At 41.1% G+C, this 472,101-nt stretch overlaps 10 protein-coding genes and 4 long non-coding RNA genes across 43 annotated transcripts; 9 read left to right on the forward strand and 5 right to left on the reverse strand.

The window, feature by feature from the left end:
- Positions 1-14,644: 14,644 nt before the first annotated feature.
- AFF3 (ALF transcription elongation factor 3) lies at positions 14,645-254,251 on the forward strand. Of its 8 annotated transcripts, XM_083610449.1 has the most exons (22): positions 14,645-15,096; positions 17,768-17,978; positions 65,638-65,760; positions 68,931-69,719; positions 123,294-123,338; positions 146,971-147,057; positions 160,387-160,426; positions 165,671-165,722; positions 188,083-188,134; positions 197,811-197,851; positions 223,288-223,453; positions 225,047-226,072; positions 228,199-228,323; positions 231,747-231,948; positions 232,814-232,941; positions 235,935-235,998; positions 241,798-241,934; positions 243,284-243,355; positions 249,647-249,740; positions 250,159-250,208; positions 251,222-251,436; positions 252,689-254,251. In XM_083610449.1, exons 3-22 carry the CDS (start codon positions 65,662-65,664, stop codon positions 252,808-252,810), a joined length of 3,606 nt encoding a protein of 1,201 aa, XP_083466575.1. In that variant the 5' UTR covers positions 14,645-15,096; positions 17,768-17,978; positions 65,638-65,661; the 3' UTR covers positions 252,811-254,251. The 8 variants fall into 8 exon arrangements, with proteins under 8 accessions (XP_083466575.1, XP_083466574.1, XP_083466573.1 ...); XM_083610448.1 differs by lacking the exon at positions 14,645-15,096 and having other exon boundaries at positions 17,069-17,978; XM_083610446.1 differs by lacking the exons at positions 14,645-15,096; positions 17,768-17,978 and adding an exon at positions 27,351-28,058 and having other exon boundaries at positions 65,640-65,760; positions 197,814-197,851.
- On the reverse strand, positions 119,446-134,991 carry LOC310761395. Its single transcript, XR_014547465.1, has 2 exons — positions 134,837-134,991; positions 119,446-119,552 (listed from the first exon to the last, which is right to left on the reverse strand). It is a non-coding gene; the product is annotated as an uncharacterized lncRNA (long non-coding RNA).
- LOC310761256 (uncharacterized protein) lies at positions 194,865-200,882 on the reverse strand. The gene is made up of 4 exons (XM_083611170.1): positions 200,827-200,882; positions 196,123-196,349; positions 195,579-195,706; positions 194,865-195,311 (listed from the first exon to the last, which is right to left on the reverse strand). The coding sequence occupies exons 1-4, from the start codon at positions 200,841-200,843 to the stop codon at positions 195,285-195,287; spliced, it is 399 nt and encodes a 132-aa protein (XP_083467296.1). The 5' UTR covers positions 200,844-200,882; the 3' UTR covers positions 194,865-195,284.
- A 1,695-nt stretch (positions 254,252-255,946) lies between the features above and the next one.
- LOC310761338 lies at positions 255,947-259,734 on the forward strand. The gene is made up of 2 exons (XR_014547402.1): positions 255,947-256,166; positions 257,988-259,734. It is a non-coding gene; the product is annotated as an uncharacterized lncRNA (long non-coding RNA).
- A 2,804-nt stretch (positions 259,735-262,538) lies between these two features.
- On the forward strand, positions 262,539-307,362 carry REV1 (REV1 DNA directed polymerase). Of its 3 annotated transcripts, none has more exons than XM_083610443.1 (23): positions 262,539-263,528; positions 272,352-272,415; positions 273,083-273,215; positions 273,888-274,056; positions 276,124-276,273; positions 278,005-278,693; positions 280,014-280,121; positions 283,351-283,467; positions 291,738-291,861; positions 293,033-293,161; positions 294,017-294,171; positions 295,320-295,439; positions 296,196-296,416; positions 297,353-297,525; positions 299,176-299,278; positions 299,788-299,953; positions 300,146-300,336; positions 302,139-302,372; positions 302,899-303,010; positions 303,128-303,342; positions 303,510-303,660; positions 305,449-305,551; positions 306,927-307,362. In XM_083610443.1, the coding sequence occupies exons 2-23, from the start codon at positions 272,359-272,361 to the stop codon at positions 307,036-307,038; spliced, it is 3,732 nt and encodes a 1,243-aa protein (XP_083466569.1). In that variant the 5' UTR covers positions 262,539-263,528; positions 272,352-272,358; the 3' UTR covers positions 307,039-307,362. The 3 variants fall into 3 exon arrangements, with proteins under 3 accessions (XP_083466569.1, XP_083466568.1, XP_083466570.1); XM_083610442.1 differs by lacking the exon at positions 262,539-263,528 and adding an exon at positions 263,784-264,066; XM_083610444.1 differs by lacking the exon at positions 262,539-263,528 and adding an exon at positions 263,796-264,066 and having other exon boundaries at positions 291,741-291,861.
- Positions 307,363-308,556: 1,194 nt separating this feature from the next.
- Positions 308,557-338,466, reverse strand: EIF5B (eukaryotic translation initiation factor 5B). Its single transcript, XM_083610467.1, has 24 exons — positions 338,278-338,466; positions 330,192-330,317; positions 329,146-329,230; positions 327,993-328,653; positions 326,862-327,088; positions 326,542-326,692; positions 325,390-325,485; positions 324,466-324,552; positions 323,202-323,288; positions 322,120-322,418; positions 321,121-321,228; positions 320,771-320,881; positions 319,882-319,949; positions 319,509-319,650; positions 318,312-318,443; positions 317,116-317,298; positions 316,387-316,548; positions 315,655-315,786; positions 314,527-314,658; positions 314,338-314,414; positions 314,081-314,245; positions 311,971-312,109; positions 310,421-310,582; positions 308,557-309,338 (listed from the first exon to the last, which is right to left on the reverse strand). The coding sequence occupies exons 1-24, from the start codon at positions 338,310-338,312 to the stop codon at positions 309,231-309,233; spliced, it is 3,675 nt and encodes a 1,224-aa protein (XP_083466593.1). The 5' UTR covers positions 338,313-338,466; the 3' UTR covers positions 308,557-309,230.
- On the forward strand, positions 309,345-310,261 carry LOC310761310. Its single transcript, XR_014547367.1, has 2 exons — positions 309,345-309,662; positions 309,767-310,261. It is a non-coding gene; the product is annotated as an uncharacterized lncRNA (long non-coding RNA).
- LOC310761370 lies at positions 312,122-352,822 on the forward strand. The gene is made up of 2 exons (XR_014547439.1): positions 312,122-313,019; positions 352,511-352,822. It is a non-coding gene; the product is annotated as an uncharacterized lncRNA (long non-coding RNA).
- On the forward strand, positions 339,923-346,364 carry TXNDC9 (thioredoxin domain containing 9). Of its 2 annotated transcripts, none has more exons than XM_083611097.1 (5): positions 339,923-340,313; positions 342,162-342,370; positions 343,380-343,498; positions 343,935-344,189; positions 344,739-346,364. In XM_083611097.1, the coding sequence occupies exons 2-5, from the start codon at positions 342,194-342,196 to the stop codon at positions 344,854-344,856; spliced, it is 669 nt and encodes a 222-aa protein (XP_083467223.1). In that variant the 5' UTR covers positions 339,923-340,313; positions 342,162-342,193; the 3' UTR covers positions 344,857-346,364. The 2 variants fall into 2 exon arrangements, with proteins under 2 accessions (XP_083467223.1, XP_083467224.1); XM_083611098.1 differs by having other exon boundaries at positions 340,176-340,317; positions 342,191-342,370.
- Positions 348,876-354,417, reverse strand: MRPL30 (mitochondrial ribosomal protein L30). Its single transcript, XM_083611151.1, has 5 exons — positions 354,278-354,417; positions 353,000-353,083; positions 351,261-351,407; positions 349,156-349,229; positions 348,876-349,055 (listed from the first exon to the last, which is right to left on the reverse strand). Exons 1-5 carry the CDS (start codon positions 354,329-354,331, stop codon positions 348,920-348,922), a joined length of 495 nt encoding a protein of 164 aa, XP_083467277.1. The 5' UTR covers positions 354,332-354,417; the 3' UTR covers positions 348,876-348,919.
- Positions 354,418-354,685: 268 nt separating this feature from the next.
- Positions 354,686-361,583, forward strand: MITD1 (microtubule interacting and trafficking domain containing 1). Of its 2 annotated transcripts, XM_083611080.1 has the most exons (7): positions 354,686-354,818; positions 356,894-356,995; positions 357,120-357,256; positions 357,337-357,423; positions 358,638-358,753; positions 359,611-359,671; positions 359,758-361,583. In XM_083611080.1, exons 1-7 carry the CDS (start codon positions 354,698-354,700, stop codon positions 359,851-359,853), a joined length of 720 nt encoding a protein of 239 aa, XP_083467206.1. In that variant the 5' UTR covers positions 354,686-354,697; the 3' UTR covers positions 359,854-361,583. The 2 variants fall into 2 exon arrangements, with proteins under 2 accessions (XP_083467206.1, XP_083467207.1); XM_083611081.1 differs by lacking the exon at positions 357,337-357,423.
- LIPT1 (lipoyltransferase 1) lies at positions 361,389-368,095 on the reverse strand. 4 transcript variants are annotated; one of them, XM_083610942.1, is made up of 4 exons: positions 367,716-368,095; positions 365,391-365,481; positions 363,758-365,101; positions 361,389-363,020 (listed from the first exon to the last, which is right to left on the reverse strand). In XM_083610942.1, the coding sequence occupies exon 4, from the start codon at positions 362,784-362,786 to the stop codon at positions 361,671-361,673; it is 1,116 nt and encodes a 371-aa protein (XP_083467068.1). In that variant the 5' UTR covers positions 362,787-363,020; positions 363,758-365,101; positions 365,391-365,481; positions 367,716-368,095; the 3' UTR covers positions 361,389-361,670. The 4 variants fall into 4 exon arrangements, with proteins under 4 accessions (XP_083467068.1, XP_083467071.1, XP_083467070.1 ...); XM_083610945.1 differs by lacking the exons at positions 365,391-365,481; positions 367,716-368,095 and having other exon boundaries at positions 361,550-362,794; positions 363,957-364,109; XM_083610944.1 differs by lacking the exons at positions 365,391-365,481; positions 367,716-368,095 and having other exon boundaries at positions 361,550-362,794; positions 363,758-364,109.
- A 477-nt stretch (positions 368,096-368,572) lies between these two features.
- On the forward strand, positions 368,573-407,582 carry TSGA10 (testis specific 10). Of its 11 annotated transcripts, none has more exons than XR_014547219.1 (21): positions 368,573-368,712; positions 375,139-375,255; positions 377,538-377,753; positions 379,258-379,323; positions 380,298-380,465; positions 380,899-381,054; positions 382,522-382,695; positions 382,832-382,909; positions 384,734-384,885; positions 385,299-385,414; positions 387,921-388,075; positions 389,268-389,323; positions 389,607-389,775; positions 391,427-391,537; positions 393,151-393,336; positions 394,554-394,763; positions 399,489-399,691; positions 400,412-400,516; positions 401,924-402,058; positions 404,293-405,745; positions 406,061-407,582. XR_014547219.1 is itself a non-coding variant. In XM_083610586.1 (20 exons), exons 5-20 carry the CDS (start codon positions 380,394-380,396, stop codon positions 402,935-402,937), a joined length of 2,208 nt encoding a protein of 735 aa, XP_083466712.1. In that variant the 5' UTR covers positions 368,580-368,712; positions 375,139-375,255; positions 377,538-377,753; positions 379,258-379,323; positions 380,298-380,393; the 3' UTR covers positions 402,938-402,957. The 11 variants fall into 11 exon arrangements, 6 of the variants coding, with proteins under 6 accessions (XP_083466712.1, XP_083466711.1, XP_083466707.1 ...); XR_014547220.1 differs by having other exon boundaries at positions 380,325-380,465; XR_014547221.1 differs by lacking the exon at positions 368,573-368,712 and adding an exon at positions 368,804-369,281.
- A 1,800-nt stretch (positions 407,583-409,382) lies between these two features.
- CRACDL (CRACD like) lies at positions 409,383-465,703 on the forward strand. 6 transcript variants are annotated; one of them, XR_014547216.1, is made up of 12 exons: positions 409,384-410,711; positions 434,484-434,560; positions 435,534-435,702; positions 439,666-439,801; positions 440,531-440,692; positions 441,350-441,418; positions 445,046-445,273; positions 447,432-449,076; positions 457,088-457,287; positions 459,967-460,114; positions 462,070-463,126; positions 463,343-465,703. XR_014547216.1 is itself a non-coding variant. In XM_083610568.1 (11 exons), the coding sequence occupies exons 2-11, from the start codon at positions 434,512-434,514 to the stop codon at positions 462,210-462,212; spliced, it is 2,946 nt and encodes a 981-aa protein (XP_083466694.1). In that variant the 5' UTR covers positions 409,383-410,711; positions 434,484-434,511; the 3' UTR covers positions 462,213-465,703. The 6 variants fall into 6 exon arrangements, 5 of the variants coding, with proteins under 5 accessions (XP_083466694.1, XP_083466691.1, XP_083466690.1 ...); XM_083610568.1 differs by having other exon boundaries at positions 409,383-410,711; positions 457,091-457,287; positions 462,070-465,703; XM_083610565.1 differs by having other exon boundaries at positions 409,384-410,937; positions 462,070-465,703.
- The last annotated feature ends 6,398 nt before the right edge of the window (positions 465,704-472,101 follow it).

Raw genomic sequence — 472,101 nt, forward strand, 5'->3', positions numbered from 1 at the left:
ACAACAACAACAACAACAACAACAACAACAACAACAAAAAATTGTATTTATACCCCGCCCTCCCAAGCCAAAATGGGGCTCAGAGCAGCTAACATCAAATGTATAACACATTAACATAAAATCAGGCAATCAGTTAAAGTACATCCTAAAATCAGATCAGGATCAGAATAAAGTCCAGTCAGATGGCAACCAGCAGATTAGGGTTGGGGACCTTAAATACTCACCAGGCCCAACTGTTTGTGCTGAACTTTTATGGGCTTGTGAGAAAAATTGGGAGGCTACTTTCATGCAAGTTCTTAAGAAAGGGGAGGGGGAATCAGACTGAACCCCGATCAAAGGCCTGTTGGAACAGCTCCGTCTTGCAGGCCTTGTGGAAAGATGTCAAATCCCTCAGGGCCCTGGTCTCTTGTCACAGAGTGTCCCACCAGGCGGGGGCCACGGCCAGTCTAATCTCCTTGAGGCTTGGGACCTCCAAAATGTTATTATTTGCAGACCATAAGGTCCTCTGTGGGGCATACCAGGAGAGGTGGTCCCGTAGGTGCTGACTTTATGGGCAGAAGGATGACAAGTGTGTACTTGTGCTTTAAATTTTGTACTTATCCTATCGCAGGGCTATGGTAGCTGGCACATGCCTGCTACAGTGCTGAATGGGCACCCAAATGATCACAGTCAGGACAACAAACACTATTGTGGTTGTTATTACTGTGTCCTACTTCCAACACATTCCAGTGATCGAGATGTAGGTATATTTTGGTGTGGGCAAACACCACAGGTTAGCAAATGGCAGTTCCAAATGGCTTTGGAAATCAAAGGCACATTAGCTGTTTCATCCATTAACCGAGCGTGGCATGACCTCTTTTGTTTCTGGGAAAGGCAAAGGATCAGCTTGTGACACCTGGAACACATGGTATTTCCAGATGTCATTTCCGACCAGTGATGGCTCCAGATTTTGGAGGGCCCTTGGGCCAGGACCCTCCCCTCCCATTCTGCCTCCTCGCTGCCATTAATCCACAGCTGCTGCTGCTTCCATTCCACCTAATTGTTTCTACCTGCTTGCTTGCCAGGCAGAGAGCCAATGAGCCAGCAGGCAATGGCATTAGCTGCTCCTTCTCACCGTAGCTATTATCTGGGCCAGACGAGAGGTAGATCAGCAAGCAGCTTGCATTGCTGAAGAGGAGGGGAAAGTCTCAAGTGCTGTTTATCCGTAGACTCTGTGCTGGGGTGTGGGCTTTCAGCAGATGCAGGCTTCCTAACCCTTGATGCTGGTCTTGTTTCTGACACTGGTAGAAGCTCCATCCCATGTCCTTAACAATCCCGTGATGCTGCTTGACAGGTTTGTAGTAGTTCTCTCGTGAAAGAAACAGTGGATTTTGCAATGGATCTGACTTGGTATAAGTGAGTGAAGATCTACATCAGGAACAAAGGGGGGGTGGAATAAAGATCTACATTGGGACCTGCTGCCTCTGAGGATGCTACCACCTGAGGCAGTCACCTCGGCTTGTCTCATGGCTGGGCCGGCTCCTTCGATGAGCTTTGATGGTCCCCTCTTTCAAGGCTATTGCATGAGAATGGATGTTTGTGGTTTGTCTGCGAAGCAGGAGAGGAATGAATTTGCAACAAAAACTTTGTCCAAGGTCCCAGAATTAGGTACAAGTAGCCCTGCTGCTCTTTATAATAAAAGCTTTGGCTTTCCATAGTTCGGGGTTTTGCTTTTCGCCACTTTAAAACCATAGCTGCCTTGCTGTATTATCATAATTGTTTGCCTAATTTATTTAGAGGCTGACAAGTCAGCAGAAGAAGAAAATAAAGGCATTTGCCTCTTAAGATACTCTAAATGCTTAGGCCAGTGCTGACCTACATACTTCTAAATACAGAGTGGAGGATGTTTATCCTGGAAAATATTCTGACCCACTTTTGAACTACAATAATACCAACATGATTTGTGAAGAACTCAGCTTGTTTTTGGTTTTGCAGACAATTTGTTGAGTTGTTTTTTTAAGTAGTAGTAAGGTAACAATATGAACTGTTCAAAAATAGTGAACCCTTTTTTTCTTTTAAAAATTGTTGAGTGCCAAATTACTATTAAGACTTTTGATTCCCCTCCCCAAAGTTACTTACTACAGTGGTACCTTGGGTTAAGTACTTAATTCGTTCCGGAGGTCCATTCTTAACCTGAAACTGTTCTTAACCTGAAGCACCACTTTAGCTAATGGGGCCTCCTGCTGCCGCTGTGCCGCCGGAGCATGATTTCTGTTCATATCCTGAAGCAAAGTTCTTAACGCGAAGCGTATGTAACCTGAAGTGTATATAACCCGAAGTACCACTGTATTAGAATAGAAAGTAGGGTAGTCAATGAATTGCCCTCGACGTCTTGTTGGACTACAGCTCCCATCAACCCTGCCCATTGGCCATGCTCGTTGGTGCTGATGGTAGTGGAAGTTTGCCCTGATGCAGAGACTTTTTCCTTTGGTTATTGTTAAATTAAATTAAAGTCTTATTTTTTAATTTCACAGGGGTGATCATCCTGAAACATGCAAAAGGATAGCAGTCACATTACAAGAAGGAAATACATCTCTTTGTTACCAAAAACACTTCTGTATAATCCTGAAAAATTAGTTGAGGACCAGTTGGCTTGGTGAACATTTTGCAACACCAGGAACATCAAAGTCAAGGTAAGTAAGAACACTTACAACCAAAAGAAGAAGCAAATGTTTCAGTAGTATAGGCTACAATACCCAGGTGAGTGATACAGTTTTAAAGGCAGGACGGAAAATGAATGGTTTAATCTGCTCCAAATTCTGGTCAAGCTTTATTCCTTACAAAATTTGTTACATTAATGTAATATTTCTTCAAAGCAGAGAGACTGCTGGAGGAGACCTAAATACTATTGTAAATGGCAGTTTGTGTTTATATTACTTTTTTATTTTTATAAAAGGCAGAATTCATATACGGTAGCTCTTTGGCCTTCTTGATGTATAGAGGCACCAGCGTCCAAGTTAGTATGATTACACATAAAACTCAGTTTAAAAATAAGCAATTATCTCAAATAGATTATCTACTGGTATCTAGCAGTCTAAAAAGCACATATCATGCATACATATGTTGACCTTGAAGTTTGGCCCAAGCAGGCATGATGATAGTGCAAGCATCTGATCTGGAACAAATTGAAAAAGAGACATAATAAAGAAGAAATTAAATAGCTGGCTTCGAAGCAAGTTAATATGGGAGTTCTGATTAGTCAAGCAACACAAGATTTATTTATTTATTAAAAAAGCTACAATCCTTGACAGAGAAATCATTGTAAAGAAAATAGAGCAATTGGAGAAACTGCAAAATAAAAAGCCCAGTGACTGAATTCAAATTCAACTTATTGCAACAATGAGTCATTCAGTAGTCTGGAGAAACTCCTAGAGCTCAAAAGGCACTGATGTGCTTGAGGCATACTTCTTGGGGGAAATGTAATGTGAGAGAATGGTAATAGTCCGAACAACGGAACAATAAATAATGCTGAGGATAGGATCACTGCCAGGACATCCAGTCAAGTAGGCAAGATGGAGGTAAGTTGTTAAGTTTCACTCACAAAAAACCCCCCCACAAAAATCTAGCTCTGCAAAATATTGGACCTAAACCTGCCTCCAAGTTTATCTTGGCCTCTTTACTTGCCCTGATACATCTTGTGACTGCATCTGAAAGAGTCACAGCACCACTTAATATGGAGACAGGCCTGAGTGAGAGCACTTGAAACTTTGCAGCATACTTGCACTGCTGAAATAGGTCTTTGGAGACAGTAATGTTTTTGTGTCTGGTTGGCTGCAGTGGGAGAGAGGAAGTGGTTTCTGCCCAAGTGTGAGAGCCTGTTGGTGAGACCTGCTACTATCTCTTGGGTGAGAAACAGGAAGGAAGTCAGTGTACCCTACGTTATGGGTGTACGTGACCTGATTGATGGTTTTTCTGGGCTGCAGGGTTAACTGACATTCTTAATATATTCATTGCCTAGCAGAAAACTTAATTGTAAATGTGAGTGTGCCTTTGTTTTTAAATTACAATACAAAAAGGCATCCTTGTAAGAGTTGATCCTAAACTGGTAGCATATGTTGAAAGAATTAAGATGAAGCATATTTCAGATGAATTTAAAATGTGATTAATTTTTGTTCTTTCAGTTTTATATTACTTTACATTGTAACCGTAAGTTATTTTACAAGGGACGTGGGTGGCGCTGTGGTCTAAACCACTGAGCCTCTTGGGCTTGCCGATCATAAGGTTGGCGGTTTGAATCCCCGTGACGGGGTGAGCTCCTGTTGCTCTGTCCAGCTTCTGCCAACCTAGCAGTTCAAAAGCACACCAGCGTGGGTAGATAAATAGGTACCACTGAGGGGGAAAAGTAAACATCATTTCTGTGTCCTTTGGCACTCGTCACGGTGTTCTGTTGTGACAGAAGCGGTTTAGTCATGCTGGCCACATGACCCAGAAAGCTGTCTGTGGACAAACACTGGCTCCCTCGGTCTGAAAGCAAGATGAGTACTGCAACCCCATAGTCACCTTTGACTGGACTTAATCATCCAGGGGTCCTTTACCTTTACCTATTTTACAAGTGGAAATTAATACACACACACACACACACACACACACACACAGTTATAAAAATGTGTGAATGGAATTGCCCTTTGGCTTTGTTGTACTGTACATTTCCAGCAAGTTATGTCAGAGGGGAAATTAACTTGGAGTAGGGGTGGGAAATTAAATGATCCATGGTTAATTTCTTAAAGAAAATTGACACTGGGTATAATGGTTCTAGGGGTTGCTCGTGTGTAAGCCGGTGCAAACACCTGGCTGGGTTGCCTGAGTGAACCTTTTCTGTCCGGACAGCCACTTACCCGTGGCTGTCTCAATCGCTGGCAGAATCCGTCAGTGGGTGTTTCTTAAACTTCTTCCAGCAAAGAAGCTCTTTGACGCCTAGTCTCCTCCTACTCTCTCTGCGCGAAAGCCTTCTGCGCAAGGAGGGCGTAGGCAGCGGAGGACCCCTACTCTCCCCGCTGGTCCCCGGCAAGGAGTCATGGGACTGCCTCGCCGCTTCCCCCCTCTGCCCCCCTTCTCCACTGGTGCTATGCTGATTCTCTTCCCCAGAAGATGGGCTGCCTCTCCCAATCCCGGGACGCTCTCTGGAATCCCTCTGGATTTTGCTCTCTCCCTCCGGCACTGATGGCAGTTCCCTGACACTGGGCATTAAGGATGATTTGAATCTTCAAACCATAGAATTGTAGAATTGGAAGGGACCACCAGTAGGGTTGCCATATTTCAAACAGTGAAAAGCTGAACAGAATAAATTGTATTCTAGATATGTATGGCGACCCTAAGAAGAGGATCACCGTGTCCTTTATCTCCATAATTCAAGATGTATGAAGTTTAATAGAACTGGCTTCATTCTTCTTCTTATTTGGTAATACTCGTAGCTGAGTAAGATTGTCTTCCATAAAGACGGTTTTAACAATGAGTCCGTAAGTGACTGTGGAGGCCAATGCTGAACCCACACGTCCTTCCACAGTGGGGACATTGGTTCCTGGGTGGGAGTTGATCACAGTGTGGATTTGCCAAGCGTGGCTTCCTCTTAGCACGTTTCTCCCTTGCGTTCTGAGTTTGAGTGTCTTCAAAGTCCATGACACCTTTGGTAAAGGCTGTTCTCCAACTGGAGCGCTCACAGGCCAGTGTTGTCGATGTTTATAAGGATGACTTTGTATAACATTTTCAAATGGCTTCATCTTATGCTGGTGAAGATGTTTGGAGATAGATAGATAGATAGATAGATAGATAGATAGATATAGTAATGCTATATTTTGGCTGATCTTCTGCTATTGTGTGTAGTACGTGTGTAAGAATAAGGTTCTAGTAGACTCAAAGTTGCAACTCAGCTTCTGCTTCTTTTCCAAGACAGAGGATGGCATTGTAGCACTGCTACAACACTCTTAAACTCTGCAAAGGCACCCCCAGAGTGAGATCTTCATTTGATAGTTCTGGGCGCACATTAACAGCTTGAGGTTTTGCATTTTGCTTTTCATCTCTTCGGTGAAACAGATGAATGGTATAATGGAAGCGCTTCCTAAGAGGAAGACATGAAATCCTTACATTTATAACAAAAAGTGTCATAAACCTCATTGTAATTCAAGCTTGAACTGTTCACCCTGTGCATGTCCAGAAACTCATTCTCTAATACTAGATGCAATGATCTCTGGAGGAAGATTTTCCATCTGTTTCCTTATGATGCTAAGCTGTTAGCGGTGTTCATTATTTATTGCATTTACTGGTTTACGTTAAGCTATGATTTTCCTCTTTTCTAGCATTAAGTATTCATCTCAGTAAAAATGGGATGTGCATGTTAATAAAGATTGATATTAAAAAGGGGGGGGGGGAGAAAATACTGCCTGTATTTGGGTAAGATTCTTTCGTTCCATCTGTGAGGTTGGCAGTGAAACTCAGAGTCCTTGGCATCGGACAAACGGTTTAGGAGCAAGTGGCTTGATGATTTTGTCTAAACGTAACCACAATCATACTTTAATAAGACCGAAATTAATCATAAAGATGATTAGTATAATGATAAATCAGCATGGGCTGAATTGGCAATGTTTGCACAGATGTTCTCAATCTCCTAAGTAGCACCACTAACTTTAAATAATGTTACTTGTGTAATAAACTGATGATCTATGAGTACTATCATTTCAGATGCAGGCAGCACAAGCCTGTGTTGCACGACTTCATATTTCTACACTCCCTGAATTCAGTGTTAACAACCGTTTAGGTGTCGCAAGCTAGTTGCAGAGGCTTCTTACATTACACAACAAGGAAATAGGAAAGATTGTTAGGAAAGGGGTCATCTGGGGTGTGAATTTGCATGACCCATCTCATTGGAAAGTTTTTGGGAGGGGGTGAATCTGAATTTCAAGATGAATTAGCCACCCAAAGCTGTGTTTGTTGGTACCAGTTTACAGAACTGTCTGTACTGAGACTCTCACAGTTCATTACCCATGTCAGTGAATGCATATACTTAAAGCGTTCCTCTGCTTGACCATTATCACATGGTTCACTTGGCAGTATTAAAATCCGCTTTTCATTCTGTACCCGCAAATGAAAAACAAAACTTATAAATGTAGCCACTAGGATAGATAGATAGATAGATATAGATAGAAAGATAGATGAATGGATGGAGATATATATAGTAACATTCCACTGATATGATTGGCTGTAGCATTAAAAAAGGTATTTAATGGAAAAATGGCAATCTATATATTGTGGTGTCCTATGACCATGTTTTTCTCTCCACAAATATAGCAGCACTAACTATATCCAAGTAGACAGCTAATGGCTGACAGGTCACATTCACACCATTCATTTAAACAGTGCTGTTTTTCTAGAAAAAGAGGTGCCAGAAGTCACCATGAACACCTCCCTCATTCTCTTAAAATGGCAATGGCAGCCACCTGAGAGGAGCCGGAACTCACCTGAGAGGTGTCAGAACAGAGTTCCTGTGAGTTCCTCCTAAAAAAGCCCTGCATTTAAAGCACATTTAATACACATTTAAAGCACATGGCTTTCTCTCAAAGTATCCTAGAAACTGTAGTTTGCTAAGGGTGCTGGGAATTGTAGCTCTGGGACAGTGTGATTTAGTTGTATTTTAGATGTGCTTTAACTACATAGTGTGGGTGTTAACTAACCTTAAAATGTGGATCAGTACCCCAGGCTCTGTAAGATAAGATTAAAAGTAAAGGTAAAGGACCCCTGACAGTTAAGTCCAGTCACGAACGACTTTGGGGTTGTGGCGCTCATCTCGCTTTGCTGGCCGAGGGAGCTGACATTTGTCCGCAGACAGTTTTTCCGGGTCGTGTGGCCAGCATGACTAAGCTGCTTCTGGCGAAACAAGAGCAGCGCATGGAAACGCCGTTTACCTTCCCGCCGGACGGGGAAGGTATCTACTTGCACTTTGATGTGCTTTCAGACTGCTAGATTGGCAGGAGCTAGGACCGAGCAATGGGACTGAGCAACGGGAGCTCACCCTGTTGCAGGGATTTGAACTGCCAATCTTGCAATCAGCAAGCCCTAGGCTCTGTGGTTTAGACCACAGCACCACCCACGTCCCGTAATGTAATGTAATGTAATGTAATGTAATGTAATGTAATGTAATGTAATGTAAGATTAGTCACATCAGTTAGCACTTAAATGGTCCCTCTTTTGGTTCTCACCTGTCCTAAAAGGCTCTTATGCTGCCCCAAGATTCTCTTGGAGAAATATGCAAAAAAAAAATACACAAAATGAGAGATTGTTATCTCATTGCACTGCAGCTAAAGGAGCAGCTTTCATGTATGAAACATTATGTAAATTAGCCATAGCAAGTGCTCTCAGTATTAGTGACTGGCTCAATATAAATATTTGTGTTTTGTTAACAATAGAACAGAATAGTTTATCATGTTCTTGCTTGCAGTAGCTTTCTGATGTCATGGAGGATTTCAGATAAACTTGTTATAATTTTGATCCTGTGGTTGTTGTAATAGAAAAGTTGTTAAGATTAAAATCTCTGTCAATATGTACTACTGTGAGAGCCATGAGGATCAAAGCTCGATGAAGAATGAATACTTTTTTTTTTAGCCAGACAAATGTAAAAATGATATCATTATACTCAGTGCTTTTTTCTGGGGGGGATGCAGGGGTACGCATACCCCTAAACATTTTATGAATCTAAGTTTGGCCTCATTGAGGGGCAGTATTTCAATATGAGTAGAAATTTTTTTGAAGAAAAAAAGCACTGAGTATACTAAACAAAGAAAATATTTGCTATTAAAAGTTTGCCACATGGGAAAGGACTAGGTCAGTGTTTCTCAAACTTGGGTCTCTGAAAGCAGGGAGACTACAACGCCCATCATCCCTAGGTAGCAGGACCAGTGGTCAGGGATGATGGGAGTTGTAGTCCAAAAATAACTGGAGACCTAAGTTTGGGAAACACTGACCTATACTTGATTTCCTGTGGCTCTCCAGATACCGTTTAACTCCAGTTCCCATCAGCCCTAGCCAGCACAGCAAATGGCAAAGGATGTTGGTAGTTGTAGTCCATCAACATCTGGAGGGCACCACGTTGGTGACCTCTCTTTAACTACACTGAGGTTTGCCCATACCTATATCTATCTCAACAGGTCCATGTGCAGGGTGAGTCCTTTAAAAGAGGCCCCGTGGATACAGAGTACACATGTTCCATGGGGCCTCTTTTAAAAGACTCACCCTGTATATTAATGAGCAAAGAAAACTCTAGCGCTAGTATGCCTAGAAGCTCTGGGTTGATTCATGTGGGAAAAGGTGGTCCTTCAGGTATCAAGAGTCCTGAGGTCAACCCTCAAAGAGCTATTGGGTACAGCAGACAACCTTTCCACTTTCCTAGGCTTATAGGAAAAAACAGCTGAGGATGCCATGGGGTTTTCTGAATGGTATTGGGGGAGAAATCTGATTTCATCATTTAAAGGTGAACTTACTTAGGCACTTTCCAAAATAATATGCAAACTGAAACAGCCATCCTTTGGAATTTGCATGTTTCCAACTGTTGCAGTAACGTTCTCTAACCAATTAATGTATACAAAACTACATATAATAGGGCAAAGTGTGTGTATAAATGCATGTATTAGCAGAAATAAAATACAGAAATGCATTATATTAGGAAACATTGCTTTATGGCTGTGTTATATTAGGCAAAATTGAATTCAAATGTGTATATTAAGATGAATTTTAATGAGAACTTCAAATAAAATCTCGTGGAAATGTGGAGAACTGAAGACTAGAAAAATAAGAAACTTGGAGAAGCCAAAACTGGCAGATTCACTCATTTCCAGGTTTTCAAGAAACACAGGCCAACAGGAAGGCTGCAGAGTGCAGACCACAGAGAGATGGTGTGTAAAATGAATGGAGCACCCATTGGCCACCTTGAAAGGGAAGCATAACAAAAAGAGCTGCACCCAACCTATTTCACTACATTTTTCTTTTCCATTTCACAATTTTTGGATGCTATTTCTTTTCTCATAAATGGATGGAGAACGGCCAAGGAAAGAAATATTCAGCACAGTGCTACAAAATACAAATTCCTTAAAGGAAAGAAGAAAACACCCAGGTTCATAAACTATTGTGGGGGCATATTTCTATGGAAATCAACACTAAGCAGGGAAGCGAACTAATAAGAACTGAAACAGCTTCTTAAACAGTAGCACAGTTCATGTACTTCTGAATGACGCATGACAATTTGCATCTGCTGTTTCTATTTTTCTGGATCCAAGCCACATGTGGCCTTATCCATAAAGATTTATTTACACATTACTCTCACGGGAAGAAAAGTCTGCTACACTCCTGGTGCATCTTGGATTCCACAAATGTAATTTCCTTAGAAAAAGGCATATTTCACAGAAAGGAAGCCTTGAGGGGACAAAGAGCTTTATGTTATTACGAAGCCAGAAAAATACAGTAGAAGTATGAGCCAGGTAGTCACCAGAACAAAGACAGTCTGTCATGAACTGTTTTTCCAGCTTCGTGAGGAAATGATCTGACTGACATATTAGATCAGGCTCCTTATAACTGAGTGGACTAGTGCTGGCTGTCTGATTTCAGACTCACACATTTTTAGCTTTCAGCAACGAGGCAGTCAAGTGAAGTGTCTTAACCACTTGATTGCAATAACAAGATGGAATCTAGTGGGGTTCATTATGAGTTAACAACTCATGCATCACAAATTAACCCAGAGCATCTTTCCCTCTCCCCTTGTTGAACACCTGATAGTCTGGTGATCAAGTGACAACATGTTTTAGTGTGTCTTCCACTGACTGGTCCTTAATGAGGTAAGAAAGTTAATTGCCATACAGTGAAATTGTCCAGTAGCTGTTACTAATGGGAAAGATATAGTTGTACACACGAGTTTTGAGAACTAGTTTCAGCAGCCTTCCACCTCAGCTGTCACCAGGAGTGCTCTCAGTGATGGATTTTGGGGTCTTAAATTGCAGTGGCGCTTTGTGCAACATGCCAACTGCAACATTTGGCACCCACCGCCTCTCACCTTCCAGTCTACTTCATAGTTGCAGCACCCCCAAGGCTCCAGGGCCAATGCAACCGAACCAGTCGTTCTCCCCTAAATCTACCTTTGGTGCTCTGCTAAGCATTGCTCCCACATAAGCCCCACAGGAAGGAATCAGGGAGAAATACTTGCTGCAGGGCATATCTAAGCATCTAGCAAAAATAAGGATTGCTTTTCAAATACTTCCTTATCCAACTTTTCAGATAAGTGGTAAAGGTACAGCTATCTTGCATATTTCAGGCAGCAATCCTAGCCCCACTCACCTGACTTTAAGCTCCACTGAGTTCAGTTCTGAGTAAATATGGTTAGACTTCAGGTAAAAAGGTAAAGGACCCCTGGCAGTTAAGTCCAGTTGCAGACAACTCGGGGGTTACGGCACTCATCTCGCTTTACAGGCCATTTGTCCGCAGACAGTTTTTCCGGGTCATGTGGCCAGCATGACTAAGCCACTTCTGGCGCAACAGAACACCGAAACCAGAGCAGTACACAGAAACGCTGTTTACCTTCCCGCTGGAGCAGTACCTGTTTATCTACTTGCACTTTGGGGGGTGCTTTCAAACTGCTAGGTTGGCAGGAGCTGGGACTGAGCAACAGGAGCTCACCCTGTTGTGGGGATTCAAACTGCCAAGCCCAAGAGGCTCAGTGGTTTAGACTATAGCGCCACCCGCTTCTCTTTGGTTAGACTTCAGAGGTAAGCCCAAATTAATAAACTGGAATTCATCCCAATCTGATGCAGGTTTCTTTTCTAACACCTTTTACAGGTTAGATTGACCAAATCTATTTACCAAAAATAAAATTCGGAAAGCTTAACTTCAAAACGTTAAATTTGTGTGTATGTGTGTGCATACTGAAAATAAATACCTCGCCCATATGCTATACAAAGCTAGTTCTTAAATACAATAATGTCAAAACTTAGCATGACAAGGATAGCTACCTGTGGCATCAAAGCAAGAAAACAATGCAAATCTGGCATTCTATCATCCCAAGTAGACATTGGGGTGGAAATTACATTATTGTGGGGGAATGCAATGCACACAGTTATAAGAACTCAAAGTTAGCCTGTTTAAAAACCTGTTTAAAAGGTCCTCTTGTATATACAAAGTAGATGCATTAGAACACAAAGTATGGAATTTGAGCCCATGAACTTGGGGAGAGGAGGCATAAATATAAATTAGCTCTTTACTGCATAGATAATAATCAAAGCTAAATTCCAAACTAATGTTGAGCTAAAGTGGGATAGGCATACAAAATGTGCCACCACCTTCTTTTGGGCAAATATTTTGCCCCACTTTGCAAAAGCGTTCAGATGTGAAAGGCAAGAGGAGTGAACAGCCCTCCCTTGCCAGGGCAACTAGGTCCACACTCCTGGCCCCAGTTCTGTCATTCTTAGGCTGCAGCCCTACGTATACATACCTGGGAGTAAGTCCCCCATGGGGCATACTTCTGAGCAGACACGGGTAGCATTAAAGTGTTGGGGCAGAATGGGGATGCTGGTGTGGACGCACACCCAGCTCCTCATCCCAAAGCAGTGCAGATGAACAATGCCCATATCCAGATGTGCCAATGAATACAGATGACTTCTATCCCCACTTTGGAGGAATGTGTGTTTGGCTGCACATCAGAATGGATGCACATCCCCATTCACATTACAGTGGTACCTTGGTTTAACAACAGCTTAGTTTATGAACAACTTGGATTAAGAACGCTGCAAACCCGGAAGTAGGTGTTTTGGTTTGTGAACTTTGCCTTGGAATAAGAACATGTTTTGCTTCCTCTTGAGTGTGTTCCATTTGTAAATTGAGTCTCCCGCTGCTATGGGAAAACACGTCTTGGTTTAAGAACACTTTGGTTTAAGAATGGACTTTCTGAACTGAGTAAGTTTGTAAACCAAGGTACCACTGTATGTCCGAACTAGTCATGCAGACCTATGCACAACTAAGGCTCGATGGGCACAAAAGGTGGGCGGGCAATGAAACTGTTAATTAACTTCTCAGTTAATTATTTCTGGTACTGATACAAGCTCTCTTCCCTGTGGTTTTTAGTGGCTTCCTCCAATAAGAGATCCAGGATATACAAGCTATTACAAGGAGAACGTTTTCAATCAGTTCCCCCCAACCCCATTTTTTACAAGACAATATAGAATTGATTGGTGTTTCTTCTTTTTTTATTTATGTTGACATAATAACTATTTCCTTCTCATTTCCTGCTGTCTCCTTTTTCCACCAGTCGTGATGGATGCAGTGCGAACAACATTTGCACAGTAGATTGCTAGCACTCAGCTCTCCTCTACAAATATCTCTCCCAACTAGTAACTAGCTGATGATTGCAGGGGGAGCAAGTGTACCAGAACAATGAACACCAGTTTTGGAAATAAGAATTTGGCTGTTATAACAAAAATAGTCATTGTGAGTGTTAATCACCAAAATTGAATTTTACTGTGTACTGAACTGTTCACCAGTTTGACACCTTGAAATTGAACTAATCAATTTTTCGTGCAGGAACACCAGCTTCGAAATTGCAACCCTTAATATTCCCGGAATGGAAAGAAAAAAAACACAAACCTCAGATTTTAAGACTGGATTATATTGTGTTTGATAGAGTTAGCACGGCCGTTCTACTGATGAATTTCTCCTTGACTTTCACACTGCATTAGAAGATGATGCACACTTGATTTCTACACTGCCAGTGCAAAATGTGGGTGGTTTTTTCTGTGTGTGGTCACAGTAGCTTAAAAAGTCTGTTAGGAGAAACATTATTTCCCTATCTAATCAGTATTTTAAAAATAATATTATAAGTGGCCAATCTTCCTTTGTTAGGGAGATTCCTTGTTTATGGCCTAGGATGGGTGGTTAATAGTTTCTTCAACGGGAACTAGTGGCTGGGACATACAAAGAAATCTCTCTTGAATTTCTGGAATGGAAAAGCTGTAAGAATTGGGGTGGTGGGGGAGTGACACATCTCACCTGTAAGGGAAGTGACATGTGTATGTGGAAAGAAACAAGTGTTGAGGCAGATTTTCGAGCAGAGAGAGAGAGAGGGAGGGAGAGAGGGAAGGAGGGAGGGAAATGATGACAAGCAAGCTAGAGATTACAGGGAATGCATTAATGCGTTTCACATCTCTGCTTTTAAAAAAATAAATAAATTGCAAGAACAGGGCCATCCCACATAAGGAAGGTAATTAATCTTCCCCGATTGCGACAACAAATCACGCCGGTGCTGGTATTTGATATTGCACTGCCAGTTGATACTTCCCCTGAGGTAATTAGTGGCTGGGGCAGAAGGAGTGTTGGGCTTTTTCATCAGGCATGCGCTGAGGAGGGAAGGTTAAACCACCTCTCGTGGTGTGGTCCCATTACTGATCACCCACCTCTCCCTCGCTATGCAGGCACCTTTATCCTAGGTTTGATCTGTAGCATCTTCAGTTAACACGGCTGAAGCAGAAGGGGATAGAAAATATTCCTCTGCTTGAGACTCCTTGAGACCTGCTACCAGCCAGAGTAGGCAATACTGGCTTCATACATACCACACATTTAAAGCACATCTCTCCTGCCCTCCACCAAGAATCCTTGGAATTCTAGTTTGTTAAGGGTCCAGGAATTGCAGCCTCTGTGAGGCATAAATTCTTTTTTTCCAAGGGAGGGGTGTGTGATTTAAATGCATGGTGTGTACACAGCCAAGGTTTAAGAGTCTTTGCTTTCCTATGATGTGGATATACTGTCTGGTAGAAGCATCTGCTGCTTGCTTCCCTTTATGTTCTCCTTGTATACTTGCAAAATAAAGCAAACATTACAAAAATGCCCAAAGTCCCCACAGCACTTTCTCTTCCAAAGGAACCACCCAGGCAGTGTTTCTTATCACTCAGGGAAGCAGGGAGCTCACAACAATATAAAACCTTACTTATCCATTATTAAACATTATTTTAGATAAATCATTGTCAACTTGAGCTAGTGATCTCTTCCAGATGCGAACGCTCCAGTGCATATCAATAGATGAAGCTGCTCTGCAGAAAGGTACGTTTGCCAAAGAGCTTCTCTCTCCATGGTGGAGACCGTAGCAATCTGCATGAACTCTGTGTGTATCTGAAGTGAATAATGTGTATTATTTAACTATATTCAGGTGACTTTTCAGCTACTGTGCTGAGCAGCCTTATCCTAAATATTTATGCTGATACCTATCTGCTCTGATAGATTTGTTGCTAATCACCAATATATTTCCAAAACATTTGTTACTGTAATTGGTTTGTGCAGGCAATTTTAGGATGAGGCCCTTTTTTGTTTGTTTTGAATCAGGATAATATGGAAGTGTCAACACATCTCCCAGACTCTTATATACTTATACAAACTGTGCTCTTTCTGAAAAATCATGCCTGGCAACCGAGGTTGTATGAGTGCGGCCCAGAAAAATCTGGTGGAAATTGCTGATCAGCTTTTTGATGGAGATTCTGAAGCAATGGGACTGAGTTTAGTTTACTGCTCTTTCTCCCAGAAAACTCATCATGAGTTTATAGCACTAGGCTGTACATACACAACTTAGTTGTTGAATTAGGTTGGACGATTGTGGGTACACAACATCTTTTTCCAAACATAACTCCGTTCAGCTAGGGAAAAATATTCACAACCAGGAAAACATGCTTCCATCAACATGATTGGTGATATTATACATATATATATCTGAGAGAGAAAGAGAATAACGGCAAATATATTGAATAACAAAATGGAATTCAATTTTTATTTTCCAGACCACTCATAACATTTGACAGAGACTATGCAAGGTATTTGACTTGATTTTATAAAGCCCCCTCTGCATTATGAAACTGTCACAAAAATCCATTTAAGTCTCAGGTTTTAATATAGATTGGCTATATTTTCAGATAGCATTTGATATGGGATATTAGAAAGCAATGGAAACTGTCGAGAGAGTATTCTGATGGCCATAAATATATCATTACTATGATGACATACTGCTGAATAGTTTTAATTGTTTTTATGAACACATTTTCAAAGCCCTAGCAAGCAAGTAACTACTCTATTTGCACTTATAAAAATAATGCTCATCGTTCACTCCTCCTTGTATCTTTAAAACTGAGTTTTAGTGGTCCTCACTTTCAGACAATTGAAACTGGTCTGATTAACTCCAGATTTTATAACTATTCTGAGTTCCAGTTTTTAAAAAAGTTGTTATTTTTCTAGTTAATCAATATTTTAAAATATCAATAGAGGCCATGGAAGAATATCTGCATATATGAATTGCCAGGTTAAGAACTGTTGGCAAAATGTCAACATTCCCCTGGTTTTGGACAAATTATTGGTCATGTCTAATGTCTAAGTCTCATTTTAATGGGATATTCAAACACATGCTTAACATTTACTGAAATCAGCCTAAAATTGTATGCAAATCCACTTGTATGAGACTTTTTAAAAAACATCACAATGTAGCATCTTGCCCCATGTCCCATTACCACTGGGGAGTGTGCTGTTGAGCTCAGGTCCTGCTTTTGGGTTTCACATACATCTGGTTGACTACTATGATAAGGTAAAGGTAAAGGTAAATGACCCCTGGACAGTTAAGTTTAGTCAAGGGCGACCAAGGGATGTGGCATTCATCTCAATTCAGGCCGAGGGAGCCAGCATTTGTCCACAGACAGCTTTCCAGGTCATGTGGCCAGCATCACTAAACCACTTCTGGCACAACTGAACACCATGACGAGTGCCAGAGCACAAGGAAACGCCGTTTACCTTTCCACCTCAGTGGTACCTATTTATCTACTTGCACTAGTGTGTTTTTGAACTGCTGGGTGGGCAGGAGCTGGGACGGAGCAATGGGAGCTCATCCCTGTCACGCGGATTCAAACCACTGACCTTCTGATTGGTAAACCCAAGAGGCTCAGTGGTTTAGAACACAGTGCTACCTGTATTCCCCTGCCACTATGATAACAGGATGTTGGAGCAGATGGGCTCTTGGCCTAATCCAGCAGGCTTTTTTTATGTCAGTATACTATTCGTGTAATTCATGTATGCCTGTGTGATCTTTGTTATTAACATTAACTAGGTGCAACAAACCATACTTCATATCATGAGCATAAATAGTGGTGCAGGAAACACAGAAATGTCTTTCTTTTCTTAAACTAGCCAATGGTATGGCTCTGTTACTGTCATTCCAGGGTAACCGCATTCTGTAATTTTAGTACAATATTCATGGGAATCCTGTTTTTTGATTGCTCATCTTTCCCACACTAATGTCCATTTCTTCAGCTTCTTCATATCCATTCTGGCATTTCACATTTTGTGGACCATATATCAGTTCTACTGTGAGCGAGCCAGAAAAAAAAATGGGAAAATTCGATGAGAACTTCCCTAAGATAACTTCATTCATTTGCAAACTGGAGAAAAGAAGCAAGCGTAATAAAAAAATCTTGGTCAGCCATTGTCTCCAAAATAAACACACAGAAGTGTTGCAAAAGCAGCTTTCATATTGCTGCATGAATTCTAGCCAGCTCATATGCAGCCATCTAATGCAGATTATTCCTGCCAGGAGCATAAATAATCTTAGCATGGTGTGTGTTTTGTAAGGGTCATTGCTGGGTTAGGGGGAGAACACACAAAACATACCAAGTATGGTGGCAGATTTATAGAACCTCCTCTGGAACATCACTTCACGATATGCACTTTGTCCCCGCTACAGGTTTTGGAAGCATCCAGGGGGTAAAGGCCTCAATTAAGATAGTCACAGCCTGCTGCATTTTTAACTTCTAACAGTGCTCAGGAAAACCATCTGGAAATAGTCTGGATATATATAAAGAAACATTTGAAAACTGCAGGATATGTGGGAACCTGGCATCGCTGTAATTATATGGATGAAGAGGTGAACTAATCATCACCAAATTTTAAAGGAAAGATGAGTATATTAACGGCTTTCTTTTCTCATATTTTAATGACCATAAAATACAGTTAAACTGGTTCAGTGATGGGAATCCCAAGTTTAAATAAAGGAATTCAGATGTACATGATCCCCATAACAACTGAATCATCCACTAGTTTAAGTGCATTTAAACAAACAACTGTTTACTGAACACCACAGTTTGATAGGTTTGCATTTAATTTCTTCACACATACTATGGTGTGTGTGTGTGTGTGTGTGTGTGTGTGTGTGTGTGAGAGAGAGAGAGAGAGAGAGAGAGAGAGAGTGAGTGAGTGCATGGGGTATATGTGTTGTGCCTAAACTTTCAGGGAGTAGTGAACCCCAAAATTGTAGCCAGCTAGTAGTGGGAAATAAACTCGGCCTGCAAAACTTCATGTATTTTCACCAAATTCCTCTTCCCCTTCCATCCTTCTGTTCTGGAATGTTGGGGAACCTTCTAGAATAGTATGGAAAAGTGTCTGTTTTGCATACAGAAGCTCCTTGGTTCAATACCTGGATACATGCCTTCTGAAAACCTTGAGAACTGCTGCCAGTCAGTGTAGACAATTATGAGCTAGATGGCCCAATGGACTGACTCAGTAAGAGAGAAAGAAAGATGATCAAGAGCAAGAGAGAGCAAGCGAGCCATTGGAGACTAAAGGAAATGAAGGCTGCTTGCAAATGGGGTGACAACCATGATTAGTCCAACATCTTAAAAGATAAGCTATACTTTGATGATGAAACCCCTAGCTCAATTAGTTTCTAAAGAGATGAACAGCATAATTAAACTCTGAAATCAAACAAGAAAGATGAACTAATTTTATATGGAGATTAGGTACAGTACTGAAAAACAGTGAACTGGAAATGTTACTGGAAATGTTGCATCATGTAGAACGTCCTGCTGTGAATTTTATCAGTTGTCTTTATCGCATCTGTAATCTTGCGATTGAATATTAAGTGGGTACTTCACGAAATGTTCAGCAACCTTTGTTTAGAAAATGCAGTGCAGCGCCGTTAACTCTCGTGAATTGAAAACGTATTCCTTTGCCACTCTGTCATCATCTCTGTCATTGTCTGCTGAAGAGCTTTTCACCGTGTAGTTATTTATGCCAGTTTCTCTGATGTTCTAAAACTGCTGTATAATATCCCAGTAAGTTGTTGCATTTCAGAATCTTATTAGGCCTTCACTTGCGGGCGTTTTCTTTAAAAACTATAAACTTCAAAGAGAGGAGCTGAAATGCAACAGAAACAGTAATTTTGCTCTTATAACCAATATATCTCTGATTGCAGATCACAGTACACATCTGGCGCCTGTCATTTCCATAACAATGCAACCATTTGCAAGATATTTGATAGGGGTCAAAAAAGCATGTTGGTGCTAGCCACAGATAGCAAATTAAAATGGGCTATTTGTACCGCCCTGAGACCTCTGGGTATAGGGCAGTATATAAATTCAGTAAATATTAATATTAATAATAATAATAATAATAATATGCTGTGTTGGTTACTATATAAGAGAGAATTATTTGCACTGGAATGCAGGACAAGTACATATGCAGTGATTCTGCAAAGCTGATGTTATTAACCTGCTTCTGCAAAAAGCCCGCATTCATTTTGGAACTGGGGTGCGTTGCTTTGGAGATGGGGACAAATGGCTCACATACAGTACATCATACTAGAGCAATGGTACTTTCCAAGTTGCAATAAGGTAGGGCTGCCATACGTCTGGAATTTCCCATATATATCTGGAATACTGCAGTTGGAAGCAGTGTCCGGGTGGAAATTGCCCAAAAAACTTTGCCCCCCAAAAGTTCAGCAACTCTCTACCAACCCTATAATCAGGTAGATCACAAGTGGCAACTTAGATCAAGCCCTTGATGAGAACCAGCAAAGGCTTGAAATGAAGTTTTGCTAGTGCCTTCCAGTTTTAGCCAAATGATATATTAAACCAATTTGAGGTCACACATCTCGACAAAAAAAATGAAACATGACTTATCCATAGGAGGAAGAAGGCATATAAAAGAATGGCATCCACTATTCCCCAGGCATATCTATTGCCTTCCCTAATTTGTACAGTCATGTTTAACACTTCAGTAGACCCAGCTCATTGAAGCAAATCTATATGCAGGCACACTGTTTTAATCTTAGATTTAAAATAATCCTAATTAATTTCTTACCTCTCCGCCTCCAACATATCCACCTCTTGCCTCTTTAAAAATTAAGGTAAATATCACAATTAAAAAAAGGATAATTGCATTGAAACCAGAACAAAGACGGTAGGATATATTTTGAGTCACAAGCGAAAGCTAATAGATGGCTAGAATTTCCATCTTTTTACCATAATCCCTATAGATTGAATGTGATTCATCTTATTTTAAAGTCATGCAGTGCAATCCTGTACATATCTACACAGAAGTAAGCCCCATTGAAGCTGCAAGCTTAAACACACTATTGTAAACCATAGAGTTTGCTTCTGAGTAAACATCCATAGGATCGCACTGCATACATTCATATACTGATGGACAGCTATTGTTGATAACATAGATGATCAGAAACACATTGCCCTCCTATTGTTGGTCAATAACTGTCAACAACAGCTGTTCATCAGTACAGGAATGAAGACACAAAAGCAAAATCCACTTTTTAAAAGTAAGGAAGATATAGAACTATTTCCTATATTCTTCTCTAAAGCAAGGGTATTCCTGTATTCTGAAAGCAAGCAGACTATTGATTTATGTCCTGCTGTATCAAGGTCCCTTAAAGCACTCGCAATAGCAGCAGAATATATAAATGGGCCCGCAAAAGAGGCCATACCTAGATTCTTGATCTCAACAGAAACTCATAATTATCAGACAAATGGTTCTTCTGAATATTATCTTAGGGAGTCAATCCCCATTTATCTAGCAACAGGATTAGTTCAAAATGCTGTAATCCGTTGCCCCAGAGTCAGTGGTGGTAACATTGATCTACTCTTCTTTTAAAAAGAAAGCATGTTAACTAAGCAATCCTATGGAGGTCAGGCTGGGAGGGGAGTCCCCCCATCCACCCCATACAAGCTTTATGTCCCCTCCCATCAGTTTCAGTGAGAGGAAAAATAACTGCGCTCCAGCGTTTCTATAGTTCGTCTCCTTTGTTGGGGCCAATGATGAGGGAACCAGAGGACTTTAGATCCAAGAGCCTTTCCAATGTGATCTTTTTCCGCCCATAAAACCCATGAGAGTACCAAGGTCAAAGGATTGGCAGTGGTCCCCTTAGGACAGGTTCAAGAAGAATGTGAATTGAGCTATGAAAGCACATTGGCTAAGCTCTGGTCTTCCAGTTCAGGTATAACATGGAGAATGAAGTTCTAGTTTGGGTGAAGGTGTAGTGAGTTACAAAATCATGAGAAGATTATTAAATGTTGACATAAGAGATCACAGAACTGGCTCTGTTTGTAGAGTAATAAAGGGGTATCTAGAGGTTTATATATGTTCTGTATACTGTATATATTTAAAGTGTTACATTCCCCAAGCATCAAACATGGTATCTGGCACAGAATTTGCCATGCTAAAATCTTTAGCTTTCAGGGTGGGGAATCAAGTTTCTAATCTTTAGGGTTGTAACGGGGACCCGCAACCTCGCATGGGTAATGTATTGCAGGTTCAGACACCAATCTTGAACTGGAAAGAACTTCTACAGGCTTGTGGGAGGAGTTTACATTTAATAACTCCTCCCACAATCAATTTCAGCCTACATGACTCATTTGGCCATCTTCCATACTCTTCTTTAATCTCTATTTGCCATATAACAACCAAAGCTGAGCTAGCAGAGCTGAATTTTGAATGGTTTGAATATCTAAATTCTGAACCTTAATTTTGGAAGCAGAGCAAATCATGCAAAATAAGCAGATACATGTACATTAAATTAAATTGCATGCTTTTAATTCCAGGCAAAGCCCAGAATACTAACAAACAGGAAAAAATAAGACAATGCATCTTTAATACAGTGTACCTCGCAAGACGAAATTAATCCGTTCCGCGAGTCTCTTCGTCTTGCGGTTTTTTCGTCTTGCGAAGCATGGCTATTAGCGGCTTAGCGGCTTAGCGGCTATTAACGGCTTAGCGGCTTTAAGAAAAAGGAAACAAACTCGCAAGAACTCTTGTGAAGCAAGCCCATAGGGAAAATCGTCTTGCGAAGCGACGCAAAAACCGAAAAACCCTTTCGTCTTGCGCGTTTTTCATTTTGCGAGGCATTCGTCTTGCGGGGCACCACTGTACACATTAAAATACTGAAAGTCTAGTCTTATTTTTGCTAGTAATTGTGCTAGGTTACAACTTAGGATGTAGTCCCATGTTGCTACTCAGCTGCAGAAAAACAATGTGCCCAGATACAACCTCAGAAGCAGTTTATTTGACAATTGTAGGGCATGCTGGGATACTTATTTCCTTAGGAATGGAGAACTAGCAAAGCAATCTCAATGGAACATGCATCTCCGTGACCAAATCCCTTAATTACATCCAGTGAAATAGCACCTGTGGCAATTAACTTGTGTAACTCCAGCATAGTAATTTTAATTGGCGGAGGAGGAAATTAACTACACTGAATGTGTTGTTTTACATGGTCATCCAGAAGTGAAAAAATCCAGCAGCACTGTTAATTATATGGACAGAGCAGTGCAAATGTGCTACCTTAAGCTTAGACAGAAGCATCTATTGTCTCCCATGGACAAGTTATGATAACAAAAGTTGAGTTGGACTCATAATTTACATCCTACTTAAATGAATTTATCTGTCTTTCTGCTCTAGGTAAAGTTTATCTAATTCCATTTTGCCTTGGTGTATATTCATGAATTTCAAATACCTTTTACCTCATTCAAAAGAACCCTTTGCATATGCTTAAGGTGTGAATCGCTTAACCTGACTGTACAAACATGGCACACACAAAGAGCAGCATAACACTTTACAAATTTTAAATGTAACTAATACCTTGGTGGCTTTCAAAGGGTCTCCACACTTCTTTGTGTAACAAACTGCACTTCTGGGGCTAGTTTGCTTTACCAAACTAATGAATGCTTAATCCCTTGAGTTCTCTCTTTGGGTTTGAAAATCAACATTAACTATTATCCTGTGTAATCGTGAACACAGGTGTCTGAGTGTTCATCAGTATGGAAGCAAAATGGGGCCACCCAAAAATGTGCAGTGCTTTTTACATACTGTAAATTAAAATAAAATGAATACACACGCACACGCACACGCACACGCACACACACACACACACACACACACACACATATATATATATATATATATATATATATATATACACACCTGAAAAGAACCTCTGAACTTCCAAGTGGTACATAAAGCTAGTTGTTGTTGAGCCTAGAGTTTGAGAGTGAAAGAGAGAAAGGATTGCTTCTAAACAGGGGGGCTATTATCACAAATGGGTCATTTAGACGACAACAACAACAACAACAACTTTATTATTTGTACCCTGCCCATCTGACTGGGTTGACCCAGCTACTCTGGACGGCTTCCAACATATATGAAAATATAATAAACCATTAAACATTTAAAAAACTTCCCTTTACAGGGTTGCCTTTAGATGTCTTCTAAGGTTTGTATAGTTATTTATCTCCTTGACATCTGATGGGAGGGTGTTCCACAGCGTGGGCACGACTACTGAGAATATCATAAATGGGTCATTCGCAACAGTTTCTTTCTTAAACACCACCACCAGCAGCAAATAGATTTTCCATGGAATGGGTCATTCTACATTAAATTCCACCACACTATAGTGTGGTGAAGAAACAGCCCAGGACAGTGTTCTGGTTCTCAGAGTTTCCTGTTTAGTTCTATGGAACAAACGTAATGGTTCTGCAATATGGGTCAAAGTTGGAAGGGGGCAAAATTTGCTTCTTACTACAGACAATGGTATCAGTAGAGTTGGGAAGAAGCTTAACACACATAAACACACACACACACACACAAACACACACACACACTCCCTGATAGCATGTGTTTCCTTCCTCACACTCCAGTTATGTCCTTGAGCATATGCCATAGAAGCAAATGGTAGTCACCTATATCTATTGGAGAAAAGGAAAGAACTGAGGGTAGGGCCAATGTTGTGTTAAGGTCAAAACCTGTTGCAGTAGCTTCAGTGATGGATGAGAAGGTGAGAAATGGGTGAAAAGAGGGGTAGCAAAGTGAGGTTTGGGGACAGACAGAAATTCCCCATCTGTACCTTGGTAGATATTTAACCTGCCAAGAAATACAAAGAAATGGCTCCATCTGGAGCCTAAGGGTGTGTTCACATTGCCACTTTCTCTGCATTCGGTGCATTTTCACTGCTAGCTTTCGAAACTGTGTTCACCCAACGTCAGCCACAATCCATACTGATCCTGTGGCTTCGTGACAAATGCTGCTACCTGATGTGTTTTGTCTCAAACAAGCTTCAATCCAATTAGGAAACTAGATGTGCAGTAATTGGTAATGTAAACATATCCCAGCAGCCATTGCACAGGTGCAAATGAGCATGTAATCACAGGGTGGTTGTGGAGGTTGCAGGGACACCAAAAAGGCTGTGTGTGTTCCTTGAAGACATCCCTGCCCCACTCTCTGATGTGAACAACACTGTGCAAATGGGGCAGTGAATGAGGAGGGCTGACCTTGCTGAGTTTCAACCCACTCAGTGAGCCAGTGTGGTGTAGTGGTTAAGAGCGGTAGTCTTGTAATCTGGGGAACCGGGTTTGCGTCTCTGCTCCTCCACATGCAGCTGCTGGGTGACCTTGGGCCAGTCACACTTCTTTGAAGTCTCTCAGCCCCACTCACCTCACAGAGTGTTTGTTGTGGGGGAGGAAGGGAAAGGAGAACGTTAGCCGCTTTGAGACTCCTGAAGGGGAGTGAAAAGCGGGATATCAAATCCAAACTCTTCTGCTTCTTCTAATGCAAACATACCCTTATAGGCCTTTCCCCCCAGGTACTCTTCCCTCAGGTGTTTAAGATCTTATCCAGGATATCAGTTTGGTTAAATAATCTGAGTTTGGTTAGATAAACGAGCTTTGTTTCTTTCTTTGTCTTTTTTTTTTTGGCAGGAGTATCTTTCAAGGTCCTTACGTGAATTATCTGGGTCCACTGTTGTTTTATAGAAGTGCCTTTACACATTTATTGGAAGAGGGGAGCAGGGCTGGGTTGGCCACACTGCTAATGCTCTCTCCCAAATTGCCTTTTCCCCTCCTGTGCTTTAGCCCATTGCACTCGCCAGGGTTAACGTTTGCATACATCAGTAGGGGCTGCTTGCCAGACTCTGATCATACATCACCATAAAATAGGGATGTGTGTTGACTTGTGTACCTTTGCCCTTTGGGTTGAACTCTGATGTTGGCTGATTCTCTCAGTGTAACCCCCTCTGGCCTCTAGAAGACCTTTATACTTCTGGAAGGAATGAAAGAGAGAGACTGTAGAAATTATTATTGTGTAGAATGCACAGGAGACTAATAAAACAAGGTTGTGCAGACCCTGTTGCCTAAAAGGACCCTCAAGCATATGACAGGTTAAAGCTAATAGAGAAGGCATACGCACATTCATTTTACTCATTACCGGAAGATTCCATTGTGATATATAACATGACAGTCAGAGAGAGTATCTAGTTTAAAGTGTGCGCTGTGAAATGTGCTTGATAAATTAAGTTGCGTTTATGCTTGTTAGCGGCACTGAATAGTAACATGCAGGCTCACACTAAGGTAGATGGAAATGCTGCATATCAAATGTAAGTGTTAATCCTTCTGTTATGATCAGTCAAGATGACGACTTTAGAGATTCTTTCACAAGTGAAGCACCGCAAAGATGTTAATCCTTAATGCTGCAATGGCACATAGTATCACTGAACTCACTTGGGGCTGCTTTTGTAAATCTGCATAAAAGCAAAATCGACACCCAAGCGAGATAATTAAGAGGTGGAGGTTTTGCATTTCCTTTTGCTGGAGGCAGGGGTGTACAACCTAGGGGTTGGTTAGGTGAAACCCCTGCTAAGGGCACAGGCCAAAGGGGACGCAAAAAAACATGCCCCTTCAGTCCAGCTCAGAGTTGCCCGGAGCCCACCCGCTTGTCCACACATCAGACAGCAAGTGGTGGAGCAGAGCGGACCTGATCCCGATGGCTGTGGAGGAAATCACTGGCGGAGCATGGAAGTCGAGGAAAAGCAGACTTTTTGAGTTTCTGCTCCATGGTCTCCTGGCTTTGGAGGCACTGATACAGCTCTTTGCCAAAGGTGCAAGGGAGCCAAGGTATGAACTTGAATGAAGTCGAGCTGTGGCCCTTGGAAGTAACATAGCTTGTTAGCTTTGCAGTTTTATTTTGTAAGGGTTTCAAGGTATATGCTACAACCAGGCCTTTTTTTTTAAAGCCAGAAGTCACCGGAACTCAGTTCAGGCCCCTCTCAGGTGGACACCATTGCCATTACAAGAGAACAAGGGAGGCTTTCATGGTGAGTTCTGGCACCTCTTTTTCTAGAAAAATAGCATTAGGTACAACTGGGGGTTTGGTTGGATATATCCATTATTTTCATGGGTCTTTTGTCAGCTGTGATAACCATCTGCATAGTGGGAAACGGTTTGCATAGATTTGGAGTCAGGGTTGCGACCCTTCTGGATGTTGTTGGGTTACAAATCCCATCATCTCTGGACCATTGCAACCAAGGCTGATGGGAATAGGAGACCAACAACACCTGGAGGGCCACAGGTTCTCCATCCCAAATTGCTTCACCTGATCACACTCAGGGCTATTTTAATTTGTACCGGCTGCGTACTTTCTGACTCAACTGGGTTTTTCACATGTGACCATTCCTAAAATGCTGATTTGAGGAATGTATTGCATTATTACATGATTGGTTGCTATGGGACTATGGCACTTGGGAAAGGTGGGTTCTGAATGGCTGAGCTGAATATTAAATCCCTTTTTGTCTGTGTGTGATGCGTCAGGCGTCTATAGTCTCCTTAGCTTTCCTAAGCCTATTATTGCTCATTTATTTTAGAAAAGGGAAAATTGCTAGGCAGGAGATTCATTTTTATGGGATGTGCAGAAATCTGGAAATATTTGGACAGGGAGAGACGCCTGGAAGTAGACGCAATTACTCCTGACTGGTGCTTTCCCTCACCTCAGAAACAAAATAAAAAAACCCACAACCCTTTCTCCTTGCTGAAGGAACCAAATGGCCCCTGTCTGAGACTTCTGCCTTATCCCCACGAGAAAGGAGTAGGTGCCTGTGGGGCGGCGGGGGAGGGGATATGGGCATATTTACATTATTATTCTGACAGAAAAGTGAGAGAGCTTCAAGTAAGCGGTGCTGATTTCTCCTGAGCATTTGTGGCATTGTTTTGCTATCACCTCTGGTTCTGAGCACACCGACGCGCAGCGGATTTCCGTTGCAGTTAAAGAAAAAGCGAGCGAGAAAAGAAAACCGCGAGGGTTGAAGCGCGGAAAGGAAACAAAGCGGGGACAGAGAGGAGAGAGAGAGAGAAGCAGAAACCGGGCTTCTCTTGTGTTTTTTTTGTTTTGTCTGTGCGTTGTTTTTTAAAAAAAACCACATGGCTCCTCCAGCGAGGAGCTAGCCGCTGAGGGCTGCTGCTGCTTCTGCTGCTGCTGCTGCAGCGTTCCCAACGAGGGCGCCAGCTTGAGCGAGTCACACGCTGCACACATCCCCGCGCGCTGGAGAGCGAGAGGGCGAGAAGAGCGCGCGCAGGGGAAGGAAGGAAGCGGCCAGAGAGAGACGGCTGAGGGGAAAGGCGCTCCAGAGGAGCGAGCAGCCGCTTGCGCGGGCCAGCGGTGGCGCTTCCCTGAGAGCAAGGCGGGGAGACGGTTTGTAGCCGCTGCGTCTCCTCCCTCCTCCTCCTCTCTCAGGGAAGAGGGAGGGGCGCACGGAAGGCCCCCCCCCGTCTCTCCTTCTCCTCGCCCCTCGCCCACCCGCGGCGCTGCTAAGATGCACCTTGGGCGCTGCGCGGTTGCAGCTGAGCAGCGATGACATATCCTTCCTCCGACCTCACCATGGACAGCTTCGACCTGGCTCTCCTGCAGGAATGGGACCTGGACTCCCTCTGGTGAGGATGCCGTTTTAAACTTGGGTGTGCGCGCGTCTGTGTATGTGTGAAAATCGGTGTTGTTGAGGGGTGGCTGGGTGAGGGTAGGTCCTCCATCTCACTTCTGCCCCAGAGTTTAAGGGGAGAGCAGGAGGCAGGGACTCTCCTTTCATGACGAAGGGCCACACCTGGAGGCAAATATTGATCATCATAATAAAAGAGTATCCCATTCTTATCCTCTCCAATAATTTCCGCTTGTCTTTCCTTCTTGCGGGGAACCCCCCCCCCCGTGCGCGCCCTCCCTTTCCATCCTTCAGAACTCACTTGGGTCTGTGCCTCATGTCTCTTGTCTCTACACCCTGCAGCTCCTATCTCTTATCCTCTCCTTTCATTTTTACATTTTGCATTTCAGTTCTGCTCTCCCCTGCCCTGCATCTTCTAAACCACAGCTCTACTTGCCTCCTCCTTCCCTCGCCTCCTTCAACGTGATTGTTTTGCTCACTGCACCCCTCTGCTTTCCCCGCTTCTACCTTCTTCCTCACCTCAGTTTGGCTCTGCCTTCCACCATCCCAACTGCTGCCTCTCAGTCCATTCAATGCCCCCATTTTTTTCTTTCTTCAGCCCTACCTGCCCTTTCACCCTGGACTGTTCCTTGTGCCCATTCCTGTAGAAATTACTGCATTTCCAAGAAGCATTTGGCAGCGGACAGAAAGCATTTCTAGAAATATCGTTAATGACTCCAGGTGGAAAGCGCTTCTTCCTCTTCGCCACCTTCCAAAGCGCTTGCGGTCCAAAGTCCGGAATAGGTCCAGTAGTTGGCAGTTGATGCCATCTAGCATATGGATTATTGCTCCCTAATTTTTCAATCTGCATTTGTATTATTAGTACGAGAGTACTTGTGTCAGCCGTGAAGATGGTGTGTGTGGTACTACTTTGTGCCACTATCAAGTGCCACTTCAGACTGTGCTGGTTTTTCTGTTGTATATGGCCTTTACAGTTTAATCATTTTATATGTGCTTCAAAAGACAGTTAAGTACATGCACGAGTTAAAATGAATGGAAATGGTTGTATTCTATCTATGTTCTGGGTTTTGTTAAGGCACACAGGCTTGTGTGCACATTACAGCTAGTTGGTTTTTATTTCTCAGTTCAGATCAAAGCTGGTTTTCGGGAAGACGCATCAAAACACAGGACAGATATGGATTGCAGCTAATGTCGTGGACACCACTTCGCAAACCAGTGGTGGGGAATGCACTGGATGTAGAGTAAAAGGGAGTGTGCTCACAGCCACAATGTGTGTTAGTTTAAATTTTTGGTCGTGTGTATCTTAAGTCACCGATTGCTTGCTACAGGAGAGTTCTGTTCCTTCCCTGCTTGTCCTTCCTTTCAAAGGATGCTGTTCTGGTGCTACTATTACGCTTCGTGGAGTGTAGGAATTTGTCTGATGGTGGCTGGATGATGATGAGACTGACTTTCTGGAAGAAGGGAAACCTTTGTAGTCTTATCTCTTGTTGTACTGGTATGTTTAAGAGTTGTCGAGTGGCCAGACTAGGACCTTAGAGGCCAGGGTTCAAATCCCCACTTGGCTATGAAGCTTACAGGGTGACCTTGGGCCAGTCAGCCAACTTTTAGCCTAAACTTAATTCACAAGGTTGTTGTGAGGATAATATGAAGAGTGGGAAAACCACATGCCACCTTGAACTCCTTGGAGGAAAGATGGGATAGAAATGCAATAACAAAATAAATATGCAGTAATTCATTTCCTTAATGGTACACGTGATCTACTTTCTGTTGATATAGAATGTATGTAGTATTTGGTGATGCGCTTCTTCCCATAGAACATATATCAAAATAATCTGGGCAAACAAGCCTGACAGTGAATTTTCCCTTTTAAAAAAATGATATTGTGATCATGTCATGCATGCTTGTTTAATGTTGGATCTTTTAAACCCAGACAATGGCTGTAATCCTACACCAGTTATATAGAACTAAAGCATTTATTTCAGAAGAAAACCCCATTGAACTCCTTGGAATTTTAAACAGCAAATGTAATACACAATATGTTACTAGCCTGCGAAAGTTAGTCATTATAGCTTTCCTGATGGAAATACTGTGGCTAACATTATGTGTGTTTTTCATTGAGAAATACCCATTCTTGACTTACTGCTAAGCTATAATGATTACTCCTAGATTGTTTTCTGTTTTAAAACTCTCAGATCCTTATAGACTGTAAAATTTAGAGGTTTTTTTACTCAACAAGAAGAGGAAGGGATGGTAATATTAGGGCTGTGTTGCTTTCTGTGGTCAGAAAAGCGAGGGGAGAAGAAAAATTGAGGCTGCAATTCTATATCCCCTTAGCCGGGAATAAGTCCCATTGAACTCATTGGGACTTATTTTTAAGTAGACATTCATATAGGACTGTGCTGTTAATTTCCTTTACAGTGGAAATTGTGTTCTTTGCAGACTGTATTTAATATTGAAAGTAACATAACAAAACTAGTCAGGAGGCTAGTTGAACTCAGAAAGTATCTAAACATAATTTGCTAAGTAGTCTTGGGTATTATCTGTCAGTAATTCAAATTGTTTGATGGTTCTTATGGATTTAAAATGATGCTGGTTGCCTTATGTGAATATCACGTATCTGCCTAGACAGCAACACAATAGTGACACTTAATAGGCTATTGCTCATGATTGGTCTGCAAGTGTATTCAAAATTAGAGTCCCTTTGTATTTCATCTAATGTCACTGATTTTTCATGCCTTGTGCCTATTGTACTCTTTCATATATCACAGAAAATCTATTAGTTTCATGATCACTCATCAGGTTATAGGTCACGTCACTGAATCACCCTATTTTGAACTGATCACTTTATCTTAGCTTTTACCACAAAAACAGTCAACATAGATGCAATACAGAGGTGTATGGTGTGAGCTACTTGGTTTGTTGTGGCAAGGCCTAAATATAATTTATATTCCACTCTCAATTCTTAAATTGTCTGCATATATATATATATATATATATATATATATATATAGGCAGGTGTGATTTACCCTTTTATTAGAATCATAGAGTTGGAAGGGACCTCAAGGATCACCTCTCTAATCCATAGGCAGCTGTCCCATTTGGGGATTGAATCTGCAACCTTGGCAATATCAGCACTGCATAGTTGGGCTTGGCTTAATTGCTGATATTATGCAGCATTTTATCACAAAATGGGTATCTTGATCAATGGTTTCAAGACTGCATATGTCAGAATAGTGACATGATAGTAATAGTACTGTCAGTGAATATTGTCCAGTAGGGCTGGGCATCATATCGTCCAAAACTGGTTTGAAGTCCATATCATGATATCAGTTTGATAATTTTTGACCAGGCAATATATTGTGAATCGTGATGTGTGTGTTTGTGCACGCTTTCTCTGCAGAAATCACGATGTAGGAAAAACCATGAAGCCAGCCAATGCCTCTACGTAGCTCCATGCTTATTTCAGTCATCGCGATACGTTCATCTATCGCGATGTTTAGCTGGTGATATATTACAATGTTGAAAACCAGATGTCGCCCAGTGGAATCTCGACTGTAAAGTCAATGGCCTTCCTATGAAAGGCCATTGACTTTACAGGAAAAGTAAATTTTGGGTCTGCAGTTCATCATGGAGTGCAATAGTAGAGCCCCTTTCTCTCTGCTATCCATGTCTCATTCTTCTCTTTCTCTCTCTGTACCACCCCATGCCTATATGCCACATGAAATTAGGCTAAGACGACATGTGCCCATAAGTCACAAGTTCCCCACCCCAGCTTGAAAGCACAGATATTGATAACTTTGCAGTTTCACCACAGGGCAGTCTGCATCGAGAAGCACAGGCTTGTTTGTGATTGCAGGAAGTGCATACATGCAACACTGTCCTTCCCTCCCAATCCGTTATGGTGAGCAATCTCTTGTTATTGAAATTTACAGGATTCCTGCCTCCCAGGATGTGCTCCCTCACCAAGATAAACGACATGGATCTAATTTTAGGCTCAATGGCTTTGACAGACTTTTGTTGTTTTTTAAGCACAGTTGCTGTCCATCCCCAAATATAAGATGGGAAAATACACACTTAGGCGAAAGTCGTTTTGTGGCAAAGGACAACGCTCTTAATGTCTTAATTTTCTGTGTGGCAAGAGCAAGCCTTATTGTGCTTCGGAATATATTTATGATGATTGGGTACTTAAGCTAATGACAGAAGAGCTTAGAGCATTAGACGACTGCTTCACTTAAAAAGGAAAGCTGCCCAAATAGCAACCTTTTATAGTGCTTTGTAGTCACGAGTTTATGGAATACGGTGTGATTCTATATACGTCTACTCGCGCACACAGCTTTATTGCGGTCCATAGATCCATGTCTACTCAGAAGTAAACCCCATTGAGTTCAAACCCCCATTGAGTTCCAGGTGGGTGACTGTAGGATGGCCTTCTCAGTCATTAGAATTATTTCTGGCCTCGTTAACAGTAGATAGTTAAAATGTGATGAGGGAAACTAATAGCAACTGGAGAATTTTCGGTGTTGGTACACGCCACACAGGGATCAACTACATGGATATCTTTTTATGCAGCATACATCAATATTATTGAACGTGTCCATAACATGCACCGTATTGCTTGATGTTCAAAATGTTGCTGATCCCATAGCTAGATAACTCCCATAATGGCATGTTATTTCCCTGATAGGTTGCCAGTTGCAGAGTATTACGTAAAAATGAATTGATGCTGAAGTGGCTGTGTTTTCCAGTTCTGCACAATGCATAAGATGAACGTTGTATTCCCAGCTGTATTATAATGATTTTAGATGCCTTTCCTTTGAGGAAAATCTATACTCGTAGTTCACTGTTGGGTAATGATGTAGTTAACGCTAAGTAATTGTTACAGCAATAAAATGTACTCTATGCATTTCCTGTATGCATTTTTTTAAGTGTATAATGTACAGTTTGTTTACAGTCAATTCACCACATTCTCCATTGACACACAACTAATATCTTAGTTGAAAAAGCGCTTTTACTATTTGGTTGCATCTTAAGTACACTTTACTACAGTTGTGCAAGCGCTTTAGAGAGTTGTTGCAAATCAGATTGAAATTCCAGACAAAATTGTTTTGAGGTTCTAGTCAGAAATGTAATACAAGCCTTTCTGTCTGAAGATTCCCTCTTGAATAAGGCTGCTGGTGCTTCCAGATGAGGGCTTAATACCGTAAATAGCTTCTTCGGATATTGAAAATGGGTCATTGGCAACATGGTTTTTTTTTAAAAAACCTGGTGGATTTTCTTCTAAAAGGGTGAACTTAAAGTTTAAATGGGGAAAGGTACAGGCTGGCATTTTTGAGGCCTACATTGTCATGTGGAAACTTGCCTGCATGAGGAAAGGAGCAGCCAGCATGGTAGGATTCTTGCATACCACTGCCCTCCTGACAGCAGCCCTGCTGCCACTTATTGGATCAGTGCAGAGGCACGGCAGGGTGGCAGCATGGTTGGGTCTGTATGGGAGCCTCCTGCATGAGCACCAAACACCTGGAATGAACCAGAGGCGGTTTTAGGGCAGTGTGACTGGTTTCCCCGCACACTGGAAATTGTAATGTTCAACTAAGTACTAGAGCAATCCTTACTAGTGAGCAAGCTCCACTGAACTTGGTAGAAGCTGTGTTTCGAGAAAATGTGGGAAAGAATTGGGCAGCATGTATTTCTTTCTGAGTACGGCTTCTATCTAATGCATGTTAGAAACCTCTTGAGATAATCTTCTGCAGTAAGTAAAACTTCGGAGCGTATGAAAGCAAACATTAAAATTTTCTTAAATTGCTTCACTCTTTGCTGTAATCTCTCTTGCTTGTAATAACAGTTAGGATGTTATCTGCATGAGGCTTTTCTTTTTCTGGAATGCACATCCAATTGGTGTTTACCATCTGCAGCTTAAGTAAACCTATGTTAGTCTTTTGCATGACAGAAGGATATCACAGTGGGGCCAACTGTCTGGGTTGCACATTACAGCAAGCCAAGGTTTATCCTAGGCTAAAGCTCATCATTAGTGAGGAGAGAGCTTAATTATAAGCCCAGTTTTGGAAGATAGGCTCAGCCAAAAATTGGCTCAGCTCAGCATGGTGTGACAGTAAAAAAGGAAGAACAATGTTAGTGTGATCAGGATTCTCTCCAGAAGCCCACACATTTGTGCTGTTCTAGTAAGCCATGGCTTGGATTACTGTGGCATGTGAACCAGGCCACTTTAGGCTGCATTCATATGTACTAATGCTAAACCGTAGTTTAGTGCTGTGTGCACAAGCAGAGGGGTGTGCTCATTTCCATGCAACTGAAAGGAGGACCCCAGCAAGGTTAATTTCATTTCCCACGATTCCTGTCTTGTTCTTTCAAACAAACTAGGGGCTGTGGTTTAAAACAAACTATGCTGAGTCAAACAAGGCAGCTTCACAACCTGTGGTTTGAATTTTGCTTGCTTTGAAACTAACTAGAGTTTGGTTCAAACCACTGTCTCTGGTTTGTTCCTAAGGACAAACCAGGAATCATGGGAAATCAAACAAACTATGGCAAAGCACTCCTCCAAAGGAGAGGGTTGAGGAAGCATGCAAGTCTGACCGGCACTTCATTCAGTCTTCTTTTTGCTTGTGTGTGTGTAGTACTAATTTGTGGTTTGGTATTGTATGCAAACATGGCCCTGTATCAGTAAAAAACGCTTTCAGAGATAAGGACCATATTGTTGTGTGGTTTGGAATAATGAATGCCCCATGCTAAATCTCTCTCTCTCAGGGTCTTGTTTTTCACAATTTTGTTTTGATGTTCAAGCGCTTAAATTGCAACATAGGAACCTCATGTTTAGATCTTCTCAGCACTCCCTTAAAGCTGCTTTAGATTTTATGCACAATGATGTGATATAATTCTGCAGCGTAAATCATACTTAAAATGTTCCTTCTATGCAAAAAAGTTCCCTGCTTAGAGGAAACTTGCACATCAGGGGAGCTTCATGGCCGAGCATGGATCTGAACCTGACTTTCAAGAAAGTGACCGTACCAACATATATGCATGTTTGAAACATAATGTTTGTGATCTATAATGTCAGACTTTTCCCACATGTGCAAAGTTAACCTTGGCTAAAATCAAGTGTAACAGAGTTGGGAGTGCTAATAACTAGTGAGTATTTGTGTGCATAGGTGGTGCATAGGTGGGAATATCATTAGTCCAAATGTAGAATATACCTTGCTCAATGTGCAAATCTGCTGTAAGAGAACTATAATGGCAGATGCAACACAAGTGATCAGTGGCCCCACCAATCTTAGCCAGCCTTCTTAGAAGAAGAGTTTGGATTTGATATCCCGCTTTATCACTACCCTAAGGAGTCTCAAAGCGGCTAACATTCTCCTTTCGCTTCCTCCCCCACAACAAACACTCTGTGAGGTGAGTGGGGCTGAGAGACTTCAAAGAGGTGTGACTAGCCCAAGGTCACCCAGCAGCTGCATGTGGAGGAGCGGAGATGCGAACCCGGTTCCCCAGATTACGAGTCTACCGCTCTTAACCACTTACAACCAGTCCCAAGAAGGGCAATGCCTGTCACCTTTCTCATTCTTAGTGTTGCCTTTGAATAAGTCAGTAGAGAGGAGGACAAGACAAAATTAGTTGGCCCTGCCTGTCATTGGTTGTGGATCTACTTATCATTAGATCCAGCTGCACCTACTATTGCCTTCCCTGCCTTTTGTGCCCCCAGTCCCAATGGGTCCCACCCACCATTGCCAGTGATAGAAGGTTAAAATGAAAACAGTTTGAGTGAGTTGGAAATGTAACAAGAATTGCTCACTTTTATTAGACTTACGTTCATTTTTTGTGGTAGAAAACCCTGTTGAATATACAGGTTCTTATTTCTGAGTAAATATGCATAGGATCAGGCTGTTAAAGGTGAATCAATTTAATTATCGGCTTTGGAAGAGAACTTCACTGAAGGACAGGCTGAAGCTGCCATAGATTGCAAAAAAAAATAAAAATAAAAATGGCTTTGGAAGCTTTTACCAACTCCTGTTGCTCAGCTGTCCTGGCTACAGGAAGCTGCTTTTTCTGGCTGATGGTAATACTAAAATATTAAAAGCACTTTTTTTTTCAATCAAACACAAGTGAAAAATTCTTTCATATTAGTAATGGACATCATATTTGCCAGTGAAATGAAAGATGTTGTTTTAATGCTGTTAATGACTATAAAGCAGGAAAAGCAATGTCTAGCATGCTTCCTTGAGGCTATTAATTATTTACTTCCATCCTAGATATTTCCACAAGACTTTGCATCTTACAGACGTCTTCCTTTCCTCACTTTATTTCTGTAACACACAAATATTTGTTATTTGTTATTATTGAAAGGGCAGTGCAGACTCCCTACTGAAGTTTTTACAATGAATTTCAAACTTTATTTTTTACGTTTATTTTTGCTGTTCAAACAACTTCCCCAAGTGCTTAGTCACAATGGCAGAACGTATTCCACAGACAAGCCTTTTTAAACATGCAGTATAAACTAAAAAAATATAATTTATCCCAAGCCACAAATAAATTAGTCAAATTTCAATTTATAGCTCAAATATATACACATTTCACACTATTTTTAAAAAATCTATTTAAAGTACATAATTGATTTGGTAAGTTGCAGTTCAATCCTAACCATGTCTACTCAGAATTAAGTCCTATTGAGTTAATGGAGTTCACTCCCAGGTAAGTGTGTTTAGGACTGCAGCTATAGTTAATCATTTTAACAGAGCGATAAAAACAAAAATAGCCACATATGTGTATAGATTTGATTAACTTGCTCATTCTTAGCTTATTACCTAAGCAATAGCTGCTGCATATTTTCCACCTGCTGACACTGATTTTTTTTTTAAACCCCTTAGAATTTAATATGAGAATGCCCTTTATATAGAAAGCTGTATTATATCATAGATAAAAAGTGACAGGGAATTCCCCCAATTTTTATTTGTTGAGGGTTAACACATTAACTTCTGGTTTTGGTACAAGTTTGAAGTTTTGCAAATAAATAACCATTTGGGTAATCTTATGTGGTCTGACATAAGCACCCCCTATATTTTCAATGGAAGTGCGTGAATAAGAGCCATACACAGGACAACGGAGATTTAGAATTAAGGGCACATGGCAATTGTACATTTTGTTGCATGAAAACAAGTGCACCCTACCTAACACCTCCTAGCACAGCGAACCTAGAAATATATTTTTTCTCAGCCAGAAGCATCCTGAAGAATAGCACAGTTCATTGTGAAGTCAAATCTGCTAGGATCCAAGACACACTTGGCGTACAAGTCCAGCTCCATGCATTTGTATGCAGTTCAGGAGCATCCATTGTAGTGGTGCTAGCCAAATAAGTCTATGGGCTTTCCCATGGAGGAGAAGGAAAGGGCAGAGGGTGAAGAAAGAGCTGTGAGTGGAGGAGGGACCTTTTCACATCCTCTGGACCCCCTGGGAAACTCATCAAGCCTGCTGTACTGGGAACTGGGTGTGAAGAGAGCAACTGAGGACATCACCCTAGTCTAGGACATCACCAGCCACTTTGGGCCTGCCCATAAAAAACAAGTCCAGACTAGGGTGATGTCCACTGTTTCCAGGAACTCTTCTTGTGAGACTTTTGTGAGTGAGCTGAGAGTTTGGACCCTGCTTGGTGAGAAACCCAGAGAGTGAGGGTGTGACAGAAGGAAAATGAATTGACTACCATATGAATTTACTAATATATATTAGTAAAATTGTATTAATGTAACATTTTTATACACAACTGTGTATTTTTGTCATGTTTTGTTTAAGCTATGTGTTGTTGCTTCAGGGTTTTTTTGTACACTGCTCAGATCTATTTTTAATATATTAAGCTGTATAGAAATTAAATAATCAAATCAAATAATCAAAATAATTCCTTCAACTATCTTTACATTTTTATTAACAAATATAATGTTCAGTGCGTGTGAGTCAAGTATGGAAGCACAGAGCAAAAACAATATCCTGTATGCACAAATATTTCTGTAAGCAAGATATATTCCTAAGAAAACATTTTGATCTAAACCGTTCTTCTTTTGCTGCTCCACTAGCTGGCCATTGCATGTAGCCTAGAAGGAGCTGCAGGTAATTTTCAGCACCGAGAGGCGAAAAACATCTATAGCTCCAGAATTTTGTATTACAGTAGTTGACTTTCTTTATATATTAGAGCTAATAGGTGATTCAAGTTTAAAAGCTAATTCTGATTTAATCTTGAAGGATACAGAATGTAAACCTTTCATATTAAATAGTTGAATGCCTTAGAACAATCAGTTACATACCCAAAATTAACAGCAAAATTGAAAGAAAGAAGCACCTCTTATATATTTCCTGACTATCATGTAGTGTGTGAGAAAGAGAATGCAATTGCTTGCTTGCTTACAAATGCATTAGGTCAAGTCCTTAGTCTTGTGTTCACAGCAAACAGACACTAGGAAATCTATGTAATATAAATGTCTGGCTGTAGGAGATTCCCTACAAGCTGATTACTAAATGACAGACTCATGATTCACTCTGCACCAAATTCCTTTAATTATTTCGTAGTCATATATTCCCTTGTTTTATGAAACAGTCAAATAAATGCTTCCGTCTTAATTGATAGTAAGGCAGAGCCTGCTGCCTAAGGATCTCTAAATTTCTTTTCAGAAATAAAACCATGGTGCAATTGAGGACATTCCTGATTTGGTTTTGTGAAGGTTTCCAATTTGTTGGACAGCTCTTAATTTAGCATTGGCAGACAGAGACTACTGCTGTCAGAATGTATTTTATTGACACTTTGTTAGCTGTGCTCTGTGCTGACCTTTGATGAAAAGCCACAGCTGCCATATCTCCTCCAGGCCCCAGTGAAAGAAAGGAAAGAAGGTATGCTTTTCTTTCTTGCTCTTAAAAGGGAAATGAACCAAAATAAGAAGCATGTGAGTAACTAGAATTGTTAGCGCACACAAGAAACGGAGGTTGTGTATACACAACATTTTATTCTAGAATCAGTGGAAACTGACTACTTGTTTTATTTATGTAATCCACACACAGTCTGGATGCATTGCATATTTTTTGCCCATGAAACTGGTTTTTGAGCAACCATTTTCATTCTGAAAATAAAAAAAAGCATTGCAGGTTGATTATGCATTAGCCCAACAGAGTGTCCATTTGAAAACATGAAAAGAGATGCAGGCAGTCTTGGGAATGTGCATGTGTGTGGACACCTGGCAAATGACATTGTGGCTGTGTACATACCAAGACCACAAATCACCGCTTCCTTCTTCATTCACCTGTGGCATGTGCAGGGAGGAAAAGGTGTGGATAACAGACCCTCCAAGTGTCCCTATTTTATAAGGCCTGGATTTACAAAAGCCATCCCAGTTTCTGATTTGATCTCGGAATGTCCCACTTTTCCTTAGGACATCCCTATGTTGGACCGTATGGTAGGGTGTCCCTAATTTCATCAGAGAAATGTTGGAGGGTATGGAATAACTTAACAAAGGGGAGAATTTTCAAATGCATATCAAGTAACCACACCCACCCTTGCGAACAGCAGAATCTAGAATCAATCTACATTGACAGTAGCATGTTGAGGATGAGCACGAACAATTCTGGGTTGTAATCTGAAGAGGCAAATGAGTTTCCATGTGATTTTCTGCATGTTTGTATCTGCTCTCTTGGTCAAACTCAAGAGTATTGTGACCTGACCCCCATGTCTTCTCTATTCACAAATGGGCGTAGTCAAGATTTTTTGGGGGGCAGCCAAAGTTGTTGAGCTTTCCTTGGGAAATCAAAGTCACGGGTAAAAATACCCCATGAATAGGACATTGCGGGGGGCAGGTTTCTGCTGGGGGGTCGGGGCAGAATGTCAGATAATTGAGTACTTTCAATGCTTTTCAATAATATTTGTGGATCTAACCCCCTTTGGTTACACCCATGTAGTCACATATAAAGTGGTGTGGTGGGAATCAAAAGGGGCCCTCAGGAAAAGTGCCTGGGATCATAGAATCATAGAATCATAGAATCATAGAGTTGGAAGAGACCACAAGGGCCATCGAGTCCAACCCCCTGCCAAGCAGGAAACACCATCAGAGCACTCCTGACATATGGTTGTCAAGCCTCTGCTTAAAGACCTCCAAAGAAGGAGACTCCACCACACTCCTTGGCAGCAAATTCCACTGTCGAACAGCTCTTACTGTCAGGAAGTTCTTCCTAATGTTTAGGTGGAATCTTCTTTCTTGTAGTTTGGAACCATTGCTCCGTGTCCGCTTCTCTGGAGCAGCAGAAAACAACCTTTCTCCCTCCTCTATGTGACATCCTTTTATATATTTGAACATGGCTATCATATCACCCCTTAACCTCCTCTTCTCCAGGCTAAACATGCCCAGCTCCCTTAGCCGTTCCTCATAAGGCATCATTTCCAGTGTACTGTGGCTGTGTACATGCTGGGAAAAGGAAGGCAGAAGTAGTATAGTGAAGCTCTCCTCTCCTGTGTTCATCTTTAGATGCAGAAGCCAGACACCCCTCCCCTTTTTAACGTGAATGACACAGACATGTTGTTGAGGCTGCAATCCTCTAGCTATCATGCAGCAAGCCCCATTGACCTCAGGGGGGTTTACTTCTGAGTAGGCATGGCTAGGACCTTACTGAAAAGCATCAGTCTTTATTACATGTCTTAAAGTGGTACGTTGAATAGTCTGTCTTAGGAAACATGCCGAACACATAGTTTAGAGGGGAAATGTCTGGAATAATAACATAGGCAATGGTCTTTAGATTATGAAGTCTTCAGGGCACTTACATTTTTAATTAAATTCTTTAGTCAGTTAATTGTTTTTCTTTCAAATCATGTTTATATGTTTAAGATAAACATTACTGATTTAGTGCATATTATATGGGAGCATATTTAATCAAGATAATTTCCCTCATCTAATTAACACAAACACAGTATTTATTGTATCGAAAATAATCTTAAATATGCTGCCTGATCGAAAGATGTGTGAATTGTTTACTTTAATGCCATCAGCAGTCAACACCCTTTTCACAGGTGTCAAGTCTGATTAAAATCCAATTAAAATCTAAATTTTCAATCAGCAATTAATGAATTGCTTGATTAATAGATTAATTTAAACCCACTATTGCTTTCTGTGCTGCTTTAAACCTAGCCTGAAACAAGACATTCAAGGACCTTTGACAGTGAGGGAGGAAATGGAGTCTGGTATTGTGAATAAAAACTTCACTGCTTTATGAGGCTAGAACAATGTCGTTTCCTTTGGGAAATTAGTTTTCTCCCACATGTTGAAGAAGGACAAACAGAAAATTAAGGATGAGCTGCAGTGGATCAGAAATCACTTTCTACAGAACTCTGCACGAAGGAGCAAGTTCAAGATGTAGCCAGTTTATGGCGTCTTCAATAAATGCGTAATATTTAAATAGATAAGCAAGTGGTTTCTCAATAAGCTTCCTTTAAAAACCCTCTAACCTCAACTGTTGCATTCTTCACTGTCTGAGTAACAGCTCCAACTTGCTTTACTATAGAGCAGGAGATTTTCAGTGCCCACCTCTTATTTTAATAGGTACACAACTAGTGAATGTCGGATCAGCTGATCATACATCTAAAACCACCTATGTAAGGAGTATCCAATGTGCTACATTCCAGATGTTTTGCACTACAACTCCCATCAGCCCCCATCAGCATAACCAATGGTCAGGGATGATGGGAGTTGTAGTCCCCATCTAGGGAGCACCAAGTTGGCTATTCCTCACCTGTATTCTCAGTCACAGCTAACACCACCAAGGGCTAAATCAAACATGATGTTATACAGGGCTCTAGTGCAACAATACTTCTCCTCACTATGAGGGCTAGTTTATGTAAGACTAGTCCTGCAGCAATACGTTCTCTCTGATGTGTGAGATTTCAATATGGGGTACTTTTCAGGCAAGAAACTCTCTCTTATCTGAAATATGAGATGGAATAATTGCGTGACAAAACAGTACACTCCCCCCTCCTCCAAAGTACCGTGGTACCTTGGTTTAAGAACAGTCCAGTTTCAGAACGATTTGGTTTACAAACTCCGCAAAACCGGAAATAGTGTCTTGGTTTGAGAACTTTACCTCGGTCTAAGAACGGAATCCGAACGGTGGAAGGGCACTGGCGGCGGGAGGCCTCATTAGGGAAAACATGCCTCGGTTTAAGAACAGTTTTGGTTTAAGAACGGACTTCTGAAACGGATTAAGTTCGTAAACTGAGGTACCACTGTAACTAACTCCTTGAACCAGTTATGAGATGAAGACCACAAGGACCTATTTAGCACAGAACTCAGAGTGATGAATGGCTGCTTGTGCAGGCAATATTTGGAATAGATTAGATTAGATTAGATCTCTTTCCTGCTCTGTCCCAAGGCTTTTGGACATGTTATATAGCATTCTTATTTATCAAGAAAGTTTAAGTAAGCTAGACTGAGAGAGAAGAATTTGTCCAGGGAGCTGCAAAACTGTGCAAAGGATTTAGCTTCCTTCCCCATACTCAGAACTGGCTTTCTGCCTCCTGTACCACAAAAGCTATAGTTGGTTATAGTGACAGCGTGAAGCAATGGCTTATTTGGGCTGATTCTCATATATATGGCATAGTTCCCTCTCACATCATTCCAAGGGGAGAATCTCCACAACCTGCTTAATAGTTAGTTTTCTACTATTCTATAACCAGGGAGCATCTTAAAAAGTAGAGACATCACCTTGCCAACAAAGGTCCGTATAGTTAAAGCTATGGTTTTCCCCGTAGTGATGTATGGAAGTAAGAGCTGGACCATAAAGAAGGCTGATCGCCGAAGAATTGATGCTTTTGAATTATGGTGCTGGAGGAGACTCTTGAGAGTCCCATGGACTGCAAGAAGATCAAACCTCTCCATTCTGAAGGAAATCAGCCCTGAGTGCTCACTGGAAGGACAGATCGTGAAGCTGAGGCTCCAATACTTTGGCCACCTCATGAGAAGAGAAGACTCCCTGGAAAAGACCCTGATGTTGGGAAAGATGGAGGGCACAAGGAGAAGGGGACGACAGAGGACGAGATGGTTGGATAGTGTCTTCGAAGCTACAAACATGAGTCTGAACAAACTGCGGGAGGCAGTGGAAGACAGGAGTGCCTGGCGTGCTCTGGTCCATGGGGTCACGAAGAGTCGGACACGACTAAACGACTAAACAACAACAACAACAAATAACCAGGGAGGCTCGAAAGAGAGCTGAAGAACAGTATTTTATCTTACTAGCTAGTTGTTTTCAAATGCTTTCTGTGCCAAAATTGTTTTCATCCAATTTATAGCTAAACATGTGGATCAAGCTTCTATTTACAGCCAAGAGAAAAACATGTTTATATATACTCTGGGATTTGTTACTCCCACTATGTTCATAGTAATGACGCCCATGCAATGGTTTTTAGGATCACAGCGTTGCAATTCTCTGTTTGTTTATTCATAAATAAGTCTTACAGTGCTCACTGGAGCTTGCTCAGTAACAAGTGTGCTTAGGTTTGTAACCTCAATTCTTTATACTATCTAATATTTTTCTCCAATCACAAAACCAATATTTACATGAAGAGACAGCAGTTAATGATGACCAATGAATTATGGGCCACAAGAAGCATTATATGAAGTTTTAACATTTAACCTCTGCTAAGTACATAACTTAACAGAGGTTAGTGGGCTATTGACCTAGCTCTAAATTGTATTACATGCATTTCAAGATTATGTATCTTTGCCTGTATGGATCTATATACACTATGATGTGTGAAACAGCTGAGAGTCTAAGAGCAATACGAAGAAATAATTTGAAAAATGGACACTTTGCGGCTCAATGACTTTATGAAGATGTTCTGAGGAATTATAATTTAAAGCTATATTATTGCTAAGTTTGATTATTTTTTTTGCAGTTGCGGAGATTATGTAAAAACATGAAGCTAATTGCAGGTATAACCTGACCAGCAGTTGATGTAGCAGAGGATCTCAACTGATATTAGATGGGAAATATAGATTACCATTTACCAAGTGGTCATTTACCATAGTGCGTATGTAACTACAAAGCACGAACAAATGGGTTGTCTCTACTATCCTGCTAAGTGATGATAGTGGTAAAATTCTCACCACTTACCAGAGTGGCTTACTCAGTAGTGGCAAATATATAGTAGTAAATAACCACTTTACCATGTTGGTTTATTATCTTGCACCAAAGCTTTATTCCCAAGATCCTAATGTTTAGACCTGTTTTCATCTAAGAAAGCTGGAGAAGCAACAGGGGAATTTAACACCTGGAGGTCAATATACTTTTATTCTCAGTAGTACTGCTTTCGCAGAATTACTTCTCTAATTAATACTTCACGGAATTATGTGCTATTAAAAGACGGTGTGTATTTTTAGATGCTTCTGCATCTTCTTGCTCACACATTCTTTTGAATCTGTGCTTTCCCACATCTCCCCTAAGTTTTTTTTTAAAAAACCAAAAGTGTAAAAAGCCATCTTTCAAAGAGTTCTGATAAGTGCTTATTCTCAAGGGTAGCTTAATGGATGCAGAATGGATAAATCCACATGACAATCCACTTTAGAATATGGCATAGCTGGCATTCTCTGTCTTCAGATTCATTGGGAATACAGAAGTGCAGCAGATGAACTACTATATAGCTCAGGTCAGTGCGCTGCACACAGCTTCATGTGTCCTGAAAATGACCCTCTTACCGACAATCAAGATGCACTCCGCTGCACATTGCCTCCTTAGATGAAGGCATTGCCCTACAGGATCTTAGTAGAATTTGTGAGGTAGTTCTGCAAGTCCTCCTTCCCATGAAATATAGCCCATGTGCAATAAATGTGGGGGAAGACTTGCTCTTGGGGGAGTCTTCAGTATGTCATATTTTTGTAAGTATGTTTTCTTCCATCTCTGTGAACAAATCCCTGTTGGAGTCCTTGATAATTGCTCATTTTGCCTCCCATATCACATTTACTAACTTAGCAGTATTTGCTACACAGTCTAATAGCAGAGTTTAACTTTTACACTAATAAGGTGTTATATTTCTCTCCGGTCTCCACAAATGACAGTTTGCAGCCTATGTGAAGTAAAAAAATCATTTTTGCCTATTCTCTATTCTCCTATGAAAAGTCAGTTCCAGTGTCCACATTTCATAAATTCCTGACGTGTTAGAAATTAATCTAATAATAATCTAAAACTTCCTGTTACAGCCAATAACCTTTGCACTGAAACCAGTTCAGCAGTTTTGATGTCTTGAAATATAATTTTTCATGAAAGACAGTGGTTTTTATCACAGACATGAACAAGCAAGTGACCTGGGGCATAAAATTGCTGCTCAGAAGAAGAGATATATTGCCACACAAAATGCCAAGATATCTACTTGCAACAATTACAACAATGATCATTTCACATCTTTTATGCAGACAGTTTTAATCTGCAAAAGGTTAAGCATGTGACAGTTACTTGTTCCTATGTACAGATTAGCTGAATAAGATTTAACCTTTAGAAGTTCTTAAGCAGTCACTGCTCAAAATTGGACAGTTTCATTGAAAGCCACCCAGATATAAGTGATCTAATGTTTAAATAGGAGACTCTAAAATCTTTTGATTTTCTTTTAGTTTTGCATGGTGATTATAACTTAGATTGGCTCGGTGTCTTTTTTAATTTGATTGTTATATGCCACAAGGCAAGATGCAAATAATTGAACAGCCTCATTCTTTCCTTTCAATAAGGCTCAAAGTCCCTGTTAAGTGGTGCTCTGAGCTTCTTTCTCCCAGTTTTTGGTTTTCACCCTTTAACCAAAAGCAGTTTGAGGTGGGTTGTCTTCAACTGGTAGATAGGTTGCTCTCTGACCTTAGGAAAGTCACAACAGCAGCACTGCCACTGTGCTAATATATAGTATACAAAATTGAAGAAGTGAGGCCCCAAGTGCCTGTTTGAGCTAAATTTTGATTCTAGGTATGAAAAGGCCAGAGACTACTGTTTAGCAGCAGAAAGGCTCATGGAGAAAGGCTGATTCATTATTTCAGTCGGATTTCTTTCCCCCCCTAGGCCAGAATTTGCCCCCTTCCCCAAGCTGGATCTTAGACATGCAGTTTGGAGCATGGAGAAGGGGCAGTTGACTTCATGGACACTTCAGTCAAAGGAAGGGTTGTTGTTTTTTGTTTTGTTTTTAATCCTACCCTTTTGCTGGTTTTCAGCTCCCAATAGCACCTTTCAAAGCTACTTTTCACTGAAACAAAAATCAAGGAAAAGTGCTGTTTGTGCCTCAGAAAATAAAATAAAATGGCATCTTTTGCGCCTCCCCTACTTGCGGGGAAACCCTGTTTTGGGGATCCGGAGTGACGTGGGGTGAGTGGCACGGTGCTTTGAATCAACTGCTTCTTTCACGGAGTGAAGCCACATTGCTGTTGCCGGAGAGCGCTGACTTTTTCCTGTGGACAATTGGACTTTAAACAACTACCCGTGAGTAGAACAGAAAATTTGATTTTTAAATATCTTAATTTGGCACTGAAGCGGGAAGGTCATAAACAGGAAGTCCGCCTTCCGCTTTTGTAAATAGACTGAAGCAAAGACGTTACAAGCTAAAGTCTTTGAAAGCTTTTGGCAAATTTCCATCGGCTTAAAATACAAAATCCCCCTTGGAAGCAGGAGAAGAGGGGGAAATTTTGGACCTAAGGAGCCTGAAGGAGAGAGTGAAAAATCAAATTACCACTGCTCTGAACCTGGGAACGGGCTGCCAGATGACGTTTGGAGAGAGTGCATTGACAGAACAGATTTGACAGCTAGCTAAATAAGAGTAAGATACTGTTTCCATTGTCCTTTTCTGCGTTTAAAAAAGAGGAAAAGTAACTGAAAATTGAAACTATCTTTAATGCTTGAGATGTGCCTGAAAGAACTGATACAGTGGAGACTGTTTCCCTCTAGAGGGAGCTTTTGAAACTGTTACAGGAGTGTAACTGGGGGATTTCCAGCTGCAGATAAGGATTCTGAGAACCAGAGATTGACCTTGGACCATTTAAAAATGTTGACAGGAGAGGCCATTGTGACTGTTTTATGCAAGATAAGCTGTTCGCTGGGACAGCTTCACAAGAAGATGGATGACATGACTTTTAAAGTTGATAATTTGGAGCAGAAAGTGACTAATTTGAGTCAAAAAGCGAACACCAACACAGAAACAATTCAGGATTTGGTACAGGAATCCACTTTGGCAGGACAAATGGTGGAGGAGAAGGAGGAGAAGGAGAAAGTTGCTGTTGTTGAACATAAAGTAGTACAAGCGGGATCCGTGGCTTTACAGAAGCAAACTAAAGACTATAAGTTGAGGCCTTTTATGATTGAATCTAGGAAAATTCAGACTTTGAGGATTGGATCCCGGCCTGGACTGAAGAAGGAAAGTTGGAAAGATCCCTCTATGCAGGGATTAACTGACTTCTGGGACATGGACTTGGGCTTGGAGGAGATTGAAGTCTTGGGGGCTTTTGGATTTGGAGGAATCTTGAAATATGTTTTGAAATACTTTATGGACTTTAGCTTCAACTATGGAAATTTGGCTGACCTGTTCAGAAGGAAGAAAAGTATTGATAGGTTGGAGTTTCCCCGAGATTTGCTCTATAGCATTAAAGAAAATGAAGAAGACCTGCAGAAGGGACTTGGAAAAGAGTTAAGAGCCTCGGACATAAGATCACCAGGCTGATGGACTTTATGGAGTTGACGGAAAGGACTGGCAGAATCCGAAACCAGGGAGAGGAGATGGTGGAAGAAGATTGGAAAATTTAAAGTTTATATATAGACATATGGTAAAACTAATGAGTGATAGAAAAATGGTGGAATGATTTTTTTATGGGTTTAGCAGAAATGTTATAAGGAGTTAAGCATATATAAGTATTTTAGTTTTAATGGAAAATAAGGTTAAAATATATGTTATTTACAATATGATAGAAAATGGAGAAAGATGGAAAGGATTTGCTGAAACAATTAATAGAAGTGGAATACAAAAAGGGAGGTGAGAGGAGGTCGAGGAAACAAGGGAATGAAAGATAGAGTATAGAAAAGGGATGATGTATGTTTTTATATTGTTTTTGTTTTGTTTTATTTAGGGTTAAGGTTATGGAGTGGGTTTTGTTTAGTTTAATGTGTTTAGTTTTGAGTTTAGGTTGTGTTTTGCATTGTTTATATACTGTATTGTATTGTTTTTTTCCTCTTTTGCTTTTTCCCTTTTGTCTTCTTTTCTTTTTCTCTTTTCTCTTTTTGTAATCCATAAAAGTAATAAATATTATTTTTAAAAAAACCAGAAAATAAAATAAAAATGATGCTATTCTATTTCCCATTGTTTTAGATTGGCTTATAATTATTAATAGGAGAAACAAATCCTATGAGTAGATGAGTAATAAAAGGACTACAAATGTTCAAGCAAGTGTTCTTTCTAAAATGATCCGATTGGAATTTATCTGAACTTTGAATGTGGCGAGGTCTCCCATGCTAGTCTATTGATGTAGCAGAAACAACATGCAGTGCAGCCTTAGACATGCCCATTCAGAAGTAAGTCCCATTGCATTCAAAATGACTTTCTCTCACATACCACACTTAACTGGGAGTAAGCTCCATTAATGGAACTTGCTTCTGACTTAATATGGTTAAGATTGTACTTTAGGTATTACGGCACTTCAGAGCCTTAGCAGCACAATCATATACTTGTTTACACCAAATTCCTACTGGTTTCAATGGGGCTTACTCCCAGGAGAGTCAGTATAACATTGCTGCCTTACAAATTATTTTGGTATGAGATTTCATAGACCTCCAGGTTTGCCATATAAATGGAATTTTGTTATCCAGAAATTGCCTCAGTCTACCTCCCACCCTAAGATCAGCAGATGAAGGGTGGCTAATTAATAATAATAATAACCTAGACATTAAATAAACAGTAGGAACCTGTTATTGTATTAAAATTTAGAAGCAGCTAGGATGCAACCATAACCACACTTACACAGGCTATTTGAGCACTCCTTCCACAGTACATATATTATTTGCACTAATAGATTTACAATCATTCCTTTCATACATTTTAAGGTTTCTTACACTTTTTTGCCTAAATGCACGGCAGTAAGAAACATAATGCTCTGATTATCTCTTTTAATATGCATGCAGGAGGTACATTGCATTAGATTCCTGTAACTGCATAGAAATAATTAAGTCTCTCTATTAATTGCGATTATCATCTATGTAAATATTATATGTAAATGAATTAAAATAAATGTTTGTCCATTAAACGAAACAAATTTGTGTTGTAAAAAAAAAAAAAGATGAAGCGTTTTATTCCTAGTTGCCCTTGCTATGCTCCCCCCTGCAGATAACGATATTTCAATTCTTGTTTCATAAATATGCATGTCATGTTCAAGATCCTATTTAAATGCATGCATGAGTAAGAAGCACTGAATTTGATTAACTTTATTAGCAATAAATAATGAAGTGTATTATTTTATGTTAACCCCTATCTAAGGGCAAAATACTGCAGACTCTTACATGTGTGTGAGTTGTGATTAGTTCCACCGATGCTAATATCATTACCCTATAAGTAAAGCTGTTTTAAATTTGAGTTAGCAAGCAGCACCTGTATTACAGAGCAGCTCTCAGATATCTTGCTATCTGGATAGGCAGTCATTTATATCCTTTAGAAAATGTATTTATAGCTTTGACTAATTGCTTCTTGGGACATGGAGCCTTTTACGTTCACACCCTTTGTTAAAACGCATCCAGAGGCAGGCTGAGCAGAACAATATTTCAACTTTTTAGTGTCATTTTTATAGACAAATAACACTTGTAAATGATGGATAATAGCCAGCAAAATGCTGCGTTGTACGAAATGTGCATGAATTATGTTTGCTGGGAGACAGAAGGTTAACTTGCCCATGAACTAATTGGGCTGCTTTATGGTAAATACGTACTGGTGTATGTCCATTATAAACAAGACTCTGACCAGCTGAAAGAGGATTTCTCCTTATCCTGGGAATTACTCATTATCTCATCCTTTTTTAACTGCCTGGTTCAAAAGTGGGTGGGGAGGGAGGTCTAATCATAATGTATCTATAGGAATTACAACAAAGAGAACAGAGCAGCTGGAGCTTAATAATGTCACATATTAACACAACAAATTGGTGTCCCAGTTCTTCAGGCCCTGTGCCTTCAAAACCCTTGCTTACTTCAGAAGAAAAAGAATATACCAATGATTTGAAGGACTACCTGTGCTAGAGGGATATGCCTGCTATGTACTGGCTGTGGAGTGGTTGATTTCTGGCCAACCACCACCCAACATTTTGCTAATCTGCACTTTCTACATGCCCACCCATTTATTCACTCTGGATAGCCTGGAAAGGGAACACTTTGAAGGCTCTTCTCTGACACACGTGTGATGACACATGTGTGCACACCCCCATTTGGTGTGAGTCCCCCTTATTCAACCACCCAGGTTCACCATTAGAAGGAATATCAGTTTGGAAGCCAAGAAGGGCAACTCAAGGCCAGGTAAAGACTCATAAAGGTTTGGATGACTCCCTACATTCACGGAAGTATTAAGGCTTGTAGAACAAAAATGAAGATTTAAGTACCCCAAAATGGTCCAAGGACCTGTGAACATATAGAATATAGGGACACAAAAAGTAAAGGTAGCCAAGTTGGCCCACAAGAAAAATGCCAAGATTCATATTGGGGGCAATGCATTACTTTTTCAAATCCCCCACAGCTGCAGCTCCCCATCCCACCTTATGCAATTTTCTGATGGGTCTGCCTGGCCCTTGGGAGTGACTTTGCAGTAGGCATCAGAGGGAAGATGCAGTATCAGATCCATCCAGAACTAGATTTGGATGAGACCTTTCTTGGAGCGGGATCCCATTACAAACACATTCTGGAGACACCATGCGGATTTAAAGCACCCTGAGATAAACCACTAAGATTATAAGCCAGGCCAGATGTCCCACTCAGGAGACATACACAACTGAGTGGACCTGATGCATCCTGACCAGCCTCACCTCCAGACAGTTCCAGACCCCTCACAATTCCCCAGGAAGCCCAGGCGAAGAGATGACAATGAAAACTAATCAAAGTCCAAAGCAGAGGGCATAGTGTGGAAAATCTCATTTCAGAGTCCTCCTCAGGAACTGGAATCCTTAGCCCAGGGGTCAGCAAGGTTTATCTTACCTGGGCCAGATTGGTCCCATGGAGATCCCTCCGTGGGCCGGATCGTGCCCCTCCACGATTTTTGGCACTGCGGAAGTGAGTCTCTGCGCCGTGCTGCGCCGGTTTAGCGCAAGCTAGCAGCTCAGTTTGGGCCAGTCTTGTGGGCCAGTGAAACGAACTTTGCAGGCCGCTTCTGGCCCATGGACCTTAGGTTGCTGACCCCTGCCTTAGCCTAAGTATGAGCAGAATTGGGTCTCCATTATTTCACCAGGAAGAGTGAGGCAGCTCGGCTGTTTACAACAGTTGCTGTTTGAAGGTCATGATGTTTAAACCTCTTGAGTTACTGCCATTTGCCCTTCACCCTTGATCCCCAGTTAACCCTTTTGGCACTGCTGGACAGCTCCTCTGGCCTTTAGCACTCTAGTCTCTAAACTAGCCTCTGATCCTAAATTATTATCGCTGACGTTGCTGGACAGCTCCCAAATCCTTCAACTGTTTGGTGTTGTGCCTTCTGGTTTTCACAAAACGTGGCTTGCCACTCCCCTACCTAGCCTGGAGTGGGGAGAGGTGTTTTGTGAGGAGAACCCTGCTCACAGTTTTCTAGATACAGCACAAGCCATTCGGTATTATAAGTAATGAAGAATCAAGAAACAGTTGCTACAGTTCAGTGGAATTTCATGCAAACCTCATGGTCTTTGCCATTTTCCAAAGGTACTGCAGGAGACACAAACAAGTTATATTTTCTCCCAGTAATTGAATCTGGCTTCTTCTTTTCTGGCTATTTCTCCCTCCCCCGGTTAAGATTCTTTTCAGCAGTGCCATGTTCTCTAGTGTGTCTTTCCCCTTTCTTCCCTGGGCTTGGCATGCCTTTAATTTTTGAGAGTTATTGCATTATTAATCATTTTGGAACACACTGCTGTTTTAATATGCCATGATAGTTAGTGCTTCAAGATAAAATATAGGCTTTTAATGGTTTTACAAATAACATGCCAGTGCATTTGCATCTACTATATTGCTACTTTTAAATATGCAGTGATTTCCGCCCCCCTCCTCTGCCCCATATAATGGAAATCACATAAACTAGATAGAAGTGATTAGCTAGCATGTGAGAGTGGTAACCTACTCTAGTCAGAAGAACGCACATTTCATTGCCACAGAACCTGTGGTGCTCCTTCCATCATATGATAATTTCAAAACTGCTTCAGAACAATCCCGGGCAGGTTCACCGCCCTAACAAGGGGAATAGATTGTGGCTTTGGGCAAGGTATACCATGCCTATGGCTAAGTAAGAGCAGCTGTTCATCTCCTTGGGCCCACATAGAATAGATAACCTCCTTCCCACCAGTCCTTGCAGGTTGTGCAGACTGTAGAGAAAACTGCTACTGTCAATCATACACATATGTCACCGTGGTGTTAAAAGCTATGCATTCTGCTAACTATTTTAAATTAATGTTGATGCATCGGAGAGTGTGCATGATACTAGACACTTTGCTTCAGTGCTGACAGGGCCATCTGCTGTGTATATGTGCCTGCCTTATTTTGGTTACCTCCTGCAATTACTGGAATTAGTTTAACATGAAATCCACTTGAGTTGGGAAGGAAATAATAACTTTCCTGGAGCTAATACCATCCAGATTGAAAGTGAACAGCATATGTCTCAGCCAAGCAAGCAGGTAAAATAGTTGAGTGGCAGGACTGGCAATTTATACTCCATGCTTTTTACTGATTGACTTGAAAAGGCTATGGCATTTTCTCTGTGATTTAAGCCTTTAGGACAGGCAGCAAAGTAAGAAATGGATTGGAGAGAGACTCAGTTAGCAATCCTGTATGCATTTACCTAGGAGTAAGTTCTCATGAATTCAGTGGGGCTCGCATTTAAGTAAACATGTGGAAGGCTACACTCTGAGTTGTGAATTCAAAGAAATTGACAATATTGTGAATGATTACCATATTTTCCCATGTATAAGACTAGGTTTCCCCCCTAAGAAATAATGTCAAAAATTAGGGGGCATCTTATACACAGATAGTGCCGAAGGTGGACTGGCGATTGGTTGTTGCTGCAAAAATAGTCTTATACATGGGGGCGGAAAAATACGGTAACTGTGTCTGTAGCATCTTTGCCCTTTCTCTCAATAGAGAGCACATTACATAATGTTCCTCTATTGGGAGCTGATGGAATGACCTCAAAAGCCTCCATAATGGAGTGGAAGCCGCCCAGAGTGGCTGGGGAAACCCAGCCAGATGGGCAGGGCACAAATAATAAATTATTATTATTATTATTATTATTATTATTATTATTATTATGTTTTAAGAAATACACAGAATATATTATTTTGACTAGGTTTGCTATCACAGCATTTAAGGAAACCCTTGTTTGCATTCAGCTAGCTGTTATATGATGTTGAAATTGCAATTTACATGGGTTGATGAGTTTTAGTATGTTATAAAAGAAACATGCATTTTTAATAAATATGAATATTTTGGGTGTATGCTTAATCTCCAGTTGAAACAATTGGATTTTAAAGTGCTTAACAGGCTAGATCATAGACTCAGTTTACACTCTGTGCAACCTCTATTACATTTGGTGCAAGCACCATCCAAAGCCCCAAGAAGACTGATCTATGAAGAGTATTGATCAAATTTAATATATAGTGGCCTACATTTTTAAAAGAATACTTCACTGAAGTTGCAATAATGTATCATACTTATTGACGACAACAACAACAACAACATGCCACCCATCTGTTTGGGTTGCCTCAGCCACTCTGGGTGGCTCCCAACAAAATAATGAAAACACAATAAAACACCAACCATTAAAAACTACCCTGAACAGGGCTGCCTTCAGATGTCTTCTAAAAGTCAAATAGTTGTTTATCTGTTTGACATCTGATGGGAGGGTTCCCTGTAGCTTCACATCTCATAGTGAGGGAACTGCCAGAAGGTCCTCAGAGCTGGACCTCAGTGTCTGGGCTCGTTGATGGAGGTGGAGATGCTCCTTCAGGTATACAGGCCTGAGGTCATTTAGGGCTTTAAAGGTCAACATCAACACTTTGAATTGTGCTTGGAAACATACTGGTAGCCAATGTAGGTCTTTCAGGACCGGTGTTATAGGGTCTTGGCGGCTGCTCCCACTTACCAGTCTAGCTTCCACATTCTGGATTTGTTGTAGTTTCCGAGTCCCCTTCAAATGTAGCCCCACGTAGAACACATTGTAGTAGTCCAATAACAATATACACAAGTAGGGTAACAGTGTTTCTTTACTAATAGATTGTGACTGGTGTACAGTTTTGTAGAAATATAAATACCAGCTTTGGTAATTGATACCTTCAGCAAGACATTTATTCTTTAAAGGAAAAATACTTTTGTCAAGCATTTCTGACTAAACAAAAACCTTTCGAACAATAAGGTTGCATGCCAAATACAGTATGAAAGATGTTCAGATTTTTATTTTTTAATGCTCAAAATCATGCTAGTCTACTTAAGAACTTTCACTGCTTCTTATAGTATTAAATAGTAAAAATCATCATTTTCCCCTGAAAGACATTGGACTTCCCTTTTTAGGACACAAACTGTTAGTGCTCATTGAAATATATGTTTTGCTATATTTCCAAAAATAATTGTGTGAGTTTGGGTAACATTTCGTGTAACCAGCTGGAAAACAATGAGGATTTTGTTTAGTAGTAGCCTTTACATTTGACTTGGATCAGAACTTAAAATTAATATGGGCTTTTCTCCATTTCCCTGATGATTGAAATACGGCACATGGTATTATGTTTCACAACTTCCTCTCACAATGTAAGTGGTTGGAACCCTTACCTTGTTAATGTTTAATGTTTCTTAAAGTGATATTTAAGCATACTTTTAATTAAATTTGACTTTAAAAAAAAATTTAATTTCCTTCTTGGCAGGGACGTTGCTGTAAAATGCCATGCAGGTAATTTGAAGTGTGGCTTTCACTGCCTTGCAGAGGTACTTTTCCTTCCTCAAAATAACTGCATCAGATTCTGCTCCCATGATAACTGTTAAAGGATCTTGAGCTGGAACTCTGTTGGAAAGTCAAATCTTAATGGTACATGTATGTTCTCCTGCCCGTGATGTGATATTGTTTGTGCTTAGTGTGTGAAGGTTTGTTTCTTTTAATAGCCAGTGCATTTAAGGAAATAGCACAAAAGACAGAACTGGGCTAGGTAGACCAATGGTCTTGTTAAGATGCAAGTTAACAAAATAACCCCCATGATGCTGTTTTGTTCTGACAAGGCATCACTTTGTCTGTTTGATTCTATTAATTCGCATACTAATTTTAAAAGAATGACCTCAGATTTCATTGTGCAAATGCAAAGCCATACCCTCCAACATTTCTCTCATGAGAATTGTTGTTAGTCGTTTAGTTGTGTCCGACTCTTCGTGACCCCATGGACCAGAGCACGCCAGGCACTCATGCCAGGCACTCATTAGAATAGGGATGTCCTATTCCGTTGTTGTTTGTTGTTGTTGTTGTTGTTGTTGTTGTTGTTGTTGTTGTTGTTATATCTCACCTATCTGACTGGCTTCCAACATACATAAAAGCATAAAAAAGCTTCCCTAAATAGGGCTGCCTTCAGATGTCTTCTCAAGGTTGTATAGTTACTTATCTCCTTGGCTTGGGGGAGGGATCGCATAACTCACACCCTCCAACATTTCTCCGATGAAAATAGGGACATTCCTGGATCAAATCAGAAACCAGAACGGCTTCTGTAAATCTGGGACTGTCGCTGGAAAATAGGGACACTTGGAGGGTCTGTAATGTGACTCTGCCATGCATCTCTAGAGCCAGTAAATGCCCACAGGTAATTAGATTTAAAAAAAAAAAAGAAATAAACATGAGTTGTGAAGAAGTTAGTAGTGGCCACAAACTTGGATGGCTTTACAAGAGGATTGGACAGATTCACAGAGGATAAAGGCAATCAGTGTCTGCTAGCCATGATGGCTTTGCTTTGCCTTCATGGTCAGAGGCAGTAATGTTTCTGAATACCAGTTGCTGGAAACCACAGGAGAGGGGAGTACAGTGGTATCTCAGGTTACAGACGCTTCAGGTTACAGACTCCACTTACCCAGAAATAGTACCTTGGGTTAAGAACTTTGCTTCAGGATGAGAACAGAAATCGCGCAGCGGCAGGAGGCGGCCCCATAAGCTAAAGTGGTGCTTCAGGTTAAGAACAGTTTCAGGTTAAGAACGGACCTCTGGAATGAATTAAGTTCTTAACCCTAGGTACCACTGTATTCTTGTGCTCTGGTCCTGCTTGCAGGTTTCACACAGACATCTGGTTGGCCACTGTGAGAATAGGATGCTGGACTGGATGGGCTGCTGGCCGGATCCAGCAGCTTCTTCGTATATAGTTATGTCCTACTGAAAGTCACAAAACAGTGCATGCTAGAGCTAAATTTGTCGCTTACATGTAAATGCCATACAGTATACCATTGATGTCTAAATGGGGTTTAGCGTGCTGTTGATTTTGAGTTTATAAATGCTATAGTCTGATCTCTTTCTTGTTGGTGTAAAAATGTTTTACACCAATATTTTACAAACTATTGTTAAAAAGGTTAAAGTATTGTTTTGGGTGCAAGTAATTTAAGCAAGAAGTGTGGAGGAGGCAGTATGGATTGTATATCCAGTCAGCATATGCATTTATTAACGCCATGTGAGGAATTTTATGTAGCAAAGTGGCTCTGAAGTAACCCAGTGCCTTTTTTCGAAAGCAATGCACGTTTGATATTACATAAGATAAATGGGTTTTGCTAATTGAATCAAAGGATACACTTCCATACAAAAACAGATTATAAAGCAAGGCTGGAAAATAAATATAATTTAAGTAAAGATGTCTTCTAATTAGTAATTGTTTTTGCTGTTAAACAAATTTTCAGTGGCAGAAAGTATCTTTTTCATTATAAACCTAATAATGGAGATTGTAATAATAGGTGTAAATTAACGTGGTGGGAAAACATTTACAGTGTAACATTCTAAATTAAATATGACATTAGCAAGTCTAATGTTTAAATGCTGTATAATTAACATTTGTTCAACTCCTGACAAATTAGAGCAATATAGACTTTAGATGACTTTATTTATGGCTCAGGATATTTTTCATGCCTGTTTCCTTTGATAAACACAGAGGCAAGTTTTATTTCTTTGCAGGATGCTGTAGCAAGACATGTGCTACACTGACAAAGGGGAAATCAAAATGCAGGAGAACTTAAATATTAACCAGAGGCATTTATTTTGCAAGTAGTATGTCATGATTGTTAAAAGATTTAGTAGCGTCATCACTGTAGCTGTTCATTGCTGTATTAGAAATAAAATACTGAGAATGGTTTATGCATAGCAGGTACAGAGGTAATAATATCCACTGTGCAATAAAATATTTGAATCCCCCTGTGTGCCTCCTCAGTGCATACATTGCTCCACTAAGTGCTTTGCATTGATGTTTGCGTCTGCAAATAAATATTGCCAAAATGCTTTCTTTTTATAACAGCAGCTAATAGAAGATTGAAAGCCAGGCACACAAGCAACGAAAAATTCCCAAACAAACAAAAAGCAGTTACAGATTTAATATGTGACAAAAGGATATCAAATTTTGCACATTAGAGTCCCATAAGAATCCATGCTAGACAGGAGGCTTAACAGAGATGGAGTAAAATATGGTCATCTGTTTTATCTGGAGGCATTATTTTTAATCAGGATAATGCAGGTGTTAGCTTGTACCCGATGGAGAGGTTCTTAGGGCCTAGCTTTAGGCTCTGATTTTCTCTGGATGGGCCTCTCAGTCTGCCTCCCATCTCCAGTACACATCAACAGATGTAATGGCAGCCCCAAATGTACTGCCTCCCATCTCCAGTACACATCAACAGATGTAATGGCAGCCCCAAATGACCTTGAATTTCAAGGGACTTAACCATTGTGAACTACCTAGGACAGGATTGTACAGAGGCTTCAGAGTGGAAGGGGGAAGGAGTTGGTTTTTGTTAGTTCCCCCTCCCTCTCTGCTGCAGAGCCTCCTGCCACCCCACCAAATATTCTCTAGAGCAGTGGTTCTCAATCTGTGGGTCCCCAGATGTTGTTGGACTACAACTCCCATCATCCCTGAGCTCTGGCCTTGCTAGCTAGGGGTGATGGAAGTTGTAGTTCAACAACATTTTGGGACCTACAGGTAGAAAAAGGCTGCTTTAGAGGGTTGGGGGACAATTAGGAACAACACAGGAGGTGGTGCAGTGTGGGTTGCAAGTGTGAGAAGGAATTGGGAGAAATTGCTTGGGTTTAGCCAACCCAACACTCCTCATTCCAGCTCAGCCAGTTCAGCCAAAGCTGGCTGAGCCAAGGTCAGGGTAAGCCCCCCAAAAGTGGCATTCTGGGAGAGTAGCAGGGGTGGGAGTGGGCAGGGGGAGATTCACCCCATTTCAAACTTCGTTCCGCTTGGTCATGCCACCTAGCAACCCAGCAGAAGTTGCACAGGCAAAAAGGCTGGTATAAGTTAAACTCCCATTTCCCCTCTGCCAGGCTCAGGCCAGTTCAGCTGGCAGCAGCCATGGTGCTGAACAGAAAAAGGGGGAAATTGCACTGGCATAATCTGCACCAGCATAAATTATGCTGGGTTCCTATTGTTTGAATTGCTCTGTCTATTCAGATCCTAACAGGCTAAGTCTCAAACCTTCTAATTACCGAACCATACAATCATCAATCACAACAGCAGCAGCAGCAGCAGCAAAGTTATTGCCCCTCAAGATTAATATTGAAAAAAGAAATTCAGAAATAGGTTTTTCAATTTACATTCAAACCAAGGACTTGAAAGAAAAGATGGGGTAGGGGAAGAAAAGAAGTAGAAAAAGCAAATGGTTATAATTGTGTTTTTTCCCCAATAAAATATTTATTGAGATTTTACAAAAACATAGGTTTAGAAAATACAAAAAGAAACATAGTAAAAGAAAAAGATAAAAAACAAAAACATACAAAAATTCATAAAAAAGAAAAAATAGGAATAAAAATACAAGATACAAAAAAAACCAGATAGATAAAAAAGACTTAAAAACAAATCCATTTTTTATAACTTTAAATTCATTAGCTTGTTTCCTTGACCTCCTCACACCTCCCCTTTTTGTATTCCCATTTAAGTAATCAAGTCAGCAAATCCTTACCCTTTTTCGTTTATCTTAACTCTATATCTTAACATATTGTACCTCTATATTTTCATCCTTTATCAATTCATTTTTGCATATTCTCATAACTTTGTTGCTAATGCCACTTATTTTCAATCCAACATCATTTTTAACATTCATTAATTTTACAGTGTTTCTGAAGATAGTCTTTAAATTTCTTCCAGTCTTCTTCCACCAACTCTTCTCCCAGGTCACGGATTCTGCCAGTCATTTCCGCTAATTCCATATAGTCCATCACCTTCATCTGCCACTCTTCCAGGGTGGGTAACTCTTGTGTCTTCCAATACTTTGCAATGAGTATTCTTGCTGCTGTTGTTGCATACATAAAGAAATTTCTATCCTTCTTTGGCACCAATTGGCTGACTATGCCCAGGAGAAAGGCCTCTGGTTTCTTCAAGAAGGTATATTTAAATACCTTTTTCATTTCATTATAGATCATCTCCCAGAAAGCCTTAATCTTTGGGCACGTCCACCAAAGGTGAAAGAATGTACCTTCATTTTCTTTACATTTCCAGCATTTGTTATCGGGCAAATGATATATTTTTGCAAGCTTGACTGGTGTCATGTACCACCTGTATATCATTTTCATAATATTCTCTCTTAAGGCATTACATGCCGTAAATTTCATACCGGTGGTCCACAACTGTTCCCGGTCCACAAACATAATGTTATGACCAATATCTTGTGCCCATTTAATCATAGCAGATTTAACCATTTCATCCTGCGTATTCCATTTTAGCAGCAAGTTATACATTCTTGAAAGTATCTTAGTTTTGGGATCTAACAATTCTGTTTCCAATTTTGATTTTTCCACCTGGAAGCCAATTTTTTTGTCCAAATTATAGGCCTCTCTTATTTGATAATAATGAAGCCAGTCTCGCACTTTATCTTTTAATTTCTCAAAACTCTGCAATTTCAGTTTATCTCCTTCTTGTTCCAAAATTTCCCAATATTTCGGCCATTTGGCCTCCATATTGAGCTTTTTCTGAGCCTTCGGCAAACGGTTATAATTGGTTAGGTCTATGACTCTGTCCATCGTTTGTGTACGAGAGGGAGAGGCAGAGATTCATTAAGTAATAATAAAACATTTTAAAAGGAATGAAAAAAAATATTTTTTTCTTCTTCAGGTCTTCATTTCTGTAGGCAAAGCCATCAATTAAAATATCAGTCTCTTAAGAACTCTGTGTACCTACACATTCACTAAGGATAGAACTCACGGTACAATTAAGTATCCCACTAAGGGCACATCAAACATAAGAGCACTTAATTGTATACAGCATTGAGCCGTATGGGTCTGTAACATTTCAAACCCACAATGTTTGCTTTGCTTTCAAAGCATTTGTATGCAGTCTATAACACAGTAAATCTGTCACACAGAGTCTGCCCCATACCAAGTGCTTTTTAAGTCAAGCAAAACACAACACAGCATAATATGGACATCATTTTCTTGATTAACTTTGATGAACCTCCAGTCATTATCCATTATAGTAACAGTAAATTGGAAATGCTGCTTTGTTAGTGTTACTCGTAATGGCAGTTTTGATGAGTCATAGAATTTATGGCTACTGGCACTTGACATTGATAATGAAATGCCATATTTTGCCTTTCCTTGGAAATAAAATACGACATACAGCTGCAATTATGCATCCCTTGCTTTATGCAAGAGGATAGATAGTTCTGTGTTGTTGTTGCCTTTATAATTTTTTTACTCCAGAAGTAAATGAACCAAGTCAAACCATACAGGGCAGGACAAGCAGCCTCTATGCACAAAAAAGGGAAAGAAAAAAGACATAAGTCTGACACCAGGAAAGGCAATATTCACAAGACAGTGGGGATTATTTCAACTTCCCAGGACACATTACCAGCTTAAAACACAGAAGGTTGGGTTGTTGTTTTTTTATTAGCTCAGATTGAAACTGGTTTGGAGAGAAAACACACCAAAATTCAGTTTTTCTCAAAAACAACAACACAGGATAGATACAGGATGGATTACGGCTTACATTGAATGTACATCACTTGCCAAACCAACATTGGGAGTCCATTGGATGAAGAGTAAATGTACACAGCTCTAGTGTGGAAATTCTAGAGCAAGCTTCAAAGGGAGTCTGTAACATGAAACCACTGAATTACATCAAGAGGTTCAGCGCTATCACTTGTGGCCTGAACCAAGACTGGAGGATCATTAGCATGTGTTAATTGGCTTACTAGTGCCAGGGTGTCTGCATTACCAACTGTTTGTGAGTTGTCACTATTAATTAGGTACTTATCACTCTCTGTGCTTTTCTGCATTCCCTCTGACCTCAGTATTTTACAACCATCTCCCTCCCCACCCAAAAAACCCTCATTTATTTGTATACCCATAACTCGGGATGACACTTCATGCATTTTGATTTTAATTAGTTTTAAAATACCTGTTTTAGCTGAATTTCATTGATATTAGATAGATAGATGATAGATAGATAGATGATACATACGTACATACTGTACATACATACATGCATACATATATACCCACCCACACAAAATCGAGTGGTATATAAATTTTGTTGCACAAAGAAAGAAAATGCACCTGATAGACTGAACTGTAGTGCATGAAAGCTTATAACAAAATGAACTGGTTAGTCTTTAAGGTACTGCAAAGTGTTTATTGCTTTTGAGCCAAACTGATAACCCTTGAGTGTGCACATATCTGTGATTATAGAACCAGTGTTACAAACTAAGATATGAAAGCTAGGAGCTAAATGGCACCTTAAATCTAGGTTGTGGGCACCGCAATGGAGTGTCTAGGTGCACTTTTTTATAACAAGAATGCAAGCTGAAAATGAATGAACTGCAGCTAAAATCTTATGTTCATTTTTCACATGGTGTAGTCCTCATCTGAAGACATATTTCTCCTGCCCGTCCCCCTAATATTCTTATGAGGATACCTTCTCCAGTCTACAGAGAGTGGTTGGAAGTGGGGAAGCAGAAAAGATTCCTCCTTTCATTCCAGCAGTGGCAGTTTTAATCTGAAATCTTAGGTGCAGTACTGTACCCAGAGCTCAGAAACTGCTCGCATTAATGAAATTCCCTGTCGTGCCTAGAACAATGGGAGTTTCCAAAGCTGTATAGAACTACTACCCCCCCACCCCACCCAAGGCAAATTAAAATTGTATGAAGTGAACAAAATTACAGTTTTGTCTCTCTCCTCACCAAATGGGGTTGCTCAAGAGAGCCTGTGAATAGCCAGTTTTCTTTAAAGGAGAGCACACTAGAGACTCGAAATGCACCAATATACCTCTTTCTGTGCATATTGACAGGTTGAAAGGGAGTGACAGGGAGCAGGAGCAGGCATGAGCAACACAGGTCCCATGGTGGGCTCAGCACAAAATATACCCATTAATGAATCCTAGGAGACATTCCAGGGTAGCAGAATCTTTGACCTTCATGACTCTCAGAGAAGCTGCCGCAAGTTCATTAAAGGAGGGGGAGGAGGTGAAGCTGAGAGGGATTGGGAGACTCACTAGGGTTGTTAGAAAATTGCAAAATGGCCTTATGACATGAATTTGAATTTATTTTTTGTTTTGCATAGTAGAACTCCAGTTAAAACCTCTGAGGATTTATCCTCTTGTGATCTGTTGAGACAATTTAACCTCCTTCTAATCGTGCCACTAAACAGGTTAGTTGTGTTGCTCAGAAACATTTCAGAAAAGGTTGCATCTTGAAAGTGTTGCGTCTTCTTGAGTTATAAAATATTTGGGCGGGGGGAAACAGATAAAGAAAATATATCTGCTTTCCCAAGGTGAAGCTTGCAGGATTCAATGCACCGAGTATTCAGATCGTTGGAACGTGTTTATTACCATCCTAGAGTAATCGTGAACACAATTAAAACCTTTCGTCCTCAATCTGGCTTCTGTCCCTGTGTAAGTGGCTGTTACCAGAAGACTCTGTGTGATTGTATTGATGTTTATATGGCCAGTTTTCATGGTTAGTACAAATCATAAAAGCTATGGAGGATGAAGCGTAAATGAATCCAGCTTCAGAATTGCTGGGAGCTAAAGTTTTAAAACTCATGCTGCAAAGTGAAAAATGAAATTTAACCAGGCATTTTGGTGAAGGAGAAGTAATTTATTGGATGTAAGATGAAAAGCTGTGAGAGTAAACATCAATCTCATCTTAGACACATGTCAGTGATTGATGTTTGCTCTGCACTGCAGCCTGGAGGTAAACTCTTTGAAACAGCATAGTAGGTACTTTATCTGTCTGAGGGAAAGAACACAGTTTGTTAAGTTGCTGCTTTTTTTTTTTTGAGACCCTGCTACATCTTCATGTTCAATCAAAGGCAAAACAGTAAATCAGAGTAATTGCTTTGCCCTGTGGCATTTCTGTTTGTAAATGGAGGAAAAAATACTGCAGAACCCTCAAATTAACTTCTGTTTAAACTAGGTGAAAAGTCCAAAAAGTCACTTGCAGCCCAAGTATAGCATTTTATTAATCATGTCACCAGTCCATCAAAAGCTAGTGCTTTGTTTTTCTTGCACGGCAGCTGATGCTTTTGTCTCAAAATGCTTTTTAGCACTGAGGAATGTAAAGCTGTCACTTCTGGGAAATCATAACAAGCCATTAGCAACACAGACTTTATAAATAGTCATCATTTATTTATTTTTGTTTAGCTGAAAATGACAATGGTATGAATAAACTGGCCAGAAAAGGTGTTGGATATGACTGATATAATGAGAAGCAAGCCTAATCTACAACTTACTAAGTGCTTGTGCTATTCAATAATATAATTACCCAACATTACTGCATTGATTAAAATGATTATTCATATGAATATATGAAGCAACCAAATACTGAAGATTATTGATCCACCGAGCCCAGTACTGTACTGTCTACTACTTTGTGAGGCAGTAGATCAAAGAGAGAGGTCTTTCTCAGCCTTGTTACCCGGGGCTAAACTAAATGCTACCACTAAAATAAATTAACTACTTCCCAAGCTATTTCATTTGGCCAATATTGTGAAAGTACATTTCCGTTTCTGAGCACAATTCGAAGTGTTGGTGCTGACCTTTAAAGCCCTAAACGGTTTTGCCCCTGCATATCTGAAGGAGCAGCTCCGCCCTCATTGTTCAGCCTGGACACTGAGGTCCAGCTCTGAGGGCCTTCTGGCTGCTCCCTCACTGCAAGATGTGAAGTTACAGAGACTCATTTTCTGCACTGTGCAAAGCACTTCATAGACCAGCTGTCAGAATAAGGCAGTTTCACACCTTCATCTTGGTCAATCCTTTTATGAAGGGGCTGAATTCAGTGTAGCAGAACAGCATTCATGCATTTGTATTCACAACTTGCAGCCATCACAGCACGTTCATGACTTACTGTACTATGAATGTAGCCACCGCTAGCTCTGTGATGTCTTAGTGCACAGCTACAAGTCATATCAGCCCATACGTGGGAGACTTAACAACAAGAATGTCTTGGTTGGGATGGTTGTTTTCTTTCAATCCTCCAATTTTAGTTGGTTGGCAAAAAGGATAACAATTGTGGCTAGGCTAAAGTAGCTGATAGTTGCGTTTGTACTTTCATGACCACAGCTGATTAATGGAGATCAGAAGAAGGTGCATTACTGTGAAAATATCTGTGGTATATAGCTTTTAACAGCCCTTTAGGGGCTCATTAATGAAAAGAGAACTATAGAATCCAACTAGAGTGATTTCATTTTTAAGCAGCATTCTTGTCTAACACCCTAAGGCACTGAAGCCCTTTAGATTTTGCTGGACAACGGCTTCCATCATCCTTGACTATGCAGATTGAGACTGATTGGAGTTCGAGTCCAACAGTAAAGGGGGAGGGAACACAAGAGTTCCAAACCTGCTCTAAAGAGCTGTCATACAAGCAAATGTTTTCATCATTTCTGTTTAACTATAGCTTTAATTATTGTGCACTTTAAAAAGGACCCTCCCTTTTTTTCTTTGTCAAAGATGCTTTGACACTTACCCTGATTCATTTCACCTGTTCGACATAGGTCCCCTAAATATCTCATCCCTCCAGAAACTGGGTGAGTGTGCGTGTTTGTGTGTATGTGGACTTGAATTTCCTTATTGGAATGGCATCCATCACATTCCTGTTCTTGTTTTCTTTGTCACCTGTTTGCCAATTCACCCTTCTCTATATTGTTATGGCCACCCAGGGTTTGTTGCCTTAATTCTAGTTTTCTGCTTTTCTTTTGGTGCAGTGTCTATGACCCTGACAGAAATATGCTGCGCAGGAAAGAATGGGAAAGGAGAAATCAGGAGACCCAGCACGAAGATGGCATTTTTAATAACAGCTACTCCCTCTTCAGTGAGCCATACAAGGTATATATATATATATTTCCCCCCAATTTTCCTCCCTGTTGTTTGATTGTTGATCAGAGCAGGTAAGGCAGTTTAGGAGAACCCAATTCCCCAACTTAAAAGAGAATAATCTGTATTTAAAGTGTCTGTCTGTCTAACCTTTTTTTGAAAACCTCTAGAGAAAGCCAGATGACAGCTTATTCTGTTGCTAACCCTGCCCTCAAAGTGGGATGCTTAGAAATTTTTAATTTTGTAGTCTCTTCCATCTTACCATCTATGGACTTGTAAAGTGGGTCACCTACTCCTTTATCCATGCCATTCATGACAATATTGAATGTCACCATATCCGACAACCAAAACCTGTTGTTTGTTCTTGGGCAGAGCTGCTGGCTGTTAATGAACAAGCTAAGCCATGTTGTCGGGAAGTTGATGCCTCTAGAACACAATGGCTGGTTGTGAGCCAAGTCAGAACCAGAGGAGGTGGCTTGAGGTCCTTCATGCCGGAGTGAAAAGTCCAAGTTCATGCTTGGACACCTCCCTTCACTTCACTTCACCTCACCTAACTGATGGGCCACCCGCCTGTGCTGCTCTCCCAGCTGAGCTTGCAATACTGCCTTCTGGTCTAATAATTGACTGGGACAGCCAGTGTGGTGTGCCTTAATGCTCAGGCGGTGCTGGCTGAGGCTGATGGGAGGTGCATCTTGAGGGCACCATGTTGGCTACTCACGTACTAGACTCATTTCCTTTCTCCTCCCTGCACCAAATACATTAGTTGCTCTATGGCAGGTCGTTCTAATCCAATAGTGGGGAATCTCTGGCTGTGGGCCTAATTAGGCCCATCAGCCACACACATACCCAAACTTGACCCATGAGACTGTTTTGGCCAAGCCATTTCCACCACCTGCTCTCTAAACCTGATGTCATATATGTCAGGTGCAGGGCAGGTAAATGCATGGCTGGACCAAAGGGCAGGTGGCAGATACCACCAGCCAACTGCACCTGTGTGCAGAACTTTGCATGTGTCAACAATCAGCTGATTGTCAAGGCAATCGGCACTATGCACAGCACTATGCAAAAATGGGTCACCTAATGTCATTGTGATGATGACAGGTGACTGACAAGAAACACCCGACCCCCAAATCTATCAAATCTATATCAATATCTTTCTTTTTAAGAAATCACATGAGGGATAGGTCATAAGTCTTGCTACAGTTCAAATTTATTAACAAGATTTTCCTTGCCCACTCAACAAGTTATTTTATCGAAAGAGAGTAGGTTCTTCTAGGGTTTTATGTGTGTCCTAATAAAACTGTATTGTTTCCTTGTAACAATTGAGTTTTCTTCAAGTTGCTTGCCAATTAGTAATTTCAAATTACACAGCACTAATTGGTCATTAGCTATAGGCTGCAGGATATACTTTTTTGTAGTCTGCCATAATGAACTGGTCTCACAAAGCATGCATTAATATTGATGTCTCATTGAGTTTTAGATGTTTATTTTTCAAAGTACGTGAAAGGTGGAGCAGCGTTACATTCAAATGTGTTTCAAAAAAGTGTTTTAGACTTAGATCAGTACCTAGTTGTTGGCACCCATCTGTACCAAGAGACAACAGTGTGTGCTTCCTGGGATGAAGTGAAACCACTGTGTTAGCAGCACCAAAGTAACATTACATGGTGCGCAAGCCTGGGCAGTGTGTATGGAGATCCTGGGCTGCCCAAACGGCAAGACCCCTCTTTCAGCCTCGCTGCTGTGGTCCAAAGGAAACAGAGCAATACATTTGGCACCATCTTGGCTACCAGAAGGAGGCGTACAAGGCACTCCAGGGTTGCATAGGGTTTGCTACTTAGCCTTTTCTTCTCCCAAATATGTCCTCCAAGGCAGCAGAGGTTTAGGATCAGAGTTTTCCTTCTCCTAGATGGGCTACCTTCCCAGGTTGACAAGCCTCATTTGCCCCTCACTTCCCTCTGCAGCACATCCAGAAACTGGCTTCTTGACCATTGGACTCACTGACCTGGCCCGCTCAAATCTGCTGGAGCTTGTCATAACATGCAGTGGAAGTCCCTAGCTCACCAAGGTTTTGAGACCCATCAGCTACCCTCACCTGGTTTAGCTGGCCAGTCAAAGGTGCTGCTGGGGTGTGGCTGCTGTCACATGCTGATAGCTTCTGGGAGCTTACAACGGTCAAACAGAAATATTCTAGCTCTGGTCATATTTCATGGAAATCATTCAGTATAGTTAACAATTGTCCATATGACATCACAATATTCTCAGAATTGTTGGAGAGGCTGTGGAAAAAGGAGTCACCTTTTTCCAATAATGGTGGGACTTCTCACAGGTATTTAGATTCTGGACAATGGTGGACCTAATATTTGACAACACTCAAATATCCCATTTCAAGTCCACTGCAGATTTGTTTACTAAATCTTTGGGTTGATCAACTGAAAGGGTTCAACTTTCAGGAACTCTTGACATCGATGCTGGTGGCTGCCAGAACTTCAGTTGTCCTAAAATGGAAAACCTTACAGGACTTGTGACTCACACTGTGGTATAAAAATATGTGGAGTTTAGCGCTAGCTGAAAAATAACTCATAAATTACATTTTTTTCAAAGGCTCGTAGGATCCTGAAAAATATTATGCTGTTTGGTGGGATTTTGTCATATATATACCACAAATACATACACACAGGACTTCCTCTCAATGGTATAACAAGAAATGTGGCTTTCCTAATGGTATTAAATACTCTACTTTTACCTGATTTATCTCTTCCAATTATACTTTGCTGCTGTTTGTTTGTTTTTTATTTGTACTTCTACTATTTTTATTGTATTGCTTGGACTTCAATAAAAAAAAACGTTTTTTCTGCTTCCAATATGATATGCTTGGAAAAAATGTATTAAATACTAGTGATACATTTGTAATATGCATAATATATACTCTGAAGCTCATGTAGCTTTCCATGTTCAGAGTAAATTGAAAACCATTTTGCGTCCTCACAAAACAAAACATTTAATGTGATTCTTCATTTAATGTGCTTCTGAACTGTTGCATATTCATGACGATTTCCTTTGCTATTCTTTAAGGTGCCACAAGATTCTTTGTTATTCTTGATGCTACAGACCAACATGGTGGCTGCTTTCGATTTTGTTACAGAATGATAATTTAAAATTATTCTTGCTCACTTGCTTTGCAGACTAACAAAGGGGACGAGCTCTCCAGCCGTATCCAGAATACCCTGGGCAACTACGATGAGATGAAAGAACTGCTGACGGATCGATCCAATCAAAGTCACCTTGTTGGTGTTCCAAAGCCGTGTATCTCACAAACGTCTGTGACCAAAGCTGAGGAACACTTCATTGCTGACACAAAGCCCCACACTCACGCTTCTCCATCTTCCTTACCGGCGGCACTTTCTGGGCAGTTGAGCAAGAACGCTGCAATGGGTTGGCAGAAGTCTGGGCACACTCTGGAGAACCAGCAAAGGGGAAGCAAACATAGACATGGATTGCCGGATGCACACAATAACGACTTTAAAACGGTTAGCCAAAAGAACAGTTTAGAAAAGATTACACATTACGCATCCAATCCCTCATCACCATCTCCGTCGAGTGTTGCCCAAGGTCCTTTAACGTCTTTGCTTGGGGACAACAGCAGAACACAACAGCAGCCGTCAAAGCTGAGTTTTGGTGGAGAAGGTGGAGCTCAGGCTCAGGAGAGGCCAGCTATGCATAGCAATGGACACTGTGTGCAGAACTTTCCTCCTTCCCTTGCTTCGAAGCCCAGTATAGTTCAGCAGAAACCAACAGCATATGTAAGGCCAATGGATGGTCAAGATCAGGCTCCTGAGGAGTCTCCAAGATTGAAGGTGCCAGCTGAAACTAGCCTGCTCTGCACCTCATATAGAGGAATGCCTTCTGCCAAAGCTGACTCAGCTAGGACCAAGTCAAAACTGACAAAATTTAATATTCCCAAACAAGAAGAGGTAAGTGCAACAGAGCTTTCCATGTGCTGTTGATGTACTAGTTAATCCCTTTCAAAACACTGACATCCTACATTGACTTTTTTTCTCCTAGAAAGTATACTTTGCACTGCGTTTTGAGGGTATTAATTTTTACTCAGTCTGTAAGTGGCAAACTTACACAAGGACTTAGAGTGGGGTGGGGAGGGATTCCAGGTCATTCTTCAAATTTGTGATTGTCTCAACTGCCTACTTGGCTAGTAAGATATCTACAGTTTTGGTTCCCCTTTGGTCCACTCTCCTTTAGTGCTTAAATTGTATGATTTCCAGTGACTTGATTACTAATCCCAATTGAAAATGGATTTTAGTTGATTGACTATTTCTTCACACCTATGTAATGGTGGTCAATGAATAGCATTTAAAGTCTGAAATGGGACAGGGGTTGGCTGGTAAGAAGTCAGTGCCCTGGTTCAAAGGATATAGATGTCTTTCTTTCTAATAGCGTCATTAGCATGTACAGATGATAGCTGGAGATGAACAGGTTCTGTCAGCACTCAAACAGCAAATTGTGGTTGCAGCTGGAGTGGCAGTTGGCTCCAGCTACATGACTTAGAAATATTGGAACCGTCACAACGAAGAGTGGGCTAATGTCCAAAGGCTGGAAGATTAATACTGCGATGTAAAACGGGAGCTTCATTGGGTCTTGGAGAAAGAAAACAAAAATGTATATGTCATGTGTGTGTGTGTGTGTGTGTGTGTGTGTGCATAGGTTTGACTGGACGGATTTAGGGGATGGTGTATGTATCACAATGAAATGGTGGTATGGTCCCTAAAGAAGCCATCTCTGGATCCATAGGTGTATGCCAGTTACCATCCAATCAACAATACACTTTATTTATTTCATAGACTCATAGAATTGTAGTGTTGGATGGGACCATGATGGGTTCGGACCCAGAACTCTGAGATTAAGCGTCTCCTGCTATATCAACTGAGCTATCCCAGATTTTATATTCTTCATCATCATCACCATCATTATTTTAATTATTATTTTGTATACTGCTCTTCATCTGAAGATCACAGGACAGTTCACAATATAAAAATACAAAACAAGAACATAAAATGCATAATAAAAACAAGAACAGGAACAAACCAATAACCCTCCTCCCAATAGGATTATTGGAAATATATGTTGTTGTTTCTGTACAAAACAAGTTCCTCTTCCATTTTTCCTCTCGAGGTTTCCCTATCTACAGGCAATGAAATAGCACTTGAATGCAAATTATAGGCCATTATTTTTAAATATGCAGGAAAGGTTGATTTCCCATGCAGTTTAGTTCTTCATTTAATATTGTTAATCAGCTTTTGAAGGTTCTCAATATCAAGACATAAAGAGAATCTTAAAGTAATTTTTGCAGAAATTGTTTTAATGAGAATACCCTAGCTGTCCGTTATGTATAAAGGTATCAAGTGTTCGTTCAGGATTTAATTTTTAGAAGTCAGTTTCATCAGCATTAATCAGAATTCATATCCGACCTCCTGGACCTTTCAGAAATCATCCTACTTCTCAGTGTAAATGATAGCCTCTCATCTCAAGTGCTGCTGTTTCACATTTAGAATTTTATTGTAAGCGGCTTATGAATTATATTACTAGAATGATGAAGGTCTGAAGTGCTGAACAGAAACATCTTGCAGTATAAAATAGGCCATAGAGAGCCACTTGTTTCCAGTATAGCTCTTCTAAAATTATTTGCTAAAGATGCATCCATTCTCTTTTATCTTGAACTTATGATTCATGTATTGTTCTTGGTAGATTGAAAAAGCCAAGATCCAATGTCTGGACATGCACTAATTTTTCCTATATGCCCTTGTATTTTTAGACATTTAAAGAATTGTACTGAACTTACCTACTAAGTAGCATTATGTTCAGTGGGTCATGTTCCCTCATAAGTCTGTTTAGGGCTGGAGAATTGAGGGGAAATTTATAAATGCACGTGTTAATTAGGTTGTACTCTTTATTTCATTAGGTCAACTTCCAGTGTGACAAATGAGGCTTTCCTTAGTCAGAAAATCTATGTAATTGTTCTTTTTCCCAGTGAACTTCAGTCATTTTGTGGCAGTTGCTGGCTTGGGAAACATTTTACAACCTATTTTTATTGATGAATTCCTTTTATAGTCCACATCAATTCATAATATAGACATCAACTGTCCAGTCCTATATATTAAAACTGGGGTCATATTTATTGGATCTTTTAATTCTGTGTTAATGTCTTTAGAATTTTGACATTAAAATTAGAATATTACACATAAATAACTTGGTGATTAAATTGCATTAGTTTTTTTAAGAACGATTTTTTTCATTGGAGTTATTTTTGTCATGGTTCTCCTATATTCAGTTTACACAAGGGTTTATGAACAGTGCCAGTTTTAGGAACAGCAGCTATCACTTAATTGTATCCTAGGCAACAAACTCAAAAGTTCGTATATCCAACCTTCCTATTTATTCTGTAGCCCTCTGTGCCCTCAGGTGACCATTCCTGAAGATTAGGGTATCCTTTGGAATGACACAGGAGCAAGGCTGTAACTGGAAAGTGGAATTGAAGTAAATGGGGAAAACTTACCTTATGGGAGTAGAAGTTCCACCTGCTCATGCTATCATCAAGTTTGATCCAAGCCCAAGAAAGCATATCCTGAGCCAGTATTAGATATATTGGTTGTCAGGCTTGTTTGCTTTTCACAGAGCAAACATCCCAGAATATTCTATAACATGGGGGCAAGCCACATCTAGATACCTCATCTAGGTGAGTGTAAATAAGTCAGTAAGCAGGCAATAATTAAATCAGGCATGTCCAAAGTCCATTTTGGGGGCCTAATCTGGCCTACCGGTCGATTTAATCCAGTTCCCGTGGCAGTATATGTCCTGGGGTAAAATCCTTAAAAAGCTCAACAACTTTGGTCAGCCCTCATGCATGTTCACTTCATCAAATCCAGCCCTCTTTGAAAAAAGTTTGCGCACCCCTAAATTAAATCCTTGCCTAGTATGGTTGCTGTATTTTACCACTAACCATCAACAGCCACAATAAGGGGATTTTCCCACAATTATTTTTTTTTTAAGACAGAGCAAGGAACAAGACACAGAGACGAGCCAGTCAAAGGCACAGGCACCAGTTGGCAGAGGTGGCCCACCCCATTTAACTGCCTGAGGCAAATTGGAAAAGTGCCACCTCTCTCCCCTGAAGCCTTGCTTACCAGGGTTGCATGACAACGGGTGGGCAGGGCACCAGCAGGAGCGCTGCCTTGTGGGATTCTGCCACCTGAGGTGGCTGCCTTAGTCCACTTCATGGGCGAACTGGCCCTGCCAGTTGGTCGTATGAATGCTTAATACCCACTGCCCTTCACAACCTTAGCAGGTCCTCCATTCCCTTGCTGACCTTTCGCTGTGAATGTGTAGCTATGCTATGCTCCTGCCAGCCAGTGTTGACAATGCAATGGGCCAATGGTCTAATTTGGTATAATTTAGCTCCCTATGTTCCTATGTGAGCATGAACGTCATCAGTAGGAACAGCAGCAACAGTAGAATCATGGGTCCATCCAGTGTTTTTTTTCTAAAAAAAAATAAAATGTTTAGGGGTACTCTCATTTTCCTACTCATTGAAATACTGCCCCTCAATGAAGGCAAACTTAGATTCACAAAATGTTTAGGGGTATGCGTACCACTGTGACCCCTCCAGAAAAAATCACTGGAGCAGTCTACTCTGCTCCCTTCACCATTATGGGATCATGGATCATGTTCCTTTCCGTTGTAAAACTGAATGGAAATATCCCGACAATTTCTGCTTAATCAATTTTTGGGGAGCATGCCTCAGATTTCTGGGGTGTAACATACGCCATTTACCAGTTGTAATGTTTCATCACTTGCCCGTGCCATCTCAAATCAGGTTCTAGGCTGCCAGAATATATAAGCTGGATAATATGACATCCTAAATATTATTCCGAGTGGACATTTGTGACCACTGTGATAATATCAGTCCATAAACTATTTGTCCTCCTTGCGCAAAGTTATCATTTGTAGTTTAGAGTGCACTTTAGAAAACGAACCTTTACATTTAACTTCCAAAAGGAAACACAGACCAATTTCTAATACAGTTTTTAATTTTTGATAATTCCTTTTTTCACAAATGGTTCTTTGGAAGATACACTGTACATTTGCTCCTCTCTCCATGGTTTGCCACTCTATATTTTGAAGAACATAATTTGCAGTAGCAAAAGTCGGGGAACATGCTGAGCCTAGACATTTATTTGAAATGCCATATTATGTGAACCTGTTAATGTCAAGACATATCTTAGGAGTATCACATAAAACTGCTGACCTTTCCTCAGCTCTTGATTACTTTTTGTCTTTCTCAATTAAGGAACTGTTCAGAACCCAGTTCACTGTGTGACCCTGAGTATATAAATCTACACTGATAATTTCATGGCACTTGTACATTAGAAATTATGGTGCATCTATGGACATAACTTACTGCTCTACCTCAGTACATTGGACAGACTGTAAAACAGATGGAGCAGGAATTTCTCAGATATACTGCAGGAAAAAACACCCAGCTACATAAAGGAGAGTATGGTGAAGCTGTGACTCTCTGAAATAAGGGGCAAGCTAGATGATATGACAGCACAACCCAGCTTGGATAACTCAGAATGGGAAATATTGATTTAAATATCAGTTTATGCCAGTGGGAAGGGGTAGCTGCCAAAGCTTCCCCTCAAAAGCTGGTCTTGGAGCCCAATGAGAGCAAAACTCCTGCCCCCCAATTCTGTGCTTTAAATGGTTCCTACCCTCTTGGTAGGGACGCGGGTGGCGCTGTGGGTTAAACCACAGAGCTTAGAGCTTGCCGATCAGAAGGTCAGCGGTTCGAATCCCCGCGACGGGGTGAGCTCCCGTTGCTCGGTCCCTGCTCCTGCCAACCTAGCAGTTCAAAAGCATGTCAAAGTCCAAGTAGATAAACAGGTACTGCTCCGGTGGGGAGGTAAACGGCGTTTCCGTGCGCTGCTCTGGTTCGCCAGAAGCGGCTTAGTCATACTGGCTACATGACCCGGAAGCTGTACGCCAGCTCCCTTGGCCAATAAAGCGAGATGAGCGCCACAACCCCAGAGTCGGCCACAACTGGACCTAATGGTCAGGGGTCCCTTTACCTTTACCTTTTACCCTTTTGGTGGTGATACAACATAGTAATCTGCCACCATAATGTCTAGCAAAGCTGTAGGCAGGGCTGGCCCAAGTCATTCTGCTTCCTGAGGAGGAGCAGCGGTTGGTGCCGTGCCCCCATGCTAAGGTCACATCCGCACCATACAGTTAGAACACGTTTATAGCACTTTTATAATCCCCAACGAATCCTGGGGCTTGTAGTTTTCCCCTCATAGAGCTACAGTTCCTAGCACTCTTAGCAAACTATGGTTCTCAGGATTTTTTGGGGTGGGGTATGCTTTAAATATATGGTGTGGCATGGTCACTGTGCATATTATCCAAGTCTACCCAAATTATTTTGGCACTTGAGGCACAAAATCTCATAAGCACTTCTTTTCCTTCCTGGCAGTAAAAATACAACAATTTTGTATAAGGTTCTTTACACCTAAAATATGTTGCCGAAGGCAGCTGCCTCAGTCTACCTAATGTTAAGGCCAGCAGCTCTGGCCCCTAGACTGCTAGCTACAGATTTTGGAAAATTAATGAAGGAGAAAGTTCATCTACTCGCTTTTGATTTACAGGGATTCTTTTCCCCCCTCAGTGTAAACTGAGTACTGATGCACGGGGACTTGGACCAGCTAACTTAGTTCACATAAACTTTCCTACTGGTTTCAAGATTTCTCAAGCCTAGGCAGTCCCACTGCCTTAAAAAAAAAAAAAAACCGTGTCCCTCTCTCCTTCCTATTATTTTTTTAAAAAACATATTTTTATTAAAGATTTCTTGGTTTACAAAAATATGTGTAATGTCTTTTTTTTTCAAGTTACATTTTCTACAGATCAGTTTCATCTGTTGATACAGGAAGAAAAGGAGGAAAGAGGTGGAGGGGGGCATGGTGAGTGGGGGTAGGGTCAGGTGGCAAAGTTTCTGTTCTACTTAATGTACTGGTATGTGTGGGGTTTTGTGTCAGCATCGCTTGTGCGGGTTCTCTTTACTATTCGCTTGTGTTTCTTGCGACATCAGATATCGCGTCTGCGCATGTCCACTGCGCCGGAAATCGCTTCTGCGCATGCCCAGACGCTGAAAATTGCCCCTGCGCAGAAGTGATTTCCGGCATGCGTAGACGCGATTTCCAGAGCCGCGGAAGAGAGTCCCCATGCCGTGCTGCGCTGGTTTAGCGCAGCACGTGAGGACTCGCTAAGCGGGTGGCTCAGTTCGGGAGGGGCTCGTGGGCCGGTTAAGTGACCCTCATGGGCTGCTTTTGGCCCATGGGCCTTAGGTTACTGACATCTGGCCTAGGGTGTGGTTGTTTGTTTGTGATTGGCTGTGTTGAACTTTGTTTTCATGTGTGATTGGGGTGGGTGGGTGTTTTTGAATCAGGTTAGCCATATTGATTCGTATGCTGTTGGTGGATTATTGTCATTGTCTTGTTGGGCTGTGTATGTGATAAAGGGGAGCCATACCGGGGTGAAGGCGTCTTCTTCTATTTGTCCCCGTGTCAGTTTCAGTTTGTTGGTTAGTTTTTCTAATAAGGCTGTTTCCCATACTATTTGGTACCAGTGATCCATGCTTACTCCTGACAGATCTCTCCAGTGTCTGGCTATGTTGTTTCTGGCTGCTGAGCGTAGGTGGGTTGTGAGTTCTTTATGATGTGAGTGGGCATTATTATCTTGGAAGATGTTTAATAGAGCCAGTTCTGGGGTGACTTCTAATATTTGCTTAGTTATTTTGCATATTTATTGTAATGATAATAATAAAATATTATGAAAATAATAATAATAATAATAATAATAATAATAATAATAATTCTTGAATTATTGTTGTCCAGAATAGTTGGATTTTGGGGTATTCCCACCACATGTGAAGGTATGTGCCTGTGGAGGTGCATCCTCTCTAGCATTCTAGTGAGGTTCCAGGGCGTATTAGCGCTAGTTTCCTTGGTGTTAGGTACCATCTGTAAGTGAGCTCTCGCCTTCCTATTAGAGGCACTATCTAGGCCCTATGGTAATCTGCTCAGAGCTGTGATTCCTAAACTTGGGTCTTCAGTTGGACTACAACTTCCATCATCCCTAGCTAGCAGGACCAGTGGTCAGGGATGATGGGAATTGTTGTCCCAAAACAGCAGGAGACCCAGGTTTGGGAAACCCTCAAGAGTAGTAGATTGTTGCACTATTCATGATCACCTCTGTATAGTCTGTCCAGCTACTGTAGCACTATGGTCTTGATAAATCAGCCATCAGAAAATTCTCACTGAGGGCTTAAGAAATGTTTGGTGACCTGTTTATGTCATTTTCCATTTGTTTGCCTTCCAGATTACAAACCACATTTAGTATATCAATTGAGCTGCAGGTTTTTTCCTCTTGTCCTTGATTTGGATCATTGTTAATCCTACAGCAAATAAAAAAAACATACGAATGCAGTTAGCGCAGCAGTTTTCTGCCACTTAATGCAAACAGTCTTATGATTGTTGCTTCAACAAGAGTAATAGTTCTTGGGATGCACATGTAATGAGTGGAGAATCACTTTGACTCCATGGGCCAGATACTTATCAGACCAAATTTGACAGGCGGGGACAGTTGCCAGCCTGACAAGCACCTGATGTTACAGGTGGTTTGGTGCTTGGAAATCGCAAAGTCAGTACTTCATATATGCACTTCCTGACTTGTGGTTTGTTGTGGATGTTGCTTAGTTTGTGCTACCTTATTGGAAGTAGTCTATCCACACTGCATCTCTTAAATGCACCTCCAAATACACATTCCATTCTAAGTACCGGTAATGTGATGCATTATATTACTTTTAATAAATCACAAACTCGGGTGTGTTGACTCAGAGAACATGAAAATAAATGTGTCCTCCAGTTCTCCTGCCACTCCCTGCCACAAGTCCTTTAAACTGCTAGAGTAGGATTGGGGAAATTTTTTCAGCATGAGGGACAGATCCATGTCAGCGCCCTCCCCCATGGACCATTGTTGCAAAATTAAGGTAAATATTTAAATTATTTTCTTTAAAAAAGATATTTGCACTAAGGGCGCTAAGCAATGCAGCAATAAAATTCCACCACTCTTTTGTTATTCTGGTAGCGAACTGTAAAAAGTCCACATTTAAATATTTTTAAAGGTCTGTTATGTACTGAGTTGAATAGGATCCAAACTGCAGCAGTCTGATTGGTCCTAGAACAATAGGATCCAAAAGGCAGCAGTCTGATTGGTCCTAGAACAATAGGATTCAGAATGCAGCAGTCTGATTGGTCCTAGAACAATGCAGCAGTATGATTGGTTGGCAGGAACCACCCAATCATGCTCCAGATAGAAGTGAATCCACAACCTGATTGGCTTACAGTAGAATTCCGGAATTAGCCAATCATGTGCAGCCCATTGTGTAAATAATGCATATAAAGCAGATACCTTGAGGGGACATTCATTCATTCCTCCTCACCACTATGAGCTGAATAAAGAGCATGAAATCACTTTGCGACTCTGAGTATATTTCAAGGTCCATGATTTCTAAAGGCCCAGTTTCCCTTGCTATTGTAAGGTCATGATTGTGGTGTTGTTTGTGCAACATGAACAAGTTAATTTGTAGTCAGAAACACAGTGCAATAAAATTTCTGGCAATAAATTTTAAAGCTCTTTCAAATGCCACTGTGCTTCTAGGTGACTCCTGCTTTTAAATTTGAAGTCAACACGTAAGAACCTACTAAACCTTTCTCAATGATTCAGTTGTGTGCATAGCTGAATGGTTAATATGAAACTGGGGGAAATGACCACGTAAGATTATTTTAGTTTGTTCATCATTGTTGTTTGATAATTGTCCTAAAATTAATGGCAGCTACAGAGTATAAAAATTTGACTGAACCAAGTATAAATATAGTCAGCAATTTAGACTGTTCTGATTCAATATGAAAATGTATTTTGATAATAAGTGGATTCCTATCTAAATTCATGAGTTCCTTTCATGACACTTTGGGTTAAGCCTGAAATAGATTAATCTTTCTTTTCTGATAAACTTTTGTAAGCTGTGATTTCTCTGGTGACCACATTTAATTGGATATTAAATAAAGTGCTTATCTTTATACCAACACATTTTTACAGCTTTCGTTTTTCACCTGAGTCATATTTCTTCAGCTGAAGAACCAGAATATGTTTAATTCGAACCATTATCTGCTAAGACTAGAATTAAAATACGTTAAACATTGGTTTTAGGTATAGGTTTCAGGGTGTGTGGTGTGTGTTTTTTTTAAAAAATGAAGACAAATAAATAAATTACTTACAATTTAGATAAGGTTTCTGAGCGTTCGGAGGGCTTCATTTACATGATATAAATGTAATAATAAAATAAAATATCAGGAAGGCTTAGAATAGCCATGTAAGGTAGAACAGCACTAAGTAACCTCTTGTTGTGGGCGACTGCTCAGAAGAGAGGCTTGCCTAAGATCACGAGAGTTTGTAGCTGAGATTATATTTTATGCTGTTTTATATGTGTTATATGTGGTACTTTATTGCATATTTGATACGTGGCTTATAATATGCTTTCGAGATATTTCCCCCCCTTGAAAAGCAGAATACAAATTTATTTAAAAAAAAGAAAACCAAGGCTTTACAACTCTTTTAGCACAGTTGCTATGCAATCCTACACCTATCTACTCAGAAGTAAGTCCTACAGGATCACATAAGGTTTATTCTCAGGTTAGGTGGGTGTAGGGTTGCAGCCTTATAGCCATTATACTTTTACCTCATATTAGATCTAGCTTCTCCGTGTTGAACAGAAAATGAAATTCACATTCTACTTTTCCAAATATGAGGGGTGTAAATTTGTTTCGTGTGGAGTCTGAATAACGAGAGGAATTGGGATGATTCTGAGTTGCCCTCCCCTAGTCAAAGCATGGTGTCAGTAATCCCCTGAGTTGGATCATGGCCCCCACAAATACTTACTCTGTTCTGTTGCTCTAAGTTTATTTACTGTATAAATACAGTAAATATGTTTTTCTATACGTCTTCTTTTCTTTATGAACTTTGCAAAAATAAGCTTTGCTCCCCAAAAATCCTTTGAATCACTGAGGAGCTCTGGATTTAATCATTTATTTGCTAATACACTGCTGTGGGGGGGAATCCTACAGTACTCTGATTTAATAAAAACAAAACAAAACAGTTCAGAATTCTGCCAGTAGTGTTCTAGAAAACCTCACATTCTAAGGCCTAGTGGAGGACACCCAAAAGGCACCAGATAAGCTTGTGTGAACCTGCAGAGTTTTTTTTTTAAATGTATAAGCGTTGGCTCATAGCTGTCAGCGTTTTCTTTTTTTTAAAGAGAAATTCCCTTATTTCAAATAGGATTCCTCGCAAGAAAGGGGAAAAGTTGACAGCTATGCATTGGCTACCTTTCTTTATAGCCATGTGAGGCACATGCGAAAGCTATAGCAATCCCAGCCATTGCTCAAGGCCAAGTGAAAGCTGGGAAAGGGGAGAGGCGGAGAGTTTGGCATTTTATTCATAGGAGTGGTGATGGAGGTTCCCTTTCATTCTCCTCTTAATAAAGAAAAGCAATGGTAAGATTGCTGTGTAGTTGTAACCTTTAGTTCCTTTCACCTTCTCATACTTGAAGACATTGTTTTCTGAAGCTGACAAAATTAAAGGTACCAGGAGCCATGTTCTGGCTAGCAGTGACTATATAGTTTTGTGATGTAAGTTGGTAGGAATCTTCCAGGCATGTAGCAGTGGACTTCAAAAACATTAACTAAGTAAGTACATAAATAAAGGTTCATTGTGGCATTATAAAAGCATCTGAAGACATCATCCTTAATTTGCTTGCCTAGTAGCAGGGTTTGTCATCTAAAGCTGTTCCAGTGTTTGCCTGGCCAGCAAGAGGACTTCTTAGAACATCTGATTTCTTCTGATTTGGGAACAAGGTGTAAAGGTTTTGTCCTGTCAGTAGAGATGAATGGAACAGACTGCAGAGGCAATGTACCGTCTGAACATAGAGTTTATGCGATATATGTCTCTGAAAGGTCACAGTGCATCTAAAAAAGATGAAGATCAGCTCTACCAAAATAAGATGGAGCATCTTTCTTATAACAGCCTCTAAAACATACTTTCAACAACTTTCATTATGGATCTCCAAGTTTCCACACAAGCTTATCATTACTCATTTCTATTCCACTATTCAGTGATGTGCACTTATCCTCTATAATACGCAAAATGTCTTACAATCTCACAAACCCACATTGTAAATGCCTTTCTCGGGTAACTCCAGGGACAGATGTATCTAACAATAATTGTATGCACAGACAGCGCAATTCTTTGCAAACTAGTTCTCATTAAAGTCTTGACATTAACCGTTTGCAGGTAATTATGCTTTACCACATTATTTAGTCTACAGGATGGCACTAATGATGCAGTAGCACTAATTACTTCCGTTGGTATTGTGCATGTACAGGGGTGAGATGGATAGCTATAGTGTCAGTTGGAGGCGTGCAGATTTTCTCATGCAAACACCTGTCTGGGTTTTCTAATTGCCAGCACAGCTGCATAGATGATACAGTTTACACAAACACAGTTGTCTGTAGTGTGTATGTTGGACTTGATCATCTCTAAGTTTAGCCATCTCAGATCTACAGAAGACAAGATTATTATTTGACTATCGGGATCATATCCATCTTTAGAGAAATATGCTCTTTGATTATGTAATTGTATGTCATAATCTAGCATAGCTCGGGATTTCCCCAGGGGCGAAAGAAAAAGAAATAAGGTTCTGCCGCATTGCATGACCACCTTGAGATGATAAATTTGAGTTGGGGATGAGGGTCCATGGGCAGCACTATACCAAGGTCTCCCTGAAAGTTGTGGGGGCCACATCTTGGCTTGGTGTTATGAGTTGGGCAGGAAGTGGGCGTGGGGAATTTCTCTGTAAATCCCTTTCAGGGTCGCATCCCTTCCTGGTTAGACTTAGGCTTTCAACAGCTTATGTCTGGAACATTAAAGGTAAAGGGACCCCTGACCATTAGGTCCAGTCGTGAGCGACTCTGGGGTTGTGGCGCTCATCTCGTTTTATTGGCTGAGGGAGCCGGCGTATAGCTTCCGGGTCATGTGGCCAGCATGACTAAGCCGCTTCTGGTGAACCAGAGCAGCGCACAGAAATACCGTTTACCCTCCCACCGGAGTGGTACCTATTTATCTACTTGCACTTTGACGTGCTTTCGAACTGCTAGGTGGGCAGGAGCAGGGACCAAGTAACGGGAGCTCGCGGGGATTCGAACTGCCAACCTTCTGATCGGCAAGTCCTAGGCTCTGTGGTTTAACCCACAGCGCCACCCGCGTCCCATCTGGAACATTAGTGGATCTTTTATTCTAGCCCACCCTTGAAGTGGATAGCACCAGAGAGATTTCTGAGAACTCCAGGACAGTTTCCTTTGGGCATGAATAACGCCAGATGAATAGATACAACTTTTTGCAGAAACCCTTTCCTGCTAAGGAAAACCTGATCCATTCCTTGGTTTACCCAGGGATTTCGGGTCGTATGAACTGAATACAAGCAATACAAATTGCCTAAGCCTTGGTATTGCTGTTGGCAGCTGGCAGGGGTTTGGTGTTAATCTATGTTGTTGTATGTAGAAGAAGAGGAGGAGTTTGGATTTGATATCCCGCTTTATCACTACCCGAAGGAGTCTCAAAGCAGCTAACATTCTCCTTTCCCTTCCTCCCCCACAACAAACACTCTGTGAGGTGAGTGGGGCTGAGAGACTTCAAAGAAGTGTGACTGGTCCAAGGTCACCCAGCAGCTGCATGTGAAGGAGCGGAGACGCGAACCCAGTTCCTCAGATTACGAGTCTACCACTCTTAACCACGACACCACACTGGCTCTCTGTATGCAAGGAGGTAAAGAAGGTGTAGTAAGCTGTCATCTGGGAGGTATTTAAACCCCAGTTGCCAAGAGAAGAGGGTACCCAAAGGATAAGACAAATAAGAGAAGTGAGAGCAGTGGAAAAAACTGGACAGCAGAGGTTATCTGACGGAGGTGGGGAAGAAATGGTTAAGGATACGGGAAAAGGAACAAAAATTGAACGGGAGGGAATGGCAGTACAGTGGTACCTCAGGTTACAGATGCTTCAGGTTACAGATGCTTCAGGTTACAGACTCCACTAACCCAGAGATAGTACCTTGGGTTAAGAACTTTGCTTCAGGATGAGAACAGAAATCACGCAGCGGCGGCACAGCGGTGGCAGCGGGAGGCCCCATTAGCTAAAGTGGTGCTTCAGGTTAAGAACAGTTTCAGGTTAAGAACAGATGTCCAGAACTAATTAAGTTCTTAATCTGAGGTACCACTGTACAGAACATAAGAAGAATCTATCTCATTATACTTCTAAAAATTTACTAAATTTCTATTAAATGTGAGTTGATGTGATGGTGAAGATATCTGGGCTAGATCACTGTACTGAATTTCTATTGGTATTGTCAGATGTGCTTTGAAATATGTAAGATTCCACAAATGTGTGAATTCAACTATGCTTGACGTACTTTAATATTTATTAAGCTGTTTAAGCACTTGCTTTTTTATTTTTTACAGTGTGATATTATATTTATGTTCTTGGTTTTAAAACAGTTATCCATCCTGAGCTTTTAGGAAAGGGCAAGAAATAAATAGGCTCTTCTTAACAACATCTGCATAATTAAAACAGCGATAAATTTTCCAAAGTTTGCAATTAAATTAAACGGCGATCAAATAAAATTGCATTCATGGGATGAAGAGTACATTCTGGTTAATGATTACCTTACGTAATTCAAGGTTCATTGCCTATTATTGATTGTACTTTATATTTTATAATCTGATCTTAATGAGCAAAACTAGAGGAATCACATGCAAAGTGTTAATGATGGTTTCACCCTTAAAGATCTTTAAGAGGAGAAAATGCAAATTTCTTTTGGTTACGTGGTTCAAGTTTTTCTGTATGCAAATATAACACATCTGTGTATTTACTTTACTGCAGACATAACTAGCAAGTGTTTAGTGATGAAATCTGTTCTTAATTATGATAGCAGATGTCAGAGTAGGAAGTTTCCCCCCTTTCTAATGCAAAGTCGCCTGATTTACTCATTTTCATATGCATTTGTTAGGGTTGCCAATGCAGAGAGAGAAGCCTTTATGAGAGACTTCAATTTGCTTTCTGTGTGAGAGCCTGTGCAAATGGACTAAATCTGCACAGCAGGGAAGTTTTATCTCCCTTCCTCATGCATTGCAAGCTGTTGTTTCTGCCCAGCCCAAGAAGAATATAAAGCTACTCAACAAATGAGTGAGCTGTTAAGTGCTCTAGTAAGTATTTTAGGCAGCGGTTCCTATAACTTTGCTGTGCCTTACTAAAGAAGTACAAGCATGACGTCACCATTCTGGGGTAAATGGCATTAGCAGGCTGGTCTTAAAAAGGTATTTGCAAATAGACATACTTTTTCTTGGATGCTTCGTTTTTACTGGGTATTTGCTAAAACTACCAACAGGATGGAAATGATTAGAGCTTTTTTATTGTTGTGAAGTAGAAAAGTTGCCTGACTCTCTTTGATTGGTTTGAATCATAAGGCTACTGAAGCTCTGTTTGTGTGCGCGCGCACATGCGCGCGCACACGCTTTCCTGTGTTCGTTTACAGAATCCTATATTCACTAACTGGAAATAAGCCCCATTGAGTTTAGTGGGATGCAGCCCAGTAACTTTCCTTTCCTTGAAGACAGTCACATAACAGTTACAAGATCTTCTTAGTTACAATATCTTCATGGTCCATAAAGGTAAAGGTAAAGGGACCCCTGACCGTTAGGTCCAGTCGTGACCGACTCTGGGGTTGCAGCGCTCATCTCGCTTTATTGGCCGAGGGAGCCGGCTTACAGCTTCCAGGTCACGTGGCCAGCATGACTAAGCCGCTTCTGGCGAATCAGAGCAGCGCACGGAAACGCCATTTACCTTCCCGCCGGAGCGGTACCTATTTATCTACTTGCACTGTGCTTTCGAACTGCTAGGTTGGCAGGAGCAGGGACCGAGCAACGGGAGCTCACCCCGTCGCAGGGATTTGAACCGCCAACCTTCTGATCGGCAAGTCCTAGGCTCTGTGGTTTAACCCACAGCGCCACCCGCGTCATGGTCCATACATATATGCAAAAAAAGCATTGCAGCTTTGGAATCTTCAAGGCAGTATTTTCATTTAAAGTATGTTTATTTAATGGAGTTTAGAACAACCTTTGCCTTTATTGTAAAAAGAACTGTATTTTGTTACTTCAGTCCCTTGTGTACACTCACAACCAAAGTGAAAGTTTTAGTTGCAGGCATAAACCGTACAAACATAGAATCTCATTTTTTAAATTTATCAGATGCTTAAATTCTCTGTGAGTGGAAATACCCTGATCATGCATGCTGCCTTTTGTTTATTATTTTAGGCATTGTGACACCACTTAAATAATTACCATACATTTCAGCACATTTTTATATTTGTGAAATACACACTGTTCACATTGCTTTATATACAAAAGGTGTAGTAGCTGTTATCATCCTGTCCTCAGTGCCTAATGCCGTGCTTAATGTAATTAATCTGCAGAAGTGCTGCTCTGTTTTATTGTGTCACTAAATTTGCCGACAATATAAGGTGTAAATTGATTATGGTGAGTGATAGCTTGCTGCTTACAAAATGTGCTTCAACTATAGAGCAAGGTGAACATACATATATACTTCAATAAAATGTATACAAAAAGCTCACCTTTGTCTGGTTGCTGTAATTTTGAGGCACATTGATTTATACATTGTTTGGAAGTTCAGCGCTTAAAGAAAAAGTACACAAGGACCAGGACATATTCAACTGATAACTTCCAAAATAGGGTCCAAAACATCCACCCATCTAGTTATTGAAAAGAGAAGTGTAGTTTGTTATTTGGGGTTGGACATTAGGCAGAACTAATTTTTGGTAGGCTTTACTCCTCGCATAGAGCTCTTAATCGTTCAATTGTAAATTTAATTTAATATGTATTGGAAAGTGGTTTTCGTTTTGAAGTGCTTAATTAAAACACTGAGCTGTGACTCCATGTGCATCTACATGCCTCCCCCCCACAAAAAGCCTCAATAAACTTAATGAATGTCCAAGTAAGCAAGAATACAGATGATCAAGCTGTTGAAGAATCAATCTTGTATCTAAGTTATTGTGTCTTTAAGCGTACAGTGAATGTTTTGTTCATATTTCTGTGTTCACTTGTTTGTATTTGCAACCGCACGTTGCCCGTATTTATTTCACTTAATGCTTTCTCTTTCCCTCATAGAATATTTTATTGGAAAAAATTGATTAATTAATAGCGAATGCTCAAGAGCCATTCATCTTTGAGTCTTTGGAATAGCAGTATTATGCTAAGAACAAAATTTATTTTGTAAACTTGTTACTCAGCTGTCTGCTGTGAACTATCCTGGTATGTTGCCGGGAATCTCATTTGCATTTGATGGATCGAGTCATAACTGAGCACTTTCCTTTAGCATAAGCTTATAACGGTTCTGGAATAAAGCTGGCGCATGTCCCATAAGTAGGCTGGGTCTTAAGTCACAGAGGTGACAGGATTGTCTGTACTGGTTTCTTTCCATACATTTATGTGTAAATGTAGCTTGGTGGAGTGATGAAGGAGCTGGGAGACGAGGTTCAAACACTCCATGAAATTCAGTGGGTGACCTTGAGCCAGTCACCATCTCTCTGCCTAAACTGGTTGTTGTGTGGATAATACAGAGGGGGAAAGCCATGCATACCACCTGCAGCTCTTTGGAAGAAGGGTAGGATATAAACTCAATAACAATCATATTCGTTAGGGATACAATCCTGTTGTTGCAGCCTGGTTTGCACATAATGCTAAACTACATGGATAAGCATCCATTAGCTCAAGCTGCTTGCTGTCTTTCAAACAATTACTCTGGTTCTGGGTTGTATTCAACTACATCTTACTCAGATTAGAACAATTAAAATTTATGAACCTAAGTTAGTTGTGTCCATTAACATCAGTGGCTTGACTCTGTTGCAAGACATGCATTAAATGCCATCTATGCAAAAGAGCATATATGCAATGTATTGTTTTTAAAATGTTAATAGATTTTGGTTTTGTAAGGAAAATTTCACCAGTCCAAATGGCCAAACAGGCCATGCTCTCTCTCTCTCTCTCTCTCTCTCTCTCTCTCTCTCTGCGCGCGCGCGCTAGCACGCACACACACACACACACACACACACACACACAAGCATCACACGCTGGAGTGTGAGTTCCCATATAATCTTCATCTACCTCAGGGCTAGCCATCTAGAGGCTCGGAAGAAATGGGAGAGGTTGGCTAGGTGGACTCATACTGTTAGCAGTTTTGCCACCAACTCAGTTTAATGTGGCCCATGTCTGGCATAGCTCAGTTAGTAGAGCATTAAATTCTTAATCTCAGGGTTGGGGGTTGGAGCCCCACTTTGGGCAGGGGGTTGGACTAAGATGACTCTTGTGGTCCCCTTCCAATGCAACAATTCTATGATTTCTATCGTCTGTGTATTTTGGTATGTTATACTTGTAGGAATAACGAGGACAACGGGAGGTTGAGTGCAGATGAGCTGTGCAGAAGCACGCTGGCAAGCGTGCTCCAAACAAGCTGCCGACTATCTCTGCAGCGGCTCCTTTTATTAGCAGAAGTCAACAATTGGAAACAGTAGTGAAACCACCCTGAACATGACGTATTTCCATCTAAGCACATTTCCAGCGTTAGCAAATACACGTGTCAGCAGGTGTTTCCCTAAAATGTTTTCCCTAATACTTGATTACGTCTGTGTCCCCGGTCATGCTCCAGCCAAGTGTTATGTCTAGTAACCAAATCTGTGAGCGGACAAATGGTCAGGGGGAAAACCCTGTTTGCTAGCCAAGAAGGCAAAAGATCAGGAAGCGTGGGCGCAAGGCTCCTTGGCACACTGTTGCATGCCTGGTGCAAGGTTTGCCTCAGCACAGGAGGAGCGTCACCTCCACAATACTTTTGAAAACAGCCTCTGTTATGAAGGGAGGAGAGGACAGCCAAGCTATGTTTGCCATGTGGGATATATATCAGCAAAGAAATTCTAGGTTTGACAGGACTGTCACTGGGCCTCCATGCCTGCATCCTTTTCCACTGTAGAGATTAACTTCCTTTGTCAAGAAAGGTTCATCTCACCTCCTTTTAATGTAGAAAACACACCAGCCAGGCTTCCCATATTTGAAGAGGATTTCCCCTGAAAATAATTTAGCATGTGGTTTTTATCTTCAACAAATCTTGGCAGAAAGACAGCATTTCCCATTGCTGCTATCATCTTGCTTTATTTGAAAGCTTCTGTAACCTAACATGATCCATTTGATCCTTTAAACCTTCAAAGCATCTCCGTAAGGAAAGGGTCTTGCTTTTGAACATTGCACTGTGAATGGCACTACAAATAATTTGTTCTCTGTATAAGCTCACCAACTTCCCTCCTAAAAACCATAGTGCATTTTTCTAGCTACAGAATGACATTCTGTTGTTCTTTATTTATAATTTATTTTCATATTTATCTTTCATATACTGTATACCCAAGTCTTTCTTGTGGAGGCTATAAGGCATTCATAGCAATGGAGCAAAGAAAAAATCATTTAATCCAAGATTCATCCATCAATGAGCAATTTATTAAACATAAGTAGAGTATTTCAGCTATGTCTTGATTGGCTAATTTTGTAGAGTCATGCAGTATGTACAGATGACAGGTAATATGAGAATGTTTGTTTAACTTGATAATATTCTGACAATTTACTTATTGCTACATTGGTTTTTATTTACAATTCAAAAGCATTGGTAATTGCTGGTCCTAGAAAATGGTGATTTTGAAAAAAAAATACAATTTTTTAATGTGAAGTCTGGTGGTTTTTGTTTTTCTTGTTATTCTTTGATCCAGCTTTTTAAAAAAGTATGCAGTTACATTGAAATATCAGACGATTAAGAGAGCAGAGCTCATGGGAGGAGAAATGATGTAATTTGCTACTTAATTTGTAAGTATGCAAAATGATGACATCATTGGCAACATAAGAAGAATACAGATAGCATCAAGGAAGGAATCATAATCATAGAAAATAACTGCGGTGGTTACTGGTGCAGATAGCCAGCCTTGCCAGATGTTAGAAGAATTTACATTTGTGTAGCATTGCCCACTATCTCAGAATGGTTGCCTGCACCATTCTGCCAAGTGGGAAATAGGATTTTTCTGCATTAAGAAACAGAAGTGCTTGGTTTTATGTAGCCACCCTCTCTATGGGCAAATGAACTGATCATGTTTGCATCTATGTGTCTCTCTTACTGGCCCCTGACAACTAGGTGCAACTTCCAGTATGCTGCTCTATTTAACTGATAAGATGGATTCCACACCATATGATGGTTTCTTTGCACACTTGTTCACTTGTTTTTATTTGAAAGATGTATACAGCTGCCTTTCAACCAAAGTTCCCTAGACATAATGTAATAGAAATATATGTAATATAGCCTAATGGCAGCTTAGCCAGTTGTCAGCTTCCATGTTTGAAGGTGCAATATTCTCACCTGCAGGGTAGCTTTAAAGTCCTGATCGGCAACCAGTTTTAGAAGGTGAGCCATTTCGAATGGGAGAGAAAAAGGAGCAGAAGTCCAAGCCTTTCTTCCTCTGGTAGCCTGGTAGTAAGCCTAGCCACCAGTTTGTTTTGCGAAACGGCTCAAAAAAGTGTCACCCCCATCCTCATCCCATTGGGCTAGTTTTGTACCTGCGTGGAGGTGGTTCACAAAGAAGTCCATCTTGGTTGGCCTACCACTCTCTTGGGATTCTATCATGTGCAAACCCTTAGCCATGTCAGTCTCACTCCTGTCTGATCAGAGAACAGCTTCAGTGAGTTACCAGAAGCCCAAAACAAAAGTTTGCAGAACATTTGCAAACTATGGCCATTACACCAGTTTTACAAATAGATGACATGATTCTGTATGACCAAAATGTAGTGGAAAGGGGATGTTCTGTAGTTCAGAGGTTGCTCGTGTGCTTTGCATGCACAGGATCTCATATTCAGTTCCTGATATGTCCAGGATAGCTGCTGCCAGGAAGTGTAGAGAAGACTAACTGGCCCAATGGACTGATTCTACAGAAAGGCAACTGCTTGTTAAAATTAGCAAAGTGCTTTGAAGTCAATGTGTTTGTGCAGCTTTGCAGGTGGAGATCTAAGCCTGAATCTCATCTCCAACCCCCAGGAGATGTATATATAAACAGGATGGCGTGTTCTGATTTGATCTACAGTGCTTTTAAATGCTCACATTTCTCTGTTAGGTTCCTTTAATCTATCATTTGCAGTGTTTGTTTAGGGATATAATTGTGTATCCAATACTTCGTGATCATATCTATTTCATTCATACATTTTTTTAATAAATGAAATCACATAAGCATTTTCAAATATTGTCACTCAATGTAATTGCTTCATATGTCTGCTTTACAGAATACTATACTTTACTGCTCTTAAGATCATATTTAATTGGGGTGCAGAGCTTTGAACAAGTCAATTATTATTTTTTATAGTAAACGGTAATTAATGTTTCATTATATTTTATTAGGCTCATTTCATTCATCTGCATTGGAATTAATCCAGGCTTTTCTAAATATTGTACCTGTATTTGTATACATGTGTGTGAGAGAGGGAGAGTGAATATGAATGAATGCAGGCTTTGACTTGAAGCCAGAGAATTGTGTGACTAGCTATGCGCACATTCCATAGATTTTTAGACTAAACCCAGCCAGGCTTATGTGTCTTTGTCTTTTTATGTTTTTACTTTTTGATTTTACATACACTGTATCACTGAGAAGAATTTCTAAAATTAACTCAACAGTATAGAAATAATAATAATAATAAGAAGAAGAAGAAGAAGAAGAAGAATAAGAATAATAATAATAAAAAACATGTAGAAACTCCTTGGTGATGATTTGAGAAACGCATGAAACCATATAAAACCTGCTGGTGATATAATGCAGCCTGTAGTACTCTGGCCCACATGATGCAAGGTTGTGTCCAGTTTCTCAGCTAAACTAAACACATGAACCAACTGAGAGCCAGTGTGGTGTAGTGGTTAAGAGCAGTAGACTCATAATCTGGTAAACCGGGTTCGCGTCTCCACTTCCTCCACATGCAGCTGCTGGGTGACCTTGGGCTAGTCACACTTCTCAGAAATCTCTCGGCCCCACTCACCTCACAGAGTGTTTGTTGTGGGGGAGGAAGGGAAAGGAGATTGTTAGCCGCTTTGAGACTCCTTCAGGTAGTGAAAAAGTGGGATATCAAATCCAAACTCTTCTTCTTTTAAAAAACAAAACAAAACACATGAACCAACTTGGTCTTTCAGCAGTGTGTGAAGTAAAGGACATGTTTAGCTGAAATACTTGGAAAATATGAAGGTGACTTGATAGATACTGGGGCGGGGAGGGAGTAGAAGGCACAGATTCTTGACTGTGAGAAAAATGAAAGAAGACAACGTAAGATAAGCTTAAGTGAAGCAGAGACAGCAGGAAGGAGAAATAGAAAAGGAAAGAGAAGAGATTTGGTTGTGAGCAGGAAAAGCAAAGTCCTTCAGTATAAAGACTAGGGCTTTCCTTTGCTGTTTTGTAGGATGGGATAGGAGAAGGAAGTGATTTTTTTTAAATACTGCCCCATTTTCACAGGCATGCCTCCGATTATGTGCATCTACAGAGAATGACCACTCCCCACATCAAATGGGGGGCGCCTTTTGCGTGGTCGTGTGCAACCCCCCAGATCCCAGTGCGACTCCTAGTAGTTCAGGCTGGCTTCTTCCTCCCCAGGTTGGATACCTGGAGGTCTCCGCCTACCTCAGCCAATCGCCCAATCCCGCCTGGGGAGGCGTTGCCAGGGGATCGGCCAGGTAAGGGGAGGGACCATCCTGCCCACACAACAGAAGGTGAATCCTACCTGCGAAGTGTCAGTTGGCTCCAGAGCTTCTCCCACCCTGCCCTCCCTCAGTTAAGTCTTCTTTTGCAGGTTAACCTCTTCTCCACAGGTACGCATGCGCTGCTACGTCAGGGCCAGAAAGGAATTTTCCTGCATTGGCAGGTTTTGCCTTTTCCGTAGCAAAACGTCACAACTTTGGTGGTTTCAGGCCTTGGGCGGAATCCTTTAGTCTATCTTCCTAAATGGGGGGAGCATGAACCGGTGACCCCCCCCCCTTGCGGCGGTGATCCCAGGGTTCCCCGTTAAAGGGGTATTGAGGGGAGGCATTGGCCATATGCCGAGAGGTTGTCATTGCTCTCCCCTCCGGCAGCGAAACGGGGGAGGGCTCTCTGCTTGAAGTTATGTTCTCCAGAGCCAGCCCAATCCCCACACACTCTGGATAACCCTGATGTCTTCCAGATCCCCAGCTGGGGACTGGGAAGGATAAACGCCCAATGCCTGAGCAAAGGTCTCCCTACATCTGAAATTTAATAAAATTGTGGCCAATTTTAGTTCCATAGCAGCTTGTCTTGAGGCATTATTCCGCACGGGTGTCGCCTGGAGTTGGGGGACTTTGCCTGTCCATGCAGCTAAATTTGGCAATTGTATATGAGGCACATTTCATTAAAAACACGAGGTCTGGCTAAAAAAACAACAAAAAAACTTTTGACTGAAAGCTGTTTATAATTATTTTAAGAGTCTTCAGGGTACTAGACAATTATTTTTTTTCTACTTTAAAATGTCTCAATTGCGTCCCACGATCGTTAAGACTTAATTTTTTGTATCTATATCAAAAACTAGTAATCATTCACTGATCTCCACTGAGCAGTAGTAGAAAAAGAAATGCTATTTTCGTATTCTGCACATCATGACTCTCATTAAAATCTCATAGAAATGATGAATTCTGCTTGGGATACACCGATTATAAAATAAATATGTCGTGAGTTTGTGTTTTTGGGCTTGTGCCCTGGCTCCCAATGGTAAACTTAGTCTATTAATGTCTGATGCTTTAAAGAAACACAAAAGCCCTCAGGCTAGTTTTGTGTTGCAATATCTCAGAATAGTGGCTGCATGTATTAATCAGAGCTTTCAAACGAAAGTAGTAAATTGACCTTGATCTTCAGTAACTCGGGGCCAATGCATATAGCCACAAATGGGGCTTCTTATAAAAATCCATGCACACTTAAAAAAACCCCCATATGCCTGGATTAAATGTGCATGTAGAGGTAAAACCCGCTGTGTAAAGTGCGAGTATGGTATACTGTCTGTTTCACAATCATGTAATAACTAAGTGAAGTACCATTATGGAATGCATCATTATAATGTTAATGCTCATGCTATAGTTGTGAGAACATCACAGTGAAAAACCTGAAAGAAACATAAGTAGGACTGGTCTGCACAGCTTATTGTCTCACTGCCAGTGACAGACTGGGACTAAAAATCAGCCCCAGCGTATGAAACCCAGTGTGGCCCACATGGAAGAGGGTATGTGCTTGGTTTATTCTGCTCTGCAGGGTAGGGCTTGAACCAATGTCTTCATGTTACAAGAAAGGAGATTCCGACTAAATATACGGAAAAACTTTCTGACAGTAAGAGCTGTTTGACAATGCGCTAGCTAGCATACCATCAGTTCTTTAACAAGTTGAATTTGAAGGCAAGGCTTTAGGCAAGGGGTTGTCTGCACTATGGAGAACTCTTGTGGGAGGACTTCCAGAGTTTAGGAACTCTCTAGTGAGGCTGATCCTAGTGTAGGGTTGCCACCTAGTATGGGGTTGTCCCTTATTTCAAGGGAAAATGCTGCAACCTTTAAGGGATGCAGTTTGTCCCTTATTTCTGCCTTGCTTTCTTCTCCTTCCCTCCTCTGCTGAGGTGAGCGCTGAGCTCAGCTCCTCCTTCCCTCACATCTCTACCAGCACTATTGCCTGTCCGCGTTCTCTGTCTCTGTCTGTCTGTCTCTCCTTTCCCTACCTTACTCCCCCATTATACTAAATCCAGTGAGTGACGCAGAGGATAGCCGCAGAGGACGACGAGAGTTTGGGGATGGGTTGTAGGGGCAGGGCTGAGAAAGAATGGAGTGACTTTGGAGGAGTCGGGGAGGGATTGCTTTGAAGTCATTTCTGCACGTAAGTGTCCAGCTGTATCAGACTAAAGCCCACTCTGGTCCAGTATGCTGATTCCCACAGCAGCCAGCCACAGCCAAAATCTTCCAAGTACCCAGAAAATGTCTTGTCTTGTTGCCAGGACACCATAGTCCCACTGTTTTAGATCTGCAGCTTGGCTCAAACTAGCCCTGCTCCAAATCCCACCCCCTAGTTTTCCTTTCCATGAAAGAGGTGTTGTTTCTGTCTCTTTAGTGGAGAGCAGAAGAACTTCAAATAAATTTTGCGGATTGGGTTGTGTGTGTGGTTCTGCTGCTGAGGTGGCCAAGCTGTCTTTTTTAATGGAAGAACTTGCTTTTGTTTTAAATACTCTAAGGAGTATATTTAAATGCTCTAAGGCAGGGGTCGGCAAAGTTTACCTCACCTGAGCCGGTTCACTCCAGCGGAGATCCCTCCGTGGGCCGGATTGCGCACCCGCCTGCAATTTCCGGCGTCTGTGCAGATGCGATTTTCGGCGCCGCAGAAGCAAGTCCCTGCGCTGCGCTGGTTTAGCGCAGTGCGTGGGGACTCATCAAGTGGGTGGCTCAGTTTGGGGGTGGCTCGGGGGCCGGTTAAACGACCCCCATGGGCCGCTTGTAGCCCATGGGCCTTAGGATGGCAATCTCTTCTCTAAGGAGTGTGAGCCTAAAAATGCATGTCGATGCATAGAGTTGTATGTGTGCCTCAGAATCTTTTACATGCTGAGTTTGTAAATTGTGCCATTATTTCCTTTAAAAACTAGACACTCTGAAAACAATGCCCTGGGTTTTAAAAAAAAGCCTTCTGAAAATATTATTTGTTTTTTGCATGCAACAAATGTGAGTGGAAGGCACTGTATGAGTGTGCATTAGGGCAATCCATAACGAATGTTAAATATAAAGGGAGAGGAATATAGCACTTGTGACAATTAATGTCAATACAGTTTGCAGATTGCTTGAAATGACATTATAGTGTTGCACATACTTATGCAGCACAGCTCTTTGAAACAAAGCCATTTTTCTGCTTTCTAATGAATGCTGTATTGTTGGTCTATCTGATCAACAGAAAACCACCGTAAATAGGACTCCTCAAAATTTTATCTGTTTTTACCCAGTGGAGGAAATCCTGTCTAATATAATTAGATACCTGCAGGCATGTCAGAAATAATTGAAACGTTTACGCTGAAGATCAATACATTCAAAATTTTGGCAGGAGAGTCTGTCACCTATATGACCCGAATATATTTTATATTTAAGACATTCAATTATATTTAGAAAGGTGCTGGGGTTTTTTAATTGATTGTCATTTTTTAAAAAAAACAACAACACATCAACATGTGTATCATCCCACTGTATGTTTTAAAAGGCTCATGCAAGACACATAGATGTCTGACGAATAGTATTTAAATGGTGGAAGGGAAAATACGATTGAAAGAGTATGTGTCTTATTGTCTATCCAGGTAGGGCTGCTGACAGCATCCCAAATAGCTTTCCTGTCGCCATGTGGGAGGTGATGGTAGTAGAGGTGGTAATAATGATGATGATGTGAGAAAATGTGTGCGTAAACAGAATTAATGACAAGTGACAGGGCTGCTGCTTTCACTGAGACACAGATCTAAAAATGAACAGCACCTAACTATCAACACCCCCACCTTTCTACTGGTCAGAGATATCATCCTTTTGGGGAAAGATAGCCAGCGAGGTTAAAGCGATTTCATAGTGCCCTAAGTGTATTGAAAGCATCCATTATTTTGTCAATTGCGAAGTTAAAATTGGCCAGCTTTAGTTACTTTACCTGACCTCGCTCCAACATTGTAACCTCCATATATATGGAGATATATATATATCTCACATCGGAGTTCAAAAATATTTCAAGATGAAATGAAATCATTAATTTGGATTTAAATGGAAAAGCTCAGGCAGAACTGGCTTCAACCAAGCAAAGAAAACAACAACATTGAGTTCCTTTCCAATATATATATGCTTTGTGTAAAGGCACCATTTTTGTTGAGAAATATTTGATATTGGAAACAAGTGGTGGGATTTCTCAGTCCATCATTAGTGTTTAAGTAGAAAGAGGCATGTGATTTTTCCACATAGGGGACACAATAGAAACAAAACAAAATCCATACAATTAAAAATAGTACACTGATCTCGATAGCCTAGCTTTCTGCAGAATACACCCATTGTTTATATGAGTCCTTCAGTATTTCCTAAACACATTGGGGCATTTTTCCATATGACTAATCAGATCTATTAATTCCAGTAGGTTTACTTGAGTACAACTTTGTTTAGCCAAACTTAGTACCTTGATTGTCAAACGCCTTGGTACTTGGAACCCAAACACTGCAAACCTGGAAGTAAGTGTTCCGGTTTGCGAACTTTTTTCGGAAGCTGAATGTGTTATGCTTCCGATTTGAGCGCCACACTTCCGTTTTGAGTGTTACACTGAGATCTGTCTATTTATTTTGCGCTTTTGTTTTCGCGGCTCTCTTTTTTTGTTTTTGTGACTGTGTGGAACCCAGTTCAGCTACTGATTGATAGTTTGTGTGACTGCAGTACATTGTTTATTGCTTTCATTTTATGGATCAGTGGTCTCGTTAGATAGTAAAATTCATGTTAAATTGCTGTTTTAGGGGTCGTTTTTAAAAGTCTGGAACAAATTAATCCATTTTGCATTACTTTCTATGGGAAAGCGTGCCTTGGTTTTGGAACACTTTGGTTTTGGAATGGCCTTCTGGAACAGATTAAGTTTGAGAACCAAGGTACCACTGTAAGTTCAGACAGTAGTGAGTTAAATGGACCAATTGTATGGCTGGGAGTAAGGCTAGAACCTGGATTTGACGCAGTCTTCTTCATGAGACGAGTGCTGATTCAAACCTGGATCTTCCCTGTCCTAGTCTGATACTCTAACCTCCAAACCACTCTGCCTGTATTTTATTATTGTAAGGCACTCTGAAAGTTCTGACGCTCATTTAAATTACGACTGAATCAATTTCCCCACTAAAATATAGATGAACAATCATGGGATGTGGCATCATTGTGATAGTGTTTCCTCCTGTTCCACTTCACTGACTGACGCTTGCAGGAGACGTGAAATGCTAGCACCACGATGACATAAATTTTTTTCCAACTACATGCTACTGGAAAGAGTTGGCGGTTGTGGGCAGTGGCATGGTCAGGGGTATGCATATATGTGTCTCCTATAACATGCTGTTTAGCCTCTTTTTTCTGTGAAATGAAACATGATAGCATGTCAGGCTCCTTCATCTTGTTCCTGATATCCTTGCAAGACCACACATAAAACAGTCTCAAAATGAATTATATGCATAGATCACAATAGCCAGCCAAGATTCGGTGGCTCACGTCCAAATTAATTAGCATTCAGCTTGGGAAAAGCAAAACACACACACATAGAAGATGGAATAATGTCCTCAAAATATTCTAACGAACAAACTCAGGCTGTGTACACATTTCTGTTTTAGTCTGGCTCCAGTGCGCTCCCAACCAGTGGCTTTTGAATCTGTGCAGACACAACGTTACCTATGATGCAGAGCTGCCCTGTTTCTTGAAAAATACTGCCGCTTATTGCATTTTCCAGCAAACCAGTTTTAGTCTGGAAGAAAATCTTAAAGTGCATTCCCTTCGCAGTTAAGCAGGGGTTTGAACGATTGAGACAGCCATTGCTCGTGCGCAGATGGCAGTGCATGCACAGATGGCAGTATTATGAATTGGAGTTTGGGAGGGTTGAAAGGGCAGGTAAGGCAAACAGGTAACGGTGTATGGGGTGTTGGGAAGGGGTGGTACCTCTGGTGTGGGACGCATTGTGCGCCCTCTGGGGTGGTTTGTCCGCCATTGGTCCCCAGCCTGCACTCAGTGTTACCACCAAGTATGAGGAAGCAGAAACATGACAAATTACAAAATCACTGTAGTTTCTGTGCTTCCAAAATCCGTACTTCCATCTCCGGGCATTTGTTGTTTTTTTGAAGTCAAGTAGGAAAGAGGTGTCATTTTGACTTTTTCCAGGTGTGAAAATGTTAGGCCATCTCTTGTCTTCAAATCCTTTGATTGAACAGATGGATCAGTCTTGAGCATTCTTTGAAAGTGTCCTCTTCATTGCAAGGCCTGAGGCAAAATTGCCTCTTTGTAGAGACGAAGGATGCAGCTATGTGGTGACACTGTATATCAATATAAGATGTTGTGGTGGATAACTTATAGAAGAAGATGGTGCAAAGAAGTTCTGAGCAGCGTTCTTTCAAAGCATAGGGTTTTTCCAAAGCAAATATGCTTCCTTTTCTTCCGGCGAGAGGCAGTGTAGAATGTATAATAACAAGGGGGGAACAACAACAACAACAACAACTAGTGCTGTTTATCCTTATTCCTCAGTGTCAGATACATCCTCACATTAACATCTTCCCTTGTAAGTGGTTTGTAGCTAGATTCTTAGGAAGAGGATGGAATATTTCTGCAAGAGGCAATGATCAATAATCGGCATTTATACTACTTGGAGCAAAACATAAGATGCACAAGGCACAAGCTAGAAGGTTAATACTGCCTAACTCATAAAAAATATTAACTTTATAGAGCCAAACATTCAGTAAGAAATATAGGACCTACCTAGATGAGACATGAGGCATCTGTGATCAGATCTCCCAGTGTTTCTGGGGTTTGTCTTTCTTTCTTAAAAGCAGCGATGGGCTCTCTGACATGGACCAGGAGTGTGGTGCTAGGAGAAAGCCCCTTTAACACTTTTCTCCAATACGTGTTCCTGTTGTAAATGTTGTGTCTGGCAGGGTTGATATGGCCCTGGGAACATAAGAGCTTCCAGACTACTCTAAAGCTTTGATGGAGCAAATGCTCACATGGAGTTCTCCTAGGTGCTCCCTCTGGACTTCTATATCTTGCCAAACACAAAAACGAACTTTCTACATACACTCATTCATGAATTTTTGCATATCCTCAGTCATGTGTCTTCTGCACAATTCATGCAACAGAATGAGCATGTTTATTCACGTTTTGTCTCTATATACATACAAACTTCGAGGGGCCCAATTTAACTAATGAATCACACTAATGGAAGCCAGTGCAAGGTCTTCCACTAATGCGTTGGGACCAGGGCCGTCTTTAGCATATGCACCGCCAGGGTGCAAAGATCCGCCCAGCACCCCAAAATTTAGTTTAGCCCCCAAATTAACTTTTATTATGCTTATGTCACTATTATCATTTGAGAAATAACGCTCACGCATGCGCGGCTCCAAAAGGAGTTTGTGTGTGTGTGTTTTGTTTAAAACCTGCTTTTCTGAAGAAGACAAAGAACACACTAGGAGTTGGTGTAAAGACTCCACACATGTGCTTACGGTTGTAGGGAGGTGTCTGAAAGATGAGATGGGCAGGCATTGTGCGCATGCGTCGGAGAGCCATCTCGGGCAGCCTTTCATTGTGGGAGCAACCTTATTTCTAGAGGAGCTGGGAGGGCGCTTGCGAGTGTGCCTATACGAGTTCCTCTTGGGAAGGTTCCGGAGCCTATGTGCGAGATCAGTCGTGTCAAAGGTGCTGCTGACCCTGCTGCCACATAGCAGCTCAATACAATACACTCAGGTGGCTTCAGCAGCGGACGTCTGGCGCCCCCCAGAATTTGGCACCCAGGTGCCCCACACCCCTTGCACCCCTGGGTAAAGACGGCCCTGGTTGGGACTTTTCATCCTCTCTCCTCCCCTTGTGGGCCTCTGCCCCCAATTGGCTGTGTGGGGATTGGGGAACCCCCAAAACAGCATGGGCGAAGGAAAGGGGAGATCATTCTGTCTGACAAGCTGACATCCTTGCCCTGACAGAGCAATATCCTTAGCACTTCATCGAATTCCTCCCGCAATTCTCTGCACATTTTCTAAAAATGGAAATCTATGGCAGATCCTGAACTATCAGGCCCAGTGATATCACTGAATTGTACTGAGTTGTATGTATCCAACACTTGCAGTGTTCCACTCATTTGATGATGCTTTCTCCCAGTATGCCCACAAAATGTGCTCCAGATGGTCGCTCGGCCATTTGAAGCAGATTTTGAGGGTGCAGGGGAGGCTGCAGGGGAGAGGAGAACAGAAAAATTCCACAGTGTAAAGCAGAAGAATTTTGTGTGACTGGGATGGCAATGTTTGATGCGCTGTATCTTCTCCCCCAACTGTAATCAATTATACATCCCCAACATTTCTTTGCAAGGCAGATTTTCCAAATGCAAGTTGGTTGTATTATGCAACAAGGTGGAGCAAGTCTGTAATGAAAAGCCAATGTAGAAACTGATCTGCAAATATGTAATTAGCAAGATATTTCAGAAAATGAAGGCTGTATGTTTTTAGACCTCAAGGCCTGTCAGAGAAGACTGTGGGACATGAAGACTCATGAAATTGTCATTCCTTATGAAAGCCTTGAAAGTAGTGAGTTTCAAGCTGGTACCAAATAAGATTTATGTCTGAAAAGTTGTAAAACACCACCTCACTTATGGCAAACAGGGCTCAGGGGGGCTGAAGAGCTTTAGTCTCACTTAAGGATTGGAGCTTAATAGTGTCTAGGATCCAAAGAAGGAATGTGTTTGCACAGGAAAAAACTAAATGCATGGCTGAAATTTCACTTAAATGTTTTCTCCACAGTAATTCCCCCTGACAAAGAGGCAAGTTACTGCAACAGTTTAAAAAGTGAGAGCTTGAGTATCTCTGAAAACCGTTGCAGAGAAAAATGGAGGGGGGGGGATTGCATTCATGATTTCCCCCCAGATGCTCTTATCCTTCCTTTGGATTCTCATTATTACATTAGAGTAATGTGCAATTCCATTGTGTTTAATAGAGTAGTGTAAATTAATTCCAGCATTTCTGGAATTTTAATAAGGAGACCACTGTCAGGTTTTATGCTTCTTTAACATTTATTATTCAAAGTTTGAACCGTGGGTGGGATTTATCTGTTCTTTTGTTTTTAGCCTTCACTAGCTCAAAATGCTTTTTTTTTCCTTTGTAAATATTTTCCTCCAAGCAAGCAAGCATTCTCGACTGCACACTCAGGGAGGTTATTTATTATGCTTAATGGCAGCTTATAGTAAGTCGTAAATTAAAGGAACAACTTCTATGGTGTTTTTAGGTGTGCCAAGGGTATGCCATTTTGCTAATAATTTGTACTAATGTAAAATTGTGAAGTGACATTTATGAACTGCGTTTGGCGTCATACATAAAACTCCGGCTAAATGTAGAAACATTGATCTGCTGTTTTATGAGCCAATACTTTTGTACAGGTCGGAGTAGTTTTTGCCCCGAGCCTTTACTAAGGCCAGAGTGTTAAGTTAATAAATGGAAGGTTTAAATTTTATAGACTAATCACTTGGAGTAATCAAAATTTGCTTTTCAGTAGCCAAGTGTGATGTTTACTATCTCCCCACTTTGTAGAAAACGTTGCGTTATGGTCTTGTAGCAATTGTGCATTTTCTAAAGCAACACTTTTGTGAATTTTTATCCCCACTTCAAGCCAATAGCCCATCTAGTCCAAAATCCTGTTCTCACAGTGCTTATGGGAAGCCTGCAAGTTGAGCAGGACAGCAACAGCACACATAAATTGGTGCTATATCTCCCTGAAAAGTGAGAAAGTATGCATCATTCTATGCGTTTAATATGTTGGAGTTGCATGAAAGGCATATAAACTGCAGACATGTAATATAACTATGGGCAAATGTGGAAAGTATATGATATTTCTAAAGTTTCTCCTGGTTATAGAGGTGAAGTTGGAGAACAATTAGGTATCCCAAAAAGTTTTGAAAGCAGTGCCTTTTTTTCTGGGGGTACTCAGGGGTACGCATACCCCTAAACAGTTTGTGAATCTAAGTTTGGCCTCATTGAGGGGCAGTATTTCAATATGAGTAGGAAAATGAGAGTACCCCTAAACATTTTTTAAAGAAAAAAAGCACTGTTTGAAAATATAAATCAGTTTTCTACATCTTCTCTCATATATTATATTATATATATCTGTAATCACCTGATCTCATTTCTATTTAATGTACCTTAAACTTAAATAGGGTTGCCATATTTAAAAAAGTAAAAACCAGGATACCCTCCCGGCAGATGTCAAAGAGTTAATAAAATGGGTTTTTCCAGCCGGAACTCTCTGGAACTCAGTTCAGGCACCTCTCAGGTGGGCGCCATTGAGAATGAGGGAGGTGTTCATGGTAAGTTCTGGCACCTCTTTTTCTAGAAAAATAGAACTGTAAACAGCTGTATATCTGAAGCCTGTCCTGTTTTGGGAAGCTTTTAATATGTGGTGGGTTTTTTCTTCTTTCCCTCTGTATTTTTGTTGGAAGCTGCCCAAAGTAGCTGGGGCAACCCAGTCAGATGAGCAGGGTATAAGAAATTTGTTGTTGTTGTTGTTGGCAGGGATTTCCCCCCCAGTTCCAGCACCTGTCAGGTGGGCACCATTGCCATTGTAAGAGAACAAGAGAGGTGTTTATGGTGAGTTTGGCACCTCCTTTTCTAGACAAATATCACTGAATTGGTGATGATGATGCTGAAGAAGAAGAAGAAGAAGAAGAAGAAGAAGAAGAAGAAGAAGAAGAAGAAGAAGAAGAAGAAGACGACATGTGGAGTTTGGCATGGCATTCCACCTCTGCTGTTCCATCTAGGCAGCAGATTAGTTGATCCCTGAGCAAAGTAGGATTCCTCCCCACTCCATAATCCATGTTGTTTGGGTGAAAGGAGACTTTACTTACTCTACACTGCAGTTTCTGTAGGGTTAACATTTGTGATTGGTTGTCCTAACAAGACCAGCCCTACCGCAACAGTGGTGCTGGTGGCGGCGGGGGAGTCAGCACAGGCTAAATGCCTGAAAAATAAATAAATATAAGGTCTTAACAATATATGGATGGATTGTAAGAGAAGGGGTTAATTGAGCCTCTCCAGGGAGGGAGCTTCAGAGTCGGGTGCTGCAACTAAAAAGGCCCAGTCTTTCTTGGTCCCTCCCAACCATTCCTTCAGTAGTGGTGGAACCCAGAGCAGCACTGATGGGAGGTTCATGTGAGAGCAAGAGAATGCTCTTCATATATCCCGGTTCCAAACTGCTTAGGGCTTTGTGAAGAATACCCAGCCCTCATTAAATACAGATTATACAAACATGGGATAGTATGCTTGGCAAAACAGGCTCCTGAAATTGCTCTGGCTGCCACGTTTTGACGCAGCAAATCACGTTTTATATAAAGGTTTGTTGGCAGAGTCTACTCTTACCTGAAATGAAACATTTTCAAATTCCTGGTGGGTTTTTTTTTTTTTTTTGTAGCTTTACATCTTTGGTTTTATTCCAATGCCAATTTGAACAATCCTGCAGAAGCCAAATATGTACAAGTGTTTATAAACATGCCGTTATAAAATATTAGTGTCTTTTGTCTGTGTAAAGATAGGGAAACAAACTGAACATTTATTGAGGGACCGGTCCACAAATTATTCTTTGGCAATAGAAATATGTTTTGTGACAAACCTAAATCAACTTAAAAAAAATATCATAGAGGTAAAAACGGCAATGTATAGATGGTGCACATTCAGTATAAGGTGAAGCTTTTTTATGCTATGCATGAATGCCTTTGCTGAAAATGGGAAATCTAAACAGCTGCACTATTGTATTCAATTGCTGTCAAAAAATAATGATTTGCTGAGTCTAATAGATCACCATTTGGTCTTGGCAGCTGTTACTGGCAGGTTATACAGTACAGAATACATGCTGTGCATGCTATATTTCTGTCTTGCTGGGGTTTCTTACTATAAAGATAGTAAGATATGCAGCCAAATCAAAAGTTAATAGCATCGGACCAGGAGTTCTTAACCTGTGGGCCAGGAATATGCATAAAGAGGGATCATACGGTCCTTGTTTTTCCTTCATTTCATAGCTTTTAATAAAACATAATATGTTTCCAGCTCTTACGCTAGATCGCGAAAATGACCTTGAAAATTGTGAGCTGAATATATCTATGTGTGTGTGTATTGCAGCCGTGCTTCGTGAGATCGGCAGATAGCTTGAAAAAAGCTTTAAGCGACACATGCTGCTCCATTAGTTCCAATCAAAGCACTCTGGGCTTTTTTATTCTCTAGCCAAAGATTTTCACATTTCTCCGAATGAGTTTGCAGACTCTCATTGTGTGCCTCAAGAGGGGTGCAAACATGTGTCATGGGGCTTCTTCCAAATGGAAGAAAGGAGGCATTATTGAGGTTTTTTATATTATTATTATTATTATTATTATTATTAATTTATAATGTTTGAAAACATGATGCGTTTTCAAGTATGGTAAAGGGGGTGGGGACACACCACACACAGTACAATATTTCTTTTGTTCCTTGACCGTAGTTTTCAAATGGCGCTTCAGGGAACTCTGTGATTCCTCAGAAGCTTATCAGGGGTTCATTGGTGACAAGATCCAAAATGGAAGAAGAGCGTCCCTGAAAGACACTGTGTGATGGTGACAGGTGGTTCAGTCACTAGACGGCACTGGGCTTAGTTGTATCTGGGTGAACTCAGGAGTTTCCTGCTGCTGTTCTGTTTATGTTGAAGAGGTGCAGTGGGGTGTTCCTCACCTGGCCTTCCTAGTATGAAGGTTACTGCTGGTAGCCAAGTCAAGAGAGAGAGAGGGGAAGGGAGGCATAGCAGTAGGAACTTTGGATTGACTCAACTGCTGCACCTGCACCCACCTCCTTCCTTGCCACCTTGCCTCTCTCCCTCTATTACTGGTAGCAGCCTCCACACTGGGAAGCTTGGTGAGCATGTTACCCCACCCAATGCCATTCTGCCAGCCATTACTGGTTCTGTTCTAGCTCCTTGACCAGTGTGCCCTCTTAAGCCCTCCATGATGCTCAGCTTGCTTCTGTGCTAGGATGGGCAATAACGTCTCTGCTAGGTGAAGCTGCAGAGGAGTACTGCTGGCTGGCTGCATTCTAGGCCGTTCTTTCCATCACACAGAAACCTGAGAGGCTTGGCTAGCACTTTGTAAGAGTACAGTGGTACCTCGGGTTACATACACTTCACGTTACAGACACTTCAGGTTACAGGCTCCACTAGCCCAGAAATAGTACCTCAGGTTAAGAACTTTGCTTCAGGATGAGAACAGAAATCGTGCTCCCACGGCAGCGGGAGGCCCCATTAGCTAAAGTGGTGCTTCAGGTTAAGTACAGTTTCAGGTTAAGAACAGACCTCCAGAACGAATTAAGTACTTAACCCAAGGTACCACTGTATGCAATAACTGGCTTTCCCCAATAACCCTTAAAAAAAATAAAAAATGTAACATTCAGGGTTTGTGCCAGATATGAGAGATTCCCCAGTGGCTCTCCCTAGGGAGGGAAAAACATTTGAAAACCACTCCTTTAAGGCACAACAATTCATAAAATTATTATGAATTTTTCAAGTCAAAATGTACTCTTAAAAACCCCAGCCGAAATTCCTTCTCGGTTTGCCTTACTCTCAAAGCAGTATTGGATATTGCTGGCATCCGTCTGTCTCAAAAGACAACAGAGAGCACCTCAGGGGGCAAAGTCAAACCGCTGGAGAATCACAGCGCCTGCTGTAGCCGCAGAGACTGTGAACTCGTAACTGCTGCCTCCTATGTTGTTTTTGCAGTGTTAGCAGCACCAAAAGTGATCTCTCTGGGGGACAAGCCTGGGCAGTGTGTATGGGGGATGCTGGGCTTGGCCTCAGTGATGTGCCCCAAAGGAAAGCAGAGCAATACGTTGGGCACCAGCTTGGCTGCAGGAGTTGCTGGTAGGAGGCATACAAGACGCTTTGCAACTGTCTTAGGGATTTGTGTATGTATTTGTGTATTTGTGTATGTACATATGCTGTATGGAATCTTAATGTTTATATTATTTTTCTTTTATATTGTACACCCACCCACCCACACACCAGTGGAAGTTGATTGGAGATCTGTTTGGTGACAAGCAAGTAGCAAGTTTAATTAGGAATAATAAGGCTAAATCTATGGGATGCAAATTGACCCAGTTACTTACTTACTTAGCCTAGATTCTTCAGCACATGTATTACTTTTTAAAGAGTTTGTAATTCTTTTTTTAAAAAACACCCTCATCCTTTTGCATCATCGGTGAGGATATTTGCCCCACAATTGTTATTGTTAGTATTTTAATTTGGGAACTCATTGAAGAGTTGCTTATCTCCTCTCCTTGCAAACTTGAGAATTACCCATGTTCCTTTCATGGTAACATTCATCAAAAATTATGCTGCCTTCACCCCTTCTAAAATAACAGTGAAGATAAATGGATCGATTGACCCCAAGAGCAGTTTATTTATCCCTTTAGTCACACTTCAGTAGTAAAATCAATATTTCTCTGAAATATCTGATATTACAGTGGTTCCAGTAAATACTGACGCTCCTGAACTATGTGTGTGAGAGAACAGAAATTTATTATCAGGTTAGATATTTTAGTATCTATATTGATTTTTCTGTGAATGCTTGTGAAGTTTTTTATTTATCTGTATCTAAATGAGTGACATCTGCTGCTGTGTGGTGGTGGGGGGAAGCTCCCCCCCCCAGTAATCAAAGCCCTGTTGAAGGAAAAAGAAAAGTCATATCTAACAATCTTAGTGAAAAGTACCTTGTCAGGACTGTATGCTTATTTTGAAATGATGCACTGTCTAGTGGACTGTGTTTTCTCATAGTGCCCCTTTGTTGGACAAATGCGCAGCATGGTAGGTCCCCCCCCTTTAATACAGATGTTGACACCACTTGATGTATAACTACTAAATTGTTTTGGAGTGCTGGGTGGCTAATGGCTTGCCGTATGGATGGAGCAAAGGGAACAGAACTGATAGAGAAGGGGCTGGAAGAGGGGTCATGTTTGCCTCTGTCTGTTTATGTATGTTTCTTAATTGAATATAATGATACCTGATAGAAAAACATTATCTCAAATCAAATCTTTCTACTGTAATCCACACATGCTTAAGCTTAAATAGAAATGGTGCGCATATATAGTGGGGGGAAATTGCAATGAAAGTTCTGCAACAGATTTGAGGTGGAATTGAGGCCCCTAATGAACTGCAGAGAAAAAAGATCTGGTGTAGTTGGTAGTGCTGGTTCCTTCAGCTTGTTTACTTTCACTCCAATGGTTGTCTCATGCACGTGGTTATGTGCAGTTGCCAATTTGTAGCTTTAGACAACAATCCTCCAAATGTTTACATCAGAATAGCTCTATTGAAGTGTTGGATACCAGGTAGGCAGCCTGGATTGTGCCTTGATAGGATTGTAATCTGATAACAGTGTGGTTCATAGAACTACCCTGAGGGTTGTAGTTTGATGTTTGATTTTATCTAAAAGAATGGGAGCAGGTTACAAGTGATTTTAAAATACTCATACAGACAGACAGGCAGATAGATAGACCAGCTATTACATACAGAATATATACAATGCCGGTGGGTCTCAAACGCTCGGTGAGTTAGGGACTTCCTCTGCATGTGAAGACAAGGCTCCGGCAGACTGAGCGGACAAGACCAATTTCAGCTTGGATTTCTCCAACATACCTAACTGAATCGAATGCACACCCACAGCTGGAGAGGTCTGGATTGAAGCCTAGATGTCTGTTATTGGTTGGTGGCAGTAAGGACAAATTAGAGATAGTTTTGGCTCTTCCCTATTCTGCTGGAACTTGGTATCACTTCATAGTGGCACAAGTGTTTCAAAATATTTTATTTTGTGCCCTCTTGCCACAGTTCCTTCCCCCTACAGTTGCACCCTGGTCTTCAAAATCAGCCAAAATGTTATTTTTTTTAAATATAGCTGTGGAAGAGGAAGCAGGGACCTGTTTGTGGAGAGCAGCCAGGTGGAAAGAGTAATTCTAACCTGTGCAGAGAGAAGGCTCATGCTTCCTTGTTTTAGGATCTGCATAGGTGGCAGCAGTACTATTGGAGCTGAGAGTTTCCTTTCAGCTGCAATGCTGTTAATTCCTTAGGAAGGAGAAAATCTGTGTAGAGAGGGCACTGCCATCTGTTGCTCTTTCTTCAGAAACTCTTCCATCACCTATTCATATTGGTATCGCTTGTGTTTATTTCTTCCACTGGAGATGGTGTATGGAAGCAGAGCATGACCAAACGATGGAGGTTAGGGAACTGACTTATTATACCACAAAATAACATACGCCAGGGGTGGCTAACCTTTGTCCCTCCAGATGTTGTTGGACTCCAGCTTGGGAATAGAATTGAAATATTGCCCACATAATTGTGGAAATTGTTTGATCGTTTTTAAAGCTTTTGTATTTTATCTCCAATCCAAATCTTCATTACTGTCATAGACCAGCATAAGGTAAAAGCACCTCCATACATAAATAAAACATGCTAGATAGGCAATAATGCAACTGCAGAAATAGAGGGTACACATAATCATTCTCTCAGTTACAGTAGACCAGCATAAGATAAAAACACATAAAACATGTAAATTAGACAGTCAGTTTTAGACCCACTGTGTGGCACATACCCTCCTCCAACGTATGTCAATCATAGCAGCACAATATCTGGCAAGTGAATATGTTATATCAGGATTTATATCTTGGAGCAGTAAAGAGATATAGAATTGCCCTGTGTGTCCTGGAAATTTGTGTATTATTGGAAGGATAAACCTAGCACGTATGTTCGTGAAATACTAGCAGTGGAGAAAAAAACATGTCCATTTTTTTCACTTTATCTTATTTTACATTGCTTGAATAAGTTTTGGCTCGTAAGTGGTTTATAGATTGGGTTGTTGTTGTTTTTTAAAAAAATAGCAACAACACCAACAAGAACTCCCATCAGTCCTAACCAGCTTGGCCAGTGGGTGATGGGAATTGTAGTCCAAGAGCATCTGGAGGGCCACCCTTACTATACGGCATGTGCTTCTTTTAGACAAAACAATCAGATGAGATATACTTTAACAATACATGATCATATTTGGCTCTGTTTGCTGAAAACTTATAAGCAATGAAGTGTGCTGCTGCTTCCCTCCTTTCTTCTTGAAAATTGTCGTTAACACAAGGAGTAATGTTTTTAAGAGGTCAAAAGACACAATGCGGTGCCATCATTTTTATGACCGTCAAATTAATTTATTTATCCATTGCCTGCACCTAATGGAGATTGACTCTCCTGGTTCCCTGCTGTAATGATGTTCACTGAGTTGAAAATGAAGATGTTGGAGGATAAAAGTAGTGCTCTGACTGCTATTGATTAACTGTCTTGTTTGCTTCATTGTTCAGGCTTCATTAGCCTCTTGGGCAGAGAGGCACCCCAGTATAGCATCCCTGACACCTTGCTGAAAAGACGCAGGCTTTTAAAATGACAGCTTTACTTAAAATACAGTTTGATGTACAATTGTTGATGGCACAGACAAAGACAACACCCAATAAGTTAGAAGAGAAATACAAACAAACAAATAACCACTCACTGAACTATACTCATATCAGTCTCATATCAACAATAGTCTGGAAAAAATGTTATTAGGTTATGGATATATTAACTGCAATAGTAGTTTACAAAACACACACACACACACACACACACACACACACACACAAAACAGCAGAAGAAATAGTAATGTCAAATGTGGTATTTTAAGAGCTGGTCCAATACTTTTGCTGTGCTTCCCACCACGAGGGCCATCAGCTGAAAAAATATTGTGGTGCCATGCAGATACCAGTTCCTGCTCTCATCTATCCCATACCCCCCAACATTTTGGGAGGGCAGTTCAGGGCACCCAACCTTCACCCTGCTAACCCCATCCCTCGCCCCATCTCTGGCTCACCCACTTGCCCTCTCCTTCCTCCTCCCCCATCCCCCCTACCTTTCTCCAGTTGTTCGCCTCTGCAGCACCTGGCCTGCGCCATGTCGGGAGAAGCAGTGTGTGCCAGGCCAACCTTCTGGCAGGCTATGCCTAGCCTGCACAGCTTCCCATCTTTTGGTCCCTCACCCTGGCGTGACCAGCACGGGGCACCAACATCGGGACATTCGGGACTGGGGACAGAAGCCGGTCATAATTGTTCATGTTACAATGTTATGAAAGGTGGAATCATCTTTTTTCTTTAACCACCATGTCATTTGGCAGTTCCCGTCTATCGCTGAAAATTCACTGCAAACCTCATGGCTTTGTGCTACACGTATTTGTGATCATGAGGTTCTCATGGTCTTCTTTTCATCATGGGCACAATTCAGAAGAAAGTAGGTATGCTTAAGAAACATTGAAATCAATATGAGGCCCAAGGAGTGTTCAGTGGTGTGTGTGTGTCCCATTGATTTTATTATGATGTGCCCAGTAGCCTTACCATCATCCAGATTATGTTTGAGAAAGGGCTTTGTACATGGAACGATACATGCACATAAAGATGGGGAGGGAGGTTCCGGCCCCAATCAGAGTTCACCCAAATGTGAAAAATCTCTATGCACGTAAATTGCTTGTAGACACTATTCCACCATATTTGTTGGCAGATTCGGGGTGGGTAGCCTCCACAACCACCTTCACACATTCCTTGAATGCATGGGTGGGTTCACTTAATCTCCCCAATGAGAGGTAAGCAGGCAAATAAAGCGTTAAGTCCCATGGAATTGAATGGAACTGGAAAACACAAAAACCTCCTTTGGATGATCATTTTTCTGTATTTATTCTTAAACATTTTGGAACAGCCATTGCATCTTTCTAACACATCCGATCAGAGGTGTACCAAAGCTCCTTTGTTCCATTGGCAAGGAACTGTATTGGTGCCCCAGGAGATGGGAGGGCAGGCAAGCACGCTCCTAGTCACCTAGCAAAAGCAGAGAGGTGTGATTTTTGCAGTCCCCGAACTTGGTGGGGGCAAACCTGGACAACCCCTAGGGTTCGCCCCCACATCAGATACGTGATAAATGCATTGAATTCCCACCCACTCTTCCCAGTCTGCCTCCAGATAAGATATTGTACATGTGTTTGTGTATAAGTTCATGCATGCACATTAGTTGAAGTTAAAATATGGAACTTACTTCTGTCCTTGTGATTAGAATGTGTAAATTTCATGGCAGCAGATAGTAAGAAAGCTTGAACTGGATTAATTTTTAATCCTCTCCCTCCCCCCTTAATAGTGGTGTTTGTTTTGTGGATAATCTGTGTAGCTAGGTAAAATGGAGAAGCCCGAAACATCTGCTAATCCTTTCACAATCAGAATGGTTTTGTTTTTTGTTTTTATCAAAGCAATGCCAGTTAAATGTAAATTTGTATTTCAGGTCAAATACAAATTTCTGCGTATCATTATTTTCATTTTATAATTGCGCTAAAAGCAACTGAGTAAGGCCTGGATTGTAAGCCTCCTTGGGAACAATATGTATGCTACCTTGAGTTCCATTATGAAAGAAAGGTGGGATATAAAAGTAAGCGCTATTGGCAAAACATTTGCATGGCCTGAACTGGGCCCATAAAATATACAAATGGTGAGGAGTTTGTTCAGCAGATGCAGAAATGGGGAAAAAATGCAGAAAAATGATTTAACACATACAAAGATGTTTTTGAATGAATCAGACTTTGCTATTTAATTTACATTTCGAGGGCTCATTAGGATGATGAATGACACTGGTAGAGAACAAAACATACTTCCGGAACAAAAGAAAATCTCTGTAGCCTAATAACATTTTATGCCAGCACTTACATTTGTCAGAAGTGGATGCTATTTATCCCTATGATTATTTAAAAATCATTTTTATTGTCCTTTGTTCTGTGTCCTCTTCTGGGAATTTTAATTCAGAGTTTTGACACCTGCTTATTAACTTGCCTGAAGTATGGAGTACAAAGGCTCGTGCTATATAAATAATTCTAACCAGCTATGTTTATATTACTGGCAGCTGTACACAAATTAGCTCAATTTGGATTTATTTCATCTCAAAATAAGAAAGCATTCCAGACAGTGTCACCTTTAACTCACTCATACACTATTGAGATGGCGAAGCGCTAATAAATTGCTTAATACCTGGGCCATGGGCATGTCACTTTCTGGGGAGAGACCTGCAAGAGTGTCTGATTGTCTGATTCTACTTCTCCCTCCCTCTCTCCCTCCATCCCTCTCTCTCACACCCACACCCACCCACACCCTGCATACCCTCCAACATTCATCAGATGAAAATAGGGACATTTCTCACCCTCCACCACTGACCCTCTGCAACCCCCCCATTTTTTGTGACTGCAGACCATTCCCCATCAGAAGAAGGACGAGAAATAGGACACAGCACACACACCCTCCACCATCCATTAAAAAACCCCTTAATCCTGATTTATTTTATTCCTTGGCAGATTTGCAAAATAAAAGCACGCACCAATAAGAAATTGGCAGATTTGCAAAATAAAAGCATGCACCAATAAAAAATTTTTTTAGAAAGGGGCAAGTTTAGACACGGATGTACAAAAGCATTTTTTAAAATAAAAAAGACTCCTTGCACTTTGCTTCACTCCGCCTTAAATATGGCAGCCCTAATTAAAACAAACACTGCTGCTCCCCATTGAGTGTGTTTGAGTGTGTAACATTATATACCACATGATTGTAAGAAAGCCTCTCAGTTGTTTACAAAAATATAACGTAACACATTAGCATTATTTATTAAATAATAAAAAAACAACCCAGATTTTTAAAAACTAAAAGCTAAAAAAGCTAAAAGCTAAAAAGACATTAAAACACTTCTACATGCCTGGATAGGTTTGCCTAAACAAAAATGTCTTAAGCAGACAGCAAAAAGAATACAGCAAAGGAACCTGCCTTAGGTCAATAGGCAGGGAGTTCCAAAGTTAGTGCTGCCACACTAAGAGATTGAATCCTTACACATGTGGTATGAGTTTTATGTGGCAGCTGTAGCAGGGCCAAATCCACAGATTGAAGCGGCTGAGTGGGTATGTATGGGGTAAGGTGATCCTGCAAATAAACTGGACCCAAACTGTTAGGGTTGTGATTACATCTTAGAAAGTCAAAGACACTGCAGAGAGAGTTGATAACCCTTAACCTGCTTAGAATTTATCCTACCTAATGTGGAAACTCTTCCCCATCTTGGATATGTTGGAGAGAGAAGCTGGTTGTGATGAATTACTGGGGAAGAGAAAGACAATCTATATGGTCTGCACATACTCAATAAGATTTGGAAACTTGAGTCCATTGCTGTGGATATATTTTAGTAGTGTTATACCTTTTAAATTCCACATTCACCCAACGTTTTCATATTCTGTCCAAATAGGGTGTCAGGTATTTTACCATTCATGACCCACCATGTCCCCCCAAAAGCTTTGTGCACACTTAAACAAATACATATACACTTATACACTTATACACTTGTTTATAAATGCAAAGAGCATTTCACAATGTTATGCACATTTGAACTGCATCTGAAGATAAAATGTTAGTATGTTTGGGTGCATTACGCCTCATTATCTAATTGCTTCTTCAGTATTCTGCAAACGACCTGATGTTTCCATACAGTATAGCCACACAGTATAAATGTTGCATGTATACACATTTGTTTCCTGAGTTTCCTGCTGCCCAAAAATAGTTCTGTAGTTCCATCAGTGCATGAGTCAGAGCTCTGGAGGATGAAAGAAATCAGAAATTGCATCTGCATGTGGTAAGAAAATACTTCAGTGTAAGCTCTCCATAGAAGTGTGGAACAGTAAATGCCACACAGCTTTAGTTTATTCATTATGAAATGATGTGGAAGTGTTTGATCTTACACTTTTCCTTCCATAGTCAGTCCTGACTTTCTTTAACGAGTTTGGATGACAATACAAACAGCTACAGTGAAACAGCAAGACTGATTTCTCCCAAGAGCAATTGTACTGCTTATTCGTAATGCAAGTTTGTTTCAATCTCTTTCTGCACTGGTTGCTCTGACAGAGAGATCACTGGTTTAATTTTCTTTTCCAAATACATGAACAACCTCACACATGTCAGTGTATATTCCTATTCAATGTATAAGATATCAATGAACAAATTCTGTGTTTTTCCAGACACACACACACACACACACACACACACACACACACACACACTATACCCCCTTTTCAACACGGTGTAGCAATGTTTCTATGATTTATGCAGCTTGATGTAAAATATTTTCTATTAAGGTTAATCAATTAAGGGTCAAAGCCAATGCATAAATGAATAAATGTTGCAGTTCTTTTCCAAAAAGGGTTCTGCGTTGCACACTTGTATGCACATGGAACCAGATATCATTGCATAGGATATTAGCCTTCATGTCTGTTTTTGTGAATTTCTAAAGGCATTTACATATATTTTTTTATTTAAAAAAACAGCACTCCATATGAATATATTTGCTTTCATTTGTTGCTCATCTTCATCCCTTCTATTTTTCCTTCTTTGCCCCCACGGCCATTTCATCTGGTTGTGGCGAACCATGTGGATTTTATTCAAAGACATCAGGAGGCCACATTTGACATGGTGGCAACATAAACCCTCGTAAAGAAAAGCATACACAGCACCTCAGCCAATCGGATTAAAGAAAGTGAGGGCAAAAAGTAAGGCTAGGGAAATGAGAGTGAAGAAGGAGGAAAATGGGGTCGAAATGAAGCTGCAGCTGAGGATGTTGAACACCATCAAAACGCATATGATCATCAAGATTAACTGAGGTTTCGTTCTTTGTTTTGCTGTAACTCTTGGGCTATGGAGACTGAGCCAATCTCAAAGTAGCTATTTAAATGTTTGGGAAAAGGGTCATAGCTCAGTGGTAGAAGATCTGCTTTGCAGGCAAAAGGTTCCAGGTTCGATCTTCATGTTCTCCATGAAATCCTGGAGAGCTGCTGCCAGTCATTTTAGATAGTACTGAGCTACAGTATGGACCTATGGCAGGCATAGGCAAACTCCGGCCCTCCAGATGTTTGGGACTACAATTCTCATCATCCCTGACCACTGGTCCTGTTGGCTAGGGATGATGGGAATTGTAGTCCCAAACATCTGGAGGGCTGGAGTTTGCCTATGCCTGACCTATGGTCTTACTCTGTATAAGCCAGCAGCATCCTATGTCCCTAGTGTGAGAAAATATTAAGCAAATATTCACCCCTATAAGTTCTTTCAATTCTCTAAACATATTACTTTTTTATTTATGCTTCTGCTTTGCTGTTCCCCTACCGCACACAAAAGAAACTCAAAGCAGCTAACAACAATACAGTACACGCAACAATAAAACCAAACAAAATGCATTAAATAGCCACACCAAGTTTTGATTCCATTCAACCTAGGATTTGTTTTTTGTTTTTTTCATTCAGATCCAAGTAGGGTCAAGGCCATTAAGAGGATTTGTGGACTAGCAGACATCAAATTAACACTCCCCCTCGCCAGAATGTAGAGTGGACCAGATGGATGTATCTACTCCCATTTCCAAGTAATTGGGCACTCACACTAAGCGTAATTAGTTTTCTTTCTTTAAGCCAAGGCGTTAAAAGTGAGTCACTACTTCCAGTGATGGCACATTAGTGGACACGCTATGGACATTCTCTTGGACTCCCAAAGTCACAAACTTGCCCATAAGCCCCCAATAAGACAGGTTCTGGCTAGGTGTCCAGATTCCTCTACTCAAAAGGGTGATTGACTACTTTAACCTGTTCCTGACCAGGCTCAGGAAAGACAACATTTGGTGCCCAGTGAAGGGGGCTTCTAATTGATCAAACAACAAAATCCCCTGCTATCTAGTATGGCCTTCTTCCTTTACCTTATGTCTATACCATTCAGGCTGAACTGCAGGTCCCTGGATGCTTTGGTGAAAAGCTTTGGTCTCACTATTCACCATCCAGTGCTCAGCATGAGAGGGAAAGGAACGTCTAATTCCATTGTGCAGGCCAGCAGTGACAACTACAGAAAGGCCTTATCTCCAACCTCCTTTGTGCGATGAACTCAAGCGCAGATCGGGGGGGGGGGAGGGAGAGAGAGAGAGCATTGACTTTTTGTTCAGGTGAAAAGTATTTAAGGTCAGCACCGCAAATAAATCTTATGTAATAGTTTCTTTATTATGAATTCATGGCCGTAGCCTAGGTCCATTCTTAAGATTTCCTGATGGCTTTGGAAATATCTGTGGTCTTATCCGTGTTGCAGATTATGGACAATATTGATACGATTTCTCAAATGATTAGATTTTTCTTTATGTTCAGAGAACTCCATCTATTCAGTGATTTATGATTCATTTAATTAGAAAAGCTCTTAACGCTCAGCCAGAGTACAGAATTCTCCCCTCCCCCACCGCCATCCAAGCCCAAAGGTGCATTCATCGTAAAATAATAAAATTTGTTCTGTTCACTAAAACCTTTATAATTATTCAGTAATGATAGAACAAGAGCTGATTAATAGGTTATTAATTGTTATAACCTTTTAAACATATGAAGCGAACACTCTTAGGGGCTTTTTTATAGCCACAGAGAAATGGGCTGAGGTCTTTTCCCCATCGTAGTAACTGATAAATGACTATGCTAGAATTTCCAGATATCCTTAATAGTGCATGAGCCAGGGTGAAAATTACTCCGAAACAGGATAATACTACCTGTGGCTTTTGGGGTTCTTGTTAATGGCAAGTATTCCATCATCAGATAAATGTTCAGTGTTTTTCTTGGGGAAAAGGGCAACGACTTGTCTCCCCTTCCTGGCTTTTCCCGGATGCTCTCCTTCCATTATTCTATGTTCTTTCCCTCTCCTCACATCCCACGCCCATTCCTCAACCTCCATAGGGATGCCACCTCTGGCACCCCTCCCCCACCCAGGCAGGTATGATGGAAGCAGCTTCTATGGCCCATGGGAATTTCCCCATATTCAGACTGCCGTGATACCCACAGATTCTTGAAGTAGGTGATTCTTCAGTCCCCCCATCCTCCTTGCCAACTGAAGAGGAGACCTGCAGAGCTTTCTGGCCTTAGCCTTAACTCCCTTTTTTTCTGCTGCATTCGTTCGTATAATTTTCATCTCAGTAGGACTGAATACCAATGATCATTTATAAACAGTTTTTCTCATTACATTCATAGTTATGGCATTATTTTTTATAGCTCGCTAATTACAAACACACGAAACAGCAATGTTTGGTGTTAAATAATGTAAACAGCAATGTAATTCATTTTCACATTACCTGGCTTTTATTGATTTATTGCTAATTTACTTTTTAAAAGGGGGGATGGGTTCCTGGAACAAACTATCTATTTCAATATGTTGGGCTGTGTAGTACTAGCTGGTGTTTAGATTCACATTACAGTGTTGCGGAAAGGTCAATTGTTCCATAATGTCCTCTTTTGTTGTAACTGTCATTCTGTTACAGAAAAACAACAACTATGCAAATAGGTTCTTGGTCTTTTTCTGGAAGAAGAAAAAACAAGCTTGTTGAATATATGCAGTTGCTATCCTATTCAGGCTTACTTTGGAGTAAGTTTCATTAAACACTAAACATCACCCCACCCCCCAGTGCAGTTTTGAGGGGGCGTGGGAGACTTCAGATGGGAAGAGTGAAATATGAAGTCCTGTTGTACAAGTGGAAATCTGTCCCTCTTGTGCACAGACACCCCTGGAGACAACCCTTTGGGACTTACTTCTGACTAAGCATTCATAGGATCGCTGTTTTAGTGGCTTAAGGCTGTTGGTTTACACCACGGGTCAGCAACCTAAGGCCCATGGGCCGGAAGTGGCTCATGGAGGTCATTTGACCAGCCCACAAGCCACCATGAACCGAAGTTACTGTTTTATATTTTGAAAACTGCTTTGGCATTTTTTTTACAATCAAGCAGTTTTTAAATTTTATTGAATAAATAAGCAAGTCCCACTGAAATAACTAAGAATTGCACTGGAAATCTCATTGGCCCTTTACAATGAGATGTCTGTATCATACTCTGTTACACAAACGTGTGCACAATGTGCTTCTGTTCTGAACAGCTGCATCTTTGCAGGTTTTCTAGGAAAAAGTAAAACTTACTGGAAACTGAATTTTCTTTTAAGGGAGCTGTTCTGGGTTAACAATGTGCATATGGTTGTTCTTTTTTGACAGTTTGCATTTAGAGGTGAATCTATCTAATCCATGCTTTCTGAAACAACGTGAGAACCAAAACACATCTATCATTCATAATGCACACTTACCTGAACTTTTAAGTGCAGTTTTTCAACCACTGTTTGCAAAAATGCATATATTTGGTAAAAGTGTACATTAAAATCAATATATTTGAGAAAATACAAAAATGCACTGTATAACGAGAAATTGCCCGCAGAAATGTATACATTAGTCAACACTGCATACAAGTATGTGTTGAGAAATGCGCACTAAAGTGCTGAAGAATTTTCATGAGGATTTTTAAAATTTCCGAGTAACCACAAGCATTGTATATGCTTAATGCTGACTTTTTAAATAAATCGTTACAAACTGAAAGCTTCTGTTAAAAAGTGGGACATAAATATTTTAAATTCAATAGAAAAAATAAAATTGGCATGAAAATGCAAAGCACTAGTGGACCTTGGTTTTTATTAAGGCTGGGCACTAATATGCTGTGCAAATAGGTTTATCTGCTACAAGGAGAAAAAGATCCAATTTCCTCTATGGAAACTTTCCAGAAAAAATAGGTATCTATTTCAAACAATTATTCATGCATTAATGCACTAATAAACATGTTGCAGCAGATAATGTGCTATGCAAAATACATTTTCAAAGAAGCCCAGCTGGCTCTTCTGGAAAGACAGTGTTTTTAGAGGCAAGTAACTAAGCCCTAGGTACTTTCGAGAATATCCTGCTTTTGCTGAGTGCAAGGAGTGCTGATAGGAATCCAACAGCCTCTAGCAGGATGAGCTCTGCAATCTGCAGTAGCAGTTTTAATTATGACCATTTTCCAGCAGCGTGGCAAGAGAATATGTTCAGCTCAACATCCATTTTAATAAATAAGAAAAGCATTAATATACCGTGACAAAGTATTGATTTTCTGCAATCAATCTTTCACAATAACGATAAAAGACTTATATTTTATTAATAGAACTATACAGTTCCACTCCATTACATCTCCTCTTATTGTTTCTGGACTGCAATGTGTGTTTTTTATACGAGCAAAATGTTAAAGAGTTATGAGGATGCCTGGCTAGAATGTCTAAAAAACATTTAACTGGAGGTGCCCAGGCATCTTTTATAAAGTGAAATATTATCAGTGCAGCTGTTTATAATTGATTACTCCAATGTTGCTGGAAAACTAGAGAGGGTTGAAGAGGTTTCATTTCCCCTGCTCCTAACCTGAAGAGGTTTCAATCACAGTGTAAAAATCCCAGGCCTCAGTAACAAGAAACAGTCTGCACTCCAGAATCATCTCAGTGCTTGCATATGAACCTGTTTTCCTGTGGACATATTGAACACACGGACCATTGACAATTATTCTTCTACAATATCGTATTCAACTCTGAAGAGCTATTGTCTATATGTTAAATAAAACCTATGCACCTTTACCAGTGAGTAACAGTACAATCCTATGCAGTATAATGGATGTTGGGACAAAAAATTCCCATACTTTCATATATTCACTAATGGGGACTGAACTGGCAGTGATTAACCAGGAATGAGACCTTGGGATCATAGTGGATAGCTCAGTGAAGATGTTCACACAATGCTCAGCAGCTGCAAAACAGGCAAATTTCATGTTAGGGATCATTAGAAAATGGACTGAGAATAACAACATTGCCATTATCATCATGCCATTATACGAAATGATGCTGAGAGCACACTTGCAATAAATATTGTATACAGTTCTGGTCGCTATTGTAGAGCTGGAAACGTTTCACAAACGGGCAACCAAATGACCAACAGGTTGGAGTCACTCCACCATGAATAAAGGTTACAACATTTAGGCTTTTTAGTTTAATGAAACAGGCAAGTAGAGGATGACAGGATAGAGGTGTGCAAGATTATGCATGCAGTAGAACTTGAAGCCATCCAATGAAACTGAATGTTGGAAGATTCAGGACAGACAGCAGAAAGTACTGCATCAAACAATTAAACTACAGAATTTACACTCACAAGACATAGTGATGACCACCAACTCTGATGGCTTTAAAAGGGGATTGGACAAGATCATGGAATATAAGTCTCTGTGTGGCTACTAGCCACAATGGCTATGTTCTACTGCTGGAGGCAGTACGCCTTCAAATTTCAGTTGCTCGTCACCAAACCATGGGTAAGGGCTATTGCATTCCATCTTGCTTGTGGGCACCCCATAAGTATCTGGTTGGCCATTGTGTAAAAAGGAAGCTGGAAGATGGTTTTGGCTCCATTTAATAGGGCTCTTCTTATGTTCTTAGATCTGCTCAGAAGTAAGTCCCTTTGGGTTTGGGTTGAAGCCATCATCCTATACACACATACTTGTGATTTAGTCCAATCCTATGCACACTTAGTTGTAAGCCCATCAAACTAAGTGGGACTTACTTCTGACTAGACAGATATCAGACCCAGTACTTTCAAGATATCTTATTCTCTGGTAAATGCATAATTTCATTCTTAGTGGGATGTATCAGTGTGTAGTCACTGTGCATCTGTTATGTACTGAGTTGAATAGGACCCAAAATGCAGCAGTCTGATTGGTCCTGGAACAATAGGATTCAGAATGCAGCAGTCTGATTGGTCCTGGAACAATAGGATCCAGAATGCAGCAGTCTGATTGGTCCACAGGAGCCAGCCAATCCAACTCCAGGTGGAAGTGGATCCGCAACCTGATTGGCCTACAGGAGAATCCCAGAATTAGCCAATCACGTGGGGCCCATTGTGTAAATAATGTAAAGCAGACATTTTGGGGGAACTTCCATTCCTCACTACTCTGAGCTGAATAAAGAGCATGAAATCCACACTCGACTCCGAGTATATTTCAGCATCCTCCAGCATTATATAACATTTTTAGTCATATTTGTGAACACACAAATATGGAGTGAATTTGTACCACCTGAAAGCACTTTCTTTCCACGCCAGCATGCTATAGCAGAAGCTTTTATTTTATTTTTCAAGAGGAAGAAATCACAGGAACGGAAAAAAATGTGCTTGCTGGCATTTTCCATCCACAAAGCAGTAAAAGCCATTTTCCTCTGAGATTTCAGACAGTTTAGTATCTCTGAACATTCTGAACCTAGCTGAGAGAGCAGAACCTCTGCACTGATAAGCTTTTGAATGAATCTTATCTTGAGGTTCAGAGCAAAACTGCTGGGCAATAAATGGTCAGGGCTTGTGGGACTTGAGAGCAGCCCCCTCCCCTCCAATAAAACCAGGAGCACTCTCTTGCAAGCTCTGTAAAAGGCTGGCCAGGTAAAGGTCAATTAGAGGGGAAGACAGGAGCTCTCAGAAAACTGGGTCATTTTATAAGCCAGACTGTTTTGTGATGCAGGACTTTTTGAAGCAAGAAGCCTTTCTTTAAAAAGCGAATGTCTTGCCCAAATGAGGAGGGGGTGGGGAGAAGGAACACTTACAGTACTGGTAGAACAAATGGAAGGCAAGTGAATTTAATTTTGAAGAAGCAAGATATTACTGGAAACATTAAGACAAACAATAACAATGTCTTTAAATACAGAAGAAGGAAGAAAACAGCCAAGAAGATGGTTGGACCATTAGCCAACAAATGTGTGAAAATATTACTGAAGACTGCAGAGTAACTGGATTTTTTTTGCAGCAGTCTTTGTTATGAAAGATATTTGACAGATATTCATGCCTGAACTGCTTTTCCTGGATCTAATTGACAAATTAAAAATTAACAAGTTGCTGCTGGGTCTTGATGACATCCACCCCGGGGTTGTTTAAGAACTCAGTTGTGAAGCTGTTGATCTAAAGTTATCAGCTGTTGTTGTTTCTCACATCTTTACAGGAAAGTGTTCTGGGCACCCAAAGACTTTTGGCTTGGGGAATATTTCAATACAGCAGTTGGAAAGTCCATGTAAATATGCAGTACACCAGAAAAGTGACAATATACAGTTCAGCAGCAAAATTCAAATTTCCCTGGGGTCATTGTCCTTCTGACTCAGGCAACTTCTGAAAAGCAGTGGCCCCAGCTCTAAAACACAATCCACCAAGATCCCACCAGAGATGGATGAGCATTATGTTACGTCTAGTAATTTAAATCATTGAAATTGTAAATAAATTGGATTGGCTGGTAACTGAATTCTAGAGAGTTCTCTGGTACTTCTCATGTGATTGACTAACGTTGGTCACATGGGAGCTATCTAGCGAAGGAGAGACTCAGTTTTATAGGAAGCAAGATGACTGTTTTAGAATCCACTGTGAACACTGCTAAGTTGAATAGAGTGTTGGAGTGCTTCTTCTCTGCTCAAAAGAAAGAGAACAAAGCTGTAGGAGAAGGTAAAAGTGGAGATCTCTCATAGGAGCTGCAAAGCATGGCCTAACTGAGATACAGAAGGCTGAGTGCTGAGCTTTGAAAAGAGAGGAAAATATTTCTTTGGAAGTTAGAAGAAACTGTAAGCCCATGCCTGGATAAGCACTTGACTATAAATATTATGTTATAATTCATCTATAGCTATAAGTTTCTGCAAGTAAAGTTTTTGAATGTTAAAGTCTGGACATTGGTTTAATTTCCAAAGAAGAGTGTCAGTCCTATATCTGATTTGAGCTTCTTAGCTGTGATTATGCTATCCTTACTTCAACAGATTACACCCTTAATACAGTGTAATTTCAAACTGTATCTTACTCAGCTGTGTTGTACAATGTGTTTCCTCTTGGTGCAAGGTAATGTTGATGAACATTTAGGAAGAGGAGTATAATAGGTAAAATTATGTATACAATTTACCGTTTTCTGTTTAGTAAAAGTTGTTCTGCCCTTTAATTCCACCTTCATTTTATTTTGTCATGAAAGGGACAATTTATTGAGAAATTATGTTCAACTGGAGTAAAGCATAGCAACAGTCACTTAATTTCAACAGGGTTTATACAGAAAAGGCTTCTGATGAATTATGGCCTTAGAGCCAGTGTGGTGTAGTGGTTAAGAGCAATGGACTTGTAATCTGGTGAACTGGGTTTGATTCCCTGCTCTTCCACATGCAGCTGCTGGGTGACCTTGGGCCAGTCACATTTCTCTGAAGTCTCTCAGCCTCACTCACCTCACAGAGTGGTTGTTGTGGGGGAAGAGGGGAAAGGAGATTGTTGGCCGCTTTGAGACTCCTTAGGGTAGTGATAAAGCGGGATATCAAATCCAAACTCTTAGCGTTAAACTGCAGTTTTGGTGTTTTTTAACTGCATCAAGTACATTAAGCAATGATTCTAACTTACTGAAATGGGGACAAAATTAACATCGTTTAAAAAATTACTTAATTTACATTTTTGCAGACTCATCATTTCTCACTGCATATCTGTGTTACTCCTTGTTTACAGGACAATGGGGGAGGAGATGACAGCTGCGTTGAAGAAATTTTACGGGTAGGACTCTAGTTTATCCTTCTATTATTTATTAATGCTTGATCTGACTTGGTGCTTCCCAGGCATTCTATAACAGATACCAACAGTTTGAAATATAAAGACCAGAGAAAAGAGAAATCTATATGTTGCATGGGCAATATGATTAGTGTCATGATGTGGTTAGTCACTAGATGGCACTGGATTTAGTTGTATCTGCATGGTATCAGGAGTTTTCTGCTGCTGTTCTGTTGTCATTGGAGAGAGAATAATGTTCTCCTATAGAGTCCTGGAGAGTCTTCCTTAACAATGATGTCACTGTAGGCTAGACAAACGAAAACAAGGCCCTAACATTGCTGTTTCATTTACCTTAAAAGGAATGTGGGGAATTTATGGTATGTTCATTAACCTGAGAAAATGATTTATGTCTGTTGCTGCTCTAACTTCCTTCCACCAAATATCTCAAATCCAATTGTTACTGACAGGAATTGAAGACACAAGAGGTTTCTATGAAAACCTTACACTTATAGGAGAATTATGGAAAGCTCACATTTTAATTATTATTTTCTTGTATAAGTTGCAAGCAAGATGCTTTCATTTCTCTTCAGTGCATTATAATTGTTTGGCATTTATTGAATTCATATTGTTCTGGTACTCCCTTGCTTCCCCATCCCTCTTAAGTAATGAAGCAAAATATCAATAAATGGGAAAGTGAATACAGTGGTACCTTGGTTCCTAAACCTATTCCGTTCTGGAAGTCTGTTCCAAAACCAAAGTGTTCTAAAACCAAGATGTGCTTTCCCATAGAAAGTAATGCAAAATGGATTAATCCATTCCAGACTTTTAAAAACAACCCCTAAAACAGCAATTTAACATGAATTTTACTATCTAAGGAGACCATTGGCCCATAAAATGAAAGCAATAATCAATGTACTGTATTATAAAATAAATAAGACAGTATTGTAGATGATAAAAATTAAAATTATTTTTTTCCTTACATGCACTGATGATAGTCATTGTTTTGAAGGGGGGCTTTTATCCATTTCTACAGTCACACAATCAATCAATCAGTAGCTGAACTGGGATCCACATAGTCACAAAAAAAAGTCACAAAAAAAAGTCACAAGCCACAGTCACAAGTCAGTCCCATAAAACGAAGAACAAGTCACAGTCAAAAAAACGAAAAAGCCACAAAAACAAAAATGCAGAAAAATAGCAAAAACAAAAGCATGGGTGCTCGGGATTCAACAGCCGACAGCTCAACAGGAAGCCTCTGATTAACAGCAGGGGACTCAATTTACAAACGGAACACACTCAACAAGAAGCGGAACATGTTCAGCTTCCAAAGCAAAGCTCACAAACTGGAACACCTACTTCCGGGTTTGCAGCGTTCTGTTTCCAAGTTGTTCATAAACTAAGCTGTTCTAAAACCAAGATACCACTGTGAGAAGTTTGGGAGGATAAGTAAGGGAAGAGCAAGTGAGTCCATGAAAATACAAGCATAAAGTATAAATGCAAATAAGTAAGAAAATAAACGAATTAGAATGGAAGACTTAATCAAGTACAAGGCACCATCATTTTGGGGCCAAATACAAAGTTGTAGTGTAGGCCCCCTGCCACACACATTTGACAATCTTATGCCAGACATACAATTTTATTAGATTTGGGAAAAAGTTAATCTTAGACTAGACTGAGGTAGATTAGCTATTCTTGCCCTATAGCTGAACTGGAGGATTGATTGATGCCCTTTAGCATTATTTAGTTCTCTTTGTTTAACCTCCTTATGTTTCTTGTCAGACGGAGTCATATGAGGGGGGGGTGTACTAAGACAATATGTAAAAAGTCAGTACCATATTTTTTAAAAGCCAGCATATTTTACCAACATATAATTACTGTATTGGCCTGAATATAAGCCTCACCTTTTCCCCAAATTCCGACCGTGAAAAAGTGCAGCTTATATTGGTGACCTTACGGTGCGGGGCAAACAGCGCCAGGGGCTTACCTCGGGTTAAGTACTTAATTCATTCCTGAGGTCTGTTCTTAACCTGAAACTGTTCTTAACCTGAAGCACCACTTTAGCTAATGGGGCCTCCTGCTGCCACCGCGCCGCCGGAGCACGATTTCTGTTCTTATCCTGAAGCAAAGTTCTTAACCTGAAGCACTATTTCTGGGTTAGCAGAGTCTGTAACCTGAAGCGTATGTAACCCGAGGTACCACTGTATATAGAAATAAAAAATAACAATAAGTTAAAACCTCTTCTGAGCAGTATGGTGAAATATAATGCTGAAAGACATATGAATAAAGCCAGCAAATACAAATAAACAGAACTTTCAGCTTCTAAACAATAAGATTAAGCAACTTCTAGAAGCAATGGTAGAATACAATGTGTACTGAAAGATAGGAGAATCTGGTAAGTTGAGCAGTTTCTGACATCCAAATGACCTGTTTACAATATTAAGTCCCAATGTGGAAGCTCCTTTGGACACACATTCCATTTACACCTGCAATTCCTGGTCTAGCAAGTGATATACACAAAGAATCTGGTTTCCACATGTGGATCTCCTTAGTTATATTAGGTTGCGTGTCTGGGAAAGCCTTGCAGCCAAATACAACAATCCTACTTCATTATATTTTTGAATCCAAAATTAAAAGTGAGACAAGGTCAGACATCTGAGAGCAGATGCTGAGTTAGTCAAAATAATTTACAAATATATTTCCTGAAACAGGAAGCAAGAGTGCAGCGTGGGCTAAACAAGAAAGACTTCTAAAAATAGTTCTCAAATAATATAGCTAGAAGTTGCAAGAAAACATGATCTTTTCCATTTTTCTTCCTCCTTACAATATGGGAGATCTGTTCTGGTCAGGATTCTTTCCATGTATCTTGGTAAAAACTTGTTCTGCTTGAAAAGCACGAATATGTTATTCCGCCCCTCTCAGTTTGTTCGTCTTTATTCCCTTAAAATTCCATTAAAGAAGTCTATTAAAATAAAAAAAATGTGCTCTTTGTAGAATTCATTTTTATTCTAGAAAATTGGGATCCTACTGAGGTATAAATAAAGCCTGTGAGTGAATTCTGAGCATATTTTAAACTACCTAAGAGAAGATTAAGATGGCTGAAGTTCATTGACTCAGATTGTCAACAGTATGCTGCTAGCTGAAATGATTAATCGCTTTGATAGAAAACAGAAGTAAATTTATCAAAAGGGAAGAAAAATAAGCAGGAAGGACAGTGCTGACTATAGGGGCAAGTTGATTGGTTGTTTAATAATGCATAACAAAGTGTATGTCAGATTATAAGGAAATCACACGTAGCTGAAAGAAAATGAAATAGCATCATGGTAAGAAATATTTGTCTTATTTAAGCTAACCAGTGCAAGCTTTGAATCTGTTGAAATCAATGAAATTTCCTGACAAGTAAAGCCTTTTTTAAAAAAGTCACATGGGGCATAAAATGTCCCAAGAAGAAATCTATCTATCTATCTATCTGATCAGTAGGGGGCTTCCTTTTCTAGTATTGCAGTAAAATGCGGCCCCATGATGGTTATTTTTAAATGAGACTTGCTTCCCTGGATCAGTTTTTAAGTGCTACACTTCTGACATCACACTCATGGGTTTGTTCTGGGACAGTTAACTATCACAACATGCAGTGGAATTTGGCTAGGGTAGTAAAATGTCCTACCACCACCACCAATGTTGGTTCAAGGTTTTCTTCTGTTGGATGAGGACTGAAGTGCCAGGAAGTTACCTATATAGAAAATGCTGTCCATCAGTGTTAATTACCTAGATCTACATCCCTAAGCTGGTTTTGAACAGCATATCCCCATATCCCAGGACAATCTTCTTTCAAAACTGAGTGATATGGTAGAGGGAACATTAGATGGAATGTTTGTGATATGGTAGAGGGAAAAGGTCAAAAGACTGAAGGCAGGGCTTTTTTCCAGCCCAAACTCAGTTCCGGCACCTCTCAGGTGGGCACCATTGCCATTATAAGAGAACAAGGGATGTGTTGATGCTGAGTTCTGGCACCTCTTTTTCCAGAAAAATAGAACTGCTCACTGGAAATACCAAAAGCAGAGTTTGAATCCCAATCGGGTATTTTGTTATGGAAGTTCCATTAGCAAAAATAGCGGTGGAATTCAGTAACTTTCTGCTGCAGCTCTAATGTTTTGTTGTTATGCCGTAAGGGCTGTTTTAAAATGTTAATTTATTGCTTTCTTAGTTAGCTACTTCCTCAAAATCAAAAGCTGAGTACAAATGTTTGAAATATATACACACATTACAAAGTATAGTACACACATGCTCTGTGGAATTATCCACTTTGTTCTATATTACAAGCCTTAGATAGCGGTGTTTATGTACTACAGTTCCTTTTGACTTGAGAATGTGTATATTTTGGGAGGGGGGAACTCATAGAAATCAGCACTTACTGTGTGTCAATTGATCCTTTAATATTTTCTTAAATGATGTTTGACTTGCACTGTAATTTCCTAAGAAGATGGTATGTCTTGATGGAGTATTGAGCACTTAAGAAAACCTAGACCTTTTGTATCTGCCACTTATTTCCTGATTATCTTTCTGGAGGTCAGGCCCTTCATTTTGACACTTAATGAATAAAATGTCTACGTTGCAGGAAATGGGATAATGAATTGTGAAAAGACATAATCAGCAATGACTAAATAATTAAGGGAATTGAAATGTAGAGTCATCAGGGAATGCATTAATAATAACATGATTTTTCCATATGCTAAAAATGCTGCCTTAAAAAAAAAAATCAGTCATCACACATGCTCTGTGGCAAGAAGAAAGAAATTTAATAGGAACTGTAATTAGATGTTCTGCTTTTAACTGACTGAATAAAAGATGAAATCATATAGAAAGTATATTTAGATACAAGCCAGAAAGTAAACTGATTATTATTCATAGTCCTGCTAATAGGAGCTCTAATTTATGCATCTAGTGGGAATCATGTTAAGCAATTAGGAAGCTGTGTCACACTTCACTTGCCTTTATGCATTTACATATTTATATATTTTTCAATAACATGATAACATTTCCCATCGTTTAGTCTGCAATCCTATAACCACTTACCTGGCAGCAAGCCCCATTGAACTCAATGGAACTTACGTCTAAGAATGGGCTGTTAGTTGCCTTTATTGCAAGTACCTGCCTAGAATATTACTCTGACATTCTGTCTAATACATATAGCTGCTGCACTTCCAAAGCTGTCTGGTGTTCATGGGAAACAGCAACAAACATGCTTCTGGTTTGTTCTGTTTTTTCAAAGCCAACCTACCACATGCCACTACACTTATGGAATGAGCACTGCACTCAACGCATGCTCAGCCTGGAACCGCAGGAGGGAAACACAAACAGAAAAGACACAAAGGGTGGGCACACCCTCAGTGCCCTTGGCAACACTTGTCAAAACCCACCAGTCAAGGACTGTGCTGGCAAACATGTCCACTTGTCACCTTCATGTGGAGGGAGTCAATGATCTTACAGTGGGCAGAATGACCCAACATACACCCCAGCATTATGCAGCATGCAAAATAATGCCACACTGATCCCTGCCTGCTAGCTCCAATAGCACAGCCAGCAATGATCCCACTACTGCTAGGCTGAAGCTATCCCTACGGGCAGGTTATACTCCTCACAGCCACCATTTTGAAGCACATAGAGCAAAAGGAAGAAAGGAGAGTCCATTCAACACATCACCTACATATCTCTCTGGGCAGAACACCTGAAGAAGCCGCACATTAGCCTTCCTGGGACAACTGTTAAGGACTCTTGACAAGTAGCCAAAGGAAGGAACCAGAATGAGCAGTGAGAGCAGTCATAGACACAGGCAGAGAGCAGCAGCCTCCAGTGGCTCACCAAACAGGACATGAGGTTGGGGAGCAGTAAATAGGAGTTCAAGCCTCAGCAGAAGAAAAAAGGGGGCAGGATTTTTTATGCACAGTGTTCCCTCTTTGTTTAGCATGAATTTTCTCCCTGTTCCTGACCCTTGAAGCTTTAAATATGAACGATATGAGGCCAAAGTGTTATAGCCCCATGCAGGGCATTCTTATAATTTGAGTTATGTTTTCCCAGTGTGGAGTTTATATACTGGTGTTTGTATGCTGAAAGTGGGTCCTGAATTCTATCATATGCTTATGCTCTGTCCTGGTGACGTGAGCAGAGTAGTCTCAAACCCATGAGCAGCTTATATTTAATGTTTCCCTTCTGCTGAAGACAATGGATGGGGAATTATTTGTGCCATGTCTGAGGTGTTGTGCTAGCAACACAGACATGATCATGGATTGAAGGAGTGTAAGATACAGTTAAGGGCCAAGTCCAAGTATTGAAGATCTCTCGGTATGGCATGTGTGTAACCTGCTTCTATTCCTGCAAAACAGAATAATTCCAGAAAGTTAAAAAGTTTACTTTAGGTCTTTCTCCTGCCTCGCAAGCCACAGAAATCAGGTTCATGATTTCTTGGCCCCCTCACTATCTCTTGGCTCCAGGCTTGACGTTTTGGCTGCAGAGCATCTTTTATAATTAGGCTGGCAAAAATTTCTATTACCTTTCTCTGCTCACTCCAAGGTCTAATTGACAGCTGTTCCAGTCCCGCTCCCAGATGGCCAAGCCAACACCTTGAAGTTGAGCTGCCTCTGATATAATTTACTTCCACCTGTCACGTTAGGGAGCTTTCAGGCTAAAACAGAATTTATTCCCAGGAGCAGCACTTCTGACTTCCTTATATTAGTTACTCTGTAGACCCACTTATTTTCCTCCCTCTCTCTGTTCATTCAACTGTTGTCCTATAACATGTTGACCATTTTGTTAAGTTGTCTTTGCATATATATTTTTAACAGCCGGATTTTGAGGGCAAATGTGAGAGAGAAATTATTGTTTCGAACTTTTACTTATCAAGTCTGGAGACCTGATACTCATTACAGAATTTATTTTTGAAATGCTGGTGCTTCATTTATGGCTGTCTCTGTTGTCTCTGCGTAACCCTTGTCTAATCATTAAATAAAATCGGAGTATTACTACATTAGCAAAACAACAACACAACCCACATGATTGTTTAATAGGGTATGTTGCAGAAAATGGAGTGTTAAATGGTCTCACTAGATTTTTATTTTGTAAGAGTGCATTAAGAAGCTGCTTTGGTAGGGTGCTGCTTTCATATGTGGAAGAAATCACTTGTACTGTACATCATTTTTATATCTTGTTGCTAAGCAACATATCATGGTGCGAGTATTGCAAAGGTGTCTGCTTTCTCATTAAAAATGTTCATGTTGCTCTTTAATCTTGCTAAATTAGTATTGTTATTTGTATTATGTTGCCTCCTTTTGTGTCTATTGATTGAGGTTTCCAGCCAATGGATTTTGAAGAAACCTATCAGGGTTTTATTAAGTTGCATTTGCATTTGTAACTTAGACCATATGTGTCCATGATACTCCCTTGTTTCTCAGTTCATCAGCACTTGTTTTCAGACAGGGAATTGAACATTTGTGCTCACAGTCATAAAGGTAATTGGAATCATGGTCTAGGCTGTCATCTGGATCTCATTACATGTCATGGCAAGACTCCTACTGGCTTGGATCCAAAACAACAACAACAATAGCCATGCAAAACCCTGAGCGGAAATAATATAGCCACTAGCTCTGCTCTGCAAAGCACTAACAGAAGAGTTTAACCAATGACACAGTGAGTCAAGAGTTACACAGCAGTGTGCAAAATATGGACGGCAAGCAAATATAGATGGGGAAAATGGAAACATAGAAGTGTGGCTCAGCTGAAAAAATAAAGGGCTTGAAAAAGATCCTTGGGTGATCCTCTGTGGAGTGGGGGGTGGGGGAAAGGAAATGGGGTCTAGGGTTTATATGGTTTATATGGACCTGTGCAGAGACATTTAAGAACAGCCTGGTTGCATCATGAACATTCCAATAGGGCTGCCACTTATATGTGTTTTTGTTAATGTTCCTGTTTCCCAAGAGCTAACCAAGTCTTTGCGCAGTATGGTTTTAGTATAAATTGGCACCTTGTGACATTTTGCGAGAGCTTGTGCATTAAACTGTGCAATGCCTTGCAATAGTATGTATCTTGAGACATTATGCTAAGAGGAGCTTCTTGTGGTTGGCACCTGGCTGTCTTGAGAGACAGTGGAGTGTGCCTCGGGGGTTGAAGTCAAACTGCTGTGTTAGCAGCACTGACTGACCTCCCCAGGGTGCAAAAGCCTGGGCAGTGTGTATGGATGTCCTGGGCTGCCCAGACAACAAGATCTCACTCTTGGCCTCACTGATGTGGTCCAAAGGAAAGCAGAGCAATACATTTGGCACCAACTTGGCTGCAGGAGTTGTTGGAAGGAGGCGTACAAGGTGACATCCATCCATCTTAGCAGGAGCACACAGCCAGATTTCAGCTCTTTTCCCATGCAAGGTTCTTGTGCAAATTTGCAGGCAACCTTTTCATTTGCAGAAGGGGCTTTTGATTGGTAGAGGGACACAGTTGAATTCAACCCACAGGTTTTCCCTGAGACATCTTTAGGAAGTAGCATTCTACTCTCTCCTAATTTGATATTGCTACAGTTCCTATTATTTTACAAAGCATCCTAATCTATAGGACCAATCTTACTATGGATTATTCTAAGCACATATATATTATATGTCGTTTCTGCGAATTAAGCAGCTGAATTTATTTTATATTTATGGTCTTCCATATGCACACTGTAGCGGTATAACATCTTATATTGTGTGCAAATGATTAAAAGGATAAAATCTTTACAAGATGCGTAACTGCTTGAATTACTACTCTCTTTTATATATTTTCACATGAAAATGTAAAGGCCAAAGGCATTTCCCCACATTTAGTACCATTAAATCCATCATTAAACCTCTTGCTAAACACAGAATAAATTTAATAGAGCACCTCAAGTACAGATGCTGATGCCATGGTGTTAATATTGTTGCAGATAAAAACGTAATAAATATTGCATTGCCAAGATAGCATTAGTCATACTATTGATTATATAGACAAAACGAACAATATTATTGAGATTAATGACCACCGTATATTTATGTTAATGTGTTGATCTAGTCACTAGGATTGATACAAGGATCCTAAAACATTGCAACAATTTCAAACAGCAGAATGTTTATTCATTCTTTAAATAAATACATCATAAGGTTTTCTTATTTATTTATCTGTAAAAAACAGCACAAGGACATTGCCTTTCACTGCTGGTTGTTCTGAAAAAGGTTACAGCATGTAGTATTGGATATTGGTACAAGTTTTTAAAAACATACTGAAATAAAAATACAACTTGATTATGAAGCTACCTGTTTTAGACCATATTTTTTAATTGCAATAATTAAATTCCTGTTTTCTTACCACCACACCTTAATTTAGCCACATTTGTCTACAGTGCAGCAACCATGAATACTGTTCTTGTATGCTTTTTGATTTACAAACAGAATTTTGGTATGTTAGCCACTTAATTGCATTTTCATTGCATATGTAGGTCCATGCCATTTTACCTTACACATTATTTGAAAAATGCCAGCAAGAATTTTCTCATCCTCTGAAATGGTCATTGCGTTTGTAGATACACTCACTGCCTTTTCTTTCTGCCTGAGGAGTATCCAAGTGGCTCCGGTTGACAAGGAGATGTACTTCGATTAATGCTGTTGTCATCTGAATAGTTTCAATATCTATTTTATATCTATTTTATAGTCGCCCTAGTGGCACTTTACATAGATTAAATGTGAATTTCTTCTAGTGTCTGTCTAAGATAATCATGCACAGTAAGCATTATGAACCCTTCTTCAATCAGTAGAATGTTGTGGTTGCTATGCCAACAACTTGAGATCCAGCATGTACAACAGAGTGTAGAAAAAGTGGACGTCTGCCTAAGCCATAGCTTCCAGATCTTCTAATGTGGCCCTCCAGATGTTGCTTAACTCCCATATCCCCCAGCTGTTTGGGGTAATGGTAAGGGTTGAATGGAGCTATAGCCCAGCAACCTGTGAAATGCCACAGGTTAGCCAACTCTAACATTCTAATGTTCACCCTACCGGGGATGATGCCATCTGGGTCCACATTCTCCAGTGCTTCCTGAGATTGTCAGAGCCAGCACTCGGAGATGGTTCAGAACACAAGAAGAGCCCTGATGAACCAGAACAAAGGCCCAGCATTCTAGTCCAGCATTCTGTTTTCACTGTGGCAAAACCAGAAGCCCCCCAAAAGTATGCAAGCATACCTATGATTCCTAGCAACAGGTATTCAGAAGCATACTGGTGGTATAACATAGCCATCGAGGCTAGTTGTCGCTTCCTCTCACCTGTCAGCACTTAAGAGGATTCCGCAGATCATTTAGGAGAGAGATTGTCAGCCTAGACCAGACAGTCCCTGTCAAAATGATGAGCTAGGCACCATGGTGGGGAGATAACTCTCGGCCAGTTAAATCATGCTGGCTAGGCTGTGATGGAGAGGAACGCAGTGATGGGGTGAGGGTGCAATTTCCCTGCCCATCACAGTACTGAGCTAGGCTGTAATGCAAAGGAAAATAGCTGGAGGAGAGCTCATAACAAGGCACCGCAAGGGGACTTAGCATGGGGAAGATCATTGGAAGGGATGATTTCTGTGTGTGCGCACTGTATGTGTAGTGCTCTGAGATAGGGTGCATTTACATTCTCGTGTGTGTTGACCATGCTCACTTTTTGGCTGTACCCATTGTGCCATGCAACCTCCAGATTAGGGTTTGCTGGCCCAATCTTCTTCTTAAGACAAGAAAGGTTAAGTACCATTGAGTCATCAGCCAGCCATTCACTATGTGGCCAATGCTGAGATCAAGACTGAAATCCCATTTGGGACTAAGCCCTGGTAAACTCATTGGGACTCACTTTCAACAACATGCAAATAAGTGTTTATGTAGGAATTGTCCAGATATTCTCAGCAAAGTATAGGAAGCAGGATTAAGAAAGAAATTAAGCTGAGGCTTTACAAAAGCCAAGCCATTTCCCCCCCAAATAAAACGTAACATAAAATTCCCTGTTTTCTGGTATTTTATTATTACCAGCACAAGTCTTGAAATATTTTTTCTAAGCATGCACTGCATGCATGGTGGAGGAGGATACTACTATGCATACAAAATGCAAATCTGGAGTCTGGCATGGTACCCAGATGTCAGTGAATCGTCTTCACACAAAGATTTGGGGTTAAGGGAGGGGCATGTGTCCAGAGGGGTCAGGGGAAGGTGAAATAATCCAAACTGGGCTTCCTGAGGTTAAAAAGAAATCCATAAGACCGGGGCGGGGGGGGGGTAGAGAGAGAGAAGTTGAAAGGGGACGAGAAGCCCAACTTGATGGGATTTCAAAGTGAGGTTAATTATAGAAAATAAAACTGATTGGAAAGAATCTGTACATTCTTTTAGGGTCAGCTGAAGGTTATATTATATTATATATTTACTGTTGTGGAGGGGGGGATGGTTGACAAAATCAATCCTCCTGGCAAACTGGGAATATCCCCTCACTCACCCAAGTTTAGGATATTCCACCATTCTTCAGCAGAATTTCTTTTTCTTTGAGAAAAATAAGTGGCTCACATAAATGTAAACTAAGTTTTAATAATAAAGAAAACTGTAAGAAAATAACATAATGTCTGAGGGAAACTGAAACAACATCATGAGGCAAGCCTGAGGCAAGACACAAGACTCCCCAGCCACTCTAGGAGGCTTCCAACATATATAACAGCATAATAAAACATTAAAAAGCTTCGCTATACAGGGTTGCCTTCAGGTGTCTTCTAAAAGTTGTATAGTTACGTATGTCCTTGGCTTGGGGGTCACATAACTCCAAATGCTCCAATGAAAATAAGGATGCCCTACCATACCCTTTCCCATTTCTCTGGTGAAAATAGTGACGTTCTAAGGAAAAGTGGGACAATCTGGGATCAAATCAGGAACTGGGATGGCTTCTGTAAATCCAGGACTCTCTGGAACACAGGGACACTTGAAGGATCTGCAGGTCTGGACAAACATGGGGCATGGGCACAGGCAGGATTTTTGTTGGGGGGGGCAGGACTTTGTTGGGGGGGCAGGACTTTTGTTGGGGGGGGCAGAACCGATGTGATTGCTTAGTTAAATATTTGTATTGCTCAGTTAAGTATTTCTAATCTATTGTTTTACTTGATCGGGGGAGGGTAGCTGCTCAATGCACCTAGTTGTCTGTATGTTTTGAATAGTGTATATACGTAATTTGACTGAAGAATATTTCAAACTTTATTTCAAGTTAAACCACTTTGCCCAGGAGAGGTGGTATAGTGCTTAGAAACCTCAATAGTATGTTGAGGCTTTATTCATGATTGTAAAATGCTTTGAAATTGACAGATAAAAGACAACTCATGCTGTTAGTGCTAAGTATTATTGCTTTACAGGATGAAACAAAAGAGAGAGGGGGGCAATTACAGGTTTAATACTCTTGACTATGAACACAAGCACTGTAGCATAACAATTGCATAACATGTTAAAAATAAATATTTATCTTCAAACATAAGCATAATTTAAAATAACCTGGCACTCTGTTTAAAAATGTTCAGTTTCCTGCAAACATATAGCAGCGTAGAAAAGAAGAGGCCATGTGATGAAGCATAGGGAATGCTGTGTTGCTGTCACTCTGGAGAGCAAGTTGCTGATGTGTAGCTATACTTGGAAACACATGGAGTTGCTCCATTTCTAGCTCAGAAAACAGTTTCATTCCAAAGGAAGTTGTTTGTTGTGAGAGTAAATGAAGAGCATGCCTTTTGTGTCATTGTAATGTGCCATCTGCTCCCCTTCGAGTCCCAAGTGGAAGGACCCAGTTTAAGAAGTTAGCAGCAACTCTACTTTCACGTCTTATCCAAGTCAAGACTACCTAGCTGGCCTCAATGATCAGTCAAGTATTTAACAGCACCTAGTTTGCAAGGGTTACTAAACAATTTCTAATTACAGGATCAGATACATAAATTGAAGACTAGTTGATTGCACTAGTACCGCTTATTCTGTAGACAGAAAGACAACACAGGCTTAATTCACACTCTGTGACTGTGTGCAAAACCTTTATGTATCAGCGAAGAAGAATGTGTGAGAAGGGAAGTGTTTTTCCACACATTAATATCCCAAGATGAGTTTACCATCTGGCACAGTGGATTTCAAGTCACCGAGAAGTCTTAAACACGAACACTCATAAAGATACTTTTAACAGAGCCATTTGCTGGTGTGTACTTTAAGTTCCATCAGTTTGATTCTGATCTTTTCCTTTTGTGCCCTTGCCATCTCTCTGTAAACTCCCCCCCCCCCCTTCTCATACTGGCCAAATTGATCGTTTTATTGTTACAGCAGGATGAAAATAATTTTAAGGAAGGAGTTTTCATACAGCGTTTTGAATTCTCTATTGATAACTACACTGAAAAGGTCCTGGCGATACCTTAGTAGAAAATATAATCTGCTTTGTTCTTTGTAGGTATGTTAAATGCCTTGATAAAAAATTGTATGAAGCTTGTACGTAGCTGCACCAAATGTTACAGCCAAGCCTGTAACATATAGCTAAGAACAAATGGTGTAATAGAGAAGGGAAAACTATGTTTCACTTCTGTACATGACTATTGTGATGAACATGACCACTGTTTACTCCAAACTTCTGTTGTGGTGTTTTTTTTTCATTTAACTAAGAAGTTGCTATTAAGACTGAAAAACTTGTAGCCCATGGTTACAATTTTGGCAGTTCCAACATTTTTGGGTAATGATACTATCACATAACATAATAATGGAAGCTAAATTTCATGTGGATATCCTATTTGTGATAATTAATATGCATTCTTCAAAAGTCTTCATCTAAACCACACGTAAAACCTCATTCCAAATTGTAACAGGTGATGAAATGGGCACATTTAGATGTGACAGCAAACCATGGTTTCCTGTCTTGTGCACAAGCAGCCATGAACCTTGGTTGTGTGCAGCCTTTCATTTCCTCTTCCTCCTCCACATGTAAAGGGAAGAGACAGCCAGCCATTTGTCATTGTGTTCAAATGCAGCAAACTGTGCTTTGCCCTTCAAACCAGAATCTGAACCATAATTCGATCTTGATTCATAAATGGCATCTTGTGCTTTAGCTGATAAGTGACAAATGCTAATAACCTATTTTTTCACCTTTTGTTGTTGTTGTTAACCCAACTCCCTCATATTTCATCTAAATATTGCAATTTTATTTTAACGCTAATAACCATATATTGAACTCTGCTCTGTACTTGCGTGCTGAGGTCCCCCAAAACACCCCTACCCCAATAACTCACACATCACTCATAAATTTTTGTTTAAGGTTTTTGGCATAGTTTTGGCCACAACTTTATTAACATACAAATTGTGAGTGGTTGCTTAGGCATTGGTTATGACTAGCTGTCCCCCCCGCCTTGGGGGACAGCACTGACTCCCGGATTCCAGCGAGAGCCAGTGTGGAGGAACAAGATCAGGGATAACTGGAGCTGCGACACAGACCCTCAGCTTCTCCCCGCATGCTCCCAGGAGCTTACGCGGCCCGCACCCGATTCCAGGGGTTTGGACGAGAGGATGGTAAGCCCCTGAATTCCTTTAACAGAATTTCCATGCAGCAGCAGCATTGGAGGGGCAGGCACAGCCAATCCATACCCCTCCACCAACCAATTTAAACCAATGCCTAACCGCCAACCTTACAAGTTGTGACGATTTGCTACGCAGTAGGCAAAAACCAAATGGCACACACTAATCAGCCAAATGGAAAAATTCCTACCAGGCCCCCGCACCAAGGCGGACGACCCCATGATAGGCATAGCAAGGTCAAAGCACAAGCCCAAAAGGGAGGGCGGGCGGGTGATCCGGTTCCCACATTGAAAGAGAAAGCAGCTTGCTGTAAACCTTGTTTAAATAACCTGTTCCCACCCCCAAATTGGCAACATCCATTTTATCCCAGCAACTCAAACAGCCAATCCTTGCCAGGCCCCTCTATCTTATACTGCCTGGCAACTATGGGGTGTCTTGCTAGGCCCCATCCGCAACACGTGCTCTCCTTTAGTGAGAACACGCTTTGCGTGCTGAGGTCCCCCAAAACACCCCTACCCCAATAACTCACACATCACTCATAAATTTTTGTTTAAGGTTTTTGGCATAGTTTTGGCCACAACTTTATTAACATACAAATTGTGAGTGGTTGCTTAGGCATTGGTTATGACTAGCTGTCCCCCCCGCCTTGGGGGACAGCACTGACTCCCGGATTCCAGCGAGAGCCAGTGTGGAGGAACAAGATCAGGGATAACTGGAGCTGCGACACAGACCCTCAGCTTCTCCCCGCATGCTCCCAGGAGCTTACGCGGCCCGCACCCGATTCCAGGGGTTTGGACGAGAGGATGGTAAGCCCCTGAATTCCTTTAACAGAATTTCCATGCAGCAGCAGCATTGGAGGGGCAGGCACAGCCAATCCATACCCCTCCACCAACCAATTTAAACCAATGCCTAACCGCCTTGCTTAGGCATTGGTTATGACTAGCTGTCCCCCCCGCCTTGGGGGACAGCACTGACTCCCGGATTCCAGCGAGAGCCAGTGTGGAGGAACAAGATCAGGGATAACTGGAGCTGCGACACAGACCCTCAGCTTCTCCCCGCATGCTCCCAGGAGCTTACGCGGCCCGCACCCGATTCCAGGGGTTTGGACGAGAGGATGGTAAGCCCCTGAATTCCTTTAACAGAATTTCCATGCAGCAGCAGCATTGGAGGGGCAGGCACAGCCAATCCATACCCCTCCACCAACCAATTTAAACCAATGCCTAACCGCCACAGAGCCTTAGCTCACCGCCAAACCACTCACAAATGCAACCCTTCCTTCAATCCCAAAGCAACCGTAGCCAACCAGGTGTCGTTCCCCATAGGGGAAAGATGTACCCTAAAGGGGGCAGCAGCCTTGAAGGCAATCACAGGGTGCAAAATCACGGAACCACCTGAAGCAAGGACCTATTTTATTTTACTTTATTATTTATTTTATTTTATTTTATTTTCCACTGCCTTATTAACATGCTTTCCGGCATCTTCGGTGGTAGTTTGTCTAGGCATTGGTTCCCGACTAGCTGCACCTGACCTCAGCAGGGCAGCACTGACGACTGGGCCCCACCATATCGTCAGTACAAGCAAACATTGTGGGGGAGCAATGAATCCCAAAGCAACCGCATCCAGCCAGGTGTTGTACCCCATAGGGGAAAGATGCACCCCATCTGCCCTAAAGAGGGCAACTGCCTTGAAGAAAAACAGCAGGGTGCAATATCACAGAGCCACCTAAAGCAAGGACCTATTTTATTTTATTTGTTATTTTATTTTATTTACTTTATTTATTTTATTTTATTTTCCACCGCCATATTAACATGCTTTCTGGCCTGCTCGGTGGTAGTTTGTTTAGGCATTGGTTCCCGACTAGCTGCACCTGACCTCAGCAGGGCAGCACTGACGACTGGGCCCCACCATATCGTCAGTACAAGCAAACATCGTTGGGGAGCAATGAACCAGGATCAGACTCAAGCTCACCCCAAATGCTCCCAAGGACTCTTGCGTGGCCCTACCCCTCGAAAGGGGTTGACAAAAGCATGGCAAATCCTTGGATTCCTTTAATGGAATATCTTTGCACATTGGAGGGGACAGGTGCTCAAACCCCCCCTCCAGATCACCTTGAACCAATGCCTTAAATTATTTTGAGTCCAGGGAGAGCTGCCATCAACTCGAACCAAGCCCTCTTGCATGCAGGAATGCAAACTTATGCTGGAGGAAGACGGCAAATCATTCTCGCCTAGCTGTACCACCAGCACTGCGGGAGGACCTGCACAGGTCACACTTGACCGCACCAAAGGAAGGATCTCCTCCCAAAGCATTCCCCATCTGGACATCCAGTATATGTTCACATGGGCAGGAAGACTGAGATGGCGCCCCAGTCCAGACTCGTCAGCGCGCTTGCCAGACGAGTGTATGCTATGGCCCAAATGCGCACAGCTGCTCCTATGAAAAAAGGAAGTAACAGACAAGCATCAGCACAGACATCATTGTGACACTTCCTGATATAACCCTTGTCAGCGTCAGACTTCCAATGACCCGTATTCACAATCCTGTCTACTGACAGGCCCCCAGTGTGCAGCCTTTGCAGCAGCCCTATTCAGAAGGAATGAGGCGTGTTCAGCGGTAGGCAAGCCGCAGGCCGTAATAACTGGTGCACGACGTAAGCACATTGATGCCTGGCTAACAGGAACCCATTTTCATGCACTAGGAGCGGGCCAGCCCCCAGGGGAATGAAAAGCCAAATATTTCTGGTATCCATAACTGGGCAAGGGCCCTCCTCACCTGTAACGGGAAGCCTGATTGTGGCACTCCTGCCCACTAAGTCCGTTTTAGAGTTCCCAACTCTAATGACAAGCTCCAAAGCAGATAAGGAAAAGTCCTGAAGCAATAAGCCTCCAGACTCTCAGCCCCGTGCTGGCTCCAACAACCATTTCCCCAACCCTCAGTGCACCAAAATGCAATGGAATACTGAAAGGAATCTCGCCTTGATCTTTTACCAGCAGATAAGCTTTAGCTTGTTGCAGATACTGCATAGGTAAAATTGACCGACTTCCTGCCCACTGTCCTATGAGGTTGGAGCCTATTCCAACCTTCCAAGGCCCTGCGCACTACAAACTTTATACAAGGGTCTCTGAAAATTAAAGCTTCAGTATAACAGACATTGCAGCGGACTGAATTCTTATAGTTATAACAGCATGCCCAATCTGCAGCAGGTGGACCAAATACTGCAGGATCTGCTCAGAGGATGGGGGCCAGTTCATCGGAATGGCCAAGGACTGCCAGCTTAGGGCTAAGAAATCCATCCAGGCCTTCCCATAAGAGCTAAAAGCAGAAAGGGAAATGGAAGCTGCTGCTCTCTGTAATTACTAATTGTTGTCAAAATGCCACAGGTGGTCTGGAAAAGTCTGGCAGTAGCTGAGTGTCTGGAGCCCAGGATCCGAAGCACTCAATCTGAAAATGGGATAGAGTGTCAGTGACATCTTTAGAGGATCCCGTAATCAGGAGAGCAGAAAGCACAATATTAAACCTTAAGCGGCGCAGCTCAAAAGCGTGAGCGGAGGGGCGGAGACTCTGCTGGAGCGTGAGGACTGTTTTGCCAAGACGCTCACCACTACCTGGTTATCAGACCAAAAGCAGATCTGATGTTCACTGAACTCCTCGGGCCACATGTGAACTGCTACTACAATGGGGAAAACTCAAGAAAAGTTAGGTCACATGATTGCCTCACCATACCGGGCTTGAGGCCATGGCTTTGCACACCAGCAGCCCCTGAAATAAAAACCAAAGGGCAAAGATCCAGCAGCATCAGCATGAACCTGAAAATCCCTGTGCAAGTTCCAGGTATCCTGCCATGGCCAACTACTATTGCATACATTTAGGAATTGCAACCATTGCATGAGATCCCATTGCATGTATGAGAAAGGTAAGGGGACCTCAGGCCGCAGGCAGCCTGGCCTAGTGGAAAGGGAAGGGGCGGCCTGGGGCAACCACTCTGCATGCAAGATTAATTAAGTGACCCAGCAAGATCGGATCTGATGAAGCATCACTTGCTACAGAGGAAGTATTACAAAATAACTTCCTTCAAGGCAGACAGCTTCTCCATAGGCAAGTGGTATGTTTTAGCAAACGATATCCATCTGGATCCCTAAATAAAATGGGAATATGGGCAAAAGGTATTGAGGTATTGCTTGCCAGCTTCCAGCCCCTGCTTGGGCAGGGGGCATCTTGTGCTGCCATCATAATACGTAAATTTACAGGGCTGACGCTGGCCAGAACCCCTAAAGAAGTCCCGACAAAGCTGCTGCCGAGCCAGCTTCCTTTTCAGACACACACTCTGTGCAATGCAACTACACACTCCATGCAACACAACTACACACTCCGTTCAATGCAACTACACACTCCATGCAATGCAACTACACACTCCGTTCAATGCAACTACACACTCCGTGCAATGCAAAAACGCACTCTGTGCAATGCAACTACCCTCCATGCAATGCAACTATACTCCCTGCAATGCAACTACACGCTCCGTGCAATGGAACTACATACTCCGTTCAATGCAACTACACACTCCGTGCAATGCAACTACACACTCCGTTCAATGCAACTACACACTCTGTGCAATGCAACTACACACTCCGTGCAATGCACACACACTCTGTGCAATGCAAAAAACACACTCTGTGCAATGCAACTACACCCTCCGTGCAATGCACACACACTCTGTGCAATGCACACACACTGTGCAATGCAACTACACACTCCTTGCAATGCGCCCACAACCACACTCCGTGCAATGCAACTACACTCCGTGCAATGCAACTACACTCCGTGCAATGCACACACACCCTCCATACAATGCGCACAACCTCCGTGCAATGCAAATGCAAATCTCTCATGCAATGCAATGCAAATGCAGCCCGTGCAGCGCTGTGCCCTGCAACGCACAGAGCAAACTGCAATGCGGGCACGCAAAGGTGCTTTCTCCCGCTTGCATATTGCAAACGTGGCGCCTGTTACATCCCTCGCAGTGAGGGAACCACCAAAAGACCCTCGACACTGGACCTAAGTGTCCAGGTAGAGCAATGGGGGAGCATGCAGCTGTCCCATATAGGGACCAATCCTGCAACCTAGGCATTACCGGCAAAAGCCCTGTCATAGTCCGCAAAAACTAAACAATGTAAGGAACCGGTGAAACCAATGCTTCATGGACCACATGGGGACACTATTCAGGCCGGAAACGCTTCCAGGCCATCGAATTCTAGGGCAAAGCCCTAGGATCACGTGCTAGGCCAGGCATGAATGTGTCCATCAGAGACTTAAAAATTAACTGCTACCTGTAGCAGACTTAGGCTTGGAAGTTATGTGCAGGCCAAATAGGCCTCCCTGCCTCTGCTCTTGAGAATCTTAGTCTCATAGCAATATTAAAGGAACTCAATATAGTGCTCCCGCCCAAGGCTAGATTAAAATTTGGCCAACAGCGCTGCACACACTCAAATAAAGCCAACCTTCGGGGGTGCTATAAACGAAAGCGATTCCAGCTAAGCTGGGAACAGCCCTGACTAGCCCCACAATTTACAACAGGAGAAATGGGGGAAACCTTTTTTGCGAAAGAAAGCCCCTAACGGGGACTCTCTCCCTATTGGGAAAGGCAAGCCACAGATACAGGGAGAATCTTCCCACAGGGCAGGGTAAGGGATGGGGTGGGAAATCGAATAGGAAAGGGGAATTAAATTATTTAAGGGACTAAAGAGGATTAAAAGAAGGGGGAAATAAAGAAATGTAACCAGACAATGAGAAGATTGCATCACTGTCCTCCAGACAGTCCAAGTGCTCCACGTGATCCGGTTCCCACATTGAAAGAGAAAGCAGCTTGCCGTAAACCTTGTTTAAATAACCTGTTCCCACCCCCAAATTGGCAACATCCATTTTATCCCAGCAACTCAAACAGCCAATCCTTGCCAGGCCCCTCTATCTTATACTGCCTGGCAACTATGGGGTGTCTTGCTAGGCCCCATCCGCAACACGTGCTCTCCTTTAGTGAGAACACGCTTTCTTATTTCAGCACTAAATGAATGCATGTGGCCCAGATCTAGAATGAAATTAATCCCAATATGACCTTGTTCAAATATTTTAGCACCAAAAATGTAAAGGCTACTGCAGATGCCTTATCTGCTGTTACACATGTAATGGTTCAACTTATTTAAAATTGTTTTTGCTTTATGTGCAACAGGTTGTGCTTTCATTTTATTGTACTTTTCAGCCTAAAAAAACCATACCAAAAGACATCTCTGTTGCAGATATAAACAATGTCATATAAAATTTCTTCATTGTTACTCGATTTCCCCATTAATATATGTTTTTAACTGTCTGCCAACCTGGAAACATTTTCTTGGCAACTCTGGCTGATTTGGAAACACTGAACATTTTTTCCACTCCTCTTCTGTCCGCATATATTCTGCCATCTGTCATGTTCTGGAAAACAGACAGTCTCATATCATGTTCTTTACGGTTTTTCACATTCTCTTTTATATTTGTTACTTGAAATTGGTCCAAGGTAATCTTCAGTCTATAGCAACTGCTTAGTTAGCAAAGTTTAAAAATAGCATGCGTGTTAGTATTCACTACATGTACTATTGTAGCTGCTGCCATTATTATTATTATTATTATTATTATTATTATTATTATTATTATTAAATCTACAGAGACCTGGACCTGAATTATCTTAGCTCTTTTCTGCATAGTCTCTTTCCTCATTCCCAAGAGTCGTCCATTTATCTTCATTATCCACTTGTTCCAGTCTGCTGATAGTTTTAACCAGGAAACAAGCTGTATTAGCTTTGCATAGCAATTCAGGAATTAGAATCCACAGCTCTTGGAGGAATAAGGCCAATGCACCAATAAAGATTGTACCTTGATTAATCAAATAATCTCAGTTTGCCTGAGCTGGGCCACTGTTCAGACAATTGTCTCATCACATAGCCCACTGCTTTTGTTTAAGCACTTAGTTTCTAAATAGATACTGAGATGCAACAGAGGAACACGATCAATTCTTTTCCTTCTAATCTGTTTTAGGGGCAGGAGGAGATGGATTTATTATGAAAGTACCCTGCGTTCTAAACCGCCCTGTGATCTTCGGATGAAGAGCAGTATATAAATTAAATTAAATAAATATGTAATTATTCTAGAAGGTACTTTAACCCAGTTGCTGAGCTCTTGGAAAACAGCTGTTTACATCAGGGGTGGGAAGAAGACAGATTGGTATCTACTAGTAGACCTCTGGGTGATTTGCAACTAAAAGACTATTTTCTTCTTCGAAATTAGGCTAAATTCTAATTAAGAAAGCTTAGGGGAGGAAACTAGCAGGGGTATTTCTTTTGTATAAACGAGCTGCAAACACATTCCTGGTACTTAAAGCAATTCCTGCACTGGTTAGGCTTGTGCTCAGAGGTACTATGCTGCTTAATTCACTTCAGTGTGACTTTGCCCCAAAGCAGCTATATGGTACCTGGTGGTGTAAGTTGGTGGACATTGGGGTTCTAATAAAAAGCATAGCAGATTTTGGATGTGCCATTCTTCATGAAAGTACTGAATGACTGACCCAGGAAGGTTAAGTCCTCTTGAAAATGAATTTGTCATATCCAGATTTTCTTGGATTACATCTCCCAGCCAGCATGGTCAGTAATCAAGAACTGATGGCACGTGGTCCAGCAACTTATGGAGGTTTGCAAGTTCCCCAGCCCTACTCTAGAAGGATTTCCAAGGGCCAGGGAGATGTTGAGCGTAGCACGTCCTGATTTACTTCTTATTACAATTAGAGGGACGTGGGTGGTGCTGTGGTCTAAACCACTCAGCCTTGGGCTTGCCAATCAAAAGGTTAGCGGTTCGAATCCCCGCGATGGGGTGAGCTCCTGTTGCTCGGTCCCAGCTCCTGCCAACCTAGCAGTTCGAAAGCATGCCAAAAAGTGCAAGTAGATTAATAGATTAATTAACAAACACCGGCTCCCTTGGCCTGTAAAGCAAGATGAGCGCCGCAACCCCAGAGTTGATCGCAACTGGACTTAACTGTCTGTGGTCCCTTTACCTTTTTACAGTTAGAGGATTACCGGTAAATTAATAAATCTTAGGTCGAATCTGATCTCTCCCTGGGCAAAATCCTGGGGAAAAACAGAATCTGAACAAGGCCTGTGTTGAAAGGCTTTTACTGTGTGATTTTAGAAATTCCTGAAGATTACTTGCATTTTATTCTTTATCAGATGAGAGTTATAAGAAGAATTAGAAGATGAAGAATTTTACTAGAGATAAGTGAATGAGAAAACAGTTTAGATTGCAAGCTAAATGATTTTCTGATTTAAAGGCACCCACAGAGGTGACATGTGGCTAATAAACTATGTAACATTTGTAGCCCCCAATAAAATAAAAGGCTGTGTCTTTTATTAGAAAATAAACTTTTTATCAAAGAGGGATTAAAGGTAACTGTCATAACTCACAATCTTTAAATAGTTTTCCCTCTGTTTATTATTTCAAGATTGTGTGTCAGGCTAATCAACTGACAAAATGCTGTTACATATTTTACTGCAAATAATAATAATAATAATAATAATAATAATAATAATAATAATAATAAATATTTCCCCCTGTACCCACAGGTCTCAGGGCAGTTCACAGGATAAAATTACAATATAAAACCACAGAATACATAACCCAAATAAAAACAGAAACACCCCCCAAAAAGAAAACACAAAAGGGCATTGGATGACAGTCACCCAAAGGCCTGGTTAAAGAGGAACATTTTTGCCTGGTGCCTAAAGGTGTATAATGAAGGCGCCGAGTGAACCTCTGGGGAGAGCGTTCCACAAGCGGGGAGCCACTGCAAAAAAAAGGCCCGTTCTCATGTTGCCACGCCTTCTCAAACTCCACAGGAGTGTGAGATTCCAGGGGTCGAGGCGTTTACCCAGGGTTTGTGTTTCCTTTGGAAATGAGGCACAGTGGAGACTGTGGTATCTTTATTATATATGGTTTATTAAATTATATTAAATATAATTTTGAAATCTCTTCTTTTTTTTTAAGGAAATGACCCATTCATGGCCTCCGCCACTTTCTGCTATTCACACACCTGGCAAAGTGGAACAAAACAAGTTTCCTTTCACCAACAAGGTAATTAGCTTTATCTTTAACCTTTACCTTCCTGCATTCTAATGAGGAACCTGAGCTACATGGGCCATATCCAGCACAGTAGCTCCACTGGAACAATGGCTTTCTGTGTGCATAACAGTTTCCTGTTGGGGGAACCATGAGAACAGATTTGGGGGACATGTGAGGGGAGGAAAGAACGGAAGTCTTATTGTGCCTGTGGAATTACACATGCAGAGCATTGGATACAACCCTGTGTCTTAACTGTTTATATACCATCTGTGTTTCATCTCCTTTGGAGTTGAAGATTGAAAATATAACCAGAGAGCTGACCTGAATGTAGTATTTTGCATAGCTTTGCAACTTCAGATCTACAAATTAAGCCTTTGGAACATTTCAAACCTAGTTGTCATGTGTGCATTTTCCTCCCCTCCTAACTTTAACTTGCATAAGACAATCTGCTTTTTATCAACATTCATTTAAAAATTATCCTCATGACTGCTTACCATAAATCTGCCAAACCTACACCATCACCTGCTGCTTCTACTCACCTCTTTGTAAATCTTCTGTCAAACCTCTGCCCTTTTTCTTTACTTCTGCTTTCTGTGTTATTGACTACTGCTACAGGCCAATGATTGTATCAGGTCTTGTGATTTGTAAAATATCAGCAGCACACTGTTGATTATAAATAAGTGTGTGGTTGTTTTTGTTTTTTAAAAAAAGTTGTGTTGTGAAGTTGTTGCCATTACAAAGTTGTGTATCTGAAGCACAGGAAGAGAGGCAATGCCAGAATAAAATCCCTAGCAGCGTCATACACTGGAATAGCCAACCACATTGGTTCATAAAGGGGAAATAGCAAGGTAGAGCAAGAAGTAGGATAAGCAGTTGTAACAATTAATTAGAAAGGAGATAGGAGCATTAAAGTGTTTCCTATATTTGTATTGATGTGGTAAATTAACCACACATCTCGAGAAAGCGGTAGTTTTTGCTCATTTATGTTTAAAAATATAATCTTGATTATGTTAGCCCTCAGGCATTTTGAACTACTTTTAACCTGTACTTCAGCTAATTGCTAGTCTGACAGCTTGAAATTTACACTGTATTAAATAGGCAATTAAAATTCCACAGGCTGTCATGGCTGCAGCCAAGCTTATTTGATATCAGTCTAGAAATCAAAGCTAAATAGCTGTCTGTAAAAATTTCATTTTATTCCTATGGAATATGCTGTATAACAATAAAGGAAATTTAATGTCAAGTAGACTTATTGGCTTCAATTCAGCTGGGGACTCAGTGGTATGCCAGACATACCATTTGCACAGCTGGTTTTGTCTTCCAGTTCGTTCTTCAGCCACCCCTATGCTGAATTGCCTTTTTAAACTTAGGGGTTGGTGGCAAATATAGTCCAACCCAGTGATTCGGTAAAAGAGAATACAGAAATAGGAAGCAGCAGAAACAGCAGTCCACAAAGCCTTGAAGATCCAGGCAACTGAATACAGGAGTGTGTATCCTCTAATCCCAGTGGCAAACTGAACATTTCCAGTATTACTCAATTGGGGGCATAAAGTTTCAATTTGTGGTCATTGTTATAATACTGGAAAAGAGAGCTGTGCACTGTGCACTGTGCACTGATACCTGCATACAAGATGTTTCCTTACACACACATTTTTTGTGTACAGTGGTACCTCGGGTTACAGACGCTTCAGGTTACAGACTCCGCTAACCCAGAAGTAGTACCTCGGGTTAAGAACTTGGCTTCAGGATGAGAACAGAAATCGCGCGGCAGCAGCGGGAGGCCCCATAAGCTAAAGTGGTACCTCAGGTTAAGAACCATTTCAGGTTAAGAACGGACCTCCAGAATGAATTAAGTTCTTAACCTGAGGTGCCACTGTATATGTTTTATTTTTAATGGCTTTCTGTAGCTATATGGTATTATTTCATAATAAACTTAATGAGCACAATTTTGCAATGTAGTTACATTATTTCATTTATTTATTTAGACTTAGGCTCCATCTTTCCTTTGCTATAGAACCCAAGGCTGGATCTACACTGACCTTTTTAACATTATTATAAAGATATTAGCTATATCGTTCTAAAATGTCACAGGGCATACCGCTAAAAAAATGTTCATTACCTTAACGTTGTTCCTCCATAACAGCAGTTTCCCTTACTGCTTGGTTCTTGGTTGCTCTGCAGTGCTCTCTGGTGCCACGTTTTAATAATGCATTATTAATGTTCTTAGCAAAACGTAATGTGACCCTTACATTTTGAAAACCATTCTTTAACTCTTTCTTAATGTTATAAACCATGAGTGTAGATCCTCTCCAAGGCTTCTAAAACTCCAAACAAACATGATTTGTGTATGTGTGTGTGAAATATGAAAAAGAAATACTAATAATACCACTATAAGATTACATAAGTGATTCAGCAAACAACAGGACAGCAGGTCAGCAAAACAGAAGAGTAAAAAAAAACCCTCTTCAGCCAAATGCCTGGTGGGGGCGGAAATATCCTTGTTTCCTCTAACTATCTCTCTGAGAGTTGACTCTGTTTACAAAGGGAGATTGCTTTTTTACGGTGCCACAACTTTAAGGAAATGTCCTCTGCACATAAACTTTGCCCTTCTATTTGAGGGACTTATTTTGTTACTGCTTCGGTTGCTGTTGCACAGCAAAGACCACGAGGGGCAACCCTGCCATGTCCCTCCACATGTTATCAGTCATTATTTTATCCAATCCATTTGCCCGATAACTGCTATAGATTGTGTAAATTTGTGTATTTTAGTTCACTAGCCTTTTGCCATGTTCTGACTACCTAACAGTTGTACCAGACATCCGCACGCCAGTCTATCCAAGGCTTTAGAAATGTCTCATGAGAGTAAAGCTGCCAGTTTTCCTAATTTTCCTCCCATAGCTAATGATGTTTATTGCTGTCCACACTGACTCCCTTAGCTGGGGACATGGGGACATTACTGTAACTATCTTGACATTGACTTCTACATTTTAGTTGTCTACCTCTACGTTTCTGTTCCCCCTCTCTTATGTTTTCGTCTGAGTGTCCCTTTGACATCTGAATTTGTACATGGCAAAAACGGCAAGCCCTTTGAGCTCCTGTCTAGTTAACTTGGGAACCCAAATGTGTGTGGTTGTATGAGTGATACTGTTCTCTGGAAAACCTGAAGAGAACTGATGTCTAGAGTGGCAGCCATTTTTAGTTTCGTTGTAGTAAGAAGTTTATCTGTGTCCTGCACTCCAGTCTACTGCGTCATTGCTTTGCAAAGTTTGCAGCAAAGATGACATGGTGTTAGAAGAGAAATTGAAAGTAAAGCAACAAATGATAAAAAAGAAAAAATACCCAGCTAAACACTCCTGCAAAATGTTTGAAGAAAAGGAGCAGAGAACTGGATAAGGTGGAGACTAGAGTTTGAATTGCACTCTCTTGTAAGTGGAGCAGATAAGGAAGATAAGAGAGACTTCAATGAGTGCTTGTTCTTCATGGCAGGTAAAGAAGCAACAGCAGTATTTGATCCCTTTCAGTTTGATGATGACAATGCAGATAAGAGAAGCATTCAGGTTTTGATTAATAAATGTGAAACATACTGCACGCAAAGAAGGAGGATTGCATATGAAAGGCACATATTTTTCACAATACTGAAAGTGAATGATAGAGTGAAATCCACAAGTCCACTTAAACAGCGTTAAATTAGTCCAACTCAAACCAGATTTACTGCTTGTTAGCCAATCAGGATATTTACATTGATATATAAAAATAGGGGTGGTTGGCTTTTGCTGCTCAACTCCCCAAGGGACTGAGTCCCCATGTCCATGATCAGTCAGAGATGAATGAATGGAGACAGGATGAGGTGAAAGCAAGGCCGATCTTTATTTTTCTGTTGCAACAGAGTTCCCTCCCCTCCTAGCAAGGAGGCAAGAGAGACCCGGAACCAAGAAGAAACATCTCTTTTAAGAGTTTGCATTTTGGCATGGAGAAGGACATTGCCTCTACAAACAGTCAGAAATTACATCACACATAAGGTGGGGTTACTGTGGCTCAGGCAGGCCAAGGTGCGATATTCCTGAGGAACTGGCAAGTTTTACATAGTTCCAGACACAGTTTACACACAAAATAGCATTTGTAAGACAATCAGGATGCCGGTCAGATATCCCTCAATACAGAGCATCTGGGCAAACAATGGCAATTAATACAAAGGAGGTTCATAGATATAGGAGAGGAATCCCTTCAGGAACTTCCCCTGATTGCTATCTGCCTATATGTTCTCAGGCAAGGGCGATTAAGGAGGCAGAGGAAATAAGTCTTCAGGAGAGCCAAGAGGGTTTTTGGATTGCTCTCTTGTACTGTTTTATACGTGGTTTATATACTTATGTATGTGTGTTTACCTTGTGCAATTATCAACATTTATTCTATATTTGAGACCTTAGAATTCCTATAACAGTATACTCAGTCAATAAAAACAGTAAAATAGATACATACAAAATATGTTATACTATACATTAATATAATTAAAATTATGCTACTACAGAAACTCTTTGACATATACTTATAGATATCATCTGAAACTGTAAACAAGTTCCATAAAGGCAATTTAACAATTCTGGCAGCTTTTGTACATCACATAATATGAATAGCCAATATGAATCTTATTTTACTTAAAGGAGAGTTATTTCTAATCCCAACAATAAGGGGCTTGAAATAGTGGATGCTCAGATCTAAATACAAAGGGCGTTCCAGTAAAAAAGAAAAGAAAGGTGTATCATGTCTTCTACCTTCGAACATCTGGCTGGGCAATGTCTGGCTACCCCATGCTGAACACCACAGCATCCTTCAACCTCTGTCAACTGTCAGGCATTGTCTGCATTGGGTCAAAAGCCATGCCAACTCACATGAACAACTAAAAGGCAAATATGGAGGCAATTTCCCAGGAAGGACTGCAAATGTTTGATAAATGTAATTGAAATTATGAGTGCGCTCAATTGGAATTTCAGTTAGTAGGTTTTGATGTCAGGCCGTATTGAATCTAAGAGCCACGATTAATTTAAATTTGCTACAAGGAGTAATGATGTAAAAGAAATAGGATCAGTGGGATGCTCATACATATTACAAAGTTGTGTCTCCAGGAGTTTCTTGCTTATAAAGAAAGTATTCCATTAAAGGAAAACCCTACAGGTATCGCCCATGCTTCATACTTCCATCTTGGAATGTCCCAGTGGCTTTTAGTGACAAAGTTCAAAAGCAACTGGATTGCATGGAAAAAAGTAAGGTGATAGTCAAGATGAAAACGAGCGTTGTGTCAGCAAGCTGTATCCTCTGCCAGTTGCTGTGGCCCCAACGTCACACCAGGATCCACACGGACACCTGTGAATGTAATACCCAAGCCTAAGGTCTTTGGAATGTCAACTGGGAAAAAGAGTGTCAACACAGAGAATGGAGAGAGATGGAGAGAGAAAGGTCAATTGTAAAAATGTTGGGAGGAGAATTGTAGGAGGAACGGGAGTGAAGAAGAGCAGCTGAGAAGAAAGACAAAGGAAAGCACCGGAGTGGAAAAACCAAGCATAAAAAGGAAGAGGAAGGGACAGAAAGAACAGCCCTCAGCTGGTGAGGAATAGCAAAACGCAGCAGCCCAAGGAACTGTGAAAGTGACTTTCACCATCCTGATGAAACTGTGCTTGTAACTTACCGTGGGTTAGGGCTTATTTGTCTTTTTCCTGTATATTTGCTAGTTAGTTAATGCTATGACTCATTTAAAATGGTAAAGATTAGTATATGTACACCCACTCGCACCATTGACTCTAATGCGATTGCCAATCTGCCCTTCCTCATCACAGAACTCTGAGGCATTACGCCATCCCTCATTGCTGCCCCATTGGGTTCTGGTGGTCAAAGAGTGAATAACCCACCCGCTCCAACTACCACTTTCACAGGGCCATTAGTTGTCCTGTGAAGGTGGGGCAGGGTATTAGAGACTTTTGGTAGACCATGCAGATTTTCATAAATTCCAGGTTGGGTGTGCTTACCACAAATTATTCCTTCCTTCAGAAAACTTCACCACCTCTTCCAGTGGTGATTAGGCTGCCCTCAGCAGCCCAGCAGTATTCCCTTTTAATTGGGGACAAAATTCCCAGTGGGAATGATGTTGCACCTTAGGGATAAAAGCTGGCTACCCAATCCCAATAATGCCCTAGGGAATGGAGCTACATCATGGATATAGTGTTATTGTCATAGGATATGCTGTCTCAGGGGACGCGGGTAGCGCTGTGGGTTAAACCACAGAGCCTAGGACTTGCCGATCAGAAGGTCAGCAGTTCGATGGGGTGAGCTCCCGTTGCTCGGTCCCTGCTCCTGCCAACTTGGCACTTCGAAAGCATGTCAAAGCGCAAGTAGATAAATAGGTACCGCTCTGGCGGGAAGGTAAGCAGCGTTTCCATGCTTCTCTGGTTCGCCAGAAGCGGCTTAGTCATGCTGGCCACATGACCCGGAAGCTGTGCACTGGCTCCCTCGGCCAATAAAGTGAGATGAGCACCACAATCCCAGAGTCGGTCACTACTGGACCTAATGGTCAGGGGTCCCTTTACCTTTACCTATGCTGTCTCAGATTAGAAGGGACTTCTACTGAGCTCCCAAGGACAGCATGGCTGCAGCTTGAAGTGGCTGCAACATTTTTTTCCTTGTAAAAGTAGAAGAAATGGAAAACCCTGGGCCATCTCAGCATTAAAGGTAAGTTCACCGCCGACGCCCATTCCCTGCTCCATGTTTGAAAATTCACCTACCTCCCAATATTAACCTACTCTTCAGCAAATTTTTCCACTAATATAATTTCTGAAAATCGCTGGGCCAATACTTTGGACCAGCACTTAAAAGAAGCAGTTCTAAGAGAGCATGCCTACTGTCAAATAAATCACCATAAAGTTGCCAGTTTCCAGAACTATTTCATCTATGCCAGTAGTGAATTTGGGGAAATCCTGCCAGATGACGTGAATGCTAGGCAGTGTACATTCAACACACCTTTGACAGGTTCAGACTTTTAAAAAATCAGTATCGCTTCAGAGCTATACCACAAGGTGACTCAAGGCAGACATTTTAGGGAGGATTTTTTCCCATGAGGAAAGGTCAGGCAATAACATAACGTTTGGCTAGAAATGTTCCTAGAAGGAGTTCCTAGACAGAGGGAGGAACCTGAAAATGAATAGAGAAAAATGCACACCTGACATTTCAGAAATAAAATACCAGGATATTTCTTACCCAAAGAAAGTCAAAACCAAATTGACGAGGAGCATTTTCTAGCTATTTCATCCGCTTAAGAAATCATCTGTTTTGTTTCTGCTATTTTCAGTAGTGAAATTCTGGTAAAATTATTTTGGGTGGAGGAGAATCAGAGGGGCCAATGTCCCCACCTCGCTTGGAAGCTATGGTCTAAGGTGCTTTTTGAATTTTGGGAAATTCAGAATAGTTGCCACTATAAAAGTGGGGCTGTTTCATTTACTCTGAGGGCCACCCTTATAGGGGATAGCACCTGAATATCTACAGAAAAACACACTTTTACAGGATAAATGGATTGTTCTTCCTGTAGCAAATTTTATTTAGTAGTCAACTGTTAAATACCCTTCTGAGTTACTGAAGCCAGCTTGTTGAAAATAGACTTTCACAATGTATATGCCAACCTTTTGTTAAACCTGAAATGGTAGGGAAATCTTGACGATATGGATGTCATAAAAAAGAATGGCTTATGAAAACTCGGAGAGGATTTATTTGATAGCAGACCCAAAGGATTTAACAGGTACCACATGCCATCTTTTTGAGAGAGAATATCAGGGATTAACAGTGCAGTCTTCATCACATCTATTCAGAACTAAGGCCCACTGAGTTCAATGCTAATTATTGCCCAGTAAGGGCATTAAGATCAAGAAATGGAACTTTCTTAGTGTTGGTGGCACTGCTGTTGTGCAGTGCAGTTCCTGCTGAAATATGAAAGACTCCAACTGCATTGGCATTCTCCCAGCTTCTGAAAATGCACTTGTTTACACAAGTGTTCCCTTGATATCTCGACCTGAGTCTCCTGTTTTAATAACTGTGTTCTCTTAATGGGATTGTTTTAATTCATATTTTAATAATGGACTTTTATATTTTAATGTTTTAATCAGATTGCTTTATGGTTCAATCTGTTGATGCTGTATGTTTAATTATTCTGTATTTCAACAATACGCAAGCTGTTTGTATGATTTAGAAGCCATCTTGTCATTAAGCAGTATATAAGTTAATTACAGTGGTACCTCTGCTTACGAACTTAATTCATTCCGGAGGTCTGTTCTTAACCTGAAACAGTTCTTAACCTGAGGTACCACTTTAGCTAATGAGGCCTCCCACTGCCGCCGCGCCACTGGTGCGCAATTTCTGTTCTCATCCTGAGTAAAGTTCTTAACCCGAGGTACTACTTCCGGGTTAGTGGAGTCTGCAACCCGAAGTGTTTGGAACCCGAGGTAACACTGTATTATTATTTACTTCCAAGTACGCATGCTAATGAATCACTGAAATAATTTGATGAAAAAAAGTTGTTTTGGTTCATGAAACCATTTTTCCTTGAATTACTAGGTCAATTCCATGTATGTTTGGCTGAAACACTGCAGCTTTAGATGCAACTAAAATAGAGAGCACAGCTCAAAGTCCTAGAAGAAAGATTTGATTTGACTGATGGATTTGATTTATTATATTTTTATGCTGCTTTTCATTCAAACGAATCCCAAAGTGGCTTGCAAACAACAAATAATAATAACCTAATAGAACATAATAGAATATCACCAATACAGCAGAAAGCATATGGAATAATTAGCAATTCATCAGTGAAACAATTACAATATATAAAACACTGTTAACAAAGCAGCAACTAAAAAATAAGTCAACACAGAGTCTCTCTCCTCTCACAGTTCTTCCTTTTGAAACAGCTCCCTTAAGAACAAGGCCAAAATCCCAAAGATTTCTAGGAAAAGTCAGCTACCTAACAAAGTTTACACTCTCTAGAGAGGTTTGACCATTGTCGGTGTCAATGTGTTATGAGTTAAAAGGACCAGTAACAATTCAGTGAATGCCAAATAGGTAAAGGTAAAGGGATCCCTGACCATTAGGTCCAGTCGTGACCAACTCTGGGGTTGCGGCGCTCATCTCGCTTTATTGGCCGAGGGAGCTTCCGGGTCATGTGGCCAGCATGACCAAAAATTGCCAGAATGCCAAATATATAGGATTAAATTGTTATAGAAAGGCTAGCTTGTTGTACATACCATCAAACTACTGACAGCTGTCTAACAAAACTATATTCAAATAGCAAATAGATTTCAAATGCCATAAATCTAGACGTACAATATGGTATTGGGCAACTCACCATATCTCATCCTTAATTTCATATCTGTGAAATGTGAACCACAGTAAACAGTGAGAAACTGTTACTGCTTTTGCAAATTTAGTGATAGGGTTTGCTATAATTCTAACAAAAATATATTAAATATATTCTGCTCTGAAGAGGAGGCAGAATTTAATATATCTTGCTTATTCTGTGACTCAGCCAACCAACAATGACAAGTTTACTTGAAATAGCTCATAATTTAGAATGCATGTCATTTAGAAAGCCGTTAATCCTTATTCTCTGTTAAAACCACACATATTTATGCTAATTAGCTTTATTGTTGCAGTTTATTTTGTTTGAAATATTCCAGAAGAACAGTAAAACTGCCTTTGAAAGTGGTACTTGCCATTGTTTATACTTAAGTGAAATGCCATTTTCAGGTGCTGAAGGAGTACTCTGAAGATTAGGAGACCATAAATAATACACAGCAATGCATTCTCAGAATCAGCAAGACACTTGCAAATATAAAACATTACACACTTTTATCACATATCTACTCTTTAAAAGTCTCATAATTGCTTTGAATTATTCAAAAGAAATTTGAGCTGACATACTTGGAAGACTTAGCACAATGTTTTGCCAAAATGATGAAGATGTTTCATAAAAACATCAAAACAGTTTCAAGTGTGGCGTAATTACACATCACTTTTGCTAAGTACATGTATTTGCTGGTCTGCTGGAGACTAATATGAAGTTCAACTGCACCGTTTAAGACTGTATTCGAACTTGCATAACTTTGGGTTGATGTTTATGTTATCCTATCCTAGCTGCAGCAGCAGGAGAGGTGGGGCAACAGAACCTACTTTGTCCATTGGTTGGGACAAACTACCATTTGGCTTCTCCTCTTCCTGAACTGCCCCCACCCTGTAACAATTGCATCTAAGAAATAAAAATTTATGTAACTGCAAAAACAATAAGTTCCTGAATTTGCTTCTTTTTTTGTTCCCCCATCCTCTCTTCCTTTTGTTTGTCTATTAGAATGTAAGCCTGCAGACAAAGATGGTTCTGTGTTCCAATCTTGGAACAACACCTAGAGAACTTTAAGCTGTTTGTAAATGATGACAATTATTATGGCTTTTCTAGGCAGTTGTGGGCAGTTCTATTCACTGTAGGTATATTATTATTTGGTGTATTCTTATATGATCTTTCCCCCTCTTGTGAATAAAGACTAAATACAGTGGTACCTCGGGTTACATACGCTTCAAGTTACATACGCTTTAGGTTACAGACTCCGCTAACCCAGAAATAGTACCTCGGGCTAAGAACTTTGCTTCAGGATGAGAACAGAAATTGTGCTCCGGCGGCGCGGCAGCAGCAGGAGGCCCCATTAGCTAAAGTGGTGCTTCCGGTTAAGAACAGTTTCAGGTTAAGAACGGCCCTCCGGAACAAATTAAGTACTTAACCCGAGGTACCACTGTATGATATATCTGTAAGAGGAAAAACAGCAGATAAAAATTTAGAATACATGCCCTACTTGATGGCATCTGCAAAGAGATGAAGGGAGGAGCTGAGTATGACCATTGATTCACAACATTTTATTCCATTGACCATGACATCTGTCTACATCACCTAACAGGAATGGGTGTGTGTTGGGTGGGTGCTGCTCATTTTTAGGTGGGTTCATTTGATTCTGGAGGGTAAATCCCAGGTAGCGCTGAGAGAACATTACACAAGTCCTTGGTCTTTGGCATATGAGACCCTGTAGGATTCTGTATTATCCTCAACATTTTCAACATAATAGATTGCTGGAGCTGATGTCATCAGTTTGCTGATGACACACAGTTCAGTCTCTAAACTTAGGGAGGGAGTGGAAACACCTGACCTATTGCTTGTCAGCTAAACAAGGTTGAATGAGTGAAAAAAACAACAACTTAAAGCTAATCCAGATAAGAATTTATGGCCTGTTCTGAAACTTTGCATACCCTGTGTGCAGGATTACACTTCCCCTGAAAGATCAGGCTCCTTGACCCAGCACTTATTTTAGAGGATCAGGTAGCAGGGAAGACAAGGATTGCTGTTTACCAGGTTCTCTAGCTATGCTCTTTCCTCACTTGCTTAGACGTCTGTCGTTTTCATTCTATCTCCAGACTTCATTATAGTAAAGTGCTCTAATTCAGGATGCCCTTGGTGTTTGGAAAGTTTAGCTGGTACAGAATAGTGCTGCCCAAACTGATCACTCTAATGTTAATCAATCTGTGTGTGCTTTGTTTCTGGATTCAAGTTTTAAATAGTTAGGGATCAGGAGATCCAAGTAACTGCTTTATCCCACTCTGCCTCTTGGCCACCTTGTACTTCAGCCTCGGAATCTGAACTGCCCTCTGCCACAGTCTCTTCCTGCTCAGTAAACAGTTACCTCTTATGCTTCCGACACCATCTCCTCCGAGTCTGCTCCTTCTTCTCCCTCAGACCACTCACCGTCATCCCATCACCACTTCCCTGGCTCTGAGTCTTCTTCCCCTTGGGTGTTCCCCAGCTGGTGCCTCCCACCGCTCTTCTGCATCTAACCATGACAATGCCCCATGTTCAGAAAATACTATTCTTAATAGAGGTGCTGCTTTGTATGCAAGAGGAACTGGTCTTTTAGTGTTGTGGTGCCAGCCCCCTGGAATCAGTTACCAACTGAAATTAAACAAGTGCTTAATGTTTTGATGAAATGATCTGCTTGGTGCTACACTGAATACAAGCTTGTGTCGATGTATTGCATTGTATAACTGCTCTAACTAGGTGAACAGATATATTATTCAGCAAGAGATAATTCATTGTTTTTAGTGAGCATTGTGGATTAACTGAATAAATTTATTGGTTTTGATTATTGGTTTTTTTCCCTGAGGGGTTATGTTGGTGATTAAAGATATCATTAATTGGATAGCCATGGGTTATAAAAAGATTAATTGTTTACAATTAATTTATAGTGATTTCATATTTTAAATTGTTTAAGATTAGATTGGAGATTAATTGTGCTGAGGGAATTAATGAGGAAGTTAATGGAAGATTATAAATTAAGCTATTAAAATTATAAACTGTTGATATATTATTTGAATTGTTTATAAAGATTCTCTGGCGGCCACTAAAGTGCTGTGAAGAACCTGCAGACACTGAGCAATGCCTGGGCAGCGACAGTGGCCTTACTAGGCATGGTATAAGGCTTCCACAGTGGCATAGAGGTTGCTAGGCTAGCACTGTGTGAAAATGTGCAGCAGCAGCAGCAGCAGCCAGTGAAATCTGTTGACAGCATTGCCCATGCCAAGTACTACTGCCGTGCCAATGGTTGAATGTCTGCACAATGCTGACTGGCTAAGCATCTCTACCATGTGATGCCCACCAGTAATGGCACTGAGCACTCCCTCACCTGCCACTCAGCTTACTCGCCATTGCACACATCTTACTGTCTCCACTGCTGCAAATATTGTCTGTATAAGCATGTGCTATGTTGTGTAACCTGGTACTTCCTTTCACTGTCTGGAGAAGGGGAAAGGGAACAGGGAGGGATCTGTGGCTGCGTTTGAACTGTATTGGATCTTGGATGCTTCCATTTTTACGTCAACTGCTTTCCTTTTGCCACACCCGTCTCTTAGCAGCCTGACTGAATAGTTCTGAACAGCGGGTCAGAGAGAGGAGATTTCCTCCTGGTTGCCTCCTAGCCCACTTGGAAGAGGGTGCGGGTGGTAAAGGGCTCCAGAAGTAGCCAGGGGTTTACAAAGATGTGCCTTTCCTTTCCCCATCTTCCTGCCAGAGTGGCTGAAGCAGTGTCACAAGTCATCCGAACAAGATCATTGCTTCTTTCCCAGTACGTATACAGGAATCTGGGGGCTTCCATAAGTTGAGCTAAGCATTGAGATTTACAACAAACTGTGTTTGCTATTGTTAATACAAAGCATGTTCATTGCACTGCTTTATGTTTTTAATTTATCGATTGGTATAACCGATTCATCTCTTTGCTCTTTCAGGACTCCCAGCAGCATGTCTCTACGGGGCACAGCAATCAAAGTAAGAATTACTTTCACGTTGAAGCTGCATTTGATGGAAATTTTCCTCTTATAGGAACATAATAAAATGAGGAAGAAGCAGTGAAAAAACCTATCCATTGCATATTTTGAATTGCAAAAATTGTGTATAGCCAAAATTACCATAAATCACCCCCCTTCCCAGTCTGGTTGCAAGGTACTGCCACTTCTTCGCAACTCCTCCCTCAGTTCCTGCACCTTCCTTGAGTAGGATCTGGATTGGTGGAGGAGGGAGAGGGGGCCTTCCCGACTTCTGTGTGTTGGTTGCTGGCTGTGGGGAGGGGTGGGGAGCCTCCTGGGGAGGCCTTTTCCGTGTCTCTGCCACCTTCCCCCACTTCTCCATACGCGTGCCAGCAACTAGCAACTGTGGAAGGAAGAGACGGAAGGAGGCAGGAGGCAACGAGAAAGGAAGGCTGAGAGATACAGAAAAGCCAAAATGAGTCCTTTCAGTTGTGGATGGGATCGTGGTAGCCTATTCTGCAGGAGCTGCAGCCAAGCGCCTATAAGTGAATTTGTGCAAATTAAATGTGCATATGATGTGATTCCGCTCACAAAGCACCAATTTTGAAAGCATCCTGTGATTAACATATAAGCTTGGATCCTAGGATAAGCTAACTTCAATAAGTTTTGAAAGAGAAGTTTCCTACCTGCAGCCACCTTCAACCCCTCCAGAGGTTCAGGAGGCCCTTTTGAACAAAGTCGGTGGGGGTCACTAGAGGTCGTTGGCAGGTTGGAGGGGATGGAGAACTTCCCTTCTGTGAACTAAACTTACCTTAGGATCTAAGTCTGGTTTTCAGACCTAGATTCTTCCCTCCCCCGGCAGTCTCTTCGAAGCCCATCCCCATCCCACATTGGTTAGGACGATACCCAACTCTCTAGAGAAGCTTTGATGGGATAGAAAAGGCAAACCAGAGGGATGAAAAGACAAACCAGAAGTGTTGTTGCAAAAGCAGGTTTCTATTGCTGAAGTAGGCCGCCAAAATTGGATCTCACTTGTCTTGAGATTATGTATGCCTACATCCCAAGGAAGGACAACAAACACATTGGGTTCTTTATTTCATTCCTGACAACCTAATTCTTAGGTAGAAATGCAGCCTAGAAGTAGTGATTTAGTTACATTTTAATGTTGTTTAAAAATGTGGACTGTGTACTGTAAGGGAAGAGAAAACTGTTATGTGAGACACGCTATTAGCTCTTTCCTCTGATATCCCTGATGGGTATTAAGGTTGTCCTGAATAGTGTTGCAGACCACCCCAATCTCTGCATAAGATTCCAGGGGTTGCAGACACTCACCCAGGGTTGTGTTTCCATTGGGAAATCAAGGCACAGCGGAGGCTAGTTCATCTAAGAAATACAGTGTGTTGTACATATATTTACACCTGGGTTCAACTTTGGAGAGAGTATGCAGCATTCCATCTCAAGAAGCACTTGTTCCTCACAACAGTGTAGCATTGAAGTCCAAGGCATTCTGCACGCCATCTCCATGGCTCTGTCCCATCCTGCCAAGATGGTTCGTTCAATCAATCAATCAATCAATCAATCAATCAATCAATCAATCAACCAGTCTTTATTGCGGTCAAGGACCAGCCAAGATGGTTATACCCTGTATGGCCTCTGCCTGGAGTTCTGGCTCCACTCTCCTGCTTCCCAAAGGCCCTGGCCAGAAAATCCCAAACCTCATGTGAAATGACACTCCCCCCCCCCCCCGTGGGCACAGCCTGCCTCTCTGTTTACCTATGTCATGGAAGCTGAAATCCTAAACCTTTCTGCACCCACCATAACATGGAAACTTCCCCCTCTGTCCACCAGCAGAGAAACTCTTGCCCTAATGATAGCTTTGTTTCTTAATGGCTTTGTTTCTCAGCCAGCCTTGCTAGGCTGGTTTGACACCTTAGCATAGGCAAAGTCCAGGAATTTCTGTGTCGGCCACAGCTCAAACAAATCTTCATTAATTCCAACTTTTGCTAATTCAACCAAAATCTATAATGATATTAAAGATGCATGGCCCTATCCTGTTCCCAACCTGAAAGCATCCTGTTCATAAGCTATATTGTGTTAGCTTCATGATCTGTTATGCAGCAGATAGCACTATTACAGAAGCTGTGTTTGAAGATGAAAAATGCTCTGTGCCAACAGATGAGCTTTGAGAAGAAGGGTCACCTACTGAGCAAGGAGAAATCTATCCAGAGGTGAAGATGTTAGAAGGCTTTTGGTGTAATATAGGGCAGCACTTTTCTAAGGGAAAGGTCGAGGATTAAAAGCGGTGTGGCAAAATGTAGTAGAGTGTGGTGCTTGTTAATTACCAGCCAGTGTTTGACACTGTTGGGAAGAACTAGCACTGAAGAAATAATGAAATGGTAAGGAGCGTGGGTTTCAGTAGCCATATAAGCAGCAACAGCAGGAAGTACTAAAGAGAAAACTGGAGATTAAGATGAGCCAACTGCTCTGAATACAATTTAAGGGAAGCATAACTTGAATAATTTGCTATATGAATAACTTGTTTGAAATCAGAATGTTTGCATAGCGCTGACAATCATCTCCTGCATCAGATTGTGAAACATACTAATAATGGAAAGAGAAAATTGCCATGAAGAGGAGAGGGTTGTTGGTGCACATAGTAGTGTTCCCCCTGGCTGCTTACTGAATAACAGCACATTATTTTCTAACTCACACACACATCCTGCCACAATATGTGGAGACTGAAAATGTTTGCTTCTGTTTTCAACTAACCACAGTTGTCTTTATGTCCAAACTGGAAACTGCGGTTAGTTTAACAATAATTTATCTGAACGAGCTAGGATTATGAACTATTTTCTGAAGTTGGCTTGGCCAAGCTAACCATCATTAATATGAACCAGCTTGTCCCAGTTCAGACGTAATGACAAATGGTGGTTAATTTGAAGCAGGAAGTAAATGTTCTTGACTTGCTCCTTGTGGCCACACTGGAAGAAGAATGGGGAGCACTCAGACCCAAGAACCAGCCATGCTAGTTTTTAGCACTAAACTATGGTTTAGCACTGCATCCAAATGAGGCCATTGCAAGCAACAGCTAGTGTTTGAAGATGATAAATTAGAAATTTGGAGTAGTCAATATAGTTCCCTAAAACTCCCATTATTCCTAGCCAGTGATCAGGGATGATGGGAGTTGTAGCCCAAGAGCATATGGAAGGTACCACATTAGCTACCCCTGATATTGAATATCAAAATTATTTTACAAATTTGGAGAGATTCCAGCAGGCCCCTCTTTACCTGAGCATTCTAAGGAGGCAATAATGTCTATGTTATAGACATAGATACAGGGCTCTGATGAGTGCATCCCATTTAGATTATTCTTTTTTCTAGCAGTTAATGTATAATTGCCTCTCTCCTGAAATTACTTTTTTATCTGCAGTGCTTTCTGTACATTCTGCAATTATTAATGCAGTAGGGCTCTTAGCAATAAACATTCCTCCTTTAGGAAAAAGATAGATATTCTAAACAACAGAAGTTATACACAAAGACAACAAAGATGTTGCTTTGCTATTTTATGCTAGTTGCCCCTTGTTGAGGTTCATCAGAATATTTGATAAAAAATTTTTACAAATGAAACAGAGATATGTGCATTTTTCCTTCTCCACTCCAAGAAGTGATTCTCAGCCTGAATTTAAACATTTGATAATTCATCCAAAACAATATGCAGGCCAAAATACAGCCATCCTTTGAAATTACACTTCTCCAAATTTCCATATATGAGGATAGCATCTTCCTTAGATTAGTGATTTCTGACATATACAGGTGAAACTCAAAAAATTAGAATATCATGGAAAAGTTCATTTATTTCAGTAATTCAACTTAAAAGGTGAAAGGGAGCCATGTCATCAGCTGGTGTTGGTCCACTGTGCTTCATTAAGTCCAGGGTCAGCACAGCTGTCTACCAGGAGATTTTGGAGAATTTGATGCTTCCTTCCACAGACGAGCTTTATGGGGATGCTGACTTCATTTTCCAGCAGGACTTTGGCACCTGCCCACACTGCCAAAAGTACCAAAACCTGGTTCAATGCCCATGGGATTACTGTGCTTAATTGACCAGCAAACTCGACTGACCTGAACCCCATAGAGAATCTATGGGGCATTGCCAAGAGAAAGATGAGAGACATGAGACCGAGCAATGCAGAAAAGCTGAAGGCTGCTATTGAAGCTTCCTGGTCTTCCATAACACCTCAGCAGTGTCACAGGCTGATAGCATCCATGCCACACCACATTGAGGCAGTAATTGATGCAAAAGGGGCCCAAACCAAGTACTGAGTACATGTGCATGCTTCTACTTCTCAGAGGTCCAATATTGCTCTATTTGCAGTCCTTGTTTTGCTTATTTCATTTAATATTCTAATTTTCTGAGATTGTTAATTGGGGGTTTTCATCAGCTGTACGCCATGATCATCACAATTATAACAAATAAAGGCTTGACATATCTCGCTTTGCATGTCATGAGCCTATCTCATATATTAGTTTCACCTTTTAAGTTGAATTACTGAAATAAATGAACTTTTCCACGATATTCTAATTTTTTGAGTTTCACCTGTACATACCTTTCTGTGAACTATCCATAGAGGTAGTCATATTCGTTTGCTGCTGCAGCAAAAGCAAAGCAGAGTCTCGTGTCACCAACAAATTTATTATGTTGTAAGGCTTTGTGATGGTTTCCAGTCTATGAAAGCTTATGCCATAACAAATTGGTTAGACTTCAAGGGAACACAGTATCCTACATTGTCTTTATGGGAAGATTTTACAAAAAAGGATTATTCCAAGGACAGAATCTCCCTTCTTGACCAATCAGAGCATTGTAGGTGACTCAGGCTTTCTATCACATGTTGATTTAGAAGCAGTCAATGGGGACATTAGATTTGAAGCTTTGCTTCTAAGTGGTATGTTAATTCTTAAAGGCACATAGGGCAGGAAAAGACTAGCTAGGCAGAGGTGCCTCCTAACTATTGCCACTTAATGTAGCATGGGACTTAGTCATGACCAACCTAAGTCCCATTAATTTCTGCGCGTGGTCTGGATCAAACTCAAGGGATTCTAAAAGGCAAAGCTATCACTAATCACATTAATAAATTTCAACTGTGTTCCCTATAGCCACATGTAGCCTTAAAAATGTGATTATATGCATTCAGAAAAGCTGTTAACATAATGTACTGACCTCTCCAATTATGGATGATTAATATTAATTTCTTTTTCTTTTTCCAAGGAAAAGGTGATGTTGAATCAAAGAATCCAGAAAACAGTACATCACATACATCGTAAGTCAGTTTTATATTTGTGGCCAGAAATAATGGGTATAGTTTCATTTTCCTTGACAAATTGTATCCATTTGAGATTCTCTTTACTTTTTAAGGACTGCTGTAAAATATGCTTTCAGCGATGGATTTTTTGCTAATTGTCTAGTAAGCTTTAATATCCCTTGGTTTCTAAAGAGCATACATAACAAAGAGAATGTATACTTTTTGAGTAAGGATGGTATAATTTCATAAAAAATTGAAAGGCTTCCTGAATGAAATCAGGAGCTTGGCTCACTAGTTAAAACATATCATGTTGCATTTCGCCTTAGATGCACTGTTGCAATTTTTTAACGCTGCATTCTGCAGCTTCACCTTTGAATTAAAGAAATCCATTTATACTTTCTTATCAGTGGTCTCCCTCGATTAGTTGATGGTTTTGAATTAGCAAAAGTAGTGGGGGGGGGAAGAAAGTGTATTTGTAATACATCAGTATTCACCATTCTAAGGTGAGAGCAGCTCCTTTTATTCGTTTTGTTTCAATATTAAAAAATACTCAACTGTTTCTACCACTATAAAACACCAAATAAACAAATAGACAGACTGAGGTTTCAAGCTTGGGGGAAAATCAAAGAAATCCTGGCTACATAAGTAAACTTAATTTAGGTCAAATGGTCAGAGTTAAGTCTCAACCTTTTTACTTGTTTGAATGGGCAATTTTTCATGTAACAGTACAGACCTGTGAGTTTTAGAGTTCATCATGTCAGTTATTGATACCCTTTGGTTCAGAGAGTATTGTATCACGTAAAGGCACAATGAGGGTGATTGGGTGCAGAATATTCTTAATAACAGTAAAGCATGTAAGTACCTCCTCAAAACAAATATTAAAAAAAAACAATTTGACAGAGCCTGGTAGCAAAATCTTTGTTACAGAATATGAGGGGTGAGTACCGTATTTTTCGCCCTATAGGACGCACTTTATTCTTCCCACACATTCTATGACTAGTTCAAGGCAGAAGACCATGCAGGCTCAGAATCCCACAAGCTGAAAATCATGCCCAGATGTTTCTAATGAACTGCAGCTCTCTCTGATTCAGTTATATGGCAAGTTCTCACCTGAATCACTGGGCCTCCATTCATGGCAACATAGCCTATTACAGCATCATCCCTATGCCCCTGGTTGATATGGAGCATAACAGCTCCTCCTGAATTGCAGAAATTAAGAAAAAGGAGGAGGCCAAAAAAGGAAAGAGAGATGGAGGCAGCTGGGTGGGCACCTCTTACTCCATGGTGCACACTTACCTTCTTCTTTTTTTATTCACGGCCCTTTTAGGAAAGGAACTGAGGTTAGTGAGCTAAAACACACTTAGAAAAAATGGTTTGAAATTTCACTATTAAGTCAAATTTTCAAGTAGCTTGTTATCGGTTTACTAATGTCAAATAGGAGCCAGTGGCATTTCCCAAAGTGAGTGATCTGTTCACAGTTCCTTCAGTCCCAACAATAACAACAAAAATATGAAGGATTCCTATCTGCAAAAAAAGTCTATAAAGCATATGTATATAAAGTAATTGCTTAGTGACCTTATAAACTCAAAAGGAACAAGTTGATTTTGTTTCTGCAAATCTGAAACTCCATATACAAACTGAACATTCATAGGTACAATGGCAGTTAATTCATCCTTTCACTGGATTTATTGCTTCCATCGAACATTACTCTCACAGACAGGTTTATTACCCTCCTGAATCAGGCGGAGAGCCATTCATGAGTGGAACATTTACATTTAAGTCTTTCTGAAGGGAGGAAATCAACTCCCTCCTATCTGGATTACTCCATTACCAAAAACTAAAAAAAAGAAAAAAGATAACTAAATGTCATCGCTTCTGGCATCTATTTATCTCACAAAGTTCCAGGCAAGATAATAATAATAATAATAGAGTCTAGGAGTGCCTACTAGTCCTACAATGTACACTGAGACAATTGGCTCTTTTGGCCACAGTTTTTCCAGACTTCTGTTCTGAAAAACCACATCCAGAGGCACTTAGGGATGAAGCAGAAAAGGAAATCACTGCAGTTTGTGTGTTCATCTGTGATCAGGAAAGGAAATCAGTCAATAAATACCATTGTTCGTGTTATTGTCTGCCTTGGCTCTCATACTCAGTACTTGGTCTATAGGCTCAGTAATTCATGAAGACTTTATTCCACAATTGAAACATAGTTCAAGATACAGGTAGCAGAATCAATTGTTCAGAAGTAGGGCTCTGAGCTACATGGCTAGGAACAAGCTAAGACAGTGTCTCAACACTTGACATGCCCCCTTTGCTCCCATTTTGAAGGGTGCGGCAGGCACAACCTTTCTGCAGTTCTCAGCCCATACAGTGAAACTGGGCAAGCCAACAGGCACCACTGGAAGTAGGGTGGGTCTGCTTCTGTCAGTGCATGTAATAGTGCATCCTTGGAGGCAGGGCCTGAATTTGCTCAGCCAGCTCACTATGCAACCCAGGTTCCCCCCAGGTTGTTTCAGCAACCTCATTCTTAAGGTAGGGTAATGACTGACTTGCTCAGCTCCCCCTTCTCCACTGGGACGAATGGTAACATCTGGGTGGGGATGTCTCCTAACAGACTATCCGCAACCCCATTGCCAAGAGACTTAGTATTCTGCTTCCATTCTTCCTCTCCTTCTGACAAATCCTGCAAGGACTACCCCTCCTTGTCTGTCACTGTGGGGCTCATGACATTGTCATAAAAAAAGAAAAAAAGATATGCAGTACATAATTCATGACTTTTTGGCAATAGTTCAGTATTTTCTTTACAATGATATGAATGTAGGCTACATAAATAATGGCACATAACGGAAAATCCGGCAGAAACTGAACTGCAGCAGAACGGAAACGCTGCAAATTTTGACAAAGTCAGAATGGGAACCACTGCCTTCTTACATCCCTGATAACACCAGTGGCAGACTTTGGGCTCTCAAATTTCAATGGCACCCTGTGCAATGGCAGAATTCAGCAGCACCCCTCTGCCAACCTCTCACACTATTTTCTACAGCATTGTTGTGGTGCCCCCTCCAGTGCAGCCAAATCGGTTGCGCTACCCTAAAACCGCCTCTTGTAGCACTGTAACTTTATGCCAGGTTTTGCTGCATTGCTTAAAGATGCTAAATAGATATAACTTTTCAATCTACCTGGTGTATGTAATGAAGTAGACTCTGTCCTATGAAAACTCATGCCTTAACAAGCCATTCCCTTGTTTTGAACTGCATCATCATCTTTTTTTTAAACTCAGGAGGTTGCCAGAAACAGTGTGGCACAGGTGTGTTGCGGTTTCAAGGAGAGAGACACCACGCAATTTGAAAATTGGATATAAGGGAAACCGCTATTATTCTGAGGGTGCCACTATCGCACTAGATACAAGATGTTATGGCTGTCTTCAGGCATTGCAAACAGATGACAGCAACAGACACAGGAATTGCTCTTGTTCTGCTTTCATATAATGACTGGAACAGGAATTAATGTATCTTCTGAGCCGTAACGTCTGAGAGTAACAGACGTAGGTGGATCAAATATATATCTCCGCAGGGTAGATGCATGGGTCTCTCCTTTGAGCATCACACAGGAAGTGAAGGTCACTAGCGTGCCCTCTTATCAACTAAACACTTTTTTCTTTCTTCTTTACATATAAAATTAGCTCCGTGATTGTATGGTGAACCTGCAAATGGATGTTTGATTTCTGCCTTGTTCACCTTAATTGTTGTGAGGAGTGGAGCCTATTTTATATGTATAATTAAAGAAAAACCCCAATGGCATACAACAAAGGAAATATATTTGTACGGTTTTTTCTTTTAAAAAAAATTATAACCTCTGGGGCTTCTTTTTCTTAGCATTTTTATACTGCATCAGTGATTCCTTGTAATATCTGCCTGTGGGAATTTCTCTCCCCCCCCCCCAACTAGACAGCCTACCAAAAATGTACCAGTTTTATAATGAATGAAGTTAGTGTTTCTTAGAGTGATGGAGGTCTTGAAAATTGTGCTGGAAAAAGTCTGATATTTATCCTTAAACCAAATATCTGGCACAAAATGTACTAGCTTCATTGTACTGTTTCCACCTGTTTACTTTGAGCATGACTTGAGGAAAGCTAACCAACTACTGTCAAATATTATTGTGCTCACTTCAGTGGCTAGAATTTTAAAGACAATGTCATGCATTTATTAATACCCTTTTGGAAATCCACTCAAACATACACACATGCACAGCACATTAAACTACTTTTTACTTGGAAAATAAAACACCTTTGGTAGCTTCCTCTACAGAGCATACACACATCCTTAGACAAGTCTAGTTCTTTAGATCTAAATAGTTAAATCTAACTACGTATAGCATATTGATGTTAGATATACTGTACATTCAAATGATGAAAAAATCACACAAAATAGGGCTGCCATACGTCCAGATTTTCATGAACATATATGGGATTTGCCTGTCGAAAATAGTGTCTGGGTGGAATTTCCTAAAATCACGAAATTGTCTGGGGAAACCCATGTTGGAAATTTCCTTTAAAATAGCTGGAAAACTTCATTTCTTTTGGAAACTACTTTGGCCAAAACCTCAAACCCCCCCCCCACCGAAAACAACTTTGCCCAAAAAACTCAAAAACCTCTCCAGTTTTTAACTTTTAGAAATATGGCAACCCTACATAAATACTATCTGAGATATTTATCAGAGTGAATCAAAATATACTGTTTGCCACATCTCTATCTAGTACAGAATAGGTCCTAGGTGTCTTTTCCCACAGACTTTTGCATGTGTTTGTGATATGACAAAAAATAAAAATAAAAATCAATGGATGCTAAACGTAGAAACTTTTTTTTAAAAAAAAAAGTATTGGCGATTAACCCATTTGGAATACGTTTTGCTTAGGTCAGCTCTGCAGTATAGTAGTTTATTACAGTAAATGGTTTGTTGATTTGTACTTGGATGATACAGACACAGGAAGGCAATGTGAAATACTATAAATTAAATATTTAGAATGAGACAGGAAGATAAGATGATGTAAGTGTTGTGCAGAATTTTTAGAAGGCTAGAGAAAGATAAGGCAGTATAGTTTACTGTCTTTGCTTCCTTCTTTTGATGACTGTTTCTTTTCCAGAGGATGCAATCTTAATCAAAACCTTACTTAAAATATGTAAAGAAACAATAACCTATCTCTGAGATGAAAAAAAAAGTCGCAGGAAATAAATGGGTTTCTTTTTGGGGTTATAAATTGGTGCTGTGTATGTTGGAGTGCAAGGTGAAGGCAGAATCCATTTGGTTTTCTGGGACCAGCTCTTTTATCTCTGAACTGATGTTGGGAACAGAGAAAATGTAAATTCTGTACTGAAATTTCAACAAAAGGCAGTGGATGTTTCATAGGCAGAGGGTTCTTTTAATTTCAGCTCCTTTCCTGTACCTTATCAATCATTTGTAATACACTTTGATGCCCTTCTCTGTCTACTGAATGATAATCATAATAATGTTTAGTATTTCCAGAATGTTTCTCCCCTCCACCCCATAGAACGCAAAAGTGTTCTGCATACCTTATATCAATGGTCCCTTTGAAGGATGTTAATACTCTTTGTTATCGCTGCTGCTACATCCAAGTTACACATGGAAAAAGCTGAGAGGTGGCAACTTGTCAGATAGGACAATCCTAGTAGTTCTGGCAAGCTGGCAGCTAGTTCTTGCCGGTGGAACGTTAATGCAGTTTAGTCAGGATCGTATTTGCTCTTTGTCAAGAGGAAAACAGTAGCTGTACAAGAAGTAAAGAGCACAGAGCAGCTCCCACTGTCACTCCTCCAGCAACCATGGCAAAATATTTGGCTTCTGCTGATCATGGAGTGGTGTGGTGGCAATGCACATACATAGTGCAAGCCATGGAAGACACAAACCCACGCATAATAATGGGAACATACCTGCATGTCAAAACCAAGCCCTACACATAACACAAGCTGGCAGATGCAAGGACAACCTGGCAGATGCAATGACGCCCTCGCCAGTATCAAGCACAGTGGCACTTGCTGCAAGTGCCTAGCAATCCAGAGATTCCAGAGATTCCTGGACACGGGGCCTGGATCTCCCCTACTAGAAACCATCCTTTCGAGTGCAGAGTACGAAAGGAAAGACACTCCAGCAATTAGGCTCAGCTTCGTGTTTTGGGTGTGGACGTTCTGGCCTTGACTTCTGCTGGCATTTGCTCCCTACCAGTTGCCAAGTGGCAGACTGCCTGCCATCCATGGTGGTGGCTCCAAACAGAACTCTTGGAGAGCCTACATAATGAACGGTCCTCATGAGTGCTTAGTGTATACACTGGAAGCAACATCATTATTGGTGGGAATAGGCCTGCCAGGCTGCTCCTCAGTAGCTTGCCACGAGAGACACGGAGACAGCAATGAACAGTTGTCAGCAACTGCAGCAAACTGCCTGAGCCTAGCTGTTCAGTAGGGATTGGTGATAACATGACTGAGAAAGGGGGTGGTTTGTTCTCATGACTTTGACTGCAAAGTAGGGGGTGGAAGTTAAACAGTAAAAGGAGCACATAGGGAACAAAACTTGTGATAGCCTTAACCCAACCACCCACCCCTCTGTAGTATGCTGTTCTAAGTTTCCCAGCCTGGTTCTGATACTGATAGTGAACTGTGGAAGGCACAGCATTCTTAAAGCTAATTTTGGTTTTAATATTCTAGGGCACCAAACATTTGAGGTGCAAATCAATGTAGAAGTACTCCCATTTTCGTACTACTGGGAATCTATGGGAAGACATACTTTAGTCTTACCACAATATGTTTGGGCTATTTAACACATCATTCCAATAAAACAGAAAACTGCTGAAAAGTTGCAGGTGTGATTTGTAATCCAAATTTACAAATTAAAATTGCTCCTTCCTTCTTGCATCTCCAAATAGATTTAAAGTTACGTTAGTTTAAACAATTTGTCTGTAACTGTAAACTTTTCAAAATCCTTTTTGGTTTACCTCTCCATTCTCAACTAATGTTGGTTAAGAAATTTGAGTCAATAGAGAATTAATAGTTTTAAGAAGGATAGAAATGTGTTGGACAGAAGGCAAAATAACAAGAGAATGAATTCTGGCATTTGTCCAATTCAAATAACTAGCACTTTGCAGGGGCGGGCAAACTTAGGGCTGAGGTCATAATATGGAAAAAGTCTGTTTCACAGACTTTTTACGTTGAATATGATCCAGGGTTTTGGTTGTGTGTGTGTTTAATGCAGATCCTATTAACATTTGAACACTGAAGCTCATCCAGGCAGGAGAGATTTTATAACATTATCATTTGCTTTTTTTGCTTTTTAACTGCAAAGATTTTCAGTGACAGCTTCTCCAACTTTACTTTTAAATTGGTTTTTGAGAGTCAGTCCATGGGATCTAAATAAACTTCATTGTACAGAATGTGTATTTTATATGCTCATCAATTTTTATATTAGTCTATTTCTTTAAATTTACAAAAAGCAAGGAAATAGAAATAGAAATTTTAACCACTATATAATCATGTTATTCCGTTATGATCAGCTAATAATTTTGAATTTTAAGTATTTTTCACTTAAGTTAATGCATTTTAACAGACTATTTTTTATATCTAACAAGGCAAACTACTACATTACATTGCATCAAGATCTGGTCTTGGATTTGACTGAAGCTATTTATTTTTAATTGTGGTACATATAACTACTTGCATCGGTTAGGATGTTGTTGCAAGCAAATATAGTAGCCTTTGATTTTATAAGCCATAACTGGAGTCTCCGTTCTTCAGGGTAAGAGTGTTTCCAAATTATCGTTACAAATTGTAGATCCTGTATTAAACATGAGCCTTGGCTCTAAGTATTTATTTTGGTTTGGTATATTATGCATGCATGCAGTTCAGTTTATGATTTCTAAACTCTTGTTCAATTCTCCCATTGAAACTAGTGGGGCTTAATAGGAGTTAACTCTAGCCAGACCATGCCCACATTTTGAATGTGTTTCTTTTTCTGCAGAGTTTTGAAACTCAATTAGTGTCTCAAAGTGAAGAAATTAATCAGACTAGAAATTGATTGAAGATTTTTTTCCCTGCATATGTTTTTTAAAAGGTGTGTTACAAACTAAGCACAAACTGCATAATATATTCCAGTAGTAAGAGCAAATATTTTCATAAACGAATGGTGGATTCTCTTGGTATCCTTTTTAAAACTGTACTTAATAATTTTACTGCTTTAAAAAAGGATACCAAGAGAGCTTTTCCAGATGTTATTATTGTTGTTCTTTTTTTATGCAGTTTCCAGACAGAAATTCTTTTCTTTATGATTCAGGTGCTATGAGTTATATTCAGTCGACGATAGCAAAGCAAGTGGGAAGCAAAATATTATAGGACTGAATCCAACTGCTGAGCAATCTCTTGCCAAGTGATTGATGAAACTTTTGTCATTGATTCTTTTTGTCAGGATTCATTGCATCATAAATTAAATTGTATATCCACTAAATATGGGTTCTGAGATAAATTAAGGGCTCAGAATAGCTTGGTGTTGTTTTTTTACAGTTATGCAGGATCTGTATAATATGCAACTATGAACAAAATACCTTTGTTCTCTTTCTAGTCATATAAGGTTCATTGAAAAGAACGTCAGCTTTAGACACAGGAAACCTCGTTCTAAACATGGGCACATATCAGTAAATAAATGTTGTTATTAATTAAATATTTCAACAGATAAAATTTAGGCTGCAGGTTTTAGTATTACTCCACCAGGTCATTTCTTAGGATAGAGAGGTGGTGTTCATCATAAGACACTACTACTACTACTACTACTACTACTACTGCTTATTATTATTACTACTACAGTACTATTATTTTATTTATATGCTGTCCATCTGACTGGGTTGCACCAGCCACTCTGTGTGACTCTCTATAAAATATTAAAAACACAGTAAAACATCTACCATTAAAAACTTCCCTGTACAGGGCTGCCTTCAGATGTCTTCTAAAAGTCAAATCGTTGTTTATTTCCTTGACATCTGATGGGAGGGTGTTTCACAGGGAGGGCACCACTACCAAGAAGACCCTCTGTCTGGTTCCCTGTAACTTCACTTCTTGCAGTGAGGGAACCGCCAGAAGGCCCTTGGATCTGGACCTCAGTGTCCAGTCTGGACAATGGAGGTGGAGATGCTCCTTCAGGTATACAGGGCCAAGGCCATTCAGGGCTTTAAAAGTCAGCACCAACACTTTAAACTGTGTTCATAATTGTACTGGGAGCCAATGCAGATCCTTTAGGACTGGTGTTATATGGTCCTGGCTGCTGCTCACAGTCACCAGTCTAGCTGCTGCATTCTGGATTAGTTGTAGTTTCCAAGTCACCTTCAAAGGTAGCTTCACATAGAGTGCATTGCAATAGTTCAAGCAGGAGATAACCAGAGCATGTACCACTCTGGTGAAACAGAGCCATACACTCTACTCCCATGCAGAATGGAGCTTTCAGCTGTGCATTACCCACATATATTAAACCTAGAAGTGATACTTGAGGAAATATACAGTTAAAAATCTTTGCATATGCTCTAACTAGAGGAAGAGATGTTCATTCTTTCCCTCATTCTTCCACCACATGCTGAATACCAAAATACCAAGGAGTTTACCCCATTCACTGAAACGGCAGAGATACTTTCTCAAGCACATTGAATATTGCATATCCAATTGCAAAGCAAAGTACCACATTTATCTCGGCTATAAAGTAGCTGGAGAAATGGTTGCTGTGGGAAAATATAACAATGAGAATCCACCTGGAGTCACTTCAGGCCAGGGCTAAGCCATATGTTTTCACAGTACAATTAAAAGCAGAGGTTTTAGGATGCTGATTCCATCCAGTCTTTTAATCTTACCTGTTCTGGAGCTGTTTGCCAGTCTTTTACAGTCACTGCTTCCTTCCTTATCCATTTATTTCCCCTTCCTTCCTCACAGATCTCAGCCTATCAGGGACCATATATAGGATGCTCTAATGTTATGAAACTGGTCAGCTTTTGTGATGTCAGTAAAGGCAGGGAAACTCATTTTGAGTGAAGGACGTGCTTCCTATTTGGTCACGTAGACAATTCTAGCTAATCAGGAATTGTTATACAAGCCTAAGTCTTTTGCAACAAACCCATAAAATGCCCCAAAGGGGTTTCTTATGATGATGTTGATGGCTTTAACAAATCAGGGGCTCTCTTTCTACTTCAGACATTACATTTTCCAATTTGGATGCCAGTCAGGTATACCTTATATTTCATAAAGTGAGAACTGAGTAGTATAGTAATTAGAAGTATGAGTACCAATGGACCCAATGCAATTTGTTTGCATGTAAACATGCATAGGATTTGTGCTATTAAATTCTTCTAGGGATAATTTTAAAAACTAAAGTTATTGATTCAAGTTGTGGGAAAACCTATTTCTGGTCAAGGCATTGCTTTTAGTTTCAGAAATGGTGTTTGGCAGGATATGTTACTACATGTGAAGTCTGTTGTATAGGACATGATGTTTGGTAAATTGTTTTTTCAGCTATTCCAAGCTATTGGTGCATAACGCCAAGGTTATGGGACAGGGTTCCTTTCAACTCTACATTTCTATGATGAAGTTGTGGAATGCCTTCTTTTTAAAAAGGTGCTCCAGTGAATAATAAGCCATGAGTCTAGTAGTATTTGATTTCCAACGTTTTGCTATTGCTCTGTATGGCATGTCTACTGCTAATTGCTTAAAGCCTCGCCTTCCATTCTATGCTTTATTATGACATTCCCTTTTAAAACATATTTTTTATTATATGCTGCTTCTACATGGAATGCCCAGTGGACTCTCACCCAAGTTTTTCTATTTTTCTATTTCATTTAAGCAATGTATTTTATTTAAACACTTTACACCGTGGTTTGTAAGTGGTGTACAATGAGGTTGCAAAGGAGATGTGAAATCAGGTAAAATTAACCATAGAATCGGGGGGGGGGATGACTTAAAATGCCTGCTGAAATTTTTAAAAGGCTTCATCAAGTGCTGGAACTTTAACAGGGAGTGGGCTTGTCTACTCTCAGCCAGGAGAATTGGGTCCTCAATACTGAACGCATGGCTCCTGCTGGATATGAATGAGCCATGAGGGACTGCTGACAGTGACACTCAGAAAGACCTTAGTGATCAGGCAGGGGTATAAGGAATCAGGAAATCCTTGAGGTTTCCTGGACCAGATGTTGGACCAGGTCCAAGGATAGCACCACATAGAACACAATGCAATAATAAGTCTTGAGATTAGCAGTGCATGAATCACAGTGGTTAGGTTAGCCCTTTCCAAGAACGGCCATAGTTGATAATATACCAGCCAAAAGACACTCCAGCCACTAAGTCTACCTGAGCCTCCAACGATAAAGATGAGTCTGGGAGCACCCCTGAGCTATGAACTTGCTCTTTGAGAGAGAGTTCAATGCCATCCAGAACAGGCAGCGTGGCCAGTCTTCCAGACACAGGAACTTCCAGCCTCCTCCACCTTCCCATTGTTCAAACTCTACTTATTCATCCTCATATGACACACAGCTTTACATATTTTATTTTTGAAAGGGTGAGTTGCCTTCCAACCATCATTCAGTGTGTGGAACATGTGCTTACATTATTCTAGAAAAAAAGGAAAGAAAAAGAATGAGTCAATTATTCAATTGCCCCAATCTAGAAAATGAGCTTCTGTGGGTGCGTTGAGGGATAAGAGCTTACATTTGAACACATATCCACATTCTGATTTTGTTCTGTGAACCGCCCTGAGACTTCCAGGTGGTATATAAATTCAATCAATCAATCAATCAATCAATCAATTCAGGGCTGAGAGACTGTGTGTAAATACTGCTGGGTCAAGATGTAAACAGAAGAAGTGCACAGTTTGCATAAATATCATTTCAAAAGAAGGGGGTGACAGACACTCAGAAGGCGAAGGTTTGACCAACAGACCACATACTCAATTCTCTGAAGTGCAAAGATACACATACAAGTTTTATTTTACAGCACTGTGGCCAAGTAGAACTATAGAAAAGTGAATGCCCTGGTAGGTGATCAGAACACATGACATCACTCAAAGCTGTGTCCCACATGAATGCAATGGAAACATTACAAGCAAGGAGAAAGAATTAATGTGCCAAATTGGAGCAGAATTCCAAGGAGGTGGATTCCTGAGGTAGACAGCAGGATATCCATAATGCACATGGTAGGCATTACAAACACGTGGTATTTTTAACATCTAAGGTCAATACATTTTCACTGGAAAACTTTTAAGTTTGTGTGAGCTACTTAATTGTTTTGCTGTGTGTTGGGTGATGAAGTCTATAGGCTTCTTTCTTCGCACTTACCTGAATTTTGTGGTGCAGTTTTCCAACAACACGTTCACAAAAACGTATGTACTGCATTAGGGGAAAGTGTGCATAAAAATAACAACAAAACAAGATAGAAAAATTCATTGCATTAGGGGAAGTTGCTTGCAAAAAAAATATATGTGTAGACAAGTCAGTTGCATATGAATGTGTATAGTTAGGAGAAAATCACACCAAAATGCTGAAGAATTTTCATAAGGATTATAAATAAGACACAAAAGATTGCTGCAGAAATGTGGAAAACTGGCTTTAAGACTGGAAGCTGAGAGAACCAAAATTGGCAGATTCTTCCACCCTTGTGGGTGACCAAGCCCAAAACACTTTCTCTGCTTCTTGAGTTTGTAGCCAAGTCCAGAGCCATGAGTAAAGACTCAGGTATCTGCTTGTGCAAACAGGTGGTCAGTTTCCAAAAGGTGGCAGTCCAGGACAGGCGAGGCAAAGCACAAGAGTCCCTTCACTTTAGTGATGAGTTGCTCAGGGGAAAGAACCAAGAGTTGCAGAGGGCAAGGCAAGCCTCTGGTGGCTCCCCTAAACAGCAGGTTTCTCTGATCTGAAGTTAAAGATCCTGACATCATTACATGTGATGTTAACTATAAATCAGGTTCAAGACCATGGCACATAGGGAGGTAAGATGACCTTTTACTATGAACCTCAGTTCCAGGGAAAATCTCACTGAAAGGCTGCTATTTTTTGTATGAAATCACATAGTAGGAAATTGGTTTTCTTGTAACAAAGTTTTCTCTGTTTCGTCAACTAATAATGTAGAATAAATGCATCATATGGATATTTTACAGCTGTTAACTTTTACTGATTGCATAATGTATAATCACTCATGTTTTTCAAAGAACCACTTATTTACAGCAGAAAAAATAGCACATATAAAAACTCAAAACTAGTGATTTTTTTACTTTCTTTTATAACTAATTAGGCTGAAGTACAGCACACAACCAATTAAACATAAGAATTTCACAGAATCAATATCTTGTTTTAAATGTCAGCTAATTAGCTTGTTTATTGCAGTCTCTTGATGCAGCAACTATAACATTACCTCTGAAATGTATCATACAGAATTAATTGGTTGTTTAGAAAACTCTCTAAATGAATTTGCTTGAATCAAGAATCTTTAACAGGATGTTCACAATGACCTCAGTGCTTAAACCCTTTCATAGGGGAGGGGTTCAATTAAGATCTGATTAAAGAGCCACAGTTTTAAATCTGACGAATTAATGAATTGATCCTTCAAATTAATCAGTCTTTTTGGCCCTAACACAAACTGAATAAAACTTGAGCTTTAGGTCTTAATCTGAAATACTATTTTTAATGTATATAATATCCATGGTGTTTTCCAGAGAAAAAGCAAATCCCTTTCTTAAAGGTACCACAGAACCTGCTCTTTTTCATCATTCCAACAGCAAAGCCCCTGATTTATGCTCAGATCATCTCCTGCCCAGACCTCTACATCTCTCTCTCTCATCGCCCATCCTCTTTTGTCTGATCTCTCTTCAAACACAGCTGCTAAAACCATTATATTTTGATTGCATCATGCTTCTTTTAAGATTATTCCACAGACTCTCCTCATCCCTTTCATTCAGCACAAACACCTTGTTCCTGGTCTCAAGAATCTCAACAGATATGCCTCACACTATTTTTCGGCTGTTATCTTTTTCAATTCATCTTTGCCTGGGACCTTTGTTCTTCTGATTTGTTTGACAAGATTTATATACTGCTTAATTGACAAAAAGCCTCTGAGCAGTTTTCCTACGTTATAATCTCTGAGGATGTCCCACATTATTCAGCCAGCCACATCTAATATCAAAAGCTGTCCCCCTAAGCTGTGCCAAATTTCTCAAAGGCCTACAAAATTTCTCTTGACTTCTCTTTTGCCCTGTTCATAAACTCTACAACTTATTCCAGCAAACATATTGTGCCTTTCCCCTCTCATTTCCTGTTTTAACTCCCTCCCCCAATAATTCTACACCAGCGTTCTCCAACCTGATGCCCTCCAGATGCTTTCTATTACAGCTACCAGCATCCACAACCATTTGCCATGCTGGCAGGGGCTAATGGGAGCTGCAATGAAATAAAATATGAGCATCAAGTTTGGAAAAGTTGCCCTATGCTATAGACTTTTTGGAATAGGAATGGTTCTGTCTCTTATTTTGCCATGAGACACACTATGGGGTTGGATCCAGACTAACTAATTTGTGTTCAGTTCCCATTGAAATAAACCAGGTGTAAATCACCATGCTGACCTAACCTATTGAATTCAGCGGGACCCGAGTTCAACAGGAACTTAGTATGGATACAGCCCCATGGATATTCTACAAATGATATGTAGTACTCTATATAACTGTTCAGATCTCTTAATTTTGCTTTGCCATATCCAAGGTAAAAGTGTAAACCCGTGAAAATAGCTGAGGAAGCAAATTATTTTGAGGAAAGAAACAGAAAGGCTTTGCAATTAGGTTGACAGGAAGGGAGATACTGCACTTTCAGCAAGCTGGTAGGCAATTTGCAGAGTGTTAACACCATGGAAATAATATAATGTATCACCACATATTATGCCCTTCATGTTTAAAAATTAAGTAATATTTTCAAAAGGCAGCAGCAGGCTGTTACCAGAAATTGAAGGAGTATAAACTTACCAAAATAGCTGTTAATCACTAGCAACCAGAATGGACTCAATGGAATCGTAGGAAGCAAGATGTGACTAGGTAAACTGAGTAGCTCCCTTGGACACTTTATTGCTTAAAGCTGTTTCTTCCTGCTGTGGTAAGTGATTAGTCCTGAAACTTTGGCAGGCTCTTTGACTGATGGGAATGTTTAGGCCAGTGCAGAGAAATAATCTTCTGGTAAGTGACCATCGTTCTTTCATTTTCATACATGCTCTCATTTTTATGTGGCCTCTTTGATCCTAAAGTGGGATTATGTTGTAGATCTCTTTCAAGCTTTGGACAGTAAACCTGTCATATTTAAGAAATTATTTTGCACTATCTACCGCCAAGGATGTAGACAAGTGTTGTGGAACTGTATTATAATTATTTTGTCCTTTTTAGCAACGTTTTGAGAAAGGTTGGGTTCTATTTTGTTTCTTTTTAGAAAGTTTCTGCACTGAGGCCTGACTTGGTTTTGGTTGAGAGCCAGTGTGATGTAGTGGTTAAGAGCGGTAGACTCGTAATCTGGTGAACCGGGTTCGCGACTCTGCTCCTCCACATGCAGCTGCTGGGTGACCTTGGGCTAGTCACACTTCTTTGAAGTCTCTCAGCCTCACTCACCTCATGGAGTGTTTGTTGTGGGGGAGGAAGGAAAAGCAGATTGTTAGTCGCTTTGAGACTCCTTCGGGTAGTGATAAAGTGGGATAGATTGAGGGCACAAGGAGAAGGGGACGACAGAGGATGAGATGGTTGGACAGTGTTCTCGAAGCTACCAGCATGAGTTTGACCAAACTGCGGGAGGCAGTGGAAGACAGGAGTGCCTGGCGTGCTCTGGTCCATGGGATCACGAAGAGTCGGACATGACTAAACAACAACAACATCAAATCCAAACTCTTCTTCTTTAAGATCACATGCTGGGTGAGAGCGGTACACAATGAAAACTATTCAGTGGAGATGCAAATTTTGTTGAAAGTTGTTGTTGTTTAATCATTCTCCTCCCACTCCAAACCCCAGCACAGAAATGGAAGTGTTAAATTGCCAGGACTTCTGAACCCTTAGTAAAGATCCAGAGTCCCTGGCAAGCTACTATTTCAAGGAATCTTTATGCTGGGAATTTCCTGGTGGTAAGGCTTTGGGGCCTAAGGAGAACCCTGGACAACTGACCATCCTGTTGTTAATGCGACAAAAAGTGGTTGCAGAGCAAACCGCGGGCCCCCTCTATATGCTGGGCAAGCGGGTGGGATCCATTTCCCAGGCAGAAAGCCTAGGAAACTATCCCCCGGGCTTCCCCATCAGATCTTGGCAGGCAAGGTGAACACAGTCCCACAATAAGGCCCACCAGAGAAGGTGAACAGATTTTTGGAGCAGCTCAGAATGCAAGGGTTTCCCCTTCAAAACAACAACAACAAAATTGGCAATGCCCAGAAAGCCAGCCCTTTCACCAGCCATTTATCCTTCCCTTTCTCCCACCTCTTTACCTAAACTTACCAAGTTGTGAGGACAGAAGAAAGCAAAGACAGAGGAAAGGGCTGGTGAAAACCAAGTGCTGTTTCTAAGCTGTTCCTCATTTTTCAGTGAAGATCTCTGAATCAACTTAGAGCCTGTGTTATTACGGCCGAGAAGTCTGGGGAGTGTAGCTGGTAGGTGAGTTGGGATAAATTAAAAAGTACACTTTCTAGAATCAGGAATGGGATCCTAAAAGTTGAAGTGGAGAAATCCCTCCCCCCAGTTTTGAAAACCCTGAGGCATTTCGAGACAAGCCAATATTCAGAGAGTAGGAAGTCTAGCTCAACCCATTTCTGAAATCCCATCTCCATCGCTAATTTCACATTCTGATAATGTGTCTACTCTGTCAGAGCTTGACTACACAGTCTACTCACCACATGAAAAGCAGCTCTGTGCAGCCAAACTCTGCCTGTAGAAAATTCTGAAGGCTCCTGGGGTTGGGGAGGGATACACATTAAGTGGAAACCACTGTTGGCCTCTTTTCCTGCTTTCCCCCCCCCACCTCTGCTTCCGCTTAATGGTGGGTCATATTCCCAGTTTCTTTCCAACTCCCAGGGGACATTTAGTTCCAACAGCTTCTTCTTCCTGTGTGCTTGAGTGTGTGTGATTTCTGTCACCTCCAGCTTTCTCTGTCTGTTAGTGGAGTAGTCTCATAATTCCCAACATGCACAACCTCTCACAAAGTAGGACTTTTCTGACATAGAGAGTGTAACATGTAGGCAGGCTCTTATTCAGTGTTGCATTTCAAAATGCAGTCAATACATTGGATATAATCAACATGACAGGAATGTAACAGTTCATTTACCAACCCTTAATGGCTTGGAAAGGAAAAGCAGAACTGTGAAGATGGATTCTACCCAGGTGGAAAATTGCAGCTATTTATTTCTCTTTACTGAGATTGCTAATTTTGTTACAGTGGATTGCAGCTTAGTTTTTCAACAATTTTGCTTTTATGTTTGGTAATTGAATCTTGCATTGCTATATTTACTTTACAGCAATGTCAATGTGGTGAGCTATACCATGTCTGTACTATTTTAATTAGCATTTGCAGTATTCATTTGTGGTTTTTAGTATTGGAATTTAGGAATACAAATATGTGTTTTAACTTACTATTCTCTACTATTTTATGTGCCATCATTTTATGTACTAATAAGAAACTCAGTTCTCCAGTCCTTGCATAACCAAAGTAGAACCATCCAGAAACTCAAGTTAAGAGGTATAAATAAGGGAGCAACCCTGAGCACAAGAAGCTGTTGTAAAGCTAGCCAGGGTAAATTAAACCATCATAAAGTTACACCAGATTCACATTCCATTCAGCAGTAGGGCTACTGCTGCTTCTTTGCAGAGGGAAAACAAGCCTTTAAAATAATCTTCTATGCCAGGTAACATGATCCAGTTAAACTGGTTTAGGATCCATTCCAGCCTAAGTCCCACTGCATCCTAAGATGCTCATCCCACTGGATCTTGCCATAGGATTGCCCCCAGGGGTAAACAAACAAACTGGAGGTGTGGATTGGAGCCACTAACTGGATTCCTGAACACACGCCCTCACACTGCAACACTTTGTTGCAGGTCACCCATTAATGACAGACTCTTTCTTCGTGTGCCTTTCTTACGTATCCAAAACAGCAAGAGGAGAGACATCAGCATACTTGAGGGACCCTCTGTGAAAGAGCAAAACAAGCAACCACCTCAGCTGCAATCCACACTGAAACCCTTTTCATTTGTGGCCCATCACTGTCCTAGTATTATTTGCAAATGCTGTTGCCACTCATGAGGCATAATGTGGAATACAGAATTGTATCTCCCTTTTTTAATAATGCCATTCTATGGGAAACACTGGCCTGCGAGCGCTTCAACTGGAAAACAGCCTTTACTAAAGGTGCCGTGGACTGTGAAGAAGTACAAACGCAGGACTAAAAGGAGAAACGAGCTAAGAGGAACGCACGTTTGGCAAATCACTCACCATGATCAACTCCTGCCCGGAAACTTATGTCCCCACTGTAGAAGGACGTGTGGATTCAGAATTGGCCTCCACAGTCACTTACAGACTCACTGTTAAGATCGTGTTCATGGAAGACAATCTTACTCGACTACGAGTGATCGACAAAGAAGAAAGAAGAATATTGCTTATAATGCCATGCCGCTGCAAAGTATTATAAAAAAAGTGGGAGGGTCTTAATTCACATGGGAAGTAGGGGGAGTTTTAAAAATACAGTGGTACCTCAGGTTAAGAACTTAATTCATTCTGGAGGTCCGTTCTTAACCTGAAACTGTTCTTAACCTGAGGTACCACTTTAGCTAATGGGGCCTCCCGTTGCCGCCGCCCCGCTGCACGATTTCTGTTCTCATCCGGAAGCAAAGTTCTTCACCCGAGGTACTATTTCTGGGTTAGCGGAGTCTGTAACCTGAAGCATCGGTAACCCGAAGTACCACTGTATAACAAAAAGTCATGAGCACCTGTATACAGTCAGTGAACCCAGGATGATGAGCTACTGATGCAGTTTGGTGGAATGGAATGGAGTATCCTGTAGGAAGGCATGGCTGGAACAACTAAATAGGAATACTCCATGTCAGCATTTGCTTCAGGCCCAACTTGTTCTCTAAAGCACAATAGAAGGTTTCTAGAGACATCCTAGTGGGCTCCACTGAAATATTTGCAAATTGCGTTTTTGTTTTTTTAATCGTTCACCTTCCTATGCAGGGGCGGAGAAAGGGGGTGGGTGGGTGCGGTCCGCCCCGGGTGTCATCGCTGAGGGGGTGACATTTGGTGCACCACCCGCCCATGACTCCCAAGCCTACCCCAAGCCGTCGTGGGAAAGGGCGGAGCTGTGCCAACTTGCCGGCGGCCTTCCCCCTTCGTTTTGACAGCTCAGGGGAGGCTTGGGAGTCGCGGGTGGGTGGTGTGCCATTGCCCCCACTCCTGGGCTACTTCCTGGGGGGGGGAGCCTCCTCCAACCTGTCAAAAGGAAGAGGGAAGGGAGGAAGGTGTGCTGGCAAAGCAGCGCAGCTCCCTTCCCCCTGCCCACCCTCCCAGGAAACAGCCTGCCATGGGCGGCTCGCTCCACCTCCCATGGGCCGCTCGCTTTGCCCCCTGGGATGATCACTGCTGGCGGCGCCCCCCCCCGGGACACTCATCCCGCCCCCTGGGATGCTCCCCCCCCCAGGTGCACAGCATGGGTGTCAGAGCAGCTAGTTCCGCCTCTGTTCCTATGTTAGCAACAATCTTCTGGTTTTTTTTCTGTTTCTTTCTAAACAAATAAGTGTTGTGGTTTTCAAAAACACAGCAGCAAAATTCTACATTAGATTTTTAGCATGTGGGACTGTTTCAGTGATAGAGTTGCCACAACAGCTTGTTTAAAATGGCAGCTTCGTTGATACTGTGTTAGCAGATTGTCCTAAATGAAATTCATGCTTTGGATGTAGATATGCATTAGGCAAGGTTAACCATCTGTTATGTGATGGGAAGAGGATAAGAGCAGTAAATTTCACTTCATTAACACTGATTGAAACATGTGTCCACCCATTATTCATGAAGTATTTATGTTTTGATAGTTAGATATCTTTTATCTGTGTGTTTCAATAGATTAATCTTAGCACATATTTTTCAGAGGTATGCCTTTTCTTGGAGTTTGCAGTAGATGGTTCATTTTGCACAAATAAAAAAAACCAGACTCTGCATGTTTTCCAGTCAATATTTATTGATGTTAGCTGATTTGACTGACAGTCAGAATGCACGCAAATTCTCTCAAAGAATAATGGCATCCCAACTAATGGGATATTCCTTTGAACTGATTTTTTTTATTATTATTAAAGAAACACATGACCCAGTTTGCCACCTGTTTGTGATTCTAGGAGAATTACAAATATTATCACTTACCCTCTGTTTTCTATTTTCAATTCATGCCGAGCAGCTTCATTCTGGTACTTGTCTGCTGCTTCAAGTTTAATAGATTTTATTTCACCTTTCAAATAAAAATATACCAGATCAGGGTCAAGCATTCTTAAGAAGCCTGGGATAACAAAAAGGTCTTTGTCTGGCACTGAGAATATGACAGTGCAGATGCCAGGTACGCTTTCTTGAGGAGAACATTCCAGAAACATGATTCTGTCACTCAGAAGGCTCTCTACCCAGTCATCAAGCCAGTACCTCAAGCAGTTAACTTTGGTTAAGCACCAAGAGGAGATACACTTCAAAATACTTGGGAGCACAAGAAGGACATGACTACTGTGTAGTTAGACACTTTGAGGACCCCTGATGCTGTGTGAAGTGTTAATTGCCTCCAAGTTGGATTGTGACAGAGTCACACTTCTGGACTTAAGAGATAAATGATAGCAGTGACCAAAAAAATTGATTTCATGCAGAGTTGTCAAGCATTGTACTTTTTTCTTGTCTGTTATGTGAATTTCTACTAAGTAGAAATTATATTTCCTAGCCACTACTTTGCATACCATTTGGGGTAAATTTGCAGTGTTGAGGTCTGATTGCTATTCAAGTGTAACAGCATTTCCCTTTTCCTCATTGATTAATCTTTAGCACGCACCGAACTTTTTCTGGTTGCTTCTGGTGTCCAAAGGATGGCACTCTGTCGTGATCCTAGAGGGGTTAGGGCCTGTGTAGAAAGCAGAGTGACACAGGCCTGGAAAGAAGGGAATAATATGTCCAGCACAGTGTTAGAAACTGAAAACTTAGGAGCTAAATGGCACCTTAAACCTAGGCACCTTATGGGCACCACAATGGAATGTCTAGGCGCGCTTTTTTTATAACAAGAATACAAAGCTGAAAATGAATGAACTGCAGATAAAATCTTACGTTTGTTTTAATCTGAAATCTTAAGTGCAGTACTGCTCCCAGAGCTCCGAAAAATTCTCGTATTAATGAAATTACCTGTCGCAAAATGCACCTAGAACAATGGGACTTTCAAATGCTGGTCCAGCAGCCTCAGAAGTAGGATCGCAGCTCTCTCAAATGCAAATGACAACATAGTTTGTTGCCTTTCAATGATGCTCTGGGGGAAAAGTTTCACTTTTCATCCATACAGTACAGCTGCTGAAATGGGAATGGGAGGAACTTCACACACAACCCTTTACACACCTGCCTCCAGTCTCAAAACAGGGGTTGTAGGAGGAGCCACTAGAGCAGCTTGTGTGGGTTGAGTGGAATCTCTGCATATTGTGGAGGAGCGCTTCAGGTTTCTGTTTTGTTCTTGTTTCTATACTGGCTTTTGATGATGTTTCTGTAAGTCGCTTTGAGTCACTTTTGTAGGGGAAAAGAGAGACCTATAAGCATCACTATCACTAATTTATACATTAGAAAAGGTGAAAAACCATTCCCTCACAGATTCCTGAGCCAGTCATGAGACAACCAGCTATTTCCTTGGGCAACTTGTGCGATCAGTTCCCCCACACCTCATGCTATTTTGCCTGATATGCTAGCCCTGCCAGGTAGCATCCACACGGGCCTCGTACTCCCGCCTCTTCCTCTGCTTCCCTCCATTATTGATCCTTCCCTCTAATATACTTGGTGGCAGCACCCATCGCGTTTCTGTTCCCTGAAAGACCTGCCTCCCTTTGTATAGGAAAGCTGAGTGAACAGACAATAGTTTGTTTGTTGTTATTGACCAGGCCTTGGCCTGCTGAAACCAGAATCTGGGCGCCCTCCACCACCCACGCAACGTCATCCTTGAAGCCAGATCCATGTGTGCATTTGGTCCGATTCACCAACGTCCTTCTTACATCATAGTGCCACATAATTGAGAGGCTTTTATTAGCTAAACTATATCTGAATTGTTTTATTGGACTTAAATGTAGGTCATTTGTTGTTTTCTCTTTCCAGGATGTTAGAAGATGACCTCAAGTTGAGCAGTGATGAAGAGGAGAACGACCAGGTAACAAAACTAAAGGTTTTTTTTAATATAAAAAGTGCATGATCTAATGATAGAGGTATGCTGACGATGTCATAACTCATTTAAATATTTCATAAGAAGCATTTCATACAAAGTTGAGGATCCAGTTAATAATGTGTATAGAGTTATAGCTCTTGGATGGTATCCAATGGTGGCGCAACTAGAAGGCAGCTGACCTTTCCCTTCTCCTTGATCATAAGACTTTCTCCTGGGAGTCAGGGCAGTCCTCTGAGCAGTGATGGCTGTGTCATATAGGGCTGCAGGGAAATGGGGGAATTGTTCTAAATCTATTGAAGAGGTTTTGCTCCAGCCATGGCTGTACTGGCTGCAGTGGATGGGAGTTATCATCCAAAACAAGTGGAGGGCAACCAGTTGTTAAAGTGTTAAAGTGCTAAAGAGGAAATGATATTTCCTCATAGCCTCTGCCTCTCTTTCTTCCTAGAAATTAAAACACTGTAAGATGTCCCATGGGAACAAGCCCAGACAATAACATGAGATTTTCCAATGAAAGTGTATGGCTACAAGAGCAGAGATTGTGTGGTAGCATGAAAATGCTCTCAATGTGTTACGTTAAATAAATAAACTTAAGAGTTAGAGAAGAAGCTATGAAGGAGGAGGAAGAGGAGAACAAAGTTGAGCTGATCATGTGTCAAGAAGCTTGCTGTAATTAATTAGCCACACACATTAGATAGATCCTTAATTTTAATTACCTAAATGTATTTTCCTCCTTTGCTCCTCATCATTTATCCAGTTAAAATCATAGTTAAAATTTTATAGGCAGTGATCAGAAGAGCTAATGTGGGGATAGAAATTTTTCCTGCTTGCCTATTTAATTCCACCGACTTTGGAGAAGAACTTACCTTTTTGATCCCCAATCAATATCTGAAGAGCTCACAATTAGCAGCCCGCTTGGTAGTTAACATAAATCTGCAAGTTAAAATGACCCAATTCCCTTTGATTTATAATACATAGAGCAATAATTCTGCCATCATACTTTCAGAAAATGTCTGAAGCTTTGTGTCATGGAGATGTTAAAATCATACTTAAGATTGTTCAGTTGTCATGATTATTGCCTCTTGGTTCCCCTGAAGTGTGGAATGACACATGAAATATCCATATTTCGATTCTCTGTTCTTCAGTATAGAGGTCACTGGGCCGTTTAAATCAGTCTTGGGTGTATTATATTAAACAGTGATTGCTAACTATTATGCAAATATCCCTCCTTCCTTTCCTTCCTCCTTTCTACTTTGCTTCCTATCATTTTAGGATAGAACATTTTATAGAAGAAAGTAGAACTCTATAGGGAAGAAGTAAGCCACTGAAGCCAGTTGTGGAATTCATGTCAATCAGTGTTAAAAGAATTTGACTGACTAGTTTACATATGTGGAAAAATAATCTAACTTATTTTTACAACCTCAGGCTTGTAGGCAGTTTCCCCAACCTTCTGCAGGATCAGGTTGGTTGCCACTGAGGTTTTGTGGCTGTGAAAATTTATTGCCCACAGAGCCAATCCATCTGCATTCAGCAGCTTAGTCTGAATAAATAGAGCCATTGTGCTTGTCTGGAATATGTAACCAAAGTTCATCCAGTCTGTTTGCCTCTCACATCTCCTGAGGTTCATAAACGGCAACACCCTGGTATGTACTCTTGGCCTCTGCCAAAGAAATTGTGAAATTGTATAAATAGAAGCTAAAGAAGCAACCAAAATCCATCTTTAGAGACATGGCTTCAAAATGGAACTCTGGCTGTGAGTGAAAGAAAAAGAACTTTGTTGTAGTACTTTTCAAGTAGTAGCACTCTCTCTCTCACATACACACACTTAGTAAGTATGTGCTAAAATATTATGATGAATTCAGATTACTTGAACAATCATACCAGGTAGGACTATACCTAGCATTTTCGCTCCAAGACTAAATAGCAGCTTCAGTGGGGCAGTGTTTTGTGGGAGCTGGGACTACAGTTAACCCCCACTTCCCCATATGTCAGCCCATCTTCCAATCCTGTTCATGCACACACATGACTGCTACTTAAAAGTTTTTAAACTTGTGTATCATCATCAAATGACATGTTTAACATAAGCAATACAATTAACTTGTTTTAATAAAATATAGTCGAAACCTTTCAGGGGACATTAAAGTTACTCTGCCACCTAAACCTTAGCCTTCCCTAAGGGCACGCTGATATAACTCCCAAGCTAAAGTATTTTAAATCTCAGCATTCCAAGCCCAGATTAGCTATGACAGTTTTCATTAATAGTGTCTTAGTAGTAATGCATCTAAAATTGGCTAACAAGATTTTAATAGAAGATGGTTTAATGATTACATTTAATGATTTCAGCAGCCACTGCCCTTTACAGCAGATGCTCATTATTTTTAAAAAGCTGCCTTCTATGTATTGCTGTATGTCTGTGCCTGAAAGAAATGGTGCAGAGACCAGCTCTGTAGTACTGTGTGTACAACACAAAAGAGACTTGATTTGAATGTGCTTAATAGAGATAAGGTCAAGTGTATATTCCACAGCGATGCGCTGAAAGTTCTATGCTTGTCATAAATTATGTAAAGTAAGCACTTGGATGGCGTTAGAAAGGGAAGGGAATGTGGGCAGGAGCAGAGAGGGTTCGCCAGGAAGGGCTGCTGTTGCACAACCTCATTCATCTCTGTGAGCTCGGTGAATTTAGCATTGCTTGTGCAATTACATTGTTTGGTAGGTGACACCCAGAGGCAAGGTGGAAGCATAGAAATGGTTATGCAGAATGTAAGGTGACCTGCTTCCCTGATAATTCTATAGTCTGCACTGAATCTCCTTCTTTCAGCATGTCCTCCTCCCCATTAGCAGGCACCACCTGGGGACATATTCAGTCCAAAGTATGGGATAGTGCTGCTTCAGTGCGCAAAACTAAATGTGCCTCCCCCCTCTCAAGTTTTAGGCAAGCTATCAAAACTCTGTCTGTCTGTCATCTACCTATTTTTTTCCTCTTGCTATCCACTGCCTTGCAAAACCCTATATAAATATGGTGTGCAGCCCCTAAGGTGGTTTGATAGCGTCTTGTACACCTCCTTCTGGCAATTCCTGCAGCCAAGCTGGTGCCAAATGTATTGTTTCACTTTCCTTTGGACCACATCAGCGAGGCTGAACAGGGGGCCTTGTTGTCTTGGCAGGCCAGGACTTCCATACACACTGCCCAGGCTTGTGCCCCGGGGAGGTCACTTTGGTTCTGCTAACACAGCAAAAACAATGGAGGAGGCAGCAGTTACAAATTACTGCTGTCTGCAGCCACAGCAGGCCCTGTGATTCCCCAGTGCCAGTGGTGTAGCATGGGTTGTCAGCACCCGGGGCAAGGCAAGTAATTTGCGCCCCCTAACCTGTGGATTTGCGCCCCCTAACCCGTGGATTTGCGCCCCCTAACCCATGGATTTGCCCTAACCCCAGATGTTGCGCCCGGTGCGGCCCGCCCCCCTGCACCCCCCACGCTACGCCACTGCCCAGTGCTTTGACTTCACACACCCCCGAGGCGCACTCCATTGTCTCTCGAGACACACCACCACCACAACAACAAACATCATCATCATCAACAAAACAACAACAACATATATTATTGAAGAATAAAATATATGCAATAATAAAAAGGAATATCATCATTTTTATCATGAACTAAGTTGATCATACATACACTTCAAACACCAATGACACCTTCTCCTCCCATTTATCATTTTTCCATTCAGGGCCATCTTTTCTTAAACTTACTCTCCCCCCCCCTTTTTTTAAATGCCTAGCTTTTGAAACACTTGTCTTCCATATTCACTGACTAAGCAGAGGCTGTTTCATTCTGCCCTTGCTTTTATTGTATGTCAATCGTTTATATCATAAGCCACTTTGTAAGCCAGATTCTGTAATATGGAACGTACTGGAGAAATGCTGATTAAGTCCATTACCATAGTTGTGGCCAGGTTACAGCAGTAGTGTAGCCTGTTTACTACCCAGCAAGTACAAGAAATAGGTTGCATTGATTGTTCTTCCCGACTATGAATTATCCCAGCCTATAATTAGGGTCCAGTCCATTTTCTCCTCTACATCAGTAACTGGCGGACACCTCTCCCATCACATAGTTCTTCTTTATTGTTAAAAAGGAGTTAGTAAAGTTGTTAAATTGTAACATAGGTTTAAATGCCTGCAGATTCAAAGCTTAATGCAGCATATAGTATCTGGCCTCAGTATTAGCATTTTTTCAAATTTCTCTGACCATTGTAAGGCACAGGTCATCTCTTCCTCAGCTTCCTTTCAGCTTGTTCCATGCATTGCTGTACTCTAATTACATTGAAGTTGCTCACTTTTCACTCCCAATTACAATGGAGGCATTCAGTTTCCCCTTTGATTTCCTTTCACCAACAGATTGCAACTCACGGCAGTTTGGGGGTAGTTTGTTTTACCGACACTGAAACCTAAATATTTGCTGATTATTTCCCCAACCTCTGACTTGTTGCAATAAAAGCTGGAGATAGAAGATGCAATCTGAAGAGAATTGAGAACCACAAAATTATTACTGCTGTTAGAATACTTGTGTTGTCTCGTGGACTTGAAGTACAGCTGGAACTTTTCCAGAGTGATTAATAGGCTGAGGGGAAATCAATCGACCTAGCGCTGAATGAATCTATATCCACTAATGGAGGGCTGGGGGAAGAGATGGACAAAATCCTGTATCTTACAATTTATGGCAACTGAGGTATCAAAGCTGAGCAATTCACCTGAAATACTTTGCTCTGTATTCCCGACCATCCCCCTCTCTTGCTTCTATCACAACAGTATTGTTAAAATCCACTTGAGCAGAATCTCAACCCTTCTTTGTATACAGTAGCAAGTATCCTGAAATAACTGTATTGATTTCAAATAAAGATAAGGAGCTATAAACACAGCTTCAGGGGAACAGTTTTAGGTCAAATACCTGGGCTCAACATTCCTTATTTGCAATACACACACACACACACACACACACACACACACACCGCACAGTGTTCCCTGAATTTCTGGTTCTCATCTGTGAGCATTGTTGCTTATGTAGCTAAAAAAGCATCACCTGCCCACAACAGGGGAGACAGAAGAAGACCCCAAGGTTTGCAAGAGTTCAAAAAGCCCGGGGGTGGGTGGATAGGAACTAAGCCAGAATGATAAACCAATGGGGACTTAATGTGCTTAGTGGCACTGGAATGGTGTGCTGACTGACTCTGCGGGTAGTGGAAACAGAAAACCAGGTGCAAGGGGAAATGGAATGGAATATAATGAAGGAGCAAATGGCAGACTAAATGAAACAGTCAAACAGGAGTACTCCATGTTGTTGCAGATCCCGCTTGCTAGAATATACAGTGGTACCTCGGGTTAAGTACTTAATTCGTTCCGGAGGTCCATTCTTAACCTGAAACTGTTCTTAACCTGAAGCACCACTTTAGCTAACAGGGCCTCCTGCTGCCGCTGTGCCACCGGAGCACGATTTCTGTCCTGAAGCAAAGTTCTTAACCCGAGGTACTATTTCTGGATTAGCAGAGTCTGTAACCTGAAGCGTATGTAACCTGAGGTACCACTGTAATGTGTGTAAGGGTGCCATTGCTGTTCTGGTTTTTGGACAACCCAGTTTTGCCCTTTGTTTTTAATAGTCACGAAGGAGATATAGATTGTGCTGTGGTGGCTACAGCAGCAACCAATACTTAGCAAATTGGAAGTTGGGAAGTGACCTTATACATCCAGCTCAGTAGTGTCTGTATGCTGACTAGCGGCAGCTTTCTGGGGTTCCAGCCCTACCTGGAAATGCTGGGACCTTCTCCATGCAAACCTGGTGCTCTGGCACTGAGCTATGGCCCTTCCACAAACCCAGCCTGACTCTGTCTCCAGAGAAACAGGAGAGCATCCCCACCCTTCTGTTTTTTAATAGAAATGCCACCATGGTATTTTGTAGCCTGTAGAAAAAAATACCGTATTTTTTGCTCTATAAGACTCACTTTTTCCCTCCTAAAAAGTAAGGGGAAATGTGTGTGCGTCTTATGGAGCGGATGCAGGCTGCGCAGCTATCACAGAAGCCAGAACAGCAAGAGGGATTGCTGCTTTCACTGCACAGCGATCCCTCTTGCTGTTCTGGCTTCTGAGATGCAGAATATCTTTTTTCTTGTTTTCCTCCTCCAAAAACTAGGTGCGTCTTGTGGTCTGGTGTGATTTATAGAGCGAAAAATACAGTCTATTTCCCAGCTTGTTTTCACATACTTTTCCTGCAGATATTGGGGAACCTAGAGATTGGGGGTCAAATGCAGCCCACCTGGTACCTCTATCTGTCCCTGAAGAACACTGAGCAGACCATGCTTTCTCTGCAAGCCACACTCCTCATTAACCCTTCTCTGGGGACCCCTCTAGTGGTTTTATCTGTCTGGAGTCTATCATTGAAGTGGATGGAGGATGGAGAGTCATGTGTGTCTTATCACACCCACCAGAAGTATTCAGGTCCTGGAAGGATGTGCATGAGGGAATGTGGCTTTCAGGCTGAAAAATGTTTGCTGTAGGTCTTTGTTGTTTTTTTTAAAAAAAAAATAGTTGTCCACTGACAAATTGTCAAAACAGAAATAGTCAATATGAAATTTCTAGAAGTGGCATTAACACCGTTTAAATAAATAAAACATCAACACACAGCAAGAAGTTGACAAATAAACTAATATTGTCTGACAAGGGTGATTATAGTAAAACAGATGTTAATGTGACATTTAGAGGGGCCAAAATATTTTCAAAAGCTGCTAATTAACTGGCACAGAGGAGGGAAGTGCATCAGTTAAACTTTAATAAGCAATCAGCTTGTAACTTAAAAATGAATCTACACTGAGCATAATTTTCAGGGATTAGGTGACTCACTTGTCACATCTGAGCCCCACAGCCGACAGAGCAGCTCAGGCATCGAAGAGGAAAGAGTTGTGCTGGTGGCAGAACCCTGTGCACCACAACACACTTTCTGCAGGGATGTTTTCTTACACTTCTGTTTTTTGGTTTTAAATGTATTTTTAATGCACGCAGCAAGTACATATTACAAATGATAGTAACTCATAGTACACACACTACCGAAGTGAAAAACTCGAGTCAACTTGAGTTCTGGAGTGTATGTTGTTCAATGTTGCATCTTTGTACCAAAAACCTGTGCAAGTTAAAAAGAATTAGTATAGCAACATGGAAGAAAATGAGTTGGCAGGAGATTACTTTTCTACGCAGCCTAATTTTTATTTGATAATCATCTTTGATAATTTTCTGTCAAATTAGTTGCGCTGCCATAGGCTGTGTGCATAGGGTCCTTAAAATAGTCTTACTCAGTGACACTGGGCTTTGTTGTATTTGGGGGAGTCAGGAGTTATCTGTGGCTGTTCTGCTCTTGTTTTGGAGCGGTAATATATTAATGTCTACCTACCTTCCTGAATGGTATGTCATCTGAGCTTTCCATGATCATGACATAGTCTGAAGCAATTTTTCCAAGTTCTTCACTTCTGGCATCTTGCCCATGTGAGAGATTCATCTGCTCTCTTCCTTGCATGAGCTCTGGTTTTTTAAAAGGAGCACACAAGGCAGAGTTAAGGGCATGCTATTTTTACACCTTTCAACATATAGTTATATCACCTGTTGGTTATCATCATACATAGGTATGTGATAATCTTCCAGTTAATTTCAAAGATTACTCTAGGGTAATGGAATTTGAACCGGAACAAAAAACTTGTACCTGACACAAGCTTTTAGAGATTCAAACAGACATTCTGAGAGTACATAATTTCTTAATTTCCCTATCAGATCTTGGGGGGGGGGCATCTTTACTAGCGTCATAGAATTATTTGTTACTTATGAGCAAATAAATACAAAGAAGAAGAGGAGATGTGGCAGATCTGCTTATCAAATTTGGGAAAACTGTTCTATTTGGACCCATTTCAGGTCTGTAGTTAAATGGTTCTGAAAAGACCTACCAATATCAGCTTGTTGTTGATGATGATGCTGATGAAAGAGGCAGATGCACCTTCTGAGGAAGGGCATTCCACAAACTGGGAACCACCACTGAGAAGACCCTGTTATGCCCCAACAGCCGGTGGTGGCACCAGTTTGAAAAATCATGGAATAAAGTGTTAGAATCAATGAAATAATCGCAGGGTGGGTTATGTCACTCACGGCAAGCAGGAAAGATGAAGAAGTCCCACTGAAAAACAAAGAACCATTACTTCCGATTGTAACCAGGATTTCTCTCTACAAAGATAAGGTTTCTGACTTGCTAAAGTCCCCTCACATGGAGATAGTGGGACATGCAAGGTACAATTATGAATTAACAATATGCAGAACCATCATTTCGTGCTCTGAATGAAATTGTACCTAAGTAGACCATCAACAAAGTCTTGCACCAGAGAGACCCATATTCAAACTTCTTCTCAGCCTTAAAACTCAGCTTGGTCAGGATAAAATGGGAGGGGGATAACCATATGTGCCACCTCGTGCTTCTTGAATGTAATAAAATGTAGTCCAGTAAGCACACAAGTTATGTGGGGGCTACATTCCATGGATCGCACCTAAAACAAAAAACGTGTATAGTCAAAACACTTCGGGTGCAATGGTAGGTGGGATTGCCAAAGTCTTTTTTTCCTGGATGCCCGCCCCCTTGCCATTCCCCCCACCCATAAATAAAAAACTAAATTGCCAAGCATGTAAAACTGAATGCACACAAGCTTACTGTACATAAATATAGCAAGGGGCTACTCTATTTATAAAGATGTTACACAACTTTGGGTGTAAAGTAATAACCATTGATTTAATGGTACAGTTGTTTGTACGAACTCTTTATTCCAAAGAGTGTTGGCAGAAATCCAGAATGTATGAGATTAAAGCCAAGGCCAAGATTGTAGCCAAGATGATCGTAATATTAGGTATATTCAGTTAAGTCACTGAAAACGAAGCCATCCATGTCAGTACTTTCCATGAGACTCATGTCAGCAAATGGTCAATAAAGAAATTGGAAGCTAGTTTGCTGATAAAAATGGAGCGTCCTGTTAAATTCGTAAGGCTATGATTTTTTCCCCTCCACAATTTAACGTACTAGCAAGATCTGGATTCCCCACCACCACCATCACCACCTTCAGCAGGCAATGACTGAGAGGTAAAGCATCAATGGAACATTCATCTGCTTTTGCAGTACAGTCAGAACTTGCCAACAGTGTATCACAACGATGTCTTAGAAAGCCTGCAGCAGTTCTTGCATAGTTTGCTAAACGTACAATTCTGTAACTAACAACAGATGATTCCAGAGACCCAAATATGTGCTGTCTGTTTTGCAGAAGAATGGAAGGGGACTAATGGTAAATGAGAAGGTGGGAAGGAAGGGAATTGTTTCCTGCAAGGTTTTTGGTTTTTTTAAAGTCATTTGAATAGAATCGTATGGATGGAAAGATCTGTGCTTTAACCATTTTGGGGGCTTTATAGCATACTTAACGAAGTGTGTATTACATCTTGTAGATCAGAAATATCCATATTACTGCTACTTGTTAATACTTTAAAATTTGGACACGTGATAGGAATGTGTGTGACATGTGCTTTTTTTTTTTTAAGTGTTGATTGAGCTCCTGTTTTAAAAGTCAGAGTATAAAATAAACATCTCTGCCCTTCCTTCCAGCAGGCAGCACAGAGATCTGCTCTCCGGGTTCTATCCGACAGGTACATTTTGTCATTTTTATGAACTATAAATTGCTTTATGAAACGCTGAGCCCTATTTATTGTGGCATATAACTCATAATCGGATTTTGTCCCCAAAGTATCTCTGAACTGGGATGCTAAACATTTTTGCATGCTTGGATTTGTCATGCATGCGTGGAGTTTATTGCTGCTGGGGAAAAAATCATAGTCTTACTGTATTTCATATGGAGTATGCAGAATCCCTTGTTGTGGCATGAAATGAGAGATATGAAACTGCATGAATGCTGCAGTAAATTCTGAGCTTTAACATTTTTTAAGACGTATCTAGGCTCATTTCTCAGCGATAAGTACACCATTTATTTCAAGATGTTCTCCTTTTCCCTTTTCCTTTTTTCCCCCATTCCCTTTTCCTGGGGAATTTTTTCTAGATTTGATGCCCTTATAAAACAATGTCTATTATTCACATTGGTCTGAGGTTTTTCTTCTCTCTCTCTGTCTTTAATTTATTGGCAGTTCTTCACACTTGCATAGACAATAATACTTACGTTAACTAATTACTCAGACTTTACTTGTGCAAAACATCTACTGAAATATATGAAATGTTCTGTCATTTTCCTGAGCAGGGAAGGTATACAGGAATGAGGTTATAAGCCACGCAGTGTAGCTTTACCTTAAAGAACTTTTAATGAAAATAGATTGCTTGGAAGTGCAAAGGCTGCCTTTTAACACAGTCTTGATTTTATGTAAGTTTTAGGGGAAAAGGAATGTTGTTTTTGGAAGGTACATTTTACAGCACCTCTTTTTAAAAACAAAACAAAAACAGCCTACTAGATTTATATTTACCCACAAATGAGATACTGTGTCATGCAGGCTGACACAAAGCAAATTCTTCCATGCCTTCTTGGCAGGCATCTCAGCCCTTCTGGCCCAGACTCCCCCGCCTCCCTGAGAATAAGCAGTAATTGACTTTGTAAGGCAGCTCAGTCAACTGCTTCTCCAGAGCAGAACCTGCCACTTAGGATGAATTATACGTTGTGCATGGGTGAATAACATTTCTTTATGGTCTGAGGCTGAGACCATCAAAACTATCCCACCTCCACTGACAAGCCCTGTTCTGTTTAAAGTGTGTGTGTGTATGTGTGTGAGAGAGTGTGTGTGTTGAAACAGCAGGAAAAATAACTTGTCTTTGCAAACTTATCAAAAGATTGAATGCTTCAAGCTGTGTTAGCCAATCTTGCAAAGGGAAAAGGGTGCTGGGAGACAAAGGAACACAAACATTTGTGATAAATATATGTGATGTAGAACAGGAAGAAAAGACGCAATCATACCTGGATGTATGGAAGGCAAGTTCCATTTGCTCCCCGGTTTTGTATATTCTCCAATAAAATCAGAAGCACAGAATTATCTAAAAGTCCTTCATTCACCACCATCTAGAAAAACCAAACATCTGCTGCTGGGTGGTGACACCAGAAGGATCTGTAGTATGGTGTCACCAATAAACACAATCCAGATAAGAGGTTTTTCATTGGAGTGGCCCAATTGATCTAGGAGGAAATGGGCTGCCTGTTCTTAACGCGCTCTAAAGCAGAGTTGAGGGACCTCAGATCTGGAGGCTAAAGGCAGCCCTCTTGGTATCTCTGCCTGAGCCTTGAGCCTTTCTCCAGGCCATGCCCTGTCCTTAGCCACATCCTCTCTTCCCAAGCCACACCCCTCAATCACCCTTATTTTGCATCTCTTTGAGTAGTTCCTCCTGGAATGCATCCTTAGATTCAGATAATGCTGCTTGCTTGTCTGGATGGATGGGTGTGTGAACATAGAAACCAGGAAACATTTACATTGGTTCCACCACCCATGTTTGCCTCTGGTCACACCCAACAGTGGGTCAGTGCCCAGAAGGAAAAGAGGCCCCTGGGTTGAAAATTTTCCCCACTACTGCTCCATTAAATCAGTTGCCAAGACTAAAGGTCTCTGCCTCCCCACAGCTGTCTATGCCTCCTCCTCTCCAGGGCTTTCCCCAAGCAATTGGAGACTGCGCCTGCATGCAGCCAATCTCTCTTCTGCCCTTTTCATGCCTTTCCTGGTTCTGGGAGACAAGGGGGAGGGGATCTTGCAGCAACAGGGGAGGAGACACCTGTGATTCTTCACCAGCCTCTTGCCCTCCATCCTCCCACTCAGCAGCTTCAGCTTCTCGATTTTTCTCTGCCACAGACTGTCCCAGCTCACTAAGCCCTTTTGCCCCTTCAGCTTCTGGCACCTCCTCATCCACACATTAGGCATAGCATGGACGTCTGCAAGTGGAAAGCCTGCATATCTAGATCCCCAGGGCCTGGAACCCTGTACAATCTGCATGTGTTGGCTTTCTCCCTAAATAGTTCCTTGTGTGGATGGTGGGGCTGGGGGAAGCTGTGTTTTGTCAGTGGTGGGGCTAGCAGCACGGCCCTGCAGCCCCTTTAATTGTGTGGACCCCTTTTGCATGTGTCATGCATGAAGAAGGCTTGCATTTCTAAAGATTCAACAGGAGCTCGGAGCACGAGTACTTTGAATTGTTTACTACTGTGGGCTCTTACAAGTTTGCTGTCATATGAAGATTTAATTATTATGCACTCTCATCTTTTGCCTGTTTATTTCCCTTGGTTCAGGGAAACCCATGTAGGCAGTCCAGAACTCATATATGTGAACCAGAGGAGGCTGTTGGCACCCAGGAATGACCTCTTAGTATTTTAGTGAGACGACAGACATAGCATCTCCTGGTGTGTGAAATATGCAAAGTACCATGGGGAGGAAGAGGGTAGATGTGTGTGGAATATGAATTGCTTCAGCATATGATTAACCTCACTGGCTATGTAGTAAATAGAAGATAACTGTGATCAAAAATGAATTTGTGCAATTTATCAAGCTGAGCAACTGTGCATTTTGCAGTGAGGCAGGAAGTCAATTCCAAAATCTAGGGCAAATAGAGCAATAGGAAATTGCAGGGACTAAGAAGTTAATCATACCTTTTGACTGCTTTCATCGTTTTTGAAAGACAGAGTCAGTAGAGTCTTCACAGGAATGCTTCGCAGCAACTGATCAGAAAATAATTCTTTCAGCGAGTCCTTAAATACCATTTGTGATCACTCAGAACTCAATAGACTTTCTCACTTAATGCCCTTTGATGAGTTTGATTTTTTAAAAAATGTGTATGAATTATAAATGAGTAGACCTCAAAAATATTTACAAGAAAAACAAACATTCGGTGAGTAGAATCTAGAAGCCCTAAATTATTATTTGATGAAATAAATTGTATATAGAACAATATTAGAAAGATCATCTTAGAAACCACTGTATGCCTTTGACCCTTTGAAATTTGTTGAAGTTACTCATACTCTGTAAATAACAAAAGGATATAAAAATTAATACCCTGATACTATACATTTAAGCTAATGTGCATTCATGTTACGTCAGAGCAGTAACATGTTCTGTAGTGGTTGTTGTTGGTACCTTAAGTGTAAGGCTTTAACCTAGCGCAGCAAGTATGGGGAACAAGCTGTAAACGCATTGTCAAACAGTTGCTGTGAATGCCTGACTCATGTGCAGGGGAAACCATCTGGTTTGTTAATGAAGAAAAATATTTCTGTTTTATTGTTTGTTTTTGACACTTGAATATTGCATTGCCTTTGGGCGGTGAGAAAGCAATAAGACACAAATTATTTTCAACTTTTGTAATGGCTCCAAGTAGCTGCAACTCCATCTGTTGATGAGGGCAGCTCTTCCATTAGACTGGAGAAACTATCACCACAAGGAACAAAGAACAAAGATGGAAGAGGAAGGATGTATTACAAATTGTGCATCGCATGCTGTTGCCGTTCAGATCAGAACCAGCTTGTGTCCTGCAGAAAGTGGCGTCATATGCTGACTCCGATGTCGCCAATGTTATGTGAATTCTGACAGCCTTTGATAGAGTTCTTCATCAAGTGATTGCATTAGTTCCTCACACATTCATGTCTCCAGCATCATGTCAGCTGGATCTGAATCCCTGGATAAGCTCCATTTCACTTCAGAACTGAGAAAATTTGGAACTATTCCAGTGTTAAAATTAACATGTGGAAAGTGGGTCCTACAGATTTGTAGCCCTGCATCTTTTTGGAATGGCACCACTAAAATTAGAACTTTGTGAATGAGGCATACAAATAATCTCTTGTGATGGGGTAACTAATATGATTTTAAAATAAAATAAAATAAGGAAGTGCCTTTAAGGCTGCAAGGAGCAGATTCCTTTCAGTATAAAGGAACCAGGGCTTTTTTAAAGCCAGAACTCTTCAGAACTCTGGTAGGCGCCATTACCATTCTAAGAGAATGAGGGAGGTGTTCATGGTGAATTCCGGCACCTCTTTTTCTAGAAAAATAGCACTGAGAGGGACTGTACTTTGAGATGGATGTTTAACTGTATTTTCAGTTGGTGTCTGTTTTGTGTATAATCATTTGTAAGTCTGTCCCACCTTTTTTGACATTAATCTGCATGTTTAAAAAAAACACATAAACATTATTTTTTAAACTTGCATTTTACCCAAAATTACAAATGTCATACACATTTTGATATTTCTTTTGAGCCAACAACTATATCACGAAATCGTGTACATTTTGTCCCAAAATACACAGGTTACATGAATTTTAATATTTGCACATTGTTTTTGAGCCAAGAAATTGTGAAACCTGGGGGATAACAATTCTCGTCTGTTTGGGAAGTGTGAATGAGGCTGGTTTGCTTCAAAATGTGGACTGACTGAATCCTTTAGCATCCTTAACTACAATCGGATATTAAACTAGGTTTCAGTTGGGGACAGAGCTAGTCCTGCCATTGCAGCAAGTCATCATTTATTTACTGCTCTTAGACCCCCACCCTTCCTCCAACGGAATCCCAGAGCTGATAGCAACGGTCTTAAAACACGATACAAATACCATAAAGCAGTAATTATCATCAAAACAGGAACAGCTTTTAAAACGCCAATGCAGTGAACAAAAGCCTGGCAAAATAAGTTCCTTTTAAGTTTATGCCTGAGCATCAGCAGTGTGTGAGACAACCAGATCAGAAAGGAGTTCCGTAACTGGAGAGCCACCACCATAAAGTCTCTGCCTTATGCTGCCACTCTATGGCTTCACCCATTGATGGCACCACAAGCAGGGCACCTCCTTGCAAATCTTAAATCATGGGCCAGATGATATATGGGGAGGTGTTCCTTCAAGTGCTCATGTCCCAGGCCATATAGGACCTTGTACATCAGTTCCAACAACTTTCAATTAGGCAGTACTATACAATCCCAACTTGCTGCCCCGTGTAACCAGTCAGCAGTGCTCTGCACTAGGGCTGTTCCATGTAGAGAGGCAATCCATCTTAATGGGACTACACCCTTTCAGGGGAAGTTAGATGCAGCACATCCAAACTTCACAGGGAGTGATCCATCCATGTTAATGGGGTAATAATACCCACCACCACCAGTTCACAACCCATCCACTTTGTTCTAACTTCAGAAGAAAGCATTTGCTCACGTTCGTGTCGGTAGACATTTTAAAAGTATTGTTTTGAAATGTCCTGCAGCGACATGCAATAAATGTTTATCTTATTGAATTGTGCCCAGAAAACAATAGGAAGTCAAGTGCTGGAGCATTGTTGCAATGTGCCCCCCACCCCCAAATAACTTATTCAGCCTCTTCAACTCAGCTATACCAATTTCTATATTATTTTATATGAAGGAAAAATCTCTATAGGCTCTAGAGCCTTCAGATATTGGGATTTTTCTTGTTGAGAAGCATTTCCTCCTTTTAGGGACATCTATATATGTTGGATTAAGTATGGGTCTGTCAATAGTCTTTACTAGATCACAATTGTTTTCCTGAAAGTTACAGCTAACCCGTTTGTTTTAAATGTGGCAATGCAAAATTACTCACATCAGATAGGATGTTTTGTAGTTGTATTTCTGGTGTTATTTAAACATTACCCATGCATTATTCAGCATGGTTTTCATTTTTCATGCTTTTGTGGAAAGAAACAATTGAACTTTGAAGAGGTTGGGTTTTACTGCACGAATTACTTTGTTTCCTACACCAGAATGCTTTTCATCTCTGTGGAAGTGTTTAATTTTCCTATTCATGCAAACATATGTGCACCAACATGGGATTCATAAATTATACTTCCTCCTCCTTGACTGGTACAATAAGCCTTAATTTTTTTTAATAAATGAACAGATAGTCTGTCAAAATATTTATTGTAAACAATCCTGGAGGATTGTTATCAGGAACGTCATCAAGAGATGCAAATTGAATCAGACACTTCCTGGTTGTCATTAACAAATATTTCCTTTTGCCAGGACAGGGGGTGATATGCAGTTGGGGGAGGAAGAATTAGTTCCCCCTCAAGAAGTGGGATGGCTCTTCTGTATAGCTGCATAAAGGGTTATTTCTTGAATTGCCATGTAATCCTGCCCTTTATTTATTCTGCTTCCTACTCGTTTAAACGCACAATAGGGGGAGTAGGAGGAACTGTGATGTTTATTACAGCTGCCTTAATGGTGCTGCCTTTTACAATCCCCATGGTGAATCTTATTTCCAAGGCTTCCTTTTCCACTTTCCTTCATTTCCAAATGTTTTGCTCCTTTGGCTGTTTTTCAGATTTTCTTAAGGTAAGTGCTTTCCTCTTCTTCCACCACCTCCTCCTCCACTCCTACCCTGATTCTCTCTCCAACATAATGCACTCGTAATCTGTTCCGCAGAATGCTTCTCATGCAACCTTGAAACCCTACGAACTCTTAGGTCTTACAGACACACACAAAAAGTCCAGCTTTAAACAAATAAACTAGCCTATTTCATGGTGTTTAGCTCTCTGGAACAAGTCAGCCTTCTATTGAAAGGTTAATGTGCCCTACATGACTAGCACACTCTGACCTATTCTTCCTCACACATATCTTTATAAGTGGCTCTGTGAATACGGAGCACAATGTAGCCAAAGTTGAGCACTATTTATTTTCATTTATTTCATTAAGCACATCAAGGGCAGACTTTGGTCATTTAAATTGCAGTGACACCCTGTGGGAAGCCAAAATTCGGCACCCCACCTCTCACCTTCTGTTCTGCTCAATTCACTACGTCATAGTTGCAATGCCCTGTTGCACCCCCTCGGCTCAGCGCCCAGTGTGGCAAAACCAGCCACGCTGCCCTAAATCTGCCTCTGAGAACAGGCTTAATGCTGCAATCCTATGCATGTATAAAGTAAGTCTCATTAGCACTGCAGACTAAATCAATGGAACTTAATACAGTCGTACCTTGGTTTTCAAACAGCTTAGTTCCCGAACGTTTTGGCTCCCAAACGTCGCAAACCCGGAAGTGACTGTTCAGGTTTGTGAACTATTTTTGGAAGCCAGACATCTGATTCCACAGCTTCTGATTGGCTGCAGGAGCTTCCTGCCCTTTGGTTTTCAAATGTTTTGGAAGTCGAACGGACTTCTGGAACGGATTCCGTTCGACTTCCAAGGTACGACTGTAGTGCTCAGTTTTCCTTGAATCATGCCTTACTACTTACTACTTGCTTGAGCCAGCCATAGCATTATCTGGTTTTCCTCTACAGAGCTGAAAATTTATTCTGTTTCTTGATCTGCAAAATATCCTCCACCGGGTGGTTAGTGTATGTCCAGATTCTAAAATAGCTATACTGCTCAGTTTGCAGTGCAATGTCTGTGTAGTCTAGATAAGAGTAGGCAATTAGCCTTGCGAATCATTTCAGATTATTATTACAGATTTTCAGAGGCAGCTTCATATTCAAAGTAAAAATGTGCCACCATCACCTATAGATTGAAGAGACCTTTATTTGTAATGAGGAATAGGCAGATCAGTCTATTTCTGGTCAGTATCAGTTTTGTATGTGTTCACTTCTATATTGTGTCCACATTAATCTGTTAAAAAAACAAACAAAAACTCCCTACAAAAAAATTGTATTTAGGTGCATTTTAATTTATATTTATATGCACATTTTAGCTCAATATGCATATGTCTAAATGTATTTTGTCCTAAAATACGTATTTTGTCATGGATTCTGGCATGTTTTTTGAGCCAAGAACTATACCACAAATCTGAGGGATAATTACATTCTAATCCGTACTTTAGTTTGAAAGGCTTGGATCAAGTCAGTTCACATTGGAATTCACAGGAGCCAAATTTCTCAAGCATCCCTACTTGTAATCAGTCATCATGCATATACAGTGGTACCTTGGGTTATGTACTTAATTTGTTCCGGAGGTCCGTTCTTAACCTGAAACTTTTCTTAACCTGAAGCACCACTTTAGCTAATGGGGCCTCCAGCTGCCGCCGCACCGCCAGAGCACGATTTCTGTTCTCATCCTGAAGCAAAGTTCTTAACCCGAGGTACTATTTCTGGGTTAGCGGAGTCTGTAACCTGAAGCGTATGTAACCTGAAGCGTATGTAACCCGAGGTACCACCATAATTCATACAGCTAATCAGAAAGTCATCTAAGCCATAAAATTTAATGCACGTTGAAAGCCATAGTATCCAGCCATACTATCAACCCCAACTCCTAACTTCTACTTCATTAAATAAGAGGTAGAAGTGTCTGTGAATTTCAATGCCCCTTATTTCTCATTTTTCCAATCTTAGTTCTCCACGTTTGGCAGCAATTCGTGATTTTTAAAAAATAAAAATAAAAACCCTCATGAAAATTTATTGGCATTTTAGAGTGAATTTCTCCTAATAAGCACTTTTTTTATATATGCAGTGTTGACTAATGCACTCAAATAAAGTTTGCTCTGTTTAGATAAATTGGGCTGCTGATCTGTTGAACTTGGCTTTCTGATTCACCTGCTTCAACATCCAAGCAGCCCAACTGATTTGTGGGCCATCCAAGCGGGCACTCGCCTATTTCTTTTTCTGACACCACCCCAATGGTTCCCAAACGGTTGTCAGACACCACTGTGGCAGGCCCCATTTCCTCCTGGCTCATCTACATGACAAAGATAACAAGTTGCAGCATATCCATAGCTGTCAAGCGTCCCTTATTTGGCGGGACAGTCCCTTATCCCAGCACCATGTCCCGCTGATGTCCCTTATTGATGATGTCCCTTAAATAAGCTACTGAAGGTAATGGGGCCCTTTCTATGTCCAGCTGTGCTTTGTCAACAACAAATTGTTGCTGTTTTTTGTGTTGAATGTATGCTATATGGTAATTGATGGACCTAATAGGTATCTAAAGCCATTTGCACGCAACAAAATATGAATTTATCAAAGTAATTGCTGATCCCTTATTTTGGCTGCTGATCCCTTATTTTCGGGGCTGCTGGTCCCTTATTTTCAAATCTGTAAGTTGACAGCTATGAGCATATCATTCCTGAACATGGGAATGTGCAGGCCTTGCCCAAATACCAGATTCTCTCTCTCTCCCTTCCTTCCTTCCTTCCTTCCTTCCTTCCTTCCTTCCTTCCTTTCTTTCTTTCTTTCTTTCTTTCTTTCTTTCTAGAATTGGCAAGCCTAGCAACAAAATGCTATGACTCTTAGGAGGAAAAAGAAGTAAATCTCCTTAGGAAAACGTAGCAGTCCTATCCAGAACTTTCTGTGTTGTGAACTGACACCTTGTGATTTATGCCCTTGGAGGTTTCATGCTAAGGAAACGATATATTTCAATAATGTGAAACCTTCTCTTACCTGCTAGTGATGAGAATTCCTGCTCTGCTTCCTGTGCCTCATTTGACAAGGCCAAAGAGAGCTTTAAAAAAAGGGGGGGGGGACTTTTATAGCTGCCAGTGATCAATGGCATGGCAACATCCAGCATTAACAAATGCCAGTTGAAATTCTGCTCATCTCTAAATCATGGATTTACCGGTTCAATAAATATGCCATTTAAAGTCCCCCTTTTATAGTAATGATATTTCAGTGTATTAATAATTCACAACAATTAATAGGATGGGTTGTGTAGTGACTTTTATGATGCAATTGCAATTAGAGGAATGCCCACCATAGTTCAGAATTATTTTAATTATTATGGATAATTAGTTAGCTTTAATTTTTGCATTTGTGGGCCTCTTATGGCTTCTCAAATTGCTCCTTTGCTATCACCTCTTGGTAATTGTTCCTAACAGAGGGAGAATTAGACTAAGCAGGAGTAAGTAATGCATGTTCCTGTGTGAGAATGGCTCATCTTTAATTATCTGCAGTTGGAAGGCTTAGGTTCTAACTCATGAGCAGCATCGCTAAGAAAGGCTGCACGGGGTCATTAGTTTGTTATGAAATTGCATACCTGATTTCAGGGGGGTAAATTTTTGGTTCAATGTAGAAGTGAAGGTGGCGGATCTTGGGGTCTCAAAATTTAGCTGCACCCTCTGTGACGCCAAAATTTGGCCTCCCCTCCATTCTAAATACAGCGGTACCTCAGTTTTCAAACGTACAGTGGTACCTCAGGTTAAGTACTTAATTTGTTCTGGAGGTCCGTAATTAACCTGAAACTGTTCTTAACCTGAAGCACCACTTTAGCTAATGGGGCCTCCTGCTGCCGCCGCGCCGCCGGAGCACAATTTCTGTTCTCATCCTGAAACAAAGCAAACCTGAGGTAATATTTCTGGGTTAGCGGAGTCTGTAACCTGAAGCATATGTAACCTGATGCATATGTAACCTGAGGTACCACTGTAATCCGTTCTGGAAGACTGTTCGACTTCCAAAACATTCAAAAACCGAAACTCTATAGCCGACAGCTAGGTTTCAGGGTCTTGCACTCAGCGGAAGCCGTGTTTCCTGTTCGACTTCTGAGACATTCGAAAACTGAGGTACCACTGTAATAGGTGTGGTTCCCCTGAGACTCCATGCCCAGTGCAACCAAACCGGCTGCGTTCCCTTAAATCCACCTCTGTGGTACTTGTATAAGTTAGCTTACATCTGAAATATAGTTTCAAAAAGTACAGAACAGTCTCAATGGCATCCTGCTAAGAAAAAGATGGAAATCATTGTGTGTGTGTGTGTGTGTGTGCGCGCGCGTGCGTGCGCGTGTGTGTTTTCCTGGCCAGAGTGGGAGACATGGATCCAAAAGCATCGTTTATTTCAAATTCTCCAGTATTATTTATTTATTTATTTATTTATTTTTGCTGAAACAGGAATTAAAAAGATGAAAATGACTTCAAAAAATTGTTACGCCGCAGTACTAGAACCGTACTAAATATGGTCCAATACCATTAACTTCATCGAGATTTAAAGGTATCTAGAGTCAAGAACCGAAGGTCGGATGGATACCTAGCCCCAATATCTAACATGGGTCCTGCTTACTAAGTAACAATTATAGTATAATTTAGCTTGTGAAAGGCAAATTCCAAAGGTCCAAACTACATGTTTCTGTTTTCCTCAGAAATAAAATGCCTGGGAAGTTTTCCTCCTTCCCACTGTGTGCCTGATGCACTCTGGTGTTCGGTGAACATTGGGAACATGTGCACTGCCAGGGCAACATAATAGCTCTTCTCCAAAATATTCAATCTATGAAGGAACAGAGGGATGCAAATGAAAAACTGGTTTACCAAAGATTACTCTTAGATAGTGTGTTGGCCAAAAAGTTTACTTGTAGAAAGCATGGTAAAGCTATCGGAACCCATAAAAATCTGCTTTCAGTTAGTTAAAAGTGCTTAAGACCGTTGAGCTATATCATTGTTTTATCGTCCTCTGGAAGTTAGCTCAAAAGTAATGAGCATGTTTCATATCTGTGTTTGAAGCCACAGTTCTTTGGTCAGGTTCAGTCTGTGTGGCTTGACAGACACATTCAATGCACAGGCTTAGAGCCAAGCAGTGCAGCTGCATATAACATTAGTCTGACTGCTGTTTCCTTGCTGCAAAGCATCTTCAAGCGGGGTCGAATAATAATTTCCTCACCTGCTCCTTCACCTCTTGAAAGTTCCCCACTAAGGTAAAAGCAGCTTGTGAGATTCAAGGGGAAAGGGAGGTTAAGAATTATGCAGTTCAGTTCCATTTCTCTACAACCTATCACCCACTCCTAAGAAGCAGGGTTCATAAAAAAAGCAGTTGCCAGGTTAACATTATATACACCAGCACTATGTTTTACAATTTTGCCCTAAATCTGTATTATTATTATTATTGTTATTATTATTATTATTATTATTATTATTATTATTATTATTATTAGTTATTGCAGTTTAAATAGAATGATATGCTATGTCGAGATATCTCTACCCTAACATACTGATAAGCATTCATGTCTCCCTTTGAATAAAATCCTGGTTCTTTGAGTCTAGCACCTTGCAGTTGGGGGCCTCTGCATCTGCCTGTCCTAAGAACAAAACACGACACAAAAGATTGTTACCAGGTCTCTCTACCTTTTTAAAACAGACACACACAAAGCTACAATTTTTATTGGAGCATCAGCACTGGGGAAAGATGTATATAACCTAGTTCTGTGCAAAAGTAGCCTCCCAAAATTTTCAGAAGGCAAAATTGGGAAAGGGAAGAATTTTGCTATTGTACTATTTTTAAAAATGTTCCAGGGCACTTCTTCATAGCAAGAGAGGATGGATTCCATCTTCTAATGAGAGGGCAGTTGGAGAGAGATTAAATCCAAATACCTTGAGATCACAATCTGGATTAAGAAAGCTCTCAAATTACACTAACTACAGTTTATTTCGCAGTCTCATGTTGCTTTGGTTATGATTTATTATATGATGAACAAATGTGCCATTGTGTCTTTTTAAATGAAATAAGAGATCTATCTTAAAATCTTCAAACTACTGCTTCAGGATGAATCAGGAGATCACGGATACTTACAGAGAGGTTTCTGTTGTGGGATGGTGCTCCTTAAGTGTGCAAGGGTAGTTTTTGTTTGTGTTTTCAGAATCCACACAATGCTGTTGCTATCAAAATACCAGGTTGTATTTTACCCTCTCTTAAGCTTAAAAAACCAAAAACAACTTTGTGGCCAATAAGCTGTTTGCAATATTGTCAACGACCCATTTGCTAAGGGTTGGCCCTGCTGTTAGGCAGAGCGAGGCAACTGCCTCAGGCTGCAGATGCTGAGGGACAACAATGGTAGCTCGCTGACTGTTTCTCTGGAGCCCCCATCCATTCCCATCTATTGGAGGATAGAGCTTTTTGCGTAACACAGCCTGTTCTGCACCTACCAAAACAAGCTAGCTACCCAACCATGCACTGGAGGATGCTATGCAAAGTAGGATTCAACTGTCAGTCAGCTTCTGCATGTGGAATGTCCTTCACCTTGGGCAGAAAAATATATTGAGCCACCACTACATTTGCAATTTAAGCTCATGTCTGAAAGCACCCCATGTCACTCAGAGATACAAAACTCAGAGTACAGTCAGTGGCGTAGCGTGGGGGGTGCAGGGGGGGCCGGCCGCACCGGGCACAACATCTGGGGTTAGGGCAAATCCACAGGTTAGGGGGCGCAAATCCACGGGTTAGGGGGCGCAAATTACTTGCCTTGCTGTAATTACTTGGGTGCTGACAACCCACGCTACACCACTGAGTACAGTGGTACCTCGGGTTAAGAACTTAATTCGTTCTGGAGGTCCGTTCTTAACCTGAAGCTGTTCTTAACCCGAGGTACCACTTTAGCTAATGGGGCCTCCCACCGCCGCCGCGCCACCGGAGCGCGATTTCTGTTCTCATCCTGAAGCAAAGTTCTTAACTTGAGGTACTATTTCTGGGTTAGTGGAGTCTGTAACCTGAAGCGTCTGTAACCTGAAGTGTCTGTAACCCGAGGTACCACTGTAAATGGTCTCCACTAGGGCCCAAGTAAACATGTCTAACAACTGGCACGTGCGTTCAATAGCATGCAAGTTTCTCCTCTGTCCATGTCCATAGGACCTGAGTTCCTCCTTCCCTTACGCCTTCTGGAGTGCAAAGCATGACGATAAGAAAAGGGGGCACTCAGATGTCCATCTCTCCTCCTAGTCTGGCTCCTAGAAAATTTTCATGGCTGCTATGCCTTGCAAACATTTTTGCACCTCTGGTGCTCTGATCATTGTATCTTTTACTTATTTACATTTATCCTGCTCAGTTCAAAGCCCGCCCCCTTTTTTTATTCCACCATAATATTCATGGCTACCTTTGAACCACGGCAGATAACATTAGGTTGCATGTTTGCGGTGTTTGTTACCTGTTTATGTACATTACTTGATACAATCTGCTCTAATGATGAGCCACAGTATCCTTCACATTACCTACTTCAGTCATCACCTCATTGATTGCTAGTTCTTTAACAAGGTTGTGCAAATCATTTAATGTAACAGAATCAGAATCAAGTTCATACACAAGATCACCCCTTCCCGTTTTCTCTCAGTTAATCCAGAGTAACTACAAACACCATCAATACACACACACACACAGTGGTACCTCGGGTTACAGATGCTTCAGGTTACAGACGCTTCAGGTTCAGGTTACAGATTCCGCTAACGCAGAAATAGTACCTCGGGTTAAGAACTTTGCTTCAGGATGAGAACAGAAATCGTGCTCTGGCGGTGCGGTGGCAGCTGGAGGACCCATTAGCTAAAGTGGTACCTCAGGTTAAGAACAGTTTCAGGTTAAGAACGGATCTCCAGAACGAATTAAGTTGTTAACCCGAGGTACCACTGTACACACACACACACACACACACACACACACACACACACTGCTTTTTTTCTAAAAAGAAATGTTTAGGGGTACTCTCATTTTCCTACACATATTGAAAGATTTACAAAATGTTTAGGGGTATGCGTCCCCCTGTGCCCCCCCCCCGAAAAAAAGCACTGTGTGTGTGTGTGTGTGTGTGTGTGTGTGTAAGTGTAAAACCATTCCCACATAAAAATACATTGAAGGATGGGGATAAATTCGCACTTGAGAGTACAGAGGGAAGTTAAAATGTGTTGGTGGTTAGCCTAGCTCCATTAAATTATCCTGAGTGTGTGCCCTGAGTCTTTATGCAGTACGCATATAATGATCTTCCCAAAATAGCAATTGTAGCTCTCACATTACATCTGGAGATGCAGATATAATTTATGGGAATGCACCTGTGTCTTTAAAGCGGAAAGTGAGAAGTAGCCTTAGGCATGCTGTCTTCAGCGGCTTCTGAGTAATTAGAAGATAATTATTGGATATGACATCTTTTACTTTGTTATTTTTGTCCAGGTTTTCTTTTAAAAGAAATTGGCACATTTATATTTTAAGTAGCTTCGAACCAATGCCGTCACAACATCAAACCATATTAGAACATGTGAATTGTCAAAGCAATATTTTCAGAACTTCATCAGCAAACACCATGGTTTATTAGCATGCTTTCCCTGCAAGTTTCCACCCCCCCCCCCCCGTATTACTAGCTATGCAAGATGCAAATGAAGTATCACACATGGCTTATTCTGAACATCACACTGTAATTAAGTTTGCAGATGGCCGAAAAATAAACAGTGCTTATTCATATAAGACCAATATTGGAAGAGACTTCAAGAGATTGCAAATAATTTCAAATGGATTGGAAGTTTATCCAGAGTTTCTCTAGTGCTAATATTACTTAACATATGGGCCCTAGATTTCCCTCACAAGGAACCTCCCTAGAGCCCATGTTGCCAGGATTGATACGGGTAGTTATGTCAGGTTCTTACATGTTAATCACCCATACACAGCCCCTACCTAGGGCTTCATTTGTCCCCCATATCAAATGTGTCCTGGTTTTTGTGTGCCAGTTCATTAGTTACAAATGGGAAATGTGATGGATGCAGTGTGTGTGTGTTTGTTTGTTTGTTTGTTTGTTTGCTTGCTTGCTTGCTTGCTTGCTTTTTAAAAGGTGCTGAGTGTCAAGCGTGTCTGAAAATCATATTGCCTGCTTTCAAAGGCTATACTGTAATAACAAGAGGTGTGTGGAGTAATGCAAAACAGGACTAAGAGCTCCTTTATCTTAAACATTTGTGAAGAAGAGAGAACTTCAACAAGTCACATCCCCCCCGCTCCCTCAGCCCTGGTATGGCAAACTTCACCTGTCAAAATTCTCTTTTCTACACAACTCCTAAAGGTGCATGAACTATATTCTCATTTGCATCTGGCTAGGCTAGTGAGGAAGGGGTAGGTAGTGGCTGGTGGCAGTAGTGACTGGAGAGCAGAGTGGTGCTGCTTTACCTGCCTTTCCAATGCTAACATCACTGCCGATAACCCAAGATGGCGAGGGGCAATGTTATGTACTGAAGTTCTCACCCTGGGCCAGCAGGGGGATACTGTAGATCATTTTCACTCAGGTCCACATATGCAAATAAGAGATTGAAGGTGACGTTCAGTGATTGGATAGTTTCAGAAAATGGTTACTGTTGCGTTCTAGTGGAGCTCTATATAAGCAGGCTGGCTGAACCCTTCAGTTCAGTTCTGTTCTGGCCTGTGAATAAACAAGAGCTGTTTGAAGAATTGCTGTGTCGTCTGATATGTTCACCCACAACTTAACAGGCAAGGCAGCAGAAAGGTCAGTGCGATGTGGCTGCAGTGGCAGGAGTGCCAGATTAACTCCACTGCTGCACATGGACCATAGCCACGTCCCCACTACCGTTCTCTTTCCCCCTTTCAGTTACCAACAGCAAACTCCACATTGGTAAGCCAAGTAAATAATACCACCCCAGCCCATTCTGCCCTGCTGACCACTACTGGCTAGGAAGCTATGATTATTTCAAATCTTCCTGAGGTGAGCATGATGCAGTTTTTGCCCCAAGAAACTACTGATTGTGGGGGTTTTTTAAAGAGCACTATTATATTGTTGTGTACAGACCAGTTGTCATACTGATCCTAGGATGAGAATAACAAATGTGTCAACATAATGTGTCAGCATAAGTGCATTTAAAGCATGCTTTCCCCAAAAAAATCCTGAGAACTGTAGTTGACTCCCCACAGAGCTACAGTTGCTAGCATGCTCAGCAAACTACAGTTCCCAGGATTCATTGGGAGGGGAGTCACATGCTTCTAATGTGCTTTATATGCATAATGTGTACGCAACCTTACAACCCTGAACACAGTTTGACTTAACTTGAGGAATATGCTGTGGGCTGGGCTGTTAAATTTGCAATGCCTTCAATCTTACACACACACACACACACACACACACACACACACCCCTTGGAAGAAATGTCCAGTTCACCACTGTCTAGCTGTTTCTTTTCCTATTTAAATATCCACTTCTTGTGGAGGCTGGGAAAGAAATTTACTTTGCCAGGCCGATCCTATAAAGAGTTAACTTGCACAGAGCGGGCAGTCTAGCTGCTCAAACTCCGCTGATGCAAGGTCAACGGCAAACACAACCAAGAAAGTCAGAGTTGCTTTATTTTTCTTGTGAGCAGGTCAAATAAAACACTGCTGATGTTCCATTTATCTGGTGTGACAAGCAAACACTTGGCAGCCATTGCAAGCGCACACTGGAATCTGGCACCAGTCTCCTGGCCCAGCTGTCAGCCTGCTGACTAATCACTTCATCCTGAAGTTAATGCAGCTCTAGGTTTTTAACACTCTTTCATCTCACATACCCAGGCGCTCAGTCCTTGGAGAGAGCTATTTACTCTGGTAATGCAGTTATTAATTATAATTTTCCCCCCTCCGTTTTTGGCAGTAGGCTACTTGCATTAATTCTTTTCTTCAGCGTTTCTCTAATGTTTACAATCGTCGTTGCAGGTGGGGAGTTATTTTGACACTGCTTCTTCAACTTATCCGCAAGCTGTAATGGAAAGCTCCAAAAAAATATTAGATTGGATTTCCTTGGCTTTGTATGTGTGTGAGAGAGAGAGAGAGAGTGCGAGTGAGAGAGAGCTTGTTAAGGTTTTATTTTTAGCATTGTGCTCAGGGATTTATTTATTTATTTATTTTAGCTAGCATAATATTGTAGCAATTAGACTCTTAAGCACCATGCAGCATGCACCTGGTTTTTGTTTGGAAGGCTAATTTGCCTTAGGTTTGCATTATCGGATGGTACTTGCAGTTCTGTCAGCATAAATAGCATCTCTCTCCCAAGGACAGAGTTTAAGATGTTGGTGTAGCCTGCAAACTCTTTTCTTTCTTTTTTTTTTTTGGCAGCAGTCGCTTCAATTTTTGTGTTCGTAAAGGTGGCACTGTAAATATACAGTGGTACCTCGGGTTAAGTACTTAATTCATTCCGGAGGTCCGTACTTAACCTGAAACTGTTCTTAACCTGAAGCACCACTTTAGCTAATGGAGCCTCCTGCTGCCGCCGCGCCACCGGAGCACAATTTCTGTTCTCATCCTGAAGCAAAGTTCTTAACCTGAAGCATTATTTCTGGGTTAGTGGAGTCTGTAACCTGAAGCGTATGTAACCTGAGGTACCATTGTATTGGGGCAAATGTTATAGCAGAACGATGCCATGTAGCCCAGTCTTTTCTGGTATAAGACCCTTTTCCCACCCATCACCCACTTCTACTGAGATCGACCGAGTAGGAACAGGAGAATAAACCTTTTCTGTAGGGACATCCCAGTTGTGAAATGCCCACTCTCTGCCTCTGTATACCCAGTGCCTACAATTCTTGTTTTTATTATTAATTCAATTTTTACCCTGCCCTTCCTCCCAAAGGAGCCCAGGGTGGTCATACTACCTACAGAAGTAACACAGCATAATTTAAACATTTACAAAAAATTAAAGCAACTAAAAGTACATCGTTGGTTTATATACAGCAGTTTCCAAGCTCATGGCTTTCTGGTGCCAAGCATTCCAGTTCCTTGTATTTTTATCCACCCCATGCTTTTGGCGATGTATGGCTGCTGTTTATGGACACTTCTGTTAGTATTTTATCCAGATTCTTTGCTTTCCATGGCTCTGGTTTGAAATGTGGTTTATTTGATTATGTATTTTACATTTTTATTTAAAAAGATTGTAAGGCACTACGGGCATTTTATGGAGAGGCAAGCTATAAATGAAATTTCCAGAGCTCTCCCTCATCAGGGCTCCCATTTTTAGTATAATTTCCAATTCCAGTAAGGTGGAAAAATATTCTTGTTTCCTCAAGACTTCAGAAGATGCCCAAGAAAATTGGCAGGAAACAAAAGTAATATTTAAATACCTGGTTCACTCTAGGACATTCATTTTCGGGATAGTACCTAAAAGTTCCACAAGAACCAGGGCTCTTTCACCCCTTTAATAGGAATTTTGACACATGGTGCTTCTCACAGTGCTGTGTAAGAGAAAAGTTTGTATGCTGAAATCCTGTTTTCTTCTTTCCTCACCCCTGACTATTAAAGTTCAAGTGCATTTGTTCAAAGGAGCCTGTCAGGCCATACAATGCATAATGTTTCAAAATCTAAATGACACTTTTATCTGACTTTCAGTGAAAGCTATTGGGAAGTAAAGTAAGAGTTTTAAAATTTGATCATCACCACCACCATAAGATTCAGGATTATCTGCCACACGGGCACAATCCTTTCTTGTCTTGGCACTAGGGATGGAGGAGAAATTTTAATTTTGTTCACGTTTTAATGAAAAATCTCCCTAATTCACGCAGTTCAGTCCAATGTTCAAAATGAAACATGATCACCGTTCAAATTTTGCACTCGTCCAACTTTTGTGAAGCAGTTCTCTGACTGAACATTGTGAACCGAACCTGTATTATGTTAGGGGAAATTCCATGGAAAAATATTTATATTAGTCAAAACTGCATACAAACAGGTGCATATTAGGGAGAAATCCACACTAAAAACGCTGGTGTATTTTTGTTAAGGATTTATTTATTTATTTAAAACTCCCAAAATTGCTGCATAAATGTGGAGTGCTGGATTTAGGACTGGAACAATGAGAAACTGAGGGAAACCAAAATCATCCCTCCTTTGAACTTATGATCAAACGGGGGCCAGAAAATGGAACTGCAAAGAATTGTGAGGATGCATGAAGAGAAATTAAAACCATGCTGTTGGGTCCTTTGGGGCAGTTATTCTTCCCATCGGATATATTATGCCATAAGTAAACTATAAGGTCAGTGAAGCACTCCTTTCTGATTTGGGTAATGACTTTTTGTTTGTCCAATCTGCAGAGGAATGTCATTTAAGTTCTTAGTTCTGAGTGGGGTGAAAGGGACTTGTCACCTTCTGTGACTGGTATGGGAGATAATGTGGGAGTTATGGTTTGGTGAACACCCTGAGGCCCCCTTGAAGGGGGAGGATGTAGTATCTAGAACAGGGGTCAGCAAACTTTTTCAGCAGGACCATTGTCCCTCAGACCTTGTGGGGGGCTGGACTATATTTTGAAAAAGAAGTATGAATTCCTGTGCCCCACAAATAACCCAGAGATGCATTTTATATAAAAGCATACATTCTACTCATGTAAAAACACCAGGCAGGCCCCACAAATAACCCAGAGATGCATTTTAAATAAAACGACACATTCTACTCATGTAAAAACATGCTGATTCCTGGACCATCCGTGGGCCGGATTTAGAAGGCGATCCGGCCCCCGGGCCTTAGTTTGCCTACCCATGATCTAGAACATGCATGCCTTCAGGGCTGTAGGACTCAGTGGCACAGTTAAGGAGCACCTTTGGGGCCTACCTGTAACACCTGACTGGAGTTGTTGAGCTCCAGAAAGGGGTGGAGCATGAATGCCTCCCCAGTCACCTGAAAGGGTGGGGCATCATCATCATCATTTATTATTCATACCCCACCATCTGGCTGGGTTTCCCCAGCCACTCTGGGAAGCTCCTAACAGAATATTAATAAAAATAATAAAGCGATAAAACATCAAACATTAAAAACTTCCCTAAACAGGGCTGCCTTCAGGTGTCTTCTAAAAGTCAGATAGTTGTTTATTTCCTTGACATCTGATGGGAGGGCATTCCACAGGGCAGGTTCCACTACTGAGAAGGCCCTCTGCCTGGTTGCCTCTAACCTCACTTCTTGCAGTGAGGGAACCAGCAGAAGACCCTCGGGCAGAACGGTAGGGGGTAGAGGATGGGCTATTCCTGGTCATTGGCAGCGTGGCTCACCCACAGTTTTTGTTATTCATTAGATCTCACATCTTGTTCCCCTATACAGATTGAAATGTTTAAATAAATGTGGCCCAGTTCACCCAACCTTCTGCATCTTGCCTTATTTCCCTGTGTGGCAAGGGCACTGGTTTCCGGGGTTTAGGGCACTATGTCCCCCCCCCCCGGTCTTTTTATTTTATTTTATTTTTTGGAAGGGGCCAGTCCCCCTCAATGTTCAGAGCCCCCCTCCCCAGCAACATCAGGACATCATGCAGCTATGTGCCGGGCCCCTCAATGCTCTAGAGAAAGTGGTGCCTCCGCTGTGTGGTCACAAGGTGCAAATGAACTCGAAAATAAGCAAAAAAGAAAAAGTGTAACACAGTTTGTGAGGGAAAATAAAGCTCCTTTATCCACTGGGAAATTAGATGAAATGCATGAATAGTCTGTGTTAGTTTTCTTAAATTGGATGTAGGGATGCTAAAAGATGGATCTCATTGGGCAAGAGGAATTTGGCTGTCAAAAGGTCAGTGCCGTTTTGTGTAACTGACACTGAAGCAGAATATGACAGCATGGCTTAATAAGCCCTCTGTATCTGATTCCAGTGAGAACTCGGCTGCATTCAGTTTTGAGGGGTCCTCCTATCAGAAACATATGAGCCAATTGTATGTTTAGAAAAGGGCAATAAATATTAACCACAGCCAAAAGATATTGACTTTGGAGAAAAGACATGAAGATCTGGACATGTATAGTTAGGCTTGAGCGATAACAAGAAAGGCAGCGATCGAAAGTACATTTTCTCCCAAGCTCTTTGAAATAAATGAGACAGGTAAATGTGTTTAGGATTGGTGTGTTAAGAGTCATAGCACTTTTCAGATTTGAAAGGTTTCAGTGCTAGCCAGGCAAAGATTTAGGATTGTGGGATAACTGTGTATGGAAATAGACTAAAGATAATAAATTATGTGAAGGTACTGGTGCTAAGCATGAGGGGCATCGCCTGCCAATGATATGTTTTAAACTATTGAGCATTTTGCCCTGGATAAGGTAGGGAGAATGTATTTTTGTCTGAGTAATTTGAAAGCAGTACAGATTATGTGCTAGACTGTGTAAAAGACTCTTCAACTGCACAGGAAATCAATTGAAAAACTTAAGTGGTCACTTCCTTTCAGACACTCAGGACGATAGCAGTGCATTGAAATATTAAGTCATTGATCATATACACTTTCAAAACATAAAGTTCAAGTAATTTGACTGAGGAAGAATTAATCATGAACTGTAATTAAACGTACAGTATATCCAAGCACTTGCAGAGCTATAATGTTGTCATTGGCGGATTATAACTAAATACTTGTGACTAATGAAATCGCATTGATTTAATGAATTTGAAAGGGAGGGAATCTAAATTCGCGATCCTAGATGCTTGGAAGGCGAGCGACTTTTCATTCTGTTTGTGAAAGAACTCTGCTACGCAGCTTGTGGCAATACCCTCAGTGCCACCCCCACTGTGCCCTGCCCCCACCTGCTTCTCCTTGCTACCACCAGGTGCTTGCTGCCTCCTTCTGCTTTCCCACCACTGCAACCTTGCATCCCTCCACACCCATGCTTCCCTGCTGCTGCTACGGCCCACCCACAGCCTCATTGCCATGCCAATACCACAGCCGACCTGCTGTTGCTCCGCGTCTGAATCCTGAGAAGTTAGAGTTGCTTGGGGTTGGTGGTTCCTTGGTCCTGGAATTAGCTGAGTGACCTGTTCTGGAGGGGGTTGCACTTCCTTGAAGGAGCATAGCCTGGGTTTTCTCATTGATTCCATCTTATTGGAGGCATGAATGGCTACAGTGTGGCAGAATGCTGCAGCTGGCAAGCAAAGCCCAGGCAAATAAGACTTGTAATAGGGCTTTGGTGGTCGTGGGACCTCAGTTGTGGGATAGTTTTTCCCCCTAAAGTTAGCCGGATGCTGGCAATGGCAAGTTTGTAGTGAGATATGGAAACATTCCTCTTCTGCCAGGCGTTCTGAATCTTTAGTACAGTGGTACCTCAGGTTACAGACGCTTCAGGTTACAGACTCTGCTAACCCAGAAATAGTACCTCAGGTTAAGAACTTTGCTTCAGAATGAGAACAGAAATAGCACCGCCGTGGCACAGCGGAAGCGGGAGGCCCCATTAGCTAAAGTGGTACCTCAGGTTAAGAACAGTTTCAGGTTAAGAACAGACCTCCAGAACGAATTAAGTTCATAACCCGGGGTACCACTGTACTGGCTTATTTATTGAGAGGGACCAAAGAGGGATGTTGTATACAGAATTGAACCATGAATTTCAGGTGCCTTGTTTTTGTGTCATTTTGTATGTTGCGTATTCAACGGCCAGATAGCTTTGAGCATCTAACACCAATCTTGGTCCAACTCCCTTAGCTGCCAGTTAGTTCCTGGGCCCAATTCAAAGTGCTGGTTTTGACCTATAAAGCCTTAAATGGCTCAGGACTGCAATTCCTCCGAGACCACCTATCCTCATATGAACCAGCCCGGACCCGGTGATCTTCATCTGAGGCCCTTCTTCATGTGCAACCTCCAGAGGGTGGCACCATGAGAACTGGCCTTTTCTGCAGTGGCTCCCTGTCTGTGGAATGTTCTCCCCCGGGAAGTTCGCCTGGCCCCCTGTTGCATATCTTTAGGTTCCAGGCAAAAACATTCCTCTTCTCCCAGGTCTTTGACTAATTAAACAATCTATGGCCTTTTAAACACTTTGTGTGCATGGTGTGTGTGTTATTGTTTTGTTTGTTACTATGTCACATATTTTTATCTATGCTGCAAACCACCCTGTGATCCTTGGTTGTAGAGCGGTATATAAATTTAATAAATACATTTCTGTGTTTGCTGGGCAGCTGCATAAGCATTTTCTAATTCATGGTAGAGCATGTATTTTGCAGGTTCAATCCCTGGTATCTCGGGTTAGGGCTGTGAAAGACTCCAGCCTGTAAACCCTGGAAAACTGCCACCAATAGGTGTCAACAATACTAGATGGACCCTTTGGCTTGACTCGCTTGTTGTGTCACAAATTGCAGTCTTACCTGGCAGATGGCAGGTAGCTGCCACCATTAAGCATAGTAGAAATAGGGCATTGCTGAGGTGGGTAGCTGGTTGTGGACTGGGAAGCCATGAACATGCCCAGCAGCAACAGACTGGGTTAAAGAGCAACTGTTGGCAAGGAAGGACAACTCCTCATCAAGGTGGGAAAGAGGTTAAAGTAATCAAGCGTGCCCCAGCAGCAGCAACTGGACTTACCAGACTAGTCTGATGAACACCAGTAGCACAGGTGCAGAAGCAGGATGTTGTCTCGTTATCAATACGAACAGAGCAAGTGATTTGAGGGCAATTGTGCCCAATAGAGCTGGGCGATATATAGATATATCGCCCAAAACCGGTTTGAAGTCCTTATCATGGTAGCAGTTTCATAATTTTTGACCTGACAATATATTGCGAATCATGGTGTGTGTGTGTGTGTGTGTGCACGTGCACGATGCAAAAATGACAGTGTAGGAAAAACCATGAAGCCAGCCAATGCCTCTACATAGCTCTATCTTTATTTCAGACATTGTGATATATCAGTACATCACGATGTTTAGCTAGTGGTATATTGTGAAGTTAAAAACCAGATATCACCCAGCCCTGTTCACCTCTACATAAAAAGGTAAAGGGACCCATTAGGTTCGGTCGTGACCGACTCTGGGGTTGCGGCACTCATCTCGTTTTATTGGCCGAGGGAGCCGGTGTAGAGCTTCCGGGTCATGTGGCCAGCATGACTAAGCCGCTTCTGGCGAACCAGAGCAGCACATGGAAACACTGTTTACCTTCCCGCCAGAGCAGTACCTATTTATCTACTTGCACTTTGACGTGCTTTCGAACTGCTAGGTTGGCAGGAGCAGGGAACGAGCAACGGGAGCTCACCCTGTTGTGGGGATTCGAACCACCGATCTTCTGATCGGCAAGTCGTAGGCTCTGTGGTTTAACCCACAGCGCCACCCACATCCCTCACCTCTACATAGTTCTGTCCTTATTTCAGATGTCATGATATATCAGTATATTGCAATGTTTAGCTGGTGATATATCACAATGTTGAAAACCAGATATCGCCCTGCCCTTGTGCCCAACATCGGAGTATTCAGAGCCTAGTTATTTGTGGAACTTGTCGGTATCGCTAATGAACACACACATTCTTTCCCTCCTTTCCCTCTTTTTGGAAGCTCTACATTTTCCTCTGTCCTGCTGATGTGATGTGGAAAGTTGCATGGTAGATGCTGCACCTTAATTCAAATGCAACCACCATTGCTAAACTTCCTTCTGGACAAATTCTTCCAACAGGCCTCTGTTTGCCAACATCTGCATTAGTGTGAATCCTGCAAAAACAGAAGTTCTTTTTATAGGGTATTATAGGCATGTGCCTTGATTTACGTTCTCTCTCTCTCTCACTCCCTCTCTCTCTCTCCCCATTCCCTCCCACCCTTTATTTGGGTCTGGCAGCACCACTGTGCAGCAGTCCAGCTGCAGGATTTCGGGGATCACCAGCAAGTGCTCCAGCAGCAGCAGCTCCAGTGAATCTGAGAGCAGTTCAGAATCCGACTCAGAGAGTGAAAGCAGTTCTACCGAGAGCGACAGCAAGAAGCCCTCTCATTACTCCAGCCCAGAGGTAAGGAGTTCTGCATCTTTCACTCCCATTGAAACATAATGAGCAAGAAGTTAAGTTTCCGAATCAGTGGAACCTTTGTCCCAAGTAATGCGTTTAGTTAGGATCAAGGAGGTTTTATGCAGTGCTTTTTTTAAAAAAAAAAAAAGGTGCCAGATCTCACCATGAAGTTGTTACCGTAAGTGCCACACCTTTAACACACTTTTTACATGAGGGGGTGGGGGTGGGTAAGGTGCCAGTACTGTAGAAAAAAGCACTGGTTTTATGTGGCATCTTGGTGGGTGACTTCCCCATGCCTTAAGTGTGGCATTTTGTGCAGTTGAGGAATTGTGAAAAAAACACTATTAAAAAATCCTTTTCAGCCCTGTTGGAAACACAAGGCAGCCTTGAGCTACTAAGCCTATGAGACTAAAATAAAAGAATGCATATGCTTTTATGCAAATTTCAGGGCATGGCTGAGCACTGTGCATGTTTAGCAGTATGTCCTATATGAAGTATGAATGCAATATAGCCTATATTCCAAGCACTGCCCCCCAAGCTTACTACATTGGCAAACACCACTCCTATAGCGTTTCACTCCTGTGACAAAAGGACCACTCCCCCATGTTCCTGGTCCACTACACCACTGTTCCTAGTATACTTGCAGCTTCTAAATCACAGTTTTATTCATTCATCTAAAACATTTATCTACTGCCTTGTATGAATGACCTTAAGGCCATTTAGGAAAAAAATGAAAAGCAAGTAGCAATACCAGCAAAGCAAACAGCAGATAATAGCTGGGATAAAATATTATATGGCGCACTCCAGACACCACTGAACTACAGCTCCCAATATCCCCAAATTTTAGTTTTTGTCCAGAAAACCTGGACAACGCACCTTGCTCTGAACACTTTCCTGGGAAGTAAGTCCCATTGAACTCAGTGGGGGCCATTTCTGAATAGGCATTGTGGGATTGTGCTGTTAAAAGAGATAAAAAAAATAGTTATTAAATATTCACAGTAAACGCAGGAATACTTCCTTTGGATGGGGCTTTGTGTTCATGTTTCTGAATAAGATTGAAGAGTAACATCTGTTCAACCTTGCAACTCCGCCTGAATTCAATGGTTCACGTTTGTTTCTAAGGTCATTTGTTTCTGTTGGTAGCGGAGGAACACCATTAATCAATGCCTACGCTATACTAATAAAAGTCATTAACTATACATGTTGTCTTTCATATAGTTTCCTCCCTTTTCTATTCTGATAGGAGCCCAAGTCAGTTCTAGACAAACTTATGAAGGGTAGTTCTCTTTATGGAATCTCCATGTACAAAGGGGGTTCACTTGTGAATATTAGATGCTTGTATTCAAGCCAGGAGACCATCCCCATCATGTTTTGCTTGTGAGTGATTGAGAAATCTGGCTGCCACTGTGGGAAATGAAGTGATGGATATTCTATTATGGTAATAGAATAGCCACACTTTTTAGTTAAATAATATTTTTATTTGCTGGCCATGAAAAGAATAACCAGTTCCTTAAGAGTATAAAAGCACTGTAAAGTCTCTACTGTATAAGCTGGAGTGTTATGAAATGTTTGGAGTTTCAAACTTTATTTTCCTAGCCTGAACAGCCATCGTCAAACAAGTGGCAGCTGGATAAATGGTTAAATAAGGTTACTTCACACAAAGCACCTATTCTGAACCAAAACGGACTGGAGCTCTTTCAGTGTTACAGCAAAGGGAAAGATGAAGGGCAAGACTGTGAACATTTACCTCCCATTTGCCAAACCGGTCTCAGAGATAAAGAGGTTAAGAATCCCAGCAAGGAGGACCTGAGGCCTAGGACAGCTAACAAAGCCCCGGGGCATAAAGGAGGGAAGCAGAAATCGCCTCCTTCGGCTGCTGCCATTTCTGGAGATAGTGGTCCTCTGAGGAGGACAGCCTGCAAAAAACAGCCAAGAAGGACAGAGAGGACCTCTGGTGGTGATATCTTAAATGGCCATGCAGCTGATGATCTTGACTTGAACCAAGTACATTTGGAAAATAATAGCACATGTGAACAACCTAAAACCAGGCCTTGCAACAACAAAGCTGAGCACAGGAAGGAAACACGTGCTGCCTGCGAAAAGAGGCGTACAAGGGGGTCAGGTAAAACAGCACCCAAATCCAAGGAATTTATTGAGACAGATTCTTCGTCTTCAACGTCCTCAGATACAGATTCTCAGTCGGAACAAGAGGATTACCCTTTACACAAGCCTCAGACTGTGACCTCAGCATCAGCTGGAAGTGACCAGAAGCTGAAGGACCCTGGGAATAATAATACCAACAAAGCAAACAGCAGTTGCAGTGCCTTTGGTTCAGTTAACACCAGGACTAGTAACGATATAGCAAAGGAACTGGAAGAGCAGTTTTACACCCTGGTTCCATTCGGTCGGAACGAGCTCCTATCTCCCCTGAAAGACACAGACGAAGTGAAAGCACTTTGGGTCAAAATTGATTTGACTCTCTTGACCAGAATTCCACAGCACTTACCTGAGGAGCCACTGCAAATTAATGCTGGAGTTAAAGAAGCAATCAGTATGCAGCACAACATTGTTACTGATCTGCCGGCAGAAAAGGTCATCCCCAAATCTAGAAGGAAACGCAAGGTAGGCTCCTTAGATTTGTTTTTAATTTTTAAAGGGCTAAAGGGAAGTGCTTGGTTGCATCTAAAGTGTATGCCTGTACAGTGGTACCTCAGGTTAAATACTTAATTCGTTCTGGAGGTCCGTACTTAACCTGAAACTGTTCTTAACCTGAAGCACCACTTTAGCTAATGGGGCCTCCTGCTGCTGCCACGCCGCCGGAGCACGATTTCTGTTCTCATCCTGAAGCAAAGTTCTTAACCTGAAGCACTATTTCTGGGTTAGTGGAGTCTGTAACCTGAAGCGTATGTAACCTGAGGTACCACTGTATAAGTTTCCTGGGTTGTATCCAGTGCTATGTGAGCAGAGTTCTACCTGCACAACAGGACATTCATTTCCTCCTCTTCCCCTCACCCCCTCATTCTCACAGTCGGCTCCAGAGGGTCCCCCAACCCTCTGGAGCTGATTTTGATGGTGTGAGGGGGATAGAAGGGACAAGAGAGGACATTCCATTGCATTCATGGAAGTCTGTTGTGCCAACACAGCTGTAGCATTGGGTCTACAGCCCTTATCCTTCAGTCATTATAGTGGCTCACAGCATATCCAGGGTTGGTAGAGGTGAAATTTAGTCAGTCCACATTTTGCAAACCTACCATATTTCAAAACCAAAATGTGAACTGAAGCACAGCTGTCCTTTGAAATTTGTCCTGCTCCAAATTCTGCAATGCAGTTCTTAAGCTCTTTTTTTTAAAAAAATGTACCAGGTACATATCATGAGTAACTGTGCACAGAAAAGAACATATTAGTGAAAACATTATACAAAAATTGCTTGCAAAAAAAGTACATATTAGGAGGAAAATGCCTCAAAATGTGTACAAACTTTGTGGGACCTTTTAAAAAAAAAGCAGCAAACTGAAGCAGGCATGGGGCAAACTGAGGTTAAGGTTGGAAAAATGAGAAAGTAAGAGAAACTAAAATTGACAGATTCATCCATTCCTGTCTCTCTCTGCAAATGCAAATAAAATTCCATATATTTTAGGAGAAACCCCTAAATGATCCCCTAAGAACTTTGAAAGTTATAAAGAGATTATAATAAAAAAAAAGTAATGCAGATGAGGCCTACATTTCTGTTTAAAGATAAAGGTAAAGGGACCCCTGACCATTAGATCCAGTCGTGGCCAACTCTGCGGTTGCGGCGCTCATCTTGCTTTATTGGCCGAGGGAGCCAGCGTACAGCTTCCGGGTCATGTGGCTAGCATGACTAAGCCGCTTCTGGCAAACCAGAGCAGCGCACGGACACGCCGTTTACCTTCCCGCCGGAGTGGTACCTATTTATCTACTTGCACTTTGACGTGCTTTCGAACTGCTAGGTTGGCAGGAGCAGGGACCGAGCAACGGGAGCTCATCCCGTCGTGGGGATTCGAACCGCCGACCTTCTGATCAGCAAGCCCTAGGCTCTGTGGTTTAACCCACAGCGCCACCCAAGTCCCTTACACATTTCTGTTTAGCATACAGTTAATTTCTAACTTGACCCTAAAGTTAGAGTACCCATCTGATCACCCAGCGTATTGGGGTAGCGCCATGTACCCACCTTCTCTAGGACAGTGTTGCTCCCGCTTGCTAGGATGGGGAGGGGAGGCTGGCAGCAGTGTTGGGCTTTGTCAGGTCCCCCTGCCAACAGGACCCCAACATTTATCACATACACTTGATTTTCCCCAAAAGTCCTATATGCACTGGTGATTTGTTATGTGTTGGGGAGCAGTGATGCCACACTCATTGGGGCAGGGATGAGGCAGAGTGAAATGGCACTAAGGACAGATAAGCTCCAGGTTAGCAGGAGTCAATGTCAAGGAGCACTATAGAAAGTAAACAATGTGCCCTTTAACTAATATAAATAAACAAATGTTGACGCAGAAGGAGTTGTTATGTTCCTAATTGTGAATAACTGACATGGCTTAATACTTAATATATGTATACACACACACACACACACACACACACACACACACACACACACACAAACATGCATGCATACATCCTACCAAAATATAAAATTTATAAGCACTACAGTGTTCAATAAATAGTAATATTCAACGTCTATGCTATTACCTGCACAATTCGATATATGATGGAGCCTTTTCTTCCCGTAGTATGAAAATGAGGAAGAAAACAGGGAGAGCAAGAAAATTCATACTGAGCAAGAGTGCTCTTCACATTTACTTGCTTCGGCCCAAGTTGCTTCTGCACCAAATAATTGCAATATGATTAAAAACAGGTATGTGTTTCTTGTGTTAGATGAGATTCGGTCTTTTAAAATTCAGTGTAAATGATGCTTGGTATCTAAAGGGAAATGATTTTGCATATTGCTGCAATTTACTGTCAAAATGTGTTAACTTCTACTTACAATTACTGGATTTCGTTCAAAATATTTATTTGTTGTTATGGCATATGAAAAAATCTTAGCATTGTAAATATCTGCAGCAAAAAAGGGGAGCACGTTAGACTGGTTATTTAAAACTGCCACTTGGCTTGAACCTTCAGGGTTGGACAGGATGCAATCATTTAAAACCATTTCTAGAGGTGTGGCATGCTGATACCTTCATCTTGATTCTCAGTGGCAGCGGTATAGTGATGCCAGCCTAGCCCGCGCAACCAAGCAGAGCAGGGCCACACTGAACCGCCTGCCTACCTGTTCAGGGGGAGCTTGACCAGCCGGCTCTTGGCAGGTGGAGAGGAGCACCAGGTTGGGCTCCGCTGAGGTCGCCTGTGTGGGGGTGCCTGGTTTGCACCCCCTCAAAAATTGTGTACCCAGGGCCACAACCCCCCTGGCACTTCCACACACGTACTACGCCTCTGTCAGTGGCACTCATCACCTGAGACTGCTATTCAAATGTAGCTGGATTCCTGTAGATGTCAATTTAAATGATCTATTGTGAACCTTTTTTAGCATGGTTGAAGTTGCAGTTCACACTGGTGCTACAAGAGAACCAGAATTATTCAGTGTTAAATTTATGTGGGAAGTGGCCATCTCTCAACAGTAGAGCACATTATATGCATGCAGATAGTCCCAACTTCTCCAGCTAAAAATAACAAGGTGATGGGAAACATTTCTGCCCGACACCTTGGACAGTCACTTTGAAACAGGTAGTACTGGACTGAGTGATCCAGTGGCCTGACTCTGTTTAAGGCAGATTCATATGTTGATATACTTCTATTAGGGATTGGGCTTTGTGGGGTTTATTTATGGGAATTAATTGCAGGGCTTGTTGGTTCCTCTGTGGCCTGTTCCTCCCTAAGGCAGACAGGCATTTGCACAGGCTGCTTGTGTTGATGTCATCAGCATATGCCAGTGTCTAGGTGCCTCTGTCCATATTGTGTGTAAATTAAGAGAAGGTGACAAAATGACGCTGGCATGGGCTAGAGAATTGTGTTTGCTGTCACAAGTGGTGTTATGGCCATTAGGGAACAGTTAACTCAGCTGCGATACTGCATGACTTGTACAATTAGGACTGCGCTTATCTCAAATGATGTGCAAGGAAGGGGGAAGATTTGCATTTCTCAATGAAAAATATTTCTTCTGTGATGGGGAAAGGGATTTTCCCCATAACAGAGATAGTTCCTTGAGGGATTTGAGAAAAAAACACTACTTAATAGACATTTTGCTTGTACAGATGATGTAATTTGAAGTTCACTATCTCGAAAATTAAAGCCTTTAAAAAAAAAATTTTAATCCAGAATGTTACAGAAATGAAAAACCATATTATAAACTCAGAGCTAGCAGACTGTTCAGTCCACAGTCTTACCCTGCCATGTTGTTTTCCAGCTAGACTATTATGTTTTATGGGTATTTCTTACCTCTTTATAGATGCAATAGAGCACAATATGTGCTTAATCTAGTCAGGAAAAAATATGGGGCAAAATATACTTCGTTTTATAGCACTGTTTTAGTGTTCTAAGTTAATTTAGCAGGTCCTCTCTCTGTTCATTAATTTATCTTATTAGTCTTTAAAATCTGGAAGCACCATGCTTCATAATTTAGAAGCCTTTTTTATAGGTTATCACCCAGCATTTAGCCTACTCCAACGTGGACATGTGTAAAAGGTAAAACCGTGCTTCCGAAACAGTGCTCTGCTGCTAGTTTAAAATGCAAACATTTTAATATGCGCTTTCCCTCCTTTTGTATATGTGCACTTTTTGTGAGGAGCGCAAAGAGCTTCACAGCATGGCTGCCTCACCTGCAGCAGTGCTATCATCCTATTGTGTTACCGAAGGATGAGCCTTGGGAGCCCTTCCAAGTCTACAGTTCTATGATTCTATGAAATGCTCCTCACTCTCAACTTTTTAAAAACCAGTACTTAATTTATGCCCTTTTATGTTACACCTTCTTCACTGAGCTCAGGGTGGTGCACCTAGTCCCTCCTGACCCTCATTTTATCCTCACGATTACCCTATGGGATAGGTTAGGCTGAAAGAGAGCAACTGGCCTAAGGCCATGCAGATTGCATCACGACTTAGCAGGGATTCTATCCCAGTCCTAGTCTAACACTCTAATTCAGGTGTAGCTCACATGGTACCCTCCACTATTGTCCATGCAGGCTGGGACTGATAGGAGCTGTAGTTCAACAAGGTTTGTAGGACATGGCATCACTACTCCTGCCTTAACCATTATACAGCAGTAGCTCTTACAGCGCAATGAATCTTCACTTCAAAGTAGGTCTCACCGAGTTCAGTGGGGGTTACTCCTAGCTAAATGGGTACAGGATTTCAGTCTTAACCATTTTCTTATAAATAAAATGATAGAAAGCCCTCAGCTTTTAAAAATACATATTTAAATAAGCATTTATGTGTGAAACGTTGTGCCTATTTTTTATTTTTAATGGCACAGACAGGAAATAATCTGATTTCTCTATTCCTAACCCAATATTAATATCGAACACTTGTGTTCTGGTCTTTTGGTTCTGCCACTAAATAATGTTACTCTGGGTCAGAATGTCTAGGCCACAATGTGGCTGTGAAACAGAAACAAATGATAAAAATTATTGTCTGTTGAACTTTGCTCTAGGAGCAATAAGTAACAGCATACTGCAGAATGCTGGAATGGTTTGATTTTGTGGAGAAAGCTGCACTTAGAGCATTGTAGTGCATATTTATCAATTTCCTTCTTTGTGCTCTTTTGGCTTTTTGCTCTTTACCAGCTCCATGAGCCTGTATTTCTCTCTCCTCAAACCCTGAATCAAATTAAGTTAACAGCACTATCAGAACCTGGTCAGCAAGTTCAGAGAAATTTCAGCCACTTAGAAGCACATTTCTCCGTTTCAGCCAACATGAGGTTTATCAGCCTGACTTATGAAGTGTCACCTGTGATTGCAAAATTGTACTCCATAACCTAAACCTACTCTTAAAAGCTTCATCTTATTTTCCAACCATCTTTTAAAACAATATCCAGCAACTCTTCATTTCTGTTATAAGTACTTGGATAGATACTAACCACCGAATTGTAGTTTGCTTCTAGAATAAAAGAGAACAACGATCTAGAGCTTTGCTCCTCATGCTGCAAAAGTTATTTCCAGATGAAACATTGGTCAGCAGAGTTCATCCTTCCAGTAATCTGAAACTGATAGTGTTCATAATATATAAAATGTTTATTTTCTCCCAAGTGGCATTTGTAACCATCCATTACTGTAATTTCCATTTCCAGCTTGGCAACACCAATAAATAAAAATGAGAAAATGCTTCGATCGCCTGTTTCACCCATCTCTGATGCATCAAAGCACAAATTCTCTGGTGATGATCTAACTTCTTCTAGCAAGCCTCAGGGTGGCAACCTATTATCTTCCATATCCTCAATAAAAAAACACAAGAATGAGATTCGAACCCACCTGCACCAAGGAGATTTCAATGTAAGTTTTGATAACAACGTATTTACCATAATAAGAGCATCTGTTGCTTTAGAAACCTGCCCATCTACTTTTGGTCCGTGAGTCTCATTTCTACCTGAGGTATGGTCATATTTGGGACGGTGTGAGAGAGCCTTCTCGGTGGCAGTGCAGAGTGTGCATGCAAAATGCAGCTGGCCTCCCTCCTAGTGTTCTGATGCCGTGCAACCTAAAAACTTGTTGCAGCAGCAAGCCTTTGGTCTTATGAGTTGCTTAACTTAGTGCTTCCGTCACATTCATTTTTGTTCATTTCTATCCGCTAGTCATCTGTGTATTTTATAGTTGTTTTTTAGAATGTGATTCTGTGTAATCCTTGTTGTTGTTTAGCCATTTGGGGTGTTTTGACTTGAAATGAAAAGCCGATGTATAAATCTGTAAAATAAGCACACATTTGAATAGCAAGATTAGCAGCAATGTTGTGTGCATAATTATGCATGTGCAGCCCAAGCCTATGCGCAAGAGGGTGAAGGCATACAAGGTTGCTCTCCATTTTCCAGTTCAGCAGCTTCCCCTTGAATCATCCAAGCCACTTCTTAATCAAGGAGCAGTTAAAAATTGCTCTTCTTCATTCAGTGAAACAAACATTCCTATGTGTTTTCATATTAGACTGCAGTGTTTAGTTTATTAACCTATGGGGAAAAAACTTGCTATCTATTAAAAAGTTGCCCCAACTAATCAGGCAGCAGATTTTTTTTAAGGTTTCATAAAAATAATTAACCTTTTATTACAAAAAATCTGTTGCATGCTTAATTTATAGTTGAGAATAAAAGGGGGGAAAATGAGTGAATTTATAACTGATTTCTGATTGCCTCCTTTACTATTTCTTCAGAAAGCAATGTACATCAATTCAGAAAATTCTGTACTCTGTAGCAAGGCGCAGTGCCAAAAGGAGCCCTGGTCACCTGTATCTATTATGCACAAAGACTGTAGAAGAACAAAGCTTATCTTTAATGATGGGTGAGTAGAGTGGGAGTTTCCTCTAGAGATTCATGTTTCATTCCCTCTATTTCTGATGTTCAGGCTGCGAGTGTTGCTGCTTTTGTGAAGGGAAGGTGGTAATTACATACTTTCTCTGTAATAAGAAAACTCAGATCTCCTCCAGTTGTTCGTCTACAGCAGTTCCACTGCACCATTCAATCTTCCTTCTGAACTTTCCATTCTGAACCCTTAGCTCACCAGTAACCCAGTAACTGTGGGGTACTGTCGTGGTTCACAGCACAGCCATATACGGATACTCTGCTTAATAAAAGTATCTACATTTCTCTATTAAAAGTTTGCTCTTGCCTGTCATTACTAGCTCTCTAGCTTCATAATTTTTTTTGTTCATTTAATAAATGTATTGCTAATTCGATGGTTCGTAACTGAATATGTGGACTAGTGCCATTGAAAAGCATTGTTTTTGATTCAACATTGGATAATACAACAGTCCTGCCTCTGGTGATGAGACACCATACTTTCTTTCGTCAGCAGGTGGTAAACACATCTGTGTGAACTCATCCTAAGACTTCCATACTCGGGGCATGACCTGAATCAGCTGAAAACCAGTTTTATTGTGTTTTAATATATGCAGTATAGTCTGCTGTGATGGGGGTTTGTTTTAATGAGTCTCTCTAAATAACGTCAGGATATGCATTTCTCCATATTTATTGAAAATAAGTTTGTTTATGCTGTTTATTGAGATTTTATTAGTGTTTTTAATGAACCCTTGTAAAATTCTATTCTGCAGTGAAATATAAGATATGGCCCGTGTAAATTGACAAGAAAACACAACAGCTTTGTGAAATTAAATATGTCGGGAGAAAAGCGAGTATTTGAATGAAGCTAACAATTAAATTTTTATATTAGAATTTAAGCTGCAGTGCGCTCAGTAAATACATAGCATTGACTTCAGGATATATTTGTTTCTCTGCATATTGTATTTTTATTTAAATAAATACTTTTGTATATCAAAAAAAAAAACCCTGCTGCATGAATTTAATTCCCTTACCCATCTATCTGTATAATTTATAACAAATTGCATTTGGTACACAAGACAGTCTGAAACCAGTTATTTTAGAATAATTCAAAGTGAATACTGCTGCCATACCAACTTATATGTGTCTGGCTGTCTGTAGAAGATAGCAAGTAGTAGAAATGCTTTATTTCTTGCTGTCTTGGAGCAATGTTTTAGAGGAATTGGTAGCAATACAGCTAAAAGTACTTCTTTATGGATAGGCAGTAAATTGTTTGATAATTTCAGCCTCGATTAACCTCGGATATTGTGTGGAGATTGCCCTTGTTAAAGTGAGTACAAAGTTTTAGAGCTTTTTGTAGAGAGATCATTCAACATGTGTAGTCTGACCTGTCATTGTTCATAATACCAATTATAAATACTAATTAGAAACATTTTGAGCCAATACGTTTTTGTCCCCGGGAAGTTTTTAATTATACTACACAAGAATGAAGGGCCTCTTCTGTTTGTTTGATTTAAAACGTATTTTGCAAAGTTATGATTATTGCTGTGATTAGCTCTTTTAAGGGTTCACACTAGAAATTATTCTTAAAGCAAATAACCTATTAACAGTTATTCCTTAAAGAGGCAATGTCTGCAATCGTTTCTGGAGACTCAAAACCTCATTCTGAGGCCTGCTGATCTGGTATAATAGTTCACAGAATTTGGCTTGATTTGCATATTAATAGCTATTATCTTCCCACAAAAGGGATATCAAATGGGGTGCTCGCTTCCTGTTCAGTTTCTTATGAGTAAGTCCAAATCAAACAGGACTCTACTCAGAGGCTTCTGTGAGCAGACCCTCCTTGAAATAAACCACAAGCACCCTTCACCACCATCTCCCTCTTTCATTATTCCAGGGACCCAGTTACTTCCCTTGAAACCCTTGGGGCGGAAAAAGGAGACAGCTGGTGGTGGAGGCACTCTGCAGCTGGTAGCCAGGTCCCTGGTGGAGTATTTTCCACCAGAGATTGTACTGGGACTACATATTCCAGCAGTCCTGGTGGAAAAGGATAACACTGCTGTCAATTTCTGCCAGCCAGAAGACCATCTGAGCCTTTTCTTAGACCAACTTCTTGGATTTCTGGCACTGGAGATAGGACAAGCAGCCAACTTTTCTTCACTTGCATCCCCCCTAATTTCCAGCAGCCATTTCCAACACTCAAATGGACTATAAGATAGTGGCTGGGAGAGATGGGGAAGCCATGCTTGCTTGACCTCCTGGCAGGTGAGTCATTGGGAGAACAGGAGGGGAAGGAGGCAGGGAGGTTGGCTCTGTGCAGACACACTGGTGGAGCCGTTACGATGTTCCTGCCAGCGCATTTGCACAGTGCTGACCTCCCTGCACCTTGCCCCTCCCACTCTCCCTCCCAGTAAGCAGAACTGACCCATCTGCAGGGAGGTCAAGTAAGCACCTCTGCCTCAGCCCACCATCCTCTGCTGGTAAGATTGCTTGCCAGTTGACAGTGTAGACATCTGCACTGTTCCTTTCTCCTTAACATAAACAACATAACGGGCTTCCTCTCCTGGTTTTTCCTGTTGTCCACCCCTTACGTTCATCTTCTTTGTGCCATATTTTGAAGTCCAGGTTGTTACAGTGGGGGAGGGGCGTACTTTCCTTGTATATTTAACTATGAATCTCTTAGTTACAAGCTAGCAGTTCTATGGTGTCAGGAAACCACAGGTACATTTTTTACATCTTACACTGAGGAATAAGAATTGAATACTTTAAAAAAACCACCTTAGATTTACTTACAGGTTGTTTTTAGGGCTTATTCCATAGTGTCGTGTTTGATACTCCAATCGAAATTTGAGAATGCATGAAATGCATTTTATCGGCATGTATTTGTTTCTTTTAAAATAAACCATTAAGGACTTTTCTTTTAAACAGATATAGCTGAAAAAAAGAATATTCAACAAATCTAGTAACTCAAATCACTTATGCTGTGTTGCATTCTAGGCCACACAATGTGGAACAATTTATGCAAGAAGCTAAAAGGAAGAAGCATAAAGCAGATGCGATGGTAAGAACAAGTCAGTTTTTGACACGTTATTTCAGAATATCTGTGTAATGCAACTTCTTCATCAAGGAAAGTTAAGTAGTGGTGATTTAAAGAAAAAGAAAAAGATGATAACTAGCTTTATTAGCAAGGAATGTTATGTGTGTAGTTCAGCATGCCTTGAAGAAATCTGAGATTAATTAGTTGATACATTCTTGGATAAATTAAAATTTGAGTTTTCAATTTTTGTTTAGAAAATGTCTTATTGGCGCATCCCTGCATTTTCATTTTTTTTTTTTTTTTTATAATATATTTATTGAAGTTTTCAAATAAAGCATATATTAGATAAGCACCACTTATCATTGTCCATTTAACATCTCTCAATTGTTACATGGGACTCCCCCACACCTCCCGCATACACTTACATCATCATTAAATTAATTTCAAACAAATTATCATTTAACTCATCTTAATTAATAATCTTAATTTGGTTTGACATATAATTCAGCCTTAAATCTAATTTAATGGTAGACAATTGTCTGCACTGGCATCCAATTCAGCACTCAGCCAAATTACAATATTTTTGTAAATAAATCTTAAATTTCCTCCAGTCTTCTTCCATCCTTTCTTCTCCCTGGTCTCGAATTCTGCCGGTCATCTCGGCTAATTGCATATAGTCCATCAGTTGCATCTGCCATTCTTCCACAGTGGGTAGCTCCTGAGTTTTCCAATTCTTGGCAATTAATATTCTTGCTGCTGTTGTTGCGTACAAAAAGAATGTTCTGTCCTTTTTTAACACACTCTGGCCGACAATACCCAGGAGAAAGGCCTCTGATTTCTTAGTAAAGGTGTATTTAAACACCTTTTTTAATTCATTATATATCTTCTCCCAAAAGGCCTTCACTCTAGGGCAGGTCCACCAGAGGTGAAAAAATGTTCCTTCATTTTCCTTACATTTCCAACATTTGCTATCAGACGAATGGTATATTTTAGCCAGTTTAACAGGGGTCATGTACCATCTATACATCATTTTCATCACATTTTCCTTCAACGCATTACATGCAGTGAAGTTCAGCCCAGAGGTCCACAACCTTTCCCAATCTTCAAACATAATATTATACCCAATATCCTGCGCCCATTTTATCATTGTTGATTTTACCATTTCGTCATGTGTGTTCCATTTCAGCAGCAAGTTATACATTCTTGAAAGTACCTTAGTCTTAGGTTCTAACAGTTCAGTTTCTAACTTTGACTTTTCCACTTGGAATCCTAGCTTTTTGTCATTTTTAAACACTTCTTTAATCTGAGCATAGTGTAACCAGTCTCGCACTTTGTCTCTCATCTTTTCTAAACTCTGCAATTTCCAGTTGTCACCATCCTTTTCTATTATCTCCCAATATTTTGGCCAGTTGGCCTCCATATTGGCTCTTTTCCGAGCCTTAGCCTCCAGGGGTGACAGCCACCTCGGAGTTTTATTCTCCAGTAAGTCTTTATATTTTGTCCAGACATTAAAAACTGATTTTCTGACAATATGGTTCTTGAAGGCCTTATTTATCTTAGCTTTATCATACCATAAATATGCATGCCATCCAAACGCATTATTAAAACCTTCCAAATCCAAGACATCCGTATCTTCAAGAAGTAACCAATCTTTTAACCAGCAGAAAGCTGCAGCTTCATAATACAACTTTAAATCTGGCAGGGCAAAGCCCCCTCTTTCTTTCGCATCTGTTAATATTTTAAATTTGATTCTGGGCTTTTTGCCCTGCCAGACAAATTTAGAAATATCTTTCTGCCACTTCCGGAAGCACTCTGTCTTGTCTACAATCTGCAGTGTCTGAAACAAAAATAACATTTTTGGCAATACATTCATCTTGATGGCAGCTATTCGGCCTAACAAAGAAAGTTTTAGTCTTGACCAACTATCCAAGTCTCTCTTAATCTCTGACCAACATTTTTCATAATTATCTTTAAATAAACTCAGATTTTTTGCTGTTATGTTTACCCCTAGGTATTTAACTTTTTTAACCACATTTAGTTCTGTCTCTTTCTGCAGCTGTTCCAACTCAATATCTGTCACGTTTTTCCCCAAAACTTTAGTTTTTTGCTTATTTAACTTAAATCCTGCCACTCGACCAAAGTTTTGAATCAGTTGTAGTACTCTTTTCAAACTAGACTCCGGCTCCTGTAATGTCAGAACTAGGTCATCTGCAAAAGCTTTAAGTTTATATTGTTTCGCTCCGACCTGAATCCCTTCCACCAACCGGTCCCCCCTAATCATATTCAGGAGCACTTCCAGAACCGAAATAAACAGTAATGGGGAAATCGGGCAGCCTTGTCGTGTACCTTTTTCAATTTTAAACTCTTCTGTAACCACATTGTTAACTATCAGTTTAGCCTTTTGTTCTGAATATATTGCCTCAATCCCGTTCTCAAACCCCCGTCCCACTCCCATTTCTTTTAAATTCCCCTTCATAAATTTCCAAGATATGTTGTCAAAGGCTTTCTCCGCGTCTATAAAAATTAAAACTGCTTTAGTGTTTATGTTTGTTTGTAAAAGTTCCAATATGTCTATGATGTTCCTTGTGTTAGTAAACATATGTCTGCCCGGGAGAAAGCCTGCCTGGTCTTTATGGATTATCTCACTTAAAACTTTCTTAAATCTTCGTGCCAAAACATCTGCAAATATTTTGTAATCCACATTTAAAAGGGAGATGGGACGGTAATTCTTGAGTTGTGTCTTTTCAGTTTCTGACTTTGGAATCAATGTGATAAATGCTTCTTTCCACGATTCAGGCGCCTTCTTCCCCTCCATTATTTCATTACTGACCTCCAACAAAGGTTGTATCAAATAATCCTTCAATGTCTTATAGTAGTTAGAGGTCAGTCCATCTGGCCCTGGTGATTTGCCCTGTTTCAGACTCAGGATGGCCTGTTCAATCTCTTGTCGTGTTATTTTGCCATTTAAAATTGTTCTATTTTCTTCTGACAGCTTTGCTAATCCATTTCTCTCCAAAAATTGTGTAATCTCTATTTCATCTTGTGGCCCTTGAGTATATAACTTTTTAAAATACCTCTGGAAGCACTTTCTAATCTCTCCCGGGTTCTGAATGTTCCTTCCTTCAACCTCTAAGTTTGTTACTGTATTTAATCTTTGTCTCCTTTTCAACTGCCAAGCTAGCAGTTTCCCACATTTATTTGCCGATTCAAAAGTTTTTTGTTTCATTGTTTTAATCTTCCATTCTATTTCCTGATTTATCAGCTTGGAATATTGCGCCTGATAAAGTTTAATTTCTCTCAGAATCGGTTGGGACTTCGGGTTAGATCTTAACTTCTTCTCCAACTCTTTGATACTTTCCAGAATTTTATCTTTCTTTTCATTTTGCAGTCTTTTCTTTAAGGAATTCTGTTGAATCAAGAACCCTCTCATCACAGCTTTACTTGCATCCCAGATAGTTCTTTTTTCCACCGTAGTGTTCAAATTAATCTCAAAATAGTCCTTTAAGGTTTTTTGGGCCTTCTTTACAATTCTTTGGTCTCTAAACAGGCCATCATTCATCTTCCATCTAAAGGAGCCGATTGGGATCAATGTCATATCCATTCTCAAGGCGTTATGGTCGGAGCATGTTTTGGGGCAGATTTCCACCTTCCTCACCTTAGGTGCCAGACTTCTAGTTATCCATATTTGGTCGATTCGTGTCCAAGTCAGTTGAGCTTCAGAAAAGAATGTTCCTTCTCTTCCCAGGGGGTTTCTAACTCTCCAGATGTCAACCCAGTCCATATTGTCAGTCATTTCAAAAAAGGTCTTAGGTAGTCTTCCCTCCTTAGTAATGTTCTGGTTCTGTGACTTATCCATATTTGTTGATACGACCCCGTTCATGTCCCCCATCATGATGACGTTGTTGTAATCCAGATAATCCAGCATGGTCTCGTGCAACTTCTTATAAAAATCCGATTTTCCTTCATTTGGAGCATAAATTCCTAATATCAAAATTTTTTCTCCTTGATACTGTACTTCTATTGCGAAGATTCTTCCACTTTCATCTTTAAAGAGAAATTTTGGTGAAAGGCTCTCTTTTGCATAGATCACTACACCTCTCTTTTTAACTGTATCCGATGATATAAATTCCATCCCTGCATTTTCAAAAAACTTTTTTTTATATATAATTTTTGCTATGTAGGCAAGCCTGTCTAGACATGTAGAATGTTGGCATGTGTTTAACCTGGTTTTTAATGCATGGTTAGTTTTTTTAAGTCGTCGTTTTCAACTGTTGTGATAACTTTATTGTTCTTTTCGTAAACCAGCTTGGGGCTCCACTACAATCAAGTGAGATAGATAGATAGATAGATAGATAGATAGATAGATATTGTGCAAAATAAAATAATGAATAGTTAATTTTTAGTATTATATTTATAGGATTATAGCCATTACTGTTCTTCCATTCACAAAAAGCTCTTTGATCCAGTGAAGGCTTCTGTGAACAGACAGAAGAGGACCTTGGTTGGTTGGTTGGTTGGTTTGCATCCAAATTTCATTTTTCTCTGCAGCCCACTGGGCCCTCTTCAATCTGTTCTTGATGACTGGGGAACCCTCTGCAGCAGCACAGGAGGTAGCATAGGGCGGGAGGGTCTGTGGTCGAAAGGGAGAAATTAGGAAAACCACATCCCTTCCTATTCACAGAAGCCTCTGATGGATCAAATAACCTCCTGTGATTGGAAGGATAGCAGTGGATGCAACCCATTGAATATATGCACCTGTAGTATGCTTAATCCTTATCTGTTGATCTCAGTGGACCTTGGTTCCAACAGTGGTCAGCGAGGGTAAGCAGGGCAGACTCGTGCGCCTGGCTTCATGACATCAAGTTTCACTGCTGCTTGCCAGGAGCGGAAGGGAGCTTGCTGATAATGGCTTCAGAACCAAAATACATAGCGTTGCCTTTTGTTAGATGGTTTCCACAAAAATTATAGGTTTTAATTTAACTAGTCTGATGTTTTTATATAACGTTAAATGAAACCATTTTGTTCATAATTATCCATTAGAATAAAGCAGAGGCTTCAATTTGTTTTTTTATTTGGAGGTTTTGTTTTATTTTGCTATATACTGCCAACTTTACAAACACATAAATGCACACAAGTGAGATATATGTGTGTGCGCACGCTTGTGCATATATTAGCCCTGCTTAAATTCTGTCCATTAAATTTTCTTTTTCTTCTCAGTCTTTTGCTTAGTTCTGTTTCTGTTTTAACTTTTATTTATTTACCTTGAAACTACGCTGCTATCTATAACATTTTCATAGTGAAGTACATGCTTGAAAACAACAAAAGAAAACTAATCAACTAACAGCTAAACATATGGCAGTAAAAGAGCAGCAATATCTAAAAACAGCAAGAGTAGACGGCACCATGATTAGGAGCAAACAGTTCACAGAAGTTCTCTGAAAGAGGAAGGCCTTCAGCCACTCCAAGAAGGAGTGGAGCCATGTGAAGTCCTTTTGGAAGAAAATTCCAGAGCATCAGTGTGGCAACTGAAAATGTCCTGCTCTTTGTGGAAGCTAATCTAGCTGGAAGATGGAATCTGGTGCAGGACCTTCTCAAAAGGTGTTATGGCAGAGGGGAGGCTCACTTCGGAAGGGACATTCCTTGAGATAATCATGAGCCAACCCATACAGGACAATTTCTCTCCTACATTTAATATTTTTTTTTAAAAGCATAACTAACCCTGGTATTAATTTCATGTGCGGTTAAACCCTCAACTTGTATCAGCTCTAGGATGTGTATATAATGCTCTCCATTTGTTGTGATTGCTGGGTTTCTTGTCTTCAGGTGGAGAAATTTGGCAAGGCGTTAAATTATGCTGAAGCTGCACTATCCTTTATTGAATGTGGGAATGCTATGGAACAAGGACCCATGGAATCCAAATCCCCCTACACAATGTATTCAGAAACAGTTGAACTTATTAGGTAAGATTGAGTAGGATATTCTGACCGTTGATTAGATCCTTCGTCAAGGATATATTTGAATACTTCTAAATATGGACAGCAATTGTAAGTAGTGAAATAGTAATAAGGTGGCAATTCATTATAAGATCACTGAAGATTGCAGTCCCGTGCACACTTACCTAGCAGTAAACCCCACTGAATTCAGTGGAGCTTCCTCTAAGTAGATATGTATAGGATAGCATTGTCAGAAAGCTTTTTAATTGCTAGGTCTAATCCTGCCTAAGTTACATTGTCACTGCAAAGTATCACTGTACATAGCAGTTATGAAGTTTGTTCAGGCACCTTTTGATTTTTAGAGAGATTTTTTCACTCAATGTGATTTTGTACCCTGCCAGAAATAAGTTGCACCAAAGATGCTTTAAACTGGTGCTGTAAATTTAGACTTTACTAATAGGAGACATGATTTCCTTACATTCGTGTTTTTCTGCCTGCTTGGTGAGGGAGACAATTCAGAGAGAATTTTGCAAAAAGAGAAAAAAAGTGCAAAGCCACCCTTAGTCTCTTCAGAAATTGCACCGATGCTCAAATTTAACTGCAATATTTTGTGTGCACACCCCAGTTTGTGTAATTCATCATTTTGTTGAGATTCTTCCAATACAGGTGCAATGATCAGTTTAAAGGAAGGGCTGAAAATGTGCATTCCACACACTCAAAAGCTTGTGACTTGGTGCTAAGAGTTTTTAGAAGACCCATATATCTTTTACAGATCTAGACTTCTCAAAGTTTTCTGGGAGGAGGGATTAATCATTAAACTAGTCTGAGAATTCCCGCTCTGGGAGGAGAATAGTGGTCTTCTAACACCTCTCAGAACCCTTAACAAACTTGATTTCCCAGGATTCTTTGCAAGAAGCCATGGCTGTTTAAAGTGGTATGCTACTGATTTAAATGCAGAGTGCAGATGAATAGCTATTTAAAGGCATTATTGTGCTTGACTAAAACTAGGCAGGCACACGGCCCCACTGGCATTGAAAGGAATTGCTACTTAAAAGAGGAGGGTAGAACATATTGATGGTGGAAGAAGAAGAAGAAGAAGAAGAAGAAGAAGAAGAAGAAGAAGAAGAAAATGTGACATGCTGAGGCTGTAGTCTGGTATAGACATAGCCAGCAGTAAGTCCAATTGAATTTAATGAGCCTTGCTTCTGAGAAGAATTCTTAGAATTTTCTGCAATATGATACACAGAATTGTGCTGTAAATCATCAAGTGCCATAAATCAGCTCAGCTCCGTTATTATTGGACACTTATTATAAACATGCTTTTCCATTAATGCATGTTGACCTTATTTACTGTCCTTGTTTTTGCTCTTTTGAAGGTACGCTGTGAGGCTAAAACCCCACTCAGGCCCTAATGCTATTCCAGAAGAAAAACAGTTAACGACATTATGGTTAGTAAATTGCTATTTATTTGAAAGTCTTGCTTTATTCTGTGACTCAGTTCCTGCTTTTTCCATTTATAATCTCATAAGTTATATTCAATGGTCAGGGAATTTTTTTAAAAAATCACTTTCCCTCACTTTGAAGGCTTGACTATGACGTCTCTCAATTTTCTAAGTGGCAATGTTAAGTGTACTGTCATACCATCCAACTTCAACACCCCATTCTCCCCACTCTCCATATTCATGTATTAAAGTTCCCAGCTTGAACAAATTAGCTCCTATGTATGTCTACCCAAAAGTAAGTCCCACTGAATTCAGTGAGACTTGCTTCCAGGTACGTGTGTACAGAATTGCAGCCTGAATTTTCTTTTGACTGCAATATTATATTCTGTTAGTCCTAATACTTCTTAAACTAGCATGTGAACTGAAGGGAAAGCTAGACTAAAATAAGATACAGCCTACAGGGACACGGGTGGCGCTGTGGTCTAAACCACTGAGTGTCTTAGGCTTGCCGATAAGAAGGTTGGCAGTTCAAATCCCCAAGATGGGGTGAGCTCCAGTTGCTCTGTCCCAGCTCCTGCCAACCTAGCAGTTTGAAAACATGGTAGTACAAGTAGATAATTAGGTACCACTGCGACGGGAAGGTAAACGGCGTTTCTGTGCGCTCTGTTTTCTGTCAAGGTGTTGTGTTGCACCAGACATGGTTTGGTCATGTTGACCACATGACCCAGAAAGCTGTCTGTGGACAAATGCCATCTCCCTCAGCCTGAAAGCGAGATGAGTGCCACAACCCTATAGTTGCCTTTTACTGGACTTAACCATCCAGGGGTCCTTTACCTTTTACCTTACAGCTAATACTATGCATAAAAGAAAAGAAAAACCAAGCCCAAACCAATGCATACCTACTTGGTAGGGGGGGGGGGAATCAAAACCTTAAGAATTTCTCATGAGCATACCCAAGTCCTGCTCCACATACCAGCCTCTCCCATGAAGAAGTTGTTTACTGGGAAGCAAGGTTCCTCCCCAAGCCTACCTAGGCCTCTAAGGAAAAGGGCAGAAGGACCCTGACACGCTCACCACAAGTGGCCATTCACCAGTGGGAAGGATGCATACAAGAGTTTCTCCAGAGGATGGAGAGAAGAGTCCCACTACATGGCAGTCCTAATGGAAGCCTCTCAATATGAAAACAGTCCCCTGTATGTGATATTTCTGATCCACTAAACAGAGAGGTGTGTCTGGTTGCACATTTGTTTCTGAATAGCAGTACTTGTTGTTGTTTAGTCGTTTAGTCGTGTCCGATTCTTCGTGACCCCGTGGACCAGAGCACACCAGGCACTCCTGTCTTCCACTACCTCTCGCAGTTTGGTCAAATTCATGTTAGTAGCTTCGAGAACACTGTCCAACCATCTCATCCTCTGTCATCCCCTTCTCCTTGTGCCCTCAATCTTTCCCAACATCAGGGTCTTTTCCAGGGAGTCTTCTCTTCCCATGAGGTGGCCAAAGTATTGGAGCCTCAGCTTCAGGATCTGTCCTTCCAGTGAGCACTCAGGGCTGATTTCCTTAAGAATGGATAGGTTTGATCTTCTTGCAGTCCATGGGACTCTCAAGAGTCTCCTCCAGCACCATAATTCAAAAGCATCAATTCTTCGGCGATCAGCCTTCTTTATGGTCCAGCTCCCACTTCCATACATCACTACCGGGAAACCATAGCTAATACAGCCCTTATACAACCCTTATTGCATTTTCTGGATGCTTCTGTTTATATGGGTAGGAATGTGCAGCTCCATCCAAGGCTGCTAGCTCTTACATATGTAGGTACCAGAGCCGGATCAGGGCCTATCCAGAAACAGAGACCTGCATGTGTAAGCAGTTTTGCACACTTTGCCCAGTATGGAAGCGCCTTTCGATGCACACCTTCAGCATAATGTTCCATCTGAGCCCTGTTGAACTGGATAGGACTTCATTTTTCATCTTAATAGGAATGCTCACCCACTGCTGATATACATGACGGATTGCTCTGAACTGCAGCTGGCGCAGGGCGACTGTTCTTAAAGTTCTCGTGGCTTCTCAGCCTGTGATTTTACTATAATTTCAAAATGCATTTTATCATGGTTTGGTTCATAGTTGATGTAAATTCTATTTAACATTTATACTGAAAATCAAGATCCGGACAGATATTTCGCCCTTCTGCTCTGCAGGAGTTTTTTTTGTTTTGTTCTGTTTTTTGCTTCCCTTAGTTTATTTTAAAATAAACTTCCAGATAAAATTACGTTGAGTAATGTAGCTTTAAAGGTAATATAATTTTCCTTTGCTAGCAAGCACCTTTGGTGGAGAAAATTAATTGGTAGGAATTTTGTTTTAGTGACCTTGTGGGGGTTTTTTGCGGGGGGGGGGGGAGAGAGAGAGAGAGACTGGAGATTGTAAACAGTTCCATGGAGCTAGCAGCAGCACACCAGCAAGTGGGACTTAATCCAAATGCAAAAAAGGTACTGCATCTCATTAAAAAGAAAGGTCAAACAGAGGGAAAGTGGAGGGAGGGTTCTCTCTTAGCAGCACTGAATAACAACTCCTAACTCACTGCTTGCCACATAGTGGATGAGTTGCTTTCATTTGCATATTCACTGTACCTGGGAAGGTTACAGGGTGAGAGTAATGACTTCAGGACTATAATTCTATTGTGCTGCCTGGATTCATACAAAGCAAGCTGGGCAGAATGCCATGGAACTACAGTTATACACATAACCAGGGCCACCTATTCCATCTCCTAAGCAGAGGCTACCCTCTAGTGGAGATGAAAGTCACATAGCAGTTCTTACAAGAAAAATAAAATGTGAAATGCATCCCATTCAGGGTATCTCCAGTATTTCATTGGGTGGGGGAGTTGTTCAAAAGCATACCTGAACGTTAGATTTAGTGCAGCTAAAATAGACGAGAGGGTTCTGCAAATTCATTTTTTTAAAGACCCTGATTTTCAGGGTTTAGAAGATGACTGGGAAATGCCTTGAAAAGTGGGGGGTGAGAACCAATACCCAATAAGGACCAGATATAATCTACCCCACACGTAATCTTTGTGCAAAGTGTATCTGTGGTATTGAACTCCTCATCAGAGGAGGACCAAGCCCTGAGTCAGGCTCCTTCTGGGTGCAAGGATCCCGATCCAATGAGGAGGCTGAGGAGGGCCTTCTACACCCAGGGTGAGTCCAGCCGCTGACATCAAGACCAATCAGGTCCCCAGCCTGAGGAAAAGGCAGTGTCTTAAACACCAGATGCAAACCTGGCCCATCTGGAGAAGTGCTTGGCTATAGGTAAGGGTTTTTCAGGAGGGAGTTAGGCCCTCCTCTCAAGGAGATGCATGGAGAGAAATGAGTTGGCTGGCATCAGCTGAGGTTGGGATGTGGTTCCACTAAGGTAAAGGTAAAGGGACCCCTGACCATCAGGTCCAGTCGTGGCCGACTCTGGGGTTGCAGCGCTCATCTCGCTTTATTGGCCAAGGGAGCCGGCGTACAGCTTCCGAGTCATGTGGCCAGCATGACTAAGCCGCTTCTGGCGAACCAGAGTAGCGCACGGAAACGCCGTTTATCTTCTCACTGGAGCAGTACCTGTTTATCTACTTGCACTTTGACGTGCTTTCGAACTGCTAGGTTGGCAGGAGCTGGGACCGAGCAACGGGAGCTCACCCCGTCGCGGGGATTCAAACCGCCGACCTTCTGATCAGCGAGTCCTAGGCTCTATGGTTTAACCCACAGCGCCACCCGCGTCCCACTAGCTCCAGCTTAAAAACCCTAGAAGAAGCCACAGCTAGTGCGCCAGCGTAAGCTGATGTTAGGTGTTCCATGGCACTGAAACCAGTTAGGCCTGTTGAAATAGATCTAATAAATATTCCAGTCTCTGAATCTGATCCTTGAGGAGGAGTGTGAACAGGCCAAAACAGTCCAATACCAGCAAATGGTAAAATTTGCTAGAGCCAATCAGAAGGATTGTCTAAATAGAGCAAGTACTGAGCAAATAACATAAATGAATCATGAGCTACTGGCTTTTAGAGTTAACGTGAGCAGAATTTACAGACCTAGACTTCTAGATCTAGACCTCTCCACCACAAGCAAAGGTTCCAAAGCTCCACTGCAAATTGTCTTTAAACGCATTACAAAAATGTTATAAATGTAAATCAACACACCGTTTTTCAACAACTAGCAATGCAGTCCAGTTTTCTTACTTGTCAGTATATTATTGACCGCATGGTCGTCACATTTTTAATGCAGATTTTTCTTTCCAAAAATGCGGGGTGCAATGGCTATGCAGTGAATTACGGAGCTGCCCATCTGCCTCCCTGCACAGTGGACGTCGGTCCTCGCACCTTGGCAGACACTTCGCTCCAAGCAGCGCCGGCCTTGCACAGCCAGCTGCTGCCTGAGTAGCAAGAAGTGAGAGTGGGGGCGAGGGTGAGCTAATGGAGCTCAGATGCCCAGCTACGCCATGCCTGTGGCACCAGCAAGAGGGGCGGAGGGTGTAGCTGGGGGCAGTTGATGGCTAATAATAATAATAATAATAATAATAATAATAATAATAATAATGTATTGTTATTATTTATACCCCGCCCATCTGGCTGAGTTTCCCCAGCCACTCTGGGCGGCTTCCAATCAAGTGTTAAAAACAATACAGCATTAAATATTAAAAACTTCCCTGAACAGGGCTGCCTTCAGATGTCTTTTAAAGATAAGATAGCTGCTTATTTCCTTCACATCTGAAGGGAGGGTGTTCCACAGGGCGGACGCCACTCCCTGTAACCTCACTTCTCGCAATGAGGGAAATGCCAGAAGGCTCTCAGCGCTGGATCTCAGTGTCTAGGCTGAACGATGGGGGAGGAGACGCTCCTTCAGGTATACAGGACCGAGGCCATTTAGGGCTTTCAAGGTCAGCACCAACACTTTGAATTGTGCTCGGACACGAAGGCCCCACTGAGCGTTTAGCACCTTGGCTGCTTAGCAGGCAGGTTTCCTGGCCAGGTTTTGAACGAGGAGTTTACTGTATTTCTCCTGCGACGATTATGCGGTGAAAGCTTTGGGGCCGATTTTAGGGCTGGAAGAAAGGGGTGCAGTGGCGATGATAATGCGGTGAATTACAGTAGCTCAGTCTCTGGGACCAGAGGGAGATTCAGATAGTCAAGTTTCTCCTTCAATATGCTGGCAGCTTCCAGAGAGAGCCCAAGACACCTAAGGATGAATCATCAACTACTAACATAAACACCAAAAGAAATACTCCACCCCCCTTGTTGCAGCTTGAGCTGCACACACACCTTTTTGCACTTGTTGCATTTCTCTGCAAAACAGGCATTCTACAAATACAAACCTCCGCATCCCATTTTATACGCAATGCGCACAAACATAGCATTTTATGCACATTAAGCACATCTTTTAAACACTTATTCCAGCTCTCTCCTAGAGAGACAGACAGTGCTTGTTCAAGGTATTCTAAGATTAATAACCTGAGAGACATATGCTACCATCTCTTGATATCCTCATTCATGTCCAGTAGCTCCTTGGTTCCTGCAAGATGTGGCAGCTGACTGGCAGCAGGAGGGAGGGACAAGTGCCAAAATAACCTGGGACATTAAGATCCCACAGATGGCAAGAGCCAGTGCCGCTAATAGGATTTACAAGCCTCAGGAACATATGTTGAGTAAATCAGTTAGGACTCTGGTTTACACAGTCATGGTGTGGCACAAAAGACCAGGAATGACCAAATTTACATAAACATACTTGCAGTATTGCCTTATCTGGCTATAAACACGAATCACGCACCCTGAAACAAAAAGCATTTGAACAAAGGCAATTGAAAGAAGCTAAACCGGGTCTCCATATTTTTGTAAAACAGGCAACGCCTTCCATGGTGGTAGAGGGAGTAATAGGAGCTTGTGCCAGGCTCAGAGAAGCTGTGCCTGAGCACAGCCCGGCCTGTAGTGTTTGTAGAGAATGGCTCTGAAGAGAGCTGAAGGAATTTAATGAATAGATGAAATGCGTTAGGAGGTGATAGTTTTTGCAGAGACCTGAAGATGATACGATGGTGCAATCACTACTTGTGAAATGCACCCTTATTTTTATTTTATTTTTCTGTCCAAACGTGTTTTGCAGACTTGTTTCCTATAGGGCATTGATGGCTCTGTTGTGTTATCTCCATCTCCTTTCCGAACTATTGTTTGTCAGCGTTAATAAGTAATCCTTATCCTAGAATGTTTTCTAGCTTGGTGATTAAAACTGAAGTGATAGCTTTGAAACGTTCTCTCTCTCTCTCCTTTCCTTATAGTTACCGCTGCCTGGCAATTCTATATTGGAGAATGTTTCGACTCAAGAGAGACCATGCTGTAAAATATTCAAAAGCACTTATTGAGTATTTCAAGGTACTTTCTTGTCTTGGGAAAACCTGAATATATTGGGGGGGTGGCATTATTGTTCCTGAATACTGGAAACAATACTGGCCACTTTTCTGAACATTTTGATTTGTAAATAAAATTTGAGGTGCATATCATAGGGAGATGTGTGGTTGCCATTGACATGGCAGCTGCCCCCCCCAATTAATTAAATCAATAAAAATACTTAGCTAACTGAGGTTCTGCCCCTTCCCAACATGAAGTCTCTCCCCCCCCCCCCCCCCGAATATAGGATTCTACGATTCTATATGATTCTGTGATTGGACTTAGTTCTGAGTAACGTATAGGATTGTGCTGTAAGATGTTCTCCCTTTTCCTCTGAGCTGTGTCTTGTTGGCACTCATTACAAACCCTTTAGTTACTTGTAACATATTTTCCCCCTCTGCAGAATTCATCTAAAGTTGCTCAAGTACCATCTCCCTGGGGTGCCAGTGGAAAGTAAGTTCACTGCTCCACTATCCTATGCTAAGATTTCATTCAGCCATCCACACGCAGCTATAGTTTTGAATACTAGCAACTTAGGGGTAATTTTGCTGCTGCTGTTTATAAAGAACCTGCAGTGGGCTTTGATCAGATTAACAGGCTTTATTTACAATAAAATAAAAAGTAACCTGAAAGGGTTTTGAGACTGCTTCGCTCATTGCATGGCAACAAGCCTGAATTTGCTGCAAAGGGTACGTACATTCCTATCTTGATTCTCCCAAAGGGTGTACCTGGGATGCATGCATTTTTGAAAACCTATTTGTCACATTCATGCTTTATATTTGTTTGCATGCAGTTTTAAGAATCTGTACACCCAAATAGTAATGCGTGAAATAGCCTTGCTTTGCTTCTGCGTCACTGAATCCTCCAGCCAGCATCATTATTGCTTTCTTTCTGGGCCCTCTATAAATTGTAGAGGAAAAGCTAGCTGCAAGAGCTGTTTTCTCTGCCTTGCTGGGGGTTGGCTGTATTCTGAAACAACATACCCACAAATACCAGGAAGAACTTGCAACCCTTAAAAAAAGTATTGGGAAAGAATAATGAAGCTTGTTGTAAGGAAGGACGGGATGTGGAAGTCGATAGGTCAGGGGAACACTAGCCTGGGTGAACTTGAAACCATTTACGTTTACTGGTATCCTGTGGTGGCTGGTGTCCATTGGAACTGGTAGGGCAAGAAGACAGGGAGCCCAAACAGTAATCATAACAACAACAGGCAAAGCTTGTTTGTTTTAACTCCATCCTCTTGCCTGTTGAGTTCTGCAAGTACAACATGGAGACCGAGGAGGAGGAGGAGGAGGATGTCAGCCATTGCCACCCTCTTTTAAGTCAGAATAAGGCAGGCCGGTGGGGGCACACTGAGGGCACACTGAGACCGGCGGGGCCATACCATAATGGACCAGCTTCCACCGCTGGTATCTTGAGAATATGTACACAGTTCTTAATATCCTACAATAAACTTTGGTTTTCAGGTATACGGGAACACCCTCTCCAGTTTCACCCAGCCCATCCCCTGTGAGTTCTGTAGGGTCCCAGGGAAGCACCAGAGCTCCCTCCCCCTCCTCCATCATCAGCATTCCACAACGGATTCACCAGATGGCAGCCAATCACGTCAGCATCACCAACAGCATCTTGCACAGTTATGACTACTGGGAGATGGCTGACAATCTTGCCAAGGAAAACCAAGGTAGGTGTTTGGAAATCACTAAAATGGGCCAGGATTGTTGACAAGCCGTTTTGACCCATGCTTGAGTCTAGGTGTTTTGGGTCTTGGATCTAGATCCATGAACCTGCTGATGAAGCAGGATTGGGCACCAGCTCATTCTGCCACTTATCCTGATGCTCCTTCTCACCTCTCTGACTTGCCACTGGCATCACAGAATGAGGAAGAAAGCGCCTGTTTTTCTTTCAAAAACAGTGACCAGAGTCCCAAACTCCAAGAACGACTTGGAGTTGACTGGTCACCACTCTCTCAATCACCTTTGTCTAGAAAGGGTATGTTAACCACTGATCTACCGCGGATAACATTACAGTGGCACCTCTGGTTACGTACTTAATTCGTTCTGGAGGTCTGTTCTTAACCTGAAACTGTTCTTAACCTGAAGCACTACTTTAGCTAATGGGGCCTCCCGCTGCTGCCATACCACCGCTGCGTGATTTCTGTTCTCATCCTGAAGCAAAGTTCTTAACCCGAGGTATTATTTCTGGGTTAGCGGAGTCTGTAACCTGCAGCGTATGTAACCCGAGGTACCACTGTATATGGGTCCAAGCTTGGTTTCTTCAGGAGCGGCTGAATTATAACTTCTTTTTCAAAAGCTGGAACTGCTCATTCAAGAGGCATTTACAAACTTATGGAACCAGAGAAGACATCCCCTTCCTGCTAGAGAGGGAGGTGGAGCGTTCAGGTGGTTGTCCAGACTCTACCAGTCATCTTGCCCACACCCTTTGGCTCCAATAACTGAAAATCATTCAACAAAATTAGACCATTAGTGGACACCTGCACTAATGACACTATGCTAACTGGAGCCCACATGGTGATGGATGTGGGTGAATTGTATCTCAGAATTGTATGCTACAGCCTGTTATGAACTCCTGTTTCAGCACTTTTAATGGGGCTTAGTCACTCACAACTAACTTTAGCTGAATCAGGGCTGTTTTGTAAACCAGGAAACAAATAACCATTCTTCTTTTGCACAAAAATCAATGAACCGTTAAGAAAGAAAAGGCTGGGGAACCAACCTTATTGTTTCTATATAAAATCGTTCAGTGGAGGAAAGCTTGCAGTAAAGTCATTAGAAGCCTCAAACAAACCCTTTAACCATGAATTAAATTGTGCCTACGTTACCAATATATTATGTGCATCAATTAGAAATTTTAAAAATGCCTATCATGCAACGAGGAGTAATCAGTATTGGTTTTTCTAACATTTTATTCCCTAGATTTCTTTAATGATTTGGATGTACTGATGGGACCTGTCACCTTGCACAGCAGTATGGAACACCTGGTACAATACACCCAACAAGGACTCCACTGGATAAAGAGCAGTGCTCAGTTGTCATAATAACTGTGGCTTCATCTGGACACTAGACTCTCTCACAGACAATTCAGTTATTCTAGACACTGTGCTACAGAAATACGCAACCACAGCATTGCTTCAAACAAATGTGAACCTTTCTTTAACATGGAACAATTTTTTTTCCAGAGTACAGAAATAGGTGTGTATGTATATTATGCAATGTTTGTCTCTTCCGATGCATTATACTTTAATAGTCTCCAAATATCACTTCTTTACAGAAGAAAACTAAACAAAGGTGTTTTAGAACAAATCCTCTCACATATATACAAACACACACGTACACACACACACACACACACACACACACACACACTCCTCCAATAGAAAACTATGGCTTGATTTATCCAGGTATAATAAACATTGCATCTTATTCAGAAATGTCTTTTCTATGTGATATTAAGTGTGTTCATAAATCTCTGCTTAGCTTTTCTGAAAAGATGTGGTTTTGTAAACTAGGCCAAGTGCAGTTTCATAGGCAGATTTGCTCTATCATAAACTATGTTTAGTCTGTGATTTACATTTTAACAGAGATGACCAATTTCTGTTCCTTGGGAGCTCTTCTGTTTGCCAGACAATAGTCTGGATACCAGTTTGCATGGAAACAGACATTCATCCCTCCCCGCCAGGGCCAGCCCCTCATGAGGCTGGGTCCACCTGGCGCAGCAGATCCTGATGTTGATCTTTCTTCTCTTCCCCCACCTTTGTTCCTGGTGTAGATCTACCCTGACCCCCTTCTTCCCTTGTGTGGGGGGCACTGGGGGCACCATTTGGGGATCTGCCTCAAGTGCCAAAATGTCTTGGACCTGCCCTGCTCCCATGAGCCTTGTGAATGGTTAGGCTCCATATACGTTAGCTTTTGGCAATAAGGGTTTCCTAGTTACAGAACATCTGCACTCAGACACAACAGCATATACAATAAACATACACAATCACAATGACACCGTATTAAAGTGTGAAACATGTTTATTACTTAGCAATCTGAAAATGGCGTCCTTCTTTTTTGAATGAAACTGAGGATAAACTTTTTATCATACCTTGATTCGAATATTGTGGGCTCATTAGTGGCCAGATCAAGTCCACAAGCTTCTAATGAACAATATTCAGTTCAAAGGCCTGCTATGTTTTGTGGCTAAAAAACCCCAAAAACTAAATTACATGTAGAATGTAATATTTGGTTTTTAAATCATATTTTTTTCAGAAAGCCATTTATACATATGCATATACTATACTAGGGAACAGTCTTTAAAACTGGTAGAGGGAGGTGGAATAATGAAATAGAATGTAAAGGTATTGGGGAAAATATTATCTCTTTATCAACGGTGACATCTCAAAACAAATTGTAGCTGATTCCACCAATAATGCTGCAAAACCAGTGCATAAACATACACACACATTCTGATAAACATTTTAGCAATGTAGCATATTAGCAATTTTTTTCTAGTTCAAATTTAATTACATTCAATTCTGTTTATGTGCAAAGCTTGGTTTGCTGCCTTCTGTACTAAAAATAATCTGTTGTTTTCTTCTATACCTGTGCTTTTTATTATTCCATATTTATAAATTCTCTTCAGTGCCTGCTGACCAAGAAAACAAATCTAGCAATAATCAGATTCGATTTCAGTCAGAGAAAGCCACATCAACTGTCTTGTCCTTTTGATAGATTATTCTTTTTTTTAAAATGAAAATAAGAAAGTATCTTATGGAGCCTTTAAATATTAACAAATGTATTGTGGCACAAACTTTCATGGGCCAGAGTGCATTTTGTCACATGCATGGAATGCTCACCTGAATACAGTAGACAAATATACACACATACAATATATACACATACACACAATGGGTACAGAAAAAGGAAGAATTCCCTCTCACCCACCCAATGATCAGGAAGTGATACAGTATAAGAATCTCACTATGATTCTGAGGACCAATGAATACAGAATCTTATTTAATAATTTCATTTTTGTTTTTGATCAATCTTAATTGTTCAGCATTTATATCCTGGAATGTTCAATACTTATTTTGCATCCCATTCTGAATCACATAATACGTTTAGTCATTTCATTAACATTAGTTAGATTACTCAGTGCTGACTTCGGAAAAATGAATTTATAATTCAGTTGACACTGAATGTGATACTTGAGCAGGGCCTCAGTTTTTTAAAAAAATAACGTACATACAACATACATACAAAAGAAGCCAGAGCTTCGTTTACTGATTTTGGCATTGCAGTTTTCAGTACTAAAGATGCAAGGCAATTTTCAAACTAAACAAGTCATCTCTTCAGAAGTGAACATTGCCAACAAATTAAGGGTGCTATCCCAAACACACTTTCTAGGGAGTAAGCACAATTGAACACTGTGTGGTTTGTTTCCAGGTAAACACGCACATGACTGCTCTGTAAGTTCCAGTAACATTCACGAGTATCACCAGTGTGTACATACCATAGTTTTTCAGACTGATAAAATTACTGTTTTCAGAACCATTTAAGGGAGTGTTGACCCTGAAGATGCCACAAATAAATATTTTGGCATTATACTATGTAAAAAGATAGGAAATGCAACAGAGGTAATGCTAACTCTTGAATACTGGGGCAGGCAGATGGGTGGTGGAAATAAAAGAAATGGAACGAATAGGTTACAAACACAGTTAATATCCCTATAATCTGTGTGAGGCAGCTATCACAGAATAAGTTCCTGAGTTTCTACCAGTAGCCCCAAAACACTTATAAGAAGGGTTTAAAACGATGGGTTCTTACTATGACAGGAAGACAATTATTGCATATTTATTTTTGTTTGCATGTTCTTTGCTTATGAAATACATGGGAGTGCTATGAACATATACCCGTGCACCAAAAATTCCTACTCAGGATGCCGGCATTTTTCCCACCTCAAGCGTCCTAGAGTCCATCTGGATAAGTACAATATGTTCCTAGAAATTATACAGGATTTTTAGGGGGTTTTGTTTGCTCATTAGCATGCAGCTGTGTGCAACTACTGTAGGAACTTACCAAGGCACCACATCTGCCTTGCATGGGATCAAAGTAAGAACACAAATAAGCGTAGATAATTTATAAAAGTGATCAGTTTAAAGAAGAAGAATTGCCTTACATACTAAGAGACCAGTACAGTGGTACCTCGGGTTAAGTACTTAATTCGTTCCGGAGGTCCGTTCTTAACCTGAAACTGTTCTTAACCTGAAGCACCACTTTAGCTAATGGGGCCTCCTGCTGCTGCCACGCCGCTGCTGCACAATTTCTGTTCTCATCCTGAAGCAAAGTTCTTAACCTGAGGTAATATTTCTGGGTTAGCGGAGTCTGTAACTTGAAGCGTATGTAACCTGAGGTACCACTGTATTCTAGGTTCATATAATTTCTGAGCAGAGTCTTTGATTACTTATACTGGCGCAATCCCAGTAATGCCCATGGACTTCTTCACTATATGGATTTATGAGCAATGAGATGACACCAATTTAAATTAGCAATGAATTTCTGGTGTGTAAAGCTTGAAATAGTTTGCCTTTGGAACTATACATTAGCATTCAGATGTAAATTTCCACCAGTTATGCAGGACTTTTATATAGCCAGATTTTTATTTTTTTAATGAGGGCAAATATTCAGCCCTTCAAGGTAAAGGGACCCCTGACCATTAGGTCCAGTCATGGACCACTCTGGGGTTGTGGCGCTCATCTCGCTTTACTGGCCGAGGGAGCCGGCATACAGCTTCTGGGTCATGTGACTAGCATGACTAAGCCGCTTCTGGCGAACCAGAGCAGCACATGGAAACGCCGTTTACCTTCCTACCTATTTATCTACTTGCACTTTGATGTGCTTTCGAACTGCTAGGTTGGCAGGAGCAGGGACTAAGCAACGGGAGCTCACCCTGTCGCAGGGATTCAAACTGCCGACCTTCTGATCGGCAAGCCCTAGGCTCTGGTTTAACCCACAGCACCACCCGCCTTAGTTTGTACTTAATGCATCTATCCGCAAGACTGCAATTGACCATTTCCCTCCACTTTTTGGCTACAATTTTTAAACAAAACCTGGGTTCACAAACCTACTTGGATTAAACATGTCTCTCTCTGCTAGTGGAAAGGAACTTTGTTTCTGATGGACACTTGTGATCACTAGAACCCCAGTTCAGCCAGGAGAACTGAGCAACACGTTTGCCCAGTCCAACCTGTTCTGTGTGTTTAGGATTGTGGTCTAAATGATCAATAGTAGCAAACAATCACAACTGGATTTCACAAAATCATCATCTTCTCTGCTTTTCGTGCAACCAAAAATCATTTTAACAAAATCTTGTTAAATAATAATTCTATTTCAACCCACAATTTTCTGAGAAGCCATTGCTCTAGTCCATATCATAATCTAAGACAATGTGACATTTTATTTCTGCACATCTTCTTAACATAGAAGATAAAACTGTTGGAAAAAATTATCTTTACAAGTGAAACACCCACAGACTATTTTTTGTGGTGAGGTAACCATTTGTTCTATGGTCAATCTCAGTGTTGCACATCTAGCCATGTGAGATCATGGCCACCTGTTGCATCATGTGATGGGGGAAAATTTACTAAGTCCCTGCTACCAGTGGGAAATGAGAGCAAGATAGATGCCTAGCCATTTGGTTTCCCATAAGCCAAATCCTGTGTGATGATAGGTTTCTATGAACAGTACATCTTGGGCAGCCTGCTAGTAGGTTGTTATTTTTTTAATTGCCTTTTTTATTTCTGCATTCCCATATTTACTTATTTTGTGCCTTTGCAAATCACTTTTATATTAACTTGAACAAGTAACATTACTACATGCAAGCTTTCCAAGTTGTATTTCAAGTAATCCACCACATGACTAGCAGTTGTATGAAGCAGCCACAAATACAGGTGTATGTCTGAAGCAGGTTCACTCAAGATGCTCATGTAGGCCCACCAATCCTTTGGCAAGTGCTTGCCATGGGTAAATATTACTTGAACCTGGTAGTAACAGATATGGCTGGCCATAATTTTTCCAGAGGCCACAATTGCAGGCATTGTGGCCAACTACGTATTGGACAGCCCACCTGGTAATATGTTAGCATTAGCCATCAGTTGCAAATGTGCCCCAAATTATACTCATTCATTTTTGTGTATGTCAGTAATTCTGCTGTATGCCAGTGTAGAGGGGGCAGTTTCCACTATACAGTATCAGCAACCTTTAGGAAATTCCTGCTAGGACTTAATGTCATGTTATAATGATCTGTTTCCATTCCTCTCACACTCCTTAACATAGAACTCAATTAGTCCATAGTTACAGGGGTTTTTTCTATTGGTGCCAGCATTGTTTTGAAAAAAACAGGAAAGGCGATAGAGTGCTATCTATAAGTCTGGCACCTTTCTGCTAGCATTTATATGGTCTCAATACAGTTCTTCTGTGTATGTCATTACAATGGCATGTTTTTATTGTTTACACTCACTGAGCAACTTAAGAAACGGAAGTATTCTGTACAGTAATTTATGCTCTAAAGTGTGTGTGTATGTATATATGTATGTATGTATATGTATATGTATATATATTGAAAGGTTTGAAGTTATTAATTTATTGAATCAGTTGGCATTTCCTCCCCAGTCTCCAAGGGTGCTTCAGAAAGGAAGAGCAATATCAAGGAGCCCAGGGAATTGCCTTTTGGTCTGTCTGGCTCACTCTCATTTTCACTGACAGGCCGCAGCTCTCCAAGATTTTAGACAAGGGGGTCTCTCCCACTCCTACTTGGAAATATCAGGAACTGAAATTTGGACCTACTGCATCCTGAGTTATGACTCTCTCCCCAGCTCTATGTCATGGGCAACTTTCTTCAACCTAACTTTCCAAAACACCCTTGTAGTTGCAGATAACTTTCTTCTTAGACAATACTAATCTGAGGCTATGGCTGCTGCGTTTTGATCACTTTGCGGTGAATTATTTATGCCAAACCTATTATCAATTTAATTAGAAGTAGCAATGTCAGAGTGTCAATCCAAGCAATACATAGCGAATTAGGAAGGGAAGGGAGTCATATTAATTCTTTATAACAGCATAACTACAAAACATACATGATACGCGACAAGAACAAACTGCAAAGTGCTTTTCCATTTTGCCTCTTTGAGACCAAAAGCAGGAAGCCAATCAAAATACTAAGCCTATCTGCAGCAAGTCTGTCTCAATTCCTTCCTCAAGCAAGCTGAAATGATGCATCCATTGGTGTGTCCATTTGTTGATGATAATGAATACAGGTGTGTTCTTAATCTTGAGGGGTTAATTCACATGCTGTTTGTACCAGTGTATATTCACGTCATTAGAACTGCATCAATGTGAGTGGTTTGTCATTTCCTGAGAGTTTCGTCTCAGCCAAGCATGTGACTGATGGAGTGAATAGCGTGCTTATGTACTATTTGAACTTGATGGTCTCCCAAATTTTGTAATAGGAATCACAGGATGTGCAAGCAACGTCTGTATTATTCTGCCTCCTAGAGTATCAAACTACTTGACATAGCTCAGCAGATAACATTTATTCAATGCCATGTTTGCAAATAAAATATTAAATCCGTTGGCCCCACTTCATGATAAAGAAAATAATGTGAGAGGTTTGTTTGTTTATAGCTCTTTTACATAGCTCTTTTACATAGTTAAAGTTCATGTGTATAAAGTGATGAAATATTATTGACAAATTGTTTTGCTGTTTGGAGATTTTGCTGTTTCTACCATTCATACAAAACTCATGTAGCACAGTTCCTGGAATGGTGAAAAACCCTACTGTAATGTTACAGAATGAGCCTTAAGGATTTGTTTTTGTTTTGTTTTTTAAAAAAGCACTTTTATATTATAAATATTAATTCATCGATAAGATTACTTTTTTAATGTGAAAATAAACCATGAACTCGACACCTTTAACATCTCAATTTTGTCTCATCTGAGTCATTTTGGGAAACGTATAAAGCTGCCATTATTGTAGCAGTGCATGTTTCTAAACCATAGGGCCAATCCTCACTCCAGATGAGGACGAAGGGATCTCAAATTCTTTTGCATGAAAGAGAAACTGCCCTGTTCTGGGGGAGCTCAGAGCTCACAGGAGAAGCCCTGCAATGTCCCATCAAGGAAGGAATTCCAGGGAAGAGTGGAGATCAAGACAAGCGTTTAAGGCAACCAGCATACCTGAAGGACCTTGACCAGCTCTGCAGAGGCAGATATGCAAGCTGTTGCCTCTGCATGCACTTAGATCAAGGAAAAGGAAAAGGAATTTGCATCTGTACTACCCAAGGGCTGGTGCAATATGAGAGAATGCAGAGACACGTCCATGTAGCTATACTTCAAAAACAAAATAAAACTGCACAAGTGTGAAACTGCTCCTAAAAATAAGATTTAAAAACATACAGGAAGTGATCTGTTCCTGCGTTTTAATGGCAGATATTTTCCCTTGTTGTCATGATTACATTCTGCCATATGGACAGGCAGACAATATTTTAACAGGGCAAATAATGCTATTTTAATAGTTGTGTGGAGCCACAATTTTAATCTGACTTCCAGCTGATTGTAGTACAGTTAATGCCACAGCAGAGTTAAATAGTTTTAGAATGCAAGCAGCTGTCTTATATTATTACGCTTAAGTTTCATCCTTCTGAAGGGACAGTGGCAGCTGTAGGCACCAGCCATAACGAGGCAAGGAAGCTGTTTGCTGTAGGGATGTTGTGGTCAAGGGATGATGGAAATGTGGAGCTTTAAAGCTGTGCTCAAGTATAAGGGCCATCAAGAACTGAGCAAAGTGTCCCTCAGTGGGACGACTTCTGTGAGTGGACCCTGGCAAGCATCCTGGCTGTAGTGTCAATACTACGAGCTGCATTTAAAGAGGTATTTATTCCATAAAGTTTATATACATCTTGATCATAGAAAACCTCGAGGTGGTTTTACAAAGAGGATAAAACAATAAAATCAGTAAGAACAAACTTGGGGGTGGGGGGAAATCTAAATTTGCCCTAGATTTTTTTTTACTTATGCAAAACTCAGTGGCATCTGTAAATAATCTTGACACTTTCTCTAGTAAATCACTGTACTGGGGCACATGCGCAGCTGTTACCATATTACACAATGAAAGAGATAAGGGATAACTTTATTTGATTATTTAATTTCTATAAAGTTTAATATATTAAAAACATCACTATAAGCCCTCTTCAAAAAACTGAAGCAGCAACAGATAAAATATTACAAATATAGAAAGTTACATATAAAACTGTTACTTTAATACAAAGTTACATATCTCTCTCTCCATTCATTTCCCTTCTGACACACCCTCCCTTTCAGCCTCTGGGTTCTCATGGTTTTGAAACCATTAAAAATCAGTGTGTTGGTTTTGTTTTGTTTTTGCTTCCCGGGTTTCTATGTACTTGCTCCCTGCAGTTCCTCTTTGTGCCCACTAGATGTCAGTCAAAGGCAGCTGCATTTCAGAGGAGGCCTCTTCATCCTTTATTTTCCACCCCTGACAGCAACAGCGTGTTAAACATAGATTATCCTTGCACTTTAATCCCCAAATGTATCCCCGTCTCGGCTAAGCCTCTGTAGCAGACAGCAGCTAGGAATGTCCTGTAATGAATGATACTGATAAAAGCAGGTACAGTGCGGCAGTGCGGGAGACGTCTGGCGTTGCATGCAAACTCTGCGGGCTGTGCCTGCAATGCAGCACTGTCTTGTATGAGAGATGCGATCAGACTGATTTCACCATTATACACACAGCCAGAGTTAATGTGATCTTGTCTATAACGTTCGGCTGCCTATGAAAAACCATTTGGTTACAAGGTAATCGATCTTTCACTTACATGCAGAGCAGTCTCCTCCGTGCAAGCTCTCTTGAGGCGATTGTTACAAAGGGAGAGAAATCCAGATATTTATTTACATAGACGAGTCGCTAAATGTACATTGGCTTATTTTACTAAGATTTTGTTGTTCTGTCTCTGTGTGTGCTAGCATTTGTAGAAAGCAGTGTTTTGTGTGTGCTGACACACAAGATCCGGAGCAGATGTCGTTTTCTGTGTACACACACAAATATGTAGAAACAGCTGTGCATTGCTTCACACACGTTTTCACCCATCTGTTGCAATCGCCCTGGAGCAATGAGTTATGTCGTTTTTTTGTGGGCTTTGTGCGGTCCAATAATAAACCAAAGACATTAAAATGAAATTGGCAAAGCTGGAATTTGATTCTATGGAGGCACTCAAATAAAAGCAATTAAGTTACCCATGAGTCAAGGGCAGAAGGAAAACTCTTAAAGGGCTACACTGAATATCAGAAAAATAAATGCACATAGAAAATAAAGTTTTTAAAAGAATATTGTTATATTCCCCCCCCCCCATTTCCACAAGTGGTGCAAGATTTCAGCGGTTGCAGATGCTTTATCCAGGGTGTGAGTTTCCTTCAGGACAATGAGACACAGTGGAGACTGTGGTGTCTTTATGATACATGGTTTATTTACACATATATACAGCCAGAATCCAACAGAGGAATGTCCAGCAATACTGTCCAATAGGTTCTGGCCTCTCCCATAGACACAACATTGGATTCAAAACAAATAAGAGCATCCTGCTTTTCTTGGCTTTCTCTCTCGAACCTACTGCTTAGTAACTGCTCCTTAACTCCGGGAATAAGGGAGTATATAAATGCAATCAACAACAACAACAACAACAACAACAACAACAACAACAACACCACTTTAGGTTCCATGATGGAGGACAGCCAAGGTGGGCTCTAAATACAGTACAAATTACTGAACAAACAAAAGAAAACATACTAGTGTGAATGCAGACCAACTACATTTACTTTGCTGGATGAGCAATCAACAAGTTGCCAGTTGCACAGTGTGCATTTATTTATTTCTGCAAGGGGCTTATGGATCGTTTTTCAGGTGGACACCACTAAGTGTTTTTACCACAGATTATGACAAGCTTTGGGTTGTTTTTTTTATTTATTAAAAAAGTTAAGATAAAACAAGGACAATAGTTTGCTTAGAAGTAAGAGGTCTCCAGAAGCCCCTGTGGTGCAGGTCAGGGGCGCGCGGCTGAGGGGCAGCAGGTCTCTTTTATTTTCTGATCCTTTCGGGGAAAGGCGGTCCTTCAGAAGCTTAATGTCGGATATATGGTGATACATAAGTTTAAAAAAAAATGAAAACCCAGTGTCTGTGTGCATCTGCATGCACGCTTGGAAAACGCCATGCGTATGAAAGTCAGCCCCGTGCGTGCGTGTCTTTGTGTGCAAAGAGGCTTCGCTGCACTTGCTGCGCGTTCTACGAGCGCTTATAGACGAGTTGCAAGACTTGCCGCCAAATACGTGCTTAAGCACGAAAAAACCTGCCTAATTTAAAACACGCCGCGGCAGGCACCTTTGCACGCGCCTTTAAGAAGTGCCGACACAACGCCTGGATCGGCGGCGACGCCACATGCCGAGCTTCCGTTCGCAGCAGCAGCAGCTCCAGGTCTGACTGCGCGCGTGGATCATATATATCTATCTTGTCTAGATATAGCTTTCCTCCGCGCGGCGTCAGGGCTATCCTGTCAGCTCCCTCCCGCCGCCGCCTCCTTGTTTGTTGTGTATGAACGAGGAAGCGCGCTTCTCTCCTCTCTCCGCCTCCCCTGTAGGGGGCGCTAGAGTACCTCGTCTGCTTCCCCTTCCCTCACAGGACACTCAGGCAGCCCGCAGCGCCAGGCGTGAGGTAAAAAGAGCGAGTCAGAAGCCGAGGAAAAGGGGGGGGGGATGGCGCTCGCGCGCTCTCACTCTCTCTTCCCCAGACGTCACGTGGAAAGCCTTCTCCCCCCCCCTCCCCTCCCTTTTCCTTTTATTTATTTCTCTCTCTCCCCGTTGGCCACGCGACTGCTTAAGGCCACCAGGGGGCGCCGCCTCAGGGCAGGACTGTCTGATTGGTTGGCCGCGGCGAACGAGCGCTGTTGATCAAGCAAGGAGGGAGGGGGGGCGAAAGAGAGAGAGAGGGAAAAGGCCCAACGGCTGCGGCTGCGGCGGTTGGCGGCGCGAGACTCTTGAGCGCGCCGTGCGTGACGCGGCGTTCCGAGAGGGAAGGTCGGAGGAGGAGCGACGGCGAGGTGAAGGCGCAGGCGAGGCGAAGTGTGTGAGGAGCTGCTGCTGCTGCTGCTGCTCTCGCTGCGGCGGCGGCGGGCGGCGTGAGCCGGGGACGCGATGTGAGGTTTCCACACGGCCCGGCAGGGCAGGCGGCGACGCCCGGCGGGCGGGCAAAGGTGAGAGAGGCTGTGGAAGAGGTTGGCCCGCCGCCTTCGCGCATAACTGCCTGCCTATCCCGGTGCGGAAGCGGCGCTTGTTGTGTCTGAAGCGGCAGCGGGGGAGGCCCCCATGTGGCGCGTACACACGGCGCAGGCAGACACGAGGGTTGCCTGACCCTGCAAGTCTTACGGAGGAGGTGGGCGAGGGACCAAAGCTTGGGCAGGCCTGCAGGCGGGCCTCCCTCCTGGCTGGCAAGCGGGGCTTGGGTTGCTCGCTTCTCCTGAGGGGAGAGGGCGGTCGGCTGTTTTAAGTCAGCGAAGCCTCGGCCTCCTCGAAGGCGCCAACCCGGTTGACGCCGCCGCAGCCGCCGCCGCTGCCCTTAGTTCCGGATCAGCGTCGTTGGCAAGCCGAGCACGTCCTGGGAACCATGGCGGTGCCTGGCAGCTTTTTCCCATCCCTGCAGCTGCCTTGCTGGTGGCTGCACAGCTCGCACTCGGCGTGAGGAAGCCCGGGGTTTATCTACTGACACGGAAGGAGATGCTGTTTATTCCGTGCTCCTTCCTCTGCGTCTTCAGGCGCCCGTGCCCATTGCAAAACTAAGACGCCGGCTACTCAGGCTCGGGGTTTAAAAGAAAAAGGGGAAAGCGGGTAGAAAGGAAAGAGCGGTACCGCATGAAGGCTGGCGCGAGTTAGATGCAACAGGATTTCACAGCTGGGTTGCGATAAGAAACATGTTTCCAGTTGCTTGTGGGGGACGGGGACGAAGACAGTTGCTCAGATGGGATCATTCTTTGAGGGTATATATTGTTCAAGCACCCGTCATTCATCGTTATGTGTATTCGACAGCTACCCAGCACGTTTCAGTCCCATAATTCTTCGGGGGGGGGGGGATGGAATTGCTTGCCCTAATAATACTGCCCTAGAGGTTCAGAACAAAAGGTCAAATAGAAGTCTTGGTACATATCTTTATATGCTTAATCACTAGTGAACACCAGAGGCTGTAGTTAGATAAGATCCTTATAACAGCTTCGTTAAACTAAAGATAATTAAACACACCTAGTCTCTGAAGACCTTTCATTTGCTATCTTGTCTCTTGTGTGACATTAACTTTTTTCCCTGACATTGGCCTTTTATTCTGTCTCTGTAAGGCTAGTTTTGCCTGCTGATTGATTGAACATTGCAGATCATTACTAGTGGGGGTAACATTAGAAAGACCACATAATAAAAAGATCTTTTTACTTATAAAACAAAAAAAAATTAAAACTATTTTTTTCTTAATGGCTGTTCTGAAGCTTCTCATTCACAGGGCAAAACCAGTCTGCCTTTTCCATATGTGAGGTAGTATGTATGCTTTGGATTATGTGTTGAGTCAGACACTAACTTGGGGACTGTCCTACTGAATAAAGTGGGCCTGAGATCTGAGCCTTGGTCATAGCTTGACCACCCACTAACCCAATGAAACCTGGAAATTTAATAGGAAGAATTGTCCCAGCTGTCTGAATGGACTGTAGCCTCTGTTTCTGCTTGTTCTATTGCTGTTAAACAGACAAAAATGCTAAACTATTTTAGTAACTAAATACAAATAATATAAAGTAAAAGGTAGTTAGACTGAATAAGTCGCTGACATATAATGTATTAAGTACTTGGAAAATAACTGTATTAAACAGTGGTTAATGTTCCTTTGCTTCATATTTGCAGAATAATCCCTGTAAGTCTCATTAAATTCAATGGAATTTACTCCCAGATAATTGTATATCGATTGGCAACTTAGTTTTTGTCTAGAAATTCTAATAGCATAAAATAATATTTTTTGTATTGATACACCTAGCTGAAAATCCACCTGAAGTACATCTTTAGGCCTATATGTTATAATTAAATCATGTGGTTAGCTTTTTATGGAAAATTGAGGCAACTTAACGATGATCAAGTTTGGTTGGACCTTACCATTAACATTCAAAGTAATTTCCTTCCAAGACATGTGTTATTTATTTTTGTTGATGGTTTTTTTTTACATGCATCTCAAGGTGATGCACAGACATACAGTAAAAACAGCTAAAATATTTTTTAAAACAGAGATTTCTGCAGGGTCACAATCGGACCCATGCCAGTCCCAAAACCTATCCCCGCCCCTGTGAGTCCACTCTCACAGGCTGTGTAGTAAATTGGCTTCTTCATGCTTAGATCCTTGATCATATAACTAATAGTACAAGTGGTGTGCTCTATATTCTGTGACTTGACTTGCAAATATCTGTTTTATGTTTATTGAAATATCTGCTAGTCATGATCACTGTGTGCCAGCTCAAAAATCGGAATACTAGTTCCCAGGAAGCAGAATTGGGGGACGCGGGTGGCGCTGTGGGTTAAACCACAGAGCCTAGGACCTGCCGATCGAAAGGTCGGCGGTTCGAATCCCCGCGGCGGGGTGAGCTCCCGTTGCTTGGTCCCTGCTCCTGCCTACCTAGCAGTTCGGAAGCACTCCTAAGTGCAAGTAGATAAATAGGGACCGCTTTCTAGCGGGAAGGTAAACGGCGTTTCCGTGTTCGGTGCTGGTGCTGGCTCGCCAGATGCAGCTTAGTCACGCTGGCCACGTGACCAGGAAGTGTCTTCGGACAGCGCCGGCTCCCGGCCTCTTGAGCGAAATGAGCACGCAACCCTAGAGTCGGACATGACTGGCCCTGACGGGCAGGGGTACCTTGACCTTTACTGTCGTATTCAAGTTTTGTTTGCAGGTTTTCTGTAGGCATCTCATTTGACCACTGTGAAAACAGGATGCTGGACTAGGTCGGTCTTGGTCTGATCTTACAGGGCTCTTAGATTCTTATGCTCTGCGTGTTTATTATTACTTTCTTTCTAGAAAGCTTGTTGGTGTCTCTTGTATCTTCTTTCTCTTACATTAAGTGTCAGCTTTTATTATGGATGGATATTTTGTATTATTATTACAGTCATATCTTGGTTCTCAAACAGAATGCATTCCGGGAGTCCGTTCGACTCCCGAACCCATTTGAAAACAAAAGCACAGCTTCCGATTGGCTGCAGGAGTGTCCTACAGCCAATTGGAAGCTGTGCCAGATGTTCGGCTTCCAAAATCGTTCAAAAACCGGAACACACACACTCCCGGTTTTCGATCGTTCAGGAGCCGAAACGTACAATTTCCAAGGCGTTCAGCAACCAAGGTACAACTGTATTGTACTATTAGTACAAGTCTGCCATGCCCTTTGGCTAGAATAAGAAACTTAAGAACTGCACTGAACTTTCTTTCTAACTAGGGAACTTTGATAGTCTGGATTGGGCTGATCATTGGAGGCAGGGGGTACAATTGTGTATGTACAGTATTGCTTAGTAGCAGAGAACATTTAAGCATGTATTGTTAATAATTTACTGTGGGTGGGAATATACCCCACTTCAATAAAAGCCATCTTGACTTACTAGAACAAAGTAAAATCATAAGCACATCAAAAAAATTGCACAATCAAGAACAGCACCATAAAAGTTTTTTTAAGTGAATAAAGCATTCTCAATGCAACTGCTATAGCAGACAAATTGTGTTTTGGACAGCTTTGCCTTTGACCTTCAGGGCTTCACTGATGGAAGTGGATTGAAGGGTTGAACTGACTTGAAGCAATTCCACATTTTTGTAGTCACCAGCTACCACTGGATCTTCACCATGCATAAGATGAACTTAAAGTAAACAGTCATAGTTGGTGCTAAGTCATAATTAAGCATTATGTAGACATAATGCTTAATTATGACTTAGCACCAACTATGACTGTTTACTTTAAGTTCATGTAGACATAATGTAGACATAATGCTTTGTAGACATCATGTAGACATAATGCTTTGTTGGTTCTAAAGCAAGCCAACTTCACACCATGAATTATGAAGGTAATTTGTTAAACTAATCAGAGTTCATTGTAAACCATGATCTCTGATCTTGAGACACAACAAGCTGAGCTTTAGGGAAAGCAAGACTTAACATAGTTGTTGCAGCTAAGAGAGGGATAGTGGAATGTGTGAGACTGAGGTTCAGTTGTATTCATTACAGGTTGTACATACCAAACCATGTTTAAACCATGGTGTGAAATCAGTCACAGTATTTTAAAGATGTTAACTGAACTCTTCGTTAGCTTTCTGTCTAGAAGAACTCAACACAGATCTGAGTTCTCCTTGTTAATTAATAAGCTGTCAGTATACATAATTATTCACTAAAATTGACACATCCATATACTGTAGTATAGAATGCTTGTAAAAGTTTCACTTGGAATCACTGCAAGTTGACATAATTAGTCCTTTAATTTTTAGGGAATGAAAATTGTTTATAATGGATACTTCTGTTAACAAATGCTCATGTCTCTGGAAATCATATTTTCACATTTTGCTTCCATATCCAAAAGCAAACTCTGACTCAGCCACTTTTGTCAAGCACAGAATCTGTGCTGTATCTTGGGTGTCATCCCAGCCCTTATGTGGATGCCCTATGTGGGATTGCTATGTCTTGTTTCATGGCCAAATCATCTGTGCTTTGCATGGTTACTGGTCTCAGGCTTTTCACACCATGTATTTCCAGTGCAGTTTTGTATTTAACAACTTGTGGGTTGCCATGGGTGACAAGGAATTCTGTACAGGTGAATGAGTGGGCTGGAGGAGAAGTAATAGTTCACTCCATCCGTTCTGGCTGTAAAGGAAGCCTCTTCCTTTGTGGCCAACACCATGGCATAGCAGGCTTGTGGAAGAAAGACCTGGGTTGGATTGCATTCTGTTAAATATATTTAGTCAGTATTTGAAACTCCCATTGTTCTAGGTGCATTTTGCAACAGGGAATTTCCTCAGTGCTAGCAGTTTCTGAGCTCTGGGCGCAGTACTGCACCTAAGATTTCAGATTAAAACTGCAGAGTGGAAGGAAAGGAGGTCCTTTCTCTGCCTCCTCACTTCCAGCTAGTCTCGGAAGACTGGAGAAGAGACTTTCTTAAGAATATTAGGGGAGTTGACAGGGGAAAGACTAGACCCTGTGAAAAATGAACATAATATTTTCGCTGCAGTTCATTCATTTTCAGCTTTGTATTCTTGTTATAAAAAAGCACGCTTAGACATTACATTGTTGTGCTCATAACCTAGGCCTAAGGTGCCATTTAGCTCTTAGCTTTCATATCTCAGTTTCTAACATTGCATTTAGTTCCCATAGAAATAAAGAGGACCTACACTGGTAAAGACATAGATTTCATTGATAAGTACAGCTAAGTTAGCCTGGGTATAATCCAATATACGGTATAAAATTAAAGCACAGAATTTGAATTTGCTTTTTATAAATAGCCCCACACTACAATTTAAGTTTCTGTTTAAGAAACAGTGCAGAAGAGTTAATGGTGGCAGTTTCCACCTGTTCTTTTAAAGAGCGCAAACATTCAATGGATACTGTTTCTACTCCTCCTTTTAAAGAGCAAAACATTAGTTTAACCTATGTGACTTCAAAGATTGAAATAACATTAAACTGATACACATGGGGATTTTTTTAACCCCTTGATTATCTTTATGGTAGTCCCAAACACTATATGTCTTGTGTATCTGTTAGGTTAATCTTCACAGAATTGTGTGGGAGGGGCTACACAAGTGGAACTAATTGACGTAAGATTCTCCCTAATAGGAGGTCCTACAGAAGGTGCTCTCCATTTCCACACAAAGCAAATGGTTGCAGAATGCATTGCAAAATGTAGGCTAGCTTATAACCATTCTACTGAATGGCACTTTTAAAACACCAAAAGAATGCTATACAAATAATATGAAGATGAAAACACTAACCCAAAAATGCATCTGCAGAAGACAGTGACTATACCTTATAGCTTGTGTGTACACACTCTGAATATGGGGTAGCAGTGCCAAAATAGATTTTGAAGATAAATGTGTGGCTTCCTACTTGAGAAAATGGGATAGGAATATGACCAATCAATGTAGAAAGTAAAATAAGTTCATATTTGTGCTGCTTGTACTTGGGTAGTAAAATATCAAAAATAAGGCAGCGGATTCAGAGGTGTTTCCCAATATGTAAATGTTTAGAGCCCATCTGCTTCTGCAAGTGCTTTCTAAAAATGAACTGTCTGTAAGAATAGAGCCACGAAAGCATGCCTGTTTGGCTGAAGAACTGTAGACACTTCCAAATCTCAACATTGAAGATGAGTATTCTGTGCTTTGTATTTTGTTTGAAGACTTTAGAAGCTCTTTTTCCCCAAGAGAGCTAGGAAGGGACAAAGGTAGTCAGGCTAGGATGAAGGAGATCTAGTTTCAAATCCCTTTGGTCTCACCTGCTCCTCAGGCAGGTTTATTCAAAGGAGTTGAATAAATAAGAATTGTGCATACTTTGAATTGTGCTTCAAATTATTGATGGCATCCACCACTAAAGAATTCAGCCTAAGAATAACAAAACACTATACTTGTTATCTAGAATGCAGAATAGCAAAATGATGGGCCTGGGATGGAGCAGGGGTCTCCAGTGCATCATGTATTGTGGTAGTAAAGTAACAAAGAATGCCATTGTGTTCTTAATTTATGTCTATGCTACTCAAATTACCTTTCAGGGTTGGGGGTGTAATATCAGGCAGGTTGTGGCAGGACTGATGCAATTACTTCCTTGTTTGGATCCCCTGGAGGAAATAATAATTGACCATTTTCCAACTTGTTATCAGAAGGCATGATGTTTGATTTACAGTGAAGTGTTAAGGAGATGAGGTAACTTTCACCCACTAGAGTACTGCTGGGTAATGTATCTGGAATCCTGAGGCAGGGTACTTAACAGACGTACTTACCCCCCCCTCCAAAAAAAGTTTAATTTGCCTTAGTGAGTCTTCTACTGCCCTCTGGCAATGCAGTGGCCCCTGGGCATGCTTCAACCTTGGAACTTGAGGAGGGGAGCATATATTGTCTCTACACCTGAACTGAGCTTTAGACGTACTCAGTGCAACTCTAGGCACAATCCCCTTCCTAAACCCATGTTGGAAAGAAACCTGAGATCCATTTTGGTTCAGTCTTTCTGAAGTGGTTGGAGCACTTCAGAAGTGCAGAGCCAATGCAAACACAAGCCTCCCTGTCTGGCTTCAAGTTGGAGAGGGTGTCTGAGGCTTGTTTCCACACAGTGCGGTTTGAAGAACAATGTGTCAACCCACCCCTCTCTTTCCAAGCTTAGTGTTGTGGGGAGGAGCAATGGGTTGTTTTTAAATTTCCAAGGTGCAGTGTGTGAGGTCAGGAGGGAGGGAGCAGCAATGTCCTGGCAACCATGCATTTTGAGTTGGCTGTCCAAAATGTATGGACTCCTACCTTTTGTTGTGCTTTCTGACTGTTGGGGTGTGTGCTAATGCTCTTCTCTCCAAAGTTCTCCATCACTGAGTTCCCACTTTTGTGCTCTTGTGTTCTAAAGATATGGAGCTAAAGCTGGCATGGCTAGCTTCTTTTGGCCCAAGAACCACATTGACAGTCATCCTTCAGAGGGCAACATGCCAGTGGTGGTGTGGCCAATATACACACACAATGCAACAAGCGCATACACTCACTAGACATGCAGTCGTGCAGCACTCTCCCTCTCTTGTGTCACACACCACACATACATGCAGTCGAACACTATACATAAGCTGTCACAGATGCAGAAGCAGACATACAGATAACACACACGCATGCAGCCAGACTTTCATTCAACATTTGCAGCTCTCTGGAAACGCTGCTTTTTTTCTTTGACACTCAGCATTCTGTGCAAAGTAAATGGCAGCATTTTAACCTACTTCAGTGCTAGGCTGGAGGAAAACCCGCCTTTTACTCCGAAACAGCAGACAGAGGGCTTATCTCTGATATCCGCACTGTGGTTCTTAGCACTGCAATGAGGCTACATCATTTTAGCTCAGTAATAGGCCCTGATTCAGCAAGCCAAGCCACAGGAAGTTGTCTGCCAGCGTCCAGGCACCATCTCCTAATCTCAAGAGGGGGGAAAAATCCCTCTGACATTGCATCTAGTTTGTCCTAAATGTCACAATGTCAACTGCTATTTTGGTTTGTACAGCTAGGTGAGAGGTTATTTGAAAGATTGGGCCAGAATATAGGCAAATGACACCTAGGGTTCAAGATATACTTAAGTTGTGCAATATTAGGTTAAAGATTTCTAAAGTGTTTGCATACGTGAATTTATATTTTGTGGTAAGAGAATGGATACATCAGGTGTGCTGTTTAAAGTCTTCCCAATGTAAATATTTGTAGCTCCTACACCTCAATTTGAAATTATATAATAGTAATACTGACAATATTTGTATGTTTTTTTCTCCTTAAATAGCTTCACTATGAAGGAAGGTGGATGGAGAAAAAGAGCCAGTGACAGAGATGGCTGGGGAGGATGGGTATGTTCAAATCTAAAATTATAAACATAACATTTTAGAGTGTTAGCTTGCTTTTTACTAGTGTTTATAGGTAGCTTTAACATAACTATTTTATTTCTATAATAATAGCCATAACGTTTTCATCTCTGACTTATGCAAAGAGTAATGGATGTTTAGATAATACTATCCAGTTCATATGGGACATTGGCTAGAAAAATTGCCTATGATATATTTTTTTTCTTGCGCTTATTCAGAACATTCAGGTTTTTGTAGGTGCTTAGTAGTGAGTTGGCTGTGATTTTAACCCTGCTAAGGATTATTAGCTACATTATATTTGTATTATTATGTAATACAATATATTATAATACATAGTATATTATTATAGTATATTGTAATACATATATTGTAATATATCTATTACATACATGTATTAAATGTATATTTTATTTAACACTCCCTTGAGATCCAATGTTGAAAAGTGATATTAAAATATTCTAATAATAAAATAAATAAACAATATTTATGTGGTTATTCCATTAAAAAGTTTTCCACAACTGTATATTCAAGTCAAAACCAAACTGATATTAAATAGTTTTAAAGGCTAGCAAACCTTTTGACCCATTTCCATAGTTAGACACAAAAAAGTTGAAGGTATCTCTATCTAAAGTCTGTTTTATTTATATTCCAGGGAGGATATATGCCTGCCAAAGTCCAGAAACTGGAGGATCAGTTCCGTTCAGAGGCAGCTATGCAACACCAAAAAGATGGAACTTCATCTGGTATCTTTAATGGAGTTGCCATCTATGTCAATGGCTTTACAGGTGATAGCTTTCATTCTTTCAAAATATTCATTCAAATGCCTTTTAAGAAAAATTGGGATGAGGCAAAGTTGATGAAGGAGCTATACTGTGTGGAAGTCACAAAGCAATTTATGTATCATTCTCCTTCTGGCCATAACTTTCCGTAATCTTGTTTTTGAGGGGAGCCGTCTAGACTGCTTTTGGCCTGGTGAAGCTCCCCTAGCAAACTAAAAATGCTTCAAAATACACAAGGTAATGCTTTATGTGGATTTCACAAGAAGCATTCCTAATGCAAGATTTAAATGAGTAATTGAAGTGTATAATTTTTCTAAAATTAGTATTACACAGCCACTTCCTCCCCCCCCCCCACCCCTGGTATTCTGTATGTAGGCTGCTTTGCCCTCCACTAGGGCTGGAAACCTTAGGCCTCAATCCTATTCTAACTTTCCTGGGAGTAAGAAGTGGAACTTACTTCTGAGTAGATGTGTGATTAGGATTGCTGTTGTTGTTTGATGAAAGGTTGGCTGTACTGGTTTTAGATCTTAATTTTGCGTTACCGTATTAAGATGCTAAAGAACATTGTGATCCTCTCTGAGACTGTTTTTGCAATGAAGGGCAGAATATAAATTCTGAAATTATTTAATTTATTTAACATTAAGTACTTACCCATGTATTTTCATAAATCTGTTACAGATCCATCAGCTGATGAACTGAGGCGGCTAATGATGTTGCATGGAGGACAATATCATGTATACTATTCTAGATCCAAAACAACACACATTATTGCAACAAATCTTCCAAATGCCAAAATAAAAGAACTCAAAGGGGAAAAAGTAGTCCTACCAGAATGGATAATAGATAGGTAAATATTATTGGAGAATTATATCCAGGCTTGATAACACTGTTTAAGTTAAAGATAGGAAACTAGGAGCCCTACAGGTGCCATTGGATTCCAGCTTAAATCAGCCCTGACCGTTGGCTTTGCTGGCTGAGGTTTATGAGAGTTGGAATCTACCAACATATGGAGGACTACTGGTTTAAGTGTTCCAAATGTGAACAAATTTGAAAAGACAAAACAATACTGCATTCTGAAATATTATTTAATGTGTGTTAAATGTTTTAAAAAATATGTGATTATCCTATAAATCTATGATGGATGGATCAAATTTTGTGGGCATTGAATGCAAAATATTGAAGAGGCAGACTGTTGAGTGCTTAGCAAATAAATTTCTGACTAAAATAAGCCTCCAGTAATGGTTTTGATTAATAAAATTATGATCAACAGGATTGTTGATTAAAGTGAATGTTACAAATTTAAAGAAAAAATTCTTTCTAATAAGCACTCAGTGTGCAACTAACTATTCTCTGATTTAATGATGTATTGTCAATTCAGGGCTGGAGATAAAAAGCAAAATCAAACACTATTTTATCTTACTGGGCATATAGTTATGTATTTCTTTATACAAAAAGGTTTAAAAGAATGGAAATATAAATAATAGCTTTAATGAAAACTTAGAATCTCTCATAATACAGTCATACCTCGGGTTACAGACGCTTCAGGTTGCGCGTTTTCGGGTTATGCACCATGCCGAACCTGGAAGTACTGGAACGGTTTACTTCCAGGTTTCGGCGCATGCACAGAAGTGCCAAATTGCGACCCGCACATGCGCAGACATGGCGCTGCGGGTTGCGAGTGTGCCTCCCACATGGATCACGTTCACAACCCAAGCGTCCACTGTATTAGGATTTATAAATAATGAAGCAAATTATTCCTTATTTATACCTTACATGTGTTCAACTTTATTGCATTATTTTGTATTCTTTAGACAGTAGCAATTATTTTACTGACATGTCATTTGAATTTTACTGAACATATTGGGAAAACAAATGATCTGCACTTGAGACTATCCCCATTGTAACAGCTAAGATTACACTACTCCCTTAGAAACCTGGTCACATAAGTGCTAACAAGTTATGTTCTTTTAATTGGGTAATGTGATCTTACTGTAGTTTTCTTAATTGCAGCATATATTGGCTTTTGAACCATTGCCAAACTTCTTGTTAGTGTACAGATTGAAGCTGGATGGGAAATACACCATCAAGAATTAAGTTTCAGTATTGCTATGATTTGGCAGTGCATTTCCCTAGACCATGCATGATTATATTCCTTTTCTGCATAACAGGGACTTGGCTGCGTTTATCACATCATAAACCCTCAGAGAGTACTCTAGCATTGCAGGTGGGAATTGTGGAAGAAGCTGCATTCAACTCCACAACCCCAAATATAAGTGTTGCTCAAACAGTAATATTTCACTTAAATAATTATATACAATTATAAGAACTGAAGTAACTGACAGAGGTGCATGCCAATGGTAGGCAGAGTGAGAGGGGGAAATCACATGGGACCAGATTGAAGTGCATGAAGCAACAGATGTGAGCTTTAACTTTGTACAATAGGCTATATTTCAGTTGTGCAGTGGCTGCAGGCTTATGTCCTGCTTCCAAGCGATCAAAGAGGCGTTATAACAGCTCAGGGACCTATTCCAGCCAGGCAAAAAGTACTTAAGGGCACAAAGCAGAGCTAGTGAAGAACATGACCTGAAAAAATCTTGCGGGCTGGATATGGAGACTAGAAGGCCACATTTGGCTCCCAGGCCTGAGGGTTCCCAACATTGCCTTCAATTTGTAAAACCTTTCCAGTTTAATAAGTTTTGTTTTCTGTATAAAATAATGGGACAATGAAGTGTCTAGAAATAAGACAATCAAGCTAGTAAAGTAGAAATATACAAGTGCAATCAACAGCTTCTCTCCCCAACATTAAATACATTAATGAAAGTAAGTGCTGTTCAACAGGAGGGTAAGAACAAGATAAAAACTACAGAATTTGTTATGACTTCTCTGATCAATTAAACTCTCATCTTCTTTACAGCATAAAGGCTGGACGTCTCCTTTCATACATTCCATATCAGCTTTATACAAAACAGTCAATTTTTCAAAAAGGCCTCTGTTTTAATACCATATGCAAACCTGAAGAACCTATTGCAGGTCCTAGCAATATCTCTGTGGAGTTCAACAGGGTGTAAGTAATTATCTTGAATTACAAATTTAGATTATGTTAGATGATCATCTCGGATCATTCATGTTAATGCTGTTTATGCAGCTCTTAGAACTACTCTTTAAAACTTAGTGGACTAAGTTTATGAAACAATTCTGTCAACTTGTTATTAAAACCAGTGTGTGTATAGGGGGAGGTTCAAAGTACAGTAGAGGGGGAGAGTTTAGTGGTACAGTGGTGCCTCGCAAGACGAAATTAATTCGTTCCGCAAGTTTTTTCTTCTTGCGAGTTTTTCGTCTTGCGAAGCACGGTTTCCCATAGGAATGCATTGAAAATCAATTAATGCGTTCCTATGGAGACCGCCTTCAGACCAGGTCCGGGGACAGTCTGTCCCCGGACCTCTTCTGAAGGCTGGCGGGGGGGGGGGGGGAGAAGGACTTTTCTCCCCACCGCCAGCCTTCAGAACAGCCTTCTGAAGGCTGGCGGTGGGAAGAAATGCCCTTCTCCCGCCGCCAGCCTTCAGAAGAGTTCCCCCAGGGCTGCCTAGGCTGCGGATAGCAGCCTGCTGCCCCGCGCGATGGGCGCTCTTAAGCAGAGCGCCCCTCGCGCGGGGCAGACATTCGCAGCTTGGGGAGCCCTGCAGGACTTCCCCGCAGGGCTCTCCAAGCTGCGGATAGCAGCCTGCTGCCCCACACGAGGGGCGCTCTTAAGCAGAGCGCCCCTCGCGCGGGGCAGACATTTGCAGCTTGGGGAGCCCTGCAGGAGTTCCCTGCAGGGCTCTCCAAGCTGCGGATAGCAGCCTGCTGCCCCGCGCGAGGGGCAGACATTCGCAGCTTGGGGAGCCCTGCAGGAGTTCCCTGCAGGGCTCTCCAAGCTGCGGATAGCAGCCTGCTGCCCCGCGCGAGGGGCGCTCTGCTTAAGAAGCTGCGGAGAAGCTGCGGATAGCAGCCTGCTGCCCCACACGAGGGGCGCTCTTAAGCAGAGCGCCCCTCGCGCGGGGCAGCAGGCTGCTATCCGCAGCTTGGAGAGCCCTGCAGGGAACTCCTGCAGGGCTCCCCAAGCTGCGAATGTCTGCCCCGCGCGAGGGGCGCTCTGCTTAAGAGCGCCCCTGGTGCGGGGCAGCAGGCTGCTATCCACAGCCTAGGCAGCCCTGGGGGAACTCTTCTGAAGGCTGGCGGCGGGAGAAGGGCTTTTCTTCCCACCGCCAGCCTTCAGAAAAGCCTTCTGAATGTTGGCGGTGGGGAGGAAAACCTTCCTCCCACCGCAAGTCTTCAAGACAGGTCGGGAACAGAGGAGAAGCGCTGCGCACCTTCCCCTCTGTTCCCGGACCTGTCCTGAAGGCTTGCGGTGGGAGGAGGGCTTTCCTCCCCACCGCCAACATTCAGAATGCTGTTCTGAATGTTGGCGGTGGGGAGGAAAAACCCTCCTCCCACCGCAAGCCCCGGGAACAGAGGAGAAGCGCTGCGCGCCTTCTCTGTTCCCGGACCTCCCACCGCAAGCCTTCAGGACAGGTCCGGGAACAGAGGAGAAGGCGCGCTGCGCTTCCCCGCTGTCCCCGGAGATTTCCCTGTGGGCTTTCGTCTTGCGAAGCAAGCCCATAGGGAAATTCGTCTTGCGAAGCCGCTAAAAAATCGGAAAACCCTTTCGTCTTGCGGGTTTTTCGTTTAGCGAGGCATTCGTCTTGCGGGGCACCACTGTAAATGTTTTTAATTGATACTTTTTCCTAATTTCTGTATTATACCACCTTTTTTTTAGAAATTGTCTAGTAAAGAAGTATGAAGTAGAGAATGAAATCAAAGCCAATGGAACGTGTAAATTGAACATGGAAGATGAGACTGAAGATGCCGGAGTCTTGGATTTGGAGCAAGCCTTTTCTGCTAGCAAGCATAACGGAATTCATCATAGAGACAGCATTTCCATTTTCAATGGATACACTCATAGTTCCAACAGTGCCTTAAAGACACAGGATAGCTTGGTGCACTCTGGCAACAATGTTGCAAGCAGACTGTCTCCAGCTCCTGTGCAGGAGGAGGAAAGGAGAGACTTTAGAGACTGCTCTATGCAGCATTTTCAACAAAGCAACAAAAACACTGAACTTTTACGAATTTCGCATAGGACTATGAGTAACTCACCTTGTTCATCTTTGCACAGTAATATTAAAAGAAACGGTGCTCATCACTCTACAGTTCAGGGGCCTTCAAGCACAAAAAGCACCACAGTACCTTCTCCTAGTAAGGTAGATTCACCTCTGTCCAAACCTCCTAACTGCAGTTTCATTTCCAACTTTTACTCTCGTTCAAGATTGCATCATATAGCTACGTGGAAGAGTGAATTTACAGATTTTGTCAATACACTGCAGAAACAGAACAATGCTATCTTCCCAGGAAGAGAAAAGTTAAAAAAACTGAAAGCAGGGCAATCTATAATTAACAAAACTGACTCGGGTAGGTACTTTTTAAAAAGCCATTCACTCTTGTTATTAACTTAAATGGGTTATGTTTTGACATTGAAATTTCTGTGTAAGCTAGTGATGGGCAGTATGGACCTCCAAGATAGTTTGATGAGACTATAAAGTTCAGCATTCCAATTGTGCTATAGTTCAGGTTGGTTGCTTATGGGCAGTCTCAGGATTGTGGGAACTGGAGTACATGCCATGCCAAAAGCTATTAGCTGCTCTTTTTCCGACTTGGTCACAACATTATTTGTTGCCTGCATTTCACTGTTAATGCACAGTGTATATATCAAATTCACTTGTCGGGGGGGGGGGAATGGCTAAGGGCTCATCCAGACATCCTTTGTGTTGTGCTTTTCGAGGCAGAGGTCCACACTTTAAAAGTCTTATGTCTGAGTAGTTTTGTTTGTTTTGATCCCATTGCTTTCACCTGGAAAGCCTGTGTTTTATAGCTGAATTGGAGCAAACGGCAATTCACATCATTTCCTCCGATTCAGTGGTAAAATGCAGATTTTACTGGGGGAAATGCCAGGACAGAAAACCCCAAAACACTCAGATCTGGAGCTTTAAAGCCCGGAGCTGTGGCTAGAAACACAGGACAAAAGGAAATCTGGGTGAGCCCTTAGAAGAGCTTCTTTATAAATCTGTTGTTTGGAATGTTAGGCTTTGTAGGGAATACCATGTTATACTGTGGTGTTGGAGGATAAAATATATATCATTAGGTTTCTAATTTGAAAATGACATCTCACTGTATTCACATTTCTGTTGCAATACAAATGATTAAGAATGTGTATAAACTGTCTACTATTATTGCTACTCTTTTGGCCAGTATTGGAAATGTGCACTGTCCTTAGTAAGAGTTAGGAAAATGGACAACTAGGCAGGGTGCTGGTAGCTTTTAGCCCATGATTGCTGGCATGTGCTGTGGTGGCATATTTAATTACATTGAGAAAGAAGAGCAATAATGTTAATCAGTTCTTCCAGATTTGGTCTGAAAATGTCAAGAGCTAGGAAAAGCCGGTAGTATAGAGCAGTAGTTACAAAGTTATTGTAGCCAAGTATTTGAGTAGATGTGTACAACAAACTCCTGAAATTGTATTGATTGTAGTGAAGAACAATATATGCAACAATGAAATGGTACCTTTGGAAACTTTTAAAACTGGGGACTACATAGCATTCTACATGTTTTAAGGACAGTTAAATGGTTGCAAACAAAGAGTGGGGTCGTAGATTCTAGATTAATAGGAGCATAATAGGAATAAAAAATTGTTCAGTGTGGTTTAAACTTTCCATTTGCCTACCATTATAATAGATTATACAGCTACCTTGAGCTCAACCAAACATCAAAGCTGTATAATGCATGTGGATATGGACTGCTTCTTTGTATCAGTGGGTATCCGAGATAGACCTGATCTAAAAGGTTAGTATTCATTCCTCTTTGCACTTTGCAGCTTTTTATATACCAGGTGGAAATGTACTGTTAAATGCACACCCGTTGGCATGAGTAAACTTTTAAACAGAAAATCTACATATTGGTGGTACTGTACTTGCAAATATCTCTAGATTTGTCATTCATTTATCTGCATCCATGGAACACAGTGAAGAGTTCTCTTTTCCTCCTAGCAGTTAAAGAAGAGATCACATGTCTGTAGTGCTGGGGTTGCCATTGCAGAGCCTGTGGTGGTAGTGGTTGTCTTGATTCCAGCAAAACCTTTAAACCTCCCATCCCCTCTTCTCTCTCCATCATGAGGCAGTGAGAGTGTGTGCCTTCGTGTCCCTATAAAACACGGGTGTCAAACACAAGGCCCGCGGGCCGAATCCGGCCCGCGAGACCTCGTCATGTGGCCCGTGTAGCATTTCCAGGATCGTGGGACGAAACTGGCCAGGCAGCCGCGGCCCCGCTCCCCCGGGGAACGTGCCCCGTCATCCTCCGCTTCTGCCTTGCTCCCTGTGACAGGAATTCCCCAAAGTGCATCAGCACTTGCCCAGCAGCCCCGGCGCCGCCTTGCGCCCGGCGCCCCCGCCATCCTCGGTGCAGGGAGCGAGGGGCGCGCAGGCAGGCGCTGCCCGGTGGAGCGACGGCTCCTTCCGAGCGGCTGGCAGCGTCTGGGCATGACTGGCCTCCCGCCTGGTCCCGCGGCAGCTGCAGACGCGGCCGAAGCAGCGCAGGGAAGGAGACGTCCGGCCGCCCAGCCCAGCACGCTCCCGCTCTCTCTCGGCGGCCGGGGAGCGGGGCCAAAGCGGGCCCCCACCCGAGTGGCAGCTGTGTGAGCCAATAGGCGAGCTGGGGGAGAGGGGGAGGCGGGGCTCCGGAGAACAAAGGAGGGAGGGGGCACCCAGGAGAAGGGGGCGGGGCGGGAGGAGCGGGGAGCGCGGCGTGGCGCCCGTGACACCCCAGTTCCGCCGGGTTAGAAGCCGGCGGCCTACCTCTGCTGGCCGCGGAAGGCAGCCGGGTCTGGGTCGCGCCCCGAGAGCGGCGGGGTCCCGCGCGCAGCCTGCCCTCCAGGCCGGGAAGCGGCTCCTGGGCTCCGCCTGAAGCCACGCAGAGCCCGCAAGGCGCCCTCGGCGCAACTTGGCCGGGGCAAAAGGCGAAGCTCTGGAGGGAAAGGCGGCCGGATTCCCCTCCTGGGCGGGTCCGGTGGTCTCCCGCCTCCTCTGAGGAAGGGTCTCTTCTTCAGCTTTTCTGATCCTTCGTGGCCCCGTTGGGAGAAGCCGAAATAAATAATGGTCGTGCCATTAAAATTCTCTCTTTTATAAAAGGGATCCTAATAGAATTGTAGAGTTGGAAGGGATCCCCAGGGCTATTCAGTACTGTACAACCCCTGCAGTGCAGGAATCTCAGCCATAGCATCCATGGCAGACAGACATCCCACTTCTGCTTAAAAACCTCCAAGAAGGGAAAAACCTCCCGAGGGAGACCATTCCCCTGTTGAACAGCCCTTACCAGCAGAAAGTTCTTTCCCATGTTTAGTCAAAATCTTTATTGTAACGTGAATCCACTGGTTCGAGTCCTACCTTCCCTAATGGAAGAATACAAGCTTGCTCCATTTCCCATGCGAAATGCCCCTTAGACATTTGAAGATGGCTATCATATCTCTTCTCAGTCTCCTGCCTTAGGTTGGTGGATCGGTGGACCTCCCATGGGAACGTAGTCCAGAGGGAGCATGCCTGGACTAGGAACCCTTGACTGAATGCTGAAATCCTCACCACAGGCAGGAAACTCACTGCCATCAAAAGAGGAATAGCAGCGCTTACTCCCCATGACCCTACAGTAGCTGCTGCAATAGTATTTTGACAGGCGTGTGACACCCATATCTTTATCCCAATAGAAGTGCATGCTTTTAGTACTTTCAGGTGGGATCTGTCTTGGTGGTGCATCCTGGAGGCTGCTCTTTAAAATGAAGGCTAGGGACCCTGTGAAGATTGAAGCACCCTGCCAGCTGACTATAAAAAAGCTGGCGGAACTGGGGATTATGACCTGGCCTAAGGTGGTGTGAGTGTGTATTCTGTGTCACTCCCCTCTACACTTGAGGTTCTGGAAGTGCAGCTGCGTTCCCAGGTGCCAGAAATGGTGGTACCTCTCTTCTTCGCACTAGAGCACGGGTGTCAAACACAAGGCCCGCGAGAAGTCACAGCTTGAAAAAGACAGTCAGACCTAACGCCAGACATTGATGGACTGACCTCAGGAAAACGATGTCAGCCATCTAGTCAGAAAAGTTAAAAAAAAGTTAATGCCTTGTGTTTGCCATATGTGTAATAAAAAGTGTTCGGCAATATTTGTATGTTTTTTTAAAAAAAATACTGTCTGTTACCAAAAATCATTTTTCAATAAATTGTACAATAATTGTACATTTGAATATCTACTTGCCATTATTCTGACTATGTTTCTGCTTTCAGAGCTAGTTATTACTTACATTATTACAAAAAACAGTAATAATTAAATGCAGTGACAATAATTTATGATAATAAAGAGTGGACACATAGTCCTACAGATACAACCGGCCCTTTGAGGGTGACCAAACTGCTGATGCGGCCCCCGATGATTTTGAGTTTGACACCCCTGCTATAAAAGTACATAGAACTGGAGGAGGAAGTTGTAAGAGTGATGTTCTTTCCCACTTCATCTTTCAGCTATGTATGCTTTTCAGGATTGGTACCTGAGCAGTTGAATAAGAAGTGGAGTGACTGAAAAGATAAGGAGGAAAAGCTATCAGAGGGTTTGAGGGAAAGAAAAAGGAGCAGCTAGGAGGAGACAGGGAGGGAGAAAGTGGTGTGCTGCTTTTGAGAGAGAAAATGGAAAAGAAATTAAGAAAGAGAAGGCACATACATTTAATTGCACACACATGCAAAATCGGATCCAGTAAAAAACATCCTCCTGAAATTGAATGATCATTTCACAGGTTTCCCTCCCCCAACTACTGTCAAATCAGATTACATCTGTCTTTATTGACTGAACCAAAAAGTTGTGGATTCAGCGCTGTTCAGCACTGCCATAGCACAAAAATGTGTGTCCTAACTTTTACAGACTACTCTCAAAATCACTATCCTGTGTGTAGAACTTGTGTTACTAAGTAATTTGCAGTAGTGCTCATAGATCTTTTACAAAAAGTGCAGTGCAATTTGACTTACAACTGTATTATGTTTCACAGGCAAACCGGTTGCTGTTACGAGTAACAGAGGATCAGGAAAATCACTGCTTCGTCCTGGTGCAAATCCCCAGCTGGAATGGCAATATTATCAGAATAAATTATTGAATGGCAAAGCAGGTACAAAACTGCAATTTGTTGAATTGCAAAATAAATAAATATCATAGGATCGTCACTTGTAACAATCCAAAGTTAGTTCTGTAGTGCTGTGGTGGTATCTTGCTAGTTAAAATAACTTTATATAAATTTAGCTGAAAATACCTGGCATTGCCTGGAAATTCCGAGAAACAAAAACAGAGGTGTATATATGGATAGTGTAATTTGTTAACTTTAGGGCTCTGCACAGCCCCAACCTAACCCAGGGAACACCTGACCCTGATCTGGTCCTGATATTTAATTAGGGTTTTAATAAACCCTATACAGTCAAGAGAGGGATGAGGGAAAGAGACTCTGTGTATTCTTTCTCTCTCCTTATGACTGCGCTGCAGAGAGCAGGAGGGTTCAGCCCTACTGGGTACTGCTTTACTAATGCGTTCCCTGAGTGAAATGTGCTAATGAAGGAGACCCCTGCAGCCAGTAGGACTGCTTCTTTGGTATGCAATTCCTGCATTGTGGCTGCATGTACCAGGCCTGTTTTGCCTCCCCATTCTGCCATCCCCCCCCCCCCACATTATAGCCCGCTGTCGGTGTTGTCTTTGTGTGGTTTGGGTCCTAGCTGATCCCCCTGCTGCCACCACCACCTACAATGTCATCACCTCCTAGTGACCTGCCAGTGGTTGCTGCAGTGAGGGAAGCAGCTTCCTAAGCTTGACTCACCTTGCCCAGATTTATTCCTGCATCAGCCGTTGCTATCTCCACTGGGGCCATAACCAGTGATGAGAGACTGGCTGACCCCCCCCCCCCCCCCCGCACCACTGGCCCAACATTCAGGGAGGTAGCCACTTATTCTGTCCTTCTGCTCCCAGTTCCTGGAGCTAGGTCTCCTCTTCCTGCCTTCCAAACCTTTGTAGTCTCAGCCATTCCCTTTTCAATCCTGTTGGCGTTTGCTTCCCCAGCATGCTCCCTGCGTGTAACATGTTGGCAAAGCAGACCACTGTAACTAGCAAGTTTGTACCCCCCATCATCTTGTTTCAAATAATGTCCAGCATCCAAACATAGACCAAAAATAGCTCCTCCACTTTGGGAACCGCCATGCCAAATTTGGGTGGCAATATTTCAAGAGGCATCTGAATGCATAGAGAACAGACAGGTAGACAAACCACTTTCCAAAATATATAATAGATGGGGCAAAAACATTTGGAATTCTATGTACAGTTTGGATTGCCCCATCTAAACAAAGAATGTATTACAACTGGCAAAGGAGCAGCGAAGATGAACAAAGGAATGTGACCAATGCAAACAGAACTTTTTAGTTTTAAGACTGCAGTGGGGAAAAGGGAAGAAAAACTGTAATGGTGTGAAGGGATAGAAAGGTTTTTCTCCCTCGTTATATTAGGACTCGGGTCACCCAGTGAAATAGACTGACAGTAGATCTAGCACAGGCAAGTACTTAACTTTATAAATTTATTTATGGACATTGTTGGCCAAAGATATTGTGGTAGTTAACAGAGGATTAGATGAATTCCTGCATGATGGGTCTGTCTTTGGCTTTTAACTAGGACAGATAAATGTTTCTAGGCAGAATATCAGGTTTTAGGGGCAAATGGTTGGGGATAGTTGTAGTCTTCCATGCCCTGCTTTGTGGGCTTGCTGAAAGAATGGGGCTGACTATGTTGAAAACAGGATCCTGGATTAGATGGAACCTTGATATGATCTAGCATGGCTGCTATTATTTTTCCGAGCCACGTTGTCCGAATACTGTTTTTCCTCCTCTTTTGTTGGCTCATACTTCTACGATCCCAAGGAAGCCACAATTTTTCCTAAACATTTAGAAAGGCTTGGGGAGTTTGTTTTTAACTTGGGGCCCCCTTGCCCCTCCTGACTCAATTGTTAAAAAGCGCTGTAGCAGGGCTACGTAGGAAGCAAAATATGGACTTGCAGGTGCTGCTGCTGCTGCCTTGTCCCTTTCCCTCTTTTTCAGATTGGTCTCCTTATGAACCTAGAGACATTGTGCATAGAGAAAGAAAGGAGGAGGGTGGGGTAGCTGTAGCCCTGGGGCTTTGCTTACCTCTGAAACGCCTTAGAAAATATAAATAAGAAGGACTAGACTGCTGCCTAGTAAGGTCAAGGAACAAAAAAGTTACATTGAGTTTTGTTTTTAATGGGTGTTTGTGCATATGTGTTAGGCATTTTTGTTTGGAGAGTGTTTTGCCTGCTTTTTTATGTCTGCTTCTTGTTTTAGTGTGTGTGTGTGATTACTATTCTTTTTCTTTGTTTGGAAGGGATATACATAGCTGGGGTGTACGTTGTGCCTGTGGATATTTGTTTGTGTTATGCAGTTTTGCTCTGAACACCACTAGCTTTCCTGCTGTGAAGTTGATATTTTTCTTCTTCTTTTTTTGTAAATAAATTTTATTGGTTTTACAATTTCAACTTCAACAATTATTTTCCATCAAGTAAAATTAAAGATACAAAATATCCAACATAAAAAATAAAAAGTGAAATAAAAGTAAAGAGAAGCAAAGAAAGAGAAAGAAGAAAAGAAAAAGGAAAAAAAGAAAAGATCTTTTCAGAGGTTCTCTTTAACCTCCTGACTTCCCTCCATTTCCTTTCCTGGTTCATTGAATATACACCTTTTCTGCATAATTTACATAAACCTCTTTTTCTTCTTATTGTTTTATCCTAAATGCATGCCATCAAATTTTGCTATTTCAATTCAAATTTCCTTCCATAAATTTTATCTCAGCTTAACTACTTGCAAATGTTTAGTCAAAGCCTGCTAGTGTTTCTACTTGTTTACAATATTTTTATACATATACAATAAATGCTTCCCATTCTTTTTTAAATTTCTCATTGTCATTGTCTCTGAGCTTTTCCGTAAGTTTTGCCATTTCTGCATAGTCCATCATTTTCATTTGCCATTCTTCTATTGTTGGTATCTTGTCTTCCTTCCACCCTTGTGGTATGTAGGATCTGGGCTGCTGCTGTTGCATACATACACAGTTTCTGAAGTTGATATTTTTTCTGGTGATCATGCCAGTTTCTCAGATTTCCAAATTTAGCCCCAGCAGAAAATGGTTGAGGGTGCCTGATTTAAGTGGACTGTAATCCTTTAGTCAAGAATAGATATTGTTAGATATGGTTTCCTGAATTTTGTTTTGCAATGTTGCTTTATTCCTAGATTGTCTTGTCCAGTGCAAGACATCTAAGATCTTCCAGTTCTTTAATACATTGAAAGGTACTTTTAAAAAGCCCTGATTCTAAAGTATCATGTAGCTTAGCTGTTTTAATAGTGCATTGGTAGTGCATTCCACAGTGAAATGTTAGCACAGGATACTGGCAATAAAATGTATGTTCATTTATCCTATTTATTTCCTGCTTTACAGCTAAGATTGGTTTCTCACGTAGAATGATAAAAATCCATCACAAACATAGTGTAAGTTATTAATGCTAAATTGATATGTATGTATTTCTTTTGGCTTCTGATAGCATGCCTCGGGTTTCAGACCTGGTTTTGCTCCCAAAGAGAGGAGGCAAAATGAGATTGAGGTGGCCCTGGAGCCTGGCTGATCTAACAGATGGGACAACTCACAAATGCAGCCCTTCTGTTCATCTGCTGATGGGCCGCAGGAGTCTGATACAATGTGTCACTACATATGTCACATTTGTACCAGTATTGTGTCCTTTAGATACTCAAACAGACATTCCTAAGTATTTTTCAATGTAAATACTTTAATTACAACCAGCATCAGTAGCACTGTGTCAAGTTAGAATTACTTCTAGATTTAGCTTCTGCTATTGAAGATCAGATAGATAACCATATTGAGATTTGTCATAAATACTACAGATTGTGGAGTGGAAAGTAAGGTAATGGGGAAAACTACAGATATAGAAGTTGTTCTGCTTTCATGTTTTTCACATATTTTCAGAATATTCAGAGATAATATTTTCCATTCATAGTACTGTGCCATAGTGCTAGCTGCCTTGACAGTCCATTTAGGGCTAATAAATGGGATAAAACACCTCAATAAAAACAAGGGCATCATTCATATAGCTATAGTTTGTCAGTGTATAGTATATTGACAGCACAAGATGCAATCTTTTAACACTTGTTGTAAATAACACTAAAAGAGTGTGCTTACTTTAAACATTTCAGGCATATGGGGAAATGTAGTAGAATTTACACTCAAGTTTTTAAGTTACTTTGTTCTTCTGTATGCTTAACATGCTCAATAAATAGCATGAGAGAGGCTTCTAGTGTTTATATGAAAAACAATTATTAAAGTTTGATTTGTACCTCTGTAGGAACTTTAGAGACTTGTGTGGACCTTCAAGCTACTCTTGCTCTCTAAGATTGGATAGTTTCTCCGCCCTCTGGTGGCATTATAGTACCTTTATAGAGTCTGTTATTGTTGTTGTTGTCGTTGTCATAGTTTACTGTGATGTATGTAAGAGCAATTATTATACTCTGGTTTCTGGTGCAACATGGTGTAGTTGCTACTGTGCCATAACAAATCCTAGTCTCCTATGCATCCCCATTTTTCCTTTCCTTTACCCATCTTGCTGACAAGAATGAGTTTAGTCACGTGAGCCACAGAACTTGCTTTGTCTTAATAATGCAGGAACACTGCAGCAGTGTACATCTTGCTATAGCAGTATTCACTGTGATGAGGATTGAAGGTGCCATTCTTACCATTATGCCTATAACTTCTTGGACCTTGCGTAATATAGTGTTGTCTTGCAATGCATGCTGATTTAAGTTTTACAAATTCATACAAGGCTTCATTTTCCAAGAACGTTGGAATAAAAACAGTGTAGAGTGCCTTTCCATTGCATGGTGGAGAATAGAACCAGGCTTCTCAAATCACTCCCATTATTCCTTACCTTGGCAAAAGTATGCTTCTTGACATAAGCCACATGGTTTTTTATACTTCGTTGGTAGGTAATTAGCTTTTTATATTTATGCATATTTTGAATTTTTGTATTTCTCAGTGGTTTTTCTACTTTCATTTTTCAGCAGTATGTTGACCTGTCGGTTATTTAATAAACAAATGCAATGAGCAGCTTGCTGACTCTTCAAGAACTATTTCCTATATAAATAATTTTAATCTAATGTTTTATTAAAAAGTGGCACATAGGTTTTTAAAAATACAGAAAAATACATGTACTTTCCCATAGGAATGATCATGGAACTGTCTGCTATATATAAATTATCCCATATGATAGGTATTGAAACATAATAAAAGCTTTGGATGTGTGTGTATAAATTATTTTTTAACCTACTGGTAAATTCTGTTCTTATAATCCATGTACAAACTCTAAATAACACCCATCTATGATTTGGAACAAATTCTAATCTCAGTTTATTACATATGACTAACCATGTCATTTGTTCATACCTCCCATTCTCCATGCTATGTTCTGCTCTTGGCTTATCTATGATCCCTGAGACAGTTACTTTAAGGATCTGTGAACGTTAGTTTGACAAGAAATAGGTGCTTTTTCAACATCAGCCCCATCTTTTACAAAGTTCCTGTTCGTTGATGGTTCCTGTTTTTATTGTCACTCTTACTGGACAAATGTTTCCAAGCATCTTAAAAACCAGTCTTTAATTTTATCCATCCACAATTGTGTTGCTTTGATTTGCTATCATTCTTGTTCTGTATCTCCTTGAGAGCAGGTAATGATTGTTCTATTGATAGAACTTATCTGACCCAAAGAGATAGGGAAATCAGCACACAGAACCAGTGGGTTAGGTTCCTTTCCTCATCTGCCAGCATTCTCAAGATATGAATATTTTTAGCCTTCCTTTCCCTAAATCCCAGTTTCTTCAATTTTCATTCAAAAGAGCAACAATTTTTTTTATCATCACGTGAGATACAGATTTATTCTCAGCGATTTCTTTTTCACAGACTTGGGTCCTGGCCTCTGATTTCTCCATCCGTTGCTCCACATTCACCATGCGCCTGTCTAGTTTTCCAACTTTTGATGAGAGGTTCTCTACCTTGCATTCCAGTGAGGACAATGTGTCTCGCATTGCCCTGAATTTACATGAAGTGACCATCAGCTTAAGGGGGGATCTACTGTGCTGCACTGTGGAGAAGCCCATCGAACTCATGAAGATAGACAAGATGATGACCTCTCATGCCAGGGCGGAAGAGCAAATGGACTAAAGACATTGTTCTTGTTTGGGGCATAATTTGCTCTAATTTGCAGTTGCAGATATGTTGGATAACTTGAATGAGCCCATCAATACAACGATGCTAAACTGTCAAGATAGTAGCCTATTCATGTTCTGTCTCTCACATCTTTCATCCACTACATTCTTTGCCCTGTAAAGACTACATCATAATTCATTTCAAACTCAGATTGTGGCACAATTCAGCAGTAATGAAGAATGCACCAGTTTGGAGAAATAACTCTTAATGTTCAATGTAGTAGACTGCAGAAACAAAAGCCAAATCCAAGTTACTTAACTCTTCTTTCAAAGTAAGCATTAGCGTATTAGGGTCGGTCTCTAGCTGTACTTTGTGATCTCTATGTACAACAGAGACTTAGCATGTTCTTGTACACTGTAACTCATTCCCGTATGTTTTGCTCATAGTTGGTACGTGGTTAGTTTGTTAGGGGCAGTTCTTTAACATAAATCTGCCTGACTCGGACTTAAAAGCTTGTCTCTTGTTTGGTAATCTCAAATGGCCATATATTTTGGACAAATAATGAGCAAAAGAAATTCGGGACGTAGAGGGAGGTCGTTGACCATCAAATGAGAGAAGCTTGTAGGGTTTTTTTCTGTTTAAATATTGTCCTTGAATGAACTACATATTGCATATGTTATTCCCATTTTCTTTTTATTTGTACTGCTTTAATAACAGGTAACTATTTTCAGACAAGGAATAGTCATTGCATTGAATTTAAGTATCTCTGTAAATATGCTTAAAGGATTAGGCAAGATGGGTAGGAGGAAATCTCATTTTATAGCAAAGTTAAAAGGAGATTTCATACATGAAGTGTAACTTGGGTCATAAAATGTTCCATACCAATGTGAATATTTGCTATGTTTAAATCCAAACTGTAACAAGTTCACATAGCTGCTTTTCCCTTTGTAACTGTGGTAGCACTTTTCCAATTCCCCACAGAATAAATTTGTGGGAAATGAGTTCTTTGAAAAGTGCAGTAAGTGTACATGTGTGCATGGCTCTCTTTCTACCATGAAAAAAAGTTGCCACTCTGCAGGGTTGGTTGAGGAGCCAAGCATAAGTTGTATGCTTTCACAAGGCCCTTTCTACTTGGATTTCACCAAGATCAGCATGCAAAGGAGAAACATTTAGATAGAGCCCTCATAAGTAATAACAGCAAGGCATTGCTGAGGGACATTTTTGCTTTAGAAAATCTTCTTGTAAGATTTTTACAATTATAGCTCATGAAACCAATTTGTAGACTAAAATCAAAGACTTCCATTTTGGGCTCTACATTCCAATCTTCTTTCTGTTTATTTATGAGACGTGAAACTTGAATTGTTACTATTTTTAGTTATCACTCTGGAATGCAGACATAAAATCTTAAGATTGCTAGCTAATAAAAATTGGAAATCTATTTTAATAAATTATCAAATCCATATTAGGGCAATACTTTTATTTGGCTGAGGAAAGACTCACAAAATAGCGTGAAAGCTTTTGAGTACTTCAGAACTCTTTATCAGGCTGGATGATAAACTCAGCAATTTGGGTTTGGGGTTGGGGAAGCAAGAGAAGAAAAACCAAATGAGTTGATGTTGAAGGCATGTTGCCTCCATACGATCAGTCTCAAGATGAAATTGGGAAGGAGACAGCAGACATTCAAATAAGACTGTTTATGTGCTATGCAGGTATCAGATTTCTCAAAGGCCTCCTGAGAACAAGAAGGATTAATGATGGCTAGTCCCCCATCTGGAACTACCACAACTGGCGGTTACCCAAGTTTGTTTCCATCCATAGGCTCCTTACCAGGTAGAAAACAGAAATGGAGAGAAACTAGGCAGTCTGTATGTTGGCAACACAGTTGCATCCTTCCCACCTTAGTGCTTAGTCTACCATATAGTCTGTTGAAGAGTTATGGAAAACTCAAAAGCTCACACACTATTTTGTGGTATTTTGGTATTAAAGGTAATTCCTTAATACGCATTGCGGTTATTAATTTTTGTAGGCCAACACTGCTACCCTTACTTTAATAAAATAACTTTAAAAATTATATTGTTATGAAAGTAATTTATTTTTAGCCATTAACTAAAAATAGCTAAAATATTTCTCAAGCAGGAGCAAGTGAACTGGACTCACCAGATGAAGATAATCCAGAGTCTACACAAGTGAATGGAATTGACTTGGAAATCTCTGTGCCATCAATGGCTGAAATTGCATCTTGCAGTTATGAAGCCAGGTAAGAGGAAACTATTTCCTGTTAGTCAGTTGTGAATTGCAGCTTTTCCTCTCATTTTCCTATGTAGATGTTCACCTCACACGTTCAGGACAAGAGAAGAAAGAGGATGAGAGAACAGCTCTCTCATGCTACAGCTCTTCAAAGAGAGCATATGTATTCTCATTCCCCTGCAGCTCTGTATCACTAAAATATCCTTCCACAAGGCAGACAATTATTTTCCTGGGTTTTCATTTTCAAGTTGCTCCTTAAAACATACTTGTTCACTGTGATTTATCTCTGTGGAACCCGTCCTGCTTTTCAGTAACTCTGCAGTTATACATATCGGGTTGAATTCAGCTTGCCTTTGCACTATAATGGGGGTTCTCCTAACACTTCAGAGTAGATTTGGAGAGCACATGAGGTGGGGAGGAGATGAAGCCCTGTTGCCGCAGCAGGAATGTTTTTGCTGGCTCCAGCTAGTGCACCAAGTTAGTTGAATAGCAGGGTTTGTGCCTGGGCAGAGCCTCACTTCTGTGTTGTCCCTGGATGATAGTTTGTCAAATGGAATGTCGTCGCCACCTAGCATCCAAAGGTGGGGAATGCACACAAAGTCTAGGAAGTAAGCATTCTCTTGAAGACCAAGACCTCAGCTCCAATTTATTTCCTGTCTTCAGCCGAGGCAATTTTCCTCAGTCTTAGTTTCTGTTTTTGCCCCTGATCTCCAAAAATACATCTTAATTGCCTGGCTGGAGAATAGCGAGAGGTGTGTGTGTGTGTGTGTGTGTGGAAAGAAGCCTACTGTAAAAGAGACAAAATTTCCATTTGTTGCACCACACTCGTCTGCTTCTAAATTGTATGGTGTATTGTGCTGACCAGACCACTGTGAGATTTGAATCCAGGCTAGTTGCCAGAAGCATTGTACATTCCTTATATAAAGTCAATGTGGAAAAAAGTCAAGTTCTAACTCGTGACAGTAAATGGTCTGATATATTGTTGTTAGGATTTCACCACCATTATCAACAATTTCTTGGGCTCACATTTACATACATTGACTTTTGTAATGTATCAGTAATCTGCTTCTTTGAGGGCACTTTATTATCTCCAGGTGCAAGAACAGTGAAAAATTCCAAATCCGTAGTTGTTTTAACTTTATAGACTGTTGATATTAAACCAATATTATGGTTGTTTTTAGGCAAGTTGGTATAAAGAATGGAATGTTCTTTGGACAAGCAAGACGATTGTGTCCAAATCTTCATGCTGTGCCCTATGACTTTGAGGCATACAAAGAAGTTGCACAAAGCATGTACGAAACCCTGGCAAGGTAAAACAAGTATTGGGAAATTAATTATTATTTTTTTGATGTGGTTTCAGGTGCTCCTGCAGACATTTCAGTAACATGTCTTTCTGTTTTAATTTAAGAGAAATCTGTGAGTTTGCCTTTAGACTGTTATTTGTAATGCTGCATGCTTTGCAAACAAAACCTTCAATGGGGGAGATGATTTAGAGGTTGCACACCAGAGTATTTTTAAAATAGGATTTTCAAGATCAATTTGATTCAGCATTGGCTGACCAGGTAAAGAATTCCCAGTGGATTTGGAGAACCTGGTTCATATTTGAATGTTATACTAAAAAATAGTGTTTACCTGGAATTCTAAGAGCTAAACTTAGACCTGGCTTGATGCCTCATTTCTTATTCAGTTGTTTGGCCCGTTCACCTTAAAAATGTAGTGTTTGGAGCTACTTCACACACTAAAAACTGAGTGTGGGTGCGGTGAGGTGGAGAGAAGTTCATAACATGGCAGGGTACCCGGAAGTTAAGGGTGGATGGTTCAGTTCCCCACATGTGCTTTCCCCTTTTGGGTAAAAAGAAGAGCTCCTTTTCCCACTTGTTTATCTGATTTTCTGTTGATGTACCCTTTAAATATTACTTTGAGTTAATGAAATGATGGTGTCAAATGCTTGGAATAAGACTATAGTAAAACTTCTCGAGCTCACACTTTACTAGCATGATTTTGGTCCTAAGAAGGAAAGTAGTATTACCTATGAATTTTCTAGTGCACAGTTATATATTTAGGTTCCATAGAATTAGAAGATAAGACGGTTGGGGAGATTTTATTTGTCCCTTGTTTGGTGAGCTGTTGCTGCTGTTTCACTTCCTTTTACTTTGTGTTGATAGCTATACTCATAACATTGAAGCAGTCAGTTGTGATGAAGCACTAGTTGACATCACTGAAATCATTGCAGAAACCAGATTGACAGCAGAGGAATTAGCAAGTGTTATCCGTTCTGAAATAAAAGCCAAGACCAAGTGTCCTGCTTCCATTGGAATAGGTTAGTTCATGATTTATACTAAAAAAAAATAAAAAATCTAAACAGTGTTAAGATGGGTTTAAATGTCAACTTAATACAAATGTGCATTTATTACAAATGTTTGCCTAGGCTTTAGATGAGGGTTAATCCAGCTATATTGATGTATTAAGCTAATCTACTGATTTGTAATGTATTTTGTACGTATTTTATGAATGTAATTTTATTGCTGGTTTTATCTTGTTCATCACCATAATATTTTTTCTTAATGTTGACATTATAGAAACTTCTGCAGATAAAATAATGACATGATCATTAATGCACACCTTAATATACACACATCCTTATCACGTTTCACATCCTACATTGAATGCATGGATGGATACAGCAGAATCATTTCCCTGCTTCAGGCCTTCCATGCTCTCAGCTTGACATGCTTGTGGATCCTGTACACTGGATTCAGAACACTGGAAAACCAGACGGACACTTGGATGTCCCTAGTGGAGTTGGGGTACAGAATTCCATTCATCCCTCCCCATGCAACCACCTCTACATTTTAGCGCAGTATGCATAAATTATTCATATTCTCCTGTAGCTGCTACTGACATTCATAAGAACATAAGAATCATCTTGGATTAGACCAAATGCACTTGTAGTCCAGCATCCTGCTCTCACAGTGGCCAATCAGATGCTTATGGGAAGTCCACATATGGGACCTGAGTGCAACAGCAATCTCCCTACTTGTGAATCCCATCAACTGGTATTCAGAGGCATGCTGCCTCTGGCACTGGGGGTAGTAATAGCTGTCATGGCTAGTATCCATTTATAGTATTATCCTCCATGAATGTGTCTAAACCTCTTTTCAAGCCGCCCAAGTACCACTACATTATGTGGTAGCAAATTCCATAGGCAAGCCATGTGCAGTGTGAAGAAAGGCTCTCATTTACCAAAGGAAATTCCATAGCTCATGTTTATAGCAAAAAGCAACAACATCACATGGGACCTGGCTGGTGCTGTAACTGCCTTCCTGTGTTCACAAGTCTGAGGCCATAAATCGTGAGATCCACCTTCCTCCTCCTCTTCTCCGGGATGGTGATATACCAAAGTGTGAATTAATATTTTTAATAACAATTTGGATTTATTCAGCTACATTCTATTTGTCATTTTTTTAGGTTCAAACATTTTGCTGGCTAGAATGGCAACGCGCCGAGCAAAGCCAGATGGACAGTATCACTTAAAGCCAGAAGAAGTGGATGATTTTATCAGAAGCCAGCTTACTAGCTATCTTCCAGGTAAATTTATGCTAGTATAATCACTCCTAGTTTTGTATAAAGACTCAGTCATAGTTCTCTCAGCTCCCCTCCAAAGACTCTTCCCTGTGGAACACAACTCTGAAAGTCATTATCCCTTACTAAATTGCTATAAGCATTTGATTTATGATCATGCTGGGTGAGAAATGCATACAACACTCTCCAAAGCTTGAGAGTGGCTGTGGCTTAAAACATTTTCATTTTGAGCTATTTATCTCTTATAAAATGTACAAGCAAGGCAAAAGAACACATTTGTACCCTTTGAATATGTCAACTTTCAGGTACGAGTATGAATTTTATTATTACGGTCATAGACCAGTTCCGGCTCACTTACAATATCAGGAAAATCATAAAACACAACAGGAATACATTGAATTGCAAGTGGGTATAACAGAGACGATTCAGATATAGCGGCAGTTAAAAATATATATTAAATCTTGATCACTAAAATATAACCTAAAATTGTCATTTAAAAGCTTAATCATTTTGGTACAACATTCATGTGTTTTACAGTCTCTAGTGGTCTTTTTACTTAGAGCTCAGAATTATTTTAGATCCTGTAATATGTGGTGTTTCTAGTTGCTTCCTGAAATGTGAATGCCAGAATTTGGCATCACTGTTGCTTGTTGTACTAATAGTTTCTCGGCAGTCATAAATATTAATACACGTTGGTTTTCTTAAGTGAATTACATTTCCCAGTTATAGACTTCAAAAGCAAAAATGTATTTATTTTTTCAGGAGTTGGTAGGACAATGGAATCCAAGTTGTCATCTTTGGGTATAAAAACTTGTGGAGATCTGCAGTGTGTCACAATGTCAAAGCTTCAGAAAGAATTTGGCCCCAAAACAGGACAAATGCTCTACAGATTCTGCCGTGGTTTGGATGATAGGCCGGTTCAAAGAGAGAAAGAGAGAAAATCTGTTTCAGCAGAGATAAACTATGGTATAAGATTTACCCAGGTAAAAATAATCATAACTTTTGTGCAGTAATAAGTCAGTATCTTAAAATAACTTGTCTGTAATGCAGCTATTTAGCTGCATTTTTTCTATGTTTAATTCTTGTCCATAGCTCAGTGGTAGAGCATCTCCTTTGCATGCAGAAGGTCCCAGGTTCAAACCCCTGCTTCTTCATCTATAGTTAGAAGAGATCCCTTTCTGAAATCCTGCAGCCCCACTGCCAATCATTGTTGATAATACTGAACTAAATGGACCAGTGGTCTGATAAGCTCCCTGTGTTCCTAATGCTGAAATGTGTGACCTTTAGGCAGATAGCATATTATTTCACTTGAACATAAGTAGTGTATAACAGTGGTTTTCAAATAATGTTTGGGATTTCTTGCATGACCATTAGAAAGTTCTTGTCAACAATAGCTGAGTACACTCGCTGTAATGCGTAGCCGTAGGAGAAATGTTGGATGTGTACTAAGGTGCACTCTTTGCTTATGCGGGGCTCTGGGCACATCTGCCAAATTTCACCCTCACCCTATGTAAGTGTTTGTGCTCTGTTTAAGTTAATGCAGAAGGTAGGAAGTTTGAAAGCATGTACAGTTGACCAAGTGAGCCAACTAATGAATATGTTTTATAAAAAATGAATGCAAGGGGTGGAATTCAGAGTCAGTGCTCTTCCATTCTGTCTATGCAACCATTTCAGCCCGCCAGATGAAAATATCTCCCCTCTCTTGGGTACTTTTCTGGGAATTCTAGCAACACCTGCCCCAAGCCAATTTTGGGGCATGAGCAGAAAGCCCCATTGCACAAGCAGAAGTCCGTTGGCGCAGCTTGTTTTGTGAATACTGCCTATGATTTATAAATATTGTGGATTAATTCTGACAGTTCAACTTTCAGTATCAGACTGTTCCCCCTTACTTTTTTACAACCCATTTTATCTATTTCTAGCCAAAAGAAGCAGAAGCTTTCCTTTTGAGTCTTTCAGAAGAGATCCAACGTAGATTGGAAGCTGCTGGTATGAAAGGCAAACGATTAACTCTCAAAATTATGGCCCGAAAAGCGGGGGCCCCAATAGAACCTGCAAAATTTGGAGGCCATGGAATCTGTGATAGTATTGCCAGGTAAACAATTTTTCAAATAATTGTAGACCTACTTCTGTAAAGTAATGTGAACTTGAACATAATCTTTCTTGGTGTTATGTCCTAGACTTCTTAAGCAGGTACTTTTTCTTTCTTTTTTATATAGTGCATGAGAATCTAATACATTTTGCTGATCTGTTTCTGATTTGCTTCAATGAATGGCATAACAGATGAACATTTTTGTGGGATATACAAGATGCCTTGTAAAAATTAAATTGCTAGTTAATTGTGGACAATAAACTGACTAAAACAACCTACTCTGCTGATCTTCTCTTTTGTCATGTTCTACAGCCTTTGCATGACAGGAGCCTATAAAACATTGTCATCGTAGTATAAGCATTTAGGGGAAGACTGTAGTTCTCTATGCTGGTTACAAATCTAAGCTTTATGCAGTTTTCTTACTTCTAAAAATGGTTCAGTGACTTACATACTGGTTTCCCTTCAGCCAGCAAGTATGGTACATAGGGTTTAGGCTCTTTGGACTAAGGAACACATTCTGAATTTTCAGAGAATGCTGAGAGCTCCAGTCAAAAAAGGCTGCCATGGAGGCATGACATGACAAAAATGGCTGCTGTGGAAGGGGGCATAACATAAAATTAGAGTACAATCATTGCTAGTTTTCTGCCCATAATCTCGTGCTTAACATGAGGACTTAACTGTTTCCTGCTGCTCCCAATTGTGAAGATAGTTTTTTAAAGGCACAAGAGCCCTCTTTTCCCCAATGCCAGTCTTAAACCAAAGCATAGGTTGCCATCCTTTACCTAATTCTTGGGAGCAAGCCCCATTAAACATAAAGAGTCTTACTTCTGAAGTAGACATGTATATTAGTACTACTGTATGCTGTAAGTTAAACTATACAGTGAATTCTTAATAAATTCCTGGACATCAGCAGAAGGCTTGTCTAAGTCTCTTTGCAAACGTTTAACAATATAAAAAAGTAAAACGACAATAACGTCATACAAAATTAAAAACAAGTTAAAAGCAAAAAGAAATTAAAAACAAATGAAACACTGTTTGGAGAAGTATTTGCTCTTACCTATGTTGAATCTCCTGCCATTGGATGCTTTAGAGTTCTTTTTCTCTTCCACTCATAATAGTGGCCCTGTGGGTTAAACCACAGAGCCTAGGACTTGTCGATCAGAAGGTTGGCAGTTCAAATCCCCGCGACGGGGTGAGCTCCCGTTGCTCGGTCCCTGCTCCTGCCATCCTAGCAGTTCAAAAGCACGTCAAAGTGCAAGTAGATAAATAGGTACCACTCTGGCGGGAAGGTAAACGGCGTTTCCGTGCACTGCTCTGGTTCGCCAGAAGCGGTTTAGTCATGCTGGCCGCATGACCTGGAAGCTGTACGCCGGCTCCCTTGGCCAATAAAGTGAGATGAGCGCCGCAACCCCAGAGTCGGTCACGACTGGACCTAATGGTCAGGGGTCCCTTTACCTTATAATTGCACAGTCCACACCATGCATAAGTTTATAAAACCTCTATCGTATCCCCCTTACCTTTGTTTCCCATGGTTGATAGATCATTAGCAACTAGTATTTGCAGGCATGTTGATTCTGGAGTAGTGTATAGCTATTGCAAGTAGTAGCCATTGATCAAGAACTTAATGCATTTTAAAATATGCGTTCTTTGTAGGACTGTGACTCTCGACCATGCAACAAATAGTGCCAAAGTGATTGGTAAAGAAATGTTGAACATGTTTCACACGATGAAGTTGAATATTTCTGATATGAGAGGGGTAAGTGTTAAATCACTGAAATTGCCAAGCTCCTACACACACACACACACTTCTGCAAAAGTATTTACTATTATTTAAGCTCCATTTTTCCATTAAGGTTACAGTATAAGCAGGGTGATAAAATTACAAATCAATGTCATTGAAAACAGATCAGGTTAGTACTTTGGTTTGAATTAAAATGTGACTTTAAATGTTTGAGAGACTGGACAGTGACAGTCCAAATATTTTTATTTAAATGGGGATATCAACTCTTGAGTAAAATCACAGACTTCTAGAAAATAACCTGATTTGAAAGGTCAATATCTCCGTTTTTAGAATTTGTTGAACTGCTTATACTTATGTTTGGTTCTTCTTGGTCACCATAAACAGAAAGCTATTGTGTATACTGCTTACTTTTATATTGTAAGAATTTAAATACTCTTCTATAAGTAATGTTTAAAATAGTAGCTACATTATTTGTTGAAAATGGTTTCTGTTTAGAAACAATGTGCCTTTTTGTTGCTTTTTAGGTTGGAATTCAAGTACATCAGTTAGTTCCAGCTAATAAAACAACTTCAGCTGTTTCCTCTCACTCATCAGTACATTCTGGATTTTTACCTGGTGGAGCTAATTCCATCATTGATCTTCTGCAAGTCCCAAAAGGAATAAAGAACTCAGAACAGCAGCACAAGGAAGGTCAGTAAATGGAAATTGTGCTTCCATTCTCATGGCTTCTTATTGACTGTTTTACACATTTTTGTTTATAAACATATTTCTTATTGATAACTTTTTTGTATTTCATTAATAACTTTTAATTTTGCAATATTTAATTGTATGTGCTAGGTATTTCTGAACAGTTAAACTTTTGTCTTTTTTCTGCATTCATAGGATTTGTGGCTGCTGTGGATGTTGAAATATCTTCCACATCAAAAGCATGTACAATGCCAGCGTCTCTGACATCTAATGCCAATCGTGTTGCCAACAAATCTGAGCCTGTAGTCGGTCTGAATGGTCTGCACACGCCTATCAGTATAAAATCAAGACTTAATTTAAGTATTGAGGTACCATCACCTTCCCAGGTAAAATTTTCTTTCTGGTAAGAACAATGTAAAGAAAGGTCTGAAGTTTTTCTTGCTCTTTCTTAATACAAAGCAAATAATGGATAAGATCCATATTTTTATTCTGTTCCCACCCAGTGTGTGATACTTTTCATGAGTCTTTGGAATGCCTCAAGCAATAAAAGTGAACACATTACTACATTTAAAGTGCAGGCCCATACATATCTACTTGGAAGTAAACATTTTTAAAGGTTAATGGGATTTACTGCCATGCAAAAGAATATAGAATTGTACCCGTTAGCATTTCTGTTGGGCAGAATGGTTTTGAACTAGAGTTAATATTGCATTTTTAAGGGGGAATCTAGTGGCTGAGTTTTGCACCATACTTGATGGTAATCTGATCCAAACACGGCTCTGTTTTGGGAAAACTATGGGATCGTAGGAGGTTTGATGCATACTGGGTGGGACTGACAGAGCTCAACCTTTTGGAGAGAATGATCAGACATGACCTATATTGAGAGAACCGTAGAATTTTATTTTGGACTGTTTTTCACAGATTATTAGAAAGAAAGGTTGTACAGTACCTCCTTCATACTGCAAAATGTGTATTGCTAAGGTATGGGAACAGTTAGTTTTCCCCAGTGTAGTTTCGCCAGTGTAGTTGAAATCTGTAGGGAAGCTTATGAGATAGTAAACTTGTGGAGAGGCTTTTTTCTTCTTCAAACAATACTGTAATAATTTCGTAATCATTATCCTTTGGATTAAAACTGGCCCAGTTTGAACAATCATATCTTGGCTTAATAAGCTGCGATATAAAAGATCCGGTTGTGCACACATGCAGCGCCTTTGTTTCTCCCTTTGCAGCTTTCCTGAATGCAGTTAGTCACTAATTAGCCACGGGTTCCTGTTTTGTCTGAACCAGGCTATCATGGCTATTGGCTTTGAAAAAGTCAGGATCCTAAAACATGGTTTAAGTTGGTTTAGGATCCTGATTTGGGAAACTATGGTCAAACACTTTCTGGCTTAATTGCAGCTTGTGCAAACGGAGGAATGAAGGGGCTATGTCTAAATTGGTTAATTTAACTTTTTGTTAAATATATTGTATGGAAAATATATTGTAACAATGATAAAACATTAATTTAAAAGTACAGTATATAAAATCCTGTAAGAGAACTTATGCAAAACACATGTTCTTGGATGGATAAGTTGTTTGCAGTTGTTAATGGCTTCTGTATGGGTTTCTGCTGTGCAGATAGCTTTTTGGTCACTAGCATATGAGAGACTTAACCTTTAAGCTGTCCCTGAGTCTTGGCTGTATCAGCACAACAGTGCATAGAATGTGGTATAGCTACACCTAGGCATTGATTGTATGAACAATATGCTAGTGTAGAATGCTTCATGGGAAGTGATCCATAAATGAAATATGCATCCCATACAAACTCTTTCATTTATTTTGATTAGAACACAAATAACTAGTACAGGAGAAGAAACAGCTTCTTCAGTTATGCCTTTTGTATCTGTGCTATTAAGCAAGCACAAAATAATACAGTGGTACCTCTACTTGTATTCACCTCTGGTTACGTATCCTTCGGGATACATACGTAGCAAACCTGGAAGTATTTTTCCAGGTTTCGCCCCGCGCGCATGCGCAGAAGCAGCCCCTCCAGTTGCGAATTCCTCAGGATTCGACCGGAGCTCCGAAACGGATCCTGTTCGCAACCGGAGGTACCACTGTACATAATCTCCCTCTCCTCTTTGCAGATGTGTGTGGTTAAAAGTCATTTCTTCTGAAACTGAAAGATGAATGTTGTTTTTGTTCATAGCTGGATCAGTCTGTTTTGGAAGCACTCCCACCTGATCTTCGAGATCAAATAGAGCAAATGTATTCTCTTCAGCAAGCAGAGACGTGCGATAGTAGCAAGAAGGAGCCTGTTAATGGATACAATACTAGTTTTCCTCCACAGCCTGTTGGGGCAGTTCTCTTACAAATACCAGATGTCAAAGAACCAAGCAATGATACCGGAATAAATGTAATAGCACTGCCAGCATTCTCACAGGTGAATGACAGCATGTGTTTGATAACACACTAGTAGACCTTTACATTTAGTGATAAAGTATTTGCTCAGGGGAGGGGGGTTATAGATTTCTAGTTTCCCTGCTCTGAAGAAATCTGTACTGTCTAAAGTTACAAACAGCATAGTCCTTTTTATAATTTAGACTGATGTTTTATTATAAACATTGAGTATTACAGTGGTACCTCGTGTTATGTAGTGTCCCCCTTACGAATGCTACGGGTTACATGCTCCACTAACCCGGAACTAGATGCCCCTTGTTGCGACCTTTGCCCCAGGATGCAAGCGAAAGTCGTGCTCTGGGGGCTTTGCAGCAGCGGGAGGTGCCATTAGTGAAAGTGCACCTCATGTTACGATCGGTTTCCTGTTACGAACGGACTTCCAGAACGGATTAAGTACGTAACAAGAGGTCCCACGGTAATCCATTTCATAAATGAGACAAAAGTCAGAAATGTAAACATCAGTGTTATACACCATTGGTATAACCACAGATGGATGTTTCCTTGTTTAGGTGGACCCTGAAGTTTTTGCTGCACTACCATCAGAGTTGCAGGAAGAGCTGAGACAGGCATATGATCAAAGACAGAAACCTATAGGGGCAGTTTTCCAGCAAAGTACCACCGGTAAGTCTGTAGTAGAACTTTGTCAAATAATGTTCACTGTAATGGAAATAACTGGGTGAGGATCATCTCTTTTGTCATTGTGTGCTCGATAACACTCTCTCCTTTTACTCCCATTAGCAAAGAATCCTTTGCCGAACTTGAAGCCTGTTACGAAAAACAAGAAAAGAAGTAGGAAAAAAAACCAGGTCAGCCCAGTAAAAAAGAACCACAGTCCTTTAAAAAACAAGCTCTTTGGGAGCCCTGCAAAAAGTATGGCAATTTCTGTTGGGAGCCCACAAAAATTAATAGATGACTTCTTGAAACAGGAAGGAGGAACCACGGACAACTCTCAGGTAACTTTATCACAAATAAATACAGCATTCAAATATTTTTAAGCTAATGTTTTATTGTTTGCTTGTCTTGTCATGAAGTTTTTAGTGCTTGAGCTGCGTTTTTAAGGTTTGGAGTTGGGAAGATACAGAAGAAAAAAAATCACATTGTGTATTTTGTTCATAAACAGGTGGAATTGGCACAAACCACAGCAAATACTTCCACCCCATCCGTTTCACAGCCACTATTGTATGGCACTACTAAGGCCCCTAATCTAGCTGGAGCTGTTGAATTCAATGATGTAAAAGCCTTACTCAAAGAATGGATTACAACCATAGCAGGTAAGCTTGTAGTTATTTCATTGAATTGTGTTTTTATGGAAATATTTCCAATGAAAGAAATAGAATTATCATTTGAAAGTCTGAACTGGAAGGCTTTGTCTCTCTACTGGATACCACTAATTGCCATTTGACAGACATCACTGCATATTAAAGGTAAAGGTAAAGGTACCCCTGCCCGTATGGGCCAGTCTTGACAGACTCTAGGGTTGTGCGCCCATCTCACTTAAGAGGCCGGGGGCCAGCGCTGTCCGAAGACACTTCCGGGTCACGTGGCCAGCGTGACAAAGCTGCATCTGGCGAGCCAGCGCAGCACACGGAAACGCCGTTTACCTTCCCGCCAGTAAGCGGTCCCTATTTATCTACTTGCACCCGGGGGTGCTTTCGGACTGCTAGGTTGGCAGGCGCTGGGACCGAGCAACGGGAGCGCACCCCGCTGCGGGGATTCGAACCGCCGACCTTTCGATCGGCAAGCCCTAGATGCTGAGGCTTTTACCCACAGCGCCACCCGCGTCCCATCACTGCATATTAGGGACCCCTATTTCTTTCCTTTCAAATACAGTGATACCTCGGTTTTTGAATGTCTCCATTGACAAACATTTCAGTTTTTGAACACTGTAAACCTGGAAGTAAATGCTTCGGTTTTTGAACACGCACGCCTTGGAAGTCGAACATGCCACGCGGCTTCCTTATTGTTTTCCGTATTGAGTTTTCGGTTTTCGAACATTTCAGAACTCAAACGGTCTTCTGGAACGGATTACGTTCGAAAACCAAGGTACCACTGTATAATTTTATTTCCATCATCTTACTGGGGAAAAGTAAGTAATACTTTAGCAGTAATAAGCATGTGCAGCCTTATTCTCTTTGTTGCTTGGCAAAAGATGGGCTCTCACATAACTCTTCTGTAGTGTTCCAAGGGCATTCACATTTCTGAAAGCATCATTTGGGCCATGGTATCTCCTAAAACATTGGTTTCAAATTGCATAATGATCAGATATTACAGACTTGAGATGGTTACTATTTGTAGGAAGCAGTGGCTCCGCAAGTGTCTGATAAATCCTACAGTCATCAACAGCTCAAGATTAATAATAGGTAAAAATTTCCATATTGATCTGTGGATAAAGATAGTTTGTCAGGAGTACAGGTGCAGTCTTAATGCCGTGTTCACGCCAAAAACCAGACAGTTCATGATCTAAAGATGAGTTTGCCTGAGGATTGAAGGAGGTTTTACTGAACAACCTTCTCCAAGAAGGGAAAGGTAGAGACAGAACTTTACTTGGCTAGGGAATCTTCATACAAGGAGGGCTTTAGTTGCCCCAGCAGCAGCCTCCAAATAATAGTAGATTATAAATGTGTGCGTCACACTACCCTTCCTGATTGAAAGCACATTTATTCCTGACCACATCTACTCAGAGGCAAGTCCTGTTGAATTCATCGGTGCTTACTCCTAGGTAAGTGGGGTTAGGATTGTATTTAATAGCCCTATGTGAACACGCTAGACCCCATGCATTGACTAAAGGAAAAGGAACTACCAGTTGTTATTCAGATGAGCTCCAGGGAGGGGAAGATCATCCTGGCCTGAACTGGATGGCATCCCTCAAATAGCTCACTTTGTCCTAGCTGGAAAATTGACCTCCCTTTTCTTACTTTTTACCTCCACTTCCCTTACTTTGTGGGTCTTTTGCAGTACGTAAGGCTAGTGGCAGGACCTGTGTGTCTCTTATTATTGTGAGCCACAGTACCACAAGCAGGGTAAAAATGCATTAAATTTTTGTCCATTTCATTTCACAGATCCCATGGAGGAAGACATCCTACAAGTTGTGAAGTACTGTACTGATTTGATAGAAGAAAAGGATTTAGAAAAGTTGGATCTGGTCATCAAATATATGAAAAGGTAGCTTAATTTTGGGTCTTACCAATTCACATTTTGTTATATAACTTTATTCATCTGAAAAAGCAATTATGAAAGCTTGACAGATAAAAGAAGTGTTAATTCTCATTCTCTTCATTTTGTTCCTTTTCCCAACTAAAGGTCTTTCCATTTGCTTATTGGCTTTTTTGTTGCAAGGAATTTGGGCATTTGTTCTCATTGTAGCATTTGTTTGTGGCTATTGAGTTTTCCAGTGTCAAGCTGCCATGGTAGATATGTTCATCAGAACATCAGCAATGCCATGTCCTTTGTGAACTTTTTGCCTTAAGTTTGAGTTGTAAACAGACAAATACTTCTGACACTCACTAAAAATGCCATTGAAACTAGTTCTTCTCCCCTCCTCCCCAGCATTTTGAAAGCAGCCATGGACACCCAAGCACCTTCCTCTTCTGTAGCAAAGGGAGGTTCAGAGGGTTCCCAGTTGGCAGCAGCTGAGTTGGGGCACTGCTGCACTGCAGTGGCAAAGGAAGTGCACTCATACATTCTTGTATAGGCTTGCCATTTAGTGCTGCTTTCTGCAGCAAGAGAGATTTCCATCTGCCAACCCATGGTGGCTGATTCCCATTGGGACTGGGAAGGTAGGGACCCCAACAGTAGGTGGATCTAGAATCATTGACAGGCAGAACTATAGCCAATGACAGGTGGAGCCAGGTAATGTTTGTCCCCATAGCTCTTGCCCTGCATGGGCAACACTGAGACTGAGGAGGAAGCCGATAGGCAGTGCTGCCCTATGGATTAGTAAGAAAGAAGGCAAGCAGGTGGAGGGGTGGCTGAGGGCAGACAGGTTGGCTAGGCCATTCTCCAGTAGCCCTAATGAACCAGCTTCCACTGTTGCCAACCATTTTTTAAAAAAAACATAGGCAGTGAAAGAAGTTGAACCCCTCATGCAAAGCCCTACCAAATAGGAAGTGGGTCCCTTTGTGTTCCTTCTGTTTTTTAAAATTTATACTACAGTATCCCCCTCCCTTTGGGGACAATAGGACAGAAACCAACTCCAAGGCTAGTATAGTTCACTCTCTGGGAGGCTTTTTTGGGTACCTGTGTTGGGACTGGGAAGACATTGGGTCCTTTGGATTCAAGCTTTCTCCTGGCACATCCCTTTCCAAAGTAGTGAGGTGGCAATCTGGCATTGGATCATCCTCTGAAGGCAGAGTGCTTTGTCTTGACTCTCTGGGAAGGGAGAGCAAGTGCTTGCTTTGCCCATGAATCATCCTCCAAGAGACCATAGGATTGCTGGATTGTATTTATGGTTGTATCAATGGTATTCAGTTGCAAAGCTATGAAAATGTGTGGTGGTAAGGATCTGTTTCTAAGAGTAGACATGTTTTCCCCCCTACAGGTTAATGCAGCAGTCCGTGGAATCGGTTTGGAACATGGCGTTTGACTTCATTCTTGACAACGTTCAAGTGGTTTTGCAACAAACTTATGGAAGCACATTGAAAGTTATCTGAACTGATTTTATAGGAAGGATGTGGTGAGAGCCTGGAGCCCTCTGGTAGCTGTGCCATAAGTGCTTGTGAGGTATTTGCAAAGTGCATGATAGTAAAGCTAAGTTTTTATAAGTTGACTTTTTTTTAAAGAAGAAAGTGTTTTGTACATTTCCTTTCAAGAAAGTGCCAAAATTTGTCAGTATTGCATGTAAATAACTGTGTTCAAATTCTTTTATTGTAGTATAGACTCTATTTACAAAATGTTGGTTTATAAAAGTTTTATGGATTTTTACAGTGAAGTGTTTACAGTTGTTTAATAAAGAACTGTATGTAATTTGTACAGATTCTATTGTCTTAGTGCTCCAGTTCTATTAGAGGTAACTCTCTGAGAAGTTATTCAAGCAACTGTTAACTCAATAATGCGATAAAATAGCATAAATGTTTAAACATTTATATATTCCACTTCTATCCATTCAAGCTTACAGACACCATACAGTGGCAAACATACCTGTTTAAAGTGGTGGTATGACAGAAATACAGTTTTTTTAAAAAGACTATTTCATCCTCATAACCTTTTTCCAAAGTATGCTTGTTTGCATAGTGACTTTAGGAGCAGACAAGGAGTTTCTAGGTGTTGCTTCTACTGTGTTGACTAAAGGCAGTGCTCTCTTCCAGTTTCATGTAAGTATAGGATAAATTTCAGCAAATTTCAACATCCTAATGATCACAGCTTATTTCCTTTTATTTTGTGATTCTGCTATTAAAAGCCCAGTGAAATTTTTGAAGGCTGCATGTGAAAGAGGCTAAAGATACGCAGTGAGATATGGCACAGTGTTCTTTAACATAGCTCAGTTGTATCCACTCTGGTGCCCTCCCGTTATCCCAGACTTACTGGCTGTGTTGTTGTGAAAAGGATGCTGTTGGCTTACCTGCACCTACTTCATTGTCCTATCTGACTAGTAGATATTGGGGGCCAGTGAGGAACTGGGAAGAAGGGACCGAAGTGGGAAATTCTACCTTCCCTTCCACTCACCCATGAGTGACTGCATCCCGGCAGTTAGAAGGGTGAGGGGACACACATGGTTGAATGTTTACAACTAGATAACCAAGAAGAGTTAGGGGTTTGTGGGTATGTTTAGCTTGAAAGTTCTCAGCATAGTGCAGGCTGGGATACTGTCATAGCTTAAGCTCCCAATTGTTCCTTAGTTGCATGTAGGATCCCGTTAAGATCTGCCTTCCGTGTAGTATGTAACTTGAGCAGTGCTGCTCACACTACATAGGATCCTAGCTTGTACCATCCTAAAGGTGATTTAGACTGTTGTTATATACACACTTACCCAATAATAAGTCCCCCTGAATTCTGTGGCTATACATACTGGATTGCAATGTTAATCTACTAGTCCCTTTACCAGATACTGCAAACAGCTCTACAAGAACTGTTCAGTTAAGACAAGACTGCAGCAGTCATATATAGTACCAATTAAGTTGCAGCTGAACGAATTATTAGGATCAGCCACTGGTAACAATTTAACTTGACAGTTATACATGTTGCATGCTGTGCTGCCTTTATTAGAAGGTAATTTAACAGGATAATGTCCATTTTCCTTTATTTTGCAGGTCAACATTATTACAGTTTGACAAACTGTGCAAGCAAAGGCAGCCAACTATGCTTTTACATCATTGTTTCACACAAAGCAAACACAGATACCCAATTATCTAATTTTTCTACCTTAAAAAATTCCTATAGGCACAAAGCAGAAAGAATGTTGAAAAATCAAGGGGCAAAAAGAGGTATGCATAAATAAACAATTCTTACATCAAAAAAAGTCCAAGAATCACAACCTCTGCAGGAATTTGGTCAATCAAATACTGCAGCACTGATCTTACCAAGTATAAAAGTGAAAGTTGAGTTCTGTCATAAAAAATTATTATTTTTTTATTTCAGATGAGAGATCTGGGAAGGGCAAACTTTAAAACAGTAGCCAGTATAAAGGGGAGGACAGTGGGGGCACAGGCACATTGGAGCCACAGGGACATGTAAATTGACCACTGTCAAACCAGTGAAAGTTACTTGGTTTCTCATGGAAAACATTTTATCCACCTATTTTTCCCCCAGATGTTAATCAACAGCACATTCATTATAATCTGCTGTTGGTGATTTTTGTAATAGGAATTGTGGGTTTATGCTAGCTTGCCCATTGCTTAAAAGAACTTCATATGATTTCAAATACTTTCTTTAGCTCCACAATAAGCTGCCAGTCAGACTTTTGCATTTCATCTCTGAACCAGTTTTTCAGGGCATCAATGGACTGACGACTAATCTGCAGATAGAACACAAAATACACATTGTGATAACGCAAATGAATAAGCAGCTTCAAGAAAGGTTTTCATGCATGTTTCTCCCTCTGGCATGTCAAGTGCAAATTAACATTGCTAACTAGCAGATTTGCGCAAACCACTTTTAGTACTCAAAGACATGCCTGATCCTTCAGATGGATCATATGTGAGCTACTTAAGGTCAGGTAAGTCCTGGTAGCACATAAATGAGATGTTTTGTGCAAATACATCCTTCTGGACAGAACATACAAGCAAGAATCAACTGTGCTGCATATCTACAGTAGCATATATGCTAAATACAATCAATGGTTTACCATCAATATTTAATAATACAAATCTCATCATGAAAAGATTTGTTTATCCTAAAACGGGATAACAAGACAGCTAACAATTTGAAATTCATAATATTCAGAATTACATAACAAGAGGCTGACAAGCAGCAAACTCAAAACACCAAAGACACTTTGATATGCAGTGCCTCTAAAACAACAGAGGATACAGAATGAATCTGTCCCAGGACAGCTTTGCCACAGGCAAAGAAGAAGGTATCCTAAGATCACCACAACTCTTCTGATGGAAGGATGTAAAGGTTATGGAAGCTCTAGCCCTCTAGCTAATGCTGCACTGCAACTCGCGTTACCTACCTCTAAACTTCTATAACAATTTCATCAGTGTAAAACTGCAGGTGGATTGAATGTTGGCTTGATTCTCTAATCTGTTTAGCCATACTGAGAATGCCATAAATAAGCACTTTGGGGTGCATGTCACTGGTACAAACTTGTGTGCTCATTCCGCATGTCCATGAAACTAAGCTTATGCAACTAAACACGCTTACAAGGACAACACTCTACTTCAAAAGAAAAAGCCAATTGTTAAGAGCACAATAAAAGAGTGCACTGAAGCATGATTTACCATGGCTAGCTCATTCCTTTTCAGGAAAGGGAGCAGCTGGTGCACCACCAGAAGCTGCTAAACACACACACAGGGTTGCTCCTTGATGTCCACAACATGTGACTGAGTCTTTCGAAGAATGCGAGCCCATCCCACCCACAACGTAAGCACCTACCTTGCTGACAAGTATATCTGTTGCTTCAAAGTGGCGCCCAAACATTTTAGGTGCTTCACCGGGAATAGGTTCTATTTTCACGCAGACTTCTTGACCTTTTTTTGCAACATCCACTTGTTTGTGATTTATTTCAATACTTGTAACTATTCCAATATCAATGAACTGCAACAGAAACACAGGACATTTTAGAGCTCTTATTAGCAACCCAACTAATTTATAGAAACACACAGCTTGGAGGATTAGAGTAGACACAGTAAATAAACTTGGCTGCTGCTAGAAATCTATATACAATCATAACAAATCAATATGCCAATCTTCTATTGGCTCATCTACTAGCATAATATGAATGAGATTCTACAATAGAAGATTACAATATGGATTCTTACATTACCCTCCAGAACTAAGGGAGCCATAGCAATATTACCAAGACCATAATGGAGACTCCTGTACAAAGGTTCCTACTCACACCAGTATTAATCACTTTCCTGAGGATTGCTGCTGGCAAGGGGGTCTCCTCCCAGGCTTGAGTCACCTTGTGGCCTGCTACACCTACCAGGCCTTGTTTCTAGGAGTACATGGATGGAATTCAACATGGCATATGATGAATGTTCTATATGTGCAAGCATTTTTGCTTGCCAGTTGGAACATACCTGTCTGCTTTGAGCCAATTTTGGAGGGCGCAGGGGGAGGAGAGGGGCAAAAAGCCCCTTTTACACAAGTAGAATTCCATGTTTGGGGCTTTTGCTGACTGAGCTTGTCAAGTGAAAACTACCCTATAATCTCTACATTTATACCACAATGCAAGTTCAAGAACACAGCTCCTAAGTTGTTTAAGGCTACTGCAGCTATGACTGTATTTAAGAGATACAATTCTAAACTGCCACATACAAGTTTTCTCTCTATTGTGCCTAAAAAATGCTGTTTTATGATGTAATACTGATTATGATTTAAAACAGAGTTGGGTAATCTGTGGACCTCAGACATAGTGAAACACCCACCACCACTGGCAAAGCGGTCTGGGTTGAAAACATTTTAGTCAATAGGTGGTCAGTTTTAGATTAGGCAAGTTGTTAAGTCGGTATTTGAATTGGCTCCATTACTCATGCATTTAATTATTTCAGAAAATATTTAGGTCTTGTCAAATTTAAGATTCACAACTGCAGGGCTAAGTTAGATCTAGGGACATGTAAGCATGAAGGAAACATTTGTTACGCAGCGCAAACTTACACTTTAGTCTAGCCTACATTCACTGCACTACTTGCTGTTCGTTTTCTCTACTGCTAACGCTGGAAGGTTACTATGCACAACACTTGCTCCTGGCAGAAATGGGAAATATGCTGATCATGCTGGCTGGGGCTGATGGGTGTTGTTAGTGTAATAACATTTGGAGGGACACAGATCACCCATTCCTGCTTTACAGTTATTCCATATGGTAAGTTAAGACTATACTAATATTAAGAGAGGCAGAGTAAAGAGAGCAAATATCCTGACTCTGGCCAGTACACAGCTGCCATCTGTTAAGACTCAGTTTAAGAAAACAGAATACTCACATTTTTGCTAGGTACACACATGGGCGTTCCTTGTTTTACCTGACCCGCTTCCACAATGACTCCCATCACTATAGGATCTCGAGAATTAAAAATAAACTGAGGAAGTATTTTCATCTTACAAGGAAATACTGCTATATGCCTATAGGGGGAAAAAACAACAGGTTTTGGTAAAGACAAGTAAAACATGGATACAGATAACTTTTTAAAGTAGTAGCCATGATGTACATGTAAAAACGTGGTAAGCTGCTCTTATTAGCCCATAAGGCATCCATTCTACGCATTATATCTGCACCTGGTATATGCAAGAATCCTCCTTAACACTTGGCAGGGTACTAAACAACCAGGCATCTTAAGTTGTTCAACTGTATGGGTTACCTGTAATCTTTTACAAAGTGCTAAGGAGGATAATTTTACCACCTTCTGTGTGCCAAATGATTGCACACAGCCACCCACTATGGTTAGTCATTCTACAAATCAGCCCTTGCTTCAAAGTTTATTTTGATTATGAAAAAGCTCCATACATAAATCAGACTCATGGAGTTAAAAGAGTTCCTGAGGGTCATCTAGTCCAACCCCCTGCCATGCAGGAATATGCAGCCGTCCCATAAGGGGATCAAACCTGCAACCTTGGAGTTATCAGCACCATGCTCTGACCAACTGAGCTATCCAGCAGGAGTCTATGTGTATACTTTTTGCTGGACTGGGAAGTGGATCCAATTGCACAACCAATGCACATCTCAGTAATGCGTACAGTGGTACCTTGGGTTACAAAAACCTCAGGTTACAAACACTTTGGGTTACAGACTCCGCTAACCCCGAAGTAGTACCTCAGGTTAAGAACTTTACCTCAGGATGAGAACAGAAATCGCACACCAGTGGCATCAAGAGGCCCCATTAGCTAAAGTGGTACCTCAGGTTAAGAATGGTTTCAGGTTAAGAACGTACCTCTAGAATCAACTAAGTTCGTAACCAGAGGAACCACTGTATTGGTACTCTATTGTTTTCAGTGGGATGTGCATCTTTGTCATAGTATAGCTAGTCATGAGCAGGTATCTTTTTTTAATGATCAACAAGACCTGGATTGCAGTAGGTGAGTGAACAATAATAGTTTTAGGAGTATGTGAGCACCTGGAGCTGGAGTTAGTAGCCTAAGTTACAACACACAGCAACTAGCTGTAACAAGATCACTTGTCCCTCACACAGCTGAGTGAGCCAGCAAAAAAATTCTGACACAACTCCAGTGAATAAGATGCCCCTATTTTGGGGGACTCAAATTTAAGAAAATGGGGGGAGATGGCCCAGAGTTGTTGAGCTTTTCTCGGGGGGGGGGGGGGAATGCCGAAAACCACTAACCCAAATTACAAAAGCTGACAATCACTTGCGTTGCCGAACTCATGCCTCTGCACCATCACAAACAGCAGATGGGAAATACACGCTCAATCGCCGAAGCAGCAGCAAATCCAGAGCAACACTTGCCGCAGCAACCAATCACCCACCAAATTTCCGCAGCACCAGCCAATCCAAAGCAGCACTTTACGCAACCACCAATCACCCACAAAATCACAGCTGACAAGCTCCTGATCGTGGCTGCTACCAATCACCTGTCGCCCCCCCACGCACTATCCGTGTATAAGACGCCCCCCATTTTTGAACATTATTTTACAGTAAAAAAAAGCTCGTCTTATACACGGAAAAGTTCGGTATTTATTTACTCAAATTGTATACCAAAACACCCAGGGTAAAATGCTATTTCTTTCTTACGGTTCAGTATTTTTATTTTTCTTGCATTAGAGATCTTAATAACTTAATGTATATATTCAAGTACTTCTATCATTGATAGAACTCCCTGGGGGTTTTCCTCACTTTTTTGGCAGCTGCAGTTCCTTACAACATGCCAAACTGCTCCCTTCTAAGCACTAGTAGGTGTACAGAAACTCCATGCATAGTTCTTTGAATCCTGTCCTATATACAGTTGGTCCCTAGCTTTAAAAAAAGTAGCTCAGAAAATGACTTTAAAAATTCTTCAGTTTCAGATACTAACAAGCCCTTCTCATAATCTTCATGTACATCTTGCAACAGAGCAAAAAATAAACACAAGAATGCTACTTACTTGAATTCTTCCTGCTTCTGTTTTTTATAGTCTTGTCTATACTTTGTGAAAGCATCAAATAAGTGATAAATAATTTCTGCACTAAAGATTCTAACTCCTAAACTATCAGCCATTTCCTGAGCATCTCGTTCAATCCTCACATCAAATGCCAAGATAACTGCATACCTAGGAGACAAAATACAAGGTTGATGAGGAAGAGGACAGGAATTTGATTATACAAATAGTAACAGTAATGTATATTTTAAAAAGCTACATACTGAGGATCATGTTCCAACATAACCGATGCCTTCATAACATCCTTTCTATGGACAGGGCCTATATTAATTCCAGCATACTGTCAGGAAATGGGAGGAAAAGTCCGATTAATCTCTGTTTTCAATTCCATAATATGCTTCAATTCAGAGCACAGCAATTTAAGACCGTAAAGTAGAAAATTGGATACTTACTGGCACTTCTGATGTTTTCAGAAATTCAAGTAAGGCTTCCAAAGAACCCAGAGTAGATGCCTGCACATAAACACCTTTCTCTTCTAACTTTATGGCATTCAGCGTTTGTTTCAATTCGTGTATTAATTCATCCTTTTAATGTAAAAAAATAGCACATCTTAAGAGATCTCACTTAGCTTGTCAAGTTTCACAGATCATCTGGACAGTACAAGTAGAATCCCAATATCTTCATCAGCCCTATGCGGCACAATGTACAATATAACTATGTATAGCTTATATCTCAAACATGATTTATAGCTTCAGATCTATGGATCACAGCATTGGAAGTTAAAGCTTTCCTCATGCCTTGAAGTGGCAGTATATGAAGCAAACCCTTAACAGCTAAGCCTACCACATCACTGCAAAAAAGGTTTAGACAGAAATGCCACAAATCAAACTCCAAGTCATCCCTCTCAATCCCTGGAGCAGACAGTTCACTGCGCACACTTAGTAGTTATCACTGTGTCCCAGGAAAGAACAGATGGTCAGAAGCAATTGGGGAAACTCCAGAAGTACAATAAATGAATTCAAGTAGCTTTGGTGAGTTTGAAAGCAGATAATTTTAAACACGCAGCATGTTCACGGCCTGCAAGAGCATGCTGCAATACCTAAAAGTTCAGCACGGATTCCAGTTTAATTCTTGCACAATTCTAAAGGATGCAGAATCGCATCTGAGGTATGCAAGTTTTTTAATTCTACGTAGAACCTGAATAGTTAATAGCTTACCCAGAAGATGGAGCAGCATGTACCTTACAGCAATCTACTTTTCAAAACACAGGTATTCCGTCTATTAAGAACAATCATTACTTCTCATAAAGCATGACCCTGCCTGCATGTTCATAAACTAAAGCTGGCTCAACAATGTTTCTGTCCGTATTTTCCCTATTACTGGTTTATTTTACTTTTACTCTTTGAATCAAAGAGGTATGCTTTCTTCTACCTGGAAATAAAAGTCTGACTTCTCTCCTTGAAAAAGTTGTTATTCTGATGAAGCTCCAAAAAGCATAGTCCTCATACAGCCTAATGAGAGTCATTCACACTGAGATTTCCTAGCTATTTTCATTCTGAGAGAGATCATGTATGCCTAACCTTAAGAACCGGAATTTCATCTTCTTTGTAAGCTACAAGTAGGGGTAAACCAGCCAATGTTTTCTCCAAATCCTTTCCAAGAATCTTCACTCCTTGAGCAGCAGCAACTTCTTTGTGTTTTTCATACTGATTCTAAGGAGAGATAAAGATGTACAATGTAACTCTGTATAGCTTATATCTCAGATATTATTTCCAGCTTCAGATTTGTGGATCATACCTTCGAGAAAGCTCAAGGCCCGAAAAAAGTAAGTTGTGGCCTTGGCAGAAAAAATATTACAATGCTGCAATTAGATATGACCATTAAAGCAAAAATATATGGATTGTATAGCTATGAGAATGGTTTTGTATTACATTACATATTTTATATTCATATAAATATATCACAAGCTCAAAAGGCCTACAACATTACAACAGTTGTGTATATACTCTCAATTTGCATGCCTTATTCTAACCTCAGAATTTAAGGGTGTTATTTTTGCTAACAGCAGTACACTGGCAAACCACATGACTAAAAATAGATAAAACAACAGGAGGCGATTGGACACAAAAGCTCCACCTCCCTTCAATGATCCTGATCCTGCAAAGGGCAATTTCTGTGAAGAAATAATAGTGTTATTTTGTATTATTTTCCAGAAAGGTGAGGGAGAGCATGGACTGCCAAGCATTTCTGCTGAATAGCGTTAGGCATCAGTAGTTAATTTGAGGATGTGTTTCCACACGCTGCTTGCCTACCTTCACTCGAAGTTCTTTCATAGGTGGAGGTAACAGAAGGCCTCTTATCTGCGTTACGATGGGACCTTCTACTCCAGGAACTATAATGGTATCGCCTTCTCTCAAGCGGCCATTAATCAAAATGACATCTATTGTGGTACCCATACCAGGAAGTGCTTTGACCTAAGAGACAGAAGACAGTCAAATCATTTCTCTCCAAAGACCACAAGCAGACAGCCTTGAACAGGCACATACATCATGCTCCCAAAAATTATCTTTTGAATTTTCCTCCTTAGTTGATTTTCTCAGTAACCTGCCTTTCATCTCCTCGCTTTAGATGACAGTGAGTCAAACAACTTTTCTCCTAGGAAAAAAAAAAATCTCCGTCGACCCCCCACCCCGCTGCCCCAGATCTCAGACTCCCAATTTACATCAACTCTGTCTGCTTTGCTTCTCCAACCCCACAGAAGCGCTCTTCTCTCCCTGCTGTCTTGTTTCCTTCCCCCTCCTGGCAGGAAAGGCTTTTGCAAGGTGTACACTCATACCCTCATAAAGCTCTCTTTTTTGCCTGCTCAGGCAGGGAGGAGACCAAATGTAAATTTGGTGGCAGGGGTGCAACATGGGCACCTGTGCCAGATGCATGAAAGGGCTCTGAGGTTTTCATCTATTGCCCATGGGCTGCAGGTTATCCACATGCAACAAAAAGAATGTTTCCTTTCAATCCAGATCAAAAGATGCATATCAAATTACCTCCATAACTTGGGCTCTCAGCTCTTCACAGTGTGCCAGTCTCTTGTTTAACATGTTTTGCGTCAGTTCAACAAGAAGAGCTATTAGACTTCCCATGCCATCCCCAGTGTGAGCAGAGGTAGGAACCAGAGAGACAAATGTGCGGGGATCTTTATTTTCATAGTACAAGGCAGCATTCAGGCCCTAAAACCACAAGCACAGCATTAGGGGAAGGAGCAAGAGGCAAAGAAGTTAGTATAGAAAGGTGTGATAGGAATCTGGTACAAATAAAAGGGCAGGAAAACAATGAACACTATTAGACCAAATATCAAACTTCTATTAGAAATTTTTAAATAAATACTATACTGTATGAGAAAGAGTATAAACACCAGGTAGCATCTATATAAAAATACCCTGAACCCGCTTCCAGAACACATATGACATGATGCAGCTACCTCTCTTTCTTCAAATCCCCTCTCAAAATTCATCTTCTCTCTGAAACCCTTCCTTACTGACCAATATTTTTCTCCAACCACATATAATCAGGGTGAAACAACCTCACACCCCCCCCACCAGATGCTGCCAATTTGAGAGAGGAAAGACAGTCCTTGACAAGTGAGAGGAATCCAATCTTTCCTCCAAACTCAGGAGCGATATGGGATGTGTGATTTGCCCTGCTCCCTCCCTAGCTCCAAAGTCTAAGATTTGTTTGGGCTCTGTGCTTGCCACGCTTAAACGGAGAGCCATAACAATCCTTTATCTCTGGGCAGGAGTGGGGAGATGGAAGCATATCAGCTTGCCTCCGCTCTGGACAGTTCCTCCAAGTGCCCCCCCTCAGGTGCAGAAGAAGAGAACGCAAAAGACCACCTTCTCCTCCTGGAGACAGAGGGAGAAACGTGGACTTGCCTCTGCACCCAATAGGTACCCTCCAGCAGGTGCCAGTGTAAAAGTACATGCTTCAGTCTCTCATTTCTAGAAAGAAGCTTGGAGGAGAATCCTTCTCTCCAGCTCCAAGCATAGAGCTGGAAAAAAGAGAAGATGATATTCTGCTAACCTCATGCCACATTTGTGAGGCACAACAGATGGTCTTGGGAGAGTCAATACATTTTTGGTTGGCTAATAAGGCAGCAGCAAAAAGATGGGAGCCTTTGCATGTCTCCCCACTACCAAAATACATTTTAAAAACTAACGGAAGCAATGATAGTAATTCAGCTGACCTGCTGTGCAAACTCCACTATGACAGCTTTTGCACGTTCCTCAAATTCGTCCTTTGTGGTTTTTTTCTGCTTCTTCAAAGTGGTAGCTACATCTGTGTCGGGACTTTTTTTCCAGTCATATAACCTATCGATCTTGAAAATCAGATCAGAACCAGACAGAATCAAAAACATCTCTGTGATTGATTGATTGATTGATTGATTGTTATGCTACTCAGGAGGAGCCATGCAAGTCAACAGCAACTGTAGGGAATCTACAAGCAAATGTCATTATTATTTATACCTCGCTTTTTTCCCTGCCAGGGACTCAAGGTGACTTACAAATAAAAATAAGAGACAAAATAAACATTTATGAAGTATCTAGAGGAGTCATATCACCCTAGAGAGCCATCTGCCCCTAAATGCACAGCTTCCTTGCACATACAGGGTTCCCCCCTTTTTTAAATGAAGAAAGCTGCTCTTTCCAAGCAAAGAAATGTCAATGTGAATCAGATCCATCCATTGGAAGTCATGGAAATGCTATTCAAGATGGGTAATTTCAATGAAACTCTCATGCCTGGAAAGAATTACATAATAATTTTATTATTTATATCCTGCCCATCTGACTGGGTTACCCCAGCCACTGAGTGACTTCTGACATACATAAAAACGCAATAAAACATTACACAATAAGCTCTAGGTTCTTATGCATCCTAGCTGCAAGATTTGAAGGGTGGGAGACCTCTGCCCCCAAAAAACATTATTTTCAATACAGTATTTTCAAGTGGCAAGCTTCACAACAGGAGTGAAGTGAGGATGAAAGCTCTTCCCTTTCTAAAATTCAAGGAAAAACTTGCAAAGCAAGCAGACTTAAAAGGATTTGCTCCTGAAGGAGAGTCCCTTGATAGAACAAACTTTTAGCACTCAATTGGCATAAATATTTTTAAATAGTAAAAGACACACACATTAAAAAAAACCAAAAAGGCATTTGGAAATGGCCATTAGGCCCGATGCCTGAACATCAGCCTGAGCAACAGCTGCTGGGGAACAGCAGGAGGAGATGTATATTGCATTCATGTCCTGCCTGGGGACTTCCCAGAGGCATCTAGTTTGCCACTGTTGAAAGTAAGAGGTTGGACTAGCTAGGCCTTTGGACAGATCTAGCAGGGCTCTTCTTACGATCTTATGGCAGAATCAGTAAGACTGTAAAAGTCATCTTACCTTGTTGAGTGCCACAATAAATGGGCATTTTTTAGACTTCAGCAGGTTTATGGATTCAATGGTCTGGGGCTCCAAACCATGCATGATATCAACTACAAGAATTGCAATATCACATAGTGAGCTTCCTCGATTTCGGAGATTGCTGCAACATTGAGGAGGAAAGGTACACTCAATAAGTAAGGGCAAAAGATAGAGAGAATTGCCAGGAATAGGTAGCTGTTGTAAAGCAAATTCTATCCTGTAGAAGTGTTTGGCAAAACTATTAGAAATGAAAACGAAAGGCACACAGAACATTATCTAACTAATTTCTACTTGTATAGATGTATTCAAACATTATATGGTAAACTCCCAGATATAAATATTGCAAACTTACCTGAAAGACTCATGTCCTGGAGTATCAATGATCAGCATTCCTGGAATCTTGACCGTCTCTCTGTCAAACTAACATTACGAAATATTGGCTACCTTGAAACTTATGCAAACCAAAGCTTTGATAATGTATATATCCTCAGCAATAATTTTGAACTTTAGCCATGGTTTCTTACATAATCTATGTAAGAAATCCATCCACAATCTACATAATCGTAGTACTTTTTTTAAAAAAACAACAACTTGCATCACTAAGTTTTCATTAACTTGATGCAGCTCCTCTTCTAGAGCAGAAGCTAACAGCTTTCAGTGCAAGGTGCTGCAACTGAAACAGCATAGGATAGGCATGGCCAAACTTGGCCCTCCAGATGTTTTGGGACTACAATTCCCATCATCCCTGACCACTGGTCCTGTTAGCAAGGGATGATGGAAGTTGTAGTCCCAAAACATCTGGAAGGCCAAGTTTGACCATGCCTGGAATAGGAGGACAAGGGCTTGCCCCCATTTGAGCTTTCTAGCTAGACTTGTGGCGCAACAGTATGTGAGCACAGGAGGCAAGATAATATCTGAAACCTACTGCCTTTCTAAACAGCTATGGATCTGAGAAGCCCCCACTAACATAGGAGGCAACCCCAGCTCACAAAAATGATGGGCAACAAAGTAGCCAACCATGAACCTCAACTTTAAGGTTCTGATGTTGCAAATGTAGATGTTTCCAGCCAATAAAGGTATTTGTCGAATAGGTCCATTCTAAATAAAGGACAAACACAAGCCCAAACTGCACCAGCTTCCAACAAGAGATGTGGAGCAGAGGAGAGGTCCCTAGAAATAATATAATTCAATGACTCCTTCTAAAAGCACATCAGCAGAGTTCTGAGAAAGCTCTTACTTACAGTCTTCACCATCTTTGCTTGTTCATTAATGGCCTCAAGGGGGACATTAGTTGCACCAATCTGCTGAGTGATGCCTCCAGCTTCACTGTCTTGTACATGGGTATGGCGGAGCTGCATGAAACAAAACAAAAAAAGCAGAATAACTGGCGGGGGGGGGGAGCAAGAATGACGACCTGGATGAGCTGATTAATATATGCTTTGAAAGGGCACGGGTGACAGTTTCGCATCAAGCAATTTTAAGCAGTCGCAAGTTACTACAAAATTTCAGGCTTAAGTAGAAGCAGGCAGTTAACTTGTTAGCTAACTAGCAGAGAAAGCTTGTTATTTCGTGAAACCCACCTGCGCCTTACCTTATCTAGAATTTTAGTCTTCCCTGTATCTACATGTCCAAGTACACAAATAACAGGTGCTCGTAGTATCTCAGTATTCACATTTTTACTGTTTTCAACACGACGTTTCTAGAATTAAGAACAAACAATGTCAACTAAGGTCAAAAGGAAAAAGAAATGAAGACAGTTAAACAGGAAAGCAACTCAATTTTGAGTGTTCAAAATTATGCCGAAGAGTCCTTACCCCTAACACAAATATATAATTGTAAACAGAGAAAAAAGCATTGAACACTGTTTCCAGTTAAATACTATTCCTAGTTGGCACATTAAGCAGACATTTACAGTTTACCTGATTACAGGACATCTACACCAAAAGGCAGTAGTCCTAGGCTGAAACTCAGAATCCTCATGATCACGGTGAAAAAAACCATGGAAATCTGCTTTTGCCAGTTCCCAACAGAAGCTCTTAACAGCAGCCTTGGTTTGCTGGGACACCTGGTTTTATTTCCATATACACATATGGCCATATACACAACTGGGTAATTTGACCCTGTCTAATGTTATAGAAGCAAAGTAGCTACATGTAGCCTGTCCCATGGTCTCTTGGACAACTTAATGAAGCCTATTCCAAAAAAAATACATGATAAACAAGTGAGTGCAATTTATCTGGGCCAAGGTGCACCCTGGAAACTCAACAGAAGCTACAAAGTTCCACAATTTTGACATTTGCTTTCAGCTGTAAACGCTTCCTTCTCCTTAACAATTTGTGCAAGATTGGGTATCCTCACCAAAGAAGCAAAGTATGGAAAAGGTTTCAAAGGAACACTGAAGTAAGTGAGAGCAAGAGCGAGAGCAATAAAGGGAGCATCTTTTGTTCAGAATGAATTGTATTAACTACATGAGAAAGATTGTCTTCAATCTTACTGAAGTAAGTGAGAGCAAGAGCGAGAGCAATAAAGGGAGCATCTTTTGTTCAGAATGAATTGTATTAACTACATGAGAAAGATTGTGACCAAATACCTCAATTCGCCGTTTAGCTTTATCATAGGAACGTTCTTCTTTAGTGCGATCATCATCCGAATCATCTTCTGAATCAGAGCTTAGTTCTTTACTTAGCTTTTTCTCTGCAGATTGTTTTCCAGCAGCTTGGGGCTCAGATTCCCTTTCATCTGAAGTCTTCTCATCTTCTTCACCTTCACTTCCTTCACTTTCTCCATCCTCATACTCTTCACTCTCATCTTCTTCGTCATCGCCGTCTCCATCTCCATCGTCGTCCACATCATTTTGCTCCTTGACTTCAATGCGGACAGTTTTTCTCTCTGACGACAGGAGATGCGAATTTTAAAAGGCTACTTCTACCTGGGTTCTATTCTGATACAGCTACCTGTGTACAGAACTGCAGTTCCACATATTACAATACAAACACAGACAGACCTGCACTGAATTGCAGTCCTATTTCCCTTGACCGGCAAAATCAATAAGGGAGGTATATGTATTTCAAAAAGTGAAGCTGCAGCTTACCCCATTATTGACTTTATATATTTATTTATTTATACTGAATAAATTTCTTGTTTGAAACAGAAACATGGTAAGGTTTTGACCCAACTTTTCCCCAAGTCCTCCTTGTCCACAATCATACTGCTAAGTGAATTCATTTAAACCAGCCTGTCTCAACCTGTGGGTCCCCAGATGTTGTTGAACTACAACTCCCATCACCTCTAGCTAGCAAGGCCAGAGCTCAGGGATGATGGGAGTTGTAGCCCAACAACATCTGGGGACCCACAGATTGAGAACCGCTGATTAAACAAACAAGGAAGATTGGTTTCAAAATTATTTTTATTGGCTGACTGATAGGACCACACACTTCATGCTTTTAGCGTGTGGGGCACTACAGAGATAGTGGCTGAAAACCCAATACCAAGCGGATCGCACAACAGTTTAAAGGACTTAGTCGAGCTGAAGTACATATTGGTTCTGTACATATTGTGCAATGTTTGTTCACTCATTTCAACTCTGTGAGAGAAGTGGTATGCTTTGAACAAAAAGAAGCAGAGGTCTCAGGCCTAGGTGGTGGTCCATTGCTTTTTCCAAAAGACACTTACCCTTCTCTCTCTCTTCGTCGCTGACCATGGCTTCCCAGTCATCTAATCCTGTATCTTCAGGCTCCTCTTCCTCCCTTTCTTCTGAAACTAAAAAGCAACTGGTTTCATAATAGGTTTTATTATTATTTTAGGATAATGTATCAATATGTTTACAGAGGAGGTATGGGGCTGGACCGTAACTTGAATTAGCCAGATGGTCTATCACTGGCTTAATATAAACACTGAGTACCCTCAACAGGGGTGCCAACTTGCCCCTCATGATTTAGGGGGCCAGCACACACGCCACACAACGTGTTGATGTGTCACATGCATGACATGCAACTTGCACGTGTGACGTTAGCATGTCACTGTGGAATATTGAGGGCATGGCCCAGATGGTGCCCCTGACCCTCAAAGATGGCTCCCAAAGCTGGTTTAACTGGCCTGACATTAGGCTAAAGAAAAAGAATTATTATTATTATTATTATTATTATTATTATTATTATTATTATTATTAGAAGTCTGGTTCTATGCTTTAGGATCAAGGATTCTCAAACTGCAGTCTGGGTACCACCAAAGGCCCACAAGCTTCATTCAGGTGGTGTGTGGCGACACAGCCTGTCCGTGGATTTGTGGTTGAAGAGAAGAGATGGCACATATGCCACATTAAATATTTATATTGATATCTAATTGTATATTCATTGTTGGTTTTTAGATTAAATAATGTTTTATTGTATTGTGATTTTAATTCTATGGGCCTACTGTCACCTAGTAGCATCATCTCATCATGTAGCCTCAGTGGGAGATGGGACACAAGGCTTGTTCCATCAGCCAAAACACCAGTTCCATCAGGCAACTCTCTGCCTCTGAACTGTTTCTATGACAGCTGGTCATTGTAAGAGCTACTATTTAAGAACTGGCGAATGAGCTTGCTTTTTTCCTCTCCCCTACCTGTCCCACTTTTCTTGCCTGCTGTGCTTTTTCGACTGTAAGCCTGAAGGCAGGGCCTCTTGTTTTAATTAGTAGTATGTAAGCCACCCAGAGAGCCGTTTTGGCTGAAATGTGGGGTTCAAATGCTCTAAATAAATAAATTAATTAAATATAAATTTAAATCATGTTGCCTCTAGCTCAGTGCTTTACAATTTCTAAAACATGGGGCTGGGGGGAATCATTAAGTGGTTTGCTACAACTCTCAGCAATTTTCAACTGGTACATGAGCAAGGGAAAAGTTTGGGAATTACTGCTTTAGATAAATGCAACATGGAATACCTGATTTAATACTGACCTGGATTTGCTGGAAGAATGATCTCTTCTTTTACTGGTGTAACTGGTTCTACAGCTTCTTCAGTTGGGGAAGTCAACTCTATAATTTCTAAAATTACAAGAGAAAATGACTACAGCTTTGCTGTAGTAAGAAGGCCAACCACAAAGATGCATTTTATTTGCCCAGAACAAAGCTACTGCAACTGTAAGTACATTACTGGTCCTGCAAAATTGTTCTCTCTCCCAAAATAAATACACTGTAATTAAAGGCCTCTTGACACTTACTAGCATACAATTCCTCCCAGTCTTCATTGTATACAATACTGAAGAAGAAGAAGAAGAAGAAGAAGAAGAAGAAGAAGAAGAAGAAGAGGAGGAGGAGGAGGAGGAGGAGTAGTAGTAGTTTGGATTTGATATCCCGCCTTTCACTCCCTTTAAGGAGTCTCAAAGCGGCTAACATTCTCCTTTCCCTTCCTCCCCCACAACAAACACTCTGTGAGGTGAGTGGGGCTGAGAGACTTCAAAGAAGTGTGACTGGCCCAAGGTCACCCAGCAGCTGCATGTGGAGGAGTGGAGACGCGAACCCGGTTCCCCAGATTACAAGACTACCGCTCTTAACCACTACACCACACTGGCTATTGAGAAAAGAACCAATCACTGCCAGTCTAACATGAAGTTTTGGGGAATTCAGTCTATAAAGTCTTGTTAACAAAGTCTGATTAGAGAAAATTTAGGGTTCTTGTTACAAATTCTTTTTTTTAAAGTCAGTCAAGAATTCCACTGGCTTTTAAATATGCAGCCCCAAAGGTACACAGGAATACCAGTTTTCTCTGTGATATCGTAAAGGGGAGGGTGCTTCGAAACACAGTAGACAGGAAGGGCTGACATTATGTTTGACTTTTTTTAATCTTTATTTTTAAAAGTACTGCAGAATCAAGATCCTTACCTTCTTTGTTTTCCTGCTGCTGTTGCTTCTTTTTCTTTTTGTCTTCATATATTGGCCTTTTCTTTGGCACAGAATCTTTGGATGGCACCTCAACACCTGCCAAGTAGAAACAAAAACATTCATTTTTATTATTACTAAAATTTAATGTAACACTGAAATGCAATCCATTTGGTGACCTGCAGCTGGCTTTGTGAATGAACAACACAGGATAATGCAGGAGAATCATAGAATCATAGAGTTGGAAGGGACCCCTAGGGTCATCTAGTCCAACCCCCTGCAGTGCAGTAATGTCAAGTAGAGTAGTTAACATTTTGCCCTCCAGAGGTTATTGAACTAGAACTTCCATCATCCCTGGCTGTTGACCAGGGAAGTTGATTACACACTGGGTAAAAGTTTGAACATCTTGACCCAAACAAGCCTTGGCACTGATTGAGTTAAGGGAAGTAACTGAGGGCTCCAAAGCCTTCAAGCTGTTTGCAGGAGACAAGAAATTTGTCACAGGATAATGAGCAAGATGTTTCCCACACTATGTCCATGCCACAACAGAATAAAGAGCCTCAAAAAACATTTCTAAATAATTATGGTTTCAAACCCTAATTGGCTTTCATAGTTCAGCTCTTCTGCAAAGACACTCAAGACAAGTCAACTAACATCATCATTTTTTTAATGAACCATTTTTTTCTGCAGTTCACCTCCACTGTAGGGCTCTGGGGACTTTTCATGCAAATCACTTAATTTGCTAGTTTTAGTAATAATACTAAGGTGGGTGCTTTTAAAATATTTCAGTTGTATGTGACTTACAGATGTGCAGCTTAAGTCAAAGCATGTTTATTCAGAAGTCAGTCCTACTTAGTTCAATAAAAGTTAGCTCCAAGGGTGCATAGGATTGCACTGTCAGAAAGCTAGTATCTCATTAAAGAAGACAGGTTCATAGGACCACCTGCAATTGGGTGGTTTGGAGTTTGCATTTACTTCTAAATAAAGACTCCTGCTCATGTTTAACTCTCTTCTCCAGCTGCCAAAAGCAAAATTTCAGATAAGAGCCCATTGTTTAATTCCTCCTCAGCTTCCACAAACTGGCAAAGACTCTACAGCATTTTCGTCTACATACAGGAAAGTAGTTAGAAGTTTAGTGTGCATTGCAATCCTTACCCTGAGCTTGCAGTAGTTTAAGAGTAGCCTCTGCTCTGGCTCTAGCTTCTTTCTGAGATTTAGTTAAAAGCTTCCCCTCCTTCTTCAATCGCTCTTTCCTCTCCTTTTCTTTTTGTTTCTTCCTTTCCTTTCTTTCTTGCTCCAAGCGTTCCTATAAAGAAGCAAATATTCATACACAATGCTTTCCAGAACGCATAGAATAGCCATTCCTTGGCAGCAGGCTCCCCTTTAACAGGGCTGCAATCTCCTTTCAAAGTCAAAAGCATACAGGTGTGGGCCTCCATTATCCTTTCCCATTCCGATATGAATACAAGCAGTACCTCTTCTTGACGCTTGGCTTCCAGCTCCTCCAGTCGTTTTATCCGTTCCTCTTCCTCCCTCTTTGCCCTTTCCTCTTCCTCTTTCAGCTTAGCCAAGGCTTCTTGCATTGCTTTAACTGTGGCCTTACTTGGACCTTTTTTCTTCTCTTTTTCTTTTTCTTCTTTCTCCCCTTTCTTTTTCTTTTTATCTTTCTCTTTCTTCTTTTTCTCTCCTTCATTGTCATCGCCTAAACAAGAAAGTCAGTTATCCATTTGCAGAATTTAAAAATGAAGAAAACTAAAGAGAAAATCGACAAAATGTAGGGGTGCCATTGACCCTTTAGGAGCATGAAAAGCCCTCTGCATGCATTCTAGGCTCTCGGGTCCCTCCAGACTGTCACAATTTTGTGAAGGGATTCAAGCACACACTAGAAATTTAGGTTTGTGTAAAGTGTATTAAAGTGCTCTAAAGTGCACAGTAAATCCACTTTAAAAAAGAAACAGACTTTTTGCAGTTTGGAAAGTGATGGGAAGGACAAGATGTGTGGGACAAACTAATGATTAATAGGAAGACATGTTAGCACCCCACAAGCAAATCAAGATGAATGTTCATTTATAACTAACCCAGAACGAATGACCTCAATAAGCCCAAATATAGGCTAACCACCACACATGTTTTGTGCAAGCAAATCAAGATGAATGCAAAGAACAGACTGTCTGGAGGAGCCGTCAATGTTTGGTCTTCCCCAAACAGACTGTCCTTGGCAGTTTCTGAAGTTCCTAAGTACTAGCAGTGATATAGTTTTCAACACAGAGGACTTATGAAAAGGGCCCCCACTCAAAAGCCTTGCTCACCACATGCATTAAGAACTGCATAAATTATATTCAGCAAAATGCTTTAGAATCACATTAGTCAAGAAAATCAGGGTCGCAAATCAGCTAGCGTTTTCAGGGCATCAGTACAACTTCTAGATGTCTCCAAATAAAATCAGGCAATGAATTTTCCTACTACAAAGCCAGCTTAAAGTGAAACAAAAAAAGATCACCAATTAGTGAACAAGGAAACTGGTTCAAGTGTTCTGGCATTCATCTTGAAATTCCTATAAACTCCCACACAAACTTGCTCCTCACATTCTCACAAATATGACCTACCTTCTGCTACTACTGAAGTTTCTCCTTTTTCCACAGTGGCAGATTCTGATACCAGATCTGAAGTGGTTCCTTTTTCAGCCTTCTTTGAAGCCTCCTTCTGCTTTGCCTGCTCTTTATTGGCTTCCAGATCTTCTTTCTCCTTCTGTTTCCTCAATTTGGCCTTTTCCTCTTCACGCTTTTTTTTCTCACGCTCTTTCTTCTCCGCCTTCTTCTGAGCCACTGTTTTTATTTTGAATGAAGAGTCCACCTCTTCATCACCACTTTCAGCCTCAGTGGCTGGTTTTGCCTTCTGGCTTTTCTTCTGCCCTTTTTTCGATTCCGAGCCTTCGTCCAATTCATCACCGCTCTCGCCAGATGACGCAGCTCGTGTAGGCTCTTTGCTTTTCCTGATAATGATAACTTCATCGTCTTCGGAAAGCTCCTGTTTCCTATTTGATTTTTGAGGTTTTCCTTTCTTTTTCTTAAGCAATGCATCAAAGTCATCATTGTCATCATCACTGCCAGAGGGAGCTTCCTTTGGGAGCCTGGGGGCCTTCTTTGACTTTTTATCCTTATCCTCCATTTCTTCACTGTCATCATCATCTAAGTTGGAAGTTTTGTTCTTTCCTTTCTTTTTTTTATCTTGTTTTGAATAGCTAAATTCTTCACTGTCATTCTCTGTCTAGCAAATAAATAAATAAATAAATCATTTTAAAGTTAAAACATTCTCAACGGAAAATAGAAGAATTGTACAGTACTTGAGCATAATACATTTGCAGCAACCAGATTCTCTGGATGCAGATTAAACTACAAAAAAACACTCATGACAAAAATCACCAGGTTTTAGGGAACAAAAATATATGTGCATCAAGTGCCTTTTGGAAAGCCAGTTACACAACCTTGTGATTTATTTATTTTTAAATAGATAGATGACTCCTCAATGCAGGCCTTATAGAATCTGCTCTTTAGTGGAATGTTTGTATGAAGTTAATGTATTTTTTTGAAAGGAGACCTGCACAATGACAGGCAGTTTTCTAAATGCAAAAGTTCTTCTCTGGACTGTACCAAATGCTTCTTTCTCTTCACCCTCAAAAAAAATATCACAATTTGCTTTGGCTGGGGCTTTCAGCTGTAGTGCAACACTTTGAATGCATCCCCCCCCCAAGACACTTACCTTTACTGCAACTGGTTCTCTTTCAGCTTTCCCTCCTTGCATCTCCAGAGACAACTCTTCCAACTCTTTTGAAATATCATCTTCACTACAATAAGAACAATTATACATGTTTCAAGTATTGCTTACTTACAAATAATCTAGGTTCAATAACTGGATGAGCCCAGTGACTACAGTACTGCTGCCTTGCTTTCTGGATTTCCACACCTTTCTGTCTTTTATATTATAGTAGAGGCTCATGTGTATTTGAGCAAGGTGTTATTTCTCTTGCACACTTCTTACTACTTACTCCACATAAAGCAAATGACAGGAGATGGGTGGGCCAACTTGCCAGCAGGCTATTGGTGGGTAAGGCAGTTTTGTCCTCCTGGTGCCAAGCAGACAAATCCATGCAGTGGCTCAATTGTGTGATACATACATTTATCAGTAGCCTGATACCATACGTGTGTTTCCCTCAGTGGAGGCAGGGCATCAACACTGAAAGTGTCAATAATCAGCATGGTGATGGGAGGGGGAGAACAGTGTTTCTCCCCACCTACTCACTCAAACTATTACTAACAATATTACAGCATGGGCTTGGCTCCTGGAGGGAACTTTTCAGGAATATATACCTGCAAAACATATTTGTCTACATTAGTGGTTCCCAATTGGGGACCGCTTAACCCACCCAAGGGGTTCTTGGCACATACCTGTCAACTGTCTAAGACATCCTGTTTGGAGGGGGTGTACTCTCAAATGAGAACATGGTCCCCAAAATGCACAAGGTTGCAGCCAGACATGCATCTCATGCAAGATTGCAGCACCCCAAAACACACATTTTTGTGTGCTGTGCCTTTGCACAGGTCACATGACTCGCACGGGATTGCAGTAGGGAGTCCATGACTTGGCTTTTGAAAAACAGGGGTCTGCAGTACTTAGCCAATTGGGGGCCACTGGTCTAAACAGTTCTTCATTCAGATAAGGATAAGCATAAAGTAAGAAGCCTCCTTTTGTACTCCCTGCAATCTTTGTTGGATTACAGCTACCAGATACAGATTTTGCAAACTTACTCAAAATCTGGTTTCTTCTTTTCCTTTTTCTTCTTGGCCTTAGACTTCTGAGGCTCTTGTTCTTTGGCAGCACCTGCACCCTCTATTTCGGCTGCAAGTGCATCAAGGTCAATGTCATCCTTGGCACTAGAATTTTAAAAAACCACAATTTTTACTAAAAAGCAAAACAAATTAATACTTAACATTAAGAGAACATTAAGTATTTTAATATCAAAAACTTGCATTGCATAAAATACATTCAACTAGATTTAGGTAATAATTTGTACTGTTTGATGAGATTACAGCAGAGTGAGTAACTACTATCAAACAGCTATTAATACAGTATAAGCAACTTGCAGGAAAAGGGGTGTTTAAGCAAAATACAATTTAACTGAAACTTCCACACTCTGAAATGAAACTATTTGTTCAGTAAGAATTTCAACGCCTTCAAAACATAATACCGACCACATCTAAATAAGTTTACATTAATAGATTAGAAGATTAGCACCAGACTGCACCATGAGAATTATTTCAAGCAAAGCAAGGAAATAGATACAACACCTTCCTCTATCCAGCCAGAATGTGAAGAGTTGCTAGCTCTCGTACTTATAAGGATACTATGCTGTTGCAAGCTATTGAGTCAGAAAATTGGGAATGCCCTTTCAGAGGAATTTAGCCTGAATAAATGTCTTCCACCAGCACAGCAGACAGGGAACAGAACAAGTCAGAAAGCCTCAGCTTAGGCAAACTAGACATTAAATCATTGTTTTTACAAACAGAAGGACGTACAGCACACTAGAGCATACATCTAGTGGTAGTGGTAGTTCACAAGTTTATTGTTCTAGCCAGCATGACAAACTTGTAGCAATAAAATAATACATAACATATACAGTATCCATAATATAAACCAGCATCCATGATGCAAGAGGGAGAAATTGCCAGAGACAACAACTCAAATCCAGCTTGATTTCAGATTAAGCCTCAATGACCAAAGCAATATATAGCGATTTTATCTAACTCCTTTTTCCCTTTTTTGTGGCCAGCGCATAGAGGGCCACTCTGTGTGTTACAAAGCTATTATTGTCACTCAAAAGAAACTGAACCATTTCTGCTGGGTTGTTATCTGCTTGTTTGCGTGAACAAAGGCTTCAGAAAGCGATATCCTGGGTCTCTATTTAAGGGGCAGGCTAACAGATAATGAGTGATGTCTTCCATCAGACGTTGACCACTAATACACAGTCTGTCTGTATGCAGGACCTTGTAGCGACCATCCAAGACTGCAGTGAGCATCACTTGGAAATGCACCTCAATAAAGGCACATGTACCAGCAATGTGTAAGGATGTGTAAGGATTTATTTAACCTATCTGAATGGCAAACAGTCTTCTGTAATGAGATAAAGGCCCTTATTTCCTTCCAGAAATCAAATAAAGCTCCAGGAGAAGATATGCTTCCACATGAGTCCTATAGTTATCAAATAAGGCCTGAGTCCTGTGACAATTTGCTGGAAGACATCAAGGTATGGAGATTTTCTCATAAAAAGTTGGTGCAAGCTCGTCAGACGATTACTTTATAGTGTCTTTTGAATATCGCTGTTCAGTCTGTGAAATCATTTCAGTCTTTTTACACCCTGCATTTCTCCACAAACTCTTGCAGATGCGGTTGTTTGTATGCATTCGAGAAATAAATAAATAACTTTCTTTATTATACCTCGTCCATCTGGCTGGGAATAGGGTCACTGCTACTGGGAAGTGGTCACTTTCTGTTCATTCTAACACTTCAGAAGTGAATAATGAAGGAGATACTATAACGTGGTTGATAGCACTTCCATCATGTTTGTTCAAATAAGTATATTGACCCTTATCTGCTTACAGGACTCCCATGAAGAATATAAAAATTATGTTGGAATAACAATTCCAACAATTTCGGACCCTGTGTGTTATATATCTTGTCCATGGAACAATGTGAGGTTAGGAAAATATCTTCCAAAGTAGAAAGAGTTGTTCCAAGTTGGGCATACAACTATTTTTACTGTTCTATCTTTTATAAGAGTCAGAGAAAGTGGGAAGAGTCATATTTATGGGTAAATTCCTGTTCTGATGCAACATCATGTAATAACTAACACTTTGTGTTGGTTTATTACACAGCAGTCAATGGCAGAGTTACACTTTAACTCAATTGTGTTCGGCAAATAAAAGACCCTGTTTAAATTGGATGCCAGGTATGTGTTGTTTTTAAAAGAAAAATCCAAACGGAATTCCACAAACATAGTATTACATTCCCAACATGGGAATAGGCAGGGATCAAACCCACGACCTAGGTTTCAGCACCATGCTCTTAACCAACTGAACTAGGACATTTCAGAGAAGGCCTGTGCAATTGACAAGTTTTTGTCTACCCCACCCCCTTTTCTAAGGTCCAGAATGGAAGAAAAAATAGGAAAAGGTTGTACTTGGTGCTGGAGTACTTTCAAAAGCTGCACAGTAACTCAAAGCTCCAAGAATCCATCAAGCCGACTGGGGAGGGGGTAAGCACAAAGGCCTTAGTAACTTGTTGCAACACAATCTCCAACTCACTGCCTACTCAGCTTCCTCCATTTTCTATATCACGTAAAAGAAAATAGTCCATGATAGTACATGTAAGAAGATTGCTAACAGATAAAAGAATGAAAAGCCTTTCAATTTGTGCGTATCTTCAGTTTCCTAGAATCTACACAGACCTGACTGTTGCTCTTGATGGATGCCAGAAAACTGGCTATGTGAACAAATTATAAACTGTAGATTAGGACTTAAATTATGTTAATAATTTAAAGGGAGGAATGTATTGTTTACATGACAATACTGTATACTGGTTCAGGCTTACTGGTTTTGTCTGCAGTTACTATACCACTGATTTATTTGAAACGTGTGTATCGCCTATATCTATATCTATATAACTACAGTGGTACCTCGGGTTAAGAACTTAATTTGTTCTGGAGGTCTGTTCTTATCCTGAAACTGTTCTTAACCTGAAGCACCACTTTAGCTAATGGGGTCTCCTGCTGCTGTGCCGCTGCTGCACGATTTCTGTTCTCATCCTGAAGCAAAGTTCTTAACCCGAGGTACTATCTCTGGGTTAGCGGAGTCTGTAACCTGAAGCGTATGTAACCTGAAGCGTCTGTAACATGAGGTACCACTGTAATGGTATATAAAACACAAAGCTGCTCAGGGCTCAACAAAGAAACAAGAACAAAATTAAAAACAGTTCAGCAGCAAACACAAAATAAAGTGAAATCAAAACCAGTTATTGTTGTGTCCCCTCAAAGGCTCTACTAAGAGAATGCTATCATCACCTGTCTCCTTAAACTTAAGAGAAACCAGGCAAGTCTCTCTAGGGAGCAAGTTCTGAAGGTTAGGCTCCACTTAGTCAAAGAAGGGTCTGTCTCTTGTAGTCGCCCATCAGACCAATGCAGTTGTTGCAATACCAAAGTATTATGCAGCATATACTGAACTATCGTTGCCACAACATTCTGGCACATTCATATACTTAGCACTGCAGTAGACTTATCAAGAAGTCATTAGAGAAGAATTAGGCAACCTTTTTTCTCTCATGGGCCAGATTCCTTTGAGGATAATCTGCTGAGAGCTGCATATTGGCAATGGGCAAAGCCAGAGCAGATGATGGGCACAGTCAGGAGAAAAAGAGTTACGGGTTAACTAATCTAGAACAAAAACTACAATGCTTTAAATGGAGCACCCTGGCTGCACTAGAAACTGACAGGCAGACAGTTAAATCAGTTGGGTTTGTTTTTCCAGGAATGGCCACACTGGCATCTCCTTCGGAGCGGCAAGGCCCACTCCATATCAAAATGAGACATTCAACACCTGCACAACTTCTGCTGTGTCAGTTGCTTCTTCCCAGCATCATTAATGTGTCCCAATCTTTATCCACATATTGCAAATACTGAAAACTGTCTCAGCAAATGCAACAGAAAGAGATTGTGGGAACAACCAGAACACTATTTGCCACTAAATCAACCTGTTTTGTCCTGTTTTTAATATTCTGTTGGGAGCCACCCAGAGTGGCTGGGGAAACCCAGCCAGACGGGCGGGGTATAAAAAATAAATTATTATTATTATTCTCTCCAAACAGTGGCCAACAGATTATTAATTATTATTATTATACCTTGTACACTGCCTTTCATCCAAAGATCACAGGGCGGTTCACAACATAAAAATACAAAATGAAAACACATAATACATAATAAAACAAAACAAAACTAATATCCTGCCAAAAATATTTAAAAGGCCATAAAATGCTAATCAGCCAAAGGCCTGGTTACAGAGAATCACTTTTGCCTGGCACCTAATGATACGTAATGAAGGTGCCAAGTGAGTCTCCTTGGAGAGAACATTCCACAAACAGTGAGCCACTGCAGAAAAGGCCCATTCTCATGTTGTCACCCTCTAGACCCCTTACAGAGAAAGCACATGAAGAAAGGCCTCAGATGATGACTGCAGGGTCTGCATTGGTTCATATTGGGAAAGGCAGTCCTCAGGGTGGATAAAAATCAATCTTTGTTTCTTTTTTTACAATATTTTTTTTTACAAAAATTTGATTTTTTAAAATTTAGATCAGATTTTTTTAATTTAAATTGAATTTTTTTAAAAATAAAATGCTTTTGGAGGAAAAATCTTTCTAAAAATAGTTTTCTATTTAAGTTACATTATAGTCCAAAGGCTATTCATCAGTAAATAAGCATTTGTTTTTAATTATGTAGCACGAGGCTTTATATGCAATGTTTAAATTTTTTGGTAAATGAATTCCATTAATCCATTCACAATGTCATGCTCTTCCAGAGGTTTCTGTAAGATAATTTGGGGCAGTTTTTCTAACAAGAAGATATTATCACAGATGCTTGTTTTTGCAGTTCTCAAAAGTGTGAATTTGTGTCTGCAGGTAACATGCCTTTTCTTCACAAGAAATTTTTTATAAAATAAACATACAGAGTTGATGAAAAAAACCTTAATTCCATTGTTCCTTTGCAAATTTATATACACAGAATCAACCCCTTGCCTCTTAAATGCTAAATTTCAAGAGGTTCAATGAATAGATTGTTTGGAGTTGAATAGATCTGCACAAGTAGCTAAGTGTGAAGAAGTGAAAATGGAAGTGCGACCTTGTGAGCAGAATATTCTACAAGTCTTGGTATCTTTGTGTAATAATTGTGCATGTCAGCTGCATGTCTGTGCAACTCAGACTTGAGGCAAGTGCTGAAGGCATTTCAGGGCTGGCAACCTCTTCCCAATCCCACTGCGTTCCAACAACTGTACTAACACTTAACTGTACAGAATAGGCACCTGAATATAGAAGAAGAAGAAGAGGAGGAGTTTGGATTTGATATCCCGCTTTATCACGACCGGAAGGAGTCTCAAAGCGGTTAACATTCTCCTTTCCCTTCCTCCCCTACAACAAACACTCTGTGAGGTGAGTGGGGCTGAGAGACTTCAGAGAAGTGTGACTAGCCCAAGGTCACCCAGCAGTTGCATGTGCAGGAGCGGAGACGCGAGCCCGGTTCACCAGATTACGAGTCCACCGCTCTTAACCACTACACAACCCAAAGAGGTGGGGGTGGAAATAGTAACTGGAATGTGTAAGTCCTTTGCGAGACCTTGAAGTGCTTGCTGGTCAACTAATAAGAGTTCACTGGTTCCAGGACCTTCTTCCCAGTTGTAAATATTAAGAATATACCAGCAAGAATGAGTCTTTCTGTAAAAAAAAAAGATTTAAATCAAGTCTTACTGACAAGTCTTAAATTGTGATTTAAATTGATTTGATTTAAATCAAATCCACCCTGGCATTCCTTGAGTTTTTGCGGTCCTGAACCATTTAAGGCTTTATAGGTCAAAAACAGCACTTTGAATTGGGCCCGGAAATGAACTGGCACCCAGTGCAGTTGGGTCAAGATCCGTGTAATATGCTCAAACCATCTTGCCCTTGTTGGCAGCCTGGCCACCAATTCTGCTGCAGCTGGAGTTTCCAAACCATCTTCACAAGCAGCCCTATGTATCACACATTGCAGTAATCTAACCTAGAGGTTACCAGAGCATAAATGACAGAAGTTAGATTATCCTTGTCCAGATAGGGGCAGATGGGACACCAGCTGAAGCTGATGGAAGACACTCTGAACTACTGAAGCCACCTGAGCCTCAAGTGACAGCAATGGATCCAGATGTACCCACAAAAACGCTATAAAAATTATATTTTTAAAAATAATTAGCAAGTTTATCTACTTTTTATACTAATGGCTTCTGATGATCTGATATGCATTGCAATATAGAAGGATGTTTCGATGTGAATTCTTATCGATAGTGTAGCATAAACAAAGATGTTCAGATCAAATGTGTTTTCTTATGTCTGATCCTCTTTTCTTTTCTTTATATTTATCATGGAGGGAGTATCAGAGCATATGGCCTTAAATGAAGAAAATTAGCTGAGTGCTCCACTACACCCCTCTTTTGTCTTCCATACCCTTTTGGATCTTACAGGCTACAGCTCAAGACATAAAACCGTAGTGGATAAAAACAGAATGACGAATGGAGAAGGGAAGGGACCTCAAAGAAACTATTGCCTGATAAAATTCCTTTCAGAAGCACTGGTGATTCCCTCCCACCCCGTGCTCTCCCCGGTTCTTCCGCCTATGGAAAGTCCACAAGCAGCCCGTGAGCTCAATAGCAGTCTTCCACTCATGCTCCCCAGCTGATGGTATTCAGATTGTACTACCTCCAATACTGGAGGGAATGTAGCCATCATTCTGTATTCTCCATCAATTTGGTATATTTGTGGCTACTGTTTACATAAAAACTAAGTATTTGCACTTTATTTCAAAAACATACTAAACAGCAAAGTTTCGTATGCTAATTTATACATATAATTGTTTCATGTTCTTCAAGCACTGAGCAAAGGCTTAGGTACAACAAACAAGTAAAAACTGCACACATTTCGTTTTCTTCCTAATGTCATTTCCATCCAATTTCCTTCTATACTTCATAATCTATAGTGTGATTAATTAATTAATTGTATACACTGCTCAGGATGAAGCATCAAATTGGCTGAGCAGAAACCAGTGACCCATAAGTTATTTTTAAAAGCTGTTCCATTAGTCTGTTTTTGCACATTAAGCACTTCACATCTTCCTACCTTCAAATTTTAGCTGCCCCGCCCATTCTCTCAACTTCTCCCATCACACTCCCATACACACCATGCAAACCTGTCCCAAATTTTTTTCTTTCACAATGCAGTATATTGACTCTGGGCATTTGCCTTGGCCACCTGTCTGAAAAACCTAGCAGGTTCAAAACTAAAGCCACAAATTTGTAACCAAGGGAATAAAAGCTTTATCTGACCAACGGGCTTGCTCCTTTAGGGTACTTCAAACTTGCAAGAAGATCCTGTCCCCTAACACTGGCGTATCGCAAAGCTCCTCCATTCGGGAATGGCGTTTTTGGACAAGAGCCTTCCTCAGCAAAACGATTAACACCTGGGTTACTGCAAAAAAACAACCGTCGAGGTTCCTCTGCAGTTGGCTACGATTACCTCCGACACCAACACAACGCGGACACACCAGAAGAAATTGCGGGAGCTGCGAGCCCAACACGCTCACTGCACCAGATTTTCCGGATGGCTGTGCAGCTGAGTCAAGCCTCCATTTGCAAACCTTGGGCCTCTCCGCCGGCTTTGCAGCCGAGGTGGGTCGAGTAGCGTTCAATTAAGCAACTTGCCCGAGAAAATTGAATTTTTACGGCGGGGGAAAAACAGGAGACGGGAGCGCACATCGAAATAACTGCGGGAAATAGCGACGGCCCATAAACCTCGAGTTAGCGACTGACAGCGCAGGAAGGGGCTGGAGTCCCCAAAGGGCGCCCGCAGGAGAGGAGGTTCCCCCGCCCGAGGGCGCTGGGCGACACCGGCCCTCTCAAGCCACCACGAGCTCCCCTGAACCCCGTCGAGGAATGAGGGGAAACGTCCCCTCAGGGAAGCCTGACTCCCTCAGCGGCCGGGAATAAGAGCGAGGAACCCCACGACCTCCCCATGGCCCTCCTCCCTCGGCCACGAACCCCGTCGGGTTACCTCTCCTCGCTCTTGCTTTTCTGCTTCTTGCCCATGGCTGCGCTCGCAACTGCCTCTCAGGCGCCTTTTCCTTGCGCAGGGCCCAGCCAGCCACATCCACACGCGCCCGGGCACATATGGTGAGAGGGAGGCCAATACGACACCACGGAGCAGGCAGCCGCTGACGCGCGCAGGCGCCGTTCGTCCTCCGTCCCGGCGCGCCGCGGAAACGTAGAAGAACGTGCGCCCGGCAGTGAGGGAGGGCTCTCCGGTTGCAGGTGCCTCCTCTGGTCGGAGGGGGAACTGCAGCAGGAAGAGCGGCTTTTATTTAAGTGAAATAAATACAGTGATACCTCGGGTTAAGTACTTAATTCTTTCCGGAGGTCCGTTCTTAACCTGAAACTGTTCGTTCTTAACCCGAGGTACTATTTCTGGGTTAGCGGAGTCAGTAACCTGAAGCGAATGTAACCTGAAGCGTATGTAACCCGAGGTACCACTGTAATACGCATCTCAGTGCGTGGACACAGCTAAGCCGCTTTGGTCATAGAGTTGTAGAGATAGAAGGAACCGGGAGGGTTATCTGGTCCCATCCCCTGCAATGAAGGAACCTTTTGCCCGACGTGGGGCTCGAACCCACGATTTAGTCTCGTCCTCTACTGAGCCCCGGGGTGCGTGGGTGAGAGACACCTTGGAACTCTGTAGACGCTGCCTGAAGTCCCAGAAAGAAAGCGAGAGGCGAGCGACACGTAAAGAATACGAATTTTGAACAGCAGGCAATGTGAAATTGTGGAACTAATAGGAACGGGTTCGAATAGATCGGTAGGAGTCAGACCATGGTTTCTTCCATCTGGGACGCTCTGATCCTTAAAACCAGCTGAGAACTGTGTCTTTCCGTACCCAAGAATCAGGAATTGAAATCCGAATCCCCCCCCCGGAGACGTGTAGAAAGAGGAAAGCCGCTTCCACGTGAATATAGCAAAGCTTAGCCCTCAGATGCAGAGTTCATGAATTGATGAGAGGAAAGATGCGTGTAAAAGGGACGGGGGTGACATTCAGCTCCTATCACAGGGCACGTTCGAAATAGTATTTTAAAACGAATTAAGCTCCGCCGCCTTTGTGCCTTGCTATATAGCTTGCATGGTCTCATTTTTAATTCATTTTTCATGCTGTAGCTAACTTTAAAATAAAAAAACCGAACAGGAAACAGCAGACACTCACAGAAATCGCTATATATTTATTAGATAATGTTATCATGTATGCAGGTTGTTGTTTTTTAATGACTGCCCGAGGCTATATTAACTCGGAAGCAAGTGCCTCTGAGCTGAGTGAAAGTGGGGTTTATAACCTGATAAACAGGGCTGCAGCTTATAACTTTTGACAGGTTTAAACAATGGACCAATAAAGCGACTACAGCATAGCGTGCCTAGGCATCAGCAGCCCCTTCCAACTCAGTTAAGGCTTATTTTATTTACTAGATTTCTTGAATAGACCTGCGCAGGGATTGCACTGGTAACAACCCACTCGCTACCGCGTTTACTCAGAAATAAGACCCACGGATGATTCATCGGCTTTATTGCCTAGTAAGCAACCATTGCGCTCTGCACTTAGGAGAGCCACGCCTTTCCAGAGCCCAGCCGGAAGCGCAAGGCATTCTGGGCCTTGTAGTTTGTGGCGATCACGGCACTGCTGCGACTATACCGGTAGCAGCTTCCGCGGCGCCTTGAAATTCTGGCCCAGGTAGTGCCCCCTCAGTCCAGAAACCGTTGCTTCGTGGGGCAGTAACAGCCGGTGTGGCCTTCCCTCGACAAAAACAACAGTCTCCGAGCGTTACCATAGCGACTGATCCCAATTTTAAAAACAACCCCAAAAGCGGTGACGTGCTGCGCATGCGTAACAACGGCCGCGGACTCTGACGATTAACGCTTGCGCCAACAATAGAGTTTCCGAGTGCCTCACACTCCCTTAAGACGCAGGCGTACGCAGCCGGCCGGTAGCGGAGTCCGTTGAGAGGCCTGGGAGGGTGTTTTTCGGGCGCTAATTTGCCTCAGGCTTCCGCAGTGAGTATAAGAGCGGGACAATAAAGACCCATTTGTGTTTACACGCGCAGTACGTGTGGGTGCGGCGGCTGCGCTTCCTTCCAAGTCCCGCACTGGGAGTGAGATCTGTGCAGCCCCCCTGAGCAGGCCGTGCTATTCTGTGGGTGGGCGTATCTTTCTGAGTTGCTGGGGCTGTCGTCGTCGTCCCTCCCCACCCCCTATCCCTTCGAAGGATTTCTCATGACAAAAGGATTCAGCTGGCCCTGCACGTCCCGTGGCTGCCTTTCTGTGTTAGGGAAAGCAGCAGGGGATCATAGAATCTTGGAAGGGACCCCAAAGGCCATCTAGTCCAATCCCCTTGCAATGCAGGAATTTCAGCTAAAGGATCCATGACAGATGGCCACCCACACTCTGCCTAAAAAAACTTCCCAAGGAAGGTGATTCCGCCGCCACCTCTCATGGGAGTCTGTTCCACTGCTGAACAGCTCTTACTGTTAGAAAGGTGTTTTTTCCCTGATCTTTAGTCGGAATCTCCTTTCTTGCAACTTGAAGCCATTGGTTCAAGTCCTACCCTCCAGAGCAGGAGAAAACTAGCATGCTGTCTCCTCCGTGCGACAGCCCTTAAGATATTTGAAGATGGCTATCCTATCTCCTCTCAGTCTCTTTTCCAGGCTAAACATACCCAGCTCCTTCAAGCGCTCCTCGTAAGGCTTAGTTTCCAGACACTTGATCATCTTGGTTGCCCTCCTCTGCACACGTTCCAGCTTGTCAACATCCTTCTTAAATTGTGATGCCCAGCATTGGACACAGTATTCCAGTTGTGGTCTGACTAAGGCAGAATAGAGTGGTACTATTACTTCCCTTGATCTGGACACTATACTTCTGTTGATGCAGCCTAGAGACACAATAAAGGGGAATGGCCTTTGCCCTGGTTGCAGTGCACTCTCTGTAAACTGGTTTTGAGCCAGGGGGTGCCAACTTGGAAGAAATATTGGGGAGGGGAGAGAGTAAGCCCCACCCCACATAGTTGATCACATGACATGACACACACACACCATTTGAATGGCAATGCCCATAAACTTGGAGGGGTTGTCCCCTCAAAAATTGGGGGACTGAACAGGCCTCTGACCCTAGGAGTTGGCTCCTATGTATTAAGCAGACTTTGATGTTGATCTTATGTAAGTAGCTCCGGATTCCTGTTTAGCTGAGGAGTGGGGTAAAAATGTTTCAAAACAGTAAAATAAAACTAGCTGCTGCAAAATGGGCAGGTGCCTAGAGGCAATGCATTTCCGCAATGGATAATAAAGTCGAGGTTTCTACAGTGCAATGTAGCAAGTCTTATTAGTCAGCAATATATTATGTCAACTTCAAAGCAAAGTAACATCAAAGTTCAGTTGGTTTGCTTTCAATTTTGCATATTACTAATGCGGACATAGTTTTATGGAGCATATGCAAACATTTTGTGAGCCCATCTGTCACTTACAACGGAAGAGCTACAAAGGGGGAAAACCCAGAAATGGGTTAAAAGGAGGAAAGCAGAATAGGCTGTACAGTACTATTCATCCCTCTTCTGCAGAGTGGGTCAAGACAAAACTGCCAAAGGTGCTAGAAGAGGCTGAATACAAGTGTTTAAATGCTAATTCCTGGAGTCTCCGAACCAAGATAGGTGAACTGAAATACTTGGTCTCAAAGGATAGCGCTGATATAGTGGACATAACAGAAACCTCGTGGAATGAAGAGAATCAGGGACATGGTTATCTCTGGATATAAAAGGACAACCTGGAGGTGGTGTTGCTCTAGGGCATAAATGAATGAAAAGTGGAGCTTTGATATATTGCATCCGAGTCTGATTTAAAATCTGTTTTACAGGTTTAATGCGTGTGCCACTTATTTAGGAGGAAATGTCATCTGAAATGTTTTCAAAAGTTCTGGAAGCTCAACTGCTTCAGACAACAAAGATTGTAGAAGAACAACTTGATGCTGAGATTAAAAAACTAGACAATGTGGATGATGATGAATTAGAAATCCTAAAGCAAAGAAGACTTGAAGGCTTGAAGAAAGCCCAGCAACAGAAACAGGTAAGTTTCTTGTAGTGGTGTTAACTGTTTAATATTAGTTGTTGTTTTAATAGCTGTATCAAATTCACAGCCCTATAATAGCTGTATCAACAGTCCTATAATAGCTGTATCAACAGCCCTATAAGATACACCACTTTTTCCCTACTGCAGATGAGAATGAAGCTGATAGAATACTAGCTTACCTAAAGCTGCAAAGTGAGTTTATGGAGGAAGTGAGATTTGAAGTAGCTCACACTCATGCAGTTCAATCCAACTCATACTCCACTCCAGAAGAATTAGATGTTATAAATACTGTATTCTTTATTTTTGTTTTTTATATGGTAAACTGTCCTGCGAGCCTCAGATAAAGGGTGGTATGGAAATTTAATTAATTAATTAATTAATAATCCTGCTGAAATCAGTGGGATTCATTCTGCAGTAGATGTTCATTGGATTGTAGCCTTACCACGCTTTGCACATTTAATCTAACTGAAGTCTTTAACGTGAGTTTAATGGAATAAGTAAATGTGAATAGGATTGCCTTAGTTGTAATCCTATGTACTGTATATACTTATTTGGGAAGAAGCTCCATTGAACTCCTTAGAACTTGCATCTAAGTAAATATTCACTGGATGGATATGTGTGTTTGTCACTATGTTACACAGTTTGTTGAAACTTCCCTCACATCCATTGGTGTGACACTGGATATGCTGCTGGACAATTATAAATGTTAACATCACCACCTGATATATTAAAAAATATATTATGTAAGGTTAGGAATTGGCAAAGAAGCTGATGTTTAAAGTTTTCTAATATTTGCACCCATTTACCTTGCATGAGCAGGGCTAGAAACTTTATTTGGCCATGAAATTGAATTTTTCAGATTTGTCGGCTTTTGTAATTACAGAATAACTGGTGGAATTATGAATATTCCTGATGCTACTTAACATTTCAGGGGATGCTTTACCTCTTATGACAACACAAAAATACTTAACTTCAAATGTCTAACATTTTATATTCTTATAAACAGGAATGGCTTTCAAATGGGCATGGGGAATATGTGGAAATCCCCAGTGAGAGAGATTTTTTTGAACAAGTGAAAAGAAGCAATAAAGTCGTCTGCCATTTTTACAGAGATACAAGTTTCAGGTATACTAAACTCCTTAGTACACAAATACTTACCAAAATAGGTTGACTGTCAAACAAATAGCAGAAGATTTGTTTAGAAAACTCCATGATTATTTGTTGTATCGTGAGCATAGTTGGCTGTGCAGATTGATACTTGAAATATTGATTATAGCCTCGACATGGCTGCTAAAGTCTTTAGAGACAGCATTGTCCTTCAGATCCACTGCTTTATATTTTTACTACATCCACTCCCTAGTATCAAGGGCAAAGGGAATGGGAAACTTGGTAAATCTACCTTTTGAGTTAAATATTTAATAACTTATATGCTAACATTATGACCATTGTAATAACAAACTTACTGATAGGTCAAATGCGTATGTTGTCATAATAAATTACTCATTTGCGATTTCTACATTCCATCACTGTAAAGCACTTTGTTTTATTTTCTGTTCCTCAGATGCCTGATAATAGATAAGCATCTAACAGTACTGGCAAAAAAGCACATTGAGACCAGGTTTATCAAATTAAATGCTGAAAAAGCTCCGTTCCTATGTGAAAGACTTCGCATCAAAGTAATTCCCACACTAGCACTTGTAAAAGATGGCAAAACACAAGATTACGTGGTTGGTTTTACTGATCTTGGTAATACAGATGACTTCACCACAGAGACCTTAGAGTGGCGATTAGGTTGTGCAGATATAATCAACTACAGGTAAATAAAATTATCTCTTTTTTGTTTTTTTTTTTGTTTTTTTTTAAATGTAGCTGATGCAATATTAAAGGTACTTAAAGCGTGGAACATCAAGAAGGGAATCTTTCTTGCAAGGCATCAAAATAATTCTAAACACTTGAGTATTGATAGTTATATTGTTGGGGAAAGTTTCTTTCTCTGTACACTGATCATTTTTAAGGGATTTTTAAAAATAATGAACTGGTGTTGCTGCCTTCCTTTAACTGTGAAGCAGCAAGAAATTGTGGAAGGTATTTCTGAACATGTAATACACTTGGTAGGTTACACCTTTAATTCACAAAGAATTAATGATGTACTAGTGAAGGATTCAGGAAGCAGAATATGTGTCCCCTCTGCTGTAACAGTGAGAGAACTATTCTGCTTCAAGCAGTTGTACTCCAAGATAACAGAATCTGGCATTGTGTTTTGCAAGACGTATACTATAAAATGCAGGTGTTGCCTTGGTGGTGTTTTTTTTAAATATTGATTCACATACAGTACAGTATTGAAAGAACTTTTCTCCCCTTTTAGTGGCAACTTGATGGACCCCCCTTTCCAGAGCCAAAAGAAGTTCGGAACCACTTTCACAAAGTTGGATAAGAAAACAATCAGAGGAAAGAAATATGATTCAGATTCTGATGATGATTAGATATCATGATTCAGATGTTTATAAATCATCTTTTCTTTGAAGCTTGATACATTTCTAGGAATGTTTTATAAAGCTGTTTGTTTTCAGTACATTTGCATATAATGCTCATTTTCTAAAACAGTTTTATACAACTCATGAAAAGAAACTGAATTTTTTTTTCCCTCGGGGTGACATTTCTAGGTGAAAAATCTGAGCTCTTTTGAACTGCATCACATGAGACATGACTTTTTGTTAATTTTGTTAATTATAAAAATAGTCCCTTTAAACTACATTTTTAGTACTTCATTTGCCATTGGAAATGTTAATGAAGGACTTCTGTCAAGAATTGTTATAAAACTATTCCAGAAGTAGTGCATTAAAAAAACTGTTGCTTGTCTGATAATGCCATGCATATGGCGTGGTATTGCCTAACTTAACATTGCACTGCATATTATGAAACCATCTTAGCCTCTTTAAAAGAATTAAGTCTACCAGTTGTGTACACTGCATGTTAAAGCTGAGTCAGCAGGTAATAGCACATGGCAAAACTATATTGAACTGGACTACAGGCTAGATTTTTTTATTTAAAAAAATCCGAATGAAAATTGGTGTTTGCTTTTCCTCTTGATGTGAATGCAGTTTAATACAATTTCTTGCACTGTTGTTCTTCAGTAATAGGCATATTTTCCAAGAGAATCTCTTTCGTCTGGGAATACTAAAATTCCCTTGGGAATCTGTGACAGTCTAGCTCCTAGGTAGGTGAATGAGCTTTTCCTTTGTACTTATAAATGCCCATAGTTGCCAAAAAGTTTAAGTATATCTACATTTTGGGGGTGTTGAGAATAAAGCCCAGTTGGTTCAGGAAATAAGAGAACCTTGCCTGTGAATCTCTACTTGTGGCAAATAAAGAGTCAGCTCATTTGAAAGAAAATGGCTTTCTCTTCTGTCAGAGGGAAGCGAGCAATGTTGTAGCATGCTACTGAATCAGCATGAAGTCACCAGTGTTAAGTTGTTAGTTGTGTGCACAGGTCTTGGTTCAGTAGTGACTTTCTCTGTTTTTCCTTTTGAGGGAGGTGAGGAAACTGCCTCAGTGAGGGGTGAGTGGGCATATTGAATATCCACCATTAACAGGCACACCTTATCTCAGTGGAATGCACAGCTGTGCCCCAACATTGCTTGCTTCTCTCTGCTGATAGAAGTAACGGGCAAGCTATTTCTAGAAGTGTTAAAAGAAGCATTTATTACGAAGATCCAAAAGGATGGGGTGTAATGAGAAGGATTTATCTAAGATGGGTTGAAGGCAGGTAAAAGGGGGGGAAAGGGTTTCAATGTAGTGTTTTGAGTCTACTGGATAGGCATAGTTGGTAGGCAGAGTCTCTGTGTCCCAGCAAATTCTGGGTATTGGCTGCCACAGGAGGTGTAAAACCGATCTGGCTCTTTTGCACAGTAGGTCAGCAATATTGTTCTCTTAACTAAGTCAGTTTTTTTTAAACATTTATGTAAATGAAAATAAAATTATTTGAATTCTATGGGCTAATGCCTGTGTATGTTTTTGCTCAGCCTGCTTTATTCCTTGGAGTGTTGCTAAGCTTTTTCCACTGAGGCACACTAGTACGTTACAGAAAGCGCGGGGGGGGGGGGAGTGTGTGTCTGAATTTTCCAATATGTTCACAGAAATAGGGCTGCAGCAATACTGAATGGGGTCTTCCTGATCCAAACGGCATAAGGAAAGCACCAGCCCTATTTCTAATATATGGACAGTGATGACACTCATGACCAAGTAAGGACAGATGATTTCTTGATGAAGCCTGCACTACAACTGACAGGTACAGGACACTGCCACATCCAAAATGTCACAGTCCCATCTTCAAGCCCTGACTGGCCCCTTCCAAAGTTGCAAGAAGGATGTCTGACTCCTGCATGTTTTCTGTGGAGGAAGCATTCGGAAATGATAACTGCACACCAACAGTGCTATCCGAAGTGGTTACAGGTTCTACTGCCTTGCTGCGTGTGAAGTGTAGAATGGTTTTGGAGTGAATGCCGACATGATGAGAAGAAATTACATTTAAGCTGCCTGTCGTTTCCTCAATGCAAGTTCCTCTGAACCCTGTAGATGTTCTAAGGCAGAGGGGGATAAAACTAATGACCCAAACTACTAGCAATCACCAGCCTGGCTTGGCTTATTAACACGATCTTAACCCAGGGGTTGTGTTTGGCAGTTTAATTCCCAATTTGATGAATTCTAACACTTATTGGACCCAGGAATTTGGGGTGTCTTGCACTCCATGAACTCTTAACAGTATTGACTATTTGCTGAGGTCACATCTGACTTGAAGATTGCAAAAGCAATTCACTTTTTCAGATGGGTTACCATATTGATAGATTACACATGGAAACACTCACAAGCAGGTCATCACAAAGATAACCAAATGCTTGAGTCTCTACTCGCAGATGCTTTTATTTTTAGCCATCATGGCTAACTGCTAATGCAGTCATCTCCAACTGGTACCCTCCAGATGTTTCGCACTACAGCTCCCATAAGCCCCAGCCAACAGAAGTTGGGGAAGTTTGAGCTAATGTGTCCCTCTTTTTTATATATTTATTTTAAATATCTTTGTCAGGGGCTAACAAATGACAATGAACTCTTTTACAAGTTTTAGAAAGTGTTTCCTTTCGTCTACTCTGAAGTTAATGCTAATCAGTTTACTGATCTCGAGATGTAACACTGAAAAACTCCTTAATTACACACCTCCTAATTCCATCTCTTGCCTTGTCTCCATACAGCCATTTGTGTACACCAAAAAGCACCAGCTGGTTTGAAGGCAGATGTGCCAACATCTGTTAATTATTTAAGTTGCTCTTTTGCCTGGTGATATTTCCAGGGAAAGGGATGGTCTATTGATTAATACCAAACTTGGCTTTTGATTACTCTAGCACAGAGCATACTTAAGCAAGATTCTATTCTACTATGACTCCATCATCGCTCCCAAGCTGTTTCAGCCCATTTAGACTGTTTATGTGTATAAAACATTAGCAGAAAAGAATCTTTTCAGCCATAACATTTGCACGGTGTTGGTAAATATATTGCTCGAAAGTTTCCAGTCATTCTCACGTTCCTGCTGCTGCCACCATGAGGAAAGAAACCTGAGACAGGTCTTTGTGCTGCTTGCAAACCAACACTCATGATTTGTTTTCCCCAAACGACAATGGCCAAGCCAAGAACCAACCTTGGCTTCCATTCTTGGCTTATGAAACAGAAAGCCAGCCTCTGGTTTGTTTCCTTCCCAGCATAGCAACAGCAACAAAGACTTATATGAACCTTAGCATGCACTGAAGTCACTCATTTTATTTCTGCCTAAATCAGGAATAATGAATACATTCCATATTTCAAACAGTGTATTAGACAAACTGTTACAGGGAACCAAGTTTCTTCAGGAGTTTATAAAGAATTCCTCATTGAAAATAAAAATGAAGAGAGTTTGTCCATGCATTGAGTTTCTCCTACAGTATACTGCTGGATAGTACTGGGTTGGTTTAGTGTACACTTTCTATTAAACATAGAATAATGAGGTGGTCATGCTTTAGGCTACAATCCAAGTCCCCTTTATGTTCAGAGCTTGGTAATGGGACAACCATCATGCTCTGCTGCTGCTTGCCTGGGGTTCAGTTTGGCTGGCGTCCCAGTGAGGTGCATCTAAAATGAGAATTCCAAAAAGAAACAAAGCAGAAGCAAAAAAAAAGGGGGGGAGGCAAGAAAGGATTTTATTAACCCTACAAATTTCAGACTCCATTGGTGGTTCTTCAGGGAGTTCCTTAGCAGACAAGTCATTGTGGAAAAGTGATCACTGGCGGTAGAAATGTTTGAGACCTACTATGGTGCTTCCAGTAGACAAACAGTAGAAAAAGGAATTACATACACATACAGTCACGCTTGATGAAATGCTTGTATAATCCGCATTAGTACTAGCCACGTTTGATTAATCAGTCAAATAAAGCCTTGACACAGTACAAGGGATGGGTAGATGAGCTCCCCAATCAAATTTCAGTTTAAAATTACATTTATTGTACAGAATGCCACTACACATTACAAAGCATCAATCTTTTTCTGTTCTGGTTCTTTTAGACGACGGCGAATTATTAGTTCACCTGCACAGTTAATAAAGGTGTCAGACATTTCTTCTTCAGATGGAATTCCATGGGGTAGCTTTAATGGTTTTATGCTATAGGAGCGGAGGAGGAAGCAGGAGAAGAGACAAAATACATTAGTGCTGTTCTACAAAAGCCATTGTAAAATGCTTTTGTCAAGAAGAGTTAACTAACCTTATTAGATGTTTAATCACTTTCAGTTTTTCATTCACAGAAGGGATGTTTTTATGCACTCTTAGCTCATATCTCTGTAGATAAGCAGATTTTATAGAAAAGTTCAGTTTCAAACACATGATTGCATACACACACACAGAGAGAGAGCTTGCAGTAGTACTTGCAGCGAGGGCTATTCTTAAAATATAACTATGACAATCCTGCATTACTTCAGGGGTAGCCAATGTGATACCCTGCAGATCATCTAGTTGGACTCCAGTTTCCATCAGCTCCAGCAAGACTAGCCAGAGGTCATGGATAACAGGTGTTATCCTTGATAACAACATCTGGTGAGCATTACAATGGCTGTTATTGCATTACTTGGTGATTTATATTATTCACATATATTGTACTTCATTCTGTGAGAGCCTAAAGAGGTGAATTAATCCATGAAGATTTAATAAAAATACAGAAGATGGTATCCAGTGTTAGCAATACTCAGAGAAGGAGCACTGAAAGAAATAGGCAAGTCCATTGATTTCAAAGGGTCTACCCTGAGTATCACTAATACTAGATAGCACCCTATGCCAATGAAAGGTATAGTTTAAGAACCAAAGATTAATATAGGGGGAAATATCAATATTATACTTCATCTCTTCTTGTCATCCTCTAATAAAAAAATTAATGGTTCAGGGAAAAATACATACAGTATAATTCATTCCTTTTTAGCTCACACATATTTTAGTACAGGATCATTTCTGCTAAAGTTCATGGAACACTGTATATGTGCTACCATATTTAGAATGTCAAAACTGTGATAAATAGCAGCCACTTAGATAAAGGGGTGAACTAAGATGAATTAACTGACTGCTAGAAATTCTGATTGGATCTCTACACCCCTCCTCAGCAAGAGAGAACCACACTCAAAACCAGGCTTTCATGTGTAGATTCCTTTACTTAATCAGCGACACCACTTGTCAACTGCTGCTGCTTATATGCACTGAGGTAAGACATTCAGATGCAAAGCATCTACTTGTCTTGCATGGCAGAATGTGACTGTACGTTCCCACATGCTCTCAGGCAACTGGTTGCACAACAAAATACACCTAGTATGGCTTTGAAACTGCTTTTCATGGATATCTAACAAGTGATTTACAAGAACAGGATAATGATCTACGCAGACATGAAATACCTCAGCTGGGTTTTTGGAAAGTTGCTAGGTAACCTCCACCCCGCTCTCCCAGGTAGTTCCAGCTGCCCAACCCCCACCCAAAGACAAACAGAAGCTGCTATGAGTGCACTTCTGGGCTCCCCTCTCCTCCCAATGTAGAAGACTGCACTGCTGCAGCATGTCAGAGCAGGCATTAGGGAGCCATTGGTGAGAGTTCCTATCTCATTCTGCTCTGCTCAGGAAAGTTTGGCTGGCGCCTTTGTTAGATACTGAATATAAACTTAATATAAAGGCAACAGATATCAAACCCATTTTTAACGATTTACCGTTAACTAATGTGGGATGCGGGTGGCGCTGTGGGTTAAACCACAGAGCCTAGGACTTGCCGATCAGAAGGTCGGCGGTTCGAATCCCCGCGACGGGGTGAGCTCCCGTTGCTCGGTCCCTGCTCCTGCCAACCCAGCAATTTGAAAGCACGTCAAAGTGCAAGTAGATAAATAGGTACTGCTCTGGCGGGAAGGTAAACGGAGTTTCCGTGCGCTGCTCTGGTTCGCCAGAAGTGGCTTAGTCATGCTGTACGCCGGCTCCCTCGGCCAATAAAGCGAGATGAGCGCTGCAACCCCAGAGTCGGTCACGACTGGACCTAATGGTCAGGGGTCCCTTTACCTTTACTGTGGATCTTCTACAAGAAACTGCAAAGGGATTCAGCAGATCATTGAATTTAATAACTTGCCCTTGCCCTGAGCTGAAGTTGTTCTACTCTTGATCTCTGAAAGACTGCAAACCTGTGTACATTTACCAAGGAGCAAGTCTAATCTAATATAGTGGGACTTATATCTGAATAAACATGTGTAGGATTGGGCTGTATGTTTTAATGCCAGAGAGAGATAATTATTTACTGGGCTTTCCCCCTATGCAACAGAGCGTCCCCGCAAAATGCTAATGTATTTTATACTTTTTCCAATCCAAGAGATTTGATGATCTCTTTTTCCCAATAAGGACGCCTTCTTCCACTTCTGACTCTGGTCACAAGGTGCAGTTTATGGGGCTGCTGTGGATCACCCCCATATTTTTCATGATCACCAGGCCGCGGCTGAAATACCTAAAATAAATTCAACAAAAGCAGGCTTCAGTAATACAGTTATCATTAGCTGAATAGTATTCTATATCAGTAGTTGTAAAAAGGTAATTTGTAGACAGCAGAGGAATAAGTCTGTATCAATACTTTTTTTTAGCAAAATGATCCTGTACTAAAATATGTGTGAGCTAAAAAGGAATGAATTATACTATTTGTATTTTTTCCTGAACCATTTATTTTTTATTAGAGGATGACAAGAAGAGATGAAGCATAATATTGGTATTTCCCTCTCTATTGATTTTTGGTTTTTAAACTATCCCTTTCATTGGTATATGGTGCTATCCAATATTAGTGATACTCAGAGTAGACCCTTTGAAATCAATGGACTTGAGTATTTCTTTCAGTGCTCCTATTCTGAGTATCACTAACATTGGACACTCCTTCACTGCAGGTTTCTAAAGAGAGCTTGGATGGCCATTTGCCAGCGATTCTTCAGCTCTGATTCCTGCACTGCACAGAGTTGGACTTGATGACCTTTGGGATCTCTTCCAACTCTACAATTCTGTGATCCTATGTGTAGCACATTTACATTTAAATTCTATGTACTGTACACTTACCTGGAGGTTAAGCCCCACTGAATATAATGAAACTTACTTCTGAGTAACATGCATATAAATGAATTGTAAACAGGAGAACATGGAATGGACCTGAAGATTTTTTTTACAAGAGAGTTTGATATGTGAATATATGTGGTAAGGCAGACATACTGGTCAATGATTATTGGAATATCTCATAAAATATTTGTATGACATTTTACAATTTAGCTTTGAGATGCTTCCTCCCAAAAGGTATGAGATGCTAACTCATACCTTTCTATATCTATAGCTCCACTGTACAGTGGTACCTCGGTTTACCAACTTAATCCGTTCTGGAAGTCCGTTCTTAAACCAAAACCATTCTTAAACCAAGGCACGCTTTCCCTAATGAGGCCTCCCGCCGCCAATGCCCTTCCATCATTCGGATTCCATTCTTAGACTCAGGTAAAGTTCGCAAACTGGGACACTACTTCCAGTTTTGCGGAGTTTGTAAACCAATTCGTTCGTAAACAGGACTATTCTTAAACCGAGGTACAGTGGTGCCTCGCAAGACGAAAAGAATCCGTTCTGCGAGTCTCTTCGTCTAGCGGTTTTTTCGTCTTGCGAAGCAAGCCCATTGATGGATTAGCGGATTAGCGCTATTAGCGGCTTTTAGCGGCTTAGCGGCTTAGAAAAAGGGGGGGGGGAGAAAAAAAAACCGCAGGAACTCGCAAGACATTTTCATCTTGCGAAGCAAGCCCATAGGAGATTCGTTTTGCGAAGCACCTCCAAAACGGAAAACTCTTTCGTCTAGCGAGTTTTCCGTCTTGCGAGGCATTCGTCTTGCGGGGCACCACTGTACCACTATATTGTTTACTTTTCTCTCTTCTTATCCTTTCGCTTATTCTATTTGTCCTTTTTCGAGGTCTGTAACTGCATTCTCTACTTATGTAACAAAATGAAAAAAGACGTATTTTATGAAAATAAATAAATGAAAGAAAATGAGATGTTAATTCTGAACCCCCACAACAAAAAGCTTACCGATTCAGGAATTCTTGACCTTGTAAATTTCTGCCTGATCCACACCCTCCAGGTGATTGGTTCCACTTTGTATTTTGCAAGACTCTGGAGCAGGAAAAAAGACAATTCTTTATTGCATAGGCTAACTACAAGTTATAATCTACTAATTCCTTTATCATTTTTTTGGTTCTTCAAGTGCACTTCCAATACTAACCCTAAGGTAAAGGGACCCCTGACCATTAGGTCCAGTTGTGGCCGACTCTGGGGTTGCGGTGCTCATCTCGCTTTATTGGCCGAGGGAGCCGGCATACAGCTTCCGGGTCATGTGGCCAGCATGACTAAGCCACTTCTGGCGAACCAGAGCAGCGCACAGAAACGCCGTTTACCTTCCCGCCGGAGCGGTACCTATTTATCTACTTGCACTTTGATGTGCTTTTGAACTGCTAGGTTGGCAGGAGCAGGGACTGAGCAACGGGAACTCACCCCGTCACAGGGATTCAAACCGCCAACCTTCTGATTGGCAAGTCCTAGGCTCTGTTTTTTAACTCACAGTGCCACCCTTATAGTAACCCTAATAGCAAGCAAATACACAATTACTGACATTATTATTAGATGCAAGTATGATATTTTTTGTTTCTTGTTTGCTTTTTAAAAAAGTCAGGTTATCAAACAATTTTTTTTCTTACAATGCAATATGACGAAGAAGCCCAGAGAAAAAAAGAATTAATGAAATGAGAGGTAATATGGGGTCAAAAGTCATGTCCCATATACATATACATTTGGATAGCGTTCTCCCTGGAGAGAGCAGGAAGAGAAATGACACCTTGTAGATGTTCAGAAGCACAGCCGTGCTAATTACTACCAACATTTTCCAAAATCAAAACATTGGCACCATCAGATCTGGGGGGGCTAAATGGCGGCCGCCAACGCCAAGGAATACGGAGAACCTGAAGCATTCATAGAATCATAGAACTGGAAGAGATCTCGGGGTTCATCTAAGCCAGGGGTCAGCAACCTTTTTCAGCCACGGGCTGGTCCACTGTCCCTCAGACCATGCGGTGAGCTGGACCATATATTTTGGGGGGGGGGATGAATGAATTCCTATACCCCACAAATCAACCAGAGATGCATTTTAAATAAAAGGACACATTCTACTCTTAGGTTGCCTACCCATGTTCTAGCCCAACCGCCTGCAATGCAGGAATCTTCACTAAATAACACACCACGCGGCCAAAGTGCGGTTATCGACGCGCAGGACAGCACACTGGGCTCCCTCCCCCCTTTTCCCGCGTCCCTCACCTGCCAGGCAGCAAAAGGGCTCCCGCCCGCAACTCTGCCCAGCAACGCCGCCATGTTAAAACTCCGCCAGCGGCCTCACTCCCCTAGCGTTCTAAGCGAGGCAACGACGTCGCTCGGCTCGACCAATCACCGTCAGCGCCGCGTCCTCCTCCTTTCTAGGAAGCGGATGCGTCCGAAGGGAAAGGAAAGTCTAGGAAGGTCGTGTCTCTATGGGCGCGCTCTCCCGCCCGCTTGGATGCCTTTCGGTTTCCAGTTCTCAGGAACCACGTGACAGGCGGCGGGCGTGGAATCCTGCTAGTTGCAGGTTTGCTTGGGTCGCCTTGGGGACTGGTGTCTCTCGGAGGCTTGCCCCTCTCCCCCCGTACGGCGGCGAATCGCCCTGTTAAGCGAGGAAGCCGACGCCGCGCTTTCCCAGCGGCCATGGAAGACCCGGCGGTGCTGGTGCTGAAGCGGGCGGTGGAGCTGGACTCGGCTTCTCGCTTCCAGGAGTCCCTTGTTTGCTATCAGGAAGGGATTGATCTCCTGATTCGGGTTCTCAAAGGTGAGGCTTCTTCCTCCTCCCCGTCGCTCCCTGCAGGTGGATTTCCCGGTTAGGTGCCGTATGAAGGCAGAGGAGCGCGGCAAAGTCCTGGGTGCGCTTAGAGCAAGTCCCTTGGGAACCTGTGTGACTTCCAAGGAGAGGCGTATAGGATCGTGGAGCCCATTATCTCTTTAAATAAAGCAAGCCATCCTGCGCTGTTTGTAAATGAGTATCTGAAGAAGTGTGCATGCACACGAACGCTCATACCAGTAACTAACTTAGTTGGTCTCTAAGGTGCTACTGGAAGGTATTTTTTATTTTATTTTATTTTGTTTAGGAACACCCTGCTTACGAAATAATATGTAGATTTTTAATTTTAAAAAATACTTATTATCAAGTTTATATACCGCCCTATACCCGCAGGTCTTATTTCTCATTTTATTTTTCATTTATACTTTTCAAATTTATACATTTCACTAATTTTACAGTCATGTTGACATTTCAAAACTTGACTTCCTTCCCCCTCTTTCTGGGTTCCTTAATTTGTTTTTAATATCTTCTGCATAGCCAAATTAACTTAATTTGCTCATTCATCTTCTTTACATATATACACTTATTAAATTTCACGTTGTTACAATAATTGTTCCAATGTTTTTATCTGTTTATAATTTATCTATAAATATTCAATAAACCGTTTCCATTCTTTTATAAAAGATTTGTTATCTTGATTCCTTATTCTTCCAGTAAGTTTTGCCATTTCCGCATATTCCATAAGTTTTTGTATTCATTCTTCTATAGCTGCAGGTCTTAGGGCAGTTACAGGGAAGCTTTTAATGTTTAATAGGTTATTGTATTTTAATATTCTGTTGGAAGCCACTCAGAGTGACTGGGGAAACCCAGCCAGATGGGCGGGGTATAAATAATTAAAAATTATTATTATTATTAAAATCACAATATAAAAACACAAAATACATAATCAAAATAAAAACAACCCAATAACCCCCATCCTCCCCAACACATTTTAAAATGGCATTGGATGCCAATCAGCCAAAGGTCTGGTTAAAGAGGGACAGGGAGCCACTGCAGAAAAGGCCCGTTCTCGTGTTGCCACCCTCCAGAACATTTGTGGAGGAGGCACACAAAATAGGGCCTCAGATGATCTCAGGGTCTGGGTAGGTTCATCTGGAAAGCGGTGGTCCTTGAGGTATTGCGGTCCTGAGCCATTTAAGGCTTTATAGGTCAAAACCGGCACTTTGAATTGGGCCCAGTAGATTATGCTACCTTAGATGCTACAATAAGCCTTAACTGCCCAGTAAGTTATTATGGCAAACATATCCTCCACAAAATTATATAATCCTTAAGGGAATTCAAAGGTATTCATAACCCTTTAGTACATGGTCCCTTAGAAGGGTGAACAAGATGATCAGGGGCCTGGAAACCAAGCCTTATGATTACTGGCCCAGAAATGGAAACAAGAACAAATAGCAACGTTGGAGGAGTGGAGAATGAAGCTGATGGACTAGGCAGAACTTGATAAACTGACTGGGAAGATCAGATATCTACGAGATCAAAAGTTCATCGAGGACTGGGGAAAATTAGTTGAGTACTGGGAATGTATAAGTGATAATGGAATAACGCTAGTGGCATTTAAAGAAGCTCTGTAATAACATAAGAAATATTGTAAAAAGGCAAAATAGAAGTGGGGGGTAGGTACAAAGGCAATAGCAAAATTTGGAAATGTGTAATTAAAGAAGTTAGAATTTGGATGATTGGCAGAGAGGCCGAAGGAAGTCAAAAATGGAAAACTTAATAGAAATTGTAATGTGGCATGAATGTATGGAAAATCAATAAAATATAATTTTTTTTAAAAAAAAGGAAACCAAGCCTTATGAAGAACAGTTGAGGGAAATGGGTATGTTTAATCTGGGAAAGAGAAGATAATGATATCCATCTTCAAATATCTAAAGGGCTTGTCATGAGTTGGGTACCGGCCAGTTCCCGTTGTGTGCATGCAGGTCTAAAATTTAAAGTGAAAGGAAGGGAGTTGATGACCTATTTTTTTCATTGTCTTTCTGCATCTTGTATTCTGTTTTCAGCAACAAAAGATCAGACGAAAAAGGCTCATTACAGAGACAAAATAACAAGTTATATGGACAGGGCAGAAGAGATTAAGAAATATATTGAGAAAGAGAAAGAAGGTATGAAGCTGTAATGTAAGTTTCATTATTATGCCTGAGGAATTATATATTGTATTTATTTTTTTTTCATTCAAAGAGGCCATATTGCATTTTTTAAAAAAGTGAAAAGTTTTCTTCTTTTTAGATGGAAAATACCACAAACAAATTAAAATAGAAGAAAATTCAAAAGGTTTCAGCTATGAAAAGCTGTTCCAAGAATATCTTAATGAAACTGTTACAGAGGTTTGGGTTGAGGACCCTTATATTAGGCAAGTCCATCAGGTAAGACATGGTTGATTTATACACTCAAAACGATTTCTTATTTTCCATCTAAAAAATTAATCTTATTTACTTATTTACAGTTGTACAACTTCTTAAGATTCTGTGAAATGCTTGTTAAAGGACCATGCAAAGTGAAAACTATACATCTTCTTACTTCTCATGATGAAGTAAGTATTTTACACTGACTGCAATCCAGTACCCACTTACTTTGATTGTGTCCCAAGGAATTGAGTGATACTTGCTTCTGAGTAGATGATGATGATAACGGTAATGATAATAACAGCAACAGCTAGACCACCAGCTCCCCAAACATTCTTAAATATGATATGCATAAGGTTGCAGTGTTGTCCATATAAAGTTGTACTTACTGAAGTTAAGCAGTTACTGTAATTGCCATGGCAAAAGTAAAAAAAGGATTTGCTTTTGTCAATGAATTTTTCAGTTGAACATTTTGCTAACAGTAAAAATATATTCTGGATTCAGAATGGGTCTGAAATTAATATGCTATCTTTTTTCTTTCTGAGGATACTGGTCTATTTCTGACAGATATCTTCAACAACTCAGTAGTGAAGGAAACAAGATGGAAAAGATTGCTATATTTTGCACCTAAAAGTAGACACTTTTTGTACTGGGGAGGTTTTAGGGTAATAGGAGGCTTATGAATAGCCACTCATCAAATTACCTGTGTTTATTAACAATAGGGAAATAAGAGGTTTTTATTAATTATAAGAGAATGTTAATTAGAAGAAAATTATGTTGTGAACCGCCCTGAAATCTGTGGATGAAGAGTGGTATACAAATTTAAATAATAGTAATTAAATTTAGGTAATTTATACTGAATTAGATGATTGCTTGATATTGTCTATTGATTAGCCAGACTCTCAAATGTTTCAAGTGGTTTCTCAGCCTTCCTGGAGATGTGAAAAATTGAACCTGGGATGATATTCATGCAAAACATGTTTTTTACAACAAGGTGGTTCTCCTTTCAAGCCATCAGTGCTGACATAATTTAACTGTGTTTGGAGAGCTGGTAGTTGAGTTTTTAAAAAACGTGTGAATATGGACTTCATCGCAAGTCTTAGTTTGAATCCATAGTTAGAAGTGTGTGTAGGTGGGGCTTGGTTTGGTGTGTGGTGTTTTCATCTTTTGTCCTATGACATCTAGCCTCTTAACTTTTACTTATTCCATCTACCAAACACACACATTCCATTTCGTAAGATACTTTGCAGGAATTATGTTTAACGTTAAATTTCAGTATCTGCATTGGTAAAAGTGAAAATCTTGAAGAGGCTTATTCATTCTGAGAAATACTACCAATATGAATTTACAGTATGTCGGCCATTATCTTTATTTGATTTGTAAAGCAAACAAATCTTTACAGGGCAATGAAAAGAGTCAACAAATGACTATCCTAGAAGAGATACAACAATCCCTGAAAGATTTTGGCGTTATTCTGGATGTATCATATTCTCCGTCAATACACGATCGAGAAATTAGGTTGGTGACATGTGCATAAAATGTTCCACATTGATTGTCTAAGATACAGGTGGTGATAATCAACTAAATCATAATGATAGCATATCCGTTGAAATCAATTGATAACATTTATTCCAGCAGCTCAACCCTGAGAATGACTAACGGTGGCTATCACCCATATAATTGATTACTAAGACTGTTATCCTAATTCTACTTACCTGGAAGTAAGCCCCGCTGAATCCAGTGGGGTTTACATTTGAGTAAACATGGTTGGAATTGCAGCCTAAGTTTATCTTCAAACCTTAAAGTTGTCAGTTCAGGTTGTGGAAACTTGTTAACTTTTAAGAGTATTTAGCAGTGGTGTCTCCTGCCAGCTGTTCAAATTACCACTTGTCCCCCTGCCTGCCTGCTGCTGAACAAAAATTACTACAGCAAGTCAAATGATGGGAAGAGCAGTCAAAATATTTATATGCACACCTGTGGTTAATATATATTTAACAGGTAACTGTTCGTTTCAACTTTGCATGCCATGGAGAGGCAAAGATGGCCTACCTCATATATTCTCCACCCCCCCTCTCCCTTAGGCTTCTATTGGAGTGTCTGCTTCATGTGAAATGGTATTTGTATGGGAAAGGGCTGACACTTGCAAATTAAGACCATGCCCTGCTATGAACATCGTTGTTAACTCAATTGGAACAACTTGAAAGTTGCAGAGATTGAAATTGCCAACTATCATCTGTTCTTTGCTCATTGTGCTTCCTGAGCTTTTTACATATTAAGAGTGCTGTGAAATTATTTTCTTTCTCTTGTTAACCTTACATATGTCTAGTTTCTATATTTTTGAGGAAGCACTTCTCTTTTTTGCATTTAACACACAGATTCAACAATGGATGGATGATTAAAATTGGAAGAGGCCTTGATTATTTTAAGAAACCACAGGTGGGAACCGAATAGAAAAATATAAATTTTAAAATAAATTTGAATTGCTGAATGGCTTAATTGGTAGAATAATTTGTTTTCCACAGGGTCGTTTTTGCCTTGGATACTGCGATTTTGATTTGAGACCATGTCATGAAACTACAGTGGACATCTTTCACACCAAACATACAAAGAAAACATGACCCTAAGTTCCCAAACCAACCAGTTTCACTGGTGTGTTTGTTTTTTTGAGCAAGAGCTACTTTATTCCACCACATCCACTATGCATTTTTGTAAAGTAAACTGATTGTATTTTTTTTTAATTTTAAAAAATCTGCACATCAGCCTGATAGCTTATCTAAACAAAATGACATGTTTACCCCAGAGTAATGAACTGTCAGTGAAGACCACAATTCTGATTTGCTTCCTTGTGCTGGGCTATCAGATTTGCTTCCCATACCATGTGGAAGGATCCTCTAAAAAGCCTCTGAAATAAAACATTTGACTACTGCATTTGTCTCTTAACAGCTACAATTCAGAAAAACCTGATTGGTGCACAGGAAAGAATTGTGCATATAGCTGGAAGATTTATAGAAGTTTTCCCTACAGCCATTTGCACTGCGTATAGATTTAAATTTTAAAGTGAGAAGTTGGTTGCTTCTTCACCATGTGGTAGAAGTGTCAAAGAAACCCTCTGACAGCATTTTCCTCTTATTTTCACTGGGCTGGATTCAGACTAAATTAGTTTTCCTTTAGTCCCATACATAGCCATAGGACAAGTTAATCATGACTAACTTAAACTTGGCTAATTTCAGTTAAACTAAAGATGTAACTAGCTTAGTCTGGATACACCCCATATTAACCTCAGGGACCACTCACAAGTTAAACAGGGATGCTGAAGGTTCCCAAGCTGTATTTCAAGAATCACTGAAGTAGCAAAAATCTTCCAAACTCAGATATTATAGGCATCTTAATTGTGTGAAAAAGCAGCTAACTTCCTTAGGGATCAAAACTGGTAAGATGCTACAGCTATGTATAATAAAGCTGTCCACTTAATATGCTCAAGGAATTTGGAACCGTACAGTGAGCTTTTGCCTTATATGCCAATTTACTGAAGAAACAGAATTCTGGGGGGGGGGGGAGTTATGCAGCTTTTGTCACAATAACAGGCTGATGTCACCACGCAACAATGGAGTTTCCCGCATTAGGGGAACCCCACACTGGCATAATATGGACACGTACGTTTTTATCTTTCACTATGGATTACTTTTGAGGAGAGGCAAAACTCGTATAAAGGAAAGCAGCCCAGACAGACACAGGCTACAACATTCTAGAATCAGCACAGCAACACTGAGCACTATGCCAACCTGTCAACAAAGGGAGAAGGCAAGAACATTCCTGTGAACCTCCATTAAATGGTGGCCTCTTGGTTAATCCCTATGTTCTAGGTCTCTCTTTTAAAGCCACCTCCTAATAAACTGCTAGGAAGTATTTGGTCACCAAAGTCTTAAATACATTTACATTGGCAATTGACTTAAGTAGAAGTTCCTTTCAAGTAAATGGGCTTAGGCTCTCAAGCTAACAATGCCTAGCATGACTCCTCTATTTCACGCATGCCATGTCTTACTAGAACTGGGAATTCAGAAGGCATAAATTGACCTTAAAATTATTGTCTTGAATGTCTAGGTACATGTTTTTAATGCTATACTATGCTATGTTTCTTTCTACCAGTATTTTTGTTTTATACTGTTTGCAAGCCGTTGTATGATCCATTTGGGCAAGTCTGTAGGATGCTGACTTTAAGAAATAAATATGTAAATTTTAAAAGAGAAGACGTCTTAAGGACTGGTGGTAACCATTTTAAAAAACAAAACTGACTTGATTAATAAGTTTGTATTATTTTATGTTTTAATAAAAAGTGAATTTGTTTACATTCAGCAGTCTATTATTTCACTATTAAATCTCACGTTCGGCCAGGTGCTTAAAACCCTCTGCTAGAATAAGACTGATCAGGAATCAACTACATTAGAGAAACTATATTCTCACACAAGAGATTCCACTTGCTGTGTATCTTGTAATCTGTGCATGTTCTCATCACAGCAGCTGCTACTGCAGTGGTTTCATTTGGACAGAATTTGCTGCCAATAAGATGGTTTTTCAGTTCATCACACATGATTGGTGGCAACCAGAAAGGAGGCACATCAATGTTGCAAGTTTCAATCTTTCCATTTTTTACATCCACATTTATCTTCATTTCAAGGCAAGATTGTTCATCAACTATATTAAAGGATGTGCTAATACTGAACTTTGGTGTTTTGCCATATAGCCAATCCCAGGATTGCAGTTCTTTTGCTTTGTTATTAATTCCAGGGAATTCTGTTTCATCAGCTGGATTTATTTCAACAATATGGTTATCAATTTGGTGGTGTGCAGCATATTCTTCTGCAATGGAATCAATGAGCATCTCACAAGTTAAAGTAGGCTCTTCTTCAAAGAGATTTTTCACTAAGGCAGGTACACTTGGTGTGGCATTGCTTTTTATCCCATTGTAAGGACTTTTGAGCACAGTTGATAAAATAAATTTATCAGCACTGCAGAGCAAGGTGCAGTGGTGATAAGCAGCAGTCCTTCCTAATTTTGCAGCAGTTCCTGAGATTTTAAAAATCCCATTTAACAAGAGGTCGTATCTCTCTGTAGCCTCCACATCTAACTGGGGCCGCAGGGCTTTCAATGCTCCAACCACTAGTTTTAAATTTTCCATTCTTTTGTACTTCTTCCTATTTGTAAAGAAAGTGAGATTGATGTTGCCAGGATCATGGTAAACTGTTCCTCCCCCACTTTTTCTTCTAGCTAGTTTTATACCATTCTGTCTCATGAATCTGAGGTTACATTCCTGCCAAGGATTCTGATGTCTACCAATCACTACAGTAGAAGAATTTCTCCAAAGGAAAAGAATGTGTCTGTTTTCAAAATTCATATTATCATGGATCCAATCTTCTAAAGCTAAATTCTGATAAACATCCTGGGAAACAGACTGCAGGATCAGTCCTCTCGTTGCACATTTGAAGCCAGCAGCTGGAACTTTGAGGACACAGTGTAACTGGAAGCATTTCCTCAGAGATGACCGGATTATCATGTTTTAGTCTAACAAAACAATCAAAACAGCATAGGGTGATACACGTTTTGCATAATCCATTTCAAAACCCTTTCAAAATATGACTGTGTTTCATTGGAAAATCTTTTAAAACAATTCTGTTGAATCATATTTTTTAAAAGACTTATTTCTTCTTTCTGACAAGTAGATAATAGAGTATTATATGACTGAATAATATGCAGAAATTGCCTATTACAGTTGTGTTTTATCAACCACCTAAGGAAAAAACACAGAATTCATTGTTTACCCTCAAATAGCTCGTATGAGAGGCTATAAAAGATATGCTAGGGTAATTTGTGGCTTTACGTTAATCATTTTAATCCTTTGAAATACCAAAAAGGGATTATTAGTTATTAGGCCTTAAGCTACAAAGGAAACAATACATTTCCTCCCACTCTCATTAATTTCACAACCCAGCCATATATGCCAAACGTGAAGGTCTCAGGGCTGGCGGAAAGCGGATTTTCAGCACTCAACTTTTGATATACCACAGGTTTCCACTCCCTGTATTGGGATAGCACCAAGAATAAAGCGTGCGTGGCAAACGTTTTCAATTTTGCGCTGCACCACAACCACCCTGGGCAAATTGCAGCAGTTGCTTCTGTGCTCAGAGACTATATTTTTGCAGGTTCTGATGGAGACCAAGGCCAGGCTGTGCACCCGAATAAGCTTTGTTCCATGCTGGCAGGCCTGGCAATGGAGATAGAAAAGGCACATTCCGCGACCCACCCGCCCGAATTAAACTGAATGCAACCTTGCTAGGACAAAAAAGCAAACCCCCGTCGGGCTACATGGGGCTCTGCGTATGGGACTGCCGCCCAAAGGCACCGGACCCTCTCAAGGACACCTTGCCCAGCTCCCGCGGGGCGCCATCACGAAGATGGGAAGAGCATGGCAAGAGAAGCCCCTTCCAGCTTCTCCCAGCGCGCCCCGATACCCGTCGCCCTACTTACTGGGGATCAGCTCCCTTTGCCCACGCGGGAAGCGCGTTAAGTAGCCAGGCGGTAGCCATAGAGCTAGAAATGAGGAGCAACGCGCGCAGATCTACATAGATCCAAGAAATAGTCAAGAGTCGCACACTGTCTGGATTGGGTTGCTCCCCTTCAAAAAATGCGCGTCTGTTTCTAAAGGAACTTTCGCCACAGCTGGTACCTTTGGGCGGACACTCTGCTGCGCAACAGCTACTCCGAAGTCCTTGATTTCGCCATTTGTTTTCCATTGAGCAACACACATCCTTGTCAGAAGGTCCCGGAAGTTGCCTATACAGTACAGGATTAGAGAGACTATGGTTTTTGTCCAAATGTAGTCGCACAAAATTCCTTCCGGGTGCGCACAATAGAACCCGCCCCTGAGTTCCTATCAGGAGTGCTCACTTCTTACTGGCAAAAAAGTGGCATATTTCAACCAGTGAAAATCCGGACAGAAAAGTTGCTTTTGGCACAGTGGTTGAGCTTTTTACTTTTTTGTCCAATATTGCAAATCGCAACAAAGCTGTTTTGGAGCTATTTTTATGGAGGGACTGCCGACACGGGCTGCCACACGTCCGTACTTTCCCGGACATTTAGATGCATTCCGACCGGACACTGCTACAGAATGCAGTACTGTACTGTATTGCTTTCCGACCGCTGTTGTTCGCTCCCTTGCAGCTGTTTCCATGGCAGTTAACGGCATTTTTCTTATTAGCGGGCAGAGGGGCGGAAGTAGATGCTGTGGAAGAGCATGGAAGATCACGGATATTTGCAGAGAAAGGCTGTCATTTGCATCGGCACTGTAATGGTTTTGCCATTCTCTGTTGCCCTGAAGCAGGCAAACCAGCCCGACAACATGAGAATCCGTATCCAAAGATTTGGCTCTTAAGCTCTGTTTTTGTTTATTTTTTTTCCTGAATATAAAATAGCAAAGTCTTATAACATAAATATAAATTGGCAAAAGCATTTTAACAAATGTCATTGAACATCCGTTATTTCCAAACCATCATTTTCTTTAACAAACTTTTGAGAACCGACGACATTATTAGAGCTAGCTTCTGAGGGAGTGCCTACATTATTTTGTATCCCTTCTGGTATATTTTTTCCTGTGTTTTGGAAAAAGCCAGTCATAGGTCCTAAACTGATTTCTTCAGTGTTTTGAAATAAATGGTCATTTGCGCTTGGAGTTCCAATATTTGTGTCATTCTGTATTATAGATACTGGTGTCTTCGTTTTACCACAACAGTTCCCCATGGTGTAGTTACTATGCAGATATCAGAAACAATGCAGTCGGTGATGGTGGTCTTCAGGAAGACTGCTGCGTAAACCCTATGCAAAAAACCCCAACAAAATACTATTAGAATAACTGAAGAAATTCCATTAACTAACGTGTGATTCTACAACTATGCATTTTGCTCCTGGAAGTAATATTAAGATGCAGGAAATTTAACATTCATTCTATTTAAATGAACAAACACAAAGAATATGGCCCCTAATACACACACACAAAAACCACTGAAAGCGCAGGACAAATGAACAATATAAGTAACAGTGGTTGTTATTAATGGAAATAGCAATACAATATGTATTAACAGCAGGGTTTTCAACTGGAACTCACCAGAACTTAGTGCTGTACCTCTCAGGTAGGTGCCATTGCCATTATAAGAGAACAAGGGAGACGTTCATGGTGTGTTCCAGCACCTCTTTTTCTATAAAAATAACACTGGTTAACAGTACTATAATTCAAAAAGTCCATTTGGGAACTTCTGTGCTTTGGTGTGGTTTAGGAGTTTGAGTATGGGTATGGGTGCGCAACCCAAGCTTGTGCAGAATTTAGGCAGTATGAACAAAGAGAACCAGCCATTATTCGTTAAACATATAAATAACGCAGCCCGTTGTGTAAGTTGATAAGCAAGGTTATAAACATACTATAGTTGACAATGGGATGTAGACTCAGTTGCCTGTGAGAATAGAGTACATCACACTAAATGTACTTCTTGTCTTCCATACAATTTTGGATGAGGCTCTAGGGTATGAATGGAACCTCATTATATTTTACCTGAAGCATCACATATCCAAGGCAAAGTTACCTTTGGTATCTCTCTATAACTTCAGCTCTGGGCTTCTCACATTGTATAGTAATCCTGGGATGGTGAACCACAATCCTGGAGGCAGAGGCATCTTGCCCATAGAGGCAAGTGGCATGAGGCGCCAGGACGCCAAGTTCTGGAGGGCACCAGGGAAGAGGCAGAGGCTGGACACGGCGCCTCCCGGCATCAGCTGACTGCCGTCGCTCGCTTCCACCATGCTGCGCTGAAGCAGCACTGTGCCCGGAGCCTCCACCTGCCATGGCCACCGTCAAGGAGTTTGGCTGTATTGCCTTTAAGGCATGGCAGCCATACAATTTCATAATTTTATACTACTATTCTGATCTCCTTGTATCATCTGAATATTTAGTAAGTAAAATACTATTCTATGCCTAAGTTGGTCTTGGTATTTTCAGAAACAAGCCACTCTGGGCGGCTTCCAACCAAATATTAAAATACAGTAATACATCAAACACTAAAAGCTTCCCTAAACAGGGCTGCCTTCAGATGTCTTCTAAAAGTCTGGTAGTTGTTGTTCTCTTTGACATCTGGTGGGAGGGCATTCCACAGGGCAGGTGCCACTACTGAAAAGGCCCTCTGCCTGGTTCCCTGTAACCTTGCTTCTCGCAGTGAGGGAACCGCCAGAAGGCCCTTGGTGCTGGACCTCAGTGTCTGGGTAGAATGATGGGGATGAAGACGCTCCTTCAGATATACTGGACGGAGGCCATTTAGGGCTTTAAAGGTCAGCACCAACACTTTGAATTGTGCTTGGAAACGTACTCGGAGCCAATGTAGGTCTTTCAAGACCGGTGTTTTGTGGTCTTGGCGGCCGCTCCCAATCACCATCTAGCTGCCGCATATATATAAATAAATACTACTATTCATATACTATAATATCCAGCAACTCAGTTAATTGTGTTCACTGAAAGAAGGCATCAGTTTATCGCTTTGTTAGTATCATTTTAATTATTTGCTTAGATGACCACTTTGTTTCCACATTCTATAGCACAATTATAGACTATCCTTATTTCTGTCATGAAAGGAGCCAGTTATCACATTCTTGTTAAAACACCCCCCCCCCCCCCCGGTTATATCACTCTTTGTGAAGCGCTTCTTTAAGGAGGATAATTTTATTCTGCTGCATTTCCCCTCAATTCAGCTGATACCTTTTATCTACAAAGCATGTTGCTATTCTCCTATATGTTTCTAGAATCTGTTAGCTGCTCTACAGATGAAAACCAACTTTTGATTATCTGAATCCATGTATAAAACATGTTTAGTATATATTTGATATCAGTTCACCTATCAGCCTGTAAGATACTATGTCTATAAAATGTTACTTAATTTATAAAAATATTTAAAAGTACAAAACTATGTCCATAGTATTGCTGTTTAATGTGCCTTGAAATTACACATTACTGTGCAATGTGACATGAAATCCAGCCTCTATTTGTGAGGTAAATGCCACAGAGCACCTCATTTTTTTATTGTATCTGAGAGCAGTAAGAGCAAACTGTAATTGCTACTAACCTGTCAGAGATAAGCATCAAGAATGCAAGATAACTTGGGGGTGTTATGGAAACAGAGTTAATCTATTTTCTCCATTATTTCATGAGCAGATTGCTGGTACTCGAAGCCAATCCCCAATGAGCATGTTCTCTCTAAACTGAGTTATATGTTTATATGAGATACTTTGTGTTGACTAGCAGCAAGGAGAGTCTCCTGGATACAAATTCCCTCAGCTAAAACCTACAGGATGTGGAAAGGCATGAAGCATATTTCTTATCTTCCTTCAGACAACTGTTTCGCAGAACCCAAGAAGGAACTTTAATGATTTGAAAGTGCTTATTATTTACCAGTAAGTGGGATCCACAACAAAATGTTGCAGGATGGAATTCTCCTCTACAGCTGTCCATCTAATTGGGCGTGCCTTCTGCCGGAACTCTGCTGCCCCTTCCCCTCAGTTTTCTGTTTCCATCCACCTGCCAATATGCTGAGCATGATAGTAAGTCCTCATTAGGCTCAGGGGAGGGGTTGCCACCCTTAAGCTTTTTCTTTTCTTAAAAGTTGTTCTTTTTATGTGTATTTGCAAACCTGTTGGTTACCTAAAGTGTGCTAATACCTCCCTCTTGTTTGTGAGTGGTGCTGTTTTGGCCGCATCAAGAGAGTGGCACTTGGATAAATGAGTCTACTGTTAAGAAAGTCACCTGAACGAAATGTTGCAGTGCTGTATTGGCTGAAAAAACAAAAGTTATAATAATGGAGAAGACTCCCTATTCCAACCCGAGTCTTAATTCACGTGCATTAAAAAAAAAGTGCACCCAAGTTTGCTTTTACAGTACCTTCCTCTTTGTGCATAGGTGCTGCCATTTTGGTTACATTATGACAGGCACACAGGCAGCCCTAAAGTTCAGAGATAACATATAAACTGATAGTGGCATCTTTGGAAACCACCCTAAATCTTGTGCTGTCTCTGCGTGTCCTTAATTTCCCTGAAATAATAATTAAAAAAAAGAAATACTAAGGGCTAAAGAAAAAATAATAGCAGACATAGGGCACTAGGGCTCGTGCGACATCCCTGCGAGCCCTAGTGGCAGTGCCCAAGAACCTGTCCCCCCACCCCACCCCTCCTACGCCCCCGCGATAGAACTGTAGGCGCCTCACGCCCTTCCTTCCAACAAGGCGGTCCTCCCCCCCCCCCCGCCTCCCGGCGCCCGCGCGAACGCCGCGCGGCGTTTGGGGCGCGAGCAGCGGTTGACGCGGCCGGACGGAGTGCGCCGCGCGCGGGGGCGCCAGATGAAGGGGGCGGGGTCAACAAGAGGAGCGCGCCCCTTGCCCGGTTTTGTCTAACAGGTAGCGAGAGAGCCGGAGGGGAGGGGGGAGCGTCGCGGCGCCGTTGCCAAGGAGACGCCGCGAGGGGCCAGGGAGGGACGTTCATTGTGCCAAGCGGGTGGGGGAGTTAACAAGCGCTCAGGGCGTCCTGAGGAGAATAATCAGAGGGGGTCTTGAGAGAGACGCGGACATTAACTCCCCACCCCCCACCCCGGCAATTATTAGTTATTTTTTTGCTGTGGGGGCGGGCATGACAGCTGCCTGGCTGTCACCCCCCCCCCTTCCTCACTAGGTGAACCCGCCCGTCACGCGCCCCACGCCGCGCGGCCGTTGAGGTGAAGCAGGAGGCGGGGGATTGTTGCCTCCGAGGCGTCGTCGCTTACGCTGGCCGCTCATTGGTCCGCCGGGATTGAGAGGGAAAAGGAGGCGAAGGAGCGGGCGAGGCTGAGGAAGCTGAGTGGAGGAGCGACCGAGTGAGAGAGAGAGAGTGGGGGGAAAGGCAGGAATATTAGCTTAGTTTAGCTGCCGTCATGAGCTCTAGGAAATACCCCGGGCCCGGGCGCAGGAGGAGAAGAGAAATTCTTTCCAAGGTACAGAGAGCGTACATGGTACTTGGGCGTAGCCGGGGGGGGGGGGGAGAGAAAGGCAGCTGCTCCCCCCCCAAATAACATTTTTTTAAAAAAGTAGAAATTGTAGAAAGATTTCGATAGATTTTTCTCAGCGCTTTGGGGCGTGGGGTCAAAAGAAAGTAATTTAAAAACCGAGCTCCGTCGGTTAGAGAGCATGGCGCTGATCATGCCAAAGTTTCATGGGTTCGATCCCTGTATGGGACTGGGCCTATTCCTGGCCTATTCCTGGGTGGACCCTCAGCGGGACTCTTCCAACTCTGCAACTCCCATAATCATACCATACATTTCATTATGGAATCTGCTAGGCAGAGCCGAACGGATGATGAGGGCAGGTGGGTTCTCCTGCCCCAACGCCAACATAAATCCTGGCTACGCCCATGGCCACCAAGGAAATAGGAAGACACCCCACTTGCATGGCAGGCAGGCTGCAGAGAAATGAGGTTTTATGTAGGTGCGCTCACGGCGGCTAAGTCTGAGCAGTTGTGTTTGCTTGAAGGAGGTGGTGGTGTCTTTTACTTGTAAGCATGGGTAGCTGCAATCCTGAAAAACCCACACTGTGGAATAGATGGGTTTTCAGCTGTCCACTGCACACCCGCAAAAAAGGTTGCAGAGTAGAATGAAAGAAAATCCACAAGCCCAGTATGTCCCTAGTATTATCTATGGGAAATACACCAGCCATTTCCTCTCCTTCCCTTAGGGTTATTTCTAAAGTTATATTTTAAATATATAAAATAAAAGTTTAAGAAGTTTCTGGTGTAGCAGCTACCCCTGAGTGTGCCTAGCCGTTAAGTCCTCAACCAAAACAAACTCTACTGTCATGGCGACCGATAGCCTTACATGGTGTCAAGTAGGCATGGCTTGACACCTCCAGGTGCCTTTTTGCTTTTGCACAGAATTAATCCAGAGTCAGTTTCATTCAGCAAACCTACTAAGCACGTAACTGTGATCGCAAATACAAGGGGGAGAATTCCAGTTTATTTTAGAAAGCAGATGCTTCCTTCTCTTAACACTAATTCATCTAGCTCAGTAAACATATAATCATGGAGAGCATATATAAGTGATAGATGTTTATCTGGTATTTTTAAAATATTCCTTTAAACACAAAATTTACTGAAATTCTAGCATTGCTTTTTCAAAGTCATTATCAGACTTATGTTTTACTAGAAAAATCTGTGTGAATAAGCTTTGAGTTCTGTGATTTTGTTTTAAAGGTGTGTGTTAATATAAAAAGGGGAGTGTATGAGATTGGGATTCAGCACTATTTACTGAGGCTTTCCGGAGTATGATTGCCTGCGTTTGTGTGTCATAATATCCTCCACGTGACAGCCCTTTAGATTTGATAGTCATCTTCAAATATCTAAAGGGCTATCAGAGGATGGATCAAGCTTGTTTTCTCCTGCTCTGGAGGCTAGGACCTGAACCAATGAATTCAGGTTACAAGAAGAGATTCCAACCAGGAAGAACTTCCAGGCAGTAAGAGCTCTTCAACAGTGGAATGGACTCCCTTAGGAGGTTGTGAACTCTCCTTCATTGGAGGTTTTTAAGGAGAGGTTGGATGACCATCAGTCATGTATGATCTAGTTGAGATTCCAGCATTGCAGGGGGTTAGACTAGATGGGGACCCTTTCAGCTCTACCTAGGATTCTATATAGGATTCTATATAAGGCTTCCCTGCTACTGAAAATGTTGGTGCTTGCTATTATTGTAGTACAAATAGATTAAAAATAAAAACCTTGTGAACATTGGCATGGTGGGAGGGGGCTGCTGCCTCCCAATCAAGTAAATAAATAAAATTACTTAACTAAAAATAAAATTGTAGAAGGATTTTGACAGATTTTCTGAGCATTTGTGGTCAAAAGAAAGTAATTTAAAACAACAGCTGTTGAGACATTTTATTCTGAATCTGTTAGACAGAGTCATATGGAGAATAATGACAGGTGGGCGTCACCCATGCTTGTGAACTGAGCTACACCCATGCTTGTGAACTGTTATAGAAGTAGGACTAAGCTCAACATTTAAGATGGCCCTAGTTATTAATTCCCAATGTACACATTGGGGAGATTAATTCAGTGGTACTTACTTCCCAGTAAACATAGGATTTGGTTGCCTAGGCATTACCCTAACAAGGGATGTGGGTGGTGCTGTGGTATAAACCACTGAGCCTCTGGGGCTTGCTGATCAGAAGGTCGGTGGTTCGAATCCCCGCAACGGGGTGAGCTCCCGTTGCTCCACTAGTGCAAGCAGAAGCAGTATAGTCATGCTGACCATGTGACCGGAAAGCTGTCTGTGGACAAACGCCAGCTCCCTCAGCCTTTGAGTGAGATGAGCACCACAACCCCATTGTCGCCTTTGACTGGACTTAACCATCCAGGGGTCCTTTACAGTTACCTTTTACCTAACAAGTCTTTTTAAAAAATGTAATCTGCTATTAATAAATAATAAGTCACTTACCAGACAATTTACAATATTTTTATCCACTTTTCCACTTTTATCCACTATTTTTATCCAAGCTTTTCAAAAGCTATAGAATACTTTTTCTGTTGTATAGTGCAGTCATAAGCACATGTACTAGGGACTTATGCCCCATCAAGGAAGAGATCAGTAATCTCAGATCTTAACATGATATATTGTGGTAATTCATCTAATTAATGTCTAATTAATGTTACTTATCATTTATCATAAAACATATCTTTATAGATTGAAGTATTTTATGTATTATGAATAATGTCATCTTTAGGCACAGAGGAAATAAAAGCAGATATAATGGCAAAAATACTATGGACACTTACATGGGAGTATCACAGATTCATAGGGCTGGAGGAGGCTTTATAGGCTTTCTAGTCTATCCCCCTGCTTGATGCAGGAAATCCAGAGCTGCTTCATCCTGGAAATATGGTTGTCCAGCCTCTGCTTGAAGACCTCCAGCAAGAAACAGCCAACCACCCCTGTAGGTAATTGGTTGCATTGTTTAACTGCTATTACCATCACAAATTTTCTCCTAGAAATCTTGTCTCAAGTCTCATATACGGTAAGCAACATGCATATGCCTAATTGATGTAGAAAGGGGTTAACACCATAGCACACACATCCGCAAACTCGGTCCTTCAGCTGTTTTGGGACTACAGTTCCCATCATCCCTGACCACTGGTCCTGTTAGCTAGGGATGGTGTATGGAAAATTCTGGCTGATGTATGGAAAAGCACATGTACCTAACCTTTGAAGAGTTTGTAAGTAAACCAGTTTTTAACTTACCAAATGTGTGGTGTTTTCCTTTGCTGGGAGAAGAGGGAAATATTGAAATGCACTTGGAAGGACATATTTTAAGGGTATGACAGCCTATAGTTCCATGCTTCACTTTGCTGCATATTTTGTGGCTTTAAATCTCCTTGCATTGTCTCACAAAGGGTAGTTGCTCCAGACTTGGATCTTGGCATCCAGGATTTGCACCAACAAATTTAACTTAAGCCTTTTAGATCTAGTCCTAATCTCTGGGACAAAAGAAAACAGGGTGCTCCAGACTTGGGTGATTTATTAGCACCCAATTATTGCTATACTGTTGTAGCTTGTAAATGGAATAGCAACTCTGTTTCTAGATTTCAGGAATCAAAATAACATTCTGTAGCCAGGTGGCCAGTCCCCTTTCACCCAGTCCCAGATGTTAGGGGTGGGGATATTATATTGGACCATATGAGTGGAAAGTTTTAAATAATTCCTCTCCCTCGTTTTGCTCCTAATTATTATTGCCTTGCCCCAATTTGGGGTAGGGGGGGAAAGGATAAGATATAGTAAATGCAACACTATGTGGAAAGGAAGGGTTAAAGTAGACTCTCAGGGAGGACAGATGGACCATAGAGAAGGAAATGCCTAGAGCAATCTATCTAGGTTATAACTGAGCCTGCAAACCATTGTACAATAGTCCATCTAAACCTGAGGAAATTATAGAGCTGTTCCTTTGTGTTTTTTAAAAAAGTTGGATTTTCTGAGCTTTGAAGAAAATGACAGCTGATCAGGGAGCAGAATGCTTTGTTCACAACATCATACAGATGCCCTGTAAAAAGTGAGTGAATGAAGTGTGGTTATTCCACAATAAATATCCAGAGTGGAAGCAGCCCTGGCCTTTTCCTTATTTTTTCTTTTGATAACATAGTTTTTATTGATTTTCATCTTTAAACTTTAATATGGTTGCATTGAGATATATGTTTATTTACATAAGAGCATATTATATGCATCAATTACATAAAAAAACTCAGATAAAAGTTTCTAAATGTATTAAAGTTGTGTCAAGGTGTATATACCAAAATTATTACAAATATTATATATATGAACTGATGTAAAGTATAAGTAAAAGGTATTTTGTATCAGTAACAATTAGGATTTGTAGTAATCTATAGGAAGGAGGGACGCGGGTGGCGCTGTGGGTTAAACCACAGAGCCTAGGGCTTGCCGACCAGAAGGTCAGCAGTTCGAATCCCCGAGACGATGGAGTGAGCTCCTGTTGCTTGGTCCCTGCTCCTGCCCACCTAGCAGTTCGAAAGCACATCAGAGTGCAAGTAGATAAATAGGTACCGCTCCGGCGGGAAGGTAAACGGCGTTTCCTTGCGCTGCTCTGGTTTGCCAGAAGCGGCTTAGTCATGCTGGCCACATGACCCGGAAGCTGTACGCCGGCTCCCTCGGCCTATAGAGCAAGATGAGCACCGCAACCCCAGAGTTGTCCGCGACTGGACCTAATGGTCAGGGGTCCCTTTACCTTTATAGGAAGGAGGGGAAGAAAATAAAATAAAATATGTATTTCATGCACACCACACTGTGCTCTAAACTATGGATACTGCTCTACCATATGCTTCATTATTTGTATAATTTGTATAAACATCACACCAGACTGCATAAAATTGTCTTGTTTCTTTGGCCTCTTTGTACTTTTAATTTTTGTGTCAGTTTTTCCAGTAACGCTATTTGCCAAATTGCATTATACCATTGGTCCATAGTTAATAATTGCAATGATTTCCATATCTTGGCAATAGCTGTTCTTGCAGCAATTAATAGTTGTGTTGTGAGTTCTTTGTTTGTAATTTGCAATATATTGTGACAAGTTAATTGTGGTGTCCTGGAGACTGTCTGCCTTGCAATCAGAGATATTTCTGTAAATGCATTCTTTCTATAACTTCTATTTTTGGACACTCCCACCACATGTGCTGATATGTCCCTATAGTGGGACATCCTCTCCAACATATGGGAGAACCATTCGGTTTTATATAGGCTAGGCATCAAGGTATTAAGTACCAGTTGTACACCATTTTAAGGGCTGTTTCTCTGGATGTTGCCGATATGCATTTTTATGGCACTTTTGTCCACAATCTGTACCTTGCGTCTTCTTCAATTTCTAAACCCAAATTTAGTTCCCACCACCTCAAATTTTGCTGAGGAAAAAGTTGAACCTCTATAATAGATAGATTTCTACAAAGATATGAACCATTTTGTGAATATATTTTCTTTCACTGTTATTTTTCCATATTTCGTCACCTGTCTTATGACTTCGTCTTTAACCTATAAATTTGTTGATGAACCATAAATGAGCACACTTTGACTGTGGTTTCCCAGCCAGCCCTGATCCCATCCAATTATATTGCCATCTAAGCCTGTTAAACGTAGTGGACTTTACTTTCAGTTAAATATATACTGGTTTGGGCTTCAGCTATATTTACAATATAATACCTTATGACAATAACATTCAAAACTTGCATTTTTTCAGCCGAAAGCAGAAATAGACTATCACAAAACAGGACTGTTCTTTAAACAGTTTTTGCTTCTTTCCCCCCAGAGGTTGACAACAAGAGAAGAGCTTGTGTTAGGTTGTCCATTTTCTGAAAGTGAGAGAGCTTCAAAATCAGAAGACAGCATTAGGAAAGACAAAATCATCCAACAACTGCAATCAGAGGTTCTGTCATATTTTTCTGAAATTTTGGCTATTTGTAACAACTAAACTAGACCATAAACATAACATTTTGCTGTGAAAAATGGATTTGTCCTCTCATTAGAAATGTTGGGACAAAATAATGGCATGGGATCAATGGTTACATTATAATGACTATATAATAGTAGTTAATCAACCTGTTTTGGCATTTTACCATGACAATATCCGTGTGTACTAATGGGCCTTCCCAATGCAAAACCCTATAGGTTTAGCTCATTTGTTTACTGGAGGTATATGGAGAGTAATTACAGTACTTAGCTGCATCAGAACTACTTGGCTTTTATCAGTTTTGATTCAGACCTGACAAAACTAGGTTGATGGATTCTTTAGAAATGGATGAATATTGTGTTTGCCAGATTTGATATCATTTCATTGATCAGAAGAGCATATGCTGATCACAAGACTGCTCATTAGCTGCAAAGGGCAAACACAATCCATATTCCTTTTATATAACATATGACAAATATTTATTGAATACATAAATTGTTCGGACTGTGGCAGGAATCCACCCAGCACTCCTGGGAAAATGTGGCATGATCTCTTAGAGTTATCAAATGAAACTTTAACACATGGCATGATAGAAGTTTGTAATTTTATCAGGACAAGTTACTTGTAGTTTACTGTTGTAGCAATTGTTTTCTCAAAATTTATCTTCTGTACTATGAAAATAAATAAAAACAGTATTTTAAAAAAGACTGCTCATTTGCTTAAAGGCTACAATATTAGCAGCGGCAGTAGGCAGAAGATTATTGAATTAAAGTGTATTTTATAGGGCTGGTTTGCATGACATGCTAAGCCAAACTTGATTTTAGTGAGACATGTGAGCATGCTGGTTTTGGGGTGGGGGCTTGCAGCTGCTTTGTTCCCCCCTGATCTTTTTTGCTGCCATGCTGCACTTAAGTAAGCCATAATTTGACTTACCATGTCCAAACCAGGGCTCATAGTTAAGCTTTCTCTTCACTAGCCATGAACTGTAACCAAAGTTTATTCTTGTTTACAGCTTGTTGTTAGCAAGGAGAGTGTTTAACCATGAGCCCTGGTTCAGACAAAAGCAAACCTTGGTTAAGCTTGATACAACAATGAAAAGATCAGGGAAGAGCAAAACAGCTGTGAGCTCCTCTCTAGGAGCTTGCATACTAGCACAGTCTCACAAGGATTAGTATGTCATGCAAGACAGTATTATAACCATGCTAGTATTACTGGACAGATTTTATTCTAGTATGCCCCCACCATGTGAAAGCCGTAGACCCTGGATTTTATTTCACGCTTCAGGCTCTATTGTATGTTTTACATGGAACTTTGTTATCATTCAAGATCCCTAGAAACAAAGTTGCTGCATAATTAGGCACGTTCCATGAGCTGCATTATATGTTCTAGCTTTCTAACCTTAGAATTAAGACCCTGAATTTGACATACATGCATCATAGGCAGATTTTAAAAGCTTCATTGTCATTCAGGTTCCAGGTGAAAAACAACAATTTCCATACAGCTGGAGGCCCTACTGGGCATGATGATGGCAGGTCGCAACATGAGTTCCCCTTGCCCCCATGAGCTTGCCTGTAGTCTTGGAGCCCTTCTGGAAGATGAGGCAAAGTGATTTGGTGGGAAGAACATGGGAGCTGGGTTTGACTTTCACTTCTGGACTAATTATTTAAATAACACATTCCTCTGCTTTATATTAAATCAGTGGTGTGACCCAGCTTTTATAGGCTGGTCACTTTGGCCTTAAAAGTTCTCATTATCTAACCATTATCAGATTTTCTAAACAATTCAGCATATCACTTTTGAAGCACGCCTGAAGTGTTGGTGCTTGCATGGTTTTTCTGTCTCTCTTAGTCTAGCTTACCACTGGGCTGCTTCACACATGACAGTTTTCTTTTACTGATGTAAAAAAACGCTTCTTTATATACTGTTCCTATTGAAACTTGGTTCATTGAGGCACCATCCAAAGGATTTTGACAGCTGATGAGTTTATAAGGAGTCACAGAGTTAGAGATAATCTAAGATGTTTGGAGCCTGAGCTCTCCAGAACTAAAGCCGGAGTGCCACTTAGTATGTGTGAAATGTATTCCTTTAGTCATGCGTAAGCTCAGCCAGCCATTTCCATGTAGGAGCAAGCAGTTTCAATGTACCTTAACCATGGTCAGGAGCCCTTTACACTTAGTATGTGATATGAACCAATGTTTTGCTGCCAAGACTTAAGATGTAGGAGAAGTGAAACCATTTTGTTCTTTTTGACTTACAAGGTTGAAGAACTGCGAACAAAAAATAGTGAGTTGGAGAAGTATGTTACAAAAATACTTGATAGTAAGAAAGAAGTAACAACTCAAGTGGGTGACTTGGCAAGTAAGAATGAATATCTCTGTAAAGAACTCGCTCATGTAGACAAGTTAGCAGAACAGCTGGAAAAAGAAAAAGAATTTGTATTGGATAGTGCAGACCAGGAAATTGCAGAAGCCAAGGTACTTGAATTTTTATACATGCAATGCTTTTATAGTTTGTTCTTTTTGAGAATTGGTTTCACAATTACAGGAGAAATTTCCATTTCTGGATGCTCATGTAGTTTTAAGAGTTTGCATATGTGAAATACTGGAATTGTAACCAACTGGAAGAGCTGTAGCTCAGTGAATGATGCAGAAATTCCCAGATTCAGTCCCCAGCATCTCCAAGTAGAACTGGCAAAGACTTCTGTCTGAAATCATGTAGAGCTGCTATCAGTCAGTGTAACAATACTGAATTGGATGGATCAAAGGTCTACCTCAGAATAAGACAGTTTCCTATGTTCCTCTCAGTGTTCCAATAATTTTACAACACACACAATGTTGACCAAGTAAAGAGATACAGGTGTAGGTCAAAAAATATTGTGGACATTTAGCCTTGTAATGGCGTAGAGCAGAGGAGGGTAAACTTGCAGGCGCACTATTGAAACTGTGATATCCATCAGCTGGAGTCTGATATAAAGGGCATACGCTTAGACTTGAAGAATTCTGAGCACATGAATTTGTTTTGAGTAATACTTTTATAGTATCAGAACTCAAATCACAGTCCTTCAACATAAAAATCCACTCCTGGTTACCCTAAGCTTTCTTCATTCCAACTGGATAATTTAGGAGGGATTCATTGTGTTGCTGCTATTGTTAAACAATCGGGAGTCAAAAATCCTTACCAATCTATAGCGTGTTTGAAAAGTAACTTACACCTGTTGGATAATGTAATGCAGTAGGTGTCTGGTTACTTTTTGAACGTCCTGTGTTCAAATCACCCAGAGATTTATCAGTAGATCCTGATCTACCTTGTGCCCAACTCTGAGCTCCCCTCCCTGCCCCAAAGAGAGGTGCCTCCTCACACTGCCCCAAAGGAGCCTGGGAAGAGGATGCCCCCAGCCTTAGTGGCCCAATGGAGACTGGCCAAAGGTGAACATGAGGCCAGCACCTTACCTTGGGAGGCAGCAGCAGCAGCATGGTGGAAAGGCTCCCCTTCAGCACTGGGCACTCAGCTCCCAGGCAGGCCGTGCACACGGCAAGCACAAGAAAGGCCAGCACAGCGCCTGCCTGCCTGGCCTCCCTCACCCACTTACATGCTTACTCTGAGGCCGCCTCAGCTCCTGTCAACCAGCACTCCCTGGCCAGCCCCAGAGGCACCATTTGCCTGCAGAGCTTGTAGCCAGGGCTGCTACAACAAACAGCTGAGTAAGCCTTTGGGAGGCAGGACGCAAGAGGGCATCAGAGGAGGGAGGGAAGGAAAGAGGGACAGAGGCCAGTGTTGCCCATGGCACCCCTGAGTGCCACAGCACACTGGTTGAAAACCACTGTGCTAACTGACTGGCACCTCAGCTCTACTGGGTTTGTCATTTTCAGCTCATCTTAAGGAGTTATCCAAATGCATTATTAGTCAGTGAAAAATATTTGCCAAATGCTCTATTTTCAGTTGTCTAACTAATCATATTTTTCTTTCTTTTCATTTTAGTCTCAGATTAAATGCCAACAAAATACTATACGGAAATTGGAACATAAAATCAGCGCCCTTAGCTCTGTAAGTTACATATCTTTATTTTTGCCGATGAAACCTCATATCATATGTACATTGCAAAAAACATTTGCACAGATTAGTACGACTGATACATCTTTTATAAGATATTTAAATGCATAATTGTAGTGTTAAGAATACATAATATTCAAAATGTCCCTTAGTCTGCATTTTATGTCTTTTCAGGGATCTTTCTCTTTCTTCAGCATTAACAGTGGTTTGACCTCCCTGCATGTCTGTAACACAGAAAGCAATGGGCACAATTCTTTCATATTCAGATTGCATCTCTGTGCACCTGGGAAGACATTGGGGATGCAAGCTGAACATGGTCATTACTGCACCCTTTCCTAACAAACCTTAGGTGTGTGGAGTTGGTGGGTGGGCTTAATTATTACCTAAAGACGTACTCTCTTCAAGTATAGAAATTCAAGGAGTAATCTGTTTATAAGGAAACCTTTTTCCTAGAGCCTTTTCCCTTAGAAATCTCATCTACCTGTCAGAATGGTTTGGGTGTGCCGTTTCACACTTACCTTCTTTTCACTTGCAGAGTGTACTATGTGCACCTGCACCCAAGCTAGGAAGCTCTGCGTATTTTTTTTCTGTCTAGCAGAAAGATTGGCAAAAGATCCCTATTTTTCATCTATACCCTGCTTCATAAAGGACAAAGAAGGAAAGAGAAGGCAGGTGGCGAAACCAGTCTTCTTCTCTCACTTAAATTGTCAGCTATGACATTAGTTCAGTGGTGCACATAGGCATTCATAGCCACATGCATGCTAGGTTCTCCCACTCTTTCCAGCCTTTATTGTGAGATCTGCTTCATACAACCAACTCTATTAATCTTGACAGAAACAGCTTTAATGATTTTATAATATGGTAAATTCAGAAATTCTGAAACATAAAAAATCTTTCTGTAGAAATGTTTGTCTTAGTTGGAAAAGTATGTTTATAGTAATAATTGTTTTCACTTTGGCACTTAAAAGCCTTCCTCAAACATTGAACTATCACAGGAGAAACGTCCCTCAAGGCTTGACAATTCTATCAAGTCAGCAGAAGAAGACAGATATCAACTGAAGAAAATGCTTCGAAATACGTCAAGTCCTAGGCGCAGCTCCTCTCATTCTGTTTCAAAGGAGCTTTCCCCCATCCGGGTATATTTTTCAACTTTCATAAAGTATAGATTTGTGCATTTTTTCAGCTGATTTTGATTACTTGGCACTATTAATATGCTAGCGAGGGACTGAAGTAAATTAATCAGGCTACCTAAATCCTGTTGAAGTCAGTAAGACTGACAAAAAGCATTTCAGAATCGTTAATTGTGCACAGATTAATATGAACTGAACAGACAGAATGATATCCAATGGTTAGTCATACTCAAAGTAGATTAATTGAATTCAATAGACTTAAAGTCTCTGATTAAGACTTAGTTGGAAATCGCCCACCATTTCCTGAGTAATTTAAACTGAATAATCCAATCAAATTCTAAAGTTTGTGACTTATGGATGTTATTGATTGATTGATTGATTGATTGATAAATCAAAAGCAGTAGAAAAGGAAATCAACTTCTCTTCATTAACTGTTTAGGGATGTAAATCTGATCCAGAATTTCAGCAAATGTTGAGAGACCGTGATGAATATAAGACAATGCTGGAAAGATATGAACGCCACATGGCAGAAGTTCAAGGCAACATCAAGGTTCTCACAGCAGAAAGAGACAAAGTTATTCAACTTTATGATCAGGTAATCTTTACAGGCATATGGAATATTCTGGTAGGAACAATTTCTGACAAAATATAAAATCTTAAAGTGTTTGGGAGCTGTTTACCTTAAGATTGTCTTAGGAGGCCTTGTTGAAGGTTTGTTGTCCTCGGGATTTATGATGTAAAGGTAAAGGGACCCCTGACCATTAGGTTCAGTCGTGACCGACTCTGGGGTTGCGGCACTCATCTCGCTTTATTGGCCGAGAGAGCCGGCGTACAGCTTCCGGGTCATGTGGCCAGCATGACTAAGCCGCTTCTGGCGAACCAGAGCAGTGCACGGAAACACCGTATATCTTCCCGCCAGAGCAGTACCTATTTATCTACTTGCACTTTGACGTGCTTTCGAACTGCTAGGTGGGCAGGAGCAGGGACCGAGCAACGGGAGCTCACCCCATTGTGGGGATTCAAACCACCGACCTTCTGATCGGCAAGTCCTAGGCTCAGTGCTTTAACCCACAGCGCCACCCGCGTCCCGATTTATGATGTGCAAGTACTTAAAATGTGGGCTCCTACTTTTGGCACCTAAACTCTGGAATTTCTCTTTCTGGAGGGATATAGGACTGCCTCATTGTAGACCTAAACAGTTTGTTAAAATATTTTTTTTTCTAGGCTTCCTGCACTTAGGTTTCAATTTATTTTCTGTTTTGTTTGTATAGCCTGCATTTAAAAATACTGATTTTATATGCAGAGAGATTTATGATTTGGATTTATAAAATATTTTCCTCTTTTATTTTTTATACTGTTATAATTTATTATTGTATCCTGCTTGAACATTTACATTGGGGAGAAAAGTTTTGAAATTTTGAAGATAATCAATGAATGAATGAATAGATGTTATCTCTTATTTTGGGACCCATCATGGAAAGTCATGTGAGCAGCAGCTAGTGGGAAGGGGTGGTGCCACAGACCTGACCTAGTAGCATTGCTGCTGCCATGTAGCAGGATGAGGTGGAGTAGGGTGGTAGTGAGGACAGGGTGGTTCAAATATAGTGGCAGGTATGTTAAATTGGCTCTGCTGGTGTGCCTAAACCACCATAACTGAATTGCTACTTTGCCTTACCTCTTCACCATCCTGATATACAGCAGTAATCCTGCTGCCAGGACAGGTCCACGGTAACACTCTTCCCTGCCGGCTGCTCCTATACAAACTATTAAGAACATAGAAAGAACTTTGATGAATTAGATCAAGGATTGATTTATTCCAGGATCACGTTTCCACAGTGCCAGCCTGATACTTCTGGATAGCTCCCAACCTAAGCAGGTTTTAATAACAACAGGCTGTCTCTGTTGCTTGAGCTATTTGTGGATGTGACATTATGGGTTGTATTCACTTTGTATATATCTGCTGAAGTAAGTTGGTTCCAGTTTTGTCTTTGGTAGGCTAGTTACAATTTAAGTTGTCTTGAATTGGACAAATCTGCATCTGAGTTTTAATTTTGAATGATAGGCCCAGGAAGAAATAAGTCAACTGCGAAAAGAAGCTATGAAAGTCCCGAAAGCATCCAAAACTGCAATGACTGCACAGGCTGTTTTGAGGCGTGTGGAAACAGAAAGGGATGCAGCTATTTCTGATTTCCGAAGGATGTCCACTGAAAGAGATAGCTTGAGAGAGAGGTTAAAGGTTTGACTTTTTATCCAAATTCATTCAACATCTGTACAACGTAAGACAATTGCCAAGACCGTTGTGTGGTATCTAATCTAATAGATTAAATTTTATTATGCTAAGTGTATTTGATTTATGTTTTTGTTTGATACAGATTGCTCAAGAGACTGCATTTAATGAAAAAGCTCACCTGGAACAGAGAGTTGAGGAACTGGAGTTAAATGTTCAGAGTGTAAGGGAAAATGTTTCCTTATTTTAAAGATATGGTAGATATAACGTTAAACAAGTGGTTAGAAGCCTGTAAGGACAGAGACATTGAAAAGATATATTGAATGATTTTTTTGTATAAATATACAACTCTTACTACATTATTCAAGAAACATGCAATTATTTGTATGCATTAATTCTTATGTTTCTATTTAGGAATCTATACAGAGCTTTATTTGTTTGTTTGCTTATTTATTTATTTATTTATATCTCGCCTTTCTCCCAGTGCAGGAGTCAGATCCAAGGTGGCTCACAACATGCATTAAATACAGATACAGCTAAAAAGCACACCAAACAGTTACAAGTATAAATAAATAAATAAATAAGTTACCATATTAAAAACGACACTGAATTAAAACAACTTAACCATTTAAAAACCCAACAACAAGAGGAGGAGAAAATATGCAATTCATACCATTAAATGACCCTGCCACAATAGTGGCCAAAGGCCTATCTAAACAAAAAAAGCCTGCCTGCCAGCGAAAGGAGAGAGAGTGCCAACCTAACATCCCATGGACTAGAGTTCCACAATATGAGAGCAGCCACCAAAAAGGCCCTCTCCCATGTCCCCACCAAATGTGCCTGTGAGGGTGGCAAACTGAGAGAAAGGTGTCCCCTGAAGATTTCAAAACCTGGTCAGGCTTATCTAGGGAAATAGCCTGGACCCAAGGTGTATAGGGCTTTACAGCTCATGACCAACATTTGAGTTGTACCCAGAAACAGGCCAGTAGCCAGTGGGCTTATTGTAACAAAGAGTTTCGATTCTCACTGTAACCTGTAACCTTTATTAAAGGGAAATATATTCTCAAGGAATTAGTCCTAGAAACTGTAGTATATAAGATACAATCTTACTGGAAAAGTAAATAGGAGACTGATTTGCTCTCCATTCAGGGTTATCTCCAGGGTTTTGTGTGCTTTGGCAACAGAGCATCAATACTCCCAATTTGTCCATTAAAGAACTGCCTATTTTTCAGCTAATCAAGTCCTTGCTCTGCTATGCATCGTGTTACATTTGGCTGTCTTTATTAAGACAATGCAATCAGTTGAGGTGGACAAGGTGCTGGTGGCAATGCATCTGACTACATGTGCCCTTGACCCCTGTCCCTTCTGGCTCATTAAAACTAGCAGAGGGAGACTGACTGGTTGGGTCCCTAGTGTGGTTAATCCTTCGCTGCATTGGAGGGGGGCTCTGCTGCATCCAAGTCTTCTGTCTGGCTTGGCAGTCGATAGCAGACCCCCCACAGTAAGGTCACTGTTGTTTCTTTCTCTTACAATCTTTACCCATATACTCTCAGTCTGCTTTCCATGCTCCAAGTCATGGATTTCTTCACAGGTATACACATCCTTACATATAATGCTACTACTCCTCCCTTCCTGCTTGGTCTATTCCTTTAAAACAGATTATACCCCTCAGTTTCTACGTTCCAGTTATGGGTCTCATCCCACCAGGTTTCAGTAATGCCTACCAGGTCATACTTGCAATCCTGAATTAAAAGCTCAAATTCATCTTGCTTGTCTCCCATACTCTGTGCATTTGTGTGGAGACAACTTCTTTGGAGGCTTTTAAGCAGAGGTTGGATGGTCATCGGTCATGGATGCTTTAGCTGAGATTCCTGCATTGCAAGGGGTTGGACTCGATGACCCTTGGGTTCCTTCCAACTCTACGATTCTATAATTCTATAAAAAGTCTGAAAAGGCAACACAAATAATTTCTAAGTAAAGGTGTATGTTAACTGAAGTAGTTGGATGTTATATAAAGTAATAATTCCTTGTCACTTTAATGTCTCAGCTTGACAATGAGCGATTAGATCAAACATCAAAGATGGCTTTAATGAAGGAGACAATCGAGTCTCTAGAAATGGAGATGAAAATATTGGCAAAAAGAGCAGTAGATTTTGAAAGTGAGCTAAGCAGGCAAAAAGCAACTAATGCTTCACTGAGGTAACTGAAATATGTGTTGAATCAAATATTTTATGTTTCTAAGTTTGTGTCTGTTAATCTTAACTTTTTGAGATACGAAGTAGGCTTATTAATGGGATATAAATAATAATGTAGTTTAAAAGGATGGTGATATACTGTATGTTCGACTTTGGCAATAGCTGCTCTTTAGTTAAGTTGGCTTATTTCATACACTAATTCTAAATTACCTGAAACCTGATTTGCATTGACTTCTGTTTGAAGAATTCATAGCTTGTGCTTAGCTTTTATTAACTGTTAACTACGTGTTCACAAAATTCCCTTGCTCCATAGTCACTAGCTATTAATTAGTTGCCATTTATCATGAGATCCCTTTTAGTTTTAGTGCAAAGTTTGTGTGAAAAGATAAATTTAAATTGCCCTTTGTTAATTTTTAGCATTATGAATGAAAAAATGGAGCATAACATTGCAGAGGCCCAACGGCAACTCTCAAAGAAAAAATATGAATTACAGCTCATTCAAGATAAAATTACGTGTCTAGATGAAAAAAATGGTAAGTTTCAAATGCTAACCTTTGAGTAATTTTTAAAATATATTTTATACAGGATTATTTATTGGACCATTGCAATGTGATTTTATGTGGGGCTACCCTTGAGGCTGGTGCAGAATTATTCAGCCTGGTTATGAGGTCTGGCTATTGACAAAATATAACACCTATATTGTGAGAGTTGCATTTGGCTAGCAGTATGCTATCAAACTATCTTCAAGGTCTTACTATTAAGTATATTAAGCCTAAACACCTGCGGCTTAAAATCTTACCTTACTCCTTATACCCCTGCCTGACTTTTGCAGCCTGCCTCTGAGGAATGTCTGATGGTGCCTGATAGTGTCAGACTTTCCTTAAGAAGAATTGTGCATTTGGCACTGGGGTTATGAAAGTCTGCCTAGTAAAATCAAGTTGGCATTGTTTGTAATTAGCTGCAAGTGCCAAATTAAGACTTGGTTATTTCAGCAAGCTTTTTTATGCAAACAATTTCCTGTTTTTATAACCTTGTTGAGTGACTCCTATTTGTAATTCTGCATTTCTGTTTCTTGAATGTATTCTGCTTGATTTCATTTGTTATGTCATTTTAGTTTTAATTCTGATTCTGTAGACCACATTTTTATGAGTTTTGGGCATAGAAATGAATTATTAATAACAACGACTGGGGCCAGAGACTGACAAGTCTACAAGTGTCATGCACTAATCCATATGGATGATCTTGTCACGGCTAAAATGGCCGCTGTTTCTTTAATGCGAATAAAGCTGGGTCAGCATGACTCAGCGGCCTGCAGCAGGTTGTATATATAAGTGAGAAATGTTAGTTTGTGCTGAGGCTGGTGTTTGGGTTGGTTGGTTGGTTAGTGCTGGTGTGTATAGTTATTCAGTCGTGTTTTGCACAAAGACTTTTAAGAATAAAACTCTGCAAGGATATTCTCATGAACTCTTTTGTGCCGACAAGGGTCCGAAGACCAGGCTGAGGAGACAAAGGGAGGTCAGAACCCTTTCCTCCTCTTTTACTTTTTACAAACACTGACAGATCTTTTCCATCTATTTTGTGCCAAGTTTCTGCCTAAGTTCTGTGATTTATTTAGTCAGGAATATTTGTTTTTATGACTTTCGTACCAGCGAATATGTACTTTTTTATATAGGAAGTATCTGAATAATAAATAATATTTAAAATTTAAATCCATGATTTAAATTTGCTGCTTTTCTCACCAAGGTCATGACTGAAATCTCCTTGATCCAAGCACTTTATATTACTGTAAAAACAGTAACAAAACTGCATCCCACAAGCCTTAGGCACAGAGAGGTGTACTTTTCATAGATCAGGGGTAGCCAATGAGGTGCCCTCCATATGATTTTGGACTACGATTTCCATAAGCCATGGTCATCATGGCAGTGGTCAGGAATGATGGAAATTGTAGTCTTACAAATACTGGGACATACCTCACTGGCTACCCACAGCCTGTGTCATTACAAGAATGTGACGCAAAGTATAGAGCCCCAAAATGCTGCTACAGAAAAGTTCAATTTTCTTGGCTACTTGGGCCAAGTTTGACAATTAAGGACATATCCATGTGATGGTGTTTGTGCTGTATTTATATAAAGTTATTTAGAAGCATTTGAAAATTATTGGAAAAAATGGCAATAATAGTGCTACACATGTATAGTGGATTTCAAGTGTTATATTCTGTGGCAAGTGGTGAGTAGCTAGACCAGTTTCCCCCACTGTTCACTTCCTCCCCAGGTCTCGGGCATGAGAGGTGAGGGAGGTTCAGTGCTATCATTGTGGATAGAATGAGCACAATAGATTTTTTTAAAATCACACTACAGTGGTACCTCGGGGTAAGTACTTAATTCATTCCAGAGGTCCATTCTTAACCTGAAACTGTTCTTAACCTGAAGCACCACTTTAGCTAATGGGGCCTCCCGCTGCTGCCGCGCTGCTGGAGCACGATTTCTGTTCTCATCCTGAAGCAAAGTTCTTAACCCGAGGTACTATTTCTGGGTTAGCGGAGTCTGTAACCTGAAGCGTATGTAACCCAAGGTACCACTGTATATGTGTTAAGTAACTTAGCAATGTCAGATTGTCTTGTTATTAACTCTTCTTTTTGTGAATGGTCACTGTTACTAAGGAAATTGTGACTGTCCATTGTATTTCATTTTCTTCTGGCCTCATTGTTTCCAGTTTCTCCCCGCCTCCCCGCCCCCAATCATGTACATGCACCAACAACTCAGGATAAAATGAAGTGGACTGTACTCCACAAAATCTTATGCTGCAATAAATTGTTGGCCTTTAAGACATCACAAGACTGTTCATTGTTTTTTTCTGCAAGACTATCTTAGCTAAAAGTTTGCAGTTTGGCCAGAATGTAGGGGGAGGGGAACTTGTACATGGTTGCACATGCATAATAAATATTTGTATGCTCATCAGAGATGTTGCTTGATCACAGCCTATTTACCAAAGATTATTTTAAATTGATAAAATAATGAAATTCTATTATAATATTTCCAGAAAAGCTTTCAAAACAAAATCTTGTCCAACAAGAAGATATTTGTACACTCAATGACACAATAACTGAACTAGATACAGAAAAGGATTCTTTACATGAGCTTCTGGAAGAGAAAGCAGATAAAGTTGCCTCCCTTGAAGAAAGCTTGGCCCTTAAAGTAAGTTTGATATGTAAATGTTTAGATATTTAAGATTCATCACATTTAGATTTTTTTTGTGCTTGTGCAGGAAGGAGACTTCATATTTGGCATGTAGCTTTTGAAAGTACACATTACAGGCATATTGGACAAAGTAAAAGGTACAAGCATGAGTTGTGCTAGTGATGGAAAATTGACATTTCTGTGGATTATTTTTGAGTAATTCTGTTTTAATATGCAAATACGTGGATTAGTAGGGTTAAAACATTCTGCTTATTCAAATTGGTGCTTTTTAGATATAGTTTAAACATACACCTTTCAATACTACTAATAATATGATTATGACTTTTAAGTATACAGTTACAAATATAGAATGAGGAACTTTACTACCATTTAGAAAACTGTTAAAATGCTATAATTTTTTTGCAAATAACTTTCTATCCCTGTACATGCTGTTTGTAGGTCTTGCAGCCACTATGTTGTATATGTTGAGATTCTAATAGCAACTTTAGGGGGCACTTTGATTAAGGAAACCATGTCACGTGAAAGGGTTAATCCCACCCCCTTCCAGCACCACAGTTCAGAGATTTCTGAGACTTTTGCTGCAAAGTTTGCCTGTGCCATGATATTTAATCTCTACCATATTTATTTTGCTGTTCTGGCAGCCTAACATTGCAATCAAATGCATGTCTACTTAGAACTAAGCCCCACTGAGCTCAATGAGGCTTATTCCCAAGCAAGTGTGTACAGTGGTACCTCGGGTTAAGTACTTAATTCGTTCCGGAGGTCCGTTCTTAACCTGAAACTGTTCTTAACCTGAAGCACCACTTTAGCTAATGGGGCGCGCTGCTGCTGCATGATTTCTGTTCTCATCCTGAAGCAAAGTTCTTAACCTGATGCAGTATTTCTGGGTTAGCGGAGTCTGTAACCTGAAGCGTATGTAACCTGAAGCGTATGTAACCTGAGGTACCACTGTATAGGATTGCAGTCAAAATGTTAAAAACCTGTGGAGTGCAAGCTTATGTAAAATTACTCAGAAGTAAATCCTGCTGTGTTCATTGGAGTTTACTCTCATATAAGGATGATTAGAATTGCAGCCTTAATCTTATAAAATATTACTGAACAAAAGAAACTGACATGAAAAAACAAGCTATTTCCTGTTTTGTTCATCTCTTTTTTACTAAGGAAAAATACATTTTTATTTATTTTCAAGGAAAAGACCATTTCAGATTTGAAGTGCCTACTTTCTGATATGGAGAAATCAACAAAGTAAGACGTAAACTCTGGATTTCGTTCTTTCTTTTAAAGTTATTTTTATTAATTATTAACTTGAACTATTCTGTTAGAATTAACATATATAAATTAATCTATTCTGTATTTATAAATTGTAATATTAGACTTATTCAATATTTTTAAAATGTTTTATTAAATAAACATAATCATTGGTATACTTCTATCTAAAAACATTTGATGAAGGGACATTTTCATGCCCTTGTTTTGCAATAACATTTTAATGTAAAATGTATTTTCCATTTTATAATTTACTGCTCAGGCATTCTACTGAAGCACTCTGCAGGTGTGAACAGGATATTACCAAACTACATCAACTTTTGGATGAATCTAATAATGAACTTGCTCAGACTAGCGAAGAGAAAGAAGGATTAATTCGGGAGAATGATAATCTACAAAAACAGCTCTATGGCTTTAAGGAGGAGAATCAGGTATATGTTGGCAGATTTGAATACAACTCATATTTACCTTTCCACTATTAACCAGGAACTGTTCTGTAACTAACTAGGGGAGGACAGGAGTGCCTGGTGTCCTCTGGTCCATGGGGTCACGAAGCGATTAAATGACTAAACAACAACAACAGGGACGATATTGTTCCACACTACCCTAAATCTCTGAGCAGTGCAAGATTCCAGGGAGTTCCAGGGTTTGTGTTTCCTTTAGGAAAATTAGGCACAGGTGTCTTTATGATATATGGTTTGTTTACAGATATATACAACCTGAGCCTATGATGGAGGGGTTCCCAGCATCACTCTGGGTCTTGCTTCCTCCATAGGCACAGCTCGGGATTCAAAAGAGCATCAGCTATGATGCTCTCTGCCTCTGTCTCCAGCTCGCTGCTTTAGTACCACATTACATCACAGCCCTAACTCTTAAGTTTTTAGCCCACACTTCTTCTTGCTTTAGCTATTGAGCAGGGGTCACAATCATTTGTCATCCCACACAGAGTCCCTTTGATCCTCTATAGTCTTTGAATCCCCGCGACGGGGTGAGCTTCCATTGTTCGGTCCCAGCTGCTGCCAACCTAATAGTTTGAAAGCATGTCAAAGTGCAAGTAGATAAATAGGTACCGCTCTGGCGGGCAGGTAAACGGTGTTTCCGTGTGCTGCTCTGGTTTCGCCAGAAGCGGCTTAGTCGTGCTGGCCACATGACCTGGAAAAACTGTTTGCAGACAAACGTAGGCTCCCTTGACCAGTAAAGTGAGATGAGCGCCGCAACCCCAGAGTTGTTCGTGACTGGACTTAATGGTCAGGGGTCCTTTACCTTTCTTTTAGTCTTCTTAATAGCCTATCACCCCAGGTGATTTCCTCACAAGAAAGTTGGCCTAGCCTTAGCATTTCACTTAATTTAAGGATTAGCAGAGACTAGCAGGCAGTTTAATTTACAGGGTCTGGCTTAATACACAGTGGCTTAATACACACAGGTCTTGCACTCAATTTTAACACTCCAAAACACTGATTAAATTCTAACACCTGGACCCTGGAATTTAGGGTGTCTAGTATCCACAAACTCATAACACTATGTTCTCTGGAGGTGGTTAACACATCATCATATGGGTTATGCTGCTCTCTTGCTGCTGAAGAAAGGAAACACAGACTGGCCTTTATCTGTTGGTCACACCCCCATCATCTCAGTCAGTTTCTTGTCTTCTCCATGGACAGGTGGGGGGGGGACACCAGCCCACCCATGAGCAAGGTGCTCAGGTGGCAGGTGCCTGGCTAATAGAGCAGTAGATCCCAGTGTAGAGTTTTATTCCCCCCCTTGTTGCTGACATGGACCTTCACTCACCTCTTCTTCTCTGCCAGGGAGGAGGGCATCATTTTGTGGTTCCCCTCTGATGCCAAAATGTATTGGGTCAGCCCTGTGTGTGCACATGTGTGTTGCTTCAGGCTTGTTCTGCTAACTCTAAATTTTATTTAGAATTTTGTTGCATCTTGAAGGTTCGTATTTCTCCTTTTATATATAGGAATACATCTTTAATTGTAACACTTTACGACACCTAATCCTACTTCTAAAATATAGTCAAACCTGAAAAGAGTATGAAATGCTTGCCTAAAACAATGTTTCACATTTCTTTGACAGATTCTGCATCACAAACTCAGTGAATGTCAGAATGAACTTGATAATTTGAAGGCGAAAACTGAAGATTGGCATACAGATATTTCCAGACTGAAGAGCATGCTGAAATCTAAAGTAAATGTATATTTTGAAAAGCTGCAAGTTTTCTAAGCCATGCCATGTCTAATGGGGTGCTTCCTTTCTAGGAACATATTCCTATACATTCTAATGATTTGAAAGGTTTTACTGAGCCTTCAGAGAGTGCTGTGCAAAATGCTTCAGGAGAGCTGACAGCTTCATTAGGTCAATTCACAGTGACACTTGTAAAGCATTCTGCAAGATAGTAATTTGCAAGGGGCTTATCAAGACCCTTGCAAAGCCCTATGCAAAATACTATGTTGCTGAGCAATTTGCAAGGGTCTTGTGAAAGGCCCTGCAAAGCATTCCTCCTGAGGCAAAAAAGGGTTGTTTGATGTCATTGTGACATCAGGGTATTGTTAGGTAGGCTACCCCACCCAGATGTCAAATTTTGCCCACAAGGGGTGGGGGAGATGACAATCTTGCCCATTCAACCAGATCCCATTCACCACCCCTGCTCTAAAAAATGATTCCACTCAGCCAGTACTGGGAAACTGCATTACTTTTATAGTCTATGTTCCATGGATTGCAAAAGCTTTGCAGCCAAACTAGCTTCTGATTAAGATCTCAAATAGGTCAAAAGTCTGTAGAAGGAAGGAGAAGCTTTCCATCAGCATTAATCTGTACTGACACATGTGCAAAAGGCAAAAAGAATTTGATAATCCCAGTAGAAGAAGGCATGCAAGGTCAATGCACATCTGAGCTGCCTTAGTGTTATTTAAGGCCTCAATTCAAAATGCATTGCATGCTGAAAAATGCTTGCATGCAGTTACAAAATTGATGAGACTATTTTTTGTATTTTTACTAAACACAAAAGTTTACTGAGGCATTTCCTCATCTGCTTTGATTTTCTTGCAGCAGATCTTACAGAGGAAGGAGCTGCAATGGTATACTTGGAACAACATCAGAGCCCTTCCCCTTCCCCACTATACAGCTGGTGCTTGCCCATCTGTCTTGTTGCATTCCCCCCTGCAGCCCATGAAAACTTTACTATTGTGGTATGAGTGGCAAGAGTGGGAGGAGATATTATCCCCAAATTGGTCATGGGTATGTTGCACAAGTTGAGCAGTACCTACATGGCAGGTCCATCTTTCTACAGTGAAGTTCAGATGTCCACTAGTCCTGCAAACCCACGATACAACTGGAGTGAAGTGAATATAGTTTACTAAGGGCCAATCCACTTTTTCCCCATCCATTTATATTGTAAAGTATAGCAGTAGAGAGCCATGTGCTCTCTTTCCAATTGTCTAACAATATGGGGTGTACGCAACCAGTTCCCATGAACTTTCATTAAAAAAAGTTGTGGAAGGATTGCAGCATTCAGGTGATTATATATACAAATGATAGCATATATGCACTGTAACACAGGTTATGTTTTCTATGCTCTAGGACAGGGGTAGCCAATGTGGTGCCCTCCAGATGTTTTTGACTAGAACTCCCATGATCACTGGGTGTTACCTATGCTGCTGCGAGTTGTAGTCCAAAACATCTGTTGGACACCACTTTGGCTCCTGCTCTGTGGTTATGCAAGCTAATTTTCTGTCCCACTATGCATGGCATATGTAAACAGGCCTCAAATTAAAAAAATTAAACCAAATTTTGAATTTCAGGAAAAGGAGAATCAAGATCTTTTGGATAACTACCATAGGGCCAATGAACAAGCAGAAAAGTGGGAATCCAAGTTCCAACAAATGGAAGCAAACTGTAGCTCTGTCCAACTGGAGCTTCTCAGTGCAGAATCTGAGAGCCGCAGACTAAAAGAACGAACAGAGGCTCTTGAAACAGAGATTGGGCACGTAAGTTGGAAAAGCCTCAGCAATCCATTTTTACAATTTCATTTTCATTTAATAGCTGGGCAGTAGAGCTTTTTCATTTCCATTCAGCACTTTCGCCCTTGTTCTTCATCTCCATTGGGAGTGTTGATAAAGTTTATTGTGAGACATATGTCTCAGTTATGTGGGCTACAACAGGTACTTTCAGAAAGCACATTTGTTGTAAAGGGAAGAGGTCTTCCACTCACCATCATTCACTGACCCGATTTGCACACCATGCTAAACCAAATCATGGCTTAGTGTGGGCAAGCAAATGTGGGTTCCCAGAGAGATCACAGCCACTTTGCTTCTCCTCCAGTTCTGCTTCCACCATATTGCTTTAAGCTAAACCACAGATGACCAGCCCAGGACCCAGTTGATGGCAATAGCTACCATTGACCTTACTTAGATTGTCGCACATTCTGGCCTTTTTGAGACTGTTTGGGATAAGTATGTGGTGTGAGCCCTTGTTTTTCTGTAAATGTATGAATTCTAGACTTTTACCAAGCTGAGAGTTCAGTATTCTAGGTACCATTATGTATCCTAAGATGGTTCCTGTACACATTGTGGTTGGTAAGAAATAATATGTATGCTTTTGTTTTCTAAAGTTAATAATTCTATCTTCTCCCCATCCCCAGCTCTTAAATCTGATTTTGCAGCCAAAAATCAAAATTTTGAAGATTAGACACTTTTAATTTTAATCCAGATGGCCTCTCAAGATACCCAGCAGTCTTTATTTAGAACAAAAATTGTTATTTCAGTGCAGATCTTACTTACTAGTGCAGATTCTTCAGTGTTCACATCGTCTTCTATCTTACAAAGGCTTGTACAAGGACATGTACAAGGAAGAACAACTTTCTGCATTGAAAGTTCATATACCAATATTGTGCTTTCTGCAAACAACTGAATCTACATGGAACTCTGGATCAGTCTGCCTAAGTCATAGCCCTTAACAGTGTATATAAAGAATTGATATAAATGAAATGTAGCTGCATCTAGTGTTTACTGGTTTGTTCACAATATATTTATTTTACATTCTGCTTACAGTTAACATTTTTATTTTAAATTCACTGCAGAAACTCTTAGAAGTTATGTATTCAAAAAAGCATTGTTTAACTAAAACTGTAAATGATCTTCCCTAAAGTTATTAGGCATTGTTCTATCAAAATGTTAATTGTCTTCATCAACACATGTTTTCACAGCAATTAGCAGCAGAAAAAGCCCACAAGTCACAGATTTCTACGTTAGGTAAGTCTCTTTTGAAAATGGAGGAGGAACTCCATGACGTGCAACTGGAGAAAGTTTCTGTACTGTCCGAGTTGGCATCTACTCGGGAACTCTGCATAAAATTGGACACTAGCAAAGAGTTATTAGCCCGGCAACTAAGCAACACAACACAGGAAATAGAACGGGTAAGTACACATTGTTTACAGCAAACAGGAAAGGCAGAAAACATAAGTTGGAATGCCTTTTAATATCATCTTGAATGAAATTCTCACAATACAGCAACCTTTATGTTTTGTACGTTTGCTTAAATGCAAACATAAGAAGAGCCCTGCTGGATTACACCAAAGGCCCTTCTGGTACAGCATCCTGTTCTCCCAGTGGCCAAACTAGAAGCCTATGTAGAGCCCCTAAGCAGGACCTGAGTGCAACAGCTCTTTCCCCACTTAAGAATCTCAGCAACTGGCATTCAGAGGCATATTGCCTCCAATAGCGGTGGAAGACTATAGTAGTCATTGATTGTCTTATCTGCCATGAATTTGTCTAATCCTCTTTTAAAGTGATCCAAATTTGTGGCCATCATAGTTTAACTGTGAAGTAAGTCTAATAATAGGGGACGTGGGTGGTGCTGTGGGTTAAACCACAGAGCCTAGGACTTGCCGATCAGAAGGTCGGCGGTTCGAATCCCCGCAACGGGGTGAGCGCCCGTTGCTCAGTCCCAGCTTCTGCCAACCTAGCAGTTTGAAAGCACGTCAAAATGCAAGTAGATAAATAGGTCCCGCTCCGGTGGGAAGGTAAACGGTGTTTCTGTGCCCTGCTCTGGTTCGCCAGAAGCAGCTTAGTCATGCTGGCCACATGACCCAGAAGCTGTACGCTGGCTCCCTCGGCTAATAAAGCGAGATGAGTGCTGCAACCCCAGAGTCGGCCACGACTGGACCCAATGGTCAGGGGTCCCTTTACCTTTACCTTAAGTCTAATAATAACAATAATTAATTGTATTATTTATATCCCTGCCCAACTGGCTGGGTTTCCCCAGCTACTCTGGGCGGCTTCCAGCACATACTGTATAAAAATATAAAACGTCAAACATTAAAAACTTCCTAATACAAGGCTCCCTTCAGTTGTGTAGTTCTTTATCTCCTTGACATCTGATGGGAGGATATTCCACAGGGAGAGCACCACTGCTGAGAAAGCCCTCCACCTTGTGGGGTCCCCAGTTCCAAGGGTTCCCGGTTTTATATGTTTTTATGTATACATGTACAGTGGTACCTCGGGTTAAGTACTTAATTCGTTCCGGAGGTCCGTTCTTAACCTGAAACTGTTCTTAACCTGAAGCACCATTTTAGCTAATGGGGCCTCCCGCTGCCGTGGCGCCGCAGGAGCATGATTTCTGTTCTCATCCTGAAGCAAAGTTCTTAACCCGAGGTACTATTTCTGGGTTAGCAGAGTCTGTAACCTGAAGCGTATGTAACCTGAAGCGTATGTAACCCAAGGTACCACTGTACTGTAGACTGCTGTAACTGAACCTTAGCATAAGATGCAAGTTACCTGTATATCAACATCAACAGTGTTCTCCTTTGTCTATTTTTGGTACATATGATGGAACCTCTCTACATAATCTCACAAGACTTCAATAACTGAGTAAAAAAGGGGTTGGGGTGAGCTGTGAGTAGGTGGGCCAGGTGTAAAGAGGGTGGATTTGGTCAGGTGTAAAGGGAGAAGGCATTGGATAAGTTGGGGGGGTGGCGCATGGAGCGAACAGCCCCATCTATAATATCACCATCCATTTTTCCTAGGGATTCATGCAGGAGGCATCCAGAAAACAGTGACTTTATTTTCCCCGCCAACTTCCCTAAGAAGGCAGAGTTACATGGTACCAAATTGACTGCATAAGCCAGCTCCTTAGGTTACACCTCCAGTTCCTTCCCTCCCTAGTACTTCAAAGCTCCTGCTTCTTATTTTGTTACATTTACCTTGGCTCCTTGTTCCTTTTTAACTTTCTCTTTATGAATTTGGTCAGTTTTCTTTCCCCTCTCTCTTATTCTCCCCCAGGGTTTTTCCTACGGTGTCTGGGGGGGAAGGGGAAGTGAGCTCATAGAAGAGACAACCCATGTCCTGGCTAACAAAAGAAAAAAGGCCAGGTATCACTCCCTCAGATCTACTTGCCACCAAGCCACCTGCAGTAGAAGAAGCTAGTGCCTTTCTCTGGAGTACTTACAGCCACAGTTCTGATTTCTAACCTGGCCTTTCCAGTGCTGTCTAGGCTAAGGTGCTTATTGATGAGGGAGAGTGCTGGGGTGCAATGGAGTTTGGTTGAGACTTTAGCCAGCCCATTCAGTCTTTTGATGCTTTGCCTCTAGGCTGGGATAAGTTTCAGTGTTTCTTCTATCAGCTAAAGCTTTGCCAGAGTAGCAGTTTTTGGCAGGAAAATGGCAGCCACTTAAAATTAGGTTTTATGCATGAAACCTCCGCTCCACCATCTTGGATAGAGAATTTGATAGCCCTCCTTTCATCTGGCCAGTAGAGGGCAGAATCCCTCCCCCTTCAACCTAGAACTTCTGGACTTGGTGTGCTTTTACAAACTGGCCACTTGGCTCCCGCTCATTTGACAACCTCCCTCATCCAGGCAATGGTGCTCCTTCATTCCCTCCTACAGGCCTGACTAGCTCTTCTCAGCTCAGCAGCTTCTTACTCAGTAATGTGGCCCTTTACCATCACTACTTAGGCCTGGCTAGCACATCTGGGTTCAGCAGCCATCCACCCAACACAGCCTTTTTGCTCTTCTAGTCTGGCTGTTAGGATCAAAGCCTTATTAAGGGTCCATCTCCAGATATGCCTCACTCTCACCTTGTACAACTTGCTCAGAGATATTATTGAGGCTTACATCAATTAGCATTTTGCTCTAGCCCTACATCCATCTTGCTCTGGGAAAAGGGACAAATTAAGTCACCATACCTCAGATTTGTCTGCTTCTCCTTCCAAGGATTTAAGCCATTCTGAAAAGACTTTAAAAGTCTAAAAAGACTTTTTTGCTTGGCCACAATTGTAAGAAATCGAACAAATATCTGCATTGCATTTTTTCGTATTCCTCAGAGGAATCGTTGGAGGTCTTGTCTGACCTGCAAACTCTTCAGGACAGCTGGTGGCTAAACATGCTAGGAGGGGTCCTGGGTCCTGTATTTCCCTTGGGTTATTGTCACTTCTTCATCATAGGACCTCTCCCCAGGGCAACCACCCCTCTGATCCCTCCCTGATTTGGCTTAGCTTAGGTAAGTAATACTGTTTTCTGGATGCCTCCTGGATGCATCGCTGGGAACAGAATGTTGGTCACTTTCCATTAATGTTCTTTCATGGGGTGTGCAGGAGGCATCCAGACGCACCCTTTGTCAGGTGACTGAGTATGGGCCTGGGCTCCAGCATCTAATTTGTGCCGTGTCTATTTGGAGGGGTTACTTTTTACTTTTCTTTTCTAGGCTCTCTTTATTTTGCTCACAAGTGCTTCTCTGATGGCTCTTTCTCCAACTCGAATATGGTTGAAACTGGAGATGGAGTCTTAGGAGTTGAATGATGCAATCGTTTTGGTATCATGTGACCCCACCTGTCCTAGGGCAGCGGGTAGTATTAATCCACTGTTTAATGGATTGCATGCCCCCAGAAAGAATGTTCATGGTAAGTGACCAACATTCCATTCTATGCATCATGTAGATTACTTGGCATAGATGCATGCCAAGTTTCTACGGTGATAAATGCACACCAGAACTTTCTGAAATGGCACCTTTAACCCTCTGTCAACAAGTGGAAATCAAACGTACCCTGATAAAACTGGGGGGAAATGTAAATTTTTTTTTTGTCAGTTTTCCACAATTCCGTGTTCAAGTCAGTTCTCAACTATGTCAATGTGCGAATTGCCATGTGATGTTTCAGGTCTCCTCTCCTTAATTTAATTTAAAATAAGTGTTTTTACTCTCAATGCCAAGTCTACTCCTGTTAGAATGACAGGGGTTTTTTTAATCACTTAAGATGCTTGGAAGTGACCGCAAAGTGGAAAAGCAATATTATTTTTCCATAATCAACTAATCAGTCACTTCTGTTAACATCACCACAAAAAGTATCAGGGGTTAGAAGTGCTCCCCAGTTTCTGCAAAATTTATTTATTACCCTGATTTTTAAAAATATTTTTCCAGTTAGAACCTTGTCTGTGAATCTTGGTGCCCACGCCACATCATACTTATCATTTTTGTGCAAAACTTACAGATCTGGCTTTGGGGGCTACTGCAACCCCAATGGCATCTGCAAATCTTTGTAAGAAACCAGCACACTCACCTCAATTGGTGGTGAGACTTAATGGCAACTCTCAGTCAAAGACCTGTGCCCGGAATATGAATGAACTCTGAATATGCATATCCTGCCCCATCTGAATGCCCTATGTGCAGAATAATATTTCTCACTGAAGACCATCTCATTATCTAGCATGTAAGAAAACATTCAGGCAGACTCTGCTCTCATGGAGCTTTGTATGTAAATTGGGGCTCTGCAGAGCTTCAGATTATGCCCTCTAAAGTTTAACTGGGGCATACAGTTATATAATTCTCTATTCAGGGGTGGGAAAGAGAAGAAAATCAATACAACCTAGCCAGAGTTAAACATATTTAAGCCACACTGATTTAAGTGTATGGAAATAAAATAAGAGCTAAAAGTACTTAAAAATGTGTTTGTTTTTGTACCATATTTTTGAATTGACAGACAGGGAATTGCAGTTACTGACCATTAGGTGCATATTTTACATCTAGGAAGATGATATGGGGAAGAAGAGTGCTAATGGAATTTAGTTTACAATTTGAAATGTAATTCATCAGTTTCTAATATATTGCATATTAGGGAAAATGAAGAAATTTAACCTTTTTGGCTTTCAGCTGCAAAATGAATGGGAATCGTCTCACTCTGAAACCGAACTCCTCAAAAAACAACTCACTAATGAAAGAATTTCAATTAAAAACCTAGAAACATTGTTAGCATCCAACCGTGAAAAGGAATATCAATCTCAGATGATAAGCCAAGAAAAAGATTCTGAAATTCAGCTTCTTAAAGAGCAGCTTTCGCTGGCTGAAAACAAGATGTAAGTTAGTAACTCCTGGAAACAACACAGTTCTTCTAGATTTGAAACCACTATATTAATTTTTGTTAATATGCCCATCTTTCTAGTAAGTGGGAAAGAGTCTTTGGTGATAAAGAAAGAGAGCACTGATAGGGAGTAGTAGCCACCTGCACAAGGAATTCTTGGAAAAGAAGGCAGCCTGAAAAATGGAAGAAAATTATTTTTGTGATTGGAGCAGGTTGCAAGTTATAAAATTTCCCCTCCCTCCCAAATCCTGGACTAATCATGATTCTACCCCCATTGCCCTGTGAATGTAACTGGTGTTTGTGTGATTAGGAAATCGGCACAGAAAGTGTTACAAACATTTGTGCATGCTTTTTGTTTATATGTCTAGGTGTGGACATATTTCTGTTCAGTGTCGTTTGAAATTTTAAGCACTGAATATATTCAATTCCTTTTGAGAGCCGAAATATCCCATAATTGGTTTTTTGTTTTTGTTTTTACCCTTCTCCAACTTGTTTTTTATACTGAATACACTGAACGCTATTCTTGAAAAGCTAATTGTATTGGGGTTTATGGTCAAACATGAGAGCGAATCCATTGAAATCAGTGAGACTTGGTTATGATTACTCTGTGGGTCTACTTTATACTTGTTTAAGTCTGAATTCAACCCATTGTTTATTTTACAGTATTTGAATAATTGCACCCATTCAGTTCAAATGATACTTTTGTCTGTTATAGTGCTACCCAGAGTCGAGATTTTTCACAGCTCAAAAATACAATAACTCAATTGGAGTCTGAGTTAGATATCACCAAACGGCAGCTGGGTACAGAACGCTTTGAAAGGCAAGTGTATGATCACATATTTAGTCTTCTGTTATTTTTCCATATAAGATCACATGCAATCATGCTAATTTAAAAAGAGCCATGTACATATTTTCTAAAAGCATCATAGCAGTAATCTTATATTCACTGGAATTAAAGCTGTAATTGAAAGCATATTTATTAGGGAGCCTAGGGTTTGCCAATCAGAAGGTCGGCGGTTCGAATCCCCACGACATGGTGAGCTCCTGTTGCTCGGTCCCAGCTCCTGCCAACCTAGCAGTTCGAAAGCACGTCAAAGTGCAAGTATATAAATAGGTACTGCTCCGGTGGGAAGGTAAACAGTGTTCTCGTGCGCTGCTTTGGTTTCACCAGAAGCGGCTTAGTCATGCTGGCCACATGACCCGGAAAAACTGTCTGCGGACAAACATTGGCTTCCTCGGCCAGTAAAGTGAGATGAATGCCGCAACCCCAGAGTCGTTCACTACTGGACTTAACTGTCAGGGGTCCTTTAACCTTACCTTTACCACTGCTGTGGTACCTACGGTCCCTTTAATGGCCTACTGCACTGTGTTCCAGAATAAGCTTGCAGCAAACATATGTATCGTTTTGCATTTTAAAATGTCCACTGACTTAAATCACCTTGCATGCAGGAAATGTGATAGATGCAACAAGGCAATGCAAAGTGGACAAAAAAATCCTAAAGTCTGGCCAACTAACATTTCCTTCCTAATTCTGCAGCAGATGAAGCTCTCTACGTCATCAGATTGAGGAGTGATAGGATGGCAGCTTGTCTGCATTGCCAGCCAGTGCTAAATCCTTCCTGTTCACCTCTTGAGTTAACATGCCTAGATCTGCATGTAGGCCCACTTGAACAGAGCTTCAGTTTGCCAGTGTGGTGAATGGTTACCCAAATGGACAATTAGAGAAGATGAGGTGATATTTGAGGACAGACCACAACTCAGTGGTAGAGCATGTGTTTGAATGTAGAAGGTCCTAGAGAATGCAGAGAGCCATTGCCAGAGTAGACAGTACTAAGCTAGATGGGCAAAATAATTTTACCTGATATAAAGTAGTTTTCTATTTTCTACACAGGCGGCAACCATTTTAGGTGTGTCCAATTGATGTGCAGTTGCCAGAGCACGGGTCCTTTTGGACCCGGAAGAGGGCATAACAGGGGCAGGGGCACTTATGCGCACTCTGTCGATGCACACGGAGGCTGGGAACGGAACCCCGGTACAAAATGGTTGCCATCTGTACTTTTACACCCAAAGCCTGTGCTGGCTTTCCTCCTGGCTTTGTGGAACGATCTGTCTCCATTCCCCATCTTTCAGCATTATAGTCTGTCTGAAGAACAATCTTGTTGAGAATCTTCACCTTTTAGCTTGTTGTATTTACCCCATCTTCAGATAAATTATCCTTTTGTTTTAGAGAGCGTGCTGTCCAAGAGCTTCGCCGCCAGAGTCTGGGAGCTCCATACCAATTAACTTCTACAATAAGGACATCATCACCTGAACGTTCTCGCCACCGGTCTTCGGACAAGTCTCTGGACAGATCTTCGGAATGGTGAGAACATTACTTTACTTAGTAGTGATATGAGATCTTAGCTCTGAAATAATGCGCTTTTTATTCTGTTTATATGTCCTGCACAGTTGTAGAGTTCAGGAACAAATTTGTTTGGGCATCAATATAAAGTATTTTCTCCTCACTCATAAGATAATGGTTGTATTCACATGAACAAAGGCCACCACCACACACACACCCCGCCCCAGAAACCACACTCTTGTTCATTATAGATGTTTCAAATAAGTGTTTAGAAGTAAAATGGGAATGAGTGATACTTCCTCACTCTTGACTTCCAGATCACCCGAGGGTGGAGATGCTAACTTTTCCTGTGGGGAGATAAGTATTCTGTTTTTCCCAGGTTCTGTACTTTCATCACTGATGTTTTCAGACAGTAACTGTTACTGATTTGTAGATCACCCTTGCTATGTCTACATTCATTCTTGAACCTTTGCTTCCAGGATGAATGAGCATGACTACCATTGCCCCTTTCCTTAGTGCATGATGTATTGGTTGTTAAGCATGCAATAGGCCTGAGATGAGGAGTAGTGTAATGGTTGTTGATATCATAAAGGCACTGATGGCTTGTTGCACCTGGGAAAGGTCATTTTCTTTCCCTGTGCAGTTCATAAGGGTTAAAAGCATTTGCAGTGTTCTCTACTATGTGAAACATTGGAGGTTCCCCCAAAAGTCTTCTCCCTTCCCCTCCTTCTCAGTTTTTTGACAGTATCTTTCCCATTCATATCAACTAGTCAGCTCAAGAGAGGAAGGCAGATGGATGAACTCGCAGATGTGTGTGACGTTAGTACGGAAGATACCCTAGAAGATAAAATCTGTTTGAAATGTCTTTCTTTGGGGATACAGCATTATACATATGAATAAAAGTGTTTATACAATCTAAAGTGCACATGGTTTCAATCCTTCGTTTTTCACTAACAAGTCTCCCCACCAGTGTAATTTTGGTGCACATGAATCCAAGCCACCTCTACTTTAATCACATTGTCTTACACAGCTTATTTAATTTTACACTGTAAAATTAATCACCTCTACTGTTCTTTTGGGGGTCATATGATGGCTACAGGGAAAAACGAGCCCATGTAAACTGCACAGCCTGTGTAGAATTCACTATGTAAACTTCATGCTCAAGTTAGTAGGGATCAGTGTATAATAGCCAGTTGCCATGGTAGCCTTTTGAGCAGTTGAGATTGGCTGTCTGTGCCAAAGCTTCTATATCATATTTGTGCACAAAATTCCTGTTAATGTATTTTCACATTAGATGTGTATGTTTAAATAAAAGCAGCACTGTTCTCTTATAGAAGATTTAGCAAGATGCCTCACTGTTCCTACTCTGTACCTAACCTTGGGCAGAAAAATTGTCTGTGCACATATTATAGGCCAGGGTAAGGGGTTATCTTACCAGCTGAGTAGAGTTGGTTCTCTTTAACATACCATACTAAAGTTAAAAGCACGGTGTTGCAACGTCCTTAGTATGGAAAAAGAGGCAGGAGGAGTTACGAAGAACTGCAGAAAAAAAATGGCCATTTTAGAATTTGTATAAAACCAGAAATATATACAGTAGCATTAAGTTAACTCCATTCATATTATATATAAAGCAGGAGATGGGGGAGGGTCTTAATACACCAGTAAATTTCATGGGAGTGAGGCACTCAACATTCCCCCATAGGGTTCCCCACACTTCATTAACTATCCCAGACACTCTTCTGTTGGTCCTGATACTGAAAGTGAGTCAGGAACACAGAAAAGTGGCTGGAGCAACAGTTTACTTGAAGGATTATCTTATCCTATATGTGCCCACTCGAATGTTTCATATTTTCTATTGAATATTTTGAATCATTTTATTTAAACAGTTTAAAGGTTGGTAAATTAAACAGTATATAAATATTGTTAAATATACATTTGGGTTTGTGGGGATTGTTTTGTCAGAGCTTATTTTGATGATAAGTGAAGGACCAGGCTGAGAACTACAATAGACTAAAAGTTCTTGTGAGATAATTTAAACAAATGAAGAAGTGAGCAATGAAAGAGGCTAGGTTTTGTAAGTGAATTGAGTTATGAATGCATGGTGATTTTTAGCATGATTGTTTTTTAAAAATAGTGTATTAAGGGCCTTATAATTGAAACCAAGGAAAATAACTTACACATATTATTTGATTTGAGGGGCAACTGCCATTACGTACTGGATAATGTTAAACACCACAATTTTCCATCTTTTATAGGGATTCTATTTTGAAGAACTTCTAACTGAAGAAGATAATGAAAAAAAAGTCTGATATCTATTATAGAAATGCAAATGCAAAATTGAACTCAGGGTTTACTAAAACGATTGTTTTAATCCAATTGATGGTGGATAAGGTTCAGAATACTTCTTAAAAGAAGGAGTGTGCATGCACAAATATTTTATTTTAGCCACTGGAATATAAGTTTTAATATGCTGTTTTATGCAACCAATATCCACTCTTAGTACATGAAACTGAAAAGAAATGTGAAGATGACTTCAGCTGCATGCTGTCAAAGAAACATTATTAATGAACCTATCGCTGTAAAGATGAAAACAGAAAACAGTTTATCCTTTCTTTTATCTGTTGTAGCTTGATTGTATGCCTGCTAAGTTATGACACACTTTCACTTCAGGAGGAAATACATTTTTAAAATGAATTATATTTAATATATGTGGTTTAATTTTGAATACAAATCTGATGTTAAATTAATTAGTGGCTTGGATCCTAACTTCCATTCTGTGAACAGCATTCACATTCACTGAACAGAGCTCTACAACCTCCTTACAGAAAATCTGGTTCTGGAGATTGCAGGACCCTTAGGAAACGGGTCAGATATAGTAAGGCAGGGCTGCAGATGGAGGGGGAGTTTATGGAAATCACACTCATCCCTTGTGTGAAGAGAAAAGTAACTTCGGATTCAATCTAAAGTATCAAAAAGCAATTTGTTTTTAAAGTTAAACAAACAACAGTCTACTTATAGAAATAATAGTGTCAGCTCCTATTTCATATATATCCATTAACAGCGATGTGCTGGCTCTGCAGTTATATAACCCATTCTAAGCATTAAGTATTTTGAGGAGACAGCAGGTCTTCATCAGGCTGTAACTGGGTAACGTGTTTAAATTCTGAATAATGTCACAGTGTCTAAGAAAGTGTATTTGTAATGGCCATTAAATATATCATTTGTAAATAATAAAAACCCCATTAACACTTGTTTTAATTTGCAGTTGACAAAAATGCATACTGACAATAACACATATTCAGCTATGAAAATTACGTTCTTTAAAGTACAGACATTGTAAATGTTATTTAACACTATAAAACATTCATTTAATAAGAATTGTTCCAATTTTTCCTTATTAGAAGCCACTTGTTTTATTATAATGAAACACAATTCCTTATTCAGTGCATCTGAAAAAGAAAGTTTTCAGTAGTCCTTTCTTTTGTGTATTAAGCCAATTTCTAATTATGTTTAATCTAAGTGCTTGTTTGTTTTTTGAGATGATGGACATAAAATGATTAAGCCCTTTACAGTATTGTTTCCATCTCCAAAAGCTTTACAGAACTTTAAATCCTAAAAATGTACTGAAACCTCCCTCACCCCATCATTTTAAAGCTACATATGCAAGTATGTGTAACAAGATGGATTTATAAACTTTATATAAAAAAGGTAAAGGTACCCCTGCCCGTATGGGCCAGTCTTGACAGACTCTAGGGTTGTGCGCCCATCTCACTTAAGAGGCCGGGGGCCAGCGCTGTCCGAAGACACTTCCGGGTCACGTGGCCAGCGTGACAAAGCTGCATCTGGCGAGCCAGCGCAGCACACGGAAACGCCGTTTACCTTCCCGCCAGTAAGCGGTCCCTATTTATCTACTTGCACCTGGGGGTGCTTTCGAACTGCTGGGTTGGCAGGCGCTGGGACCAAGCAACGGGAGCGCACCCCGCCGCGGGGATTCGAACCACCGACCTTTCGATCTTTATATAGAAATATATTAATTCTGAAAAACTTCCCCAGCAGCTTTATTATTCAACACATTTCATTCCTTCCTACTAGTTACGACTCAGGGGAAAGTCAAATTTTAATTTTAATTGTAAAATGCTCCTTGCAAGCACATAACAAAGAAAAATTAAAGCTGGTGTTTATAGAATTGTAAGGGCATGCCCAAAGATTCCAGTTTGACCCCTCAATTCAAAAACCTATCTTTGTAGTACCACTTAAGCAACAAAATTGCTTTATCATAGTGCTTTTGAGATTCCTTCTGACTTTACTAAAATATTACCTTTCTAGACCCTATAGGTTTCCTGCTTCTGTGCAACTGATCTTACTTTGTAATATGTGAAACTGAATCCTTGTTCGAAAATTGTCATCACTTTAAAGGGGGAAGGAAAATGAAGAGCCAAAAGATATCAAATAACTCCTTTCTAGAGAGGTAACAATTCTCACTCTTCTTATAATCCTTTGGGTGAAGAACCAGTGAACTGAGAATTCATCATTCCTTGCTAATCTTAGTGATGATGTTTTCATTTATCAGTCTTCTCGCAATCCAAAAAGGAAACAGATGTGTCATTGTATTCAAATCAGTGCTGAACCAATGGTTTCCTCCACTTCTGTTATTCTGAGCATTATATTACTTGCCTTTGCTTAATTCTCTGAATGTTATAAGAATGACATTTATTCTATAAGATAAATTCATAAAATTTGGACACTGTTTGTAACAGACTTCATTGTATATACCTGTGCAAATGAATGCATGAATCAAACCTAAGGTAAGATTCTTTGTTATCAAAACTTCTCTCACCACTTTTTTATCAGCATAAAGGTGCCAGGTTTGACACTAAATATGGGGAAAAAACCTTTTTCTAAGAGTCAGTATTTACAAGGCAGAATATACAAAGGTCAATATGAGCAACTTGCAAGTATATGTATGACCAAGGTGTTAATTGCTATAATCCCCTCCCCGCAAACTAACTTCTCCCAATACTTCTTTGGCACAGAAAGAAGTGAATAAGATAGCATGTGTGTGCATACAAGAAAACTTGATTTCTGTATAACTCTGTTTTTATTTAGTGTAATTACATTGGCATTTAAGTGCAACTAGTTCCCCCCCTCAAACAGGTAGAAAAGTTTGCTGATCAGTATGGCATGATGACAACTACATTGGCTTTGGAGTCTTCCTATGAAATAATAAATTCAATGTAATACTGGCCTGGTTCACACATAACAGGAAACCATGGTTTCTTACCATATGAACAAGCTGCAGTAAGCCTTGGACTTAAGTGCTACTCCTCTCTCAATATATTTTCAGATTCTGATTTGTTCTCACTGACAAGTTTAAACAAACCACTTACCCAACTTTGGACAAAACGAGGCTAGAGAGGCTGCACAATTCTATGGGATAACTCATGGTTAATTCAGTATTACGTGTAAATCAGACCATGGGTCTTTTTCTGCAGGTTTACAATTCCCTGGTTTCTTTTAAAACAAATAAATAAATTGTACAACTCCCCAGTGTTGTTGTTTTAATTGGTGGGGGAAAGCTTTCTTGTTGAGTTCACAGAGTGCAATTTCTACAGTTGTATTATATGCAGTCTTACGGACGAACGTAATTATTGTACTAGTCTGAAACAATTAGTACACCCACTGAATCAACTGAGCCTTACAAATGCTACTATTAGACCACATCACTTGATAACTAAAAGCTTTTCAAAACTGATTACTTAGTTGGGAATATAAAGGTGAAAGAAAGGTAAACAAACTATTGTCTTCTTTATGTAATTGTGTGGGTGTGGTTAACATGGTACAGGAAAGTTTGTTCTTTCCCACATGGTGCAGCTAAGAAAACAGTGAGTGTATCAGTCATTGCACATTGTTCTCTAACCTCCCCCCCCCCTCCAAATTCAGAAACAAACCTGAGCTGTGCAGAATTGTATTAGAAATCTGGCCAACATTCTGCATCCTCCTCAGTGCCTTGGATCTAGTGTTCTTCGGGAGAATTGGGGGTCTGGAAAGGAATGGAGGCAACAAGCAACAACACAGTGCAGAATATTCAGAAGGGAAATCGCCAAAACTGTCCTTTTCTTTTTCAAACCGCAAATAGGGGAATCATATTTTAAATTAGTCCACTCACTATAAAACAGTGGTTCCCGACCTTTTTTGGGCCATGCCCCACCTAAGCATCTTTAAAATCCTGATGCCACCCCCGTGACATATAATTCTTATTCAAAAAGTGAACTCCACATGGAGGAAGCCTAAGAGGCTATTCACTGTTAATAACTCATTCTCTAATTGACCCGCTTAAAAATCAAATTGCCCCCCCCCCGTGGGGTGTGTTGCCCACGTTGGGAACCATGGCTATAAAACAAACACATTTGTTTTATTTGAGATGTGTGTTTTCAGAATCCATGCTATTCCGGTGACCATAATTGGTTTGTTTTTAATAATTTCTAAATGTTATATTGTTCATAACCTACCCTGGGACCTGGTGAAGGGCAAGTGGTGTTGGTATTGATGATGATTTTAACAACAAACACCACCACTACCCCCTTAAGAGGAATATCTCTTCTGAGAGGTAAGATGTAGGGCACACAGATAATGAAAATCTCCCCTCCCAGTCTGAATGTGACCACCTCAGCATATACTTTATTCTGCAAGACTTGCTCAAATAAAATATTTTTTCCATTTTTTATTTTCGTAGATGATGTGTCTATGCAAATTACAGTGGTACCTCGGGTTAAGTACTTAATTCGTTCCGGAGGTCCGTACTTAACCTGAAACTGTTCTTAACCTGAAGCACCACTTTAGCTAATGGGGCCTCCTGCTGCTGCCGCGTCGCCGGAGCACGATTTCTGTTCTCTGAAGCAAAGTTCTTAACCTGAAGCACCATTTCTGTGTTAGCAGAGTCTGTAACCTGAAGCGTATGTAACCTAAAGCGTATGTAACCCGAGGTACCACTGTAAATGTTTATTTTCATAAACTGATTTAATGAACCTATAAAGCGCCACTTTTGTTGCCAAATGTCTTCACTAGACATAGCTATATTATTAGAAGAATAATTCTATATTGTCAGTAGAATAATATATGAGAGAAATATGATGGTATTTTAACAACTACAATTTGGGGTGATAACCGAATATGTTTTCTAATTCACTATATATCCCAAACCTGACAGTAATAGTCCAAATTAAATATATTCAGTCACTCATATCCTCACATTAGGCAAACCCACTACAGTAGTTAAGATAAAATGTGAGGGCATCCACCTGCCATCTGCATACTCTGAGTAGACCTGCTGAAATTAGTAAAGAAATTTATTACAATTGATATACCCTGAGTATGATTAACACTGAATATCAAAGAATTTTCATTTGAGGATCTTTGGCAGTTAAACAGGACTTCTCTTAACACTCTTCTAAGACTTTTGTTTGTGTGGAACTTTCAACTTGTTTTCCTTTGCCTGAAACAGAATTCCCACATCCGGCTGCTTTGATCAGCGTCGTCACCAGGTAAATAAAGCTCTTACTGCACACGGAAATGGAATTTTCCTTCTTTCAGAACTGTTCTACGATTCCACACTCAACTTTAATCTCCCTTGGACACTGCTCTCTCTGCAGCTCAGCGGCAGAGCCCATACTTTGCGTGCATAAAGTCCCAGCTCAAAATCCTGGCTGGCTGAGTTAGAAATACTCGGGAGTAGAAAGACGGACCTCTGCCGTTTTATAAGTATTTTCTTCTTCCAAAAGACAGTAACCGTCGCTTGCTCTCGCAGCGAAAAGCGTGACTGCAAAGTAGCAAGTTGATGGGCAAGAACAATTTCTTATGCCAGGACAAACATGGTAACTTCTGAGGTGGCAAGTCGTTGTCTTCCCATTTATTTTCAAATCGATCGATTTTATTCATGTTTAGGTCAGCAGAACTATACAACCAAGAACACCGCAACATATTGGTGGTCATCACAACCTCCTACAAGAATAAAAGTTATGCAACTCTGGTTAATGGAAGATAAACCTCCCATGTCTTACTTTTGACCTGAAAACTACCCACACGCAGCTCAGGTAAAACACCTGTTCGCTGGCTGGGTTCATATTCCAAAAACCACTGTATTCGGTGGCGAAGGTGGGAATTCCTTTGAATTGAATTCGAAGAACCTGACAAACGGAGGTTGCCACCCGAGGACATGGGAGCAAACTTAACGGGACTTGCTTCCGAGTAGACCGTGGAGCCAAGTGACCAACTTGACCCTCCCGCCAAACAAGAGGCGCGGCGGGCAGCTGGAGCCCAGTCCCAGCTTTCCCAGCGCTTTATCCGCTTTCTTGAGGCTTTTCCTGCCATGGGCGGCAACGCTGGGAGGAGGAGGAGGAGCGGCGAGGCCAGGTTGCGTTGCCTTGCAGGGTCGGTCCCAGGGCAGGCGGGGCTGCTTAAAGCGAGCCTCGGGCACGCTCACTCCCTTCCCGGCTCTAGCCAGAGCCAATGAGCCGCTCCTCGAGCGCCTGGCTCGCCTGGCTGGCAGCGCCGCCCGGGGCAACACACTCCGCCTCCTCAAGGTGCCTGGGAGGCTCCCTTCCCGCCTCCAGTTGCAGCCGGTTCGCCTGCTGACTGGAGAGACCCCGCGTTGCTGGCGTGCGTGTGAAGCAACAAGGTGGGTGGCTGGAGGGCCGGGTAGCGTTGCAGTTCAGGGAGTTAGTTGCTAAGGGCGAGTTTCCGCGGAGTTGCAAGCAGCGCACCTGCCTTGCCTGGCGCGCGGTTCACCTTTCAGCGCCGCCATAGGCGAGCAGGCCAGGAGTTTTTAAACCTCCTCGGCTTCCTCTTCCGCGCGGCCCAGTCCTCTCCGCGTTTAGTTCAGTCAGTAAGGACTTAACTTTCAGGTAAGTGCTGGGACCTGCTTTCCTGCAACCTGCGCTATTCTTAGCTGTGAATGGCTTCTGGGATAACAGCCCTGTGAGAGCACCATAGGATGCTTTCTTATCCTCTTGCCAGAAATTGAAACGGGTTTTTCGTTTGTATGCTTGAGATCCCTTAGCCTGGGTTAGTTATCCTGGAACTACCTTCTTGTGTTCACTGTCTGAGTGGTTAAATAATAATAATAATAATAATAATAATAATAATAAATTTTATTATACGTACCGTACCTTGCCCATCTGACTGGGTTGCCCCAACCACTCTGGGTAGCTTCCAACATATATAAAAACATAATAATATGCTATATTACACATTTAAAGGTTTCCCTATACATTTGGAAGAGGCGATTCTCCTTTTAATTTCCAGCAAAAGATATGCAGGTCAGAGTTTCCCTTTTCCCCTTTTCGTTGTGTAGATGGAACCAAACACCAGTCGTGGAAGATCGTATCTCTCTGGGCTAATTAACTGGTTTTCATTTTCATATAGTAATAATCAGGGATTATTTGAACTTTAGTAGAAGGTTGTGAAGAAACATCCATGGAAGGGTGTTTCAACACCACGTTTTACTACTTCTGATCCATGTTGATTGTCAATTAATCAGCGGTAACTAATCTGCATAAAATTTACAATCCAATTCCTGCCTGCTCAGAGTAAGTCCCGCTGAATTCAGTAGGGATTACTTTGAGGTAAATGTGTATAGGATTGCAGCCTAAGTGATAGTAAATACACATTCTGACTGTAACTGTTATTACGGATTAATCCCAAATAGAAGAGGAGGTGCCACCCTCATCCTTATTGATGGAGCTGATCCACTTTTGCACGTAGCACAAGAAAGATGAAAAACCTTTACACCTTGACCCTAAGCAAGTCCCGCTATATGTATGCTATCATGAAAAGCTCCTCCATGTATTCATAAGAATGAAGTTTTTAACTAGAAGTCATTTGCTGTTTGGTCAAAAGCTATGACTTCATTGACCATTTTTAACTGTTAGACCTGCTTGGAATTATTATGACACAGGACTAGAAATCCAGTTCTGTACCCATTTTGGAAGTAAGGTTCATTGAGGTACGAATTACAGATATACATCTCTGCAAAGTGTTAGAAGGTTGTGCAACAATCTTTATTAAACTACATTTTATTTATACAGCTATGACAGTACTTATAGAGAATATATATATTAAGTATGTATGCAGGAGAATCTTCATTATTTCAATCTTAATGTCCAAATTAAATTTGCATACCACAGATTCATGATCAGTATCATTGCATAGCAGCTATTTAGTAATAACTTTATGAAATCAATGGGATTTAAGGCTGCAATCCTAGCCCTCTTAATCTGGGAGTAGGCCTCACAGAACTCAGTAGGGCCTACTTCTGGGGACCGTGCTGTTTATGTGTTTTAAAGTTTGCAACTCCATTTCTGTTCCATTGTTCCATTTCTGTAAATCTCTCACCAAGTATTTTGGAAGCTGCCTCCTTTTCCCTTTCGATGTGTGAGGTTTTGGTGTAGGTGGATGCTCACGTTCTTTAAACAAGTCAACATTCTGTTATCATATCGGTTTACATTTTTCATCACAGTATTTCATTCCTTGAACTCTTGTTCCCTAAACTCTTGTACCAGAACAAAACATCAAAAGATTTTAAGCTGATAGTATAGAGCACCCAAGATACCAACAAAGCTTAAGATTTCAGTTGCTCTAGTTTCCATGCAGGTTAACCCTCTGTATGGGCAGAGGCAGCACATCTGTATGTGCAAAGAAATGCTTATGTAGACCTGATTCCTCCGCAGAATAAAATGGGGTCAATTCATTTGTTTATTGCACCGTGTTATTTACATAACACATGTGTGGCTAAATGTATGTGCAGTGAATACGGTCAACTCCCGATTTGTGCAGGAGTTGAGTCATCGTCCATCCCCTTTTCCGGCCATTTCTGGGTTGCCACGACGTGTGTGGTCACACATGAGTTGGATGTGTGTAAATCGGTCATTGCCCGTGCATGCCAAATTCATATAAGAAGTGGACCTTAGAGTTCATTTGATACATTTAATATATAACTGGACAGCTATATTTGGTATGTTATGCATGGGCAGAGCCAGGATTATTTTTTAGATGGGGCATGCTTTATGTTAGGAGGGGCAGAACTGAGTTATCTGTGACACAATTGGTCAGTTAAGTATTTTTATTTACTTACTTGATTGGGGGTAGGCAGCTGCCCCCCACCCTCCTAGCTGTGTTATGGATTATCAAATTTGCACTGTATTCAAGCATTCATTAAATCAGGAGTGGGAACCTGTGACCTCCAGCTGTTGTTGGACTCCAACTCCCATCAGCGCCAGCCGACATAGTCAGTAGGTGAGAATGATGGGAGCTATAGTCCAGCAAGAACTGGAGGTTCACAGGTTCCCCAGCCCCACATTATACTTAAGCAAGATGTGCATAAGACTAAGTTGTACAAAAGTGTAAAAATGTTTTGGATTTGATTTATTTTAACTTCTTGAGGCCTGAACGTAATATACATTCGAAAGCTAAATCTCCATATACAGAATTCTCCTCCTAAGGTTCAGCACTTATTAGCAAGTGGTGTCTTTGCTTATGAGTTGCAGTGCAAAGTTATGTGTTATATGTTTTCTATTGCATAGATTGTGAACAAAGTGATCCACAGATGTTCTGAGGAAATATAATGATGCAATTCAATTGCCCTATCCAAATATTTATGTCACAACTCATTGGGTTGCAGATTGTTTCCACTTATAACCACCTGAAATCTCCAACTTGTTTTGCATTTATGCAAATTCTCGAGTAGAACTCTCAATCAGCAGGTTTCACAGGGCAAAGATTAGGAGAAAAAACAGGACATTCTTATATTTGTTTGCCTTCTAGCTGTGTAATCATTGAAGAAAAGACGGCATGGTAGGCTTATCATGGGAGGGGGGGAAAGTACTTTTATCCTGATCTGGCACAGAAACAGGAATGTTGCTTCCTTGTTTTGCTGGCAGATTAGTTTTTTACAGTGTCTTGTTTTAAACACAAACTATCAGCACAATTCAAAGTGCTGGTGCTGACCTTTAAAGCCCTAAACGGCCTCGGTCCAGTATACCTGAAGGAATGTCTCCACCCCCATCGTTCTGCCCGGACACTGAGGTCCAGTGCCGAGGGCCTTCTGGCGGTTCCCTCATTGCGAGAAGTGAGGTTACAGGGAACCAGACAGAGGGCCTTCTCGGTAGTGGCGCCCACCGTGTGGAACGCCCTCCCTTCAGATGTGAAGGAAATAAGCAGCTATCTTATCTTTAAAAGACATCTGAAGGCAGCCCTGTTTAGTGAAGCTTTTAATGTTTAATAGACTATTGTATTTTAATATTCTGTTAAAAGCCGCCCAGAGTGGCTGGGGAAACCCAGCCAGATGGACGGGGTATAAATAATAAATTATTATTATTATTATTATTATTATTATTATTATTATTAGTTGTTGTTGTTGTTGTTGTTGTTGTTGTTGTTGTTGTTGTTTTCTTTGTAAAGAGAAATATTTTTCAAATGAATTGATCTTTCTCAGAGGCTCTTCAGGTCAAGTAGCTTATCTCCTTACTGTAATTTCTAATTTTTCCCTTTTGGTTTATACTGATTGTTTACACCTGGGCTTCTTTGTATGTTTATATATATTTGTTAGTTTCTTGATAACAATATTCAATGAGCAAATATAATAGCTTAACAACATTTTTCAATACAAACACACACCGAGGTAACACAATTGCAGCTCTGAACATATCCACTGACATAAAGGCATAAGTAATTTCATAAGGCTAAAACATACATCCAGCTGACAGAGATTAAAATCCTTTTAGTACTAAATTAATAGCAACATTAAAATGATACAATCCTAAAATACTGGGTGAATAGTAGAGGCTTTCCTTAGTTTTGGGGGTTGGACTAGATGACCCTTGGGGTCCCTTCCAACTCTACAGTTCTGTGATTCTATTAAAAAAAGTACTATCTGTAGGTGCTAGGCAGACTTCTTGTGGTAAAGGGGGACATTCTGTATCTGAATTGTCTTGATGCTGCAAGATAATTCAGAGACGGATTCACTTAGCACTTTGGAATATAGGACCGGTCAAGAGAATAATGAACCTCCAATTATTAGATATTTCTTGAATAGCATAATTAGGGAATGCAACCTCATGCTGAGGTGGTTCTTTGAATCGGGGAGGGAATGACTGGGAATTGACCACTCTGTGTTTTCTTCTGGCATGTTTTGTGCTCATCTGAAAAATGCACTATCCTGAACTTTTAGAAATGGGACATTATGTTAGACGTCCCCAACATGGCATTTTTGCACTCCCGTGCATATAGCCAGCTTAAAGGCCAAACCACACATTACTTTTTAAAAACTAAATAACCAAAATGACCCTTTTAGATAGCATAATAGAAATGTGTTCTCAATTGCTGTGCATGTCCCAGCGGCTAGGTTTTCTCTTTAGCAGTTGTGGAAACAACTGTTGGAAACCGATCAGGCCTCCACTTTTGTGTTTACTGCATGGAAACCCATCTATTTAAATGTTTATATGCCATTAATAACAAGCACTGTACATTTATTTTGCCATTTAAATTTAAGTACTTTTTGTACAGTACTTGACTTTAAAATGATGTAAATGGCTCTTAGGCATTCAGTACCGAACAATTAACCAAAGGCACTTGATTACAGGGCACCTGTATAATTGTTCATCATCTCAGTGAAACCACTGGTAGTAAACTGTCATGCTGGTACCCTCAGCCTTATTTTAAAAATAACAGTATTCCGGAATACATACTGGGGAGTGGAGGTTAATTTAGAACTGGACATGCCTGTTTAAGGCCACAAAATGAAAATGCCTTAAGCAATCATTGGTGCTTTACAGCTTCCTAATTTCAGAAAGGATGCCAGTCCTTTGGGCATGCTGAGGATGTATCAGGGACACGATAGCTAGTTTTCCTTAGAAAATGGCTTATGCACTGAGTATTATTTTCCTTTTAGTAAAGGCCAGGGTATGACAGTAAGTAAACCCAGCTGATTCAGTCCCTAGTGTTTGATCTAGTATTATCCTAGCTTGAAAACTGCACAACTGAACACTTCAAATAATTCATGTTTCAGAGCAGTAATGTTAGGCTGGATGACCTAATGTCAGTTGATTTTTCACGCTATCAGGTAGTTATTATTATTATTTTATTATTTATACCCCACCCATCTGGCTGGGTTGCCCCAGCCACTCTGGGCGGCTTCCAACACATAGAAACATAATAAAATATCAGACATTAAAATTTTTCCGATACAGGGCTACCTTCAGGTGTCTTCTAAAAGTTGTGTAGTTCTTTATCTCCTTGACATCTGATGGGAGGGCGTTCCACAGGTAGGGCACCACTACTGAGAAGGCCCTCTGCCTGGTTCCCTGTAACTTCACTTTTCACAGCAAGGGAACCACCAGAAGGCCATTTGAGCTGGACCTCAGTGTCTGGACTGAACGATGGGGATGGAGATGCTCCTTCAGGTACTCCTAAGGCCAGTGCAGCGGGGTGTGGGGTGGAATGGCAATTTGAATAGTAGTTAAGTGACACTGCAAATACGAAACATTCCTTGATAACTTACTGTACTTTCAGCAGTTTTTATCTTTTTTTTTATCTAGATCTGCTCCCGTTCACAGATTAGCAATAATAAAATAAAACAGCTCAGATGTGCTCCAGTTCTCCTAAAATGTTACCTCACAGCAAACTTCTCTAAAGGGAAAGTGACTGTCCAGACAAGTTGAGACTTTGCCTAGCTGCCTCTTGCCATACTGGAGTTCAAAATTATGTAGTGTCAAAACCAAGGAGAGGCTGCTTCACGGTGGGGCAGGGGAACTTAGCGTGCTGTGTCATAGGGAACATTTGCTATTATTTGTTATACACATTAAAGCACCTAATGTTTTCTGTGTTCTGTACAGATACTAAAAGATAAGGCTATCTGTAACCTGCAATAGGAAAGGAATGGTGGAGGGGGCAGGTTCACCTTTCAGTGGCTGATGGAAGGGGCCATGCTGGGCTCCCATTTGCCATGATGCTTTTCCTGGTATGTAGTGATTAAGTGCAGGCTCCCAGTCGCTCTTGGTCTCTCTGCAAGTGACAGAGGCCCCAGTGTGCCTCCCTTCAGCAAGGTAACTGGCAGTTGATGCAGAGTGCATGTTGCCTACCTTTGACTAAGACAGGTTATATGGCCAAGTTTTCATATTGTAGAGTTGGAAGGGACCCAAGGGTCATCTAGTCCAACCCCCTGCAATGCAGGAATCTCAGCTGAAACATCCATCACAGATGGCCATCCAGCTCTGCTTAAAAACCTACAATGAATGAGAGTCCACAACCTTTCTATAGAGATGACTGATCATACAAATCTGTAGTTTTTGGCTTACAGGTTCAGTATCGAAGCAAGATTGATATCTCAGTTAGGTCTCACAGAATTGCCCATTGAATACTATAGAACTAGGTTCGCTCAAGGGACTCATTTACTTAAGGGGCAAAGTCATTCCATGCATGTCCTTTGTTTAAAGCTTATGTGTTACCCTTAACTGGAGACATTTCAGAACAACCTAAAAAAATTAAAAATCACATAACCTTCTTTTCTCCTTGTGTGGAGGAACAAGACGTACATAAGTTAATAGCTTACTTACCACTTACTTGCCTTTGGATTGCAAACACTTCCAATGAGATTTCCTTCTGTTTCATTGTAAGTAGGAGATAAAAAGGTTCAAATAATCACCCTGATAGCTCTATGCTTTTTTGCCACTTCAAATAAACTAATATAACAATGCACTGTAAACCTACATGATCAGCTTACTAAGCTTGAAAATTTGTGAAGCTGTTTTAACTGTTTATAAATGAATTGTCCTCCTTTTTTCAGGGGAGAGTAAGTTTGAATAAATAAATATTCTTTATTTATTTAAAGTGTTTTAAGCTGTTTCTAATGCTGTGCCCTTACAAAGTGATTTGCAGAGGAGTGAGAGACAAGGTACAATTAGTCACAGCAGAACAGATGTGCAGATTAATGTGAGAAATTGCTGTGATGACACAAACTATTTATGGCATGACTGAGATGTTGCTTGTGTTGTGACCACAATCCAGATAAACTGGAATTCTTTCATAATAAATCAACTTAGATGCCTCAACATCACGGGGAAATAGGTAACATGCTTGTGTTCAGGGGTAGCCTATTGAAGTATCTTGTCCTTGGAGCTGAGTAGCCAATCTATACATTATGCAGAATAAGGTGACAGGATTCTGGGCAATGCCAATGAAGACTGCAAGTGGAGGACTCAGTAAAACCCTACATCTGTTGCTCCTCCACTGAAAATATGGCATCTGTACATACTAAGTTACTGAATCGCTGAGAAATGTTCAGCTTCTTTCTAATGTACCAGATTTCATGCAAGGACAGTCAGAAGTATGTTTCTCACCCTTTTACAGTCCAGAATGCTACCATCTCATCCTGCATAATGCATAGTGAAGCTGTTGGACCCCTGTTGCCACTATTGTTTATCCTAGTATTAGAAATGTTAACTAGAGAAATACAAAAAATAATAACGATGAAATAACAGGAATTAAGGTTGGGCAGAGAGAGTACAAAGTGGAAACCTTTGTGGACAACGTTGACGTTGACAAATCCAGTGGAAAGTGTCCCAAGGACCAGGGCCATCTTTAGCAGATGCGGCGCCGGGGTGCAAATATCCACCCAGCGCCCCCAAATTACCACGGATGGGGGGGGGCGAAGCTGTGCACTGCCAGCCATGGAGAGGGGCGCAACTCTCCCCCATGCCGCTGCCGGAGAGCAATCCCTGCAGAGGCTTGGGAGGGAAGCTGCTCGCCCACCAGCCATATGGTTGATGGGGCACAGCTGGCGGGTGTGCAGGGAAAGGGGAACCCACCGGAAAAGCCGCACAGCTCCCCCACTCTCTGGGGCCCCCCTGAGAGGCCGTCGCCCTGGCGCAACACACCACTAAGCCCAATGGTAAAGACGGCTCTGCCAAGGACAATACAAACTATAACAAAAATTGGCAACTTAGCAGCATTCTATATAAATAAGAAAAAAATAAAAAATGATAGCTAAAAATCTAGACTCACAGGCAAAAGAAAGACTTGAGAATATTACGGGAATTAAAATGGAAAACAATTAAATATTTGGAGATATGGATATCAGCTAAGAACTTAAACATTTTCTGGGATAACTATGTTAAAATCTGGAACGAAATAAAAAAAGATGTAGGGAAATGGACTAGAATGAACCTTTCTTTGTTAGGAAGAAAACCTTTCTTTTGTTAGGCAGTCAAAATGAATGTTTTGCCCAATATGATCTTTTTATTTCAAACACTGCCAGTGCTAAATAGCCCAAACAGTGGAAGAAAAACTTGACAAACTTGATTTGGCAGGGTGGGGGGTGGTGAGAACTCCAAATTACCGGTAAGTTTAAAATCTGACAGATGTAAGAGGGGGCTTTTCGCTTCTGAAGACTTTCAGGCTGAGGAGTGAAAGAAGTGAGCTTATTCACAGGAATACATACTGACCAGGTGAGCAGCTGTATCCCTCAATAAATTATATACACCATCTACCCAGGACTAAGTGCCCCCCCCTTAATCTTTCCCCTGAAGTGCCTTCAGAATTATCATAGAAGCACAAGGCTTCAGGTCATATGCATAGCCCTTTAAGCTGTGAATGCTATCTGCTTATTGGTGAAGTGTGGGCCAGTTTTCACATGCAAAATTGTTTCTCTTGTATAGCTCATGATTGGAAAAAGTTTGCTACACTTGAGCATGCAAGGATCTAGTCTAATTGAGCCCTATATCTGAACAGAGATTTTGGGTGCAAATATATGAGACCTGAAGAAATCTGTCATGTAAAAAAACAGCCACACGGATGAGAATTAGACCGGGGCTCGTTTGTTTTTATCTTTTTGTCTCAGTGCAAATGTATTACAGTATTATATAATTTTGCTTATGAACTATTGGTATGGAATTCAGAGAATAGTTTAGACATTTTTCAGGGCCATGTCATAGAAGAGTGAGTGTAGTAGTGGGAAAATATTGGAAAAATAATTGTGTCGCTGCAGATTTATTTGCATCCACGAGACTGATTTGAACTCTGTACTAGGGTTTCTTCCAATACCATATTATTTTTGAACTCTGCTTTCATTATGGCTTTTTGTGTATGATTATTTTATATTGTGTCTTTTTAAAATTTTTGTAAGTCACTTTTGTACCTTTTAGATTAAAAACCTGGGATATAAATCATAACAAACTGTCCCAGGTGCGGCTTCTAAATTTATGTTTTTGTGGAAAGTATGTGAGAAAGGATGGGTATAATTATTTTCTCCATAACACTTAGTCATTGAGTTATCAAGAAACCCTATTTCTGTCTCACTATCTCCATGAATAATTCAATACGTTGCACTATTTGCATTGGATAAATTACAGTTACTCTGTCTGTAAAAAAACACACACATGATTATCTGCTTTTATGAGGAACCCTTTTCTCATTTTAGTGAGAAGAAGTGTATTCTATTAAATTTCAGTTTAAGATCTTCCCTATTATAGCACTAGAATGATGGAATCTTTTAATCAGGCAGCTTGTCTTTGGCAGCTTTTCAGTGCTACTCTTGTGGCAATTGAGAGGCTATTCTTTATTTCCAAGTCTGAATAACAATGGGCTAGAGCGAAAATGGCGGTGTTGCTTGGTTACATTTCATCGCTTGGGAATCAATGCTCCACATGGCTGGATCCAAACTCCAAGGAGATTTCTCAATAATTTATTAGTGATATGTGAGTGAGTAATGTCATATCTTAATTACTGTAGAAGTATCTTTCCAATTCACTGTGCCAATAAAAGGGTGCCGCCCCCCGTAAAAGTGTCTGTTTTGGTTCAATGTCACTTTGTCACTAGCCTTACATTTTACTTGTTCACACTTTGGAGCTCCAAGTTTTAATGATACTTTTCTTCGGTTGAGGATTCAGGGCTGACATGTGCTATGTAATATATCACTTTAGCAGTTGTTGAACGAATGTAATTCACATCGGACTCCAACGCTAAGGTTTTCTGCTCAGCTATCTGAACTTCTGAGGCCGTAGAAAGAACTAGGATTACAGTGGTGCCTCGGGTTAAGTACTTAATTCGTTCCAGAGGTCCATTCTTAACCTGAAACTGTTCACTACTTTAGCTAATGGGGCCTCCAGCTGCCGCTGCGCCGCCAGAGCACGATTTCTGTTCTCATCCTGAAGCAAAGTTCTTAACCTGAGGTACTATTTCTGGGTTAGCGGAGTCTGTAACCTGAAGCGTAGGTACCACTGTATAATGTTGTGTCAAGACATTATTCTCATGTGCAAGCTGAAACATCAGAATTGATGAAAAGAAGAAGTCGTTTTAGTGGAGTGTGAGTGTGTGTGTGAAGCACTGTAATGATGGACTGTATAGTCTCTATCATTTCAAGGAATTTCTTGTGTTCTTTCTTCACTTGAATTCCACAGATTCCAGGAGATATACTTGTTTCTAAGCAAGTGAGTTTGACGGTCTAGTCGCAATGCTCTTATTTTTAAATCTGTTCAATTCAAAGTTAATTGAGCAAGTTCAAAGTTAATAAGTGCACTCTGATACCACATCCAAACCAGGGATCGTGGTTTGTTTTGCTCCAAACACACCAAAATGATAACCCAATGTTCTTGACTTTCTGATCATGATTTATTTCCCTAAAAGTAGGTGGCTGGTGTGATTGGCAAATTTCAGACATTACAGTAAACTGTAGTTAATGGTTTGCTATACATGAGCCAATGTGTTTAGGATGGGAATCAGCAGGTACAAATCCCTGTGTAAAATCTGCCCCCTGCCCTTGCCAATACAGAAGCAAGAGAAGGGCAGAGAGGGAGAGAGACATTTCTGAAGGAAGGAAGGAAGGCGTCGTGACACCTGGGGTGGGCGTCACAACGTAGGGCGCATGTGCGGCGTCGCTACATACGACACATGCATCGCACGTAGCGACGTTGCACATGCGCTGTATAGTGGTTTGCCACCAGCACTACTCTAGCACCGTACGGACGGTGCCGGGATCCTTCTGGTGCCGCTACAGCTGCGAGCTGAGGTTCCTGGTGCTGGCAGCAAACTGGTGCTGGTGCTGGCGGCAAACTGGAGCTGGTGGCAAACAGTGTATGGGCGTCATTGCTACATACAGCGCATGCGTGCGATGCCACACATGTGCTGTACTTAGCGGTTTGCTGCTGGCGTCGGGATCCTCTGCTCATGGCTATAGCCACTAACAGAGCATCTTCCAAAATCTGCTGTGGCGGCGCGATGGTTGCTTGTGCCGCCATGAGCCCCCGTGGGGGGACTTCTTGTCACCCCCGCAGGCATGGAACCCGAGACGTGCCGCCCCCCATGCCTCCCTGTTGCGACGTCACTGGGTACTAGCAGGTAACTTTGGGTAGTGGGAGTTGTGGCCTTTTTCACAGATTAGCCTTCCATCAAAAGCAGTTGCTGATGACAGATTTAGGGAAAAGGCACAGGAAAACAATAAAACTGTTAAAAAAATAAGTGCAAACATTTAATCCTAGTGGAATTTCCCCCTAATTTAGTTCTTTTTCAAATTGACAAAACAAATCCCTGCATGATACCTGTTGTTTTTTCTTTGCACAAAGCCTGTTATTAAGTTTGTAACTTCGTTTTGAGGCTCCCACGTTATTTTTCAGGATATGTGCAAGGGTTTATATATCCTTTATTTCCAAGGAACTGGGAAGACTGTATAAGCTTCCTGGGCAACATCCTCTTCTCTAAGAATTCAGGTCAGGAACTCCCTCCCTGTTTCCTAGCAACTCATAGTGGTGCTTTCTCCTTTGACTGTGAAATCATTCAGAGGCAGAAACCGGGATCATTTGCAGGGCCCAAGGCAATATTGTGCATACACTTGAGACAGCACAGTAGCATAGCATGACGTCTGACTTTCTGAAAAGGCTGTGCCTCTTAGCTGTGCCTCTTAACTTGAATGGACTCAACATTACGGTACTTTGGAACCCTTTCCTGTGAACTTGAAAGTACTAGCCTTTTGCTTTTATTCCTCCTCAGTTGATTGGCAAGGTGAGGGATTTGTCTCTAAACGCTTGTAGCCCTTCATGTTTTACTGAATCTGACAAAACAAAATACTTATGCAGGTAAGCAGTTGGAGAGAAAGTGCTGCTATTGATTTAACTGTAGGATAACTTTGTAATGTGTTAATGGATTTCTTGTTTATGCAGGCAAATAACACTGAGCGGTGCAAACATTGTTCTGTTGTATTTAGTTCCATCAGGTGGTCCGTCACTTTTGCTTGTTGCATCCATAGTGCAGAAAACAACCTTCATTCTGGTTATAGGATATGTTTAGTGAAAAATAGCTAACATTCAGTGCTAAGCAGCTTTCATTCCTTGCACAGAAAGTGTTACATTGGGGGTTATAACAGTATATTTGGTGTAATTATTTGCTCCAGTGATCGACATGAATTTCTGTTCTTTTAAGAATACTTTGAATTAACTGCTTTTCAGCTTCATCTAGCTTATTTATTTTATGATTAATGGAATACAGACAGTTCTTATGTTTGCTCTTTTTTTTTTAGTTTACAAGTATTTAATAATTGCCAAAAATGTATTAAATACAGCCTTAAAACTTTTGTTGTTGATATCCAAAATGAATGCTCATCTAGATGATTAGTTCTGTAACACTCTCAAACTACTTTAACCTTTGCAGGGTGGTTTTATAAGGGAAAGTAGTGCGGTAGATAGCCCACTGGTAGTAGAATGACATTTCTGTGAGTTTTTAGCTTTGCCAAGTTAGGAGAAGAGCGTTCGCCACTATGGGGAAAAATGCAAGCTTGTGCACTTATCTGCTAGAGAGAATGAGTATGTTGTGAGCACAGAATATGAGAAAGAAAAGGGAAAAGTTTTCTTTAAACTGCTGTATGATCATACGTATACTTTTTGGTGCTAAGGTGGAAAGGGGTCAACCTCTGAAAGGGTACACACCCACCTACCCCAGAGTGGATTAGGTTTTACTGCATGTCAAGGTCAAGGGTGCCCACGACACCTTCTCTCTGCTTGTGTGGACTGCTGTCATGGAGTTGACATCAGCCTGTTTGTTTAACCCCTCATTAATATGTCTTGACCTAGTCCTTTCATCTATGCATATTTTTATTGTTAAATTGTTTAAGGAAATTTCATAAGAAACGAGTCATAGTGAGAATGAAATAAATTAAATGATTTTAACTCTGCTCTTCAGCCAAAAAGACTTGCAGAACACTTACTGGGCTGGTGGTGCTCAAGTCCATGGGCCGAATTCGGCTTGCCAAGCCGTTTTGGACAAACCATGGCCACTTTCCCCCACGTGCTGTGACTAAAAGGAAGATTAACAGCGAGCACTCGCTGCACAGCAATGGGAAAAGGTTCAGCATTTTAAAAGCACAATCTTTTGATGCAAATAATAATCGGGAGCACAGATTCTTTCTTTGAGTTACCAGTTTGAATTCAAGCTGGAGATGCAAAAGATCTCACTCTACAGGGGCTTGCTTGCAAGCACTGCTCGGTGGTTTTAGCAAGCCCTGCTGAGATACCTTGCACCATGGAGTTCCTTAGTGCAAGTGATCCTTGCTCAAACCAAAGCGAGACTTCTGCAAGCCAGGTGATTGATAGGCAGTATCATGCTGCTGCTGTAGTAGTAGTAGTTCTCTTTGGAAGAGGACCTGGAGTCCAGGCTCTCTGACTGTGGGGATCCCCTACCCTCTCCTCAGCAAGACCAGAACTGTCAGGCAGAGATGAGAGTACCTAAAGATCGCCAGCTCATGAAGTTGTATGACGGGGCAGTGACTAAACACTGCAGTAAGGGATGCAGGTGGTGCTGTGGTCTAAACCACTGAGCCTCTTCAGTCACACGGTCAGCAGTTCGAATCCCCATGATGGGGTGAGCTCCCATTGCTTTGTCCCAGCTCCTGCCAACCTAGCAGTTTGAAAGCATACCAGTGCGAGTATATAAATAGATACTGCTGTGGCAGGAAGGTAAATGGCATTTCTGTGTGCTCTGGCTTCCGTCATGGTGTCCCATTGCTCCAGAAGCGGTTTAGTTATGCTGGCCACATGACCCAGAAAGCTGTCTGTGGACAAACGCCAGCTCCCTCGGCCTGAAAGCGAAATGAGTGCTGCAGCCCCATAGTCGCTTTTGACTGGACTTAACCTGTCATTTACCTTTTTACCTTTAAATACCGCAGTGTCTGTCTGAGAGCCAGGCTCTCCTCAGTAGCAGACTGCTTGTGAGGCGGGCTGCTTTTCATGAGTAGACCTGAGCCTTATTAGCCCAGATGACTGGCAGCTGTGCAGATGGTGGGGCTCAAAGAAGATCTTGTATAAAAGTTACCAGTCTCTGCTGAAGAGTTGCTGGATCAATGCCTGTTCATCAGCTTCGGCAGCCACCTTGATCTTCATCCTGAATTTCCCTGACCCTGAATTGTATCTTGACCTGAATTACCTCTTACTGCTCTGGGCCCTGACCTTGGGCCCAGGGTATTGCTTTCTGCTTTGAATCTTGGCTGTGGATTGTGACCTAACCTTTCGCACCTAGATACACCCTGTGGAAAACACCCACAACCTGGTGCCACTGGGGATTCTGGAAAGAGGGCAGGTGGGGGTGGCCCTGCCCACTTTTTGAAGTGGTGCATGGGGACTGGGGAATTGCAAGAGCCACCCTGCTAAGCAGATCCTATCCCTACCCCTGGTTTACAGCAATTAGTGAGGTTGTCCCTGTCTTCAGGATTAGCATCTTTGCCATCAGGGTTACAGCCTAACAGAAATGGCACAAAAGGAAAAAAGGATTAGGAGGGAGGATGAAAGAAAGAAAAAGCAAACTCGGGGATTTCTTCTTAATTACAACGTTCTTGTAAGTGTTCTTTTTAGAAGGGAGTGGCAAAGCAAGATCCCTGCAGCTTCTCCTCCTTCGGCTGATAGATGGGCCAGGTTGCTCTCTCCCTTGCCATAATGTTCTTTCTCAGAGTTGTTATTTTATGTGCAGCAACTTTTGCTCAGGTACGTTGAGGAGAAGGAATGACTGTTCAACTAGCTTAAGACCATTATATAGCTATGCACCCTGTCTTCTGTGCAATCTCAGGATTTAGATCCCCCCCCATTTATTATTGTTGTTTTGTGGACATCCCCAAGTGTGCTGTTAACAGTATCCGATTACGTCAAAGGCTCCTGTGATTCCAAATTACCGCCACAGGATGAAATTGTGTTTCATCTCTGTATGATCTTCACATTGGCACTGCATCATTCCAATTGACCTCTATGTCAAGTGCCTCTAGTTTGGTTAATCACTTTGAGCAGAGATGCAGCAGGATAGCCTCTGTTCAGTGGAGACCATGCATGAGCCACTGTTGTGGGTTTGCTGCTTTCCAAGAATCTAAGAAGCTGTATTATACCATTGGTTGATGTAGCTCAGTTTATTTGCATTTCCAGGCAGTAAGTCTCTAGGGTTTCAGATTGGTTTCTTTCTCAGCCCTAACCTGGAGGTACCTGGAACCTTCTGTATGCAAGCAGGCATCCCATCACTGAGCTTTACAGCTTTCTCCCACGAATCAGCATGTACCCCCTGATCAGTGACTCATCTGGAAACTGCAGATTGGTTTCACTCAAGGTGGGTAATTCTGACTTCTACACCCTCTGAAATTACCCAGCTGTGTAAGAATGAAGCATACTTCCAATTTTTAATTCAGAAAAAAAATCATATATGCTGTCAAACATTTGTACAGTACTTCAGTAAAACAGGGAACATTGTGTTTAAATAGTGCGTGAGAGTCTCTGGCAATGTGATCCGTTTTAGGTCTGATGCTGTACTTATGCCTCTGGCAGTCTGCTACACACATAAGATGACTATTGTGTCAGCTCCTGCTATATGCAGTGATATATGCTCACCATAAACGCCTCCCTTGTTCTCTTTTAACGGCAATGGTGTCCACCTGAGAGATGTCAGAACTGAGTTCCTGCTGGGAAAAAAATCCTTGGCTATATATGTGTATATTCTTCAGAAGTGGAAATGGCGACATAATGTTCAAAGAAGTTAAAAAATGCATAATGATGGACCATCGAAGAAGTTAAAAGTGGGTAGTAATGCATGCCGATAACAAAAAAGAGTTTAAAAAATACTGTGTAGGACCATGCAGTACTGTCATTTTAAAAACTGCCTTTAGATTTGGCTTGACTGTTAACGGCTGATACTAATTCATCGGCAGGGAAGACCAGTTCAGAATTCAGGTCACACCTACCTGCCAGGGTGGAGGCTGAGACCCGTATTCTATCTGAGAGATTGAGAGCATCTTGTGTGTCAAGAGAAAGAAAAAAAACCCTGGTAGTTTTGAATTTCGGAAGAGGAGAAAGCAGCCTTTGAACTTGCTGGAAAAGGTTGATGAGACTTTCTGGCTGCCCCCATTTTGCTTATAGGAGGATAACTGGGATGCTAGACTGATCTTGCATGAATAGCAACAGCAGTTTTTCCACTCAGCACACCTTTCTCACAACGGTACAACCTGTACTCTTGGAAATAAAAAAAGGTTTGTTACAAAGGGCACCATAAATGCACCTAACTCTTTTCACAAGAGGACTGAACTTTAAAATGCATCCTTTGTTGTTACCTGCCATTCTGCTTCCTGCTGATCTCTCCTTCGGCTGCCTGTATATTTAGAATTTCACTGTACTGTTGGATTGTTTATTTTTCCCCTTGCTGCTTGTTTCCTACACTGGTATGGTTAGCTAACTTTAATGAATATGAGAAAATGCTATTAGGTGTAGTCCTGTAAATCTTACAAGGTATGCCTAAATCCTATTCATATCCATATGTGTTTAAGTCCCGGTAGTTTCAATGGGACTTAGGTATGTCTTAAGTTTTCTCTGAATTGCACTACTCTTTGTTCTCTTTAAATATAGGGTGAATAGGGAAAGGAAACGGCTTCAAACATAATATACAGGTGCAATGAAGGAAATACCGTACTTCCATGAAAAATGTGGTATGGTGCCCTTTTAAAAAGCGTTCATAAAAGGAACACCTGTTGGTTTTTAGGATAATTACATAGAACTTCTAAACTGAAATATTTATACCAACAATAACTGAGCTAGATTTAAAAATATCAGAGAGCTTTTTGTCTCTAAAGTACATTCTTTTTTCATGTTCAATTCCTGAGTTTAAAAAATATGTGTACAGTAAGCCTGCAGCTTACATGGGGGTTACATTCCAGGGATTGTGCCTAAAGCCAAAGTCACATATAGTCAAAATACATTGGATTCAATGGTGGATGGGATTGCCAAAATTTTTTTTCCTGGATGCCCATCCTCTTTCTGCCCCCATTTTTTGTTTTCAATTATTTTGCCAAGCACGTAAATCTGAATGCACACAGGTTAAATGTGCATAAGTTGCAGACTTACTGTATAGACTGAATTAGAGTGAATATGTTTAAAACAGTCACTGATAATGTTATTATCACAGTCTCTGTACTTTATACATTTCATTTTTCTCTGGCCTCATTTCATAACACTTCATGCATCTGATGAAGTAGACTCTAGTCTGTAGAGGTGTATGCGGAAATAGATTTGTTGGTCTTTAAGGTGCCACAAGGCTAGTTTAATTTTCAAACTTGCTATCACTTGTTTACCTTGAATATAAGTGGTTTTGGTTTCTATTGAAGGATGGGGAAAGGTTTAGGGTTTTTTTGTGTGTGTGCGTCCTACAATATGGTCTACAAGCTGTATTCAGGTGCTAAAGCAGTCAAGAGTTTCTGAGAGGGAATGAAGCAGGTGGAAGAAGTGATGCAACACAGAAACGTTTGATGCATCTTTTTGCATAGAGTTACAGGTTAATAAGCTCTGGGTTGTTCTGCTTTGCATTAGATCCTCGGGGAGTTGGTGAGATGAGGGAATGTGTTTACCACATAGTGGTTATTGTTAAAGTTAGTGGACTGTGCTGCCTGGGGAGATTTCAGTGGGCTCGGATCTTACTACCTGTGTTTCCACTTCCTAAATCGTGAGTGTCTGTGTGTCTATAGTATTGGGGCACAGACGCTTGTTAGGCATTAGAAAAAAACCACACAAGCTGGGGACAGTGTGCTCTCTCTCTAAGTTCCATTTCAGACTGTTGCTCTGTGCTTTTGCAGACTTGGTTTCTTACTCCTTTCATGTTGCAACCTAGGGATGACTAAGGAGGAGGTTCAGTACTAGAGCTGCATACATTTCTTCCTTCTGCCAGAGCATTCCATGTGACTGTGGGGTCAAACTTTCTACAGAGGGGGCAAGCAAAGTTGTGGCAATCAAGATGCTGAGGTGAGGTGAGAAATGGATTCATAACAGAATATTAATGAACTGCAATGCTTCAGATATTCTGATATTCCATGCTACGCTAACGCATGTCTTTCCATCAAGCCCCAAATACCCTGCAAGTAGAACATAGTAATTTGTTACTTTTCCTGTAAAATTGTGGAGGTAGTTGTTCAGTGTTTGTGAGGCAGAAATCTCAGAGTAATAGTGTATTCTCTGCTCTTTCTTTCTTGATTATCTTATTTTAAGATCTAATTAATGTAACCATTAACACCTTTAAAATCTCTTTAAAAATGAAAAAATGTTCAAGGTCATGATATGTAATACCTACCTTGCCATGCAAGGGAGACTTCAGTGCCTTCTGGTGTAGAGTTATCCCTAGCCTGTAACTTTGTAGTGTACGGAAACATGGGAAAAGAAAATAATTTGAAATATTGACGTAGGTGCTCTCCAAATATAATGACTTAGATTCAGACCAGCTGTTATGCAAACAGAAAGGTTCGTTCCTTTCTCGGAAGCAATTTGGCAGTAAGCGGTGGGGAGGATAATTTCCACTGATTTTCCCTTCCTTCTACAGCCTTCACTGGTGCCAGTTCCGGGGGGGGGCGTGGTTGCTTCGGCACCCACAATAATATATTTGTGGGGGCTACCGCCCCAAGTCAATGGACAAAAGGGAATCTATTCCCCACTGTCCCCATTTCTTCATGTGAGGGAGGAGGAACCGCCATGTCTACCTCTGCCAGCTCCTCCTCTTCCTCCTCCTCCTGGTCCTTACACTGTGGGCACCCACACTCTTTGGCATGAGATGGCATCTATGACAACCTCCGTTGCCACCTCCTACAGTTTTCCAGAGTTCTCCCCTATCCCTGGAGTCAATTTCTACGGTCTGCAAGGTAAGAATAAGTGTCCAGTTTGTGGAGTTCTGCTCCATCCAACTCTGTATCCAACCCATTCTTTGTGGGAAATCCCTACCGAGGGGAGGTTTTGTAGAAGGTAGGGGACTTATTTTAGAGTAAACATTGTGTAGGATTGCATTATGAAAGTGTGGGGTAGAGGGGACCAAGAGATGGTTGGAGGAAACCAGATACCATAGCATTGCTGTGGCCAAACGGGATGGAATTTGTCAGCAATCTGAGCTTTAAAGAACAACTTGGGCAAGTGAGCTGAGAAGGTCCTGGTTGGATCTTACCTCTACTCCTCCCCTGCTCCTTAGTAAAACCTGCCCTGCCTGTGCAAATTAAATCAATTTAGTCACTGTCAAGATGTTGAGCTAGGTGGAACATTATTCTGACTCTCATTGCAATTATTCGTTCTAAGAGATGTTTACCAAATCATAAGACGTCCATTCTGTATCTTTGGTTCTCCTTTGTTTCTGTTATTTATAACAGTGTCCTTTATAAGCCCCTGTGGAGCTGCTAGTAAGACAGACATAGGTTTCTGATATGCAGGAACTGCTGAGTCAGGCTTGATTGTGCCCCTCTAGGAAGTGAAGCTCTCTTGCAGAGCCAAACTGACTTAAGGTGTGCACATGTAGCCTTTGAAATGCACAGGGCTCGTTTCTTCACAGTGCACTTCTGTATATAGCCAATAGCAGTTGTACACACCTTCACGCAATGACATCATCTAAAGCAGCAGCTGCTATCTGTGTTTTCTGTGTGGGAATGTTGAGCCAGGAGAATGGGAGATGGCAAAAGAGGACCAAAGAGGAAGATGGCTGCATGGCTAGCCCTTTTATAGGGTCTGCTAGGGTCACACCCATCTACCTGGTCACATATGGGGAGTAGGCTCCAGAGCAGGTACGATAGGACGTCCCCCCTGTCTGGAGCAAAATTCCCCTGTGTGTCCACTCTAGGCAACAGGAAATGTTGTATTTGACTGCTTCAGTGATGATACATCCCACAGTCTGCACACACAGGTGGGCATGCTTTCGAACTAGTATGCAGCTGTGCTCTCTATTTGACTCCCCTCAATTGGTGTTTCCACAGTCTTTCAAAAGAGTGTGGTTGTAAACTTGTGTGTCAACGTACTGTAAACAGAGGATCTGTATTTTGGTATACAGAAGCAGCTAAGTTACCGCACCGCTTCCTCTTTTGCCTATTTCATTCATAGGCAAGTTAAGCCTGGTTAGGAGGAGTGGAACACACCTACAACATGAGTTGGTCTGCCCCAATAGGTGGCAGTGACCTGACAGTGTGTTGTTATCTGTGTACACATGTGCTTGAGAAGCACATTCTTGGCACACAACAGATTAGAACCGTTCCAGCAGAATGCCCTTTCGACTGACAAATAGCGTGTGACAGCGATGGGAGTGGCATTGTGTGCACAGCAACCCGAAATAGTGCCTGCATCCCGCACTTGAATGCACATGATCATGCAGTGTGTACACACCCATAGATTGTAAGCCTGTGGGCAGGGACTGTTTAAAAAAACCCAACTTCGTAAGCTGCTCTGGGAGCCTTTTTTGACTATGGAAACAGAAACAAAGGTGGAAGACTCATTGGTGCTCTCCCCTTCCCCCTCAGAAAAGTTGGTGGGATCTTTCCAGGGTATGTTTAGGAGATACTTCTGATATGGTAATGCACATCTTCTTGAGCATTTGTAAGAATTAATTTTGAGGACCAACCCAATGGTTAATGCTAACTAGGGTTTCCATCTTAACCCACCTTTCAAATAAGAATTTGAACTGGGTTTGCAAACCAAGGCTATGAGGAAACCTAACTACCAATTGCCTTGGTTAATAGTGATAGAGATGTAAACCTTCATTGGAATTTAGGGCTATGGATGAAGGGAGAAGTGGCAATTAATGCACAATGGGGAAGGTGAACTTGAAGATCCAGAGCCCACTCTTGATAAACTTAACCCTGGTTAAGAGAATGAGGAGTTAGTATTAACTCTGCACTGTTCTTTGTTGCAGGCCTTGAAAGCCAGGTCAATTGCACAATTGCTGTTACTCACCTTGAGTCTTTTATAACAGAGAATAAATCTAAGCAAACAATTCATTTCTGCAGAAGTAATACAGAAGGGAGTATTCTGTTTGTGATCTTTACTCATCAAGGAGGGGTGGACATACCTAAATGCATAGGATCTAATTTGTTTTCATAACTTAGCAAATGCTGACCTTTCACTGTATTTATTTATATCAAGCCTGTTTGTGCTCTTGCCTGGGGAACATATTGACCATTTGCTGAATCAGAAAGCTAAATATGAAATGTACCTTTTTTAAAATGGGTTCAAGCAGAACCAAAATAAGTATTCTTCCAAAGTCTTGTTTTAAACATACCCTTTTAAGATTATCAAATACATAATCCATTAAAACTTGAAGGGGGAATAGTATGAGAACCTTTCACACAGAGAATAATTTTTTACTATATTAAAGTGTCAACAGTCAATTTAATCATGCTTCCTAAAAGTTACCCTAAGTGAGCAGGTCTTGCAGTGTTTCAGGGTGACTTAAGTGGGGCAAATTGCAGTAGTTTAACCTCATGGTGAAGAAATATAGAAAATACCATCATCTCATATGTAAAGAGAGGAAGCCTTTTCACCAGGCGGAGCTCGTGGAAAGTGTCACTGACCATTGCATCTCAGCGTCCTGCTTCTACACCAGTTTGCACTATTAGGCTCCATGAACATCGCTGCAGACTTGCAATCAAGGAGAATAAACCACAGAAACAGCAATAGAGTTATCTGCAGGCAGAAGGTCCCAGATTTACCTTACCTGGAATAGACACATCCAGGTAAGACTGGGAATGTACCCTGTCTAAAACCCTGAAGAGCCACTGTGAGTTAGAGTGGAAAATACTGAATTAGATGAGCTCATGGTCTGAAAGGAGCTTTCTAAAGTGATACTGCTTACTTGTAGAGCAGCAGGAAGCTGAACCCTGCTCATGATTAAAGTTGTAGCCTTGGAGAGCGTTTATTTTAATCTTGTTAAAATTCATCTCCATTTGTTTGCCTGCTTGCTTGCTTGCTTCTAACATTTTACCATCAAATATACACAGTGATTGCAAGACCTTGTTTGTTCTGAAATCCTGTTGGGTAGGAAGGCAAACAGGATGGGCTGTGAGGTGAAGCCAACTTGAAGGTCCCAGGAAGGTGATGAGCTGTCATGCTCCAGGTGGTGTCCTCAGGGACCAGGGTCTCAGTCCTAGAAGATAAAAAGCATTCTGGCAAAACATTTACCCAAGAGAACAGGGTTTAAGATGCAGTAGAGTCTCAACAAGCCAAGGTCAGACACATGGAATCAATCTCTGTCCAAAACATGACCCAGAGGCTAAGTCAGGTGATGGTCCAAATTCAGTAGCACAAGCAAAGTACAACACAGCAAGGAGGAGGAGCAGAGACCTGTGTTGCCTCCGGCAACTGAAAGGCTGGCTCAAGTGGAGCCTCCTAGACAACACCCAAATTCCACCTGCAGGTAGCAGAGGAATTCCAGGGAGTGCTTACTCATGAGTGGACACCTTACTCACAAGCTGCAAAATGACTCTGGATCTGTAGATGCATGCTATGTTATTGTTCTTCAGCCTGGACCCAGGCCTTTTGACACCTATGTTCTCAAGGACTGAAGGGTGGCTGCACTACATTATCTGATGGCTTGAAGGGGTCTTCAGGAGGGCTCCCACCCTAAGCCTTGGTTCCATGAGAACCTGCTTAGTCCTCAAGGTCATTGATCAACAGAGCATCTGGTTCATACACCAAGGACTTAGCATCTGACACCTGGTCAGAGCTAGGCATGGCACAAACAGATGCCCGCCATTACCCAGTGTGGTATGCTTGTCAGGGACAAGCAGAACCGTTCAAGCATGGTTCTGCAAACTACTACAGGATCTTGTGCTCAATCCCCGTTGATTTCATGGTCAACAGTATCAAAGGATTAATAATTAAATCTTGAAAAGGCATTGCATCAATCAGGTGAAGCTGCCTATGTGGGTCTAACTTCTAGGTTAAAATCTTCAAGATGTGACACTGTCAGTGCCACCCAAACTAATTATCTTCCTCATAGTATGATCGTTTGTAATTGTTTCCCTGACCGTCAGGCTAGGAATGATGGAATCTTCAACTCAACAACAACTGGAGGACCAAAACTTTCGCACCCCACCTTAATTCTAATATCAAACAAGTCTAGATAATATTCTGATGAGAATGTATATATTTCCTTTTTCATTTAGTGACTGCTTTACCAGTTCCCAAAGGGTCATGGATATCAAATTCCCAGAGGCTGAAGGATCTGGCGAGGAAGGTTCAGGTAAAAGGCCTATTTTCATGTTACGTTTGAGAGAACCTTTTTTTATTACAGAAATGATTTAAGTTTTTCTCTTTGGCTTTTGTTCTCTAGGGCTGTCATCTAGTTTAATCAACGAATATTTGTTGAAAGTTTGCATGATTAATCAATTCATTGGTCAGATCTGTATATTTGCATATTAATAAAACAAACATTCTAAATCAGGAGTGAGGAACCTCTGGCCTGCATGTGAAATTAGGTCTGGCAGGGGTCCTAAATGGAAATAGTAAAATAGCCCTCTTTGGGAGCTCCTGCAAAAGCTTTTAGAATTTGCTTCATATGGCGAAAGACCCATTTGTATCCGAAGGTGGATGGCCTGAAAACATTTTCTTGATTAAGCTTCCTTTCTGCGGCATTTAGCTTAGCGTTACACTTCAGTATTATTGCTTGATGCTTGTTTTAACATGGAAAGTGCCACTTGGTAACATAATTACCATTCAGAATATCAGCATGCGGGTTTTCCACCTCAGCAAGCTATTTCTGTCTTTTTAAATTACTCACGTCATTTGGTAACAAGGCCGCCCTGCTCTTCAGTGATTAGTGAAGAGAGACATTGAGTTTCCGGACTGTAATTTAATTCTGTTCCCTGCATCTACCATTTAACACTGAGTTTATGCTTCACAGTCTTATTACATTAAATGTTAATAGGATATTGGCAGCGACTAGAGAGTAGTCTTTCTTGCAAGTCTTCCCCCCCCCTTTTAATGTACCTTATATACTCACAATTCGTTTAAACCAGTACAGTAATAGTATTACGTTGGGATCAGTGTGGATACAAATATCTGTATATTCAATAAAACATTGGCGGAAAAAGACAACTGAAGCTGAGGCGGGGGGGGGGAGGAGATTGCCTTCTTAATGACATGTGTGGATGAATAAATAATAACAGCACTGCCTAAAAATAATTACGACTTCCTTAATATTTATTCCCTCCCAGGAAAGAAGAAGTCTAAGTTTAAATCTATCAAAAAGTTCTTCGGGAAAAGAAAACGGAAAGAGACGTTATCACCTTCAGGAAGTGGTAGTCTGAAACAATGCCAGTCTGCAAGTGACGTCACAGCTTCACAGTCTATGCATATAGATTACGATTCTGAAGATGAGCTTGAGTAAGTCTCTATATACTTATCTTTAGCTTGTTCACAAAACAACGAATTTCCTTTTGGAAAAACCAGGTAACTTTTCATAGATTAACCCCTGCAAGAGACCCTTTGTTGCATATTTCCTTTGAGAATATTGGGGATGCTGCAAATAAATTTCAGAAAGTGGGGGGGGGGGAGGATGCAATTGCATGCCACAGGAAGTCTTTTCTGCTTATTGCATGCTTAGCTCCTCCCTGCTTCAGGTAAACCAGGATGCTAAGCCAATGTTTGCTTTTGGCTTATTAATAATATTTTATTTCTAACCCCCCCCCCCAAGGTGAGTGGGGGAGAGCAAAGTGGGTACAATTGGCTTATACTTGATGATTTATGGCTTACTGTAAAATAAGAGTGTCACAGTGACATAGCTGAACTGGAGAGCTCTCTTAATGGCTATGGACAAATTACTATATCTCTGTCTAACATATCTTATGGTGCCATTGGAAAGAAAAAATGATGTATATTTTTGATGCCATTACTTAGAGATTGTATCAAAATCTTTACAAATAGCTATATTATTTAAATCAATCTCTCTCTCTCCCCTCCCCCCCCCACCAAAGAAAGCTTTTGTTTTCTACCTGTAAAAGTGTTAGGCTGGAACTTTTCTCCTTGGCATTTAGTTTTCTCTGTGAAAGGAATTTTTATTATGCATTCAGTCACATGGTCCTCTATGTGAGATGCCAAGTAGAGCTACCCAGACACAGGTTTATCTCCTCTATAAGATCTAAACCTCAGAGTTCCAGTGTACAAGAGGAAGGAAAAAGTTATAAACTACACTCTGACTAACCAGGGAAGGAATCGTGGGACTGTGCTGTCTAGTAGTCTTAAAATGTGTTGAATGGTTCTTAAAACATATTGAAAACATTATTTTTAACAATTGTATTGCATTACCACTTTGGTGTTTGGTGCCCTGGGCTGCTTTGAGATTGAAAATCAGTCAAATAAATTGATAAAATTGCAATGACGAGAGTGACTCAATATGTGGCTGCTATGAAAAAAAAGCAAGTTTCTTGTTGGGGATCTTCACAATTCCCTGGTATATAGCTGTAATGTGGTTGCGCCCAGAATACCGTGTACAATTCTGGTCACTGCATCTTAAAAAGGGTATCGTAAAGCTGGAAAAGTTGCAGAAAGTGGCGACCAAAAGATTCAAGCGGCTAGAGCGTCTATCCTACAAGAAAAGGTTATAGTGTCTGAAGGCAGGGCTTAGCTTAGAAAAGGGTGGGCTAAAGTTGGGGACGTGATAAGAGGTATGTAAGATTATGCATTATTTGGAAAAAGTGTGTAGGGGTAACCTCTTTAATAATAATACTAGGAGGCTGGGACCTAGGTTCAGGTGACAGATTCAGGACAGACAAAAAGAAGTACTGCTTTGCGCTGGCCATAGGTGAACTTTCATAAGATGTAGCAATGGCCACCAACCTGGGTGGTTTTAAAAGAGGAATTGATTATTGTTGGCTTCTAGTCACAGTGACTGGATTATGTTTGCATCAAAGGTTGAATGCCCCCGAATACTAGTTGCTGGGGAATTATGAACAGGAAGAGTGCTTTTAATGACTGTATCCTGCTTGTGAGTTCCCTATAGGCATCTGGTTGGGCAGTTTAGGAACAGAAGGCTGGGCTAGATAGGCATTGGTCTTGACCCAGCAGGGCTTTCCTTATTTGCCTATGGTGGGCTACAGAAATGTCTGTTTTCAAGTAAGATCGAAAGCCCAAATCATATGACCTAATAATAATAAAGAGAACAAGAGTGCAGATGAGCGGAATCTTTTGACTGCTCCACTGAGCTGACAGAGCACTTGCATATGAAATTAGAGATCATAGTATTAAGGTTGGAGGGTATGATTCCCATGCATGTTGAGCCCCTAGCACTGCTGTTTAGGAATTGTGCGCTGTGAATAATACCTGCAGTCCTTTCCGGTGCTAATGAAGATTGCGTTACTCAAGGCTCCCACTAGGGGTTGCCAAACCACAACATCAAAAAGCCCTTGGTACTCTGAATGGCTTTGTTTACTGTTGGCTTGTAGGAAACCTGTGATATCCCAAAGCAGCATTGAAAATGCTTTCTTGTTAAATGTATAGAAAAGGCCATAATTGTAATCATTCACAAAAATCAATACTGCATCTCCAGTTTTTAAAACCTCCTACAAAGAAGCTGTAATTAGAGTTATTAAAGTTAATTTGAAGTTCTGCCCTTGGGTAGAGGAATTTTCAGGGAAGCTGAGACTAGCAAAACGTCTTTAGAGAGCCCCATCATTCCTAGGACATCGCTGCATTTTGTGAAAAGTGAAATTCAAAGCCAGCGTGGAAGTTTCATCTCAGGTGAGGCCAAAGGAGTTTTGCCAAGCCAAGCAAAACATTCCAGGGTGGTTCTGCATGTCCTGGAGAATTTTCTGTGCAAATTCTTTGCATTTCGGAGAAGGCATTCTTTCTTTGATTAAGCTGCTCTCCAATGATCTCAAATACACTGAACTTGCACAGGATTTTTTTTTCTTCCTTATATAGCAGATCTTCCTTTCCCACCTATTGTTTCACTGAACATATTTTTAGCCATCACTGAAAGAAAAGTGACTGTTCCCATACCCATTTATATTTTCTGTCCATCCATTTCAATAGCATCTTCATTCAATGTAGGAGCATTTAATCTTGTTCTTAATTTTGAGGAACCTTAACACAAAATTGTTTATGTCCTCAGCAAAAGCATAGAGATAAGTGCTTAGTTGTCTTGGGCATTATCCTGGGCGGCATTGCATAGCCAAATTGCTGCCCAGTTCTTTTATCTTCTACCTGTGTGGAACATATACTCATTAAAGGGCAAGACCTTGCTTCTGGTGTTCCAGAAAACTTCCAAGGAAAGTCACATTTGTGCTATGCTTTTCTGATCGTTCCATCAGTGCAAGCATTTCAGCTTGCTGGTGGGACTGATCCTCACTTTCCTCCCCTGACATGCTGTTCTCCTAACCACCCACAAACCTATTTCAGAAACGTGGGGGGAGACTCCAGTGTACAAGTGGAAGTCCTTGTGTAGGGCTTCCGCAGATAGGAGTCATTAGCTGAATCCCACCCCCGATTTCCCTGCAACAGATGTGATTGCTAAGTGGGAAGACATTTATGTCATGTAAAAAATTATCACTTGCAAAGCAGAGGCTATGAGGAATGAAAATCAGCAGCATAATCTCAGATGCTACAAAACTTCTGAATGGGCTTGGCTGTAGGAAGGAAGGAAGTGATGGCGGAGAAGGGCCATAGCTCATTGCTAGAGAGCACCTGCTTTGAGTGCAAGAGGTCCCAGGTGGTGCTGGGAGAGACATCTACCTGGAACGCTATAGAGAGCTGCTGCCGGTCAGTGTTGACTATACTGAACTAGATGGACCAGTGGCCTGACTTGGTATAAGGTGGTTTCCTGTGTACCTAACTACTAAGGAAGGATGGCAATGTGTGTCCTGTGTCTCAAGCACAAGAAGGCTTGACGATATGGTACCTATACAATGAACTCTAGTAGGGACATTGCTTCCTGAAACAGTTGCAGGCCATAATTGGAGATTTGCACCCAGAATCCCTTGCAGTGCCGCAAGGTAGACTGGATTTCAAGTCTGGGTTCTCCTGTTGTTTTACAGGCATTCGCAGTGAATGAATGCAGAGTTATTCTCCAGTACTTTTGCTCCTCAAGGTCCTAGGTCACACCTCTTGGGTTTGTCCCACTGCATTTGCATCCCTTTCCAGCTGGTTTTCGAAAGGAATTGGCTGTCCCTATATGATTGTGGGATATACTGGCAGCTGGGCAGTTTTTCTTTGGCTGCTCCTCTTAGGCTGTTTGTTAACACTGCTACTCAATTTAACATATGGAATATGCTTCATTTTTTAAAAAGCTGTTTTATGAAGGCCAAACATTGACACACATGCATTTTTCGTTTCTGTTCTGTATTCTCCTAGGATGCACGAAGGTATTATGGGAAGTAGAGCCTTGTCGCATGAGAGCATTTTCATTCCTGAGACTGCACAAGAACCAACTAGACCAATCCGAGTATTTTCTCAGGAAAATGTTTCTGATCGGATTAGGGCTTTGCAGGTAATGTGAAATGTATACAATAATGTTGACTCTCTTCTCTCTCTCTCTCTCTGCCTCCCCCCCTGCCTCCCGCCAGCAGTTGTAACTGCAACTCTGGATTTGGTTCCGTATGATAGTAACATACTGTGCATTTAAATTAAATATTCTCAATATAAATCAAGGATGGGAAACCTTTTCCCCCTCAAGGACAACATTCCTTTGGTAGTGGTTGGGGGCATCCTCTTTTCTCTCTCCCCTGCCCCATATTTCCCCGTAATAATATCCTGCACAGAGTTCACATCATAAAACGGGAATAGAACAACTTAACCTACATTAAAAAATCCGCATTACTGTAATACCATTATCAGACAAACCTAATTATTTGGTTGACTTAATAAAGGTATTTCCCTACTGTAGATTTTTGAATATTTCTTATTCACAACTACCTTTTGCCGCTTCTTGCTTTTTATTCAAACAAACAAAATAAAACATCAAGCTAAAAGTAATAATAAAAAAACAGTCACAAGAGTTTATGACCTTTTGCTTTAAAAAAAATAAAAATCCCCCTATGGTAGTGATTTGCTATGTCTAGGGGAAAGAAAGGCACTGTGATTATGAGAACTTCTGGCTGCCTCATTTCTTCCATACAAGCAAATGCCTGTTTATGTGGACAAAAATTAGTATTGCATGATCCAGCCATTCAGTAACGGAGAAAATACATTGAAACATGCTTGAAATTTGTCCTTGTAGTTGAAACTCCAACAGAATTGGAAATTAAGGGCCTCGTCGCCATTTGGAACATCTTCAAAAAGAGTGGATGATACTGGGATGAGTTCAGAAGATGATGGATTACCTAGAAGTCCGCCAGAAACGTCTTTACTGCAGGAAATGTTAAATTCCAGTACAGCAAAGGTAGGATAAGTCAAGCATGCCATTTTCAGAATATTATTTTGAACGCGGTCATTTTGCCTTACTGATTGAAATTACCTTGCAATAACCCTCACACCGCCGTCATCCTGATAGAAGAAGCATTTGTAACAAAGATAGATAACCAAGATAACAAAGATAGATAACGAAGTGTTTGGAAACATTACACAGCACCTGGTATTGTCAAGGGCAAGTTATTTTGAAGAGGAAAAAAAAAGTGGAAGGACCAGAAGGTTTAAACAACATAATGAGTATTTTGGGGATATCTTTATTTATTGCAACATATTCTTCTAGAAACGTTTTGGTCTTTTTACTGCAACAGTGGCAGAGGAATTGCAAAAATTATCAAGAAAGAAAGATTTTGACTGATCTCAGCCTTTGTCTCTTCCCCTCCCCACCCTCGTAGAAACATACTAATGCCATCACCTTTCCATAAAAATGAAAACATAAAACACCTCCCCCCATCTTTATATTTTTCAGGATTCCTACTAATTCTTAGAACTGCACAGATTCTCTTCTTGCAACTTATATTTTCTCTAGTCCGTTTTGTGGTTTGTAAAGCATGTAACCTGTGTGTGTCTCTCAGTGTCTCATCTCCTTTTGTCATCTATCACTGAATCTTTTCCTCATTCCACCCCACAGTTCTCTGACTCGCACAAGCATCTTAGCTCTTTGAGTTTAGCTGGAACAGGCAGTGAAGAAGAAGAACAGGTAACAATAATGATTGGCGTTTAATTGTGCATGTGTGTTTTTGTGTATCCAAAGCAACTGTTGGATTCTTGAATCTCTGTAGCGAGATTGCTATCCTTTAAGGGCTAATGGGCACACTGAAATGTCGGGAAATTGCCCAGGGCGCCCGCCACAAAATGGCTGCCTTGGTGGCGTGGCATAATACGAAATGGCTACCACACCTATAAGAACAGGAAAACAGGTGGTTCTGCAGAATGATGTGAACATGCTCTCCCATCAGTGAGTGGAAAATGTACATATATCAGCCACTTCTGGACTCACTCACCGATAAAAGCTATTTGCTTGTCTCCTCAGTTCAGAATGGAAAGAAGGGTGGTTGTCAAATCCTGGCATCTGGTGAAATGAGAGCATGTTTAAGGAATTGTGTTCAGTCACACATTGTGGATTCTTTAGATACTTTTTGTGGGTGCCATTGAAAATACCGGCAGGCACATGGAGTAGTGGATTGAATCATTTTTCTCTAAGAGGTATTAATGAAGGATATTCATTTACCTTATGCATAGCAGTTTCAGCAACTGCATTATAGATACTGGAAAGATAATTTACATTTCATTGATTTTCATACTTCTGGTTTTCAAGCACCATTGAATTCAGTCTCCAGGAAGAGATGGAATTGGGCAGGAAGTTGATCAGATACTACTTTTCAGTACAAAAGCAAGTCAAGTGCAGGGGAGCCTTAGGCTCTCAGATACCCTCCTGCTGACTTGTCTTCAAATTTTACATTTGAACAGATCTAAACAGCAGTTAAGCAGTGTGCACAAGGTCAGGTGTTTGGTTGGTTAACTGTTCAGGTGCTGTTCTTAGATCACATCCACGCATTTCAAGCACATTTAACACGCAACTAAACACATGGCTTCTTCCTCCAAATAATCCTGGGAACTGTACTTTGTCAAGGGTGCTGGGAATGGTAGTTCTGTGAGGGGTGAACTACAGTTCCCATAATTCTTTGAGAAAAGCCATGTGTTCTAAATGTATGGCGTGGTTCTTCAGTGTATCTGAAGAAGTGTGCATGCACACGAAAGCTCATACCAAGAACTAACTTAGTTGGTCTTTAAGGTGCTACTGGAAGGAAAAATTTTTTTTTTGTTGTAACCCTAGTTAGGGATCCAAGGTGATCCATTGCTGATTATGACTGTTGGTTTTTGTGTCTGGGAGACTTGAATTTTCATCAGTCCCTCATCCAGCCCAACATGAGCAGGGATAATTGGAGCCAATGTTCCTACCCACAAACCTGCGATCTTTGAGTAGGAGTTGATAGGTGCCCTTCAATCAGCAACACACATAGCCAGCAGATTGAAGAGCATTTTAGCAGTCCCTTGAAGAGTTCCATTTACTCACTGAGCTGAGGAAGAGCCAGAGACATCAAGGCACATGAGAGCTGGAGGGCAGAGTGCAAAGGAGTGAGAGATGGTTTTTTTCCCCTGGAGACAAGGAAAAAAGGAAATTAAAACACATCAAGAAAAGGTCGTTTAGAAATTAAGTTATTTTAAAGTGGCTTCCAAGGATAACACTTGGTAGCATTCTCCCTCGCTGCTCCATATTCATCCTGAAGAGCATTGGTCCAGGATGCTACGTTTGCAAATCTGAACTTCAAACCTGCTTTGACCGTAGGGCAGTAAACAAGCCATTTGTGCTAGTTTCCAAATAGGGGCATTGCAAAAGAGAATGAGCTTCACAGAGATATAACTGGATATTTTCACCCATGCAAGTGAAGTGCGTATCGAACGTACATCACTCTGCAGACCAAGTTTCTGTAACACCTCCAATGTAGCTATTTTCAGTAGGGGTTGTTTACCCAATAATCAGTGAGAATTTGCCATGATATGAAATACAGAGTGTTGCATATGCTTATATGACTCAACCCACCGGCAGAAGATAAGGCTGGAGCAGTTGAAATGATAAGTAGGTGCTGATTGGAAAGTGGCCCAGAAATGCATTAGTTCCTCCTGCTTTTGAGGCCTGATGGCTTGTCTTGACTGCTTCCTTCTCCCTAATTTTCACAGTACCTCAGTGCTTTAGAATCTCTTGCAGATCATGTTGTATGTGTATGAAATGTGTTTATATATAATAGAACAAGCATCTCTCTTCGTCTGGGCATGATTATGCACAATAAGACAACCTTGAGATGTTTCTAAGGGTTCCAAAGGGAATACAAAATGTAAAAGATGGAAATGTTTGACAGCTTATAGGTGCTGAGTTGTAAGCTTGAAAGTGTGCTCAAACGATTCCAGTTCTAGACTCTTCTGTACTGCTGGAAGAGACCTGAAAGTCCTGGGTGGAAAAAAGATTAAAACTGACATGCAACTGACATTGTATCCCTCTGTTATGCTGCAAGGAGAAAGGAGAGAATAAAGTTTACCAAGCCAGAGATACACATGAGTAAAGAAAGGCCATCCTGTATTTTATCATTTGCAAACAGAAAATAATTTGAAATTAGTGCATAAGGGAGGGAGGAATACTGTGCCTCTCGTCTCTGATGCTGCTTTTCCTAAAAGGAGACATTGGTTTTAATAATAGTAATAGTAATAGTAATAGTAATAGTAATTTATTATTTGTACCCCTCCCATCTGACTGGCTTGCCCCAGCCACTCTGGGCGGCTTCCAGCATATATAAAAACATAGTAAAACATTAAACCTTAAGCTTGAGGGGGTCGCATAACTACATCATGCAGTTTAAAACATTTCTTATCTTCATAGAATCCTAGGAACTTTCGTTAACATCTCATAGAGCTACAATTCCCAGCACCCTTTACAAATTACAATTCCCAGGATTCTCGGGGGCAGAGGAATGTGCTTTAAGGGGATGATGTGTACAGAACCCTAACTTTATAGAGGCATTTTTTTCTGTATAATAGACTTTAGTGTATGACAAATGGAACCGAATACAGAATAATACAGTGTTGAATGCTCCAATTCCGTTCCAACTCCAGTTTTCTTTCTTTTTTCCGTCGTCTTCACCTGAAAATCAGTTTGCATTTTGTGCCCACTGAGCACAATCAGATCTTGTCCTCCTTGAGATTCCTCCTCTGAAGTGATTTTGCACTTGATAAATCTCCTCCTTGTTTGTGGATGGTGCCACTCAAGCCGCAACTTGGCTTTTTAGCATATAGGATCACATGGTCTGAAGGGACTTGATGACAACTTTGTTGAAGCTAAGCAAGTCTGCGTCTCTTTAGTCCCAAGATGGAAGACTCTGTGGGAGCCCTGTGTGCTTCCATGGAAGAAAGGCAGGATATTAATTCAATAGGCAGCAATTCAGAAGCACTGGGGATGGAACTTGTAGCAGAAGCTGGAGTCTCAGTATAAGTGCTCTTCATTTTTGTTGTTGATTTATATTGCCTCTATTAAATCTGTACACTGCATTATGGTCCCAGCAGTGTTGGCAGCCTTATGTATTAATTGCTGTTTACATCATTTTCCTATGTGCTATAGTATGCTAGAGAGTGATTCCAACACTGATTAAATGTGTATTTAAAAATTCCTTAGAAACTTTCAAGTTTTATTGTATGTTTAAATTGTGCTCTTTTAAAAAAATAAAATCTGACTCTTCCCCTCCCTCTCTTCTGTCATTTTGGGCTTCTCCTTTAGGTCACACCAAGCCCTTTGAGATCCTCTTCTGTGGAAAGCCAGCTATTCCCCAGGCAGCCAAGTGCTAAAATTATATCTCTGCAGACATCTGACTGCAATCTCTCTCCTCCTGCTGATTTCGATACTCCAGCCGAGTTTTCTTCCTGCTTGGATAATTCAGCTGCTAAGCACAAGCTTTTAGTGAAACCACGGAACCAAAGATCCAGTAGAACAAGACGACCTGCTTCGGTAATAAACCAAAAAAAAGAGATACATTTAAAAACCATTTAAAAACATATGTTCTTTGTCCCCATTGCTATGCTTCCTTATCAGTTGTGCTTGGTGAGAACTGCATGTGTGCTTATTTAATTCCTCAGAGAACAAGGGACAACAGGATAGTAGAACCAGTTTTAGCAACAATAACAAAGGAAGTGGAGAGAATAATTAAAGGGACCCACTTTTAAAAGTTGCCTTTCCTCTTATCGACTCTTCGTGAGTCCAGAATTATTTATTGTAGCTGGAAATTACACCTATTGGGTCACTTTTTAAACAAGAGTGAACGCTGGCATGCATTCTAAATGTGGAACACACACATTTCCTGCCTTGGCAGCAGGTACTTCAAGAATGTAGTGAATGTGTGAAGCCACTTACACCACATGATGTAACCAAGGTTCTACATTGAAGGGCAAGAGCCCTACATAAATAGAGCAGGTTTCCTGCTACAAACATGCTCCTGGCCCTGCTGTTACCCGCACACAGGTGTAAATCACATGAAGAGGAGCTCCTGAATAGGGCTAGACATAACAAACTGAAAAATACAGTGGTACCTCGGGTTAAGTACTTAATTCATTCTGGAGGTCTGTTCTTAACCTGAAACTATTCTTAACCTGAAGCACCACTTTAGCTAATGGGGCCTCCTGCTGCTGCCTTGCCGCCGGAGCCCGAATTCTGTTCTTATCCTGAAGCAAAGTTCTTAACCTGAAGTACTATTTCTGGGTTAGCGGAGTGTGTAACCTGAAGCGTATGTAACCTGAAGCGTATGTAACCCGAAGTACCACTGTAGTTTAATTCCCCCCCCCCTATTATTTTCTACTGTGACATCTCTGATATCTCTTTATATGTCAATATGTCCACCAGTATTTTGGGGTCCTTTTCTTTCACTATAATTTCTAGCATGGAAGCCGCTGCAGTGCAAATTCTTCTGATCCTACTTGGGTCACGATTAGAAGTTTCAGAATTGTGTGGGGGAGGAGCTCACTTCATGGCCCCTCCCCTTGCCAGCATTGGTCCAGTTTCTAGGAGGTAGTGGCCAGACACCATGATGTACCCCAGCAGGTAGGACTCTGTGGCTAAATGTGTTCCTTTTACAGCTCAGCCCTATACCCATCAACTTGGAAGTATGGTACAATGCAAGGCCACCTCCTCTGTAATTCTCTCCCCCCCCCCCCGTGGAGTAAAGGTAAATTGTAAAAAAAAGTGTGTTTCTCTTTGCTCCATTAGGCTTTCAGAATAGTTGTTAGGTATTTTAATATCAGATATTTTAGTTTGCTTGGGAGTCTTCTGCCATTTGCACTGAAATGCATCCATCTGCCCTCCTTTTTAAGTGTTATTTTGTATGTGTGTATTCTCACCCACATTTTCCCTTAACGAGTTTTTGGTGATTGCTTTTCATGGCCAGTTTGGTTTGAGAAAAATAGTAGCAGCCAGTGGCCAAAAGCTATTGTACCTCTGGAATGCAAAGTCTTGCTTTTAAACCATCCACATCCAAACTGTCAGTTAGCACAGTTGGCTGTGGTTAAACAGATGGATAAATACTAGAACTACAGAAAGATGCGTAATCTGTATATTTTGTCAACATCATCCTGTGAAGATTTATATCAAAAACATCTCACATAAAAATAAATATCTTACGATCTTTCAGGAAGCTTTTTTCCTATTTTGAAAGAGAAAATAAAGATCAAGTGTAAAAGAGACAGAGAGAGAGATTGTCACAGCTTATAAAAAAAGCCAGCTGAAATTGCAGTTTCATTGATGTTTTCTTCTTATTAAATGGCAGCACAAAGCAAAACCATTTGAGGAAAAGGAAAATCATTATTAAGAACTATGAAATGATAAAACTTGTTCATGTATACATGTTTTCATTACTTTTTTTGCCCCATGTATTTAGTTGTTAGAGTATTTATAGCTCACTATATTCCCTTTTCCTCCTATCGCATAATGATTTTTAATGTATAGGAATAAAAGAAATTGATGTATAGTACACTTAAAAACACTGCAGGGAGTTGTCCTCTTTTTGGGGGAGCACTTGGGGGAACATTAATGATTCTGCCATCTTGGAAGCAGGTAAATAAAATAAAGTTGTGATATGCTGAACATATGATAAAAATCTTCCATTTCTCACTTGTAGAGGAACCTGTCAGAATTTCAGAATGACTTGAGCTGCACACCTGAAGAAGACAAAAATGAAAGGAATGAGATGCTAGCTGAACTAACCTGTGAAGGTGATAGTACCAACCATAAGACGCCAACAGAGAGCGCAAATTTAGCAAATTCAGTGTACTCCCAGCAACTTGGAATGTCAAAAGATCTTCAGCATAATTTGAGTCACCAAAATGAAAAAACTCGCACTCTGCACACCACTTCTGAATCACATATGCTTCTCTGTGAAAATAAACCAGAGGGCTGCCAAAATACACAAGAAATATCACACACCGTATTATCATTGTTTCTTCAGAAGAAAGAAGATACAGCTGCCCTAAATCTTATTGCAAACCAAGAATCACAAAGGGAGAGAGAGCACTCTGAAACACTAAAGATTTCCTCTTGCAGTTTGTTAAATAGCACATCACTTAATATTTTAAATCAGGAAAATAAACAGACTTATGGTGTGCAGTCTAAGTATGGCATGCTGTCTGATAAGAATGTCTCAACCAAAGATGATGTGATCCCAACGCTAGGAGGAAGAGAAAAAAATACATTCAAAGATGCCAAGGCACTTTTGGAAGACATTTCTAACAAGGGAACTATAAATGCATCTCCTTCACTGCCTAGCACCATCAGTCTTATATCAAAAAATTCACCCCACATCACAGATTTACCATATTCTGAGAGCAATAGTATTTCCCAAACTTCTTGCACGGTCCCATCACCACAAACAGACCAACCTCCCCCTTTGAACCTAGAAAAAGCAAAACCAATTCAGGTGCTATCTGTATCCGATAAAGAAAACAGTCACCCAGCAATACCTGCTATGTTGATTTTAGGAGGGAAAGAATCCAGTGATCAAAGCACTGCAAGAAAATTCTCTGTCTCGTCAGCTTGGGGAAGGTCAAGGACTAGTAGCTTGAACATGAAGGACACTTTAGCGTATGAAAATCTACCAGCCATGCAGATCTTGCAGGCTAAAATGAAAAACTCTTCAAGAAACGAGAAGGTAAAAGAGGATACAGAGGTTAACTCCTGCCAAGAGAGAAAAGGCTGCACTAGCAAGTGGGCCTCTTCATCAGAGTTGGAATCAGAAACCGCTGGGAGATCATCAGACAGAGTGGAAGCTAGTCCACCGCCCCAGGTCATGGCTTCAAAACCAGTGCTGAGTAACTTTCCCACTGCTCTTCCACAGCAATCAAGTACTGCCGAGTCAAGTTGTGAAGAAAAAAACCCCTTCCAAGTCAAGCTTAGATCCACATCTTTATCACTGAAATATAGAAACAGCTCTTTGCAGGAATCAAAGGAGGCTAAAAGATACAGTGCAGAGTTTAATGTGGAAAAAGAGGGACTACCTTTGACATCCCTAAAAAGTGAAAAAGCAGAGGCTAAAAAAACAAGTGATGTAAATGCCACCAGCTTTTTAACTGAAAGCCTCAAAGCTAAATCAAAGGCCTCTGAACACGGTAGCACGAAACCTCCATTGCCAAGGAAACCTATTTTGCAACACTACTTTATTGCTGGCACTAGCACAAACATAGAAAAGCAGGAAAAGGTAACCAAATATCCTGAGTTGAAAAATGAAGGCAAAGATTTGGAGACGAAACCAAGCCCACCCGAAGTGCCTGGTAAGAATACTCTTTCTTGAGATTTTTGTGTGCCTAAAGCAGGGGTGGGGAACTGGATCACTGTGTTTGCCCAAAACGGTCTCAGGCCGATTTCAGAGGCCTTGCCAGGCCTGATTAGGACCCCAGGTCAGAAGTTTCACACCTCTGCCCTGAATATATTTAAACTGCAAGATCTTAAAAAAAAATACTGTGAAATCACTTTTACAGTGACAAAACAAACCATAAAGTAACCATACATTTTTTACAGGGTGCCAGAATAGGATAAATTTACTACAGTTCCCTCAGCAGTCTGCAAAGCTCAGTAGCTTCTGTTTTATACTGTTATCATTAATACATGCATTAGTATGTACACTGTGTTCTTTGTTATGTTTCTGTGTTGTAAACTGCCCTATGGGCTTTTCACAAAGGGAGGTACATAAATTTCTTATCTACCTGTTTTGGTGGGGAGAGACCTGACCAGACTAAGCAAAGCCCCAATGTGCCTCCAGCTCACAAGGAGACTTCCCCCGGAGCCGAAAGGCGACATCCTCTACAGGCTCAAGAGAGGGTCTCCTCGTGTGTCGGATGTGCAGCAGGGCTTTGCTGAGGCTCTTCAGCCTCCCAGCTAACAGCTGACATGTTGGTAAAGCTGTGCCTCAGCTGAGCAAGGCCCCAGAGCGGGCGCAGTTGGGCTCTGGGATGGGTCTTCTGAGGGAGGTGTATCCTGGCAGCTTTTTCTCTAGGAAAAAAAAGCACTGATTTCACTTGTGAGAAAAGTGGAGCAGCCGATGTCTGATATAGGTATGCCAGTATAGTGGTACCTCGGGTTAAGTACTTAATTCGTTCTGGAGGTCCGTACTTAACCTGAAACTGTTCTTAACCTGAAGCACCACTTCAGTTAATGGGGCCTCCTGCTGCCGCTGCGCTGCCGGAGCACGATTTCTGTTCTCATCCTGAAGCAAAGTTCTTAACCTGAAGCACTATTTCTGGGTTAGTGGAGTCTGTAACCTGAAGCGTATGTAACCTGAAGCGTATGTAACCCGAGGTACCACTGTAGTCCAGTTTTTCTGTTTATTATTATTTTTATAACCTTGAGACTAACTAGCAGGTTTCTTGTTTATATAGCTCCATTAATTTGCATCATACTTTACAAGGTGGAGTTGGACAAATGGGAGAGAACAGATGGAGAACAGGCATATAGGAGGGAGACACTTGGGTAGCCAGGGATTAACATGGATTAATGTTGCCCCAGCAAGGAACAAGCTGAAACAGAGCCCCTATATAGCAATAGAGGCAGTAAAAAGTAAAGGTAATGGACCCCTGGACAGTTAAGTCCAGTCAAAGGCAACTATGGGGTTGTGGTGCTCATCTCGCTTTCAGGCCCAGGGAGCTGGTGTTTGTCTGCAGACAGCTTTCCAGGTCATGTGGCCAGCATGACTAAACTGCTTCTGGTGCAATGGAACACTGTGACAGCAACCAGAGCTCACGGCAACTCCATTTACCTTCCCACCGCAGTGGTACCTATTTATCTACCCACGCTGGTGTGCTTTTGAACTGCTAGGTTGGCAGGAGCTGGAACAGAGCAACGGGAGCTCACATCGTCGCAGGGATTCAAACCGCCGACCTTCTGATCGGCAAGCCCAAGAAGCTCAGTGGTTTAGACCACAGCGCCACCTGCATCCCATTAGAAGCAGTAGCATCAGTTTAAGCCTAATTGTTATCACCACCTGGGCTGCGAGATGCTCCTTGCCTTAAATTGCATAGTTGTCTTCAGTAATCTGCTGCGATGGAGGAGTGGAGGAGCCTCAGGTCTTTCGAAGTCTTCTTTCAAAGTGTCCACTGAGTTAGAGGAAAGCAGTGCCACATCTTCAGGTTGGGCAGGGGGCAGCGGAACTGGCCCAGGAGGTTCATCTGAGAGCACTTATGGGGCTGCCTTTGCTTGTCCTTCCCCTCCTGCTTCAGAGTGCCCACCCTCAATCTCTGAAGATGAGAAATCCAACCCCAGCATCATGACATTATCTTACCAACCATGGTAACTCTCACTGGCAGTACCCCTTTTTTAGATGTTCCTTAGCATGGACAGTAAATGTATTTATTTAAGCATATTTCTGCAAAGCCTTTCTGAAAACAGTTCATGTGTCTTGCCTTTCAGAACATTGGTCTATTTAACGAGTTCCCAAATTCAGTCTCTATGTTGGGCAGTGGTGTAGCGTGGGTTGTCAGCACCCGGGGCAAGGCAAGTAATTTGCGCCCCCTAACCTGTGGATTTGCGCCCCCTAACCCGTGGATTTGCGCCCCCTAACCCATGGATTTGCCCTAACCCTAGATGTTGCGCCCGGTGCGGCCCGCCCCCCCTGCACCCCCCACGCTACGCCACTGATGTTGGGGAATCTTTATTTCCCATTTTTCCAAACTTAAATTTTGTTCCCTTCGTGCCAGTGGTCAGGAATGGTAGAATTTGTAGCGCAACAACATTGGGATGGCTACAGGTTAGCCAACCCTGTTTGAGATTAATCATGGTGCTGTCTCACTGTCACAAGACCAGTTTTATAAGGAGGCAGTTTTGTACTGATGTCATTACACTTCGTAACTGAGACTCTAATAAGTGCTCATAGATGAGGTGGAAAATCCATTTGACTTTTCAAGCATTTGCAAATCTGGTGTGCCCCATATCTATCTGCCCATCTAACTGCAACAGTGGTGCTCTGTTTGTGCATTTGAAGATGTACCGAGTGCCAGCTGGCAACAGCCCTACAAACCAGAATTTCCTACATTTCAGTGGTCTGGAGGGATATGTAACTAATACTGTGAAAACTCTGTATGAGTAAAACTGTTCATACGCCGATTTTATAATGTTCCTTTAACTTCTCTTGATGAAATATGTTTTGATTTGCAATTGTAAGCTGTCTTGTAAATGAATAAGTAATTATTATTTTTATTTTTTACCTCAAGGATTAACACCACAGGGTCTTATAACTGCAGTGTGTGCTGCATTGTGACCGTATATTTTGTAGTGCTTGGGCATTACCTGTAGGCTAAAGACTGATCCTCAAGATGAATAGTGTTGCAACATGCTCATTTATCCTCAGTCAGTAGATCATGAGGCGCTTAATCTCAGGGTCGTGGGTTTGAGCCCCACATTGGGCAAAAGATTCCTGCTTTGCAGCGGGTTGGATTAGATGACATTTGTGGTCCCTTCCAACTCTTCCAATTCTATGATTCTATAACGTTTAGCATATATATGCTGCTTTAGTGGTGCAAATGGGTCATAAATATGTCTTCAACTCCGGTGCCTCTTTACTTGAGCGACAGTGCTGGAAATGGATAGACTTCACATGCAATAGAACAGATTAATCCGTTTTGCATTCCTTTCTATGGGAAAGTGTGCCTTGGTTTTGGAACGCTTTGGTTTTGGAATGGAATTTCCGGAACAGATTAAGTTTGAGAACCAAGGTATTTATTCGTTTACTTGTTTGCTATCATTGCTCTCTCTCTCTTTCATTTCTGCTTCTAATTCACACACACACACACACACACACACACACCGGCCTAATCTGCAACACTCCGTGTCCACCTCTGTCTTAAACCAAATCCAACTTCATGCATGAAAACTGCAGGATATATAGGCGCGTTTTCCAAACCAGACTTTCCGCAACCTTTGGAGAAGATACATTTCTCCCTGTTGTGTTGGTGGAGAGAATGGTACCTACATTGCCTGAGACAGCCCCAGTAGAGCCTGGCTTGACAGTGATGCCACTTGAATGGGAAGTTCTGGGGAATGGGTCAGGAGCAAACGTCAACCAGGTGCAAATTGGAGTGGCGACTGCACCTTATTTTTGTCATTATTCTTAAAATTTATATACCGCCCTATACCCACAGGTCTCAGGGATAAAATCACAATATAAAAACAAAAAATGCATCATCAAAATAAAAACAAGAACAACCCAATAACCCCACCCAAATTATCAGAGAGGGAAAACAGCATTTTAAATACACAATATTTGTAATAAAAAAGATAAAAATAAGCACCCATCAAGTATCGTCAAGGAGTAGATCAAAAGATCAATTTAACTGTCTTTCAAACCAAAACATTGGTGTGTCCCCCCCAATTGTAACCATTCATAGAAGCTCTTTGATCCAGTGGAGGCTTCCATGAAGGGGCACCTGGTGATTAAATAGGGACCCGATCCAGGAGAAGAACCAGTTCAAGTTCCACCTTTCCCCACCCACACAATCTTTGTGTACAGCTTCCCAACCATCTTGTGTGTTTTGGACTGTTTTAAGGAACCAGGAATTTTTCCCAGACCTTTGACTTTTCGTTTCAGAAGATTTGGAATATTGGCTACCCCGCAGCAAAATGATTGTCTGGAATGAAGGTTTGCAGAGTAGCTCTGCCACAGCTGACCAGACACAGAGCCAAGAACACAATGTGACTGGCTGTTGATGTTCACATCCGGGTAGCTAATGGCATTATGAGCAACGCCATTGGATTGGATTACTCAGCACAAAGCTAGTAAGGTTGGCTAGCTTGTGCTACTATCAGCAGTCAATACAGGCTGACAATAACATCACATTCTAGTGAGTGCCTGCATGGGAGAATACATAAACACCATTCTGATACTAGTCTCTTTATTTTTCACTCCTTCCTAATTTTTAACATTAGATTTGCCTTGTCCTCTGTTTGGATTGCAATGAGACTTCATTCGTCCTAGGAAAATTGTTCTCGCACAATCTGCTCTGAACTTTCTACCATTTAGGAAGAGGGGGAAACTGTGACTGAAAATAACCCTATCCAAATTTATTTAGCAACATGACATTTAGTAGCTCATCTGTATAAGTGAAATGCAGATGATGTAAACAATGGCATCATTTTTACAGCTTCTCCCTCTCAAAGCATTTGCATCCATTCCAATAATTGGGTGGTTCCCCCCTTTCTTTTTTAAAAAATGTCCATGGGGTACCGCCACACAGCCTGCTTTAAAACTGAAGATTCATAGATGTGTAGAACAGAATATTTTTCAAAATCTAGGTATAATATTTAAAAAGGAACCTAATGAATATTAGCTGAAGAAATATATAGTAAGAACGATAGTAGCCTCTCCAAATGTGTTTCTTTCTGTCAGTCTCTCTCTTGGGGAGGAAATGCACCAATGATGTAAAGCAGAAAATCCCCACATGATAAAAAATAATGATACCAAGCTAGATCAACGCATTGCTGCTTGCTAATGATATCCCAAAATCTTCTGCTTGAGGTGAGCTGCTCTATCCTACCCAATGGAAGGTGAATTCTGATTTATTGTGTGCAGATCTTTGTTAGTAATCCCAGAACAAAACAGACCATTTATTCAGTTTACTGCTTCTCTTTGTAGCAGTAATGGACAGAAGCAGCAATCAGACTATGAAAAGAGTTGGCTTCAGGACTCTGGGTCCCACCCTGATTTATGACATCCTCAGTGTTTTGTGTTGCCAGAGTGAGTCATAAATGCTCGCTTGACTGCCACATGAATGGTTCTTATTTTTCAGCCGTTCAAGGTGATCTAGCATCAGGCCTACAAATAGATAACAAGCAGTTATTCTGAGTGCAGCCATTTCTGTCTGTGGTATGTGTGGCTCTCAGGCTTCTCAGAAGGCCGAACAATATTAGGTTCAAACTACCTGAGACGGCAACATGGTATGCCTATGTGTTTAAACCAGGAGCAGCCTACATTGCATACAAATGTTTATTTCATTCTTCTGGTTGTTGTTGTTTTGCATTGGACATTCTAACATTCTTCCTGTTGGTGGTCTTGTTTCTGCCTTGAATTCCTTCAATTTTAGGCTCATCCACACTTGTGCTTGTCCCATGCCTAGAAGGCACACAGGTTTGAGCAATTTCCCACTTGCCCCGTACTTTCTAGGCATGGATCCAAGCAGTTTTGCCTTCGTTGCGCTTCTTTCCCCAGGAAAACCTGCTCTTTAACGCTAAATCACAAGAAACTGCAATCGGCCAAAAACTCCATTACTGTATGATCCTGCTGAGCGCTAAATATCGGGTTTCCCCTGGGGAACGCAGCAGGCCAAACACAGGTGTGGACAAGCTCTTCATCCCAAATGCTGCTACTCATTTGCTGTTTTCTGTTTGTCATTCCAATGATAAATACTCCTTTCTCCTAACTGACTTTCCCTCTCTTCCCAACCTTCACTTTGAGCTTCTTGTACTCACTTTCAAATGTCGCAGTGTTTTTGGTCCTTAATATTTGTTCTCTTTTCTTTCTCGGTATGTTCCTCCCTGGATCCTTCCGACTACATGTGCCAATTCTAGCCTAAGATTAGCCCCTTTCTCAACCTCTCCCCTCCCCTCCCTTTCCCCACTCCTCTCCAACCCCATTTGCCTCTGTTTTTCCCTTCCTGCTCTCGGTCACTTGAGTACCACCTCCTTGATATTTGAGGCTGCAATGCTTTACAAACCCACCTAGGGAAAGGCCAGTTAAACTCAGTGGGACTGACTTCTGAGTAGACATGTACAGGGTTGCACTGTGAACTGTCTGGCTTTATTTGTACATCCAAGCTCCTGTTTAGATCGCATCAGTTTACCCCTTCTTCCTTTTTAAACTTTCCTTCCCATTCTCCTCTAAAGTGCCTCATCTTTGCGTATTTCACATATTATATAATCTGCCCTTCACCCAGAGTTCCACAGAGAGGGCCCAGCAAACATTTTAAAACCACGATATATAAAATCAAGTCAAAACGTTAATCATTGTGGCAGCAGCGGAGAAATAAAAATACAGCCAACAGATAAAATCATTAGAGTTTGCCTTCCCCAGTGACCTGCACAGAGAGGTCCATCTTCACCTACCGTAGAAAAGACAGTTTATGTTGGAGACTGATGTACCTCAGAGCTGGGGTCATTCCATAAATGTGGAGCCAGGGCAATTGTAAGCCTGCATGCAAGGACTGCATTTTGTTTTGCTTTGTCTTTATATGCATAGTTTATTGGTTTTTAAGTTTGGACTGCACTCTATTTTTAATTATTGTACACAGTGCTATTTTTCTAGAAAAAGAGGTGCCGAAACTCACTGTCAACACCTCCCTTGTTCTCTTATAATGGCAATGGTGCCCACCTGAGAGGGGCCAGAACTCAGTTCCAAAAAAAAGGGGGGGAAAGAAGCTGCTCTGATTGTACAGCACCCAGCATATCTAACCACTTTGTTACTAACAAGTAATAGCAGGTGTATGCAAATCTATAATAAAGGTAACTTCAGAAGTCGCAGAAGAGCAGTTGGTGGGCATAAATCAGGCTTCCTCAAACTCGGCCCTCCAAATGTTTTTGGCCTACAACTCCCATGATCCCTAGCTAGCAGGACCAGTGGTTAGGGATGATGGGAATTGTAACCTCAAAACATGTGGAAGGCCGAGTTTGAGGAAGCCTGGCATAAACAAATGAAGCAAATACCGTGTAAAGAAGAGGTGGCTGTTGTAAGCATTGTTGTGGCTGTATTGCGGGCAACTTCCTGCATGCAGGACAAGCATGGAAGGAAGCATCCATGGCTCTTGTGTTGATCTAAAAAGCCCCACACAGCTTGGGTCTTGGATACCTTAAGGACTGCCTGAGGCTTTATAATCCCCATTCAGTCACTAAGGTTGTCCAAAGGAGTGCTTCTTGTTCACTACCAGCATGTCACTGAACCTCCCTAAAGTGATTTGTGGAGTAGCATGCAGGATAAGAGTTCTGCACTAGCTTGCATTCCTTCTGACTGTATATAACACGGGCTTCATGTAACCCAGGCAACTATAGTCATGCCATATCCATTCCTCTCTCAGAGTCTGCTGGAGAGAAGCAGGACAAAGGTCAAGTTCAGAAATCCGAAGCTGACAATATTAGAGTTTTAGAGCAGTTTTCTGGGGTGTGTATTTGTAGAGGTTTCTCCCTAGTGGCTGGCCATCTCTTCGGTTCATAAGCTTTGCTTTCTTTAACACTAAGACCGACTTTCCTTCTCCAGTAACAACAGACTGAGTTTCCCTCTCCAATACCTTTCTTCCCAAATTATCTCAGCAGAGAAAAGTGTGCCTTCTCCTGTGATTGCTGCAGCAGACACTGCAAGAGGAACTGAAAGCCAGAGAGTGCCAGCCTGGATTACCATAGCAAAACAAAAGCAGAGGGTCATGGAGCAAGAGCTTAGCAAAGAAGAGAAACTGGTGGCTGCGGATAAGGCAGATGCAGAAAAACAAATACAAGAGAAGGAGCGAATGGAGGTAATACAGGTCATCCCTGCTTGTGACCTGCATGTGACATTGAATTGGGGATCTTTGCTTTAACCTGCTTCTGCAAGGTATCTTGTAATCAATTAAGGTTGGCAGGTATTCACCAACTCTGCTATTGCATGCAAATGTTCAGCAAGTGTAAAAGCGGGTAGATAGCTTAGGTTCTGAGCTACACAGGGCTGTTCGTGTTGGAATTCACAAAGAATGAATTCCTCAAGCACCCTTAGACTTTGTTCTCCTTTCCCCACACCCACACACTTTTTTTGTATTTTTAAGTGAGATTAGGTAGAGTTTTAATTCTGTAAAGGGCAAGTGCTCACCTGATGCACCTTTTTTTCTTCTATAGCAAATATCCCAATGACATTTGAGCCCTTTTTGTAATCAACCCTATTCTTCCTTTTGCAAAGGTGGGCTTCCCTCTTCAACAGTGGAGCTCCTATCTCTGATGGGAGCTTTTTTTTTTAAGAAGGAGGAAAACCTTTCCCATGTTGCAGTGCTTCCTTCAGCCTTCTGTTTCTTTATACAATTAAAACAACCAGGAAGAGCTCAGCATCATGGGAGAAGTTGCTGTAATGACTGCAGCAAATGTCTGTATGCAACTGCCCTAAAGATACCTTTTTAATCTGCAGTGCATCACTAAAGAATATAAATGTTGCAATACCAACAGCAGAAGGCAGCAGTTTTCAAATGAAGCATTCATTCTGACCAATTCATCTCCCTTTGTTCAATTTGCAACTGTGGGAAACTAGAACACCATTTCAGTTCCGAACGTGTCTTGAAAGCTCAGCTGATGGAATACTTAGTTGCAGGAGTGTGTGCTTTTCCTTCTAAAAAAAATCTATGGGTTTTAATCTGCCAGTAGGGAGAATGGAAGTCATATATAGCATACATGTTTGATGATATACACTGAAAGTATATTTACAGGCTTAAAGACTAATGTAGAGATAAATGTCATGTCACCCTAAAAAAATGTTGCATTTTCCCTGTAACCTATAAACCTTGGTGAGGACTTGAAGCAGAATGAGAAATTTGGCCTCCAGTACTCAAAATCAATTATTTCTGGTATTGAGATTAACCAGTATATAGAAAAAAATGAACTAAGAAAAGAGCATCTCTGTGTCAGCATTGGAATCAAAATCTAGAACTGCAGCAGTGATTCTGCTGTAGTTTTTCTTCTGTAGACGTTACGTGTCTCACTGTCTTCTGTGGTAAAATTATATAACTACCATAGTTAATTGCATAAATCATTACGTTATTCCAGCTCAGTCATTTCAGTGCAAAGAAATACTATGCAAATGGGTGGTGGTGGAACATAACCAATTGCAGTTTTTTGCAGACTGAAATGACTGCAAATGCCAATTATATTCACTGGATTCTGTTTTGATCATGGGAGAAATAAATGAGCTTTGGCAATTTCTGCCTACACAAAGCATGAGATGGCAATGCTAATTTTTAACATAGACATGCACCCTATTCACCCTATGTAATATTCCTTACATTTAGCTTTCTTGATAAAACTAATGTTTTCATATTGTGATCCTGAATTAAGCAGCATTTTTAGATTGCAGAAGGGGGGGAAACCCACTAGTGTTGTGAATTCTATGGTTTTATTTCTTTGTGCTAAATGTTGGTTTTGGGGCACATCCCAGGCCAAAGTAAACTTTGTTCAGATGAGTAATACTTGAAAGAAAGAAAGTCAGTTACGTTCCATTGTGTAGGACATTTCCAAAGGATAGTGTGCAGAAAAACTTCCATTTTTGGTTTGCAAAATTTCCTGTAGATTGTCCAATGTAGATTTGGTCTTACAGGAAGCTGAGTCAAAAAGCAATTGTTATTTCCACATTGTGGTCATACCTTTCGAACCACCCTGACTGTGTGTCTCTGACAGAGAAGTAAGTATGTATTATCAGCATACAGTAGTACCATCCTGCAAATAAAACTAGCTTAGAGCAGGGTTCCCCAGACTTGGGTCTCCAGCTGTTTTTGGACTACAACTCCCATCATCCCTAGCTAGCAGGACCAGTGGTCAGGGTTGATGGGAATTGTAGATCTGGAGAACCAAGTATTGGAAATCCTGGAGCCATTGAGGAAGACAGAGGCTTGACTAGAAAATGGCTGAAAGGGTTAAGCAACCCCCTTCTCTTTTCTTCAGTTTCCTTACATTCTGACCTGTACCACCCTGAGGCTGCTTTTGGCTTAAAACAGCATTGGAGCAAAAGATAAATCCACTGGTGTGTCATATTTTAAAAGCGCAGGGGCCACTGCTGCATAGCCATAGCTCCCTATTGTCCATGGGAAGCTGTTTGCTGCCAGTTTTGGCTTGCGCTTGCCCTCATTATCAAAAGAAGCCTTGAATAATTTGCTGTGGCTGCAACAGCTCATCTCCAAGTGCTTCTAATTGCATAATTCAAAATCCCCCAAACAGTTTTCCAGTCTGCAGACTATGAAATGTTTATGGAGTGTTTACAGCTCAGATGGCATAAATAGGGCAAGTGTGTGTGACATAAGACCACATTATTCTATTGTTGAGCAGGGAGCCATGTCTGCTGCTGAGTTTCTTGTGTTCTGTCAAATCCCTACTGTGGTTCTCTTTCCTACTGAATTATTTAGAACAACACTATCCTATGGTGTGTGTGGTATTCTCTCTCTCACCCCCCTTTTTTTATTTAGGAAGTTCCGAGGCAACAGACAGATTTCACGCGAAACACATCCTTGCCTTTCCCACCCGCAGCTTCTTCTGAAGAACAGAGAAAAGAAACTAAGTCAGATATGCAGGAATCTTTGCCAGGAGGCAGCTTGCTGTCACACCATAACCCTGGTATGAAAACAAGACGCTAAAATTCTGACATAGACCCAGGCTGTAAAGTATTTTCCATCACACAAACAACGTTCCCAGTTTTTATTAAGGGTTCACAAGATTGGGCATTTCTGCAACTTCTTCCTGAAGGCATGCTGCTGGTTTTATTTATTTAAAGAATTTATAAACTGTACATCTTTCACAAATACCATGGTAGTGCCCCAAAAAAGAAATTAAAAATGAAATACAAGGTTACAACAACAAGATTGAATCAAATCTATCTGTAAAACCGGCATAAACCATGTCTGACAATGCTACCTGAAAAAGCATGGCTGAATTTTAAAAAGTCTCAAGGAGGCATTCAAAGGAATACAGGTGCCACTCTATTTTCCAGGGGGAATGCATTCCAAATTGTGGGTGCTACCATGCTAATAACTCTGCCCAAGTATTCATTAAGCAAACTTCCAAGGTGTGTTGCACCCTCAAGATGTCTTCACTAGATGATGTAGGGGTTTAAGTAGGAGGAGGTGGGAAAAGCCAGTCTCTCGAGTAAACAGCTCCTAGGCGGTTTAGGACTTTATATACTGTAGTAAAACCTTAAACCTGTAGTTCTGATTTCACATGCTATTAGTGGGACTGAGGGCACCCTCTCCACATCTTACGTTTTTCAACCACACATCTAAAAACAGGACATACAGATGTGATGAGCATTCTAGCAGGTGTATATCTGCTTACCCAAATTTGGGGTGGGCAGCGGTTATGGCCCTGCCCAGCATCCCGGGCCGGAAAGAGTCTTTTCACCCTTGTGGCCGGCCATTGGGCTCTTCCTCGGCTGGCCATGGGAGGTTGGTGGGATTGCCCACCAAAACGTGAATCTATGTGGCCAACGAGGGCATCAGTGGAGGGCGGGACCTGGGCAGCAGACCGGAGTGAACAAGTCTTCACTCTGATCTGTCTCTGGAGGATAAAAGCCAGCTGCGGCAAGGAGTCAGCAGTTCAGTTAGTGGAAGAGCAACCCACCTTATATGCTGTTCTTTAGGCACCATGTTAAGAAGATCTTGCTGTGGATCAAAATGGTCACCTTATTCAGGGCTAGGAAGGAACTTGCCTGCAAAAAAAAAGGGGGGGCCCGTTGGATGCCTTCTTCGTGTTAGTCATCACAACTTTCAGTGGATAAGGCATTGGGTGGAATCCTTAGTCTGTTTCCCGGGTGTGGGGCATCACCGCGATTTAACCTGGTGTGATATTGCTGGGTACCCCAGTAAAGGGGTCTGAGTGGAAGTTTCTGTCTTGAAGCCCAATGAAGAGCAGACAGGCCATAGAACTTCCAGTAGCAGCCTGAGGAGTTGAGTTGTGTCTTGAAGTGGTCCCATAACCCAGGCATGATCCTGTCCAAGCTTCAGCCTGCAGCCAGGAGGCTGATACAATGTGCACACCCAATGCCTACTTAACATCTTTAATCAATGAAATTGTGGCCAATTTTTAATCCCAGAAAGCTGTTGTGTCAAGTTTGTTCCACCTGTCCTCACCTCATGCTCCCGTCCACACTTTGTGCAAGTCTGCAAAGGCTGCCTTGTCGGAGATTGACTCTGATTCCAACATATATACTTCAGCAAGGGCAGGAAAAGTTCCAGGTTTGCTTCTGTGCCCTACATCAAACATGCTGACTGAACGCTTTCTGTAGCATGAACAATAAAATGATCCCTACAAATGATGCATATGATGAATTGGGCACTTTAAATTTAGTTCAGGTGTGTGCTACAGAATAACCTTTATCGCAGCAAATTTAAAAGTGTTATTAGTAGGTTATTCATCATGGGTTAGGATTCTTAAAAAGATTTTTCATTATCGCCTAATGGCACTTCATACCATAATGGTTAATTAAGCTGATAGGGCAAAAAAAAAAATCCTACTTGTTATTCTAGAGCATCACACTGCTATTAAGTAAGTAAGCGATATTTTTGTTTTCCACACAGTTCAGTCTTCAGCGCTGATTGAAAGAGAAGATATAAAGCCACTTAAGAAGGTCAGTCATTCTTCTCCAGATCAACCCTCATGGATGGAACTTGCCAAAAAGAAATCTCAAGCTTGGAGCGACATGCCCCAGAGGATAAAATAAGAGTATGCATTTTTATGCATAATAGTTGTTCTAGATTTTTTTTTATTGGGCTATGTTAATTGAACAGATAGTTAATCATGAAATCTATTATGTTGGCCACACATTTGTTTTCTTAGCCCACTGTGTAGCAGTGAAGATTCTGCTAGAAAGCTAATGCTGCACTCTTTGTTTTTTGCTTGGAAAAATAATCTGTTGCAGATGATGTTGCTTATCTTACATCTTCTTTGTTTCTTTCCCCTCTGTAAAATGGTTTGTGATGTATAAGCTTTTGGAATATTTACTAACTATTGGTTTACCATTACTTTGTTACCTTGTAACTAATCTTCCTATCAAAGTTCTTCCCCCCACTTTTTTTGAGCTATGAAACTAAATTCCTCCCCAGAAACACACATGCAAAACAAATGATGTTAGGTTGATAGATAGAGAGAAAATTAAAAACTGATAGCATTGTGGAGTAAACGTGGAAATAGGCTGGAATGCTGGTTTATTCTCTGGACTGATTCAGTCACTACTACTCTCTCCTCACTCCCCAAACCTCTGCACACTTTTGGATCAGGATCAGAACCAAGCATTAGACGTATGTGCTACTTGACAATACCTAAGAAAGTCATGACTCCACTGGAAGAACCCTCATTTATTTGAACTCCAAGTAGGTAGTATAGTTACAGGAAAAGGGAGAATCTGTATTCAAAAATTCAAGATATCTTGTTGCAGTTGTTGATGTAGTGAGGATTGGAAGAAAGAGCATACATTCTTGATTTTGCCACATCTAGTTGACTAGTGGGCATTCAGTAGCATCTGAACAGCCCCATGATTTTGAATCCTAAACTGAGCTGACAAGGAATTTATATCCTGGATGAGGGATATGTTGCCCTCCAGTTGTTGCTGGGTGGGAACTCCCATCATCCCAGATCGTGGGCCATACCTGCTGGGGTTGGCCAATGGGGAGTTGGACTCCCAACGACATGTATAGGTACACAGGTTCCCTTCTCCTGATCTACATCTATGTCAAAAATTAGACCAGGCACCCCCAAACTCGGCCCTCCAGCTGTTTTGGGACTACAGTTCCCATCATCCCTGACCACTGGTCCTGTTAGGTAGGGATGATGGGAGTTGTATTCCCAAAACAGCTGGAGGGCCAAGTTTGGGGATGCCTGAATTAGACACTGCTTTAACCTCCATTTCGTTACTGTATCATTTTCTAATCTAGAAGCTCGGTTGCTGCTCTTACACTTTGGAGAAATGACCTCATCCATGATATTGGGTAGTCATAATGCCTGCCAGAGTTTTCACATTTTAAAGTTATGCACAGCTGTAAAAAAGAAAAGCCAATTTCACACATATGTACAATATCACAGCAGAAAATTCGAGACAAAACTGGCTGATGCTACTTACTTTCTTATCTGCACAGCTGGGGTAATCAGCCTGTGAATAAATGCATAGCCGTTGGATTCAGGGTCAGAGGGAAAAAAAGACAAAACTTCAGTCCCTAGTAAGGGAGACAGTTGGCAAGCTTTGTTTATCTAACAAAGGAGCAAATATTACTTTGTCCTTCATTGTACACTGATAATCCAAAATTGCCTGGATGAGTGGCCTTCATTCTGCCCACGTTTTGCATGCATTTTCAATATAAATTTTCAATTATGTTAAAGGTAATCACTAGGATTTTGTTAGCATGTGATGTAATGCTGGATATATATTTTTTCCTGCTGCTGTTACTTTAGGTGCCTTTTGATGTGTAATAAAATGGATACCATGTAAAACATCTTTCCACGGCAACAAAAATAACCATTGGATTTTATACATAAGGTACAGCCTTAGCACCTTCAGTATTCTTGAAGGTGTGGTATCAGTTAAACTGAATCTATTATCTTGCAGAATTGCAGAAAGGCACTAGATTGGTGGCAGAGTTCATGCTTTGTTTGTGCAGGGCTCAGTAGTCACTTGGGCAGCAATCCTGGTTCTCTCATGTGGCAGACAGAGGCTCAGGCCTTATCTATGTATGTACACCAAGCACCTTAGATAAGCCACCCACATAATTCTGAAAACATGGTGTATGTCTGTGGGTTTTATTTCCACCTTTCGCCTAACCTGCTTTAACTCCCAAGGTAGTGTGCCATGCATGGGGTGTTTACGAATGTTTTCAGTGTGTCTCAAGTCCATGATTTTGGGGTTGAACATGCTAAACAGGAAAGCCCACTCAAGGTGCATGCTTCTTGTGATCATCAGCAATATTCTTATTACATGCCACCGAAAGAGGGACCAGGGATGCAAATGGTAAATGATCAGAAAGCAATAGGAGTGCATAATTCCAAGAATGTGGCTGTGTGCATACTGCATTCCATAGAAAGCTTTCACTTTAAAAAAACAAAACAAAAAACCTAACCCAAATTCCCTGTGATTATCTGAACCCTGGGGAACTGTGGCTTTGTGTAAACTACAGCTAGTGAGAACAGGCCAGAAATCATGGTTTGATCCAGGCTTGTTCTTACTAGCTGTACTTTAAATGAAACCAGTGTTTCCTAAGTTCAGACATGCTTTTGGTCTCCTCCTAGCATGTGAAAGAGGATGGAGTGTGTGAGCCTGAGGTTTGTCCAGGTTCATTTGTGTAGTGGGAAACCATGGTTTACTATTATGTCCGAACCGAGCCCTAGACTTTTCAACATTTTAAATGCATATTTAAAGATGCCTTTGCTTTTGGAAATTGTTCAGATATTGACGTATAGTTGAGCTTTATTCCAAAGTGTTAGGACAATGTTGATACTATGTTACTTTTTGCATATCCTATGTCAGCTTAAATTTGGCAAACAGGACATACAGTACTAATCTGTGTATTTGCAGTGAATAGAATGGCTTGCTTTCTGTATCTACTACAAGGAAAAACCTTGCAAGGAATTTTAAACTGCATTTTAGTTTAGGAGTGCTGCGGTGGACTATCTAACATGTTCTGTTGTTTAATGCACATGCATTTTCTATCACATCTTCTAAAGAAATGCAAGGCAGAGGTCAGTCATAAGCTATGTCTACAAAGCAAGTAACTGCTACAGAAATCGCAATAAAAATAATGAAAGTCAAATGCTAGAGGGTCCCCCCCCACCCCAAGCAGAAATGATGTACTCTGTATTAACTACAGCATATGGAGTAAAATGCAAGGCTAATTTTAGACGGAGAACACTTCTGGTTTTAAATAGTTTTGTAATATGTAAACTTAAGTTGTGTTTTTTAAAAACATTGTAAATCTTGCTTCGATTTTTATGACTTGCACTATTTCTAATTTTTGCTTCTCCGTGTAATGTTAACTACCTTAACTTTACATCTCTGCAATGTGCTGCACATGCTGAGCATGTTTACATGGTAGTAAATCCTAGTAAGTCTCATGGGACTTACTCACTAGTAATCCATGTTTAGGATTGCAGCCTTAGTTTTTTTTAATGTCGACTAAATTATTTTTATTGTTTTGTATAGAGAACTGCAATAAACTTGTGAGTCCAGAGTATCTTGTTGGACATTACTGACTGTGTAATGTGTTAACACATGCTGGACCCTATCCATGGGGATGTTAGAAGCTGCCTTACACAGAGTAAATGTCTGTGGGACAAGTGTATATGTGGAGGAGCCCTGAAACTAAGGAGGAGACAGCTAGCAGGCAGTGCCACTCCCTTGATCTGCTTTGCTCCCCCCCCCCCCCCCATGATGCAATCATAGCCAGGGACCACTGCAAATAATGGATATAAAATGGTGCTGTGTTCTACCAGCTGCTGAACAAGCTCCAGTGGAGAAAATCCTGTGTCAGAAACATTGCAGAAAAGTATTTTCTACCTCCTCCTTGCCTTGGCCTTGTAGAGTTTTGAATTCCATGGTGCTTTGTGTCTGGATAGCCATCCTGAGTATTGCTAAATTGGGATATTTGGTTTGCAAGGGTGACAGAGGACAAAAAATGGTTGGGATGTGCATTAACTTTAGGCTGTCAGGGTTATTAACCAAACAGCCCATAGAGCACTGTGAGATTTCCTTCTGAGTAAACATGCATAAGGTTTCACTTTAAATGTAGTGTTCCCCATCAAATTGGAGTGAATGTAGCCGCTGGGCAGAATCTTAACATGGCATCTATGAAGAATTATTGACTTGCCAAATAAGACAGCTTGTCAAGAGTCTAGGCATGTCTAGGTAAAGGTAAAGGGACCCCTGACCATTAGGTCCAGTCGTGGCCGACTCTGGGGTTGCGGCGCTCATCTCGCTTTATTGGCCGAGGGAGCCGGCGTACAGCTTCCGGGTCATGTGGCCAGCATGACTAAGCCACTTCTGGCGAACCAGAGCAGCGCACGGAAATGCTGTTTACCTTCCCGCCAGAGTGGTACCTATTTATCTACTTGCACTTTGACGTGCTTTTGAACTGCTAGGTTGGCAGGAGCAGGGAGCGAGCAACGGGAGCTCACCCTGTCGTGGGGATTCGAACCGCCGACCTTCTGATCAGCAAGTCCTAGGCTCTGTGGTTTAACCCACAGCGCCACCCGCGTCCATGTAGGGTCGGCATGAGTAGGCATGTCTACTCAGAAGTAATTCCATTGCACGTGCTTGGATACTCCCAACTACGTGTGCATAGGATTGCAGCTTTAGCAGTACAAAAACATTTTGCTTGAATGCTTGCACCCAGAGTTTCTTACAAATCATTAGTGAGGGGCAAATTGTGAGATTCTACAACATGAACGTTTTGTTGCTCTCTGATTTATAAATGTTCCTTGAATGTTTTGGGGTAAGCAAGGTTTCTGTTATTCTCTACTATATAAGTATATATTTTTAAAAAAGTGGTATGATTGCTGAGGTCCCTTACACAGCCACTTTTGTTATAGGATCTTTCAATGTCTACATTTTGCTTGGATTTTCCACTTCTCTGTGTATATTGGCTCGGTGCCCAGAACACCTATCTGTGAATTGCTCTCAAACAGCTTAAGTGGATGTCATCCAGGAAAATCTTACTATTTCCTCTTTTCAGCAACAACGATCCAAAGAAGTAGTGTTTCAATAAGTTCTGTGGAAACTTTATTTGGGGCAATTCAAATAAGGAACCTAAATGTCTTCGTTTCACTTTGCAATATCTGTCTTCCTTGCCACATTCTGCTCTTACTACTAGAGGCAAGAGTAATTAACTTTCCCTTTTTTGTACATTCTTTTGTTTTGTTACAGATACTTTATCAATCTAATATTATGCACTGCACGTTTAGCAACCTAAGTGATTGATGTTCTCTGAGGCTCTTGAAACCATCCCTGTACTATAGCCTTTGACTATAAAAACAATAGACATTATCAATTGAGAAACCAGCTACATCCTAGAAATTCATCGTCACTGCTATTATCTATGCCCATTTCAAAATAAGTGTCCTTTAAGGGATTATTTAATGAAGGCCAATGCAAGTGAGAGAAAACACATGAACTATTAACTTGAGAAGAATCTCGGACCACTTAGTGCAGTAAACAGTGGGCTACTTTTCTTGCGATTGTACAAAGTGCTGAAAAGAGAACTAAAATAGACACTGCTCAAACGCTTATTATCTGTGCATCAACATAGCATGAAAAGGAGGAGTATGCAGTTCAAAAAAGCCATCCATTTATTCAGAAGCCATGTTTGGATTTGCAAGAACACAGTGCAGTGAAATCACTAGCATGTCCTTGGAACACCCATGATATTCCCATTGTTGGTGGCATAATTCTTACTCTAATGTCCATGTTTTTACAACAACAGCAACAACAACAACAACAGAGTTCTGTGACATTTTACAGGCAAACAAATATATTAAAGCATAAATATTCATAGTAGAAGACCCTCCTTCCTTGGATGTTTGATGTTGGCTCTGATGAAATAGGCTCATTTTCTTCATTTTTAACATTTTCATTTAGGTGATTTATATGCCACTTTATGTTTGCTTGGTTTTTTAAAATCCCTCATCCTGAAGTGGTTTAAAAGTTCCTAAAAATATAAGTCAAAAGACAACGATGCAATAAAACAAAAATATAGATTTTAGAGCAGTAGCAAGATAGCAATTAGGTAAAATATCCCATCAAATATGCTATCATGTATTTGTAGGTAATAGCTGTACCCTCACTTCTGCTGCTATTTCCCCTGTCCAAATTCATACCAGAAGGTGGTAGAAAGTTGCACACTCATCCCTGGGGCTGTCACCAGGCCACACCTGCAATCATTTCTACCCCAAATTCAAAAAAATGGCATTAGGAAAAGGGTTAATCCCTCCTTTCTCCCAGTGCCACTGCTCTGATCACAACTGGACCATGTTGCTGTAAAAAAACAGGGGAGGACAATAAGAAATGATAGTGAGTCCCCGTGCAATGTGTGTGGTTTAGCCCTGCAGCAGCAGAATAAAAACATGTCTATGGAATCATTTCCATTCTACCATTTTTATTTTTGCCACGTATGGTCGTGGCGGGGGTGGGGGTGGGGGTGGGGTGGAGCTGTCACAGGGAATCTTTTTTTCCATTAGCAGGATTTGTGAGTTAAGTGCATTTCTGTATGACATCTCCTTAGCTCTGGAAGCTTCTTTGCCTTGGGCATGTGTTTTTTATTTGTTTTGCCAGTATAAGGCTGTTTCAGGTGAAAACATGAGGGAGTTTCCTTGAATTCAGGTTCTGCAACTGATCACATTCTGCCAGGGAACAGAGATACGGGGCACTTGACGCCTGAGGTAGATGGCTACATGACCTTTTTGAAGTTGAGCAGTGCCTCAAGGTGATTCCAAAAGAGACTCCTGGTTTAAATTGTTTTATTGTGATTCCACATTCCCCCCCACACCTCTTTTTCGACACCCTGAATCTTTCTGAGGTACAGAATTTAACTTAGCCTGAAGTAACTGGTAGAAGATAAGGTTAGGCATAGTTTTGACTTGCTTAGTCAAAGGACAAAGGGAATTTCTCTAACTTGTTTTTTCTGAGCACATCCTGTTCCTCCCAAGGGTATTAATTTGTGTGGCTTTCGGAATTGAGTTTGATACAGGCAGGCAGGGAGGAAGAGAAAGGAAGAAAACTAAATGAAGAAGAGCTGTCATTGAGCAAAAGAGCGGTTTTCTGCCACTTTTCACAGTAGTAGCTCCCAATGGTAGTTGGATTTGGTATTTTTATCCATTCTCTAGGTAAGTGACTTCTTATTTAATCCCAAGACTGCAAATAGAGAACCGCTGAAATAATCATCTACTCATATTTACTCAGAGAAGACACCATCCAGGACAGAGACAAGACGGATAAGATCTTCTGTTTGCCTTACTTTCCTGGCTGAACAACATATTAACGTTTCCCCCATATCTAGCCTAAATTAGTCCTGTCATTAACTCTTGGTATGGGTCAGATGAATTCAAGAAACATAAGACATTGAAAGGAATGCTACCAAACACTAATAGCATAATTGAGTGAACAAGGATGTACCCCCTCCATGACCAATGAACTGGTTCCCAGTAGGTCACAAAACCTGCCAACCATCATTAGCTTATTTTCAGCCAGATATTTCTTTTCTTCAAGCAGCTCTTTGCATGGATATAACTGTACTGCAGACTACAGAGGAGGCAGAGGATTATATCACTTCCATATGATGTCCTTTTCCAGATGTCATAATGTTGTGGTGGGCTGGCAGCTACACACTAATTCAGAGCCCAGACCATTCACAACCACACATTCACAAAGAATGTCCTGTTCGCAGGCTTCCCACAGAGAACAGGTTGTTGGACAAAATGGGCCATTGGTATGATCTAGCAGACTCTTCTTACCTTCTTATGCCATCTTGACAAGAATATGATTGAAAGGTGGGGTGTTTTATTGCCAAAACGTATAATTAATCACACACATACCCCAACAAGAAGCATCCATTAAAAAAATAATCTGTATGGGGCCTGTCTTCTTGCTATTTTCACTCCTAGCAGCCATGTCAGGAAGTGTTCTTAAATGTCACCAGTATATTGGTAACAGCGGACTTTAAACTACAGCACTTTCGTCAACCGTTCTGAATGCAACCGCGACTGCAATAGGCCGTTCATTCCAGGGAACAGCCCCAGGGAAAACAGCACGGCAGCCATTGAACGGAAACTCCTCCCACTCAAATCTTAACAACACAACATGCCTCTTTAAAAATGTGTAATTTACGAATAAACTTCTGTCTGGCCGCAGAGTTTTTTAATGGTATGTTACCATATCTTCTCTACCCTGCCGGTATAAGAATACACCTTGAAGTGCTGAAAATAATGGAGCATGTCTGTGTCAAATTTTTTCTTATAATTTGCAGCTTTGTTCCTTTCAAGGCTATGAATCGCAGGAACAGAGGAATCATAATCATGACATAAATTATGCTGGCAGCGCAGCTTCGGTAGTTATCAAATTTGTCATCTCTGGCACTTCACCAACCCCAGCCGTGGTTTATTAATTGCTTTGTAACTCTGCCTGCCAGTTACACTTAAATGTTTGATCTTGCCTGTCCCCAGCCCTACACATTTTAAATAGCTGCATTGTTGGCAGGTGGGATGAATGTAGAGGCATCAGGGTTGGCAACAGCATCTGGCACGGTTGGGAAACTGCCAGGGCCCACTGCTGATGCCCCCTTTTAACAACAACAAAACCACCCTAGTCCTTTGCCCTGTGCAATGTTGAGTGCCTGGGTCTTGCTGCCATATTTGTTTCCCAGAATGCCCCTGACGTAACAGCTCTGCAAGGCCTTGAAGACAGGAGTAGTCAAGCTGGTGCCCACATTTATCAGGGTGGAGGAGTTTGGATTTGATATCCCGCTTTATCACTACCCTAAGGAGTCTCAAAGCAGCTAACATTCTCCTTTTCCCTTCCTCCCCCACAACAAACACTCTGTGAGGTGAGTGGGGCTGAGAGACTTCAGAGAAGTGTGACTGGCCCAAGGTCACCCAGCAGCTGCATGTGGAGGAGCGGAGACACGAACCCGGTTCACCAGATTACGAGTCCACCAGTCTTAACCACTACACCACCAGTACCTCCTGTGGCACACATGAAAGATATCAGCATATATCGTGCTCTACCCACAAAAAGGTGCCGGAATGCACTTCCTCCAGAAAACCCATCCAAGAGCCCAAAGAGAATCTCTTTGGGCTCCGGGGAAATGGGAGGCAGTCTCCTTGCCAGCCAGAGGCTTGTTGAGGCTGCTCAGCTGAGGCGAGGAGAACCTTCCACACCTCAGCCGAGCAGCTTAACAAGCCCCCTCCCCTGCGCTGCTCTGGCTTGTGCTTGCTCACAGATGGGGACAATTCGCTGTCCAGCTTTAATTTGCTTTTGTGATTTTTTTTGGAATCTGGGAAAGCCTGTGATAATTCCTTCTAGGGTGATGTGTGCCAAACTGTCCAAATGTTGTGGAGCTACTTGCGACTACATTTACAACTTTTGGAAACGGAAACGCTGTACTTTTATTGTGAAGGCAGGGGAGTGGGGTGCGGGGCTCAGTGCTAGAAAACAACACGCGTCCAGTTTGCTGGTCTGCTGGGGATCAAGGAGGACGGTGTCCACATTTCAGACAGTGCTAACTGCAAAAAGCAGGTGAAGTGCAAATCAGCACCATTGTTTACAAAAGGCACGACATAGTTGAAACCACTGAGATTTGTTCTAGTAATCAAAGCCCAGAGCAGAAATCAAAGGAAAGCACATAGTTCATCTCTATGCTTTTTAAAAATTTTCTTTATTGTTATTAGAATGGATGCAATCAAAAGTACAGCTGACATTCCGTGGGAGTTTCATGAACAGGATATTGATTACAAAAATGTTAAGCATGTATGTCACAGGTGGGAGAAAATGGGGTGGCGGCGGTGGCAGAAGCCAGAATGCTGCTTCTCAAATAAAGGATGTCTAGCTCAATTCTTATTGACCAGATCTTGCTCCTTTT

Source organism: Podarcis filfolensis (assembly GCF_964270895.1).
Source record: "Podarcis filfolensis genome assembly, chromosome: 4".
Taxonomy (NCBI): domain Eukaryota; kingdom Metazoa; phylum Chordata; class Lepidosauria; order Squamata; family Lacertidae; genus Podarcis; species Podarcis filfolensis.

Excerpts from the sequence above, each read along its gene's own strand:
- CRACDL (XM_083610565.1), top strand. The coding sequence starts at position 434,512 with ATGGATATCAAATTCCCAGAGGCTGAAGGATCTGGCGAGGAAGGTTCA. Across the intron at positions 457,288-459,966 it reads AAGAGAAGGAGCGAATGGAG|GAAGTTCCGAGGCAACAGAC; the intron begins GTAATACAGGTC and ends TTTTTTATTTAG. Across the intron at positions 460,115-462,069 it reads GCTGTCACACCATAACCCTG|TTCAGTCTTCAGCGCTGATT; the intron begins GTATGAAAACAA and ends TTTTCCACACAG.
- REV1 (XM_083610443.1), top strand. The coding sequence starts at position 272,359 with ATGAAGGAAGGTGGATGGAGAAAAAGAGCCAGTGACAGAGATGGCTGG. Across the intron at positions 283,468-291,737 it reads ATTATTGAATGGCAAAGCAG|CAGGAGCAAGTGAACTGGAC; the intron begins GTACAAAACTGC and ends ATATTTCTCAAG. Across the intron at positions 303,011-303,127 it reads TTTCCAGCAAAGTACCACCG|CAAAGAATCCTTTGCCGAAC; the intron begins GTAAGTCTGTAG and ends TACTCCCATTAG.
- AFF3 (XM_083610445.1), top strand. The coding sequence starts at position 27,979 with ATGACATATCCTTCCTCCGACCTCACCATGGACAGCTTCGACCTGGCT. Across the intron at positions 123,339-146,970 it reads GCGTTGAAGAAATTTTACGG|GAAATGACCCATTCATGGCC; the intron begins GTAGGACTCTAG and ends TTTTTTTTTAAG. Across the intron at positions 188,135-197,810 it reads ATGAAGAGGAGAACGACCAG|CAGGCAGCACAGAGATCTGC; the intron begins GTAACAAAACTA and ends CCTTCCTTCCAG.
- TSGA10 (XM_083610581.1), top strand. The coding sequence starts at position 369,222 with ATGAGCTCTAGGAAATACCCCGGGCCCGGGCGCAGGAGGAGAAGAGAA. Across the intron at positions 382,696-382,831 it reads GCTTGAGAGAGAGGTTAAAG|ATTGCTCAAGAGACTGCATT; the intron begins GTTTGACTTTTT and ends TGTTTGATACAG. Across the intron at positions 384,886-385,298 it reads GCAACTAATGCTTCACTGAG|CATTATGAATGAAAAAATGG; the intron begins GTAACTGAAATA and ends GTTAATTTTTAG.
- TXNDC9 (XM_083611097.1), top strand. The coding sequence starts at position 342,194 with ATGTCATCTGAAATGTTTTCAAAAGTTCTGGAAGCTCAACTGCTTCAG. Across the intron at positions 342,371-343,379 it reads AAGCCCAGCAACAGAAACAG|GAATGGCTTTCAAATGGGCA; the intron begins GTAAGTTTCTTG and ends TCTTATAAACAG. Across the intron at positions 344,190-344,738 it reads GCAGATATAATCAACTACAG|TGGCAACTTGATGGACCCCC; the intron begins GTAAATAAAATT and ends CTCCCCTTTTAG.
- LOC310761256 (XM_083611170.1), bottom strand. Across the intron at positions 195,707-196,122 it reads TCAACAACAAGCTGATATTG|AGCTCATGCAAGGAAGAGAG; the intron begins GTAGGTCTTTTC and ends TTAAAAAACCAG. Across the intron at positions 195,312-195,578 it reads ATGACATACCATTCAGGAAG|GTTTTTGGTACAAAGATGCA; the intron begins GTAGGTAGACAT and ends TAACTTGCACAG.
- EIF5B (XM_083610467.1), bottom strand. The coding sequence starts at position 338,312 with ATGGGCAAGAAGCAGAAAAGCAAGAGCGAGGAGAG. Across the intron at positions 319,950-320,770 it reads AAGCAAAGATGGTGAAGACT|TTTGACAGAGAGACGGTCAA; the intron begins GTAAGTAAGAGC and ends TCGTAATGTTAG. Across the intron at positions 315,787-316,386 it reads TGAAAGAACTTCGAGTGAAG|AATCAGTATGAAAAACACAA; the intron begins GTAGGCAAGCAG and ends ATCTCTCCTTAG.
- MITD1 (XM_083611080.1), top strand. The coding sequence starts at position 354,698 with ATGGAAGACCCGGCGGTGCTGGTGCTGAAGCGGGCGGTGGAGCTGGAC. Across the intron at positions 357,257-357,336 it reads ATATTAGGCAAGTCCATCAG|TTGTACAACTTCTTAAGATT; the intron begins GTAAGACATGGT and ends ACTTATTTACAG. Across the intron at positions 359,672-359,757 it reads ATTATTTTAAGAAACCACAG|GGTCGTTTTTGCCTTGGATA; the intron begins GTGGGAACCGAA and ends TGTTTTCCACAG.
- LIPT1 (XM_083610942.1), bottom strand. The coding sequence starts at position 362,786 with ATGATAATCCGGTCATCTCTGAGGAAATGCTTCCAGTTACACTGTGTC.
- MRPL30 (XM_083611151.1), bottom strand. The coding sequence starts at position 354,331 with ATGGCGGCGTTGCTGGGCAGAGTTGCGGGCGGGAGCCCTTTTGCTGCC. Across the intron at positions 353,084-354,277 it reads GCCCTTTTGCTGCCTGGCAG|AGTCTTGCAAAATACAAAGT; the intron begins GTGAGGGACGCG and ends TTCCTGCTCCAG. Across the intron at positions 351,408-352,999 it reads GGTCAAGAATTCCTGAATCG|GTATTTCAGCCGCGGCCTGG; the intron begins GTAAGCTTTTTG and ends AATTTATTTTAG.